Source organism: Tamandua tetradactyla, chromosome 24 (assembly GCF_023851605.1).
Source record: "Tamandua tetradactyla isolate mTamTet1 chromosome 24, mTamTet1.pri, whole genome shotgun sequence".
Lineage (NCBI taxonomy): Eukaryota > Metazoa > Chordata > Mammalia > Pilosa > Myrmecophagidae > Tamandua > Tamandua tetradactyla.
In genome coordinates, this window is record NC_135350.1 from 22,016,427 (window position 1) to 22,593,142 (window position 576,716).

The window sequence follows — 576,716 nt, forward strand, 5'->3', positions numbered from 1 at the left end:
GGGAAATACCTGAAACTGTTGAAGTGCAATCCAATAGCCTTGATTTTTGAAGATGACCGAGTAAGTATAGAGCTTTTAAAGTGTGAGCATGTGATTGTGATTGACACACCCTTTAGTGTATGGACATAAGAGTAAGAAAGGACAAAAAAAGTAATAAATAATGAGGGAGGGGTATGGTGTGTTTTGGGTGCTCTTTTTTTTATTTTTTTCTTATTTTTTTTGGAATAGTGAAAATATTCAAATATCGATTGTGAGGACAAATACACAGCTAGCTATATGCTGATTCTGTGAACCACTGTACACTTTGGGTGATTATTTGGCATGTAAATATATAATATATCTCAATAAAATTGCATTTAAAATAAGAAAATAAATCGAAGGGAACAGAAGGCCATGTCACTGTGTTCCAATAAACAAGGCACTGCATTAATAGTAGAGTATCAGGAATGCTTAAATCTGCTCAGACTCACAGTCAAGGATAGAAAAGAAAAATTAGAGCAAATGATATTGCGACTCAAACTTGGGCCATCCATTGCTATACAGCTCTTCACATTTTTTCCTTTTCACATCCACTGTATTATAAGACTGAGAAAATTATAGCTCAGCCATACATCTGATAAATATTTTACTTTATTCCACGTTTCCTAATGTTTCTTTTTTTCTGTAATCTGAATTTTCCAAGTATGTTTAAAGTTAGATTATAAGGTTATAAATAACGAGAATCTGAACACAAAGAACTAATCATATTCAACAATCTAAAATTTTTGTATCAAGAATAGAACTAACGAAAAAGAACTAATCAATGAATAATTTAATGCTAATGCTTAATTATAGACGTAAGTGAAATTTTTCTAAATTTGTAATTTTAGATTTTGATGAAAAGTGAATTTCATGGCCATTTTCTTTTAATTTAGAGAAATATCCTTCAGAAATTATTTAAAGAGCATCCAGTTTTCACATCTAGGTAGTCTATGAATAAAGTTTTGACTGTGTCTATGGTAATACTAACCTTTAAATTTCCTAAAGTTATGCTATAAACTACTGCATGCTGAAATTATATAAAGTTCAAAAGGGTTTTGAATTATTATAAACATCTGGTATTTGTATGACTATTATATTAGATTGATTTGAAAGTTAGACTTGTGCCAAGTGGAATAAGTTATTATTTATGAACAGAGAAGATGACATGGTATCTACATTTACTCATTTAATAAACATCAAGTGAGCGCCTACTTCAATGAGAGTGCCTGAGTGAGAACTGAGCAGTAGGGTACATTTTAGTTTGCAAAAATATTTTCAGATAAAATTCTTATTAGTGGAACTTGATGTGATTTAGTGCACCAGTAAAAGTTCTGCTTAGGAAACAGAAATTACTCTAGGTATTTCATTCAAAAAGAGAGTTTAATATAGTGAATTAAATACCTACAAAAGCATTCGAAGAGCTAAAGGAGTTGGTTCAGATTGCCACTACTGTAAGCTACAAGATTCAAATATCAGAAAGCAGCAGCTGTGACTACTACCAATTACCAATTACAATTGCCTCAAACTCTTGAAATTCCGGACTAGACCCTCAAATATGGATCCCATTTGCCATAAACATAAACATAGTTCTGACCTTTCTTTCTAGCCATCACAGTTGGAGGAAAGTTCTGTTCATATCACTTATATCTTCTATATCTCTCAGAAGACTGTCTTATGCCACATCTAACTCCCTAGCTGCTGGGAAGCCTGATAAATGTGTGATTTATTTTTCTAGCCCTTTTGATGGAGAGGTGTCATAGAAGGATGTGTGAAAAGATGCTACGTGCACATCCAGCACACTTTGTCTATTTTGAAGACCCCTGATAGCTTCCTGTTTGTTTTTAGTAAAATAGATATAAAATACCATAAAATCATTCTCAAACTGTTCTACATTCACAGGTAGCCTCATAAAGGGCAAAAACTTTATCACAAAGTGGTGCAGGTTCCCATGCATTAAAGAACTTTAGACCTATAGTCCAAAATTATTTTTTAAATGTGTTTAACTTTTATACTTAGAACAAAGAGAAATATTACCACTTCTATTGTAATGTTCCTGCTAATGTTGAATCTAACCATAATAGTTTATTGCATTTTGAGATGAAAGCTAACTACTATTACTACTACTTATGGTGATAATAAACACTTAATGTTTATTGAACAGTTACCATGTTTCAGGTCCTTTATAAACATGACTTCACAACTACCTAATAAAGTAGCCTTTATTAGTTTCATTTATTCATGAGAAACTGAGAATTAAATGAATTGAGTGTGTAAAGTCGTACAACCCATAAAATCTCATCCTCCCATCTTTTCTTGGTAAATGATACCAGCCTTCACCAAGTTGCTCACATCAAAAATTCAGTTATTATGCCTATTTATTGCTCTTAGCCCTGCCATCAAGCCTATCAGCACATCCTGTTGACTATATTACCAAAATACTCCTCTCTCCATCACTTCTATTATCACTGTTTCCATGCCACCATTATCTGATAACAGATCACCTTGCCTACAATTTTGACTCTGTATGATCCATTATCCATTCGGTTAGGCAAAGTTAATTTTTCTATAAAACCTTTCAATGCCTGCCCACCGCACCTAGGATAAAATCCAAAACCTCTTACAGGAATTTGCACCTGCTTGCCGCTCCAAAGTCATTTCATATTATACCCATATCCACTCCAGGCACACCGACCTTGTTTCTGTTCTCAGAAATTACCCATTCCTTCTCATCTTGGTACATTTAGACTAGGCATATGCTCTGCCTTGAGGGGCATTCTCCCTGCTCTCCTTAGGGATGGCTCCATTTCATTTTTAAATAAAACGTCTATAGCTTAAATGTCTTTCCTTTTAGATCTTCCTGATTACCTAAACTAAGGTAGCAACTGAATCATTTTCTGTTTCAACACTATTTCCCTTTTTTTGCATGGGACTTATCACGTCCTGTTATATTCTCATTTATTATTTCATGGTTAGTTGGCTTATTATCTATAAAGGAAGAGACCTTTGTGGTAGTTAGATTCAGTTGTCAACTTGGCCAGGTGAGCATACCTAGTTTTGTTGCTACGGACGTGAGCCAATGGTACGTGAACCTCATCTGTTGCTGATTTACATCTGAATCGGCTAGGAGGCGTGCCTGCTGCCATGAAGGACGTTGCACTTAATTGGCTGATGTTTAAATGAGAGACCACAATGTAGCACAGCCTAAGCAGCTTGGCATTTCCCATCTCAGCACTTGCAGCTCAGCCCAGGCCTTTGGAGATGCAGAAAGAAGTCACCCCAGGGAAAGTTGTTGGAACCCAGGGGCCTGGAGAGAAGGCCAGCAGAGACCATCCTGTGCCTTCCCACGTAAGAAAGAACCTCAGTGGAAGGTTAGTTGCCTTTCCTCTGAAGAACTAGCAAAATAAATCCCCTTTTATTAAAAGCCAATCCATCTCTGGTGTGTTGCATCCCAGCAGCTAGCAAACTAGAACAACCTTGATTGTATTGTTCATTTTCATACCCTAGCACTTAATAGGATGCCTATTCTGGCACATGAGAGGGAAGAGAGAGAGAGAGAGAGAGAGAGAGAGACAGGGAGGGAGGGAGGGAGAGAGAGAGAGAGAGAGAGAGAGAAAAGGAGGTGGAGGAGGAGGAGGAGGAAGAGGAGAGGAGAGAGAGAAGGAGGAGAAAGGAGAAAGAAGGGAGGAGGAAGAGAAGAAGGAGGAGGAGAAGGAATGTTTTAGTTTGCTAATGCTTTCAGAATGCAATACACCAGAAATTGACTGGCCTTTATAAAGAGGATTTACTTAGCTACAAATTTACAGTTCATCAGAGGAAAGGCAGCTGCTTTTCCTTGGCTTTCTCTGTCATGTGGGAAGGCATACAGTGGCGTCTGCTGGACTTCCATCTGGGCTTCTGGGTTCAAACAGCCTTCCCCAGGGTAATTACTTTTGGTATCTCCAAATGGCTGGGTCTGAGCTGCTGAGCTCTCTTCTGACCTCTCTCTTTTAAGCCTCAAGCTAATTAAATTAAATGTCATTCATTGCAGGAGGCATTCCCCTTAGTCGACTGCAGAGGTAATCAGCCATAGATGAATTTCATATGCTAATGATTTAAGCCCATAGCAACAGAACAACAGGGCACCATCATCTGCACAAGTTGACATCTGAACTTAACTACCACAGAGTCCACCCATTGTCAACTATAAACCTGACCATAAACCATATTTAATCTCTATATAGAAAGCAATGACATATTTGTCATCTAACAATGCTCATCTCTCCTGTGTACAAAGCACTAAATCCTTCAACATGAAAAAAATACATTCATTTCATCACAATATTATAAAAAGCCTTAAATAATTTTATCACAATATTATAAAAGACTTAACTATGATACCAATTCAAAATAGCACAAAATATCAAATTCAGTTAAAGCACAGTCTGATCTGTGAACCTAGAGCAAGTTATTTGCTTCCAAATATACAAAGAAGGAACAGTCATAGGATAAATGATCCCATTGCTATAGGGGGAATTGAAAGTAAAGCAGGGGTCATTAGACATAGTTAAGTACAAAAACCTGCAGGTTAAACAAATAGACAAGTCAAAAAACCTCCAGGTTAAACTTCATTAGATTTCAAAGTCTGAGAATCATTCATCCTTGGGGCTTTAGAAAGTGACAATTTCATTCTTTCCAAAGACCTATATAGCAGCCCTGTTCTCTCCAAACACTGGGATGAGGGCTGCAACATTAGACAACACTGGGGTGACTACCTTTCTTGGCCTCACCATCCCCAAGCATCTGGGTGGCATCCAGATTCTCTGCCATCTCTGGGGCACATAATTAACCCCTTCAGAACAATGGGGTGGCAGCCAGACTCCCCCCCCGTCAATCCCCAGGGAATGTTCTCCACCCATTCCAAGGCCTGGGACATCAGAACTCTTCCTTAACATTGAGGTGGAAGGCCAACCCTTTGTATCCAGGGCAAACTCATCCCCTCCACACACACACAGGTGGATCTGCGCTCCTGGCCAGAGATTTTTTTGGCTTCAGACCTTAGCTTCCATGGTTTCCCCTCTGGGGTTATTCTTCCTTCTATCTTACCATCTTAGGCCCCTTCCAGTCCATACCAGCAGTGGTTCTATGTATACAGGTCTCACAAAAATTTTTTTGGCTTGCATGTAGCATGCAGGGATCAAAGTCATCAGACAATAAGACCTTCCAAAGATTATTTCTGGATAACTCCATCTCCAATCCTGGCTTGTTCCATTTTTGGTTAAATCCTCACATGGGGCACTATTCTCTGGGGTCTCACTTTCTAGAAGCCTGGAATTTTCCAGACCATCAATTTCAACTTTTCCGGACCAAAAGTTCAGTCCTCAGCATTTCCCCATCTTGTGGCATTTTACTATAATGCCACCTTTACTATAATGCCTGGCTGCATCCTCCACATTTAGTTTGGAAATTTCCCCAGCCAAGTATCCCAGATCATCACATTCAAATTCTCCCTTCCATACAACACCAGGAATCAATCTTGCTAAACTTTTTGCCATTTCAAGACAGGGGTTGCCCTCCTTTCAAGCTGCAGTAACGCATTCCTCTAAGCCTTCAACAGAAGCATCTTTGGAGTTTATATTTCTACCAACAGTCTTTTCAGAGTAACCTAGGCTTTCTCTATCAAGCTTCTCACAATTCTACCAGAATCCTTCCCTTATCCATTTAAAAAGTGTTTCCAATATGTTTGGTATGTACAATAACAGCAGCTTCTGGTACCAAAATCTGTTTTAGTTTGCTAAGGCTGCCAGAATGCAATACACTAGAAATCGACTGGCCTTTATAAAGTGAATTTACTTAGTTACATATGTATAGTTTTGCAGAGGGAAGGCAGCTGACTTTTCTCTGGCTTTCTCTGTCACATGGGAAGGCACAAGGTGACATCGCTTGGCCTTCCCACCTGGCTTCTGGATTCAAATGACTTTCTGCAGGGTGATTACTTTCTGTATCTTCAAATGTCTGGGTCTGAGATGCTGAGCTCTCTTCTGACCTCTCTTCTTTAGGCCTCCAGCTTATCACATTAAATATCACTCATTGCAAAAGGCACTTCCCTTAGCTGACCACAGACGGTAATCAACCATAGATGATTTTCACATGTTGCTGATTTAAATACACAGCAGGGCACCATCATCTGGGCAAGCTGACACTTGAAATGAACTACTGTAGAGAGGAAGAGAGAGTCAAATCTCGGTCTGAATCACTTTTTGATTTTCACCACTGGATTGCCTTTAGAGAAAATGTGCTCCAAGTATTTAAAAAAACTTTAAAGTACCACTTTGATTACCAGGAGAATTATGATGATTTAAAGTTATAAGCTGAAATTTTGATTTTATGAAATAAAATTTGTCATTCTTTTTTGGCCATCATTGCTAATAGTGCTGGATTTCATGATGAGTCTGCATTATTCTGAGGAGAGCTCAGAATTGGCAGATATAATGAAAATTGCTAAGTTCAAGAAAGTCATAGAGTCATTATCCACTCATCTTGGCCCCCATTTCTTTCTTTTCAATGCCAAATGTGCATCTCTGCTGAGAGAATTGGGATATTGGAGAAAAATACTTAGCTAAATGAAAATGTAAAGACAGATGCACATGGAAATAGAACCAAAAGCTATCAGAAGACATTTTCCAATTTGCTGGAAAATAACAAAAGATTACAAGGTATTCACATTTCTTGATAGCCCACTGTAAGAAAACGAATAAATTGTTTGGTATTAAGGAGAAGGCATCATGGGATTCTCAAAGAAAGAAAAGAGGTCTTCTTTCACTAATGTTCTTCTTAGCATGTAAAACTAAGATCTTTGTAGGCAGGTCCTACTGGTAACTGGAACTTGTTTTCAATATAAAGTCTAAGTATTTGATGGTGTGTGGGGCAGAATTCTAAGATTGCACCTATGATTCCTTATATTCCTTGTGTGAACCTCTCTCCCCTTGAGCATTGACAGGACCTGTGATTTGCTTCTAGAAGACAGATACAGAAAAGTAAAGGGATTTTGTAGATGTGATTAAAATCCTAAATCAGTTGATTTTGGGTTGCTTAATCAGGAGAAAGCACTTTAAAGAGGAACTTGGCCTTCCTTGAGGTGAGAGTTCTCCTTGTGTCCTTGTTAAAAGAAGCAGCCATGTAAAAGAAGCCCATGGTGCTGAGAGGAGCCTACAGGCAGCGAAACATCCTGGAACCTGTCATATAGCCTGGAGGAAATGAATTCTGCTAACAAACCTGAATGAGCTCAGAAGCAGATTCCTCCACAGTCGAGACTCCAGATGAAAATTCAGCCCAGCCTATACCTTGATTGCAGCATATTTAGACCTTGAGTTATACCTAGTCTCCTGACCCATGGAAACTTTGAGATAATAAATGTGTTTTAAGATGCTAAATTAGCATTTTAAATGCTAACTTTAAGATGCTAAATTTGTGGCAAGTAGTTATATGGAATGAAAAACTAATACAGGTAGTTTCAAAATTAAGAGCCAATATGGAGTCTCGTATTTAGACAATTTTTCTATATATACTTCAGTTTGTTTCTCTAGTTCAGCTGAAGTGTTCACTTTAAAAATGAAAATGTGACATCTTCCTTGCTTACAACTCATTTTTGGTTTCCAAAAACTTCTGGAAAAACTAGAATCTTTAATATGGCCCCACAGGGGCCATCCTTTTCACATAGTATGTTACTGTGCTGGTTTGAAAGGATGTATGTACCCTAGAAAAGCCATATTTTAATCCTAATCCCATTTTGTAAAGGCAGCCATTTCTCCTAATCTCTATTCAGTGCTGTATGCTTGAAACTGTAATTAGGTCATCTCCCTGGAGATGTGACTCAATCAAGAGTGGTTGTTAAACTGGATTAGGTGGAGACTTGTCTCCACCCATTTGGGGGGGTCTTGATTAGTTTACTGGAATCCTATAAAAGAGAAAACATTTTGAAGAAAGAGAGAGATTCAGAGAGAGCAGACAAAAATGACATAGCCATGAAAAGCAGAGAGTCCACCAGCCAGAGACCTTTGGAGATGAAGAAGGAAAATGCCTCCCAGGGAGCTTATTGAAATAAGAAGTCAGGAGAGAAAGCGAGTAGATGATGCTGTGCTCGCCATGTGCCTTTCCAGATGAGAGAGAAACCCTGACTGTGTTCACCATCTGCCTTCTAACTTGAGAGGGAAACCCTGAACTTCATTGGCCTTCTTGAATCAAGGTATCTTTCCCCAGATGCCTTAGATTGGACATTTCTACAGACTTGCTTTAATTGGGACATTTTCTCAACCTTAGAACTATAAACTTGCAACTTATTAAATTTCCCTTTTTAAAAGCCATTCTATTTCTGGTATATTGCATTCCGGCAGTTAGCAAACTAGAACAGTTACTCTTCACTAACTGTGCCTTAGTCACTATCCTCATTTAGGTTTCTAAGATGCTTTTTGCTTCTTTTTGTCGTGAGGCCTTTTTAATTGTTGCTCTTCCTGTAATTTTTTCCTGGCATTTCTATGATTAAATTCATCACCACTCCTTCCACCACCCTTTCTTCAAATTTCATCTCCATTGTCACTTCCTCAAGAGACCATTACTCTGATTTTCGGAAATAGGTCAATCCCTATTTTCATAATTCTCACAGAACTATGTGCTCACCTTCATAGCATTTAATACAACTTTAACTTTATATTTATTGCTGTACTTATTATTTTTAATGTTTGTGACCTTATGAGTGCTTGGTAATGTTTTTGTATTGAGTTACCACTTATTGCACTGAAAATGCAATTTCAGTGCATTGCCCTGCATTATAATTTGTATTAATACAAATTCAAATAATTATAGTAATAAATAATATTCATTGAGCACCATACCCAGCTAATTCAATCATACAACAATCTTATAATGAAGGCAATACTAATAAATCATTTGCAGATGAGAAAGTGAAGCAGAAAGAGGATAAACTCATTTTCTAAGTTTTTACAATTAGTAAGTTTTGGCGTTGGAATTTGAACTCAGGCACCTGAAGCTTGTGTCATTATTTAAGTATCCCAATTAAGTGGTTACCAGTCCTATATGCTTCCTCCCAGGGCAAATGCTGTATAAATAGATGAATGAATGGTGTGAATCTAGTGGGAATTTAACATCTGTTCACTTGCATGGAGGCCTGAGGAGCGCCCACAGCTGTTTATGACATGTGGAAGAACTTCCTTCCCCATTGACTGGGGAAGACATATCTATATGTCTAACATATCTACACACACACACACACACACACACACGGACCAACGGTGCCACGTCTATCATTTTTTGTGTGATCTTAAATATTTTTTTTCAAATAATTTTTCTGCCATATTCCAAAGAATATTGCTATTTCTCTTATTCCCATCTCAGAAGCTGAAACATGTGATCCTTCCATGACATTTGCTGAAGAACTGGCTTATATCAGGAAAGTATAATGCTTAGTTTTTCTCTCTTTCAAGAACGTGAGGAAAGAGATGAACTTTATCGTCATCGACAGATTGTCATGACATTTTATGGCATTGTTCTTTAAAGTTAAACCCTGAAAGACCATCCCTGATTGGAATCTAAATGGGATGGCATAAACATCTCACCCAAGATACCAGAGTTTCTTAAGGTCCAGGTAAGGAGAGCAGATAGAGCACATGAAGGTCCTTATGCCCTTCTGTGTCACCAGTAATGACAGGCCATCTGCAGGGGTTTCCCAAGTCTACTGATGCAGATCTAGAAATATGGATAATGATGTGGCAGGTGTGACTTGCAGTATACCTCATTTTACAACATTATGAAAAATGCTAATATCTTGCTAGAAAGCTTTGAGCTCCTTTTCATGACTGCAGATGCTTTTAATTGATTGTCAGGCATGAGTGCCATAACATCTCTCACACTTCCCTGAATCCCTTGTCTTTCTTTTGTTGGACCAAAGAAAAGGACAATATTTAGGGGACATAACTGAAGGTTAATTTCCTTCTTTGAGGGTCACCTATTGCTATAGACAAGAAGAAAACAATCTGAGCAAAATTACGTTACAGGGTTCCATGGACTCAGAAATTACCTAGGTATTTGATACATTTCAATATGCAGCATCTCTGAATGGTATTATACCAATTCTCAGTGGAAAAAAAGCTTGAAGTTGATTTGAAGATATAATCATGTAGCAGATATAGTCATGTAGCAGATATAGTCATGTAGCAGAAATTACAGTGTTTTACCTAAAGACGTTTTCTAATTCATTTGTTCAAATGAATTAACTTTATTCACAATTAACTCTAACTTTTATAAAGTATTTGTGAAATTCATAGCTAAATCTTTAGTTTTATGCTAACCAGGTGCAAACACTGAATATCGAATAAGTATCACCAATGCACTACCCTGTTGTCCTCCATTTTCCATAGCAGACATCATCAATTGATCATGCCACTGCTTCCTATTGAACTCAGATTTCAGACTCCATCTCAACACGTTACTCCACTTTTTCTTTTCCCATTCGGAGAACCGTGAGACCAGTTTACATCTGCATAAAATGTATGCCAGAGTTTCTCAAACTATATAAATTTGTTTCCTGCAGTATTACATAGAGTCATCAATACTTTGATGCATATGCTACTATAAAGGAAATGAAATACGTATCATTTTAAAGACTGATTTGATCACAGGGCTCCTTTTTAATGTAATACTTTTGAGTGCTTTGGAAGAAAATTTGGGAAAATGCTCAAGTACCTTAGCATTGATGGACTTTCCACTTGAGGCTTCTGATGTTTTTGGGTGATCCAGGAGGTTATTCAATAGTAGGTAACAATTTGTCTTTTTATAGTGGAACGAATTTAAATCATATGCTGTAAAGCTGTAACAATCCAGCTGAATGCATCAACACAGCATTCACATTTGAAAGAGGATTTCTTTTTTTTTTAATATTACTATTTTTTAATAGTAGTTACATTTGTTACAACTGATGAAAGATTATTAAAGTAGTAATATAACTATTCTCCATAGTTTATGCAGGAATATTCTTTCCCCATATTCCTGACCTATTATTTTTTTTTCATGCATGTCTTTATTACTCACCTACCCGTACACTGGATAAAGGAGGATTAGTCACAAAGATTTTAAATCACAATGTCACATGATAAAAGCTATATGGTTTTACAGTCATTATCAAAGATCAAGCCTACTGAATTACAGTTCAACAACATCAGGTATTTCTTTCTGGCTATTAACTAAAAAGAAATATTGATACCATGAGTCAATTGTCATAATCATTTGTTAAATCCTAATTTCACTTCTTCCCTCTCATTTTATATTCTCTCAATCTTCAGGGGTATCTGGGCAATGACCATTTTAGCTTCTTCATGCTGGAAAGGGGTGTTGACTTTATGGGGTAGAGAAATGAAACTGGTTGATGTTCTTGGAGAGACTGGAAACTCAGGGTTTCAGGGCTTATCCAGCATCAAACAATCTGAAGGCCTTAAGTTTCTGAAAAATAAACTTATTACGTAAAACACTTAGAGTCTTAGATAGAACCCAGAGTATTCTTCAGGGTTTTCAGGAATACTGTTAGTTGGGGCTTGGCATGCTGTGACAATTTGCAATATCTGGCTGAAGCTTGCCTAACAGTAACCTCCAGAATGACCTCTCAATCTATTTGAAATTTCTTAGCTACTGAAACTATTTTGTTTCATTTCTTTTCCCTGTTTTGGTCAAGAAGGCTTTCTTAATTCCATAATGCCAGGGCCAGGCTCATCCCTGGGAGTCATGTTCCGTGTTGTTAGGGAGACTCACACCCCTTGGTGTCATGTCCCATATATTGGAGAGGATAGTGAATTTATTTGTAGAGTTGACTTAGAGAGAAAGGCCACATCTGAGCAACAAAATAGATTCTCCCCCTCCACATCTTCTCCCACACTTGTATTGGTTTATTTTTTAAACAGTTTTATTCAAACAGTCCATCCTAAGTGTACAATGAGTGGCTCATGGTATAATCACATAGTTATGCATTCATTACCACAATCTATATGTGAAAATTTCCATTTCTTATGCAAAGAAAGAAGAAGAGAAAGAAAAAAAGGAGAAATAACAGCAACAAGGAAAATCCCGTATCCCTCTCGTTGACATTTAGGCTTGGTATAATGCCTTTGTTAAACTTAATGAAAGGATATTGCAATGTTACAGCTAATTATAGATCATAGTTTGGATTAATTGTATTTTTGCCATATAGCATCTCATTTTCAACACCTTACAAAGGTGACATTCATTTGTTTTCCCTTATGTAAAAACTTTCTTATATCTGTGCATTTAATCACCATGATTGTCTGCTCTAGGTCTAGCTAAGTTATACAATTCCACTTTTCATCCTCTGTCTCTCCTTCTGGTATCATACATGCACCCAGACTTCCTCTTTCAATCATTCTTACACTCAGTTTTGTTCCTTATGCATACAATATTGTGTTACCATCGTACAGTATTGTACTATTGATTTCTGAATGTTTACAATCAATCTTGTTAAATATTCTATAACTTTTCAGCATCAAGATCCAGTCTGTACCCTCTTTCTATTTCCTGATAACCTGTGTTCTCAACTTTAACTCCCAGAGTTTGCTCATTATAGTTAGTTCGTATTAGTGAGACCATAAGGTATTTGACCTTTTGTTTCTGGCTTATTTTGTTCAACATAATTTCCTAAATGTTCAACCACATTGTGCATGTATCTTACAGCTGCATGTTATTCAATCATATGTATATACCACAGTTTGTCTATCCACATGTCAGTTAATGAACATTTGGCCATTTCTAACTGTTTTAGTTTGTAAGCTACCAGAATGCAATATACTAGAAATGGAATAGCTTTTGGAAATGAGAATTTATTGAGCTGAACATTTACAGTTCTAAGGCTGTGAAAATGTCCAAATGAAGGCATCCAGGGAAATGCCCTGATTCAAGAAAGGCTGATGGATCCAGAACACCTTTGTCAGCTGGAAAGGCACATGGTGGTGTCTGCTAGGTTTGCTTCCTGGATTCTTATTTCATAAGGATTCCCTGGGGGTGTTCTCCTTCTGCATCTCCAAAGATCTCTGGCTGTGTAGTTCTCTCAGCTCTGAGCTTATTCCAAAATGCTTCACTCTTAGAGGGGTCCAGTAAGCAATGCCACCTTGAATGGGTAGAGACACATCTCCATGGAAGCCATCTAATCAAAGTTACTACCCATGATTGGGTGGGTCACATCTCTGTGGAAAGAGTCAAAAAGATCCTATCCAGCAAAATTGAATGAGAATTAAAGAACTTGATCTTTCTGAGGTACACAACAAATTTAAACTGGAACAACATCTATTAACAATTGTGAATAATACTGCTATAAACATTGGTGTGCAAATATCTGCCTGTGTCCTTGCTTTTAGTTCCTCTGAATATATACCTAGTAATGGAATTGATGAATCATATGGCAATTCTATACTTAGCTTCCTGAGGAACCACTAAACTGCCTTCCAGAGTGCTGCACCATTCTACATTCCCTCCAACAGTGAATAAGGGTACCTCTTTCTCCACATCTTCTCCAGCATTTGTAGTTTTCTGTTTTTTTTGGATAGTGGCCATTCTAGTAGGTGTTAAATGACACCTCATTGTGTTTTTGATTTGCATTTCCCTAATATCTAGTGAAGATGAGCATCTGTTCATATGATTTTGAGTCATCTGTATTTCCTCTTTGGAAAAGTGTCTATCTATGTCCTTTGCCCATATTTCAATTGGGTTGTTTGCCTTTTTTGTTGTTGAGTTGCAATATCTATTTATATATTCTGGATGTTGGGTACTTAGAGTTTTTATTTTTTGCAAGCGCTCTTCACTGAACATTTTTTCCCATGCCCAATGTTCTAAGCACTTAATTTTCATTTAAATAGTGTGACCTTATATTTCAGTTAATGCCTGAAGCAGTCTCCTCTTATGCCATAATTATAAAAACAATCCCTTTCATGATCAAAAGGATCCTGTTTTGTTGATAAATTAGATAAATGATCTCCCTCTATATAATACTCAAAACAATCTACTCTTACATTGGAATTATTACCCCCACTTTTCCAGTGATGAAATATGGTACAGAGAGACAGAAAGACTAGCTTAGCTCAAGCAGGGAGGATGTAGATGAGCCAAGATTTAAACTAGGTTGTTCTTCCTTCAAGATCATCTTCTTGAATGCAGTACTGTATCCCTGATTTAGCTATATATATATATATATATATATATATATATATATATATATATAAAAATATACTTATATATAAATATATATGATTTAACTATATATATATATATATATATACTTATATATAACTATATAAGTTAATATCCATAAAATTATTAGGAAGCATTATGTATTGCAAAATACAGTGGGAATCATAAATACACTGTCATTTATAAATTTGATGTTTATTATACTGATACCTGGCCTTTTTCTCTCTTTAATGTGGCAGTCCCCACCATTAAAGTTCTGCCTTACAAAAGTAAGGCAGGCCAACAAGTTTGACTCACTGGTATAGCATTGGAAAGAACTGAAAATAGGGCCTCCTCCAAGCTCTGTGCTATTTAACTTGGACCCATTAGGTCAAGCTCATGATACACGTCTATCTTCTAAATGTTCATCTTTTTTTTAAAAAAGCCATGTGAAGCCAAAATTCATGTAAGATGAAGTTATTAAAATCAGATCCTGAGTATTATTGGAAATACAAAGAGATTTAGATGAGGAAATACTCAGTGCACGAATAGGATCCAATCCTGACCCAAGTAACAAAGTCAGTCTTATTTAAAAAAAATACTGAGAATAGTTTCATTTTCTAAAATTTGAAGGCTCCATTGTGGAGAATATGCTAATGTTTGATTTCTGAAAATGTATTAAATTCATATTCTTTTGAGTTTCTAATAATCCATTTAAGCTTAAGCCAAATGTGCTTAAAAGTAAAGACATTTACTGATTCTGTCATAGGAGTTTCCATTTTCAGAAAACTCTTCATAAAGTTAGCTATCTTCATTTTAGCAGCCTTTTTTTTTAAGTGCTAATCTCATTTTCCTTTGTAGTCCAGATCATGAATTCTCAACGATGGTGCTATTGAGTGGACTAGATCATGAATTCTCAACCATGGCGCTATTGAGTGGACTAGATCCTGAATTCTCAACCATGGCAGTATTGACATTTTGGATTAGATAATTCTTTGCCCAGTGTATCATAGGAACTTGGTCAGCATCCCTGGTCTCTAAATAGATGCCAGGAGTACCTCCTCCCAAGTCATAACAATCAAATATCACTAAACGTCCCGGGACAGGGGAGCAAAATTACCAGTTGAGAACTATTGGTAGTCCAGATGTTTCTTCTTTATTTGTACTAGAAAATTAATATGGAAAATAAAACACTTGTGATAACATTCAGCACCAGTTAAAATTTCCCTCAAAACCAAAGTTCCAGTAAATATAAGAACCTGAGATAAGGGACTGGTTTTTGGCTAAAGCTAGGAGTAATTGCTTGAGAACAAATCCAATTTTGATTAAGGGATCATAGGAAAGATAATGTATATTAGTTCCTGGCTGCTCAAGAGACTGTTCTGGCAATGGCTAGGGCTCTTTGAAAAATGTCCCATATCTCTCAAGGAAGCTCAAGTCTCTCTATTCTACTTCCCTGCCCTTTGCCCCCACCTCATGTTCTTTATTACCACTAAAGGAAAGCATCCATTATGTGGTTCAAGTCTATGGAAAGTGTTTTATATGCCAGGGATGAAGCACAGTGTTTCAGTTTCATAGACTGTTGAAAGCAAATACTATGAATTGGGTTGGCTTAACAATGGAAATTTGCACGCTTACTTTTGAGGCTGAGAAAAATGTCTGAATGAAGGTATCATCAAGATGATGTTTTCTTCTTGAAGATTTGCTGCCACAATGCAAGGCAAATGGAGTCATCTGCTGGTCTCTCCCTTCTCTTCTGGGTTTGTTGTTTTCAGTTTCTTGGTTCAGTCTCTCTCTCTCTCTCTCTCTCTCCCTATCCAACTGATTTATAAAGGACTCCAGTAAGATGGTTAAGACCCATCCTGGGCCATACCTTAACTGAAGTAACATCATCAAAAGGTCCTATTTACAAGTTTACACCCACAGGAATGGATTAGTTTTAAGAGTACGATTTTCTGGGGTTCATACAGTTCCAAACCACCATACACAAAGATAAGAAAGATTGCTTCCTTATAAACATTTTTATTTGGAATTGCTCCTGAGTTTGGATTATCCTTCGTCCCCTTTTGCATTTCTTTGTTTCTTCCCTTTCTTTCACAGAACAGGTATGGTTAGAAGGATTCCTCCAGACCCTCCAAGTTCAATCTTATCTAACTTCCTTCCTTGCTCTGGCAAAGCCTAATCAGTTAAAGGTGGGAGTTATGGTAAAGGAAGCACAAGGAGAACCTAGAGTTCTTTCTCTATGCTTCTTTGTGATGACAAAGTTTTAGACTCTAGAACCAGACTATCTAGGTAAAGAGGCTATAAAGGGGCTTTTTTTTTTTCATTTTTGAACAGTTTTATTCACATATCATACAATTCAACCTAAGTATATAGACCTGACTTTGCCACTATAATCTATATAAAGACATTTTGTTTTATTACACAAATAATTCATACCCCATGCCCCCACTTGTTGACATTGAGTTTTGACATAAAGCCTTTGTGATTCAGAGGAGGCAAATTACAATGTAACTGCTGACTATAAACCTCAGCTTGCATTGATTGCACTTTTTATGTATACCATTTTCAAAACCTTGCAATGTTGACATTCATTTGTTCTCCTTCATGCAAAAATGTTTTTTGTTTGTACATTTACTCACCATCACTGTACCCTATAGGCATCCCTAAGTTATACTATCTCAGTCTTTATCCTCCATCTTTCTTTCAGGTTTTATACGTGCCGCCAGCCATTCTCCCTCAATCATACTCACACAGCTTCATTCAGTGTACTCATATTATTGTGCTACAATCAGGTACCATTGTGCTATCCATTTCTGAATTTTTACAATCAGTCCTGTTGCACAATCTGTATTCCTTCAGCACCAAATGCCCAATCTCTACCCTATTTCTTTCTCCTGATAACCTGTGTTCTTAACTTCAACTCTCAAAGTTCATTCATTAATGTTAGTTCATATTAGTGAGCCCATAGAGTATTCATCCTTTTTGTTTCTTACTAATTGCAGTATAATGTCCTCAAGGTTCACCCACATTATTACATGCTTCATGACTTATTCTGCTTACAGCTGTGTAAAATTCCATCAGATGTATGTATCACAGCTGTAAATTTGCACACTGATGTTATATGTTATAAACATCAGTGTGCAAATGTCCATTTATGTCCTTGCTTTCAGTTCCTCTGAATATATACCTAGTAATGGGATTGCTGGATAATATGGCAATTCTATGCTTAGCTTCCTGAGAAACCATGAAACTGCCTTCCACAGTGGTTGTACCATTTTACATTCCCATCAACAGTGGATAAATGTGTCTCTTTCTCAACATCCTCTCCAGCACTTGTTGTTTTCTGTTTTTTTTGTTTTTATGATGGCCATTCTAGTAGGTGTCAGATGATACTGCATTGTGGTTTTGATATGTATTTCACTAATAGCCATGGAAGTAGTGCATCTTTTCATGTACCTTTAGCCATTTGTATTTCCTCTCTGAGGAGTGCCCACATCTTTTGTCCATTTTTAAAAATGGGTTGTTTGTCTTTTTGTTGTTGAGTTGGAGAATCTCTTTATATATTCTTGATACTAAACCCTTATCTGACATATGGTTTCCAAATACTGTCCTCCATCGTGTTGGATGCCTTTTCACATTCTGATAAAGTTCTTTGATGCCCGTAAGTGTTAAATTTTGAGGAGTTCCCATTTATCTATTTTTTTTCAAAGCTTATGCTTTGGGTGTATGGTCTAGGAAACCACCTACTACTATAAAATTTATAAGATATTCCCCTACATTTTCTTCTAAAATTTTTGTGGTCTTAGGCTTAATGTTTAGGTCTTTGATGCATTTTGAGTTAATGTTTGTATAGGGTATGAGATATGGATCCTCTTTCATTCTTTTATATATGGATATCCACTTCTCCAAGCACAATTCATTAAAGAGGCTGCTCTGTCCCAGGTGAGTTGGATTGACCGCCTTTTCAAAGTTCAGTTGTCCACGGATGAGAGGGTCTATTTCTGAACACACAATTCAACTCCATTGTTCAGCATATATATCTTTATGCCAGCACCATGTTATTTTAATCACTGTAGCTTTGTAATATGCTTTAAAGTCAGGTAATGTGAGACCTCCCATTTCATTTTTCTTTTTCAAGGTATTTTTTTGCTATTTGGGGCAACATGTCCTTCCAAATAATTTTGGCAATTGGTTTTTATATTTCTGCAAAGTAAGTTTTTGGAATATTAATTGGTATTGCATTGAATCTATAAATCAGTTCGGTTAGAACTGACATCTTAACTATACTTAGTCTTCCAATCCATGAATATGGTATGCCCTTCCATTTATTTAGGTCTTCAATGATTTCTTTTAGCAATTTCTTGTATGGGTATTTTATACAATATAGATACATTGTATATATAGGTAAATTTATTCCTAAATATTTGATTCTTTTGGCTGCTATGTTTTTTCTTGATTTCCTCCTCAGATTGCTCATCACTAGTGTATAGAAACATTTAATTTTTGAGTGTTGATCTTGTATCCTGCCACTTTGTTGTACTCATTTATTAGCTCTAGGAGCTTTGCTGTAGATTTTTTTGGATTTTCAACATATAGCATCATATCATCTGCAAACAGTGAGAGTTTTACTTCTTCCTTTCCAATTTGGATGCCTTTTATTTCTTTTTCTTGTCTAATTGCTCTGGCTAGAACTTCCAGCACAATGCTGAATAACAATGGGGACAGTGGGCATCCTTGTCTTGTTTCTGATCTTAGAGGGAACGCTTTCAGTCTTTTCCCATTGACTATAGTGTTAGCTGTGGGGTTCTCCTATATTCCCTTCATCATGTTGAGGAAGTTCCCTTCTTTTCCTATCCTTTGAAGAGTTTTCATCAAGAAAGAAAGTTGAATTTTGTCAAATGCCTTTTCTGCATCAATCAAGATGATCATGTGGTTTTTCTGCTTTGATTTGTTGATATGGTGCATTACTTTAATTGATTTTCTTATGCAAGTATTTTGTTGAGGACTTTTGCATCTATATTCATTAAAGAGACTGGTCTATAATTTTCTTGTCTTGTAGTGTATTTGTCTGGCTTTGATTTATGGTGATGTTAACTTCATAAAATGAGTTTGGTAGCTTTCCCTTCTCTTCATTTTTTTTGGAGAGTTTGAGCAGGATTGGTATTAATTATTTCTTGAATGCTTGGTAGAAAAGTCTCTTTACCTGTAATCGGTTTGTTGAGATCATCTGTTTCTTCTTACAAACCCCAAGATCGAAGGCTCGGCCTATTAATTTGGTTGTCCCTATTACTTGCTAAAATATCTGAAATTCTCCAAATCGGGAAGTTGAATATTTCCTCCTTTCTCCCCAGTCCTCCATGGGGACTTTGCAAATACTTCTTTATTCACTGTCCAAACCTCTCTGGGATTTATTGGGGCATCACACTAATTGGACATACCAACAAAATCTCACACTGTATTCAAGAGTCCACTTACTTATGGTGTTAACTAAACTGACCATACAAGTGAAATTAAGTAACGCGCTAGCCAAAATATAAAATTTGCACCAAATAGCATCTCTTGCTTTAGTCTCACAGAGAAGTTGAAGTTTTAAAACATGGACAATATTATCCTTTACCCAGTCTTCTGATACATCTTAGTCCTACCTGGATCAGCTTCATTCATATTTCTACTCAATGTCTAATCACTTTTTCAACTTTTTAAACAGTTCCTGTATGGGGTAGTGCTGACTTTCATTGCTTCAAATATAATGGCTTTAATTGCTTCAGTTTTCCAGTTCCTGGGAACTGAATTCCTTGAAGGAGGACTTCCACTTGAGCTGAATCCTGCCCCCTTTTTTGTTGAAAAAGATACACCCTTTAGGAAATTAACTCCTTTCACCAGAGAAGCTTAATTCTGCCCTTGCCTGAGGCAGTGCTGCTTCCAGTTTTGTTTAATGAGCTGTTAAGGAGCAAAAAAAAAAGCCTTTTCAGAGCAGGCCTCCTGCTCCTCGGGTTTGTCAATCAAGAGCTTAAGTTGGGACATGGCTCTGTGTATCTTCAGGCTTTATGTATCCCCTTTTCTTAGCATCCAGACTTTGCCAGTATTATGTGCTGTCTGACTCAAAAAACCTCATTTTTTCCCCATCAGCCCTGCCCCCCTCTTTGCCAGGGTAAAAAGTCCAAGTTTCTTTAGTTCTTATTCCAGGTTTATCTGTGCTGGGGGCCTGTTTTCAGTAGTCAAAATTTGTTAACTCACTCCGCAGTTGGAACTTTGTCAAGCTTACCCTTGCTGCTAGTAAAATCTGCTTCATTTCTCCTTGGGGAACAGCCTGACATGTCCATGGGAGAGGGGCACTGGCCTCTGTGGCTTGGGGGACTTACAGTTCTGTGTAGGGTCTCAACTGTTCCACTTGGTCCAGACTGGTATTCCGTGTGCCTGGTCACTGATGTTCCCCCAGCAGTTGTTCTGTATCATTCCTGAGTATTTACTAGCTGCTCTGGAGGACAAACTAATTTCCACACCTTACTATAACACAATCTTGCCCCACCACCCTATAAAGGGTCTTTTTAAACTTTGCTTTTATTTTAAGGTTAGCCCAATTCATCAGAGAAGTACTCAAAGATCTTTGTTTTAGATTTACCTCTGTGTTACAGACCTGAATAACACCTGACTTTATCTCTTACTTTTACTCTTAATAGATTCTCAGGTAAGAAATGAACCACTTGCTTTCCAGTAACAAAAGTTTACATTTTACCTTTCATTGAATATTTACACTCTTAATAAGAACCAAGCCGATACTAGAATTACAGCATTAGTCACAAGCAAATATGGAAGTGCTTACCTTAGAGATGAGAACATACATTTGAATTTTATAGATCTAGAATATTATAGAAAAGCAATTAGTTTTCCTATCGTTTTTCTTAATACTTTGCATAGGACAGCCCAGAAAAAATGGTGACTCAATGAGTGAAATGGCCTGCCATCTCTTCAAAGCTTGGTGTAAAACTATGGACTGCATTTCCAAATGTCATAATCAAAACACCTTCTATTGGAGATTAATTTTAAAAACCTCAGCTTATTTAAAAATATTAATAATTATAAGAAGCCTGTAAGAAGTGTTTTGAAAATAACTAAATAGATCTTGCTTAACTCTTTTTTTTTTTTATATATATCTTTTTTTTTTTTTAGGTTCACTACCTTATTTGTTTCTCACAATGGAATCCACATATGTTTGCATATTTTTTAACATGACAGAAAAGTATGCTGAAGCAGCCCATGTTAGCTCCTTTGATTCCAGTTTCCTTCTTAGATGAAGACTGTTTCCATTCTGAGCATCATGTTTTGGATGATTGGCTTTGCAAACTCCCACCTCAGTATGTAACTTTTGACTTGATGCTTCTCTGATTTCCAAAATTGGAATTTTGGAATTTGCATTTAATATGTCTAAGTCCAAATTCATAATCTTATTCTTCATACTAGGTCTTCTTCCAGGATCCTTCATTTGAGTTTCAGTACCTCCAACCAGCTTCTGGACAAGCCAGGAACCTAGAAATCATTCTTGTTAGCAATTCTCCCTCGCCCACCAAATGCATTCCATCTCCAAGATTTTTGCTCCTGAACATCTCCTGAATGCATTCCACTTCTCACTATCTTTAATGCCTCAGTCACTCTCTGAGCCACCTTAGTTTCTGAGCTAGCATATTACAATAGCCTCCTGACTAGTCTCTCTGCATTTCTTTTTGACCCCCTGATGCTCCATTCTTCCTGACCATTATTGATTAAGGGAGCATTTTCTATTTCCCAGATTGGCTCGCTATGGTTTCTAAACTTTGTTGCACATCAAATCATCAGTCATGCTTGCTAAAATGCAGGGTCCCTCTATAGGATGGTCAGGGAAGGCTTCATTGGGACAGAGGAAACTGAATAAATACTTAAAGAAGATGACGGCAAGCCACACAGATTACTAGAGGAAGTCATCTCAGGAGCTCAAGGGTTCATGACAAAGGTCTACAGAGCAGAGGGAGGGAGGCTGAGAATCCTCTTAGGGGATTTGGAGAGGGTAGCTGGACTTAGAACTGGATTGAGTGGGGATCTGATCTCAAGTTTCCTGAGGGACATAAATCTCCTGAGTTGGCCACAAATGGACCAGGAGGGACTCAGCCTTCTGGTGCTGTCTGGGTTAAGGTCTCTCAAGGGTACCCACAGTTCAGGGCTAGATGGTTGCATAGTTCTGGGGTCACCATTCATGCTGTGCCACAAGAGGCAGCTTTTACCCACTGGGATGGCAGGTCTGAAAGGGTGTGTATTTGGTCCCTGTGTCCACAGGACTCTTTATTATCCATACCACAGTGCCCCCTTTTCCATAGCAGCTATCAGTCCTCAGCCCCACCCTCATCCTACACTACCCAATTGCTTTTACTTTTTCAGAAAGCCCTCCTTCCCTTGAGCTTTTCCACACTTGCAGAACAAACTTTTACTCCAAGGAAGGGAGACTGGGGCACCTTTGGGTTAAGGAAGAAAAGGCACAAAAGAGGTACGTGGGAAAGAGGTGAGGCAGGGCTACTGATTCCAGAAGTCTTAGAGAAACTTGACACCAAGGCCAGGTCCAGAGTAAGAATAGGGAAGAATTAAACCATCTTCCTGGAGGAGGAAGTGACAAGATTCTGAGAGCCGACTGGGGAAGTGCTATTTTCTTTGGTCTCCACCAGCCCCTGGAGGTAACGCAAAGAGAGAGGAGCCCTAGGAAAGAGGATGCAGCTATTGAAAGATCTGTTCCTTGTGTCCTCTCCTTCCCAGGAGATGGAGGCTGGAGGAGGGTAGAAGAACTAAGGGTTACCCAGGCTGAGAGTCTCACCTTATGCTCTTTGTGAGACATGGAAGGGAGGTAGGGGCACAGAGTTTCAGAATCAGAGACCAGTCCAGTGAGAATATGAGGTATGGTGGGACATGGGGTGGGGGCGTGTGGCTGGAGGTAGAAGGAGGGAGAATTATGCATATGAATGATGGAATAAGATCAAAAGGAGAATCTGAAACATCCTGGGAATCCACAGTGAGTTCTCTGCATTCTTTTCTATCTTCGACCTTTGTAGGGTTCCTCCAATAGGTTTTACTCTCTGTTTAAGGGAAGCTGACCTTGTGCCCTCTGTGTGGTGTCTGAGCTCCACTAGAACAGAGTATAGAGGTCAGTCTCGGCTTAGGCAGGCCCAAGGGTAACCTTCTCAGAAAATTTGACCTTTCTGAAACTCAACTTGTCTCTTCTCTCCTGGTCCTTACAGAGAGGGTATGACCATTTTTATTGCTAGCAGAACTGCTTCTTTAAAGATAACTTCCTTTCTACCCCTAAGTCTTCCATCAACTGCCATCCCCAATGTTGCCCTAATGCCAGATTCATTCTCAGTATCCTTCCCTCACTGATCTCGACCCAAGCATCCTCAAAATCTCTGAATTTAAACCCACACCTTTGTCCTCATCAAATCCTAAACCTTGTTGTGGCCCCAACTCTAGATTCTCATCCTGTTCTACATAAGTCATGAACCTGACCCACACATAGAAATGTGTATTTCTTTTTTTTTTTTTTTTTTTTTTTTTTTTTTTTAAAGGAAAGACAGAGAGAAGGAAGGAAGGATAGAAGGAAGAAAGGGAAACATTTTTAAACATTTTCTTGCTTTATTGTATTCTGTTTCTCCGTTTTTGGTACATGGGCTGGGGCCGGGAATCGAACCGAGGTCCTCCGGCATAGCAGGCAAGCACTTTGCCCGCTGAGCCACCGCGGCCCGCCCAGAAATGTGTATTTCTGATGTGTTAGGTACAACTTTTTCCATTTACTGCCATATTTAATTAATACCAAACTGATAAGGTAAGCCTGACTGTTCTCACCATTTTACAGATGAGAAAAATGGGAACTCAGAAAGATTACTCAGGTAAGGGCTTCTGGTCTGGGATGTGACTAGAATAATGATGGCTCCCAGCAGCATCTCACAGGTGAGTCTGGGGCCTTAGCTAAGATGTTTCCCATCCTAGCTGGGAACTTTATGGGTATTCTGGAAGTCAAACCAAGCTCCATCAGAAGATGTCCAGAGAGGGGTCTCCATTCAGGTATTGGGTGAGAGTTGGCCCTGAGACCTTAGTTGGAACCACACTGTGATGTGTTCAGATGCTAGAAAAAAAACTCCTTTGTAGTTTTTCTACTTTATGGACCCTACAGGTTGAATTAACTTGGTTTATTTATCTTAAGAATCTTTTTTAATAGATCGCCCTCTTTAAACTGGTAAGTGGAAGAATTTAGTGGTTAAGTTTTGCGAATTTACTTTGGAAAGCCAGACACTGCTTTAAACATTCAATTTATTTGTAGCAATTGTTCATGGCGAACATAGAATGATAAAACTGCATCCTATTCTAAGCTAGTAAATTGTTTCTAAGAAATCAGTTCATTAAATTGTGACTCTTTTAATGAAGAATATAGGTTTTGGAACTGCATATTAATTTGTGATATCAAAAATGTTATAATGTTCGCAGGGTTATATGCAAATAGGCACTAAATTAAGGAAGGTCTCTGCGAACATGATGTGACAATAATCATTACAATTTTGGATGTGAAAATTCTAGAAAATGGACCAGCCACTTAAAAGGTAAATATATACTTAAAATTATTGTGGCCCCAATAAGGACTCTCATCCTGATGTACGTAAATCACAAAACTGACCCACACATAATTTATATTTTCGTGACTATTCTTAGGATGGAAGAAGTGAACTATTAACTTTGCAATGTGGTAATTAACTTCTCTGTTTGTTTTCCCTTAAATTTGAAAATGGAAAATAATTGCTTCAGTGATAAAGTATATTACAAAATGCAAGAATTTTCAAAGAATGCAATTGCTCTATGGCATTCAATTTTACTAATGATATACCTATATGGAGCAGGTAAAATACCAATTAAATTATGGCAATGACAAATTCCAAAATCCCGAAATCCAGAGGACCTCTTCTGCTTTCATAGTACAGATGTGCCCTGGAAAGAGCAAGCAATCCAAATGCAAGCTTGCTTCACCCAGAAAGTACAATATCTGCAGATTCTTGAGTTTCATTATGATAACCTGGAAATAAGATCACAGGAAATGTAATAGTGAATAAATGGATCATCAATAGAAATTGATTAGCTAGTATAAAATGACCCCATATACATACATCTTTCTAAGGAACAACTCACCATTGTTAGCTTGAAAAATACACGTTTATCCTTTCAGGAGAAGACAATAAAATATTTAAAGTATTCTGTTCCCTAGACAAATGATTCTTTCAAGTCCTTAACTAGCCTCCTTTTAGGTTTTCTAAAAAAATAGAACTAATATTTTACCTTCTTTAATGATCTTTCCTGCAACAAAAACCAAATTCCTTTTCCCCTTGGAATCGAGCAGGAAGCTAAAAAAAAAAAAAGATACAGTGTTAGCATTTCTCCATTTCAATGCTGAACAAAGAAACATGACAAAAATTTAGTTGCCTTTCATAGCCATGGAAGAAATAGCTTTGTGGAGGTAACTGGCAAGGGACCCCTCCATCTTAAATGGGAAAAGAATCACTGTAAAGTTCAATTACATCAAAGTCCTTGAATTCAAATTTTATTTCCATTTTGAGGGACAGCAGAGTGAGCTTTGGAAATCCATTCTTTTCCTGTTACCCAAACTCTTACTCTCAAAAGATATAACATGGCTGGGTAGTCTTTCATATCTTGTAGAAGAACCTTTGTTTGGCAAAGATATTTTCATAAACTCCTGGTAATATCCTGAAATTCTGCTACAGTTCAGTGAGTCTAATGAGTTTGTTTATGGCTCCTTGGTGGGCCACTGATTGCTCCAGAAATGCAAACCCTTCAATCATTTCTTAAGGGTGAAATAAAACTAAAACTTAAAACTTAGTATTAGTTTACGAAAATGTAAACCTTTAAGTTCATATCAAAGTATGAAAACCCTCCCCCCTTAATCAATGTTGGTAACCAAATCTCAAAAGAGACTCTGCTGGAACCCCACTGGAACCAAATCTTGTGAGACTGCAGAACTTACAAGCCACTCCCTTCATCTTGTTTGTGCAGATCACTGACTTCCATTTCCCCACTGGCTGCCACTGGGAAGACGCTTCTCTTCTTAATAAATCCCTAATTAAAACTCATGAGTGACTCTCTGCCTCGCATTTTCTTTGGTCTTGGGGCTGTCCTGGGTTGGAATATTTGGTGAGCCAGCCAGGAAACGAAGTAGCTGCAGGCTGCAGAGAACATGAATGTTGGGAAGTGTGACTACACGGGGGAAATTCCAAATAGGCCTCTGACATCCATGTGGTGAGAGGTGGCAGCCCTCCTAGACAAATGGGGACCACCGAGGGACTATAAGGATTTCCAGAACTCCCTGGCCAACTGTTAGAACTTCTGTAACAGGCTGCAGGACAATTAGGATTTCATAAGAGAAAGGAAAGCTGTCTGGCTACTGCAGCCAACACATGGCCCCTGTTAGGAGATGTGCATTCAGCCATGGAAAAGGTCGTGGCTGCTAAGCTGTGGTTTGCTGCCTAGAAGAAGAACTTAGGTTAGAAAAGCACATGGGTATAGCCCAAGCAGATTTGAAGGATGCAGTGAATGAGAGGTTTCACAACGTAGGTAAGCGTTTAGAAATAGCGGTATGCTAGTATGTGGGACTATAATGTCAAAGGGGCAAGTGAGGAATATCCTGACTTCCCCTGACTGGGACTCTAAAACATGGGAGCCTACTGATTTCTCTTCAGAGGATGATGAGTCCGTCTGACTGCGGTATTGAAAATGAAAAAAAGGAAGCTTGTTTATTCTCTTGCCCAACAAAAAGTTGTCAAAACATATTCAGCACCTTCCCCAGTGAGGGCGCTGCAGCTGCTGTGGCTGCTCTGTGGGACTATACCGCCACTGTATTACAAGAAACTGGAAATCAATATAGACAAAAGCCTACAGAAGTCCTGCCAAATTGGTTACTTTATCTTTGGGACACTGGTACAGAGGGAGAGTTACTTTCAGGAAGGGAAATGAGCAAATTAACCTCAATTACTATGTACCCCTCCTTCTGTCAAAATATATATATACCGTGGCTGCCAGGTCAGAATCCAGTTCATTGCTAAGTTGACTTATAACTCAATGTAGAGAAACTTGGCTCAATGTGGGAGATGCAGCACATTGTGATTCCCATTGGAATACACTAGGTGAATTGCGAGATGTGCTGAAGAGGCTAGGAATGAAGCATGCCATTTATGCTGTTAATTTTGTTGCACCAGATAATGAAACCTTCACAACAGGCATAAAGGATACTATCTTGCATAGTGACCCCAATCAGAGGTATGGAACTCTTGTGCCTACTCTTAGCCCAATAGTAGGGCATTTATTCAAGAGCTGCCCAAACTGTGGCTGATTGAAGAGAGTCAGAATGGCTAAGATGCAGAGAGGCCAAAGTAAGTGTTATAAGTCGTGCTTCCAGGGGACATGATGGTCCAAATCCTGTATCACACAAGCAGACACGGACTGTTGTGTTGGATCTTGCTAATGTTTGTTTTTAAATTATATTTCTGTAGATCCCTCCAGCCAGCTTGTGTTCACCTTCACATGGGAAAAACAACAGGGAACGCTTACCATTCTACCACAATAGTATCATCATAGTCCTACAATCTGCCATGGTTTGATAGCCTAAGATTTAAAAATATGGAAACCTTCAGTAGAGGTCACTCCTTTTCATTGTATTGACGTTATGTTAACCAGTAACTCTATTCAGAATTGGAAATTGCCATTAAAACCATAGTAGCTCACTAAAAGGGCCAAGGATGGGAAATAAGTCAGGACAAATTACAAGAACCTAACCGCTCAAATTCTTGGGTGTTGTTTGTTTGGGTAGGACCACAACTATTCCCTCTGCTTTTTTGGTAAAGTACAATATTCCTCCACCCACATACTCCTGAACAGTTCATGGCTTTCCTTGGTTTATCGGGTTACTGGAGACTGTTTATACCCCATTTAGTACAGATTCTAAAATCTTTGTATTCCCTAGTTAGAAAAGGAAGAACATGGAAATGGGATTTTCTACAGCAAACTGTTTTTGAAAAAGCTGAACAAGCTATCTCACAGGCTCAGGTTTTATGGGAGTGGACCCAGATGCACCTTGTGAATTAGACATGGCCAGTAGCAATCTTGGCTTTGCATGGGGTTGTGGCAAAGGCATTTCCCATTTGCTTTTGGTCTGAACTATGATATAATCCTTTAGAAAATCAACTGTGTGCTCCCTTTAATGCCTTACTGAAAGTTGAAAGATTAACTCAGAAATGCTCTATAAAATTATCAGCCATCCCCATACAGAGGTGGATACATGACACTGCCACTAAGTTTCACTTTAGCAGTGCACAATTAAGCACATTAATGAAATGGAAAGTTTATCTGCTGCAGTGTAGCATTTTCAACCATAGCCCCTTAAGTGCAGAAATGAATAGTATACTGAGACCAGTTTCCTATGTGGAAGAACAGTGTTTACCCCTCCTTGCTGATCCTCCAGAGGTTGTTGTCTCTGTGCCCACCATTGATGGATATGGCAGTATACCTGAATCTGCCTGGTATACTGATGGATCAGCACATGAGCAGCCTGCCACCTGGATGGCAATAGCTCTGCAAACTAGTATAGACACTATATGGTGGGAACCTGGGAGTATGCAAAGCAGCCAATGGACTGAACTAAGGGCTGTATATATGGTCATTATTCATGAACCAGGAGATGTCTTAATTATTTGTTCTGATAACTGGGAAGTGTACTGGGGCCTGACAGTATGGATGGCCTTGTGGAAGCAAGAGTAATGGACTACTGTCAATTGCCCCTTATGGGAAAAAGAAATGTGGGAGGATATCTGGACTACCTGTCATAAGCAAAAGGTAACCATGTTTTATATCTCAGCCCATAACACTGATTCTTTACCTGGCAATAGCAAAGCAGATGCTTTAGCCAAAATTCATAACTTAAAGTCAATGTAAGGCTACTAAAGGGGTGTATAGAAAGGCAGAAAACCAAAAGTACCAGACTTTGTGGAGACAGGCACAGAAATTCCAGCTGCCCATCGCCAGACAAATTAAAAGAAGTTGAACACGCCTGCCCCTCCTGTTTGCTACAACACCCAAGGATACATCATCAATTTGATCACATAAACCATGAGCATATTGTGGTCATCAGGTGGCAGGTAGATTATATTAGGCCCCTTCTCTTATCCAAAGGTACAAACTATGCCTTTACAGCTGTAGATATGGCCACTGGACCATTGCTGGTCTTCCCAGTAGGCAAATAAAAGAGCTACTATATGTAGCTTAGAAAAACTAAACTTTGGGTTCCCCACAACGTGTACAGTGATAGAGGGACACCCTTTACTGTACAACTATTCCAAGCCTAGGTTATTGAACATGACATCTTATGGACATTTCATTTGCTTTACAACCCCACAGTAGTGGGGTTAATTAAAAGAATGAATGGGCTTTTAAAAGACCAAGTAAAAGATAACAAGCAATCTCTGCAGCAGTGGATGCCACAGTTGTATCTGGCCCTCACTGGTCTCAATTCACAGTGTTGAGCAGCTACTCCCACTCCTGTTGAACAGGTAATGGCAGGGTTCAGGCAGGCACTGCAAATTCTAGTAAAAAGACCAGCAACACTATAGCCATAACAAGCTAATGAAAATAATTTGCTCTTGTCTGAGCTATAGGTATTAGAAATTGGGGAAAATAAGGTCGATTGACTATGGCCCCGGCCAATGCAGCTATGCTGTTTGGAAATCCTAAGTCAATGGGGTATTGGGGTTGCTAAAATTTAAGTCCAAAAGTTGCATATGTAACCAATCCAGACCCTTTCCCCTATACCTCAAGGCACAATTACTCTGTGGATGCTTATCATGCCCAAGCTAACCATGGATTTGATTCCAGAAGGCTCCCTGCAATTGCAGGGGAAAAAGTTATGGTATCTAAAACTCCCTCGTAGCAATCCTCAACAGGAACACTTCTGTCCATTAATGGAAATTTAGCTTGTATTCTATTAGAGCAAGAAGATTTGTTTCTCATAGTTTCCCATAAATATCTTTCTTTTTGCTCTTAGTATTAAATGTCTTTCTGCAATAGGCTTCTGTGGTAACCTACATGCACAATAAATCTCAATGATGAATGTGCACTGAACTGCCATTGTTGGATGCCACCAGCCTGCCTTGGACTGTGACACGTGACTTGGGTTGTGTGGAATACCAGACTGGCCTAGCAGAATTCAGCACAACAAAAGAATCTAGAAAAAAACTTCTCATTTAAGACTTAAATATCAAGTATCAGTAGAATGGTTTAATTCCCTTTCTTGGGCCCACATCATTTTGTGGGGGTGTTAACTCTGTGTGAAGGACTCCAAATGTTCTGTTGCCTCTTATGCTGTTGTTGTGCAACATGGATGCAGTGTCTGCACTGTGGTCAACACAACTGTTGCATGGGGGTAGATTGTGGCAACCCAGGGGTTGGGACCCTCTTCCTTAGGGGAAAAAATGAAGGCGTAAGCATGTAGCAGCCTGCATGACCAGACCAGACATTAACGTTCACAACATAGCATTAAAACTCCCCTTCCCTAATCACTGTTGGTAACCAACTCTCGTGAGACTCCATTATAACCAAATCTCACAAGACTTTGCTGAACTTTATAAGCCACTCCCTTCCTCTTGTTTGTGTGGATCACTGACTTCCATTTCCTGATTGACTGCCATTGGGAAGAATCTCCTGTTGGTAAGTCCATAATTAAAACTCATGGGTAACTCTCTGCCTAGCATGGTCTTTGGTCTTGGGCTTAGCTGGTGACTTCCTTCTTTGCTTTCTTCTGAATAATTAATTTCCTTAAATTATTGCTCAAGAGTTTACACACAGATGTTTATTCTTTTCTTTTTTTTTTGATATGGACAGGCTCCAGGAATCAAACCCAGGTTTCCAACATGGAGGGCAAGAATTCTGCCACTGAGCCACCATTGCATCACCCCCACACAGATGTTTATGTAACTTCTTTTGTCCATATTTGTTAAGATGTTTTAGTCACAGAAAGGATAAAGGCTCTCCATGTTCTTTCTCCATGGAGAAGTTCCATCTTTGCATTTTATGTAAAAAAAAAAAAATGAGATAAATATAACTTACCTTATTCCGGACGGGTATGCTATACAAAATATTCTCATTGTTAGCAGTTTCATTACCTAAAAAAAAATAACTGTTACCTCTTCAGTCATTCACACATTTAATGATTCATTTATTTAACACTTTTATAATGTATGCAAAGAATCAGATGTGAATAAACAGAAAACTTACTGAAGATAAAAAAGGCACCTTGAAAAGTCACCCTTGGCAGGTGGGCTGTTAATTTCTCTTACTGGGATAAATTGATTTGGATAGGATACCTCAGAGTCACTTCAGCTTAATATCAATCCTTCCAACACCCTTGAACAACTTCCACTTGATTATTCTTGTTGTCCTTCCCTTGCCTTCTCATCCCTCCTTCTGCTTCTTTTCCCTTCTCCCATTTACCAGGACTGATCCACTAGAATACATGCTATTCTATTAAAATTTGTTTCTTCTACTCTTGTCTTTACCACAACCTCCCTACTTTCCATCCTAGCAATATGGCTCCCTGTTGTGTCTCCATTTCAACAGCCATTACTTTGGTCTAAGGTATGAACAGTTGCTTCTACATTATTCAACAGCCTCCTAGCTGGCCTCAAGCTACTTTTTAGCCTCCCCACATCCTGCACTCTTTCTTCCCCCATCATCTTTCACATTGGAGTGAACTGTTCTCTCAAGTGTTGTTCAAATGCCATTTCATTTTCTCTATCAATAACTCCCACTTACCAGACATCAGCCCCATTTGACATATATCATCAGTTTTTGCAATTCCCCATATTAGGAACTCTTACCCATGTTCTACATATAAGGAAACTGAGAATGTAAGTGACTTGCCAGAAATAGCAAGTTGTGAAGAGCCAGGCCAGTCAGAGTTATAGCAGTTGTTACTGTATAATGATGTTTCTTGCACTGCTATTCTAGAATTAACTCATGCTTATTTCCATTGTCACTAGGTTTTGTATATAATTATAAAATCTTTGTGAGTTTTTACACTGATCTCCTTACTCATATTAAGCTTAGGCTAATATTGGAACTGGTTTACTATGAGCTTTGTTTTAGTACTAAATCCTTCACTAGATACTAGGCACTTACCACTTGGATGATGCACAATGGTGAGTTTATCTAGAAGACAAAAAGAAAAAAAACACACATCCACATTATATTGAACTTTGATGTTTATCCTAAGCTCTCTTTTTATTATTTAGCTAATTCTTGTCTTTTTCTGACTACAAAACCTCACAGTCTAATTTTAAAAAGCTAACTCCAACTTTGTGTATCCCCAGAGACTAAGTGTTGAAATCATGTTCTTTATTACTTTTGCCTTTTTCCATCCTGACCTCTGTCTCAAAACTCTTAATATTCCCCAATACACCACATCACTACCACTACCCAGATACACACACTTAACTGGTTTCCATCTCTACTTCTGCCTTTATTAGGACATAGAAGTCTTCTTTCTCATCCTGATTCATTATTATCAAAGTATTCTTTGATTCTCCCCATTGGCAAGAAGCATCTAACACCCTTTTAATAAACTTCAGTGCTCTTATTCTTTCTTTTTCCAACAGAATGCTGCTGACTTGAACAGCATCTTCAGAGAATGCATGCTCTATTTTGTAATGTAGCCTGTGGCAGTAGGTCTCAGAACAGAAATGCTCAACCAGAATCCCTCTCTATGAAGGACCCTCCTTACCTTTACAAAAATGTGGGAAGTGGGAGGCAGGAGAGGGTTTCAGAAACCTTTATGTGAAGTGGTTTATGGAATGGAAAATAGATCCCTATAAACCTACACAGACATCCCAATATACACTTGTTTATCCAGGTTGAATTTCTGACCCTTCTGAAGTTCACCATTCACGAGAAGGTATTTGATTATTCATTGACTGGTTATAAACATGTATTTATTTTCCAAGAAATAGAAAATAGAAAAAGATATGTCCCTGGTGTTAGCTGAATCCCTATCTATGCAAAAAACAAAACAGAACAAAAACAACGAAACTTTTAGTATTATTGTTTTAGATGTATTTTACTCATTAAAAGCTGGTTACTCTGCTTTGATATTCTCTAGCTTGAACTACTCGATTTTTTTTTAAATTAACATTTCCAGGAATAATTCCATATAGTACAATTCTTGCAGGTTTAAGTGTATCGGTTGGTGGCTCTAATAAATTTATACAGTTATGTGAAAAAAGAACAGTTCATCTCTGCAGAAATCCTGTGTGCCCTTTTTATTCTTTTTTTTTTTTTTTTCTGTGTGCCCTTTTAAGTCATTCCTCATCTTCAAACTGTCCCTGGCAACCAGTGATCTGATTTCTATATCTATAGATTAATGTTAATTAGATTAATTATATCTAAAATTCCAGATGCATGTAAGCCCACAGCACGTACAGCATGAACTCCTTTGTGTCTGGTGCCTTTCACTCAGCATTATGTCTGGAAGATTCATTCACACTGTTCTGTGTAATAGTTATTCTTTTTTATTGCTGAGTCATATTCCATTGCATACATTTACCACAGCATAAATGTCTACTCTCCTGTTGGACATTTGGATTCTTTCTAATTTAGCTACTGTGGATGAAACTGCTATGAAGTTTTGTAAATAAGCCTCTGAGCGGATATACGCTTTTGTTTCTCTTGGAAAATGCCTAGGAATGTAGTGGCGAGGCTTTATAGTAAGGGCATATTTAACTTTACAGTAAACTGCCACACTGTTTTCCAAAGTCATTGTGCTATTTTATATTCTCATCAGCAATGTATGTGAGTTCAGTTGTTCCACATCCTAGCCAGCAATTTGTTTTGACAGTCTTTTAAATTTTAACCACTGTAGTTGTGTGGTAATATCTCATTGTGGTTTAATTTGCATTTTTCTGATGATTAATGATGTTGAGCAACTTTGCACATGTTTTGGCCATTTGTTTTAGTAAACCAAAGTCTTTATTCTAGACTAGGTTGCTGATTGGTATTGGTTGTCATTGCTACTAGGTCATCTCAGTAGACAGAGTTAAGGAAAAATACGTGTGTTTATACATATTTATATTTGCTTATATATAACAAAGAATAAAAGAATAAAAATTCTCTAACTCATTCTAGCCTTTCTTTTTTCCTTCTTTTTAACTTCTTTCTCTGATGATAGGAAACCTGGCTCTCATTATCCATAGAACATTACTCTTTTGCTCAATCCCAGAATATATATAAAGTTGTTTTGGGTAAACTATACCTGGGTGGGAAAATATACCCTAGTAATTGGAGTACAGAATACAATTTTAATATACCTTTCTTTTTTATCTTCTGTCTAGAATATGCTGTTTTCTACAACTATTTATGCCAGCTTTTGCTATCTCTCTTCATCTGTTTTATTTATTTGCAATACTTTTAGGTTCATTTGCTTCTGCTTGCATTCAGTTTTGTCCCCATCACCCTTGCTTTTTTTTTTTTTTTCTTTTCAGGAGACATTACCTAAACTTTATTAGAAGAAAATAAGAGGTTTAAATATGAAAACTGGGCTAGCCCAGTTTGTATTTTCAAGTCCACATTCTTTATCTGATTTACTGCATTGGGACCCCCCTGAGGCTCCATGTTTTCAAGTTCACAGTACATGGAAGCAATTTTCCTCTTTAATTTTCTCCTCACTCAGAGAAGCCACACACAGTGGCCCTTGAAGCTGGAACATTAGGTGGGGCCTTTTCCCGTCAGACATGGCCAGAGCTGCCCAAGATTAGTCCTCAATGAGATTTAATGCTGTCATGTTGCATGGATGAAAAAAAAAAGGAAAATAAAGTCAGGAGATCCATTTGGATTCGCGACATTCCAAACCTGCTGCTGAATGCTGTTTGTTCACCTTGTATGTGTTGAACAGTTTGTGGACTAGGAGTTAGTTTCAATATGAAGAACTGTTACTGGATGCCCTGGAGGTCACTGCAATAACAGCTCTAAGAGGGCTACTTATGGAGACCACCTTTTGGATGTGAGGCAGCAAGCAGAGGTCACAGGACAACTGTTCAACATCGATGCCATCCTCTTTTGGTGGGCTCAGCCATCGATGCCATCCTCTTTTGGTGGGTTCAGCATCGCTGAATAAATTCCTTATTTCATGTGCTACTGCTATTGGCTTTGAAGGAAACTACTTCGGTAGCCTCAAGAATTGTATTCTCTTGTAGAATACGTTGCTAGGACCGGTTTTGGCCAAAAGGCTTCCATCCATAAAGACACTGGTAGAAGATCACACCCCCTGACTAGATGTCAACTTTGAGATCTTTGGTGGTTCTTTCCCAACCACAAGACACTCTGGTGATAAATACCAAGAAGGACCAGCACCTTATGATGTTAACGCCATAACATCCACTCAATTGTAGCTATCATCACCCATGATTTTGGAAAGACCAAAACCTGTGAATTTTATCTTCCACATGCTGTACCGTTAACTAAAAGAACATTACCTGGTTTGAGGCATTAGTGTATGATGGGAGGTTTGATTTTACTTAGGTACTTTAAAGCATTCACAATCTGCATGAGAGTGGACGAGGTCTCTTTTCCCGACACTAATTTGTGCTGTTTCAAGTAGAAATCCTGTTCACTTACCTCACAATATTCTAATATTGTACAAAATGAATCAGTGTCCAGTGAAAGTAATCATACAGCTTTCTATTCTGAGATGATCCAGTTCTCTATGAATCTAATATTCTGTACATACATGCTTGTGGTAATTCTTTTGTTCATCTCTCCAGTTTTTATTTAACTAGTGTATTTCTACAGCTATATATCTCTGCTCTGTTAGATCAAAGGCCATGTAAACTCCACTGAAACCTCCTTTACCCAAAAGCTGCAACAAATTTTGTCATTTTTTGTTGGGCAATCTTTAAATTTAATCTTCATTGTGTATACTTTTTCGTTCCCTGATATATTAGATTGCTAACTCTTTACAGCCTTTCCAGCTCTGCCTGTATCTCTGCTTCCTCCTTTTAAGATGACATAATCTTTGTGTGAAGATTTCTCCTTGTTCATGGTATTTCTGTTAATGTTAAGGTTTCATTTTCAGCTCCATCGGTCTTGCTTTTCTGCTGTTCCTGATCCTTGGTTGCTGGAGGGGCCTGTACCATGGCAGGAGGTTTCTGTTTTGCTAACATTCTCCGTTGTCTTGCAATCTCTTCCCTCTGTGAATTAATCCTTTCTTGTTGCCTGATAAGTTCTGGAAAGCATAGTCGTCTGTCCATTGCTCAATAAAAGAGGCCTCAAGTCAGACAGTGGTAAACAGGCTCAATGTCGGATGGTTTTGCATGCTCATCACTACATGCCGTCTTCTCTTGTTTCATTTTCCTGAAAAGAATTTCTTGCTCATTGTCACATATCTCATTTAATGGTTCCTTTGTATTTCCCTAGCATCCGTTGCTGTTCTTCCATCTCAAATCACAGTTGGCTCTTAATAATCTATTCTCATTAGAGAAATATGATTCTCTAAATCATAATTTTTACTGTTTTCTAGTGAAGGTATTTTTTTCTATTATCAGGTCAGACTGAATCTGTCTGTGCTGCATGGGGATATGTTTTTGGGAGCTGCAGGAATGCTCGGTGTTGACAGCTCTGATAGTAGAGGGACAGTTTGCTGAGCTGAAGCAAAAGTGAAGTGAGGCCAGCTCCCTTTGTGCCAGCTGCTCTGTGCCAGTGATTTGCTAGAATCAGTGACATCAAGGTTGGCAGGGTACATTGCTCCTCTGATGCTTCATTTGCAGCACTGCCATCTAAATTATTAAGGAGCTGCTCTGTTCACCTAGGCAAGGGGTTGGTTAAGGCATGTTGAGATGAGGATCCTGCAACTGGCGGAACACTTCTGCCAGGGCTGGGTCCTGGCCTGCTTTCCCCAAGATACTCAAAGTAATCACTAATTTTACATCCTCAAGGTCTGCTTTCCCCTTCATTGGTTTCATACGTTTCTGCATTTCTTTTCTGTTTTTTCTGGTCATTCTGCTTTTCCTCAGGAGTCTCTATTTCTATCATTCAAGGAGCCATGCTGTGCAAGCTCTGGTTGGAAGACTCACTATTGAGGGAGCCCTCACCAACACCAACTCCTGTAAACCTGGCCTCTAATAATTCCTGCCATCGTGGATCCAAGCTGTACAATTCTTTGATCATTTCTGCTGCTGCTCCATGCTCCTTCTAGGAGGGGGTCCAACTCAACCCAAGTGCAAGCAGCTCTGCTCTCCCCCTGAACAGGCCCTGGATGGAGCTGGGGCCTCTGGGGAGCATCACAACCCCTGGCTGGGCAGCTGTCCACAGTGCTGGGCTCCAGGAGAGGGCGCAGGTGGGAGGGGAATGCGGGGATGGGGGGTGCAGGGGAGAGTGGGTGCTGGGGAGGGGATGGGGAGAGGGCACCGGGGAGGGGCTGTCACGCAGGGGAGTGGGGAGGCGGAGGTTGCATAAACCCATGCTCGTAATGTTGATTGAATATATACAACATTAGCATGGGTTCTAAAAGTCAAATCTATACAAAAAAAGTGTACTCAGATTAGTAGAGTTTTTAAATTTCTTTTTTGAACCAATTTTGATAAGTTTTGCTTTTCAAATAATTTGTTCTTTTTACATAGTTGTTAAAGTTGGCAAAAAGTTAATTACATTTCCTTAGTATCCTTTTACTGTCTGAAGGTTGTGTTGTGATATCCCCATTTTAATTCCTGATAAAGACCGTTCTTGTCTTTGCTCTTTTTTCTCCTTTGAGCTTTCTTGTCAGGGGCTTATCAATTTTATATGTATTTTCAAATAACTAATTCTTGGCTTTGTTAATTTTTCTACTCATCTGTTTTCTTTTATTGATTTATGATCTTATTTTCATTATTTTTTCCTTTCCTTTCCTTTTCTTTCTTTTTTTTTAATTTCATTTGCTTTTTTTCTCTAGTTTCTTAAGGTGGAAACTTAGGTAATTGATTTATTTAAGTATTTCCTCTTTTCTACTATGACATTCATATCTATAAATTTCCTTTACATATTGCTTTAACTGCATCACAAATATTTTGATGTGCTGTGTTTTCATTATTACTCATGTAGTAATATTTTCTTATGTCTTCTTTTTGACTTATGGGTTATTTGGAAATGTTCTGTTTAATTCTTAAATATTTGAGAGACTTTCTAGATATCTAATCCTTAATTCATTTCTAATTTATTGCTGTTGTAGCCAGAAAACAAAAATTTCAAAGATCAGAATCTTTCAGAGAACATACTCTATTAAAGTTCAAACTTTTAAAATTTATTGAAACTTTTTTATGCTGTAGTATGTATTTGTTCTCATATGCACTTAAAAAATGTATATTATGAATTTTTTGGATATATTGTTCTGTAATTGTCAATTAAGTCAAAATAGTTGATAGTGTTTAGAGCTCTACCTTACTAATTTTTATCTATTTCTTCTATCAGTTACTAAGAATGAGGTGTTAAAAATCTCTGAGTTCTGTTGCATTTTGTTTCAAGAGTTTTGATCTTATAATATACTCAAATAATTAGTATTATTGTACTTTCCTGTGAATTTCCCTTTTTATAATAATCTCTTTTTATTTTTTGTAATGCATTTTTCTTTAAGTTTATTTTGTCTAATATTGATATAGTCACACCAATTTTCTTATGCTTACTACTCATATGGTAGCTCCTCTATCAACTTTTACTTTCAACCTCTACCATCTTTTACAATTCAGTTGTGTTTTACAATTAAAATGCATGCTTTTGTTAATATTCTTTAGAGCAGTTGTAGGTTTACAGAAATATCATGTGTAAAGTATATAAAATGAGTTCTCATACACTACCCTACCACTAACACCCTGTAAAATGGATGTCTTTTCAATAGTATAAAGTTGACTACTGCCTTTTTTGATCTATTCTGAAAATCTGTGCTTTTTAAACAAATTATTTAATCCATTTACATTTAATATAATTAGTGATATGGCTCAGTTAAATTCTACTATGTTGCTTTTGGTTTTAAATTTTCCACTTTGTTTTTGCTTCTCTTTTGCTTCTTTCCTTGCCTTATTTTTGGTGAATTAAATAGTTTTTAATGCTCTATTTTATTTCTTCTATTGATTTCCTAAGTACACCTCTTTTTATTTATTTAATGCTTGTAGTGGCTGTTTTGTAACTAAAATATGAATACTTATCTTATCAGAGCCTATTAGGTGACAGTAGTGTTTCTCTTCTTGCTTCAAAACTTACATTTGACACTTCTTACTTTCAAACTTACTTTTCTTACTTTATACCTGATTCTTTACCTCCACCTTTTACACTTTACAATATAAAACACTTAAAACCAATTAATTCTACTACTTATCTGTGTGTTCTCCTTTGTGTTATCATTTTTATAACTTTTCTTTTGTCATATGTCATCAATTCTACCTGAAGTAGTAGTATTTTTGTTTTAAGCAGTTTTCTTTGAAATAATTTACGAAAAGAAAGGAAATAATTTATATCCACCCACACTGAGTCATTTTTCAATGCTTTTTATTCATTAGTGTGGATCTCAGCTTCTATTTGCTAACATTCCCTTCACCCTAAATTCCATTCTTTAGCATTTCTTATACTGCACTTTCACTGTCTGTGAATTCTCTGATTTTATAAATCTGAAACTTTATTTCACCAAAAATTTTAAGGGTTCTCTGGATATAGAATTCTAGACAGTCATTTTTTTTCCCTTTTAACACTCTAAAGATCTCATTCCATTGTCTCTGGTGTTCTATTGTTTCTGATGAAAAATCTACTTTTTTATCCTTCTTCCTCTATGTAAAGTTTCATTTTTCTCTGGCGCTTTCAATAATTTCTTGTTACCTTGGCTTGAAGTAGCTCGACTACAAGTTGCCTAGATGAAATTCTCTTAGTAATTATGCTATTAAGATTATTTAAAATTATTAGAACTGAATGTGGATGGTTTGCATCAAAGTTGGCAGGTTTTGATCATATTTCCTTAAATGTGTTTTATGCCAATCTCATTCTTTTCTACTTCTAGGATTAATTACAAGTATGCTAGACTATTTTATATTACTGTTTGTCTTTGAAGCTCTGTTCATTTTAAAAATGGCCTTTTTCCTCTGTTCATTGGAAGGGATAATTTCCATTGCTTTGTCCTCTAGTTGACTGACTTTTCTGCTATATCCAATCTCCTGATAAAATCATCTGATAAGTTTTTCATTGTAATTTAAATTTCTACAAATTCCATTTGGCTTTTAAATATAGTTTTCATTTTTTTTCTGCTGAGATTCCCTATTTATTCACTCATAAAACCATATTTTTCTTTGCTTCATCACCTATATATGAGCTGCTGTAATGTCTTAGTCTGCTAAGGTCAACAACTGGGCCGTCTCAGGTTCAGATTTTATTGACAACTTTTTTCCTTGACCAGGAATTATAGTTTACTTTTTCTTTGCATTTCTATACATTTTTAACTGAGTGCTAGACATTGTTGATAATCTGCTGTTAATCTGGGTTTTTCTGATGAGTGTTGATTCTTGTTTTAGCAGGTAGTTCAATTACTGGTTGGAAATTGTGTAGGCTTGGTATTATGCTTTTTTAGTACTGATATATAGAAAGCTGAAGGTGTTTTCTCAGCCCCTCTAACTTGGCAGGTGTCAACCTCTAAAAACTGCATTCCCTGTGGGTGTTTGGAGGCTTGGCTTTAGGCTGTGTTAGGGCAAGTCTAGAGTGGATCTTACCCTAGGTCATGGATCCTACTCTTGATATCTCTATGTGTCACAACAGTATGACAGGAGTTTTAATGAGGTGCTAAGGAGATCTCTCCTCTCTGGTAGGGCAAGAAACTCCTTAGAGTTCAGCATCCCTACAACTATTCTTGTCCTGGCTGCTCAAGTTGTAGTATCTCTACTCTGCTTTAATTTTTTTATAACTGCTATCTTGTCTGCTGTTAGTGGCCCTGCCGTACACATGAAGAGCTCATGTCTCCATCACAGATTTGTGGAGTCCTTCACATGGACTTCTGAGGCTACCAATCTGGTTTGCTCCTTTTTCTTCAGTTACTCACTGTACAGATTCTACTAGCTTTAGCTTCCCTGAGCTATGATCTCTGCCTCTTTGGTTTAATATGAATTCCCTGCTTTGCTTAGACTCTAATCAGGAAATACTCCCTTGGCAGAGACTGGGCAATCATGAGGCCCGCCTCATGAGCTTCACTTGACTCCAGGAGTATAGTCGTGGGTGCCTGAAAGAAGTTGCTTCATATCTTTGCTTAGTATTAGAGTAACGTACAGTGGGAAGATTAGTCTACTGTGGCTGGAAGGGGAATTCATTGATTCATAATTAAGAACACCAGTGATTAAAAGCATTGACTTTGGATTCAAATAGAAATGGCTTTCTGATCTGTGTGTTCTTGGCTTCTTAGTCTCTCAAAATCTCTGTTTTCTGAATTATAAATAGTAAATAATACCTATCTCATAGAATTTTTTGAGAATAATATAATACTAAGTACGTAGTAGGTATTTGATAACTATTAACTAGTACTACTACTTAATGTTCCTTAGTCAAAGTGCTTATGTATGTTGTAATTCTATAAGCAGTTAAAATCTTATTACGTATTAGAATGGTTGTAGAACTCAGTCATCTGTAAAGTAGCCCCCTGTTCACGTTTATGACCTTAATTATTTTAGAAAGTATATTTCTGCTTTAGAAAACATTTCTAAGAGAACTTATAGAATTCTCTATGAAAAGTAAACAGCAGTGCAATAATATGAAAAGAAAATAAATTTCACAATAGTGAATTTCCACATGAAGTACCAGTTAAAACCTATGAGATATTAGTGAAAATGGAAAAAAATAAAATCTTTTCAGCTTTTCTAGTGGTTGTCAGTTTTTTCTGTGCAAGGGTAGGAGCTTGGGGAAAGAGTGGTCACACAGTGAAGATATAATTCATTTTCAATTTTGGAATATCTTGTTTATCTTTAGAAAAGATTGACCACCTTAATAACGGTTGGTTTGTGTTAACGTTAAGTGGAATATTTTTTTTTCTTGAAAACACTGTTAATTATCAGCAAGGGGAATCTGCATTGCCAAGGTGCACACTTGCTGTAGGGGAAGCCAAACCGAGATTTAAAAATGTAAAAATAATTCACATGTGGACAATTGTGAGTATTGACTATATTGAGAATATTCTACCTTATTAAAAAAGCATGATTCTTTAATAATTTAATTCCCTTTTTAATGGTTCACATAAAGAAAAAAAACTGGAGCCAAATAATCTTATTTTCAATTTACATAGAAATCAAAGAAATAAAAGTAACTATCCTTTACTGAGGATCCCTTATGGACCACAGAACATGATGAGTATTTTGTATGTTAATTCATACAACTCCCAGAAATATGCATAATTAATCCTATTTGGTAAATAAAGAAACTGAATACTGGAAATTCAAACAGTCTAAGTCAGTCTGCTGGGAAGTGATGGAACATGAATTTGAACTCAGTTACCTTTGATTTCACAGCCCCTGAGTTTTCATTACCATTCATTTCTAAATGGCAGGCAAATTTTACTTACCATAGGCAATATCTTCTTCTGGCCTTTTCCCAATAATGCCATCTCGTAGTTGGCGCAGCTTTTCCTTAATGAGGGAAAGACCAGGAAATAGATGTCAAGGTTTATCATGGACCAAGATGGAAACATCAACTATTACTGCAGTACTGCCACTTCTGTTTAGTATTTACTAAGCATTTCTTGATGTGTCAACTGCCATGCTCGCTACTTTCCATATATTAGCTCACTTATTCTCACAACTTCATTTAGTGCATGTATTCATCCCGATTTGGCAAACATGGAAATTGAGACACAGAGAGATGAACTAACTTGCTCAAACCATGCAGTTATAGGTGGTGGAGTCAGGGTTGGAAGTCAAGGCCCAATTCTTTTGGGAGCTGTTTTTCCAACATAATTGTGGGGTGCTCACTAGCTTTTTGGCATTCCTGCTATAAAATGAGTGTTTGTTAGAGCCTGAGCTCCATCTCCAGCATTTGCAGGGCACATTACTTCCTGACATTCTAATTCTATTATCGAGGGGTTTAGGAGAAAATGGTACATGGCTAGATCTCCTTTCTTAGCTCATTTGTGATTTTGCCTTAAATGTTTCCCATTGAATATCTATTGTCTTTTTAACCAAAAAAGTAAGACAAACTAATATTCAATAAATCCCCTTTCCAAAAGGAACATAGAAATAGCACCTTTTCCTCAGGGTTTCTCCTGAAACCTAGAGACCACTATTCCTACAAAAATAGTTGTTTTCATTGCGTTGAAGAACCTCTCCTCTGAGTGGAACACCCATCCTTCTTTAGGCACTTAGTGATTATGAGGGAGGAGAAAGACAAGATTTTCACCTTTCAATCAACTTATCTTCAACTCTGAGGAGTCTGCATGGGTCTTTGTTATTCCAGCAACCCTTCTACAATTAGCTATATGTTTGTGTCATTCTTCCTCTTAGTTTCCTTTAGGATAATACTTGAACCAATTTTCATATAACTTCACAGTAACCTATGATAGATTCATCATCAGACACAAATGACTATTTCTGTACATTGCAGACGTAATATTGGAAAGTGTACTGGAATGAGTGTGTGTATGCTTGTGTGTATCTTGGGAATTGGGAAATAGGAGAACATTCATTTTTTTTCCGCTCAGTTTTATGTCTGACATAGGCCCCAATGTTAAGAACTGACTGATTCCCTAAGTACTCAGTCAGAGTTTCTAATTTTTTTGAGCCTTATGAAAATCATTTTAAGCCTGTCTACTTATTACACTCTTAGAGTGTTAAGCACATGTTAGTGTAAGGATACTTCATCTTAATTTCATCCAAGAGATTCCTAAAACATTTACTGAACTAAGGAAAGCCTGATTATATTTTAGCTTTGATACACTGGATGCCAAGATTCAGTTCACAAATGGTTTGTAAACATGAACTTTGAATATTTTTAAACTTTTAATTGTTAGTTTTAAAAAATCTTCTTTGTGAAATAACTGGAATAAGTAAATTCAGAGTCAGAATCTAGAATATAGTCTAACTGGGGACATAGGGAATGAGAAGTTAATGCTTAAATTGTTCAGAGCTTCTATTTGGGTTCATTGTAAAGTTTTGGTAATAGATGGTGGTTATGAGAGCACAACGTTGTGAATTCAATTAACAGCACTGAATTATATACTTGAAAACGGTTAAAAGGGGGGACACTTTAGGTTGTACATGTTACCAGAATAATACTTAAAAAAAACATAGGGCTGTACAACATGGTGAACCCTATTGCAAATGATGGACTATAGTTAATAGTACAATTACAAAATGTTCTTTAATGAATTGTAACAAATGCCCCATGCTACTGTAAGGGGTGAATAAAAGGGTGATATGTGGAAACTCTGTATTTTATGCATGACTTTTCTTGTCTAAAAAACAGTCAACTGTGTTTCTTGTGAAGACCAAACATTTACAAGGCGACTAGGAGCTCTGCAAGTGCGCAAAGTTTTCAGAAGGGATTCGAGTCAGTATTACCTGCTGAATTATTTCCAGGTCATTTTTTCCCATCTGCCAGTGTTTAAATTTCTCCAGTGCTTCATCCACAGAGAGTTTCCCATTTTTTACTTTCTCCTGCAGGAGAATGAGTTCTTCCTGCCCAGCTGCCAGGCAGTCTTTTGGAATGGAAAAGGCTTGACTCTCCCTTTGAGCTCTGTCTACAATATAAGGGGAAAGTGTTTTCACAAGAAGTCAACATATGGACAATGGGAAAAAAGTCTAAAATATTAAGCAGTTTGAGTTTCTGGTTCCTAATTATCCATGAGCAATTACAAAGTAAATCAGCACACATTTTTTAGTTTCTTCCTAGGGACAGTTGGCAACCAAGTAATACGGGTAAAATGAATGCTTCTTCTCACTGATGGCAAAAATTCTCCTGGACTGTACAAGTCATGGGCATAAAAACAGGTTATGTGCATAAAATATGTAGCATGGTGCTGCCCCATAAAGCTAGATAAATAATAATATTATTATTGAATATTTGTAAAATGAACATAACATTTCTAGCTTTGAGAAAAGATATCTCAACTAACATCCAAATATCACAGAAGGTTTAGAGTCACTTTAAAGTTTGTTCCTGAAAGATTTAAAAGAAAAAAATTGCTGGTCATTTGGCAGCGAAATGCTACCTTTTCAAAAGAGTATGTTTTGGAAAAAATGTCATTTATTGTTGTTGAGCACAATAAGAACATTAGATGATCTGATTTCCTATGCATGTAGTTCAGGCCACACCGGAGACTGGCCTGAGGGGCAATGGAAACAAATTGGCAGACCATGGGCTGGATTCAGTGTTTTGTTTGTGTGACAGGGTGTTTAAAGACATAAATTAACCTATGTGTCTTTAGGGATGGTATGCACTGTCCAGGTTACTATAATCCCACCCTTCCTTAAAGTTACCAGATGACTTAACACACGTGTGCTATCTGCTAGACCACAGAACTCATCTGAGTTTGTACCTTCTCATTTAGCTATTACTCTTAAGCCCAAATATTGCACTCTCTCAGGATTGAAGAGGGTAACTCACACAGTACATGTCCTAATGTACTGTCAAATATAAATATGCCCCTAGAGTTTAGGTGGTCCTGCTCAACTGTATGCTGGAGAAACCTGCTTATTACTGGAAGTCATTCTTCTGAAAGAAATAGTTAAACCAGACTCTCTCTAGAGCAAAGTGGAAAGGATCGGGGAATGTAGAAGGCATTCAGATTCTGTAGTAGAAAGGATTTGTTGATAGAATTAGGCTAGTCTAACTAATTAGATTAGGTTGATAGAATTGGTTAGTCTGGAAAAGAGATGTTTTCAAGTATTTATGCTAGTTTTTAAGTATATGAAGGGGATATAAGCTTCACATAGGGTTGCCCTGGAATGATCTAATGTCCCTCTCAGTTTTGAGAAGGACTCTACCAGTGAATCTTGGAAAAGGGTCATGAAGAGGATTTCCTCCTGAATGATTAATATGCAAGTAAAACTGCTCAATGGTCCATCCTTCTCATTCCCATGGGGACTTTCTTGCTTTGTCTTTTCTTCTCAGAAGTTTTATTCCCATGAACTAACAAGATGTCAACAGATTCTACCCCGTAAATCTTTTTCTTCAGGGATGGCAGAGCATGAAATCCCAGGGGGATTGGAGAAGCACAAGTCAGCCAGAGGGCTAACTGGTTCAGCAGCAAAGAGCAAAGATAAATGAGATCTTGTTTCTTACACTATTTACTTTGTATAGACCTCCACACTCAAATTCAACTCATGAAATGCAGTACGCAGTGGAAGTCTCTGTGTCATTACTGCCAAAGTTTGTAGGGGTAGCATCATTTACAGTCTTGCCATCTACCTATCACCTCACTTCCATCATCACTTTGCCCAAGTGTGAATTCACTTTTATATTAAGTAACCCATGCAGCAGGAATTTCTGCTTTAGGAAAGTATTTCCAGAAAACTGGACCAGTTTCAATTTTGCTATATGTACAGGTTTAGTTGGATTCAGAAAATAATGAATCATTTCAATAATATTCATTTCAACTGCTCCTTTACCTCTTGAATACAAGCTATTAAAATAAAAGTAATAATAATTAAAAAAAGGGCGGCAATGGTGGCTCAGTGGCAAAGTTCTCTCCTGCCATGCTGGAGAACCTGGGTTTGATTCCCGGTGCCGGCCAATGTAAAAACAAAACAAAACATATATATATATATATATAAAAGTAAGGAAAAAGCATATAAGTAAGGTGACTTTTTTTTTTTTTTACATGGGCAGGCACCGGGAATCGAACCCAGGTCCTCGGGCATGGCAGGCAAGCACTGTTACCTGCTGAGCCACCGTGGCCCGCCCGGTGACTTTTTTTATCCAGTATTAAGTGAATGTGCAGAGAGATATTCAAACAAAAAAGAACAAAAGTTAGGGGCAGTAGTAGAAGTCCTAGATATCAAGTAATTTACAAATGGAATAATTTTACATGTATCTGATTTTACTTCTTTTTATTTCACACTAGCATAATTAAAGCATTTTGTCTTGAGAAACTACTGTTAGGCATGACAAGCCTTAAAGAAAAATGATCAAGGCATTTTAGTACCTTTCCTCCAAAGGACAGACTAGTCAAACCAAAACATGTAACCTGTAAACATTTGGTAGGGTTTGCAAGACTCATTTGTTGCATTTAGATTTATATTTGATAGAGGATGGAAGGATATTTTTCCTTTCTCCAGAATTCTATATGTTGTGTTAGTTAACTTTCAGAAGATTTAGAATGAATTTAACACAATATCCATCAAAAAGTATTTGATGGCAGGTTGCCAGCTGTACATATTGCAGACTCTTGGCCTCTCCTTATAAAAGCCTAGACAAACTATAGTTTCTAGAGGTTTAGTTCTTTTGGGATCAATTTCTTTTTACAAAATTCTCCATTTGATCAAGAATTGGTAATAAAAATATCCAGCAACCTGTAGCTGTGAGTATATTAACCTAGAGATTGGGTCCTCAAGTGAATCGTGCTTTTAAGTAAAACTCTTGTCATTTCTATATGACTGGCTAGAAGAATATTTGGGAAAAAAAATTGTAAGAAATCAAATTGACTGCCCCAAAACAGGAGGTTTAAACTGAAATATTTGATGAATAAACATTATATAGTCATAAAAATAATATTAAAGTGCATATTTAAAAATGACAACTGCAAAAGCAGAATACAAATTGTTAATACACTAAACTTTTAACTACACATAAAATAAACCATGGAAAACAATTCTGTAAAATCATAGCTGTTCCATCATGATGACATCAGAGGTACTTATTTTCTTCTAATCTCTAACTTTGTGTATTAGTAATAATAGTACATTGTATTGACAATAAGAAAAATTCTTCCACTTTGCTAATAGACTTACCTATGGAATGGGTACCATTCTAACTCATGTCGCATAAACCAGACCTACTATACCATAATACTATATTGTAATTACTGTGCTATGCCTACCATAGCATATTGTACCATACCATTATATCAAATTATTTTATGGGCATTTGAAAAGAACTTAGTAATAGAACATAACAATTTAAATCTGAGGTTTTATTTTGTTACTTAGCTAGGAGACTGATAGGTAAATAAGCTTGGGCCATCATGGGCAAGTTAGGAGAGGCTTGTTCTGCAGTTATTTACAACTTCCAAACAAAGGCTTTACATTACCTTAACTTTAAGGCTGCATATATTCTTTGCTGTTTACTTATTACAGTGATTTTAGAATATGCTTTTTCCTGCCACTTAGAAAATACAGAGGAGTATTAAAAAATGAAATGACTATCACTCACTATTACACTTTTCATTAATGAGTTAACATCTTGACATTTCTCCTTTTTAAAAATGTGTAGAAGTGTACAATTTCATTTTTTTTTCTGAATTGGGGTTATACTGATAAGTTTTCTGCTCTTTTCTTTTTCATTCATCCTGTCAAATCACCTAAAATAGTTCTTAACTGTTTTGCTTTCATCTCAGCCTGACCCTCACCCCTAACTTTCTGTTGTGTTTTGTTCTCTGTTTTCAAGTTATGAATTCACAGTTCTCTGAAAAAAAAATTTTTTGCACCTGCATAATGGTGCCAGATGTCTAATACTGAATTTGAAGATTGGACACTGGCTCAAACTAAATAAATAAAAATTCAAAAGGACCCATTCTTCCTTATAGTTATTGTTTATTGCCTTAGAACATGTTCTAAAAATTAAAGTATTAAAAAATTTCAGAGCTAATTACAATTACAAGCACAATTTAGTTGAAAGTATTTCTTGTGTGTATATGAATGTGTGTGTGTATGTATTTGCATTTCCCATTATCTCCATGTCAATAGCTGATGCAATGGGGACGATTTCTGGCAACATTTTTCATTAAATAAATCATTTACAGAAGTGTAATTATCTTGAACCTTCTCAATGAAATTCTCCTTCCTTTCTTCTGGAGTATCTTTTGAAATTCCCATATTATTTCTTGATTTTGCTCCCTAATAATTCTTGAAAGAGAGCTTTTAAGTAAAATAAATGGCTGCCTACATTAGTGTTGCCAGGAGTGACCCCTTTTCTCAGATATGACAGGGAACTTATAAAGAATTCAAAATAAAAATGGGCTTTCTGAAAGAAATAAGGAACATACTCTGCAAAAATTGCAGTTTAAGCAACAATTGGAAATAAGCTAGCATTGATCCAATAGAAATAGCTCATTAGAAATAGACAAATATAAAAAAACTATGATAATTCTCACTTTATAAAACCATCCTTTTATAAAGAATTCAAAATTAGGTTATACAAGGAACCTAAACGTCAATGAACTGTTATAACTCCCCCCTTGGAAGTCCCCTAATTGCCTTTATAAGTCAATGTACTTGCTAACAATTTTGTGACTCTTAAGTTTGAGCTCTCCCTGCTTGGGCAGTTTCTCTTTCCATAAACCCATTACACTGATTATTATTGGTGATTCAGTTTTTGACAATTTCTGGTGTCAGAAGTGGGATCCAGAGAAGATTCCTGCAGCTGGTAAGTGATCAGATGTCAATATCCATGGGACCCTTTGCATTGGCTGCTCTCTTCCTTCCCATGGAATTCAAGGGGTGATTTTCTTGCAGATCTGAACTTCACTTTGCATTGAGTTCTTTGGGTTTGTTGTTCCACTTGGTTTTGGTCTGATCCAAACCACCTTGGTGGTTATTTTGCTCTGCCTGCCTGTGGAGGGTATACACAGATTCTGGCACACATTAAGACAGCCATTTTTCTGTTTGCAGGACCCCTATATCATTTTTATTTTCAGAATATTTGAACATAGGCCCTTCTCAATTTAAACTTAGATCTCTCTATTCTTCTTCAGCAAAGATGTCTGCTACTTACACGTTTTCTCACTATGAGCCTAGTTCATGTTTACTTTTGAATAAATGTGTAAATCTCACCAGGGATGACTTGAGTTTGCAGTGGCCACTTTGGGGAACATTTGAGTGAGCTATTATGGTACACTTGAAAGGTGTACTTGAATAGAGGGTGCCAGACTCCAAAAAGGAGTGGGGCATTTTTGATTGTTGTTGAGAAGCTTTTAAAAGAGAAAATGCTTCTACAATAGCCCTTTAAAAGAATTCTTAGAGTTCTTAGAGAAAAGTTGAAAAGTCTTGATACTAGTCCTAATGCCCTCTCCCCTATATTCCCACAAATCCCTCTTATCATTACCTTTTCCACATGATACCCCAAAGCTCACAGGTCAGTTGCCCATAAAAATTAGACCATCTGCTGAGCCCAATGTATCAGACAAAGGTTGAATTTTGTTCCATCATAAAGGATTTCCCAGGCTCCAAGAAAAATCATTCTAATTGTAGAAGAAATTATATCAGCTAGTTCAGTTGTCATTTTGACCATTATCCAAACCTTATATAACAATAAGAGGGTCACCACATGATGAATATCCCTTTATTCTGTGAAATGTCTTCAAAGGAAGAGATCTTCTCACAAAACAAAATCACATTCCAGGGAGCGCAAGGGTAGTTCAGCAGTAGAATTCTCACTTGACAGGCAGGAGACGTGGGCTCAATTTCTGGCCCATGCACTTTTCAAACAAACAAAAATTAATCAAATGGTGCTGCAATAACGGGATATGCACATGAGAAAAGAATGAAATATGACCCCCACCATACAGCATACAAAAAAAATTACAGGGCGGGCCGCAGTGGCTCAGCAGGCAAGAATGCTTGCCTGCCAGGCCAGAGGACCCGGGTTCGATTCCTGGTGCCTGCCCATGTTTAAAAAAAAAAATTACATTCCAGATCGTCCAGTTCCTATATGCATGGCCAAGCCCAATCAGACTCCCTTTCTAGGAACACATCAAAACACCTCATACAAATCTGAATCAACCCTTCCATGCTATTACTTAAATGATCCCCAATTGAAGGGTTTTTGGAACATGCTGGCTACTGTCACCAATGCTCCTCTCAATTGGCTATTCCCCTTTATAAGTTAACTAAACCCTGAACTTCTGAACCATTACGATGAGAGGAAAAACATAAATTGGCCTTCTACCTAGTCAAAAAGAATCCTAAAACAGTCCCCAGTTTTAAACATACTTAACTATAGTTTACCCTTGGGAATTCTGACTCAAAAACACAGAGAACCACCATTTGCCAAGGCAAAGACAAAAAGCCAGAACTTTATATAATCTAGTGAGTTTTATTTTTCTGTGTTTTTAGAGTCAATTTGTTTGACTCATGTCTAGAAATTTTAAATTATAAATCTTTATTGGATTTGTCTGAATGTTTATGCATATTTGTTATGTGTATTGTATTTTTTCCTCCAGATGATATTGCCAGAATAACCTTTAAAATTCCTTAAAGAATTTTGTTCAAGTTGGCTTAAGGATAGATAAGCATTTATATAAGGTAAATATTTGCAAAACCTGGGAATTAAAGAAATCAAACTTTTAATGCTTCAAATGTTTTTAAAAGCTAACCCAAATGTTTAAAAACTCAAGTTTTGATGACCTAGGTAGATCTTTAGCAAATGAAACTACATAGATGGCTAAATAGAAGCAGTCATGTCTTTTGAGTTGTAAGCAATAGATACAATATGAGCATGTTTTTACTTTACTTAAGTATGTTTTTCTTAAAATTATACAAGGTTAGTGATTTAAAAACTAAAATTATGCTTACAAGATGTTTAAGATGACAAAAATTATAATTGACAATAGGTATAGTTTACATTGACCAAACTGAGTCACTATTTTGATAAAATTTACTTTGACAATATTTTGCTTTTTTAAAGACAGTTTTTAAGGATGTTTTTGATAACCAAAGTATAACAGATATATAGAATGTGTCTTTGTTTCTTTAAGAAAAACAAGTAGTTTTTCCCTAAAGTAAGACAACTGGTTGTTGCAAAACAAAACTGAAGAAAATGTAGGAAAAAAACTTGAATGTATACAGAAAATTGTAGAAGGTTTTCAGAAAAGGAATTTCATTTCATGTGGTCAAAGCTGGTCAGAGTTGCTGGGTTTATGTATAAGATTTTTAAGAGTTTTCATATCAAATAATTTAATGAACTGGATTTTCTTTTGTTACAGAGATAAAATGTCCTTGGATTATTGGTCTGCTTTCAGTCAGCAAGATGTTACAAAAACAGTGTAAAAATAATTTCTTATATTTAAAATAATCATGTTACCTCCCATAATAACTACTCTCATTTTTATTAATACTTTGGTTAATAGAAAACCAAGTGTTGTCTCACAATGACCCATGATCTTGCTTAACTAAGTGAGATTAACACATTTATTCAAATGTGACTACTCTAACCATTTTGTTTCCTCCAAATTCAACTCCTAGATGATATCTTGATTTCTCTTTATGACTTCACATTTAGGGGATGTATTTTAAACCTCCCTAAAAATGACCTGCCTAGACTTAGAAAAATATTCTATTGCTATAAAATAACAAAAAGTTAACCCTTGGATTCATATCTTTCAGTTTAAGCAGGCCTCTCCCAGGGACTAAAATTAAACAGTCATCCCAGTAAATGACTATAAATTGAAACTGATTAAGGATCAGAACCAGGTAGTTTCAGAAGTGGACAACTTCAGAGGTGGACAGTTTTACCCATGATCATGTAACATGAAATCACAGGTTTGAACTATCCCCATATTGACCTATTTGCCAATCTTTCTTAGTACCAAGTGAAATCTTTAGTTATAATAATATTATTTTATTTATCTCAAGTATATTAAATTAAAACTACCCTTTCTTTAGCTCTAGCAATACAAAAAATCTCTTATATAGCCCACTTAACCAATTGCTATATGAAGAAAGGCCATAATTTGTATAAAGCCCACTACTACAATTTCATTTAGCACCAAAAGGGACAGGACAACAGCTGTTTCCAATACATTCACAGATTATACTCTCTCTGATGCTAATAACAATTTCTTGTGTCACTAGAAAGGTTCCTATTTGTATGGAATATCTCAACGGAAAACAATACTTTGGAGAAATTCCCTGACTCATATGATTTAACCTTACTGTTTCATCATAAATATCTTAAATGGCTCCCTGCTTAAAATGACACTGGCTTTAAAATAAGTAGTACCACACTAGCTATAATCAACCCATAGAGTTTCACACACAGAGTTTCAAAATTTTCAAAATATACTTATTAATCTAGCTGCTGGAATTTATTATTTCTTTATATAATACAATAAGTTTGATGTGCTCTGGGGTGACCATTATTCCAGATGAATTCATAGAGGAAATTCTCCCCTAAAAATGGCTGGATTTGCCTCTAGTCTTTTGTGTCTCCTTAACAGAATACTGGTTGTTATTATAATTTAACTAAATCCCCACTTTATTGGTCACCCAAAGATTCGATTACTTGAGGCAGTTCTATTTTACCCATAAAGTTACCCAAAGCAATATTTATTTCTTATTGAAAAAGATTATATTAAACATTTTCCCATGATTGGTTGGGAAGATATGCAATAGGATACCTTGCTCTGACTGTGATGAAACTGCCTACCCTAAATGCTGGCCAAATAGTTCATTTAAGCTCCTTTGTACATCTAGTCCAAACCTGACCAAAAAAATAAATAATTCCAACCCTTTAATATACTGTAATATGGAGTTTCATTCTTTCACGCACACCACCATACCTTCCTTGGAGACATATGATCTGGAGTGAACAATTATAAATATATCAAAGGTAATGGAAAAAAGCTGCAACACTATTCTAAAAAATTCTCTGACCCTCCAAGATGAAGTAAATAGCATAGCATCTGTGGTTTTACAGAATAGACAGGCCCTAAAAAATCTGACTGCCCAGAAGAGGGGCATTTGCACTCGGATGCATGAACAATGTTGTTTTATGTTACTAAATCTGGCAGTGTAGCAAATAATTTAAAAATTTAAAAGATAAAATCAGAATATTCCAGGACATAGGTCACACAAACATTTCAATGGACAGATTTATTTTCGGACCATGGTTCCTGATTCAATGGAAATTTGGGAACAAATAACACACTTTGGAGTCATGTCTCTAAATAGTAATTATTGGAATACACATTTTTAATTCTTGTTGTGCCGACTGTGTTTCAAAAATTTGTTCAAATTCTTTGTCACTCATAAGACAAATGATTGCTCTTAAAATATCCAGTCAAAAAGAAAATGAATTGGAAATGGGACAGTCTCTGTTGGAGAGAGACTGAAATTAAACATAAAATAAACAATAGTCTCACTGCATTGAAAAAGGGGTCATTACCATAATCCTTTCGAACAAGTTAAAAACTCCACTCCAAGAGACTTAAATGTAGTTTAACAGCCACCCAACACACCCCATTACAATAAAAAATGAAAAACCAGCATGGGATTTAAAAGGGAGACTGAGTCTGCTGTGACTTCCTGAAACTGAGACTACTGTGATCTCAGACTAGTGGAGAGATTAATGGTGGTGAGCAGAGAATTTTGGCCAAGTTCACAATGAAATCATCGGAAAAATGACCAAAATGGGGGACTGTTAAATAAAATAAATTGGCTACCCACATTGGTGTATGACTGGGAGCAATCCCTTTATTGAGAAGTAGAAGGGACTTTCTAAAGAGTTAAAACAAAAGTGGGGCTTTCTGGGGAAAAAAAGGAATGCACCCTACAGAGGTGCCAGATTAAGCAATAATTGCAAATAAACTGGTTTCAGTCCAATAGAAATAGTCTCTCAGAAATAGACAAATATACTGTAATAACCAATCTATGATCATTCTCCACTTGATCATTTTGCACTTTATAATAAGGAACCTAAATGTCAACCAATTATTGAAACTTCCCTTTTGGAAATCACCTAATTGTCTTTATAAGTCAATGCAACTTGCTAACTATTTTGAGACTCTTACTTAGGTTTGAGTTCTCCCTGCTCTGGCGGTTTCTCATCCAATAAAACCATTATATTGATTATTGTTGGTATTGAGTTTCTTTTGACAGGACACATATATAGGATCATTATTCACCAAGAGATTTGGAGTTTATTTGTTCTTTTTTTTTTTTTTTCTATTTTCTGTGTTCTGTTAAATTTTGTTCTCAGTCCTAGGACTGCTGAGGAGTTTGATCAGAGCAGTCAAAATCCAAGATCCCAGGGTTTAGCAAGCTTCTGTCCATCTAGTGCAGCCTTGCCACACAGAGGGGAGCCATGGTGCTCTGCACTATGGATGGGAGATATCCAAACAGCTAAATTACTAAGAATACTTCTGGGCCATCCCATCCCTCTGTCACAAAGCTGTATTTGAGAATCACAGGATGCAATGTGTAACATTAAATCATTCCTCTTTTTCTTAAAACTTTTTTAAATTGTAAAATATAACATATATACAAAGCAATAATTTTCAAAGCACAATTTAACAGGTAGTTACAGAACAGATCCCAGAGTTTGTCACAGGCTACTTATTATTCCATCATCTCAGATTTTTCCTTCTAGCTGCTCCAAAACACTGGAGGCCAGAAGGAATATAAATATAATGATTCAGTAGCCATACTTGTTTGCTATATCCCATTTTCTCTGTTATGCCTCCTCCTTCTCCTTTAATCCTTTTTCCAATCTATAGGGATCTTTGGGCAATGCCTTTCTGACTTTTTCATGTTGAGAAGGGGTGTCCCCACTAACAGATAGGGGGTTGTAATTAACTGATAATCATGGAGAGGCTGGCCCCTCTAAGTTTCAGGATTTATCTGACCTAAGAACCCTCTGGGAATTACATGTTCCAGGAAGGCAAACCTAGTGCATGAAACCTTTATAAATTCTCAGTTCTAGCCCCAGATGTTCTTTTTTTTAAAAAAATTTTATTGATAAAACTTAATATACAAATACTCATAGCATACAAATATTCCATGCATGGTGTACAATCAGCTGCTCAATCACATAGATGTATATTCATCACCTTGATCATTTTTTAGAACATTTGCATCATTCCAGAAAAAAAAGAACAAAGAAAAAACTCATATACACCATACCCCTACCCCTCCCTCTCATTGACCACTAGTATTTCCATCTACCCAATTTATTTTAGCCTTTGTCCCCCCATTCTTTGTTTATTTTCTACTCATCTGTTCATACACTAGATAAAAGGAGCATCAGACACAAGGTTTTCACAATCACACAGTCACACTGTAAAAGTTATATCATTATATAATCATCTTCAAGAAACATGGCCACCGGAACACAGCTCTACAGTTTTAGGCACTTCCCTCTAGCTACTCCAATACACAATAAACTAAAAAGGGATATCTATACAATGCATAAGAATAACTTTCAGGATAACCTCTTGACTCTGAAATCTCTCAGCCACCGACACTTTATTTTTTCTCATTTCTCCCTTCCTACTTTTGGTCAGGAAGGCTTTCTCAATCTTTTGATGCTGGGTTCTGGCTCATCCCGGGATTTCAGTCCCACGTTGCCAGGGAGTCACGTCCCATGTAGTGGGGGAGGGCAGTGAGTTCACTTGCCATGTCGGCTTACAGAGAGACCAACCACATCTGTGTAACAGAAGAGGTTCTCTGGGGGTGACTCCTAGACTTAATTTTAAGTAGGTTTAGCTTATCTTTTACAGGAATAAATTTCACAGGGACAAATCTCAAGATTGAGGACTCGACCTAATGATTTGGTTGTCCCCACTGCTTGAGAGAGTATCTTGTGTGTAAATGCATTTTAGATCTGAACTAGTTATTATACAACTTTTTTCCAGGTATGACTTTAACAACAACAACAAAAAAACCTTTGTGAGCAATACGACAAATGGAAATGTAAGTTTTACTGGAAAAGGGAACTGAGGCCACTATTCTTTTATGGAGTACAAATGACCACATTTTGAAAATTTTCTCTCTTTTCTTTTTAATATATCCAGCCTGGTAAAACAGCCTGGTGAAAATACCTCAGACACCAGCAATCCCTTTTTCCCATAAGGAATAAGGGTAATATCATCCACGTTTCCCCAAGTCTCCTGCTCATAGAAAATTTTATTATCTAACATTTATCAAACTGCTGCAGAACTGGGCAGTTAGAGAACACATAAACAATATGTTCCCTTAGTATATTTTCCCTATGAGCATACATCCACCCAAAAAGACCAGCCAGTAACGATTTTACAGTCTGAGTGATGAATTGTTGGGCAGGTACTTAACCAGGGGTTGCAAACTCATAAGCCTAAAGGGGCTAGATAGATAAAATTACTGAGCAAAAAAGTTACAATGGCCTTCATTATCACAAATAAGTATGTTATCTTTCCCCTTTTTCCCTTAATAACATGGCTCTCTCAGTATTTGTTTTCTTTTTCCACTTTTGAGAGAACTATGAGTTTGGAAAAATGTGTCTCAAAGAGAGAAAACACAGTAAGTAATAATCAAAAAAGTCATTTTTAGCAAATGATACAATTATATAATAGGAGTGGCTATAAATTTGAATGTTTACATGAAACATGGTTTTAAGTGTTGGCAAAAATTTAAAAGTATATTTTGCAGGTGATTTTTGAAACACCACATAGTGACAGACCATATTAAGTCACAATGTGGTCTCTGAAACATACTGTTTCTTTTGGTGGGATTATTTTGGGGGGTATGTTGGTTTTGAGATTATTTACTGCCAATTATTCTCATTTGTTGTAATTTTAATCCAAGAATAAAGTAGGGCTTAGGCAAACAAATTTAGAAGATCTTCAAATAATTCTTATGCTCATCGGGAGTTAGAGGTCACTGGTATAGGGCATGCATAGGTATTTCTCATATTCTACCTCACTCCACTCCTGAAGAAAATGATTTTCCCTCTAAAGGGACAGTCATAGTACATTCCTCATGAGATTTCTTATTTAGCCATGTAGCTAAGGAGGTTATGGATAAACAAGCTGAGTCAAGTTAGCTGACAATTGACCACAGGGAATCAGTTTGCTAAGACTTAGTGAACTTCATCATTTGCTGTGTATCCTACCTGAGATAAGACTATATTAGTAGTAAAATGGGGATGATCTCAATGAGTATAGAAAAAAATCCCTCCTCACAGTCCAAGAAAACAGGATAACAGATATGGGAGATGTGTACAATCTTGACCCTAGACCATTATACCATTTAGTGATGCAGAGAAAGTTAATCAGGTATTTCCATGTCCTTGAAGAAAGAGTCCTTAAATTCCTCCTTTGACTTGATCCATGTTGATCTAGTAATCTTTTAGTAACAATATATTTTACAGAAAAGTTATTATGTTTCCAGGGTCCTAATGAACGCAAGCATTCTAGTCACTGAGAGGGACTAGTCCCCTATTATGGGTTTACTAGGTTGGCACTGAGGGTTAATGATCAATCTTCCACGAGCTTGCTTAATATGACTCAGACTTCAAAAACCTGAAAAATTCCAATCACCATGACAACATTTAATTCTGACAATTAAAAAATGGAAACAAAACAATAAGCCAATCCCCTGACTACCCTTTGAGCCTCAATTTTGGGCAGTGGGATGGAAGTGTGGGTGGCAGCATATTCAGACAATGTTCTCTAGAGCTTTCTAATTTCTAAAACAACTTGCAAAATTGATTTGACAATTGTATTTTGATGGAAAGTTTTATCTGTTATCCAGTGTCCTTCTCATTTTCCTTATATATTTTTAAAGTTGTGAAAATCGAGTTGAATCAATCCATTGAGTTTCAAGGAAAGAGCACCGGTTGTTTTTTGTTCTTGTTTTTGTCCTCAGGAAAATTCCTTGATTTAGCAATAATTTAACTTCCTGGCAATCCCTTGGCAGCCTTGTACCTTGGGCATTTGAAATACACTTTCAGTGGGAAAATAGCTGGCTTTTATAATCCCTTTTCCTTTCAGCATATAGTGGGAGATTAAATAATTTCATTTACTCTCCTTAGAAAACTTAGCAGTCTCCTTAGAAAATATCAGTTCTGACAAACATCTCATAAAAGGCCCTTTTTTTTCCCCTCTACTAAATAAAGAGATTACCATTGGAGAAGCCTATAATTCTTTTCCTATTATACCATGAAGTCACCGGGTGTTTGAAAAACATTCATTTAATAAGAAGCACTTCTGATTGCCTACTATGGTCCATTGACTAAATAGTCATAAATAACTTTAAAAGTTCAGAGAAAAAGGACTGGATGGAGGAAAGCTTTTTAAGCACTTAATTATTGTATTTCAAAATCTTCCCAGTCATTCTTATCTTTTTTCTCATGCCAGATGTTCATTTCCCTGTAGATTGTAGTTATTAGGGATTTTTAAAAACCTTTTCATAAGGTTAATGGTCCCTTAGTCCTTTTAAATGGAACAAATTCTGCTTTATTCTGTTGGGTCACCAATTTCCAGGATTAAGGGACCCACAAAACTGCTCTAAGATGACTAACCAAAAACTTCATCAATAAATTGGATTTAAATGTCTACACTCAAATCCATATAAAATTTGATTAAAGTTTTCAGCATCACAGGCCCTGAAGAGTTTTAAAAATCTAGGGATAGTTGACTTTGATGGAGCAAATTAGGTAACAAAATACAGACAGATATTGATCCAGGAAAATATTTTATGATCAGGTCTTTGGTCCCTTTCACCTAATTCTCTCCTCCCCTTATTTCTGAGTATAGATGGGTATCATTTTTCTACACAAGTGGTAGAATAATAATTTAGCTCTTCTAGGCTTAACGGATGCTAGCAAACTTTCTTTATACTGCTCTCTATGGGACAGCCCGAAGGATAAATTGGTACATTTAAGAATTCCAAGGATGTCTTCGTTACAGTGACTGCTTGTGACCTTCCACCATCTACTGGGGCCCTCTTGATATTTTTTACTTAATTCTTAACAGAATTTAATTAAAAATATGATGGTTGAATAATTTGCAAGAAAAATATTTCAGGGGAATTTGCTTCCAAAGAGCTGAAAGCATTTTCCATCTCCTCCTTTTACTCATTCCAAAGCTCTGTGAGGTATGTGGAGGAGCCCAGATAGGAATAATCTATTTTTGTTTAAATCTTTAGTAACTAGGTTAGAACCTAATTAAACAATGGTCTCACACGGAATTTTGCATTTATTTCTTGAGAGAGTGGAAGGTACAGAGGCAGGAAAATAGTAGACTTAAAAGAGATATCTCATCTCTTTCTTCAATAAACATGAAATCACTAAAAATGGAAAATCTGACAAACGGAGTTAGTTTTTTGCATTAAATTTACAAACAGTATATTCAAGTGATTCATGGGAGTCTAAAAGTCCAGCTTCGTGATGACTTACATTCATACAGTGTGATAGATGGAATCAGGTCCCCATGAAGACATGCTCAAGTCCCCACCTCTGGTCCTGTGAATGTGATCTCATTTGCAAATGAAATCTTCAGTCCTACACCCTGGTTCTGTCGGTGTGAACCTTTTAAGATTCTACTATGATGAAGCCAAACTGAATCTGGGTGGGCCATGCTCTGGCAAGACAGGAGACCTTATAAACATAGGATATTAGAACACAGTAATCTCAGCCATGGGAGGAGACAGAAGGAAACATGTCACCATATGACGGAGGCAGAAATTGATTGTCAGGAAGTCACTACCAGTACTGTAGTGAAGGCGTGGAATGCCGATACCTTGATTTTGGACTTCTCGCTTCCAAACCGAGTCATAAATGCCCAAGTTTAAGTCAATTAGTTTATGGTATTTTGTTTTGGCATCCCTGGAAAATTAAGGCAAACACTGGTACATTGGAAGAATCTTCTAAATACAACCCTGCTGCCATAGAAATGCACTTGCAGTGGAGAGTGAAGACTACATCTTTGAAGGACACACCTTTGTTTGGAGGATAATTCAGGTGTCCTGGGAGTAGGTCCATTGAGGTTCTGAATTCAATGGTTACTGGGTGTTAGAAGGTGGCTCAATTTGCACTTAACTGCACATGAGGGGGCAGACTGTGAGACTGAGAGTGTTTTGGTGACCACTCTGAAATAATTTCCCAGTTTTATTTTAGTATCTGTCTCAACAATTTGCATATAACAACTTGAAGATAATATTATTTTTGAGTGACGCTATTTCCAAGGTGGGTTGAGGTTAAAAAGGTCTATATATATTCACTGATCACAAGAGCCAGTCCCCCATGTCTGCCACCTTTAAAATTTTTCATTTTCGAAACTTAACCAAGGTTTCACTGTCAGAAAAATAATAATATATGATCTGCTAGAGTCTCTCTTTTCAATAGAAGACCAGTGTTTCAAGGAAATCTGGAAGCAGCGGCCCCCTTAGAGAACAAGAGGAAAATATCCTTCTTTTGTGAAATGTCTTAATAGCTATAATTTTAAGCTTTTCTCTACATAACAAATCATGGCTTATAAAAATGTTGGATCAAGTGCTGAAGGCAAGAAAACTGTGGGAAAAGGTACAATCTTCTCTTGGAGCTCAATGTGGAGCACAGAAACCCAGTGTTGGCCTTCTCCTCTGGGGAACCAGGCTGCGTAGTCAACCATCTGTCCCTTCCACCAAATTAACTTCCAGAGGGCTTGCCTCTCATGGCCTACAGGAGAATGGTCTCTAACATGAGTTAGGAAATTTATCTTACTTGATTTTCCTAGAGCCCTGATTACAGTATCAACATCACCACCAGAAATATTCTAAGGCCATTTCCTGTCTTTGTTAATTAAAGTAATTGTTTTGCATTGATCTTATGGAAAAAAATTTTATTGGGTAAGATGAAAACTTAAGACTAAAATTAATCACATATACAATTATTGACTTCTCTCCCAGGAGGCTTTATTCAGTATTCATAAGATTCCCTTGAAGAGTACATTAAATAAACTGAAGCCTGTGTCAGTACCTTGTTTTTTAGGAAGACAATGGAACTTGTCACCATCAGATTGTCTTCTGGCTGTCTTTTGTTGGAACACTGTAAAAAACATAGACTGCATTATTTATTGAACATAAACATTAAAGAGGAAACATACTGTGTAAGTCTCTAGGATGCTGGAATGCAATAAATCATTTTCCTTAGTAGCAATTCCTGAGTTGTATTATTTTTGAGTAGGAGGATTATTAAATTTACAATTTTTTCATTTGTGCAACTTATCAGTCATTTCAAAAGCATTTTCTTTGGGCAAAGTAGTATAATGCCGATGGAATGCTTCATTAAACTATTTAAATCAAGATATGATTTCATTTTGATACCAGGTTAAGATAAAAGCTGCATTTTGTTAAAAGTGATAAATGTTAAAATCACATAAAAAATTCTACTTGCACAGAAATTACTCATGCTGACTTTCTGGTGATAAGCAAGGATAATGACTGTTCTCAAACAGATGAAAAGACTTTTGTATTTCACAGATGCAATAATAATAACAACAACAACAAAAAAACACTTGCATCATCTAGCTAGACCTCAGACCTATTAAAGCAGCTTGTTAGAATTACTTCATGATCTGAAAAGTGCTTTATTCTCATTTATAATTTCTCACACAAAATTTTGTGAGACCAGTCAGCATTACTCACCCCATTTTGCAGATGAATGATAACATTGATATTTGATATTTATTTAGCACCCCCCAAAGTTCCATAGCTTCTGGCATTTGCTAATGAAAATGTCTATACCCTTTACAACTTTACTTGAGTAAATGAACATCCAGAGTTACATGTGTTTTTTATGAGTAGTCTGAACTATGGGATGAGGAAAAGAAGAGGCCTTGGAGATTTATTCCAACCCCATGTTTACAGATGAGGGAGGTAGAAAGCCTAAGTAATTTTGCAATGATCCCAGAGTTACTGTTAGTAGAGATGTGATTTAGGCCAGAAAGCTTTGAATTCTTTAGAGTAACACAGCCTATTTCCTCCCATAACTATTCCCTCTTTAAAGATAAAGGAGGAGACTAAAGGAGGTGATTAAATGGAGTACCTCCAGCATTGCTGGGCCTGTTGTTCCTCTCAGCAGCTCACCCAAAATTGCCTGGGCTAGCAAAACTGGGCACAGGGAAGAAAGAGTGCTCTAGTTGGATGGTGTCTGATGGCTTTGATTGGAAGGAGCATCCCAAGAGTTTTCTTGGATCTCTTAATTATTAAGATTAAATATTCTTTAAACCAATCCAATATCAAAGTCATATCTGTGATGAGTCCAGAGGGCAATTTTTGTATTTAAAAAGTGGCTCAAATTGTATCAAATCAATAAGTATTTATTCAACATCTATCGCTTGTGAGCTGCAGTCACCTTCCTTCAAACAGGATAGGCAAGTATGTTTTCAAAATATGATGTTTTTAAAAAAATCAAGCATATGAAATAACATTTCTTGTTGAAAATCAGTTTTCTGCTTCAAGAAAATATTTGGAAAACATAATAAATATATCTTACTGGGTTCATGGTTTACTTTTCCCCTAAAATAAAATATATTTAGGGATATAGACTGTATGAAAGCATTTGAGAATATTAGAAGAATTTTTATAAATGACATTTGATTTTTTTCATTAGCCAGATCTAAAAATCTTTCAAACATGAAATGCCTTTGAAGTTTTAATAACATCAGACTTTCCAAACTTGTTTTGCCAAGATTGTTAAGATAACAGCTAAGCATGGCTAAGACTGAAAAACTCTGATCTGGAATTATTCATATGGGAGATAATCTGAATACAATAAAAATCCAGGCAATAAATTCTCCAAATAAAATAAGGTACATTGGGCAAGCCATGGTGGCTCAACAGGCAGAGTTCTTGTCTGCCATGCCAGAGACCTGGGTTTGATTAAGTTTTAAAAGTTCTGCTGAGTATTGCAGCTATAAAGGACTTAGAAATGGGATGTTTTTTTCCAGCTCATTGGAGTTAATGTGTTAAAAAATCACCTTATGTTTTATTGAAATATTTTCTGCTGAAAAGAAATGCAAGCATGCGCAAAATACAGTAAATGGTAAATAAATAAACACTCCCTTTCAGTTTCTAGATTAAGCCGCGTATGTATTTTTTGAGATTGAGATTTCCCCAGGGTTTATATTTAGAACAGCCTGAGATGGGGGTAGGAGATTAGGATGGGAAAGTAGGATGACTTGAGTGGGATAATTATGAAAGTAGTGCTAATAACACTTCTTGAAATCAGAATGACCAATAAGTCACGCTCATGGTACAAATGTGCTCTCTATCTGTATGACCCCCCAACAACACACATTACCACTATGCTCCTTCTCCTGGTTCCAGACACACCTCACGTTGTTACAAAGACTGAATTAGCAATGAACACATTGCCAAACACACCATCTATTCATCACTATGAAAGTTAGAAGGTATTTTTGCATATGTGATAACCTTGGGAAAAGACTTATTTCAACTTATTTCCTGAAGAAAGAGCTAGCTCATCAAAATTATCATGTAGGCAAACATGCGCATCAAAGGAAAGAAACCCCATGATTAACCTTAGGTAAAGGACAGATAGACATAAAATTCTAGGGTTTTTTGCCCATCTTTTTTTTATAGTTAATATTACCTGAAACATTTAATATTTCATTCACCAACCAAATCTTTGTTCTAAAAAGATTTATATACTTTACTGTATTCACCCACACAACCTTCACAAGAAGTTGAATATAAAACCCATTCACAAGAGGTAAGTATAAAACTCATGCCATAGTGACAATTGAGCCCTGGTTTATGGGTAGCTCACATTTATATAAAAAATTACATGTTCTTGTACTACAAGATTTGTCATGAGTCGTATGAGAGTCTGCTTTAATTAAACACATTGTAATTGAAAAAATCAATATACCAGAATTTGCTAAGCACCTTGGCATAGAGGAAGGAGTAGAGTTTTGTCTTTATAGTAACAGCATGCATGAACTAGGAGAATGATCTCCTACTAGGCCTTTATTTCTTGCTTTTAAAGTTAGTGCTTAGGTGTGATAATCTCTAAGGTCTCAGCTCTAACATTGTTAGATGCTACCAATTTTACTTACCAAATCATTCCAGGGCCAATCATGCCTGGATGAATTCTTCAGTTTAAATAGAATGCTATGTTTTGAAGAAGAGATTATTTGCAATCAAGTGTCTTAGACTAATAGAATGATGAGAAAGTTAAATCATGGACCAAAGTTATTTTTTATAATATATTGAGATACTCCTGTTCATGTCTTTGAATTCTTGGATGATGTTATATTTGACTACATTTTAGTGCATTAATACTCAAAAGAAAGCTATCAAAAGCAATTATGACATACGTCGACTTTGATGACTCTCTGCCCCAGTGAAATCTTATTTTTCTCCTCCTACCTAAAATTTGAATTTGAGAAGAAAGAAAAATGAATGCATTATTAGTAGTTGTCACAACTTTTAAACACAAAAAGCCCATAAAGAAAGAAAAACTATTTTTGAGGTTCAGAGTATTCTCAAACAATGCAAATGTCTCAAATACCACCGCCCATTTATTTTAAGTATTAGTGGAATGACTTCTCTAAACTTTTCTCTAGAATAGAAATGACATTGAATGGGAAAAATTAGCATGGTATTAAATATTCAAAATGTTAGGCAAAGCAGCAATAGCAGAGGAGCAGAGGAGGAGGAGAAGGTGAAATTTAATGAATTCACTTGCACTATTTGTCTTTCCAGGCTGCTTCTGCAAGAACATTCTTCATGTCAGCCTCACTTGAGACATATTTAAGCAAAGGGAATCTTCTAGAATTGGCCTTCTTAGAATATCTGGAGAAAGTTAATTTTAAATTAATTTTTAAGTGGCTAAATTGACAAAAACTCTATCTAATAACCTAAAACATCCATAAAGATATGAATTATAGCCACAAATGCTTTGAAGTCTCATGCTCATTAGAAGTGTCTAATGAAATGTTGTTTAGAGCCATACACCTATCACTGATGAATCATTCTTGAAACTGAAGAATTGATATGAAATAAAATGCATGGTTCTGGATTGTGTTCTGGGCTCTCAGGGAATGAAACTATTCAGAGCAGCAGCAGTCTCCATTTTGTGTATTCATTTCAGCAAAGATCAGTTACGTTATTAGTGTCCTACTGACGACCAAGGTTAGAGATGAGAAACAATCTGGAGGGACCAGGGCCATAATTCAATTCCTACAGCCTGACTTTCCCTATCCTCTTTTACCACCCTACCACCTTTCCCCATTTGCAGCTTTTGAGAGCTAATCACAAAATAGCCCAATGACATGCAAGAAAGCAGTGGAAAGAGTTCCTTTGTCTAGCCAGCGAAGACAGGGAACAGAATGTTCTTACGTATGAATATTCATAAGTAATCAAATATAAAGTAATTGTGGGTATCTGTTTGACACACCTATGATTTCATCTTTAAATGACTTTTCCCTAAACTATTTGAATGTTTACTCTGGCTAAAAATAGGAAATAATTGGGATCAGAGCTTCTCAAAGGGACATTAGTGACATTTTGAACCCTAAAATTGCTTGTTGTGGAGGCTATTCTGTGTACTGTAGGACATTCAGGAATATCTCCTGCCTTTACCCATTAGAAGCCAGTAGCACCTTTTTAGTTACGATGCTCAAAAGTGTCTCTAAACATTTTAGGGACAAAATCACCCATTACTGAGAACCATTTCTTTATGTCAATCTGATGTCTCACTAAACATGCATCTCACAGAGTATAAGCACATTAGAAGTTGGGCGTGGGTGAAGGATTAGAAATTACTCTGCTGTTAAACGAACATCTAAGTGCTTAAAGATATTGGCATTCATTTCCTTTAATGTCAATTCACGCAACATTTGATTACTGACTCCTTCCACTTCACATATAAAGGAATCGAATCCCTGGAAGGGGAGGCTGAGAAAATTTACACTATTATGCCAAAACTTAGCAGTTGGAATTGGCAGGGCTTCTGGTTAGACAGGATGGTGCTGTAAAACACTCCAGGAGTCTGTGTCCCCATAGAATCTTTGAACAATGAGCAAAAACTGGCAAAGCCAACTTCCTCATAACTCTGGAAAATGGTTAAATGGTTGTAGGAACTGGAAGAATGCTAAATAAAAACAAAGACCAAATTAAAAAACATAGCTTTAAAAACTGATAGGAAAATCTTGTAGCATCCTTGTTGCTCCTCACCACCCCTTCCAGGCATGTTGTGGGGCCCTTGTGTTTGCCTGCCGGGCCCCTGACCCTGTTCCTGAGGGAACAGAATAACCCTAATGCACAGTGCTTGTGTGTTTGTGCCAATCTATTAGGTGACCGCCTGGAATACTGGAGAATAGGAAACTTGTCTCTGGCTCACCCTCCCGGACTTTATCCTGCAGACAGAAGCAGCATGCGGGCTATGAAAGTGTAAGAAAGAATTAGATCTGCTTAATGAGTAAAAAATAGTCTCTCCAACCAATGGTGCTGGGAAAACTGGATATCTTAGGCAAACAAATGAAAGTGAACTCCTACCTTATACCATCTATAAAAATTAACCCAAAATGGATCTAAAACCTAAATACAAGAACCAAAACTATAAAAAAAAAAGTAAGGCAGCATCTTTAGGACCTTGAAATAGGCAATGGTTTCTTAGACTTTACACTCAAAGCATTAGCAACTAAAGTAAAAACACACAAGTGGTTTTTCAATAAAATTAAAAACTTTTGTTCATTAAAGGACTTCATCATGAAAGTAAAAAAAACAATCTTCAGAGTGGGAGAAAATATTTGGAAATCACATCCCCAGTAAGGGTTCAATATCCAGAATATAAAAAGAAATGTCATACAACTCAATAACAGAAAGACAAACAACTGAATTAAAACAAAAATGGGCAAAAAATCTGACCAGACATTACTCTGAAGATGATAAACAAATGGTCAATAAACAAATGAAAAGATTCTCAACATCTTCAGCCATTAAAGGAAATTAAAAAATCAATACCACAAAGAGATATCATTTCACACCCACCAGAATGGCTACTATAAAAACAGGAAACTACAAGAGTTGGAGAGAACGTGGAGAAATATGAACACTCGTTCATTGTTGGCAGGAATGTAAAATGGTGCAGCCTCTGTGGAAGACCATTTGATGGCTCCCCAGAAGTTAAATATAGACCTACCATATGACCTGGGAATCCCTCTTTTAGGTATATATTCAAAAAAATTGAAAACAGGGACTTGAACAGATGTTTGTACATCGATGTGCATAGCAGCATTATTCACAATTGCCCAAAGATTGAAGCAAACCAAATATCCATCATCAGATGTATGGCTAAACAAAATGTGGGAGATACATACAATTGAATATAATTCAGTTTAGAAAAGGAAATGAGGTTCTAGTGTTTGGAACAACATGGATGAACCTTGAAGGCATCATGTTGAGTGAAACAAGCCAGGCATAAAAGGGCAGACATTGCATGACCTCACTGAAATGAAATAATAAGAATAAGCAGATTCATAGAGTGAGAAACTAGTTACAGGTTTCAGGGGGCACCGTGGGGTAAGGAATGGGACTTAAGGCTTAATTGGGACATTTCTGTTTGGGATGCTGGAAAGGTTTTGGTAATGGATGGTGGTGATGTTAGCACAGCATTGTGAATGCAATTAATGCCACTATTTCAATGTAATTAAAAAGGGAAATTTAGATTGCTTATATGTTACCAGAATAAAAAAAAAAATAAAAAGCCACATAGGACTGTACAACACAAACGGTTGAACTCTGCTGTAAACTGTGGATTATAGTTGAATAGTATAATTATAATAATGTTTCATCAGTTGTAACAAAGATAATACACTAATGCAAAATGTTTAACGATAGGGAAAATTGTGGGTGTGAAGGGAGTAATATGGGGACTGCATTTTCTGCATTGTTTTTCTGTAAAACTACAACTTCTCTAATGAAAAATTAAAAACAAATAAAACAAAAACTATTGCAAATGGACCACAAAGTCTTTCCAGGTTTCATTTAATATCTCTGTGAGCAAACCAGAGGATGACAATGTTCTACTGTGAGAACATAAAGAGCAAATCAATCAAAACATCTGTTTTGCACAAGAAGGCTTGATCCTCTGAAAGACAGTGTGATCACAGGTTAGCATGACTTTCCCCTTGGAGAGATGTATCAGTACCATATCTTAGAAAGGAGAGAGACAGGGTATTAGAGAGCAAGGTAGGGACATTTGGCTAACAAACAGATGGATAAATATGTCCTTCTGAGCTAGGATGGCACCTGAGATATTACATGCTAAGTCATGAAGCAAAATGGTATGTACAAGGTCACCCAGCTGGAGAGCTGGGCCCCAAGGCTCTTGATTTAAGACCCAGTTTTATCCACTTGACCATATTTCTTCACTAGTGAGGATAGAGACCATCCCATTCTGTCACATTTACAGTGATATAGATTAATTTTCCTAAGGGCTCTTACAACGTCTTTTTTTCATTTTGCATTTCAATTGCCTTCTATGTGATCAATTTCAAGTACAAGCAAATTCCAAGTGGAGAATTTCTCAGAGCAAGTGAGTTGTACTTGACATTTGAGGGTCCCCGTTGCTGAGGAGCTCTCAAAAAGGTCATATACAACTTTGTGGCACTGCAAAATGCCAGGGACAACTCAGTAGCAATTGAAAATTGAAAGGGAAATGACCCCAAATCAGCCACATGGACTCTGAAGGATCTTTCTCCTATTAGTTGTATGAGGAGAAAAATGGGAAATTGTCCATTGACGTTGAAAAATTTCCCCAGTAGGCATTCATCTCTTTGTATGATTTATGGATAATTGTACTACCAATACATCTACACAGGTGAAATGCTCATTTGTCTTAAATCAAGAATATTGTCACTACAGAGTGTTGTAAATCCATGTTAATTTCTCTATTTTATTGAAGGTTAATGAACTTGATCCTTCCAAATATTCCAGGGAGAAAAACAGGGAGAGAATAAAATATCTGAAAGCAAGTAGACTAAGAGCAGAATGAGTTATTCCTTTTATGGTGGTTGCCATCAGATAAGGTTTAGAAAAAAAAATACTGAGATAAAAATCAGAAGCATATGTCTTGATAAAAATAAACTAACATAGGTTCAGTTTTGCATTAATAAGTTACCTTTTGGGGGTGTGATGATAAATAGAATTTCTCTCAAGGTAGTTAAATGCCTAACTGTAACTGTATATCCTAGTTCACTGTCCCATGCTGTATAGGTATAGTAGTGCTTTGAACATAGGATAGTTAAAAACAGGAGCAGGTTAGAAATTAGTAGATTGACATCATCTTCTGACCATCCTCCATGGCCTTAATGAACGCTCCTATTCTAGCATGCTGACATGGCCATGTCACTTCTATCATTTGTCCACCCTTTTATTCATTCAGTTAACATTCATCAAATATTCATTCAGTTTCTGCCATGAATTCATCACTGAGATGGGCACCAGAGATACAATGAGATTGTTCTCTTCCTTAAGGAATCTTAAGGTTGAGTAGGAGGGAATCAATATTAATAAAATAATCCGGATATAAATTTATGAACGAAGGACTTGGTGGTGCTCTGTGGATGGACACAAGCACTGGAACTGGATTGATCTGGGTCCAATCCTTGCATCTTCCTCTAGCTTTATCACCTTGGGCCAGACACTGAAACTCACTGAGCATCGGTTGCCTTACTTCTAAAACGAGGCTGTCAATGCCGATCATGCAGCATTGTGGCATGAATTAGAAATGATCATGAAAAATGTCTAATAATTATCATGAGTGGACCAAGTAAACCTGACACTAGGAGGGCAGATTTTTCCCTTATCTTCCCATTCCAATTCTATTACCTTACTTTTTTTTGACTCCACCAGAATACAGAAAGTGCACAGAGGCTCTTTCTATAAATGAACGTTAGTTTATCAAAGTAATTCCCTGCCAAAAAGTTGATTAAAAACAAAGGAAGATGTCTTTTAACTATAATTTATTGAGCATATACTACATACCAAATATTGTGTTGGATATTTGCTAATTTTATCTCATTTAAATATTATAACAATCCTTGAAGTAAGTATTATTTCTACCCAATTTGTAATGAGAACATTGACTCTCAGATGTATTAAATCATTTGTTTAGACAATCTAGGCTGAATTTGAATCTGGATCTTTCTGCAAAACCAGCACATTTTTATTCTTATACCTCCCTGACCATTGTTTGCCTTGTCTCTTTGCCATTTTTTTGAGTTTCTACAATAGTAAGTTGGGACTCTCGTTTTCTACATTCTTTTTTCATCCCTCACACCATATCCTTCTCTCTTGGCTATGTTAATACACCCTGGATATGCCAACATTCTACTACCATCTCTGTGTTCTGGCCAAACATGGAGCAAATTAATACTCTTCTAGTTGCATGGGTGGTTTTCCGGGAAACTGAGTCCGTCTATTTAACAGATCCGCCTAAGCCAGGAAGAGCAAAGAGGAAAGACGCGATGAAAGATTTCACCTTGAGATACAAAGAACATCAAGAAAGAACTCACTGGTGAGGCAATCTTTATCCTAATATAGGAACAGAATGATAAACAATCAATGGGATAAAATGAAGAAAGAAGCAATGGAAGTGTACTCTGGTGACTTCATTTATAGTTCAGCTTTTGCTACTGGTTTGGGACTTGGGGCTAAGAACCATACTTGTTTTATATATTTTTGTGGAAAAAACTCCCTACTACATTATAATAACACTGGTTCCTCTCTCCATATGATAAAAATACCATGAGAAAATTATTAATGGTGTAATTAAATTAGATACATGTCTAATGAATGTTGAGGGGTACCAGGTTTGCCATGGGTAGGTGAGACAAATAACCTTTTAAAATTTCTTAGAAATTCAAGAAACTAAGATTTTTTAAAGTGCTTATATGTATATACATATAGGATAAATTGTACCATTTTGGTCACGTAGGGAATTTATGCAATCTATACATAGAAAGACTTTATCTATTGTTTGACACTTGATAAATCTTTATGCAATTAATAAGTAAATGAATGAGAATCAAAGCAATCTTAGTCAATTCATTCAACATGGAAGTTAGTTGAAAGTCAAAAGCTCCAAATTCCTTCAGTCCTATGCAATGAGGTAACCATCATGAGACATTTATTCTTTGTAGAGTTTTAATAAGCGTAGTTCTGGACATGGGAATTGAGGCACAGTTGATGGAAGGAATTATGTACTGGACTGAAAACAAGGAGAATATGTTAAACTGTGCATGATGAATGTTGAAGTTTCCCAGTCTCCTTCCCTCACTCTGATCTCTGAGTGTTGGCAACCCGATATATAAATACAGATTGGAGTTAATTGGATTTTACTTTAGAAAAATTGAAAGACATCAGGGAATAGATCTACATAAGCTAACATTTTGGGATCATTCAATGATAAAGCTGGTTGCCTCCCCATTACCTAACAGAGTCCACAAGTTAACAAGCAGTGTTTCCGTTCAGGTTTTTGATGTTTAATTCTTAAATATGAAAGTACTGCTTAGAATAATCAGATATTCAATGGAATTATCAAGCATTACAGACAGAGTCCAAAACAAACAAACAGCAAAGATAATAGAAGCAATATGACAGAGGAAGCAAAATTAAAATCAAAACAATATGAAACAATAATTACAATGTATATATGCAAAGAGGGAAGAGCAGTTATTGAATTAATTGCATCACTCCTTTTCCTAAGGCAAAGAGAAAGGAATGTGAGAAAAAAAGAAGCACAAATAGAGAATAAGGAAGAGTGCTTAGAAAATATGAACATGATAGACAAGAGAAGGTCGGGAAGAAAAAGCCCACAAACTGGAACAATACGGCATGGGAACTGACATTTGTGGTCTTGAGAAACTCCGTAAGGATTGCAGTCAGCCCATGATGCACGTCTTCAAAACTTTCTAGAATATAACTAAATTCTTGTTTTGAGCTATATGTATTTTCTCTCCTTATAATATTTATTAGTTACATTGTATAAAAATATGTATGAGGATTTAGTAACCTTGTCAAAGAAATGGTAATATCTTAGATATTACTATAATGGGCAGTATGAGAATTTCTAATTAAAGCTTAATCCCTGCCTTCATAACTGAGATAATTGTTCCAATTCACAATTTAATTTACCTGAAACACTTTAAAATTTATTATAGTTTCCTAATTTGTTACAGTTCCTTGAACACTATTGGCAGTGGGTCATTTTTAAGTACACCTATTGTGCACTGGTCAATAACTTTATGTATACTTGCTGAATTTTCTTATACAAATTTCCCAATACATACTGGTTAAGAAATGGAATGGTTTCTTTTGAACATATCAAGCATAGATAAATACCTGCATTGCTCTTAGGTGGATTTGGGGGCATATATTTGAATGTTCTGTTTGGGCGTTTGCTTTGGATTATTTGAATTTCTAATCTATTCCCTCTCAGTCTTAGTTATCAACCAATTCTCTTGTTCAAAAATCTCTGATTAGTGTCATGTTGTACTCTGTGTATTTGTTTGCATATCTGTCTCTTCTAGTTGTCTAGGAACTCCGAAAGGATGGGAATTTGTTTTATTCTATATTCAAAGTCCCTACTCAGTTTCTAGCCCATAAAAGGCTCTGTCATGCATGGGCATGCAATGTCTTGATGAACAAGGACCATCTTTTAGAAATCGTGGGCTTGTGGAGTGCATCAGACTAAACGGGGTATACACGAGCATGTGGCAAAAAGAGTGAGTCAACCCATTCTTCTGGGGCTATAGATATTAAAAACTCCATTATTAAATCCTGCTTTTTTCTTTATATCCAACTAGTAGAGAATGAGAAAGAAATGAGGTCGAAAATGAAGTTGAACTTCTAAGACTAAGGAAATGAATCATAACCATTGGGATGAATGAAATTATCAGATAAATGGGTTTGAATGTCTGAGATTCTAGTATTCAAATCGCTTAGGTTTTAAATGTTATCTTAAACAGAATTAGCTGCAAAAAGTAAACTTAGAGTACCCTCATGGTTCACTCTCTACCTTTCCTTGTGTTGCCAGTTATTCATAGGAGTTGAACTTCCTTCCTCTAGAATTATGGAGGAAGCCAAGTAGGATTTTTCCTTATTTCCTATGGTTTCATGTTCCTTGGATGGTTTGTGAAAACTCTCCTTCTTAATGAAAAATTGGAAACCCAAACCTAATCCATCATTCTTATTATCTTCTTTCACTGGGTGTCCAAATTTTAAAAATGGGCCTATACAACTCACCTGTGATTCGAAATAGATAATTTTCATCTTTGCTTTCCAGATCCAAGCCCCCTAATGAGATAACCTTATACTCCCCATCACACACACACACACACACACACACACACACACACACACAAACACGGTACCAAAAAGACAAATAAACAGGAGCATTACCTTGAGCTATATAAGATACAGTTTCCTCTTTAGGAGGCATATTTGTGGGCCGTGGTGTGGGAGCAGGAGGTCTGTTTATAATGAAAGACCGACTTCCGATTTTTTTCTTTGTACTCCTATTGGCCAGTATCGTGTCGTATTCACTGTCATCATTCTCAGGAAAACTGTATGGATCTTCCTCTTCCTCCTTTTCATCTTCTTGCTGTTCTTCATTTCCTTTGATTTCACCTCCTGTTTCTTGTCTTACACCAGGATCACACCAGTTTTGGCTTCTTTCCATTTGGCCTTCTGGCAATTTCCCTGCATATGAAATATTTATATTGTGTTTATTCATTTTCTATGTGCAATATTATTGATGTCCATCTGTCACTTGCTTGAGCTTCTCAAAGTGGTTAAGTCAAATGCCATGGGAAACAATTTAAGAGAAGAGTTCTTATCTCCTGAAAAGTTTACACACAACTCGATAAATTCCAAAAAGAAAAAAAAGTGAGTGTGTATTTTGCTAAAAATATCCTCCTGCAATGTGTAATTTTTAACTTTGTTAAGAAAAGTTTGCTTGTGTGAGACATAGATTTCTCTGTAAATATAAAAATATTTTTATATTATTTTATTGAATCATTAGATGAATGATTAATGTCAGAAAATTAACTGAGTTATGAAGCCAAGCCTCAAATTTCAAATACTTTGAAAACTTGTGTTTCTCAAGCATAATATACTTATAAAATTTTTTCTTTTGAGGTTCTTTCACTTTTCTTCATAGGATTTGCACTGGGTATTTGCCTAAAATTCAGTTTCTCTAGTAATGACAGGGCAGTAGCCCAAGACACCATTACTTGAGGCGATGGTTAAGTTCATATGTCAGCTTGGCCAGGTGATGGTGTCCAGTTATTTGGTCAAGCAAGCACTGGCCTGATTGTTACTATAAGGATATTTCATGGACTTAAATCATCAATAAGTTGATTGATAATGGATTGTAATGGAATATCTCTACAATCAACTGAGGAGATTGTCTTCAACAATGAGAGATGTTTCATCTAATCTGTTGAAGCCTTTAAAAGAGAAGTGATGATTTCAGCAGTCAGAAAGAGAGAATTTCCATCTCTACTTCATTCAGCCACCTTCTCCTGGGGAATTAACTGAGGACCTTCATGAGAGTTCTAGCTTGCTGCCCACCCTGTGGAATTTGGATTTGCCCATCCCTAGAGTTACATGAAACAATTGTTACAAAAATCTCATTATATGTCCTGTCTGTTCTGTCTGTCCTGTTTCTCTAGAGAAATATGACTAATACATTTGGTTTACTAATAGTCAGTCTCACTCTGGCTATAAGAAACTGACCTTCAAAAATGCAACTGTTTATTTCTACAACACAAACCTCATTCTTAGCCAAAGGACACAAAGCAGTGTTGGCAATATTTCTGACGTAAAGGGTGGTAGGGACAATCAATGACTTGAGGATTAATTCATGTAGAAATAGCAAAATTGCAGGTTTTATAGTCTTTGATAATTTCCATAGTAAAATATTTGTTCTAGAAAAATGTGCTTAATATTTCTGTAGAAATACTCTGGTTACTGAAGAGGATGAAACAAATTTTGAGGACTTTCTACCAGGCCAATGAGAATATATATATTTCTAATTTGGCCTTTGACAAATGTTATACTTAAGGAATTAATGACAAAAATAGAACAGAAAACATTTAAATTATTGACTGAGAAGGCATTTTGAGAGATTCATGTGTGTGTGCTAAGGGAGAACTCCTCTCCTTTCTCTTTGTTTAGTGAATGAGAATCTGATAAAAAATTTTTAGTTTACTTTTAGGTATTTTAGTGGAAAGTCTCAGAAACTAAAGGGAAAGACAAGTTTCAGAGCAGAATAAAGGGATGTTATTATAAGAAGATTAAGCAATTGTTTTTGTGGGTTTATGAGGAGAGACTAAAAACCTAACTGATTATTTCAGTTGGCTTAACCTAAGAAGTATTAATTGCCTATGTGCCTAGCACTGACTTTAAAATCACCTATGACTTATCATTTTCCTTATAAATATATGGTTTTGAAATTTTGACATCATGACTTGTTTCACTTCATATTTCACTGACAGCAACATAGGTGAAACCAGATTAAATGTGTGGGAAAGAGTTTTACAGTGTTTCATTTTTAGCAGAATGTGTCAACTATCTCACTTTTATGAACCCATTTCCTGAGTTGTTAACTCTCTTTGTTTTCCCACCCACCTCCCTTGCCAACTATTTCCAAAGTTGGGCTTGTATTAGGAATAATACATTTTACTTTTCATTTTCCAGTGTCTCAGATTATACTTTTCAGAGTGCCACCTGAGCTTTCTCAAATCAGGCTGTATCGTAGCAAGAAAAGATGAAAATAAATCATTCCTATAATTCTAACTTTTCAAATAATTGGGCTGAGACTTTGTAACAAAGAGAAGAATTCTCAAAGCCAAAGAAACCTGTTAAAATGTATTTTATATATTCCAGTGACAGACTCCATGGTTTGAGTCTGAAACAAAAAGGGTTGTTATGAAGATAAGAGGAAACAATGTATTCTTCATAAATTGAAATGTGCCATATAGTGTTATGTATTATTATTTTCTCTAATGAATATGTCTACTAAAGTGAATATGAGAATTTGATATTTAGGTCTTGATGAGGTGGCCTCTCTTCTCATGTACTTGAGAACAGATGGACATTACTTTTAACAGACAATTCCTGAAGATACCTGTGGCTAAAGTCTAAGAACTCCTATGAAGTTCTGGCAATAAAATAAGTGGTAGTTCATGGCCTTACTTTTGAAGACTTTATCAAATAATTTTAAGGACGAATACTGGTATTTTATTGCACATTTACTTCCACTATCAGCCCTAGGAATAGAGGAGATTAAATATAACACCACATGTAGAATTTAAAAGTAAAATACCACGTTTTAAACAGAAGGAATGCATTTGGGTTTTATTTTGCTTTTCATATTTTTTTATTCTTCAGAATATATATTAACCAGCATTATACTTCTGGTCTTAGATTTTTGGTGAATACTTTCTGTAGAGCAGTTTTAACATACCACATCTAGAAATCTACAATAGGAAAAATGCAATTTAATATTAGCTCTTTTAAGAGAATTAATCTGACATAAGACCATCTTTTCTTAACAAATGATTTTTATAAGTATATAAAACTATTCACATCAGCAAAAATGAGAAAAACTATACCATAATTTTGTTGTGAGTGTACTACTAACCTATACCCCCTTCCAAATATTAATATACCTACTTCACTGATATAGCTCAAGGATCTACAAAAGCTGGGTGCATAGAAGGTACTCATAAATTTATTGAATAAGAGAATGAATCTAGTGTACATTCCATTATAGGTACTTTTTTTTATGCAATACTTTCCATCTCTAAATATAGTGCATAACTTTATTAAAGGTTTATAGTGAGAGATATGAGCCTTCATAGGAGGAGAACCTTTAAGGACATAAATGTTAAGTTTCATGATTTCAAAATTCACTTTTTGAACCAGTATTTATTTGCTTTTTTTATAGCCTTCTAGGACCTGACAATTAAAGGATAGTATACATGGAGTTTTGGTTAAAAAAAAATGTGTATTTTAAATTTCAGCTGTAGGAACATTTTTGAATTTGGAAAGTAAATACAGGATTGTGATCAATAAAGTGGGGATAAGCAGTGACTATAAGAATGGACCTGGAGCTGGAAGTTTTCACATGATGAAAAACAAGCCTGGGAGATTAGACCAATGTGAAGGATTTCCTTCATACTCTGTGCATTTTCCCACATTATATGCTTAATTCTTGCATTTGGGAAAAATGCCATCGTAGCCTTGCTTATCTTTCTTCCAATTTAACAGTAGATAGAATATTCTTAGATTTTCAAGAGCTAGTTACAAATGCATTGTGTAATAAACCCTTTAGACTTGATTCCCCTGCAGCTATCAACTAAGTAAAGCACCCAAGGTCTTTTCAAATGCCTATAAAACATCCCCCTTTCCCTCTTGCCAGAAGGTTAAGCTATTTTTTAAATGCAAAACTGTTTACTTTTCCACGGAATGCATGGGGTCCACTGATGTGAAGAACTACAGACTTCTTCCAGGTTTTATTTCTTTACTGAAACTTTGTAATGAGATCGTGTTCTGAAAGCATAAAAAGAAAGTAGAAGGGAGGTAGTGGCAGTCACTACATTGCTTCATTTCCTACACCCTAAGAAATGGGTTAAAGAACAGGAGGAAAGTCGTTCTTGGTTTCCAAAGCTGATCTCTGCATAGATTTGCCACAGCATATGTGCAATGTAAGCCCATGAAAGGTTTTCTTTTTCGTTTTTACTTTAAACTTACCTTGTAATGTGAAGAGTGGTTTTTCCAGTTGGGGGGCAGCAGCTACCTGTCGTGGAGGGGGAAGTGGGGGTCTGGTGCACAGGAGAGGCTCTGCTGAGTTATTTTCTGGATTGCTTGCAGGAATGAACACATACAAATCATCGTACTGGTCCTCAGGACTCCCACAGTCAACCTCTGGTGGGCTCTGTTCAGCTTCCACATCTGCTTCTTTCTCTTGTTCTTCTGCTGTTTCATTCACCTCAGCCCCTTCTGCACTCAGCCTGTAGGTCTCTTCGCTTTCATAATGAAATGCTGTCTTCTGTGCTGCTGTTTATGATAAGGACTGTATTATTTCATTTAAACACACCACCTGGAGGCATTTCATGTTTTGTAATTTCATACAGAATTAAGTAGTGCTGCTAATAAAACTTTTATGAACTGATGTAGTGGAAAGCTGTCAAATGCATAACTTTGGTGAACAGTCATTTCTGGGCTTTTAAAATATTTACCAAATGAATAGTCAAAGCTTCCACTATATCTTGGTACCTCAGTATAAGGCATGATCATGCATATAATAATATTCTGATCCTCTGGAGTTACTGTTGAGCAGATGCATATATTTTAACTGCATTATTGCATTTTCATTAGAAAGCTTTATAACGGACCTAATAAAAATCAAAGACAAGGAGAAGGAAATAAACCTTGACTTGCATGTACATAATACAATAAAAATGAATCTGTGACTCTCATATGATTTTAATATATATATATAATGTATATATATATAATATATATACACATTGCTGGTGCTGTGTAAATTTTTTAAAAATATTACTTGTAAAAACATGTTAATATTTTTTTAGGCAGAAGCCAGTTAAAACCACCATTACTGGGTAGATCTGTCTGAGACTCAGTTCTTTCATCCATAAAATGGCTTCAATCATGAAACTTAACAAAATGAGCCTATCAAATTCCCTCCACTCTATTAACCAATGTTTCATCAATCATTTTTACACTGTACATAATAAATGCTCTTAACCACTCTGGAAGAAAATAGGGGGAAAAAGATATTATAAACAATAACTTTATTTCTTAAAAACAAACTTTGATTAAATTTTCCTTATAAAAATCTGCTCCAAATAAAGGATTCAAAAAAATTTTAAAACAGACTTTGGAACCTCTAGATTGGAGAGCATGTGTGAATGTTGTCATTGTCAGTGTAATAGAAAAGCAAATAATTGTTTTAAAATTAAGCTAAGTTAAAGCATAGCTGAAGAAACCAATAGCCAAGTGCAGAGGAGGAAAATTTCATTTTTTTTTTTAATGAAAAGAAAACTGTACAGACTTTTTCAGCATCAGGAGAAAAATTGGTCATGTGGAAAAATCAAGGCCATGATGATACCCCTTATTTCTTCATGGATTTTTCTTTTTTACTTTCATTTCTTTCATGTGAGAAGGGAGAAAGACACAACTTCCAATATTAGAATTGTAAACCCAAGGTTCTTTCATTAATAGCCTAGCCAAGCAAACAGGCATTCATTCTTGTTGTTTGTTGCTGCATAGATATCTCTGCACAGATATCTATTCAACTTTCTACCCCTAATGCTAACGGTGGAGCCTAAAATAAAGTAGTCTCTAGGAATATTGATGGAGTAGATGATGGAATGACTAAAAGGAAATCATTGCTTAGGCTAGCAAAGGGACTTCACTATTTCTGTCTGGGTAAATCAATCATTAAGTTGGAATTACCTGCACAGTAAAGAAAATTATAGTAACCTGCCTTCTCCTTATGTAAGTCAGTGTATCTTAACACTAAGCAACAATGTCTGTGGTGCTTCTTGAATGCACCGAGGCCTGGAGAGTCGAATTTAGTGAGCCAGTGGGTTGTTAGCAAATTTCGTAGTAATTACAATACCAAGACATGATTGAAAACTACTAACTTAGGGTGTCCTTAAGTCCCCCCTTCTCCCATGAAGGAGGCTGAGGCCTGAGTCACATAGAGTTTCATTTTCAGGAAAATCCCCAGTTCCAAACCTTTTGCACAAATGAGATTGTTCTGTTTAAAGAACTGAAAAATGATTTTCTTTTTATTGCAGCCAGTCTGTCTGAGGATTAAATGTCATAATGGATGCATGGTCATTAGCAGTGATGGCTTTTATTATCAATTTTACTATCATTAAAAATGATAAAATACATAATTATAAAATGAGGCACATGAATTCATTCACTTGACATTTAGCATTTTTCTGAGTTTACTGATTTTGCCAAAGTGTGCAAGTTAAGGTATTGCATTTAAATATATCGCCTACTTGATTTGCTGGTCAGTCTATCATTTGAAAAATTAGTGGCAGTATTATTTAACTGGGCACTTACCATGTGCAGTTATAGGTGCTGGGGCTACAAACAGGGAGTGACCTGGGTGTTCTAGGCTATTCAGTAGCATTCTTGTTCTCTCTACTCAATAAATGCACCCCCTTCTCCCTGGGTAGTGATAATCAACAGTGTCTCCCTTCATTGCCAAATATCCCCTGGGCTGGGGTTGAGGTTGGGAGCAAAATAGTCCCCAGATAAGAAACACTGTGCTATTGCCATGATCCAGGGGAAAGCTGATGATGGCTGGGCTAGGAAAAGGGGCAATGAAAGAGGTGAGAAATGGTTGAAAATAGGCTATATTAAGAAGACAGAGAACATTATTGGGCTGACATTGAATATAGTGTTATGAGAGAGAGCAAAAGAAAGGGTGGCTCTAAGGTTTTGGACTGAGCTGAGCAAAGGAAGAAATGAGCTTTCACTTACTGAGATGGGGAAGTCAGCAGGTGGGGCATGTTTGCAAGTGGTGGGAATCCATTTTCAGATTTGTGAATGTTAGGTATGAGATGCCTATCAGATCTGCTGGTGAAGATGTCAACCAAGCAGTTATATATCAGTGGAATCTGGCATAATGGGTAGCGTTTATGTACAAGTAGGAAAACTCTGAATTAGTCTTCAGACCTTAGAATATAGAATTACAACCTATTAGAGCCAGTGAAGTCCTTAGAGTGTTCTAGACCAACCTTCTCATTTCACAACTGAGAAGACTAAAACCTCAAGAGAATGTCTTTGTTTAAAAATACAGTTGTCACGCAGTCAGGATATTTACATTAGCCTGACTTGGGTATTCTCTGTGGTAGGAAAACTGTTGTTTGTTTGATCATTAAACCCGGAACTTTTTAGAATTTAAATTAGTAAGTTAATGTAGTATCTCTACCATATTATAAATTATAATTTAGTCAGTTAATTAAATAACTTCCCACATTCCCTTCAATTTTACTTTTCAAGTTATATATAACATAAAGTAAAACTTACTGGGAGGACATGTGAAAAATGAGATAATATCATCTTCATAGTCATTTTCTTGCTCATTATTTCTGCAAATTTCTTGGATCTGAAAAAAATTGAATGTAATTTTCAATTACATACATTAATCTTAATACATCCGGACTTTTACTTTTTTTTTACAGAAAACTTACTCTTGTGGCAATAAGAAATAGTTTTAAAGTTTTCATTTAAATACCTTAACTTGATTATAGTACATATCTTAGTTATTATACTTGTGTCATATATAATTGTTTAATGACACAATATTGACAATATAACTGTGGAAATAGAGCATTTGTAATAAATAACAAATTGATTTAAAAATGAAACATTGCAAGTATGCTAAGACTTAAAGCATTTTAAGTTTCAGAAAAATTTCATAACTAATGAAATTTAAGTGCAATAAAGAACTTCTGAATAAGATTGAAAACAATTATTTTCCTTAAAAACCATGAGATTTGCTTCCTCTTAACTTTCTGTATCTTTTATTAGTTCAAAAGAGATTTTTAATTATACCAAATGTTATAGTAGTGTGAAGGATAAATTAATTTATAAAGTGGTATATTTTCATCCTTTAAAAGAAGAATGAAATCTAATAAGGGAATTTTTTTCTTTTTCCCTGAAATCAGTCTCAATACTGGGAGAATCACTGAGAAAAGGGGACGTGGGATCTACAGTTGTAGAACATATTGGTGCCCTTGGAGAAAGTTAAGTCATGACCGAGCCAGTTCTCTTTGTACAAAGCATCTAGGGAAAGGGATGGAGCTTGGCAGCATTTTTAACATATGTCACATTTTGCTACAATAAACTCTGAGGGATTATGCAAATGATTTGTGCTTTTGTTCTTAAACAAAGTTGATTGAAATGATTAGGTCATTTGTTCTGCATTTGGAATGCACCTTTAAAAATTAAAAGCATCCGGGTGCACAGGAAGTTCAGTGGTTAGAATGCCCACCTTTCATGCAGGAGACCTGAGTTTGATTCCCAGACCATGCACCCCACCCCCCCAAAAAAAAAAACAAAATTAGAAGCATCCATATTAAAACATTATTAAATTAATGGCAGTTGTTATGCAAAAGAATTTGATCTGCGTATTAACTCTACAATTTGACTTGTCACCACTTTGGACAATGAGCAATGTATTCTTTTAAAAAATGATGCTATCCATGTCTTCTTCACTGAAGGAAAAAGAGTGGTTGATTTCAGTGGTATATTGAAGAGAAAATTTTTTGTAGTGTTTTTCAGTGAGCTTGATGTAGCAATTTATTTTCTATTTAAATCATTTTTTCCTCTTGGTGGACTCAACCAAATGCTAGTATGAAAAATCATATAGTTTTGCTAGGTGGATTGACATGATAGATATTTATGTGTTTGGGCCTTAAAAGTATTATTTTAATATAGCAATTCTGTGTTTCTAATTAGCCCAATTCTTTGCTCCAATTAACACGATCTATATTTTTTATAAGGTAGGTCAAGAATATTTTTTAAAGTTCCATAATCTCACCAAACTCTATCAAAAAATTTTTCACTAGTTGCATAACAGGAATGATTTTCAAAGATTCCAGAAATTATGTGAAAAGTGCTATATACTGTTCACAAGCCTGGGCTTCATGAGCTGAAAGTCACTGGGAAATAATAAAGACATTGGGCAAGCATGAAGGTGTATATGCATGTGTGTGTGTGTGTGTGTGTGTGTGTGTGTGTGTGTGTGTGTGTGTTGAGGGTAAAACCTGATGGAATCATATTTTATGTCATAAGATAAGCCATGTGACATTGGTGCAAACATACACTCCGCAACTCAAAAACGGCTCAAAGGAAACACTCTCAAATTTTAAGAATGGCCCATTTGACTGATTTCAGCATTTTCATAAATTTTATGTACAAGTGATATTTTGTATAATGATAGTATCAAAGAGTGGTTGCTTTCTCAAGTAAAGGAACTTCAGAAAAATTTACACTAAAAAACAAGGGCTTCTTACTTGGTTTCCTTATTCTTACAATCACATTTATTTTACAGACCATGTTAGATCTAGTGATACAATAATAGCACTCCAATAAAATCAGTAATGGTCTAAAGAAAAGTATGCTGACATCTAGCCACCTAATACCCGGCTGTGAAATGTAGTGGACAGAATGTGGACTTTGGAGTCAGATAATCTAAGAACAAATCACAACTCTGTCATTTATTATCTGTGTGACGTTAGGCAAGATACCTAACCCTGGTTGGGTGGGCCACGGTGGCTCAGCAGGTAAGAATGCTTGCCTGCCATGCCCGAGGACCCGGGTTCGATTCCTGGTGCCTGCCCACGTAAAAAAAAAAAAAAAAGAAAAAAGATACCTAACCCTGAACCTCAATTTTCTATCTTGAAAAATGTGGATAGCAATATCTATGTTATTAGATTCCTGGGAGAGTTAAATTAGAATAATGTAAAAAAGAAAACATATCACATCTATGTGGTAATTGCTCCATAAATATAACCTATACATATTAGATTTTCCTTTATCCTACAAAATATAGATCTACTTTTAAGTAAGTATGATGATCTCATCAGTTTGATGAGGAAATAATCAATAATGAAACAATAATAATTGAATGTATTTATTCTTAATTATGTGCCTTCAGATATTCTGCTGCAACAGAAAAGAGCTAGGATAAGACTTTCTATCTCTCATTATTTAATAATCTAATACATTTCTTTTTCTGAGGCTAGAATCTGGCTTTACTCATTCATTTGCCAAATATTTATGCAAGCCCACCATATGTTAAATGCTCTGTTTAAGGAAAATAAGTAAAACATTTTTAAAAAGAAACTAAATTCCCAGTTCCAAAAATCATATTTTAATGAGAGAGTGAGAAACAATAATAAAATTATTAGAATGTCATATAATAAGAGGTGGAAGCAGAGGAGTTACTAGGCTTATTTTACTTCACTACAGCAAAAGCAAGCTTTAAATTTGAAATGGAGAATTAAGAAATAGACAGATAATCAAGGTAAAAGTTTTATTTGTTTTTTGAGGGGCAGAGAGGTTGGATGAAAAAAATTGTCCCTATAATTGTCTTGATTTCCATTATCTAAATGAAAGATCCAGCTTAAACTACAAAATCTATTATTTGAATATGCTGAATGTAATATTCCAGACTATAGGTACTCTCTACAGTACACAATATTTAATGAAATTAAAATCATTCATGATCTAAGATAAATTAAAAAGAGAAATTCTTGGTGACTGAGATATCTAAAAGTACCACATGGCTTTGGCATCTGGTCATGTACAAATTCATCACAAAAATTTAATTTTGAGGGAGTGAATAAAAACAACCTTCTCATGGTAGTTGGTTTCCTGCTTCTTTATAAGATTCTGAAGATATTTTAATTGACCCAACTTTTGACAATGGTTGATTGTAAAATATTTTAATCAGCTTTTAAAACACATGGCATTCTGTGTAATGAGCATAGGGAGATGAATACGTTTCAAGAGTAATAAGCACTGCAATATTTTATATATTACCCCAAATGAATGCACAAGACTGTATAATCCGAGATAATATTCCAACAGAGATTAATAAATTTTATTCTTACTGAATGTTAAGAGTAATGAACAATGTTATACTATAGCCACGAGTCATAGCAAACATGGGGTCTCAAAATATATTTTCCCCCAAAGGCACATGTTAAGAATCTAATCATCAGGCTTTACCGGCATCTTTCATGAGAGTTTGTTTTTCCTTAGGCCATCTAGGAATGTGGTCTGGAGTCAGATTCATAAAATTTCCCATGAAAATTTCTCTTTATCTTACAGGAATTTGAGTCCTGGAACTCCATCCATGGTTGGGAGACAAACGAAGAAGAATAAAATATATACGCAGTTGTTAAACCCAGATAAGAGGGGAAAAGTGAACATTTTTCTTGGTAAGGATCAAAATTTAATTGAATAATATAAGGATATATGTTCTATTTAAAAATAACAACAGAATCTTCCCATAGAAAATCAAAGTGGTGAAAAGGTACTTTCACCAGCTAGACAAAGGCTGAAAATCTCTTTCCGTACAGTGAAAAATTCAGTTTTCTAATTGTGATGAAAAAAGGACAATTTGTTTAGGTGGAAGGCACAGGTACCATGGGAAAAAGTCTTGGTTATATCTGTTAGTTTGCATTAAGAGAAAAAAAACAGTAGGCATATTGAGACCTATTCCCTTAAATTTATGAAAATATATTGGAAAAAATTAGCTTCCAAAAAGCTTATTGAGTTTTTTGGTTTTTGTGGCTGGTACATGACTTCAGCTGGTTGATTGTGCTTTGCTCCATCCTGCCGACCTCATGCTCATTCTAAGGCCACCCTCCAGCTGACCTCCTGAGATCTGGACCCTCAGGGACTCTGGTCTGGTCTTCGTCTTAACCTCTGCATGAGGCAGCAGCTCCCACTTCAGTTGTGGACTACAGGCTTTGATATCTGCCTCTCTTTAAATACATTCTAGTCCTATTTTGATAGTGCTTATTTTGAACCAATCACAGTTGTGGCTACTTCTTTGACATACCAGCACTTTTATGGGGCCATACTCCTGGTTTGACTTCAGCCATTTCTGCCACTCAAATAGGAATCATAAAATAGAAATTCATTCCTTGGTTAGGATTAAGATTGTAAATGTGAAAACTAGCTATCTTTGTTCATAATGATGGAAGCCCAAACCTGAAAGGAATCTGTGGAGAGTAATAGTTCACTCTCATTTTCACACACTGATAAATACTAAAACAATGTGTTGCATTAAAAACATAAACATTCTTAATTAAGCTTCATTGATCCCCACATGATTTTAAGAACTCATCTAAAGCATATTGAAGAAGGATAAATTGCTTCTGACGATTTTACCATAGCATGTAAAAACTGAGTCATGCAAAACCTTCAGTATGCATTCCAGACATGCCGTCCAATGTGTTCAAGCATGACAATTACAATCAACATTGATCAACCAGTCAATAACCATTAGGTGTTTTTTATGTTCATAATACTAGGCAAGTTCCTAGGGGTATGCAAAAGATATACAATAAAATATACTCTCCAGAAGCTGAATATTTACTTGGGAAAATAAAAGTGAAATGCATAAAGCAGTTACAGACTGCTTTGACCAGAGGTGAGGAAGAATGAAATCACTCTAGGTTGGAAGTTGGGGCTGGGTTTTAAAGGATGGGTAGACTTTGGGAGAAAAACCCTGAATCTAGTTCTAGCCAATCAGTGCATGTTTATTGAGCTAATGGAAGAATAAACAAATGAATGGACTGGTGGAAAGGAAAGAATGTAGGTGGTGCTCTTGATATGAAAAGTGGTAAAAGCAAAAGCAAGGTTGAGCATGCCGTATGGGGAGGCAAAGAGAAAGCCACCCAATGAGAGAAGCAGATGAAGTCTTTGGTCATCATGTGGATCTCGAAGAAAGAATGGAATCAAAGTTTGCTTATTACACCCTCATTGTGGAGTGTCAGAAATCTCTCTCTCTCAATGATGATGATGATTTTTGCTATTTCCCATTCCATCCATAAAGATATGTAGGTTATAGGTTTAAGAGTTTGAGTTCAGGAATACAGTCAGATGGATATGGATTTAATTCTTACTCTCCCATTAAACTCCATGAGTTTAAGTAAGTTCTTCTCTCTGAGCCTCACTGGATGCCAAACTGGACATAACTGTAGCTTGACTCATGGAGTTATTGTGAAAATTCAATGAGAAAATAGATATGAAGTACTTAACACAGAGCTTGACTATAGATAGCACTCAAGAACTGTTAGCTCTATTATATTTAAGACTATTATTTTATTAGAGAGAATTTTTATGTTGCCCTATTTTTGTCAAATTTCTCTCTAAATTATGTTTCTAAATTCATTAAAATTATGTCAAAATTTATACTCAGTGATAACATCTAGTAAATATCAGTGTATTAAAATTGGAATATAAAGAATAAAAAATAGGTGGGCCACGGTGGCTCTGCAGGTTAGAGTGCTTGCCTACCATGCCCAAGGACCCAGGTTCGATTCCCGGTGCCTGCCCATGTAAAAAAAAAAAAAAAAAAAAAGATAAAGACTTCTCTAAGTAGTGGTTTTTCTAGCATACTAATGATTTTTTTTTTTTTACATGATTCATATTTTTAAGTGTGAGGAAATTACAAGACAGATGCAATGATGGGTCAATATTAGGTCATTTATGTGAGTGGAAATTAAGTAGAGCTTTTGGGCATCCCAAATTCCCCAGTGATACTATCCCCCATCCCCACAGACCATGATATGTAAGGCACCCCAAGAGCTGGGTTTCAGCAGGGTTGTATTGGGGGGTGCTCAAATAATTTCACATAGTGTTTAATTCCCAAATGACTTATATTTGATTTTAAAATGTTGAAATAACAATAAAGACTTGTTTAGGATAATATTAAAATTAAGCATAAAATGATGTGAGGGTGAAAAAGAAATGACGTGAGGGTGGGAATGTGCTGACTCAAAAGGGTGACTCATTCCAGGAAAAGTGAGGAGTGGGGCAGGAGAAATTGGCCATGGATGAGATATAAAAGTGTACATGTGAATAATCAAGAATGGAATTTAGCTCAAGATATGAACCTATGATTACATTCAGAACTTCAATTCCTGTTTTCTTTTTCTATACCAAGTTCAAAAGCACGTATGTATCAGACAGTAGCATGTAGTTTTGCTATTAAGCATATAAGTTAAGGAAACAAGAAGCTAAGGAAAGGTCTGTAGAGGAAATACAAAGTATCACAATATCAAAAGTATAAATCTCTGTTGTTTTAAATATGTAAATCAAATAAAAAAGCTTAATTTGGTGGCAAACTAAGTAGAAATTAATAATGGATGGATTTACATCTTTTAAAGTTGCCAGACTGGAGTTAGTATGGAGGCAGTCAGAATTTATGCTTATGTTGACTAAAAGCCAATTTTTTCCCTTTTTCTGAGTTTTCAATAATTGGTTCAAAATGAACCAAAAGGAAAAAAAAACAAGCAAAGTAATAAAATGCTAGAATTGTCATCATCACAGTTGTTGGACATTTCTTTCAGCTCAAAACAGAGGCACAAGTGGTTTGTGAAACCTCATCTAAGCCAGAAGCAAACATAAAATACAATTTAGAGACCCAGTAATTCCACACAAAGATTATATTCTTCAGTCGTTAGATAATAAATGTTATTCGACAAATGAAACAAAAGACACTTTACTTTATATTATTATTAATCTATCTGAAAACAAGTGTTATTTGACAAATTAAGCAACAATTCTTCAAGTTTATATTCTTGAAAATCTATTCCCAGTAAGTGTTTACAAGGGTGAAATAATCTCTAAATCTCTAACCTCAAATACAGAATTAGAATGGTCAATTCTTATTGATTGGAGAAGCATTTAAAACAAGAAAAATCAATTGGCTGAAATGGTGAACTATAAATTCAATGAAGACATAAAGGGATATTAAATAAAAGTTCTGGCCTCAAATGCTCAATTGAGGCTGTTCCCTTGAGAGAAAGTCATTATAGACAAAAGTATATGAGAGGCACTGTTTTATATATGTGGATTTGATATTTTTGATGCAATCCAACACACATATTACCCTAAGTATTTCTTCCTGTCTTGACAATTTTACATTTAAATTCTGTAATTTAACTAGCAATGATAACTGTACCACTGTGTAGCAAATCAATATCTCATAACCAGCGAAACTTCAGATACCTACACACAGATCCTCAATTAAAAATTCTTCCGATTAAAAGCCACGGTTTTCACCCAATTCCAGTTCACCAAATTCCATTCAAATCACATACTAATCAGAAGCCTTTTCACATTCCACTGAAATTTGATGAGTACTTCAGTAGGATGCACACTATTAAATCTTACATAAATACTGATCTATTCAAGGAATACCATTTCTAGACAAGAAATCTATTTTCATGCACCAAAATAATCAAAACCTGTAACAAAATAAATTGATAAGTTGATAACAGAATGAATTTGTTAGAAAAAAATCTGCAGTGCATTTAAGGTTAAATGAAATGGAAAATTTTTCTGGTAGAAGAAACATCATTTTTAAGAAATATACTCCCTCCACATACACATGAAAAATCAAAATAGAAGAGAATCAATAAATCTAAGAATCTCACTTTGGAAGAAAAGCATAATTTTTATTCAGTCCAGAAATCTGAAAGCTTTTAGCTTCTAACAATGAAATAAATTGTATTCTGTGGGGACCCCAACTAAGGCATCTAGGTACTACTGTTTATAATTTAGACTTACAATACAATGAACCTCATCCTACTTCATTATGCCATTAAGAATTGCAAGCATGCTTGTTTTTAAAACTTTGAGTGATTTATTAAACAGATTTCAGTCAATTTTGAAAATAATCTTTAATTTCATACCCATGACCTAAAAGAAATCAGGGTCAGTCTAAAGGAAATCAGACTATGCCTAAAATCCATTTTAATCTGGAAGTAACTAAGATGAGTTTGTAGCTTTGCATGAAGTTTAAATAAATTTTCCTAATGTGTTTTACCTTTAGCTTTACTTTTATATATCTTTTGGAGAAAGATCTTTCTGGCTCTAAATACATAGTCATTCATTTCTAAGAGTTAGGCCATACCATTTGAATGAATGATGGTTTCATAGTAGGATATGTATATATTTAAAACAGTATCTTCATATTAAAAAGAAGTTAATATGCAATAGGTAGATTTAATGCTATTCATTTTGTCTGAAGGTACCTCTGAAACTGCTCAAGGTAAAATTCTGTAGAAACCAACAATAAACATAGACACATACAAACATAATTATTGACTTAGCACATATAAACCTAATTATTTACTCAGTGGGTCATTGAGTTTTCTCGCATTACATTTTAAATGTTCTGCCTTGATATCTGAACCATTGTACATTGTTAGGGAGCATGTAATTAAAACACCAGTATGAGAATGGAGATACTTTATCTGGGATTTGCACTTATTAACCCAGCTTAGCTAAGTGCATGAATATACAATTAAATGTTCTGCCTTGTGGCTGAATGTATTTTGAAGTTTTGTAAAGACATATCCCTTACAAAAAAGGTGGGCTGCTTAGAAACTCACCAAAATAAAGCATTGTCAACTCAGGTAAAGTTCAATCTTTAGAGAATTACAGCAATGGCAGAGGAACTTAATTTTTTATTTACTTATTTAAAAAATTATTGAGAACCTACTAAATATCAGAAACTAGGTTAGGCGGTGGGGCCTTGAGGAATACAAATTTTTCTTGGGTAACTCAAACATCCACATGCCTATTTATGATTCATATCTTGGGTGTAAGAACAATAATAATATCAACAATGATACTGTTATTAATAATAATAACGTGCAGTGTTTATTATGTACCAGACACAGCTCTAATTTTGTACATATAATTACTTATTTCATCATCACAACAAGCTTATCGGAGCTTTTACTATTGTAATCTTAATTTAATGAAGGAAGAAAGGCACAGAGGGGTTAAATTGTTCGCCCAAGTTTATACAGCTAGTCTCTTACTACAGATCCAAGACAACAGGGAAAATAAGTAAATAAGTGTGTACGAGGAAGAATGTATTGTTCACCTATGAATACTATAACTCAAGAGTCATAGAGATTCATAGGGAAGAGAGTTGACAGATTTTGCAACAAACACAAAAGCCTTAGGATGGTGGCATTTGAGAGATCTCTGAAAACTGATCATTTCAAAAGCAGGGATAGAGGGCAGGGCAGGGCATCATGGGCAGTCAGAGAAGCATCATCAATGTATGGCCATGAGAAAGCATTGGTTATGTTAGGGAATCCATGAATTGTCCAGCTTGGCTTGAGGACAGGACAATGGACATCTGTTTATGGAGCAGAGGAAACCATAGCAGTAGAGTTATCGCCTCACCCAGTATTCAGGTCAGGCAGTCTGTCAGTGCTGCTTTCTGAACACACATTGAGATAAATATACTATCTATGGCCTGAATTACAGAGAAAATGACGACCCACTCTCAGGTCCCAAAGAAGAGATGGGAAAAACAGCAATAATGGCATTTGAAAGCATAAGCAAGGAATCCTAAGTCCATACCATGCTGATGCAGGAGTGCTCGGGGAGGTACTGGGAGGGAAACAGATGAGATTGGGTAAAGATGGCTCAAGGTTTTCCTATTCATTTTTCTCTGCTGCTCTGCTTGTAAAGGAGTTAGGTATTTTTTGAGAAGCAAGAGACAACTACATTTTTATATTTGGCTTGAATACAAATACAGTGAAAGTATCTTATGTTTCTTGTGTTCTGAGAAATGAAAAATGGGATGAATGGATATATGTTATAATCAAAGAATGTTGCTTTAGGCCCAGTCTGTTAAAAAAGAAAGTGTTGTAAGATGGAAATGTTACAAGTAAGAACATATGGGTTTTACAGTAATATAGTTTGATAACTTAATGGGCTGCGTCTCCTTGGTAGCAAAGAATGAAAGTGTGTCTGGCTATTTCTTCTAAATCTACCTCAAGCAATATATACAATTATCCATTGCTGTATTCATATCACAAATGGGAAAACAGATGCTGAGAAATTTTTAATGATATGTTCATGGCCACTAGATGAGATGAGTTTGTTCTAATCCAAAGCTTTATCTTTAGCACCTTTTTCACATATACGTGAGATATGTCTAGAAGGTCTTTCCTCTGCCTTGATGTGAAATAATGAGAGAGGCAGGTTCTCTGATTTAAGATTTTAATTATAGTTCTTCACATTTTAAAGCAATTAATGGTTTTCAAAGCAGTTTCATACATATCATGGTCCTCATATCAATCCTGCAGGGCAGGGAGGGGGAGTTCTACAGACGAGGATTCTAAGATAAAGATGGTTCACAGAAATGATGCAATCAGATTCAAATCCAGGAGAACCCAGGGCTTGGGTTCAGATCTTAAGGATACACGTTCAGTGCTGTTTATACTACACTATATGGAACTTCCTCCCCTGTGGACATCATATGTAAGTATACTGATGAAACAGCCATATTTTATTATTATTAAATAGGCATAGTAAAAAATGTCCAATTTTGGAAGTGAAACTTTTTGTTCCATGAATAAATCATGTTTGACTACAGTTTAAAGTTCTTTTATTCTATAAAGGACAACAAACTTTTTAAAATTTATGTTGACAGTAAAAATAAAATTTGAAATTTATATCCTCTATGTTTGATTAATATTGTGATAGTCTAATGAATAAGGGAGAAAATTATGGCGTTAACTCAACAACATCTAGTAATCAATGGAAATCATGAGATGCAGTTCAGAATGAAGGGTAAGCATCATGATTTTAAAGACCCAGAAATCATACAACTAGGTACATAACCCAAAGAATTGAAATGGGGACTTGAACAGACTTTCACACATGGATATTCATAGCATCATTATTCACAATTGTGAAAAGATGGAAGCAACCCAAATATCTAACAATTGATGAATAAATAAATAAAATGTGATCTATACATACAATGGAATGTTGTATAGCTGTAAAAAGGAATGAAGCCCTCATCCATGTGACAACACAGATGCACCATCATGTTGAGTGAAAAAGCCAGACACAAAAAGACAAATATTGTGTGATCTCACTGATTTGAAATAATTAGAATAAGCAAATTCCTAGAGTCAGAATGTAGAATATGGGTTACCAGGGCACTTGGCAGGGACAGAGTTCTTTTTTGGAATGATGGAAATGTTTTGGTAATGGATGGTGGTGATGGTAGCCCAACATGGTGAATATAATTAACAGCACTGAAATATATAACTCAACATGATCAAAAGGCGGAAATGTTAGCATTGTATATATGACAACAAATAAACATTTTTTTTTAAATTCATGGACCAACACTACCTAAACTGTGAACCCTAAGTTAAATCATGGACTATAATTGATAGTACAACTAAATAAATATCATCAATTGTAACAAATTTCTACACAAATTCAAGGTGTTAATAGTAGGGTTTTATATAGGAATCCACTATTATATGCATGATTGTTTTGTAGAACCACAATTTCCATAACAAAGAAAAAAATGGTATCTCTGCATATTCATGACGGTATTAGAAAAATCTGTAATTTATTGCCAATTTACCAGTGATTGAATTTCCAGAAAGTTTAATCCTTTTCTGGATTACAATGGGTAGACTCAACCTATGTTTTGATGGATGTAACAAAAAGTGAAATAAAAATGAAAGTCCATTTGTCTAGTTACATTTGTCTAAGTTTTGTGGCAAGATTAAAAGTAAATTAAAATTGTGGTTTCATATTACCTTGTTTCCATGCCCCTTGTCACCACAGCAATGTTTTTTTATCTATCCTTTCTTTCTTATTTCCTAATTTAGTTAACATTTCAAAGATAACCAAAACACTTAGCCTTTTATCACTGATTTGCGTTCGAATACAAAACTTACTGCTTTGACAGCCTCTGTAATCATGATCAATTCTAGTATAAAACCAACTGATGGGTCATTTGCTAGAACAGAGGTGTCTGATCTGTGCTTGTTTCTTCTATTATTTTTATCTGGTGAAAGAATAGTTGCCCAGACATGCATAAATAGTTGCCCACTTTATCAAGTACCTAACACATGGTGCTCCAGAAGCTTCAAGTTTTAGAGATATTTTTCACACTTATGATCATTTATTGATTTTTTTTCAGACTTGACCATTAGTTCAATGTTCTCTTTCTCCTCTCACTTTTTTTTAAAAAACAAACACAAACTGCAGAAAGATGAGCAATTATATAATGAATTAAATTTTTATTCTACTCTACAACCGGCTTCATGAGACATTTTCTTTAGCTAAATATAATAGGCATGATTCAGGTGACCCTATGTTGCCCTTTCGTGAATCAGAGCTGCACTAGCTAAAAAAGCGTAGGCCAGGTATATTAAAGATTAAAATACAGAAAAATGGAAAATTAAATATATCATATGTAATGGACAGGCTTTCTGAGAGGATGACGGGGGAAAAATGAATTTAAAATGATGATATCCTACCCAGAGCCACCTAGTAATTTGTGACATCTAATGTCCATGTCTTGTATGTTAAATTTGTGAAATAAAGCACTGGAGGGTTCCAATTAAATTTTTGTTTATATCTTATTCCATCCTGGAGAGAATAATAGGTTTCCATCCTGGAGAGAATAATAGGTTTATTGTGTATTAGGAGGTTGGCACCAAAAAATAACTTACAGATGAGTATCAATATCAGCTAGTGTAGTGATTCTTTGCTCTGCAGGCATGTTAGACCACCTGGGGAACTTTTATAAATGACCAATTTCTGGATATCACCCAAGACCAATTAAATTAGGATCTCTAGAGGTGGGCTCCAGCCATTGGTCTTTATTAATGGGTCTGATGGAGATTCTAATGTGTATCCAGCATGGAGAATCACTAGGATAGTGATTACAAGCAGAGATATGGAATCAGATGACCTAAATTCAAAGTGGCTCTCAACTACTAATGATAAATAAAAAGTTGATCTTTCTCATCAATAACTATCATCTGAAAATCAAATACCTACTTCTTTGGGTTGTCTCAAGGATTAGACCAGCTAACTCTTAGCATATATTAAGTACCACTACTATTATGCAATGAAGGAAAAGGTACCTCATGTGTAGGTGAAATGTGACTGTATATGCCAAGCCCTGACATGATGTTTTCATCCTAGTGCCCCTAAATCTGATGGCATTCCAGATTTCCACTATTATATCACTTCGCGGACTAGAACTTTAAACTTTTTACAGGCAATTTGGTGTCCTCTTGACATAACAGAATAGCAGGGTTAAAAGGCAGGAATCTGGAGCCAATATTCAAGCTCAAATCTGCCATCTCTATGATATTTGCCAAACACTTAACTTTTCTGTCCCTCAGTTTGCTCATCTGTAAATTTGGCTACTGACTCCTACCGCAGAAGAATGCTGCGATGCATCAGTTAATGTATATAAAGTATTTATGATGTTTCCTGCCATTGCAAGTACTCAATAAATGTTATCCATCATGATGGAAATAATGCAAATAGTGATAACAGTGGTGGTAAACTCCTGTAACAAAAGGAGACATTCACAGTTCTCTATTTTCCATGAGTGGAAAAATCTAACACCATGCCAAACAGATCTTTCCATTCTTCTGGGCTGTGAAGAATAAATTTTCAAGGACAAAGTTTACATCTATCTTATTTCTCTGCTAGTTTATGTCATTAGTGGAAGTAGTGATCCATAACCACTTCTTGAAAATAGTCTGAAAGCTCATGTTCTATTGATAGCTGATAAGTAGTATCTTCTTTGTATATGCATTTGTTTTATAAATATTTCTTGATCATTTACTGTATGGTTATATGTGGTCATAGATTGTTGTTGATATTAGAGGAAAAATTATTTAGAATTTTCAGTTCTTATAATGAAAGCTTTTTTTGTGGATTTTAATCAAAATGTTCTTGATTAGAACCCATGAATAAAGAGCTTTTGAATTTCCCCAACAGTGTTGAATATCATATTTGAACATTTAATATTGTTCTCTTGCCACCTCTAATCAATGTATTGGTTTGTTAAAGCTGCCAAAATGCAATATACCAGAGGTGGAATAGCTTTTATAGAGGGGATTTATTAATTTGCAAGTTTATAGTTCTAAGACCATGAAAATGTCCAACTTAAGCACCAACACGAGGTTACTTTCACTCAAGAAAGGCTGATGCCATCTGGAGCACCTCTGTCAGCTAGGAAAGCATGTGGCTGGCATCTGCTGATCCCTTGCTCCTGGGCTCTGTTGCTTTCAGCCTCTGTTTCCCATGGGGGGTTTCTCACTTGGCTTGTCCAGGGCTGGGTTTCATTTTTTGGCTTCTTTTGGCTCTCTACAGGTTCTGATTTGCTTAGCATCTCATAGGAAGGCACATGGCAGTATCTACTGGTCTTTGCCCATGTTTAGGCATCTGCTCTCTCTATTGGCACTCCAAGCATCTCCATACTTAAATGTCTGTCAGCTCTGAAGCAACTGTTCCCCAAGAGTCTGCATCTGAGGTTTCTCCAAAATGTTTCCCCTTTTAAAGGACTCTAGTAAACTAACCAAGACCTACCTTGAATGGGTGGGGCCCATTTAATCAAAAGGTCCACCTACAATTGGGTGCGTCACATCCCCATGGAAAGAATCTAATCAAAGTTTCTCACCCTAAACAATAGGTCTGGCCTCACAAGATTGGATCAGGATTAAAACATGTCTTTTCTGGGGGCATATAATAGCTTAAAACTGACACAATCAACATTTGCTATTTAAGAAATTTTGCATCACAGAAATATTGTGTAATTTACAAATGTATTAATTTTGGTCACCACTATAGTTACTATATTTCAGCATAACTAAGACATCTGTCATATCATAGTGTCAAGAGTCCAAATGGGCGGGCCGTGGTGGCTCAGCGGGCAAGAGTGCTTGCCTGCTATGCCGGAGGACCCCGGTTCGATTCCCGGCCCCAGCCCATGTAAAAAACAAACAAACAAACAAAATATAATAAAATAAGAAAATGTTTAAAAAAAAAAAAAAAAAAAAAGAGTCCAAATGGATATCACATTTAGCAATTGATATAAGGTGCTTACCACTAAAACTGTGGAGGTGTTTGTCATAAGGGATTTATTATAATGTATCTCATATCTGACAAAAGTGACATAATCTTTTGCTGCTTTTTTTGCTTTGAGGGCTTTAATTTTTCTACAGACAAATAGGGTCTTTTCTTGTGATTTTTGCTTGACCCTTAATATGCCAAAAGGTATTTATGTGAGTACCAACTCCTGTACTTTCTGAAACAAATACTATTATGAGCTACTGAAAATACCTCAAGGCAAAGTAGAAACTTATTAGCTATGACTCTATGAGATTTCACAAGTTGTATTTTTGAAGAAAATAAAATCTTCACAGCTGACCCTGCTGTTTTCTTAATATTTCACAGCCGCTATCCAAAAATTCCCTCTTATGATTCTCGTAGCAATGGCTGGGTGATGAAAAAGAAATAAAATACAGAGGTAAAGGGTGGTGGTGGTGGTTACATTTTTCATGGAATTGAAAATTCACATCTTCAAAACTTCAATAACATTCTTTTTCTGTTGTGTGCCTATTTTGTTATATGGAAAAGAACACTATTGACTTTTTTCTTTAACTGCTGTCTCAGAGTCCAGCCTGACAGTGCATCTATGCTGGCGAATTTATGGTCCTATATATAGGAAGTATTATCCATTCATCCATTCATTCATTTATTCCACAAATAAATTGGGCACCTACCATGTGTTAGGCAATATTCACAGTAGGGCAGAAGTGCTTTTATGTGACTTCTGAGGCTAGGTCATAAAAGTGGTACAGCTTTTACCTGTCTCTCTCTTGGGATGTTCACTCTTGGAACACAGCCACCATGCTGAGAGAAAATCCAAAATACATGGAGAGTCTCACCAATATGGAGAGGAATAGAGGCCTCCAGCTCATAGCCCCAGTTGAGTTTCCATCTCAAAGTTCTAAATTTGCAGACATATGAGTGTTTCATGTTTCAGTATGTGTCCTCAAACTCTCCTTGGAACTGCCTCAGCTGATATTATTTGGAGCAAAGATGAGCCCCACCCCCTCCACTGATTCAAATTGCAGATTTATGAGCAAAATAAATCATTGCCATGGTTTTAACCCACGAGTTTGGGGATAGGTGGTTACACAGCATTTTTTTTTCAAGAATATTTATATCTTTTTAATTAGATTAGCTTTATAAGCAACTTGAGCGTTCTTGTATAACACAACACTGCTTTTCAAATTACATGGTTTCATAGGCTGTCTATGAAACTTGAAATTCTTCACCTGCTATTGATAAAGGTCTGTGCTCTGCAGTTGATTAATGTGTTGAATAAGACAGTACTATGAAGCTTTATTTTTAACCAGGATTAAACACATATAGGTCACAAAGAGTTTTAAATTGTGTTTTAAATACAGCCAGGAAAGTGGACACACATATGCATAACCACTTCGGTTAAATCCTGGTTGAGTGTGCTCCTTTCAACTTTAAGTACTAGATGTCAAATGAAACAACTTGAAACTAAATTGGGTGACTTGGGAAGAGAACCACTGTGTGCATGTCTTAGCTACCGAGAGCACCAACATGGCCCATTTTAGTAGAGTTTATAGCCTCAAATTATTCTGTTAGATTGAATCCTGAGAGAAGCTCTAGGAATTTTCCCTGGAATTGCTTTAGGTGTTGTGTCTAGGTTTGCCAGTGAGGCACCAAACTTGGGTTCAAAAACTGTGGATTAAAGCCATACGGATGAGAGATATAAAACCTTGAACAAGTCATTTAACCACTAAGAGTTACTTTATATTGATATATATATGTGTGTTCTGTGTATGTAAATATATTTGTGCTAACATTATTTTCTACCAGGTGGGTTGTGAGGTTTAACGATAATAATTATAATGACTGGTGATATTTTTGAGTGTATATTATAGAGTATAGATATTGTGCCATGTGCTTTTCACACAATATCACATTTTATTCTTCAAAACTACTCAATTTTTTAGGTATTATTATAATTTCCATTTTTCACAGATGAAGAAACTGAGTTACAGAGAGATTAAGTAATTTGTCTCTGTATTGGAGTGGGTTTATAAAACCAAGTCTTCCCAATAGCAGACTCAGGTTTCTTAATCTCCAAGTTGCATATCAAACGAGATCATACAAATGAAAGATGTAAAGTGTCAAAGATGTTTAAGTGAACAAAGACGCTGGATGGGATTGACCACATGGAAGGAGAAGAAGGCTACAGGAAGTGAAATGAGAGAGAATTTTGGAAAAGCTGTGTGCACCTGGCACTACCCTCGTCACTTTTGTATACGGTAAAACCAAAAAGTAGAGGAGTTGGGAGAGAGGCAACCCAAAAGCAATTTTCCTGCTTGAACTGTTGGAATTCACTGAGATGCACTGGAGAACAAACATAAAGGCAGGAAGCAAGGGGTTCCCCTTGTTTTTGGAGCTCTGCATTGATTCCCCAGAAATCAATGTTTCTATGGCTTTGTGCTAGCGTGACTCAGACAGCAGCACTGTGTCACCTAGTTTGAGTTCATGAATGATGATGCCCAATTTTCTTCCCTACATGCTGGCCACGATCTTCTGTGTATCACGCTTAACTCTTTATAGTCTGTCCCACCTCACTGGAGATTCAAAATCAACTTGTTTTTGACTGCCATCCTCATCTGATCTTTAATTCTTTCTTTTTGCTATGGTTTCTTAAGCCTGTTCTCTCACTTGGCACCTTTCTATTACCAGTAGTTGTTAAGTGAGGAAGAGGTGTCAAGAAAAACATTAGGGTTCTTAGGGATCTCAGTCCACATTGCCCAAGATCTCATTCAGACCATCTAAACTCTCCTTTGTGCTTGGGAATGTATGTGCTGCTTTGATTCACACAGAATTCAGTGTTGCCCATTTGATTTTCTAGAAACCAACCCGGGACCACACACACTGCCTTTGCTCCTGCCGCATGCCTTAGCTTTGGCACTTTTCACGGGTCTTGTCATCCACCACTGGCTTTTGTTTTTATCTTTTCTGTCTCAGCATTGACCTCAGCCATTTACTATGACCACCTAAAAGATCACTAAAAGCTTGGTCTGAAATGTTAGAGCCCCAGAACAACTACCCTGCCACACAAAACACACATACACAAAACACAATGCAGAACACTTTTAAGCAATCTATTCAGTTGTTGGTCTTTTTGTAGGATTGAATAATCCTAGTCTAATCAATTGCTCAAGGCAGACACCAGGACAATATGCTCCAGGCTTCCAACTCTCTCCTTCACTACTTCACTATTAAATCCTTTAAACTATCAGCAAATGCTGTCAATTTTACTTCTTAAATACCAACAGAATTCATTAACGTTTTACCACCCTGATTATTACGTTCCTGGGTCAGGGAGAGCCTCATTGCTTACTTGAATTATTCCAACAGCATATATCTATTTTCTTTTCTCCAGCTTTGCATGCCACTAGTTTCTTAATCCAAACTGCAGCAAAAGAAATCTTTCTAAAATGAAAATTAAACTGTCACCTGCCTACGCTCTAACTTAAGACCCTTCAATAGTTCTTCAATAGATTTAAAATAATGAAGAGAATATGGCTTAAATATCCTGACTTGCCTGGGACAGTTCCAATTTATTGCAATTATCAATTCATTTATTTTAGATATAATTGTTAAAGATATCTCATTTCAAAAGTTCTAGGTCTGTCTTTTGTTGCTCAGATGTGGCCTCTCTCTCAAAGCCAACTTGGCAGGTGAACTCACTACTCTCCCCACTGTGTGGGACATGACTCCTGGGGGTGTAAATCTTCCTGGTAATGTGGGACATGACACCGGGGGATGAGCCGAGACTCAGTATTGTGGGATTGAGAAAACCTTCTTTACCAAAAAGGGGGAAGATAGTAATGAATCAAAATAAAGTTTCAGTGACTGATTCTGAAAGTTAGCCATAAGCATTATATAGATATCCCTTTTTAGTTTTTAGTGTATTAGAATAACTAGAAGAAAATACTTGAAACTGTTTAACTGTATGCCAGTAGCCTTGATTCCTGAAGATGATTGCATAACTATATAACTTTTACAGTGTGACTGTGTGATGGTGAAAACCTTGTGACTGGAATTCCCTCTATCCAGAGTATGGACAGATGAGTGAAAAAATAAGTACAAATACATAAACAAATAATAGGGGGCTAGGGCATGAAAAAAATTGGGTAGATTGCAATGTTAGTGGTCAGTGAGAAGGAGAGGTAAGAGGTATGGTATGTATGGGATTTTTCTTTTCTTTTAATTTCTTTTTTTTGGAGTAATGCAAATGTTCTAAAAATGATCATGGTGATGAATATACAACTATGTGTGGCTATTGTGAGCCACTGATTTTATGCTTTGGATGAACTGTATGGTCTGTGAAAATGTCTAAATAAAAATATTTTTTAAAAAAGGTCCAGGTTTGGACAATATATTCTATGTTCATCTAGTTTATTAAGGCCCTTCATTTTTCTGTCTCTCCAGCCTTCTAATTCTACTTGTTTAAGCATCAGATTATATGAGTGATTTCCCTGAGAATACTATTCTTTTTTTCACTTCTGGTTCTTTGCACATATTTCTTAGGTAAATGATTGATGAATAAATGACAAATCTAAACTCTAGTAAAAAATAGGTATTTTGGAAGAGTAGCGGTATATCTAGGAAGTGTGATAATTGTTTGCTGAAGCATTATACTTTATTGACATCCATCTTCTCAAAAAGAGGGAGAGTTTATTTGAATTGGTTAAGATTTTTGGAATATGATGGATTCACACTCTTTTGCATTGGTTTCATTAGCTTGGGAAACTGCAGCCTTGGCAGATCCCAGGAAACTCCAAGATCCTTTCATGATGTAGTTCTTTTTAGTTGGTAAATGAAGTAAGACTATTATTAGAGGTAGTTACTATATGCCTATGATAGAAATAGTTACCAATCCATTTTGAGCTTCACTTTGGTTCGGGAGAACATGCAGTGAGTCATGAATTTTTGGAAGACTGTGATTTAAAACAAAATTATATAAACTTCAAAAGATAAATGTTTAAGGAAGATTTCAAAGCCTATGCATATTAAAGAAAGAGCTTTTTAACATCAGACAACTTTACTTATTGAAAATAAACATTTATTTCTATTTCTCAAATGAATCTATTCCTACAAAGAAGTACTTTTTGCTTAAACAAACAAGGAATAGATGGGAGGTGATCATCAACTGATTAAAAAAAGATATCAACATCAACAAAAACCCTATAAAAAACATCACACATGTTGCAATGCAGTGGCACTAAGGAAGGTTTTTTGCTATCACTGCTTCTATTCAAGATAGTTCTGGTGGTCTTAGCAAAATAAGGCAAGAAAAATAAACAAATCATCAGGATTGATAAGAATGTTTAGGAATGTTACTAGGTACAAAGTTAATATAAAAATCAACTGCATTTCTATATACCACTGATAAAAAATAGAAGCAGAAAAAAGTAAATGTACCATTTAAATAGCATAAAATTGTGGAATTTTTAGGAACAAATGTAACCAAACATGTACAGGATGCAAGAACTTTATGGTGAAAAGTATAAACCTTTGTTGAAAAAGATCATAAAAGGTCTAAATAAATATGGACATGGTCCGCATTTGTCATTGATTAATTGCACTAATGGCACCAGTTTTTCTCCCCAAGTTGTAACCATGCCTTTTGCCATTTTACTTCACAGTTCCACTCACTATTGAGATGAAATATATTTCACCACCAGTTGATATTGAGTCCAAGGATGTGATTTGTTACAGCTAATGTGTGTACAGTGGGCTGATGAATGGCACTCCAAAGATCTCCACATATTACTCCCCAGACCTGGTGAATCTGTTACCTTATATGGCAAAGGGGATCTGTAGATGTGATTAAGTTAAGGATCCTCAGATGGGGAGGTTATTATAGATCACCCTGGGTGGGGGTAGGGGGGTCTAATAACAAAGGTACTTATAAGGGAAAAGTTAATAGGAGGACAAAAGCTGAGAGCGATTTAAAGATGTTACCCCTGCTGGCTTTGATGATACAGAAAGGGGCCAGGAGCTAATGAATGCAAGGACGGTAGGCAGTGTAGGCTGTGGAAAAAGCAAGGATTCTCCCCTAGAGCCTTCAGGAGGAGCTGCCCTGCAGTTATCTTGACCAGAGCCCAGTGACACTGATTTTGAAATTCTGACCTCCAGTACTGCAAGAGAATAGATCCATGTTGTTTTAAACCAGCAAGTGGTGTTTGTAAAAGAAGACATAAGAAACTAATACAGGATGTAAGCAGATTCACACTTTAAAAGGTTTGAAAAAATTCTTGCATGTTTCTACTTTTGCTCTTGCTCCTTTGCCACCACTATGAAATCAAGCTCTGGTTAACCAGCTCACAGCCAAGTGAAAAGAGCTCAGAAGAAACAAGATTATGAGAAGAACCAAAGAAAGCTTCAACAAAAGCATTCTAATTCATATACAAATAGTTAAGAAAGAATATGGTGTGTATGAAATTAGAACACAAACTTTAAAATGGAATCATTAAGTAAAGAAGAGTCTTGAAAATTAAAACAATGATGACAATAAGGAAAAAATTCAGTTAGCTATTGAAAGATATTTTTTTAAAGTCTCCAAAAAACAAAATAAAGAGATGAGAAAATTAGAGGATTAGTTTAGAAAAGCCATTACCCAAATAATAAAAAGTTCTGGCATGAGAGAAGAGAGAAAATAAAGGGAAAGAAATTATCAATAATTTATTGAAATAACCCCAAACTAAAGGACATGAATTTCATATTGAGTATTCAGCAATAAGTAATGAAAAAAGATCCCAATCATGGCATAACCAGATAAAGTTTGGAACAACACTGAAGCTAGAAGACAATGGCGTGGTCTTAAAATTTCTGGGAGAAAGTGATTTCCAAACTAGATTTTTTAGATGTATCCAAATGTTTAAGTAAGGTTGGGCTCAGAAAACAAACATTTTCAGCCCTAAAATCCTCAAAATATTTGATGTTCCATGCATCCTTAGCTCAGGATGACTTTTGTAGAACACGCTCCTCTAAAATGAGGGAGTAAAACAGGAAATGGGAAGATATGGGATCAGGAATCTGGAAATTCAAATGTGAGAGAGACAATTAGTGACCTAAGCATAATTCAGCAGGGAGATGTTAGCAGCTATTGGTGTATATTAGACTAAGACGGCTCTTGGAAATGATGAAGTTGATAGGTCATCTGATGAGTTTGAATGTATTGAGTTGAGTTTTAAACTTGTCTTAGAGGGTTTGGGTGTGAATTACTGATAGAGATATAAGGTAGAAGGAAGCAAGCAATCAAAAATAAAACTGAATCATAGCAAATACAGGGAAAATGAAAAATTTGAACGAATGAGCAAAGGTAATAATTTTTCTCTGTCTACCTTAGCTTTGAATATTATTTACATAGTTTGAAAATTTAAACACTGAATACTGATGAAACTCAAATGAATGCTCAGTTTGGAAGATGGGATGGGGTAAAGTGGGGAGAGTATACGTTTGAATGGAACTATGCAGGAAAAAGAGTTAACAATATAGAATATTTATTTAGAAATGTGAATGCAAATATCTAAAACAAAAGCTCAAAGAAATGAATGTGGGTGCTTCTGGAGCATCACTAATGCAGGAGAAGGGGTAGATGACTACTATTTTAAAAATTATAAACCTTGTAGAATTACTTGGCTTTTGAATTGTGTCCATATGAAACCTGCATATAATAAAATAACTTTTAGAACTTTCTTCTAGCTTCAGTCTCATTATGAAATTAAAAGAATTTAAAAATAGAAGAAATTTGAGAATGATATAATTTTCTGGTTGATATAATGAAAAAAAAAAAAAAGCACAGGAATCAGGCAATACAGATTCTCTGGTTGCCAATAATGAGCTCAGTATTTTTCCTCATCTATAAAATGAAGGAACTGGACTAATTGATCTCTAAAGCCCCTATCAGCTCTAACATTTTGTTTCTCTCATTCTGTTGCCATGAAAGATATAAAACAGTATGCAGCTTGCATCCTTTTGATTTTTATTGCCATGAATCACTTTTTCTAAAAAATAAAACATCATCAATTCTATCAATTAATTAGGAAAACAAATCAGTGCTAACAGACATATGGCTAAACTCACAAAGTACAGTATGCAGGATAATCTATAGTTTCTTCCCAAAGTAAAAGGGTCTTTTAGAAGGGAATCCCAATTTTTATAGAAATTCTCCAGCTGTTTCCTTTGTGTCAGGAATAGCACATGAACTACAATGAGCATTGTGACAATCACAATTGTCCCTACACTATTCATATTCTGGATGGAAAAGAGCTAAATAAAATACCTCATTTTTTGATCAGAATTTAACAGAACCTCCTCTTCTTTGAAAAAACTGTGAAAGAAATTTTCTTTCTTACTAATATAGAGCTTTTTAAACTTCAACTTTTAATCCGGACATGCACTATAAACTATTAAAGCTCTAGGATACCTTAGGCCAATCTCGTCATCTCACAGATAAAGGAAGTGAAGATCTAGTGTGATAAACGCTGTGCCCAAACTTTCACACACACTGGCCCTGCCAGGGTAAGAAACCATGTTGGTTAAGACAAAACTACCTAATATAGCCAATTTGAACTCATTACTGAAAGCAAAATGAAAACAAATTGGGAAAAACCAAGCAGACATAAAAATGCTAGGGAAAACTCAATCTGCAAGTTCTTGGTAGATCTTATAGAAACGAGACTCCAGAAGGCATTTAACCAAAAGCTTTACATCATCCACCATGTTGTGCCAGCTTTGTAATTTGGCAGAAACAAAAACTATTCCCTGTAATCAAACACCCTGGCTAGAAGTCTGGGTCATAATAAATTAATGAAGTAAATTTCTCCGCTCTATAAGATTATCAGTGGCTACCATTTTCCAAGACAGAGATAATAAAACACCATAGCAGAAAATGCTCCATCAGCAAGCGTGTCTTTTATGCCAAGGAATTTTTAATGCTGGAAAGGAAATATGCTGGATCAACTTTGGCAATAATACTTGAAAACCTCAGGCTCTGAAAGTCTTTGTATCCTCATGCCCCAAGTTACAATACCTACTCCCTCAGCTGTACTTCTCTCTTCCTATTGCCTTCTGGAAGAGGGAATTCGAAAATCAAAACGGGAAAGTTCTTTAAACATGTATTACATAGTTTGAAAGGGTTTCTAAGGGATTTGCTAGACTAGTAATTTAAGAGACAATTAAGTAAATTGCTTGAAAGAAACCTGTTATTGTTACTGAAAAACTAACCACAAAGCATTAGAAGACCCTATAAAGCTGTTCCACTTGTTTTAGGGCTACTGTCTGTCCTGTCTCAGAGTTGCTGCACATTCTTTCAAACTCAGAGCATGAAGACATGCAGAGTTACAATAAATTATTTGGGAAAATCCTTTGCAGAGTCCATGATGAGATTCACAGTTAACAGATTCCACAACAATAATGATTTAGAAAGATGGAAAATAACCTACAGACTTCATGATAACTTGACTGTGCCTTTGAGAGTGGCCCAGATTAAAGAGTTTGGTGGACAAACAACATTTCCTGAGGGGATTGTGGACCTACACTTCCATTTAGATTTGGGCTCTCTGTAGGGTGATCAACTATCTCGGTTTGCTTAAGGCTGTCACTGTTTTAGAAAGTATTGAATGCCTAGAAATCCCTCAGTGCTTGTCACCCATTATACACAGTGTTGTTTTTACTCAGATGCCATCTTTAGATCTCTGAGTATTGGGGGGAAATAACATAATTATATTTTCTTATAAAATAAAAGCACATACTTGAATCTTAAGTAAGGGGCATTTATTTCCATAGTCTTTTGATATCTAGCAGGTCATTTTGCATATTTTAGGAGCTTGGGGGAATGTGCCATCATGTTCTTTATTTTTTTTTGCATTTCAAATGTTTCACCAGAAGCCAGGTGGGGAGGAGTGATGTGCAGAATGAGCCATCCTTAAACAAGATATGCAAAAAGACAAACAAATCTTGCACAACGCTGCCATGCTCTATGCTAAGATAGTTTCCATGAAATTGTGTCCATGATCCTTATGTCCTTAAATACAAGCTCTACTACAAAGACTGATAAGAAGATTTAGAATTTAAAATCATGGAATCTAAGGAATTCTTCCTTGAATGAAAAGAAAGGCTGGTCCCCATGTTTTCTAGGCTAGGGTTTGGCGTGATTTTGTTGGTGGGGGGGACTTATCAACAAAGACCTACATTATTTTGTAGTCCTTCTTATTCAGCTATTGTTGATTTGATTTGATATAGCCCATCCCATGCTGTCATCAATACATGATTTCAAAACCTGTCCTGTTGCTATGCAGCTATTTTAGTCATTGCTGTTTGTTTTTACAATGAACTAAAATGGCAATATGGTTCAGTAAGGAAAATACATGCTTGGAGTCATAAGCTCAATTCCTAGCTGGACCACCTATTAGCCATATAATTTCTAACAAGTCTTTTAACATCTCTAGGTTTAATGGTTTTGTCTGTAAATTGAAGGGTTTCAACTCTATGGATTGAAAGCATTGATTACATGCTACACAACTACACGAGCCAAGAAACAATAAAAAAGAGCCTTGCTCATTTACTTAGATTTCAGAAAAAATTCTGCACATTTCTAAATTATGGCGAATATTTTATGGCCACCTACTCTCTGTACACTCTTTAAAGATTAGGTCTGCTGAAGTGAAAGAGATGTGCATAACTACACACACACACAAATACATAGTTGTCATGGTTAGGGACACGTGTCAACTTGGCCAAGTTGTGGTACCTGTTTATCTGATTGGGCAAGTGCTGGCCTGTCTGTTGCAATGAGGACATTTCACAGGATTAGGTCATGATCACGTCAGCTGCATCCACAGCTGGTTCCATTTGTAATCAGCCAAAGGGGAGTGTCTTCTGCAATTAGTGATGCTAAATCTAATCATGGGAAGCCTTTTAAGGAGGACTCAGAGGAGACAGGTTCCATTCCTGCTTTGGCTGGTGAGCCTCTCCTGTGGAATTCATCCAGGCCATCCATCGGAGTTGTCACCTTCACAGCCTGCCCTGTGGATTTTGGACTCTGCGTTCCTGCAGTCATGTGAGACACTTTTATATTTATAAGTGTTCCCTGTTGATTCTGCTTCTCTAGAGAACCCTAACTAATACAATAGTCTTCCATACTTGAAAGTGCTGCATTGCCAATTTTTTCTTTTCAGATATACATGAAATTGGTCTGTGTAAGGTACACGTGGAATGCTTAGAAAGGCTTCCAGGACCTTATAGTGGGTTGAAGTTTGTATGAATCCAAGTTCCACATTCTGATTGTCTATGGATCAACATAGCCATTTCCTGTCTTCATTTTTAAAGATAAAATGTTGACAACATGATATTCCTGTGGAATATAGCAGAAGAAATTTTCAGCTTCTCTCTCTCTCAACTCTTTACACAATTAGATCAACAAATGTACAAAGGAAAAGAACAATTTACCCAACTAAGAAAATAAAGAGCTCATTTGGGACACTGCATGGGTAAGCCTGCTAGCAGTGTCTTTCAAGTCATTCATATTTTAAATTGGATGCCAACATAATTGCAAAACCCATTCTAATTAACTCAAACTAAATTTGTTCTTTCTCAAGAGGTATATGGGACAGTGTCTCCAGGTATACAGTTAAGGATAACAAGATAGCAAAACAGTTAGGAGTATGAGCTTCGGAGTCACATGGAACCAGATTCAAATCCCAGGTTAGTTCCTCATGAGTCGTGTAGGCTTTGACAAGTTTTATAACCTTCTTATGCCTTGGCTTTAACATATACAAAATGGGGTAATATTGTTTACTTACTGGTTGTAGTAATATATGAAAGTGTCTAGAATAGTAACTTGCACTGAAGAGATGTTCAATATATGGAAACTATACTACCAAAATCATTTTTACTTAATTTTCTTCAATACTTACTACATGTCAAGCAGTGTTCAAATCACTTTACATGAATTAACCCATTATTCTCACAAGCACCTCATGAATTAAATACCATTACATCCCAAATTAATAAACATGAAAATGGACCCAAAGATAAATTAATTGCCTACATTTTCTTGCATAAAGAATTTGTATTTGTTGTTCTTAAATGTTTCAAAATACATTGTGTTCTGTGGACAAATTTGTGAAAGTTTACAGAGGTGCAAAAATTGTAAGTAGTCAGGCCCAGATTCGTATCTGGGATGTTTGTGTCTAAATGTTCTTTACTTAATTGCAAAGATACTATTTTTGAAGATTCTGTGATTCTCCTAAGAATAAAACGATTGGTATGGAAATGCATACTTTTATTTTTACATGTCAAAACAGTTTGCAAATCACAATTCTTGGTCTGTAGAGTTTGCAAGTGACAATGTTTAGTCCCGTAAGGAGTACAAGAGCAATCAGTTTCAATATAAACAGTGGTGAAAGTGAAGGGAGGTGTGTGGGAACTAATAGAAGAAAGGCTGCATATGCATTAGACATTTGAAGATGATTGAAGGTGCAATGCATTTTGTAGCATTGAAAGACATCAAAATAGAAATTCTTAACATGAAAAAAAGAATAAAAAAATTCATATGTTTTCACAGCAAGAGCCCAGGAGTACTGCTTTTGCTTGTTATATTGTTTGATTTTTGTTCTTTTGATGAGCTGAACAAGTAAAACAATAAATTTTTCTTGCAAATCTAAGAATGCTTAAGATTATCTCTGATTATATGTCAAGTTCCCCTAGAATCACAAATACTTCATTTTTTTTAATAATGTGGTTATCAATTTTTGCAATCTGGGACTGAGGAATATATGGATCTGCTCTAGCAAGCAAGCTTTCTCAAGGAATGTGCAAACAGAAAATCATGTAGATATAACTCTAGTAAAATGATGGGTAGAGGTGTCATACTTTTGGCAGTTATGTTGATTTTGCCATTTAAAGCCATCACTTTGTGAATGAGGATAGTTTGGAGGTGCCAGAGTAGGGAATAATAAAAAATCACATTATCCTAAAAATCTGATCCTAACTTGCTGGCCATATTGCTTCTGCCCATCTCTCCTATCTTCTCCATCCCTGTTCTCTACCCTAAACTCTGAATCCCATTTTTTTTAACAAATACCCTTCCATCCTCTCTTAACGTTTTTTTTTTCTTGCCTGTACTTTTATCTGATTTAGACATCTAATCCTTCACTTTATTTGTTCTTCACCCATTTTGTCAGTTTTATGATGGTTTAAGTTGCAATCATTAAACAATTCAGATCCCAGTGGCCAATCACTTCTGCTTTGTCTTTCTCAGCACTCTCAATATCAAATCCTTTTCTTACTCTATACCAGCTCCACTGTTCAGCAATATAATAGCAATCTGATCATTTGCGTTTGCCAGCTTTGGGGAGCATATTTTTACTGTAGGTGGAGGTGAGCCCCAAATGCAGGCCTAGAGATGAAGCTTTCTAGCAACCTGTAGTTGAGCTATCAATATGAAACCCAGATTTTCTGAATTCCCAATGCTTGTAAAGATTAGATTTGGCAGCTACTTCTGAATTAACCTAGTTTTCTACCAACCACACACACACTTAACCTTATTTTTACTTTCCAAGTTACATTTTTGCATCTTACTCATGAACTCTGAGAAACGAACCTTAGCTCACTCCAATTTTTAGTTTCTCTCTCGTGTGAACTCACAGTTTGGAGTCACCTTGCCCCTAGTGAAATTAAAATAGGACAGTCTTGTACAAATTCATCAGAATTCAAAGGAAAATTATATAATTGTGAGAATTGGGTGCTAAATATGCTGGACTCCAGGCACATCTGAAGCCTGAGTTTGTCAATGCATACTGTGTTAGGAAATTGAACTTTGACTCAACTGTCTCAGAATAAAAACTTAGAAATGTGCTAGGGTTGTTTTGTTTCAATTACTCTCACCTTTTGGATAGACAAGGTTGCAGCCAGTCTTCCCAAATGTCAATTGCAGTTAGGGGAAGGATTGAACAAGAGGTAATTAGAAACCCATGATAAAGATGAAAAATGAGCTTCTTGTTAAGTGGTGGAATTCTGAGTCTCTATAAACAGTACTATCAGCAATTTTTGTCCTTAGAGGATGTGGGGCATTGGGTACCATCTTATTGTTTCCTAGTTTGTGTAAAATTTTGTGTTTAATTGTCATACCCTTTTTAATAAAACAAAGTAAGTACCTTTTGCTTGTGTCTCCCGTTACCTTTCTGATAATCATTTTACTATGCTATTTTGTGCCAAACATACACCATAAAATGGGTTTTCAAACTCAAAAACTCAGAGCTACAGAACACTTTCATTCATCTCTTGTTGGCCCCTTCTAGTACTACCACTACCATCAGCTTACTAGTGTCTCCTAACTCAGTAACAGTTTAGATAACTATAGTTTTCATTTATTGCCATATTTTATTGGTATTACATTCTTATATGTCTATCCTACTATAAACAACCTTACCTTGCTCAGTGCCTAGAGTATAATTAAATGTGTAATAAATTGGTGATTGTTCTATTAGATAGTCCTATTTTAATACCATTATTTAATTGTTTGGGAAAGACATGCATCTTTATATCTATATTGATCTGTCATTTGAAGGACTTACACAGTGTCATATGTATTGTATTACGAAAGCAAATTAAAATCATATTTAAATAGTAGAGTCACATACTAATTCAGAAGAATTTTTTTTATACCTAATAGTTAACATGCATGGGCAATGCTACAGAGGGGCAGTGTGCAAACAGTGCTGAACTTAGAATAAAAGGATTGACATCCAGTCCCAGTTCATGTCTGTGGAACCTCAGAACCGAATCATTTAAATTGGGTGCCTCAGCTTCCTTCTGTGCAAAATGAGAGAGTCAGACTGGTGCTCAGTTGGTTCTAGTCCTGTTAATATTCTAACTGGCTAATACTCAAAGAAATGCTCTTTTTGCTGTGTCTCTTTCTGCTCTCTAATTTTCTTTCTCAGTCAAAATACCAAATCCTGGTCATCATCCCATTTGTTTTCCATTATTGTGCCTTATTCTGAACAACTGTTGAAAGCCATTATTAAGGGATGACAGGTTATATATATTTGAACTATTCTTAATATTTCAAAATATTTCAAATGTTTTGCCAATGATGGCTTTATTAAAAATGCTTATGCTATATAATGTAATAGAGTTTGGCTTTTGAATTGTATAGATAATTCAACTTCTAGAAAATGAAGTTAGCTAAATTTTGGTATCCAAAGACTGATTCTTCATATGCATAATATTGTTAATTTTCTCTTCTTTTCATGGATAGGAAAGATTGAACCTAATTTAAGCTTTTGAAATAACCCAAAATATACAATGCCATACTAATCTACTGGGTATTTTCAGCCTCCACCGAGTTAAAAAAAAAAAAAGGCCTTCTCCAATAAAATGTATGATCAAAATGCATGATAATTTTGCTGGCACCATTCTCTTTAGTTATGAAATCATATACAAGCCACTTACATTCTCTTTAATACTCAGTTTTGTCATCTTTAAAATGGGAGAAAATTTAACTCACATGTGTGCTAGGAGGATTAAGCAAGATACCACGTATCAAAGTACAGTATATAATATAAAGCATGAAATGAATGTAATTTATTTTTTTTAATATTTAAGTAGAAACTCTAAAGTTTTAATACTTTTTTATACCCAAATAATATAATAAGGCATAGCCTACTTATATGGAATTATTTATAGGACGTAGGCAAGCAACTGTTATTCATCGTGCTCAAAACAACTGCATGATTTTTCTTCATTTTAATTAGGCAAAATGAGCTCTAAACTCAGCATTGCATAAGATGACTGTCTGAGATAGTTTGTAATTCCTATATCCACCCCCCACTCCTTGCGCAGATGCTGACTACAACTGAGTGGCCTGGTCCATTTTGGTCCCTGTAGGTACCCTTCAACACCATGCTTCTTAGCTGCAAAGACCTGGCTTTTCCTCTTGTCAGGTTGCATTCTGGTTGCAGTCAGTGTAAGTGCCTTTAATTGCCCATTTTCAGAGAGGTGTTAGATCACTGCTCCAGCCTCTGTGAACCTTGGATTGAGTTCAGTCATATTCAAGTTATCCAAGTATAAAATCTGAATCCTTCATCTTGCACTGCCAAAGGTATATTGGATTCTAAGCGATTCAGCTTTCAAGGTACTTTCTTTAAATTATTCAAGAATTGTGAAATGGGTTGAGACAAAGCAAATGCTGTGCCAATAGGAAAAGAAAATCAGGAAAAAAGTATCCAAGTAGGGACAAAGAATTAATAGTACACATATGCTGCACAGCATGCAAGTTTCTTTATTAAATTATTTTTTGTTAATGAAATTCTTAGACATATTATTCCAGATTTATTCTGAAAGATTTAAGCCCTAGAGTGGAGCAGAATGCAATTACTTTTTCCTTTTCCTTTTACCATATGGCTGCTTTTGGGGGTGAGGGTGGGGTATATTTAGGACCAACATTTTAAGAAGTTTCTTACATGTTCTCTGGGGAAATTACCCAGGACAACCTATAGAAGACCATATTTGTATGAATTTTTCATATAAAAGTGAGCCTTTTATTAAAAATAAATCACTATTCTGAATAACATAGAATAAGTAGAGAAAATAATACTGGGAATTCATCAGTTAAATTAGTGGCTCTCAAACTTTCCTCTATCAACACTTCATTCTTATTAGCGGAGAGGAGAAGAATGAAAGGAGGGGGAGAGAGCATGTTTAATCATTCAAAAATATTCTTTGTTGGATAAACAGCAGCTTAACAGTGAAGAAACCTCACGTCTCTTGATGTGATACACTGAGAAGGTATGAAATATTTTCTCTGTAATTCTTACCCAAAATATGTAACATGAATTCAATCATGAGGAAAAATCAGACAGAGCCAAACTGAGAGATTTTTATACAAAACAGCTACTTTTCAAAAGTATGGATAGGAAAAACACTCCCAGACTAAGAGAGACTCAGGAGACATGACAACTAAATGCAGTGTGTGTTTCTGGGTTGGATGCTGACCCAGAAAAAGTCTATTAGTTGGAATTGACAAAATTTGAATAAATTCTTTAGGGTAATTAACAGACTTGTATCAGCATTACTTTCCTGATTTTGATCCTTTTAATTTCATTATGTAAGATGCTAACATTTGGGGAAGCTTGATGAAGAATATAAATCAAGCTTGATGAGGGATTTCTTTGGGCTATTTTTGCAACATTTTGTAAATCTGAAATGATCTAAAAATGAAATTTTTAGAAGAAAAAATACAAATTTAAAGCAACAGGTAATGTGATATGCCCTGGATCCCACAGCAGTAAGTGGTGTCCCTTGGAGCGTTCTACTTCTGGCCTTTTCATTCCAAAGTCATGCTGCTAAGAACACAGAAATAAGCAACTACATTCTGTCTTAAACTTATGTTTTCATATTCTATTGCTACATGTGAACAGCAGGTTATTTTATAGAAAAGATAAATCATTATTCGGCAAGATATGGTTGATAACTGATTATTTGCTAAATCCCCAGTCATTTTATGTGTGGGAACATAGCTCGAATAATCCATTCTGAATTTCCAAAAAAAATTAATGAAATCATCATGTTACAAACTTAAAAATGATTATTTATTACATTGTTTACTTCTAAACGTAAAGCATTTCTTTGCGATGCATGCTAAGTTAGGAGGAAAATCACTCCCCAATGTGGTACAGTTCTCTTGAGTTTTCTGTAATTTCATGAAGCTTGCAACTCCCAACTTTGATGATGCCCAAAGTGATTTATATAAGAAGGTAAGGTGACTTACCTGTCTGAGTTTCATATTTTTGACCGAACAAATAAGGAACATTTTTGATTGATATAAAAGTTCTACTAAATAGATTTTGTATGATTCATTTTGAATGACTCATACATTTCTATTTTGATCTAGAATATGTCACACGTTGATTTGTTGTTATAGACAGCTAACTATTAATTAACTCTATTGAAGACAGAAAACCATTTCTTTTCCATGAATCTGATAACATGAAAAATGGTCTTGTTGAAGGCCAGATATACTGTGAAGGAAGAACCAAACATTGCAACAAAACCCACAATTTTCTAAAAAGGATAAACTGTACCAAATCAAAACCACGATGTTCATTACAAACTCTTGAAGCTCAAACTCTTTTCACATCAGTTCATCTTAAAGTTTATGTCCTAAAATAAGACTATAGACAAACAGTAATTCCTCATAGGCTCATGTGTCTAAAGATAAGATGGCAAACCATTACAACTCCCTAAACCAAGCCTTGCTAAGAGTTTCCCCAAGTTCTTGGTTTAGTTTCCCAGGCTGCTATGACAAATACCACACAATGGGTTGGCTTAAACAACAGGAAGTTATCATGCTTTTGAGGCTAGGAAAAAAAACAAAATCAAGATGTCGGTAAAGTAATACCTTTCCCCCCAAATCTGTAACATTCTGGTGCTGGTTTGCTGACATCCTTGGGGTTTCTTGGTTTGCATCTCTGCCTCACTTCACATGGTGATGTCCTCTCCTTTCACTTACAGCTTCCATTGGTTTGTGATTTCTGGTCCCTTCCCATGCTTTCTTTTTTTTTAAAGCCAGCAATAATCTGGATTAAGAACCACACTCATTCAGTTGGGTCACATTTAACTAAAAATAACATCTTCAGGAAGTCTTATTTATAATGGATTGACATTCACAAGGTGTGCTGGTTTGAAAGGAAGTATGCCCCCTAAGAAAAGCCATGTTTTAATATAAGTCCCATTTCATAAAGGTAGAATCATCCCTATTCAATACTGTATATTTGAAACTGTAATGAGATCATCTCCCTGGTTGATGTGGTTTAAAGTCAAGAGTGGTTGTTAAACTGGATTAAGGGACAACATGTCTCCACCCATTTGGGTGGGTATTGATTGGTTTACTGGAGTCCTATAAAAGAGGAAACATTTTGGAGAAATAGATTCAGAGAGATTCAGAGATAGCAGCACTACAAAGCAGAGAGTCCACCAGCCAGCGACCTTTGGAGATGAAGAAGGAAGACACCTCCCGGGGAGCTTCATGAGATAGGAAGCCAGGAGAGAAAGCTAGCAGATGATGCCATGTTCGCCATGTGCCCTTCCAGCTGAGAGAGAAACCCTGACTGTGTTCGCCATGTGCCTTCTCACTTGAGAGAGAAACCCTGAACTTCATCGGCCTTCTTGAACCAAGGTATCTTTTCTTAGATGCCTTTGATTGGACATTTCTTTAGACTTGTTTTAATTGGGACATTTTCTCGGCCTTAGAACTGTAAACTAGCAACTCATTAAATTCCCCTTTTTAAAAGCCATTCTGTTTCTGGTATATTGCATTCCAGCAGCTAGTAAACTAGAACACAAGGACATAAACTAAGATTAATAATGTGTCTAACCAGTGATATGTAATTCAACCTACAACAATATCATTTTCTTAACTTCTCCCTTTGAGATGCTTTCTCCACTGCTATCCAAGGCATGCAGTCTCCCTTGTTGCTGCAAGTGATAAATCTAATGTTGTCTACAGATGTGTTTCTGGAGATTTTTTAGCTAATGGGCATTGGCAATGTTACTTTAGAGAGCATTCATAATTAAAAGAATTTTTTACTTCATAGTTTTAGAAACTCTAAGAGGTATATATTTTCAGAACTGCTTTGGTGCCTTCAGGAACGAGTTAAGCACAAAAAATGAGAGAAAAATAAGCACCTATGTTACTCAAGAAATAGAATAAAAATCCCCCCAGATTGGGGGCTGTAAGGATCACAGAAAATATCCCAAACACTTTATAAGCGTGGGGGTGAAGTGCAAATTTGACCTAAACTATGGCTTTCAACCTTGACTACACATGAGAATTATCTAAGTAGTTTCTAAAAAGACTGATCGCTCAGGGACTGTTTTAGATAAACTAAATTAGAATACCAGGATATGGGACCCTTGCATGATTCAAATGCAACTAGGGTTGAGAATTATTGTTTTAGAGTGCACACATAGTGTTCTACTATAATATTTATTAAATGCTGAATCCATTCATCCATCCGCTTAAAAATCTTTTGTGTGACTTTGATATAAAGCAAACATTTAAGAAGTTATCTGATTCACAATAAACTTTTTTCTTTTTTAAAAAGTTTCCAAAATCTGCAAACACTCTATGCCCATGAAACAATTACTTCCCCTTCTCCCCTCCCTTCCCTTTGTATTATCTAATCTACTTTCTGTCTCTGTGAATTTCTATTTTGAGCTATTTCATATAAATGAGATTTGTCTTATGTGATTTTCTTGTTTCACTTGGCATAATTTTTTCAAGGCTCATCCATGTTTCATTATGTCTCAAAACTTCAGTCCTTCTTAGGGCTGAATAATATTCCATTGTGTGTATGTATGTACCACATTGTGTTTAATCATCATTGTCGATAGACGCACAGGTTGATTTCACCTTTTGGCAATTGTGAACAGTGCTGATATGGATACTGGTGTACAAGTATCTGAGTTACTGTTTTCAATTTCTTTAGGCATACATTTGTAGTGGAATTGCTGGATCATATGGTAATTCTTTTTGAGTAAATGCCATACTGCATAGTGCCTGCACCATTTTACATTTCCATCAACAATTCATGAGGGTTCCAATTACTTTGCATTGTCTCCAACATTTGTGCTTGTTTTTGTTTTTAAAATAATAGCTATCCTTGGGGATGTGAAGTGGTATCTCATTGTGATTTTTCCTAATGGCTGATGATGTTCAGCATCTTTGCATATGCATATAGGTAATTTGTATATCCTCCTTTGAAAAATGTCTGATCGAGTCCTTTACCCACTTTTTAAATTTATTGTTTGTCTTTTTGTTGCTGAGTTATAATAGTTTTTAAACGAGTATTTTCTGAATGTAACTATCAATAACCTCTTCATAGCAAAATCTGTACTTAGAATGGCTTCTTCCTGGCACATAGGATGTTTCTGAGAACGGGAAAGGCTGGCCTTTTGAGAAGATGCAACTTCTACATAGAAGCATGTGGAATAAAGAAAGAGTCAGGTTCCCACTAACTAGACATATCACTTCTGGAGATAAAATGAGGTGACAAATTTCAGAGCATATGATCTTTCTCTCCTCCAGGACACTGTTGGGTCCCACCTCCATAATATTTGGTATATGCCTAGGGAAGGCAAGGAGTTTATAAAAGTGGGGAGGTAAAGATGCTGCTTTATTAAAATGCTATATAGTAATCACCAGAGCCAAATATCAATGCCTTTTGGATCAGTTATGGTTTTTAATTTATGTGTAGTAATGCCTCCTTCCATGATTTTAAATAATTGAGGTCTTGACCATTATAAAAGGAAGTTCAAGAACAATCCATGATAGAACAAGTCAAAGACTGAAGCACTCCTTAGATGAGTTCTCTAAGGATTTGTCAAGATACAATACTTGGAGGCTGTGATAAACACACACATATAATATCAGCCACATCTATAGTCAACAACTAATATAGCAGGAAGTTGAAATGTTGTAGTTGAAAAATTGGCCAAATATTGCATTAAAACCCTTTCAAAAATTTTTTGTTGGCATACTCTATGCCCAGTAGTCTGCAAATACAAGAGAAGAGTGAACAAAACATTCATAGGAACTTCAAAAGATCAAATGGCATTATTTGTATAATTATGAATAATATCAGGGATCATCCCTGGAAGTGAAAGCATAGAGTATTTCAGTGCTAATTAGGACTTTAAACATGGCTTAACACCTTGGAAATGTTTTCATACTTTATATTTGTAGAAAATATATGTTATGAAAACTTACAAAGCATAAAATTTCAGTCAAAAGGTGTTAACTATTCTAAAATTTAACAAGTCTTTCTAATGATAAACTTTGAAAGAGTCAGGATAAGCTAGGTTTGCGGTATAACCACAAACATCCAAGGGGCTTAACTCAAGAAATGTTTATTTCTTGTTTATGTGTCCATAGTTATTCTGCAAATCAGGATTTATCTCAATCCCAGCTTCCATGTTCACCACTGCAGGGGGAAGGGAAGGCAACACATACTACTGCTACTCAAAGTTCACTGACCAAACTAACCCAAGTATCCATATCTGAATTCAAGGGGCTAGTAGCACAATATTATATATGTCAAGGAGAACTGGAAATTTTGGGAAACAAGGATTAATGACTACCACAAACTTGTATCAGATTCAAATTAAATTAAGAACAGGGGTAAAACATGATTTCTTGTTTGACGTCAACAGAAGGGCTTCTCTGCACTTAGAAAGGTCTGAGAATTACTTGGAAAAGTGGTGTGAATTGACCATACACAGACCCCAAGATTGGTGAGTGAAAACAACTTCCAACAAAATAATTATCGGTAGGAAATATTTTAGTATTTGTGTACGTTAAATGAGTAGGTAAGATGATGTGAAACATGAGAGGCAATATGCTGAGTGGTTAGGCCATGGAAGCTGGGTCTGAGTCCTGGTTTCCCCACTCAGCAGTATATTGGCCCTGAACCTATGACTCTGTTTCCTCATTGTAAATGGGGGGATAATATGAAGGTCCATCTGATCTATTCTTATGAAGATTGAGTCCATACACAAACACGCACACATGTCACTTAGGTTAGTGCCTGACATATGGTAAATGCTATAAGTGTACCATAATTAATTGGACTGATTTTCCATTTGTCTAATTCCTTACAAGGGATGAATAAATGAAGGCTTGAAATAAGTTTTGTCGTGAAAACAACCATGCTCCCTCAGAGATAATGTAGCTTTAGATTGAGCATTAGTAGACTTAATATTTATTGGCATCTCTTTTCTTTCCTATCTTTCTTTTGTTCTTTCTGGGCTAGGAGAGCTTAATTCAACTTAAAATATACCTATTAATGACCCTACAATGTATTCAATGTAAAAAGCTTATTCTGTAGCAGAAGAGTAGTCACTTTAGAAGAATGAGTAAATGCGAAGTAAATTTGATAGACGTATAGTGCTTCGGAGTTGAAGAGAGTTCTATCAGATAGTGTTGATGACAGGGAATTCCAGTATGGCGGGGAGAGAGTGAAATATCTTACTAATAAAAGGAACTACCATTTATGGAATGCTTACAATATGCCAAGCACTTTTACCATTATTCTTTCCTGTCATCAAAACACTTGGAGAGTGAATCTAACATCCAAATTTTAAATATAAGGAAACCAAGGTTTAACCAGCACCATGTAACTTGAATCCCAGTTTGTTTGAGCCAGGTTAGTCACTGCTTTTTCCTATTTATGTTATATCATGAAGAGGGGGGAGTAAGGAGTAAGATCAGGAAGGAGTGAGCAGCCTGGTGCGCCTGGACCATTTGGCATGTGCAGGAAATTAGCAGAATGCAATTAGAAAAGCCTATTCTATTTCTTAAAACGTTATATTTCTGTTTTCTAAAGCATAAGTCCCACTATAAGAATATGTGCATCTTGGGTGTCTGAAATATGTGCTTTAGGGATAAGATAGCATTTTATATGCACATATGTTGGAATCTTTCTCCCATACTTTAGCTTTTATATATACGTTTATCGTAGCATTTTAAATTATTTGTTAAATGATAAATTATTTTGTTTGTAAAAAGAAAGTTTCTTGAAGGGAAGGACCATATCTTCTTCATCTTCATACCTCTATTAGTATTAGCTGAGTGAGTGTGTGAAGAAAGGCATAAGCCTTTGGACGTATGTTTTTATGCTTAACTCTTTCCTTGACTCTTAGCAAGCTGAATCAAGTTCTTGAAATTCGATAAGACATAAATATTCAATATAGCATAAAATATGCAATGGAAACATGATTTAAAGGGCCAATATTCTTATATGTAGTAATCTTCAAAAATTTATCTGAGGTATGAAGCAAAGTCAACTAATACTGCAGTAATGGAAATAATAATATTAGCAAGTAGAGTTCATTTTCAGATCCAAGTTAAAAGTGAACACTTTTTCCATAATGGAACCCTACTATGGAAATTTAATAAACATGAAGTCATAATAATTTTTGAAAACTAAAGAAAATATTAAATTGTGTATATGGTTAAATGTTGAGTTCCATTCTTCACAGGATCAATAACTGATATAGGATTTTTAGTTTTCCTTACTTTAGGTAACATTCATGATCATATGACCTCAGAACTGTAAAGATACTCAAAGGATCTTATTCCATCCCACTTTTCTTATGCAGATAAATGCTTAAAATAATCTTGAAAAACAGTTTTCTTTCTGTACTTAAAGGTCTCTGGGAACGAAGGTGGCATTTATCCCTCCCCCAGAATCTCATTTTCATGTTTATCATAATGATAATCAGCAACTTTGTTCTTATATCTAATTGGAATTCTGCCATTAATTAAGTTGGTTTCTTAAGAATTATTGTTATTCTATAAAACTATCAATGAAAGGGATAAAACATCTCAATTTGATAGTACTTATACTTCAAATGCACCTAACAATTATAATTTTATAGTACTTATACTTCAAATGCACCTTAACAATCATAACTGCATGTTATTCACACAAAAATTCTGAGAGTTCAGTGGTAATAAAATATTATCCCCATTTCCTGAACCAGAAAACCAACGAGGTGAAGACCCTTCCTTGAGATCACCAAGCTAGCAGTCATGAAGCTGGGATTAGTGGCCTTTTACACACAGAGAACAATTGCTTAGTATCAACTTCATTCAAATCCCTCAAGATTCTTAACTGGAAGATGATACTGATCTTGGCTTCTAATTTCTTGGGAAACAACCATATATTCCTCAACTTTCTTCCTAGGACTTCTCTTGTTTAAACATTTATTATTTTCCTTTCATTTTCAAGATTGCTTAGATTTTCTAATGTCCTTTTTTGTAAATGTGACAAGTTAAGCTAGCCACAGTATTTCAGTAAAATTATGGCTCTTAAATATTTAGGCTTCTTGTAATATAAATGAAATTCTCTGCTCGCCCAGACTGGATTGATATCTGGGTATCTTAAAGTATTTATACATTTCTCTCTGTTATCTACTGTAAAGTTTATTGTGATTTAATACACCAGAAACACTATTATTTGCTCAACAATTTTATTTCTCCAGCACTTCAAGTCTTTATACTATTCTCTGTGTACTATTCTTCTCTATTATGGCTTTGCCAAAAGGTAGATGCTGTCCGGTAGGATATTTGGATTACCTTTCAGCAAATTAATTAAAATAATATTGAAGATGAATAAGCTAATTTGGGGGAGGCTTTGAAGCACTGACAAATCTAAGTGCTAATGCTTCTAGCTAAATAATTTGCTTCTGTGTTAAATATCTGTAGGCTTTTTTCCTTCTTTCTTCCAAAAATTCCTTTGTGGTAAAAAGTCTTTAATCAGGTTCACTTATTTCCTTTAGTCTCATGGTGGCTTTTAAGTATCTGTGAAAACCAGGCTATGCTTCAAAGAGATCAGTTATTCATAATTTGGTACAATAGGAAGTTTCTAATCATCTAAAGAGGGTGAAAGGAAATTGTCATAGCAAACTCTGGGCTAGGCCTTGTAAGTGCCTTATATATGTATATTAACTGATTTCTATTTTCACAACAATTTGTTTTGAAAAAATTGGGGAAGGTAGTAGTTTATTATGGATGAGAAAATTAAGATGTAGGGATTTCATTTCATAATTTGCCTAAAATCACACAACTACTAAATAGTAGAGACAAGATTCAGATCCAGACAGTTCTCTGGAACTTGATCTTTTAAACACACACCTACACACACACAGATACAAACAAACAAAAAAAACCCTTGCCAATTACTTCTAAAAGATTCCCCATAAATGTTGTCTAGTTTTTCTCTAGCACATAACAGGACTGAATGTCAATAAAATATTTGAGAATGAGTGGTATTTTAAAATCAAAAGTCATTTTTTTTATCTCAGATTATCTTTATTTTGGCTTTGAACTTGACGTGCAGAAATTTTTAAAGATAGATCAGTGATTTTTTCCATCACCAGTTAGGAATAAGAAGAAAAATACATCCTAAAACTTGGAGCCTAACCAAATCACAGCTTGTGACAGAATTTTTATGTTGTGCTTAGAAAAAAAATTAATAAAATTAATTTTTTTGAAATTGCTATTAGAAAATTATTCAAAGACAGATTTCATTATGAAAGGTGATTAAATTGGGGGGAAAATTGACACATAATTTGTTGCAATGGTTGGGCAGAGTTTTGTAATCATACCTCATGATTATATTTGATATATTTGTCAATTGGATGAGATGCAATACAATTGCTCCTCACTATACATAGTAATGATGTGTTCTTGAAACATTAGAAGTAAATCTGGTATAATAAACTACATGATCATTCAAATACCCTATAGGAGCTCAATATTTTATGAATATCATAGTAAGTACTTTTGTCGAATGAAGAATTGCTTTACAAGTTATTGATCACTCACAATTTGGGTTTCAGACACTGTGGTATTTGAATAAATCAGATTTGTTTATCATAAAGTAAAAGCATACCTATTTGGCCGAAATATTTTTTAGGTGTGATAAACACCACAATAAATGGAAAAACAATTCTCTACTAGACTTCAAAATGGTAGGAACTTTAGGTAACTAATGATTTTATTTCTAAAAAAAGACTGGGCAATGTAAGAGTCATAGACTATCAATGCCAATTTGCTTCTTATTAAATCTCTACCTTAGAAAATTTTTTTAGGTCTCTGGTTCATGCCTGCGTAACTTATCATTTTCCCAGTTTCTTCCTGGAGGTCATCCAAAAACAAGAAGAAGAAGGAATAACAAGTGCTAATCTCTATTGTTAGGAGAACTAAGAGAAAATACACCAAAAAAAAAAAAAAAAAAAAACAGTATTCAAGTGCTACAAAATTCCTGTAGGAGACATCAGAGGGAGGATGAGGGCAGTAGAGATCAGGGCCCCGTGGAGACAGCCCAGCTATGGCAGATCTTAGTGGGAAATGGCAGTTGTACACTTCTTCAAGGTAAGGAGCCCACCTGGAAGGGCAAGAGCTTCCCCTTAGCGCAGCTGCCCAAACAGAGGAAGCAGGGTAGTAGCAGAACCACATTCAGCCCCCCTACCCTGCCCATCGTACACAGTTCAACCCAGACAAGCAGAGAGGGCAGGGTTACCCAAAGAAGGGAACACGTCAGCCATGTTTTCAGAAGCAGTCTTATTTTGTGACAGCTGAAATTTGGCTAACCTGAGAAACCTCTGTGGCTTCTTCCCAACTAGAGGACTATCTTATCGGAAAATCCAATTCATTGAATGCTGAATACTAAAACAGAGCTAGCATGGTAACTAAGAAATATACTATAAGAAAAGATTATAGAGAAAGCAGAACATTTTAATAGATGAAGTAGTTTACACCAGAAACCCTCTGCCATAGATCAGGATAATATTTAAACACACAATTCCAGAATTATTAAAATATGCCAAAGAATTTGAAAACAGGAAATACTTCCAAATTCTATTTTAAGCTATGAAAACCAAAACTAATAATGATTTCACAAAAACACAGTATTTAACTTTTGCATTTCCATGTAAAAAAATATAATTTATCCGTCAGAGTCCATTGGCACATTATAAGAAAAAAGAATCATACCCAAGGGTGATTATTTTTTTCAGGAATGCAAACGTAGTTCACTGTTAATAAATCTGTTCATTAAAAAAAAATTCTTATCTCCACTGATGTTGAAAAGGTATTTGATGGAATTCAGCAGTTATTCTTGATAAAAAAAACAACAACAAATAAACAATGAATAATTATGTAATCTGGTAAATTTATCTGTTTCAGTTCCAAAGACAGTGTCAGGATCAATAGAAAATGATGGAAGCATTTTCACTAAAGTTGGAAACAAGGCAAGGATACCTAATATTAGGGACACTGAAATTAGAAAGAAGGGGGAAAAGTTTCACCATTTGCAGAAAATATATTATATGTTGGAAAAACATGTAAAAATTAAATAAAATATAATACAAACCAAAATAATTTAGTAACGTACCAATATCTAATCACATACATCAATAGCCTCCATTATATGAAATAATAACCTCTTAGAAGATGCAGTGGAAGAGGACCTCATTCATAATAATTCATAGCAACAAACAATCAAATGCTGAGTAATAAACTTAATAAGAATGAGCAAAACAAAGCAGAATGTAAAACTGTCCTTAAGAACATGAAAGAATACCTGAAGAGAAATGGAGTTGGCATACTGTGCTCTGGGATAGGAAAACTCAAGATTATGAGTATGTCAACTGTCCCTTAAGTTGATTTATAAATAAAAGGAATTTCAATAATGTTTTATTTTTCAGAATGACAGAAGGTTTTACTAAAGTTTGGTAGGAAAAAAAACAAAGAAAGCCAGGAAAAATCTGAGAAAGAATAAAGGAAGGAGAGGGGCCAAACTTGCCAGATGAAAACATACATACTCTAATGACCCAATTATGAATAGAAATTGAGAGAGCAATAGAACAGTATAATAGAAAACACAGAACTTGACTTAAATACATGTGGGATTTTATTATGTGAAAATGGTGGCATAGCAATGACTAGGGAAAAACGAACTAGACAATTGTTGGGACCCATTCAGAAAGAAAAGATTAAAACTTCACTCATAAGACAGGATAAATTCAATATGGATAAATGATTTAAACGCAAAAAAAAGGCATAATTCTTTTATAATCCCTTCAATAATCTTTCTAACATTGACACAAAATCCATAAACCATAAAAAGAAATGACTGATGAACTTGGTAACTACAAAAACAGAATAATGTAAGGAAAGAGAAACAAGTAACTGGGAAAAAAAAAACAACTTTTGCAACGTACATTATAGCAAAGTGCTCATCTCTGCAACCTCTAGGGGACTTACTTCTCGAAATTGAAAAGGAAAAGATTAAAAATCCAAAAACAACAACAAAAAATGAGCAAAGAATATTAACCAAGCAATCACAGAAAATGTCATACAAATGGTTTGAAATCATATGAAAAGAGCTTTAAACTTATTCACAATAAGAAAAGTATCAGTTTATCACTGTGAAATGCAAAATTCTAAAAGTTTGATAATTCATAGCAAAGAAATCACACATTCTTCTACATTGATTGCCAAGGTATAAATTGGTTTGCCAAGTATGGAGGGCAATTTGGAAATCTCTGTTAAAAATATATATATTTATCTATACATTTATATAAATACATTTGTTGCATATATTTACTATACATTCTATATTTATTTTCTATTTTATATACTTGTTATATATAATAAATGTGCAATATATAAGTTAGCAACCCCTAGGAATGTGACAATCAAAATTAAATTGATACAGATTGGTGCGAAGGTGGCTCAATGGCAGAAATCTGGGTTTGATTCCCGGTGCCTGCCCATGCAAAATAAATAAATAAATAAATTGATATGCACATACACATGTGTAGAGATTTTGCTTTTATGACCCAAGTGAAATAGCAAATTTCTTATGGTTCAGTAAGCTTTCCTTTATGATTTTTCTCAACCTATACATCTTTCTGAAAACACAGAATTCCTTTAAAATGCTGATAACTGATGTTAAGAAAAGGAGACATTTAATAGCGGTATGAGTCATATGAAGCATTTCAATAAAAGCCAGGTAATTTTCCTACTCAGAACAATAAAAGGAGGTTTATAGTTCTTTCTCTTTCTGGATGATATCCATATCTTTATTGGATTCCTTTGAAATCATTTATACAGATTACTTTTATATGGGCAAAAACAAAAACTATACAATTTTAAATGCTATCATAGGCAGTTAGCCTTTTCTTCAAAAAGCCTTTGTCGCATTGAAATGTAACAATGCCATTCTTTCCCAAGAATAGGATTTTATATAGACTTTTATCTTGTAAACTTTAACTTAAATGTATTTCTCCTTGTCTTATATTTCACAGGTATACTGGATCTCAATTTTATAAATCAATTTTGCCTAATATTTACATTACTGCTCCTTTTACATTTCCTATACTCTTTGATATTTCATAAAAAATAATATGATACAAAAAGATGTGTGTTATTACAAATGTAATTATCGCCAGTTTTGCTAAACAACATCTACCAAATTTACATTTAGGTAGGAAAGTTGATGCTTGAAGGAACAATGGTTCATGACATTAATAAAAACAAATATTGTAGTGCCTTGATTTCTGAAATTTGGTGATGCTAGTTAAATGGATATTAATTTAGTGTTTCCCAGAAATATATCATGTCAAAGTTTGAATTTCAATGGAAAGATATTTTAAGCAGAATTCTATGTCATTAATTTGTAGCCAAGTCATTATACTTTTTTTTTAATTTGGAAGAAGAACTAGAATAAACTATGATAAACTATGGTCCCTAATATATAGGTTCTCCCAGCAGATTACAAAAATATAAATAAGAAATTTACAATGAAAACAACTGCCTTGAAAAGCTCTATAGATTTGGAATTATTTGGGGGATAAATGATTGTATTTCAGGGAAATTTGGGAATTAAAATGTTGGGAGAAAAGTTGGAATATTATTTGTTAAATATTTACTATATTGCAGGCATACATATATATTATCATAGTTAAATAATCAATTGCATAATTCATAGAATTTAATATCATGAGGGCGGGGATTGGGTCTGTTCAGTTCACCAGTATATTTCTCAGGTCTAACATAGTGCCTGACGTGAAACAAATGCTCCATGCTTGTTAAACTTTTGTTGTATGTTTGAAAATAACAGTAACAACAGCAACAACAAAAAATAAAAATCCCAAGAAGGAGGAGCTACTACTTTCATTTTTTTTTTTTTTTTTTTTTTTGCATGGGTAGGCACCAGGAATCGAATCCAGGTCTCCAGCATGCCAGGTGAGAATTATGCCACTGAGCTACCATGGTTCACCTTACTATCATTTTTAGAGATGAAAAAAATGAAGCTCAGAGATACTAAACCACTTCTTCACTTGTGCATGGGTGAGCCAGTACATCGTTGAGCTTCTGACTCTGAACTACTGCACTTTACAGCCTTTCAATGATTCTAAGAATCTCTTCTAATTTCTAATTATAAAGCTCATAGATTGTCAGACATGACATTTTGAAAGGGACACTGAGTAGTTTAGATCAGCTGGATTGTAGAAAAGTGAGATGAGAAGTAATGATGTTAGAAGGTTGGGACTAGATGCTTGAGGGACTTGAATGCAAGAAAGAGGATTTTATTCTTTAGATATCAGGAAGTGAAGATTTTTGAGAAGAGGATTAGAGGATTCATCTATTTTCAAACTCAACATTTTAACAAGTATATCAGTGAATGAGATGAATCACATATGAAACATGGCTGACATTCTCCTTCTACGTTTTCCTTCTGTTCAGTGTAGATAATTGTGATAGACAATCACAGGTCTGTAGCCGCATGCCTGATTTACACTGGAGAAATCCCAGAACTGGATTCATTATTGGGGTTCAGATAGTGAATATCAGTATATTTCTCAGGTCTCACATAGTGCCTGACTAAACAGTCTTAGTCTTGATTGAAGTACCTGATTTGATGCACAGGTGAGTCCTACAGAAGTCAAAATGCAGGGAGAGATTCAAAGAATTCAAAGAAAAAAATGACTGTACATGAATAGGTATTTAACACTGAAATATTTGTTGAACACGAGTTCAAAAATGTGTTACAAAGAAACTCCCACACTGTCAGATAGCCGTCTACTACCAAAACACCACCCACTACTCAAAGAACTGATAAAAAGACACAAATTTATTTCCTACCACACTCACTGCTGGGAAAGGGAAGCCCCAAAATTGAGGAAATAAAATGTTGAGAAAGCCCAGACAACTGCAATGGAAAAAGTACACATTGAAGCAACCCCATCCCACCCAAGCAGAGGTCAAGAGTCGGTGGTTAAATGTCTGAGTGAGTGGTGCTGTCCTATCCCTGCACTTCCTACCCACCCCCCACCCCCACCAGAGGAAGGCAAAGAAAGCAGCAGCTTGAACAAAAGGACAGCAGGTTCCTGACTGGGGCTCCAGTTTTGTGACCAGCTTCTCCTTAAAACATGAGATTAAAGAAAATCTGGATGGCTGAAATCCTGCCCTTTGCAAGTAGGAAATACTGATCATGTGAATCTGGGAACAAGCTTTCAAAACACTCTACCAACTTATGATCCCAAACTGATAACACATAGAGTACATTTAGGTTCAATGCATTTATATTTCCTCTAATAACTTATAAAGATTTTGAGAATGAAGACAAATAACATCAATGAATGGATTTCATTATTCTGAATCATTAACATGAGGTTTAAGAGGCTGTCTAGTTCCTGCTCAACCATAATTAAGACAAGTGAGATTGGTCATCACAGTACATTTTCAAGTCTCACTTACTTTTTTGTAAAAGAGTTGGGTTGAATTGTATGATCTTTGAGGTACTCTCCTTTAAAATGTTGTGACTCTAAAAATGAAGCCCATTATTTGATACAGAACTGGGTAAAATGGGATTGCTAGAGTTTCAGAGTTTTCTTTTGTTCAAAAGTAGTCACCTAATTTTTTTGGAATATAATTTTCAAAAATATTTAGAAATGATTTTTTAAATGTTTTTTGTTTTTTAACCTGGGCAGGCACTGGGAAGTGAACATGGGTCTCCAGCATAGCAGGCGAGAACTCCGCCTGCTGAGCCACTGTGGCCCACCCTTAAAATAGTATTTTAATGCATTGTATTTTTCACTGGGGTTTGTTGAAATTCAAAAGGAAATATTTGACTGTTTGGTGAGTATATATCTGTCTTTATGCACATTAAATAGTCATCTGTTTTTAAAGTTACTAGTTTTATAATAGCTCAATCATTTTTTCTTTAAAAACAATGGAGAAAGAATAGAAGTGATGCATTTTGAGACAAGGATGAGATTCTTAGCTGGAGTGGCCAAGGGTCTAACTCAGTATGGTAATTCATGTGATTTTGCTGATATAAGTTCAGAAAATGCATGAAGAAAGAAATAGAGGAACTCAGCTAGTTCATTAGCCTGAACATCATCAAATTCTTTAAAATTGCATCCTGCTCCTCGAATTAATTGATTAACCAATAAGGTAGAAGAATGGATCATATCACAGAAATACCATAATTCTGTAACAGCTGAATATGAAAGTGTAAGATAAAATGATGTAAATAGTAGCAATTGATGACCACAATGACAAGGACAATTTTAGGGATAATTTGTGTCATTAAGGCTGTTCAAAATATTCTGATGCTCCTTCCATTTGCATGCATCCTAAGATAGAGCAGCAATTCTCTGCCCTCTTTGAAATAGGCTTGGCCAAGTAGCTTAATCGTCAGGAAACTTAAGATCCAGTATGTAATTAATCATATTTGCTTCCTCCTAGTGCAAGAAATGCCAAAATAAGAGTCGTGATGGAATCTCCATCAACATGGGTCCCTTAGTGACTAAGATGAGCAAAAACCTCTCCTCCCTCCTGAACTGAATTCAACATGCAGTATGAACAAATGTGATTTTTAGTTTGGTGTTTTTTCTTGCTGCAGTCAGCCTAGGCCATCTCAACTAAAGAGTCTGTCGGAACTCAGAGACTCTTTCTATCCTCAATTACATGCACCAGTCTTGACTAAATCTACAAAATCTTGTGATTTTACTTTCTGATTCATAATATTTTCTTGTTGATAATATGACTAGTTTTATTGTTATAGTAGAAATCCCTTAAAACAACCCTACCCCAAATATTCCAATGTGCAAGATTCAGGCTGCATACATGTGCTATTACTAAATCTTGAAAATAATTGTCAGCCATGAAAAAGGTCTGTTTGGCTAAGCTTGCAGATAGTTTATTTTATTAAGATTGATACTCTAAGGATTAAGCTGTTCAAAAGCATTAGTTATAAAATTGAATAAAACTCAGAGATAAAAATTTTTATGGTATTCATATGAAGGATAAGACATTAAGATTAAATGAAAGTTATAACTAACAATTGAAACATGATATTCATTTGGCATGTGAAAGGCGCAAACCTGGAGTCTTTATCACCCAATTTTACAATTTAGCTATCATTTTAACACTTAAAACAAAAAATTAATAAATCAACCCTTACTCTTGCTAGACAATTAAAGAAAATGTTAGAAGACCAAATCTGCATGAATGCTCTCAATTAAACACTCCATTAAAATAACGAAAATAAAATATCTTAAATCTTCTTGTATACTAATTTCATATATTCTTTACCAGCATTAATGCAAATCCTGGATAGTCATTTTTTTTCCCAGCTCATAGGAAAGTCTTAGATTTAGAAGATCGGTTTAGAAAATGGTCAGATCTAACTCCCTTTCTCGCATCTTCTGTTATTACTATTGATTTTCCCTGAGGCATTGAAGTATAGATCCAGAGACAGCCAAGCTGTATTTAGAATACCGAAAAGAGGCAGAAAGAGCAATACTTCAAATTCACTGTTTATGACCATGGACCCCTTTGATCTTTGGATAAATGAAGAACCTGAGATGGTTCTTTAAAGGCCCTTCAGGGCTGGTTTATATACACACCAGGTGCTCAAAATTTTTTTACTGAATGAATCAATGTCTAACCCGATTTTTCTTCTTTGTTAGGGAGGGTATATTGTTTAAAAAACCTTTGAGAGATGATCTTAATGAAGAAGGTCTAAAAGAAAGAATAGCATATATACATAAGGAAATTGGCAAAGAAAAGGGATAGAACTTATCAAATACCGTTAGTGGTTATCATCAGTCACAGATTCCATCCTCATTATAACAAGGCCTGCACATTCATTTATTCATGCAGGTATTCAATTAGTAAATAGCAACTGATCATTTGCTATGCCCTGGAGCTGTACTCAACACAGGGCAGAAACAAATGGAGTTTCATGAGCTTGTAGCCTGTCAGAGAAACCAAGTAACAAAGCAAACAATAACAATTACAACTAACATTTGACTATCATGCCAGCCACTAGCAAAAGCAATTTTCATGCATTAACCCATCAGATCCTTGTAATCATCTTATGAAGTAGGTTATGTGGTCCCATGCTCAAACCACTATGTTCTGCTGCCTCTTAATAAACTGTAATGATTACCCCACAGAGGACATATAGAGGGCTTTAAACCTTTATGATGGGCATGGCATATCATGTAGAGGTGAGGTAAACTTTCATAAAGAACTCATGTTTAAACTTAGATCTGGTGGAGTCGCTTACTCCCCGGTTGATTATAAGGGGAATATAGTTAGGTAAACACGTTTAATGACAACCTAAATCTCTAAAACTGTGTATATAATATAGTGAAAGCAGCGTTAGATGGATATTCTTATTGCAGAAATGACTGTTTGTGAAGTTAGCACTTTCAAAAGAAGTATTGTAAAGATTTTTTTCATTGACCTACTTGAAAATATGTTTAGAATAAAACAGAAAGTCCCCCCTCTCTCCACCATGTCTTCCTCTTATGTTAAAACACCAGGGAGTCATGTGCATTCTCTCAGCCTTTGCTACCAACAAGGATGCTGCACCTGAAGGTTTCGGTTTTTAGATGGCTACATTATCAAGATGAGGCCATCTAGCAGGACCACCATGGGTGAACTAGAATCTAGATAACACATAACACAAGACCTAGAGTGTAAAGTATACCAGATTTAAGTCCACGTTACAGACAAAATCCATTACTGTACTTTACAAGACCTCAGAATTATCTGCCATAGGGGAAGTTTGCCATGATCAGTCCCACTGCTGGCAATCCCACTTTAAACACCCCAGAAGTAGGTGAGGAAATGAGAAAAATTTTCTCTTGTGCTGATTGGACAGGATGTTTAGAAACATATTTGGACTTTTACAAGGGGAATGATTAAAATAAAGAGGAGAGAAATGTGCTAATAGCTAATTCTACCCCATCAAAGAACAACAGAACAGTAAACCAGTAGCTTGACTCAGTAAAATATCCCCATTCGGTCAGGTCTTTTGACATACACCAGGATTATTACATGGAAATGAAGCAGAGAGAGCTTTTAAATGGGAATATTTACTATTTAAATTCATTTAATTATACATTCTGTGGTAGTTTGGAACTGTATGTACCCCAGAAAAATTTGTTCTTAAAGTTAATCCATTCCTGTGGATGTGAACCCATTGTCAATAGGACCTTTTGATGAGGGTACATCCGTTAAGCTGTGAGTATTAATAGTGGAGTCCTTTATAAATGGAATAAAATTCAGAGAGTGAGATTGAAAACTGTATTTGCTTGTTGAACTGTTAGAAAGCAATATATCAGAAATAGAACGCTATTTAAAACGGAATTTAATAAGTTGCAAGTTAACAGTCCTAAGGCTATGAAAATGTCCAAAATAAGGCACCAATAAGTTGACCTTTACTAAAAGAAAGGCTGACAGTCATCCGGAACACCTCTGTCAACTGGGAAGGCATATGGCAACATCTGCTAGCTTTCTCCCCCAGCTTCTTGTTTCATAAGGCTTCTTCGGGGGTGTTTTCCTTCTGCATCTCCAAAGGTCTCTCTGGCTGTGTGGACTCTGTCAGCATTGAAGTAACTGTTCTCTGAGCATCTACATTGACCCTCAGCTTTCTCCAAAATCCTTCCTCTTTTAAGGGACTCCAGTAAACTAATCAAGAGCCACCATGAATGGGCAGAGTCACCTCTCCATCAAGCCAAAAGGCCAGACCCACAGGTGGATACACCACATCTTTGTGGTATAATCTCATCAAAAGGTCACACCTACAATTGTAACTATTACATCTCCATAAAGGACGTGGCTTTTCTGGGGTACATAATAGTTTCAGACCAGGGACAAAAGCCATGGAAGCAAGAAGCTGAAATCAATGGAACCTGGAAGAGAAGGGAGAGACTAGCAGATGCTGACATGTGCCTTGTCATGTGACAAAGGAGCAAAGTTTCACCAGCAGCTGATCTTGGGAAGAAAGCATTGCCTTGAGGATGACTTGATTTGGATGTTTTTTGGATTGTAACTGTGAACAAATAAATTCCTGTTGTTTAAGTATCATAGTCAGGCTCATGTGGCAACTTGGCCAGGTGGTGGTATCTGTTTGTATGGTTGGGCAAGTGCTGTCCTGTCTTTTGCTATGAGGATATTTCATAGAATTAAATTACAGTCATGTTGGCTCCATCCACAGCTGATTCCATTTGTAATCAGCCAAAGGGAGTGTCTTGGGCAATAAGTGATGCTTAATCTAATCACTGGAGGCCTTTTAAGAAGGATTTAGAAGAGACAGGCTCTCTTCTCTCCCTGCTTCAGCTGGTAAGCGTCTCCTGTGGAGTTCATCCAGACCCTCCATCGGAGTTGTCAGCTTCACAGCCTGCCCTACAGATTTTGGACTCTACGTTCCCACGGTTACGTGAGACACTTTTATAAATTCTATATTTACAGATATTTCCTGTTGATTCTGTTTCTCTAGAGAACCTTCTTAATACATTGAGCTAAACCATTTCATGGTATTTGCTTTGAGCAGGCTATGAAACTAAAACACATTCTTTCTTTCATGAGGACCATAAACATGTATGAGGACCTCCTTAGCTAGGCAGTAGGTTCAATCAACAAAGCAATGTTCTTGACTTTCAATGGGAAAACTAAAGAGCTATGTTGTTAAATGCTTCATTGTTAAATAATTTACAATAATGATGATATGCCTCTTAAAGAGAACAATGAGTTTAAACTGAATAGCTAGATGGAATCAGGGAAGTTAATTAGCTTCTCTGTCACTCTGTTTTGCCATCTTTAAATTGGATCTGATATAATAACATCGTCTCTTCCAACTCACAGACTATGTGAAAGAGTTTTAGATGCATAAGGTAATATTACTTTTGTTTCCATTTGTAAAAGTCAATAGCATTGTGTAACATCAACCACTAGAAAATGAGGTAACTCATATGTGTCCCAGGGGATTTTTCACGTAATATAAAAAAGATCAAGTGATTGCAAGAATTTATAAAAGTAAGGCATAATGACTATTTTCCATCATTAGAGGAAAAATTTGGCACTTCCTGGAATTTTGGCATCATGAAATAGTCTCTTTACTGATCATTCATCCCAATGAAAAATGTCACAGGCAGCAGAGTTAGTGAATAAGGCATTAGACTATAGTGCTTAAGTGGCAAGCTCTGGACTCAGACAGTCATGTTAAATTACAATTACTTAACCTAAGATGAAGTTTCCTTATCTGTATAATGGAGATTATAATGAAACCTAGTCAGTAAATTTTTTAAATATTTCTGTAAATAATTAAAATTAAAATCCAGGAAGATTTAAATGAAAAGATACTTGGTAAGGCAGTCTTACTGTTTTTTTAATAAACAGGCTTATTTCTTATGGATTTCTAAGTTTCACCATATGTTAATGTTGGTGCATTCAAATGTCTATAAAATAAATCAGTAATTGTCATTTGTTTCCGCTTTTGATGTATTTTGGTTAATAGAATATTTAGAGGCACACCTGAGGATGAAAAGATATAAAATATCTATTTCAGTGTCCCTACGGGAGTCTATGGGGTTTTCATCCTGTTTTACTTGATTTCAGCATTGTTTATTGCCCAGACAGTGTTCTCCTGTATATTGAGAAGGCTCAAGCTTTCTTGAATAACTTTCTTGAATAATAATTTCTTGGCACTTACTTTCCATAATTTACAGCACAGGCTGCAGCAGATGGCCTGCTGGCTCACATCAACATTGCATCTGGTCACTCAACATCTGGCAGCACATCTGTGAAGGTCCATCCTCCTGCGTGCTGTGGCCACTCATGACAAACTTGATATACTTAGGGCTCTGTCTTAGTTTACTGGGTCTGCCACAGCAAAGCTACCAAGTGGATGGCTTAATACAACAGCTATTTATGGTCTCATAGTTTGGATCTCCAAGGTCTGCCAGGGTTCTGGTGCTGGCTTGCTGGCAATCTGTGGCAAATCTCAATCTCTTTGTCACATGCCTGCCATCTCTCTGTCTCCTACTGTGTCCAAATTTCCTCTCCTTATAAGGACACCAAAGAAATTGGATTAGGACCCACCCTAATCTAGTGTGGCTTCAATTTAACCACTAAGATCTTCAAGATCCTTTTTCCAAATAGGATCACATTCATGGGACCATGGGTTAGTATTTGAACATATCTTTTTGGGGGACACAATTCAATCCATAATAGGCTACATATTTTTTTTTTAATGATCATACCAAAGGCTTAAGAAAATCATATTTTTTCTCATATCTCATTTTGGGTTGAATCTAATGAATGGGAAATCATATTTCACTGATTTTCCATACCAGTGATTTGATTTTCTCTAAACAAACATTACCTATCTGGGGAATATTGTATGGTCATGAGATATTTCCCAAGTGGGGATTGTGGAGACTTGCTGGAAGGTTATATGAACATTTAGGTGGAAATTAAATACAAGGAGTGAATTGACATCCACTCCAGCCTTTCCCACTTTCTAATTAATTAAATTATTATTGCTAAGCTTTAGAGGGTAAGATGACTTTTTCAGAGTGACTGTATCATCTAAAATGAGGCAATCAATGTTTTATTTCCATGTTTGTGGTTTGTTTACCTCCCTCAAGGTAATGGTGGTAATATGACAGGGATATAATAAAATAATGAGGATTGTAGATTGCTTATTTCTGAAACCGTCCCACAGCTCATTGATTTTAACTTTTTCATTCCTGATAGAAATTTTCTGACGACTGTAACAATATTTGACTGCACAATTGCCAAGCTCTTTCCTCAACTATTCTCAAATCTTAAAACTGTCTCCATGGCCCTAAAATTATATAACCCTAAAACTCCAGTCTTGATTAGTTCAGTCTAAGAACACCATGACAACAGCAGGGATTTGTTGAATTCCTAATGTGTGACAGTTTATCTGATCTTCACAAAGTCCTCTCAGATAACAGAGCCTGATATGCAACAGGAATTAAATCAAGGATGCAAAATCTATTCAGGTGGAATGATGGGAATTCAGAGGAGAATGTGGAGTATAGGGAGATTGATTTACCCAACATCACACAGCTAGTAAAATCCTTCAAAACTCAAGGTTGTCTGATGCAAAAGCTGGGCACTCTACTTTTCCTCTCTAACCTGACAATATATTTGTGTACAAACTTATTTAAAATTATTTTTATGTATTCCTCTCCCAGACCTAAGAGTAGTACAAAAGCAAGGAAGGGATCTTACATTTAAAGCTATTTTAGCATTTAAATCATTCTATGTACATAGTTGACCCTTCATACATGCTCTTTACAGAAGGGTTTAGGTGGAGGAGAAATTAGGACAAATCTTGCGGATCTCTGATTTTAGGGACTTTATCTGAAAACTAGCATGATGGAAGGAAGTGTGGAAGGGCGCCACCAACACTGTTTTCTACTCCTTACTCACTCTACCTGCAAGAGAAGATTTGTTGCTAGTCCATCTCCAGTTAATGAGGAGGTGTCTAATTTCATATGTATTTCAGATAACTCAACTTTCTAATTTGATTTTTTTTTTTTTTTAGCTCTTTCCATCTCCACTTCTTCAAGGTCACATGTAGATAAGTTCAAGATCCTGGCTGACCCTGTTCTTTGTATTTTGATCTAATTTACAGAAGAGACAGAACAGCCAGCCTTTCTTTATCAAATACAAGATCCAAGTTATACATAAGTATACTGAAAGCTGTCTGTGTGGTAGAGACAGCGCTCTTTCTGATGAGCTCACATCTCAGACATTATCTCACAACAACTTTCTTCATCTGCTTTCAGAAACCTTCAATACTCATCAGTGTCTGGAAAAGGAGGATGGTTTCTCATCTACTCTGTATTGCCATTATCACCTTTGAATGTTCCAGTTCTCAATAAAATTTTATCATCCGAAGCATTTCCAAATAGTCTTTCATTACTTCTGCAGTTAACTTTTCTCTTGTTTTCTCATGAGAAAGATTTTTCTTTTTTTTTTAAATCTATTTGGATTTCCTGCTTCCCACCTCCTATATAAGAAATATTCTAGTATTTGCATGGCAGGTGTAAGAATTCTTACTAATTTTTATCTTGTTTCTTGATAATCCCCTCCAGTTTTAAAACTTGCCATTTCACAAGCAAATTGTTCTCATTTTCTCCTTGACCAGTGTACTTTGTACTTTTGTTCTCTGGGAGCCCAGATCCCCCCACTAGCCTTGCTACATCTCTGGTTCCCTCACTGCAGCATGTGGGGCATCCTGGGAAAGTGCACTTTTTACATTCTCTTCTCTGCACTAATCCCAACCCAGCTGGCTCAGAGCCTGAAAGCTCATTTCTGTCTCCTGGCAGAATCTGCAGTCTACCTTTGAGACCACATTTTGGCCAGTAAAAAAACAACAACAACAACTCTTCCATACGATTCCATTTCCCACCTGAAGTTGTGTACACCCAAATCCATCCAAACCTCTTTTGGAACATCTGTAACATTAGAGTGCCATTTCAGCAGTTACATCTCAATGCTCTTTATATTTTGTGCTTAAATTGAATATGCCGTTTTCATCCTGTGGCTCTTCAATGGTTTCTCTGCAAATGCCTTCCAGTAAATTTGTGGTTTCCCTATAAACTCATTTTAACATTTCTCATGTATCATTCCATCCTAAATGATTTCTTGCCTATGATTTGAATTGCAGTAAATATACCTTTTGGCATAATTCCCAATGGATTATTGATAACTCCTCCCAACTCCCACAGCCTCTTGTGTGGGCATTTCTCCCTATCAGCTGTGTATATTACTCTGACAAGAAATCTTTTCAAATGTTTGTGTGAACTCCCCTTCCCTTGTCCCCCTTCAGAGATCCATATGCGTGACAGAGGTTCTTTTCTCTTCTATGCCAGGCTATAGCCAGGTTTTTCCCATCTCTGAGTTTCTCCAATTTGATGCTCTGCAACCAGTTGCCTGAAAACAGTTAAGTTTTATGCTTTTGGATCTCATCCTGAAAGTCCTTTGTTTCCACACTTTTGCTTAATTTTAACTTCACTTCTAACACCCCTCCTCTTTTTATTTCACTGGTTACCTTTCATATCTACTCCTTCAGCTTAGCTTGATCCTTTCTTCATGACCAACAATTGAGCTAAGGTTTAAACTTAAAGAAGTATGATATACACATGGAATTCAGACAGTTCTGGAATATGAAACCTGTTTCTGCTGTATTTGAGCTGGATGTCTTCAGGCAAGCATTAAAACATTCAGAGCAACAATGTTTTTCAGTAAAACAATAATAAAATTAGGATACTATAGAGACCTCTGGGTTTTCTGAATTTGATACCATTTTCTCTGAATTTCCTACCCATTTATTTTCTACTATATACCTACTATACACACTCTTCCAAATTTGATTAAGTCTCTCATTCCCTTATCTATTCTGCTCTGTGACTCTCAAGTTTTCTCTCACCAGACTGACCCCATTGCATTGTAATTATTTCTCTAGAGACAGCATAGTAACGTAATTGTGCTTGTGACTTCTGGATTCAGAAACCTGGCTCTAAATTGCCTTGAATTCTCAGTGCTCAGTTTTGTCTTTACAAAATGAGAATCATAATAGTACCTACATAATATGATTGTTGAGAAGAATAAATGGAGAACAAATAACTTAAAATAGTGCCTGGAATAATTGCTCACTAAACATGAGCAATTTTTCATATAAATCAATGACTTCCATTCAAATGTGATCTCCATGACGGTGACAGTTGCGTCCCACTCATTTATTTCTCCTTAACAGTGAGCATATTACCTAGAATACAATATGTGCTCAGATAATGTTTACTGAACTGGACTAAATTGAGCAAAGCATCTAGAACACACTCTCTGGCTCCTGCAGGGCACTTGAAAAAATGTTTGCTTCCCTTGGAACAAGTTTTACCGCTGTCTTGATTTGGAGAAAGTTTGTCACAGACAAGCTGTGTGAGTTCAGTGGTCCATTAACTGGAACTCAAGTGAATTGCTTCAGAATCTGACTGTAGGTATGGAGCTCATAGCTCCCTTGTTTGGCTTTCTGGTCAATGATTAACACATCATATCCTTGAAGGCATTTTTATATGATGTGTTCTGGCTTTGTGAGTCAAAATATGAGGGGGGCACAGATGGCAGTTTGATGCATGTCTGAGACCAGCAATAATCAAAGATTACTTGGGGTCCCAATCTATTTCTTAATAAAAAATTGATATCTTTGAGTAAAAAGAAACAAGCCCTTGCTACATAGAATGACAAACTATTTGCTTTTCCTCCTCTCCACCCTTTCAGAAGCTTGGAAATATTCAAAGAATTGCATGACATTACTCTCCATGGTGTCTCTCATAGCCAGATTTAACAATTTGTTATTATTATTTAAATTTCAGACTTGTGGTCCATTACCCTCTGAAGTCTTGCCTTGCTTCCTGGCAATAAAAGGGAGACTAACAAAATTTTGCTAAAGACATAATAAGCTATTCATTTAAAAAAGCTTCCTTAAATCTTGACCTAAGTTTTTATTTTTTATTTTATTTATTTATTTATTTATTTAATAAATAAATTCCCAGTCAGGCACTGGGAATCGAACCCAGGTCTCTGGCATGGCAGGTGAGAACTCTGCCTGCTGAGCCACCATGGCCCACCCACTGACCTAAGTTTTTAAAGGAGAAGAGGAAGAAAAAGGAGAAAGGGGAAGGATAAGAAAGAGAAAAAGATTGTTAGAGAAAGGGAAAATAGAGTAAACCATTCAGTGAAAATATTTCCAGTGAATGAAAATAAAATAGCTTCCAGATTGGTATCTTATTTGACTATATACTTGTATGAATTTTAAACTTGTTGCCTTTCTAACAGAAGAAGAGAAGAATAAATGCACAAGAAAAAATGTACTTATGTTAGGGAAAACAAATCTTCTCATATGGTATTTTGTTTTGATAACTTCATTTGGGTTTTATTAAGCAGCAAGCCAGAAGGCAAATGGACATTGACCTTTTGGGCAGGATAGTTACCAAACCTTCCAACATATCATTAAGGCTATAAGTGAGTTCAAAGTACATTACCCAGCACCTTTCACACTATTATAAAATGAAAATTTCTGAAGTCATATCAGTACATCATCTGGGAATTTATGAAACTTATATGACAACAGATAATCAGGAAACTCAGTGGGTGGCCAACCATTTTGGTCTATCTCAGTGGGGGCCTAACCAATATAAGTAACACCAGGGCGCTGAGCTCTTTGCAGAGAAGTTCCACAGTACTATGGTATTAAAGTGCTCGCTTGCTGAGACTTGAGATTCATACGCCATAAAGGCTGTTGCTTTATAGTTGCCATATGCGGCTTCATAGAGGACCACGCATAATTTTTTCAGTGTCTTAGCCAGGAGGCATTTTAATTGAAGAATAGGTTGATATAAATAAAATCATCCTGCAATTCCTTTAGAGCTTAAGTACACTTTTTTCCTAGTGATATCTATACCATTTAATTATTCCACTCTTAGTTGCATTTGCTTGAATCCACACCTAATTGTTTGTATACTTTGTGGCACTACTTTTTGTTTCGGTGGTTATGCAATGTACAAACATTGCAACAGAGAGTGACAAAAGCTACTTGGTTTCTTTTGGATTTCAAAGTGCCTGTCATTTTAGACTGAAAACACTTTCTGTTTTTGAGTAACAGCAGATTAAAAGGGAGATAGCTTCCAAACAGAAGTAGAAAAAGCTCAGTATTTTGCTATTCCTTTTTTTTAGAATGCTTCTTTTTCATTTATTTTACCTTAATCTCATCTCTAATGAAAAAAAAAAATAGTTGGGTTTATCCATTCCTGAGGGAGAGGAAAAAGTTGCTCCAGTAAAGAAGTCATTTAGCGCAGAACCTTTCTGAAAAATGATACTGTGTTATAGCTTTTAATATAAATGGATTTTTTAAGTTTCATAATTGAACTCCATAGTACATACTAGCTAAAATTACAATATAAAATAACACTATGTACCTATAAAATATAAAATTAAATTATAAGAATATATAAGCATATTTCTCAGAGTAGGACATTCTAACAGCCAGAAAAGAAAGCAATTACAATTCCAGCGCTCTAGATCTGTAAAGATTTTTCAGAGTTTTGCTGTTTCTATGGGGCTGTGTGATGGCACATTTTTTAAGGTAAAGTGGAAATACTATTCATCAGAAAGAAATCAAATGGCATGTTTTTATAAGCACATAAGTAGCCACTTCTCCATGTTCTGCTGACCTCATCATCTAATTACCCTATCAGTGATGGATAGCCAACCAAACTTTAGCCCATCTGTGATTAATGTTGCAGCAATGGGGTGAATAGAAAACGGAACCCTGCAGCTAAGATTCTAGGCTCCAGATACTTGATGTTTTCAACTGAAAGAAAAACATATATATTAGGTTCTAACAGCATACAACATGCTAGATGCTGCAAAAGATACAAAGATGACAAAATGATAGCTCTTGTCCTCAACCTATTTATGGAATAAAAGCCTGATGTCAAGTGACCTGTACTAAAAATAAGTGCTATGGGAGCTTTAAATGTAGGATGAGTTTTAGAGATGAAGAAACTAAAATATGCTAAAAGTATCAGGGAAACCTACCCGTATCAAAATGGCAGAGTGAGAAACTACAGGGCTCCCAAGCCCCACAGAAGCTTTGAACAACCAGTAAAAACTGTCAGAAATAGCCTTCTCAAAACTCCAGAAACAGTTTAAGGATTGCATTAAGGAGGTGAGTCCTGAATCAGATAAACTTTTAAACTTTTAAAAGCTGGAGGATCTCTTAGTGTCCTGGCTACCTCTCCCCCATCCTTAACTAACTTGGGCAGGTAGCTGGTCCTTGCTTTCAGTGCAGGTCCCTGGTCTCAGTTCTGGAAGGAGCAAAGTAACCCTTGTGCATTTTACTGGGAGAATGCATCTGGCCCAGTTCATCTGGTGGCAGCCTAAGCTGCCAGACACTCATCATAGGCTCACTATCCCAGAAATTGCTCTGTGGGTAGAAGGCAGCTCAAAGAGCTCTCCTAGAGAATTCTGTGGGAGGGTAATCAAATCGTGGCTTCCTGGGCAAGGGATTGCTAATGGTAGGCTTTACAGTGCAGTGCCCAGAACCATGAGGAAACACTTTCCTAGTGAAGTGGGAGCATCATATTATGTAAATGGAACAATTCCTAGAGCTACATGTGCAAGGCCAAGACAAGACACACATGTAGAAAGGACCAGGGAAAGCACTAGGATTGGGCCTGGAGCTATTCAAGGAAAGCTCTTCATAACCCTTGTTGGACAAAAGGTTAAAGAACAGATGCCCCAGAATCTAAACTCTAGTAAAGACATACTAAAATATCAAAATGTCCTGTTTTCAACAAAAGATTACAAAATATACAAAGAAACAAAGTTAAGGCCCAGGTAAAGGAGAATTTTAAAGTATTAGAACCATCAATGAGGAGGACCAGAACTAGGACATACCAAAGACTTGAATGCTTTAAGAACTACAGGCAAACATGGAAAAAGAATTAAAGAAAATCAGAAAAATGATAGATGAAAACAAAGAGAATATCAATAGAAACCTGAAAATTTTGAAAAGTAATCCCAAAAGTTGAAGACCATAGTAACAAAAATTAAAAAATTCCCTAGAGGGGTTTGACAGCAGATCAGAGCTGTAGGAGAAAGAATTAGTGAACTTGAAGATAAGAAAATTGAAATAATCCAGTTTGAGGAGAAGAAAGAAGAAATAATGAGGAAAAGTGAACAGAGTCTGAGGAACCTGTGGGACACTGTATTAGCTAGCATTTCTAGAGAAACAGAATTAGCAGGAAATATCCATAGATACAAAATTTATAAAAGTGTCTCATGTAACCATGGGAACAGTGTCCAAAAGCCATAGGGCAGGGTGTGAAACTGACGACTCTGATGAAGGGTTTGGACAAACTCCCAGGAGAGGCTTGCCAGCCAAAGCAGGAAGAGAGACTGCCTCTTTTGAACCCTCCTTAAGAGCCTTCTAGTGATGAGATTAAACATCACTCTTGCAGAGACATTCCCCTTGACAGATTACAAATGCAATCAGTTGTGGATGCAGCCGACATGATCATGATTTAATTCTATGAAGTGTCATCATAGCAACAGACAGGCCAGCACTTGCCCAACCAGACAAACGGGCACCACCACCTGGCCAAGTTGACACATGAACCTGACCAGGACATACCCCATCAAGAAAACCAATATATGTATTGTGAGGGTTCCACAAGGAGAAGAAAATGAGAAAGAGACAGAGAGAATACTCAAATAAATAATGGTGAAAGCTTCCCAAATTTTATAAAGACATGAATATACTCACTCAAGATACTTAATGGACTTCAAACAAGGTAAACCCAAATAGGCTTACTCCATTGCATATTATAATCAATCTGTCCAATGCCAAAGATAAAGAGAGATTTCTGAAATGTGTCAAGGGAGAAGCAACATGTCACATACAAGGGAACCTCAGTAGAGTAAGTGCTGATTTCATTAGACAATTTGGAGGCAAGAAGGCAACGGGTTGAAATCCTTAAAGTGCTGAAAGAAAACAACTGACAACCAAGAATTTTATATTTTGTGAGATTTCTGTCAAAAATGAGGGAGAAATTACGACATTGCTAGATAAACAAAAGCTGAGGGAGCAAAATAACCTTTCTCTTTGCCACTAGACTGGTCCTACTAGAAGTGCTGATAAGAGCTCTGTAGGCTGAAAGGAAAGGACAATGGACACTAGATCTGAGCCCAGTGACATATGACATAAGTCATAAAGACATAAAAGCCAGTACTGGATCTTTGGGTTGTAACTCCACTTTTTTTTTACTTACTAAGGGATCCAAAAGGCAAATGTATACATGTATAAAATATAATGTTAAATTAGTGCTTTGGGATTCATAATTTGTGGCAAGAACTACATATATGTGGAGTCAGGGAAGTCTGAGAATATGGTTTGTATATACTGTTGAAGTTAAGTTTATCAAAGTGAATGAGATTGTTATAGATTTAGCATGTTAAATTTAAGCCCCATGGTAATAGCAAAGAAAATAGAGAATGTTCACAAAAAGATCCATTTATGCATTAGCACACAAAGTAGCATCTGAGATCTCTAGAAAATATACAGGTAACAAATGCACTGTTGGAAGGCAGGTAAATTTGTATATTTTGAGGGTTAATTTGACAGTATGCTCATAACTGAAACGCTCATCCTTTATATGCTGCAATTCCACATAAACATATAAATGATTTAATGGGCATTGTTTACAATAGGAAAAAATGGGGAACAATCCAAACATACACCAACAGGAGTTTAAAGAAATTACAATGTACCCACACTCTGAAATACTATATATCCATTTAAAAGAAAACACTGGCATGGAAAATATGTGGAACAGACTTAAATAGAAATAGCAAATTGTAGAATATTGTTTACAACATGATTCCAATTGGTTCAGGCTGGAGTAAAGAGAAGCAGCATCAAAGATAGTTCAAAAGTATCCATTTGGAATCAAATGACTGGGAAAATGGTGGAATCATTAAGACTGAAAGAGGTGCAAGGAGTTGGTTTGCAAATTGATGAATGAGTTAAGCAGACAATTGGAAGAGAATGGTTGATAGTCATTGGAGAATTTTGAAGTGACAAATATTTGGAGTCATCTACAAAAAGACGAGAGTTGGATCTTAACAAATGAACTCTTTGTGGTGGATAGCACAGAAAAGAAACATAATTCAGAGGCAAAACCTTGGATAAAAGTTTTAGTAAGAAGATGGGAAGAAAGAACATGGAGAAAGAGAACCAGAGACAAGGGAAGACAACTTGGTACAATCAATGTCATGGGCACTGAGATAAGATGGCCTAAAGAAGAGTGAACTATGTTACATGCTATAGAAAGAAGTCTACCGAAAGGAAATCCGAGTCAAGTTCATTGGCACTGGAGTTATGGATAAATTTTAAGAGCACAAGCATGAGGGATGAGAGAAAACAGAGAAGACAGATTTTAAGGGTGCGGGTGGTAGCACCCCAATTTATATATTTGAATTATCTCTCCACTTGTTTTGCAATCTTTCTAATTATTTAATCAGTTAGGTGCCAGGAAATGAATTGGAAATAAAAGAAACAGCAATGACAGTAAAATTATTCCTTGTGACTAAATTCACATAAACAGGCACTTGTAGGCCTACCTACAAAACTTTCAAATTTGTTCACTAGACACTTCAATATACCACTTAGCAAGGTAATTGTTTCCTATTCTTAAGGGACCCAGTTGGATAGAGATGAGAGGTGGAGGGTAAGCAAGGATGACAATATTTTAAATAGCACTGCAGGGACTATTTATTTTCTCTCTCTGGTACAGAACAGAAATGAAATAAGACATTTCTCTAATCCATCTGAAACCACTGGTTTTCTTCTTCACCTAAAGCAAGCAAACTTTTTAAAGAACCATTTATTTGCTTTAGATTTTCCTTATACTGAACTCTTTCAAAATAAGAGGTTGACAGTGAAACCAATGCATTCACTAGAAAAGCAGGAAAGGTGTGACAATGGAGAGTAAGGAGTGTCCAAGCAGAGAAGAAATTTTCTTACTTAAATGATAGGAGAGTGATAAGAACCAACATAGTTTCATTCACCAGGGAAATGCATCAGTCATCCTTGTTGAGTTGGTAGATTAATGCCAATGCCTGTTCCCCTGGGTAGCTGCACACTCTCATCATATTTGGGTGAATCGGGAATATGAGAGACTAGACAACATATGTCTCCACCTATTTAAAACTTGATAAATATTATGTCCAGTTTGTAGCACTTTTAATATGCTGCTGTTAATGATGACAGATTTTAGCCTCACCTCCAGATATCATCCACTCTATACTTTTATTCATGTTTCTACATTTACTGACAATCTGTTTTCATATAATCATAAGTGAGTGGTCAACAGGTGTGGTCAAGGATTTAGAAGGAGCACCATTATTTCCCCTCTACATATTTTAAACATCTGACCTCTCTACTTTCTTTTCTCTTCCTTCTCAAGTCAGAAAGATAGGGATAAGATGGTTAGAAAGGGTTTAGTGATCATCTAGTTCAGTCCTTTTGTCTTATTGATGAAGAAACTGAGGCCCTGGGAGGTGACTTGCCAGGGGGTTACCTGAATTTTTAGCGGAAGAGGCAGAGCTAAAAAATCCTGCTACTTGACTCTCAGTCCTTGCTCCTTACGTAGTCAATAAATTGGACAGTTACTTAGCTTATTGGGGGGCTTAATGATACATGTTTATGTTTTAAAAATTACTTATTAATTATTCATGAAGTTTTGGTATGTTTGAGCAAAGCTGGATAGAGCAATAAAGAGGAAGCTTAGAATCAGAGAGGGAAGTTAGACTCTACTAACCAACTCCATTTCCTCTCACCACAGGTAGAAATAAATTCCCTTTTTCTCTGCTTGATCCCTATTAATTTCTCCATTGCATGCTGCCTCAGCCTGCTGCCTCCTCAGACCTCTGCTGGGTTCTCCACTGTCCACTACATAACTGCCCCCACAAATTGTCACATACCATACTTGTGGGTTGGAAGCATGCATAGAAGTGGAATTCTATGTGAGTGCCAGCATTATTAATCAAATGAGAAAAAGCTCTTGGTGACCGACAATTCTCACTGGTTTTGGTCTTCTTTTTACTATATCTATTTGTGCTCCCTTGCTTGAGGCTTTGTAAATTATTTATATGTATCATAGAGACTTGCTAAGGGGAAGCCCACGATGACCCAACTTTTTCATCTACTTTTCTTGCAAGTCTGTAGTCCTGGGGACCCAGAGACCCCTTAATAAATTTCACTTGCATTTTTAGACTGCATGGATTTGGGAACTTCCACTAAAAATGTCTTCTTATTTTCAATAATGAAGGAGAGTTGAGGTTTTATTGCTAGCTCTGCCTGTACTTGTTTATCTGGACTTCAGCCTTTTCATATAAGGTGAGAAGGATGGGCTTGCCCATTTCTAATATCTTTTCTTATCCTAAAATATATAATGGGTCAATGTTGGAATTCTGATATATGAGCATGAGTCCATTACCAGGGAAGGTAATGACTACATTTTCTAAAAATGATATTGCTAACTGCCATGACAGATAACACTGGACTTTAAAATCTCTGACTACTTAAAGTATGACGTAAGTGTTTTTTTTTCAATTGTGCAGAATTTTAGCCACATGAGATTTTGCTCTTCAACACAGTTCATCAGATGGATTTCTAAACCCCCAGCCTTGATTTAAGAAGCTGTGAGGAGCAAGCATTACTTTCATTCTGGTGGACCGCCTGACCACATTTGCTCAACTAGCTAACAAGACTCCCGTCCTGTTAATGCAAAGGGTGCTTGCAGATCACACTGGCGAATATATTAGAGAAATGCCTTATGATACTTTTATCTTTTGATAGCATTGTCATTAAACTTGCAGCCTTGTGTAGTGGAATGAATTAGGTACCTGAGTTTGGACATGTTCTTGATTTTGATCTGCATTCTGGTATGTGTGGTCCCCTTATAAATAAGTTCTCTTTAAGATGTTACTTCAGTTAAGGTGCAGCCCACTGGAATCAGGTCGGGTATTAATCTGGATTATGGAGCTATTTGTAAACGGACTGAAAAATCAAACAGAGGGAAGCCACAGAGAGCACCCAGAAACTTGAAATCAATAGAACCTGGAAAAGAAAGAAGATGCCACCATGTGTATAGCCATGTGTCAGAAAAGCCAAGGAGTAAGGACACTGGCAGCCAGTCCCAGAAGACCACAGTCTTGCTAACACCCATAATTTGGACTTCTCCTAGTCTCAGAAAAGTGAGCCAGTAAATTATCATTGTTTAAATCAACCCATTGTACGGTATTCATTTCAAACTAAAACACCTTGCCTTAAGATTTTGGGCATTTTCATCCATAGCCAAATTTTCAAATTCCAAAGAACAATCCTATCTCAATTTCCCATATCTATATAAATCAAAACATCAGAAAAATGTTTTTATTTTGTCTAGGAAGTAGAATCATAATAACATTTAGTATTAAAAGTAAACCTCTTGGGCAGTGCAATAGTGGCTCAGTGGCAGAGTTCTTGCCTGCCATGCCAGAGACCCAGGTTTGATTCCTGCTGCCTGCCCATGCAAAAAAAAGAAAAAGTAAACATCTCTGGCTGGACATAAGGTTTCCCAGCTCTATAGTTTCCACCTTCAACTTTTTTTGTCCTAATCATAAATCCATGGGACAAAGCTTATGTTATGAGGTAATCCATGATGACTTTTTAGACACCAAAGTAAGTGAATTACCAACATACACAATGCTTCCACATAGTCTCCTCAAGGACTTTTAATTATATATATTCTCAGCTAGTTGAGGTGCAAGATTTTCTCAAAATACCTGCACTGCCACCCAGTCTACCACTAGAGCTCTGGAAGAGAGCCGCGGTGCTAGCAGCGAAGCAGCACTTGCTGCACCAGAACTCTGCCAAGCTGAGCACGTGTACAGGATGGATGTCAGTATCCATTATCCACACAATTGCTTGTAGTCCTGCTGACATGCTCGTGTACACATGCTCCAGCTCATCAGAATTCAGCTGGAGTAAGGTGACCATGGCAGAGTGGCTGTTGCAAGGTGAGCAACAAGCAATGTCTTAGGTAATGCTAAAGCATATCTTTGAAGCAAACGAAAGTACTGTGAAATTTTGGAAAAACAGCACCAGATGGCCCAAGCTGGCATACAACTATCAGAAACAGCAAGAATATTTTAAGCAAAAAGGCATTGGGGCAATCTGCAAGGCAAAGAGGAAAAGATAGTGAGTGTGGTTAGAATGACTTAGCAAAAAGGGCATGGATTTTAAACTCAAGTTTGTTTTTACATCTCTGCTTTTAACTTCATGGTCTATTTTGGGAAACTACTGAAAAGCAACTGTGAGTCTCAGTTTTTTAAGTCTATACAATGGGGATGGTAGTATTTTTCTTGCAGAGTTTTTGTGAGGAATTAATGAGTCAAACATCTAGTGTTGCCCAGAACATGCCAGATAAATAAATATAAAAATTAATAAACATCAACTCAGATAAGAAACCTAATGGTAGTTTTCATATACACAAAGTGAAGAAAGATGTTTTAGCCTCAACATTTGTGTTTCCAGTTATGCTTACAGCACCAGGATCTTCAAATACCAAGTTAATAAATTAAATAAAATGCAAAAAAATGATCCCCACTTGAAATTATTTTTTCTTTTTCTCTTCAAAGCAATATGAAATGTTTCACGAGTTTGCGGGTCAACCTTGCGCAGGGGCCATGCTAATCTTCTCTGTATCATTTGAGCCCCACTTTAATTGGGAAATTGAAACACTATCAAAGTTTCCCCACAATCTTGAAGTATTTAGAAAGTGGAGGAGCAAAATCCCAATAGTCTTAGCATCTAAGTTTCCAGGGTTAGGGCATCAGTCTCTTCTTCATGATACATGAATAGTCCCTAAGCCAGTGAGGGAGTCAAGGTTGAGTCACAGACCACAACTCAATTTAGAAGGGGATGTGTTTGTCCAAACAGTGGTTTCCTGTGAGAGAAGACACCCATTCAGTGTCTGCTGTGTCCTGAATGGTCACGGAAGTGAAACATACTTTTATTAGAAGAACTAAATCACTTCAATGGTAACGAGACCCAGGGGCTGCAGGAGTATAGCTAAGTTCAACGCAGTAATCCTCCCTGTCATGGACCTCCAAAGGAGTGACTATGAGATGGAAGGAAAGAGAAGATGGACAGAATAGACCAAGGTAGTTATACAACTTAAAGAAAGGCAAAACTCAGAGATTCAGCTTGAACAGATTAAATCATCAATGGCATTTTCTTTTTTTTTCTCAGTTTGAGCAACAGAATACAAGGGAAAGAAGGTACTCCAATCATCTTCTTGTTAGTAAATATGGTTTCTGGTAAAGTTAAACTTATAAGTATCATACCATCAAGGGAAAGAAAAATAACCATGAGGCCTTCAAGAGGAGATGATGGGCAATGTCCTTTCCGTAAGCAACAATGGGGTCTGAGAAAGAGAACCAGGTTCACATACGGAACGGGCCACTCAATTACCTGATCTTGAGTAATTCAGTTGCATCCCCCATAACTGTCATTTTCTACCTGAGGTTTCTTCTTTGTATATAATTTTGCATCCAAGATGGGGTATAAAAGGTAGAATAGTTTGTCTGTAAATTTCAAGTGGGGAGATTTCTTTATTCTCTTAATTATACATTGCAGTAAGGCAGAGGAAGGAAGGGGGTTACTGACCACGGTCATGCTTTTTGGTTCACTCTCCAGATAAGCAGAGAGTTTAAGCTTCCAAGTCAGCCTGGCACTTGGCCAGCTCTGGGCATTGTCTGCAAGTACCACATTCTAGGTCTGTTACCTCCTGGATGGGGCTCTTAGCGGTTGGGTTATTACCAAGGGGATTGCCCAAGCTCCCTGAATTAGCTGATGACTGGGGTTTTCAGGTGAGTGGGTACCATTTGTCTTGGCCCTCTGGTCTGGGTTTTCAAACTGTAATTAAAAAGAATAAAAACAAAACAGAAAATGGCATAGCATTATAATTACCGGAATATTTTCAAAAATCTGAGGGCAAAAATGATAAGATATTCACGGTTTCCACGACAAGGTTTAAGTCATGAAGGTGAAGTGGAGATCATTTAGTCCCACCTTCCACCAACTCATGGATCCCATGTGTGGCCTTTTCTGATGCTTAAACCTTTCAGCGACAAGTACACATTTCTGGTAAAGAAACCCATTTCTGGTTTTAATGGTTTAATTGTTAGAACAGCCCTTCCTTGTTTTGAGCCCAAAAGAATATTTTGTTGTATACCCGAAGTATTGTATGGAAACCATTTAAAAATATTTTATCTTATTTTCAATGAAATGAGTGGTAATATTTTAAAAATCCCTCAATAATTTTTTTGAAAATATTTATTTGGAAATAGTTAATTTTTCTTTTTGATTCAACAGTTATTGAGCACGAATTATATGACAGACATTGTGCTAAACATTTTTTTAATTATCTCATTTAATCCCCATACCAAGATATGAAATAGGCACTAGTATCTATTTTACAGATTAAGATACTGAAGTGCTTTGTCTCAGGGAACACCTACGGTTAACTGATGGTTACAACTCATGCTTATAACGATAAAGCTATTATAAAATAGTTATCTCCCTTATTTTTATTTAACTACTAATTCTTGTTAATCACCTTTAAGGGGAGGATAATTTACACCCCCAAAATATACAATGAGCTTATATAAGGAAAGGTCCAGTAAAGAAGCAATTTTTTCCTCAACAGAAATTGAGCATCAAATTCCTATTACATAACCATGCTGCATTACTTTCAAGAGATCAATGTTAGAATAATATACAGGGCAACCTTTGTCTTGTTTGATATGATTGAATAACAACTTAGGTGGTAAATGCATGATATAAAAAGGAAAGAAGCAATGACTCTAGCTATTTGGCACAATTATAGACAGGAAGAGACATCTAAACTGCACTAGGCAATAAAAATCAAGTTTATGTCAACACCACCAAGAAACAGGAAGAGATGTAGTCCTAAACCTAATAAATTTAATTCGATCTGATCTAAATCTCTAATGCATATTTTGAGCAATCAATTTGAATGTGCGTTTACCCAGAAAATACAATGCCTGTGCTAGAAAGACGTATATTCCTACATTAACTATATCGTCCCTCTTACAATGATTTTGTGGTTCTTTCTAGTTGCTTGGTTGGTCATATATGCTCTCCCTGGCTGCATCATTGCCCGGATGTGCAGTAGGTAATCTGCCATCTCCATTCCTATAGCACCTGTCAATGTAGCATTTATGAGCAGTAAATGAGTACTACATAGCTTATATCCAAAGAGCTAACATTTTAATACAATCCCTTATTTTAAAAGTCTTTTTTTCTTTTCATTCATTAATTCAACTCATGCCTACCCATCACCAAGTTTTACATTCCCAATGGCTTGCTCTACAAATTATATAAGGCTCTCTCCATGAAAAACAAACAAAAGTTTTAAAAATTTTCCTTCTGGTGCTCAAAACTGCTTTCTCATCAAACAATAAAGCAGTAGGAGATTCTTTTTTGGTGAAGCACAGAATCCTTCCCTTTGTGCTTTTAATGCATGTGTGGCATTAAATGAAATACTTCTGTTATATTTCAAGTAATTGCCTGTGATTTAAAAAAATTTTGCTTAGAAAACGGATTTCATGTTTGGTCAACTGTGGTGACAATGGTTCAAAGGAGGAATCTTAATCAATTCGGAAAAAATCAGCAAACTCTGTGGATTTAAGTTCATGGGTATAAACTTGCTTGGTCTCTTCCCAAGATGACTATCAATTCCTTCACTTCACTAGTTACCTGCTTGATCAAAAAGAGTGCTTGTACCAAAGGGTTTTGGTCTGCCACCTTTTCCAGACACAATTGGTATTCAAAAAAGGATTCTTTTGGACTTGATGTTTTTACTGTGTGGAAGTCAGGAGAAGAGCAAGATCTCAAAATGAGCACTGAGCTTGCCAGAATGTAAAAATCTTCTTGATTATTTCCCCAAAGTGAAGTTTCATAGGGAAGGCAAGATGTGGAAGGCAGCAGAGAAGCATTAGGCTCAATATATGTACCACCTCACCATTCACAAAACATATCTAATGACAAAAAATAGTCTCATTAGGTAATGGGCTTTTGTTTAAAATCACTAAGACCTTGAGTTTGGCAGCAGGCAACCTGTGCACTTTAAAAAAGCATGCCTCTCATATCCATATGAAAATTTAACAATGAAATAGTAGATATCATCAACAGCAGGGGAGAATATAACTATTGTAGGAGAAGGGCAACTTAATTGGTTGACTCTAGTTTAGGACACGTGGATTTTTTGCTAACTGAATCCAGAAAAGAAGCAACAATGTGAGAAAGTGGTTTGCCACAAAACTTTAAAGTGCTTTGGCCATTGTTCTGCAAATTCCTTCTAATCAGTTTATTCTCTCCAAATAATGTTGCCATATCAAGATCTTGATATTTACTGAGCAAGAACAGAGATGCCTCAATTGTGGGCGGGTTGTTCATTTTTTACTGTTTCAAAATTAATTGTTCTGTGCAGAGCATTTTCTGCAAATACAACAAGAGATGAAAAAAAAAAACAGATGGGAACATTTCAATTGCTGCCTACCTATAATTTAAGATACCTTTGTTCTCAGCTTAATAACATCAACTTTGTGGATGAAAAACCACTATTTTATTAATCTACAGGGTTCTCACACATAGCAAAACTTACATGCAAAAATCTTTTGGCATGAATGGTACATGGCACTGGAGGAATGTGGAGAGTGCATATTTAGGAATCAAATTCTGCATCTGAAAATTTGCTTTGCCTTTTTCAGATGAGAAACAGCTTATTAACAGCTGTCAACCTACTTTTGGTATCTGTCCAACGTATAGTATCTGCCTGACAAACATGCTGTATTCAATACCTGGCATTCAGTAATTTGACCAGTATTTACTGAGCACCTATTATCTGCCAGTGTTTTAGGGGCTATAGGCCCACCAGTACAGAAAAATTATAATTTTCATGGAGCCTATAATCTAATGGTGTTTTACCAAATTAAAACTAAATACTTAATACTCAGTAAATTATAGTTATTTCTATTCTTATGGCTATTTTTATTATAACTACCATACATTTACTAAACATGTGTTTCTTTGTAAAAAGTTTTATCTTCTATTGAGAGAAGTTTCTGAGAATGTATTGTGTTCATGAGAGGATTCTGATCGTCAGCAACGTCACTTTGAAGATAAGGACAGATCCTCATGGTAATTAGAATATTACTCTATATGTGCAAGCAAAGGCACAGTGTACCAAAGTACTTTGGGGATTTATTCATTTCTGTAATAGATGAAAGCCACACATATTTGGACTTGCAATCGACAGCTATTAAAAAATCCTAGGTACCACTTTGTTCTTGAGGGAAATATATTAAGACAGCACATGAGCTATTCACTTGCTATAGCTGAGATCTGAAATGATAATAGAAATTTTACATTTTTAAATTTGTGAGTATGTAAGTGTGATTTTAAAAAATAAATATGAATGTACTCTAACTATAACAACTAAAAAATTAAAAAAAAATATTTGCATTGGTGGTTATTTAGTTTTGGCTAGATTGTTGAAAGGAAATCCCAGAAAATATTTATAGGTTTGCTTATATTCCTTAATATACAATTTAATAATTACCTTCAGTTTCCACCTCAAAAGTAAGAGTAACAATTATAGGTGTCTTCTTGTACTTGAGTGTATCGAGTGAAACAACGTTTTATAAAAAGGCCAAAACTACTATTTTGATTCTTCCTTAAAGTCCACAAATCTCTGCATTATAAAATGAGTACATGTTGATGGACTGTGGACTTTGGACACTACACATAATGCCTGATGAAAGCAGGTGGCTGAAGGATGCACCGACTGAGAAGTAGATTGGCAACCGATGGTGTATACATATGATCGAATGCTATGCTGCTGCAAAAAGGAACGAAGTCGTGAGGCATGCAATAATGTGAATGAACGTGTGGGACATTTGGTGAGGCAAAATAAGCCAGAAACAAAAGAACAATTACAGTATGGTCTCCTTCTGAAAATGCTTATAAGAAAACCGGGGCCTAGATTGTAAGCTCTTATAGCAGATACATTTAGTTTGCAGTGCTAATAATGATTTCTGGATTTTGAGAGGCTATTTTATATGTATATATCCTGGTAATTAGATATAAAAACACAGGAATAAGGAAAACATTGTCGATATTTTAGAACCATATACACTTTGAGACCAAAGAAAGGAAGGTTTATTTGGTCTGGAACCTACATTTTCTGTAGCACATAATCTGACTCAACCTATCTGTATCGCTCATCTGAACAGGTGACACAAAGGAAGTCTGGAATAAGAAAGAGGTCCTTTAGTCCTGTGGAGCTACTATCTTAGAGCAGCTAAAAGCAAAAACCTAAAATTGTGGAATTGTAACCCCTGCTAAACTTTGAAATATGTTCTACAACTGATTGTGATACTGTGCTTTGAAATTTAGTGCTTTTTTGTGTATATTATTTTTCACAAAAAAAAGAAAAAAAAGTCAGTTGTGATGATGAAAAAATATTTATTCCTTCTAGTCTCCTATATTCTGAGCAGCTAGAAAGAAAAATCTGAGACAATGGCGTCATAGTCCATGACAAACTCTGGTATCTGCCCTGTAACTACCTGTTGAAGAGTGCTTTGCAAATTATCGCTTTTTTCTTGCTTTGCTTTGTGTATATGTTATATTATACAATAAAAACGTTAAAAAAAAGTGAGTACATTTAAGTACCAGTTTTTCTTACAAAGGGATATCTAAGCTATTAGAGAATCTTTTGAATTTCAAATGGTAAAAATAAAAATGCTTTAGCTTTTGTTCAAGGAACTGTAAAATAATAAAGCAGTTGTAAAGTACTTCGATTTAAGATGTTAACTGTTAAAACAACTTCAACATTTCCCTCTAAATTGGTGTTTGGGCTAAAATTTATAAAAGTAATTCTTGATGAATAGAAAAATAACATGATTATCAAATAAAAATTATTCACCTTTTTTTATAAAAACTTGTCAATTATTTTTTATAAGCTCTGTTTTTTTAACCAAATTTTAAGTTATAAGCAGTTGTTTTAAATGAGATTTTTATTTTAGAAGGGTTTTAGATTTACCAAAAGTTGTGAACGGTTGCAAGGGACATTCCATGGTAGAATTCTCACAGGCCATGTTGGAGACCCAAGTTCAATTCTCGGCCTGCACACTTCTCCCCATTCCCCACCCAAAAGTTGTGAAGATAGTTCAGAGAGTACCTATATACCCAGCCTGAGTTTCACCTACCACTAACATCTTACTGTGATACATTTGTCATTCTATTACATTGTAATATATATAATATACGCTATATTAGTGTGATACATTTCTTGCAATTGATGAGCCAATATTGATACATTTCCACTGAATAAAATCCATACTTTATTCAAATTTCTTAGTTTGTTTGTTTGTTCGTGTTTTTTTTTGCATGGGCAAGCTCTAGGAATCGAACCCGGGTCTCCAGCTTGGCAGGCAAGAATCCTGCCACTGTGCCACGGATGCCCGCCCAGATTTTATTAGTTTTTACCTAAATCTTTTCCTGTTCTCAGATCCCATGCAAGATGTCACCCTCTGTGACAGTTTCTCAGACTTTTGTTGTTTGTAATGTTTTTAACATTTTACAGTTTTGAGAAGTACTGCCCAGGTGTTTTGTAGAACATCCCTTAGTTGGGGTTTTCGTCTGATGTTTTTCTCATGGTTAGACAGAGTCTATGGCACTTGGAGGAGGAGGAAGCTCATGGAAGTAAGGAGCCCGCATTATCATCCCACATCAAAGTGTACACACTAGCAACATGACCTACCCACTGATCGTCTAGCCTTGATCACCTGGAAGAGGTAGCGTACGCCAGGTTTCTCTACTGCAAAGTCATTCTTTACTTCCCCTGTCAACACTATACTCTTGAAGGAAGTCACTATGTGCAGCCCACACTTAACGGGTGGAAATCTACCAGTTTTGCTTTTTTTTTTATACTTTAAATTTGACAAGATTTTTTCCAGTATGAAGCTGTCAGTAAGTACATTTGGAAATATTTATTTTTCTAAGAAAGAACATTAGAAAATTTATGCCTAGGACAATGGTCTCCTTCCTTTTTATAGCACTCAGCTGGGGGTGATATTCCAGATGGTGATATGTCGCTTATTGGACAATTTTCATCTTCAAGAATTCTATAGGTTTCGTCTCAGTTTCTCTTCAAATCTGCAGAATTGTAGGAGTTCCCACGGAGTTTTTATGTGCGTATACGACTCTACTGTTCTCTTCAAACATTTACACACAGCGAACATTATAAACATCACCTACATTAAGTTTAAGTGTAGTTGCCTCTCCTGTGTGACTTATATATTTAGAGCTAATATTGCAAGAAACCAGGAGCAGCACAATGATTGAAAATTTCCCCCAGCAGGCTCAACCAGTCACATCCTTCATCACTGTCCTTCATCAGTCTCAGCTCATCCAGAGGCAAGGAGTCCAGCAATCCCAGCAAAACCTGAAATAATATTTCTTAGGGTTCCACCCACATAGGCTGGACTATTGCAATTTGACAAATCCTTTGAAGCATCTACTGGGAGCCAAGCATCAGGTAGCACATCCATAGACTCATGGAACTAATTTATTTATATCATTATCTTGACTTTGACCATTTCTGCATGTTTTTTTATAAATATGAGCTCATCAGAGAACTTAATATAAAACTTCATCTATTTCTTTATAAAACTGTCTCTTTTTCCTTACTATTCTTGGAAAGTTAAAAGTTCAGTGGCTTGTATTTATTATTGGATTACATGTATTGCTTATTTGTGATTATTGTTACTATTTAATAATCCCAAATTAAGTTTGCTGATTATTCTGAGAGATGATTTTTTCTGCAAGGTAAGATATGAATGCATCCTATGTTGCTTTTAAAGGAATGAGGCCTTCCAACTATATCTAGTTAAGTGAAGTCACTTATAAATCTTGCATTTTTGCCAGTTTTGTAATATTCTCTTAGAGGACACATTTCACATCGTATATATGACCTGATGTCATGAATTCTATATCTGTTCCTACTTATCCCCCATTAGGCTTCATTTTTGTTCTTTCATTCCAATAATATATGGAAGATATAGAAAAAACTGGGCGAAGCCACCGCTCAGTTGACTGGATTGCTGCATTGTTGCCCAGAATACTCCTGTGTTGAAACATTCAAAATTGCTGGCCTTGAAAGTCTTCAAACTCTCAGTTTCACAGTTTTCTCTTCCTATTTTCTCCTTCCCACATAAATAGCAGTTTAAAGTCATTTTGATCTTATTGGTGTGTGTGCTGTTAAATGCCTTTTTCTTAGTCTTCCTGAGATCTTGTTCCTCCCCAGGAATTGAGCATTACACTATCATGTTGTGAGCCAAGAAAACTAAAGTCTGTTCTTTGAAGGCTTTTGTGTATTTCTTTCTTCGCTTCTCATATGTCTTATTCTTTCTCCAAGTCACAAACCTCAAGTAGGGGAGGAGACAAAAATAACACATGGACTCCCAAATGCTTCTGTTTCCTAGTTAGGATAAAGATTACCATGCAGATAATAAAATGCTGTTCTGTCTACCTCCTAAATACATTGTGAGAAAGTCTGTAAAAATATGAGGGTCTATAAAAGTATAATCATTCTTGCATATCTTCTGGTTGAGATTCCTCACAAAACTGTTATGATGCTAGGGCAAACGAAGCATTAAAATTGACACAAAGTCTTTTTTTAAAAAATATTTTTATTGAGAAATATCCACACACATGTAGTCCAACCATATGACACAATCAAAGGCTCACAATATCATCACCTAGTTGTGTACTCATGATCATTTTTAGAACATTTGCATCACTCCAGAAAAAGAAACAAAGAGAAAAAAGAAAGGTGCTATGGGAAATACAATAGGATGTAATCTAGTCTAGGATCAGAGAAAGTGACACAAGCTGAGATGTGGATGGAGTAAATTTGGCCAAGTGAAAAGGGTAAAGTCTTAGGAAACAGGTAAGAAGGCCCTAAGGCAAGGGAGATCACGTAGTCTTTTGAGTTGAGTAAGGATATTTAGCTCACATTATTCACTCTGGTACTACCTTCATAGTTTTCTCCAGTTGATTCAGTTATGGTCAATTTGACAATTCTGGGCTTGAAAGAATAAACCTTTCCCATTTGAATACCATATAATTTCAGTAGATATGAGTTTTATATGTAAAATTGAGATACTATCTCATCGGGTTGTTTAGAACAATAAATAAAATGGCATATGTATAGTGTGTGGCACAGCACCTGAGACAGCTGGCATGTGATAAATGTTTGCTCGCCCTGTCCTCAAAAATAAAGTTTGTTATAATAATTTGAACAATGATAGACAAATACAATGAAGACAATCAATGGCAGACATGACTATCCCAGTGTCATTTCGAATTAAATTCATTTGGCCATAACAAAAAAGCATTTTTAACCATGAATGAAGCAAGCCTAATCAGGATATATCATAGTATTATATTACACTCAGACTTTCCATAAGGAGCAACGTTTGATTTAATCCAAGTGAGAAAAGATCTTCGTGCATATATCAACAGCACAGTACCCCAATCCAAAAGTTAGAAGAGAAGTATAATATAGCAGCTTTCTGAACACTAGTATAAGTTTGTTTGCTTCTATAAGTTTGCCACACCCTTTTGAAAACTGAAGCCACTTTTTAAAAAATACCTGGAACCTGAGGGGAAAAGCAGTATTTGCCATCTTTTTGAAATGCTTGGGCTTTCTACCCCATACTTGGTTCTGATTGCTAATACACAAAGAAACCACTAGCATCAGGGTTCCTGCATGCAAATACCCATCCATTTTATGAGACCATAACTATTCTTGAGGTACTTTGTAATCTAACTTCTTCATAGGGTCACACAATGGTATCTCAGCCCTTCAGCCCATTGCCCAGCATTAGAAAGGCTGCTCACCATCAGAATTCTAGCCCAACCAAACTTGTTTGCTTTAGTGATCACTCTTCCCATCTCTGGAAAACCTCCTGACTTGACCTATTATCTATCGTTCACCTATCTCATCTTTACTGCTCAAGCCTTTGTGCTTGAAGGGCTTTCCTGAAGCTCCCACCTCACACAGGTTTCTTCTCTTTCTCTAGAGAGGGGATAGTGTAGAGAGAAACTGAAACCATTCTGAAACTTATAGACTACCAGAAAAGATGATTCTTCAGTAGTTATGAATAGAGGGCAGGGTGCCATGGAAAACATCATAGGATGTGATTTAGTCTAAGATCAGAGAAAGTAACACAAGCTGAGATATGGACAGAGTAACTTGGGTCAAGAGAGATCATTGTTTTGGAGGAGCCAAGGGAAGGCTGATATGTCTAAAGCTGAGGTAAGGAGGGAAGAATGTCTTATTATCCACTATTTGTGGCTAATTCCCTTTTTTGCAACACCTATACGTACTGAGTTTCCTGGCAAGTAAAACATATTTTGCTCCTCACAATTTTGAGCAAAATGCTGTACACTAAAAATTACTGATTGGCACACTGACTACAAGGAAAACTGGTTTATTGAGATGCCTCAATTTGGTGTGGGCGCACACACGCACACACACACACTTACACATACATTTATTGGTTGTCTACAGATACCTGATGCTATTTAAAGCAAATTAGTGTATTAACTCATTTTATCCTTGAAATTATTATCTTTATCTTACAGAGGAAAGTAAAACCCAAAGAAATTGAGTAGCTTTTTCAAGAAAAAAAGCTAGTACATAGTATTCAAAATCAAAAAACCAGGGAAAATGGCCTCAGAGCATTTAATCACTAAGCTATGAAACATTTTTACTTTTTCCATTAATTGCTTTCCATCATTCTCTACTAAAGCCACTTTTCTCCTTCCTCTACTACAATTATGGCAGGTTTCATAATGGTTAGAGCACTCTTGGCAATTGGAAATCCCTTCTTTTAAGTGGTCACGGAGGTCCATAGTGACGCTGTGACTCCTGGAGCACAGAGTGGAAGAAGGGAAGGAACAGCAGGGCTGTTCAGTTAAGTAGGGCATGTCCCACCTTGACAAGTGGCTACAAAATAAAAGAAAATAAAGAGAGAACTGGGGATGCCCCAAAGAAATTTCTACCACTTTGTTATTTTGCAATCTGAAAATAACAAAAAGGTCAAAGGAAATACATGACATAAGAAAGAATGAGCAGGTTTCCCCATGTGTCCTGATATGAGTGCATTCATTCATTCCACAGAACAGAATGAAAAGTTATGTGTAAGCAATACTTTGGCATTTAATGAAGTAGACTAGGATGATGCCAAGTTTTATTCAGCAATTAAGGGATCTAATATGACGGTGAATCAAGTCTTGATTCAGCTACAATGGAGCCGGACCCACTTTTACTGAAAGTTTAAAAAAATATAGAAATCTCATTGCAGGAACGCCCACAAGGCACAGAACACTCTCTCCAATCCTAGACAAGACAAAAAGTTTCCTTGCTTTCACATTCTTTTCTGGATACCATTCTATCTCTGTTCTCTCCATCTCAGTGAAACTGTATTTCTCAACTCACTGTCATCTGGACTCTGACCCTACTTGTCTAAATAGCTCTTATCAGGGCTACCAAATTTGCATCACTCCTCAGTCCTTTTCTTACTTTATCTTTCTGCATCATTTGCCACTGTTGGCCTTTCTTGAAATTCTCTTTTCTCTTGGTGTTGGGGTTTTCCTTTGTTTTTCTTGACTGCTTTTGCCTCTTTTACCATCTATCACTTAAGTGTTGGTGAACTTCAGGGAACTTTCTCAGACTATCTTTTCTGTTCATGTTACACCAAATCCCTGAGTGATTTCATTCACTACTATGATCTCCTGGCACTAAACACATGGATAATCCCCAAACTATCTCTAGCTCAAATCATTTGCCTGAAATCTAGATCTAGGTATGGAACTGCTTACTACTCATGTCAGTAGATGTAAAACAAGCACTTCCATTCACATGTCCCAAACTGAGCTCATATTTCCCCATCAGATCTCTTCCTTCTTCTTCATTCAGTATACCCAATAACAGCCTCACCATTTACCCAGACACTCCAACCAGAGACCTTCTGCTCCCTCAATCCCCAAATCAATTCACCCACCATGTTTTGTCAACATGTTGCCTGTCACCTTAATGCCACACTACTGGACTATTCTCCATCCTCTCTATCGCAATTCAGCTCCCTGTCATCAATCATCTAATTGGTCCCTTTGGTTCTGAGTTCCATCTGTAACCAGGTTGTTCTTTCAAGAAGTCAAGTCTTAATTGCTACCACGTCACCCTCCTATACAAACTCTTTCAATATTTTCCATTTTCCTGAGGACTAATTATTTATTTGTTAATATGGCTTCAAATTTACCTCTCTAGCCTTATTTCTTACCAATTCTCCTGTCATATGCCACATTTATTTGTGTGCTATTGAAAGTACTTGCAGCTTTTCAAATAAACCATGTTCTCTCTCACTTAGAGCCTCTGCTCATTCTACTCCTTATGTTTAGAATGCTGCTTCTTTATTCATTCTCACAACTAACTCCTATTGGTTCAATAGAACTCAACATAGAGGCTTGAAGGTGCTTCTGGTGTTCTGATGATATCCTTATTAAGAAAACTTATACTTAATGTAATCACACCAGATTGCCATGTTCTTTAAGGCAGAGCCCGTTACATTAAAATGTATATTCTCAGGGAGTGCTACAGCATCTGACACCTTAATTTTTACTCAATAAGTATTTGTTGAATGAAAGGACTTGTTTTATTTTAAATAGGCAACTTCTCAAATGCTTAATAATTATACCTATTTGTTCATCTTTTCCCTCTTTTACCTCCTAGTGTTTGTTTCCCATATCTGTGCATGGAATTGGCTATGAAGTCTGATTTTAGATTAGCACTTATCCAAAATTATGGAAATATAAAAATAAGAATTGTAAATACTTTAGGAGTCTTGTTTTAAAGAAAGAACTCCATATATCTCTGTACAGTGACAACTTTAAAATATAAAACAATTTCTGAATTCCTTCCAGCTTGCACATTTATTTTCCATAAGAGAGCAATGCTGAGATATGTGCATGGCTGTTTCACTTATTTATGTTATTTTCTCAATTCCAGCTTCCTAGCTCACCCCTCACCCTGTAACAGTTTAAAGAGAAATGTGGGCCTCTCAAATACTCTCTTGGAAAGAACAGGCTCAAAATGCCCACCATAGGCTATGTCTTCTTCAGTGATTTATTGGAGGTGTTTCTCACTTTGGTGATGGAAGAAATCTTCCCGATGCTCAGAATATTCAGTAGACATTAAAAGGAGGCTTTTAGGCTGTGGAGTGAGAACAGTTTTATGGAATGACTTTGAGTGATGCAGCTGCAGAATCAATTAAGGCTGAATAGAATCTTTGGTTGCCAATTTTAGTAATAGCAGAAAAATGAAAATGCTGAGGCTGGTAGTCACCCAGATGTTCCAGCCCTGCTGACTGGTACATCAGTGTTCATTCTTTCTAATCCCGTTGATTCTTGGGCTTACCTACTGATATAAATAACTATTGTTCTTATTCTGTTTCATGAAGTCCAATCACTAGAGTTCAAAATATTACACTAAAAAAAAATTCTATTTTATTCATTTTCATGGCTGAGGAGTCAGCCGCTCCACACATGTAAATCATCATTAGGTTTAGTAGAAATAACAAAAACTGAAGAATAAAAGCCATGTCAAAGAAACACTGGGGAAATAATAGCAGTGCTATTTCAATTGTCAAAATTTTAAGAATTGGAGTAAAATTCAAACATTTCAACTTTTATTAGAAAGCAAACTTCTATCACTTTTATCACGTATGTGCTTTACTGTTCTATATCACTACTCTTTTCATGCTTAGTAAAATGCTAACTTTGATGCCCCCATACCTCTGATGAAATATACAACCTCAAGATAATGTTCCCTCACTTATCGTTCAGTACTTGAGTTTCTTCTTTATTCTCTGACAAGTTTTCACAACTATCAAAGCAACTCAGATGAGATGGAAAAGTCCTTTATGCTAGAAAGAGAATGCTGGGAATCACAGGAAACATGCAGATTACTTCAATGAAAACTGAATGGAAAACATATATCTTTTCTTATTTTATCAGCTGAGAGGGCCTTGAACAATGAGCACATCTAGTGCCCAGGTCTTGGTTTTTAATACAATTCTTTGATATAAAGAACTAGAGCTCTTTGAGAAATGGCTGATCATGAGATTGGGGCAGAAAATAAACAAGGTGACTTTGCAACCTCTTATATTACCAGAAGTAAAGAAGTGCTCAAAAATACTTTAAAATGATGGCCCATGTCAAAGGGACACAGGAACCAACTGAACAGCTCCAATGGGCAGGAAAATCTGAGTAATGAAATAAAGTAGTATTGGTCATAACCAAAAGTATAAAATGTACATCCATGTGTCCATACTCATATAAATAAATGATTGGATAAAATAAATGTAGGGGAATAGGAAATTAAGACTCCAGTATACATTATGTAGACACTTGGCCCTCAAGGAGGTGGAGCATAATTTCCCGCAACTCCTTAAGTGTGTGTTGTGCATAGTGATTTCCTTCCAAAGAATATAGTATGGAAAAGGGAGGGAAAGAGCAACTTTACATGGGGAAGCCTGAAAAACACTACCTTAGCCAAGTGACCAAGGTTAACATTCATAGTTATGACTCATGTTGATAGTAGATACCCTTGATATGATGTGATGAGAATAGAATTCTACCTCTGTGGTCTTCCTTCCAAGGACCTTACCACAATCTAGTCATGGAAAAAAACTTTAGACAAGTCCCCACTGAGGGGCAGTCTACAAAATACCTGACCAGTACTCCTCAAAACTGTCAAAGTCATCAAAAACAAGGAAAGTTTGAGAACCTCTTAAGCCAGTAGGAGCTTAAGGAGACATGACTGTATACTGGATAGAGTCTTGGAATAGAAAATGGACATCAGGTTAAAAAGTAAGTAAGTCTGAATGAAGTATGAACTTTAGTTAATATGCTTATTTTAGTTAATAGAAGTATGTCAATACTGGTTCATGAATTGTGACAAATGTTTCATACTAATAAAATAAAATGTTAATAGAGAAACTTGGTGTCAGATATATGGGAACCCTGTACTATCTTGGACATTTTTCTGTACATCTAAAACTATTTTAAAATAAGAAGTTTATTTGACAAAAAACACTAGAGAAATCACCTTTTACTTTTCTTGCTTGGAAAGGTGAAAGGAAAAATCTCTGCCATTACAATATTTAATATACAAAGCATTACTCATTATAATTACATTCATTTATAGAGAAATAAGTAAATATTATGTAATTATGTCCAGGGGAATGAAACATGAAAGAACATACCTCTTAGGGGCAATAATCAAATAGATAATTAGAGTGAGTTAAGAATAGATAAGAAAGCTCTATATAGTTTGGTCTATGGTTGCATCAAACAGTCAACAGGGAAACTAGAAATTTAATTGCTCTTGTTCAAGGTACTGGTATCATTCAGAAGATATCTGAGTGGCACCTGAGAAGCTAACTTGTCATAGGAGATCCTGTTTCAATTAATTTAGTGCTATTTTTGAAAATTACTTTTCTATAGATGTATTCTGTTTTATGATCTTTGCTTAAGCCTTTGGAATGTCTGGGCATATTTAAGATATATTTTTATTAGTATTATGTCAGGTTTGAAGAGTGGCATATTATGCTAATGCCTAGAGCAGTAAATATGTGGCAGACAGTTAGTTCTCATAAATATTCCAAGTACTCTCATATTTCTCAGAAACACTTGGAGCTAGGTTAGGGCCATGGGACTCATTTAGGCCAAAGGTTTTCCATTAACTTAGGATGGCAAGATCTGGGAAGGGGGATCTGCCTATATAATAATTCAGAATCCCAGACTGATGGATGCTCCAGCATCACCTGGAAACGTGGCTTTTGAGGTTGTAGTAGCAGGGGAAGAGAGAGATGGATGTCCTACTTGAGCTTAAAATTGCTTCTACCATCCTACGTTAAAGATGTAATGTGCATTATATACTATATTATTCCATAAAACACTGAAATTCATCTGTTGCTCTATTTAGTATTAATTACTTTCCTTCAACCAGGAAGGAAAATTGTGACTATTTTTGGAAATTGATATTACATTGCAGGCTTTGTTGTACTAAGTAGTCATAAGTAGCTTTTGAGAACACCTAAAGCTTTCTCTCTGACGATCCCAAATCATAGTGTCTTGTATCACAAAAAGTTTTGGTATACATATCTAATTCAAAGGAAGGCAGGTGTAGAAGTTCTCAGTGGGGACAAAGGCCCTTGGAGAATGCATTTGGGAAGGAAATGCATTTTCTTGGCCAGCCAGAAAAAGATGACATAAATTTTAAATACTGGAAGAATGGAGATTTCAGCAAAAGGATTAAATTTCATTAGAGAGCATTTGGGAATGGGTATATATCACATAGGTAACAACTACTGCTTGGTCTGTGAGTTTCAGGAAACTGAGATGAAGAAACCACAGCTTTAAAAATAGATACCAGTTTATTACTGTTGGTTCTGGGGAGAGAGATTTTGACTACGTGTAGCTTGAAGTATTTTTGGGGAGGTGACTATGAGACGCTATGTATATTATCATTTTTCTGTACCACAGGGGGGTGAACACAGAACGCATTCACCCTCTCCATGCAAAGGTCTTACCTATCAGCTTTGAAAAACAGTGTAATTAGCCATTTCTCTATGAAGTGAATGAGACCCAAGCTTTCTACCACTTACTTAATTATGACTGATAAATGTATAATCAGTTTTAATCTGGTAATTAAACTTCTTAAATATGATTGTAGTGAGAGGGCTTATTCCATATTTCATGCATTCCCTAGGGTCCTCCCTAAACTAATTACTTGAGGGCAATATGGCAGTCTATCAATTACAACCTTACACATATGGGAGACTTTTCATGGCATTCTATGATAAATTGAATTATTAATATACTGAATTCAAGGAAGAACCCTGTCCACCTTTTTATCTTGATAAGTTAAAATTAAAACAGACACCTTCTCAAAAAGTAGATTATGAACTTTGGGCTAAGGCACCAAAAGCACATTTCCTGCAACCAGCTAACAGGTAGTCCCAGTGCCCCACTAATGAGCCAAACACATTGTTCAGAAAAATTAACAGCCTTCAGAAAGATTTACATTTCAATTTACATCCACCAAGCAGTTGCCTAACACAGATGTTTTCCTGATTGACTTATAAAGAACTTTTCTAATAAATTTTTCATTGCTTTGCTTTTATAATTGCAGTGAGGGTGCTCCATTTTACCATGTTAATTTAGAAAATCTGCTTCCTTCAACTTTAGAAAAAAGTTTTAATTAAAAAAAAAACAACAAAAATCCCTTCCCTCAGTGTACTTATATTCTAACAGGGGTGGGGAAAGACAGATAATGCATACATGTATTTCAGAAGTGATAAGTGCTATGGCAAAAAAGAAGGGGAGTAGGATAAAGGGGAATTGGGATGCCAAGGATGGGGTGGGATTGAGGGTGGCAATTTTAAATCAAGTATTCAAAGACAGCTTCATTGAAAAGATGACAGTTCCTGAAGAAGGTGAAGGAGTTACCCATGGTCCTGATTATGAGGAGGGTGGGAAAACACCACCCACAAAATATACAGTGAATGACAAACTATTGCATTGGGGAACACATATGAATTTGGATGAGGATTGCCTACCAAAGTTGTTTTAAAGAGGCATTGTAACATTCTCAGTGTAGTCACAATAGTGCCCATTACGGTACTTTAGGGGGAATATTGATCTTATTCATGAAGAACCTTGTTCTAATGGCTTGGTGGTGAATTAGTGGTTTTTGTTTTCTTTATTTTAACATTTTTAAATTTTAATCTATGGTCACAGGCCACTGGCTATGGCAATCCAGGATGGTTTATTAATCTTTGACTGTCTTGTTGCTAAAAAATCTTTCAATAATCTAAGACAAAAGAGTAGCTAGATGAATACTAGAATCCATTTGCAATGCCTGTGATGGAGGCTCTTACTCCTCATAATTTTCTTTCCATTTCCACCAAAGGAAACCGGACTTTTTCCTTCAAAGATTACAGTCATCAAATCACTTCTCCTTTACTCCTCCCAATTGTCTGTTCCGTGTTGTAGCATCTTAGCACATCATATGCACAACTCAGGCTAACCATCTAGTTTATTACTAGATGGACAGATAGTGTGGTACCCACTTTAAATGAGTAAGTTGAAGGACCCCCATTTTATTTGTTGTATACAAAGCTGCTTCTAAAGTCTCCATACATTCTGATAGCCACTAATGGTTTAAAGCCACATTCTAGTTAATGTTAATACTCAACTGGTCTTACTTGTAAAAAAAGAGACTCTATTCCCTGAAACCTAAATCAGGGTGGTGTGCTGGTAGCCTCAAGGCCCAAAGATGTAGTTTACACTATTTCTGTGGCTGCAATGAGACTTATTTTTGGACACCAACTTTGGTGGCAGCAAACTGGGAAGGATGAGAAAAGCTCAAATGAATGAACAAGCTGAATGACAGTTTCTCACTGAGTTTATACAAGTGTCCACAGCAGCCTTTCAGTGCTGTCATGAGGTCTGAGTAGGACTGTTTACCACCCTGACCTCCCGCTACTAGACTCAAAAGGCAGCATTCTCATTCTTTCAGTATATATTGGGCCTTCTATTGCTATGAGCTTGATGTTATTTCCTTAACTCTTATTTTTGCATAAGTTGTTCCAGTCTTTATATTACTTTGTACTACCTGTGCTGAACGTTCTCTTTGACAGCCACCACTATAACAGTACATACGCTAAATTATTTTTAAAATATTGTAATTGGATGAAATGCATGTGAAGGTACGCAGCACAACACCTGAGGACAGTTGCTCTGGGAAAGACTCACCTTTCTTATTAGGTTACAATATCACAACACTTTAGTACTAGGCAGAAGACAACCAGGGAACAGTCAGGTAAAGCCATGTACCTCTTTAAGAGATTTCTCTTCTGTTAACTTTTTTTTCCCTGAAAAAGAAATTTTGCCTAGTAGGAACTGACGTGTTTAGCTCTTTTTATCTTACCTAAATATCCTCAGGTCATTGAATATGTTACCAATTATTGCAACATAAATAAAACTCTAAATCCTGTTTCCAAATGTCTCTCCAAATAATTTCCATTTCTATAACCCTAACCCCATCATAAGCCTCATTTATGTTAAATTTCACAGTAGCCACTTACCAATTATTCATAACATCAGTATACCTAATATTCTTGCTCACATTTGAAAGAGTGTAGAATTTGCAGTGTAATCAATTCACGCCATGAATTTTGCAGGCAAGAATAGGTTCCAATCTACACTCTCCAGATGACATTATGAAGCCAAAGAACAGGCCACTTGAAAAGTACAGGAAAAAGTCAGCAATATCAGACAGCCCCTGCATCTTTTCCAGGTCTATTTTAATGACTATTGTCATCAAAATGGTCTAAATTATCTGTAATATAAAGATATTGCAGATCTATAATTTTTGACCACCCATAAAATCTACTGTGTTGCTTTTTACCAACCTTTGAGAGGTAGAATTAACTCTCTTGACAAAGAAACACTTCTGCTTCCTTTATGTTCTGTTTCCTCTGATATGTGTCTATCTTTTCCCAGAAGAATGAGTGTTCTCCCCACATTTATTTCAGAAATACAAAAATGCTATTCACATGGAGGAGAGACATCTCATTAACATAGGAAGTGCCATTTATGGGTTACATATAATATGACATCAGCTGCAATTTCATCTTCAATTTTACTTTTAGAAGCTTTCAAGCTGCGCCCTCTGGTAACAATGGTGAGAGTTGTGTCTGGCAAAATGGCAGCCCTCCACTTTCTGATATAGTATAAATTATTAAAGTATTTTTATTTATAAATATTTAAGGAAATGGAATTGCAACAGGACAACTAATCATAAAAAGTCCCTTTAGAAAATTCCTAATTCTAATCTCATGGTAGAACTTAGAGAAATTTTATGAACACACACCAACACATACAAGACATACAAAACATACATGATGTGGCTATTGAAATCTATTTTATTTAATATACCTACTTGTTTAAAGGTTAAAGAAGTCAGAGATAATTTGGGAAAACTTTGAATTCTAGACTTACTGAGTGCGATTAGCTGAAAATGATGTGCTAGTATTTTTTAAGGGAGGCGCCACTGGCATTTTGGACAGTCCAGCTCTTCATTGGGGGAAACTCTCCCCATGCTACAAAACATTTAACACCCGCCTACTGATAGTCAGTAGAATTCTCCAACTATTAAAATAGTTTCCTACATTTTCTCAAAGCCTTCCTAAGAGATATCTGAAAACCACTGCACATGAACTTAAATCGCATTTTATTGTAAAGGAACATTTAAACTGTTTCTCATGTCATTTTCCAAGAACAATTATAGTTACTTACTCGTGAATTGTTACAGAGCTTTATTGCCTCTCCTGTGGCCCATCTGTCTGTTTCTCTCTCTGCCTTCTGGGGCTCTGCATATCTCTGGCTAGATCTCTAGCTCGCCAGTCCTCTCTCACCGCCTAACCAATTTAACAAGCTGGAACATGATATGATTTATCTAGCATTAAAATTATTTCCTCATATCGATTTGTACCACAGAAAGATTCAGAAAGAAAGGGGTAGCAAGAACTTTAAAATCAAATTAATACTCTTGAGAGTTAGTAAAATTATGACAGTAAATGAAATTCAAGAACAAAGGACTATGTTAGAAAATTAAGCATATAACTACTATTACCCAATCTTAATCTGACCTATGAAAACCAGAATGTACATTTTTTTCTCCATTGTCCTAGTCCCTTTAATCTATCTGCACTGAACATAGTGAGACTGAATTTGGACGCTTCCAGTGCGACCTGAATCTTGCACTCTGATCAGCAATCATTCTATGCCGAAAGACCTCTGTCAGACCTAGAGTGGGATAAACTATGAGAAAACATGCTGGAAAAGAGAGTGCGTCTTTCCTAAGTATTAAGACACAGTTGAGTATAATGCAAAAGCATGCAAGCTAGAGCAGTGCTGCCTGGGTTCGAATCCTAGCTCTATCTCTCACTAGCTGTGTGACCACAGGTAGTCGCTGACCACCCTATGTCTCAGTTCCTTCATATGTAAAATGGGAATAATAAGGGGGAGCTGCTGTTATTATAAAGCAGTAAGACTAGCTACTGGTACATACAAAGTACCATATAACTTTTTCCTAATTATTTCAGACTCTTAATAACCTGTTTTTATTTCCTAACGTATTAGACTGCCAGCTGGTCTTTCACTGGACATTGGATATGGGAGGTAGAATATAGAAGGATAGACAATAGATTTGTTTATTGTCTCTTCCTATATGAATTGTTAGCTCCACCAGGTCAATGATTTGTCTGTCTTGTACTGTTACTATAACTATGACAACATCCAACAGATGGTGCATGTCCAATATTTGTAGAAAGACTTCATTCTTTCATTCTTTTCTGATGCACATACACACACACACACTACCTGAGGCAGACACTGTGATGGGTGTGTCAGATATAAAGTGAGCAAACATGTTCTCTCCAGGAATTTAAAATCCTGTGGGAGAGACAGATAGTAAACAAACATCCATATACATTAACATGTAACTATATGCTCTGATATTCTTTCACAAAATTTGCCGTCTGGTAAGAGAAAGGGATTCTAGGTTTAAAATGATTAATACATTAATTATATGAACACATGATTCTACTGCTGTTTATAAGTGTTAGGAAGTATACCCTAAGAGAAGGGAATTCTGGTTTTAAGTGGGGGTTTATATTTAGAAGATGTAATATTGAGCATAGTGTGTCAAATGTCTCATTTTTTCTTATCACTAGGTTTAAACTACAAATTTGCTTTTTAAAATTAAAATTAATATCCACAGCATTTATCATATTACCTTGTTTGTTTGTTTATTTACTATTTCTCTATAACCAGCTAGAACTATAAGCACCAGGAAAGGCTACCAACATTAGCTAAATGTTGCTAAATCTCAATCTCTGGCCGCTTGGATGAAAGTCACTCAAAATCTTCTGACTTGGTAAAAGACTAAAATAAAACATAAGAAACATATTTAGTCCCTGTCTGGGGAGATATTACAGTATAATCTGCTTACAGAGAAACTTTGATGAGTCTTAATCCCTGTATTCAGTTCAGGAACCATACCTTAAAAAGGAAAGAAAATGTCCATAATATGTAATATACATGTGTCTTTATGAAAGAGCTGGTGTTAAAATAATTCACTCACGAAGTGATTACAATATTAATATACATTTACAGTGAGTTGTTTAAAAAGGATGATAATAGTGATGTAAACAGCATCACTAAAGCTTTATTATTCCAAAGGCTTTCCGTACATGTGATTTTATTTGAAGCTCACAACATTCTGATATTTAATGAGGAAGATTTCATAGAGGAATTAAAGCACTGGGTTTTCTCTTTTCTCCTTTTCTCTAACAATTCTTCTCATATCAAATACAGAATGGGTGATCAATAAATATCTGGGAATATCATGATAATAGAATGGTGAACATGGCATTTTATTTAGAGGTGTGTTATGGACATAAGACTGTGAATGTCAAGGAAAGATTAGAGGTGAGGACTCAGCACACTTCTTGAATATTTATTAATACATTTATGTCAGTCTGGCTCTTTTGGTCCTGATCCTAAATCTATTCCTTTGCTCTTTCATTCTTAGAGTCCGTGTTAGATTGGAAAGAATCATTCTAACATTTACAGAATTCATGGGGCAAGACTCTAAAATTAGTAGATTCTTAGGAAATTTTTTTTCTGGCTAATCAACTTTTGGAGGCCATTTAACTGGTTTCGCAGTTTTGAGCCTCAGTTCCCCCAAATTTAAAATAAGTAGACTTTCCCCAGAGGGTAGTAGAGAACATGAAATGATGGCTGTGCATAGAGCTTCTAGTTCAACCCAGCATGTCAAAGTCCTCAGCAAGTAGTCAACTCCAAGTTTTTCTCACTCTCATAGCTCTAATGTAAACAGCTGGCCTCATGCTGGAGGCTTATTCAGCAACGCAGTCCAATACTGCGATAATGAACCAGATTGTTCGGGTAATTGGCATTCTCCCTACCAAATGCAAGATTGATAGATTCAATATAAGTCTATGCAGTTACCCCTTCTTGTAATAGAGAGTTCTCATTAAGGAAATGGATTAATTGGCTTACTGATGTTTTACTGAGAGCCAAATTTGAATAAGTGGACTCGGCAGTACTGAGAAAAGCAAATTAAAGACTAATAAAGAGAGATATGTTCTTGTTTAGGCTGAAGTCTCAGCCACAGGCTCAAATCAAGGCTCTGAATTTAAGATTTGTCAGTGTGAGTGGACATTAATGTCTGACAGATGAAATGCTTTGCTTTTTTTTCTCCCTGACAGTTTATTTCCTGTCGGAGACTACCCATACCAGTTGGAGGCTGGATGAGTTTCTCTTCCCCTAGAAGATTTTCATCAGGGATTCCTAATCATATATGAAGAAATGTGCATCAGAAATAGAACCATGCTTCACTCTTGGTTCCACAAACAACTAATAAGACATATTTAGAACAAATTAAATTAGAGTCAAATATTCATCAGAATTGTCCCTGAAGTATCACGAAGCTCATGGCTCATCAGAGAATTTTCTCTTAATCTCTCTCTCCTTCCCCAAATCACCATTCTTTCCTTCTGATATTCTAAAAGGCTTTTTATTTTTGCAATTAATTTAAAAGAAAAATATGCAGATACATGTACACATGCACACACCTATATACATATAATGTAAAAGAAGTTAGCACTTTGTGCTCCTCCTTTACAGAACCATCATTTTTTCCCTATCTACTGGTTATTCTCATTAATTTACATACACATAATTTCTCAGTCACACTTGTGTTGACTGCATATTTCCCCACTATCTCCAGTATCTTTTCTGTGTGAACTTTTACAATAACACGTTCCAAAAGAACTGCTCTATACTCACTGTTCCCTCATTTCACTCCTCTGTGTCTCTTTGACCCTCTCCAATCAAGTCCAGGCTTTGCCACTTCTCTCCCTGTCACCTTCCCACTTTACACAAACTACTCGTGACCTCCACACTGCTAAATCCGAAGGTCAATTATTGGTTCTTGTTTACTCGCCCTCTCTGTCCTCCTCTTCTTACCTTAAAAGCTACTCTTTCTTGGTCTTTTCTGCTGTTATCTCCTATCACCTCAACTTGTGGACTTTGGAATATCTAACAGCGTTTCAAATTTAAAATGTCCAAAACCAAAATATTGATCTTCCTCAACAGGTTGCATCATCCTCCTCTCAATAAATGGGAATTACTTCCTTCCACTGCTTCTACCCAAATCCTTGGAAACGTCAGTAAATGTTCAGCTTCTTTTATTCCCCACAGCCAAAGAATCAGTAAATCTTGTTGATGCTAACTGTAAAATGCAGGCATATTTTTGAATCTGACTACTTCTCACTGTCCCCTTGCTGTTATTCTAGTCTAAGTTACCGTCACTTTGTCATCTATCATTTGGATTATTAATAGTTTCCAATTAGGTCTAGACCCTTCTTCTCTTACCCTGTATAGTCTGTTGTCCACACAGAAGCTCAGAGAGATGTTGTTAAATTTAAATCAGAATGTCATGTCTCTCCTCTAAATTCTCTACTGACTTTCTTTCTCTCAAATCCAAACCTCACAATTTCTTTAAAGCTCTAAGATTATAGCCTTCTTTGCTTTTCTGGCCACTTCTATTACTGTTCTCTCTCATTTACTTGGCTATATCGGCCAACTTGTTCTTCTTGGACATGCTACGCCAAACCCACCTCTGGGCCTTTGTATTTGCTGTGCTGTTTTCTCTTACTGGAATGCCTTCTCCAAGATATCCGGAGGACTTGCTTCCTCATAGCCTTCAGATTGTTACAGAAAGGACTCCTTCTCGCTGAGGACTTCATTGATTACTCTTTTCATAATCTTCTTTACCCCTCACTAATCCATATATAGCTTATTTCTTCTTGGCCTTGAATATTAATCCCCAGATGTCACACTATATGTCTCTAGTATTTATTGTTTATGGTCTGTCTTTTTCCAATTAGAATCTGAACTTTATGAGGGCAGGGGATTTTGTCTGTTTTGATTTTCAGTATTCAGAACAATGCTTGACACTTAATAGCTACTCAATAAATATTTGTTGAATTAATAAGTACATTGATTTGCTAAATGAAAATCAGAAAGATGTTTGTTTTCTGGCTCAAGTCTGAGTTGGTTCATTTATTTAAAACAAACCCAATACTTAGTCTACAATGGATATCATCTATTTTCCTTCTATAGCATATTCTCTAGAGGCAAAATAATTCAGACCTAATGTATAATTTCTCACAGCCATATACAGCACAAGGAAGATATGCTTTATACAGAGAAATGAAGAAAAAATCAAATTATTCAGGCTCAGAGCTATGATATCTGGTAAATTTTTATGTTTTTTTTTTTTAACATTCAGTTCTTTTTTCTAATATGTAATCAAATTCTAGGGAGACTTTTCTTTAAATTTAAAATAGAAACCAAACCATGATACCAGTTGGAAAGTGCATACCCTTCCTACCACATTGGATTATATCAATTATCCTTTTCTATCCTCAAGCCTGCAGAATTCCTGATTCAAAGCCAATTAATAGAGGAGAATTTGCAAGATCCATATTTTCCCCCATGAAATTAAATTCATTTGCCTTTGAATACTTTCCTTCTGAAAGCATAATGCTGCTGTGTTTATTTTTTGAGATCCACTGAAACTATAATGTCAACACTGATTACTCTAACATTTGTGATTAAGTTTGCACTCACTGAAATTGCATTTTCTTTTAACCAGCAGGCATGCAAGTGGCAGCTCTAGACTACTCTTTTCTACACAAACTAATTGACTTGCAAGAAGCTAGAGAACAAATAAAGAACTCAAGTTTAGAAGGTTTTTGAGCAGTTATAAGTCTATGGATTACTAAAATTAGGGCTCCAAGGAACTTTAAAGACCATTTAACTCCACGTATAGGGATATGATGCTTGACAGGATAATGGAGACCTCCAATGTCTAAAGCAAATATACCAAAGATAATGAATTATCTGTATAGAATGAGATATTGTTTTAATCCTAAAAAACAATCTTTAATGATATATTAATGATCTGTCATGGAGAAGAACTGTAAGCTCATATACTTAGCTCCCGTCTCTTACTTTTATGATTGCCTTGTTACCTGTGGTTATTCAATTAATGTTAACCTAATGAGCATAAAAATCAATATCTACTGAGCAAATAAGGAATCACAATCACAATGTTGCTTGTCCTCATATACCATGGCTACTTTCCAAGTGCCTATGGTATTTGGAACAGTGATGATCAGAGCAGAGAGAATAGAAATTCTTCCGGAAGTGTACATTTGCTATGGCTTCATCTGCTACACCGGCTGTAGTCCACAACCCTGAGGTTAGGATAATGGAAACCAAGCTTAAACTGAGCCTGAGGGGTTTACCATGGGTATAAATAATATTTTCCTCAAATTGTGGATAAATAGATGTTGCAAATAAGAATTACAAGATAAATCTACAGGAATGAAATCAGGACATCTCCTCAAAAGACCAGCACTTTCCTCTGTCTGAGATGCTGAAATTTCTAATGGTAAAAACCTGAATCAGGGAGATAACCATTATGCCTAAACAACCAAGTGGAAATATACAAATCCACTGTATTTGTAATGCAAAACCTTTACTTTGTTGGAATTTAACAGAGTGAGTTTCACTTGGGGCAATATAAATTGATAATGTGATAATCTGTTTAATTTAAAAGTGTGTGAGTTGGTAAAAACATTCAAGAGCAATTCAGATAGTTTACTCATCTTGTTTTTCTAAGTGATGTCTGCCCACTTTTTTCCCAAAACAGATTATATGATTGTGGAGACAATCTGTGTATTGTCCTACCTATTGCTACTTTTGTTTCTACTGTATGGAGGCAGAATAATGGATAAGAATCCAGGGTCCTGGATTTAAGGTCCTATCTTGTGCATATGTGTATATACAGCAAGAAAATGCAAATACCACTAGCTATCCTAGGAATTTTATGAAAATATGAATCATTTATTATGTAGCAACACACTGAGAAAACAGCAGCTGTGACATCTGTGAATAGTTCTTACTGAGAATAACAAATGGAGTTTTTGTTTGACTCTGTTAAACCCAACTAATACCATTTCAGGAAGAAAGAGATTATTTTAAGCAGTGTTGTAGACTGGGCTAAGTGGTCTTGAGAAATCTCTTTTCCTAATGGTCATTCTATTGACATACAGCCTAAAGACAGTTTTCCTCATAATTAGTATCCTACACTTGATTTGGAAAATCATCATTACATTTTCTCCAGTTTGAATTAGATTGCCTCATGTATGTTGCACTAAGCATATAGTCTGAAAAAAAATGTGTGAAGAAATACTTACTTAATAAACAAGTATTGTCTAAGGGTAACAGAATGGGGAGAAAATACCACAGGCACCTGCCTTATACATTTCTGCTGTTCTATAAATGTCATTTACTTTCTTTCACTTTGTCCCTCCATTGCTCCTTTCTCTTTATTCCCACTTGCTTTTCTTTTGATTTTAGAGTTGAATGGGTATGCTGTAGATACATTCTAAAATCAAAACAATGAAACGCTTTTTGGTGTAATTTCAAACCCTAAAACTCAAACTGACATTTATATGAAATTTTAATTGAGTAAATAATAAACCATTTGTTTGGTATTGTGGGTAAGAAGCATCTCATCAATTAACTGGATTTTCCATATTTTAATAAATTATTCTGTTTTATTTATTTATTTATTTATTATTATTATTATTATTATTTTTGCATGGGCAGGCATCGGGAAATGAACCTGGGTCTCTGGCATGGCAGGAGAGAACTCTGCCTGCTGAGCCACTGTGGCCCGCCCAATCAATTATTTTGAAATTATATGCAGTAAGCATTAGATTAAATCTCTCTTCTCTTTGTGATAATGCATGTCTAGGCCCAAATATCATCATAACAGCATGTAATGTGATTAAGTAAGCATTGTTGCTAAGTGCCCATAAATGCTATGGTTTCTGCTTTCTTTCCTCTAGGTCTGCCTCTTACCTATAACATAGTTATGCCTTAGAAGTAAATATAAGTCTGATATTCAAACTGGGTTAGCAAATTTTAATCAAAGAAAATTTCTAGTCTTAAAATCAGAGAATTCTAAGTCCAAGGCAGAGCTGCTGTATTTGGCTGTAATAAAAATGTTATTCTCCCAGAGGGAAATTCAGTCTCTGCTTCTGTAGGTTTGGCACTTGGGGTTGTCCGTGGTGCTGTGATGCTGATTCACCAACATCTGTTATCTTGTATGTGATAAGCATCTTTGGAGGTTTCTAATTTAATTCCTTTTCGATTTTTCAGTTAAGGCCTTTTATGCTTTTTTGGCCCAGGTGGTGGAATGTTTAGTGATTTCTCTCTGGTAGCCATTTTGATGAAGTGAAGGTAAACAAATCCAATAAGCAACCTTTTGGATATATCTCTGAATGGATTCATCTGTTCATATTATATCTCTACAAAAATTATAATTTTAAATTAAAAGAGCAAGACATGATATGCATGTACAGTACAGCACATTTATAAAATATAAGTAATATATATCTTTACACCCGACACAAGGATTCTTTTAAAGGATAAAGAGGATTTTCCTTGGAGCTCCTTGATAAAATGTTTGAAGGTGGAAATAGATTTTAAGGACATAAATTGACAGAAAAGACATGAAATGGCCAAACTCTCTTTGACGGTTTGCAAGAACATAGAATTAAGGCCTGTTTAAGGGGATGATTTGTGCAGACAGTGGGAAAGTTAGCCAGGGTCATTGCTAATCATATCACACAGAGGTGTGAATGGAGTTTGTGTGTGAATCTGGGGGAAAAGTCAACATTGCACAGAAGTGGGAGACTATCCAGAAACTAAAAGAATAAAAAAGAAGCCACAGCAAGAAGCATGGATAATTGGGAACCACAAAAGAAATTCATTGCTATAAAATTATGAGAAATAATTAAATATGTGACTCTCAGAGATAAAAGATGGGGTAGAATTATTTGAATTCATCTAAATTTCCAAAGGACATCATGCTCAGATTGATATCTGAGTTATACATGCATAGGAAATAAAGGAAGGAAACACAACAAAATGACACAGTTGTATTTTCTAGATGGTAGGATTATATATAACTTTTATTGTTCTGTATATCATGCATTAATGTTAAATTAAAAGGAAAATTCAAGTGCATGCATTTTCTCATTGGAATACACCAAATAAGTGATTTCTAAAAATTTCTGTACCATTGTTAATTTGATACATATCATTGCTCCGTAGAAGAGAAGGCAAGTATTTAGTTTAACATGCTTATCCTAGACTCTTGTCTTCTGAATTCTTTTTTTTCAGTTTGAATGTTCAAACTTAGATCTGTAAAAAGTTGGTCAAGATCTCTGTAAAATCAGAAGTCTGTAATGGCAAAACTTAAGTTTAGCATAGCCAAGTGATTTCAATAGGTATTTTCTAGTCTAGTGAGCTCTTTAAAATGTAGATGCTGTTAATTTATAAGTTATATTCATATCCTAATCTTTTTAAGAAAGGAAAAAATGAAATCTATGTCATTTCTCAGAAATTGAATGGAGTTATGATTATACATGCTTGTTCTCAAAATATCAACTTTGTTTGATATATTCTACTGAAGAAAGAATAAAAGCCACATTAAATTATTAGAAAAGTACATATGTAAATAATATGGCAAGAAAAGCAAAGTATATATTTTACCGATTCCAGTTACCTTAATTATTTCTGGATACAAATTATTAAAAATCAACAAATCTATTTTTTCACATAATACCTTTTATTTCTACCAAAATAAATGGGATGATAATAATAAAGATTCATTTAAATGGCAGCTCATTATGTGCACCCCATGAGTCTTCCTTTCTATACACACACATTTCACTTTACGGAATTTTGCATCAAATCAAAGATTTTAATAACAACCTTCTGTTTTTTTCTTCTATTATTCTGTTTTATTCTTTGTCTTCCTTAAAATGATGAGTAATGACAAACATTTAGAAAAGAGAATAGCTCCACACAAAAAAAGAGTGGACTAAAGGAATGAAATTGTCCTGATTTATTTCATTGTACTATTTTTTCATACTTCAGGTAAAAAAAAAAAATCCTACTGCCTGTGTTTAAAAATATCTACCACTAGGTGTGAAATTTAATTAATACTCTAAAGCAGCTAGTAAATAGCTGGAAACTATCTGGAATAACTGTCTGGGGGACATCCACGACCAGACACACATCATGCCCCAGGCTGGAACAGGTAGAAGGGCCAGAATCAAAACACAGAACTGTGAATAAAACCCCCGAAATGCAGAGACTGGTGGCCCTCCCCCACTGGCATGACAGGCTGCTGGAGACTCTCCCTGGTGGGAAATAAGAAACAGACTCTACTAGAAGCAATGGAAGTAGTTCAACCAAGCATCAATTACAGTTTTAATTAACAACTTAGGTCTGCTGAATATAAACTCTGAGCACAGATAAGCCCAGAGAAAGCAGGAAAGTATCTCTGAGGTCTTTCTCTTTCTCTTGGCAGAGCAGAAAAGGGGCTGAAGAAAATAAAAACAAAAACAAAAACAAATGCAGGCTTCTGAGTCAGCTGAACTCAGAATACTAGAAAAAGGGTTGTGCCCCTTTTATAGAGCTGGGTGCCAATTCCAACTCTTGACTGGTGAACCTTGAGGGTTGGGGATAGACTCTGAAAAGGGATTTTATTTTATTTTATTTTCTCTCTTTATTTTTTCTGTTTATTTCTTTTTTCAAAGTATTCTAAATAGCTCATTAGAGAAAGACTCAAGCATTTTCCGTTGTCAGCACTGACCCAGCAAGGGCAGAGTTAAAATAACAAATGAACTGAAGGAAATAATTCCCTAAAGGGCATCTCTTCACCCAGAAAAGGGAGGCATAGCCCAGCTTAAGTGGCAGTCCTCTTCGGTGAATCCAGACCTTAGGAGCTGGGAATCAGAAATAGCTTAAGCTTGCCTTCTACCTTAGCCTCTGTCTCAATCATGCTCCTGGCAGACAGAGAATTACATAAACTGTACCACTTTATGCTAGTGGGGAACTACAAGATGACAAGTGCCACCTTCTGGGCAGGAAAGGGAAAGCACAGATTCTAGCGGCTTCACAGGGAAGTCAGACAGCCTGAGGATGACAAACTAGATACTGATTACACCCTCCTCCAGAGACCTGGGCCTGCCTTTGTCTGGGAAAATCAAGTTGGGGCCAGTGATATCTGGGAAGACTCTTTTCAAAAAAACATTCCATAAAAGCAGGGAAAGAACTAGAAAAACAAGAGCTGAAAAATTCCGAACAGTTAAATGGAAGTTATACTAGAGGTCTAGAATACATTGAACTGAATGCCGAAAAACAGATAGAGTACAAAGCCAACCAAGAAGAAGACCCTACGTAAAACAGTGAAAATGACCTATAGAATAAACTTATCAAGGAAATCAGATGCCAAGATACCAACAAAAATTTACAAGTCATACTCATAAAAATGAAGATATTGTCCAGCCAAAGGAATAAACTAATACTTCAAATGAAATACAGGATGGAAACAACTAATTAATGTTCAAACCAATGTGATAAATGAAGTAAAAAATCAAATCAATGAATTGAGGGAAGATATGGCAAAAGAGATGAATGATAAAAAGAAGACATGGGATGAACATAAAGAACTAAAAAGCTTGAAAAATTCAAATTGCAGAACTTATGGACATGAAAGACATATTAGAAAGAGATGAAAACAATGGGACTTATAACAGCAGATTTGAAGAGGCAGAAGAAAGGATTAGTGAACTAGAGGACAGGACATCTGAAATCTTATACACAAAAGAACAAATAAAGAAAAGAATGGAAAAATAGGAGCAGGGTCTTAGGGAATTAAATGACAATATGAAGCACATGACTGTATGTGTTATGGTTGTCCCAGAAGGAGAAGAGAAGGAAAATGGGGCAGAAAGGGTAATGGAGGAAATTATCACTGAAAATTTCACATCTAATGAAAGACATAAAATTACAGATCTAAGAAGGGAAACATATCCCAAATAGACTAAATCTGCATAGATCTACTACAAGACACTTACTAATCAGATCTTAAATGTCAAAGATAAAGAGAGAATTCTGAAAGCAAGAGAAAAGTGATCAATTACATACAAGAGAAACTCAATAACACAATGTGCAGATTTCTCAGCAGAAACCAGGGAGGCAAGAAATCAGTGGTATGACATATTTAAGATATTGAAAGAGAAAATCTGGCAACCAGTAATTCTATATTTGGGAAAACTGTTCTTCAAAACTGAGGGAGAATTTTAAATATTTTCAGTTAAAACAGTGACTGAGAGAGTTTGTGAATAAGAGACCTGCTCAACAAGAAAGTGAATAAGAGACCTGCTTAACAAGAAATACTAAAGGAAGTGATACAGGCAGATAGGGAAAAACAGGAGAGAGAAGTCTGGAGAAGAGTATAGAAATGAAGACTATCAGTGAGGGTAAAAAGAGAAAAAATAAGATAGGATATACAAAATCAAGACAAAATGGTAAAAGAAAGTACTCCCTTTGAAGTAATAACATTAAATATTAATGGATTAAAATCCCCAATCAAAAGACAGACTGTCTTTTGAATAAAAAACAGGACCCATTTATATTCTGTCTACAAGATACTCATTTTAGAACCAACAACAAAAACAGGTTGAGAGTGAAAGGATGGAAAAAAAGATATTTTACACAAACAACAGTCAAAGAAGTGTGCAGTTAACTATGCAATATCCAACAAATTAGGCATCAAATGCAAAACAATTAGACAAAGAAGGATACTATGTTTTAATAAAAGGGGAAGTTCATCAGAATACATAACAATCACAAATATTTATGCACCAAGCTAGAGTGACCCAAAATACATGAGCACACACTGACACTGAAGAGAGAAGTAGACACCTCTACAATAATACTTAGAGACTTCAATACACTGCTTTCATCAAAGGATAGAGCATCTAGACAGAGGATCAATAAGGAAACAAATTTTGAGTAATATGGTAAAGGAATTAGACTTGACAGATAATTACAAACAATATAACATACAACAGCAAGATACATATTCTTCTCAAGTGTTCATGGATCATTCTGCAGGATAGACCACATGTTGGGTAACAAAGCAAGTCTCAATAAATTTAAAAAGATTGAAATTATAGAAAACACTTTCTCAGATCATAATGAAATGCAGTTGGAAATCAATAACGGCTGAAACCTGGAAAATTTTCAGATATATGGAGGTAAATAACCAGTGGGTCAAGGAAGAAATTGCAAGAGAAATCAGTAAATATCTCAAGGCAAATGAAAATGAAAACACAACATATAAAACTTATGGGATGCAGCAAAGGTGGTAGTTAGAGGGAAATTTATTGCTCTAAATGCCTATCCTGAAAAAAAAGAAAGAAAAAAATTGAGGAATTAACTGTACACCTGGAAGAACTAGAAAACAGCAAACTAAGCCCAAAGTAAACAGAAAGAAAGAAGCAAAGAAGATTAGAGCAGAAATAAATGAAACTGAGAACATGAAAACAATAGAGAGAATCACAAAACCAGATGTTGGTTCTTTGAGAAAATCAAAATTGTTGGACCCTTAGATAGGCTAACCAAAAAGAAAGACAGAGAGGATGCAAACAAATAAAATCAGAAATGGTGGAGGGGACATAACTACTGACCCCACAGAAATAAAAGAGGTAATGAAAGGACACTATGAGCTACTATATGCTAATAAACTAGGTAATGTAGATGAAATGGACAGCTTACTAGAAAAGCATGAACAAAAATATTGACTAGAGAAGAAAAGATGACCTCAACAAACCATTCACAAGAAAAGAGATTGAATCAGTTACCAAGAAGCTCCAAAATTGAAAATCCAAGATATACTGGCTTCACATGTGAATTCTATGAAGCATTAGGACCAATTCTGCTCAAACTCTTCAAAGACATTGAAGAGGAGAGAAAGCTACCTAACTCATTCTATGAAGCCAGAATCACCCTAATACAAAATCAAGGCAAAGACACTATAAGAAAAGAAAATCACAAATCTATCACTTAATGAATGTAGATGCAAAAGTCCTCAACAAAGTCCTCACAAATTGAATCCAGCAGCACATTAAAAGAATTATACACCACAACCAAGTGGGATTTATTCCAGGTATGCAAGGCTGGTTCAAAACAAGAAAATCAATTAATGTAATACATCACATGAATAAATCAAAGTGGAAAAATACATGATCATCTCAATTGATGCAGAAAAGGCATTTGACAAAATTTAATATCCTTTCTTTTCTTTTCTTTTTTTTTTTTTTTACATGGGCAGGCACTGGGAATCGAACCCGGGTCCTCAGGCTTGGCAGGCAAGCATTCTTACCTGCTGAGCCACTGTGGCCCACCCTAATATCCTTTCTTGATGAAAACACTTCAAAGTATAAGAATAGGAGGAAACTTGCTCAACATGATAAAGGGAATATATGAAAAACCTATAGCAAAAATCATACTCAATGGGGAAAGCCTGAAAGCTTTCCCTCTGAGATCAGGAACAAAACAAGGATGTCCGTTGTTATCATTGCTAATTAACATTGTGTTGGAAGTTCTAGCTAGAACAATTAGACAAAAAAAAAAAAAAGAAACAAAAAGCATCCAAATTGGAAAGAAAGAAGTAAAAGGCTCACTGTTTGCAGATGACATGATAACAATATGTTAAAAATCCCAAAAAATCTACAGCAAACTGACAAGAGCTAATTAATGAGTACAACAAAGTGGCAGGGTACAAGATCAACAATGAAAAATTAGTGTATCTATATACTAGCAATGAGCATTCTGAAGAGTAAATCAAGAACAAATTCCATTTACAATAGCAATCAAAAGAAACAAATATTTGCAAATAAGTTTTACCAAGGCCACAAAAGAGCTTTACACAGAAAACTATAAGAAATTGCTACAAAAGAAATCAAAGAAGATCTAAATAAATGAAAGGACATCTACCATGTATATGGACAGAAAACTATATTAGTCAAGATATCGATTCTACCCAAATTGATTTATAGATTCAATGCAATATCAATTAAAGTCCCAACAACTTACTTTGCAGAAATAGAAAAACCAATAGTCAAATTTATCTGGAAGGACAATAAATTTAGCTATTTGCCCCAATAGCTAAAAATATCTTGAGATTGAGAGATGAAGTGGGAGGTTTCATACTACTTGACTTTAAAGCATATTACAAAGCTACAGTGGTCAAAATGGCATGGTACTGGCATAAAGATAGATATTCTGACCAATGGAATCTAATTGAATGTGCAGAAATTGACCCTCTCATCTACAGAAAATTGATCTTTGATAAAGCAGTCAAGCCAACTCAACTGGGCCAGAGCAAGTTCTTCAGTAAATGGTGCTTGGAGAACTAAGTATTCATAATGAAAAGAATGAAACACTTTATAAAAAAATTAATGTAAAATGGATCAAAGGCCTAAATGTTAGAGCTAAGATGATAAAACTTCTAGAAGAAAATGTAAGGGAATATCTTAAGGATCTTGTGATAAGAGGTGGTTTCCTAGACCTTACACCCAAAGCACGAACAATGAAAAAAGAAATAGATAAATGAGATCTCCTCAAAATTAAACACTTTTGTGCAGCAAAAGACTTTGTCAGGAAAGTAAAGAGGCAGACTACACAATGAGAGATAATATTTGGAATCCACTTATCAGATAAGGGTTTAATTACTCAGAATGCAGAAAGATATTCTATAACTCAGCAACTGAAAGACAAATAACCCAATTTAAAACTGGGCAAAAGACATAGACAGATACTTTTCAGAAGAGGAAATACAAATGGTCAAAATTTATGAAACAATGCTCAACCTCACTGGCTATTTCAGAAATGCAAATCAAAACTATAATGATATCATCTCATACCTACTGGAATGGCCATTATAAAAAAAAAGAAAATTTCAAGTGCTGGAGAAGATATGGAGAAAGAGGCACACTTATTCATGTTGGTGGGTATGTAGATTGTTGCAACTTCTTTGGAAGGCAGTTTGGTGGTTCCTCAGTATGCTAAGTGTAGAATTGCCATATGAAGCAGCAATCCCATTACCAGGTATATATTTGAAGAAACTGAAGGCAAGGATACAAACAGACTTTTCACACCAATGTTTATAGTGGCATTATTCACGATTGCCAAGAGGTGGAAATAGCCCACATATCCATTGATGGAAAAGAGGTTAAACAAGCTGTGGTATATACATATGAAGGAATATAATGCAGCTGTAAGACAGAATAAAGTCATGGTACAAGTAACAATGTGCATGAATCTTGAAGACATTATGCTGAGTGAAATTAGCCAGAAACAAAAGGACCAATACTGCATGTTCTCACTGAACTAATGTTAATGAGTGAACTTTGAGAGTTAAAGTTGAGAACACAGGTTATCAAGAGATAGAGAGAGGGTAGGGACTGGGCATTTGAAGCTGAAGGAGTAAAGAATGTTCAATAGTACTGATTGTAAAGATAGAGAAATGAATAGCATAATAGTATTTGATGGTAGAACAATATTTTAAGTTCACTGAATGATGCTGAGTGTGAGTATGTTTGAAGAAGGAGGGCTGGGGCTATGTATGACCCTAGAAGGAAAGACAGAGGGTGAAGACTGGGACAGTATAACTTAGCGAGGCCTGAAGTGAACAATGATAATGATTAAATGTACAAATACAAGAATGGTTCTGCGTGAGGGAGAACAAATGCATGTCAACATTGCAAGGTGTTGAAAACGGGATGGTGTATGGAGTGGGGGGAAATACAATCAATGCAAACTAGAGTTTTTAGTTAACAGTAACATTGTAATATCCTTCCATTGAATGTAACAAAGGATATGCCAAAGCTAAATGTCAATAAGTAGGGGATATGAGGGATGGGTATGGGATTCTAAAGAAATGGAAAATGTCCTCATATAGATTGTGGAGATGAAGGCATGGCTAGGAGATTATATGGGGAACCACTGAATTTTTTACATAGGTTGGATTATATGATTTGAGAACAAAATTGTTCAAAAATGAACAGAGAGATACAAATGCTGGAGAAAATGTGGAGAGAAAGGTGGACTTATTCACTATTGGTAAGGGAGTAGAGAGATGCATTTCCTCTGGAAGGCAGTGTGATGGCTCCACAGGAGGCTCAGGGTGGGGTTGCCATATGATCCTGCAACCCTGTATTTAGGTATATATTTGGAGGAACTGACAGCAGGGACAGGAATGGACATTTGCACACCAGTGTTTATGGTGGCAATGTCAGATTTTCAATGGATGGAAGGGACCTAAGGGTACATCAACTGAAGACTGGAAGGGGAACTGTGTGTATACATACAATGACCATTGAGCAGCTGCATGAAGGAATGAAGTCATGAGGCATACAACTAGGTGAATAAACATTGAGGACAGTATGTTGATGAGATAATCCAGAAGTGAAAAGACTGATTATATAATACCTCACTAATATGGACTAACTATAATGTGCAAACTCAAATTTGAGAGCAGAAGTTATCAGGTGAAGGCTTATTTTAAAACTTCCTAGATTTTAAGCTCTTACAGCAGTCACATCTATTCTAGAGTCGTAACTGTCCTTTCTAAATTCTGAAATGCTGAGCTGTTTCTGAATAACCTAGTCATTCCCTGGAACTTCAGATTTTTGTTTGACACCTAAAACTCAGATCTAGAATGCTACAGCTATAAAAGTCAGCATTATCCCATACAGCTACTGTTAAAAACACAGAAAATGTGATCAGACTTCAATTAGAGATATTAATTAAGTTGATCTGGGTAAGAATAAGGTTAATTAGACTAAAGGGTAAAGGTTGATATTGACCATATTTTAAAACTTTTAACGTCTGTGGAAGACCCGAGGTAGAGACATTTATTTCGTGGATAATTTATATATTTTTTTGTAGCACACTATTTGATTTAACTTGTATGATCAGTTTATTCCAACACCATAATTACATAGAACCTGGGAAAGGGAATGAGATATGAGATGTTGTTGTTTGTACATTTTGGTGGGATGCCCTGATAAATCCCAGAGTAATCAGGGCAGAAGATTAAAAAGCATTTGCAAAGTCCCCCTGAGGGACTGGGGGAAAAGGTGGAATATTAAACTTCCCCACCTGGGGAATTCCTGATATTCTCTCAATCATTGGGGCTGTCAATTTGATGGGCTAGGCTCTCAATCTTGGGGCTTGCCCTTATGAAACTTATTTCTGTAGAGGAGAAGCTAAGCCTACTTATAATTATGCCTAAGAGGAACTCCCAGAGAACCTCTATTTGCTGCTTAGATATAGCCTTTCTCTCTCAGTCTACTCTGCAGGTAAACTTACTGCCCTTCCCCACCATCTGTGACATGACTCCCAGGGGGCTTTAAATATCCCTGGCCACATAGGACATGACTCCTGGGAAGGAGCCTCACCTTGGCATCATGGGTGTGAGAAAGCCTTCTTGACCAAAAGGGGGAAGAGAGAAATTAGACAAAATAAAGTTTCTGTGACTGGGAGATTTCAAATAGAGTCAAGAGGTCATTCTGGAAGTTATTTTTATGCAATTTAAGGATATCCCTTTTTAGTTTTTGGTATATTGGAGTAGCTAGAGGGAAATACCTGAAACTGTTGAGCTGGAACCCAATAACTTTGATTCTTGAAGACAACTGAATAACTATAGAGCTTTTAAGGTATGTCCATGTGATTGTGTAAACTTTGTGACTGATACTCCCTTTATACAGTGTATGAGCAGATGAGTAAGAAAAATAAATAAACAATAAGGGGATGGGTGTATGGGATATTTGGGGTATTCTTTACTTTTATTTTTATAAAAATAAAAATAAAAATTTTCATTTTTTATTCTTTTTTTTGAGTAATGAAAATGTTCAAAAATCCATTATAATGATGAATGCACAGCTATAAGATGATATTATGAACCACTGATTGTACACTTTGGATGATTATATGGTATGTGAATATATAATATATCTCAATAAAATAATAATTAAAAATACCTACCACTGATATATACATGGGCTCTGGAGCTCTAAAAACAAATTTCGATACATATTTCATTAAAATCCATATAAAATGCTAAAGCCAAATAAAATAGATATAGGGTTCTTCTTGGGTCATTATTGTTTATAATATAATAAAGTCAAAGGATCATATGTGTGTCATGAAGAAAATCCCATAGCATGACTGGTTCCAAGAAGTCAGAGTTTACATCGGACTTCTGTTCAGATTTCATTCCCTTCACTCAGATGCAAGGCACATCCTCCATTTTTCTCCATTCAACTCTTCCCTTTACAATCCTAATCATGGTTTACCTTCTTAGAACAAATTACATGTGATTTCAATTGCTTCACTCATGACATTACCTTCCATATCTGGGATTTTTCATAGTAATGTAGGTGTTTTGGACATGTTATGTTCATCCGTTTCATCACCTAGTGGGACACTAGCTATCACTTTGTCATTCAGCACCAATAACACCATTCCTTTTGCCTGAGGTTTTTGCTCAGAAAAGTACACTGCCACCAAGGGGCTTCAGCCTTAAGCATTCATGTTTTATGGAGAGACCTTATTACACATTTTCTTTTTTTATACAGAAATACCTTCTTCCATTAACTGCAAATGCAATTGTAGCCAGGAATTGAATCTATGTGCTTTCCCACAAAACATCATAACAGCTTTTTTCCAGACAAATCTAACTCCCACCAGAAATGACTATTTGCTGCTTCATTAAACTTTGTTTCATTTGAATATAATATACTATAATCCAGGATAAAATATTTGCCCATAATTGCTTTGAGAATAAACTCATATATTTGCTACTACAAGACTTTTTTAAAATAAAAAGAGTGAAACAAAAATTTAAGACATCAAAATGTAAATATATTTCCCAATTTAATTTAAGTTCTTTTCATTCATGCAGGGACAGCTTTTTCTCCTCTTTGGGTCCTTTGTTTTAATGCTCACAATCATAATTTTTTCATATATTATAAGAGTCAGTAAATAGAATTATTGATGTATTCTGTGTGTTACTAGAATATAAATAATAAAGATGACTAATGACAGCTAATGATATTCAATTGCAAGGAAAACAGATATGGAGTTGTTTAAAAACACATTAAATGGAAGATAGTTGGGCTTGGTTGAGAATCCGCCCCACCAGATTACCTCAAGTAAATGACATTCTGTTTGAAGTTTAATTTTCTCATCTTTAAAATGGAGTTATAATTGATTGAGTGTGAAATCATCCAGCATAATGTGTGACACAGAAATGCTCAATAAAGACTAGTTTATCTCCTCTTCTTTCCCTTCCTTTCTGTATGTCAGATCTATATGGTACAAAAGAATGACATTGGACTAGATGAACTTTATGATGCCTTTCAGGTGATGTTATAGGAACAAAGCCACTAATTTCAAGGATCTTGAATCTGTAGATTTAATGTAAACGGCCAATTCATAATTGAATAGTGAATGTTTATAAGCAAGGAAAGTCAAAACTACTATATGTCTCTGTTTTCCTTAACTTCCATTCTGATCTTGGATTTTTTTTTCACAAATAATATATTTTTAATAAAATACACCATTCTATTAACATGAGTTAAGTAATCAAAACCAATTAGACATTAGGTAAGCAGTTAGGGGGTAATGTTTGATTTAGCAAAATGTGTTAATGAAAAACAGATTTTAATCTAAACTCTCATAGTGAATAATCATGAGTCTGAATTCACCATACTTCATAAGACTATCATTTAAACAAAATCAACAGAGGAAACAAAAGCCCTCCAAACTCAGGAAAAAAATAAATTTTAAAATTTGTAAAAATTTTGCAATTTAGGAAAAACACTTGGTTCCATATAAATTAGTCCATTTAACTAAATTTTTAATTTGTTTCTTAATTTTCTTTCATATAAAATTGTTATATAATGAGACAAAACTTGAAAAAGTATGCATAAGGAGTGTTTATAGTAAAAATTATTATTTTATATGAGTTCTTAATTATTTTCTTTTTACCTTACACCATATTAAAATATTATACTCAATGTTAATTCTTCTCTTTCATATGTCTTTGTTATATACCTTGCATTTCTCTTTTATATATTAATTAAAGAAGTAATACATGCTTATGGTAAAAAATTTTTATAATCTATAAGCAAAACGGACAAGCAGTCTGCTTATACCCCTAACTACACTCTCCTCCAAAAGGTAGTCACTTTAAGCATGTTATTATGTGTTTTTCTCTAAAAAGTTATATGCATTTTTGAACAAAGATCTGTGATGTGATTGGTAAATGAAATTTTAGACATATATTTTCATGCCTGAGCACGATCTTTCAATTGTTCATAAACATGTTGATGTGCTGGACTTTTCTGCAAATAGATACAACTTTTCAAATATGTAGTCAACTTTTATGACATTCTTCAAAAGTATCAACCTTCTCAAGACAATGAATACTGCATTTTGTGTCAAACAGCCTTTTAATTTCAGTGTCTGGAATATAAAATGGGGGGCCTCCATGGTTAGCTGAACCATAAGATACAACAGACGTGAGGCACTGGGATCCTCTTCTTGTTGGGGACAACATTATATCATCACAGTGTTCTCAACTGCTTGGATTAACAGCAACTAAGGCTCCTCTCTCCCAAATCCAGTCAAATTTGCCAATATTTACACTGGAAATATAAAAATGCTGCAACATTTCTTCCCTGAAGAACTCTTAATTACTTTGGCTACAGAAATCTCAGAAGTTGGTTCTACTATAAGAAAGATTCTGCTCTGTAAAAAATTCTCCAAACCCAAGTTCACTGATCCCCACACCAACCATGCTGTGTCCCAAGTCTGCAAACCATCTCATCTCAACTGCTCTTCCACAAAGAAGATAAAATATCCTGAGTCTACTCTTGTCATTAAGAAAAGTATTCAAATGCTTCTTTGATAGTTGATGTCTTTGTTCTTGATGAAATGAAATGATGCAGCTCACTCAATTTTCTTGCCATTCTTCTAGAGTTAGTACTCATTTTTTTCTGCTCCTCATTATCAAGGTACTCATTAATTTCCAGTATAGTTCTTATATCATGCATAGTTTTGTAGACATCTTTGCCTCACAAGCAGGTATCTTCAAGTATCTTCAATCACCTGCCCTGATCCTGGATATTTTTTCAGCTGTGTATTTCCACATGCATGTCCTTGAAGACTTGCCCCAAATTTATTTGTAATTCCACTATTCAAAACCATTTATTTAACTAATTCTCAATAGTTGTGGTATTAGTTAGCAAATGCAATAAATACTATCCTGGTGTTCAGTAATCAAAGTTACTGGCTGTAAAATCTATTAAACAATACCAAATGTGAAATGAAATTGTTTAATTATCTGATAATCACGAGAGAGGTACATGATCTCTTTTTCTTTCCCTGTCATTTGCCATAAAATAGCAAACACATATAATTTCAAGTGTTCCGTGTGATGTAAATGTCCAGTGTTATTAGAGAAATATTTTTACAAATTAGAAACCTGGAAAATTTAGATATATTGTCTCTAGTAAAATACATTTTAGTTAGAGAAATATAAAGTCACAAAATAGCTCTAGATACTTCACGAAATGATGGGTAATATGGTAGAAAATGTTTTAATATATCGTGTTGGCCCGAATCTAGTTCTTAAAGGATAAGAGGAAAGTTGTTTGTGGAGGATTTGGAGAAAGTTTCAAGAAGATTAAGTGTGGGTATTGACACTAAAACACTAGAATATTTGCTAAGTTCAAAACCACTTATACTATAATAATGAACAGCTTTAAATGCCTTTTTCACTAACGGTAAGTTCCTGGAAGATACCAGATTTGTTTTTTTTTATTGTTTGTCTGTTTTGTTTAATAATTCTTCTATCAGAATTTTATTTTCCCATAGTCACTTCACTGAAAGAACTATAGGAAAATAACATTTATTTTTTATCTTGAATAAAGTTATCCAAAAAACAGCTTGATAAATTTTTCTTAGAGAAGTAGCTTCAATATTATTCAGTAAACGTTTATAATATAAAAGTTGGGAGACATTATGTTAGCTGCAATGGGAAATAGAGAATAAACAGAGCATGGTAGTTGTCTCTCAGAACCAAAAGGTTGACAAAATCAATGATTCATTCATTCATTCATTCAACAAATACTTAGTGAACCTCTATTTGCCAAAAACTGTTAGGTACTGAAGATATATGATAAACAATATCAAACTGTTCTTGACCTCGCAGAATTCATAATCTATTGGACAGAAAGACATGGGGGAAAACAAAAACCTTTCACCAGTGTTTACTTTAAATTGTAATTAGCCCCACAGAAGAACTGAAAAGGACCATCCATGGCAAAACTACAGGAGAACAATACATAATTATCTAAATTTCATTGAGTGCTTTTTATTTGCTAGTTATCATTCTATATGTTTTATATGTATTTACATTTAATTTTCATGACAGTGCTATGAAGAAAGGCATTATTTTAATCTCTACTTATAGAGGAGGAAACTCAGACACAGAGAGATAGTGATATATCAAAGTGTGCATGGCTACAAATGAGCAGAGTCAATATTTAGATTGAGGCAGGTAGGTCTATAGCACCTGCCCTCAGGCTCTATCACACAGTATTCCTAGCACGTGCTAAACTTTATAATGGAGATTAATGATGTATAATGGAGATTAGAGTTCATGTGCAGCCTCCTTCTGTGAAAACTTCTTGGAGTAGTTGAATTTGAACTGAGATTTGGCCATGATTTAGAAATCAGGATATTTTACTTAGGAGAAAGGGAGTTCTAAGTAGAAGTAACAGTTTGAAATAATGACTTGAAGGAAGGACAAGTAGAACTTGGCTGCTGAGATATGAAATAAAAGACAAGGTGAACACTGATTCTAGAAGAAATAGAAGACCTCAGTAAATCACTAACAAGTAAAGAGATTGATACAGTCATCAAAAACATCCCAATAAAGAAAAGTTCAGGAACAGACGTCTTCATAGGTGAGCTCTACCAATGATTTCCAGAAGAACTAATAGTAATCCTGCTCAAATTCACCAAAAAAAAAATAGAGGAGGAAAGAACACTATCTAATTCATTCTGTGAAGCCAACATCACCCTAATGGCAAAGGCAGATAAAGAAACTACAAGAAAAGAAAATTACATATAACTTTTCTAATAAATATAGACAGAAAAATCCTCAACAAAACACTTGTGAATTGAATCCAACAGCACATTAAAAGAATTATACACCACAATCAAGTTGGTTTTATTCCATGAATGAAATGATGGTTCAACAGAAGAAAATCAGTTCATGTAATACAAATGTGGGGGAAAACCACACAATCATCTCATTTGATATAGAAAAGACATTTGACAAAATCCACCATCCTTTCCTGATAAAAACACTTTAAAAGATAGGATAAAAGGAAGCTTCCACATCACATTAAAGGACATATATGAAAAATACAAATACAAAAACAAAAACCACAGCTAACATCATACTCAGTTGTGAAAGATTAAACACTTTCCCTTTAAAACCTAGAACAACACAATAATGCCCATTGTCACCACTTTTATCTTTTATTCAACATTGTGCTGGAAGTTATAACTAAAGGAATTCAGCAAGAAAAAGAAATAAAGGGATCTAAATTGGAGAAGAAAAACTTTCACTGTTTGCAGATGACATGGTCCTATATGTAAAAGAATCAAATAATTAGAAATAAATTTAACCAACGATATAAAAGACCCAAATACAGAAAACCACAAAACGTTGCCAAATGAAATCAAAGAAGACTAAAGTAAATGGAAGTACATTTTGTGTTCACGCACTGGAAAACTAAATATTGTTAAGATGACAATTCTACCAAATTGATTTACAGATTCAGCACAACCCCAATCAAAATTTCAAGAGCCTACTTGAAGAAATGGAAAAGTCAATCATCAAATTTATTTAGAAGGGTAAGGGGCCCAAAATAGCAAAAAAACATCTTGAGAAATTATAGTGAAGTGAGGGTTCTCATACTTATTGACTTTAAAACTTATTTCAAACCTATAGTGTTAAAAACAGATATAGATAGATATATTGATCAATATAGATAAAGATACATATATTGATCAATGAAATCCAGTTGAAAGAGCACAGAAATAGACCCTCACATATATGCTCAATTGATTTTTTTTTTTTTTTGCAGGGGGTGCACAGTCTGGGAATCAAACCCAGGTGTCCCGCATGGAAGGCAGGCATTCTAAAGTCAATTGATTTTTGACAATGCTGTCAAAGCCATTCAACTGGGACAGGGAAGTCTCTTCAACATGGTGTTGAGAGAATTGGATATCCACATACAAAAGAATGAAGAAGGACCCCTATCTCATATCCTATTAAAATATTAACTCAAAATGGATAAAAAATCTACATATAAGAGCCAAGACTACAAAACTTCTAGAAGAAAATGTAACCAAGCCTCTTCAAAATCTTGTGGTAGGCAGTAGTTTCTTAGACTTTACACCTAAAGCACAACCAATGAAAGAAAAAAATAGATAAATGGGACCTCCTCAAAATTAAATACTTCTGTGTTTCAAAGGGCTTTGTCAACAGGGTGAAATGGTAGCCTACTCAGGGGATGCAAGGATAGTCAGTGGTAGAATTCTCAACTGCCATGAGAGAGACCCAGGTTTGATTCCTGGCCCACGCACTTCCCAAGCAAACAAACAAACAAGCAAACAAACAAAAATCAACCAAACAAAAATTCAACAAATGGTGCTTCAATAACAGGATACTCACATGGAAAAAGAATGAAATGTGACCCCCACCATACAGCATACAAAGAGAAATAAAAGGCAAACTACTCAATCGGAGAAAATATTTGGAAACCACATATCCAATAAGGATTTAATATATCCAGAATATATAAAGAGATCTTACAACTCAACAATAAAAAGACAAACAATCAAATTTAATAATGGGCAAAGAACTTGAATAGATATTTCTCCAAATAGGAAATAAAAATGGCTAAAAAGTACATGAAAAGATGTTCAACATCACTAGCTATTAAGGAAATGCAAATCAAAACTACAATGAGATATCATTTCACACCTACTAGAATGCTACCATTAAAAAAAAACAACAACAACAACAGAAAGCTAAATGTGTTGAAAGGATGTGGAGAAATAGGAGCATTCATGGGAGTGTAGAATAGTGCAGCCACTGTGGAAAACAGTTTAGCAATTCCTGAGGAAGCTAAGTATAGAATTGCCATATGATCCAGCAATCCCACTGCTAAGTATGTACTTAGAAAAACTGAAGGCAGGAACCCAAACAGTCATCTGCACACCAATATTCAAAGCAGTATTATTCATAATTGTCAAAAGATGGAAGCAATCCAAGTGTCCATTAGCTGATGTGTGGATAAAAAAAATGTGGTATATGCTCACAATGGAATATTATTCAACTGTAAAAAGTAATGAAATCCTGATGAATACAACAACATGGACGAATGAATAAACATCATGCCATTGAGGACATGATGTTGAGTGAAATAAGCCGCACACAAAAGGACAGATATTGTACATCTCACTAAAATGAACGAATTATAATGAGCAAAGTTATGGAGTTAAAATCTAGAGTGTAGGCTACCAGGAGATAGAATGAGGATAGAGAATGGAGAGCTGATGCTTAATTTGTTCAGAAGTTCTCATCATTCAGTTTTTTTTTTTTTTTTTTTTGGATGGGCAGGCACTGGGAATCGAACCCAGGTCTCAAGCATGGCAAGCGAGAATTCTGACACTAAGCCACCATCACATGGCCCCAGAATTTTTATTAGGTTGATTGCAAATGTTTGGAAATGGACAGCAGTGATGGTAGCACATTATGGTGAGTGTAATTAGATGCACTGAATTATGGATGCAATTGGGTTGAAAGGGGATGTTTAGGGTCATGTATGTTACTAGAAGGAAAGTGAGAGGACAAAACATGGGATGTATAATATAGTGAAACTTGTTGTAGATGATGTCTGTGGTTAACAGACAAATATAAAAATTATCTTCCATGAACTAGAAAAAATGTTCATTACTATTACAAAGTGTTAGTAATAGAGCAGTATATGATTAAAAAAATAAACTTAAGTAAAACAATGGACTTTAGTTAATAGTAATATTGTAATATATTTTCATCAAGTCTAACAAAAATACCAAACTAATACTAAGTGTTATTAATAGAGGAAATAAGGGATATGGGCTTTTCTTCTTGGAGTAATGAAAATGTTCTCAAAATGATTGTGGTGATGAATGCACAACCCTGAGATTACACCAAGTGCCACTGATTATACATTTTGGATGGATTGTATGGTGTGTGAATAAAACTGTTTAAAAAAAACAGATGAGGTGAAAATGGTGCGTTGGGCTATACTATAGAGTGTCCTCAGGAGGCAGCTGGGTATGGGATGAATTGATGCCACAACAAACTGGAAAGAAAGAACAAGTAGGAGAGTTCTTCAAGATACCAGACCAAAACAGAGATGATGAAGGCACTATCCAAAGGAGCCGCAGAGAAAATGAGGGAACAAGAATTCTATACTGTCAAGTTATGGTGAACAAACTGATGGTCTGGATGGAGATTGTGTAAAAGAGAGGGAGGCATAGAGAGCACACATAGAGAGGCTATGAGAATGGTCTCTGAGTTTATTCAACCCTGATATTATTAGCTGGGTAACCTTGGACGAGTTATATCATCTCTAGGAATCTATTTCCTCATCTGAACAAAAGAGCAAGCAATGTAGTCATATGCTTGTTTGGGTGCTTACATGAGATAATGGAATAAGAATGTTTCACACAGGGTTGGTTACACGGTGAGTTTACATACATGGTAACTATTGCTATCATTTTTGAGGAATCGAAAATTACTTTCAGGTTTAAGACCAACTCAAAAAGGAGATAATTATACCACTAACTGGAATTGGGGAAAAGGATCATTTGGGTATGTTGAGAACTAGATCCCTGTAATACACCCATGTGGAAACATCTACCTTGCAAATTGAAACTAGAATCTTAAGACATGAAAAAGAACCAGGTAAGAGACAGTGATATAGTTATCAATCGCATAGAAAAGAGCATGCAAAAAGAACCTGATCTGATGGGGTAAGGGAAGGAAACTGCAAGGGGGTCGGTAGACTCAGGAAATCAGGGAAATCAGGGCAGAAGTTTGAGCCAAAGGAAGTCAAAGGTGGAATCTACTGGACCTAATCTATGATAGGTTATTTATGCCCTTTGACAGAGCAGTATCAGTAATAAGCTGAATGCAAAGTTTTGGTCATTAGAAGGAAAGAAATGAGTGAAATAAAGAGGTAGCTGATATAGACCACTCTTTCAGTTAATTTTGGTATTGAAAAAGAAAGCTTGAAAAGAAAGCAGGGCTGTTGGGGAGTCTAAATATCAGATTTAAACATATTCAGGGAAGAGTCAGTATAATGGGAGAGATTAATGGTGGAAGAGGAAGAGAGAGTATGATTGATGTCAAGGTCTAGAGTTCATATGACTAACAATAAATCAAAAGAAATTAAGATGAATGCAGTATCATTTGTTGTAGCTCTACTATATATTGAATGCTCTCACATTTATTTCAACAAATCCTAAAAACAACCCTGTAAGGCATTACTTTTTATCCATTTTGTAGATAAAGAAACTGACACTGAGAGGAAATAAAGTGGTTGCCCAAGGATACACACTCGGTATTTGAAGTAATTAGAATTCAAATGCAGACCTGGCTGACTCCCAAGCCCTGTGAGAAGGAAAAGATGGAAAATGTGACAAAGAAGAAAGGAGAGTTGAGGGAGCTTTTATAGGATGTTTAGAGCTTCAGAGTTAGGGCATCAGAGCTGGGTTTGAGGACTTGGAAAGGGAAAAACTCTGTAATAGCTGCTATGGTGCGTTTAATGGGATTTTAAAAAGAGATTGCTAAGGAGCTCCAAAAACACAACTGAAACATAAATTTGTAATGTAGGCAGTCAAGTGCAGTTATGTGACTTGCTCCAGTTTCCTCAGTCCTAACAGAATATCAATATTGAATAAAGAACAGAATTCTAAAATTCACTGTAGACTGGCCTATTAAAAATACATGCTGAAGACAGAAGTTGGGCTATTTATCCATGAAGTCTCTGAAACTAAACTAAAAAGAAATTCTGAATATGAACAGAATATGACCAATTATTTTATTTAAAATATGAAACTTTGTTGAGATATTTTATAGAGTAAGTGAGCTCACGCATATCCTTAAATGTGGTGCATTCCTTCTTCACCATCAATGAATAAATTCATGCTGAGCACCTTCCAAGCACCCAACAAGGAAGTGAGAGTTATGGAGGGGAATCCATTAGAAATTTCTGGACTTAGATGAAAAAAACCCACCTAGACAAAGCAGGGTATATTGCTGTTTATAAGTATACTTGTATACTACTATATTAAATGAAGACAATCTACTTGAAAAATATATATATATATATGCCATATGAACAATGCTGGGAATAGGACAAATAAAGGATCAAGAAGAGTCAGTGTTCACTGGTCTGGAAACAAAGCCCATCATCTGAGCAATAAATTCTGTGTTAGTCTATATGAAACTGTTATGTACCTCAGAAAAGCCTTGTTCTTCTAATCGTGATTCAATATTGTAGGGTGGAACCTTTTGATTAGGTTGTTTCCATGTGACATCCCCAACCATAGGCATGGCCTTTTGATTAGATTATTTCCATGGAGATGTGACACACCCAACTGTGGATGTAGCCTTTGGATTAGATGGAGATGTGACTCCACCTATCCTAGGTGGGTCTTGATTAGTTTACTGAAGTCCTTAAAAGAGCCGACACAGGGAAACATTTTAAAGAAAACTTAGACACAGATGTTTAGAAATGCAGAAGTTCCAGGAGATATCAGGAGCTGTGAGAGTCAACAGAAGGTAAACAGGAACCAGAGCCCAGCAGATGTCACCGTGTGCCTTTCCATGAGATGCTAAGCTAAGAAGCAAAACCCAGAGTTTTGCCCTGGAGCAGCTAAGTCAGGACTCACAGATGCTTAGACAGCAAGTCCTTGGAATCACACACTGCAAGCAATCACAAACCAGAAACAGGAACCAGCAGATGCCAGCCACATGTCTTCCCATGTGACAGACATTGGCCTTTCTTCAGAGCCAAGTTATCATTCTCTGGATGCCTTAGTTTGGACATTTTAAATGCCTTGGAACTGTAAACTTGTGGCTTCACAAATCTCATTTATAAAAGTCGACCAATCCTGGTATTTTGCATTCTGGCAGCTTTAACAAACTAAAACAGGCAGTCAAGCATTGTTCTATATTTGGAATGCTCTAAGGACTTCAATACCTATTCTCTTTACTTTTACTCCAAACTCTTGGCCATTTGAAAAATATCCGAGGTCATTTTCTGTCATCCAGTTACTAGAGGGTCACAGACTCCCACCCTCCCACCCACACACACCAGTCCACTATCCACATGGACCAAGAGCAGTATCAGGCAGGTCAGTGACAGCAAGATGTCAAGGAATTCCATCCCAGGCAGTGAATGATGGAAAGATCCCCAGCCAAAAATCCTCCTGAAAAGCCAGCTCATAAAGATGCAAGGAAAGCAGATTTGCCTATTTCTTACATTTTCGTGATGAAGATTTATGATTAAGATCTACATGAATGGACAGTGTGGTAAAATAAAAAAGATGCTATCTGGATATTATGACCAAGTAAACATCTTTGGTTTTCAACTTCACAGCCAGTCAACAGAGGAAGAGTTATTGTTTCTCTCTATTTATACATTGACGCAATTATTTCATTTAGTGTTTTAAACTGTTGAGGATGGAGGGGGGAAATCCGGGAGCCAATGCAAGGAAATGTTACTTATACTATTTTGCTTAAACATGTCCTAATGTTTGCTGTATATTTTATCTAGATTCATGAAAAAACACTTAATCAAGTTCCAGTATCTTTTCTTTTTTTTCATGTATTTTTTACTTAAAAGATAATTTTTGAAAGTCTGAAGTAACCATTAATATTATCTGTAACCTGAAATAGTCTGAGCTTTCCTCAAGAATTCTATTAAATGATTTATGATTCATACTCAGTTGGAGATTTAAATACTAATCTCTTTGTTTTTTGTCCAGCCATCATTCATGTTAATTCTCAGAGAATATACTGACCAAGAATGAAATATGAGTAGTTATATGAAAGATTTTATGCATTATAGGAATATTTATGGTTATATCCAATAACTATACTGAAAATATTATAGAAATGTAGGTGTCAATTAGATAACTTTATCAAAACCTGATAATGAAGAGACTCTATTCATAATCTTTGTATGAATTATTAAACTCTCAAAGGAAAACATGTCATGAAGAAATGTATGGAATGTGATTTGAGACACTACTTCTGTCTTTTACCTTTTTTTTTTTTGCCTAACACTAAGATATGGATAGCACTAGCTGGTTTCTGAATGATTGCTAATATTTATATTTGCTTCTGAATTTTAAAAATCTGGAATTCGTTTCTTGTTTCTACCCACTTTATTCAATGATGCCCAAACTCACTGTATTGTAACCCCCCAAAAGATTCTAAAATGAACAATGTTTCACAGGTGGAAGATTAAGGAGAATTGAATAGAGTAGTTAATCACTTGGGAGTAAAATATGCTTGAATAGAAAATTATACATTTCTTCAGTACAGAAGTGTGTTTCATTGGTGGATTATAAACTTCAAACTTGAAAGAATATCTATTCCTTTTAACTATTCTCAAACAATAGTTCATGGAAAATTTAAACACATATGGGGTAATGGATTTATCATAATGTGATTATAAAACTAAAGCTACATAAATACTGTTAAAGTAACAAAAAAGGATTTAGCAGCATGGTAAGATTACACAGTTTTTCCTCTATCAGATTCAGATACACATTTGAAAAGACATGGTTACAGCAATTTAGAATATATAATGTCACCATGTGGTTACCTGGCATACTTTCACTGAAGAAGACTTGATTTCTGGATTTGTTTCAAATAAAATTGACAATTAGCAAAACGATTTATGTGGGAGAAAAACCAACGAGGGAACACAATTTTCCATGTGGGTCTATCTAAATGCATGTTTCCAATTCCTTAACAATATATTTGCTAAAATGCTTTTAGTAGCTTGCAAAATTATTGTACCCGAAACCATCCACATCCATAAAATTCACTTAAAGACTTTCAACAGCTATGGTCACTCCCTGGTTGACAGCAGAATTTATGAAACAATTTACCTATTCTACCTATAATGGCAATGTCTACTATAGACATTCTGTCAAATTTAACAGTTTACAAAGAGACAAAATACATAAAATCATTCATCAGATATCATAGAACAGTTAACAAATACAATTCTGTAAAATTAGAATGCAGCCACTATAAAGAAGTGAATAATCAGTAAAGTAAATGAAAGCAAAGGACTTTTCTCGGTGCTATTAGTGCATTAGCAAAGGTATAAATACCCAGAGGATATGAAAGAAAAAAAATGATGTCCCACGTGACTTTATACCTACTGTCATCATTATTTAGCATTACGTTATTTATGGAGCACAGGTAATTTGCATGGAGCTGTACCTGTCAAAAGCTGAACCCCACTGAAGAGTCAGAAGCAGAACAATCGTTCTTTGAAAATCAGCGTTTATCTTAGAATGAATGTTGACACTTCTAGGGAAATTTTTAACAAGTCTACCAGTGGCTAGAAATTCAATAGGGTTGTAGGCAGTTGGAGGCAGGCAGCTAGATACCATTGTATAATAGTACCATGGGAAAATATCCAAGGCTGAATTGACCCATTTACTTACACGAGATAGATACCATGTTGCACTTGTCAAGAACCTTATACAATGGATACTTGCTAAAATGAATGTATTCACTGGAAGGACTAGTTACTAGGACTAGTTAAGTATCAACATATGTGTGAATCACTATCTAAAATCCTTCCAGAAATAAAAATAATGCTTATTTCTGATTTGAAGGGTATAGCCGCTCTATTAATTTTATTACAAATCTGCATGTTCTGTACTTATTTTGAAACAAACAAAAAAGATCTGCAGTTAACTGTAATTACAGATAATGTATTTTCATGCTTTTCTGATAACTATTTTGCTACTTCTTAAAAATGGGAAAAAGTTACATTGGTTGCCATTTTACTCTCTGGAAAGCACAAATATCAATTATTCTTTAGAAGTCTGATATTAATTAATTGACTTAATCTAATAGAATAAATGCTAAAATAACCAGAAGCTACTTATAGTATCCAATATCCCATATTAAATGTTGATTGCCAATACAATTATTTCTGTTCTTAGAACCCAAAGGCAAATTTTGACCACTCACTTGCATAATAATTGTTCTATTACATTTTTCTAAAAGCCATAATGGGTACAATTCATTTTCTAGATAAAATGTGCATACCTTTGTTATAAACAGAAAACAACTCTTCTAACTTGATTACAGAAACACAAAGTGTGTTTTATGTACTGAGATATTACCTGTTCCTTGTAAAGTCTTGCTGTGATTGCATTTGTACAAGATTTACATTCTCTAAGGGCCTTCTAAAATTTGGGACTTCAATCTACATAAGAAACTGGTTCTTAACAGGGATAGAAAAGGAATCATATAAGAGAAACAAATTTAAACAACATGAATTTAATTATGGAAAAGACTCTGAATGATTCATGGTATTGGCTTTCTAATTAGTTGTAAAAATTACCAGGAATTTGTTAGATTAAACACCCAGAAATACATTCTCTCACAATTATGGGGGCCAGAAATCTGAAATAAGTATCATTAACCTGAAATCAAGATGTGGGCAGAGCTATGCTATTTCCAGAAGCTAGAGAGAAGAACCCATTCCTTGTCTCTTCTAGCTTCTGATGGCAGCTGGCATTCCCTGACCTGTGGCTGTGTCACTCTAAACTCCGTCTCTGTGGTTGCATTGCCTTCTTCTCTGATGTTTGCTCCTGATTGCCAAATCTCCTTCTGCCTGTCTCTTGCAAGGACGTTTTTGATGGGATATAGGGCTCACCTAGATAATCCAGAACAATCTCCCAATCTCCAGAGTTTTCATCTAATCATATATGCATCATCCTCTACTTCTTCTTTTATGTCTTATAAGGTAACATAAAGAGGTTCCAGAAATAGGGTATGAACATCTCTTGGGGGGTCACTATGCAACTTACCACAACTAGCAAAATGTATTCCTTTAACGTGATAATTAATAATTTGTCTTCCTGTAACTTACATTGTCTTATTTGGACTTTGAACAAAATGGTAAAAGTAATTGGCTATTATTCTCCTCTCACCATCTTTTTTCCCTAACAAAAAGCTATAGAGAAGCCAGAAAGACCAGGTAGATTCCAGAAAGGGGTGCTTAGGAATGGGAGTATGGAGTCATACTCCATTGTTAATGATGATAAAAACACAAGTTGAATAATCTACAAAATGCTTTTCAAGACAATGGGTGACTCTGGACTGACAGACGTACAAACCAGATGTGCAAGGCATATTTTCAAATCAGCAATGTATACTTGCTCACACACACACACAAATAATTTATAAAATCAGTTTTAGAGTAAAATCAAAGAAGCTTACTGAAAATTCTTCAAAGATTTCCTTGAGTTCTTTGTGCCCATGCCTTTCAGCAATATGTGCTGGGTTGGACCCCTCTATATTTTTCATCTGAGATGCCCACGTAGCTCCTGAACATCGAAGCAAATGAGTAGCCAAGTTCTTTAAGCCAAATTTTGCTGCACAATGGAGAAGAGTTGGAAGTTCTTTGAAATGAGTATCTGTAAGTACAAGAAGTAATAAGGGTCAATGTGTTTTCTGGTATCTGCAATCCCATAAGGAAAGAACAAACACATTCTACTTCTAAAAGTAATTCCCACAAAGCACTGCAAACTTTTAGTGTGATTTTCATATAAGAAACCACCACTGGTTTTAGCAATGTAGAATCTTTCTCCTTTCTTCTTCTTAAAACAAATAGAAATTAATATTTTCAGTAGCATTAGTGCTCCACTCTTAAATGTAAGATAAGTTGAATTTAAAAATAAACATCAACACCTAAATGTAAAACACGCAAAAGAAAATATCAACTCTTAAATGTAAATCACAGAAAAGAAAAAAACTCTTAAATGCAAAACCATCATATCGCAATTATTCCTTCTAAACGTACTTAGATATCATCCAAGCACCAAACGATGAAAGTCTATAAGGTCATCTATAATACTTTTTTTTTTTTCCAGTGGCCATGCCTGGTTTGTGTCTTTCTGCAGTTGAAATGAATATTAAATTCACAGTGATATCAAATTTCTATACGAAACTGTTATTTTAAAAAGTAACTACAACAGAAAATTTAGTTAGTGCTCCTAAATAACTCAGAAATTTCAATATGAAAATTTCCATTGGGATTTTACAACCTTATGTTGCAGAATTTGAATTTCATAACTACTTATTAAGTATGAATTTAAATGTGTTAATTTTGCATAACTAAAAAATTATTAACATAAACTGCTCTCTCAATGACCAAAAAAAGAAAACCTGATGAGTGATGCTTATTATTCTACACGTTCACCCCCAGCTGAAGAAAATGTCTCACAGAAATTACACAACAGCTTACCCCACTATCAGGGCAAGCAAAGTGAAGATTACAGTAACAAAAACAAAGGAATCATACAAAAAAGGCAATTCTATTCCTCCAGAAAAATTCTAAAGTAATGGAAAACAACCATCTGATAACAACTTTTAAAATTGTGACTCTGCATGGACTCCTTAACTCCTTGTTGTTTACAGTTTCAAACACTTTTAAAAAAATAGGGAGAAAAGAGAGGGAATTAAACTTGAGTTCTTAATTCACATGAATGCTGTACCTCACAGTTAAATGTCTTTTTTAGCTTGTATGTTTTAACATAAAACAAAACAAACAAATAAAAGCCTTCAGGTCACCATAAATACTTAATGTAAGAATAACCTTCATCCTTCAAAATGTGGTAGAACTAAACAGCTGTAGATAGATCTATGGTCCTATTTCAACAATAAATATACTTGCCCTTTTTTATAGGTGGTAAAGTGGGTCAAAAGTTAACAAATGTTTTATAAAGATGGATGAAGATGGACGTTATGCAAACTGGAACTTTACAACCTAAATCTGAACTCTGTCTAAGGTAAGACCAATTTAGAAAATAAAAATACGTGTTTGCGTAAAAATACATTAATTGAGATATAATTTTCTATTTATTTGCACTGGAATGCATTATAAAAATACAAGATTATTTTACAACTAAACCAGGCCAAAGATAATAAAGAAAAATACCAAACTGATAATGTCAGATTTTTACATGCCCTCAATCATCTATCTCTTCCTTTGCTACATGCGACAAAATATGGAAAACATCATTAACTGCAAATCACTGCCTTATGTCCACTGTTATTATGGTGAATTTTTAGGTTACCATCAATGTAGCTTAAGATATTGTTTTCAGTAAATGAATTTTTAATCGTGATAGGAATGCACTCACTTTTTAACCTCAGCTGCCTCACTGTCAGTAAATTCCTCAAGTTTAATGAAGTTTATTTTTTTGTTTTGCATGGGCAGGCTCTGAAAATCCAACCTGGGTCTCCAGCATGGCAGGCAAGAATTCGGCCACTGAGCCACCATTGCACTGCCCTAATGTAGTTTAATATTTAAAAAAAAAACCCAAAACACTACAACAAAGTTGATTAAGAAGCTCTCTCCTTTTGAACACCTAAAAGAGTAATAAGAACTGCACCAAATGAGTATGGTTATTCAGGGCACATTTCTTAACAGTCTTGCTAACCTGCAACCACATTTTCTGACACACAAAAGGAAGAAATTCTGCCTATTTAAGATGGCACTGCTGATACCAAAGGGAATTGCAAGTTTTAATGCTATATTCTTTATTTTCCATTTATTTATTTTGATATTAGTGGCAAGTTAAAATCCTCTAATCCACTTTTTTTTTAGTTATAGATTGAGAAAGAGCTTTGGAAGACATTTTTCCAATTTGTACCCACTAAATAGAATTGCTTTCATAGTGCCCATAAGAGATGATCTTCTAGTTACTGCTTGCATACCTCCACTGACAGTGTTCCCAACTTCTCAACACGGCCTGTTTTTTGATTAGATGACACTGAATATTGGAAAATCGTTATTTCTGTTAAGGTGAAATGTGTTTCCTTGAAATGTCCATCACTTCATACCTCTTTGGCAATATAGAATTTGTTACAAAAGCACAGGCTTAGAGTCAGTTGGCCCTGCCATATGTACACTATAGGAACTTCAGCAAGCTTTAATTTCTCCCAGCCTCAGTTTACTCATCAATTTTGCAGGGATATTGGGATAACTAAATGACTCCACATACATAAAGTGTCTACTAAGGTGACTGAAACAGAACAAGCATTCAATATATTAACTTCCTTCAGCTTCTCTTTTTTGCATCAAATAAAAAATGTCAGCCTACTTCATCTCTATCCCAGCTTTATGAGCCTTAGTTCTGTTCATTATTCCAGAGTCCTTATCATCCTAAGAGCATGATTCTAGAATAGTTGGCTCTTTATAAAATGTTGAATCAGTTTCAAATCTGCCAAAATGTAATTTATGTCAACTTTTTTTATTGTCTTGCAATAGTTATTTTTCCTGCTTCCTTTTGTTGAGTTTTAGTCTGCTAATGTACATGGTCTATAACTAAACAATTTCTCATTTAATTTTTTTAAATTAAACAAAACATGACAGAACTAACCTTTCAAAGAATTTGGCATGATGCACAGGAGCTATAATAGCTGTTTTAATACCAATGAAATCATGATCTGTAGCTTTATACACAATATTAATTTAAACATTCAGTGTATGCAAATGTCATTACATTAACACAAATGATATTTGTATATGAATAAAGGTATTCATGTAAATACAGCATTATCAAGATTTAGAACACTGAACTAGTTTGGGTTTTTGAATGGTCACTTGCAAATAGAACCATGCTTTTAATATTTTTGACTTGATTTCATAATTGTAAGAACTTGCTTTCCTGAGCTGGGGATGGGTCCTTCAGTGTGTAAAGGAGACCTGCTTGTGCCAGCACAAGATGAGGACATCCTTTACCTTAAAAAAGCCTCCTAGCCTGGGGACAGGCTCTCCTATGCCTGGGACATTCACCCCGTGTTAGAGAGTGAGAGCTGATCAAATAATATGCCTGTGACTCAGGGGAGAATTATATGCTTTACCTTGTTCTTCTTCAGTGCTTAATTTTACTCTAGACCATAGGACCATTGATGTCTTTCCTTAAAGATATTTATGTCTTTATTGGCTGTTCTTAAAATTTTATAGAAGTACAATTTGCACAGAACAAATGCACAGATCATGTTTGATGAGTTTTTTAAGAAGTATTCTTATTGACACATCTTCACACACATATTCTATATATGGAGTACAATCAATGGCTCACAATATCATCATATAGTTGTGCATTCATTGCCATGATCATTTTAGAACCCAATTTATTTTATCCTTTTTACCCACTATTATTTATTTGTTTTTTACGTGTTTGATGAGTTTTAACAATTTTGTACGCCCAGGTAATCACCACCCAAAATAAGTTAAGGAAAACTTCTAACAGCACAGAGAGTTCCTCTTGCTCTTTTCTAGTCAATTCCCCATTTCAGAAACAACTACTTTCTAATGTTTATTAGCATAATTAGTTTTGTTCCTTCTTGCTTCATGTAAATGGAATCATATAGTATGTACTCTTCTGTGTTTCACTGTCATCAGGAATCTTTATTTCTATTGAAATGAGAGGTCAGATGTCATTTTTAGCATAGATTTCCTGAATGCAATATAAGGTGTCTTTCCCCACCCCAAACTCTACTGGGCTGCTTTTAAGATTTTCTCTTTATCTTTGGTTTTTCCTTTTTTATTATACTTTCCATTTCTAAGATGAAATCTCCATCTTTTTGCACATGTTATTGAACTTCTACAATAAATTCTGTAGCATATTTATCATAGTTATTCTAAAGTTCCTGTCTGGTAAATTCAACATCTGGAGTATTTCTGTGTCGGTTTCTCTTGACTATTTCTTTTATTGACCATGCTTTTTTTTCTAGTCTTGCTTCTTCAAGCTTTCTGTAATTTTTAATCATATTAACTGAAGTAAAAACTATTTACCTCAAGAATAGGCACATCCTTTAGTCATTCATACAACTATGGTAGAGGGCTGGGTCAAATTAATCTGCAGATCAGCTGAGCTTGGGTTGCTTGTGGTTTTACTTAGATTTAGTTCACCGCAGGCCTCAAATATTTTTAAGGCAGGAGCAAACTTTTTTTTTTTTCCCCAGCAAAGCTTGGTTTAAACCTTGGTGAGATACCAGAGATCTCTGTCTGTTTTACAGATTGGTTACCAACTTTTTTGGGCGACTGCATGCTTCTTTTTTTGCTCTCCCATCCTGCCTCTAGATTTCCTCATTTCAAAATTTCTCCTTCAGATGTTGGGATCGGGGAGCCCTACCGTGGTCTCAGGTAAGGCAATCTGCTTATGATCCTGTGAGCTTAGAGATATTTCTCTCATCTTTACTCCCCTTCAGCATTTAGAAGTTGGCTGATGTTGCTTTGCCTCTGGGGAAGCCCAGAGTGCTTTAAACGGATTTGTCTCCACAGCCCTGTCTCACTCGCTGTCATCAGTTGTCAGTGGATGGCTTCTAAGGAAGGCTTAGAGAATTTTTAAGGATCTTTCTTAGTCTTTTACCTTCCTCCCTCCATTGGAATACCAGCTCTCTGCACTCATGACAGTCTGTGAAAGAGAGCTGGTAGGTGGTATGGACTTACATTGTAGCTTGGGCTCCCAGAGATTCTCTTTCTTCACATTAGCCTAAATACAGCAATCAAAAGTTTGCTTAATGTTCAGTAGGTTTCATCAATGTGATTTCTCCTTATTCTGTTGCTTTGTCAGGGATGAAAGCAGTCTCTTGTGAAAGTCCTGTCTCTTTCTGGAATTTAATTCATTTAAGTTTCTTTGGTGATCAACTTACTTCTGGATTAAAAAAAACTACTATGATTTCAAAGATCATCTTATTCTTGTTATAGTGGGAACAATAACCTCTTTGTGACTTTGTATATTTTAATCAGGAACAGAGATTCTATTAGTCTTTGCTCACACACCATTTGAGATATTTTTCTTAAATTCACATAATTTATTATACAGTTTACAGTCTTGTTAGATTATAATGATAGATTTCTTAAGAAGATATAAAAGCCTTTTAGAGTGTGCTGAATCTGCAGTGTACATATGCTTCATTTCACAGCAATTTTCATTTAATTAATCAAGATTTATTGCATCTGTTTGTATTACGAAGGTGTAAATAGAAAAGCCATAATTCATACTAAGGTTTGGCCAATTTGTTTTTCTTTTTTTTCCTGCATGATACAAATTTTCAGTTTTCAGTTATTGCAGCCAATGTCTGTCAAACGGTAATTTCAGGAGAGCAGAATAAAATGCCCAAGGGGAATTTTTCCAAGAATGTCCAATTTCACTACTTTTACAAATAAAGACAAAGAGATGGGTTGTCACATAGTAAAGAAATTGTGTCATATATTTGTCTGTGCAGAACCACTTCTAAACTGTTCAAAATAATCCCCAGGAAAGACTACCAAAACAATTAGATTAAAATAATCAAACCAAAGTTTTCAAAAGATTAACTCACATCACCAAAATGATAAAATGGGAATATAGCCAAGCTTAGAATATAAGCACTAGGTAACAAATTTAAAAGTAAGATGAGTAAGGAAATTGGAAGTGCATGTCCGCATAATATATTTGTTCTCATAAAATACTATCAGGAAGAGTAAATATTTATTCGCTCAGAGTAGGATAAATAGGTGGTCACTTTGGGATGAAACAATGAAGCACACAACAAAGAAAAGATTGAAGGTTAGAATTTTTGGATTTCGGATCTGGTTCCACCTCTAAACCTGTGAGCACTGAGATAATTCCTTCATCTCACTGGACCTCAGACTCCTCAATTACAAAATGAGAGGCTTGGGTTAGAATTATTGGGTTTTTAATGTTCTTTTAAATGAAATGTTTCTATTATTTACCATGGCACAGAAATTTAATCAAAGCATTTTTGGATTTTCTCTGATTGCTAATTAGATACCAATTAAAGGAGTAAGAAATGTATGAAGGTTGAAGAAAGGTAATGACTTTCATTCTTTTCCCTATCAAGATTGAAATCTAATGGAATATTGGTATATCTACGACTCTGTAAACATATAGCACTACTAGAGATATGAATCTGATTGCTCTGTGGCATAAGCAGCATATATGTAGCATCTGATTGTCATTTTTCTCATCTTCTCCTTAGACATATAATCTACTTCAAATTTCAAGCAATAAAAATGTTTTTATGGTTATCATATTCTGAAAACCTTGATAATGTAAGCAAAATGCATAAGGAAACTAATGGCCCATCAAAGTCCCATGCTGCTGCAGTTTTCCTGTTAGTATATCTCTAGTACTATATAATATATATATATTATATATAATATATTATATATAAAATATAAGAGGTATGAAGTACATAAAAATGCATGCTCTTGACTGTAGACCTCAACTTTGTATCAACCACATTATTTATTGTTATTGCATTCTTCTCACTAAAATAGCCTCTTAAAAGTTGTATCCACTTTCTCCCTTGTTAACTGTCTCAAGAAATTCCATGCATAATCTTTCAAATGTTTTAGTTAAAAAAGTTAAATTCCTAACTTGCATTATATTCAAATGAATTCTGATTTCTTTGAAATAAAATTCAAAATGATGCTTTAATTATTTTAAACCCTAAAATTCTAAACCTTAGTAATTATTTATGATGAGAGGCAGTATACTATTCTGCTTAAACAGTCTGGACCACAAAGCATGGGTTAAGCCTAACTTTAGTACTAACTAACAGTGTTACTTTGGACAAGCTATTTGAGAGTTTTGCGTCTCGATTTCTCAAACATTAAATGAGGATAATAACGTGTGTGCAATTAAATATCAAAGCCATGTCTAACTTATTGTTCCATACAGATACGTAATAGAGACCACTTTCCCTTTTGGAGAGAAAGTGCAGAACTGTTCTCTCATGGTTGCGTGGCTAGGCATTTTAAAAAGTATGGCTTTTTTTTTTCCTTCCTCCACCCAGTCAAGGAGGATTGAGCACAGCCCCTGTGCACTGCTCCTCAGCGTCAGGCCAGCAAAGGCCTGGGACTGAGAAGGAAGGATCTGTGAGCATCCAAATCCGTGATTTCCAAGGAGGTCACCCTGGCTGCCTCTGTGTTTAGGTCCTGCTAAGATAAAACCCAAACTGTTAGAGTCCCAGTCATCCTACATGTAGGAAAAATCGCCCAGGACCTCTATCTCTGTCATTTATTCTCCCATTTGTCAAGTTTAGGCAAAACTCAGGAGGAAAGTGAATCTGACTCTGCTGTTCCCAGTTAATATATATTTTTTTAGGAATTATGCATCTTTCCAATTTGGTGAAAATTCTATATTTTGCTATAAATGTACATTTAGTATTTGGGAGTTTGTAGAACTATAAAGTTAGGGCTTTGAAAGATTGATGTTCTGGCATCTGAATGATAAGTTGACAAGAAGAATGAGAAGTGAATAGAGCATGTAATCTCAAATCCAGAAAGGGCTCATTCCTCACTGAATACACTACTGGACAGAATCCACCATAACACCAGCAACGGTAGTGATAAGAGGAGAAAGAAGGAAAGATGGAGAGGGAAGAGAAAGAGAAGTTTGATGGTTAGTGAATGGAGGTTCTAGGGTAGGGATTAGGCGATGAGAACTGGAAAAACAAAGAACAGAGAAGCAAAACCTGTCAGTGCCAGTTTAGTAGAAGATGGTCTGAACCCAAAGAAGCATCTTTGGGGTCCTGTGTGCAGCACCTTCTTGTTGGGCACCGTGGGCCAAGGATAGCCGGAGAGAGCACAGACCACATATGCAGAATAAGACTGAAGCTAGGCCTGAGCCAACATGAACAGCCTGGAAGCTTGGAGGTGATCTGAAGTTAAGGCTAAGAAGCAAGAGGAGATATGAAGATCTTATTAGCAGTTCTTAGACCTGGTATCAATTAAAGCATCACAGCATTTGAATACTTTTCTCCATAATCCATTTATACCATCAAATCCAGACAATGATGAGGCAATAGAAAGAGCTGGGGCTGCTCCATGTTTAACCAAATCTACAAATCTGTGGGTAAACTCCGATTAAAATAAGAACACTCTGTAAATTTATTTCTATCTATACTCACTTGCAGTCTGTTCCTCAATGTTCATGATAAAAGTTTCTTTTCGAAAATTATTCTTGACAGAAAAGGTCTCAGGAACCTATGAACAGCTAGGAGAACCGGAATAACAAAATTGTGAAAGTGGATGGGAATGGAAGCAAATGGTTGGCCATTCAACCCTAAGGCCATGATTTAAGAGGTAGAAAGTTACCTGTTGGCCTTTTTACAGTTCTTATATGGAGATTCAAGGACTGTGTGCCATCAAACAGTAAATCAAAACATTGAGCAGGGGTGCTTAATTTTATTAAGAAGCATTCAGGATTTCTTAGGACTCTCTATAATCTCAAGCACAGATCTATTCTTAAAAAATATATAAAATGATTTTCATAATAAAAGTCAACAGGGACACAGGGTGCAAGGGTAGTTCAGTGGTAGAATTCTTGCCTTCCATGCAGGAGACCCAGGTTTAATTCCTGATCCACGCATTTCCCAAAAAAACAAAGAAAAAAGCAAAACAAACACAAAAAACAAACAAAAATTCAACAAATGGTGCTGCAATAACAGGATACTCACACGGAAAAATAATGAAATGTGACCCCCCCCATACAGAATCCAAAAAAACAAAAAACAGTGAACAAGGACAAGGAGAGAAAGCTCGGCGGTGCTTAAACCAACAAAATGGTATCTTATTATATTGCTGGGGAGCAACAGCTTATGTAATGTAGGGAAAAAATGAAAATGAAACATGAGAATGATTAAGGAAGTACCTAGTGTAGAATAGATTAGAACAAATTAGAACAAAAATTAGAAACCTGTTAGGACAGCCTACTAGGAGACCTTCTCAGGAAGAAATAGTGATAATTGATGTTATGAATTAAAGTGCTGGTTGTGATAATGGACAAGAAAAGGCAGAGATGTCAAGCATTTCAAAAGAACCATCAATAGGATTTCATGATTTGACTGTGTATAGGCACTGAAGAGTTAGAGTTAAGATAACTTTCAGATTCAGGAGTACAAAGTTTCAAAGTAGAAAGAGAGAGATAATATTCACTGGAGAGGTGAAAAAGATTATTTCCATGGAGAAGTACAGGTATGGGGATTGATGGAATAGCTGCTGGCATCATAATTATATGGAAGTAACTCAAATTAGACATATGTGCCTTTGAATATAGGTGATTGGTTTAAAACTTAACTTCTGTGTCATTCAACTTTGGTAATCACCACAGAATACTTGTTTTATGAAAGAGAAAGTCTTCTGAAATTGGGTCCCAGATTGCTACTACCAACTGATCTAAGTTATCTCAGTAGATAAAACCTATTTGTTACCCCTGGAGTTGATAAGACTGGCTGTGTATGTACTGCACGTATTACTTTCTATTGCTGCTATAACAAAATCACCACAAACTCAGTGATTTAAAACCACAAAGATTATTATCTTGTAGATCTGGAGGTAAGACTACAAAATGAGTTGGCAGAGATGCGTTTCTTATGGAAGCTTCAGAGGAGAATTCATTTTTTGCCTTTCCCAGATTCCTAGACACTGCACACTTCCTTGGCTTGTGGCCCCACATCACTCTGATGTCTGCTTCCATCATCACTTCCCTTTCTGACCCTCTTGAACCCCTCTGATAAAGAGCCTTGAAAGAACATGGGGCTCACCCAGGGAATCCAGAATAACTTCTTCATCTCAAAATCCTTAACCTAGTCACATCTGCAAAGCGCCTTTTGCCACATATTATGTTACATATTCAGTTACATCATCTGAACATCTTTTGGGAGCCATTATTTAGCCTATGACATTGAGTAAGAGATAAAAAGCCAAAGGGCATTTTCATGAAATCTGAACATGGTAATGGCTCTACAACTCTGGCATGTCTTAACATATCTATTTTTCCCTGACTCCGAGTTTATATTATATATATGACCCGAAGTATATCTGTTATCACACAAACAATGCATCCTCAACTCTGTAAACTAGGATAAGAATTTTTGGAGATCTTCCTACCCATTAGGTTACAGCAGATTTATAAATCTATAAAATAGTATTTTAGTTTGCTAAAGCTGCCAGAATGCAATATACCAGAAATGGGTTAGCTTTTATAAAGGGGATTTATTAAGTTACAAGTTTGCAGTTCTAAGGCCATAACAATGTCCAAACTAAGGAAGGCATCCTGAGAAAGATGCCTTCATTCAAGAAAGGCCGATGACATCCAGAATACTTCTATAAGCTGAGAAGGCTGGCATCTGCTGGTCCTTTGGCTTCTGGTTTCAAACAGTTTCCCCAGGGACATTTTCTTTCTGCATCTCCAAACTGTCTGTGTCAGCTTTGAGCTTTTTCCAAAATGGTTTTCTTTTAAAGGACTCCAGTTAGCAGATAAAGACCCACCCTGAATGGGCTAAGTTATATCTCCATGGAAACACTTAATCAAAATGTCCCACATGGAGACAACTTAATCAAAATGATACTATCCACAATTGGGCAGGTCAGATCTCCATGGAAACCACCTAAACAAAAGGTCCCATACTAAACAATAGGTCTGCTCCCACAAGTGTGGATTAGGATTGAGAGAACATGGCTTTTCTGGGGTACATGATAGTCTCAAACTCATACAACTAGTATTGTCAGGGACCCTAAGGGATATGTGATTATTAGGGACCATGCAGGGTATGCAGGTAAGTTACAGTTGTTTAGAGCTACAGACCTCTGAAAAAACAGGATGATGGAGAGGTAGTGACTCACTGGCTTAGGGCAACAGGAGCCTATTAGGATCAAGATGTAAAATACCTTCTTCTACATCTTAGAATCTCCACCCTTCTCAGAATAATGTGACATGAGTCTTTAGACCTGCACGGACATTATGAAGCTCTTCTATAAATATTTGACAATGGTAGAGTTCAGAGAGAAAATGAGTCCTTTTAGGAAGTACAGACAGATGTTTTGGAATGTGTTAGTGTTGGGGTTGTAGACAGGAGTTTCTGAACTGGTCAAGTGATTCAGAGAATTGAAACTCTAATTTGAGTACCATTCCTGCAAAAAGCTGAAAAAGAGACAGTACCTTAAGTAAGTCATTCAAGACATTTCCATCATGTGTGCATGTGTGTGCATGTGTGAAATTGAAGCCAACCCATGTATGCATTTTCCATTCTTGTTATCAGTTACATTTATAAATAGACATTATTTCTATTTCTTTTCCTAACCCTATGATATAATTATAGATGCTTACACTGTTGATCCTAAAAAAACCTACATTTTTTATGTTGGCCCAGAAAGAATAAACATATGTGTCTTAGTAATTTGAGCACAGAGAGTTCAGTGCAGCATATTCAGAAGGCTGATGTGCCAATTTTTCATTCTGCGAACAGCAGATGCCATGGATCAGAGGTAGAAAATAAAATGAAAAACAAAAGAAAGATAACCTAAAGCTGCCTCAGTTATTACCAGTCTGTATCTGTTGCCGACGAGGATTTTATTAATTTTAGTTTATAGTTGTGGTGGTTTGAAACTATACGTACCCCAGAAAAACATGTTCTTAAATTTAATCCATTCCGGTGGATGTGAACCCACTGTAAGTAGGAATTTTTTATGAGGTTACTTTAGTTAAGAAGGTGCCCCCCCACCTCAATCAGGGCGGGTCCTAATTCTATTCCTGGAGTCCTTTATAAATGGAGTAGAATTCAGACAAGCAGAGAGAAAGCCATAGGAAGTAAGAAGCTGAAATCAATGAAATCTGGAAGGGAAAGGAAAGGCCAGGAGGAGTTGAGTGTCCATTGCCACGTGACAAGGTAAGGAGGCAGCACCCCCCTGAATGCCACAGTCTTCTAGGAGAAAGCATCACCCTAATGAAGTCTAGATTTGGACTTTTGCTTAGCCTCAAAAATATAAGTAAAAAAAATTCCCATTGTTTAACCCGACCGATGTCATATTAGCTTCAGCAGCCTAAGAAACTAAAACAACGGTTGACTTTGTTATTCACCAACTAATTAATTAATGTAATAAACATTTATTGAGTGCTAGAACTCCATTTAGGCATTGTGAATACACCTGTGAACAAAACAGATAGGGCTGCTTCCTCAAGGACAGGCGTAGAGACAAAGTAGGTGATTTGAAGGACTCATGCACTGGGAAACAAAAACCACTCTTTTTCCAGGATTACAGAAAAAAAAAAAACATAAAGACCGTCTAAGATCATTTCAATCTTTCCTTTATAAAGTACTCATTAAAATAGTAATTTTAAATAACTTAGCAGAAATAATTCATAACCTTTCCTCTAAATTTAAGATCATCATCTCCTATGACACCCCAGAGGAGCTCTTCATTACAGTGTACAGGGGAACAGAATAATCCAGAGATAATAATGTGGCCTCTGTCCTAGCTATGCCACCTAGCATTTGGTCAAGTTATATAAACTGGAGATTAAAAGAGTACCTACTCAGTATTGTTGTGAGGAATTAAGTACGTAAAGTGCATAGAATAGTGTCTGAACATAGCAAGCAAAATACAAGCATTAGCTCCTATGCTCCTATTGATGACAGCACACACTATTTAATGAAATACTGTGTGTGCATGTGCTTTTGCTTTCTCTGCCCATAGGTCGGGTGCTCTCTGCAGATACGGGCTGTGTTCTATTTATCCCATGTTCCTCTACCTTCCCTTTGCCCGTACGACAGTGGAAGGTACAAACCAGAGTACATAACACATCAAAAAAATTCATGAGTTTTAAAATTTTACTAGTGATACAGAAAAAAACCCCACATTTTGAGGAAAGCAGTCACTGTAAAGCAATTTCATTCTGCATCCATGATTTTAATCTTGGGACAATGAGTGGTGATTAAAAACAACAATGAGAAAACAGGAATCTACTAGCTTGACTTCAACGTCAGCCATGCAAAATCGATTCATATACCGAACATAACAATCAAAACATTCATTACTGTTGTATCGACTCACAGGTTCTCGGTGTGTGTTTCCAAGACCAGCAGCATCTGGGAATTTGAGAAATTCAAATTCTTAGGTCCCAACCTAGGTCAACTCTATCAGAAATCTGGGGTGGGGGGTGGGGTTCAGAAATTTGAGTTTTCACAAGCCTTCCAGGTGACTCTGATGCACAATAAAGTTTGAGGATCACAATAGTAAGTAAACAGTAAGAATGAGACTTCGTTCTAATAACTAAACTAGAGCCAAGAAAATCACCTTCACAGAGATCTAAAGAAAATCACAAAGTATCCAAAATATGTCAGGGTTAGAGGGTGGGGGTAGGCTTTCTCTCCATTCTATTCCCAGAATCCCCTGCTGTTTTCTTATCTCAGGGCTTACATATTTTAAAATATTATGTCATGGTTATTTAATGAAAAAGTCTATAATACAAGTGAAAATGGCATGTGAAAGGATACTTATCTTAATTTCTTAAAAGAGGTACACAGTGTTACAGTACTTTAATAAAGTGTTGTTACAAAAATATTTAAACCAAACGTTGTGCATTATATTCTTAAAGAAGTGAGCTCCATTGAGAATGTGCTCAGTAATCACGGAGAATATAATTTTGTATAGCCAGATGTTATGCCTATTTCCCAGATTTCCACTAAATGTGAAAAATATCTTCCATAAGGATGCAACTCTCACCTTTCTAGCTAGTTCCAAACGTTCTCTCCTGTGAGCCTCCATCATCCCCAAGTCTGAAACTGATGCTCAGCTGGACAGGAGTGATATGAAAGCAGCTGGAGACACTGAGGGAAACTGCTTCAGCTTTCAAGACTCAGTATTTCTGCCTCATGTGTGAACCCTGTCCTCCCTGTACACTCTAGATTCCCAGTCAGTCTAACTATTACACTTTTTTGATCTATCTGTTGTCCTGTCCCTCATATCTCATACTGCCCTGTTCATAACTTGTCCTGTGGGCTTCCATTCATGCCTTATCTCAATATTTGTGTATTTCAACACAGTCTGATTTATCTAATATCAACTTTGGGTTTGGGGGAAGAGTATATACCAAATGAAATTGAGGTTCATCACATTGTAATAGGCCCAAGGGTTGGTTAATTGAAACTTATCTTCCCAGTGTTTGCTCTGTAGACACTATTTATGGATACTGAATTTCAGGAGAAACCAATAAACCAACTGGATACTATTGGTACAAAGATTTGGGGAATACCCGCATCCACTGGGGGACATTTTGGCATTAATGACTAATACTGCAAATTATATTTTGTGGCATTTTCCCACTTTTCCCTTCTGCAGTAGAATTTGGCATGACTGATTGTTTCCTTCTCCCAGACACATTCTTTTTCACTTGGCTTCCAAGACACCACACTCCTATTTCAGTGGCTGCTCCTTTTCCTTTTTTGAAAACTTTCTTCCAGACATGTAAATATTGCACTGCCCAGGACTCAGACCTTTGCTCTGATCTACAGTCTCTGCAGAATGATCTCATCGAGCCATGGTTGCCAACGCCATGACCTCCTTCCTGGGCTTGCGACTTCTATCTAACATCATCATCAAATATCCTTTCATTTGACAAATGGCACAATATTTATTTAGCAAGTCCTACCATCTTTACCTTCAAACATCCACCCAAGCCAGAGCAAGCCTTATCACCTCCATGCTGCCACCCAGGCTGCCACCATGTCTCCCCAAAGACTACCAGAATGACTTCCTATCTGGGGTCCTGATTCTGTCTCACCACCTGCGATCTGTCTTCCTCAAAACAGTGAGAGTAATCTTTTAAAAGATGAAAATTTGATTGTATCAACCCATATTTGAAAGCTGTAAATAGATCCTCATCACGTTTAAAAATCCAAACTCCTTACCAGCCATGTACAGTGTTGTTATTCAAGATGTGTTCTTCAGAGCAGCAGCATCGACATCAGAAACTTGTTAGAATTTTATGTCCCGTTCCAGACCTCTTAAATTAGAATCTACATTTTAACAAGATCCCCAGGTGTTTGCATCTCATTAAAGATTGAAACACACTGGTCTATAGGATTCTACCTTTTCAGGTTCCTCTCTACTTCTGACATCATCTCCTACCTCTCTTTCCCTGATTTCACTTTATTCCAGACACATTGACTTAATTTTTCAGCAATGCCAAACTCATTTTTTTTCTACCCAGGGATTTTGGATTATCTGCAGGCTTTTCCTTAACTACTCTCCCCTAGATTTTTGCTGGTCTCATTAATTCACATAATACAACTTATTAATATAAATCAGCTCTTCAGGTGGGCTTCCTGGACAATTCTATTCAAAGCAGCACATGCCTTCCTCTAATTCTTTCCTGTCACCTTGCTTTATTTTTCTCATAATTTGCATCACTACTTTAAAAAAATTGTTTACTCTTCCACCCTTAATAAAATAAAAGTTCCAAGAGACAGACTTTTCTATATTGGTCATCTGTCTCTGGAGCAACTAGAAGAATATCTGACACTTAATTCGTACTTGTTACATGAATGAATGAATAAATTGTGTGATAGAATCTTTTCGATCAAAGATTTTCTAATTGTGAGAAAGTATTACATTTGCAGGCTCACCTTTTTCATCTATAGTGTTACAGAATATGTTGTCATGATAATGGCAATGGGCTGAAAGAAAAGGAATTAGGAATGATGATGAAAGGTGAAGAATAACCATTCATAAATGCTTGTTCCTAAAGCTGGACTTAGGAAAACATCATCATCTGTTTTCCAGTGCTAGGATTCAAGGGCCAAGAAAACTTCTTTGCATCTACGTAACAGATTGTTCTGTCTTCCCTACATTCTTTGTGGACTCAGGGTCAGAGGTGATTCCTTGTCTGGGGAATGATTCCAGTGTGAGAAAGACCAAATTCTGGCCCATGTCAACCTTGATGTTTTTTTCTTTCTTTTGCCAGTTTTATATTTATATCCTGCAGCCACTTTGACCTCTGCAACAATTATGATGGTTATAAACATTAATTTTCAAACTCCACATCTGGAGAAATACAGAATTTTTTATGAAATATGGTAAAGGTGAATAATTATAGTACACTAGTGAAAAATATCTCATTTGTGTGTTATTCAAAGGGAAAACTCTTATGAAGGATTTAAAGTTACTTTTATTTTGTTATTATTTGACTCCAATTGAACCATCAATTCATGAAATTAGTTTAAATATGCTAAAAATATCCTTGGTAATAGATATGAAAATTTGTACATATAGGCTGTCTCAGCAAAAAAAAAAAAGTGGAAAAAATCTATAATTTTGCAGTCAATTTACATGACAAATATCCAATTTTCTCAATCACTACAAGTTTTGATGATGTGTTATGTGTAAATTTGTCCCTAATTAAGTGTATTTACTTAACACTTGATGTCTTTGTCACTAATTTGAAGTGAATTTACATGACTATATTTTCTATTACTGTCTATTACTTCTCATATCCCAGAAGAGGAATCAGCTTGCTCATGTTTTCTTTTACAGTGATTTCTTCATGCCTTCTGATTTTCTTTTCAAGGGGTTGAAGAGTCTGACTCTTGGTCAACAACCAACATCGATCTTTCTGGCTCTACCACAGGCAATTATGAAGGCTTTACCTGGCAGGTTACAAAGGGAAAAACTGCCCTGGAAGTGCCCTGCAGTCTCTGAAGGGGCTGCCATCAGGACACAGGACCCCCTGGCCAGTCAGTGCTTTTATGTGTACCTTCATTGTAAGGCAGGTCTTCCCCAGACCCCTGCTCTCTCCTAACTGGGGGAAAGTGGGGAAGGCTTGAAGACACTTTGCTCTGCTCTGATTCAGTACTCAGTACTTTCCCACCTCTATACCTCTCCCACCTCTGCCACCCCCACCTACCCTGGGTCCCTATAAATGCATGAGCTTTCTGTTTAGTGTTTCCTCACCTCCTGTCATGGATAGTGTTTCAGTTTGCCAAAGCAGATGAAATGCAATATATCAGAAATGGGCTGGCTTTTACAATGGGGATTTATTAACTTAAAAGTTTACAATTCTTAGGCTGTGAAAATGCATTTTCTCTGCATTATCCAGGCTTTGTGAGGGCTCTGATGAGAAGTTAGAGAAACTGATGGCGCTGATATGGAAAGACTTATGAAACATCAGGAAAAGGCTAGAAACTCAAAATTGGAAAGAGTCACAGAAGGGCTAACTCTAATGTTTGGGTGTTTCACCACTGCACTATGCCAGCAGCATTCAAACTGTTTTGATGGCAATCCTATACCAAAATGAGACTGTGAGAGAGTAAGGGAACTGTGAGAGATGCATTCTATTTTCTATTCTCGACTCTTATATGTCAGTAAAAAATTGCCTGTCACAATCTCTTATATTGATTTTACAGTACCTAATAATTCACAATATTAGAAAGATGTTCATAAATTATTTCTATGACTGTTGTGTTCAAAAAGTCCTACATTACACTAATACATCAAGTTCATTTAGAAACTTTAGATTATTCTACTCACAGGGAGAACTTTTTTCCAAGGGAAAATTCTTATCATGGAGAAAGTTATTTTCAAATCAACAATGAAGCATTGCTAGATCCATATGAGAAGAACATTAAGGCAGAGCTGTCTCCTTGTCTGCTTTCTATTTTATCTCACACACCTGTAACTCTGCCTACCCAGAAAAAAAAGAAGAAAAATAATTATATCTGGGAAATGGGGAATTTTTTTGGCTAGACAAGAAGGAAAATGACTAAGACATAATTGCATTGAATGGCATTTTATTTATTATAAATAAAGTGGCAGGAAACCAAATTCCAAATTTATTAAAATTTCTTTAAAAAGCAAAGAAGATAGAGAAATAATAAAATAGTTTTGATGGAAATACCATATCGCTCCATACTTTTAAATAACCAGGTGTCTGTGGATAATTCCATGACTTATTCTCAGGGCTGGTCAACACGCAAGGTAAATTCTCAGTCACTTCCTTGTAGCTACCTTCCTTTCACAATATTCTCATCTCCAACATGTTTCAGTTAAAATATAGAAAAATAAAAGTAATTTAATAACTAAAACATTCTCACCAAATAACTGGAGAACTCACCAAATAACTCTGACATAGACAAGTGGAATCACACCTGAATTTACCTGTTAGGGATAATTCTCCTAGTGGTGTTTCCTATAGACATTCCTCAACAACCTCTCATTTCTTCCCCAAATCCTCTCCCTCAATGAATTCTACTTCCTGTATAAAAGCATCCAGAACTTCATCATCAGTTTAAACATTATGAACACCAGACGCGAGTTCTTAAAGACGAGATATTCTGGAGTGAACAGTTGATTGAAAACCTTAGGGTCAAGGAGTCAAGCAAAATATAAGGTCAGTCGTATGCACATCTATCTTATATTCTTTGTGTATGTATCTTGTATTATGTATTTTCATACTTCAACTAGGGATTAGAGCCGAGATTCATGAGGGTTGTTCGATGCTCTTATAGATTTAGTAGCATCTGTTATCGAGCAGTACTCAGAAATCAGGTTTCTGAATAAATGATCTAGATTCTATTGAACTTTCCTCTTTTAGCTTCTTTTAAAAAATGTAACTCTGTTTTATGAAGATCCTTGTCAAATACAGAATGATTATTAAATTCTAGTAATGGTTCAAAACACCCAATTGCTACTAACTTTCTAACCTTTGAAAAGAGAAGTGATATTTTCTAGATGTCAAAGATCATTATGGGGATGAATTATTGTGCTGGTCCGTAAGGCACTGAAGCAATTAGGGGCTGTTAAAATGTGCTGATAAACGCGGCTGTACATTGGAATCTTTAAAAAGTACTGAGGCTGGGTTCCACCCCCAGATTCTGAATTAATTGGTGTGGGGATTGGCACAGATACTGGGATTTTTTTCAAGCTCCCAAGCTGAGTGTGATGTGAAGTAAAGCTTGAGAAAAACTGCTCTAATCCTTGATACTCAGAAAGAGGTCTGGAGACTTACAAAATCAGGGTCACTTTGGAAAGTGTAGAAATGTAGAATCTTAGAATATATCCTAGGACTACTGGATCAGATCTACATTTTCAGAAGTTCTCATTTAACCCACCCAGAATCTTTATCTGTAAACTAAATAACCAAAACTATTCCATCTTTACCAACTCCAAAATTCTTATTCCACAACATATACCTGAGAAGCACTTTTTAAACTTATCTACTGCTCTTATAAAAATGAGACCAAAAACTACTATGCCCATTAGTTCCACAATTGTGATTCTTCAAATCTAAACAAACACAATTCTGAGGTAACTTTTTTAAATTAAGAGACATAATTCCATCTTAATACTTTTGCTGGTTTGAAACTCATGTACCCTAGAAAAGCCATACTCCTTAATCATCATTCAGTATTGCTGGGTGGGATCTTTCTGATTGTTTCCATGGAAATGTGACCCACCTAATTGTGGGTGGTAACTTTTGATTAGATGGTTTCCATCAAGATGTGTCTCTACCCATTCAAGGTGGGTTCCTTACTGGAGCCCTTTCAGAGGGAACCATTTTGGAAAAAGCTCAGACGCAAGAGAACCAACAGAGCCTACACAGTCAGAGATCTCTGGAGATGCATAAAGAAAATGCCCCCAGGAAGCTACTGTAGAAGTCTGGAGAAAAAGCCGGAAGATGTTGCCATGTGCCTTTTCAGCTGAGGGAGAAACCCCAAATGTCAGTCACCTTCTTGAACCAAGGTATCTTTTCCTGGATGCCTTAGTTTGGATGTTTTTATAGCCTTGCCTTAATTTGGACATTTTCACGGCCTTGGAACTGTACACTTGAAACTTAATACATTCCCTTTTTAAAAAAACTGTTCTGTCTCTGGTATACTGTATTCCAGCAACTTTTACAAACTGAAACAATAACTTTTCATGTACTTTCATTTGCCTAAAATTCCATTTTCCTCTATCCCTCCTCAATGGGGTTCTGTTTATCATTTACGGCCTAGTTAAAAAATCCTGGCGGGCCGCGGTGGCTCAGCGGGCAAGAGTGCTTGCCTGCCGTGCCGGAGGACCCCGGTTCGATTCCCGGCCCCAGCCCATGTAAAAAACAAACAAACAAAATATAATAAAACAAGAAAATGTTTAAAGATGTTTCCCTTTCTTCCTCCCTTCATTCCATCCTTCCTTCCTTCTCTGTCTTTCCTTCCCTTCCTCCCTCTCTCTAAAAAAAAAAAAAAAAAAAAAAAATCCTGCCTCTTTTTTGAAGTACATACTGAAAAAATAATGTATTTCTCTATAAAGTCCTGTTGTTAATATAATCAATTCTATAAAATTTAGTACAATGTTTCTCTCTATTATGACATATATATTATCTTGGTTCCCCAATTAAATTATAAGCATCTTAAGGAAGAAATCATGCCATGTTCTTTTTGTATCATACTCAAATGTTTAACTTTTATAGTTGGATTATATGTCATTAAATGTATATGGCAAACAAAAATTAATTTTCACTTATCTTACTAGCTAAATTAAATTACTCAAAACTAGCATATCTTCACTTTTCTCAATAATTAACCTCATCATTATACAACTTCTCTCACATTTAGGTTAATCCCAATCAGTTCTGCTCTAGAACCTCTTACTGTTTCTTACTGACCTCCCTGGGGCTTGCTAACCTGATGAAAATAACTGCCTCGAATAGCCAGAAGCCCAAAAGACAAAATGTTGTTCATCAGCCCTTAATATGCTAACACTAAGACTTCTCCTATTCTTTAGCTTCATTCCTGAATTTACATTATACAGCATATAATGGGCATATGAGCAAAATTTTATAAAGAATATGTCAACAAGCTATTCAGGGAAAAAAATCACAAAAATATACTATCGAGTACATGACAACCTTAAGAAGAAAAATTTTTCATGTAAAATCTCCCATATATATATAATTTTCTTGATATGATATTTTCTTTCATACAAATAATATGTAGTCATTGTACAAATCACAGAATAAATAAAATAAAAAGAAAAAAGATGTAATCCCTAAATTTACACAATCAAAATAACTACTGCTAACATGAAGTACACATCTGTCCAGACCATCAATTTATATATATATATACAAACATATATGCTATTAAACCTAGTTCTCCTGTGTTTATAGTATGATCCTATGTTAAATAAACCTAAGTCATATCATATATAACACTACAAGACCTGCTTTTTTTCAAATAACTGTATATCAAAACATCATTCCAGCCAGCAAATAAATTTATAACAAAACTTACTTCTGAAAGTTGAATTTATGGTTGTACCAAAATCTATTTAATCAATTACCTATCTTTGAAAGGCTAAGTGATTTTTGGTAATTATAAACAATGCTTTGATGGACAACCTCCATCATAAATGTAAATATCCACACATTTCCTTAGGAAAAAAAGTAAGAAGCAGGTTTGCTGATTTCAAAACTTATCACGTGCGTGGATAGTTCTGTGGTTAGAATGCCCGCTTTCCATGCAGGAGACCTGGGTTTGATTCCTGGACCAAAAAAATAAAAAAAAACCCACACATAATAACTTATGTACACTTTTAGGCCTGTGATAAAAAAATTACCAGATGGACCTTCATTTGTACCAGTGTATTCGCTTACTACAGCATGAGAGTATGTGAAGTATTTAATTAGCAATGCAGCTAGCTATATCCTCGGCTCTCATATTTATCAGAAAGTTAATATAGTGGGGTATGACATAAGGAGAAATTGATGGACTTGGAAAATACTCACCTTTTTGAGGACAGATTTCAGTTTGTAGAAATCTGAACTCATAATATGGTATCTCGTGTTTGAATACGGATGTGAGAACTTCATCAAGTTCTTTAATGTCATTCTGTTTTCAAATGAAAAGAAAATTTTTCATTAGATCAATTATTTAAATAGAAATTCATCTTAGCATATCATAATTTATTAACTACAGTAAATACTGTATAATATTTATTAAAATTAACAGTTATGCTTTGAAAGAATTCTATAAAGCAGAGTTTGCTTAAATCAGTTATTAAAATAATAAAAAATATGTGATAACCTTTGCTTTTGGATGAGTAACTTTAATTTTACTTATATTTATTAATATTAAAATAGAATTACAACCATGTCAATTGTAGTAACACTGAAATGTGTTTCCATAATAAATTTGATAAATATATGTGGTATGCTAATAAATTAAATAATAGAATGATAAGGTCTGGTTCTTCAACTAAAGGTCAGAAAGAGATGGTATTGTATAGATTATTTTGTTTCTGTGTCTACATGAGGGAGAATATTCATCTTTGCCTATTTTTTTCCCTGCAAATTTAGAGTAACTGTAAGTTTATTCTGTTCCTCTAATCTGAATATTTTGGGTGGGAACTCTGCAAGCCCAAGTGTTCTACTATCAGAGATGTGACATTTTATGGAGAACAGCATTCTTTAAAAATTGTATTGCATCAAGTTATTACTGGGAGCATATCAGCTTCGACACAGGTAAGTGTAGCTGAGGAGGGGTCCATCACCAATGCCAGGCAGGGTAGGGGGTGATTGTGGAGGTAAGGTGGCCACTTAGCCTTGGCCTCACATTCACAAATTTCCTAACTAAGACTTTTGAAATGATTTCCAGATAAAATGAAACATGTACAATCACAGAAAATAAATGAATCTATTGAAAAAAGAAGGTATTTTATAAATCTGCATTTTTCAGTAATCTGGGTGCTTCAGTAATAGATTCAAGCCTCTCTGAATCTTCTGAAAGTCCTGCTCAGAAATGGAGAAGGGATGAAAAGTCCTTTTCTCCACCAATAGCTACGTAATGCAGCTAAATTTTGTTAGAGCAAAATCTAACATTCATACGTGTCTGCTAAGTGCTACGGATGGTGTTAAACCCTTAGCTGTGGAACAAAAAAAAATACAAAAAACAAAAACAGGAAATAAAAGAAAGGAGGGGAGATGGGACAACAAGTTCTGCCCGCAAGAAATTCATAGCCATGTATTTACACACGGGCAAGAAAGAGACTTTTGTAATAAGAACGTTTCTATAGATCAGGTACAGTGAGAGCAAACAGAGGTGCATAAATTCCACAAGGCAAGAACTGGTCAGGGAAGGGGTTTTGGAGTAGGTGACCTGAGCAGAAAAGGAGCATTCTAGATGAAAGGAATGTATTGCATAAAGACATGGGGGAATCAGGAATCACGACCTGTTTAGAGAATTCAGATACTTTCAGAAGACTGCACGTAAATGAAAACTGAGAAGTAAGTATTGCAAAATGAGCCTCATTTGATAAAAAGTTTGCAGTTCACCCTGCAAGTTAGGAGGATTTATTTAAGGTCTATTGTACTTAGTGTGAAAACATTTATAATGTGGATTAAATGGGTTTTATTTAGGTTCCAGTCAGATCATGATGGTTTATGTGGTTGAGGATTGACACTGAATGGAACCTATACTATAAGTTAAAATGTGGCAATTTTATAGGAGTCATCATTATTCTTTTAATATTTTTAGGAAGAGCAGTCCCCAGAAAGCCCTTGATAGGAGTAGTGGGGCAAAACTTCTCACATAATTGGCAATATGTTTGCAAGTCTTAGATGACACATTAGAAAAAAAGTGTGTTTTAGCTATAGGAGCTGATGAAACATGAAAACAAACATCAGAAATCAAGAAAATTATAACATTAGATTGCAAACTCTTAAATATATTTTTTCTAATGGCCATGAGAGTTCCAATTTGCCAATTATCTGATCATTGATATTTTCATATGAAGACATAAATTAACTTTTTCTTTCCAAAAGTTTACAAGATTTTCTAGGTACAAAGTGGTATGACTTAGAGTTACTGCATGCATGAATAAGCTAAGCATAAGATAATTTTTGGGATGCCTTCCAACCAAGAGATTCTGAGACTCAGATGAGCATTCAAAAGAAAAAGAGATCCCACTAGGAATCTGAAAAACACCATTTCTCACACAGAAGCACCTTACAATTTGATACGAGAAAACTCTGCAGCTCATGTCATTGCACCCCTCTCTCTCTGATAAATAAAAGGATTTTAGAATCAGAAAATAAAATAACTCGCCACATGGACAAAGACTTAAGAATACAAATATCATTTATAGAAATAACAGGCAATATTGTAGTTTGCTAGCTGCTGGAATGCAACACACCAGAGATGGATTGGCTTTCAATAAAAGCGGATTTATTTAGTTGACATAGAGTTCTTCAGAGAAAAGGCAGCTAACCTTCAATTGAGGTTCTTTCTTACGTGGGAAGGCACAGGGCAATCTCTGCTGGCCTTCTCTCCAGGCCTCTGGGTTCCAACAACTTTCTCCAGGGTGATTCCTTTCTGCATCTTCAGAGGCCTGGGCTGAGCTGCGAGTGCTGAGATGAGGTATGCTGAGCTGCTTAGGCCATGCTACATTGAGCTCACTCATTTAAGCACCAGCCAATTAACTCAAACATTATTCATTGCAGTAGGCACGCCTCCTAACTGACTGCAGATGTAATCAGGAAAAGATGAGGTTCACAGGTCATTGGCTTATGTCCACAGCAATATAACTAGGCATCTTCACCTGGCCAAGTTGACAACTGAACCTAACTACTACAGGCAATATTCTAGCTTGCTATAACTAGTTAAAACACTTCTTTCAATTTAATAACTATATTCTTATTACTGTATTTGCATATTAAAAAATGGCATAGAACATAAGAAGAACATGTGACAATTTGGATAAATGGCTACTGAAAATAACCCTGAAAAGATTTCTCCTAGAAGACAGCCTAACTAGAAATATCTGAATTTATTAGGCATACTTCTTTTCTTTTTGCACGTTTTTATTATTGTGAAGAATAGCATATGTGCAAGAGAGCAATAAATCTCAAAGCACACCTCAAAAATCAGCTACAGAACAGATTTTGGTGTTTGGAATTGGTTACAGTTCCACAATTTTAGTTTTTTCCTTCTATCTGCTCCATGACACTAGAGACTGAAAGAAATACCAAATAATGATTCAGCAGCCAAACTCATTTGTTCAATCCTGTCTTCTCTGTTATAACTCCACCTTGTCGTTTGATGTTTCTCCCAATCTTTAAAGGTATTTGAGCTATGCCCTTTTGTGCTGGTCTGAATCTGTGGTGGACCCCAGAAAAACCATGCCCTTTGATCCTCATTTAATATTGCTGGGTGGGAGCATTTTGATTATTTCCATGAAGATGTGACCCACTCAATTGTGGGTGGTAACTTTTGATTAGATTATTTCCATGGAGGTGTGTCTCCACCCACTGAAGGTGGAGTTGATTGCTGGAGTCCTTTAAAAGAGGAAACATTTTGGAGAGAGTCCCTTTTGGTAGAGCTACGGGAAATCTAGCAGATGCTGCCATGTTCACCATGTGCCCTTTCAGTTGAGAGAGAAACGTTGAACATCATTGGCCTTCTTGAACCAAGGTATCCTTCTCCAGATGCCTTTGATTGGACATTTCTACAGACTTGTTGTAATTGGGACATTTTCTCAGCCTTGGAACTGTAAACTAGCATCTGATTAAATTCCCCTTTTTAAAAGCCATTCTGTTTCTGGTATGTTGCATTCCGGCAGCTAGCAAACTAGAACACCATTCTAACTTTTTCATGTTGGAAAGGGGTTGTTGATAACATGGCATAGGTGGATGGATCTAGTTGATGTTCTGGAGAGGCCTAAGAACCCATCTGGAGAGTTGTAGATTTCTGGAAAGCAATCATAATGCATGGAACATAGCGTATGGAACTTTCGTAGAATCTCTGATAAAGCCCTAGATGTTCATTAGGGTTGGCAGGAATGGTTTTGGTTAGGGTTCGGCAAACCATGATAAATAGCAATATCTAGCTGAAGCTGTGTAAGAGTGACCTCCAAAGTAGCCTCTCAACTCTGTTTGAACTCTCTCAACCACTGATACCTTATTTGTTATAATTCTTTTCCTCCTTCTAGTCAGGAAGGCATTGTCCATCGCACAGTGCCAGGGCCAGGCTCATCCCTGGGAGTCATCTCCCATGTTGCCAGGGAAACTTTCACCCCTAGATGCCATGTTCCACACAGAGGGAAGGGTAATGATTTTCCTTGCAGAGTTGGGCTTAAAGAAAGGCCACATTCGAACAACAAAAGAGGTTCTCTGGAAGCAACTCTTAAGCATAACTATAGGTAGGCTTAGCTCTCTGCTACATAAATAAGCTCCACAAGAGCAAGCCTCAAGACAAGGGCTTGGTCTATTCACTTGGGAGTCCCTAATGTTTGATGGAGTATTAGGGGTGTCTCTGGTGGTAAAGTTTAATAGTTCCATATTTTCTTCTCCCATCCCTCGAGGGACTTTGCCAATACTTTTTAACTAGCTGTTCAACATACTCTAGGACATATCAAGGCATTACATTAAGCTATACAAAATTACAAACCGTCATTCCTATTCTGGGCTCCTTGTGTTTGGGTTGTTTACATTATCTATCCAGGCAATTGAATTAGATTATGTGCTACTGAAATGTGAGGTTCTGGACAAAATAAACCTTTCTTCCTTTAGTCTCATAGAGTAGGTGAAGTTCTAAAATATAATGTCCTCCTTAACCCTGTATTCTGATTTACCTTAGCCCTGACCCAATCTGCTTTGTTCTTATATCTAATTAAAACCTGATTATCTTTTCAATTTTTTTTAAAAGTTGTTGGATGCGGCAATGATGGCCTTCAGAACTACAGAACTCCTACTCTGGATCTTAGTTGTCACACCCGTAGTTCCAGGGAAATACCAGGTTTTACATATATATATAGCATAGCCTCCCAAAATCTAAAAATAACAATTACAGCTCCAAACTAAATGTGACAGCTATACGAGCCTACAATCTCGGCCCCAATTCTCTTATAAGTATTTTCTAAATGAGACCATAAAATTTCTGCTCTTTTGTCTCTGGCTTATTTTGCATCACATAATGTCCCACAGGTTCATTTACACTGTTGCAGGGCATGCTTCCTTTTAAATTATGCTGCAAGTTCACAAATAAGCATTCTTTCAAAACATTGACATTGAAATTTTAACATGCCCATAAGTTAGACTTTTCCTCTCCTTAAAATAAATCATAAAACCCAAAGAACACCTGATAAGTTTGATAAAATTGTTACTCAAATAGAAAGATTAAAATAGAGTGGTAATACAACACTATCACAAGGAGCTAATAATAGGGAAAATGTATCTATTGCAAACTATGGACCACAGTTAATAGCAATATTTTAATATTTTTTCATCAACAGTAACAAATATACCACATCAATACTATGGGTCAATAATAAGGATGGGATAAGGCCTATGGGAAGATACGGGTTTTCTGTTTTCTTTTTATTTTTTTTCTGGAGTAGTGAAGTGTACTAAAATTGGTCCTTGGGGATGTATGCACAACTATGTGATGATACTCTGAGGCATTGATTGTATACTTCAGATGGCTTGATTAGTGTGTAAATATATCTCAATAAAATTGCATTAAAAAATTCTAGGAAATACAGATGGTAGTGGCAGAAAGCAGACCAGTGTCTTCCTGGGGATGAGCTGCAGGAATGGAGGGGTTACTGGTGGCATGAGGAAACTCTTAGGGCTGTTGGACATGGTCAGACTCTTGATTGTGGCATTGGTTTCACCGAAGCTATATAATGTCAAATACATTAAACTGCACACTTCAAATATGTACAGGTTACTGTATGTCAATAGTACCCTAAGCATATCTATATTCAAAAATATGAAAGAAGACCCCTATATCACAGCCTATGGAATAATTAACTTAAAATGAATCAAAGACCTAAATATAAGAGCCTGAACCATAAAACTCATAGGAAAAAAAAAGTAGGGAAGCATCTTCAAGACCTAGTGACAGGTGGTAAAAAAAAAAATGAGTAGTGTATTCTTGGTAAAAAATAGTGACAACCATCTTAAGATTTTAGTTATTGAGTAACTTTACATGCAATTAAGACAACAAAATGATGAAATTATATTGGTATTATTGTCTATAGGAAAATTTATATATATATCTAATATGTATGTGTATGTATATATATATATATATATATATATATATATATATACATACTATTTTTTACCAAGAATACACTACTCATTTTTTTTTTTACCACTTGTCACTAGGTCTTGAAGATGCTTCCCTACTTTTTTTTTTCCTATGAGTTTTATGGTTCAGGCTCTTATATTTAGGTCTTTGATCCATTTTAAGTTAATTATTCCATAGGCTGTGATATAGGGGTCTTCTTTCATATTTTTGAATATATATATATACACAAGTATGCATATATATGCCTATATATTTATATTCTATCCATGTAGATAAATAGAACATTGGAAAAAAGAAAGGAGAAAAAAGTTCTAAATATAAATAAACAGAAATTTCTTTATAAAATAGCAATATTTTATATATTTAGAGTAAGTATATGACTTTTTCCAGGAGATTTGTTTCAGGGTCATAGGAAGGAATGTGGGATTGATAAATCTAACTAAAATAGTCATTCACATGCATAGTTATAAATATAAACTATATTTAAATCTGAAGGCATTATATAAATGTATACTTATTCCTGGTAAACAACTTTATTATAATGGGTATTTCTTCTGAAAAGAGAAAATTACTTAAAATATCTGTTTAAAAAGGATATTTAGGATTATGGGCCTTTGCTTCTAGGTAATTAGAGCTAAACCAAGTAAAAACCTTATGTTTTATATCATATATATATATAAACATAAGAAGACTATGAAAGATGAAGAGAAGAAAGCAGACCAGCTGTTTTACATATAAATATAAAATTATACACCATGACCAAGTGGACTTATTCCAGGGATGTAAGGCTGGTTCAACAGTCAAGAGTCAATAATGTAATGTACCATTTTAAGAGGCTATACAAAAAAAATCCTATGCCATATCAATTGATGCAGAAAAAGCATTTGACAAATTCAACACTCACTTATGACAAAAAATAACTTTTCAGTTATACGAGAGTAAAGGATAATAACTTAAACTTGATAAAGAGCTTCTACAAAAACCTGAAGTTACCATTTAACTAATGATAAAAGACTGAATGCTTTCCTTTAGGATCAGGAGCAAGACAAGGATGTCCATTCTCACCCGTCTTATTCAATGTTGTAGAAGTCCTAGCCAGTACAATAAGGCAAGAGAAGGAACTTAAAGGTATACATATTGAAAAGGAGTTAATAACATATCCCTATTTGTATATGACATTATTATCTATGTACAAAATCCCAAAGTTTCTACAAAAAAATAAAAATTTCTGGAACAAGTGAGTTCAGTAAAGTTGCAGGACACTGGTTAAACATATTAAAATAAGTTGTACTTCTATATTCTAGCAATAACACATGAACAGAGACATTTAAAATATAGTACAATTTATAATTGCTAAATTAATAAAGTACTTAGTCATAAATCTAACAAAATGTACAGGATTTGTATGCTGTAAGTAAAATAAAGTAGCTACCTATATTGGGCATTGTCAGAAGAGACCCCTTTCCAAGAAAAGATTTTCCAGATGATAAAAGCAATTGACCTATAGGGGCTTTCCAAGTAAATGGAACAATGAAATCCACCCTACAGAATTGCAGGGAGGCAACACCTGGTGATAAACCAGGTCCTGTCCAGTAAAGATGGTTTATCAGAATGGACAAGTGTACCATAATAATCAATGCATATCTGCACCCGACACAGTAAGGGCCCCTCCCGCATCTATGGAAACTCAACATCAGCCAATCAGAATATTTCTTCACTTGCTTCTGTGCTTGCCCTATATAAACTCCCCCTATTTGGCTCTCTCAGTGGAGCTCCTTACCAAAGTGGTGTTTGACTGCTGCCTGATTTAAGAACTGTAAACTGCTCAAACTCCCCCGATTAATATCTTGTCTAATATTTTTTAATGGCTGAAAATTTCACAAGGCTGATGAAAGATACCAAAGCAGATCTAAGTAAATGGAGAGATACAGTTGGGTGGCTAGAAGCTATGTATCCCAGAAACACATGTTCTTAACCTTAATCCATTCTTGTGGGTGTGAATCCACTGTAAACCGGACCTTTGGAAGAGGTTACTTCAGTCAAGAAGTGGCCCAAATCAATCAGGATGGACTTAATCTTAGTACTGAAGTTCATTATAAACAAAGTGAAATTCAGACATAGAGAGAGAGAGAAAGCCACAGAAAGCAAGAAGCTTTAAGGTCAACAGAACCTGGAAGAAAAGAGAGAGGTCAGTAGAAGCTGCCATGTGCATTGTCATGTAACAGAGGAGCCCAGGACCAAGTACCACTGGCAGCCCACTTCCGAAGGTCAGTCTTGGGAAAGTAAGCATCGCCTTGATGACACTTTGATTTAGACTTTTTCCTAGCCTCAAAGCTGTGAGCTAATGAATACAATAAGTACAACTACTATAAGAACCTACTTTTCATCCTCATCTGTGTTTAGCAACCAGGTGGATTGAATATATCTATTCACTACACCTCAAATAGGTGTTTAAGTTCAACACAACTTCTATCCAAATCATAGCAAAACTTTTTGTAAATATAGGCAAGATAATTCTAAAATTTACAATAAAAGAAAAAGGAACTAGCTAAAACACTTTTGAAAAGTAAGAATGAAGTTGGGAAATGTTTGGAGTGCTGTGCAAGTATGTACGATGTAGGTATAAGATAAGCCTCTACAATGAAACAGACTCAGAGAGTTTAAGTTGTAATGATAATAACCACATATTGAGTATGTGTGATATGCTAGGCTTTATCTAATTTTTACAGCATCCTGCCTGGTATAATTTTTTTGGGGGGTGGTGGTGGTGCATGGTCTGGGAATCGAACCTGGGTCTCCCGCATGAAAGGCCAGCATTCTTCCAGTGAACCACCCATGCACCCCAGGTAGATTTTTAATTCCCATTTTTATAGATATGATAATCATGGTACAAAAATACTCAGTTATACCCCAAATCACACAGCTAACAAGCGGTAGAATTGGTATTCTAACTTACAACTTCAGCATTCTAAATAAACTGCATTTCATATCATACCCTATCCTTGGAGAGAAGAATAAAATCTGAACTAGTATTTGAGAAAAGGGAAGAAGAAATTTTGGACCTATGTTTTCAAGATGGCCATTGTACTTCCAAATATCATATTCATGTTATCCAGAAAGAAGGAGGAAAGGGACATGTGTGTATGTAGGAGGGGGAAAGCAAGATGATGCTAATCAGATCTATTATATTTCTTTTTTATCAGAAAAATAAAAGCTCCAAAGATGCTCCTTTCTGGCTCTTTAGCCAATACTAACTCGCATGGCTTCCTCTAGGTACATGGTGATTAAAAACGTAAAAATCTGGCTTTGTTAGCCTCAACAGTACAGGTTGGTAAGGGAAAACGCTGTAACATTGATGTTGCATGAACAAACCTATAAGGTCTGTCATAGAATACTAAGGTAATAAGAAAACAAACAAACAAAACAACAAAGATAGTAAGATTGAAAAGCCTTGATTAATAAGAAAAATGATTTCAATCAAATACTGTACGTGAAATGTTCACATTAGGAGATAAAATCCATTAAATATTTGTGCTATTTTACTCACTATCTTTAGATATCTAAAAGAAAAGTCAAATATTGAGCTGAAAACAGCCTGGTTCTTCTTCTTATAACAAATCGTTATGCTTGTTTAAGTTTCACCAGTAAAAGGAAAAATGTCATTTGTTTCATTGTTCATAATGCACGCTGTGAAAGAGAGCCAAAATAGCCATTTAAAGGGGAATTTGATAAATAGTTTACTTAACATATCTTAAATAAATCTTCCTACTGCAGCTTATAAAAAAATGACAGGTACATGAGCAAAGCAAGCACTTTCTAGTGTTGTGCAAAATCTTTTTTTTAATTGTACGAGTTCTAAACACCAAGAGACTAATTAAAAAAAAATACAATATGTAAATAGAGTTAAGATAAAAGAGATTTTTCTTCTCTTGTTAGACTAATTTTTTCAAGTTCTGAATGAGATATTTCTTAGAACTGCAGATTATCTATAATTACATATGCAAAATGAATGTAATAATATAAAACTCAATATGATTTAATTCTTCTTTAAAATGATCTAAATATATTATGTATTAAGTATTCATATAGTTATAGAATTGCTTTAAGTAAATTGAAATTGTATTATAAAATGAAGAAAATGAGTTTTGAGTCTGGGAAACCTGTGTTTAAATGCCTGCTCCTGGGCTCATTAGCTACTTGACCTTAATATTACTAACCTGACAGAATTAGTCAGAGATTTAAATGAGTAAATATTTATAAAATCACCAATAAATAATAATTCCCTCTTCTGTAAACACTTTGGTACAGATAGGTAACAACTCATGAGATGTAATCCATCATGATTTAGAGAGAAGTGCACAAATCTATCAGTAAGCGCTGACTCCCAGAGCTGGGTTTTCCATTGACTGAGCAAATGCATTAGTTGGGTTTTTTTCTTTCTAAATTCTTAAATTAAGGCTAATAACACATATCTTCTAAATTATGTGTTATAAATTAGTTAGAGTATAGGCTTGTTTAATATAACAAAGGCTGAAAGTGACACTGGCTTAAACAAGTCTGGAAATAGGAGGTTCAGGACTGATGTGGGGGCTCTCTGGATTTGGGAATCCAGGATCCTTTCATCTTATCTTCCTGTCAAGTTGTCTTTATGGTTCAAGATGATTCATTCACCATTCCCATGTCAGCATTCCAGCCAATCAAAAGAAGAAAGTAGGTGGGTAGGTGGGGAAAAGAGCATGACTCCACCATCTCTTAAAAACGTGATCTAAAATGTTCACGTGCCAGGGTTCACAGGTGGTTCAATGGTAGAAAGTTCACCTGACATGCAGGAGACCCAAGTTCAATTTCCAGCCCATGCATCCTCCCCTCAAAAATGTTCACTTATCACTTCTGCTGACATACCATTGTCCATAACTTAGATGACCAGACTTAACCATAAGGGAGTCAGTATATGCATCCTTTAGATACTATGGAAGAGAGAAGAAATAAAATACAGGGGATAACTAGATGTTTCTGCCATCTCCCTTGAAAATCATAATTTACATAAAAACATTCTGATAAAAGTAAAAAAATAAACAAAAAATACCCCCAGACCATTAATTGAAGCTTGCTTGAGCCGAATTCTTAACTTGACCCACTTTTCACAGTTACTTCATAATGTCAAGAAGACTCAAGTCTTTAATTTGACCAAACTTGCATAGACACACTAATGTAGGCTGTTAATATTAATATCAACATTAATGCCAACAAACAAATCCAAGTCTTTCTATTGAAGGCATTGAATAAAGCTGTCTTAAGAACCATACTTTTCCTCACCTTCACCTACCTTTAGCAAACATTTTGTAACAGCTTATTGTTAAATATGTAACAAGACAGATGTTTTTAACACATATAGCACTATTATATTAAAAGAAATGTCTTTCCAAAAAGACTTCTGTAAATCAAGGCATGATTTTTTGAAACATTTTTATAATTTTTCTTTGGGTTGTTTCAGGAGCTGATTGATAAGCTATACAACAGACTTGGTCTCATAGTTCGGGTATAGAAATGCTGAGTGTTTTGATAGGTGTTGCACAAAATGTTGGGAAATTGAAAGTATAAAATTCCTTTACCCTCTCATTCACTTGCTCAACAAACTTTTATTGATCACCTCTGTGGCAGGCATTGTACCTGGTTTTGGAGATAAAATGGAGACCAAAACAGATAGTATTTCTGCCCTTCTTAACCTTATAGTCTAATGAGAAGCAGATGTGAATTTTAAAAAAATCTCACAAATAAATGTCAAACTGGAATGTGATTAGTGTTACAAAAGAGATACACATGGAGATGTTTGAGGTTAGAGAAGGCTCAATGAGGAAGATATGACAGAGCTAAAATTTTGAAGATGAATAAGAATTAACTAGGTAAATCCCACAGAACATCTTTTGTTACTCAGATGTGGCCTATCTCTATCTCAGCCAACACAGCAAGCAAACTCACTGCCCTCCCCCTCTCTATTGGGACATGACTCCCAGGGATATAAATCTTCTTGGCAACATGGGACAGAAATCCTAGAATGAGCTGGGACTCAGCATCAAAGGATTGAGAAAACTTTCTTGACCGAAAGGGGGAAGAGAGAAATGAGACAAATTAGTGTCAATGACTGAGAGATTTCAAAGAGTTGAGAGGTTATCCTGAAGGTTATTCTTACGCACTATATAGATATCCCCTTTTTAGTTTAAGGTGTATGAGAAAGGCTAGAGGGAAGTACCTGAAACTGTACAATTGTGTTCCAGTAGCCATGTTTCTTGAAGATGACTGTATAATGATATAGCTTTTGCAATGTGACTGTGTGATTGTGAAAAACCTTGTGTCTGAAGCTTCTTTTATCTATGGTATGGACAGATGAGTAAAAAATATGGATTAAAAATAAATAAATAATAGGGGGAACAAATGTTAAAATAAATAAATTGAGTAGATAGAAATACTAGTGATCAACGAAAGGGAGTGTTAAGGGGTATAGAAAAAAGGGGGGAATAAAGGTTAAAATTTTTGGGTAAATGGATATACTAGTGGTCAATGAAAGGGGGGGTAAGAGGTATGGTATGTATGGGTTTTTCTTTTTTTCTTTTATTTCTTTTTCTGGAGTGATGCAAATGTTCTAAGAAATAATCATAGTGATGAATACATGACTATATGATGATATTGTGAGCCATTGATTGTACATCAAGTATGGAATGTTCATATGCTAAGAATGTTTGTGCTTGTACGTTGTTTTGTTCTGTCAATAAAAATATTTAAAAAAAAAAAATTAGCTGGGTGAGGGTGGTAAGGGGGAAGGTAAGACTGCAAAAGTGTCTTAGGTATAGAGAAGAGCTATGGAAAGGCCCTGTGGTAGGAGATTACACGACACTATCTAGGAACCACAACAGGCCAAAACTGTACACTTGGAATGGAGAGGAAGAGGAAGAAGACTGAGGTAAAGCTGGAGAGAAGGACGGGGAAGAGTCCCTGCAAGGCCATATTGTTCATGTTGCGAAGATTTCGTATTTATCTATACAGCAAAAGGAATCCACTGATATAACTGAGCAAGAAGGTTATATGCTGAGATATACCTTTTTAAAAGAACCTCTCAGACAATGAACTTAAGATAAGTAGCAGGAGGATAAAAGAACATGTTTTGGATCCAGTTAAAAGGCTATGGTAGTAATTCAGGCAAGAAGAGAAGTGGGGCTGGCCATGGTAGCTCAATGGCAGACTTCTTGTCTGCCGTGCCAGAGACCCGGGTTCGATTCCCGGTGCCTGCCCATGCAAAAAAAAGAAGAAGAAAAGTGGTGGACTGAAGTGTTGGAACTGGAGAGATACAGAGGGGTGAGCAACATTTAGTGAATAAAAATTGAAATGGCTGGTGGCAGACTGAACTTACAGAGTGAGGGAGCAGAAAGTATCAAGCAGATTTTTAAGTTTCTGGCTTTTAAATGGTATTTATGATGCATTTACTGAGTTAGAAAACAGTGAAAGACCAGTGTTTAAAAGGAAACATCATTTGGGTATATCTTGTAAGTTAACTCAAGAAATAAGGAAGGTATAAGAACCCAAACTTGATAAATTCAAAATTTATTTGTTAAGTCATACGAGGAAGAGATTGCAAAGGATATTGAGAAGGAAAGGCTAAAGAAGTGAGTGGGAAAGGAGGAAGATATGGTTTCATGGAAGCTAGGGAAAAAACTAGTTTCACTATCAAGAAAGTGAGAGTTGTCAACAAATTAAATTCTGCTGGAAAATCAGGTGAAATTGAACAAGAATAATGTCCATTGGATTGATTAGGAAAGACTTGAGTATAGCTGGTGTGTATTTGTTTGTGTGTTTCTGCCTGAGGTAACAAGGTTAATGAAAGTAAATGGCTGACAACTGGGCAAAAAAAAATTAATTCTCAGAAGTTGAATCTTCTTTGCCCAAGATTTCATTTATTTTATTTACTATGTTTTGAAGCAGTTTACTATGCAAGCATAATTTATGAATTATAAACACATTTAGAGTTTTTACATTATATATCCATTTTATTTCATCATTTCATTTACTGATAAGAGAGCTGTTATTAGTAAAGAGACCAATAATAGTGCATCTTGACTTCAGAAAATGCAAATAATTTTTTTCCCCACAGGGCTTTTACTGCCTTCTAATTTCCAAAGGGTTAGTCATGATTTGTGGTGTTTCTTATTAAAGGGAGATTCTCTAATTTTCTCTAATTTCCTTGTTATGAATAATAGCTAAGAAGGAATACAGTTAGCTGTATTGCCGTGTGCTTTGCTTTTTTGGATTGTTTTAAAGTATTCTTTAAGATTAAGGATATGAACTCTCAAAAATTAATTAATAAAAGCTGAAGCCTTCACTGGAATGAGTGAGCTATAGGACCCACCCATACCAGCACACAAACATCCTTAGCAAAGAGTAGTCAAAGCCAACTTCAGAAAATGAGACCAAAGTGGGCATGCAAGAATCAGAGAGATGTGTTAAATTGGGGTAAATAAAAAATGGGGGTGGTGGTGGTTTTTATCTCCATTGAGTCAGCAGAAAATATACATTAAGAAGTCTTTCTAATAATATATATTCTAAACAGTAGCTAAACATAAGCTAAATCACATCTAGCCAATAACTATGAAAATGGACTGAGGTGGTTTATATGGGAAAGAATTGGAGAGAACCAACTCTGTTTGTTTTAATGGCTGAGTAACTGTACTCAGAAATATTTTCCCCCTGTAACAGTTGTTATATCTTTAAATTTTGTTTGTATTTCTGTAAATAAATGGATGAGGGTACTTATGTTCCTGTTTGATTGAGTAATTTATCACAGAATTAAGTTTAAACATTAAGTCTGAACCACCCTAATCAGGCACCATTAACCATCTCTTGGTCATTGCCAGAGGTAGAGACATAGCACAAAGGAAATGTTACCCGTTTTATTAGTAAAATACAAGCTGCAATAGATATGCCTTATCCTTGTTCATCCATTCTAATAAAGAACACAATCTGAGTAAGTGAATCCAGAAATAAATTTCCAAATTGCAGTTGTGTTTTTTCTCTACTCAACTTTTCTTTCATCAGAATTATGGAAACATGTAATAGAATTGATGGAAGAGACATAAACCTCAAGTTGCTCCCTTCTTTCCTGGAAGGAGAGTTAGGAAGAGGTGGTAATAAACAGTTAAAAGGTACATGGAGAGCCTCCATATTTGCGAGCCAATCCTCTTTTATGGAGAATGGTTGCCGTTCTCAATCTAAGGAATATTTTTTCTTAATAAAATTATGGACAATTTGAATTGTAAATGGCCTCGAATGTTTTATAGACCAGCTTCTTTATTGTACAGATGAGGAAATTCCTTGAGCACTAAGGAAACAGCTCCCATAGAATCTTAACTCCTGCCTCCACCTCAACCAGAACTAATATTCCCATGCCACGCTACTGCTTCCTAGTAAAGGAAAAGGAAAAGACAATATGCTGTTTTTGAAAGATATGAGATCTGATAGGAATTCTGAATGGTAAACATTTCCTTAATATTTGAAAAGAAATATTTCAAAAGAAAAGAAAGGCTGGGAATATATGAATGTTAAAAATCAATTATGAGGTATACTGACATTCAGTTCATTACTGATTTATAACATTAAGAAAAGTTTAGAGCACAGGTTTTTTCATGTTTTCTAGGATCATGTACTTCTAAGAGTTCCTCACTTTCATAAGCATCAGGTTCATTTACTCAATTTTACAAATAAATAGCCAGGTATTTTAAGAGGACAGTTTCCATTCCTATTTTCATCTTATCTATACATGTGGTATAGCCTTTCACATATTTATTCATACAGCGTTAGGAAAAAGGCAACCACATGTGTTTTTCCCACGTTTCCTCAAGCAGTCAACACCAGCTGTGTCTCATGTGCCAGGCCCTATCTGTGTGAAAGATGCAAAGAGAAAACACAGAGTGGCCATGCCCTAAAAAGGGAGCAGGAATTGAAACAACACAAAGTATTCTAAGAGAGTAAGCAATCCCAAGTGGCTAGAACATGGCATCATAAAGATAATCAAGAAGATATGGTGTAATGCTGTGGGAGGAGGTGATTCTGGGAAATATTAGGGACCATACTGCCTTGTGTGCCATTCAAAGGAGTCTAAACTTATCCTTGGGCCACTGAAAGTCTTTAGTAAGGGAGTGTCTTAGGTGACACTGGTGTTGTGGTGAAGCATGGTGTAGAGGCAGGTGCATTTGTACCTCTTGTCAACAGTAGCTGATGAAAAGAGGCAAGAAAATTTTATCAACCTCTTCAAGGAGAAACAGGCCTAGAGAAGAAACTTATTCAAAGGCCTAGAACCTTTGGTTTGGGGGAGATCTGGTATTTACAAATGGGAAGGATCTCCTGAAGAATTCTTTAAGGGAAACACCTGCTCATATCTAAGCTTTAATTAAATGAAGAAACTAACTTCATAGGAATTATTACACGGAGAAGCACACTAGGAAATTCCTTATGAAATAAGAGTTCTCTGGGTTGGTACTTTCTCTCACCCAAGCTCCATCTAGTTTAATACTCTGTACCAACAAACAACTAACTCTGTACTAACTTTGTTTTCCAGAAAGCAAACCAAAAATTGAATTGTATATGCAACTTTTAAACCTGGAGATAAAGTATACCTAAAATTAAGACAAAAATAAGATTTCAATCTGCATCATTTAAAAATGCAAAGGGATGCAACAAAAATACATCTTTTTAAAATAAATATAACTAAGTAGAATTTTTGGGTATCGTAAGCATTTAAAAAACTGTTTTAATGGATAGTCTCCCAATACTTTGATTGATAGTTGCTATGCTCTCTTAGAATTTTGCCCTAATTCTGTTTTTATATTGTATCTAGTTGTTCCTATACAAAGTTAACTTTGCTTTTGCCCAAGATACTTTCGTAAACAGGAGGAAAGTCTCAAAGGTTTTAATTATATTAGTTAAATAGCAGTGGCTAATATTTCTACTACTAGTGTGTGAATTGTAAGTATCTTCACAAACTGGGCCTTGGATTGTTTTCATTTGAATTTTTCATAAATTTACTATTTTAGGTGATGTTTTATGATGTTATGTGTTGGTATTTAGTATCTACCCAAAAAGTATTGAATGAGTTAGGGAGCAATCTGGCAATTAAACTAGTTCAGGTAAAGTGTTTTAAGACCTAACAGACATCATTTAAAAATAAAAATTAAACCAGCTTTCTTATTAACATTTATTTTCTCAAATTCACAGAATGTCATTTTGCTATATTCTCCAGTAAATTCCAGGATTACTGAGGAAAAAGTCACACATGTCGATTTCTCATTATGATTTATTTTCTCAAATTCACATGCTCATGTTGTTGTATGTCCAAAAATATTTAAATGGTTATAAGGAGGATCCTATTATTCATTTTTAGAATTACTGAAATCACATCTAGCACTAAAATTTACAGGAAAATTCAGGGGAGTCCTTACAATATACCATTTTAGTTAGGAAGCTAAGATATTGAAAAATATTCAAATCTGCCAAGATACGTTTTTATAAATACACAATAATTGTGGTGAATAAATTATGTTACATTGTGCTTGGAATAAAGATGATGTTCAGTAGACTATTTGCAAAATATTCCAAGTTTCCCAATTAAAGGACAGAGTAGCACAGTAAAGAAATACTTAATGTTCTCTACTGGTAAATGAAGAGAACTGTTTTTTGTTGTGTTTTTTTTTTTACATAATTCTTTAAATAAAATCTATGTGGGAGCAAAACCAAACGTCAAAAGGAAAAACCAGGGTGCATGTAAGAGCAGCATACTGTAGGCTGGTGTACAGCTTTTGAGGCCAACCCACGCTAAAACACACCAAACTGATGCCCCTGTGGCTCCTTCCTCATCACGGCAGACTCTGCTTTCATATTTCAGTGAATCCACAGTAGAGATAACCCAAGCGGGCCAGATTCCAGAGGATCTAGGTCAACTTCATGTCATACCTAATCTAAGAGTCTATGGAGACGGACTGCATTGCAGCCTTTTCCTTCTTTCAGGTCTGTGATAGTTAAGCGTAGTCTGTCTGACACCCCAGTTTCTGAATATAAAACCTTTTGGGTCCTCTGATGACAGTAACAAAACCTCTGGATCCAGTTTAAATTATGTAAAATGAAGCCTGATCTCCTAATGTCTATTTGTTACTCTGCAGTCACAGAGTGGTCACAGAGTTAATAATTCTTTCCCCTCAGTACTCAGACCTCAGGGTTAAAATGGCTTTTTCCTGACAGTAAAAGCCTGAATCAAGCTTTGACTGTCCAGTATTCCCTCTCCAAATCACCAGGAAGGGAGCAATCCTAAGAAGCAATGATGATAACCCTTCCTAGCTTTCATATCTCACCTCCCTCACTTTTATTGAGGGTAAAAATAAGAACAGAATTTTCCAGTTATCTAAAAACAATTCAAAAAAGGATGCTTTTTTTGTTTACTCAAAACTGTAGAAGAGTGTGGGCCACAGTGGCTCAGCAGGTAAAAGTGCTTGCCTGCCATGCCTGAGGACCCGGGTTCGATTCCTGGTGCCTGCCCATGTTAAAAAAAAAAACAAAAAACTGTAGAAGAAATCGTGATTGCATGTTTATAGCATTCTGAACACATCTGTCCAGGAGTCATAAATTACATTTAATTTTTGTATTATTCAAAATTGGTTTTTTTTCTACCCAACAGCCAAACTAATGCAAAAATGAATTTTGGGGACTGCTTTACCTCTATGTGGACTGAATAGTGATAATGCAATACACTGATTATATTAATCTTTGTGTTATGAATAGTATTTTTAAGTAGAAGGTAATGTAGACTTATCAAAAGGGAACGGGAATTTTGGATTTCAAGCACGTTATTACTTTCATCCTCGCTCTGTAATTGCAGTATAGACATTTTTCAAATGCCCTCAGACTCCTTCATTGGATAAATGTTATTTTACTTCCTGTCTTTTTCTAAGACATTTTACTTTTTCCATTGTTCTAAAATATATCACTCATAAAGGAGAGCTCTAATAGAGAAAGGTGTCACATAAAGCAAATTAAAAAACAAAGCTTCCAATTCCAAACTTCTGTAAACAACTAAGACTTCACGACAATCTGCCACCTTTACTATCACTGATGGCTTTGTTACCAATTTACATTACAGGGTGTTTTTTTGGCAAAGCTGAAGATAACCATGTTTAATTCACCTACCACCTTCTTTGCCTCTACTCTACCTCCTTCCCCCTCACCACCTCTGTCACCCCCGAATAACAAGGTAATTACACAAAGTTATAATTCTGATTATCAGGTAGTTATAAAAAGAAAAGATTTAGCTCATTCTGAAAACTTGAAGGAATAAACACATAAAGAATAAAAAATTCCATATTAACCAAACATCCTCTCTCTTGAGATAGAGAAAATAAAATAAATGTAGACATGAAACTAATGGCTTAAGCCTAATTGAAATGCTCTTTTGCATTCTAAAATTCATGAGGCCAGAGAATTCATAGTGCATCTGTCCGCTGGAAAAAGTTCCAAACAAGGGCCCTTCTAGAAGACTAGAAATCCCACATCAACTCATCATCGCTCAAAAATCATTTGAGACACTTAGGAGAAACAACCTTGGGTTTGAAAATGTCTCTTGCATACCTCCCTGAAAATTTTCATTTTTCTGAAAATGAAAACTTTTTTCCTAATAAATATTGCTAATGTAAAGCAACAGTTTTCCCTTTTAGGTAATTATGACAAATGATACGAAGTAAAACATGCACTGAACTTGAAACTTGAAAACTAACAATTCCTATGTCAACAGGACTCATTTTCTTTTCGATAGTAATACTTGGCTAGTCTGACTTCTTAACCCCAAAGCATTTGATAAATAATCTGATATTCATTTATTTTGTCCTATCCAAATGTGGACAAAGGAAATTCATTTAAGTATTCTCTTTAATCGTTCTATCTTAATCTGCCTTGTAACAGCTTTAAAATGGGCCCATTACAATAGCTATTTGTGATGGACAGGCTGTCTTCAACTGACATTTCTGGAATGACTTGAGTTAAGCAAACTACTTTCTCAGCGTCTGTGCATCACAGAAATTGGCTTCTTCTCTTCCTATTGATTAGTAACTCATTCTTATTCAATCAACATTTAGACTTTATAACAAAGCAAACATTCTCTTATTCCATATTAGCTCTTCAGCTTATATTATTACTAACCTCACAGAAAGATCAACTTACCTGACGCATACCATCTCTGGGATTTGTCATTCTGAAAAGGCATTCCATGTCCTTCACTGTTGTATAGTATTTAATCTCTGTTGTGGCTTTAAGGATCCCATCACAGTAGATATTTACATTGACAGAGCCAGCAGGAAAATCTTATAAAACACAAACAAATGTTGTGGCTGAATATAGAATGCCTAAATCATATTAGTATATCTCTTGATAATATGAAGGAAAGCTTTAAGAATTCATATTAATTTTGCTAAACTCTAGCACTTAAAGTTTTTTTTTTAATCCTAATAGTTAGAAACCACAAAATGGATTGCATAATATAGGCTTAGCTGTTAAAAAATCCTTAAAAGATAAGAACGCACATTAAAATTGTAATAAAAGCAAACCTCTAATTTTTTCTTCCTACTTACTAACCCCCTTCTTTTGCAGTGATTTATAATTATCTCTATATAACATCAGAATGTAAAAAACTGAAGTCAATCATTAAAAGTGAGAGGTTTGTTATTAATTTGAAGAAAATTCCCATTAATTATATAGACAGGTTTCTCAAAATTTTGTTTGGAAAGAGTAGAGCCAAATGAAATTATAGAACTTTTATTAAATTGACTACAATGAAAAACCCTTGGGAAGGCAAGTTTCAATGCTCTGCTACTCAAGTACTCTTTGCACCAAATATTCATCCAAAGCTTTTTTTATGAACAAATTGTTCAAAGTGACTAATATACTACAGTGTGAATTCTGCTGTAACATAAAAACAGAGTTAAAGTTACCTATTTTAGTCTCTCCTTGAAAGTAAAACAGTGAACAATCATTTCAATAGAAAAGTTACTGTGTTTTATTATCACAAAAGTAAATAAAATTAGCTCTTTAAATTCATTTGTATGGCAAACTTAAAAACTTGCTCTTTTGTTACAGAGCTATTTCCCAAATTCTCCTGGGAAATTATCAAGCAAACATCCACAGTTTAGAATAAGCCATTAAATGTAAGATCCAAAGCCAGTTCTGGCCTTAGCCACCTGATAAAATTTTGACTATTTAAAGACTCTTAAGGTTCAAGTATTAGTTTTAGTTTATCTGAAGATGTGATTGTGGTGGTTTAAAACCGTATGTACCCCAAAAAACATGTTCTTAATGTTAATCCATTTCTGTGCATATGAACCCATTATAAGTAGGAACTTTTCATAAGGCTACTTCAATTAAGGTGTGACCTATCTCATCCAGAATTGGTCTTAATCCCATTACTAGAATCCTTCATAAACAGAATGAATGCAGGTAGGGGGAGAGAGAAGGAGACAGAGAGAGAGAGTGCACCAAAGAGAGAAAGCCATTAAGCAAGAAGCTTAAATCAATTAAACCCAGAAGAGAAGGGAGAGGCCAGGATGTGTTACCATGTAACAGAGGAGCCAAGGATCACTGGTAGCCAGTCTTCGGGAAGAAAGCAGTGCCTTGATGATGCCTTGATTTGGACATTTTCTCTGCCTCAAAATCATGAGCAAATATATTCCCATTGTTTAACCTGACTCTTTTCATGGTATTTGCTTTGAGCAGCCTAAAACAGTGGTTCAAGTTCCTCTTATAATATTGCTCAGGGAAATTTAAAGACAACAAAGCCAATCTTAATTTGGTCAAGGAGTTAATATTTCTTACTCCAATATTGATTGATTAGGCCCCTAAATTGTATCACAAAGAAAAAAGTAGAAAATAGAAGCTCACTGTTTCCAAAGATGTATCCATCTAAGACAGAATGTAAGGGCTATCAAAACAAAACACTGAAAGTTGCAAGTACGTCTCACTAGCTACAGTAATGAGCATATGCTAAAGAATGTTCTGGAGTTACTAGAATCAAATGAAATCAGTTTCAGTAGATTTAGTAAAGACACTTTTGAAATAAAATATTTTTTTCATTTTTCAGAAAAGAGGTTGAAAGTTTTAACACAGGGAGTTAGCTTATGAAAGAAAGTAAGGCAATAAATCATATTATATATGATGAGAAAATTTGCTTGGTAGTTCTAGGATAAAGGATGCTTAAAACATTCTTACCTTTGATGAATCTATCATGAAAACCAAGTGACTTATTTTTGATACATTGAGCCATTAGTTGATTCAAACTTTACCATTAGATCTATGATAATGGTATTGATTTTAGAGTAATGTTTCAAAGAAATTTGGAAATACATGAAGTGTGGTCCTGATTAAGGACATTTTCATACCATTGAATGGCAGTTATTAAATCAAGACCTAATTATTGTTTTCACTTATATATCAGGGAGGACTTCTTGTGGATTTCATTGGGATGCCCTCCTTAATAATATTTTATTGACTTGGCCTCAACTTGAGCAGTGTGCCTTGAACTACTTTAACCACAGTTGATTATAATGACTACATTTTCTATCTTTTCAATAAGAATAAATCCAATTCATTTAAGGACTCGAGTAGAAGGGAGGGAATGTGAATTACACTACTGACTGACAAAAGTAGACCAATAACTTACTGGAAGTATGCACAAATATAAGTCAAGATCACTGGAACATGCAAGGGTATCATTGGGAGTCAATTGTGAAGAGGAAAATTGAGTACAAAGTTACAGAAAAATGGAACTCCTTCCCCTATCAGACATAGATAATTAATAAAGTACACCCACAAAAGGACAATGATGCAAAGGGATGATTCTATTCCCAGATCTCAGATCTCAAATTCCAGGTTATTCAAGAGTCTTTCTTGGCATTCCTGTCTCCATGATGTAAGTGGTCTATCCTTCCAGATGAGAGACAAGCAGAGGTCATTTATGGAGACTATACTCCAGAAATATTTCTGAATGGCCAGGAATATATTCACTAATTCCATAAAAAATGTATTTCACATATCCATTCATTTAAGAGCTCTTTTGATTTACCTAAGAAGCTGTATTCCTTTATGAGCCAATTTTAGCCCTCTACTATACGGTAAACATTAATGAACTCACCTAGTGTTTCCATGGGAACTGAAACCAACATGACTCTGTTTTGATTAGAACTTTATTAAATAAAGATAGATGACTTCAAAACATTGGTCATGCTTCCAAATTAATACCAATTTAGTATATGTTAAAATTATTTTCCTGAATTATGACTTCTAGAAGTTAATATCAATTGCTGTTTTTTTTCTAAGTAGGTTCAGCTTAATCTTCAGTACAACCTAAAGTATTTTTCATGGTCTTTAAAGTAATATGAAGATACCAATTTATATTTTCCAGAGCACAGTTTCATAATTAATGAAGAGATTCTATGTCTTTGTGGCTATATTATGCATTCCTTTCAACTTTTCATTGGTTGTGCCCCTGCTGTGTTTTTTTTTGTTTTTTCGGCTGAACTGTAGGCACCAGAGGAATGTTCTCTTCATTCTGTATAAAAATTAGTTATTAGTTTACATTTGTAGTTTAAAGTCTTCACATGTGTTTTTATAAGTTTTGGCACAAGCTGGGGCTTCAGCAACTCCAAATTCCTTGAATTCAAAGTAGCGCCTTTCACTATTATGTATGGGTGGTTTCTAGAAAATGAGGTACTCATAAGTATATCAAAATTATTGAGTTGACAAGAAAGGAGAAATGGTGAAACTAGAGGATATTTTCTAAATTAAAGAGTCAGGTAAGATGTAGAAGGTTTGTCAGAAGGTAAGATGTTTGTTAGAATGGCAAGATGTTACTTAAAAAAGAGCATCTCAGGATTTCGTCACTGGTCAGCATAATTGTACTTTAACATAGTTTTCGTCTTTTCTGTGCATTGTGACCAAGTTAGAAAGGACCAAACATAAAAAAAAAAAAGTTGATATGGCAAAATGTTGGGCTGGTTGGGGAGAAAAGTGGGAGTTCTATCTGGGAACTATAAAAAAATCTCAGAATATTTGTTATGCCTCACTGTGGAGCTACTGAGGTCTGGGAACCAGACCCATCCATTCAGAATCAGATGATGAAAACGAGGCTAGAGATAGAGCCTAAAATAGTCTCCAGAGAGCTGAAAGGTGAGAGTCCAGATGTGTCATTTATGTTAGGGCCGCTGAGCAATGTAATAATACGTGGTATCAGAACTGGCAAGTAGAAGATGATAATAATGAACATGAGAGAAAAATGATGGAGAGATAAAGGATGGTAGTCAGTTAACATATGAGAAGTCAGCACAGAGGGAGACCTCTCCTCATGAATAAGAAGCAAGAACCTGATTACTTAGGATACTGGAGAAAGTATTTAACAGTCTTAGTGCTATCAAAACTTGAGAAATAGGCAGGATTTTAAGATAGACCTAGGATTACTATCATTTGGATAGTGGAATAGCTGGACCTATATTTGCCACAGAAACCAGGCAGGAGCCTAAATATTATAATTGAGCACATGGTCAGAACAGGACTTGCCTTAAAGTTGTGAATTGATAGTGAGTTACTTGGATTATTGAATAATTACTTTGTGCATGAGAAAAAGAATGTTTGGTCCCAAGTCCTGAGATGATTAAGTGTTAATGGAGAACTTGATGGACCGATCATTATAAATATGATACAAATGAGTGAGTTACCTAATTGTATGTACATTGCTATTTACAATTCTTTATGCACATCAATTCTTTATGTATGCTCTAAATTGTATGCTATCATTTTAATAATTCACATCCTTTTTGCTTAACCATTTAAAAATATTGTTAATAAAGCCATTATTTTCTTTCCTTCTACTTTACCACATATACTTGATCAGTTGCAGACTTACTGGCTAGACTTTGACAATATCTCTGCAATAAGCTCCCTATTTTTCCTTCCCAATTCTACTTCCCTACCTTAAAACTTTGCTATTTCTTGCTTAGATTATTAGAGTAGTTGCAAAGATCTTCTTGCTTGAATGCCATTCTTTTCACATTCATTCCTTCTCACAGTTCCAGTTACAGCACTCTTGTTCAAACCCATTTATTTGCAGATTCCCCAAGACCTACAAATATTATGTATAAATTCCACATTCTGTATTTCAAGGTTCTCTATAATTTGCTCTGCAGTTTGCCATTCTGGGCTCATCACCTATATTTCTTTATCTCAGGAAATATTTTTCATTCTTCAAACAAAACATCCCACTATAACACACTCACATTTTGCATACACTGTCTGTTGCTCTTTCTTTGCTCATGTTTTGTTTCTTCACTGAGAAGATTTCTTCTCCCAGCTATGCCTGTCAGATATCCACCCATTCTTTACAGTTCATTCCAAAAGCCACTTTCTTTAGAAGCTTTTCCTGATTGTTTCATACTGAGGTGCTTTCTTTGAAATTCTATTGTATTTATTCTTTGAAATGCTATGGCTTTATTTCTTTTGGCATTTATTTTTCTCTCTGCTGTCTGCCCAACCATCCTCACTCTCAACAGACTGACAGCCGCTTGAAGAAGAAACTGGTTTGATTCTTTCTAGGTAGCTCCTAAAAACCTTGTTAAAATTATTTGCATGCAGCAAATGCTTAGTCAATATTAGCTGAAAGTATAATTAAATTAAAGCAGTTACTTTAATTAAAATATAAGGTATTATTTTGATAGTGTGAAAACTAAAATTGAAAATATTTTCTATATTATTTGACATAGTTAACACAATATGGAAAACCTGGTTGTTAAGTCTCATGGACACATTATAAACAACACCAAACCCCTACAGGTAAGTGCTGACATGAATTCACCAAACACTGACATGGTAACTAGTACACATTTTTGAGCAAATGTTAAACCTAGAAAGTAATAGGAAATATCATTCTTTCTGAGATGAAAACTGCTTTTTCCAATATCACACCTAAATGGAAATGTTGCTATTATAATTCCTATATGTTACTTTTCCATTTATCCTTTCTATCATTACCACAGGTCAGTCCCTCCACTCCACACTCAAACACTCAAACTATACATAATACACACATATGCATGTATACACATATTTATTTACAATTTGTTTACAAAGAAAGAAAAGCCATATAATTGGTCTTTTAGGTACCTTTCTCTGACAGAGAATGTTGGTTGCCTACCCCAATTTCTGCTTTCTTCTTCCTTTGAGAAACAGAATCCTGATTTCTTGCTAGCAACATTGTTAACAAGATATGGCTTGTTTACTCTGTTGCCAATTCCAAGTTGACAGCTGAATCTAACTACCACAGTATCCAACCAGAAGAGAGGATTTACTTATATCTCCTTGTAGTATCTTTGCATGTGCTTTACAGCCATTTTTATTTTGTCTTTAGAAAAATGTCTATATATGTCTTTTGCCCATGTTTTAATTGGGTTGTTTGTCTTTTTATTTTTTTATTATTGAGTTGAGTTTATATATTCTAGATATCAAACCCTTATCAGATATGTGGTTTCCAAATATTTTTTCCATTGAGTTGGCTGTCTTTTCACTCTTTTGACAAAGTCTTTTGAAGCACAGAAGTATTTAATTGTGAGGAGGTTCCATTCATCATTTTTTTTTATTTCATTGCTTGCACTTTGGGTGTAAGGTATAATAAAATACTGACTATTCCTGGATCCTAGAGATGCTTCCTTACATTTTATTCTAGGAGTTTTATGGTACTGGTAATTATATATAGTTCTTTGATCCATTTTGAGTTCATTTTTGGAGTAGTGATCCTCTTTCATTCTTTCGGATATGGATATCCAGTTATCCAACATCATCTATTGAACAGACTGTTTTGTTCTGTTCCAGTTGCGTGGATTTGGGAGACTTGTCAAAAATCGAATGACCAAGATCTGGGGGTCTATTTCTGAACTTCCAATTTGATTCCATTCATCAAAATGTCTATCTTTATGCCAGTATCATGCTATTTTGGCTACTAAGGTTTTAATATGCTTTAAAGTCAGGAAGCATGAGTCCTCCAACTTCATTTTTCTCTTCAAGATGTTTTTTGCTATTTGAGGCTACTTACTATTCCAAATAAATTTGATAATTAACATTTCTGCAAAGTAGACTTTTTGCATTTTGAATGGTGCTGCACTGAATTTGTAGATCAATTTGAATAGAATTCTCCTTTCTTGTTGAAGTGGAATCTCTCTAGATATAGAATTCTAGTTTGATGTACTTTTCTTTTAATATTTTATTCCACTTCCTCTTTGCTTGCATGGTTTGTGATGAGAAGTCCACTGTAATTCCCATCCTGTTCCTCTATAGGTCAGAGGTTTGTTTTCTCTAGCTCTTGAAAAAAGATTTTCTTTCTCTTTTTTTCAGTTTGAAAAGGACATGCCTAGGTGTAGATTTTTTGGTATTTGCCTTGCTTGATGTTTTGTGAGCTTTCTGGATCTGTGGTTTGGTATCTATCATTACTTTTGAAAAGTTCTCAGTCATTTTTATTTGAAACATTTCTTTTGCTCCATTCTCTTTCTTCTTTTATTTGGTAATTCAATTACACATATGTTCCCCCTTCTAAAATTGCCCCACATTTCTTGGAAGCTCTGTTCTTTTTTTTATTTTTTTAATTCTTTTAATTCTGCCTTTCAGTTTGGGGATGTTTCATCGACCTCTGCTGAAGTTGAGGGATTCTTTCCTTAATAGTGACAAATCTGCTGACAGCCCATTAATGGAATTCTTTATATATGATCCAGTTTTGTTTTGTTATTTCATTTCTAGCATTTCTTTTTGCTACTTTCATAGAATTCTGTCTCTCAGTTTGTATTACCCATCTTTTCTTGTATGTTGTCTCGTTTTTCCGTTAAAATTATTAACTCTACTTATGCTAAATTATCTGATAATTCTACACCTGTGTCACGTCTGAGTTTGGTCTGATACTTGTTTTGTCTCTTCTGGCTGTGTTTTTTTCCTCCCTTTTGGCATGCCTTGCATTTTTTTTTTTTTTAAGAAAACCAGACATACTGTGTCGGGTAATAAGAACTGAAGCCAAATAGGTCTGTGGAAAGATGATTTCTATTAATCTGGCTAAAAGCTGGAATGTATTTAATATTTGTTGTAACTGTAGGTACAAGAGACTTAATTGCTGTATTGTGCTTGTTTTTATTCCCCTCTTCACTGTCACTTTGTTTTCCCCTATATATTCCTTTTCAGAGAGAATCTGCAGATGCATCTATTTCAACTGCAATACACTGAGGTTACTTGAGTTCTTGGGATGTGAGTGGTCAGGCGAGGGGAATGGGAAGCATTTTATAACTTAACAGTCTTTTAGTAGGCCTGTGTATTTGGCCTGTGACCCTCACAAGTGTTTATGCAGTGATAGAGCTTTTTCCCTCCCCTCTTATTTGAGACAGGATAGTCAGAAGGGGTCTACATAAAGGAACGTCCTTCCTCAGATGGAATAAGACTCAAAGTCTTTTCCCCTCAGAGTAAGCCTTTGTTACAGAACATGCTCTGGGAGAACCCTCCCCCATGCCTCCCACTGTCAGAGACAGGAGAAGACTTTGCTTAGATCTTCACTGTGAGCCTTGGTGAGGTTCCTGGAGTAAAACCTATAAAAGTGAGGTATTTCCAAGACTGAAGTCCCTAGCAGTTTCTCACTCTCAAGCTAGTTCATGCTCAGTCTCTAGCAATTAGTCAAGATGTCCACTTAAGTGTTCCTACCAGTGTGTGACTGAAGTGCTTCAGCTCCAGGTAAGCAGATTTCAGGGATCATTCTCCAGATTCATCTCTCTGTGGATTTTGGTATCATTTCCATGCAACTACATCCTCTGATGGGTCTAAGAAAAATCTTTGACTTTCCGTTTGTTCACTTTTTTCTTGCTTTAAGAGCGAGAATGACAACAAAGCTCCTTACAGGTTTGGACTGAAAACAACAGCCTAAGTATTGGTTTTAAAATCTGTCTTAACTATGAATTTGTTTGTGTGAACTGAGTCATGTAAATCGTAGTTCTTAATATGGATCAAAGCAGTTCAAGAAACACTGCCATAAAGCAGGGGATTTAGCCTGCTTTATGCCTCTGGGATTCTACCTATTGAGGCATTTCCCATCCATTCTCCCACACATTTTCATGGAATTATCCTGTGTTTGCTACACAACAGCCACCATTTTGGAAGAAAATGTCTGATTAATTTACAGACACACAGATTGAAAGAAAGACTTAGAGATGCTTAATTAGAATAATTTGTAAAACAAGTTTGTTTTTTTTTTAACTACCAATCTGCTTTAACACAGACAATATTATGCATAGTCTTTTCAATCTACAGGTACAGTTAAGGTTTCTCATGTCACAGTGCAACTTCATTCTAATATATCATAGAAAATATGAATATTTGTTTTCTGCTTTTCTTATAAACAGTTTGAAATTTAATATGTTTTATTCCTTCCAACTGTTAAATGTATGTGTGTGTGTGTGTGTGTGTGTACGTGTGTGTGTGTGTGTGTGTATCACTCCAATCTTCAGCAAGGAATAATGAGAATAATAAAATTATAACTATAGTTATTAAAAGTTTAGTATATTAGATATCCTTTTAAGCACTTACATAGATTATTTCATTTAATATTAAAAATAACCCAATAAGGTAAATCCTATTATGATTCGTATTGTGTTCATAGATGGGTAAAGAGAAATTAAGTAACTTTCTCATAGTTCCACAACTGGTATGTGAAGGAGTCAAAATTTGAACCCAAATCACTACTCTTTGCCACTAGGTAAACAGCATAAAGTTTTAAGTAATGTGAATCATTTAATTTGGGAAGTTGGTCTGCTATTTGTAACATTACCTAAATGCATCTTAATTTTCAATATTGTTTATTGTGCAGTGATGTTTGTCTAACCATACAAAGTCTGAAACTAATTAGTTAGAATAATTATTTCATTAAATTATACCATGCCATCAGTTAATAGGTGGCCTTAGAAGAGAAAGAAAAAAGTCAGAGAGAGGTCTCTCTCATCTCACTCTTGGATGTCCTTGTCCACGACAAGAAGCAGTGTCTGAAATGATTATATACGCTTGGTGTAGAGGTTTTCCTTCCTATAATCCAACTCTGACCTAAACTGTGCAAGAAAATCCATAGAGAGGACACATACTCTGCATAACAGCAAAGTTTTTAACTGCTTTATAAATGGACTACATAATAGCTACTTTCTTAAAGGGAAAAAAATTTTAAATACTTTTATTAAATTTCAAACTTCATAATAAGATTGGGTATCTTTTTACTTTAAAATATTTTATGTGGTGCACATTCATTAAGTTTTAGAAGGTATTTTTATTTTCTGATTGTAAAAGCACATCATATGTCTAAAATAAGTAGCCCTCATTTATATGAAAATATTCAGAAATGATAGTTAAGATTTTAATTTCAGTCCAATTTTTGTGACCAGTGTGGAATTTTAAATCTGATATAATTCCACCTGCTACAAGCAAAGTTGGGCAATAAAATGGTTATTTTCATAAATGAAATAAGGAACAGAGAGGAAGATTGTATATAAAAATGGCACCATGATGATAAAATAGTGAAAAGGAATTATACTTTCCAGAATAACCAAAAATATACTCGGAGGCATGGCACAGAAAAAGAAAAAGGAAAAATTTTAAAAAAGGAACAGAAAATTCCTTAGTATGCATCCAAATATCAACTAAACCTAGTGGTATAATAAAACAAATAATTTTAGGTCCATATTTACTAGCTGATGTATATTACTGTGCTCTCTGCTGATGTATTTAAAGCATGATTAAGTTACTGACTATCATTTCACCACATGGTATACAACCTAATTTCTCATAATTCACACATTCTTACTTTCATGAATCTAGACTAATAATAACAATCTTCTCTGTGTGAAAATAAAACACAGGAAACACCTGCAGGACAAGATTAGATTCTAGAGGGAAGTGAAACCATGTACCATAAATTTATTGAAGAGAATTGAGGATGATGTTTTATATTAATTAAGATATAAAAAATACTTACCAAAAGCTTTCATGCACCAGACAGTCTTATTCCAAAGTACTGGATGTGTTCTAATGCATTTATTGTTTGATGTAAATTCAATCTCCACAGTATTGCCAATGACTTCATCTCTCAAAATAATGAATATTTCACCAGGATTCTATAAGTTTAAAAATTAAATGCAATTAAACATTATAGAAAATTTCCATTAACCAAAATAGTTTATTAATAAAGATTTTATTAATAATTAAATTTATTAATTTGTTTATTTATTTAATTAATTTATTAATAAGGATTACACACATTGAATAAATATTCTATCATGTTAATATTTTCAATCAAATTAAAATATGAAATGTACAAATAGGATTATCACTACATTTTAAATTTTTCTCTTTAGAATCTATGAATATTCAAATTTTCCCCAATACCACATTTTGCAATTGCCCCCCATTTCCATGCTATAAGACTGGTTTATAAGTTAAGAGTATAATGGTAGTCTCATTTTATAATACTAAGTTTCATATTATTTTGTTAGGAATAAATATAATAGAATCTGGGAAAAATCATCAGCAGACAGGAAAATAATATTTTTCAGTGTCCTAAAGAAACTAAAGAAGCACAGTATAGTTTTTGAGGGCAATGTAAATAACATTCCTCTCAGTAGTTGAAAGACAGTACTTTTAGATGTTTCTGGGGGCTTTCTGATGAAAATACTAACTCTAGACTACTGAAACATAACTACAAAATCCTGACAAGGCACCTTAATGAGAAGGTACTGAGGTTCTGCAGGATTCGATTGCCCACGCAGGCAGCACAGCACACTGCAGTTCCCAGAAGTGAAAGCTGTCTCCTGGATCAACTTTCCCACTAAAGTCTAGAAGGGACTACGGATCAGATATCTTCCAAACTGGATTAACCACAGCGATCAAAAGAGGATGAATGGTTCAGGTCTTTTATTAAATCATGTATGAGTCAATTTTTGTATGGCTCAGATAAAATTCAGATACTATGTCATTGAAAGACTTAAACAAAACTGTTAAAAAATAAATGTACATTGATTTTCATATTCTTCACCCTGTTCTAGAAACAGATTGATTTGGGGGTTCATTCTGAATAAGCAGTATATATTAGTTTCAGTTGACTCATCCCTAACCTCCTACATTCAGAATTTTATAAAGTTTAGAATTAAAAAATTTTTAATCGTATTTCAAAAATATGAAGTTTTAAACTTGCAAGATAAAGTTAAAGCTGTAAATAATTTTATAATTAGAAATGCAGGGACAAATCTTTCAATCCAAGTATTGGATGCTAAATGGTTCCTCATGTTGTAAAATCAGAGAACCCTAAAGGATTATAACTGCTATCCTCAATAAGCCTGAAGAAGGAAGAAAAGATGCTTGCATTCCATGCTTACCATTAAAAATATTGATATACTATTCTTTTATATGCAATTGTTTTATCACTTTCATTTTCAGCACAACATGGTATTAGGCAATAGTTAATTTTAAAAACCAAGTTCTACATAACACAATTTAACTCTGTCTTAACAGAATTTTTTTAAATATTGTTGCCTCTTTTTAGTAAAGATAATAATGCAGTCATCTCTTCATTTTATCCCTTTTGCTTGTCCTCCTACCTGTCCTCTACTTTATTTAGGAAACAGAGAATTGTTCTTATAATGCATGGAATTAGTATCAAATGCAAGACAGGTAATATTTTTGTGAATTTAATTTTTTTTTTATTTTTATTTACCAAAAACCCACCAGAGCAGCAAATATCCCTGGTATTTGTGGGAAAAGTGTTTTTAGAGTTGAGATATCTAATCTGTTTTGCTCATTAAATGAAACCATTCTTGGAACCCATATGGTAAAAGCAATATTATTTGTTCAGTACATGCATTGAAATTTTGCGTATTCTTAAAATGTGCTGTAAAGTGTATTAAAAAACAGCAGTTGGTGAAGTTACTTTGACTTGTATGTACTGCTACAAATTAGATGACCATTCCATTTGCATGTGGAAGCACCTTTTTATTAGTCCCACAGCAAATGAACTGAGCAAACTTTCAAAAAAAGGAAGCTATCATTCTCATTTTGCCATAAAAAGTCATCAGTAAACAGAAGGGCTTGGATCTACTTCTATACGAGGCAGGCTTAGTGTAGTCACAAAGCAGGAATGACCACGGGTAAGTATGATATCAGAATTCTTGAGCACCAGATGTGGCCTTTCTCTAAGCTGATGCGAAAAGTGAACTCACTGCCCTCCTGCCGACATGGGATATGACTCCCAGGGTTGTAAATATCCCTGGACAGAAATTCAGTGATGAGCCAGGGCCTGGCAGCAAGGGATTGAGAAAGGCTTCTCGATCAAAAGTGGAAAGAGAGAAATGAAACAAAATAAATTTTCAGTGGCTAAGAGATTTCAAACAGAGTTGAGAGGTTATTCTGGAGGTTATTCCTGTGCATTATATAGATATACCTTTTTAGTTTATGGTGTATTGGAGGGGCTGGAGGGAAGTACCTGAAACTGTAGAGCTGTGTTCCAGTAGTCACGTTTCTTGAAGATGATTGTATAACAATATAGCTTTTACAATGTAACTATGTGATTGTGAAAACCTTTTGTCTGATGCGCCTTTTATCTATGGTATGGACAGTTGAGTAAAAAATATGGAGAAAAATAAACAAATAGCAGGGGGGACAAAGGGTAAAATAAATTGGGTAGATGGAAATACTAGAGGCCAATGAGAGGGAGGGGTAAGGGACATGGTATGTATGAGTTTTTTTCTTTTTTTTTTTTTTATTTCTTTTTCTGGAGTGATATAAATGTTCTAAAAAATGATCATGGTAATGAATACACAACTATGTGATCATATTGTGAGCCATTGATTGCACATGGTGTATGGAATATTTGTATAGGATTTATAAAAAAAATTTTAAAAAAAAAGAATCCTTGAGCACACATGCTATCATAACTCCAAGAAAATACTGGCGAAGTTCTCCAAAGGGTTTGCATAGGTTTAGTCTATTTCTGATATGATCTTAAATCCTTACATTTAGATTCTTGTTCTAAATGGAAAAAAGTACTGATTATGTGATAACAATACTAAAGTTTCATTTTGGAACAGTTATTTTCTAGCAATAAAATCTAAGATAAGCTACTTTACATGCAATCTTCAGTTTCCTCCTGTGTTACATTCAGGTTAACACCCAGTTACAGAAGGTTTTTCTGAGATAATGTTATGAAAGCATTATGAAAATTGTAAAGCAAGAGACAATTGGTGTTATTTATGCTTGTTGTGAAATATTTATATGAGTAATTGTTCATATTTATCATTCTGTATCGGGCAGCCCAGTGTCTTTTAGATGAATCAAAGGAATGCTGAACTGCTGAAATACATATAAGATGGACTATAAATGGATATTTATGAATTCCAAGTAATTCTTATGTATGTAGAAAGATTTGCCCCACAAATAGTGTGATTCAGTAAGGAGAGCACTAGTATAGAGTCCAGAGCACTGGCTAATTGTTCCTTTTCTTCCACTACTTATGTGGAAGCCACATAAAAGTATAAGAAAAGTTTCTTCCTTTTCCTCTTATCTCACCCTCATATGTGTGGCTTCCTATCTCAGGATAATTATCATTGCTTCACAGACCTCCTATGGGCTATTATTCAATTGATAACCAAATCCTTTTCCCTTTCTTTTTCTTCCTTTCCCTTCCCTTCTTTCCCCTTTCCTTTCCTTTCATCTATGAAATGAGAGAATTGAATGAGTTTAACTTTAAGTTCTCTTACAATTCAAATATGATTAATTTTTTTAATGTCCAATGCTTAAAAAAAAATCATATATAATAGAGGCTCTCTGGTTATTCCACTACGAAGAACAACTACATATGTGTGTCTGTGAAGGTTTTTGAGGCGACTACAGGTTATGAATCCAAAATTTTCAAAATTTAATTAAGGGGGAAAAACTAAGTCTGTGTACTTAAGGTAAAAGGGTTATTGGAAAACTCTTCTTGGAAAAAAACCAGGAAGAAATGGGAACGAGAAGATTGGAATTTATACAGACCAAAGGAAAGAATAAACATTTCTTGAGTATTTATTTTATACTAGGAATTATGCTGAACATTTTTTATATAAAGATATTTCCTTTAATCATACTCACACATACAGAACACAGCCACATACATAACAAAACCAAAATGGAAAAACTTATTATTTTTCTCTCTTATGGGCAAGGAAATGAATACATTTTTAGAGTTACACTCTGAGGATTAATCAAAATCTGCACTCTTCTTTACATCACGCTGTTTAACTCTTCAAAATGAAAATAAAATATCCTTTTTATGTTTATTTCGGGTATCACCTCTCAAAGGCTTTCTTCAAAGTCAAACTAAATTTCAGTCCTACACTAAATAAATAGGAACTTCATTTATATTCTCTTATAAAGTTTTATTTATCCCAAAGTTGTTCATTTCTAATTTCTCTTATTGAAATATGATCCCTTTAAGCATAAATCGCCCACCAAAAAAAAAAAAAAGTCTTTAATGTGCTGTACCAAAGAGTTTCTACAAAGGTCATGTTGATGTTACAAAACATTTCAGCCATCACACAAGCCCACTTCAGAAATTTTCCACAAGATTCTAATGCTTCCAAATATTCGTCCATGGGATATCATGAATTGAATTTTAACTCATCAGTTAAATTTCACCCAGAGAAGCTATCCTATTTCCAGGGAGCGACCACTATTCTACGCACTGTTCTTGCTTCCAGCATCCAACATGTCAGAAATGTTTTCCTGTTTCCTCCCCTGTGTCTCCTGAATGCACTGCTTTCAGTGGACCTTCACAGTGGACCTTCTTTCTCACTCCCGAAGGTCCGGAATGGGAGTCCGTTTCTCCTTGACCTCTGCAACTTCCTCTCACAGGACCTCACTGCCAGCACTGAGCGGTCACCTTCTTTCGCATCTTTAAGAGGAAATGATGATTCCCATCTTACTTTGGCTCAGATTCCCAAGATTATCTGCTTCAAAGTTCTTTAGTTCTTTTCTCTGCCTACATCACTCCTTGTTTAACTTTGGTCTACCCCTTCCAAACCTGGTATGGTGTTGAAGCTGTATATACCCCAGAAAAAAAACACATTCAAAATCTTATCTATTCCCATGAGTGTAAAACCAATAGAATAGATTGTAAGTAGGATCTCTTTTTCTTTAAATATTTTTATGGACAAAACAAAACAACATACAAACACGAACATTCTTATATGAACATTCCATACCTGGTGTACAATCAATGGCTCACAATATCATCACATAGTTGAATATCCATCATATGATAATTTCTTAGAACATTTGTATCACTCCAGAAAAAAAAATAAAAAGAAAAAAAAACTCAAACATACCATACCCCTTATCCCTCCCTCTCACTGACCACTAGTATTTCCATCTAACCAATATATTTTAACCCTTGCTCCCCTATTTTTTCTATACCCCTTACCACTCCCTTCCATTGATCACTATTATTTCAATCTACTCAACTTATTTTAACATTTGTTATCCTTATTTTTTATTTATTTTTATCCATATTTTTTACTCATCTGTCCCTACTGTAGATAAATGGAGCATCAGACACAAGGCTTTCACAACCACACAGTTACATTGTGGAAGCTATAACATTATACACACATTTTCAAGAAACATGGCTACTGGAGCACAGCTCTATAGTTTCATGCACTTCCCTCTCACCACTCTAATACACCTTAAATTAAAAAGGGAATATCCACATAATGTGTTTGAATCAACTCCAGGATAACTTCTCGACTCTGTTTGAAATCTCTCAGACACTGACAGTTTATCTTGTCTCATTTCTCTCTTCCCCCTCTCAATCAAGAAGTTCTTCTCAATACCTTGATGTTCAGTCCCAGCTCATTCTAGGATTTCTCTCCCACATCACCAGGGAGGTTTACACCCCTAGGAGTCATGTCCCATGTAGAGGGGGGAAGGTAATGAGTTTGCTAGCCATGTTGGCCAAGAGAGAGAGAGAGGCAACATCTGAGCAACAAAAGAGGTTCTCTGGGGGTGACTCTTAGGCCTAATTTTAAGTAGGCTTAGCCTATCCTTTACAGGGATAAGTTTCATATGAATAGGCCCCAAGATTGAGGGCTTGGCCTATTGATTTGGTTGTCCCCACTGCTTACGAGAATATCAGGAAGTTGAATTTTCCTCTTCTCACCATTTGCTCATGGGGACTTTGTGAATACTTCTTTATTCACTGTTCGAATAACTCTGGGATTTATTGGGACATCACGCTGGACAAACCTACAAAATCTCATGTCTTATTCAAAGTTCCATGTACTTATGGTGCTCAATTAAACTGCCCATATAAGTTCAATTAGGAAATGCACCAGTCAAAATATAAATTTTATACCAAAAAACACATTTTATGCTTTAGTCTCACACAGAAGTTGAAGTTTTAAAATATGAATGACCATCTATTTTCAACACCCTGCAATATTGGCATTCCTTTGTTCTTCTCATGCAAAAACAGTTTTTAATTTGTACATTTGGTCACTATCATTGTACACTCTAGGCATTCCTAGATTATACCATCTCAGTCTTTGTTGTCTATCTTTCCTTCTGGTTTCATATGTGCCCCCAGCCCTCCTCCCTCTCTCGTTCTCACATCCAGCTTCATTCAGTGTACTTACATCACTGTGCTACAATCAGGTAGTATTGTGCTATCCCTTTCTGAATTTTTACAATCAGTCCTCTTGCACAATCTGTATTCCTTCTCAGCTCCAATTACCCAATTTCTTCCCTATTCCTATCTCCTGATGACTTCTGTTGTAAGTAGGATCTCTTGATGATGCTACTTCAGTTAGGGCGAGACCCAGCTCATCCAGGATGGGTCTTAATTCTATTACTGGAGTCCTTTATAATGGAATGAACACACTCATAGAGAAAGCCAGGGAAGCAAGATGCTGAAAGCAAGGAAACCTGGAAGAGAAGGGAGAGACCAAGAGATGCTGCCACGTGCCTTCTATGTGGCAGAGGACCCAAGGATCTCTGGCAGCTGGTCTTCAGGAAGAAAGCATTACCTTGATGATGCTTTGATTTGGACATTTTCTTAGCCTCAAAACTGTAAGCTAAAAAATTCCCATTGTTTAAGCCAATCCATTAAGAGTAAACGTTACTCTTAAACATTAAGGTTACTCTTAATGTTTTATTCATCCAGCCAACTCACTCATTCTCATTCATGAGTGTTCATTCAGGCCGCTTCTTATGTATTCAATTCCTTCCTTAACAGAGGACAGGACCTCACCTTTCAATCATTTCCAGAGAAAAGTTCCAAATAAAAGACAATTACTGACCACCCCAAATGAGGCATTTATTTCTTCATTTGTACACTGGACCAGATCATGGGTGTATGACCCATGCAGTCGTACAGGCCCTGTGCTTAGAAGGGATCTATGCTTTGTTTAAAGCTCTATTGTACTGCCCTTGAAATTGTCAGCAAATTTTGAACAAAGAACCCTGCATTATCATTTTTCTTGGGCCTCTGCAAATTTTGTAGCCAGACCTGTTTGTGCATAATGTTGCACATTATGCCGCTTAGTTTCTTTTCTCTCTCCATCTCCCCATTCTTATCCTCTCCATCAAAATCCAACTCTGATTTCACCAGCTTCCCTGCAGCTGCAGCCCACAAGGATTTTTACCACATCCAAAGAAATCCTAAAGCATCTCCCATCTGTGCTACTCATTAACCTTGCTAAATCATGCCCTTTACTCTTAATTAGCTTTTCATGCTTATGTCCTGGCTTCCCAGCTAGATTTTAAATATCCTGAAGGTGTTTTTATTTTCTTATATCATTATAGCATCTTGTAAGACCTAAGCACCTAAGAGGCATTCTGTACATATTTTTAAATTAAGATGGAATAAGTCTTTCAAAAAATGACCTTTATTTAATTAAGTATGCTCAGTGAGATCATTATCTTCCTTAGGACTCACAGCTTCATCTTCTCCTTGCATCTTTGTGCAATAAGTAACCTGCTCCAAAAGGGAGAGCCCACGGGTACCTAGTCATATCCTTAATTATGGAGGTGAATTTAATTCGATGGAGAAAATAGTAGAACACTCAAATGGCCATATGTTTAGTTCTATCCGTGATAGAAGCTGTAATTTTGCTGTCAACCTTTCTGACTCTTCTGTTTGTCTCTTATTCAGTTCTGAGCATTCAGGAAGCAAGAGAGATCTGAAAATTTTCATTTCCAAACTCTACTGTTTTGCTGCATATTGGTCACAAAACTTAAGACCTGAACAAAAGGCCTGGAATTTGGTCTACAATATAGCACGTGAATATTGAAGTTTCTGGTATTGTCAGGGTGGGTGTCTTTAGGATTTGATTATTTATTATGCACAGATGACAGAGGATTTTGATTTTAGTAGATTATATCAGCTTACTATGACTTTGGTACACATATTGATGGCTCTTTTTTTCATATATTTATGACTCCTTTAATCAGCACTTTTTACAAACGTGGTTGCATAGACATTAGTAAATCACTACGGTGGCAGCTTCCAGCTCTGCCCCATGACAGTGGATCAAAGATGAGGCTATCGCAATGGTATTCAACCTTGAATTCTGATCTTCAGAATCCCCTGGGAAAGTTGCAAATCTTCCAGTATAATGAGACCAATGAAATCTGAATCTTTGGGGATGAGATCTGGGTATACCATTTTTAAAACTCCCCAGTAATCTCTATATGCAGCTGAAAATGCAGCTAAATTTGAGAACCAGTTGGTTAAAGAAAAGGGACATCTTTTGTTCATTATATAACCTCTTCTCAAATGAGGCAATACCTAAAATACAGACATTTTAGGCAATGAGACACACCATAATCTTTTACTGTTTTTACTGTATTTTTTCAATTAAACCATAGGTTCAGACTTTAAGTTAAGGTTAGTTACCAGGACTAGTGTGTGATTTAGTGTCAGAGATTTTAGCTGGCAGTGGTATATCAGCTACTGTATATTGTTTTGAAAAATTTTTAGGGTTTAGGAATGAACTGATAAGGAGGAAATGTCTGAGATTCTTGTGGCTTAGCGAAGGGTTTCTAAGAGTATTCCATCATATAATCTCAAGGTATCTGTACATTTGTAAATTGCGTGACCTGTGTTAAATACGATAGATTTGGAGACTCATATTATGGTTTCAACCACTGAGGTATGTCATTGAATGGATAAAGTGAAATGGATACTTTTATTAGGAAGGAAGTATGCTCTAAGATTCAGATAGAAAACCAACTCAAATCAATTAAAATATACCCAAATTTTAAAAAAGAAAACTTTTACAAGACCTTTTCCTGTTGCACTGTAACTTTAGAAGTTAAATTTGCTTAAGAATAAGACTGGCTTTAAAAATTTTGTTTCAGTCTTATCAGTACTGGAGCAGTGGGGGAATAAAATAAAAATAAAAGGATATGGGTTGATTATATTAAAGGAAGTATAATGCAATTTTCTTAGGAGAAAAGCTGAGATTGTAGTGGGCAGATTCTACCAAAAGGAAGGGGAGAAATGATACATTGAAGACCTGCCTATACATATTAACAAGATAGAGGAAATAGGTTCATTTTAACTGCTCTTCAGAACATTCTCCTGAAGAAGAAATATGAAAGCCAATACGGAATCTGTGACTTGAAATAATGGGAGATGTGACACAGAGAGCAAAATGCAGTACATCTAAGAGAGAGCCTGAAGGAGGGAAATATTTAGAGGCTCCCTCTTAAGGCTCCAGATAAGAGTCTATAAAAACAGTGACTGGGGGTGGGCCACACCATGGCTCAGCAGGCTTAGTTCTTGCCTATTATGGCGGAGATCTGGGTTCGATTTATTTATCTTTAAGAGGCATGTACACATTCCCTATACACTGAAGCAGGATTTAACATTAGCATTACTGACATTTTGGATGAGATACATCTTTGTTGGGGAATAGCCCAATGCATTGTAGGATGTTTAGCAGCTCTCTGGCTTCTAGCCGTCAGAAACTGGTATTTCCCCACCTTTCCAGCTATGACAAGCAAAAACATCTGCAGACATTGACCACATGTCCCCTGAGGGCCAAAATCTCCCATTCCCCTGACAGCCAAGCTCTGAGGGAACTTGCCTGAGAAGGGAACAGGAGACATCAAATACTAGAGTAGGCATAATTATAGTTCAGTTGTTATTCCAATGGGGGAAGACCTCCCAGGTAGATTGCCAGGGACACAATATTGAACAATGGATGCCTTTGACAGCCCTACAACTCACAGACTTCACATTCCTGATGACAGTCAGCCCATTAGAAAAAAATATGGAGACATGCCCTGGCCAAAAAAAAAAAAAATGTCTTGGCTCATAAACAGGAAATATTTTTTAATTACCAAAATAGAGCAAAGAGTGCTAATCCTACCAAAGTTAAAAGAATAAGCCAAACTAAAAAGGCAAGTTTAAACTGTTAGAACTAATCTAGGTGTTTCTCAGAAAGACAGGAGATAACTTTCAGAAAGAGAATACTGGGGGATAGTCACATTAGTGTATTAAAAAGGGGGGGGGTATATTTTCTGCTCTTTTTGAAGTGGTATAAGGTTTTCAAGGCCTTCAAAAAGGATATGGGTTGATTATATTAAAGGAAGTATAATGCAATTATACTTCCTTTAATATAATCAGAAAACCTACAGTGTGTGGAAAGGTACAGTACTAGGAAAGATGATGGGGCAGTGGGATTGGTCCTCCCAAACCCAAAACGTCACAGACAGCAGCACTGCTGCTGCCTCAGCTAAGCAATCTACCAGAGTTCATCTCCAGTGAACAGGTGAGGGAACATGAAGCATTTCTCCAGGAGGCAGGGACATACGACCAGGCAAATGCACAAGAAGCAGCAGCAACAGGGATTTAAACCACCTTCCTCTATATCAGAGAGAAAGAAGATTATGCTACTATTTGGAACTTGTGGGCAATTCAGCACTGGCAAACTGGAACACAGAACTACAAAAGGAAATGGAAATTACGAGGTTTGAAGATGCTGGGTGTGAAAGAGACACATTTCAGATAAGTCCTGGTAACTGGCAGAAATGATATCATACACATCTCAATGTTGTTAGATGACAGGGAAATATTCAGAGAGAGGAGGCAAAATTCTTAAGTGGTCTCTCCTCACTCCCAATAATTTAACTACTGATTGGAAGATTTCTCAGAAATGAGTTTAGATTCAAAGGTCGGACTTTCAGAAAATTGGCATAGACATTTCCTGGCAAATCTGATACACGATTTTCTCTCACTGCCTGATCTTCCCATGGGTAAAAATGGTGTCCCCTTTAGTGTCTAGCAATAGTAACATGTATTCAAACTGTACTAAGTTCTAGGTTCTAAGAACACAAGAACTTTGTTCAAAATAACTAGTTTAGGTCATGAGAATTAGCTTATTTTTAAGGTGCGCAGCTGGTGCTAAAATAACCATTAGGACATTTCAACCCTTAGGATATATACATTTTTTAATATGGGCTCCCGAGAGAGATTTGATATTGAAATCATTTTAACCTCAGAGGTTCTGAAAGGATTATATCCAAGTCAGTAAAATCAGCCCATGACTCTGCCACTGAAGGAGCCCCTGCTATAACTAAGTTGAGTCAGATATCTCTGCCTGGAAGATGGTGGGGTTTGATTTCTAGACTTTGATTTCTCTGCAGATTTAATAGTGGGAGGATTTTAGATTGTTCAATTTTAGTGTTGCAGATTTTTTTTTAAAGCAGCTATTTAAGAATCATTGCATAACTTCTGGTGAGCTATTTTTAGTTCCAGAGTGTTTTTTTTTTCCTTTTCTTTGATTTTTATCTACTTGAAAGCGGTTCCCATTTTTCCTTTATTACAATTCTTTTTTATCTATTTCATTATTCCTGACTCACAGGAGCCACCAAGTTAGATTGTTTTCCCTAATCTCCTTCTGTCAAGTTCCTGGGTCCATTAAATGGGTTGTAATATTTCCTTGCCTGATCATGTTTATCAGTTCCCTCAACCCTCTACCATTTAGGCCCCTGGATCTCTAAGATAGTGTCAAAGCAGTTTTTTCCCTCCGGAACTGATAGAAAAACAGCTTAAAACTGCAGTTTTTCTGCTCAGAGATAGGGTGTGGAGGTGAGGAAGTTAAACTTTACTATTGCACAGAATGTTTAGTTTCCACCCCAGGTTTCTGGTACAAGCAAGGTCAGGGAACTCCCCAAGGACACCGCGCAACAAAAGGGTAAGAGTACTCTGTAGTAAAGAGAAGTAAATCCACTGACTTCTACTAGAAGGACCCTTTTATGTAACTCTTATCAGAATGCCTTTATCTTTGGTTCTCCCCACCCAAGGACACCAAAAATATTGAGGCCCATCATCTTTCCAATGTCTAGAGATTACACAATCATATATTCTTGTCAAAAGCCACCAGTAGTCTTACTTTAGTTGTTCATTCCAACGAAGACTTAGGAGGAAGATGTGTCAGGAACACACAGCTATCTTTGCAGAAATCCTTCCCCACCTCATGATGCTTTCATAGTGGTCCTGAAGGGCCAGTTCTTCTAGCTCTTATAATATTTCCATTTAATAATGAAAGCCCTTAGTATATGTTTCATAACTGAAAAATTGGTGACCCTAAAAATAAGTATTTCCAAATTCTAGTCAATGTGCATTTCCCTTTTATGAAAATAAAATCCTTGCTTTATTTACTACAAATCCAACTTTCCATTAAGTAGCTTGGTAAGTGTCAGTCACATATCTGTTTGCAAAGTATCAAGCAACCTTTGCTAAAATTAACCTCTCAGTTATTCTCCAGTATTTAATTATTCAATAAATATATATCAAATGTCTATTAATGCCCAGACTTTATTCTAGATTTTAGAGACACAGCAGTAAGCAAAGCACAAAACATGTCAGCTATCTGCCAGTTAATAATCTAGTGAAAGGCGGTATCCATGAAGACAATGGAGCCACTTAGGTAACAAGGCCTCTTGACTGACCTCACAGGGGATTTCAGTGGGAAGCACCATTGCTAGTGGTATGCTTCTTCTTGAAGCTTCCGGTATTTCTTCAATTTCCCTTCTCTCACTTATTTCTGCAGAACGTTCTCCTCCTTGGTCTTTTGGAACGTTGACCTCAAAGTAGTCCTCAGAACCTAGAGAAAAATTTCATGAGTGTAGATTAAAACATAGCTAAAGCCATTAATTTCCCCTCTGTTAAAAAAAAAACTAATTACCTGAAATCAGTGTATCCTGGACACTAAACTGACCTTGTTAAGACCGCTGAAATCATTGAACTAATGTTAATAATTGAAATAATGCCTCACAATTTACCTAAGATTATCACAATTATGAATAAATGAAATCAACATATAATACTATGTTCATCTACTAGTTAAATGCTTTAAGAAAAAACAATCATCACTACTTACATTTTCTCTAAATATTAAAACATCCAATCTGAAAACCTGTAACAACCTCTTTTCAATGACTGCAATTAAGAAAAAGAACTTTATTTTAAAGCAGACTATTTAAAGCAGAATAATTATTTTCCTTTTACACATATTTCTAATTTTTAAAAGCAAATAACATAACCACAGATAATCACTAAATTTTATTCTATGAAATAGTAGTATTCTCAAAAGGCAAATGAGTTCTGGGGTAAAAAAGTGTTGTATGTCAAATAGGTTGTATTTCTATATAGCAGTATTACTAAGAACATTTAAGTAGCTCATATGAATTTTGAATTCAAAGAAAGGGATAGAGTATCTGCTTTTTTTTTTCAGTATTTAGCAATTTAACATGCTTCTGTATTGAGAGAAAGAAAAAGTTGTGTTGAGAGAGATTAGTAATTTCTTATTACTGAATATCTCAAAGCCCAAAGTGTTTCATTAGGCCCAGAACCAATGTGACTAAAACCAAAGCTCTCACAACAAGATCAAATTTATACATTATTAGGCTTTATTCATTCCGTCCTCTCAAATCACCAATGAAGGGAATTGGGAAAACAAGGAAAGAGACAGAAGCAGAAGCAGCCAAATGAGCTGGCCTTAAGCTTGCTTGGAGCTGGCCAGGCACCCCAGCTAGACCTGGTGTTTTCTTGTCGAGTGTGAGCAATTTCACAGACTATCAAAATCAGACAGAGCCATTCTGAAAAGACAAAAACACGTCCACTCTGTGATCATTTCTGAATCCCTCTTTTTATTTCTCTGGCATTCTAAATAGGTGACCCCCTCATCCCAGTACCTGGGATTTTCTTGGTTTGGGCACTGAAAGTCCCATAACCCAGTCACCACTTTATCCCTAAGCAAACAAGGATAGTTTGTCACTCTAATTCTAGATAAGAGTCAATATAAAAAATCATAAAATTACCCCCACTTCTTGACAGCAAGCAAGCCGTAGCAAAGCTCTGCTTCCTGCAAACCTTCTCTCAAATAAGTCCTTTCTAATATCCTCTTACTGAGATGTCTTATGGTTCTCCATAGTTTGCCTTCTTTTCACTGCAACAAGCAATAACTCCAACTAGTTCAACCACAGGTATATTGCTGGTGACCTTTGGCTGAAGGGCACTGGTAGAATAAAGAGTCAAAGGTAATACAGTGGGAAGTAGCATGAATTTTGGTTTCATTGTATTCAAGAGAGTAGGGCCACCAGCTTCATGGGAAAATCTATCTGAAAAGCAGAGTAGCAAAAGATGCTCCTTAAAGAAAAGCTATCTCCATATGGCATCTAAGAAGGAGAATATTTTTCTGTCTTATGAAATTCACATAATTCAGCTGCAAAAACACCTGTGGTTTACAGATTTCTTTCCTTGCAATAGCACCAATCTTGCCTGAAATGCAAAGATAGCTTTATTTCATAATCAGTCTCTACTCCTTACCTTTTCTCTTTCTCTCTCTCTTTCATAACACACACCCACTTACCCACCCACTTACACACACATACACAACAAAGCAGTGAAAGGTTTTACAGAACGGGCTCAATCATTTTGTGAATTGTTGAAAGAACAAGTAAACTGATTATATTTAATACACATTGCAAGAAAGAGGTGTTATTTGTTCCACAGCAATATCTGGGATTTTTTGATAATTTCTTTGTGATATTAGGATATTAACAGCCATTTTATCTATCCTCAGCACACAACAATGGATGTACAAAAGATTTATCTCCCTGAATGAATGTTCACAAAATCATTGTTTATAATACAGAAAATTGGAAGCAATGCAAGCAATAAGGAACCAGGTGAAAATATACTATGTAAGAAAAGATTTTGTCACTAATAAAAATTCCATCAAAAAACATTTAACAACAAAGAACAGGTTTATGACATAACTGAAAATAATCAGGTAAAAAAATTGTTAATTTAGTACATTCTTATTTTGGTAAAATACAAAGTATATATACATAAAATTATGTGGTAGGATTTCAAGAAGTGGTTTTTATTTATTTATTTTTTACATGGGCAGGCACCGGGAAACGAACCCGGGTCCTCTGGCATGGCAGGCGAGCATTCTTGCCTGCTGAGCCACTGTGGCCCACCCCTCAAGAAGTGTTCTTGAATGAATAAGAATAGACTAGAAATATACACAGCAAAAATATCAAGAGCAATTATCTCTGGTTTGCTGGGTTATTGGTAATATATATATATAATGCATATACATATGCATTGTTCACTTCTTATACTGTATCTATTATATTAATGACATGTAATAATATAATATATATGTCCTGATTTTTCTAAGTGAAAATATACTTATTTTAAGGATTACATATATGCATATACTCAAAATAGAAGAAAGTATTGGATTAAGATTGCAGATGAGCATACGTATATATTCTCCCCCTCTGCAGCATGTAAAGGAAATAACAGAAAAATAGTATTTTAAAAATAATAAATGTAGTAGAGCACCAGAAATTGATAAATGGTATAATTACATAAGAACAAATTTGAGGAGTTCCTGGAAATTACAAGTTATTTTGAGATAGATGAACAGAAAACCCAGAGCACAGCACACAGCCCAAAACACGTTTGGAAAGGCAATATTAAATACAAGATCAGTTTTTTTAAAAAAAGTCCAAAGAAGCCACAAATTCAAAAATTCAAAAAGTAGTAGGAGGCCTTGGGACAAAGCTAATGTTAATAAATTAAATCTTCATTTGGGGAGGCCACACCCTGGTTAAGATGGCAAAGTGAGATGCTTCAGGGTTCCATCCCTCAAAAGGAGCAAGTTCTTGAACAGCCAGTAAGAACTGGCAGAAACATCTTTCTCAAGGCTCAAAAAAAAAACAGTTGAAGTGGTAGGATCTCATGGTGTCCTGGCTGGCCTTTCCCCCACGGATCACTGGCTTGTTGCCAAAACAGACTGTGTTCCCTTGTCCTGGTTCCAAAGAGGTAGTAGAGTGATCTTTGGGCACACACCCGAAACATGTATATCTGGCCCAGTCTAACTGGTGGTGGTCTGAGTAACTTGCTATCCTAGAAGTAGCCCTGCCTGTAGAAAGCAGCTCACAGAGCTCTTTTTCAGAAATCTGTAGGAGGGAGCGGTCAAGTGGCTGCCTGGGGCAAGGAACCTCACTTTAGAAAACACAGTGCTGTACCCAAGACCATGAAGAAACTGTTTCCTAGGGAAAAGTGACATTCATAACTGTGTAAATGGGGAAATGTCTAAGGCTGTACACACATGCCCAACACAAGACACATTAGCAGAAAGGGCCAAGGTGCCCCTATGCTTTGGCTTGGAGCTATATCCTAAACTATCGTATTGATAACCTTGAAGGAAAGAATTTACACAGGTCAATCTGCAAAGACTGAGATTGAAAGACTGAAAATTAAAATTTTCTTTTTAATTTTCTCCCTTTAAGAGATTGTTTTTGGTTAGCTCCTGACCAAGGAAAGCTCTGTCATAACACTAGTTGGAAAAAAGGAAAATAAAAGCCTCAGAATTTAAATTTCAGCTATAACATACCAAAATAGCAAAATGTCCAGGTTTAAACAAAAGGTTACAAAACATAGAAAGAAAGGAAGCTAAGGCCCATGAAAAGGAGAAGATTAAACTGTCAGAAACCATCAATCAGGTGGACCAGATCTAGGACACAACAGACTAAGACTTTTAAAAATGGTCCTAAATATGCTCAAAGGCTAAAGGAAAAGATGGACAGAGAACTAAAGGAAATCAGAAAACGATAGATGAAGAAAAGAGAATATCAACGGGGATATGGAAATTATGAAAAGGAACCAAACAGAGCTGAAGATGACAGTAATAGAAATTAAAAATTCTCTCAAGGGGTTCAACAGCAGATTGGAGCTGCAGAAGAAAGAATCAGAGGACTTGAAGACAATAGAAATCATTCAGTCTGAAGATGAGAAATGAGAAAGAAGGAAGAAAAGTGATCAGAGGCTGAGAAACCTGTGGACAGCAACAAGCTTACCGATACACAAATTCTGGAAATGCTGGAAGGAGAAGAAAGATAGGAAGAGGTGGGGAGAATGTTCAAATAAATATGGCTGACAACTTCCCAAATTTAACAAAAGACATAAATATACACATCCAAGACACTCAACAAATTCCAAACAGGATACAACCTAAAAATAGCTGCAGCATATTATAAACAAGCTATTGAATGCCAAAGAAATAGAATTCTGAAAGCCACAACAGAGAAACAATATGTCACATACAAGGAAGCCACAATAAGTTAAGTGTAGATTTCTCATTGGAGACTATGGAAGCAAGCAGAAATTGGGATGACATATTTAAAGTGCAGAAAGCAAATATTGCTAACCAATAGTTCTCCATTTAACAAAACTGTCTTTCAATAATAAGGGGTAGATTAAGACATTCCTAGAACTCCCTCAAAATTTGAGGACGTTCATCACTACTTGACCAGCCCTTCAAGAGACTGTATGGGGAGTTCTGAAAAACTGAAAGCATAGGACACTGGATAATATATTGAAGCTACATGAAAAAAATATCTCTGATGAGGTTAACGGCGTGGGTAAATAAACATGCCAGTACTATTGTATTTTTCATTTGTAATGCCACATTTTACTGACTACAGAATCTAAAAGGCAAATGCATAAAACATAATGCTGTCAGGGGTTTGGGCCTCAATGTATAAACACATAATTTGTGAAAAGAACTATATAAGGATGGGAGAAAAGAGGGGTATAGTTTGAGCACACTATTGAAGTTGTTGGTATAAAAGGCAAACAACATTGTCGTACATTTTGGAGGTTAAATTAAAGCTCCATGGTAACTACAAAGGAAATATCAGAGAATATGCAAGCTCATGGAAATAAAAGCAGAGTACAGTTTGCCAGGGGCCGGGGCATGGGGAATGGAGAATTAATGCATAATGTGTCCACGTTTCTCTTTACGGAGATGGGGACGTTTAGAAATGGAAGATGGTGAGGGTACCATAATATTGTGAATGTGATCAATGCCAGTTGAACAGTATGTTTGGAAGTGGTTGATATGGGAAAGCTTATGTAGTATATATGTCTCCACAAAGTTTAAGAAGAAGAAAAAAAGAGAGCAACTAAAGAGACGATGCCAGTTAAATGTAAAATATAATCCTGGATGGGATCTAGCAAAGGAGAAAACACTCAAAGGGGTATTATAAGGACATATTTAAAAATCGGAATATTGACTGCAAGCTTGGTAACTGCACTTCAGGTAGTTACGTACTCAAGTGTTGAGAAAATGGATTGATAAATAGATATAGATAGATGGATAGATAGATAGGTCGGTAGGCTGGTAGACAGATAGACAGACAGACAAAAATGGATAGATGAATGGGTGGATAGAATGATACAGAAAATGGGCAAAATGTTAAAATTGGTAGATATCAGTGTCTGGAGGCAGGATAAGACTATGCTGGAGTATTTATATCATTTTTGTATCATTTTTGTAGCTGTCCTATAAGTCTGAAAGTATTTCAAAATTAAAAAGTTACCAAAAAACTACAGCAATCTCAACGGGACTGGATATAAAAACTCAGAAATGGACAGCACAATACTACCCAATTGTAATGCAATTATGTTAAAACACTGAATGAAGCTGCATGTGAGGTATAGGTTTTTTGTTTTTGTTTTTGTTTTTTTTTCTTTCTATTGTTTTAATTCTTATTCTGTTGTCTTTTTATTTCTTTTTCTAAATCGATGCAAATGTACTAAGAAATGATGAATATGCAACTATGTGATGTTATTAAGAATTACTGATTGTACATGTAAAAAAAAAAAAAAAAAAAAACTACAGCAATTTCATTCGGAACAACTGAGATAATTTTCCCAGCTGCTCCTTTTATTGATGAAAAGGCAGTGGAGGTATTTCCCCTAAGAATAAATCTCTACATTTTTTCTAAACAAAATGTCTAAACTGGGACTGGACTGAATAAAGCAGTAGAATGGTGCCTGATGTATACCTTAACTTTTCCAAAGGCAGAACATAAAAGAAAAAAATGATAAGAAAATAGCTGAATTTAACATTTCCCTATGGGTTAAATTTATGATCATGGCTTTCTAGTGCTTAGATGTTTTGACCAGGAAACTTAACAGAAGGAGCAGCAACTAACCACTGACAGTAATTCCCAAATAAAAATCCAAATGGTCAGGTAGAATTATTCTACTCTTGAAAAGTAATACAATACAATGGAATCAAACTGAGATCTCAGAAATCAACCCTCACGTTTATGGCCAACTGATACTTGACAAGGACGCAAAGATCATTCAATTGCAAAGAATAGACTCTTCAACAAGTGGTGCTGGAAAACTTGATCTCCATTTGCAAAAAAAAAGGAGGACTTCTACTTCACACCTGATACAAAAATCAGCTCAAAATGAATCAAACACCTAAAGTTAGGAACTATAATTATCAAACTCCTAGAAGAAATCTTCAGGACTTTGTAGTAGGCAATGGTTTCTTAGACTTCATACCCAAAGCACAAGCAAAAAAAGAAAAAGTAGATAAATGGGACCTCATCAAAATAAAAATTTTTGTGCCTCAAAGGACTTTATCATGAAAATAAAACAATACCCTACACAATGGGAGAAAATATTGGAAACCATATATTCAATAAAGTTTTAATATCTGGAATATATAAAAATAAATATATTTAAAAAAAACTCCTTCAACTTAACAACAAAAAGAGAAACAGCCCAATCAAAAAATGGGCAAAAGACTTTAATTGACATTTCTCCATATATGATATACAACTTGCCAGAAAGCACATAAAAAGATGCTCAACGTCATTAGCCATCAGGGAAATGCAAATGAAAACCACAATGAGATGCTGTTCATATTCATTAGAATGATCGCTATTTAAAAATAAATGAAAATAAGTGTTGGAAAAGATTGGTGACATAGGAACACTCATTCATTACTGGTGGCAATGTAAAATGGTGCAGCCACTATGGGAGACAATTTGGTGGTTCTACAGAAGGCTAAATATAGAACTACCATATGATTTAGCAATCTCAATACCCAGTATATAACCAAAAGAATTGAAAGCAGGGATTAGAACAGATATTAGCATACCAGTGTTCATAGGGGCATCAACCACAATTGCCAAAAGATGGAAGCAACTCAAGTATCCATCAACCAATAAATGAATAAATAACATTTTTTATATATATACACACACATATATATACATGTACATCACAATATACACCTACATTTACATATGCATATGCATAGACATACATACATAAACTGGAATATTATTCAGCTGTAAAAATGTATGTTGTTCTGATACATGTGACAACATGGATAAATCTTGAAGACATTATGTTAAATGAAATAAGCCAGACACAAAAGGACAAATACTGTATGATATCAGTGATTTGAAACAAGTAGAATAAGCAAACTCAAAGAGTCAGAATCTAGAATATAGGTTACCACAGGATGGAGTGAGGATAGGCAATAGAAAGTTAAGGCTTCAAACATACAGGGCCCCATTTAGAAATGATGCAAATATTCTGGTAATGGAGGTGATAAAGGTGGCACAACATTGTGAACATAATAAACAGTACTGAAATGTATATATGAATGTGATTAAAAGTGGAATTGTTAGATTGATGTTGGTGGCAGAATAAGATTTTTTAAAAACTACGAAACTATACTACACAAACAGAAGAACCCTAAATTAAACCATGGATGATGATTAATAGGACAATCATAAAAATATTTTATCATCAATTGCAACAAATGTTCCACATCAATGTAATGTGTCAATAATAAGGTGGCATATAGGAATCCTGTATATTATGCATGATTGTTTTGTAAATGCACAACCTCTCTAATAACAAAAAACACATAAAAATAATAACCTATCATGTGAGAGATTTAACAAAGAGAGAAACACAACATCTGAAAAATTCTATTAAATATAGTCAACCTTCTCAGAAAAAACTTTGTAAGCTTTCACATTCCTACAAAAAAACAAGTTGCTATGACAAAGTAGAAGAAAAATAAAAGAGGAGAAAATAGGGAAAAGAGGAAAGACTGAAACTGACACAATCTAAATATATGCTCATTAGTATGCAGCGAGTGGTTAAAGATTTAGAAGGTGATGGTCCCCTGAGTTCTGGGCCAGCAGACTCTTCCATTTTCTTCCAGTCTGCATTAGAAATATTGCCATTTTCATTGTGTTTCATGACATAAAAATGTTAGGAAATACCACTCTACAGATATCATGTGGAATAAATCCACTTACCACAAATTTTCCCTCTAGTAAGGTTATCTAAACAATTAAAAAAGATAATATCTGGAAAGAAGATGACTCACTTTTCTGAAAATGAATATAATATTAGAGGAAAATGAAAATTGATGGCCCAAAGCAAGAGATTTTTTTCATAATTTTCCTAGCAATCAATTAAGTTACATTGTATAAGGAGGACAGACTGTTCAATAAGACTTATCTTAAGGGTTTCTAGATTGTAAGCTCTTGTAGCAGTTACATCTATTCCTGAGTTTTCACTGTTATTTCTAAATTCTGAGATGCTGAGCTCTTTGTGTGTAACCTGGTAGTTCTCTGAAACTTAGGGTATCTGTGTGACACCTGAGACTCAGAGTTAGAGTTCTATAGCTAAGAAAATCAATATTATTCCATACAGCAACTGTTAAAGAAGCTGAAAAAGAAATCAGGCTTCCATCAAAGATGTGAATGAAATGGACTTGGTTGCAACTAAGTAAATCAGAATACAGGGTAACGGATGGTACTGGTTGTATTTGATGTATGAAAATAAGTTATTCTTCAAGACCTAATGACTTTAACTTGCCAACAGTTAACAAGCAAATCAAAGGTTTAGTTGTCATCATAAAAGCCTTGGGGGGGGGAATTAATGAGTAAAAAATAAAACAAATAAAATCTGTTATTACAAAGATGCCTGTTAGATATTTTTCATGTGAGCTTGTAGAAGTAATGGGCATTATGGGTTCAATCTCCTCAATTATTGAATGGGATAAATAATGACTTCCATGTTAGATTGTTTTGATTGCATAAAATAATATGTATACTGTGCCAGGCATTAGTAGGTGCTCAGTATTAGTTTCTCTTTTTTGTGTGCCATATCTGATTTCTAAATGAACAAAAATGATAGTCTTTATTTTCAAAAGACTCTAAATTATTTTTCTCAATCTGTATATCAAAATGATGCTTCAGTAAGGACTGCAGAATCAGCATGGACTAAAACATTGAGCGTCATTGTTTTTGCCACGTCTATAATGCTAGTCAATGAATTTGTAATAATAATTTTACTGATTTTTATCAAGTATTTCTAAGACAGTACAGATTCCAGAATGCTCTTCTACACTTCTAATGTCATTCCAAAGAGTACAACATTTTCCATTACTCAGGTAAGTAAACAGATAGGTCTCTAAGAGATAAAGGAAACAAATGTACTGCACAAAAAGATGTAATTTTTGTAGACCTATTGGTCTAGTCACCAGCATTCTTAAACAATATGTGTTTCAGTGGTGCATTGAAAGGGACACAAAGTAAGAAATATCTCACTCTAGGCCACTTTTAAAGCAGTAATAATAGTGATATTAAAACTTCTTACCTACGAAATGTACTCAATATAACCAAACCAACATTGGCTTCCAATCAGGAGATAAAGCTCCTTCATTTTAAAAGTCCATTTTTACCTCATGTTCCAACTGCACAAACTCTATCAGCTAATGATCTCTTAAACATTAGCATGAATCTATATTTATGCTTGACTCTCAGTGCTTTTATCTTCTAATTTTAGTTCATGTCATACAAGGATAGTTTCAAGGCAACTTGGTGTCTTTGGAATATGATGCTGTCTTTGGTGGTCTGTGTTTTTCATTTTTTGTGTGTTTTCAGCCCATTCTGTTGATTATACGTTCTCTTTTCTCCCACCTTTCCCTTCTCCTTTTCCTGCTCTCTCATTCAACACCAATTCACTATTCCTTTAAGGTGCATTTTCCAACCTGCCCTGAGTCCCATTTGCTTCACAGAAGGCTACAATACCTTATACAGCAGAGTGATGCTTGGGTTGGATAGAAACATAGTTTCCTAGAATCAATTTCGGACCTGCCCCAGTGGTTTGAATACACATTGAATTTTGAGAAACAGTATGTGGCAACAAAAATTTGTACATTGGTGTACTATATTTCCATAACTTATTCTAGCGTAAGCCATTAACTGAAATTATATCATGTATCATTCCTTTCCTTTTTCTGGCCCATCCCAACCTAAATCCAAGTTCTTAAATCTAAGTTCTAAAGGTACGGCAATTGTTCTTTATCTTCATCTTTATATGGCCATTGTACAGAATAGTGCCTGGTACATGTAGATGCTTAATAAATTTTTTTTGAGTGATTCAAGGATTAAATGAATCCGTGCCTATTTTGCTTTTCTTTTGGATGGCTTGAATGTCAAGGTCAGTAATTTATTCTATCTACCATAGTTTTGGCCTGATTGTCTTAAGGAAGAACACACACTTGCACTTCAATTAGTATAACCCCGAACAGGAATTGGACAAAGCTAGAGAAAAAAAAAATCACTACTGCTACAATGTCCTGTTTGCCTCTTGTTCTCCTCCACATTTTCACTGCCTAATTTTTCTAAGAGTTGCTAATACAGCATTTATTATTTTTCAGGCTCTCAGAAGCTATTTCCTGTGACTGGATATATGAAGTACTGAGCTAAAGGAACTAAAATATTCATTAATGAATCAAATTCTAATGTGCTGGTTTGAAATAATGTATGTACCCTAGAAAAGCCATGTTTTAATCCTAATCCCATTTTGTAAAGGCAGCCATTTCTTCTAATCCCTATTCAGCACTGTATGTTTGAAACTGTAATTAGATCATCTCTCTGGAAATGTGATTTAATCAAGAGTGGTTGTTAAACTGGATTAGGTGACGACATGTCGCCACCCATTTGGATGGGTCTTGATAAGTTTCTGGAGTCCTATAAGAGAGGAAACATTTTAGAGAATGAGAGCTATTCAGAGAGCCAGAGAAGAATGACATAGCCACAAGAGCCCACAAGTCAGCGACCTTTGGAGATGAAGAAGGAAAATGCCTCCTGGGGAGCTTCATGAAACAGGAAGCCAGAAGAGAAAGCTAGCAGATGATGTCTTGCTTACCATGTGCCCTTCCAGCTGAGAGAGAAACTATAACTGTGTTCACCATGTGCCTTCTAAGATGAGAGAGAGACCCTGAACTTCATCGGCCTTCTTGAACCAAGGTATCATTCCCTGGATACCATTGATTGGATATTTCTATAGACTTGTTATAATTGGGACATTATCTTGGCCTTAGAACTGTAAACTAGTAACTTATTAAATTCTCCTTTTTAAAAGCCATTCCATTTCTGGTATATTGCATTCTGGCAGCTAGCAAACTAGAACACTCTAGTTTTATGTCCTCCGAAGAAGTTTAACACATATCAATGATAATCATTTTCAGTAACTTGTCCAGAATGAAAAAAAACAACAACAAAACAAGATCTATGGAATAAGATTGCAAAGAAAAAGTGGCTATCAAACTTTCAAATACTCCCTTTAATGAAAGACAATGTAAAGTCTGTGGATCCATTTTGGTGGCTACCCTTTGATAAAACATGATGAGCTAGAGTTCTGTAGAGAAACAGAACCAACAGGAGATATCTGTGAATATGAGATTTATAAAAGTGTCTCATGCAACCATGGGGACATAAGAGACCAAGATCTGTAGGGCAGGCTGCAAGCTGGCAGCTCCAAGAAGGTCCTCAACAAACTCTGAGGAGAAGCTGGCTGGCTGAAGCAGAAAGAGGGATTACTTCTTCTGAATTGTCCTTAAAGCCTCTGGTGATTAGATTAAGCATCACTCATGGCAGAAGACACTCCCTTTAGCTGACTGCAGACGTAATCAGCTATGGACACCAGCATGCTCATGATTTAAGCCCATGAAATGTCCTCCCAGCAACAGATAGACGAGTGCTTGCCTGACCAGACAACTGGATACCACCACCTGGCCAAGCTGACACATGAACATGACCATCACACAGAATAAAAGAAAAGCTTGTATACGCACTGACTATTCCAACTTTGAGTGTTAAATTATACATGGGTCATACAATTCGTGAGTAGAAGAATGATTTTTCTATTTGCCATCTTACAGAATATTTCACTGAAGAATACTTAGGGCCTAATAATACATACTCAACCCAGGCATATTCATCAATTTACCAGTTTCTGTTATTCTTTTCTGCAACTAAGAAATGAAAAGCATAGATTTATCTGAATAGAAATTCACAAAATATACAGTTTAAGAAGTCTTCCATATGAAGCTACATTAGCACCAGACAATTTTTGTTATAGTGTAGCCTAATAAAAAGTATAGACACGAATGTGTATATCATATATGTGTACATACATATGTATATGTAAATTTTATGTATACATGTATATATGTATATACACTGGGTGTGTGTGATATGACAAGGAAAAAAAAATGCCATTGTGTTAACAGTGATCACTTCTGGGAGATAGAAATAAAAGTCATTTTAAAAATCTTTATTCTTTTTAATATGCCCCAGATTTTGATTATTCATAAATATTACTTTTCCAGTCAGATAAAAATGAGCATCATCAAAAATTACTCATTTTTATTGCATAAGAGGACAGCAGGACCATTTTTCATAATCACATTTACGTTATTTCTTACATAAGTAATAAATATTCATTACATATACTTTAGAGCACATGGATAAAGAAACAAAAGAAAATAAAATCACCTATAATTCTATCACCTAGAGATAAGTGCAGCTAACTGTTAGCCTATAACCCTCTAGTCTAAAAGGGAGCGATCATATATGTATTTATACTATTAGGTGAAATAATAAGTCCTTATATTTGAATGGTACTTCACAGTTTATCAAGATTTGTAAATCCACTTTATCTTATTTTGAACACATACTAGAAACTATAATCCTTTTTTCAATGCTGGTTTACCAATTCCTGTCAACCATTTAAAACTACATTTAGGGATGGGCCACAGTGGCTCAGTGGCTCACTTTTTACCTGCCATGCTGGAGACCCGGGTTCGATTCCTGGTACCTGTCCCTAGTTAAAAAAAAAAACAAAAAAAAACTACATTTAGATAGTTTTTAAATTCTCTATGCCAGAAACTGTCCCTCTCACAAAAATTGTTCAGCTATATAGAATCTTTTTTACCACTGCTAGCATTTTCATGAAAAGAAAATAAAGTACTTGGTGTCAAACAGAATTAAAAACTAAAACTGATATAATTAACCTAAGAATAGGGTAACAGAAATATAAATAGTAAATTCTATAAGTAAATCTTAAATTTAACTGTAAATGATGAAGGTCTATTGGTTGAGGGGCAGAAAATAAAATTTCACCAATATTTAGAAATTGGTTTGCATTTATTTTCCTCCTTATAAGCCTAAACTTTATGTAGTTCACAGGGCAATTAGTGAGAAATTAATTTGTATATATATTTATAAATTATATGTATTACATAATAATAAAGAAGTATAAATATATAGTATAAACCATTTATTCAAATTCTATAGTTTATACAAATTATATAAACATAATATAAATATATTATATAAATTATTCATTTATTTTTACATATATATATATGTATCCTAACTATGAATACCAATATCACACGTTATTTGTTAAGATAGAAACTCTCATGAAGGTGAGGCATTCAGGCTGACATTCTTAGAAGTAGGCCTTAAACTTAAGACAGTGAAGAGCAGAGAGAACTCCATTCATTGGACCCATGCTCCTTTCTCTGATTTCCATGAGATTGGAGAATTGACTGTCTTGTTCACAGTTGAACACCTGACAGTTACTCAATAATTATTTGCAAATGAATGGATGAATATATTTCAAATGGAAAGACTTGAGGAAGATGAGGCTGAAGAAGAGTCAACCCTCTCTTTGGGAGGCGCTTGTTAGCAATTGTCTTCCCTTTGAGATTCAGAGAACTACCCATATTCATGACAACCTTTTTGTTTCCATTTCTGGGATTGTCTTCAGTACAGTATTTACACATCGCTACAGATCCTCACATAATAGGCTTTGGGAGAGCTCAGGGGAGTTACAAGGACGTAAGAGAAATGCATGTATGTCCACGTCCAATCTGGTCTATGCAACGGGTCAGCAGAGAAGGGCAGCAGTCTATCATGAGCTAGAACTTGAGGAGTGACTCGGAGCTGAATGGAAGGGGTAGGAAGATGTTAGAAGGACATGAACAGGATCCTAGAAAGGCAGACTATTGGAGAAAGGCAGATCTTCTATAGTAAGTACCTAAATGTTGGAGAGGCTCTGCCCTTGGAAAGAGTAGAAAAAAGTGGCACGTTTGAATTAACTAAGTTTAAATGACAACACAACTTCTTTAAAAAAAAACACTCCTATGAATGAATGATCAAATTAAATGATAGAAACATGAAATAAATTATTAAAAGAATATTACTCTGCACTATAAACTCCATGCCCTTGCCACTGGACTTCAATTTCTCTTATATCTTCAGAGGATATCTTAGCAAGTGGATCTAGCTCCTGACCTCTACTTTTCCAATGTAGCACAGTTAGTCATAAGTTACTGTCAGGGAGCTGGAATGTTTTTAGTGATGATGTCTTATAACTTAGCAAGTGAAAGAGAGCTATAATCATTTCATTGCCAGAAAGGAAGGGGATTTTAGGTATTTTATCTAAAATGAATACCCATAATTTTATAAACCAACTTCCTCAGGAATGTGAATAAGAGTTAACAATTATTCTGCATTTACTATATGCCAAGTCCTATTCTGAGTGTTTTGAATATAATACCCTACCAACTCCATAAGGTAAGGGATTTATCCTTACTGTGTAGATTAATTCATTCATTCCTTGACTATTTATCAAGCACTAAACAGATATGATACAGGATGCTGAGGACAGAGAGGTGAGTTTTTCTTCCCAGAGTTTACAATCTAATGAGGGAGCAGCAAATAATACATGAATAAAATATAGAAGTGTGTCAGCTGCTGGTTAAGTGCTGCAAAGAAAAATAAAGCCGGAATGACAGATAGGGAGTGTGAGGGAAGGGTGTATGTGTGTGTGTGTGTGTGGGGGGGGGGTTAATGAGAAAAATAAAGTTCTGAACAGTAAATTAACTCTTCCAAAGCCACACAGCTAATAATTGCTGAAGTCAAAGGAAGAACTGGCTAGCCAGACTGTAGAGAACCAGAATAACTGCACTACATCATTTCTTACTCAAGTTAATGCTTGTGTATGGCAGTCTAGTTATGATCTGATAGACTCAGAGGCAAAATTTTCAGAGCTGTTAAAAACAACATACGGCCCAAAGTTCCAGTTAAAATGTCTACGACATTAATTTCTACTATAACACAAGATTATATGCCCCATTTGACATTAAATTGATCTGGCTAGACTGTAATTTGCATAGAAATGGCAGTTTATGTGTAATATGTATGTTTTCAGTGCTTGTTGTTCTCTGAATTACTTCACAAGAATGTTGATTTTACAAAGAATGCCCAGGGATATTTTATATGTTATGGGATGGACTCTCACAGCCAGAAAAAACGGCACTTTTTACAGTGCCAAACTTGAAGAATAGTTATCAGTAGGAAATGACAATTTTTCTGTCTCTAAATTGAATTTTTAAAGAAGATATATTTCTGATTTTCTCCTTCAAGTATCTTAATTTTTTTAGAATTACATGAAAAGCAGAACTTTCACTTTGACCTGTAACATCAGGCTTTCTTTGATATTTTTTAAAAGGCTCACCTGTATTTTATTTATTTTAAATATTAATCAACATCTTTACTTGATATAGCTAGGAATATTTCTGGAAAATATTGGGTATTCTGCACTTGAAGATTTTATATGACTTTAACTTCCAAATCATGTCACAAATTTCAGGGATTTGTATATGCAAATAATTTGAGGATGTGTTAGAGTTTTTCTATTTTAATGTGGCTAGACCAAATAACTTAGAAATTGCCTGTTTCCATATAAAAAGTAGGCTTCTAAATGATACTATCTTTTCCTTTCAGAAATTTTTTTCCTTTCTGTATAAGCATGACCTTTTCTCAACCTGAATAAAATTATAGAAATTGATTGCTAAACATTTTTGGACAGAATGCATTTTTGTTTTCTCTTATTTATTCAGTGGGATATATTAAAGAATACATTTTTAGTATTGTTAATTATAACTAAAATATGTTTGAAGTTAGGCCTAGAAAAATTTTCCTTGAAACTCACCCTGTTGCTAAACAAGCCCCTAAAAAAGGTGAAAAATATTGGTAGTGGGGTAAAAATAAGAGGTAATATGTACTGAGTTCTTAAATCTCAAATACTCTATGTAGAGATTGATATACATAATTTCATTTAATCCTGACAATTATCCTATGAGATACATACTGTTGTCTCTGGCTTTTGAAGAAGAATTATTGAATTTTTCAAATTAAATAAGTTGTCATGGGTCACTGTTGGGCTCCAAATTCTAAATTTGTTGATAGACTTATACTTCCCACTGAAGGCTGGTCCACATATATTTTACTGGTTCCCAGCCTCAGATAGAAGATGCTTTAGCTTCTTTGGCAGGCTTGCTGATCTGCTTTGCCTGCTTAACCTATGCAGAGTGCTCCACTCTCATTCTAGCTATTCCAAACTACTTAGCATTCCCTGAACTACCAGAATCTCTCATTCTTTCATGTATGCTTTGCCTATTCCCATTTTCCCTCTAGTTACCTTAAACAGATCACTGATTAGTCATATGGGAGATTTTTCCTAACTCCCAAGGCCAGGTTAGCTGCCCCCTTTTCTGTGCGCCCACAACTCTTTGGATGCACTGCATTTCACTAGAACCACTATCACATGGAGTCATAATATTTATTATGTTTTATTTACTTTCCTGTCTCTCTCATTGGGTAATGAGCTCTTGAAGGCAGTAACTGATATTTGTGTTCACCCCAACTCCAACTGACTACCAAAGGCTGCTACATAGTAAAAACTTGATAAATGTCAGTTGATTTGACTAAAACCATTATTCAGTGGAAAATCAACCAAGCCAAAGGAAAAACACATCTTACAAAGCAAGGTAATTGTTCCCTATAGCCAGCACACATGTATGAAAGAAAATTATGCAAGGTTGAGTAATGAGGAAAGGTAAATTATACAGATGTGGTCCTGACTAACAAGGGAAGTAGGAGAACAGGTTAGACAGAAAATATTAATTTTCTGAATTATGAAAAATATGTTCCTAAATATCTAAATGTAACAATAAAGAGAACAATGATAAAATGCTAGGTGCTAATGTTTCAATTAGCAATACGAAAATATATCACAGATCCCAGAGATAAAAGGCTAAGTTGAAGAAAATGTCTAAATGCAAGAAGATCAAAGTAATTTGATATGATCAATATGTTGATGGGGAAAGTACTATAGGGTATCATTTCATGCACTGAATCAGGGTTAATAGGATGGGAGATTTATTAAAAATACAAAATAGGGAAGTCATATTGACAATGAAATGTGAAAATCAATCTTAGTATAATGAAGTGAGACTCAAAAGGTAGGTACACTAAGAAGGAAAATCAGAAAAAGAAGATAACTTTCATTTGCAATTTTGAAATATCGTGCCTAATATGAAAAATAATGTCTTTTGGATGAAAATATTTCCAATGGAAAATCCAGAAAATCATTTCCTTTAAAAGCTTAAAAAATTTTAAGCAGTACTATACTATTCCAGACAGAAAAGCTTTCTAAAGATCATTTAACATAAGAGAGGTAACTGAAATTGAAGTGCTGTATAATATTGTATTCAAATGAAATATATTTCAAGTATGTAAACTGTACATAAAGACACAAAATCAAAGACATAAAATGGTCTAAATTGCTACAATCCTGGAAAATCTAGAATGTGGAGGTGCCATGTGAAGGTTTAGAATCTCTCCACAGCTGAAAATATAGGGGATGGGAAAGGGAGAATTCACTGCCTCTGCCAGCATGAGCCTCAGCAGAGCTGCTTCCAATTTATTGCTACCTCAGCTTTTCTTCCAAGAATATGTATATGTTTAAGAAAAAAATTGTCACATACTCTCAAAGTACCCTACAATATATTTTTTCAAAATCAAAATAAAATTCACTCATCAGTGTAATTACTTGAGATATGGGTGCTGAAGTGTCTACTCCACATCCCAGCTCTGTTTTCCAGTTGTCTGCCCTCCTATATTTTTACTTAAAAATCAGAATGACAATAATATGTACACCTTAGTGTTCTTGTTAGGATGGAATTAAAGGATTCAGTCTTTTCACTGAGGACTGAATTTAAAATGTGTATAAAGTTCTCATAACAGCAGATAGCTCACAGAAATTGATCAATGAATGTGAGGAAATTTAAAAAAATATATGGAATAAAGGAATGGATCAACAATGAACAAATAATGGAAGAGAAGTAATATGCTATCTTGTGTAAGCACAGATGCCATTTCAGAACTGGATTTTGAAGGTGAGGATCCAGTGCTCTGATTAAACATGCTTTTTCCCCGATCTCTCCCCACTTCTGATATTATGTATCCTGCACAAATAACAATGTCTCAGGTTCTCAATTCCATCACCTGGCAAATAAAGATGTTGGAGAAGATATTATTCGATTACATTTAATCCTTGAAATCCTCTATGATTTATTTATAAGAAGCATTTTTTAAAAACTAATTTTTCATATGAAGTATGAGAAAAGCTCCACATAAATGTATAACTTTCATGGTAGTTCATCTGTTTACAGCTTATCTCTGAAATGCTTATCAGATTATGTTGCCCTTCCTTACATAAGGGAACACAGGATACTGTGCAAGATTATCATTGCCATTTAAACCTAAGCTTCCATATATTAGCATTTTGTTTCATTATTTTGAACTTTTATTTCAAATAGAATCTTTTATGAATGCAATATTGATTTTAGTAAGATTTTCACTTTCTACTGGAACAGTTGTAATATATCATTCCTGAGCCTAAGGCAAAATTTGACATCTTGGCCTATCATATTGAACTTTTTAAAACTTTAGAAAGAAGAAAAAAATTCTCAAACTAAATACCCTATACTTGTCATTTATATTTTGCCTTTTCATCTAACATAAATTATAATATTTGTCTCAGAATGATTTTATGTACATTTTTGACAAGTACTCTATTACACTTTATTGTATCTTTGGAATGAAATATGCCAAATGTTAACAGCAATTGCCTCTGAGTATTGTCATTCTGAATGAGGTTCTTTTTCCTTCTTGTATATTTTCTGTGTGATCCAGATTTTTTTTTTTACAATATGCATGCATTACTCTTTTTCCCTTCCTTTTTTTTTTTTTTTTTTTGCATGGGCAGGCACTGGGAATCAAACCCAGGTCTCCGCATGGCAGACGAGAACTCTGCCTGCTGAGCCACCATGGCCTGCCCCGCATGTACTGCTTTTTTACAATTAAGACAAATAAATCAAAAGCTTTTACGTATTTTTCTTTGGATTTTTTTAATCTTTTACATAATTCAAAGTCAGTGTCATGTATTAATTGAGTTTTTTTTACAAACTATAAAATTAAGTATTTAAAAATATAGTCTCTTTCTTAAGAAGGAAAATGGAAAAAAGCAATTGTATAGCTCTTTTTGGCACTTAAGTTCTAAACTGCTTTGAAACATTAAAAACAATTACAAATTAGAAATAAACCACCCTCCTCTCAAGTTTCAAAAGGATGCAATGAGTTGTATAGGAATTGATCAGTTGAATAAAAAAAAATTATGTATGGTACTAGTCATTGCGAATGATGGAACAATGATTGAGACAAGTCTCCCTTACTTAAGGAGTTTTTACACTAGAGAATGGGATGTCAGAGAATTGGTTAGAGGATTGGGTGGCATTCAAGTTGGGCTGGAAAATACATGATCTCCAATACCACAATGTTTATCAAACTGGAATTCCTATTGAGGTACTTGAATAAAAAGAAATGGTAAGAAGAGCTAAACTTTCTCATTTGGGAAGCTATTAAAGAGATTGATGAACATTACTTATATCCCTACAAATATATTCTAAAGCATTATGAAGCTATTAACAATCAAAAAATATATACTGATATGGGATGAGCCTAAGTGGGAGACTTGTGTTGATTTCCATGTGCTCCAACATTCCTATAGCAATTCAAAAGGAAATCATAATTGGCTAGTAAGGAGTGCAACTATAGAAAATTAAGGGATCCATATAGTTCCTGGAAACACATATAATTCCAACTCTGCTATTGTGCAGTCTGTAAATAGGCAATTTAAAAAATCAGTTCTACCAATATACAGGAATATGAAGATACTAGTAAAAGTAATTGGGAACATATTATGGAAACTTAATGTTGAAAACACATATCTTCAATATGAATGTAAGTTAATTCTCATTTGGTGGCATCATAAAAATTGTGAATTTTTAAATCTTCATTTATTTCCTAACATAATTGAAACTATCTAGTTCAATTGTGTGCATCTCAGTGAATAATAAAGTTAATTTTACTGTCCTCTCACTCTATTTCCTATATGAAATACAAAAATTATGACCAATGTTAGATAGCACAATGTTTTAGTAAACTGTTAACTCATCTCACATGATCCTATGTCCTAAGTGCGGATGAGAACATGTTATTGATATTAAAAAAAATAAAGTTTAAGAAATTTGTCTAGGAAAATAATTGCTGAGACAAGCAAAAGATTGGTGGAAAAGAATGGAAAAGTATTTTAAAGAATTTTGAGACAGAGATAACGACTGAATGTAGGGGAGAGAGAGACGTTTATGATAGCTCCGAAATTTATACCTGGGGTAGGTACCAGCTAGAGCAAGGCATTTCAAATACTGCTTATATGTAAACTCTATGTCCAGTGACTAAATCATCACTTTTAGGGTGGAGTTCTAGGGACTTCAGATTACAGTTCTGTAGGCTCCAAACTATGGATTATTTTCACATCCATTTCAGAGGTAGATATTTTATTTAACAAGAGACACACATAAAAACATCCTTGGTGCACAGGTGGTTCAGTGGTAGAATGCTCGCCTTCCCTGTTGGAGACCCGGGTTCAATTCCTGGACCATGTACCACCAAGGAAAAAAAAATCCTGACCTAAGGCCTTTATCTTATTATCTAGAAGTAATAGGTTTCTACTAACAACTCTGTAGGTTAAATTTCATTCTTCATATATATATATATAAAATAATGATCAAATAATATTTAGAAAAAATAAAAGAAGGGAAGATAAAATTCAAAAGTATAAAGTGATTAAAAGGATAAATTAAATATGGATCATAAACTGAGGAAAAGCCTTTTTTACCCTTAGTCTCAGAAATAATTTCAGATACTTTATTAAAACATACAAGCCAGAGAAGCTCTTTGGGGCAAAACAAACTTGCATAAAGTATCAGATATCTGCACTCACATTTATTATTCAGACTTTTTGAGTAATATACTTTTCAAACAATCCATCATTTTAATTGCAGTTATAATGAACTGTTTTTTCTTGGAGAAAAAGAAAAAGCAGCTATTCAATCCCTGAATCTAAAAGTTGGCAGCTAATCATTTTTCAAGCCATAATAAATTCTAAAAGTGCAAAACAGTTCTACTGGCCTTTGTCCTAAAATATACTGTTATCATTACAAGTGTATTGTTAGAATTGATTAATTATTGTCTAAATTAGTGAACAATCAATGTAGGTAATTTAAATCATGCCACTGATTTTTAAAAAACACTTTACATAATATTTGTTTATAATGTCCTGTCTGTCATTCTAATGCCTTTTGACTTTATTCTGTAGGCAAGGCAGAGCACCATAAACTGGGTGTGGGATTTAAAAGGAACAGAGAGGAAAAAACAGGCCACTGACTAGGAGACTAGCAGTAGACTATAAGAGGAAAGATGAAGATTCTGGCCAGGAGAATGGGAAAAAGAATGGAAAAGTATTTTAAAGAATTTTGAGACAAGATACCAATTGAAGGTAGGAGAGATAGAGACCTCTATGGCAGCTCAGAAATTTAAATCTGGGGTATGGGAAGCAGTAGTGATGTCTTTAACTAAGATAGGAAACATACAAACACAGCTAAATTTCAATGTTCTCCTCTCTGAGCTGGCAGGACCGCAAACTACACCCACCCTGAGCGAGCTCTGGACATTGTTCCCTTTGCTTTTAGGATGTTTCTTTCATTGGTCTTGAGTAATTTTCCTTACATGCATGCTCTGATTAGCATATCAGCTGAAGATTCAAGGGGAATCCTCTGCAGATCTCCACAGCTCTATGCAACTCCCTCTGCCTTGAGAACTCTAGCTGCCTTGGCCTTCTTGTACAACCAACTCTATTTGCTGAATTTTAGGAAACTACTCACTTCACTTGGGTTCCCTGTCTATGTGCTGTGGCCCAGAAACTCTCTCCAAGTAGTAACCTGGGGCAACTATTGGACTCACCTTGCTGTTTGCCCTCTCTCTGGGATCACACTCTTTAACTGTCTGGCGTCTTTTATGTGAAAACTGCTGTTTCATATTGTGGTAGTTTGAAGCTGTTTGTACCCCAGAACAACATGTCCTTAAATCTAATCCATTCCTGTGGGTGTGAACCCATTGTAAGTAGGCCCTTAGATGGGATAACTTCAGTTAAGAAGCATGGCCCACCTGAATCAGAATGGGTCTTAATCTTATTAACTGGGGTCCTTCAAGAGTGAAATTCAGATAGAAAGAGAGAAAAAGCCATAGGAAGCAAAAGGTTGGCTATTGATGGAATCCAGAACAGAAAGGAGAGACCAGGAGATGTTGCCATATGACAGAGGAGCCAAGGATTGCTGGCAGCAAGTTCCAGAATACCACAGTCTTCAAGGAGAAGGCATTGCTTTGATGATACCTTGATTTGAACTTTGTTTTAGTCTCAAAATCGTAAGCAAATAAATTCCCATTGTTTAAACCAACCCATTTTCATGGTATTTGCTTGAGCAGTTTAAGAAATTAAAACCCATATACTGTATCCAGTTTTTGGTTCGCTGTTTTGGGTTTTAATTACTACATTTTGGAAAAAAGAGAAACTCCAGTTCATATCTTTTTAGTATTCCATGTGGCAAAATGCATAACAAACTTCTGCTACATATTTATGATCAACAGTTGTCTCAAGAAAAAAATACCTATGCAATTTTTTGAACTGGAGCTGAACAAGTCCTTGTTTTCTGTCTTCTTGTTTTGTTTGGTTTTTGTTTTTCCATGGAACATTTTTATTTGAAAGAATAATAGGCAAATCATGGTTATTCAGATTTGGCTACTTGGCAGGCAGATTCTTAAAAGTGAATGAATTGAATGTGTCACTACAAGGAAAACTGGCAATCATTGTTGCCAATGGGAAAATCTGAACTTTGAAGCCAAAATTAGAACTTTAGAAAGCTTGTATCCACAAGCATGAGCTTCAGAACTTCATAATACTCTATACGTTTCTGATAATCAGTGGTGACAACAGAGGTGTTTTATAAGGAGATGTGTCAATATTCAGAAAATTTGCATAACTCAGTTAACCAATATTTTCTAAATGACCAATTTACAGTGTTATAAAATCATGCATGGTAAAAGAACTTTTCAAAGTCAGGAAATACTGATGAATTTTAATATACTCCTACCTGAAATTTTCACAGATATGGCTTTTAGATTCTACATTGTAAGAAAACTTTTAGAAACTACCACTAGTCACTTTTCAGTGTCATATTACAAAGAATACTTCTCTCTCTTCTAACTACATATCAGGGTGAGGCAGGAGTTTATTCATATTCTTCAACTGAAGCAACATGTTATAATAAACAACATGAGAATCTAGCTGACTTTAAGCCGACTTAGAGATTTGCAAAAATATAACCCAATGCCATTCTTCTCACTATTTGTAATTTTTAAGAAAATATCATTATTTTATATAGAAATGTTATTCAAATTAAGATGTAAAGGATTTATTATTACGTTTAATTGCACTCATAAGCACTTTTTAAAATTCTCAGTTTTAATCTCTAACATAAAAATCAATAGATTTAACCCATGCACACACAAAAAAAGCTCTTTGGGGTTTTAAAAATTTCGATAATGTAAAAGTGAATTGAAAGCAAAATGTTTGAGAACTAGCCTAGAATTATAGATTTGGAAGTATTTGGCTTAGAAAAAATGCTGAAGACACATTTAGGGGGAGGTAGTTGGAAAAAACAGGCAAAGGACAAAACTCTGAGACATCCTACCCTTCCCCATTGCTAAGCCTCTGCATAAATCCAATTTGTCCTTACAGCCTATTTAATTTTTTCTTTAGGCATCTTTCTAATTTGTCCATTGTACCCCATCCCCTTCCTAATTCCTTAAACTGGGCCCTCTTCATTTCTCTCCTGTATCATTGCAAATCTTCCTTACCTAACCATAGTATTATCTATATGTATATACTACACTATCAGAGTAATCTTTCCAAAACCCTTATCTGGTTATAGCTTATCCACTCTGGAAAAGGTCTTCAAGCCAATGCCTTGGAGTCAAAATCCAAACTCCTTAGCAGTATGAAAAGCCTTTTAGAATACATCCAACTGTGGCTACCTCTCCAGCCTCTTTATACAGGGACATGGCCACATGAATCCTACACTGCTGTCATTCAAATTACATGTAGTTTTCTCAGTGAGATAGAGTCTTACCGAATGCTGTCCAAACTGGAATATTTTAAATAAATAAAAATGGTAACTGAGCCTTCCTATAGTAATTTTTATCACCACATACTTATGAGTTACAGACATCACTATAAATAGGTTACTAAGGGAAAGTTACGCAAATGTTTACTTTCTAATCTGATAAACAATTGTGCAGCAATAAAGCTGACAAAAAGTGATCTGATCAGTTCTTTATAATGACTGAAAGAAACATCCTCTATAAATTACACGCACTTTCTCTCATCGCAATTGACTGAAGCTTTACAGGAAGTGGTAATAAGCAATGGTATGCATATTTGCTTCTTTCTTCAATGCTTCTGTTTGTGTAATCTATGCATAATCTAAGAGTTTATGAACTCACTTACAACATTCTTTTTTTAACTATACTTCCATTCCCTAATCTTGCCTCTCCTGCCCCAACACTACTCATCAAGTTAGAGGAGATAGTGTTAGAACAAAGAACACTCACTAAAGTCAAAAGTAGATTTTTAAGAATAGATTTTATGCAATATTCTCCCCCAAACACACACCAACCGTAGGCCAGCACACCAGGAAAGCAGTTACCTGATACCCTTCCCAAGGGGGTTTATTACTGGGAATGCAGACCATCACAAGTTTACATATAATATGCTCCCAGAGGGTATCCCCAGGACTTTACTTTGAAGAAAAGTCATAGTCCAAAAAGTGCAGTTTAATTAATGTGCCATACCACGTCTCCATCACCAGTTATTACAAACATAAATCAGTAAGTTTTCTTACCTTGTAAGGTCCATCTTGGAAAAATTAGTCTCTATTGATATGACTCTGAATTCAACTACCTAATGCAGTGTCATGTATGCCAAAAGAATATGAAAACTAATTAAATTATATCTTTCCTACAATAAAATGAAGCTACCTGTCAGCTGATGGGAAAATGGCCCTTGGTCCTTACATATTAAAAGACTTTTATTTTTTTCTTTCCAACTAAAGAACCTGGAATGATTCATTTTGTAAAGATGATTTAATCTCAAATGTTTCTAGGGAATCTTTTACTCATGAGTATTTATGTGTAACTTTCTGTTTATCGGAATTTTAAAAAAGAATTTTTATTTGCAGCACTTGAGATTCACTGAAAATATTTTTTCTTCTTAAATTGAAAGGTCTACCAATTTTGCACTATCAATCCATTGAAGTATTATGGATGTTTTATTTCAGGGGGGGATTGTGACAATGAAAATGAAACATATGAAGGTAAAACAAGGAGAAAAGACAGTTTTAGTTATTCATTTCAAAGGCTTATGGAAGCCATGTCTCAAAATGCAGGTTAGAGGTCTAAATCAGTTGCGATTCCTAATTATTCACAGTCCATGCTACATTCTTAAGTGATTTTCTTTCTGTTTTAAAAATTGCTTCTAATATTATAATTACAGAAACAAAAAAAAACTAGTGTTCCAGAAGTATTAGTCCCTTTTATATCAAAATTAATATGCTGTAAATAATAATAATATTGCATGCATGGTGAGTTGAAGTAAGAAAATTTCCAAGAGGCCAAACAGTAAGTACAGACACATGCATAGTGTTAAGGGAGCATATGAGAACCCATATTTGCTCTGAGCTAATCTGCCATTCACTGGTGGGGCTGGATTTTAGGATGAGAGACAAAATTAGGACTTGAATAAAATGAGAGATCAGGTCAATGATCTTCTTATAAATCTGGAGCACCCAAATTTGCAAAAATACAGATTCTTTCTCAGCCTAGGTGGAACAGAAAAACAGAAAGATGCTTTTGAGAATTCCTAACTAAGAGCTTGCATTCACAGGGGTTCAGTGTCTGGATAGATACTATTTGGCCCAAACTTGCATGTCCAAAATTTAATTTAAAGTTGTCCCAGGATAAAATTCAAGTGGGAGGAAACAGAACAAAATATTCTCTTTAGGAAACACTTTAAAATCAGGCCTCAAAAGATTTTCATAGTCAAAGTTCCATGTAATATCAATTAAAATAAAAAGTTACTTAAAAAAATAAAAATCTTAAAAGACCAGCTCTGTAATCATATATTACAATTTTCAAAAAGGATATAAATGTGTTAATATAATGAAATAAATAATAAAAGGAAATGGAGACTGTGAAAGAATAAAAGACTATTAAAATGTGCCAGGCTTTAATAAAATATCCAGATGAAACTCTTAGAAATAACAAGTATAATAGCATGTAATAAATGAATTAGAAATTCAATGAAGAGTTAAAAATGGCAGATGAGAAATAGCTGAAGAATTAGTGATCCAAAACAAAAAACTGAAGAAATTAAACAGAATGTAACAAAACAGACAAAGGAAGACAGATGTGAGAGGGTGGCTAAGAGATAGGCAGAGAGAGTGAGAAAGTTCTAAATGTGCCCATTCAGAGTTCCAGGAGATAAATGGGAGAATGGAAAAGAGGCAAGATATTAGAAGGTACAATGGTTTTGCATTTTTCAGATTATGGAAAGATGAGGAATCACAGATCTAAGAACCCCAACTGATTACATAAAGGATATGTAAAAAGATTAGATAGTAGACACTTCATTTTAAATGTGAATAAACTGAAAGTCAAAAAGAAGATCTTAAAAGTAGCTAATGAGAAAAAGTTTGCCTACAAAACAGAGATTGCCAGATTAACAAACTTCACAAACACAACAACAGTGGCAAGAACAGAGTAAGAAGATACTTTCAAAGTATTGACAGCAAACAACTGTCCTCTTACAGCTAGTGAGGCTGTCTTTTAATAATGAAGTAAATAACATTTTTGCTCTGAGATAGTTTACTTCCAACAGAATTCACCAAAGGGAGTCTTTGAAGATACATTTCATGAAGAAAGGATGTGACTCCAGGAGGAAGGTTTGAGGAACATGAAAGGGAACTATCAATATATGTTTAAGCTAAACAAATATTGGAAATATAAATATCAAAAACATGGGGAAAAAAGTAAGATGGAAAATTATCCTATCAAGTTGGAAGAAGAGATGACTGGAGTTACTGCATTATAATGCCTTTTTAAAATTTTTTTGAAGTAAATAAAGTAATTTAGTAATTTTAGGCTACTAAGTTAAAAATACATCTTAAAATTTTCTAGGATACCACTGAAACAATACAAATAGAATGCAAATGGAATTGGGGAGGGGAGACAAGCTCTTTGCCAAAAGGAGGCAGAAAATTAAAGAATAAAGAAACATGAAAAGGGTGACAGATTGAACAAGAGAGTAGAATTGAATCCATATGTAATAGGAATAACAATCAATATAATTTGATTAAATTATATATTTAAAAGGTTAAGATTGTCAACATATTAGACACACTAAATGAAATAGACAAATTTATAAAAATACACAAATTACTTAAATTCAATCAAGAATTGGGTCTGAAGAGAAAAATAAGAAATAGAGATTTAATAAGTAATCAAAAACCTCCCAACAAAGAAAGCCCAGGACCAGATGGCTTAATTACTGAATTTCACTAAACATTCAAGAAAAAATAAAACCAATCCTGGTCAAATCTTTCAAAAAATAAAGAAGAGGGAAGACTTCTTAATTATTCTCCAAAGCCATCATCACTCCAATATCAATGCCAAATAAAGCTATCACAAGAAAAATAAAACTACAGACCAATATCCCTTACGAATATAGATGCAAAGGTCCCCAATAAAATACTAGCAGGTCAAATTCAATTGCATGTTAAAAAGATTAAATATTATGATCAAGTGGAACTTTTCTCAGGGATGTAAGGTTAGTTCAAACTAAAAAAAATAAATACATGTAATAAACCATGTTAATGGAATGAAAAGAAAAAAAAAACACATGATCATCTCAATAGATACAGAAAAGGCATTTGACAAAATCCAGCACCCTGTCTTGATAACAAATAACTCTCAAAAAAATAGGAATAAAAGGGAACATCATCAAAATTATAAAGATCATATATCAAAAACACAAAGCCAATATCATACTCAATGGTGAAGACTAAAAGCTTTCCCTTTAAGATCAGGCACAAGACAAGGATGCCCACAGTTACCATCACTACTCAACATTGTACTGGAAGTTCTAGCCAGAGCTACTAGGAAGAAAAGAAATAAATGTCATCCAACTTGGAAAGGAAGAAGTAAAACAATCCCTATTCACAGATGACTTAATCTTATATATATAGAAAATCCTGAATAATCTACAAAACCTATTAGAGTTAATAAATAAATTCAGCAAAGAGGTGGGGTACAAGATCAATACACAAAAATCAGTGGTATTTCTAGACACCAGCAATGAACAATCCAAAAACTCAATCTAGAAAACAATTTCATTTACAATACCAGCTAAAAGAATAAAATATCTAGGAATCAATTTATCTAAGGATGTAAAGGATTTGCATGCAGAAAACTGCAAATAATTACTGAAAGAAATTAAAGAAGGCCTAAATAAATGGAAAGATATTCCATGCTCATGGGCTGAAAGATACTATCACTAAGATACAAATACTACCCAAAGTGATTTCAGAATTATTCTGTTCCAACCAAAATTTCAATAGCCTTCTGAGCAGAAATGGTCAAGCTAATAATCAAATTCATATGGAAGGGCAAAGGGCATTGAGTAACCAAAGCCATCTTGAGAAAGAGGAACAAAATTGGAGAACTCACACTTTCTGATTTCAAAACTTATTACAAAGCTACAATAATCAACATGGTGTAGTACTGACAAAGTCAGACACAGAGCTATGGGATAGAATTGAGAAGACAGAAACAAATCCTCTGATTTATGGCCAATAGATTTTTTAAAAACTTTTTAAATTATATAATATAACATATATATAAAGCAAAGAAAGAAAAACAATAATTTTCAAAACATACTTCAACAAGTAGTTTCAAAACAGATTTCAGAGTTCGTCCTGGGCTATGATTTCAACATCTCACATTTTGCCTTCTAGCTGTTCCAAAACACTAGAGGCTGGAAGAAATATTAATATAGTGATTCAGCAGCCATACTCATTTGTTAAATCCCATTTTCTCTGTTATTCCTTCTCCTTCGCCTTTAATCCTTCTCTCTTTAGGGATCTTTGGGGAATGCACTGTCTGACTTTTTCATGTTGAGAAGGGGTGACCACACTGAAGGACAGGGGGACATAATTAACTGATAAACCTGTAGATGCTGGTCCCTCTGGGTTTCAGGATTTATCTGACCTAGAAACCGTCTGAGAATTGTATGTTCCAAGAAGGCAAACCTAATGCATGAAACTTTTAAAGACTCTTAGTTCAAGCCGTAGGTGTTCTTAAGAGACAACAGGAGTGATGTTGATTGAGGTTTAGCAAACCATGACAATTACCACTTTCTAATCCAAGCTTGCATAAGAGCTGCCTCCAGAACAGCCTCTTGACTCCATCTGATCTCTATTGGCCACTGATGCCTTATTTAATTGCCCTACTTTTCCCTCTCTTGGTCAGAAAAACATTGTGAATCCCACAATGCCAGGGTCAGCTTTAACCCTGGGAGTCATGCCCCACATTGTCAGAGAGATTTTCACCCATGAATGGCTTGTACCATGTAGGAGGGAGGGCAACAATTTTCCTTGCAGAGTTGGGCTGAGAGAGGAAGGCCATGTTTGAGTAACGAAGAGGCTTCCTGGAAGCAACTCTTACCCCTCATTATGAATAATCTTAGCTTCTTCCCTACAGAAATGTTTCATAAGAGCAAACCTCAAAATCCAGAACTTGGCCTATTTTCTTGGGAGCCTCCAATGGTTGGGAGGGTACCCGTGGTTTCCCAGAAGGAACAGTTATATATATATCTATATCTCCTTCGGATCCTCAAGGGACACTACCAATGCTTTGTAATTATCAGCCCACCATAATCTAAGATGTAGCCTGGCACTATGCCAAGCCATAGAGAATTGCAAGGTTTTGTTCCATTCTGGACTCCAGCAGTCTGGGCTGTCTAAATGAGCTATATAGACGCTGATTCAGAGTATGTTCACCAAAGTGAACTTCAAGACAAAAAAATTTTCAGAGATAAATTAGTTCATTCTAAATTGGCAAAAGTAAATTCATTAAAACATAGAACTATGCCAAAGCTGTGAGTACTTGCAACCTGTATCAGAATTATATAAAGCAAATCTTTATATGTAGTGTGGAACAATTGATAAATCCATGACCAACATGGCATTTTAACACAGTTACATTAGTAATTGGGGACATACGAAAATGAGTTAGCATATAGATATTATTAATCATACAAGTAACAAGGTTGATCTAATGGCCACAAAGAACAGAACATACCAAATGTGGAAAATAAGTATTCTTTTCAAGCACTCCTGGAACATTTTAAAAAACTGACCACATACTAGATCATAAATAAAAGTCAACACATTTCAAACTATCTGAAGCATCTAGACTACATTTTCTGACCACGTTAAAAACTTTAGCAATCAATGCCTAAAAGATAAATTAAAACCCATACTTCACTATAAGAGAAAAACTTCAAAAGAATAAATCAAAACAAAATTAGAAAATATGTGGAACCGAGTAATAATAAAAGGAGCTAGAAGAATAGTAGCATATAAAGAAGTACTTAGAGAGAAATTACAGCCTTAAATGCTTTATTATGAAAAGGAAAAAGAAACAAGCTTTATATATAAGGACCTAAGCACCTTAAAAACTCAAAGAAAGTAGAATTAAAGAAATATTAAATATAATAACAAAAATAATTAAAACAGAAAAATGTAATAGAAAGTATTTTTACAAATTCTAAAAGATTGTTCTTTGAAATGACTAACACAATTGTCAAACTTCCGAGAAGACTGAGTACAAAAAAGAGAGTGACAAATAAATGATCATAGAAATTTAAAAAGGGGACATCATTTTGTACAGTACAGATATAAAAACTCAAAGCTGGTTATAAACAACTTTATGCCAGTAAGTTTGAAAATAAGTGAAATTGGCAAACTCATAGAAAAATATAACAAAATGACTCAAAAAATAATCTGAATAGTTCCCCAATTTTATAAGATATTGAATGGAAACACTCAAGGAACAGGTAAATTCATAATGGAAACAATAATCTGAGTCCAACCTCACATTACATCAGAATTAATTCCAGATGTATTTCATATTTTAATGAGAAAGTCAAAAATTTCAAACATTCAGAGGATATCTATATGACCTAGGGAAGGCAAGGATATCTAAACAGGATATAATAAATAGTAACCTAAAAGAAAAACATTGATATCTTTGACTATATTAAGTGTGTCTGTTCATCAAAACTATTAAAAATAAAATTAAAATTTCTAGCCCCAAATGCAAAATCTGTATTTTTGAAATATAACTATACACCTCAAAACATTCTGTACACCATTAAAAAGAAAACAAACCAACCAAATGAAAATGGGTAAATGACATGAAGACATTTCAGAGAAGAACAAAATTGGAGACTAAACCTATGAAATATGTGAATATATGAGAAATGCTTATTAGTAATTCTATTGGTTTGCTAAAGCTGCCAGAATGCAATATACCAGAAATAGAATGGCTTTTAAAAAGGGAATTTATTGCATAACAAATTTACAGTTCTAATGCCATAAAAAAATTTTCCAAACTAAGGCATCCACTTTGACCCATAAGCCAATGGGTCTAGAGCATATCTGTCACCTGAGAAGGAACATGGCTGGCATCTGCTGATCCTTTGGCTTCTGGTTTCAAACAGCTTCTCCAGAGGCATTTTCTTTCTGCATCTCCAAATATCTGGGTCTCTTATCGGCTCTGTTGCTTCTGAGGTTCCTCTAAAATGTCTTCCCTTTTAAAGGACTCCAGGAAACTAATCAAGACCCACCTTGAATGGTGGAGTCACATCTCCATGTAACCAAAAGGTCACACAACTGAGAGTGTCACACCTCTGTGGAGACAATCTAATCAAAAAGGGTTTTCACCTTACAATACTGAATCAAGATTAAAGGACATGGCTTCTCTGAGGTACAAAACTCTTTCAAACTAGCACAGTTTGAAACTGTAAATAAAGAAATAAAAATTAAATCTACAGTTAAATATATTTTCACATCCAGTAAATTGCAAAAACTAAAAATTCTGTGGATACCAAATACTGGAAATGATATGACACACTGTAGATTCTCTTATATACTTCTCAAGTAAATCGGTGCAATTACATTTGGAAAACAATTTTTATTAATAATTATATCCACAAATCCTTGACCCAGCAATTTTCCTCCCAGGCATAAGCCCCCTAAATGCTAACACCTGTGCACCAAGAGATTGTACAAAGAATGCTCATTGAAACAGAGTTTGTAAATCCAACAAGTAAAATTAAGCAAAGGCTCTGTAAAAAACCCAACTTATGTGGATAATAAAATGAATAGATAAAGTGTTATTTTCCAACTATGTGACAATGAAAATAAATGAACTATAACTATACACATCAACTTTGATAAATCTCACAAACATAATGTTGAGTGAAAGCATATCAGAAAAGAACAAATACAGCATGGTTCCATTAATATAAATTAAAAATCAGACAATATCCAGACACATCTTTTTAAAATGCAAATGCAGTAAAACAGTAAACAAATGCAAAAAATGAATAAAAGAAATTTCTAAATGATGGTTATTTAGGAGAAGGAAGGGAGGGGGGATACAATGACGGAGAACCCGAAAGACTTCAGGAAAATTAGTGATGTCTATATCTTAAGGCAGAAGTGAATCCACAGGTTGATTATTTAATCATTCTATTATATGTACATACACATAAACTCCACTATATAAGGCTATTGTAGTTCACAATTAAAGTAAAACAGATTAACCTTTCAAGATTGGTAAAAGTGATCTATAAATATATTTCTGGGTAATGATCATTTTCTAAAACAATGAGCTGAATTATAATTGCATACACATTTACGAATTCAACACAAACTTCCTTTTCTTAGAAAATTGAGTTTTTTAAACAAAGGGAAGAAACAAAATGCACGAATACTATTTCTAAATCTTTTGAGCAGTTCTTCAATATTCATTAATAAAAATTCTATTCACAGGACAATTGATCTGGACCAGGGGTTCTTACATTTTACTGTATGTGAACCTCAAGTTGGGGAACTCAAATGTTTATTCCCAAAGACCTCTGCTACCTACTCTTTCACAACACACACCCAGAGATTTTGGTTCAGTGGGGTGGGGTAGAGTCAGGGATCTGAAGTTTTGGCAAGTCGTCCCCACATCACCCCCCTGAATAGTCTGTTGCAGGTGGAGAGATTGTAACAGTGACCTGATGATTTGTGGTTATTCTTCATGCTGTGTTGCAAAGTTGGAACAGTGCAGGCAGACTTCTTTACTTACAAAAAAAAAAAAAACCAGTAAATTGTGTTCACTATTTGTAATTTACTTCTATTCACAGGAAAAAAAATCTTTAAACTTTAAAAAAAAACTACAAACCTTTAATCAACTAGAAAGAGTGGTTCTAATTCATATACCTTATTAGATCATGCTTTAAAATGTCAAAGTATGAAAAATGTGAGATTGAGCAACTAGAACCACTAGAAAGTGAAATTCCCATTTGCCCATATTTATCATATCAAACTAGTGAGAAATAAAAAGTTTTTTCTCTCTATAAATGAACAGATATATCATTTTTCTCCAAATTCTTCCTCTCCACTTCCAGCAGGTATTCTCAGTGATTTGGGTCCTCTTTAGGACCTCCCCTGCCGTTTGGTCTGGGACTGCCAAAGGAAAAATGGAATGTCCTGAGATGTGGAATGAAGCTGTTCTTTGTCATGAGGCATTGGTGATTTATATCCGTTCTCCGTTTCTTCTTTCATCCTACTTCCTCAATTCCTATCTGTTTCCTGTTTCCTCGACTCTGATCTCTGGATTTTTAAAACCTCTGCCTGTATCACGTCTTTCCTTGATATTTGATACTTTTTTCCAATCTTGTGTGTCTCAGTTTTCCAGGGCTGCGTTCACAAATACCATAAACTGGTTGGCTTAAACAACAGGAATTTATTGTCTCGTGGTTTTTGGAGGCTGCGTGTCCAACATCACGGTATTGGCAGGACTAGCTTTCTTCCAGAGTCTGCCACAGTCCAGTGGTATTCTGCCAACAATCCTCGGAGCCTCTTGGCTTGCATCTCTGCCTCTGTCACGTGGCACTCTGCCTCATTCGCTGGCTAGTTCTGACTTCTCGCTTCTGCTGACAGAAGGAATTCATATTTCCTTTGTTTATAAGAACTATATGGATGATGAAGGCTTCCAACCTAATTCAGTTTGGCCTTATCTAGATCGGATCTTAGAAGGTTCTATTCACTAATAGGTTCACATCCATACCTGACTCACTGTGACATATTCAAAGAAACTCTTTACAAAGGGTTCACACCCACAGGAATGAAGATTAAAACTTGAACATGCTGACAAGATTCAATTCTCAATTTAGGTGTTTATTTTCGGCTCTGATCTTGGCTTCTTGCCCAATCAGTAACATTCTGATTGGAACATTAGTTCCAATCCTAGAGCCTCTCTCTCTCTCTCGTTCTTTCTCTTTCCTTTCTGCCTTCCTGTTTGCCTCCCATCTTCCCTCTTTCCTTCTCTCCTTTCTTTCTTCCTGCCTTCCTGGCTCCCTGCTTCCTTTCTTCATCCCTTCTTTCCTTCCTTCTTTCTACTTGTTTTCTTTATAAGTATAGAAAGAAAAGTAATACTACCAGCTTATATTTATTGAACATTTATTCTTTGCCAAGAACACTTCTAAGCATTTTATATATAATATATGTAAGCATGGCAACAATAAACTCAGATGGGAACTATTAATTCCACCAGCTCTCTGGTATACCTACTGCCCTAGGATTAAAATAGTAAATGTAAATCTGGGGTACAATAATTACCATTTGCTTAATGGGGAAAAAATAAACATCTCCTACAAACATTCAGCATATAAAGGAAATTTTAGGGAGCTACTCACTTTAAGTGATGATTCCTAATTTTTAATGGATTTTATTTTTAGAGCAGTTTTAGGTGTAAAGAAAACTGCAGAAAAATAAAGAGTTCCCATATAAACCCCCTCCCCATCTCCACGTTTCTTCTATTAACATCTGGAATTGTTACAACTGATGAGGACCCATTGACACATTATAATTAACATCTGTGGTTTACATTAATGTTCACTCTGTGTACAGTTCTATGGGTTTTGACAGATGCATAATGGCATGTATCTATCACTTCAGTGTCATACAGAATAATTTCACTGCTCTAAAAATTCTTGTCCTCTGCCTATTCATCCTTCCCTCTCCTCCCATACCAAACTCCTGCCAACCAATGATCTTTTTACTATCCCTATAATTTTGTCTTTTCAAGAAGGTAATATAATTGGAATCATACAGTGTGTAGCTTTTCCAAACTGGCTTCTTTGACTTAGTAATATCCAACAAAATTTCTTCTGTGTCTTTTCATATCTTGACAGCTCATATCTTTTTATGTCTGAATAATATTCCATTGTATGGATATACCACAGTTTGGTTATCCATTCTATCAAAGGACATCTTGGTTATTTCCAAGTTTTGGCAATAATGAATAAAGCTGCTAGAAACATTTGTGTGCAGGCTTTTGTGTGGACATATGTTTTCAACTCATTTGGGTTACTGTCCAGAAGTATGATTGCTGGATTATACAGTAAGCCCATGATTAGCTTTGTAAAAAACTATCAAACTGTTTTTCTGAAATGACAGTACCATTCTGCATTCCTATAATTTTTTTTTTTTTTTTTTTTTTTTTTTTAAAGACAGAGAGAAGGAAGGAAGGATAGAAGGAAGGAAGGAAGGAAGAAAGGGAAACATTTTTAAACATTTTCTTGTTTTATTGTATTTTGTTTCTTTGTTTTTGTTACATGGGCTGGGGCCGGGAATCGAACCGAGGTCCTCCGGCATAGCAGGCAAGCACTTTGCCCGCTGAGCCACCGCGGCCCGCCTCCTATAATTTTTATTTGCATTATCTATAACCATGAAATATCTCTCCATTTATTTGGATCTTCTTTGACTTATTGCATCAGAGTTTTGTAGCATCCCTCATATAGATCTTGTACATATTTTGCTAGATTTGTTCTTATGTATTTCTTTCTCTCCTTTTACTGCTAACGAAAATGGTGTTGTGTTTCTAATTGCAAATACTAGTTGTTCACTGCTAGAATATAGGAGAGAAGTTGACTTCTGCAAATTAACTTTGTATGCTGTAACCTTGTTATAACAATGTATTAGTTCCAGGAATTTTGTTTGTTGATTATTGCAGACTGTTCACATAGACAATCATACAATCTAAGAACGAAGACAGTTTTATTTCTTCTTTCCCAAATTTTATACCTTTTATTTCCTTTTCTTTTTTACTGGACACATTAACTAGAACCTCTAGTATGATATTAAATAGGAGTGGTACTTTTCTGAAGAACAAATACAGATGGCTAAAAAGCACATGAAGGGCTGGTCATCTTCGTTGGCTATAAGGGAAATGCAAATTAAGATGGCAATGAGATATCACCTCACACCAATAAGAATGGCTGCTATTAAACAAACAGGAAACTGTAAATGTTGGAGAGGATGCTGAGAAATTGGAACACTTATTCATTGTTGGTGGGAATGTAAAATGTTTCAGCCACGGTGGAAGTCAGTTTGGCGATTCCTCAGGAAACTAAATATTGAAGTTGCCGTATGATCCGACAATACCAATACTTACTCGGTATATACCCAGAAGAGTTGAGGGCAGTGACGCGAACAGACATTTGCACACTGATGTTCATAGCAGCACTATTCCCAATTGCCAAGAGATGGAAACAATACAGGTGCCCATCAATAGATGAGTGGATAAACAAAATGTGGTATATACATACAATGGAATATTATGCAGCATTTAGACAAAATGACATCCTGGAGTATATGACAATGTGGATGAACCTTGAGGACATAATACTGAGTGAAATAAGTCAGACACAAAAGGAAAGATACTGTATGATTCCATTATTATGACTCTGATAAAGCCACCAGTGTTTTGGAATAGCTAGAAGGAAAAATCTGAGATGTGGGCATGGTAGCCCAGGACAAACTCTGGGAACTGTTCTGTAGCTGCTTGTTGAAGTGTGATTTGAAGGTTGTTGCTTTTTTTCTTTCTTTTCTTTGTATATACATTATATTTTACAACAAAAATAATATAAGCAATTATTGTAATATTAGATAAATTCCTGAAATAAAAAATTTGAAATAAATAGGAGTGAAAAGTGGGCCATTCTTTCCTTGCTCCCAATCTTTGGGGAAAAACATCCAGTTTCTCACTAATACAAATGATGTTAGTTGTATATCTTTTATATACGTTGTTTATTAAGTTGAGGAAAAAATTCCCCTCTATTCCCAATTCACTGAGAAGTTTTTACTTATTTTTAATAATGAATGGTTGGCTCCTAATATTTTTGAAGCACTAAAATTGTATAAGAAAGGAACATGATATACAACAAACCAGAGTATAAGTAAGCAAAATAAAATAGTTCCAGCTGGATTTTTACTCAATAATATATTGCTGTGAACAAAAGCTGATATTCATACTTAAGAAAATCATTTATCTGTGAAAGTATATTTACATTTGCTCTTCACTCATTCATACTTTCATTCCACAAGTGTATTATCAAATAAATTCTATTTTCAAAGGACTGTGCTAAGCACAATGGAAATGTTGAGAAGATAAATAAGACATGCTACTTGACACAAATAGCTAAAATATCTTAAAGACTTGAATAGAAAGTGAAAATGACCTGTCAGGCTAGATGACCAACCCTTTCCCCCTTCTCTATTGCTAAACTGTTACATATAAAATAGATAACTGGAAGCTGCATGGATGTCCACCACAGTGTAATTAGGTCTAACTTCACAATGCCTGCACTGAAGTATGTCCTTCTTCAAAATGAATCACCTCTCAAAGCTGCACAGCCTCAGCACATAATAGCAGTGTGTGCATACTTTGAGTGTTTTGCATGTATCTAATCTTAGACATTATAAATATAGAGAGTAGATAACCCAAAATATTTAGCCAATAATTTTACATGCACTTATGCATATATACATATGTTCAGCAAATATGTATCTGTTTGTATGTATGAATATATAGACCTATATATAAAACTATTTGAAAGTATGTTGGAAAGAATTTGCTCCCCTAAATAACTTAATGTGTATTTCCTAAAAATAAGGACATTTTCTTATCACCATAGTACAATTTCAAAATCTGAGACTCTGACATTGATATAACACTATTATCTAATACATTGTCCATATTCAAATTTTATCAGTTATTATCCTAATTTCCCGTATAGCCATACGCTCCCGGTCCAATACCTGATATAGGATAATTCACTCATTGTATGTAGTTTTCATGTAACTTTAGACCTCTTCAATCTGGAGAAATAACTCAGGCTTTCTTTTAGTTTCTTGACCTTGATATTTTTAAAAAGTAGTAATTATTTTATGGAAGTCCCCTCAATTTTGGTCTGTCTCATATTTCCTGATGATTAGCAGCAGGTTTTGCATTCTTGGCAAGAATACTAGAGCAAACCTTCTCATCATTAATTAAGTAAAGAGCCCAGCCACATCACTAAACATTTATAAACCTACCCTTAAAAACACAATTTGTACTTTCTGTTATTTTTTTGGATGTTTAGACTGGCGACATGTTTTTAAAAGAAAGTAAACAGCATTACGCTTTTTTTTAAAACCCAAGGTAATGAGGAGAAGAAAATAAACTGACAAAAATAGTTAAACAAAGTAAATGGAATTCAATGAGAGTTGTAAATTTTTAAAAAATCAAAACATAATAGAATTACAGAGATAAGGAAAATATTTTTCAAACATAGAGGACGTGAAATGAATTAATTCTTTGACAAATAGCTTTTCAAAAGATCTTAAGGCTGAAGATTAGTTGAAAAGCTGATGGCTGAAAACATGGGAAAGGGCACATACAATGGGAATAAATAAATGTGCAGACATGGGAAGTCTCTGTTTATTCAATGGGAAGTGATACAATTCCCCTAACATATCATGCTCATCCTAATGGAAATGGCCTGGATTTGTATGTTGGCATCATACTGCAGAGGAGTTACAGGGTCATGCTATTGAGGATGCCATTCATTTGAATGGCTAGGAAGACTCATCGACCAGTGGTGAACAGGCCACTGAAACAGAGCTGAGCTCCTACAGCAATACACAACTAAGACGGAGGGAAAGAAATTCTATATATTTAATTTTTGTTGTTTTGTTGGTGGTGATGTCTTTGTTTTCTTTTGTTTTTGTTTTTCCAAAACTCTATTGTTAACATTGCTACTCTGAATTTAAAGTTTCCTCTTTTAGATTTAATAAAGATAAAGATTTGAAATCCTTGCTTTGATAGTTGAAAACAAAATTAAAATATTGTAAAATCTTCAAGAATTAATTAGCAACTTTTCCACCACCATTATCTCCCACGTGACCATGAGAAAATAAGCCAAGGAGGGAGCTGTTGGTGAATGGTGATCTAACTATTGAAAAGAAGCCAGGATGTCTGCCTATACCACAGGCAAAGGTGGAAAGAGCAAAGAACTAAGATTGGGAGAAAGAGAACAGTAGCTATACCATAATTACAGAAACCGGTAAAATTTTTTTTTTTTTTACAAAGGAGAGGAATAAAGTACAGAAGTGTTGGGTGATTTTATATAAATTTGAGATCAGACAATTTATAGTATGTATAAATAATACAGTATGGAATCTATACACGGCAGAAAATATAGAACAGGAAAATCAGGAAAAGGATCAAAAATAAAGAAAAAGAAGACAGGGAAAGGAAGAAATATGGCTTAAGTGATTATACAACGTACAGAAAGGTGAAAACACACGGATTCATATTATTCTTAGTTTCAGAAATAAGGGAGTTGGAAAATCACATTTTTAATATCTTAAAAGGAAATAAAACCCTCAGATTAAACATTTACTGCTTTACATTTCTCATCTATTTTTTAATATTAAAAACTTTTCTCAGGAGCCTTGATTAATTATAAAACATATTTCTCTTTCATTAAGTTTTATAAAATTTCTTATGATTTTCCTTTGTCTTATGAATATAATAGAACATTTAATTATTTCTATTACTTTTCTAGCATTATCATTTTTCTCTTTATCATATATTTCTCAACAAGTTTCCTTTATTCTTGGTATAATTTGTCTGGGAAATGGGAGAAAGCAGAAAAGGGATAGTAAAAATTGAATAGCACATCTTTCCTACCATTTCACCCATTTTTACACAGTTTTCAGTTTTTTTTTTTTTTTTAAAGGAAAGACAGAGAGAAGGAAGGAAGGAAGGAAGAAAGGGAAACATCTTTAAACATTTTCTTGTTTTATTGTATTTTGTTTTTTTGTTTTTGTTACATGGGCTGGGGCCGGGAATCGAACCGAGGTCCTCCGGCATAGCAGGCAAGCACTTTGCCCGCTGAGCCACCGCGGCCCGCCCCAGTTTTCAGTTTTGAGTAATAAACTTCATGTGTTCAATGTGAATGGCAACATTCAACATTACGTGGTTTAGTAGATCACTTAATCTGTTTATTAAAACAAATGCATCAATGTAGATTTCTGCTGGACCACAGAAACTAGTATCAATTTTATTAAGGGACCCAATCCACAAATAAAATTTATGTATGATTTGGAAATTGCTTATAAATCTCCAATCTGGTTGCATTCTGATAACTGGACATATTTATCAGCTTTGAACACCTTTTCTATGCAATAATGTTATATTTCCCATTTTATTACATTTTAGCTACTCTAAAAAATCAGAGTCCATCATCTGAATGTGGGAAGATTCACACATTCAAATCACACCACTTTTCCTGTAAAGTATAAACTTTTCTCCTTTTAAATATAGACAGGAATATAATTTGAAGATAAAAAAGAATCCCACTGCCACAATCACCTAAAGGTAATTTTCATAAAAAAAAAAGCAAAAACAAAAACAAAAGATATCCCTCAAATTTTTGTAACATAATAGTGACATCATAATTTAAATGGCTAAAACTACTTGAGTTCTTCAGATGAAATAGCAATGATAGTATGGGGAGAACCACTTAAAATTTTGCTATCAATGTTGAGTGGCCCTGCATTTTGTGGAAAAAAATAAACATAGAATTACTTGTGATTTTCCCCAGAATTTTTCAACTCTTTCCTCTTTTAACTCGAATACTTCATGTACTTAAGGACTATTAAAGAAGAAAGAACTTATCAGAAACTTTAAGATTTCTATGATTTCTAGTTTGACGATTGTTATGCAGAGTCAAAATTTCTCCTTTTTATTCCTAGAATTCACCCCAAACCCAGAATATGAAAAAGCCCTATTTAGTAAAAATAGGGCTTTTAATAGTAAAATATTAAAATCCCTAAAATAGTAAAAATAGGAAACAATAAAATCCCAGACGCTCAGATCAATGGAATGGTTCCAAAAGCAGCACCGATTGAGTAGAAGGGTGTGCAGCAGAAAGCAGAGAAAATAAACTTTCCCAGAACTAATCAAGAAGTAGCAAATTTCAAAAAGAACTAACAACTGTACATTTCTCTAAGGCTAGGGGAATGAATACCCCTTGTTTTAATTGCAGACACAACGCAACAGTTTGAGAGAGGAGCATCTGTGGAAGAAATTTGGTTCTGAAAAGCAGAGAAAGTGAGGCTAACTGAGGAAATATACAGAAAAGACATATTTATAGGAAGCAGTACATATATGTGAAAGCAAAGAAGAAAGTCTCATTGGGGTAGAGAAAAACAGAACCAAACAAATAAAAGAATTCACAATTGCCTCTTTCCATTGGTTGAACTTAGAGACACTCACTTTGTTTTGTTCTTGATACAAAAGAAGAGTGAACTAGCACAGAATCTATATAAAAATACAAGAAGAGAGAGAGAAAGAAAGACAGAGACAGGGAGAGATGGAGAGAAAGAGAGAGATATCAATGACACATGGCATAACCCTACTAAAATCTTGCTTTCATAAAAGGAGTTGAAAATTGTACCAAACATGTCACTATGAATTTAGAAAATGTAATGAACTGCAAGTACCTCTTGAGGCAACTGTATATTGCAAAAATGCAAGGTGTCAGGGAGAATTAGCAAGCCAACAAGAAATGAATTCTAAGCTTCAAGGGCTCAAACAAAAGACATATAGTGAAAAAATTAAAGGCACTATAAAAATGGAAAAATTGTAAGGAAACACAGTAAGGTAGCAAGGATTGAAGGGATTCATGCTAGCAAAGTAAGCTGGAAATTAATAAAGAATAAAAAAAAGATTAGAGAGAAATTAGAGTGTACAACACAGACAAAAGAAGTCCAACATACATGTAAGGGAACCACAGGGTAGGGGGTACAATAATCAGGCAGGGCAAATGTTCAAAGATATAATTTTTTCAAAAAAGTTCCTGAAATAATAGAAGCACTTGAATCTACATTTTGGGGGAAATATATGACTCTGGGCAAAACAATACAGGATAGTCACCTCTAGGATAATATGTTAGTAAAGTCACGAGATGTGAAATATAAATGAAGACTCTTTTAGTCAGGCAGCAAATAGATAAGTCACTTAGTAGATGAAAGTCAGACTGGCTTCAAAACAATTCTCCAAAGTGCCCTCAGTGGCCCTCAGTGCTGGTAAGAAGAGCAAGAACAGTGTCATCGGCCAAAGCAAGAGTCAAACACTTCTGAAGATGCAAGAATTCAGAAGCATTTTTCCCAAGAGGCAGACCTTCCTCCGGAATCTATCAGAGGTAATCTTTGGCCACAACCAATCAACGATTTAAAAACCAACGACTATGGAACTGGCCCAGAATGTGAGTGCACCGCGTAGGAAGCTGATCTTTCCCCAGTGGAGCCTTCACGTGAGTGTAGCCCAGGACAGCTTGAGTCCAACCTCACGAGAGACCCAACACCCAGGTAAACCTCTCCTGGATTCCTGAACCACAGAAACTGCAATATACTAATTGTTTTTGTTGTTTTAAGTTGCTACATCTTGTAATAACTTGTTTTGCAACAATAGTAACTAAAACAAGTCTAATGCAAGGGCTGAACTTTGAACAGGCTGGAATACTAGAATAAAGGGAAAGACTTTTTCATAGAAAAGTGCTGATGTCTTGTGAGTCTCACACTTCCTCCACCTCCTCCGTGGGGGAAAAATAAGAATCATTAGCCTTTCTTCAAGCAGAGTTTGAGACTGGTTTCCTGCAAACCACGTGGTGTTGATATGTTTCCTGGATTTACAAAACATCAAGGTTCGTGCTAGACCCAAATTCGGAAATGGCTAAAGACAAGAAGTGTGGCTGCACTGCTGCTTTGAGGGCAGGATGATGATGGCTCTCCTGTAAATGTCTTTCATACCCAAAGTTTGTCAGGGCAAAAGATGAAAATTCTTACAGACAAATGTGGGCCAGGTGGGAGAAAGTCCAGCTGAGACATGTCTTGGTGTGATTTTGCCCAAGAGAGATCCATGATTGGGCCATAGAATTCAACACTAAGCATCATTATCTGGCTGGTCACCAAAAAATAGGAACTAAAAGAAGAAGCATTTACTTCTTTAAGGAACTGCAGATGAGGGACTCTCCAAAGAACCCATAAATATACTAAAAAAAAAAAAAAAAACAGAGAAAGGACCTACCTCTTAATAACTGATATGACCAAATTAAACCAGGCCCACCCTGTTCCTGTAGGGGACGAATTCAAAGCAGGAAAACTCAGGGATTGAAGGTGAAATGCAGGTTGAGAAAATTAGGGAAGCAGCTGACCTCTGCCCCATTCCTTGGTAAGGCCGAAGCAATATAGAACTGGATGAGGGAGAATCTGTAGCATTAATAAACTTCTGTTTTGTCTTTTACATGGAACTGGGCATTCTAATTGCCAAAATCGTGTTCTGCTGTTTAATATGATTATACATGCTCAAAACTAAATTCAAACTATGTAAAAATTACTGCATTTCAGATCACAGTAACAGATGAATCATTATCAGTAAGACAGAAATACTATAATAATCCAAACCTTCAAACTTGAGTCAGCTACTAACTGACAACAATACTAGGGCATAGAATATTAACTCAAACCTCATTAGTTAAGTAAGAAACAAGTTTCCCAGGACCCAAGTTGGCATATGGCGGCATAGTATGCATACTTGTTCCACTATGGTATCATACAGACTGTTCTAATGAATAATTTTATAAAACATTTTTAGAACAGCTGATAAGCTTTGATTGGAATATACCCCAAAATTAAGAATCTTGATGAATTTGGTGAAAAGTATAAAATAATGTGAATAAATTTAGCTTCCATTTGCCTTCTTTTTTATTCTAACATCAGAGTATTATTCATTGGTTGAATAACAAAAAACTTTCTGATTTTTTAAAAAAATTATAGCGAAGAAACAAAAAGGCAAAACAAACAAATAAAGATGACTTGGTAACAATACCTCTGAATATGACACTCTTGATTACAGAGATGTAATCCTCTGGCTCCTGCTCAGTTGAGATCTCCAATTTGCCTCCAGAAATATTTAATAATTTATAGAGCTGATCTGAACTCTTCACCCCACAAAGCAGAGTAACCACACTTTCTGGTGAATATAGTATGTTTTCCAGAAACTGACACTTCTTTGCAGTGAGGTCTTCAAGCAGGCTACTTGATAATATTAAAAGTTTACATTTGTAGGAGTTTAAACTCAGCAACTCCAAATCTTGAAGAGAGGAATTCTCCAAATGATACAACAGGATTGCTTCCCTCTTCACAACATGCAAGAAAATTTCCTTCAAGTACAGAGCCCATTCCTCAGCATCTTCTTCATATATCACTAGAATGTCTTTTGCATTTTCTGTAAAAGAAGAAAATAATATATTAACTTTCTTATATTTGAAATGCTTTGGTTGTATTATTGTTTCTTAAAAATTTGTAATAAACTGTTTAGGAGATATACTGATTTGCTTCTCCCAGAGACCAATAATCCAATTAATATTACCTCATTATAATAAAACAGGATTTAAAATAATCCATACTTTGTAACATGGTTCATACTCTCTTATACAAACGTGAATTGGGGATGCTCAAAAGGAATAAATGAAAGGTCTCTAGAAGAATGGAAAGAATGCTCTAATGGAATCAAGGCTTCAGGCTCCCAGGCATGGATCTGCAACCAACTATATACAACTATATACTAGATTACAGTATTAATTTATTTAAGCCCTGTGGAGGCTTAGAAAAAAATGGAGATTAGAAAAAAAAAATTAAGCCCTGTCTAATAAATGTGATTATTTTGAGAAGAAATAAGAATATTCATAAAAGGACTTTGAAAGCTTACTTCCAGGAAAGGATGGAGATATAAGGTCATATCACAGAATTTCCATCCCCAGTACCCAACAAAACAAACAAAATGAATGTTTTCTTTTTAAAAGAAAGAAAAAATTCAATAGCCGAAACCAAAACAAACGGGTACAATTTTATGCCTTTGACTAAAAATTTGAAGTCAGAGAAACAAATAGAAAAGTTGTGGGTGCAGTATTCATCCTAAACCTATCTCTTGCCCCAGGACCAGCACTGGTGAAGAAACGTGAATCTTCAAAACCCTCAGGGTACTCGTGGGTCTCTTTCTTTCCAATAAAGTGATCACAGGGTGACTGCAAAAGTCTCTTAGAACCCTTCACTTGGCAAGGCTCAAAACTGCGTTAGGAAAACCAGCCAAAGTCCACAGAACTCAAACACACACATTCCAGAGGAGATGGTCCTTGCAGAGGACGTTAAACAGGATTTCATTAGCTAGTACTCAGGACCTCCAACCAGATCTTCACACAGGCAAACTTTCCTTCTTCTCCCCTTTTCTCTGAGGCCACGGAAAACTGATACAGATTTTGCTCTCTCAAACTATAGTTTGGAGGGGGAAATTTAAAACCCCAGATAAGATAAGGAAGGGAATTTAAAGGATAATTTGCTCACAACATGTTAAGCAAGTAAAAGCCTTAACTTTTATGAAAAAGTTAAAAAAGGAAAAAAACGATAAGTAATTGGTAATTATTATGGGGGGAAAACAATGGCAAATAGTGTTAACAAAACAATAATAATAATAACAGAGAAAGCATGTAAAAATGTAGTGGGAATCATTAGAAAAAAATAAAAACTCTCCATTTAAGTCCTTTATAGTATTAAAAAAACATAGATTAAAAAAAAACAGAGTCCAAGGTGTTTTCATTTTTAAAATAAATAATGTGAAAGAGAATAATGCAAGGAGATGAACTGAGAGCCCCAAAACACCATTGCTAAGGTGATAAATTAGAAAAGTCAACAACTGAATTAGATACAGATGATATTTTAATTTCTAGTCTAAAAGAAAAGCTTGATATTTTCATAGTAAATAAAATAGAGATTAAAGCAATTGGTGAGAATATAATATACAGAGAAAAGAGATTTAAAAAAGAAAAGATTCAATATAAGCATAACCCAAAAACCTGAAGTAGAAGAAAACAAGTCTTATTGAAGTACTTTAAAACATAATTTCAAGTATCCCTGAAGTAAAGAAAGTAAAAGGAACCAGGTCTAAGCATCAATGAAGTACAATCATGTTCCAGGAAGTTTTGAGAGAAAGCATATCTTGATTAAATTTCTCTTGGTTTAGTAGTAATTATAAAAGTTCTTAATATACCTGGAAAGGAAAAGCAAGTCATCTACAAAGAGAAATTATCATGTTAGTCTTAGATTTCTTCAGAGAAATTTCAAGACAGATTATAGTAACAATTATAAGAGTGTTCTTACAAAAAAAATTCATAGAATATTGAACAGCATGAAAAAATTATAACTGCAACATGTAATAAAAAAGATAATGGAAAAAATCAGACACAGAAGAGTGTGTACTGCATGAATGCATTTACATAAAGTTCAGAAAAAGAAAATCTGATCCAAGGTGATATAAATCAGAAGAGCGGTTATATGTAAGGGTTGAATTATTGAATGAAAGTCAGCATAAGTGAGCCTACTGGGGTCCTGGAAATATTCTATATCTTGGTCTGGGTGATAAATGTATACACATATAAACATTTATTGATCTGTGTACCTTAGATTGTGTAAATTATACTTCAATAAAAATAAATTAATAGTATCAAAATAAAGTTCTAGAATAACAGCTGTTCAAAGGGCCTAGAGTTACAGCATTATCTGAAGATCAGTACATCCTTCAGTATTATTTTTATCTGAAAGTAGCATACAGGACATAATCTAATTTTTAATTAAATGACAATCCTTAAAATAATCCCATCATTGTTAACACCATTTGGTTTATGGCAGATAGTACTTGGAGAGATTTGTAGCCTTTTTTCATGCTTTCATATTGCTTACATTTTTACATTAAGCATGCATTATTTTAAAAATCAATAAAGAATCCATATGTGCCGATTTGTCTAGGTAATCATCTCCAGTTGTTGGGTCCAATACTGGCATAATTATTACTGTAGAGGTGTTTCATAGATGGGATTAGCATTTTACAATCAGTTGACCTCAAGAAAAGATTACCCACCATACTGTGAGTAACATTGATTTCAATAAATTGGGGATCTATGCCAGTTTGAATCTGTCGTGTGCCCCAGAAAGCCAAGTTTTTTAATCCTCATTCAGTATTGCTGGGTGGGAGCTTTTTTATTTCTTCCATGGAGATGTGACCCACCCAATTGTGGGGTGGTGACTTTTGATTGGATGGTTTCTATGGAGATGTATCTCCACTCATTCAAGTGGGGTTGTTTACTGGAGCCCTTTAATAGGGAACCATTTTGGAAAAAGCTTTAGAACCACCAGAACCGACAGAACAACCAGAACCAACAGAGTCCACACAATGAGAGACCTGCGGACATGAAGAAGGAAAACTCCCCCAGGGGAGCTTCATGAAACAAGAAGCCAGGAGAGAAAGCTAGCAGATGTCGCCATGTGCCCTCCCAGCTGAGAGAGAAACCTCAAATATCATTGGCCTCCTTGAACCAAGGTGTCTTTCTCTGGGTGCCTTAATTTGGACATTTCCCTAGCTTGCCTTAATTTGGACATTTTCATGGCCTTAAAACTGTAAACTTGCAACTTAATAAATTTCCCTTTTTAAAAGCTGTTCCATTTCTGGTACATCACGTTCCAGAAACTCTCAAATTAGAACAAGATCTTAACAATAAGAACTGAGGCTTCCAGGGATTAAAAGTGATTCTGTTTCAAAACTGATACCCCTCCCTTCTTCTTGAGTTAACAGCTTAGAATATTCTGATTCAAGAATTCATCATTGACACTGGAATTTCTAATCTTCAGCCTACGTTACAAATTCACACATGTCAGACCTTCTCCCCCCACCACAACTGTATGAGCCAATTTATTATAAATTTATATATATACACACAGAGAGATATATTTATAACATGCTGATTCTGTTTCTCCGGAGAAGCCTCACTGACACACTATCCTTTAAAACAATTTGTAAGACATTATCATGAGCACAAAGAACACAACACCAAAACTCTTTTAATACATAGTCATCTTTTTTCTCTGGATATTGAGCATGTGTTTTCTATACCACTGATGTGACAACTAACACATAATGATTATGAGAACTTCTGTCCTTTCTCATGATATAAATTATATCTACAAGGACAGATGTTTTATCATTCAAATCTTTGATTCCTTTATAATGCCTAGCACAATTTCTTGAAGAGATACTCAATAAATATTGTTATATTATACATACAGAACGAGAGAAAACATCTGGCAGAAAACATATGGCAATCATACACAAGTTATGTATGAATCATCAGTATGGTTCTGCTATTCACTGTATAGCATATCACCCAGTCTGGATGTTAAATAAATACTGTTGAAAAAACACAAATATGGTACCATAATTCAGTATTTATGCTTTAATGTTTAAGGAACAGTAGATGGAGGGTTTGCTCATAGTTAGCCAAAGTAAGTTGTTGCATAGTTAAAAAACAATTGGAGTAAATTAAGTTAATAATAATTTAAATGATCATGTGCTTAAAAAAATTAGGTCGCTAAGAGTTTTACATATGTGATGTCATTTACTTCTCAAAATTACCTTATTAAGTAAGTACTAATGTTATATCCATTTTACAGATGGGAACACTTAAGCAGTAGTACAGTCAGGATTCCAAAGCAGTTTGTCTTTAGAGCCTACAATTTTAAACCCTAACAGCAGAGAACACAATAACATTTTTAAGGGATGAAAACAGATTTTTCTGTAGTGTCAGGGGCTAAATATTTCAATACTAACAGCCTTTAAGGTCATCTCAAGTATGGAAGTATGTGAAATCTTATTGAAAGACTGGACTCCTCTCAAAGAAAATGAAAAATACAGAACAGAAGATGCATTCCAAGACTATGGTTATCTAGGAAGAATTTAAAGAACTTACTTCTTTTTTATAATTTTTTTATTAGAGAAGCTGTGGATTTACATAACAATCGTACATACTACAGGAGTCCCATACACCTCTCACCACCAACACTTGCATCATTGAGGAAAATTTGTCACAATTGAGGATAGCACATTTTTTGTAATTCTACTATTTTTAACAGTAATTACATTTGTTACAATTGTTGAAAGGTTATTAGTACTATTAACTACTGTCCACCTTTTATGTAGGGGTATTTTTCTCATATTCCCTATCTATTTTTTATGCATATCTTTATTTTATTTAGCCATACATTGGATAAAGAGAGTGTTAGTCACAACGTTTTTACAATCACAGGGTCACAAGATGGAAGCTATATAGTTAAACAATCATTATCAAAGATCAAGGCTATTAGATTACAGTTCAGCAATTTCAGATATTTCTTTCTGGCCATTCTAATACACAAGAAACTAAAAAGAAATAACTATATAATGAGTTAGGAGTCATCTTCATTTCTTAAATCTTAACTTCTCGGTTGCAACTCCTCCCTCTTATTTGATTGTTCTCTCAATCTTCAGTAGTACCTAGTCAATGACTATTCTAACTTCTTCATGCCAAAAAGACGTGTTGACATTATGAGGCAGAGGAATGTAACTAGTTGATGCTCTTGGAGAAACTGTTACCTCTGGGTTTCAGGGCTTATCTGGCATAGGAGCTATTTGGAGGCTTTAAGTTTCCGTAAAAATAAACTTAATAGGTAAAACTTTTATAGAGTCTTGGATAGAGCCCAAGGTATTTAGGTTTTCAGGAATACTATTGGTTGCAAAGGCTTGGCATACAGTAGAGGTTTGGCTGAAGCTTGCATAAGAGTATCCTCCAGAAAAGCCTCTTGACCCTATTTGAAATCTCTCAGCCACTGAAACTTTATTTTGCTTCATTTCTCTTCCCCTTTTTGGTCAAGAAGTCATTCCAAATTCCACAAAGCCAGAGCCAGTTTCGCCCCTAGAAGTCATGCCCCACCATGTCAGGGACACTTACACCCTGGAAGTCATGTCATGGAGGAATGGTAGTGAGTTTATTTGTAGGGTTTGGCTTAAAGAGAGGGTCCACATCAGAACAACAAAAGAGATGACTTATAGGCATACTCAGAAGTAGGTTTAGCTTCATCATTACAGAAATAAGTTTCTTGAGGGCTAACCTCATGATTCAGGGCTTGGCTTATTAAATTGGGAGCCCCTAGGGCTTAAGAGAATATCAAGAATCTCCCAGGTGGGGAAGTTTAACAGTTCCACATTTTTCTTCCAGTTCTCAGGGTTACATTTTATTTCCTGTCTAAAAGACCCTGGAATGTATCAGGGTATTACAAAAAGCTGTACAGAATAATAAGATTTACCTCCCTATTCTAGGTTCCATGTAATTAGGTTGTTTAAATAAACTGACCAGACAGGTCAAATTAGATAGTGTGCTACAGAAAATTTAAATATTTGGCAAAATAAGCATCTCTTCCTTTGGGCTCACACAGAAGAACTTACTTTTTTACTATAAAATTAAAGTCAACAAAACTTTAGAATAAGCTATGAGGATATACTCAGGACAGACTTAACACTTCCCTGTTATATTTGGCTGGGTATCAAACTAGACAGACAATGATATGATGTGTAGAGACAATCACAGCCTGTCTTCCAAAACTTTCCAAGAAAACTATACAATCAGTCTTTCTCAGTACTCTGTGGCCATTTTGTCAAAAAGTGGAAAATTGAGCCTTCTTTTTTTCTTTTAAATGCAATTTTGTTGAGATACATCACGTATGTGTTATTGTAACCTTTTCAAAATGGCAATGTGAAAATTATGCGTGAGTATGTATCATTTCATTGTAATTTTACATAACAAAATGTACAAATTAGGTTAGGTCAAATTATCATGAACCTATGTACTCATTACTGATTGTGTGTACACACTGACATTCTCAGGTGCTGCTTGGGGAAGTTGCTCTTCGCCTTTCCCTAAGAGGAATGTGCTAACACATAGAAAAAGCTTGAAAAATGTGCATGCTCTAGGACACAGCAGTTCCTTTTCTAAAAGGTTATCCCTCAAAACCAGTCCAGATGTGTGCCATTTATCTTAGTAAAAGTCACTTGGCCATCTAATTAGTCTATAAGGGGGGGGGGGCAAATGAATAAATGGTTACTTATATTCAATGATCAATGAAATATTATACATATATTTAAAATAGTGTAGAAATATATTTATTGATATTGAAATTTGCTAAGATACCTGTGATTTAAAATGCCAATCATAATATAGTATGTTAGCATGATCATACTTCTATTACACAAACATATGTAATTCTGTCTATATATATATCTAAAAAGCAATATTAAAAATGTTAAAATAACTATCTCTGGAAGATAGCTTTACAGGTGAGTTTCTCTTTGTTTTGATTTCCAATAGTCTATTTTTGTTCTTACAAAGAGCATACTTTCTGTATGTATTAAGTAAAAAGTAATAAATGTTATCATATTCAAAGTAAATTATTACTCTAGAGGTGTGGTATCCTTTCTGGACATTGAGTTTTGGGGCTAATATTAAAGATTCACAGCATAGAAGTCTATTTTGGCATTCTTATTCTTGTAATATATGCTTTTGTCTATTCGTGATTGTTGTGAATTTCCTGTTCAATTCTATTTCCTGGCATCTTAGGAAGTTTTGAACCCTAGGGTGCCTTCTGACTGTGTCTTAACATTTAATAAATACATTAAATGAAAAAAAGATTGTTTAATATTCTCGATTATTATCTGCCAAGGTTTGCCATGTGCCAGGCATGTTCCTAAGAATTTAACATGAATTACCTTATTTAATTTTCATGCAATTCTCATAAAACTCTACTTTTTTAATACTGATGACCACTCTGAGTTTCAGAGAAGATAAATAACTTACAAGGACCACAAAGACAGTAATTGATCTTTCTGCTGTCATCCAATCTCTCCCTATGAAACCATGTTGAGTATAAACGAAACAATTAATAAAAGCTTTTTAAATAGAGGGCTATTGTTATTAAGATGGGTCAACTTTTATAGGCTGGGAAAAGAAGCAATAAATGATGAATCTGAAACACAGAAATACAAAATTGTTATTCCTGGAAAACTTCATCTTAATAAAGAGAAATTACTCATGAAGATGCAATTAAACCTGTGAAAAAATTAATTAAAATGTAAATCTCCAGTCTAGCAACATAAAGTAAATGACAGCATTATACAATGGTTTTGTAGGAACAAAATAGAGCCACGTTAATTTTTATAAATTTACTGTAAAGTATTTCAGACTCAATAAAAATGCATTAATTATTTATTTATCTCACAAAATAGTATAATGAATGCTTAAACTCAAAGAAGAGTCTATAAATAATTTATATCAATAATTGATTTCACACAGAAGACAGATTATACCACATATTACCAAAACAATGAGACAATCATAGATCAAAATCTTTCTTATTACATACGCACAACATCAAATGGCATATTTTCTTATTTTTTGAATAAGATCTAATCTCTTACCCATATTTTGATTGTGTATAATAGCGAAAGATTGCATGATATATCTTTCCAATATTGCATTTCTCTTACTAATAACCAAAGTGCAGAATAAAAGAAAGCAGAAAATTACAAAGAAATGAGTTATAGCCATAATGGATTCAGTAATGATAACATGAACATCAATTTTGATACAATCACATACACATGCAAATATATCATTACTGAAATGATACAGTAAGTATAACTGAATTGGCTTTAGACTGTTATTTCTAGTATAAAGGGAAACAGAACTGGCAATTTCCCAAAGATGTTAGGGTAGTGAAATTGCACTTGAAGTCACATTTCTCCTCTAGGAAAGATGGGTAATTTCATTTATTCATAGTGGCAAAAAGCACCAATGTTTCCTGTACACTTCATATATAGAGTCATATAGCAGATGCTGCTGATAAACATCTTGCATCTCTGTGGCCCACCAGCTACAGCTGGATGGTCACTTACTAAGCACACTGACCACTTCTGCTTCTGCTTTGCTCTCTGAGGACTTTCTCAGGTGCTGTGCTCAGCCTGTGCACCAGGCGACTCTGGGCTGCTGGGGATTTTGTGCACAGAGGGTTGGGATGCAACACTCAGCCAGCGATGAATGGAAGTAAATGTGCAAATAACTCAATTTTCTCATTCTACTGGGCAGCAACTCTGAATTATATTCTACATGGTAATCAGAGGGTCCCTAGTGATCTTAAATTAAAATTGCCCAAAGCTTTATTCGGCTCACTAATACACACTCTATTGGCTTTTCTCCTTTCAGGTCTCACATTCCCCATTCTATCAGTAGTGCTTCCTGGGCTCATTCTCTAAGTAAATTACCTGCCCTCAAGGCCATTTGCCAGAATCTTCTTTATGGGAAATCTCTGTAAATAAGTGTGCTTGTTTGAATCTGTTGTGTATCCCAGAAAAGCCATTTCCTTTAATCAGCATTCATTATTGCTGGGTGGAATATTTCTGGTTGTTTCTATGGAGATATGTCTCCACCCATTCATGGTGGGGTTGCTTACCAGAGCCCTTTAAGAGGGAAGTACTTTGGAAAAAGCTTTAAAGCCCACACAGCCAGAGACCTTTGGAGATGTGCAGAAGGAAAACACCCCAGGGAGAGCTTCATGAAACAAGAAGCTGGGAGAAAAAGCTATCAGACTTTGCCATGTGCCCCTCCAGCTGAGAGAGAAATCCCACATTCACTGGCCTTTTTTAATTGAAGGAAACCTCTTGATGGTAGCTTAATATGGGCATTTTCAAAGCCTTGCCTTAATTTGGACATTTTCATAGCCTTAGAAATGTAAAATTGCAACTTAATATATTCCCCTTTTTAAAAGCCGTTTTGTTTCTGGTATACCGCATTCCAGCAGCTTGCAAACTAAAACAATATGTTATTTAACTTTATTCTATCTTTCAAGTGCAAGAGGGTATCAATGCACTTTAGGATTATGTTTTTCAGCTATAGTGAAGGACAAACAAAAATCATTTTTATACAAAATAAGTGTCAGAAATCAGTGAAATATGGTATTATTACCATCCGCATAGTCTCTTTCTAAAAATCATTCTTTCTTTTTCTTTTTCTTTTTTTTTTTTTTCGCGTGGCAGGCACTGGGACTTGAACCTGGGTCTCCAGCATGGCAGGTGAGAATTCTGCCAGCTGAGCCACCCTGGCCTGCCCTAAATTTTTATTTTCTTTTTTTCTCCACTCATTTTTAATTCTGATAAATATACATATATCATAAAAAAAATAAACATTTTAAGTGAACAATTCTAATTCTTTGGCATTAAGTACTTTGACAATACTGTGTAACTTTCTCCACTATTTCCATACCATTATTTGTCATCCCATAACAAAACTCATAAAGCGATAACTCCCCATTCCCCTCAATCCCAACCCTAGAAACTACTTTTCTGCTTTCTGACTATGAATTTTCTTAATCTAAATATTTCGTATATTAGACTTTATAATATTTATTCTTTAGTGTGCGACTCATTTCACTCAACATGATGTCTTCAAGATTCATCCGTGGTGTAGCATTCATTATAACTCCATTCTTTTTACAGCCAAATACTATTCCATTGTATGATGGTATACCACATTTTGTTTATTCATTCACCTATTGATGGACAAATTCCACTTTCTTGCAGATACAAGCCATGTTTGTCCCTATCAGTTTTATCAATAATAAAGGCAATATTTGATTTCCCTTTGCCTTGTTTTTTGTCTTATCACTAAATGCCGAACAACTCAAGCATGGAATAGGGATAATTATTAGTCCCCTGCATCCCCATTCCCAATAAAACCTGAGTTTTCTTTTACTGAAAATGAGCCCAATCCTTGAGTGTAAATATATCACAATTCTAAGTAACAATACTGAAATTCCATCCAATAGTAATAATATACAAAGTGAATTCAAATGAATACATGGTGTGTTCTATACAATTCATAGAGTTATAGTCTTACAAAAAAAATATTCTAAGTCAACTCAAAAACAAAATTTGAAACTTGAAGAAACATAAGCTGGAAAGTTTGAAAGACTTTCCCAAGTTCACACCACTGGTAAGCCACAGATCTGGGCTTTTAAATTCACATCATCTAATGTCAACTCTGGTTTGAGCATCAAAACATACCACAGGCAATATTATTGAGAAAATGAAATAAAACTGCAGTACCTTCCTCAGAGTTCCCAATGGAGAAGAGCATATGATCAGCTGATCAGATTAAAAAGAGAATAACATCAATTCCTCTGACAAATCTAATTTTGCTGTCCACATTCTGAGCAAGAGTTAACTATGTAGGTATTTCCCTTTTTATTTGTTTTACCCTACTGCCCATTTCTACCTTTTCTTTCCAAAGCATAAGATGGAGGTGGTAAAAACAAAAAGTCAAGAGAGTACGGTTACTCATGGCTTGAGAGCAATGATTGAATTAGTTCACGTTTTTCCTCTGAAATTCCTTCCATGGTCTTTAGGCAGGACTAACCACACAAACAAATGTTTTTCAGCCTCTATTACTGAAGTTCATAAAGTAAGGACATGATAAATACACTCCATGTCATGGAACTTTAGTGGGACCTTGAAATTTAATTACATTGGCAAACATTCAATAACACTAAAGATAGTAATGTCTTTCACTAGTTTTGTTGTGTGAAGAATGGCATATACTACATTATGAGAGCATAACTGAGTAAGAACACACCTTTAGCAAAATTTTCTGCAGAAATCTTATCTCCAAATTTACATCTTACCAGTGGGATCATAAAATATATTAGAAATGACCATGTATTAGAAAATATGTACATACTGAATCAATGAATAAGTTACATCCGTACTCACTTGTTGCAGGCAATACCAGCAAGCAAGTGACCTCCCCTTGCCTGAAGGCTGCATCTTCTGCAATCATTCTTGGCCAGAAGGGAAATAGCACTTAACAAAGTGTGTCTCCTGTCATTGCCAGAAGCTACTGGAAGTCTCCTGGGGCCTCTGCATATAGTAAACATGACTTCTGGGTAGAGATTACAAGATGGTGAGTAATAAAAACATCGGGTGCCACTAAAAAGTCCTCAATTCTATTACAGCATTTGACACTACATTGCTCCATTTTGACTCCATCCTCTTTTCATAATGTGGTCAAGTGCTACTTGTGTCAGAACCGTCTGTGGGTGTTCGGACTGAGGCCCAGGAAAGAATCACATGTAACTAAGCACAGAGATGTCCACTCAAGTTTGAGAATCGCTGTAGAATTGTCTTTTTTAATACTGTTAGTATTTCTGGTACCATGTTTGGTGATTAAAGCCACAATTCTTATCTCTCAATTCTTAAAGTATTAGAGAAAAAACTACTTTAGTCCTCCCTAAAAAAAAAAAAAAAAAAAAACAGATGGCTTTATTATGCTATTCATTAAGGAACTGAACACATTTGATTGATTCAATGCACTAAAATTATTAAATTACTCAAGATCCACCTTACCTTACAAAAGTGATTTTGTTTGTCAAATGGGCCAAATCACCTCTTTACTGGCAAAGGACACATATTTGAAATTATGTATCTAAAATTTGACTGCAATTCAGAAGTGAGTATTATGTCTATGGTATTTATCAGAAACTTTAAAAAGTAATATAGGCTGTGATTTGGGGGGAAATACAGTATGTAGTTAAGTGAAAGTAATTAAAATTGCTTAAAAGATTATTACAGCTCATATTAGCTTTTATAAATATGACTTTTTTATTAGTATTAATTCTCCTGTTCCAAGTGTCATATTAGGAAAATTAACAGCTCAGAATTCAGACACTAACCTGGTTACAATGGACAAGTTAAAAAAATTAACATTCAATTACTTTACCCTTGGTTCATATTTTGTATAGAATTGAATGCTAAAGGCTTTTCTGAACTGGAATAATGAAGCATTAGAAATTTCTCATGGGGTTGTTTTCATTAATATTTGACATTTATTCACAATTTTTATAAAAATATGAATTCTCAAAGATACATGATTTTAGAACATGAAGAAACAGGAAAAATATTATAATTGTGTATGTATTCTTCTCTCCTATTAAAATGTACCAGGATACTATCTATTAAAACTTGAAGTGCTACACTATATATATTTTAAAGATGGAACTATATAAAGATTCTTTGAAAATAATTTAAAAATTTATTCTTAAATAATTTTAGTAGTCCATTTTATTTATTGAATCTGATTGCTTAATTATTTACATTTAAACAGTGTAGCAAAATAGCCATCCACATATTGACTTTCTCCCCAGATACTAATGTTTCCTCCAAGTTAGTTAATACTAGTATTTAAAATTTTACTATTTAATTCTGAGGATAATCCTGTATCTTAATGTAGTTTACAATTGTAATCAGAATTGGAAATCAGCAGTACTTATATTTATAGATGAGATAGATGGTAGATAGATAGAAGATAGAGTTAATTCATTAGAAATTCTTAATGTTCCCAGTCATATTTAACAGGATAATCTTCCTTACCTTTTTATGACTTTGATCCTCAATTAGCTTAACATTTTAGAGTCCTCACTCATCACTTGGATTTAAGACCAGATTTTTAGAAAGTCAACAGGAGAATTTTACATGCTCATCCATAAGTATTATAATGTTCATTATAATACTTCAATGTCACTATTTAATAATATTTTAATGATTATTGTTAATAAATTGTTCAGACTTTAAGATACCTGAAGATTTTAAAACAAAAATTCCTGCCCTTAAAGGAACTTAAACATTACTAAAAGAAGATGGATTTGTACAATTATTTACTGCAAGACAGTTTATTTTAATTAACTAATTTTTTTGTATGCTGTGTGGCAGGATCACACTTCATTATTTTTCCATGTGAGTATCCTGTTATTGTAGCACCATTTGTTGTATTTTTGTTTGTTTTTTGCGAAGTGCATGGACCAGTAATCAAACCCATGTGTCCTGCATGGCAGGCGAGTATCCTACCACTGAACTACCCTTGTACCCCAAGACAGCTTATTTTAAATGTTTCATTTAGATCAGTGGTTGAAGAACTTTCTGACTTTATTTGTCCTAGAATTAATGTGAAAAAATTATGTTGTTAATAAAGTGTCAATAAATCCTTAACTAACTCAAAAATGAGTTAATGTGTAATTCACACTGAGAATTATAAACCATACATAGGACTCTTTTATGTATGTGCACACAAACTCATACAATTCAAGACAAATAATATCAATATTTATTTCTCAGTGGAGGACTGTGATAAATTATATTTTTAGCCTTAAACTCTCCATCTTCAAATGTTCTACAATGTGCAGATATCACTTGCACCATCAGAAAATATTTTTTAAAATTATTACATATGGTTCCACATATGGCAAGCCAAACTGACTCTAACTGTATTTTTATTATTAGGAGAAAATGGTTTCAAAATATTCCATTAACAAAATAAAATAAATAGAATAGTACTTGTATTCTAAATCTGCCATCTCTCTCAGAATATGCTTTCATCCTTTGAGGCATGCAGATGCAGTAGGGCTTTTAATAATGGAAGTAGACAGAGAGCGGTTAGCACTAAAGCCTGGTACAAGTTTAGTCAGATATACCAGGGAATAATCCTGACTCCATCATTCAAAAGCTCTTCAACCTTGGTTAAGGGACTTCCTCTAGGCTGCACTGCAAGTTTTTTCTCCCCTGGACAAAGGCAGATACAGATCCTTAATTCCTAGAGATAAAATTTGCAGTCTGTATGTCTGGTTTAGGGACTGTTATCCAGAAGCCATCAATTTAGTTTACCCTCATAACACTCCTGTGAAAAAGTGCTCTTTTTCTCCTATTTTGCAATTGTGGTAAATGAAGCATGGAGAAAGTAAACACCTTGCCGATGTTCACATATATACTAGTAAGAGCTGTAATAGCAGCAGTAGCCAGGAGTATTAAAAATAAGGAATATTAAACTGGTAAATCACTAAATGAGAACAAACAATAAAGGGACCTTCATTTTCATTTGGCTATTAAAACAACTGTGAAAGCCAGAAAAATGTTCTAGTGACGAATAAGTACATATCTTGCCAAAGATGACTATATAAGGATGCATCGATGCGTTCTTCATAATTGATGAAAGCCTATGTCTTTATGGTTACATCAAGTAATGTAACTAGACTGAAGGCACAAGAGCACCTGCTAGCTCGAGTCCCTCCTGTGGACTTCATGCAACTCTTTATCCAGGTGTGTTTAGAAATTTATTTTAGTTTCCTACTGCTGCTGCAACAAATTACCATACACTCAGTGGCTTAAAACAACACAAAGTTAATTATCGTACAGTTCTGGAGACCGGAAGTCTGGGCTCAGGGTGTCGGCAGGGCAAGCTTCCTCTGGAGGTTCTCGAGGAGAATCCATCTCCCTGTCTTCAACGGCAGTCCATAGTTCTTGGATCATGTTCCCGTTTGTTTCTCCATCTCAAGCCCCCAACCTCAGATCGAGTCTTTTCAAACTTAATCACTCTGATTCTTCCTGTTTTGTCTCCCTTCCCCATTTATAAGGACCCTCGAGATTGCATTGGACCCACGGGATAATTCTGGATAATCTCTCCATCTCAAGGCCAGTTGATTAGCAATCTTCATTTCTATCTGCAATCTTACCTCCCCTTTGCCGCGTAAGCTAATATGTTGACAGGTTCCCAGCTGTAGGTCATAGGCATCATCTTTGAGGGAAGTGGGGCATCCTGCTTAACCACAACATCTGACACTTTATATGGATGTGGTTCCCTCTGTTCCTTTTCTAAAGCCTTCTGACGTCAGATGAAATACATGGCAAGTTTCCTTCCAGCTTCTACTTCTCCTTGCTCAATGATTGCAGGTTAACCCTGATTAAATAGCTCAAATGATCATTGTTTAGATTTCTCAAGTCAAGGCAAATGATACATTAGAAGAATTTTCTAAGAGTCAATTATTAGGGGGTTGAAAATTCCTTTAAGGATGCAAAACATTAGCAGATGCAAGGTATTAGCCCTGCATTCTGAAAGTACTCTTTGTATCTAGCATTTTACAATATATTCTAGTCATATTTATATTACAACCTCTGTAATTTTAAATGCCCTAATGGTTCCCGTTATTAAAGATGCTATTTAATTAGCATTGGAGATATTTCACTTCCTGATATTTCAGTTCCAAGGACCTGGAAAATAGCAAAACTTTCTAAATTTTAACTATTCTGATTCAGAAACTCTGCTCCACTATTTGATTTCTCATAAACAATGCTTTTAAATTGATCTGTAAACAGATATAAAAATTACCTTGTATGTTGCATGTTTTTCTATTAAAATTACTGCTCTTTTATTTACTAAAATACTGGAAATGTCCATATGGGAGGAATACCTTTCTGATATGTGTATATATATGTATGTGTTTAACAATGAAATGAGTTTATTTCAGAGTGGCATATAGTAGTAAAAAAGACAAGCTCTGGTGTCAAGCTGTCCTGGATTCAAATTCCAGTTCTATCATTACATGAAACAAAATAGTTGACCTCTCTGAGCCTGGATTTCCCACTTGTAACATGGATAGCACCACTTATGAAATCAGTCATTTTAAGGATTAAGTGAGATAAACGACAGAGAACACTTAACATAGTGCCTGACACGGAGAAAGTATAAATAAAACTTTCTCTCAACTTTCTGGAAAGTGAATCTGTTTTCGTAACACAAAATCTGTCAGTGGGTGGGATGCCGGCTCCTGGAAGCACACAGAGAGGGCCATATGTAATAGGGGGTCGTGGCATGAGAATGGTATTCCCTTTAGAAGACTTCTCTAATCCTGATGATTTCCAGGACAATGTCTCAGTTTGGGGTTCTTGTGACTTGGTGAACTCCGACCCTATCAGAAAGAAAGTGTGCTATATGCCCAGATTCTGCCCCTCATTATAATTATTTCAATACCATGTTGTTTTCAATCTGTTTATTCATATGGTCACCTTCTACATATGGCAAGCGATAATGGTTTTCCATTTATGGTAGTGATATGATAAAGTATCCTTAAAATATATTATATTTTAGTTGAAAAAGAAGTCAGTCTAAAGAAAAACGTTTCCTCAACAAGAGGACGAGTAGTGTAACTAAAAATTAGTGAAGGCCTTATGAGAATGATTGACATTTGCAAAGCATGACCCCAGGGGACTATACCCTTGACCGCATTCTGCAAAAAGTGATGACTTTCTGGAACAGCAGATATGCACCAGGAGTCACCCCCAGTATTTAGAGAAAATACTTTGAGCTGTTGTTTGCTGAGGCTTACTGGTTCTCATGATCGAATTACTCAGACCTCCGCAGGCCTAGGAGCTGGTGCCATCAGATGTTGGGTTTGGGGAAAGTTAAAAAGAAATAAAACCATTCAGCATGTCCCATCCATATTTCACTCAAATTCAGACTCAGTGAACTTAAGCCACCTTTTTTTACACCCCTCGACTCTGCACAGGAGATCAAGAATAAATATTCGAGGAATGAATAAAGGAAAGATGATTACCCCTGCATAGTCCACTCTTCCTTTATAAATGTCCTCAATTCCAAATTTTTAGTGAAAGCTATTTTCATTTATTCAGTAATTTTCTTTTAACATAAGAGATACTAATTTAATTATTATTTTGAGTCAAAGAGTCTCTGAAAAATTAATGTTGTTGTCTCCCTCTCTCTCTCTCTCTCTCTCTCTCTCTCTCTCTTTCTATATATATATATATATATATATATATATATATATATATATAATGCCCTCTGGGCATCAAGGATCTTGCATGGCTTGTAAAAGGTTGAAGTCAGTTATTGACAGAGCCAGGACTTGATCTAAAGCTTTGAAAAACTATTCCCCATGATGCTGAAAACTTTTCACAGTCTTTCTTAAGGTTAATGACAGTCTTTAAGGAGGATAATCTATTCTTTTCTCATGTTTTGTTTATAAACATTGTATAATAGTTTTATACAGAGAGATAGTAAAATTGAAATATTTACAAATGACGCTTCAGTAAAAATCCATACAAACCTAACTTTAAAATGCATATGCAAATATTAAATCTTAAATATTTTAAAGCTACAAAGCTGAACAAAGGAAACCATCAGAAGTAAACAGGAAATTAGAATCTAGAAGTGCCTATGCCATGAGTCTTTATTACATATATTCAGTTATGTGCATTATTATCTTAGAAGAAAGGAAAAATAAAATAAAATGTATTAATCTTTTAGACATATACAGAGGATATTAAATTCCTTTTGATTTTAGACCATAAGCTTAGTTTTTCTATTTGCTCTAAAAGATATTTTAACCAGCTAAATTGTCTAAGTTATATTAAAAGTTTATAGAAATCTTAGTAAAAATGACTATATTTATTAATTATCAGATTGCAAGTTAATTTAGTATTGGGAAATGCTTCAAAATTCTCTGTGCTAAAGTCTACATGCTTTCTTTCTCTGATTTGTTTTTTTTGTAATCATAGAAAACTTCTTTTCAAATCAAGCAATTTGAAAAAGATTGTTGAAGCCAATGTGGCAATCCTAAGGTAGCTATAAGGACTCCAAGCATATTCTGAAATGAGGCATTCAGAATGCTCCAGAAATAAGGCATTCAGAAATAGCTACTTTCTTTATCCTTTTTCATTAGCTACTCACTCTGTCATTCTTTCTACTAGCTAATCAGGAAGCATCTATTAATGTACATATCTCTGCCGAATGGATGCCAGCATTTACCCCTTCCCTTAGAGAGCATTCAATGTATTTGAGTAGTAAAAGTTATAACTAGATTAATGTTGTTTTCTACATGGCCTATTAAGTTAGTCAATTTCAAGACATAAAATGCATTTTCTGTCTAAATTACTTACATTGACATCAGTTAGTGTTATTTTAGGTAGACAAATATTTCAGCAATAATTTACTTGGGTGACTCTTAACAGTCCATATGTTTCTTCAAATATATGCTTAATTGACAGACATTTCTAAAATGTAAATATTCTGTTTTAGCCATTGTAGTCAAATTGCTCTTAATTTTTTAATGTTTTGATGAATGATTATCCCAGAATTTAAGCAATTGGATGCTATTTACAGAATTTACACAATTATCAAAAAGTAGCATGTTTACATAGTCTAACAAGAAAATACCTGCAAAATCATTTGACCAGTTCAGATGCACACATTATTTAAATATCAACTACTTACACATACCCACTTGAAATATTAGTATGCATAGAATTCTCATATGCACATATGTATACTGAAAAATTTCAAGGTGTACTATGCTTTTAATAAGTTATATTCAGTATAATCCTTTAATGTGGTCATATTGAAATGCTGTCCCCCCAGAAATAATACTAGAAATGTACAACTCTCTTTCCTACTTTCATTTTATTCACACACTTCACTTTTACTAATAGACACTCTCTGGTTTTCTCCCTGTTTTCTCTAACATGCCCAGTTCCCATAATCAGAACTTCCCACTGAAAAGGAGGGTTTAATCAAGGAAATTAAAGAAACAGGAAAATTGCGTGTGTCCTCCTCAGCCTACCAATGAAAATTTCCCTACTTCTATATTCCCTTCAGTTTCTATTCCTATCATAAACCTTCTCCTTCTCACTCAATCAAAATATGGCCACCAGGAAAGGATGAGAACTTTACACTATGGTATGCATAACTCCAAGGAAAACATTGCTTAAAGCAGAGCTACCACATGCTGGCTGAAAGAATTATCTCCATTTAACTGGGATGATAACTTTGTGCCAAAGAACTTATTTTCTACCTCTGTTAAAAGATGACAATGCATCCCATGGTTAAATACATTTGTGAAACAATGGATTAGAGGAAACTGAAGATTCATTGTTATTTGCAGAATTCTGCAGACCATGAGAATGTTCTAACATGCATACTCAAAACTTATTTCATCACAGAAAACTTTTTTCCCAAGGCACACACTTGCTACAGAACACAACTGGAGCAACAAGCCTTAGAAGAGTGAGTTCAGATGTTTCAGGCTTTAGTCACCAGATGAAAACAGTCTATATCATAAATCTTAATGTCCCACTGGCCAGTCACCTACTCATCCAGCAACAGCCATTAGAATTATCAATTACATTGTACCTACCATGCTCCAAGGATGATTAAATGTTCTTTCATCTTTTGCTGATGAAAAAATACAATGTACATAGAGGCCTCATAACAGAGTTGCCTAAGATCATAGAACTCCCAAGTGATACAGTCAGGCCTCAAACTCAGAATGAGAAACCAAAACTCAGGTTTGGTGTATGTATCAGTTCAGAAATTGACTCTACAGAGTCAAAGTGACAAAATATTACCTATGGATGTTACACATATTTTAATGAATCTTCTATATTTTCCCAAGAAACAAAAATGCACTGTGTATTAATGGCTAATTTCTCAGCAAAATGACCTTTATCAGAGAAATAAAAACACTGTCTCTATTTTCTTTTTCATAATTACAAATACGTCCTAATTGTCCACACATTTATCAAAGCTAGAAATTTTCTTGGGAGGGGGCTGGGTAGGCAGGTATATTTCTATTATTCTCCTGACCAAAGATTTGGATGAAGCACTAAATAAATTTATGCCCTATAGGTAGTAAATTGCTTCAGACAAAATTTAACCAGTCTGAATATATCGCCAAGTATTACCTATACAAGAACATCAAATATTATTATTACCTATACTATGATATTAGAAATGCATTCATCACAAAAGCCATGAAGAAATGAGTCAACTCAATATGATCCAGTTTTGTTGGATTTTGGGTAATATATAATATAGTTATGGACCAAGTCTCTTCCAGGAATAAAGAAATGAAAAAAAGTAACCACATTTTTATTTTGAAAAATGTTGTCTAAACAGCATTAAAATATGAAAATAGGAAAAACATTCTTTAACCATTAACTATTTTCCCTGAAGACAACAACTAAAATCATATATTATCATATAATTTGTTTTCATAGCAGAACATATGTCTCATCAACTTGCAGTGTATACCCAAAGATATGTATATTTGAGAAATTATAGCATTCAATATAGTGAAGAGAAAAATTAATCAAGAGAATAGGAAAGAACATTTATATGAGGTTCTTAGTCTTGTCATTCAAATGTTTGTAGCATGAGCCAGTTACATTCCTTCAAATAAAAGTAAGGGTTGAACACTCTCATGCTGAAAGTAATATTTGCCATTTGCTGAGCACTTGTCATATTCCAGGTATTTTACATGCAGAATTAAATTTAATCATCATGATGCTTCTATAAAATAGATATATTACCCCATTTCAGGTATAAAAAAATTGCATCTTGAAGTAGCTAAGTAACTTGCTCAAAGTCGCAAGACCAATAATTGACAGAGCCCAATTTTGAGTCAATATAGATAGATAAATATAGATATCAGTGTGTGTATATATATATATAATACATATATATCTATATGAACAACCAGTCCAGTGACTTTCTAATTCCCCAGCATCCTGATGGTGACAGTAATAGCAGATTCCCCTAATGGGACAGTTATGAAAACTGTTCCTGGTGGCCCAGTTTACATGAATTTTGCAAAAACCTAATTCCCTATATTAAATTTCTTTCTGCTTAAATTAATTTCTGCTTAAATAAACAGAAAGAGCTAAGAGAGGATATAGACAGAAAATAGAGAGAGATGGAAATGAAGATAAAGATGGAGATGGACATAGATAAATAGCCACAAATGTGAATACAATTTGGGGCTGTAATTATACTTTAAAATAACACAATGTTAAATTAGAGAACTGTGTAGGAAAACAGGTGAATGATTAGAATATTAGTTCAACTGCGCTATAACAAAAATTAAAATCTTGATATATTTCAAACTGCAAAACTATATGCATATTTGAAGATTTTAAAGATACATTTTAAATCACTTGGAAAAATTGTTGCATGTTTTCTTTCATTTTAGCATTGTCTAATGTTTAATGCTAATTAACTTTTTTTTAAATTAGATATTTTACTTCACATAATTTCAGTGCAGAGGCTACATTTTTAAATTAATTATTGAGGATGAATTCTGTGATAAAATATAGCATGGTAATACTTTTTAAACATAGAAAGAAATATCATGACATATTTGTTCACAGAACTACATCAGGAAAGTTTACCCTTTATGTGATTGTAACATGAGTGAGCAGAAAGTTTCTAACTTGTTATTTGACTTAAATAAATCAACTTACTATATACTTCTGAGACCTAGGGCCTTTAATACCCAGAAACATCTATTTATATTAATTCACTAGCAGACTTAATAGCGCACCAAAGTTAATTTCCCCAAATTAATATATAATGCAATTTCAGTGGAATTAAGGACATCTATTTTTGCTGATGCAGAACCAGCAAGTATGAGATGACTCAGGAGCCCACAATTCCTGAAGTCTTCACTCCAGATTGATCTCAGGTAGTGTGTTGCAGATGCCAACAGCTAGTTCAGTGACTTTCTAATTCCCCAGCATCCTGATGGTGACAGGAATAGCAGATCCCCCTAGTTGGACAGTTATGAAAATTGTTCCTGATGGCCAGTTTACATGAATTTTGCAAAAACCGAATTCCCTATATTAAACTTCTTTCTGCTTAAATTTTGTTGGAGTGCTTTCTATTATATATATCTAAGTCATGGGTTATAGAACATCCCAATTCTTTTATGGGAGGAAGGAGTAGAATTAGATAAAATAATCTTTAAATGTGAGTAGAAGAATGGAAGAATAAACATCTAATCATAGCCAAGAGAATTATAGAAAAAAATTTCTTGGGGAATTTTCCACAGCTGATATTGGCTTTACAATAAACAAATACATTAGTGGAAAAGAATAGAGAATAGAGAATTCAAAATAGAGGTTCCAGTGTATATGAAAATGTGCCACATGGCAAAGGTAGTACTTCAATTTATTAGGAAGAGCATGGTTCATTCAATAAATGTTGTGTTCTCAATTGACAGCCTTCATCTAAAATTGAAATTGTATTCCTGCCTCATGCCACACACAGAAATAAATTCCAGATGCATTCTATATACCACTACAAAAATTAAAATCTCAGAAAAATGTCAAAAATTACATGTGTAACATAGAAGTTCGTGAGCCTTCTTCAGCCACTACAATAAATGGAAGCTATGTGGGAAAAGTAGGCATATCTGATTCAATGAACATTAAAAAATGTTCAATGGCAACATATATCATAATCAAAGCAATCTGAAAATTATACATCAGAAAAATGTTTGTGATGCATAAGATAAGGTCCACTTTTTCAATATCTAACTTGCTCTTACAAATTAAGACAAGAGACACAATAGTGATATGAATAAATAATACACAAGCAAATTCAAATGCCAAATAAATATATTACAAATGCTCAACTTCAAGAGTAGTCAGAAAAATGAAAATAAAGAAAATAGTGAAGTACCACTAGGAAAACACCTTCATACTGATGGGGATGAATGAACAGAGGTTCTCTCTAAACAGCTAGGGGAATTGTGAATTTTGTTAGCATTTTTATGAAAGTAATCTGAAAATATCTATTCAACAAGATATCATGAGAAGGAAATCAAATCTCTAATCGATTTCATTGGAAGGTTTTTCCGAATTTTGCCTATCAGCAGATAGACGCATGTAAGATAATTCTAATCTGACATCTCCCCCCAAAAAACATATGCATTTTACATTCTTTCTCAGGGACTACAATTTGAGCTTACTATCATTTATCAAAATCTTGTATAAAACAACTCATATGAAGCAAAAACTGCCTAAATGTACACTGCTTTCAATCTGCTTGAATGTGTTTTTTGTTCAGCAACATTCGGTTTCTTAGATTCAGACAGGAACACTGCAGGTGGATGGACTTATTCAGGTGGGTGCGACAGAAAAAGAGACGAATCAGGAGTCGAAGCATATGCAAAGACAGGATTGTAATAATGATCCACAGAGTCCAATTTGGATAAAAAGGGAAAAGATAATAGAAAGTAAATCTGAGGTGTAATTTTTCCAAATTTTTCACAAAAAGAAACATCAGTTATTTTCCATTGGGATCCATACCAAAAAAAAAAAAAAAAAGAAGAAGAAGGAGGAGGAGGAGGAAGAGGACAGAGGAAAGAGATGAGGAAGAGTTCCAAAAACACAACAGAAGTAAAGAAGGAAAAAAGAAAGGAAAAAGAATGAGGCAGAAATACTTAAACATATGAGAAAATCTGTATAGTAGAATGGCTTCCTAATCGAATTTACGAAACTCTTCTCTGAAAGTTTCCACAGGGCATTATCCCTTTTGATGTGATGCTGTCAGCATTTTATTCTTTTTTTGGGGGGGTGGGGGTAGGCACTGGAAATCGAACCCAGGTCTTTGGTCTGGCAGGCAGGAATTCTGCCTACTGAGCCACTGTGGCCTGCCCGCCATCAGCATTTTAGTACAATTAATTGCTATAGATCTTAAGCAAAAAAAAAAAAAACAAAAAACAAAGGTCAGTTTCCTGATGCCATATCCCCTCTAGCTACTGCTATCTATCCACACTCTAGCAGCCATGTTCACAAAAGTGTTGTCTACATTTCACCCATGTTCTCATCCTCATTCACCCTTAAATCTGTTACAGCCTGAATCTCATCTGCTCTACTGAAGCTACGTAACTTCTCTTCCTAGAGTCATCTGATGAGTTCCATGATGCCAAATCCATTGGCTAATTTAGTCTTAGTTTTACCTGGCCTATCAGAAGACCTGTTCACAATTTTTACCGTCCAGCAACACTCTATTTTTGGATTCTTGCCATTGCACTTTTTTTTTCTTCTTTTCTTTTAGCTACTCCTCAATCAAACCGGCCAACTCCTTTACAAACACTTATGTTTGCTTTCCACAGGCCTCTAACCTGGATCATCTTCTTTTTCTACTCGAAACGTTTTCTCCTATGTTATTTTATTTACTGTCACAGTTTAAAATACCATCTTTTTGACAATGATGCTTAATTTTATATCTCTAGCCAAAATTGCCTTTCTGAGCTCCAGAGGCTAATATCTGACTGCTTACTTGATAACTCAAACCTGAATGTTTCTCAGGCACCTTAAACATCGTACGCCCAAAACTGAAATCTTAATGCTCTCTCTCATGTCCTCCAAATCTCCTGCCACTCAATTCTTTCCAGCAGAATGCATCACAACTTCCTGATCTTCCCAGTTGTCTAAGCCACAAACCTAGGAGTCGTTCTCCATCACCTCTTTCTCCCTCTCACTCCATATCTACCATATCACAGCAGCAGGTAACTAGTAGTTCTTAATAAATCTGTCCGCTTCTCCCTATCTTTTCTTGGTTAGTCAACTCCTGGTTATTCACAGCTTCCATTTATCACCCTTCTTCAATTCAGTACCAACTGTGGGTCATGTGCTGTTCTAAAAACAAAACCTGATCATGCCATGCCTCTGTTTTAAAAGGCTTCAGTAGATACCTATTATACAGAGGGGACTTTTCCACACAAGTTCATGCAATTTGGTTTTTGTTTACTTTTCTGCTTCTTTTGGCTCTCTTTCCCTTGAAAATGTTTCATCATCCTGATTCTCATTCCTTCACCTGAACCATTACACCTAATGCTTACAACTGAATTTCATGTATCTGTGACGATCTCTTTAGTAAGGGCACACTAAATTCTGATCATTTTTTTCCAAGTTGATCATTAGTAACATCCTTAACATATGCTCTGTAATTTAATGAGAATACTATATTTTCTATCCTAATACTAATAAATAGGTTGGTAAAAGACCAGTCTCTGAAGTACATTACATATTCTGATGCTCCAGATTTACACTGAATCGCTGCTATTGTATAGAAAGTTTTCATAATGGCCTGTCATTGATACCATTTTTTTTCATTTGCCAGGGAGACAGAGATAGTAGCTATTAAATAATGCTACTTCTATACTTCCTTTTCCGCTTTTTACCAAGATAAATGTCATAAGTATTCTCTCAATATATATGCCTCACTTTAAACATATTTTTAAAATCTTCCAGAAACAGTATGCTTTAAATTTTTCAGATAAATAAGAGCATTCTATTAGCAAAATATAAAAAATCACTGCTGTTATAATTTTATAACTACATAACTCAAAATTTCAAACTTCGTAAGTGTTTAATTCTTATAATATTAACCCTTGATTGAAATATTGAGTCACCAGTTCTGGACACTTAAAAATAACTGCATGGGCTCCCTTCAAATTTCAGTAATAAAGCTGCAAAACTCCAAAATATCCTTATCTGGAGACCACTAGATTTACTGACAAGGCACCCTATTCCCTGTGCCTAAAAAGGAATAGGCCTTATTCTCAGTTTGTTTCAGTTTCAGTAGAAGATGTATGACAGGTATAGTTTTAAGAACAGCAACAACAGTACAAAAGAGAAAAAGTTATGGAAACAAACGGCAGTTTTTCAGAAGTAAAATACTCTAACCCAAACTTTCTTTTTCCTCCAAGAAAGAGAAATTCATTCAAACTAGCTCATGTAAAGAGAAAATAATCGTAAGGTTACCACAGGCAACTTCATGGACAGACATCAGAAAAATCAGCTATGTCTGCCTGGAAGCGAACATGGAAAGTCAGAAACCAATTAAATAAACTAAATAAAACATTTGATAACTGTAGAAAATTGTTGTACACCTTATGGGTTCTTCGAACAATACCAAGAAATACTCTACAAATCATCATACCAGTGATATTGTAGAATCATAACATTTTGGTCCCTCCCTCAAAAAAAATGAAAACTTAGAAATTCCAACAGTTTATGAAAGTTTTCATAGGAGAACACAATGAATCATTAAATATTTTCTTATAATTAATATTCAGAACAGAACAACTTCTAATTCAGAGTACATGCTACTCTTCTGATGCACTAACTTATCAAGATATTATGATATCCATTTCCTATGAATTCAAAGTAAGAACACAACAAATTGCGGTCATTAAAAGAAAGTCAAAGCTTGTGATTGTGACATTGTATTATTCCACTGAAAGTCAGGCATGTTCCTATTAATAAATTCGGAATGATAAAATAATGTCAACATTGATCCTAACCAAAGAATGGGGTTTTGCCCTCAGCTTTGATCAGGATCTGAAAATGAGACTTCTAATAAATAGAATTCCAAGAAAGGAACTGTTGTATCTTTCAGTGTTCCTACTTCATAATGTGGAAAGCATGTAAAAATGTAGCAATGGAAATTGCTAATATGGAAAAGTGACAGGAGTTTAGAAGAAAGGAAAATATGATACATAGAATTATAAAACAAGTTATTTTAATGAACTGGATACAAAAGAAAATCTTATAAAAGACCACAAGGCATTGATGAATGACTCCTCATGATTTCAAAGGAAGGTGGTCTTTCTGGATTATTTCAATATGAAGCACTTGAAAACAACAAAGAAATTTTTGTCCAGAGGTAAATGTCTAAAAGAGTCATTAATTTTCTCTGAGTGAAAAATAAATACAGGTAGGGTATAATTCCGTACAATATCTGATATTTTCACCACCTGGACTATCTCAATGTCTGCAGCAAAACTTAGATACCATTCCTTATATTAAAAAAAGAAAAGAATCACAAGGTACTATAACTTTTTTTTAACAATTTCCAAATAATTTTCTCTTCTTATTCTTATTTCATCGCTGTTTCTAAAATTGTGGTAAGCATTCTGTTTTTTAACCCAGCAATAAATATTATGGTAAAAAAAAGTCCTTATCGTCTTATAATTTGAAGACATGTCCCATAATTTTCTGCTCAAAGTTTACTTTTCATATATATACATACATATATATGGTCACAACTGGTACACTGTACTATGAGAAAATGACGCATGCTCACATTTTGCCCTACCAATTCTTGTTTCATTTATTCCCATAACTGAACTATTCTAATGCCTGTTTAATAAACTCACCCTTAGATGTTTTCACTGCAGATTCATTTTTCCTCCTTTCAAAAGTATTAACTATAATATTTCCCCAAGAGTACAGCAGTATCTTTCTGTAGGAAGCCACTCTGCCTGTTAGGGATTGAATTGTGCTCGCCCACCCCTCTGCTCAAAAAGATACGTTTCTACTCCCTGGGCCCATGAATGTGGCCTCATTTGGAAATAGGAACTTTGGAGATGTTATTAGTTAAGATGAGGCCAAAATGGATTAGAGTGGGACCTAAGTCAATTATTGCTGGCCTCCTTATAAGAAAAGGAACTTGGACACAGCAGGCACAGAGACAGAAGATGACCAGGCGACAGGGGCAGACAATGCATGGATTGCTGGTTCCAGTGGAAGCATGGCCCTCCTAATATCTTGAGTTTGGACTTCTAGCTTTTAGAACTTTGAGACAACAAATTTCTGTTGTTTTAAGTTATCCAGTTTGTGGTATTTTATTACAGCAGCAATGGGAAAGTAAGACACTTCCTAATTCTTTTGTGTGGGAGCTTAATTGCTTCATTCCTTAAGTTTTCCCCAAAATCAGCAGGAAGCAGTTTCTCAACAAGAACTCTATTCTTTACATGTATTATGACATTGTTGACCAATGAATGAAAGAATTAAAATAATAACCAACATATACTCATTAATTATTGTATGCTATGTCACCCTGAAAATCACTTCCCATCCATTTTCTCTTTTAACCCTTGGGATGGTTTAAAGCTGAATATACCCTAGAAAAAAACATGTTATTAAATCTAATCCATTCCTGTGGGTATAAACCCATTGTGAACAGGATCTCTCGATGAAGCTACTTCGGTTAAGGTCTTGCCCACCCCTTTCAGAATGGGAATTAATACTATCACTGGAGCCTTTTAAAAATGGAATGAATACAGAGAGAGGAAAAAAAACCATGGAAGCAAAAAGCTGAAATCAACAAAAGCCAGGAGAGAAGGAAGAGATCAGCTGAAACTACCATGTGCTTTGCCATGTGGCAGGAGACCCAAGGACTATTGGCAGCAGGTCTTTAGGAGGAAAACATCACCTTGATCATGCCTTGATTTGAACATTCGGGCGCCCTCAAACTGTAAGGTAATAAATTCCCATTGTTTAAAGCCAACCCATTTCATGGTATCTGCTTTGAGCAGTCTAGGAACTAAAACAAACCTCAAAACAACTCTCCAAAGTAAATGCTATTGTTCTCCCCAGTTTTAATGAACAAACAGCAATAAGGACAAATTCAGCTATGTATATAAGATCACAGAGTTGATAAGCAATGAGACCGGGACTTGATTCAAGGCAGACTTAAGTCAAGCATGGTCACATATGATCTATATTTGGACAAACGCTGGCAGAAAAGGGTCCTTTATTATCCCAAGAATAACACCAAATCCCTGCTGTTTAGGCCTGGAATATTTAGCAATTAGATTTTATAGCACTATTCATGTTAAAGTAAAAATTCCTTAGGAGAGCTATTCCTCTTTAAAATCTTAGCAAAAATAACTGTATTAGAACCTTTGGACATTGGTCTCAAGAAAGCAAGTTTTACCAGATACCAGGGTAGAACCAAAGTATTTAGTTGGTAAGACTTATTTTGGTCATCGGCTATGTTGGAAGACTGTAGTAAGTGCAAAAAGCTTCAAATCTTCAAGCTTTAAGCCAGAGAAAAGAGACCTGGGCAATTCATGTTTGTTACATGGTATTTACAAGTATCAGGCACACAGTGGAACATGAAGATGTTAGTTCCACCTTTCTATGCTTTCTGTTTTTAAATTAATAAATGTACCTAATTCTTTCCATCAGAGGCATAAAATACTGTCAATAAAATAATACAAAAACTATGGGGTTGGTGATAATCTGTGCTTCCATAAACTGCTTGTTTCCACAAACAAGCAGTCCTTAATGAAGGAGGCAGTCTAAATTAAACAAGACATTAACTTCTTCAAGTTAATGTCTTGTTAACAAGCAGATAAAATCACTTTTTTGGATATTGATAGACAGTATCTAGTTATTTAGCATATACCAGAAAATACATTCTACATGGAGTAATGCTCCATTGTACATCATTTTTACATTGTTTTAGTACTAGATATCATATATCATTTCTGCTCCCATTAAAGGACAAGTTGGACACTCAGCAGTTATTAAATTTCCCTAAGAATGGCCTACTCAGATGTTGTCATTACAAATCAGCCACCTACTGCTAGAAATACAGTATCTTCCTAGGCATGATAATGTGTTTACCATTTCAGATTGCACTTATAATTTCAGGTTCATATTACTGTGCCACTCGTAAAGGGAGATAAAAGGTTATTGACAAGTTTATGAATGAACTATTTTCACCTAGTTACTAATTATGGTTTCACCAGCAAATCACTCCCTTGAGTTTCAGTTTTCTTCTCTAAAATGAGGTAGTTGGACTAAATGATCCCTAACAAGCCACATTAAGTTAAAGCCTAAAGCAGAGCGGAAGAACTCACAGAAAAGAACTCTGTAAAAAATATGGAGTTACTACTTATCTCAAGAAAATGGTCATGGGTTAATATCAAAAGACATTAAAGTTTCATTACCTTAGCTAAAGAGTAAATAACTAAAGCAAGTGATATTGACAGAGACCAAAGGAGGGTGGGGTGGGCCTGGAAATGCATTAGAGGAATAAGAATAATCAGAATAAGATAAAGTGGGTTCATCACTTGAGCATTATTCACGAAAGCAATTGCCTCAAAGTAGTTCTTGAGTATCAAGTGAAGTAAAATTCATTTTCTGCCTAAACTGCTCAATCTACAAGGTTGAAACAGATTGAACCCATTTCAATTTAACTAGATTCTTAAGCTAAAGCAAAATAGCTAACCTGCTCAAGGTTGAAAAGACATAGTTGGTTTATTTATAGAGGCTATCAAAAGCTGCAACACCACAGACGGTTGTCAAGGATTTCAATGTTCAATGCTTGAAATGTTAATATATTAGGATATCATGGGCTCTAATTCCTTTTTTGTCATTTCCCATTGTCACAAATATACTTTCTATTTTAACTGAAAATTTGCCTTTTAAATTTATTTATTAAAAATATACTAGGGGGGCGGGCCGCGGTGGCTCAGCGGGCAAAGTGCTTGCCTGCTATGCCGGAGGACCTCGGTTCGATTCCCGGCCCCAGCCCATGTAACAAAAACGGAGAAACAGAATACAATAAAACAAGAAAATGTTTCCCTTTCTTCCTTCCTTCCTTCCTTCTATCCTTCCTTCCTTCTCTCTGTCTTTCCTTTAAAAAAAAAAAAAAAAAAAAAAAATATACTAGGGGTGTGAGGCTAGTCCAGTGGTAGAATTCTCGCCTGCCAGGTGAGAGACCTGGGTTCGATTCCCCGCCCACACACTCCCCCCCAAAACACAAGCAAACAAACAAAAAAACAAGCAAACAAAAATTCAACAAATGGTGCTGCAATAACAGGATACTCACTTGGAAAAAGAATGAAATGTGACTCCGCCATACAGCGTAATATATATATATACACACACACTAGTCAGGATAAGCTGCTGAAGTCAAAATTACATTATCTAAAAAATGCTAGTAAAACATGAAAACTTTCATTCTGTTCAACAAACAAATAGAATTTCATTCCTATTATATTTGATTATTGCATTTCTCATCCTGAACGTCTCCTATAACCTTGCTACCCAAATGAAGTCCTAACTAAATTTTAAAAATTGAACATTTTTAAAGATATTATACAATTCTCAAATGTATTTGAAATACTTTGAAAAGAATTGAATACAACTGCTTTGAGATCCATTTGAACTGAAAATATGTGTATTCAAGCAAACTTATTTTTTCCTTTAACAAGTTAGCAATGCCTGTGGAGTGGGGAGGTGGTGGCAGAACTTTTAGATAAAGTAACTTGCACAACATGTCACAGCTCATTGTTAGCAATCTGCTCAGTTGGATTTTATAAGGCCGGGCAGGTAAATGAACAGTTCTACAACCGGACAGTTTTGCTATATTTTTACAGATATTTTTAGGATTATTTAATGTGAAAACACGCGCAGGACATTAAAAGACGTGCCAGGATGATTTCAGACACTAAAGTACCGGCCCGTGTGTTCTTGAAAGTTTTTCAGCTAATCAAAAGTTGACGGCTGTTGGTGAGTGCATGCTGGTCAGGACACAAGGAGCGCTGCCACCTCGTTCCAGAATCCCCATCAAAGAGGCCAGTGGAACAGCACAATCCTCCCGGGAGCACCACGGGCCACCAAAGACAGCAGCTGGAAGAGAAAGCCCTGTACCCCAAGACACATCGGCCTTAGTATACTTATCACCTAAACAGGTGACCGTCAGTGTCGGCAAAGCTCTCGACCATCCTGTCAGGTCTCCCCCGCTCCTCTGAACGCGCGACCACCCACCTGGGGGCGCCAGGCCACAAGGGGGCCTGTCCGGGCTCGGGGCTCCCTTTCCCGGAGGTCCACGCAGCATTGCGGCGGCTGACGCCAAGGGGCCTGCGGACTGGTGCCCGCGGAGCCCTGGATCCTCAGCGAGCTCTTCTCTAGATCCCGCCGCTCCCCGGCTTGCTCCCCACCCGGGGCGCCTGGGGCTTAGGTGTCCGGAAACGCCGCTCCGGGCCTCAGGCCGCAATGCCGGGGCTTGGCTTTGCTGGGCGCCCGGAGGAAGTGAAACCGTTCAGGCACTTGCTCTTGCATCCTTCTCAGCTGCTTTGGTTTCTCAGCCTTCACACTCTCTGGTCCTGTTTCTCTCCTCATCTTTTCACCCAGTTTGTCTTTAGGGCTTTTCTCCTGTTACTGTGTCTCTTCTTGCCCAAACCTACATCCAGGGTGCCAAAAGTAGACCATGGTTGGGAAGGGAGAATAATACAGAGAGATATAGATGTAGATATGAATATAGATGTAAATATAGTTAATTTTTTAAAATATTTCATTTTGTCCAGATTTTCAAGCCTCGGTTCATAAACTGTAAATGTGATTTTAAATTCCATATAAAATTTATTTCCCACTCCTGCACCCACTCAGAATTGGGCCCAGTGAAAACTTGGCTTGCATATAAATAGTGCCTCGAAACAAGAGGATTTAGTTTGTTTTAATGACTGGCAAATACCAGCGTTGTCCCAAGGCCTTGAAATAAATTGAAATAAATGTTTCTCTTTTCTCAAAGCTCTCTAAATTTGTAATTTATCTTTTGAAGTTGAAAATATTTCTGAAGATCAATTTGAAGAATTGGTAACAATTCATGATTTAAATACTCCCTTCCCTCCTCTTTTAAACAACCTAAAAGAAACTCTTGCTTAAAAACTATTTCACATGTAGTCTTTTTTAGAAATGCCATAAATATCAAGTATCAAAGATAATCTAAAGTTTATCAAATAACTACACTTGTTTTCCATACTTCACAACATAATGAAGAAAACATGGAGAAATATGTGAAATGTCAACAAATTTAGAAACTATTATAAATATATTATCTGCTTTCCAATAGTTTCTTTAACCTCATTGTTTAAGTAGATTTTCTGAACTTGAAACAAAGGAGCAAAAAATTGTTATCTAAGTTATGACATGTTGACAACTATATTGATGTCAGTAAATGCCTATTTATTAGGAGACCTCAGTATTTTAAGTCCAAGATAAAGGATGTGGATTTCGAGCACATGTAAACTCTCCATCAATATTTTCAAAAATTCAGTTCTTCGGAAATCATGTCTTTTTAATCTGATGCATTGTGAAAACAGTGTCCTAAGTGATGCATTTGCTAGTATAGAGTTCTAACAATAGCTATTTTGATCAAAATTTTGAGACAGAAGGAAAGAATAAAAACCTTCCAGCTTATGCTCCCCAGGTAAGCAGGCTGTACAAGTATTCACATATTCAAAGGATGTTTTGTTCCGTTTGTTCTGTGAAAATACACGCTGCTCACCAATTCCACGCACACGTTTTTAAATGAGGATAATCTTCAGATAGCAATAGCTTTCAAACTTATGCAGCAGCCTCCCAGTGTGAAGGCTGTCAGCAAGCTATGCGGCCATCTGCCATTCTGACTCTTTTCCTTACCTTGCAGATCACGAGGCACATCTTAGTATTCCCCAAGCCTTGCCTAGCTCATCTAAATGAGAAAGTGCAACAATGATATTCAAGTCTTTGCCAGGTGTAAGATTTCATGACGCTGTCTCCTATGATACACATAACAAATAGGATTTACAGTACATAAGAAAATTGAGGACTTTTTCAGAGGCTCATTTCCACTATTTATGTCAAAATGGTCCTGGGAAATGGCAGAAGGAAACCAAAAATGTGTTTAAAATTATGGGCTGGCTTTTTTTAGAAAAAATGATTTCTTAAAATAAGTTTTGTATTAGAAAATATTTTAAAATCCTTCACCAGAGTTTAAAAAATTATTCTAGTTTTATTTTGATTTCAGATACCAAAAAAATTGCAATCTATGTTCAAAAGATAAAATGTACTTTACGACCTATTTTTTTTTCTCATTTTGTTATTGGTTATTATTAACTGATACTGTTTATGTGAAAGCGTATTCTATGTGTTAAGCATTATATAAATGTTTTGCACTTTTGATGTAATTTGGTTCTCATAACAATGTGGCTTTAACTATATTTTACAAATGAGGGATCTGAGTTTTGAAAATTTTGAATGAAAGAGCTGGAATCCAATCCCAAATCTAACTCCAAAACCTGCCTTCTTAATTATAATCCTCCCCTTCCTCTTAAGGTCTTATGACATCATTGTCAAAGATTACATAGACACCATAGGAAGGAAAGAAAACACACACATACTATATATATATATATAGTATATATAGTATACACATTTAGTATATATATATTTAAAAACTGCATTTGTTTTCCAACCCACTTCCCACAAAGCTATAATCCCACAGAACCGAACATCTATATATGTACAAATAGTGGACGCATAGGTTAAGGAGAAGTAGACATTATTCTCATAAAGAAAGGAAAATGTGTGGAGGTTATAAATACACACACACAGGTGTGATGTCTAAGTCTTACATGTATTCTAACTTTGCCCCTGCATTTATGAAAAGATATTTTAGAAGTGTTTTCACTAATTTTGGTCTTGTTTCTCAGTTTCAATCTCTTTAGTCACCATTGATTTTCTTTTTCTCCCTTCTCCCTTAGGTAGATGATACTGTCTGAAATGCTGGGTTATCTCTTGGTTCACATTTGTTCTCAGGGAAGAGGCACTTAGTACTTCTCACACTGAGAGGCTTTTCCAGTCAGAATGCCACCAACAGTGTGTAATCACAGGTTTCTGATTTTACCTCTGTTACAGAAAGACAAAAAATGCCAGCCGCAGTTGGTTTCTTGTTCCTCAATATATCAGACTCTTGGATCCATTGACCTCTCTCCTTGTATTCTTTTTCTCCAGCAGCATATTGATGGCCTCAGAACTATGACCCCACTCTTGGAGATTAGAAGAGCTTCATGCTGACTCTCTGTTCCAATAAATGGACAGCTAAAGCCATTCACCGTAGCTGTGTGGCAGTTGTCACAGCTGATTCCTTGGTGCCCTTTGCAGACTGGGAGCTTTTGTTACTGCTCTTGTCTTCATTTCTGCTTCTAGATTCTAGGTCCCTTTAAAGAGTCAAACCATCTTTTTCTTAAAACCATAACCTATTGTAAATGTGAAATTGTATTTCACCTTTTCACAGATATTCATTGGTTGGAGAACTTTCCTCTTGAAGGGCATCTTATGATCTTTAGATATTAGGTTATATTATTGTACTTCTTATATGCTAGCTCAAAACTAGATTAAATACTAGCAAAAGTATTGAATGGATGGCCTATCAGTAATACTTTTCTTTTCTTTTTTAAAGCTTCTTTATTTTCTGTTTTTCAAATGAGAGAAGTAGGATAAGCATTTTTAAACATGTGAACTGATGTAATACAAAGATGCAACTGTATGTACTGTTCATACACATGTATATATAAATAAACACATCTGTTAAAACAGATAAGTGCATATACATAATGCATGGTTTTATTATGCCTTAATTTACAAAATAGGATCATGTTACTCATACTTTTCTCTTCATGTTGCTTTTTAAAACAATAAACTTTTTTTTTTGCCCCTTTTCCCCTAATTCACTGTCAGGCATTAGTTATAATCTTAGTATAAGATATTGGAGGAAGCTCTGGATAATGTTCTGCAAAATACACTATCCCTTTTCCTCATGTTGAATTGAATGCTTCAACACCAATATAACTGTGATTAAACCCAATGACGGTCCTCCCACAATGTCCACATCCTAATCCCCAGCACTTGTGAGCATTACCTTACCCAGTGCTGGCGATTAAGTTAAGGATCTTGAGATGGGAAGATTATCCTACATTATCCAGGTGGGGTCAATGTGATCCAAGGGTTCTTATGAGAGAGAGGCAGGAACATCTGAGTTAGAAAGAAGCTGTGATGACGGAAGCTAGCCATGGAGAAACGCACTTGGAAGACTGAGGAAGGGACCAAAGTCAATGATGCAAACAGCCCCTAGAAGCTGGAAAAGGCAATGATCCAGACTCCCTCTCACCCCCCAGAACTCTAAAAGGAACCAGCCCAGTTGCACCTTGTCATTTTATCTCAAGGAGACTGAATTTGGACTCCTGACTTCCAGATCTGTAAGAAAATGAGTTTAAGTTGTTTTAAGTTACTAAATTTGGGGTAAGTTTTTCAGAAACAAAAAGAAAGTAATACACCAGCTTTAGACAGATTGAGAGGGGATATTCATTAATAAGAAAAAACTGTTTTGCATTGTTCTAAATAAGCATATTTTAAAGGATGTTCAATTGCCTTTACCATTAACTTGCTAATTCCCCATGGAGCAATATTTCATTGTTAATTGGTGGTTGTGGTAGCGCTTTAATATTCATTCCTGCAAGGCTGTTTACATTATGTACTTGCTTCTGTTCTTTAGTGATTAAGCAGATGTGCTGAATATTCTCTTTTCAATTAGATTGAGTAACCAGGTTTTCTGCTTATTATACTGTAGCCGATACCACCACCGCCACCCATCACCACCCACATTCCTGCCTGTGTGAACACACAGGAAGCTAGAGTGCTGGAAGGGAGCTTTTCAGTCTATCTGAGTTTTAGGAACCTACCTCTAAAACATCTGAACGTCAAGGAATCTCAAATTCCTCATTTCCCTTTTTGGTTGTTTTGCTTTCTTTATGATCTGTAGTAATTTCCTTCTGTTCCTACACTATAATTATTGATCTGTTTAGTATTTCTCCCCTGCCCCCTACCCAACCTATGATCATTAGATGCTAAGGAGCATCTAATTCACCATAGGTTTCTAAACAGCTGAACCAGTTAGGTTCCCTTCTCTATAGGACTGGCAAAAAGAAGCATGGCTCTTCAGGTTTTCATTTTTCATTTATTAATTTATTAAAAAAGTGATAAGTGCTTACCATATGCAAGTCATAGAGCTGGACAATACGGTGATGAGAAGAAATGGCCCTTTCTCCCAAAAATCTTCCTTCCAGACAGTCTACTTCAGTTTTAGTGGAGAATTTTATAGAAGTAAAATAGTACTGAATTGTGCTTTGGAGATGAAAAATATCTTTGGGCTACTGGGGGGGATCAAGATTGTTCTCGAGAGTAATATGACTGTTGGAGCAGATTCCACAGTAAATATTTCATAGTAAGAAGACATTGCAATTGGGAGTGTTTGGAACCAGACGAGAACAACAGGAAGTGGTTGGAGAAAACTTTCAACAGGAAGAGAAGCAAAGATAATGTGTTTCAGCCAGTGGTGTAACTACCATAATTGTGCATGGGGGAGGTTCCAAGAATTGTGCCTTTTGACAGAACCCAAGAACTGGAAGAGAATACAGAAGATTTGTTTTTACATATGTGTGCTGCTTGGAAGTTGTCATGTACCCAAGAAAGGGCCATGTTCTTTTAACCCATTCTTGTAGGTGCAGATGTATTGTGGGTTGTTCCAACTGAATTGTGACCCACCCAATTCAAGGTGGGTCTTAATCCTTTACTGGAGTCCTTTATGACAGGATAAAAGAGAAAAAAAGCCCAGAAAGCTCAGAGAGAAACACCCAGAGAGCTTGGAGAGAAAGGCCCCAGAGGTGCTACGAGAGGACCCATGGAAGCCCAGAGAGGTGGTCACTGGAACCAGGAGCTGAAAGCAATGAGACCCGGGAGTGATGGACCAGCTGACACCCGCCATGTGCCTTGCCATCTGACAGGAACAGCGATGCCAGCACCCTTTCTTCAGAGAGGTATCAGTCCTGCTGATGCCTTAATTGGAATATTTTCATGGCTTTAGAACTACAAATTTGTAAGCTAATAAGTTGTCTTGGTAAAAACCAACCCGTTTCTGGCATATTGCATTCCAGCAACTTTAGAAAACCAAGACAATATACCATACAGTTTCACAGGGTAAGGAGTATTCTGTAGATGTTTAGAAATGAAGAAAATGCAGACATTTATTTGAGGCAACTGAAGTTAGAAGGCCAAATCTATGACATGAAGAGCAAGTCATTAAGTTGATGTTAAAAGCACCAGTTCAGAGAAGAAAAAATAGTTAACATAATGGACTTCTCCAAGGTTCTAAAAAAGAAGTGCAGAAAGTGTGCATTTCATGGTGAGACTTTTCACTAAAAAATTAAGAGCTTTCATTTTCCAAAAGCGAATAATAGAGATGTTTGAAACATGAAATTAGTGCCAAAAGAAAAAACTGTCTCCTGTAGATTTTCTGACAGTTCCCTTTGCAACTTTGCTGTGGCTAGTTTAGAGTGCACATCCCACCCCCTGAGGGATGAGCTGTGTAGTAATAATTAGTCTTTTCAAGAAGATACTTGCAAAGGAGTCCTGCTACTCCAGTGAGCTGCCTGCGAGATCTCAGGACAAAGTGCTCTCAGCGACACAGACTCTACATTATGTTGCAAGAACTTGTAGGGTTCCTGGATCCTGTACCTTTGAAGAATGCAGAGGGATATCTCAGGCCACTCTTTGGAAATAATGAAAAGTATTTTTTTTTCCCATGAAGATCTTCCAGAATCAAAAATATCATGTATGCTTTTGGAGGAAAGAGAAGACATTATCCAGGGGAGATTTCTATATGACTCTACATCAAATATAGCTAGGAAAATGATGTTTTAAGCTATTATTTTTTACCCTGGAAATATTTGTTGAGCATGTTTTATGTGTATGATATTCTAATAGTGCCATATAAGAGATGGAAAATTTCAGGTGCTAAAATATATAATTCTTTATTGACATTAAAAGTATAATAACTGACAATAAAAATTCAACTTAAATATAAATGAAATCTTTTAAAGATACTTGCATGTAGTTGCATTAAGGAATTGGGGAGAAAACTGAATATCCAAAATAATTATATAGGATTGTTATCTAGCTTTTCAGCAATTATATGTATATATGTCTGTCTAAACATATATACATATAATTTTCTTTGATTCTATTAAAATGGAGAAGGCTCCCAGTTATATAGGATGTTTGACAGATTAGGGGAAGACATAGGGAGGTTAGCCTAGTCTTAGAGTAAGCCCAGACTCTACCTGATGATAATCTTGAACAATTTCAACTAACTAAAATATACTCTCAGAAGTAGTTCAAATCAGGAAAAGCCAAGCACCCACTGATACATTGAAATAATTTACAAAAGTGAATTCAAGCATACACTAAATATACATAATATACATATATTTGTAATACCCTTAGGAAGTGGTAATATTTTTTCAGCCCTCTTGTCTGATTCAAGTATAATGGATAGATACTGACTATATTGAGAGTTTCCTCTTTTATACCTTTCACATTTAGTTAAAAGGTATCTGCTTTCAGTGACTGAGAGATAGCAATTTCCATTTTGGTAGCCAATTTTATCAGATGCAGCACCTTAAAGAAGAGGGAAGCTATGCATGAGATAAGTGGCATTTTTTTCACCCTTTGCGGTAGTACGTATTACTCAAGAGTCTGGGTAGTTCCCTGCCACACAAGCATAACTAGTGAGATTGGTCTCCAAGGACTGTGCCAGGATCCTTTCTATTCCCAGGAGAAGGCCAAGTTAATTCCCATTCAGATACGATGGGGAGAAAAGATCCAACACTTTGACACTGAAATGTATCAACATTTAGTAGAAATAACAATATGGTTTGAAACTTTTGGACCCATTGTGTGCATCTGAAATTAACAAATGTATGAACTCACACATTGAGTAGATTAACCCTGTTCATCAGAAATTAAATGGGATTCCTTCTTTAGGCATAGGAGTGGACTCTTCTTTAAATCTAAGATTGTATTGCTTGAGTAGACTTGACCACATTTTCTTGTAACCTTTCTGTTCTCTGTACCTCATTCTTGTTTTTACTATAGCACCACTAGTATGCTTTATTCTCACTTGTTTAAATATAGTCTTCCCCTAATGGAATATAAATCCTTCAAGCTATCCAATTCATTTTTCTATTCCCAGATTCTGGGAAAGTCAGGGACACACCTAGCAACTTTCTTCCAGTCCTCCCCTACTCCCCACCCCCTTTTCTATTATGTGTAAATGTTTCAGCGTGTTTCTGTTCTGCAACCTGCAGAGATTTTAGGTCTATTAGGCCGGACCAGACATTAAAACTGAAAGCTGAAACTGGGAACAAGCAGTTCCAGCTGGTTATCAGGGCAGGAACTCTCAATGTCAGGGCCCCTTCCCCCTGGATTCTATAAATACCCCTCCCTCCAGGAGCATAGTTTGTACAGATTTGTCAACCCTTTCCAAGGTGCAGTGGGGCAGGCAAAGTGTGCAGAGTTGCCATCCACCGACCCTCACCTGGGCAGTTGGCCTCCTGGGGAGACTGGTCCCAATGGGATCTCTTCCCCTGCTCTTTTTGACCCTTTGTGCTGCATAAGTATTGGAACTGTCATTAGCTGAAAGTTTCTGTTGTGCCTGAGTCTGTGTTCCCACAACAAACCATGTAGCAACTCACTCCACACCAGGCCTATCATAGTTCCTAGTGTAGAATCAGTGACTAATCTATAACTGTGTTTGTTGAATTAATTACTGTAAGAACTATTGGAAATACAAAATTGAACAAGAAAAATCCCAGGACTCAGAGCTTTCAGTCTAATGAATAAGGCAGATATCTAAACTAAAGATAATTTAATTCACACTAAAGTAAACCCGAAAGGATGGGATGATTAAATATCATTAGGGAGCCTTCTGAGCACAGTAGATTTTGGAGTTTGATGCTTTAAGGTTGGAGATTATTTCCACAAGCAAGTTATTTCCACAAGGAGATGAGGGAAGTAGAATGACTGAGCAGTTCTGAGTTATTTCTAATCTTTGGGCCTTTGTTATTTAAATAGCTTCACTGGTTGTAGCATTGTTTAAGGTTTTATCAGAAGTCATGTATTAACCTGAACTCTTGTATGCACTTGAGAAAAACCCAGCTCAAAGAAGCTTATAAAAAAGGAGTATATTAACGGGTCATATAATTAAACTATGGGAAGGGCAGGGATGCACCTGGGCCTTGTAAAAAAATGTAGAGAACTTTTTCTTCCTCCACTTCTGGGAAAGTTGAAGATGGGTCCTTCTGATGCACATTATTGTTCCACCTGGTATTAGGTTTTAAAAAACCATGATGCATCCCTTTTAATATGCATATCACATATCTGCCTCTGTGTGTGTGTATGTATTGATACGGAAATCGTGTAAGTAGGGAGACATAAAAAAATCATGATCCATGAATATTCTTAGTAGCCTTATTCATTATAGACAAAAAGTGGAAACAACCTGATAAAAATTATGTAGAAAAGACCTTGAGGACCTCTCAGAGCCAAAAAAAAAAAGAAAGTCATGCCCTATAGAGTTTCCCCTTTATCTTTTGAAATTTGCAATCTCCACCAAGGCAACTAACCCCGATAGCCATTCAAGCCCCTAGTTCATTAACTTTAACCCAATACAAAATAAACCCCCCCTACCCTAAACCCACCCCTATAAAATGGACAAACCCTGGCCCAATCAATAGGCATGAAGCTAATTTCATTTCTATATGTTTAAAAATTCTTTGCTGTTCCTAGAACCAAAGCTACTTCTGTTCTGGCTTCCTTTGCTACAGCAAAACTTTGGTATCCCAAGTAAAATGCTGTAGTCTGCCCTCTCCAGCTCCATTTTGTGTTTCACAAACCCAGATGTCTGTCAACTGATGAATGGGTAAAGACAATGAGCCATGTCCACACAATGGAATATTTTTGGTGATGAACAATGAAGTACTGATACATACTGCAACATGGAACAATATGCTGAAAGAAGCCAGTCACAAAAGACCACAGATTGTATGATTCCATTTATAGGAAATGTCCAAAATAGGTAAATCCATAGAGCTAGAAATAGTAATTGTCCAAAGAGGGATGGGATTGGTGGGGTGGAGGTGGTGGTGTCATGGGAATTGATGCTAATGAGTAAGGGGTTTCCTTTGGGTGTGACAAAAATGTTCTAAAATTAGATAGTGATGATGATTATACAACTATGAATTTACTAATAACCTCTTGAATTGTACACTTTAAAGGGAAAAGTTTATGATATGTGAATTATAACCCAATAAAGCTGTTATTTTAAAAAGTCATGAGAAAAGCCTTTAATTGATCTAGATTGATTCAAAGGCTAATCTTTGGGATTAACTGGGAAAGGTGGTTATCAGACTGAGATCAGGTTCCTATTTTTGGCCAATCAATGATGACAGGAGGAGGTGTTTGAGTATGTATGAAACTGCCCACACAAATTTGGACCACATAGTTGGATTGGGAGAAAAACATTTTCTAGAAGAAGGTTATTGTTATTACTAGAAAGGGGAATAAAGAGTTGTGGGCAGATTAAACAATGGTTGCTTACTATGCCAGTTTGAAAGGATTATGTGCCCTAGAAAAGCCATGTTTTAATCCTGATCCACCTTGCAAAGGCAGCTGTTTCTTTTAATCCCTATTCAGTACATAGGTTGGGAACTTGATTAGATCAGCGCTGCAGAGATGTGACTCACCCAATTGTGGGTATTAACCTTTGATTAGAGGGAGATGCGATTCCACCCATTCCAGGTGGGTCTTATTTATAGTTTACTGGAATTCTTTAAAATAGTAAACATTTTGGTGAGAGCAACAGAGCCACAAGAAACATGAGAGCCCACACAGCCAGAGACCTTGGGAGATGAAGAAGGAAAACATCCCCAGGGGAGCTTCATGAAACAAGAAGCCTGGAGAGAAAGCTAGCAGATGTTGCCATGCTTGCCATGTGCCCTTCCACTTGAGAGAGAAACCCTGAATGTCATCAGCCTTCTTGAACCAAGGTATCTTTCTCTGGATACCTTAGGTTGGACATTTCTATAGTCTTGCTTTAATTTGGATATTTTTATAGACTTAGAACTGTAAACTTGCAACTTAAAAAATTCCCCTTTTTAAAAGCCATTCTATTTCTGGTATATCACATTCCAGCAGCTAGCAAACTAGAACACCTACTATAAGAGATTTTTTTTGCAAAGCCCAGATATGACTACAGCAATTGGCTCAAATAGAGGCACCTCTTCGGTCTGTGGCACTTACCCCACAGCTGCTGAGTGGATGGGCTGCAAACAGCTCACAAGGGAGTACTCTCCAATAATTGCCCTTGCAATAAGCTGTTTTTCTCAATGCTACTCATCCTGTGAGACTTTCTGTGAAAAAGTCTGCATCCAGTGAGTTGTTCATGTGGGAGTTGAACTGCTGGGCCCTTGACCAATATAGGACAACTCTGAAGGACTATCCAGCCAAGGACATCATTACTGGCACAGACAGCTCCTGGCCCGTGATTTCTGTGTAATTGCTAAAACTTCCACCAGTGGTAAACTGGGATGGGCTCCCTTGAGGTGCTTGCCCTCTATTAGGAGATGACTCTATCTAAGTAAGGATAAAATATGTTACTATTGCTACAGTTAAAATAAGAATAACAACAGTGTACAGGAGGGTTACAAGAACATTGTGGTCAGTTCCACTCCACTCAAATCATAGAATCTTAGAATCAAAGGAGGAATCTAACTTCCTAACTCCAAGAAGGGGATTTATTTAGCCTCTGATGAAACATATGTATTATTGCCAAATAATATTCCATTTTATGGATATACCTCATTTTGTTTGTTCATTCATCAGCCGATGATATTTGGATGGTTTCCACGCTTGGGCTATTATGAAAAATGCTGCTATGAGCATTTGTGCCTCATGATTTTTTAAACTTGATACCAGAGAGAGCAATGGCTTGTATCAGGAAAGAAACAAATTTGCAGATGCAACATCTCAGGCATATGTGAGGTTTCGGGGAAATGTTAATTATAAGGACTATGGACGGATGGCTATTATAAAGCCCACCAGTGAATTAGAAAAAGAAAATGAATTCTGAGGATAATTAATTGCTCAAATGAAACAAATTGTGGAATACAAAAGATCTCCTTGGGCATAACAAAGAACTAAGAAATTCTCATCTGCAGGTGGAAAAAGTAATGACATATTTGGTGAAGTAAAACTGATTTGGCAAATGGTAAAGATTTGATTAAAAGCTTAGATAAGCTTTCAAGAAAGAATATGTTATGTACAACAGAACACTCACCAAATGACCATACTCTGTGGAAAGACCCAAAGGCGCTCCATTGACCCAGTGACAGCTCATTTATTTTTTTTACCTTTTTTTTTTTTTTCGCATGGGCAGGCACCGGGAATCAAACCTGGGTCTCCAGCATGGCAGGCGAGAACTCTGCCTGCTGAGCCATTGTGGCCTACCTGACAGTCCATTTCTCATAGTGATAAAGCTGTCCTAGTGAGAGGAGAATCAGAATTGTTAAGAAGCTCAATGGCAGCTATCATCTGTAAATCAGCACTTTTAAAACTAGGGCCCAAGATAGAAAAATAATCAATCCAATGCTCTAACCATCAGAAACAAAATGGACACAATTACTGTAATTAGTAGCCTGGTCTGAGTGATAACCAGGGGAGGTTAATCTGCAGAGACCTATGGAGATGACTTATAGAACATGGAGTTCCCAGGGACAAGCTGGCTAGGCAGCAAGATATTGAATTGATATATATATATATATTTTAAAAATTAATTTCAGACCTGAACCAGTTATCTGATTTGGAATCCATTAACTACAAGAGACCCCTAGGAGAAAGGACTCTGTATCATCATATGAAGTTTTTATGGTAGTGATCCCTTTAGTCCTTTCCCACATTGTCCTATAACCATTTACTATAGGCACACATATAGTACAGATTAATCCTGATTTAAACATTACATGTGTTCATCAGAAGTTAAATGGAATTCCCTTCTTAGGCATGAGAGTGAATTATGATTTAAATCTCAGAGCAGGGGGAACTGATAACTTGTGCCCAGATGAATTTGAGAGTTGCTGCAAACCAGTGACTGCTATGTGTTAAGCATCCTCCCTGCTTTGAAATTATCCTGCTCCTATCATCATTTTATGTTGCAGGAAGGTAACTTGATTTTTAGTTCATAATGCTCTGTACTAAAGAAAATGCACTTAAGAAGCTCACCCACGGAGCCTCAGTCACACTTGGACTTGATTTAAATTATTTTATTCTGTACTTCAAGCCTAAGACTGAAGTTATAATGAAATGATATTTAAAGTTTTAGGATGGGGCTGAGTATATTTTGCATGTTAAGTTAACATGAATCTTTAGAAGCCAGAGGGAAGGCTGTGGTGGATGTTATTTTGGTGGTCTCCAATAAGCTAATCCTGGTATTCATGCCCTTATAACAGATATAGGGAAGATTGACATTGACTCAGGGCTTGGCCATGTGACTGGATTTGACCAACAAGCACAATGCAGGCAACACTTGGTAAACACTTGGACATTGGATGTTCTTTCATGGAACCTTAAGATTATACTTAAAGAAATCTAGCTACCCTGATAGATGGACGATGTGGAGAGAAAGAAATGCCCAGCAACTTTCTAGTTATTTAGCTATCACAGCTGAGGAGTGGGACATGTGAATGAAGAAACCATTTTGGATGTTTAAGCATTAGCAGATACTGCATAGAACAGAAGAACCATCTAGCTGAGCCCAGCTCATGTTGTACAACTGAAATAACAAATTTTCTGTCACTGAGATTTGGGATAGTTTGGTGTGCTGGTTTGAATCTGTTATGTAGCGCAGAAAAGACTAAGTTCATTTAATCCATTCTTTTGGGTACAAACCTAATGTGGGTGGGACATTTGATTAGGTTGTTTCCATGGATATGTGACCCACTCAATTTAAGGTGTGTCTTAACCCTTTAACTGGAGTCCTTTAGAAGAGAATAAAGATAAAAAACAAAGAGAGACAGATACAAAAATCAGAGAGTTGAAACCAAGTAAAGGATGCAGAGAGGAATGTCCCAGAGACAGTAAGAGAAGACCCACAGGACACAGAGAGCTCAGAAAGGTGTCCCCAGGTAAGTAAGTAAAGACACATGAAACCTAAAGGAATGGAACCCAGGGGCAAAGGACCAGCAGACACTGACCATATCTTTCCCATGTGATAGAGAAACCCCAATGTCATCGGCCTTTCTTCAATGAAGGTATCCTTTTGTTGATTCCTTAATTTAGACATTTCCATGGCCTTAGAATTGCAATTTTTAACTTAATAAATCTCCATTGTTAAAAGTCAACCCAACCCATTCCTGGCCCATGCACCTGCCTCTGCCTTGCTCCCCCACCCCCCCAAAAAAGGGGCAGGTGATGACTGAAAGGGGTTGTATAGATTCATGTGTCCCACCAATTAACACTACAAATATAAATAAGTTTTTGCATGAAGGGTCTGAATCTTGTACAAAGAGTGTGTAATTTGGGGGTATAGGGGGGAAATGGTATTGCATGCTGTAGACTATGTTTAACCGGAAAATATCAACAGTGCCACAGAAATATCAGGGATGCATAATGGGGAGACGGAGAAGAGTTGGGGGGAGCTTGGATTTTCTACTTGGTGAGGGTGTGTTTATTGGCTTTCTCTTGGGAACAATGAAATTATCTAAAATTGAAGTAGATTGGCAAATGATGATGTAAACATATGATCGAACATGGTGCTGCTACAAAAAGGAATGGAGTTGTGAGACATGCAACAATGTGAATGAACCTGTGGGGTATTTGGTGGGGTAAAATAAGCCAGAAACAAAAAAGCAAATACTGTATGAGCTCATTTAGAAAATACTTATTTAAGCTCTTATAGCAGTCACATTTAGTCCAGAGTGGTAATTGTTACTTCTGGATTTTGAGGGGCTGTTTTTATATATTTATAACCTACTATTTAGAGATAAGAATGAAGCTGACAGGTCGGGATTACAGTAATTCAGAATACAGGGGTAAGGAAGACATAGCACGTACTTTAGAACTTTACCTACTCTTTGAGACCAAAGGAAGAAAGTTTTATTATGTCCAAAATCTAGGCTTTCTGTACACAGAATCAAACGCATCCTGTCTGGATAGACCATTTAAACAATTCAAACACAGAGAGCCCAGAAAAAGAATGAGAGCATTTAATCCCATATAGTTTTATGTAATGCCTGGACACATCCTGGGGTATATTAAACAGATAATCAAAAAATATTGGCAAAGTTCCTTGAGGGATGGGAAAAAATATGGAACTGTTTAAACTTTACCACCAGACAAACCCCAGATAATGTGCCAAGCATTAGGGACACCAAAATCAAGAGGCCAACCCCTTGATCTTGAGGTTTGCTTTTGTGAAGCTTAGGTTTGAAGGCAAAAAAGCTTAGCCTACTTATAGATGTACTTGAGTCACCTCTGGAGAGCTTTTTGGTTGCTCAGATGTGGCTTCACTCTCTCTACACCAACTCTGTGAATGAAATCATTGCGCTCCCCCCTACATGGTACACGACACCCAGGGGAAATGTTTCCCTGGCTGCATGGAAGATGACACCCAGGTATGAATCTGGCCCTGGCAAACATGGGATCAACAATGCCATCCTGACCAAAAGGAGGAAAAGAAGTATAACAAATAAGGTAAAGTGGCTGAGAGAATTCAAATAGAGTCGAGAGGCTACACTGAAGGTCATTTTTGTGCATGCTTCAGTTAGACATTGCTGCCAATTATAACTTGCCAAACCCCAACCAAAACCATTCCTGCCAATACTAAATAATGCCTAGGGCATTATATAAAATTCTACAAAGTTTTCATGAACTAGGGTAACTCTCCAAAAGCTACGACCTCCAGAGGGGTCCCTGGACCAGATGAGTGCTGAAATGCAGAAGGGCCAGTCCTTCCAGAACATCGGCTAGTTCCATCCCCTAATCCATATTATCGACAGCGTCTTCCAACATGAAAAAGTTAGACTGGGCATAGCCCAAATGCCCCTAAAAAGTGGGAGAAAGATCAAAGGTGATGGTGGAGTTATACAGAGAAGGTCAGGTTTAACAAAATAAGTATGAGTCCTCAATTATTATACTGATATTTCTTTTAGCTTCCAGTACCTTAAAGTAGCTAGAAATAAAAACTTGAAATTATGGAATTTTAAGTTTTAAGTTGTAGAACTCTGAAATCAATTCTACAACTAATTGTTGCAACGTACTTTTTATGTGTATATGCATTTAAAGAGAAGGAGAAGTATAACAGAGAAGATAGGATTTAACAAATGAGTATGACTGCTGAATCATTATATTGATATTTCTGTTGGTCTTCAGTGTCTTGGAGCAGTTAGAAGAGAAAACAAAAAATTGTGGAACTGTAACCCATACCAAACCTTAAACCTGTTGAAATATTTGGTTATGCAGCAATGTGTAAGTCAAACACTTTTATAAAAATCAACAGGTAATGCACACTAGGAAAAAATATAATTGATTATTGACAGACTGGATTAATTTAACCATAGTATCTAAGTGAGAATTTAAAATAGGAGGTAGTATTCCAGGGGATCAAGTTATAAAATGGGAAATATTCCATTTATAGGAAGTAAGTTTGGGTCAGAAAGAACAGCAATAACCAACAAAGGAATGATCTCCTCTTCCAGTCAAGAGGGAAACATTTTTTCTTATATTATCTCTTTATTTTGTGAACTGCGCATTTGGCATTTAAACACTTCTACCCTGTGATAGAGTCTATGTTACTTTTCTTACACTTTACACTGTTCTTTAGTTGCAATACAGATTTACTTATATGAAAGTGTTTTGAGTTTTTATTTCCCCAATATTTTAAAATCAATTAAGGTAACCTAACTTTTTCTTTAATGCCATCCTCTTATGTTTAAAAGAGAATGCCACATGTGTCCCTGAAAAAAACGTTATTTTTCATCAAGATTTTCCTATCTCAGATAATTTCACTCTCAAAAACATTATTGCTTAAACTTTGAAAACCCCAAAGCCATTTTAATCCTTTCTCTCACATTATGTATCTAAAACCAAGTCCTGTTGCCTCTGTCAATTTATGTTGATTAAATCAGATTCACCTTATGTTAGAGAACACATAGATTGACAATCGCATGAGCACTAATGAAAGAAAAATATTTAATCCATAAAAATAAATCCAACAAAGTTGCCTGTAAGGGAAGAAGCATTACAAGAATAAAGAGGGATATTTCATAATATCTGATCAATAAAACAGGAAGATATACCATTCCAAATTTGTGTGACTCTGAGATTCTTACTTCAAAATGTGGAAAGCAAAACGGGCAGAATTCAAATAAGATACAGTCATAGCCACAAAAATAATGAGAATTTAGCACACTCTATAGTTACTGCTAGGATAAGCAAAAAAGAAATCACTAAAAGTATAGAATTTTTGAAAAACATAATTAACAGAAAAACTATTTGACATAATTTACTTAAATGCAATATGAACTAAAATGCTGCAGAACACACAGACTTTTCAAATATCTACAAATCATTTACAAAAATGTAGTATATTGGTCATAAAATGGGTCTCGGAATTATCAATGGATTTAGATAATTTAGGGCATGTTCTCTGACAACAGTGGAGTTAAGCTAAAAATCAATAAAAGGCAGTAAATAGAGTGTTTCAGTTTGTTAAAGCTGCCAAAATGCAAGCAATGGACTAGCTTTTGACAATGAGAATTTATTAGCTTACAATTTACAATTGTAAGGCCATGAAAATGTCCAAATTAAGGCATCAACAGGATAACTTCTCTGAAGAAAGACTACTGGCATCTAAGGCATCTCTACCATATGCAAAGGCATATGGCTGGCATCTGCTGGTCCCTCTCTCCTGTGTTTCTTTGCTTTCAGCTTCTGGTTCCAGTGGCTTCCCTCTCTTAGCTTCTGTGGATACTCGCTTGCTTCTCCAGGGTTTTTCTCTCTGAGCACTTTGCTTTTACTTTTATCCTCTCATAAAGGACTCCACTAAAAGGATTAAGACCGACTTTGAATGGGGTGGGTCACATTTCAGTTGAAATAACCTAATTAAAAGGTCCCATCTACAATAGGTCTGTGCCCGCAGGAATTGATTAAAAGATCATGGCCTTTTCTGGGGTACAAACAGCTTCTAACTACCACATAGAGCAAACTCTCCGGTTTTGAAATTTAGAAAAACACCTGTATATAACATATGAGTAAAATTAAAAATCTCAATAGTAATTACAAAATATTTCAAACAATGAGATCAAAATTTGTCACGTCAAAACTTGCGGGATCTCTCTCTAAGCACAACTCTGCAAATAAAATCATTGCCCTCCCCCCTACGTGGGACATGACATCCAGGGGTGAAAGTCTCCCTGGTGACGTGGGAGATGACTCCCAGGGATGAATCCAGGCCTGACACCCTGGGATCAACAATTCCATCCTGACCAAAACTGGGGAAAGAAGTGTAACTAATAAAATATCTGTGCCAGAGAAAGTTCAAATAGAGTCGAGAGGCTACTCTGGAGGTTCCCTTATGCATGCTTCAGGTAGACCTTGCTACCTATCATAACCTGCCACCCCCAACCAGGTCCATTCCAGCCAATCCTAAAGAACACCTAGGGTAATATAAGATTCTACAAGGGTTCCATGAACTAGAATAACTTTCCAGAAATACAACCTCCAGATGGGTCCCTGGACCAGTTAAGTCCTGAAACTTAGCCCAGCCTTTCCAGAACATCAGAAAGTTCCATGTCCCTACCCCATATTAGTGACAGACCTTCCAATATAAAAAATTTATAATTGCCACCCCAAACATCCCTAAAGAGAGGGATGGAAAGATCAAAGGTGATGGTGGAGTTATACAGAGAAAATAGGATTTAACAAATGAATATGAATGTTGAATCATTAATTGATTTCTCTTTTAGTCTCCAGAATTTAGAGCAGCTAAAAGTAAAACCCAAAATTGTGGACTTGTAACCCATTTCAAACTCTGAAATATGTTCTACAACTAATTGTGGTGCTGTGCTTTGAAATTTATAGCTTTGTTGTATATTTGTTATTTTTCACAAAAAAGAAAAAAAGTCGCTTGTGATGATAAAAAAAATATTTAAACCTTCTAGCCGCCTATATTCTGTATTAGCTAGAAGGAAATATATGAGAGGATCATATGGTAGCCCATGACAAACTCTGAGATCTATCCTGTGACTAATTGTTGAAAAGTGCTTTGAAAACTGTTGTGTTTTTTTTTATTTATTTGCTTTGTATATATGTTATACTATGCAATAGAAAGGTTAAAAATTTTTTTAAAAATTAAGATGATAATCGTAATCTCCAGGGTAACAAGTAAGAAATTAACTTTTTTCCACCCATAAAATAATTTTATTTAAAGTATTAATTAGCCAAAGAAATATGAACATAAAATCCAATGAGTTTGACCATCAACAAAAAAGACTTGTGGAATGCAGCTAAAACTTTGCCTTGAGGAAAACTGATACCCTTCAATGCATGTTTTAGAAGTTAAAAAAAAGGTTAGACATCAGTGCTTCAAACCTCCGTCTCAAGAAGCAAGAATTACAAATTAAATCCAAAAATATATGACAGGAAAAAAATGTTAAGTATAGAAATCAACTAAAGCAAAAAACAAAACTACAGAAGAAAATTCTCATAATACCAAAAATCAGTTCTTTCAAAAACTAGCAAACTTGATAAATTCTTAGCATAAGAGATGAAAAAATTAGGGAAAATAACTTACTCATTTCAGGAATAAAAACTGGGACATCATTAGAGATTCTACTGATGTTAAAATGGCAATGAAAATATATTATGAAAAAAATTATAGCAAGATGTAGTAGATAAATGGACAGATATTTTGATAAATGTTGGGACGTGGCCTCAGATATGGTAATAGGGTGATGAGATTCAGAACACAAAAGTGGATCATCTTCAGAAGGCTAAGAGAAAGCTCTTCTGAAACAGGAGGAAAGTAAGTAAGAAAAGGCAAATACATAAATAACTTTGCAGATAAAGGAGTGAGGTTGAATGAGTTGATTCATAAGGTTTCCTGTTTCCTCTAAGAGAAGGCAGGCAGGATAATGTCGAGTGAAGTAAGCAGGAAAAACTTAAAATTGTCATGAAGGTTTAGAAAAGCAATAGAAGAACATAAACCTAAAGAGAGGGGGGAAAGCACTGGCTGGCTTTCTGGAGAATAATATGGCGAAATACACATGCATTTTTTTATGCATACTTGCACAGATATACATAAAAGAAATCTTTAAACAGTGCATATTCTCTGTCTACAACTCGAATTTTACACCATTTTTCCTTAGAAAATAGACATGTACACAGATATTTTTATAGTTTTCAAAGCATTATTTTCCTTATGGAATAATCTAAATTCTACAAATAAATGAACACTTATTATTGAGGATTAATCATTTCTCCCCAAGACATGTTCAAGTCTTAACCCTGATCCTGTGAGTGTGAACCCATCTGTAAATTGTATCTTTGAAGATCCTATCAAGAGGAGGTCGAATTGAATCAGGCTGGACCTTAATCACATATGACTGGAGTCCTTAGGAAAAAATGAAGTTTTGACACAGAGCCAGAAGTCACTGGAGACAGAAAGTGTCAGACTGTCATATGATAGAGGCAGAGATTGATTGACAGCCAGCCACCACCAGAATGCTGCAGACTTCAGAGAAGATGCAGCCTGAAGATACCTTGATGTTTACTTTTGTTCTGCAGACTGTGAGCCAACAAATTTCTGTTGTTTAAATCAGCAAGTTTATGGTATCTGATAGCAACCCTGGCAAACTAAGACACTTACTGACATAGGAAAATATTTGGGATGGCTCAATTTAAAAAAAAAAAAAGCAAACAAGCTAGAAACAGTTTGAAATTATATATAAAATCTGAAAAAAAGACCATCACAGAGTTTTCTCTTCCTTATGCTTTTCAGTACTTTCTAAATTTTCTGATTTGAGAATGTATTACTTCAGCGATTAAGGAAACATTACTTTGATTGAATTATGTAAATACAAGTTATTAAAGATCTACTTGAAGAGATTAATGGTGAAAATTTTAAATATAGTGTACTTCCCAAAAAAGACACTTTTCCCCTGTGAAACATCAGCTAATTTATTCTCTGATCCATATGGAAAAATACATAAGGAAAAGCGATTTGTGAAAAACGCCTTTGTTTTTATGCCACCATCTGGGACTTCTTCAACATCCCAAACAGTAATTTACAAATTTCTCTGTTATGATATAAAATAATTAATAATGAATTAAATCTCTAAGAAATATCTGAATAACTGACTGAATGCTCCCATTTTGAATTTAATCTTGAGTTAGCAGTCATGAAGAGCTTGCTTATTACAAGTTTGTCAATCAAAATAATTTTGTAGGGGAAATGCAAGAAGTTTATTATAAAACTTTCTAAAAAGCCAATGATCAATAGCTTTTTTAAAGAAACTACAATAATGGTAAGACACTCAACATTTTCCCACTCCCCATATTAGAATTAAGGATTTCTAGAATTTCTTTGTTGCTGTTCTTCTTGTTATTTTATTTAAGAATTCAAACCATATTGGAGATAGAATGGAAGTGCAAGACAGCAAGACTATTTTTTTGTTCAAAGTTATATCCTGAGTGCCTAGGACAGAAACTCACCCATAGTGGGACTCAATGAATGAGGTATTTTCAGACTTAAAAGATAAATACTGGGATGCAAGGGTAGTTCAGTGGCAGAATTCTTTTGCCTGCCATGTGGGAGACCCGGGTTCAATTCCCAGCCCATGCACTTCCCAAACAAACAAGCAAACATACAAACAAAAATTCAACAAATGGTGCTGCAATAAGGGGATACTCACATGGAAAAAGAATGTAATGTTACCCCCACTATACAGCATACAAAAAAAAAAAAGATGAGTGCTAGTTCAAATGCTCTTCCTTCTCTTTCAGAATACTTTCACCAGTATTTCTCCCCAGTTTTCAGTTTTATGCTTGCTCCAAATTTAATTTACCTTCTCTCATAATACTGAGAAATTTTGATAAGTTAATAACAGTGCTACATGGTTGTTGTTTTAAAGAATGTTATAATAAGTTATGGAAGAGTCTAGCAGATGTTTTATGGATTGGCAAAACTGGGTGAAGTAGTTTACATGAGAAATGCTAATGAACACAATTTGAATTGAATGTTTATAGAATGTCTTGTTAAAACATTTTTTCCAAGTATACAGTGCTTGGAGAATCATATTAGCTTTCACTGTAAAAGTACACAAACAGGGAAATAAATTTTTAAAATTCTGTCTTCATTCTTCCTTAATTTAATTCTTGTTCCAAGCTTTAAATTGATACACGGAACAGCCTCTGATCTTTAAATAAAATCTTTCATAATAAAAAGCCTTTATAAAAGTTTGGTCTGGACCATTTAACTGCTGTTAATTATCAGTATGCATCACATGCACATAACTGTGTGAACTGTGAATTTCAACATACCTGTGCTCCTTTGCAGGGTATATGACAACATATTAATATATTTTCTATTGAAAACTAACTTCAAATTTTTGTCAAAATATATAATGCAAGAATGATTCTTTGAAAGAGAAATATAAATAATATGTCAGTTCTCAGATACTGCTTGCTGCCATGTATTATTAATTAAAAAATAAAGAGCAGATCAACATTAAAACAACACATCATGGTATCTAGGTTATAATGTGTCTTAACGGTGGAAATTAAATTTTATGGACAATGAAGTGATCTTTTATCACTGTTCTAGTTTGCTAGCTACCGGAATGCAATATATCAGAAATGTAATGGCTTTTAAAAAGGGAATTTAATAAGTTACTAGTTTAGGCCGAGAAAATGTTCCAATTAAAACAGGTCTATAGAAATATCCAATTGAAGGCATCCAGGAAAAGATACCTTGGTTCAAGAAGGCTGTTGAAGTTCAGGGTTTCTCTCTCAAGTGGAAGGGCACATGGTGAAGACAGTCAGATTTTCTGTTTCATCTGGAAAGACACATGGCAAACACGGTCAGAGTTCCTCTCTCTTCTAGAAGGGCACATGGTGAACACAGCATCATCTGCTAGCTTTCTCTCCTGGCCTCCTGTTTCATGAAGCTCCCTGGGAAGCATTTTCCTTCTTCATCTCCAAAGGTCACTGGCTGGTGGACTCTGTTTCTCCTGTTTATGTCATTCTGCTCTGCTCTCTCTGAATCTCTCATTCTCCAAAATGTTTCCTCTTTTATAGGACTTCAGAAACTAATCAAGACCCACCTGAATGGGTGGAGACATGTCCTCACCTAATCCATTTTAACAGCCACTCTCGATTCTATCACATCTCCAGGGAGATGATATGATTACAGTTTCAAACATACAATGCTGAATAGGGATTAGAAGAAATGGCTGCCTTTACAAAATGGGATTAGGATTAAAACATGGCTTTCCTAGGGTACATACATCATTTCAAACCAGCACAATCACATTCATATTGGCTTTTGAATATTCCATTCCTCTTCAGTAATACCCATAGCTCTTTAAAGGTTGGTCTCAAAACTCAGTTTTTTCTGGTAACATTGCTAGAATATATCTCACCCAAATTTGCCCATCGTGTGCTCACTAATACTATAACCTATTTCCATTATAGTTCTGAACTTTGATAGTATTCTATGCTGAGATCAAATCAAGGTCCCCTAGTCAAACAAAAGGGGTTCCCAAAGGAAAACAAACTCAACCAATAGAAGTAAGGCTTACAAAGTACTGATTGTCACACTAACAAGATTAATTTGCTGTATAAGGTCAATGTGAGACACTTGATCCCCAACTTCTTGGTAGAACTCTGCAAGACCAAGCCTACCTTGTTCTCTATTGTATCCTCGGTGATTTCTTTTTCATGTCTCATGAGACTAGGCTTTGTTTAAATTCTCGAGTTAGACTTACCATTTATTGCTGCACATAATAATTCATTGCAATTTCTTGTTTATTATGATGAGGAACCTACTCTGGAAAGGAAAAAATCTGATTAATAGAGTCGTGTCTTATTTGTCTACCTCATTAAAGAAAAATAATAGCAACTAGTTTGGGCACAGTTTAAGATTAATGTTCGAGCTCATACAAATAACTGAATTGTCAGATAAAACTCGAGTGATTCAGAAATTTTACTAAGTATCAAGGTTTCACTAATAGTTTCAAGGATACAAGCAAACAAGATACAGGCAAGTCAGGGAGAGATCTAAGGCCTCAAGACTCTCCAGGCCCTTTCTTGCTGAATCAGGCAAATGTACTCACCAACCAGGTTCAAAGATGAGTTCTCAAAGTAAGATACATAGACACCTCACACAACAGGGAATATTTTAGGGTCAGAAACATCTCAATGTTATAGTCAGGTACACATAGTTCAGATGACATTTTCCAAGGAGCCATACACCATAAATATATAGGATTTTACCCTAAGCAATCCTAAACTTTCATTCTTTTCAAGTAGGAACCTCCAGTAATAGGAGAGAAATGGATTGCTGGCCAGCAACTTACATCTTTCCGTCCTTTACAGCAATCTAATGAATTTTGTGAAATTTCCATCACATTTATAATTACTTTTATGTTGAATATTTCTCTTTTTTCTTTATCAATATTATGTCTTTTCAAAGAACTAAATTTTGCTTTATCTTTTATATTGATTTTTGAACAATGTTCAGCTTTTCGAGCTTAACATTTATCTTGTTCATTTTCAGTGTTTCATTTTTTGATAAATATTTTTTAAATTATGCATCTTTTTCTAAGTATTTTAGCTGTATCCAACAATTCAGGAATTTAGTGTTTTCACTGTCATTTAATTCTATGTTGTTTTTATGATTTCCTCCTTAACCAAGGGTTATTTATTCCAGTGCATCACAAACTTTAATGAAAGTACAAACCACTGGGGATTTTGTTAAAGTAAAAACTCTGAGTTGGAAGGTCAAGATTAGAGCTTGAGATTCTGTATTTCAAATAAGTTTCCATGTGATACCAGTGCTGCTGGTCCTCGGATAACCTGCTTCACCTCTGCTATCCACAGCTTCACTCTGACAACAACATGATTTTACTCTGAGAAGCGTGGCATAGCCTGCCTCTGATGCTTTCCTGTTTCACAGAAGTTGCATGGCAGACAATAATTCACCACGGAAATGTGAGAGAGAAAAGAGAATAATCCAAAACTTTCCCCCAACTTGTGCATTTCCTTATGTCCCAGTTACCATTTGTTCTGGGATAAGGTCCCCCATGCCTGTGATTGGTCTCTTTGCAATCCCCCATGCCTGTGATTGGTCTCTTTGCAATCTGCCTTCCCAGTGTTGTTGTTTTGCACAGTTTTTATGTTAACTATTCAAATCCACGCTTTCCTTTCTTTTCTGTGGTTTCTCCATGGCTGAGTTGAGGGACAAGGGATCAACTGCTCATGATAATTTATTTTCTTTTCAGGTACCACAGTCACTGGCTTTTAAAGAAAAGCCAAATTTGTATTTCTTTTAGGAACTCCCTGATATTTAAATGTTGGTAACAATTAAACAAATTACATCTTTTACATGTGACACAGGAACAATAGTTTGTCAAGATTGCCTTTTTTCCCTAGATTCTCTTCATACAGTTTGTGGAAAACCCCTTTATTTCAGCCTTCAATTATTAGCAATTAGTAAAATCTTCCAAATCTATTTCTCCATTCCACAATTCTTAGCATTTGGCTCATAAAGATTCAATTTCATACCACCCTATTCTATCAAATTTAAAATAAAATGTAATATACCTTTTTATTTTTTGTGCCACAAAGAAAGAAAACAAAATTCTATCAAATTATATGGCATAAGCTATTGATTTTAAGATTTAATTCAATTTCAAAAATGCTTAAATGTGGAAAGACTACATATTAAAATCAATGAAATATGATAGGAAATCTCATTTAGATGTCTCACAGGTATCTTAAACTCACCAAGTTGCATACTTTTCTACTCAAACAATCAGGCAAGACAATCAGTACAATTTTTGCTCTTTCTCTATTGCATTTCTCAAATTCAGCTAATCTCTGATTTATCTGAATTCTATTAAATATTTCTGGAATTTATCCACTTCCCTAATTTTCTCCCACCACATTCTTGTCCAAAGCAACATCAATCTCACCTGTCTCACTGTAATAAACTCTTTCCTGATGTCCTTGATTCTATTCTTTACCAAGGAAAGCAAGAATTTTTATGGACCATAGAAGCAAAGGAACTCAATGACATTCATAATTAGTGGTCACAGGCCACTTTGCCATTAGAAATTAGGCCCTGGCTGCAAGAAAGAAAAAAAATGTGCTATCCTTTGATGCTTGTGAACTCCAGGATCAATTAGAAGTTCAATCTGTGTCCATGAACATGGCTAAAAGACCCTTCAAACTGGTTTCTTCTGTCAGAAGTTTCAGGAGCTATCACCTGGCACAAATTCATGCTTCACCTTTTAAAGCCACATGCTCTGCTTCTCTCACCTCAGTTGAAAACTCTGGACTCCATTTATTTCTGTTCTTGAATAGTTGTCCATTTTCCTTGGAGAAGGATTTGCTCCCATTCCCCTTTATTGTACACCCTGTAGATATAGATTAATCCCATTATAGATATATCCAATATAATATATTCCATCACAGATATGCCTACTTCTCAGAACTCTGCCACACAAAACAGGATAACTGCCCCCCATCCCACATAGAGTCTATTATTTGAAGTGACCAGAGTATACCATTTTCCCTGAAATCATATCCCTTGTCTTTCTCATATGTCCTTTATCATGCAACAATGTACAAAATGCAATAGGGAAATAAGTGATTCTATAATTTTTTAGATTTACAGTAAGTCCATTATATTATATAGTATTTGATTTCAGAGTATAATGATGGATGTGAGACAGGACACTAAATTTAGGATTGGATTGTAGGAATACTGAGCTGCTACAGAAAATTTAAACTTTATCCTACAGTTAATATGAAGTCATGGGTGGTTTCAATTCATGGATGAAACATACAATTTGTGGTTTAGAACAGTAATACAAGACTATAAAAGGACCAAACTAATTAATTGCAACAGTCCAGATGACAGATAGTGAGCCGTACCTACCTACTTTCCCAGGACAGAAATCTGAGTCATCTTCAACTTCTTTTTCTCTCTCATTAGAAAAAAAATCACCAAGTTCTGTCAATTTAACCTCCTAAGCAAAAATTGAATCGATCCTCTCTTTCTCACTCCTGCTATCATGTCACTGGAATCTGACACCGGAGTCAGCACCCACCTGAGTGAGAATCCTGAGCATGTTGGAAAACTGTGACCATAACTCATTTTGAATCCCATTTGCCCCCTGGCTGGAGCCTGGTGTTCTCTCATGGCTATGGGCTACATCCAGAGTTCTTAAAACTCTAGTGTGTGCTTTAGTCACAGTTGAAAAGAGTAGCAAAAGGGCGAGAGATGGTGATGAGGAAGGCAGTATTTCTAGAGACTTGGTGGAGATGATGTGTGATTATTTAAGTGGTCACCGAGGCTGTGAGTTATGGGACATGTGAAAGCAGCTAGAAAACTCAGGGAACGCTGGAAAACGAAAGATAGTAACAAAAGTCTACCCCTACCTATCACCATTTACAAAAATTAAAAACTCAAAATAGATCAAAGACCTGACTATGAGACTCTTAGAAAGACATAAAACTCTTAGAAGAAAACATAGACATTGGAAACTCCAAAACATGGCATTGGAGTTTTAGATATGACTCAAAAAATATGAGCAATAAAAGAAAAAAAATAGATTTCATCAAAATTAAAACTTGTGCATCAAAGGGCACGGTCAAGAAAGTGAAAAGACAATCTATAGAATAGAAGAAAATATATGGATATCATATATCTGATAAGGGGTTAATATCCAGAATATGTAAAGAACGTCTACAACTCAACAACAAAAAGACAATCCAATATGAAAAGCAAGCAAAGGACTTGAGTAGACATTTGACCAAAGAAAATATACAAATGGCCAATGAGCACATGAATAAATGTTCAACATTATTAGAGGAATGTAAATCAAAACCACAATGAGACACTACTTCACATTCACTAGAGCAGCTATTATTAACCAAAAAAAAAAAAAAAAAGAAAGAAAGCTAGCATTGGAGAGGATGCAAATAAAGTAAAATGATGCAGCCATTGTAGAAAACAGTTTGGTGGTTTCTCAAAAAGATAAACATAGAATTATCATATGACCTGGCAATTCTGCATCTAAATGTATACATAAAAGAACTGAAAACAGAAAAAAAAAAAATAGGTAGGACCAAAATTTGAAAATAATAGGATACAAACAAAGTGCCACTGTCAGGAATAATGCACAAGTGGAGTAAGGTCAGAATCTAATTCATAAAGGTGGGGTATTATTTGAGGATATGATCAGAGAATTAAGGGGGAAAGCCTGTTATTTTAACTGGAGAATAAAGCATAATAAGAAACAGTTAAGTTATCTTAATACTGAATCCCAGCGTTATTGGTAAGAGCACTTTAAGTGCTCACTGGTGAAGATTAGAGCTGGTATAAGCACTGATATTTTGGACAGAGGAAAAGTTATAGGAAAACAAATGGAATCATCCTAATATCTAAGAAAACAATGTAATAATAGAGCTTTATGAAGAGCATACATAAGCTTCAGTACCATAAATCCTATTGTTTTCTAGAAAGCAAGAGATGAAAAATGGAAAATAATTTTGCAGTTCTTCTTAAGTCAACTAGTGGGTATAAAATGTCAACAGCATTATATTGTTTTAGAGTGCTATCTTTCACTTGAATATAAATAATACTTCATTATTCTAAAAGGTTTCATTTATTATGCACAATCCCTTACTGTTATTTTCCTTCTCAAATTCGTATATTTCTCAATGTTGGGTTTTCTTATCATACAGTAGATTTTTCCAGGAGGGGAAGAAATAATTATGATTTCAACCAGCATCAATGTCTTCCAAAATCCCAACCGATTTATTTGATCAAACCTGACAGTTCATAACTCGTGTTTTCAACTCGTCTATTTCACATTCTCTAAAAAAAAAAATGTAATTTTTAAGAGAAAAGAGACGGGGAATGAGGCCAGTGAGTAAATTCAGGAAAGGAACCTGTCAGGAAAGAGCCAGGTCCATGACTGGAGGTTCAATGATCAAAATAGAAGCAAAGATCTGGAATTGGCAAATTTAGATAGTGTGGAGCAGAGTAATAGAGAAGGTTAGAACCACCCATGTTGTCGATATCTTTAAGGATGGAACAATAAAGAGAAAAACAAGGAGGAAAGTCAGAGCTGAGACAGAAAGTCAGGAACAGGAGTCATAAGGAAGGATAAGTCCAGCTTGGAGCCACCAGATGACAGAACTAAAGGATTGAGTCTGGGTGGAAAACAGAAGCAAAAATTGTGGTGATCAGACTTCAGTTAAGATGATACTGTATTTTCTTTAGAGCTATGAAACCAGAGTAGACAGATGATAAAAGGTAAATGATATCAAGTGGCTGAAAGAGGCAATCAAATGGCAAGATAAAGAAAACCCTGAAAAAAATTGATGGATTTAGGTTTTGCCTCATTTATTTGCCCCTGGACAGAGGTTAATAGGGAGAAGAGAGGAAGGTGAGATTAGGCTTTTTGAGAATTCAGAAATTTAATGATCCCCTAATGATTAAGATTATATTGATATCATCTTCCTAATTTTTGACACCTTGATTAGCAGAAATTTTCACTCATTTTATTTGCTATCCAAGTTATCTGAGAAAGTTATCTGACTGTGAACCTCAAGAGAAGATTCTTACTGAAATCACAAGCAATACAAGGTTTCATTTAAAATATGATGATTAAAAGCAGTGAATGTTAAGGAAAAAGTCATTTTAAAAAGAAAAAGGCATCATTGAAAAATGAAAGCATTTTTACAATGAAATGCTTCATTAGGCCCAAACAGAAAGATTCATTGAAATTGTGACATATTTTTTCTAATTCAAAAAACAGTAAAATATTCTTAACAGATTCAATATTGTGCAATATTGAGTGAGTTGATTAAGTTCACTTGATTAGTGAGTTGATTAAGGTTCATACTTATCTATTAAAACTTAATTACTGTAATACTGTAACATTTTAAAATTCTTTCAGCTTGGATAGGAAGTTGCCTAGTCCCTTGTTTATTGGGAGCTTATTCTCAGTTCAGTCATCATCCCACTCTTCAGTATCAGTTTGGAGAAAATTACATAAAAACATTAGTGGCAAAATAAATTGTTGTCTACTGTGGGACTCTTTGGCCTATGCCTCACATAATATGTCATAAAATTATCAATAATAACAAGTGTTGGAGAAGATATGGAGGAATAGGAACACTCACTTGTTGCTGGGGAGAATGTGAAATGCTGGAGACTCTGTGGAAGAAATTTGGCAGTTGCTCAGAAAGCTAAGTATAGAGCTACAATATGACCCAGCAATCTCACTTTTAGGTCTAAACCCGAAAGAACTGAAAGCAGGGACTCGAATAGAATTTGCACATCAGTGCTCACAGTGGCATTATTTACAATTGCCAAAAGATGGAAGCAACCCAAGTTTCCATCAACCGATGTCTAGATATATAAAATGTAGTATATACATACAATGGGATATTATACAGCTGTAAAAAGAAATGAAGTCCTGATACATGTGAAAACACGAATGAACCCTTGAAGACATCATGTTGAGTGAAATAAGACAGAAACAAAAGGCATGTATTGTATGATCTCACTGATTTTGAAGGAACTAGCATAAGGAAGCTCATTAAGTTAAAATCTAGAATTTAGGTTACCAGGGGATGGGTTAGGGATAAGGAATGATAAGTTAAGGTTTATAATGCACAGGGTTCCAATTTGGAATGATGGGAAATATTTTAGTAATGGGTGGTCATGGTGGTAGCAAAATATTGTGATTATTATTAACAGTACTGAAATATATAACTGAATGATATTGAAAGGGAAATATATGGTAACAGAATAAAAAGTACAAAAAAATTCAATGGAGCTATACTACACAAAGTGGACCTGAAATTAAGCCATGGATTATAAACAATAGTAAAATTGCAACCCAAGTGTACATCAATGAATAAATAAAATGCAGTATATGCATACAATGGAATATTATTCACCTGTAAAAAGGGATGAAGTCCTGATACATGCGACAACGTGGATGAACCTGCAGGACATGTTGAGTGCAACAAGCCAGACACAAAAGGACAAATATTGTGTATGATCTCACATATGATCTCTCATATCAGAACTAATTATAATAAGAAAACTCATAGATTTAGTGTATAGACTATGGGTTAGCCAGGGATAGAATGGGGGTAGAGAGAAGGAGTTGATGCTTAATCTATGCAGAATTTCTATTTAGGTGGAGTGTAAACGTGTGTAAATGGATAGTGGTGCTAGTAGCACAACATTGTGAGTGTAATTAACAGTGCTGAATTATGTTGGTCTGGCTCTAGAATCTTCTCACTATCCTTTATTTGTTTGTTTGTTTATTTATTTATTAAGCAGTTTTATTGAGATATAGTCACATACCATACAATCCATCCACTGTGTACAATCAATAGTTTTTAGTAAAACCACAGAAGTTGTGAATTCATCACCATAATTAATTTTGGAACATTTTCATTACTCCAAAAAGAAAAACTCATACCCTTTAGCAGTCACCTCTCAATCCCTTTATCATTTCCCAGCCCTACATAACCACTAATCTAATTCTGTCTCTAAAAATGTACTTATATTTACATTTCAATCAATGTAATCATACTATATGTAGTACTTTGCGTGTGGTTGAAAATGTGGTTGAAAGGGGAAGTTTTAGGTGGTGGATGCTCCTAAAAGGAAAATTAGAAGATAAAACATTGGACTGTATAACACAGTGAAACCTGTTGTGAATGATGATTGTGGTTAATAATACAAACATAAGAATTTTCTCTCTTGAATTATAACAAATATATGACATTATTACAAGGTGTTAATAATAAGGTGGCATATGGAAAAATACACCTAAACTATGGACTACAGCTAACAGTAATATTTTAATAGTCTTTCATCAATTGTAATAAAGGTATCACACTGTGTAAAGAGTCAATAACGGGGGGTAAATGGGAATGTTGAATTTTGTACACGGCTTTTCTGTAAACCTACAACAACTTAAAAAAAGTAACAAAATAAATTTTTTAAAAAAACATTATGCTAAGTGAGAGAAACCAGATGCAAAGCACTACATATTGTATGATTATATTTATATGAAATGTAAATATAAGTACATTTTTAGAGACAGAATTAGATTAGTGGTTATGTAGGGCTGGAAAATGATAGAGGGATTGAGAGGTGACTGCTAAGAGGTATGGGTTTTTCTTTTTGAAGTAATGAAAATGTTCTAAAATGAATTATGGTGATGAATACACAACTCTGTGGTTTTATTAAAAACCATTGATTGTACATACTGGATGGATTGTATGGTGACTATATCTCAATAAAACTGCTTAATAATAAATAAACAGACAAATAAAAGATAGTGAGAATATTCTAGAGCCAGAGCAATCAACAAGAGTTGAAATAGACCTTTAATATAATGGCCGAATTTGCATATATGTCAAATTGGAAATTCTATACTAAATTTTAATAATCTAAGTTAATTACTCATACACCTGAAGAGACAGGACTTCATCTGAAGTATCAGTTAACAATTTTAACCAATTTCAATCTAGAAGAAAGCTGAGTGAAAAATATAAAGAAGGCAAACTCGAAGCAAGTCTACCTAGAACAATTACCCCAAACACTTAATGTGGGTGTATTGTATGTTAGTTCCCATTTTAAATTGTGGAGATATAAAATATGGCTGCGTCCACTAGAAGTTCAAAATTTACAGCAACTATTTTTCTTAATACCAAGAATAATTATCTCACCATTTTCATCATTTCACCCCTTGTCTCAAGCGAGCATGCCTGAGCATTTAGAGATAGTGATTGCAGTGAGCCATCATCCTGGGGGCAGTGGCTTTGGGTGCAGTCGGCCTGTCCCTGAATGACATTCTACCTATTTTATAAATGTGTTTGTTTCCTTACACACATTATAGAACCTGGCTGAGCTTCCATTTTCCTATTTAGAAAATAGGCATGATAATATAGTGGGTTATTGTAGAGTCATGATGACAAAATGAGATGGCAGTGGATTTAAATTACTTAGCATAATGCCATAGCAAGAAACTCCTCTGTCCATGTTAGCTATTATTAGTTATGAAAATCAGAACTCAGCTGAATCAATAAGATGATAGAATAATGGGCAAAATGTTTTCCTTGCGTATACATCTCTATCTATGGAAATAATCTTTTTTCTAATAGCTGGAGTACCCTTGCTTTCCAGACTCCAATATCAAGGCCTTATGTACCGATTTTTGTGTTTTTATTCAGCCAGTGCTTAGCTAGGTCTAAGACTACTCCTTGAATTTTTTAATGTCTCTGTTGGATTAAAAACTCTTTTAGAAAAAGAGTAATATCTCTTTTAGAGCTAGCACTATGAATTCCATCCTTGCATATCCAAAGCTCAGCCATAGTGTATCATAAATTTTCAATATCTAATTTTAGAATAAAATGGAGGCAAAGCAAATTTGATGGATATTGCTAAATAGTCCTCTGTAGAATATATACCAATAAGATTATGTCTTAAGAACAGGCAATGTAACACTGTGCAATCTTGTTGAAAGCCATCTGTCCAGCATTTACATAGCATTGATTGAATAGCATTTAAACATTTTATGCTATTATTTGGAAAACTTTATGCCTGTGGGAATTTAAAAGTCATGTGCCATATGTATTTTTTTAGGAATTTAAACTCAACACATAGTTTCTGTCTTTAAATTGTTCTGTGTGAGATGAGGGTATTTGATCTCATGGGCCACAGGTAAAATATGTATCAATTTTACTTGCCTCCAAGACGGTCAGACCGATCGTGTGCTCAGTTGGTGTAATGACATTTTCATAAATGAAGAGGTAAAGGTATGCTGCTGATTATCCAAAGATAAGCGAAAAAGGAAGTTACAATTACGATAACAAGCTATTAATAATTTCACAAAGTTATTATCATGGGCATAAAATGGGCGGGGGGTGGTTCTTAAATATGGGTGACTTTTAAGATAATTTATCTAAGGAGCTTAGGGAAGTACCAATGTCTTTGGAGCACTTTCTAAGAGTTAAATACTTTGTCTTTTTTCTCATTTTGTTCTCACAATTGCCTAGGATACAGAGCAAGGAAAGAAGTTCTTCACAGGTAAAGAAGTTCAAGTTCACAGAGTCTACCTCAGCTAGGATTATTCACACAGAAAGTAGTAAAGCTGGACCTTAAACCCAAGTAGATCTGACTCCAAAGCCAGTGTGCTTTCCATTACCTCAGTGCTTCTCATTAAAGAAATATAAACCATATAATAATATGATGTACCTAAATAATGTATTTGAGGAAAGGGTTTTGGGAGACAATATCAATTTTTTCTGACATGTGCTTGGATAGCAAACGCATATTTATCTCATTTTGTGTTATTTCTTTATCTTTTCATTTGTTACCTTCACAGGGTTGGGAAGTCTTCGAATGCAGAGATCGTTTTTATCTCTGTAACGACAGATACAGCACCTTCATTCATCCCTTCACAGATGTTTATAGACACCTACTATGTTGTCGGGAATTGTATCAGGCACCTGTTCTCTTATTTTCTCTAGGAGACAACATGAAGGGGGCAGGAAAGAGGCTACTAGAGTATGTAGAATAAATGTATTTCAAGAAGAATGTATTCTTAAAATGCAATGATTTTGCAAATATTTATTGGAGTTCTAGTTGCCTCTTCTCAAGAAAGACATGATGATGGTGAACTAAAATAAAGGGACTTCAGGAGTTGTAGTATACCAGCCATGATTCTGCCATTTGTACCTTGGACATGTTCATTAACACTTTTGAACCCCGCTTTCTTTTTTTCTATAAAGGAGAGATGCCATTAAAAATATATATAAAAAAACAGAAATTTTCATACCCTTAATATCTAAGGAACCCTTATTAACCAATCAGGAAAAAATGAATTAATGTAAGGAAAAAAGCTGAAGAAATTTGGGAAGTCATAAAGAAATTAATATAAAATAAATATAGACTGCATATAAATGAGAAATTATGTTCATAATTAATAAAAATATAGAGGAAACTAAATAATATTATCTTTCACAGTTAACAAATACTGAAATGATTAATAATTTCTATTATTGAGTAAAGTAGGAGGAAATGTAGCTTCTCAAACACTGTTTGAGTGCCTATTTGATTAGTCTTTCCAGAGAGCAGTTTGTTGATCTATATCACAGTTTTAAACATACCATCTGACCCAACAATTTTGAGATAGTCTGAAGAGAAAATGGATGAGTACATAAATACGTAAATATGAAAAAGTTTATTTATAATAATATTTCTTTAAATGAAAGATAGGTTGGAAAAAATCAAACATCTTTTATTAGGAGATCGGCTAAATAAATTCAGGCTAATCTCCACCTCTGAAGATTTATTCAGAAAGTTGAATTAAAAAAACCTGAATTTGAACATAAAAATAGAATGTTAATTAAAGATACATATTTTATAATTAATTACATGTATTTTGGCTTCTTTTTGTTAAAAATACCGTAAAAAAAGTATGTGTACCTAATTGCAAAAGTGATATCTCTGGTTGGTGATATGTCTTCACTTAGACATCTGAGTTGTTGGAATATACTTTTAAACTGAACATATATTCCTCTTATAATCAAGAAAAAAAATAACAAAATATATTTCCCTAAAATATTAGTGATATTTCATATTTATCTCTAGGGATTATGGTAGAGAGCAAATAAAATAGAATTTACAAACCATAAAAGCAATATATAAATGTAAGCATTGATGTTTAAAGCCAGAACATAAACGCCCCAAATCCTTGAAATTTGGGTACAATGAACACAAAATAAGCTTGGGTAACAAGCTTGTATTCATTAGAGAAAGCTAAGCAGCTTTGATCAATAGAACTCATAACTCTCATAACAATAGAACTCATAACTCTAGGCAAAAAACAAATATTTCTTCCTCATGTCACAGTTCCAGTCAGTGGCAGACGTTCCCAATCAGTAGTAGCTCAGCTTCATGAGGTAGGTGCTGCTTCATTTTTTTTTAACATAACACACAAACACAAACATTCTTACCATATGATCATTCCATTCTCAGTATATCATCAATAACGCACAATATCATCACATAGTTGTATATTCATCACCATGGTCATTTCTTAGAACATTTGCATCAATTCAGAAAAAGAAATAAAAAGAACAAAGAAAAAAACTCGTGCATATCATACCCCTTACCTCTCCCTCTCATTGATTGCTAATATTTCCATCTATCCAACAAATTTTAGCCCTTGTTTCTCCTATTTTTTTCTATACCCCTTACCACTCCCTTTCATTGATCACCAGCATTTCAATCTACTAAATTTATTTTAACATTTGTTCCCCTATTTATTTATTTATTTATTTATTTATTTATTTATTTATTTTTTGCATGGGCGGGCACCAGGAATCAAACCCCAGTCTCCAGCATGGCAGGCAAGAACTCTGCCTGCTGGGCCACCATGGCCCGCCCTGTTTATTTATTTTTAATCCATATGTTTTACTCATCTGTTCATACCATAGATAAAAGGAGCATAAGACACAAGGTTTTCATAATCACACAGTCTCATTGCAAAAGCTATATCATTATACATTCATCTTCAGGAAACATGACTACTGGAACACAGCTCTACATTTTCAAGCACTTCCACCCAACCTCTCCATTATACCTTAACTAAAAAGGTAATAATTATATGATGCATAAGAATAACCTCTAGGATAACCTCTTGACTCTGTTTGAAATCTATCATCCATTGACACCTTATTTTGTCTCATTTCTCTCTTCCCCCTTTTGGTCGAGAAAGTTTTCTCAATCTCATGATGCTGAGTCCCAGCTCATTCTGGGATTTCTGTCCCACATTTCCAGCGAGGTTTACACCCCTGGGAGTCATGTCCCATGTAGAGCAGGGGAGGGCAGTGAGTTTGCTTGTCATGTTGGCTGAGAGAGAGATGCCACATCTGAGCAACAAAAGAGGTTCTCAGTGGGTGACTCTTTGGCCTAATTTTAGGTAGGTTTAGCCTATCCTTTGTGGGGATAAGTTTCATATGAACAAATCCCAAGATTGAGGGCTTGGCCTATTGCTTTGGTTGTCCCCACTGTTTGCGAGAATATCAGAAATTCTCCACATGGAGAAGCTGAATTTTCCCCCTTTCTCACCATTCCCCCAAGGGACTTTGCAAATACTTTTTTATTCACTGTCAAATCACTCTGGGATTTATCGGGGCATCACTCTGGACAAACCTAATATAACTTATGTGGACAGTTTAATTGAACACCTTAAGTACACGGAACTTGAGTAGGGCATGAGATTTTGTAGGCTCTGCCTTTTTTAACAGATGGTTTTCAAACTCACGTTGGGGTTGTTCTATCCACATGAATCAGAAGCGGGAAGGAGGGTTGGCAAGGCCATGTGGGGTATTATTCTAGGCCAGACCAGCAGGTGGCGTACATTAGTTCTGTCCACACCCATAGTGGGGAAGTTAGTCACGTAACCACATGGTGAGCGATGCCTAGGAGTCGTCATCTATTGAACGCTCGAGAAGAGGGGGAACAAGATTTTAGTGGACAACTTACTGGTCTTTGCCATAACAGTAGACAGCAACAATCCATGCCACCCTTCTTCCCTCACTTAGAACACAGTCTCCCTGTCCTTAATGGGGACAACTTAAAGTCCAGCCAAGCCAAATATTCGGGATCTCTGTGGAAACTTTATTGGTCTCCATCAGGTTCAGATGTGGATTTTATGTCTAATAATGGTGGCATATGGAGAGAATAACACAATAAAACTTTCAACTCAGAAGAGGGAAAACAGACCACATGCATCAGTCACACTCCCATAGCAAGGAGGGATTCCTGCTGAGTAAGTGTTATAAGGACTTCTGGCTTTATCATTCAGGAGGAAAGTTGATATGGAGGCTCTGCCATCTTCATTTGTTGGCTTTTAAGGTTGACCGGTTACTGCCATGTTTGTCAGCCAAAAGGAAGAAAGAGTATAGAGGGATGAAGACATATGGAAGAGGGTAATTCGGCCAGGCCTAGGAGTAAAATATATTGCTTCCACTCATATTAGAAAGACCAGAATTCATCACATGAATTTTGTAGAATTGACATAAAAGGATAGTTTTCATTTCTTTTGTTCTGTTTTGAGCCCAGAGTTATTTGTTCTTTATCTGTGAAACTGGAGATGCTTTTTTTTTCCAAGAAGATTTGAGTTTGTTCTTATTGCTAGCCAGAGGTCACTGCTGATCCAGAACCACTTTACTTTTCTTGTAGTTCTAGGTTCAGTGGGATTCTCAGATCAAGTTCCTCATGCTGTTTGTTGTTGGAGTACTTAGCCAGGTTCTCGCATTTGCCCTAAGGTCAGCCCTGCTTCTGTCTCTGCACTGGCTAAGGACTACTGCTCCGATTTCAGCTCAGAAATATGTGGGGATAGAATTTAGGGAGTAGCCTAAACTCTGAGCAACTTGAACAATGCACCAAGAAGTATACTTTATTCAAGATGTAGTTTTTTTTTCTCAACTTGATATGAGATTAATACACAAAAAATTATTGCCTCAATCTTTGGCCTCCATATTTTTTTATTAGAAAGGTTTTATAGTTATAGAACCATCATGCAGAAAATACAGAATTCCCATATACCCCTTCTCAAACACATAGTTTTCCCTATTATTGACACTTTCCACTGTTGTGAAACTGGTTATTATGAATAAAATTATATTACTATTTATGTTAGGCTTCACTGTGTTATATAAGTCTATTTAAAAAATTCTCTTTTGGTAACATATAAAAACCTAAAATTTCCCATTTGAACCACTTTCTAATACACAATTCAGCGGTATTGAACCATTATCTAAACTTTCCCATGGCCCCAAACAGAAACCCTACCAATTAAGCATAATCCCCACTCCCTACTCCCACCCCAGCCCCTGATAATTTGTATTCTAGTTTCTGGCTATGAATTTGCATATTCTATTTTTTTTATATAAGTGAGATCATACAAATTCATTCCTTTTTGTCTGCTTATTTCACTCAACATATCTTCAAAGTTCCTCAATGTTATAGCATGTATCAGGACTTCATTCCTTTTTATGGCCAAATAATATTTCATTGTATGTATACACCACATTTTTTTGATCATTTGAGGTTCCCTTGGGTTGCATAGGATTTAGTGGTTTTATAGTAGGAAAGACTCATGCTTAAACTAGCCCACTATACCACTGAAAGTGTAGCTCCAAAGGAAAAACTTTGTTTTAACCATCATGTTTAAAAATTGTTTGAGACTTACTTCCTCCTTAACTTATCAATTGATTTCTAAATATTTTTTCCTCAGGTGGTGAAAAACAAGCATATCTTCAATTTTTGAGGATAAAGGAAACCTATCATTTCTATATTTTATGCTCTTAATTTTTTTATAAATCCTAACACTTGATAAGGAAATTTTATACAAATGATGAACTCAAATTTGGAACTGTGTCAACAAAATATTCAATTTACTAGTCACCTCTGTGTTTGATACAACTTCCAGAATTTCCTGAACAGTTAATAATACACGGTGTTTTCATTTGCAAACTGCTGGAATGTGATATACCAGAACTGGAATGGTTTTTACAAAAGGGGAATTTATTAAGTTGCAAGTTACAGTTCTAAGGCTGGGGAAATGTCTACATTAAGGCAAGACTATAAAAATGTCTGAATTAAGGCATCTAGGAAAAGATAGCTTGGTTCAAGAATTCCAATAATCTTTGGTGTTTCTCTATCAACTGGAAAGGCACATGGTGATGTCTGCTGGCTCTCTCTCCAGGCTTCTTCAAAGGCTTCTCCTGGGGCATTTTCTTTATGTATTTCCAAAGGTCTCTGGCTGCATGGGCTCTGTTGGTTCTGATGGCTTTAAAGTTTTTTCTGAAATGGTCTCTCTTAAAGGCCTCCAGTTAGCAACCTCCAGTTAGCAATTCATTCAACCACCTTGAATAAATGGAGATACGTCTCCAAGGAAACCATCTAATCGAAAGTTAACACCCACAACTGGGTAGGGTAGGTCATATCTCCATGAATAATCATAAAGTTCCCATCCAGAATACTGAATGAGGATTAAAGGACATGGCTTTTCTTCTAGGGTATATAATAGCTTCAAAGAGGCACGCATGCTGATGTTTAACTCAAAGCCCTTTTTAAGTTGACTGCTTAGATTCCTGCAGATTATGCCATTTCGTTTTTTTTTTTTTTACTTACAAGTGTTCTGAAATTTTTCCACCCTATTCACAGATAGAAGAGTATTGTAAAAGGAATTGACAGTAATAGGATTAGTCCAGGATTTTTCTACTTCTCACCAAAACTTTATGTTTTTCAAGCTGTGTCCTGTCAAACAGTATAGCAGCAAGACTGTTAACAGGTATTCCATGGCAACTAGTTCTATAATCAAATAAGTCTGGAAAAATCTTTCTAATATGACCCTCTTTCAGAGATTGATAATGTTTATTAGCATATTGAAGACTCAATATAAATCCATATACTCTCAGTGAAAATATAAAATTAGTCTCTTTATGGGGAGCAATTTGACATAATCTCTTGATTCACTAAGCAAACTTTTCTACATTTTGATGAAAAATTGCAACATGGACTTTTTGTCTTAATTTTAAAATGCTGTGTTTAATAAAAGATAACCACAATTGAGCACAGCTGAGATATCAAAAACTGAAGCAGAGAAATCTGTGTACCAGGCAAGGTTGTAAAGCTGGACAGGTGAAAACATGAACTAATACCAATTTGCATTCTGGAAGGCAAACACCATCATCAATTAAATGAATAAAAGAGTATCCTAGGTTGAATTTTATCTAAGTGCTCATGATAATTCTCTGTCTTGTTTTCTATCCTCATTTTAAAACTGTGATTTTTCTCTGAGAAAAAAATAGAACAGTAGTTTAAATCACACAGTATGTGTAGCTGATTTCGATATTTAGAGCTGATTTTAATAGTTTTTTTATTAGAGTAGGAAGTAACTTTGGGAGATAACACGCCATTGTTTTATCATATCAAATGAAATCAATTATTGACCAGCTTGGGAGCTGACCATTTTGTAGCATGAAAAAATACAAGTCAGAAAGGCAAGTTGGAGTGCACATCCAAACCCTGTGTGATGATAGGGTACCCTGGCCCAAGAACTCAGCAAGTATGCCCTAATAGGAGATGAATCCCCACTGTGGAAGGAGATGCAGTTGTGATTGCTTTACACCAGGGTTTCTCAACCTCAGCACTCTCGATGTCTTGGGCTGAATAATTTTTTGTTGTGGGAGGATCTCCTGTGCATTGTAGGATAATTAACAGCATCCCTGGCTTATACAGTAGAAACAAGTAGCAACACCATCCCCCTTCCCAGGGCGTGACCACCTAAAATGCCTTCAGACATTTCCAAAATATCCCTGAGGTGCAAGATATCCCTGGTTGAGAACCACTGCTTTATACCAACCACTTCAGAGTTGAATCAGGTAACTGAACACTTCCGCTTTCGTGCTTGCCAAGCTGAAGAACAATTGAAAAGCTCTTAAAAGTAGACTACCTGGATTCACAACCCAACTGTGCCATTTATTAGTTATACTAACAAGTTTCTTAACTTCTCTGTGCTTCCACTTTCTTATTTATAAAATGGGGAGAATGATATCTACTTTATAGAACTGTTGAAAAGGTCAAATGATAACATTCATAAAGCATGTCAAGCAGTGCTTGATGCACAATGTTTCATAAATAGTCATTTTAAATTAGTTGATAATAAATATTATAATTAATTTCACTTAGATCATAGTCTCTGGCTAACAGCTAATTCTATCCAGTCTACTTGACAGTTAAGTTTCTCCTTATTAATTAGTACCTTGACATACAGCTCTTCTTGAGCCTTCCGTGATCTTGGTAGATGTTAAGTTAGAAGCTCTGAATTTAGTCAACTGTTTGACATGTAGTACTGAGATTCTGCAAAGCTAAGAAGAAGACTCTGCTTATCACAAATTAATTAAAGACAATACACCAGCTCTTGGTAGCTATTCCATCAACCTACCCTGGTGACAGTTCTATCTCATTGCCTGCCTTCTTTCAATGTAAACAAGTTATCATTCAGTTACATACATGTTACGGTATTAACTATAATAGCAATAACTCATTACCACTCTTTTCCCATGTAATTATATGGCCTGTGCAAATCACTTCACCTTATCTGTAAAATGAATGCATGGACCCAAGAGCCTCTATGCTCCCTTAAAGCACTAATGTAACCATAGCACACATTCATTAATAATTTGCTTAACAAATTAACTAGACATTATTTAGAAGATAAGGAGTCTCTGAGAATTGGAAAATGGTGCAGGTCAGTTTCAATCGGGTAGGAAAAAGGCCTGAGTGGGGCTTTGCAAAGGAGAACACTGGAATACACAGCATCAGAAACCATGAGGAAACTTGTCTGTCCTAAAGATGAACTTCTAACTCAAAACTTTGCCAAGGCTACTTCTGGTCACAGACATCTCTCCACAGCTGTCTCATAATCATCTAGAGTATAGAAAGAACTAAGCCCACATTAAGGGCCACACACTTTATTGACAGAATTTGAAGAAAATCCTCCCCCTGAATGTCAGGTGAAAGTTACGCTTTCATCTTCTAAGAATTGGTAGTGTTTTAGTCAACTTCTGAACTGACAGCTTAGTGTTACTGACAACATGGCATGGATGCTCCTACCTCCAACCTGTGAACAATACTTCAACTTTGACAGTCCTATTTTCATTCTCTGAAGAGCATCAGAAAAAGGGGAGAGGGATCAGTGTACCCCATTCCTTTCTGACTGTCATTCTGCCACTGCTCAGCCCCACCCACCCTGTATCCTTTCACATCTGTAATCAAGATTATATGGCTTCATCCATGGCCCCTGATACTTGAGTGTACAGCCCCCTTAAAGGACCAAACTGCCATAAAACTTCCCGTAGAACAAGGTAGTGAATAAGTCAATATACCTGTAAAAAGAAATGTTTTCTATGGAAGCAGGAATGCTTTCCTTCATTACAGTTTACACATGGGGTGACTCAAGCCTCAGTGGGCAAAGGGCATTTAAAATTGGGAATAAGAAATATTAGAGTTGTTGGAAACACTGATTCCACCGGGGCCTTGTAAATGTGGCTTCACAAAGGATATTTATCTTCTACATCTACCATCTGCTTTCAACAACGTGTAGAAGGAATCATGAGTCTGCTGTGAGATGTGTAATGAAATTGATTTTAGTCCCTGGATCAGCAGGACTTGTTTGATCTGGGATTAAAGTGGCACTCAAAGGATTGATCTTTTCAATTTTCAACTGTAGGTACCTCTTGAATTTGTTTCCACAAGCTACTTTAAAATAAAAACTCAGTCAACATTAAACGTTTGCTGAGAATAATTAGATATATATTTGCTTTTATATCTAAATGGAAATAAGAGTTTTAAAGTTTCAAGGATTCCTACCATTTTTTGTATAAAAATAATAATTATTACCATTAGTCTGCTATGTGGAAAACTTTGTGTATGCATGTATGTCAAGATTCTGAAGAAATAAGAACAGCAGTAAAAGACAAGATACATTCTAAAATGTTTTTAACCTTTAGTTCTACTCCCCTAGATTTTAAGGATGCTTAATCAAGATAGAAGTAAAGTGATGAAGTCTAACCTATTCTTGGATAGAAGACAGATTATTTTATAAATCTTTAGCACATGCCTCGCACAGACTAGTGTTCAGTGAATGTGTGATGAATAATTGATTGAACATCTGGGGTTTACTTTTTATTACATTTTTCTTTATTATTATTTTTTTCATTATTATTATTTTTTACATGGGCAGGCATTGGGAGTCAAACCCGTGTCTCTGGCATGGCAGGTGAGAACTCTGCCACTGAGCAATGGTGGCCCACCACATTTTTCTATATTTTAATTAGGAAGAAAAGCAATATTTCCTTTGATAGCATAAGTTCAGAATTCAATAGTAACAATTTATTGGGAAAATATTAATAATCAACTATTCTTAAATAAAAGTGATTTATTACTATGAAAGAGTTTCCTTTGGCTGCCTAATAACGGAAATTCTTTCAGCACTGATTTTGTCTGTCAGTGCCCCTAAACTCTTGTAGTTTTGCATAGGGAAAATAAGTTGCAACCTGAATTTTCTGAAACTACAGTTTAATTAATGGCTTACCTTTCATTTAGAACTTCAACGTGTTGAAGGGATGATAGTACAACAGGTGCAGGAGCATTTTGGGGTAGGGGACTCTGAAGTGTAGTGAGATTAAGAAGCATGACAGTGTAGTGACAGGTTGGAGGAAAGGTATAAATTAGATGGTGGATAGATGGTTGGAGGCCAATTTTAGCAAACTTTCAAGGAGAAGTTTAATACTGATTTTGTATGCAGTAGAGTGCTATTGGTCATATTTGAGGATAAAATGATGTATGTACTCAAGTCCCTCTGTTCTCTATATGCCAGTGGGCAGTCCACCATTATTCCAGGGTCTACATAATTAGCAGGGGTTTTTACAGTGGTTAATGGAGGGGTTACATGTCACCATGTGTTTTACTCAAATAAAACTGAGAAAAGTATTTAAGCAAAATCCCCCCTACTGATTTTGCCTACATGTAGCATGCAACTCTAAACATCTGATGCAGAGCTTAACCACAGGACTTTAAGAAAAACCCATAGACACTCGTCTCAACCCTGAAAAAGCCCATCTCCATTGAAATGCCCTTATAGAAAAGCACAAGTTTCAACGTTAAACACGTCTTGGCAGGACCCAAATGCTTCAAGTTTGGGAATTTTTTTTTTTAAGTACTATATATTTTGCTGTCATGAAGGTTTAAAAGAAGTCATCCAGTAAGTACTGGAATCTCATTTTCCCTTTTTTTTTTTTTTCAAAATTGCCTTTATTTCAAATGCTTCAATTGAATATTTATTAAAATGCTTTCCTGACTCATGCATGTGAGTATAACTATCTCACATTTTAAATGTTCATAAGTAAATAGTTTATCTAATTTTCAAAACCTGTCACATATTTAACTTTTTCAGGCTTTGCATTTCATGTTTCCTTCCAAATAGTATAAGACACAGAGTTACTTTGTGATTTTTATGTTATTTAGAAAGCATTTGGCTTCTAAAGGCAAATGACTCAAGGAAATACTTAAACATGGAGAACATGCTACTCCACATAAGAAGTAAAGAGATAAGACAATTACAGGTTTATCACTGTAATGACTCCATCATACCATCATTTGATCTTTCTGCTCTGCCATCTTGAACTTACAAGCTGAAACCTTTGTGGTTACAAAAAGGCTGCAACAGTTTAAGGCATCAAGTCCTCACAATAACCTCAAAGCTATAATAAGAAAAGACCTTTCTTTAGCCCCATTTTATGAGTAAATCAAACCTTCCAGAAACCCCTCAACATACTACCCTTTATATTTCAGTTAGCAGAATTCACTTTTCTACTCCTTTCTCATTTACCTTCCTACTCCTAAACCTCATTGGAAAAGAAAAAAGGATCATTATGGAGCTGCTGTGATTGGTTACACTGATGGAGAACCATGTCTTAAAGACTGATCCATGTTCTAGCCTCCCTTGAAGTGTTCTTCCAACACATAAAATAAATTACAATTCTGTGTGCAAGGAAGATGTGGTCCAAGATAATACGGGATGACATTCCTTATATTGTAGAGCTGATAAAGGAAAAAAAGAGAGTTGAATAAACAACCAGGGAAAAATATTTACCTCCAGGGCTGTTTTAGGATCATCTTAAATATTGTAATCTACTGAATATTGATTTATGTTAAACTTTAATTAATTTTTAGGAATGGATCTACCTGACTGGACCCAAAGTATAATTGATTATAAACAAACTTTAGTTATTATCATATGGAATTCAATAAGTAATATTTCCTCTGTAGTCATATTCATAAAAAAAGATCTTTCACAGCCATAAAGATTTCTCACAAGATAAAATAGGATTGTGTTCTCTCATTTTTTTAAAGTTGTTCTTTAGTGATCACTGTAGGAGAATCTATATATATATCCATATACCATAAAAAATAGATTAGATGACATTCTTTTGTAAGTAGGTGATGATATTCAAATACTATTAAATTAGGGTGGCCTAAATATTTATACTAGTTCATTACACTTAGAATGAACGGCTAACAACCAATTATTCCAAAAGTAAAATTATTTTTGTAGTTTTTTCTCTGTTTTTAACTAATCTAAAACTTACATCTGTGCTCTGCGCAGATTGTGCGATTTCCATATGTTGGCTCATTTTATTTTCACAATATTCATCTATGGTGGTATGGTTGTTCTGTTTTTCAAATAAGGAACTGATACATAGAAGGTAATTAAATTGCCTAAGGTCAAAATGTTAGTAAGTGATAGACTCAGGAAAATTCCATAACCGAGTTTCTTTCATTTAATTATCTTGGTATCTGTTTCACAAATAGTTTCTTAGTACACACTCCAGGACACAGCATTGTGCAAATCTAGTTATAAGAATGCTTTATAGAATTTTTATTTTTTTTTAGGTAAATACTTTATAACAATGAATTACCATTTTATCAAGGTCACAGTGTTTGACAACTTTTGTTTTTGAACTAGTCTGAGAACTATAAAATTATCCCAATATAAAAATAAATATTTTGAAAATATATTATTGAATAGGCAAAGAATAAGTGGATATATTCAGAGGCCGCAATCAACGTAAGAATTTCTGCTTCTGGTAATGACAGAGAAGTTATATTTGATCATATTATAAACTCTGGATATGTATTTTCATGTTTAAAATAGTTTTTTTCCTTCCCAATGCCTGCCCATGAGGGATAAAAAAAAAACTACTCTTTTTCTTGAGGGCACATCAGTCTGGTGGGTGGGGTGGCTAGAAAGTAGGAGCAGAGATCCACACCTTATTATCTCAAAGAGTCAGAGAAAAAAGTTCAGCATTGCATAAACTAATGAAAAATGAGGAGAAAAAATTTGAAACGAATAAGCCACAGAAGAGGAAGATGCAAATTTTGTGTATATGCTTTTCCAAAATCCTTGGCTAATATTTGAAATGAACTTTGGGGGAGATAGTAAGAATTCGAGGACCATGGGGAAAACATCAGCTAGAAGACAAAGAAATGAGTAGAAATTTCTGCTGCTTTCCTCTATAAGAGAAATAGAGCTTGAAATTTGAGTCCCGATAATTATCTACTAAAAATAAATACTTGTCAGAGGAAGACAGCGAAGTCCAGCATCTCCATAGCATCACCCCCAATAGCTAGAATATAATAAAAAAAACTTTTCAGAGATATATGAATAAGATGGGAAAATAAAAATAAATTCTCCAAACTTGGTAAAAAGAAATGTAATGTTAAATAGTCAAGAAGCAAAGTAAAGAACAAGCAGGATGAAAAGGGAGAAAAATCACACACTGCCACATCACAAACTGTGGAAAACCCTACAAAAAAGATAAACCTGATAAGAGCCAAAGAATAACGGCACATTACATAGAAAGAAACAGTGCTAAGAATGGAAAATATTAAGGTGCTTAGAGAAAAAAAATTGTTGATGTGGAATTATACATTGAGCAAAAAAATTCTTCAAAAATGATAGCAAAATAAAGATATTTTGAGATAAACAAACTGAGAGAATTTATTGTCAACAGAACTTCTCTCTAAAAGAATATACCAAAGAAAATGCTTCAAACTGAAAGGAAATGACAATATGGAAACCTGCACTTACAGGAAGGGATGAAGAGCAGTGGAAATGGTACCTGAAAAAACACAGAGGACTATACTATTTTTTGTTCTTGTCATTCATTAGAAGACATATGACTATGTACGACAGAAATTATGGCATTCAATTATGGGTTTGAAACATGAAGATGTAAAATAAAAGACAATGGTAAAAGGTGGAGGTAAAAGGAATTCTGTTGCAAGATTCTTACATGTAATGTGAAGTGACACTATTGACTCTAGGTAAACTGTAACTTAGCATAAATTTAGCATATTCTAAACTTCATGGCACTGCATAATAACCAAAAAATAAATCAATGAAATAGAAGAGAGAGACCAAATTGTAGACCCTCACTTGTATGGTCAATTTATTTTTGACAGATACCAAGGAATTAAAAGGAAAGTCTTTTCGGTAAATGTTACTGGTACAACTGGATATTCAGATGGAAAAAAAAATGAATCTCAATCTCTGCTTCACACCATTCAGAATAGCTTCATAATCTGAGAGTAGCTTTAAAAGGACACAGAAAGCAGTTAATCATAAAAGAAGAAAATGTTAAATTATTTTTTAACTGACAAATCTTCACACACATAGTCCATACATGGTATGCAATCAATGGCTCACAATAACATCACATAGTTGTTTATTCATCACCATGATCATTTTTAGAACATTTGCATCACTCCAGAAAAACAAATAAAAAGAAAAAAAAAAAAAAACCTCATATATCCCGTACCTCTTACTCCTCCCTCTCATTGACCACTAGTATTTCAATCTACCTAATTTATTTTACCCTTCATCCCCCCATTATTTATTTATTTATTTATTTTTAACCTTATTTTTTTTACTCATCTGTACATGAGTACAGATAAAAGGAGCATCAGACCCAAGGTTTTCACAATCACATAATCCATTGTAAAAGCTACATTGTTGTACAATCATCTTCAAGAATCAAGGCTACTGAAACACAACTCCACAGTTTCAGGTACTTCCCTCCCGGCACTCCAATACCTCATGAACTAAAAAGGGATATCTATATAATGCATAAGAATAACCTCCAGGATAACCTCTTGACTCGGAAATCTTTCAACCACTGAAAACTTTGTTTTGTCTCATTTCTTTCTTTCCCTTTTTGGTCAAGAAGTCTTTCTCAATCCCATGATGCAAGGCACCTGGCTCATCCTGCGAGTTCTGTCCCACATTTCCAGAGAGATTAAAACCCCTGGGAGTCATGTCCCATGTAGGGGAGAGGGCAGTGAGTTCACCTGCCAAGTTGGCTTAGAGAAGGAGGCCACATCTGAGCAACAAAAGAGGTTCTCTGAGGTTGACTCTTAGGTATAATTACAAGTAGGCTTAACTTACCCCTTGCAGAAATAAGTTTCATAGGGGCAACCCCCAAGATCAAGGGCTCAGCCCATTGATTCGGTTGTCCCCACTGCCTGAGAGAATATCAGGAATTCTCCAAATGGGGAAGTTGAAATTTCCTCCCTCTCCCCAGTCCCCCAAGGGAATTTTGCAAACAGTTTTTTATTCGCCATCCAAATTACTCTGGGATATATCAGGGCATCATACTAATCTGGACAAATCAACAAGATCTCATGCCCTATTCAAGATCCCATGTACTTGTAGTGTGTTCAACTAAACTGGCCATACAAGTTAAATTAGGTAATGTGCTACCAAAAATTAAAATTTTAAACTTCTGTTAATCAAAAGACATCATTATGCAAAACTCCTAAAGTGCAATAATTTTTTAAAAAGCAATCAACACAATAAAAAAAGAGAAGGCACTGGAACAGACATTTACAAAGAAGTTACTTAAAAGGTCAATAAAGACATGAAAAATACTTAAAATCATAAGTTATCAGCAAAATGCAATTAAAAACATAATGAAACACTCATGCGTATTTACTAGTATGGTTGAAATTAAAATGATTGTCAACTCCAAATATTGGTAAGGATATGCAACAATTGGAACTAACATACATTGCTGAGAGTATAAAATGGTATAAATTCTTGGGGAAAAGTTTTGGCAATTTGTTTTTTTGTTTTGCTTTGTTTTAACTTTTTATTATATTTTATAACATATATACAAAGCAAAGAAATTTAAAAAAAAAATAATTTTCAAAGCACTCTTCAACAAGTAGTTATAGGACAGATCCCAGAGTTTGTCAAAGGCTACCATAGATCCTCTCAGAGTTTTCCTTCTAGCTGCTCCAGCATATAGGAGGCTAGAAGGTTTAAATATTTTTTAACACCACAATCAACTTTTTTCTTTCTTTTTTTGTTAAAAATAACATACATACATACAAAAAAAAAAAGCAATAAATTTCAAAGCACGGCACCACAATTAGTTGTAGGACATATTTCAGTTTGGCATGGGTTACAATCCCACAAATTTTTATTTTTACTTCTAGCTTTCCAGCTGCTCTAAGGTACTAGAGACTAAAAGAGATACCAATTTAATGATTCAGCAATCATATTCATTTGTTAAATCTTATCTTCTCTGTATAGCTCCACCATCACCTTTGATCTTTCTGTTCTTCTCTTGAGGGGTATTTGGGCTATGGCCGTTCTAACTTTTTCATGTTGGAAGGGTCTGTCATTAATATGGGGTAGGGAGATGGAACTAGCTGAGATTCTGAAAAGGTTGGATCCTGTAGGATTCAGGACTTCTCTGGTCCAGGGACCCAACTGGAGGTTGTAGGTTTCTGGAAAGTTATATTAGTGCATGGAACCTTTGTGGAATCTTATATATTGCTCTAGTTGTTCTTTAGGATTGGTTGGAATGTCCGGGTTGGGGGTTGGCAGGTTATGATAGGTAGCAAAGTCTAACTGAAGCTTGTGTAAGAGCAACCTCCAGAGTAGCCTCTCATTCTATTTGAACTCTCTCTGCCACTGACACTTTATTAGGTACACTTTTTCCCCCTTTTGGTCAGGATGGAATTGTTGATCCCACAGTGCCAGGTTTAGATTCATCCCTGGGAGTCATCTCCCACATCACCAGAGAGACTTTCACCCTGGATGTCATGTCCCACATAGAGGGGAGGGCAATGATTTCACTTGCAGAGTTGGACTTAGAGAAAGTGAGGCCACCTTGAGCAACAAAAGAGGTCCTCTAGAAGTAACTCTTAAATATACATATAGTTAGGCTAAGCTTCTCCACTACCTACATAAGCTTCACAAGAGTAAGCCTCAAGATCAAGGGCATGACCTATTGATTTGGATGTCCCTAAAGTTTGACACAGTATCAGGGGATTTCCTGATGGTAAAGTTTAATAGTTACATATTTTTCCCCATCTCTCAAGATACTTTGCCAATACTTTTTGATTATCTGCTTGATATATTCTAGGATATATCCAGGCATTACAATATTCTATACAGGACTAAAGGACCTCTTTCTTATTCTGGGCTCTCTGTGTTCCAGTTGTTCAAATGAGCTATGCAGATAGGTTGAGTTAGATTATGTGCTACAGGAAATTTCAGTTCCAGACCAAATAAACTTTTGGATTAGATTAGAATTTTATGTAATCCTATGTAAGAATATGTATCTCCCTTAGCAACTTCTATTCCCTAAAAAGTCAAATCAGTTTAGTCCTTTACTGCTTGGCAAAATAAGTGGAAAGGCTCAGAGTTAAATTTAAACATTTTTCAGTTATGACTATAATAAAGCTTAATTTATTCAAATGACTTTTATCCAATATCTCCAATTATTTCTGTGAAACACATCAAGTGAGAAAATACAGAATCTCTTTAAGCAGCCAATATTGATTTAATTGTATCCATGCACTAAATCTATGTCATCACCATAGAAAAGTCTGGTCCAAGCTCTCTCAGATGCTCTCAACACTTTTGGTATGTATGCTGGAAACTGACGTAAGATAATCATGAAAAGTGGGACAGCAGACTTACAATAGCCTTATGAGAAACAAAGTACTCAAAGTACCTAAAAATTTTTGAGACAAAGTATTAAAAAATTTAGCATTCTGTGACCACAATGGCAAGGGCAAAATGCCTGACCCACTCAGAAACGTGAGCAGATATTGTTGAATCACATAATTATAGGCTTTCACAATGTTTTCTGTTGTCTATGTGTCCCTATTCCATTTTAGCAACTTTTACATCTAAGGGGATTAATTTATTTTAATTGCCACTTAAAAGGATAAGCCTCACTTAACTAGAAAATCACTTCTTAGAATAGCTCATGCTTAAATTATCTTAAATAAAGGAAATAGATCATAATGGGGGAAGGGCATTTTTATAATACCATATAGGAAAGATAAAATAATTATCTTTATTCTTCCCACCAGGTCTAATGGACGTCAATTCATATACATATCTTGCAACACTATCCAAATATCTTGAACAGGATGACAATGCTGCCTTCACATTGATTGTCTCATAACATTAAGAGACTGAACTACAATTGCTTTTCTACTTACATCAAATTCCATGCTGATAGGCACCACCTCCTGGTATGTGTGGTGTGGTGGTGGGTGAGGTGGTGGTATGTGAGTGTGTGTGTGTCTGCGTGGTCTTCAAAAGTATAACCCCAAGCATTTTAGTTTCTTGGCTGATAAAGTAGATACCACGCATTGGGTTGGCATGGTATCTGCTTTATCCCATTGGGTTGACAATGGGAATTTATTGGCTCACAGTTTTGAAGCTAGAAGAAGTCCAAACTCAAGGCAACCTCAAGGCAATCCTCTCTCCCAGAAGACTGGTGATCTGGGGCTGGCTGAGGAGGATGCTTGGTCCTTGACTTTTCGGTTATATTGTGGCCTCTTCTGGCTCCTCTCTTATCCTGATTCCATTGACTTTCAGCTTCAGTCTGTTCCCTCTGGCTTTCTCTGGCTTTCTGTGGCCAAGTTTACCCTGCCTATAATGGACTCTAGTAATAAAATTAAGACTCATCCACATTTAGTCGTGCCATACCTTAATAACCTCATCAAAAATCGTACTTAGATGGGTTCACACCTGCAGGAGTGGATTAAAATTTTATTAAAAAATGTTTTTCTGGGTTACATAACTCTAAACACCATACCAGAACAGTACCTGGTTTAGACTTGATGCTTATACATTTGTCAAATGGGTAGAATAAGTATCACAGAAAAAAAAATCCTTGCTTTTTGCCCAAGGATTACAACTTAAACCCATTGCCCTTCTTAATCTGTTTAAAATGTATTTGTGAAAGAAACAATATTCAGCAAGCATTACATGAAGGGTACAATGCATTCACTCCTTTAGATATCATAAAATATATCCCTACATTAATCCAGTTACCTAGACTGCAATTGTTTCACTTGCCCCTTTATTTCTCAGTATTCTTTAGCAAACAAACAAGAATTAACCATATTGTCCTTGCCTTTCCATCCACAGCTTGTTTACTGAGTTAGTCCTTGGAATAATGCAAGAAACCTTTTAAGGAACAGTTCTATAAAGTTGTTGTCACTGCATCTATTTTAAGGATACTATTGAGTATACTGTTTATTACTTCCAACAATGTCCTGTTTATGAAGAACCTCAAGAGGACTTTTGTCTGCTGTTAGTATCAAGAACAGATGTTCAGAATAGTCTCTGAGCAAATACTGGGTTGTGTAATGAATAAGGTCTCACTCTGCATGCAGGTTCCAGAATTTAGAGCTAAATTTGAGGCCTACGTTTAGGTTGTTTGGAGGACCTTATAATTTTCATTTCCTGCTTCTTGCCTTCTCTTTTCCTCCATCTTCTTTTGTTTTGCTTCTTTAATCTCTTTCACTTCAGTTCCAATTTATACCTGCTTGTCATTTTTTATGTATCACTGCAAAGTACAATTCTTTTCGGAATGAAGTTGGTAATAAGTAGATACACCCTGTTTTGATTTGCTAAAGCTCCTGGAATGCAATATACCAGAAACTGGAACAGCTTTCATAAAGCAAATTTATTGAAGTTGCAACTTTATATTTTAAGGCTATAAAAATGTCCAAACTAAGGGAAAGGTAACTTGACTAAGAAAAAGCCAATGACTTTCAGAGTTCGTCAGTGGGAAGACACATGGCTACATCTGTTAGCTTTCAATCCCAGGTTCTCATTTCAAAATGGCTTCTGTGGGGCATTTTCTTCTGCATCTTCAGAGGTCTCTGGCTGTGTGGGCTCTGAACTTTTTCCAAAATGGACCCCTCTTTAAGGACTCTGATAAGTGACCCACCTTGAATGGGTGGAGACACATATCCATCGAAACTACCTAATCAAAATTTCCCACCCACAATTAAGTAGGTGGCATCTCCATGGAAACGACTTAATCAAAATGATCCCACTCAATAATATTGAATCAGGATTGAAGAGCATGGCTTTTCTAGGGTACACAAAAGCCTCAAACCAGCACATTCTCTTATTTTGATAATGTTGCATTTAAGCAAATATGTGATGAACATTAAGTTTGATATACAGTATCCATTTCATCCACTAAAATAATGCTCTCAGTATCACATATACTTTATATTGAAGAAATTGAATGTCAAATAGATAGCGTGCCGGTTTGAATCTTGTGTACCCCAGAAAAACCACGTCCTTTAATCTTCATTCAGTATTGCTGAATGGAAACTTTTTGATTGTTTCCATGGACATGTGACCCACCCAACTGTGGGTGATAACTTTTGATTAGTTGATTTCCATGGAGCTGTGTCTCCATCTATTCAAGGTGGGGTTGCTTACTGGGGCCCTTTAAGAGGGAACCATTTTGGAAAGAGCCACGAGAGCTCACCCAGTGTGCTGGTTTGAAAGGAAGTATGCCCCCTAAGAAAAGCCATGTTTTGATATAAATCCCATTTCTTAAAGGTAGAATACTCCCTATTCAATACTGTATATTTGAAACTGTAATGAGATCGTCTCCCTAGGTGATGTGATTTAGTCAAGAATGGTTGTTTAACTGGATTAGGGGATGACATGTCTCCACCCATTTGAGTGGGTCTTGATTGGTTTATTGGAGTCCTGTAAAAGAGGAAATATTTTGGAGATTCAGAGAGATTCAGAGAGAGCAACACTACAAAGCAGAGAGTCCACCAGCCAGTGACCTTTGGAGATGAAGAAGGAAGACGCCTCCCGGAGAGCTTCATGAAATAGGAAGCTAGGAGAGAAAGCTAGCAGATGACGCCTTGCTTGCCATGTGCCCTTCCAGCTGAGAGAGAAACTGTGACTGTGTTTGCCATGTGCCTTCTGACTTGACAGAGAAACCCTGAACTTCATCAGCCTTCTTGAACCAAGGTACCTTTCCCTGGATGCCTTTGATTGGATATTTCTATAGACTTGTTATAATTGGGACATTTTCTCGGCCTTAGAACTGTAAACCAGCAACTCATTAAATTCTCCCTTTTAAAAGCCATTCTGTTTCTGGTATATTGCATTCCGGCAGCTAGCAAACTAGAACACCCAGCCAGAGAACTTTGGAGATGAAGAAAGAAAATGCCCCCGGGGGAGCTTCATCAAACAAGAAGCCTGGAGAGAAAGCTAGCAGATGTTGCAATGTGCCCTTCCAGTTTAGAGAAAAACCTGAACTTCAACAGCCTTCTTAAACAAAGGTATCTTTCCCTGTATGCCTTAACTTGGACATGTTTATAGCCTTGCTTTAATTTGGACATTCTCATGGCCTTAGAACTATAAACTAGCAACCTAAATTCCCCTTTTTAAAGGTCATTCCATTTCTGGTATATAGCATTCTGGCAGCTTGCAAACTAGAACAGAGAGTAACTTGCCTATGAAACAGGGCTATATCAGTGGTGGGAAGAATTTCAGTCTAATGTTCTTGTCATTAAATTCAGGACTGTCTTTGGGATTACCTTCAGATTCATTGTATATCTGCATAATAAAATCAGGCTTATTACAGGAACACCTTACATGCATATATTTTTTTAATTTTATTTTATTTCTTGCATGGACAAACACCAGGAATCGAACCCAGGTCTCTGGCACAGCAGGCAAGAATTCTGCCATTGAGCCACTGTCATACTGCCCCAACCTTACTTATATTTTGAAGATGTTTTTAGATTAGGGGTTGATACCCTTTTTTCTGGCATCTAACTAACAATGATTACCCACTGGCTAAGTAACGCAGCTAAAATAATTTCTAATCTACTTTTTAGCTTTCAATATTTTTTTATTAGAGAAATTGTGAGTTTACAGAACAATCATGATAAAATACAGTGTTCACATTTATCTCTTTATTATTAACACCTGTTATTGGGGTAGTACAATTATTACAATTGAGGAAAACATTTTTATAATTGTACTGTTAACTACAGTCCATGGCCTAACTTGTGGTACACTGTTTGTGTAATGCAGTTCCAAGGATTTTTTAAAATTTTGTATTCTATTACCATTCATATTTTTATACCCGTTCTTCCACGTTTTATTTACAAGAACTCCTTGAATAAAGTCAAGCAGGTGTAATCTCACCAGGAAGCCGTTATGGCATAGGGGTGGTAACTATAAAATATCCATGTTTAATATATACCAACTGTCCCCATATCACTAAGCTGCAGGGAAATAACTCATAATGAACTCACTTATGTAGTGAATTTGGAACTCTGCCGCTCTTTTAATTACCAAACCTGTCATGTCTTTATTCATTTATGCCTATTCTGCAGATCTATAGAAAATAGGGACTATTTTCATCATTTCATAAATGATGGCAACTGTTGAACATGATTCAAATTTAACACAAACAGCAGGTGACCACAGTCTGTTATTATTGCAAATCATATTGTTTCATTTTGCATACTGGCTGATTTGCCCTTGTTATGTGTATTTTGTGTAGAACGTTAAATCTTTGAAAATAATCTTAAATGTAAAAAATGAATTTAATCTTTAAACAATGTCTTCCAAATACGACATATTTTAAATTGGATATTTATTGCTTTTTGTTCATAATGTAAGACCATCAAATCTGACAGGGGAGTTTCAGTCAAACGAAGCTGAGAAATTGTCAGAGAATTACGTATTTCAAGGACTTCAATCAAATGTTAAAATAGGTTTAAACAATTATATGTTTAGCTAAAGCTACTGCAACGAGGACTGCTGCAGGTTAGTTTCTTCAGGTGCATACTCTGAATTGCTAAGGTTTGTGTTCACGAAGTTTATTGCAGAGTGCTATGAAGAAGCAGTAGAAGTAGGATTAGAACGAAGGAGAAGTTGGACAGAGATGCACTTAAGACAGCCATCTCAGTAAATGCCACACAGAACTCTGAAGCAGAAATGACCCTTCAGAGATGTCCTAAATTTGAAGTCTCCAAATATTAATGCTAAGGTCTTTGTCTTATTTAAGAGGAGAAAGAAGTATTTACGAACTTTAGATTTGGGTAGGAAAGTATGCATTTAAATATATATGTTAAAAAAGTTAGGGACAATGACTAAACAAATAAAAATATTATATATAATTTCTCACCCAGAAAAAGGAAAATGAAGGGAATAAAGAAAAGAAGGATACAAGAGAATGCATAACAAATAGAAAGTACAAATAAAATTGCTGAGAAAATCCCCAATACATCTGTGATCACAATGAATACATATGAGCTAAATTCCCCAATTAAAAGATAGCAAATCTAAGGCTGAATTTAAAAAAAAAAAAAACCAGCTGTGGTTACTTATACAAACATAAAACAATGATTGGTCAACATGGGATAGGAAAAAATATACAGATATATAATATCTATCTATCTTTTTATAGGTAGATATATAGAGAGATATATAACTAATTTTTTTGGTATTTGTTCTTTATATGGTGTGTGTGTGTATGTGTAGTGTGTGTAAAATATCAAATAACTTAAGTTGAATATCCTTAAAAAGAGGAAAGTAGGATATCCATACCAATAAAAGAGAGAATCCATCAAGAATGTAAAATAAGCATGAATCACATGACTGCAATAACATAGCGTAGGGATATAGAAAAGAAAAATAAATGGAAGGCATGAGAAATGAGCAAATCTAAAATCATAGCATAGTAAATTAACACTTTATCTCTAAAAAAGATAATTTTGGATAGAGAGAAAACAAAATAATAGCAATAGAGGATGGAGTTTGATTTAATTGATATATATTGAATAGCAACGAGATAATTCAAGTATGTTTTCAAAGACACATGAAATGTTGCAAAATTTGGCCAAGTATTAGGCCACAAGAGATGTTTCTATAAATTCCAAAGAATTGAAATGATGCATAGTATGTTCTCTGACCTTTATACCATAAACTAGAAATACACCACTACATATATGTATATTTTTAATCCACACATCTGGAAACTTAAAAGAACAAAGCACGCACACACACACACACACACACAAAACAAACAAAACAAACAAAGAAAAAACAGCTTCCAACTAAACCATGGGTTAAGGAGGAAATGGGCGTACTTCTAAGATTGGATTTGGTAGCTCATTGGCTATGCCTTAATAGCTTAAATAGATAACACTGATGTAGCTTTCCAAAGTCATTATACTTTTACTGTCCCATTGTAATACATGAGAGTTGCCTTTGCTCTCCATTCTCACTAGCATTTGGTTTTCTTTTTTACATTTTAGTCAACCTACTGATGGGCATGCAGTAGTGAAACACTGCAGTTTTAAATTGCATTTTTCTGATAACTAATGAAGGTGAGCATATTTCATATTTGTATTATCCATATGACTATCCAAGTCCTGTGTTTAACTCCTAATATTTTCTGTTGATGCCTTTTTCTCCCTTCTTTGACCGGTCTCACCAGAATTTTATCTATATTATTAATCTTTTCAACCAGTGCACTTTGGTTTTATTTATCTCTATCATATTTATAATATCCTTTTATTTTATTTAGTTATATTTGATTTTCCTTTTTCTAGTTTTTTAATAATAATTTTATTGAGATGTAATTCACATACCATGCAGTTCACCCATTTAAAGTGTACAGTTCAATGGTTTTTAGTATAGTCACAGAGTTGTGCAAACATCACCAATATCAATTTTACAACATTTTCATCCCCCCAAAAGGATGATCCATTGATGATCACTCTTCATTTACCCTCAGTACCCACACCAGCCACAGGCAATCACCAATCTTCATTTTATCTTTACGGATACATCTCTTCTGGGTATTTCTTGTAACTAGAATTATACAGTATGTGGGCCTTTGAAACCGACATCTTTCATTTAGCATAAGGTTTTCAAGGCTAATTCATATTGCAGCATGTATCAGTTCTTCATGTCATTCATTACCGTATAATATTCCACCGTATGGCTATACCACTCCCTCCCCGACACACTCATCAATTGATGGACATATGGTTGCTTCCACTTTGGGGCTATTATAAATAATGCTGCTGTGAACATTCACGTACAAGTTTTAGTGAGGGCATATGTTTTCATTTCTTTTGGGTTTGTAGCTCTTGAAACTTAATGCTTAATTCTTTTACTTCAGTCTTAAGGTTGCCTGATACATTCATCTTATAAATGCTCCTTAGTTGCATTTATGATATATTGTGCTTTCATTGTTGTTCACTCTCAAGTATTTGACATTTAAATTCTCATTTCCAGTTCTCCAAGACACATGGAATTACATTTTCCACACTCTTGAAATTAAGGGTGGACATGACTTGCTTTAGCCAATGAAACGTGATGAGAAGTGATACATGTTACTTCCACGTGGAAGCTTTGAGAGGAAGTACATGACACAGCATGCTTCACTTTTCTGCTGTCTCAGATAGTGTCTCCTCTTCAGCATGGACCCCAGTGAGAGCAAGGCAGAGCAGACCCTTGGCTAACACACAGGGGGCAGGTAGTTTCAATGAGAAATATATTTTTACTTTTTTAAAGTCACTGACATTTTGGGTTACTGATAGCACGTAATAGCCTAGTTTATATTGTTGATCCCAAGGAATAAATGTATTGCAAAGGAGAAAGCACAATCATCAAAAGAATTACATAATTGGGATATCTAGAAGACTCAAAGTAACAAAATACTTGTACTCAAAAGAGTTTGGTGACGCAACTGGATATAAAATAAATTTATAGATTTATCTTTTATCCTTTCAATAACTAGTTTAAAATGAAAAGAAAGATTCCCTTTCACAAAGTCACAAAAAATTAAATGTTAAAATCTCTTCAGATGTATTTATCAAGAAATACATAAGATAAGAAAACTATGCAAATTATTGAAGACATAAATCATGAACTTAGTAAATCCATTTTCTAGGTAGATAGACTTACTATCATAAATATATCAAAAATTCAAAAAATTAATATATAAATGTAATACTGGTTTTAAAAATTCCATATTCTGGGGTGGGTTTTGCCTTTATACATATGGAATGTCAAATTAATGAAGAGAATTGGACTATTTCATTTATATTGTTGGATCCTCTGGGCAACCAATTGGAAGAAAATAAAGTCAAATCACTACCTTATGCTGTTGTAAAAAACTAAATCTTTATAGCATGCAAAAAAATAAATTCCAGAGAAAGTAAAGTTCTAAATTTAAAAAAATTGAACCATAAAATATTTGTGTAAAATACAGGGGGAAATAGTTATATACTCTCTGAAGAGGGATCACCTCCCTAAATAAGACATAAAGAGAAAAAATACAGAGATTTGGCTATGTAAGTCACAAGAATGTATCATGAAGGACAACAGAAAGAATATTAATGGGCAATGGTAATTTAATTTTGCCAAAGATAGCAAAGGGTAAATATCAGTCTTTAAAAAAGCAATCCTACAAATTTAATAAGAAAAATAAATGAAAAGGGAAGTCCTTAAAGTAGAAACCAGAAATGCAAGAAGGAGTAGGAGAATCAAGAGGAGAAGAATAAATGAAAATATAATCTGTCAAAGAAATTATCAGGAAAAATGCAAATATAAACAAGGATGAGATACCTTTTTCCACTTATCAGACTGGCAAGAAACAAAATGTTTCAAAACATCAAGTGCTGGCAAAGTGATTAACACTCTAATACTGTTGGTGGAAATGCAAACTGATACAATTTCTTTCTGAAATTCAATTTTTAATTGGCATTTAATTAACATTTAAAATTGACATAACTTTTGACTAAGCAGTTCTGCCTTTATAAATCTATTCTCATTAAAGGGAGATACACATGTTTAAGCATGTTTACACAGAACATCGTGTCCATTTTGGGAGAACAGTAAAATACATTATGCTGCAACCAATAGTATTGGACTGGTGCTCAGTTATTAAAAAGAATTGAATAGATCCATTGGTGCTAAGCTGGAAAGATGAGAATGATCTAATAGCAAATCAAAAAAGTAGTTAGAAAAGCAACACACTTTCATTTTCATAAACATATGTATCTATTGCAGTATATATGATGCATGCATATATATTTACGCAAATATGGAGAAAATGGAAAGCTGCACACCAAACTCTTTATTGTAAGTATTGTGGATAGGTAGTGCTGAGTAGCAGGAAATTAGGAAGATTTGGCCTCTTATTTCTTACTTTGTTAAAATGTAGGATTATGGGTGGTTTTCCTTTTATGTTTGTGGAGAGGTGTTATTGATTTCAAATATAAGTATTTTCTGAAAAAAGTGTAAAAATTTCTTGAGAGGAATATTTTGATAGAATCTTTTTGTTTTTTTTTTTTGCATGGTCAGGCACTTGGGAAATGAAATAATATATTGGCTTTTTTTTTTTTTTTTTTTTGCATGGGCAGGTACCAGGAATTGAACCCGGGTCTCCGGCAGATAGATTTTTGATATACAGTAGAAAAGGTGAAGAGCAGTAGAAGCTTGAGGCAGCAATAATAATAGTAGATGATGTGCAGGTCCAAAATCCTCCAGGCCAGATGCCTTTTAGAATCAGATTTTTTCAGATTTTATCAAACAAGTAATAGGATGTGTTTACTTCAATGGTGCCAAATGAGAGCTGGGGTAGTACCCTATAATCAAAGGCATTTGATTTTCTACAGCAAAATACATGCCTACTTGGACTAAGTGAGATAAGGATGAATAATAGACTCATATCAGTTTAATTTTGCTCCAAAAGCATTTTCTGGAAACTTATTTTGGTTTTCAGAGCCTACTCAGTTTTGGAATTGTGAATAAGAGAGTAGAAATACTTTTAAATAAAAGATTATGTTATTATATTACTTGAAAGAATGAAAGAAAGAAGATAAGAAGTAAGTGAAAAGCCAGGAGAGAAAAGGAAAACAAGGAGAGGAAGAGAGGGGAGGGAAGGGGAAGAGAAGAAAGAGAAAGAGATAATAGGGAGAAAAGAATAGAAGAGAAAAAGAAAGGAACGAATGGGGAGGAGGGGAAGGGGAGCTTGGTACAGACATGCACCCTCCTGTATGATGCCACTGGTGTTATCTGAGAGAAAATTATGGCCCTGAATTGTGACTCAGCTCTCATAAATGTAGAATTACCTGGCAGAACCTTGCAATATGAGCTAGAGCAATCAGATTCTGAAGCTAGGCACAACCACAAGGATGTCTGTAGCGATGCACATGTGAAATTATGGCAAACTAAACTAAGGTTGTAGCACTGGAAACAGAAAATTGTGAATTTGCAGAATCTCATCGTATGCTCTGAGATATAATATTAGAGTGCTATTACTATACTCCATAACAATTCTGATTTATGATGAAGCTAATAATATTTCTCATCTTGGAATGACTCTATTTCAATATCGTATGGCAGTTTCTCTTCTTTATTTAGCCTTTGAGCTGAGGACAGCTCTGCAGAAACTTGCCCAGGAGGCTCATATGCAACCCACTCACACCTACACATCCCAGCGGATGCCACTTACAGATGGCCAATTTCCCCCACAAATGTGATTATGTCAATCATCAGTGAATTAAGCCAAAAGATTTTTCTTATGAAACCTTTGTCCCAAAGTGACTTGTTCAGGAACACATAGTAAGTGCAAGATCTGTTATCTGAAACTCCACCACACAAAGACAATCCTTTTCTCCTAAATGAGAACATGAACAAGGAGAAAAATCTCACTAACATAATTCACTGAGTTCTAAAATGGTTGCATTTTTTAAAAATATTTCACTTTGTCTTGGCATGTAATCTCACCTTTTTTTTCTTAGGAGGTCTCCACTGAGTCAAATATAAAGGCAAATCAGTACCATGCAACTATCATTCACTAAGAAGCCACCGACTAGAGGTCCACGTGGAGGTAGTACTTACTGCACATTAGGGAAATTGAACATGAGATATGAGGTAACCATATAAATCCTGTTCAAACCAAGGAGAAACCAAGAAAGGAACCAGAATTGACATTTCACTACAAAAGTCAAAATCATTCTTTAGGCTCAGTGTTGCTTTAAGAAGTGATTTGGAATCTAAGCAATTGGGAATAAGGTTAGAGGCTGTTTAAACAATTCAAATGGAGGAAAATGACAATGCAGACAACACTTCAACCAGTACCCACTCTTGTATAGTCTAAGTAATTCCAGATTCCTAGAATATTATGATTTTTTTCCTGCATTGCAGAAAACCTGAAGAACATTTATAAAAGCATGATTACAAATAAAGCTTTCATAGATCCATAATAATATCATTTTGTTAGTTGAAGAGAAATCTTTTAAAACTCTGTGTTCAGTATTTTTCTTTGTTTCAATTTTTGAATAAACAAACATATTAGCATGAATAAGAGATGAGTAGATAGAAGCCATTATGTTTTAAACATGCTGTGAGGCAATTCTTACCATTTGGGCTTCTGCCTATTTGCTTCCATGGAACGGGGGTGGGGGTGGAGTGGGCAGTATCAACCTATTCTTACCTGACATGCTCTCTTTCCAAACCTTAGAAAGATTGAAGTATCAAAACAATAGCCACTTTGCTGGAACACTTTAAATTTTGCTGTTTTTTGGACTGAAAGCTCAAGGTCTTCTTACTTTCTCTTTAAGTTTTCTCTCTTTGTTAGAGAATGATATCACAATGTGTCAAATTCATAGTCAGGGTAACAAAGGTATATTTAAGGTCCTCATAAGGAAATAATTAGTAAGAACTCAGTTTTCAAGTTACAAAACTGTTGCACTTTCCCTAGTTAAAAAGAAAATGGAAATTTATAACAAAATAGAAAGGTCTCATGAAAACCTATTGCAGAAATGGCTGGAAATGTGAACAGGAAATCCATCAGAATCAGACTGTCTCTATTTTTTAACTCTGTATTTCTCTAAGCATCTTCATTCTTTCCTCTTTGCTGATGTCTTTTCCAGCTGCTCATTCTGTTTGACAGAGGATGATGAATTCACAGTTCCCAAGGTTATAGCACCTTTCAAAGCATTACTCAACTAGACTCTGTTGGGCCAAATTCAAGAACCAGGTTGTAGAACTTCATTGGCCTGGCTTGAGTCAAATATCTATTCTTCATTCAATCAGCTATGATCAGAGAGGCATTATTATCAGAAGCCCACCACTATGGTTTGAAAATAAGGAAAGAAGGCTGACTTAAGAAGGTCATTTTACAGGGAATATATACTTTGGAAAGTGGCAACAAAAGTAAACTCTTTAGATTTTTTTTGTTGTTTGCTCCATGGCAAACACCCTCTCCTTCCCACACATACAATTCCAAAGATGTCTTTACATAACGTTGTAGGTAGACTTCTACATGGTCCCCAGTGGTGTCTTTAATCAATAGAATATGGCACAGGTGATAGGATGTTGCTTTCATGATTCAGGTACAAAAGACTGCAACATCCATTTTGCTATGGGATCCTCTCTATTGTCTTCTTGATTTGCACACTTTGATGAAACAAGTTGCCATATTGAAGAGGCATGCATTCAAGGAACCAAGGTCCTCTGACCAATAGCCAACGAGCAACTAAGGCCCTCAGTCTAATAGCCTGTGAGAAACTGAACCCTGCTAACAATCACGCCAGCTGCAGTCAACCCTTGAGATGACTACAGCCTAGCTGTCACCTTGATTATAGTTGTGAGAGAACCTGATACAGAGGACCCAGGTAAGTTGTTCTAGATTCCTAACTCATAGAAACTATGAGACAATAACTGAGTGTTATTTTAAGCTCTTAGTTTTCATGCAATTTGTTACACATTGTGCTAGTTTGAAACTGCTGTGTACCCCAGAAAAGCTATGTGCTTTTCCTAATCCGATCTTGTGGGGCCAGACCTATTGTTTAGGGTGGGAAACTTTGATTAGGATTTTTCCATGGAGATGTGACACACCCAGTTGTGGGTTAGACTTCTTGATTAGTTGGAGATGTAACTCCGCCCATACAAGGTGGGTCTTAGTTTATTGGAGTCTTTAAGGGAGCTCATGGAAAGGGAAAGAGCTCAGAAACAACATAGACACAAACATTTGGAGATGCTTAGAGTGCTGACAGAGAGAACAGATGCCTAGACATGGACATTTAGAGATGCAGAGCCCAACAGATGTCATCATTGTGCCTTCCCATGAGATGCTAAGCCATCCAGGAGTCAAAGGGATCCACAGCGGCCGAGAAAGCCATTTTAAACAAGAAGCTGGGAGAGGATGCAGATGCCAGTCATGTGCCCTCCCACGTGACAGATGCCGGCCTTTCTTTGGAGTCAAGGTATCTTTTTCTGGATAACTTAGTTTGGACATTTTTATGACCTTAGAACTGTAAACTTGTAACTTAATAAATCCACTGTGTTAAAGCCATCCCATTTCTGGTACTTTTGCATTCCAGCAGTTTTAGTAAAATAAAAGACACAGAAATTGATAACTAATACATATAACATGATCCAAAGATTCTATATACAACTTCAGTTATGCTCAGCTCCAACATAATAAGGTGATCATCAAAAGTCATGACTTTATTTATCATCCAGAAATGATATCTTTGAGCCCTTACACTCCCAGATTAGGATCTCTGAGTCACATCTTCTGATTTGATCTTTAATTGGTCCCAGGTGACTTCTCTCTAAATGATGAACTTAACATTCATTGAACAAACACTTACAGAATCTTATCCCTGCCAAACATTGTTCTAACCTCTTAGGTATGTTCATGAACAAAACATACAAAGATCCTTGCCATTATAGACTTATACACTGACATAAGGAGACAGGGAATAAAAACTAAACCTATTAAATGTGTATTTCATTGAGCATAAAATGAAAGTTTTTCAAAATTTAACATCTATAAAATTTAGGTATATAAAACAATTGGTGATACATCAGCTTTTGGAAGCTTTACTTCTTTCCTTGGTTTGCATAAAATAATGGTGCATCTTAAAATTGTTGACTCTTAGATGTGAAGAAATACTGAAGGAAATAATATAGTGAATTAGAAGATACAAATAGCATGAAAAAAGTTTGGTAATGTAAAGAGGACTGGGGCTTAGGATAGGTGAGAAGGGGCAGATACAGAATTGAATAAGGTGGTCTGGGTAGACCTAACCCTAACCATCTTAAAAGTGACTTTTGAGCAAAGCATTGATGATTAAGGAGTAGTTAAGCATTTATCTTGCGAAAAGCATTCAACCAGAACAAATAGCTCCAGGAAAGGCCCTAAAAACAGAAACATGCCTGGCTTTTTTGAGCATAGCAAACTGGTCAGTGTAGGTGAAATAGAGTGGCTGAGAAGCAAAAGAGAGGAAGGCAGAGCAGTAAAAGGAGGTCAGTTTGGACCTTATAGATACTTGTAAGTTTCTATAATATCTATGCTTTGTATCTATACTATACTGTACTGTACTATGCTATGCTATGCTATACTATACTATATTGTATTATACTATACTACAGATACAAGTATCTATACTTTGGCTTTTACTCTGGATATAGCCAGAAAGGCCCTCTACAGATTTTGAGAAGAGGGGTGAGACCTCCGTGTAGAGAATGAACTAGACTCAAGCAAGTGTTCTGCTATTTTTTAATTTGCATTAACAACTAAAAATATTGTAAGATGAGTTCCTCTTTCTTTTGGTTCATCTCACTTCCTTGTTGATGGAAAACAAGTCATATTTCCTGTTCATGGTTGATGTAACTAGACATAAAGTTTTACTTTGGTTATATATTTTGTTGAAAAGGAATTAGAGATATTAAGATTTTATGTGCTTTTGCTTTTGCTGAAGTTTTTTGGAGATAAGAATAAAAATTCCATGTCTTCCTTTCTTAGCATATTTTATTGTGAATAAAATAATTATGTAACATTTAAGTATCATGAATTACAAACTGTAATTGCATACTGTAGCAAACTTCTCTCTTGTTTCATACCTTCTATGTACATTGGCACAGTTCTTTATGAAGGAAGAAAATTAATGAATTCATTCTTGTTAGAGTCTGATCTTCATTCTTTTAGATTTTTCATGAATTTTTTGCAATTGAATGCATGGTTTCAATCTTTTAATTTAAATAACAATTTATGTTAAAATGATCAGCTACTTGAGAAAATGTCAAGGACTATCTAACACAAGTCTGTTAATTTATATGAATATTATTGAACATTCTGTGTTTCCTATCCTCAAAGATTTTCTCTGGAATTGCATTGATCACCAGAGGGAATAGTGGTCCCTCATGGTAGTTGTGATAAATAAATTTAGAAAACATGGTATACCATATGGAAGACCAGAAAAAGGTAGTAGCCGACCTCAGACTCCTGAATCACCCTCTCCAGGTTAAAATTTACAGCTCTATCACTTACCAACCCAGTGACCCTAGACAAGTTAATCAATCTGTTTCTGCATATGTAAAAGGGGTTCATAATGCTATGTGATTGATAGAGTTGTTGTAAATGTTAAATGAAATAATAAGCATGAAACCCTTAGACCAGTGCCTTCTGCAGAAAAACAGCCAATAAATGTTAAATATTTTTGCTCATTTGGGAGAATCACAGAGGATGTTAACACATCAAAAGACTGATTTCCTGCTGTCAGAAAATATATTTATTCAAATTTGTTCACCTAAGTGTTTCCAGAATTAGTTTCACTGTCTTTTCCATAATACCTTTTAACATGTCAAATAATTGGTGTTCCATGGATTAAAATTTAGAAGTTGCCATGTAAAAAGAAGATGGTAGGGGGGCCAGAAAAACTGGATATCAAATCTCAGCATGGCTACTTATACCTCTTGGCAAATTGAAATTTTATTTTCTGTTGCTTCTTATTGAATATACTAATGACTCACAGAAATTATGTAAGCTTTAAATGATAAGGCATATACAATATCTCTATGTACTATTACATAGTGCAGGCTACAGAGTCCTTCCAACTTTCCTGTCATCATTCACTCTTCAAGTATTCAAGAAGTGTTGACCAACTCATAAGAATGGAGTAAAAGAGATTCAATCATTTACTAAGTTATACCTTTTAGGGACCCCCTTAATTCTGACATACTGTAGACCTATGATTCTAATTACAAAATTCAACAGGTGGAATGGAGTAGCCCACAGACCCTCACACCAAATACTGAGCCAGTACTATAGTTTTTGTGCATACCTAGCATAGGATACAAAGAAAAGTTGATGGTGAGACATCACACAGAGGAGAATTGATAACCATTCATTCCTCTCCTGCTGACCACATCTTCTACTACAAGAGCCTTTATAGGAAAGATCAGGGACCTTTTCTGCTTTCTATGACTTCCACACATTCCTGACCTGAGGATGAGTCAGAGTTAGGGTACAAAGGCATTTTGTTGAGCAAAGATACAATAGATAAAAATAAGCCTGTATGAGGACATGTTTCTTTCTGTCTTTTGGAATGCTCTTTCTTCCAGAAGGGTAAGAATCTGGTGCCCTACAAAAAGTGCCACTTGATACAAATCTTTACATCTGTTTCCCAGGTCCTTTGCACTTTTTTTGGCTGCTTCTCTTTTGCTACTAGTTTTCTTTTCCTAGGCTGGCTTTTATTCACAGATGTTATGTCAAAAGCCATGTACAATGGTGAGCTCAGAAGAGAAAGAGACAAAGGAATGCATTTGAGTAGGAAAAGACATCTCCATCAAAGCAAAAAGAGGTTTTCATTTGGTCCACCTTAGCTTTTAAGGAAATTGAATTGGGGTCTGGGGCAATGTTGCATCTCACAATGAGCATTAAGTGCTACTCTGGTCTTCCTTTGTTTACTGTACATAAATTCAAATTTGGGACTACACAACATGATATGTAGCTGTTCGAGGATAGAGACCTGGTATTCAGGTTTCCTGTCTCTCAGGATCTGTCTTTCCTAGACATCTCTCTTTCTACATTACCAATGTACTTTACTGAGCAAATGGAGAACTGGGAATGTTGGACATTGTACACTAATGACAAAATGTTGCTGTATTGAGAAGTGTATTGTCCTTCTTAAATTTAGGAACTTGAAAGCATAAATGCAAAAATGGAAATATTATCATTGATTTTCATAATTCTTTGGTTTAATTCTAGTGTTAGATTTGCATCTTCCTAAACCTGTTTGGATGTTAACTCTGCTGCGAGATATATGTCTAACATAGGGCTTTAGGGAACAGATGCAAAAGAGATTAGACTTTGCCTTAAAACAGCTTGCCATTTGAATTTGGGATTGAAAAAGGGAAGGATTAATTTCTGATATTGACTCATATAATACCCATTTGGTTTCTCCTGAGACTTCCAATTACTCCCACTTCCTTTGTTCAGTGCTAACCTTACTATTTCAATAAGTGGGTAATCGCATGTTCTAGAAAGGTAAATTATGTTTGAAGCACTTTGTAGTCCATCTGCCCAAAATAATGCTTACGTAATGCAAATACTGGCCTTTCATCATCACAAAATCCTCTAATAGACTTACAAATTTCAGAATTGCATTTTATAGATCCTAGCCTTTCTTACTTGTGCAGATTCACTTTGATAATGGATGGATTATCCTGGTTCACATTTCCACAACAATCTTAGTGGAGTTACTTCAGCCACCCAAACGCAAATGTACCATACTGAAATACAAACAACCAAAGTAGTCTCCATAGGTGATCATTATTTTATAATCATAATACTGAAAACTTTTTAACTGAAGAATAGAAGTAATTGGGGGTGAACAATAACTGTACTCCATGAGCACCACTGCTTGAAAACAAGCGTAAATGAAAAGTTTACATGTATAATAAATTTATACTCTATCTAACTTAACCGAGCACCTTTTTAAAATACTCAAGTATCCTTGCTCTGCTTTTAACTAGCAGGCCAACCATGAAATTATCACTTAATAATATTGAGCATCAATTCCTCAACTATAAAATGAGGGATAAGATTAGATGGTCCATGAGGTACCTTTAGGACTTATTAGAATTATCTTCGATGTGTATACTCTGTTATTAAATATAAAATATAAATATAAATAGTCACAAGAATAGCTATAACTAGCATTACTTTTGTACAGCTATTCTAAATTAAAGTTTGCTCTTTATTATTTACTTTTTCAGCATTTACAATAATGGTCAAAAATCAATAATTAATCATCTTTGAGACTGACAACTGGCATTTTCTCATGTTAAAAAGTAAAGCCTGCCATGCAAAAATAAAATAAAATAAAACCTGACCACAGTGAAATACTTCCAGCTTTACACTCATTGTTCCCTCCTCTTGGATCACTCCTTCTCAAGATCCTCTTCAGTCTCCTGACCACCTACCTACTCACTGCCACTTTTCCTCACTAGCTTTAATTCATGCTCCATGATCCAAATCACATCTGCTCCCATAGCATTTGCAATTTCTCCTTGTCATCGTACAACACATTGTAAGTGCTATTTATGTCTGTGTCTATCCTCTTATAATACAGTAGATTTCGGGGGCGTGACCAAGTTGTCCATTTCATCCTTATACTTGCTAGTGGCTAGCACAGTGCCTGAAGCAAAACTCTCAGTAAGAAAGTGTGGCTAGATGTCTGGTGCAGAAAGATGAGAAGGAAGGGAGTGGGGGGAAGATAAAGAGATGGCCGAAAGGTAAGGGCAGCCAGTTGCAACCACCTACTCAAAGCCCAGATGCTAGAATATATACCTGTGTATGTAATAGCTCCTAACGAATGGGCCATAAACAATCACATGTGGAGTTTAACTTCCCCTGAAGGTAATTAGTATAGGGATCAGGAGTGGGGAGGGGCTTGGAAAACTTTACTCATCCCTCTGCTGCTTTAAAGCAACCAGAGCAAAATCCATTAGAGGCTGAAATGTCTCGCAGGCTACTCAAGCATTTAGATCCTAAACTTTCAGAGGAGAGGGAGGTAAGAAGGGAGGAAAGGAAAGAATGAAAGAAGAAGGGAGAGAGGAGAGGAAGGAGGAAAAAAAGATGTATTTGAATATGTACAGTTTGCTAGCGTCTGTGAAAAAGATCTTCCAAATGCTATCTTTTTAAAATGCAATAAAATTATTTTTTCAGAATGTCACTGATATGTTAATGGATGTGAAAGAATTTGGTACAGAGTCAATTGAAAGACAGCTAGGGAAATGGAATTTTTTGAGAATTGAGAATTAAGAGTTTAAAAAGCAAATATCCTGGAGTAACTGTATTGTGTGGTGTGAATGTATGACTATCAAAGTGCAAATGTCACTGTTTTATTATGGCAAATAGGCTGGCAGCAGGTGATCTAAAGGAGGTGGATAGGCATGCTGCAGATGGGTGAAAGCAGGGATAAAACAGGCAAATATCAACTCTTCTGCGGTTTTAACAAGGGCCTGCTGATTTATCTAAATACTCGTTGGTGCAAAAAAAAATCGATGCTGTGGGCAAAAATATCACCCCCTGCCTGGCTGTGCATGCAAACCTTTCAACAGGAATAATAGAGGTGGGAAGCGTGATGAAGATGCCAGAATGGAACAAGTAGCCACCTGCCCATGGTGAATAGCTACTCATATTTAGTGATAACGGAAGAAGGCTGATTTCATTTGTTTTTTATCTCATCTGTCTCTGGCTATTTCAGGCAATTATATTAAAAATCTGGGCTGCTACAGGCTGAAAATAGTGATTTGTTTCATAAGAAGGCACTGCAGTAAACAAATATCTATTCTTTTCAGTTTGATGCATCTTCTTAGATTTCTCAAGTAACCTCTCAAGGAATTTAACAGAAAAAGCATTATCATACGCTCTGTGAATTGAATTAGTTGAAAACCAAGCATTATAAATTTTAAATGATAGTGTGTAGTAATATATATGTATAGATATACAGTTGTGTATCACTTATATAACTATATAGCACTTCCTAAAATATGGTAAAAACAAACATGGGCTTATGGGGGAAAATATTCTGCTATTATTCCCAAGAATGAGTTATCCACATGGAGAATAATTCAATGAAATAAGTTTTGATTAAAAAACAGAACTTAAATAACATTGCAAAGACTTAAATCTTCACAAGCTCACTCAGTAACTCGGTGATAGATACTATTCCAAACATCATACCAGTGATGTTTCATAAATGCCGTGTATGCTCAGTACAGTTTTGTTTTCCTTAGTTTTTTACTGGACTGACAGGGAAAAAAAAGGAATAGAAGAACATAGAGAGAGATGTAGAGAAATCTGACAGTGATTCTTCAAAAATCTAGCTAATAACGTACTGGCATGTGCTAAATAAAACTAAGATAACGGTGGAAGTGGTTTCCTTGGAAACAATAACTACAAAAGTAATTTTCAAACCTGCAAAACCCCTGGCACATTTTTTTACTGTAGATATTCAAGTGGCACAAGTAACAAAATCAAGTTTTCAAGTAAACTGATGAAGGAAATGAGGGGATATTCAAAACCCTAAATGTGGACACTTGGTTAAGACAGAGCAAACCAGGGGTGGAGTAACAGGTTAGGTGTTATAAAAAGCTGACACTAGAGAAGAAATGAATTTTTTAGCTTGGGTCAAGGGAATAAAGCCAGATATGAATTCTGAATGGAAAATTTAGTCTGTCAGGAGAAAATATCCCAAAGAGAAAAAAATGAGTTAGTAGTTGGGTTACTGCAGTCTAGAATAGATTCTAAAAAGAACCCAGGCAAAACTCTATCCTCCAGGACAATGGAAAAGTGAGTCATTACAAAACATTAAAGGCAGTATTAGAGCAGTATTAGAGCAAATAATACTATTTATTCCAAAAGAGGTGCTAAGGTTTAAAACCTTTGGAACTTTTTCCAGCTATAACTATTATGACTATTTGGTTTACATGATCTGTAATAAATTTTCATTTTTACAGGAAAGACAAAATAATGCAACTGCAATCCAATCTGCAGAATTTCTCTAAAGAGAAAGCAAACAAAAAGAGTTGTTTTCATTCTCAAAAGTAAAATGAACTTGTGAAAACTCTCAAAAGGACGTTTTCCAAGTTTATGGAAGTAATGAAGAGCCTGCTCCCTGCAATGGGAGTGTCCCCCGTTAGAGCCTAACAGAGCATTAGCATCCTATTTGCAAACATGGCTGGGCAGACACAGCTTAAGAATGACAATTGCTGGCCAAGCATTTTAACAAATCCTTACGCACATGTGAGAATGTGTCAGATGTCATAGGTCCACTTTCTCCAATTGAGACGGTGTCCATTTAAACAAATACTTGGATTAAACTGTACGTCCAGAAAGTCTCAAAGCAGGCTCTGTCTGCTCTCAAAGTAGGAAGAAAAACTGTTCACAGCCACCTTTACTTCAATTGCCTCTTACTTCCACTAAATGCAGAAATAAGATTTCTGATGCAGAGTAATCATCACCTGTAGTTTAAATTACAATAATAGCTTGCATGTTTTAGGGGCCTGCAGTGCATTATCTTCTCAAAGTGCTATTTGCCTAGTCTTACCAATCAGGAAACTGACTGTAGCTTTGGAAAGTTGCTCTCCTTTTTGTTTGTTTGTTGACTCGAACCTTAAACAGTAAATGAATAAAGCAGGGTTCAAGTTAGCTATGTGTATCTCCAAAGCTCTATTTTATTTTACTAGACTTCCAGACCTCATCCTTTGCATTCAAGGATTTTCACAATCAGATCCCAAAGCACATTTTAATCTTTTTTCTTATTACTATTTATTATATAATGCACATGTAATAGAAAACGGACCCCTTACTGTTTTTACTTGTATGTACTGTACTTTTCCATATTGATCTCTTTGTGTATACTAATCTCACACACATATTTCCCTTAATCAAACCCTGCTTGCTCTTTAAGGCCAAGCTCAAATCTTTCTCCTCCATATCATTGTTCCCAATCATCTACAAAGCAACTTCTTTTCCTTTGCTGTTCTTTCAGAGCCTAATATTTTTCCTCATTTAAATAACACATCACTCTTAATCTAGTTTAAACTATTTGGGAACACTCTTGTCTCTGAGACTAGCCTGTAGTAATATCCACATCTGACTTAACTTAGTTTCCTATAAGGATCAGTGATGAAAATATTTTTGTTTGCATGGCTTAATTAATGAATAAACCCCAAATGATTAATGTGTGGATCAGACCTGAGGTCCTTGCCTTGTCAGCATCACTACAGAGGTATTATGTACACTATAAACTCATTGAGCAAGACATAAAAAATCCTTTATAGATGGTTATATATGGCTTACAGAACTGTGAAAATATTGGCCTTCACCAAAATTCTACACATTTCCTTCCTTCCCAGTAACACAGCATCTTCTGATGGTCAAGCTGTTGGAAACTGCCAGAAACAGTGACATCTGGTGGTCCACTGAGGGGGTTGTTCTGCGAAGGCAGGTGGAAGAGTTCACAGATGGTAAAAGGCCCCTTATTTTTTAAATCCCCTTAATTGAAAGCTAAAAAAAAAGATTAAAATAATAATAATGATAATAATAAATAATAATGATCATATTTACTGATTTCTTACTCTGTCCACTGTTACAATCACTGCATTAATCTTTAGTTACTAGAGTGATTCCAATTTACAGATGAGAAAGTGGAGATTTGGCCAAAGTCCCATAGCAAGTAATTGCAGGAAATGTGTTTTGTATCCAGGCAGTCTGGCTCCAGAGTTGCTGCTCTATTCTACATTTGCTGTACTTTCAAAGGAAGACACAAAATTTGTAATATTGGCTTAGCATTAAACCTCTAATAGTATAAACACAGGATGTAAAAGAAAATATTGCCCGGATAATTCTAGAATGACCTGAACTCCATCTCAAAAATGATACTTGTTGATCCTTGAATTGCAGCTACTCTAGAATTTTTTGTATGTAATTATTCTCTTATATTCAGTATAAAAGAAAATAGTGTTTGTTGACACAGCCAAGAGGAAATCATATTTCTGGATTCCTATTTAATCAGTTTCTTTGATAGTAGTATTTGGAGTTCCTCATTATGGAATCTTCAGAAAATAATTCAATGTTAATACTGAGAGGTTAATTAGGATTGTGTTCTCTTTACTGGAGTGCATTATTAGAAAACACAGTTAAAATGTGTTCTCATTGCCCATTCTATTTATTTTAACAAATGTTCATCAAGCACATACTAAGTATTGGCATTGGTCTCTCCAGATAAGATCAACAAAATACAAATTTTGCACTAAAGTGTGTTTTCTGTCTATTTGGAGAGAAAGACAAGTATTTTGGCAATTATAATGCAATGACTTACATGCTGCAATGGGTGCTTTAGGTGCATCTAAAAGGAATATCTCATTCAGAGTTTGAGAAAAACAAGAAAGGTTTTCCAAAGGAAGTAGCATTGAATTAAGACCTGAAGGAATGAGAAGAAATCAACCAGACAAAACATACAGGTTTAAAAAAAAAGTGTGGCTTTCCAGGCAGAGAGAAGATAATGTACAAAATCCCCAGCGAAATTGAGATGGGTCATTCTGGGGGAATTTATAGTAATTTAATTTGGCTGGACTGTAGTGTTCAAATAAAAAATGTTAGGAGATGAATCCAGGGTCAAATTGTGATAATGTGGTTATGATCGAGGGAATGGATCAAATAGGTCTTTATTGGAGAAAGGAAGACCAATTAGGAGATTACTGCAATCCTGAAATGTCAGTGAGTCACTGAAGCCAAGTAGACAGGTTCCAGAAATATTTAGAAGATAGAATTGACAAGCCATATTATTAATTGACAGTAGGCGAGAGCCATTCCTGATACCCAGTTTTTGGCATGGGCAATTGACAGGTGTTGCCATTCACTTAAGTGGGGAAAATAGGAGGAGAAGTAGTAGTTTCTGGCCTGGAGGTAAGAATTTGAGAATAATAGCAAGTAGATACTTGACACTGTGGGAGGGGAAGACATTACTTATGGCCAATGGCTCAGGAAGAGACTCAATAAACACTAACTTTTCAATGACTGGCAAAGGAAGAGAAAGTTTGAAAGAAGCAGAAAATATGTTCAGAAGAAGAAAGAATATCCAGGGAAAAAAGCTTGTTCCAGAAACCCAGAAAAATAGCATTTCAAGAAGGGAAAAAAATCAACAACAACAAGATAAGAAGAGGCATCAATTTAATACTAATTGCAGGCTATTTATTTGAAGTGTACATGAACCCCATGAGGCAGGTTCTATTATTATCTCCATGATACAAATGGGAATAATAATGGTACCTAAATCATAGAATCCTTGTTGTGAATTTATATTGCGAATGCTACTACATCTGTGAGAATGGTTTCCATAGAGTGAGTAAGGGCAGAAGCCAGCTTGCAGTAGATTGAGAAGAGTAAGGGAGGAGAGCAATCAGTTAAGGCAGGAGGTGAAAGAAACATTTAGTGAAGAGTTGGAGGATGCAGGAGCATTGGTTTACCTTGAAAGGGGAATTTTTGAAGGATTAGTGGGTAGGTTTGGAGGATAGAGGAAAGCAGATTGGGGTTGAATTAGGAAGGTGGAATTACAGAACAGAAAGTGACTGAGAGAGAGACAGCAGTAATAACAAATAAGGATGCCCCAAAATGTGAGATGTGAGATCACTGTCAAGTTAACAGAAACATTAGCTCCTCGTTGGGATGGGTTTGGAGGACCACTCTGGTTCATCTGTGCTTCTGAGAGAGTCCTTGAACTGGTGAGCCGCCCAGCAAAGGATCAGCTCACTTCAACTGCAGGAGTCTCAGCACTTAAATGAAATGGTGCATGAAGGGATTCTGGTTTCCTCATTGTGTTATTAAAGCCAACATGTGGCTTTATGATGTAAGTCATTTCGTTTAGATACTTAGGTCTCCCTTTTCTAACCTTCAGAGAGAAGAGGTAGGATTTAGCAACCTGTAAAGGCTCAGAGCAGAAATAAATTTACTATTGTAGCTTAAATGTTATTTAAGTATTTCTTGGTGCCCTAAAGTGTGGTTAAATTTCACTTGCCTTCCGAATGGACTTCATTCCATAGGAAAGGCTAAAGGCCAGCCAGCGATTTCTGTGAGTTATCAGTAACTTCGAGACTTTCTTGTCCATACCTTTTCTTGAGACATGATGCCTCAGGTCAGTCCACAGTAGGCTCAGTGTGTGTGAAGCCCAGGTTCTCTATCTTATTTTCATCTGCCTAAAATTCACTTCTTGTAAATTTTTAATTTAGTAACTTTATTCAAGGTGATGGAATGAACAAAGACATCATATCACCATTGTCCTTTCATGATAACATTAGCTCCATTCCCACTTAGTTTAGATTTTCTCTTCTTTCTTGCTGTGTAACAAGTAAATGATTCCCCTTGGTTTAAGCTAAAGAGTTCAGTTCATATTAAAACCCTGGAGAGTCAGCAGGTTTAGCAAAGCATCCTCTCAAAACTACGGTGGTCTCAACAATACTCTCTCATGCTAGCTACAGATACATATTTTTTCCTACATCTTTACAGCAAGAAAGTTCAATGCTAAATATTAAGATAATAAATTATCTTCAAATGCAATTTTACCTTTATAAATTCCAGCTCTCTTCACATCCCTCGTAAACCTCAATTATCTTTACCAATACTAGCCACATCCGCCCTCACCTAGGGCTTAGCCTTCTGCACCTAAGGCTATTTCTCTTATTTCCCCACAGGCTGAGCCTGTCTCAACACCTTGACACACATATTCAACAGACTATTTGACTGAACCAGTTCTAAATTCACAAATACAAATGTACTCTCCTGGTTGAACTAAGTAGGAAAGGAAAGATGGTTTTTCAGTTCATATGTCAGTAGAGAAACCTGAGAGTCCAAAGTGCAATTAAAAGTAGAGTAGGCAAGGTAAAAAGAGACAAATTAAAAGCATCAGTCATAAACTTAATCAACCTTACAGAAATGCTTGAAGCTGATCCTATTCCAGTAAATACAATGTACAGATTCTTTTAAAAAACAAATAAAAGTGGAAAAAACAGAGAAAATGCAAAATTGATAATAAATCTTTCATTGAACTTGCTTTTTAAGTCTGATCAGATGATATCCCAATCAGTCAAAAGTCCTAATTAGGTCTTCTGCTTCATCTTATCCTAGCAACCTGATTTTAATAATAGGAATTCATAATTTTATAATAGGAATCTAGCAATTTCTGTTATAAAATTATGATATACATCATTTTGTGTAAAACAATTCATTGCTTTGTGCTAACTATACAGAGAAGAAAACTGAAGTTCAGAGAAAGTAGGGATGTATTTATGGTTGCAGAGCTAGTAAGGAAAGGAGCAGGGGCTAAAACACAGGCCTTCTGACCACAGTCTTCTTATCCATTTGTTATCAATTGTGAAAGAATAACTCATTAAAATAAGGTCTTCTTTCTCAAGGAGAATGTGACTTTTCACTGCCATATGTATTTGCCAACCAGAGTCAAGTTTAAATATAAGGATAAAGTGGCATAAAGTGTAGAACCTGTCTTTGAATATTTGGCATTTGAATCCTTATAAATGAAGGATTCATGCAAAACAGTGCAAAAATAAAGTAGAAAGGAAAAAAATAATACCACCAAAAGCTAACTAACTTACCCTTAATCCAAAGAAATTGACTGAGACATTTTTAAACAACAAGCCTTTCATACTTATGAAACTGAGGGTCTTCACAATCAGAGTATAAAAAAAGTCTGTAAATTAATGTTATGGTTAATTTATCAAGTTGTTGACAAAATGCAAATCAAAACCACAAAAAAGCTATCATCTCACACCCACTAAAGTGGTCATTATCAAACAAAACAAAACGAAAACAGAAAATGACAAGTACTGAAGAGAATGTGGAGAAAGAGGCACACATGCATTGTTGGTGGGAATGTAAAATGCTCAGGAAGGCAGTCTGGTGGTTCCTCAGGAAGCTAAGTATAGAATTGCCATATGATCTAGCAATCACATTACTAGTTATATAGTCAGAAGAACTGAAGGCAAGGACACAAATGGACATTTGCACACTAATGTTTATTGCAGCATTATTTACAATTGCCAACACATAGAAACAGCACAAATGTCCATCAATGGATGAGTGTGGAAACAAGCTATGGTGTATATATACGATGGAATATTATGCAGCTGTAAAACAGAATAAAGATATGAAGCATGTAACAACATAGATGAAGCTTGAGGACATTACGCTGTATTAAGTTAGTCAGAAACAAAAGGACAAATACTGCATGTTCTCACTAATATGAACTAGCATTAATGAATGATTCTGAGAGCTGAAGTTAAGAACACAGGTTATTAGGAGATAGAAATAGGGTAGAGATTGTGCATTTGGTGCTGAAAGAATACAGATTTTGCAACAGGACTAAGAAAAATAAAATGTATGGCCATATTGGTGAATCATATATGCAAATTAATAAATATATATTAATAACTAAGATAAAGAAGGTAATAAATTAATTGCATACAGTGGTGGTTTGAAGCTGCATGAACCCAAGAAAAATATGCTCATAAATATACTCCTCCATTTCTGTGGGCAAAGTAAGGTCTTTTGATGAGGCTTCTTTAGTTATACTGAGACCATCCTCACTCAGGATGGGACTTAATCCTATTACTTGAGTCTTTTTTACACGGAATGAATACAGAAAGAGAGAGAGAGCACCACAGAAACAAGGAGCAGAAAGCTATGAAACCTGAAACCCAGAAGAAAAGGGAGGGACCAGCAGAAACCACCAAGTGCTTTGCCATGTGGAAGAGGAACCAAGGATCCCTGGCAGCCAGTCTCTGGGAAGAGAGCATCACCTTGATGATGGCTTGATTTGGACATTTTTCAGCTACAACCAAGAGTGAGTAAATTCCCATTTTTTTAACCTGACCCATTTCTTGGTATTTGCTTTAAGCAGCCTAGAAAACTAAAACACATGCCTACTTTGTATTAGAACCCATGTTTTAAATTAGTATCTCATTTAATCCTTTTGACCAATCATAGGTAAGGATTCTTAGCTCTCTTCTACTACTGAGACACTTGTGGATCCTAGCATGTATCCTCAGCAAAGATCATTTTGTGAGTAAGATTCTAAAAGAGGTCTTCTCACTACTCATTCTACCAATACTACGCTAACTCCAAAAATATGAAATGAAATTTAAAATTCAACATGCATTATGGAGAACATTAGTAACCTTCAGAGTAACAGGAAAAGTATGTGAAAAGATTAAGATATTTTGCTACCAACATTGAAACCCCAGCTGTCTCCTCTTCATGGGGAAATCACAGTGTCCATATTCTGAATCAATTACAAGTTTCATGACTTGTAGCATAGGCATTTATTATGTTTAATAAGCTGACAGTATGATGTAAAATGCATGACCAAAAAAATCACACTGTAAATGTGCAACATTCAATTTACAAATAAAATTTAAAATAAAAAGCTACTATTAAAATGTGGACCACAGATTTTGGTATACAACTGAAGTAACAAACTGTATAGATTCATGAAAGGAGTTAAACTGAAAATTAATCCCAGAATTTCCAACAGAAGAGCAGGAGATAGAGACCAAAAACAACCACGATTCTGGGGCATAGCCTGCATTCTGAGTTTCTTTGCCTGCCTCAGAGCAGGCGGAGTGCTCAAGGGCAGAATCTGTGCCTGCTTAATCACTATGTAACCCTGGGGAGATGCAACAGGACTCCCCAGCCCTCTCACTAGGCAGAGGACCTGCAAGTTTGGAATGTTGCTAGCTAAATTTCACAGCTGCAAGTATTTTCCTCTACTGTTCTTGACAAGGTGAGAAGACCAGAGAAAAGGAAAGGGAAAAGACACTGCAGGGAGAAGACACAGCGACTTTCCTGAGACTGACTGGGGAGAGCATTTGGTTTTATTCTGTGCTATGACTGAATGCAAGCTCTACATGGAGCATGTGAGCTCACCCCCCTCCCACTGAGCATGTACCTAGAGTATATCTTATCTCAGGAGTTACTGGATGTGGTGCATGTTGTGGTGTTCCATGCAATCCCAGGTATCTCACCTCCTGGTCTTTCTGCATGTTGTTACATTTACTTGGAACATATATGCATCTCACCTCTGCCCACCTCTAATTTCACCTGGCTGATTCTCCACTTGGATTCATCATCATTGATCCCTGAAGGCTAGGAGGGGCCCTGGACCCCGGGCTGCCACACACACTGAACTGTATAGGTAAATGTGGTTAAATGGGTAATTTTAGGATTACCCTAAAATGGGTAAATTTAGGATATTACTAGAATAAAAAATTGAAGGATAAAACGTAGTTAATATACTTATTCAACACTGTGAACTCTGTTATAGATGAAGGACTATAGTTAATAGTATAAAAATGTTCTTTTATGAATTATAGCAAGCACATAAGACTAATTCAAAGTATTAATAATAGGAAGTATATGGGAAAAATATGAACCTAATGTAAACTATGGATGCTAATCATTATAAAATATTATTAAATATTAATTATTAAATTAATAGATTAGTAAAATAATACTATTTTAATAATCTTTCATCAGTTGTAACAAGTGTAACTACTGTCAAAAAATAGTGCAATTATAAAAAGTGCTATCAACAATCAAGACAAACAATCCACACTGGTGCAAGGTGTTGGTAGTAGGGTGGGGTATAGGAATCCTCTATTTTATGTAGGATTGTCCTGTAAATGCACAGTTTTCTCTAATAAAATTTTTTAAAATATGTAGTACACTCTAGTGCTTCAATTTATTTAAAAAATTTGATTGCCTTCTATATGAAAGGCAGTGTTCTAAGTGTGCAGGTTATCAAAAGAGGGATCCCTGACCTCAAGGAATATATTATTTAATTTAATAAATGCTCAACCCTTATGTGTGCCAAGTGCTAGTGAGTAGAAATGCAAAGATAAGTAAGAAAATTTTATCTCAAAGAGCATACAGATTAGCCATCACAATAGGACCAAGACAGTAATTGTTGCTTTTTCATCTGCCAAAGGAAACTTTGGCTAAAAGATGCTACTTCTTTGTTAAGGCACGCACTTCCTGGTTCTTTCATCCATTCAGTGTTCATTAAACAACTATGTATTAAAGGCACACTTAATATCATTTTATTGGGGTAATGTACTGAATAAAATAGATATGTGAGAAGGTATGGATTCTTTTGGAACCTTAAAGGTACTCAATGTTCTTTCCCATCTCAGGTTCTGTTCATACGCTGCTCTTTTTACTTGGAATATCTCTGCACACTACTGCTCTTCCTCTGTCTGGGTTTGTCAGGCTCTCAACTCTATTCTTGTATCTAGTAAACCCTTTTCAACCATCTAATTCAGCTCCAAGGGAAATCATTCCTAACGGTTCATGATGTTCGCAAGGCCCCATAAGCTTCACTCACAGCACTTTACACATCTTTCAGTTGTATATATGGATTATTGTCTGTTCCTCTCCATGTTCCCCTTTTGCTCATCAAGTCCTTTCCACCATATAACACCATGCTCCTTTGACGAAGGTGCCCGAGTAATGTTTGCTCAATGAATGAAGGAAATGGGCAATCAAAATATAGGTAATACTTGTTATAATTTGGGTAGTTACTGTAAACTCACATAAGAGTGAGCCTATAGATCTCCTGGGGCGTGTGCTCTGAGGAGCTCTCTGAAAAACACTGTTGAGGCCTGCTGGCAGTTCCTCCTCCAGAACAGCTACTAAAGAAACAGAAACAGTACAGAACAGCTCCTGGAGCCATGACAGAGACTAAAAAGACAGCGTACCCCATTCTGGAACAGCTGAATCGGCTGGGAGAATCCGCTGCGGTGAGATCCCCGAGGGGCGTGCACTTCCCCGGGCTGTGGCGGCTGGCGGCCGGAGCCCCTCCCTCCCTCCTTCCCGGGCCAGCTGGGAGATTTGGACAAGCAGTCCCCTCAAGCCGTGGCGGCCAGTGCCCCCCGCCACATGCGGATTCCTGGGCCAGCTGGGAGATTTGGACAGGCGGTCCCCTCAAGCTGCGGTGGCCGGTGCCCCCCCACATGTGGATTCCTGTGCCAGCTGGGAGATTTGGAGCGGCACTCCCCCAAGTCGCTTCGGCTGGCGACCCTCCCCGACAGCGAGAGTCTTCCAAAGTTAAAGGAGCCACAGCATCTTTTACTGGTGGGACCCGCAGACAGACGAGCACCACATACTGGGCAGGATAAGAAAAACAGAGCCCAGAGGTTTCACAGGAAAATCTTTCAACCTGCTGGGTCCCACACCCAGGGAAATCTGATTAAATGCCCAGATGCCAGCAAAAAATAACGGATCACACCAGGAAAATAGAAGATATAGCTCAGTCAAAGGAACAAACCAATAGTTCAAATGAGATACAGGAGCTGAGACAACTAATTCTGAATATACTAACAGAAATGGAAAACCTCTTCAAAAACCAAATCAATAAATTGAGGGAGGACATGAAGAAGACATGGGCTAAACAAAAGGAAGAAATAGAAAAACTGAAAAAACAAATCACAGAACTTATGGGATTGAAGGACAAAGTAGAAAGTATGGTAAAAACAATGGATACCTACAAGGGTAGATTTAAAGAGACAGAGGCTAGAATTAGTGAACTGGAGGATGGAACATCTGAATTCCAAAAAGAAACAGAAACTATAGGGAAAAGAATGGAAAAATTTGAGCAGGGGATCAGGGAACTGAATGATAATATGAAGCGCACAAATATACGTGTTGTGAGTGTCCCAGAAGGAGAAGAGAAGGGAAAAGGAGGAGAAAAACTAATGGAAGAAATTATCACTGAAAATTTCCCAACTCTTATGAAAGACCGAAAATTACAGATTCAAGAAGTACAGCGCATCCCAAAGAGAATAGACCCAAATAGGCGTTCTCCAAGACACTTACTAGTTAGAATGTCAGAGGTCAAAGAGAAAGAGAGGATCTTGAAAGCAGCAAGAGAAAAACAATTCATCACATACAAGGGAAACCCAATAAGACTATGTGTAGATTTCTCAGCAGAAACCATGGAAGCTAGAAGACAGTGGGATGATATATTTAAATTACTAAAAGAGAAAAACTGCCAACCAAGACTTCTATATCCAGCAAAATTGTCCATCAAAAATGAGGGAGAAATGAAAACATTTTCAGACAAAAAGTCACTTAGAGAATTGTGACCAAGAGACCAGCTCTGCAAGAAATACTAAAGGGAGCACTAGAGTCAGATACAAAAAGACAGAAGAGAGAGGTATGGAGAAGAGTGTAGAAAGAAGGAAAATCAGATATGATATATATAATACAAAAGGCAAAATGGTAGAGGAAAGTATTACCCAAAGAGTAATAACATTAAATGTCAATGGACTGAATTTCCCAATCAAAAGACATAGACTGGCAGAATGGATTAAAAAACAGGATCCTTCTATATGCTGTCTACAGGAAACACATCTTAGACCCAAAGATAAACATAGATTGAAAGTGAAAGGTTGGGAAAAGATATTTCATGCAAATAACAACCAGAAAAGAGCAGGAGTAGCTATACTAATATCCAACAAATTAGACTTCAAATGTAAAACAGTTAAAAGAGACAAAGAAGGACACTATCTACTAATAAAAGGAACAATTAAACAAGAAGACATAACAATCATAAATATTTATGCACCGAACCAGAATGCCCCAAAATACGTGAGGAATACACTGCAATCACTGAAAAGGGAAATAGACACATATACCATAATAATTGGAGACTTCAATTCACCACTCTCATCAATGGACAGAACATCTAGACAGAGGATCAATAAAGAAATAGAGAATTTGAATATTACAATAAATGAGCTAGACTTAACAGACATTTATAGGACATTACATCCCACAACAGCAGGATACACCTTTTTCTCAAGTGCTCATGAATCATTCTCAAAGATAGACCATATGCTGGGTCACAAAGCAAGTCTTAACAAATTCAAAAAGATTGAAATCATACACAACACTTTCTCAGATCATAAAGGAATGAAGTTGGAAATCAATAATAGGCAGAGTGCCAGAAAATTCACAAATACGTGGAGGCTCAACAACACACTCTTAAACAATGAGTGGGTCAAGGAAGAAATTGCAAGAGAAATTAGTAAATAACTCGAGGCGAATGAAAACGAAAACACAACATATCAAAACCTATGGGATGCAGCAAAGGCAGTGCTAAGAGGGAAATTTATTGCCCTAAATGCCTATATCAGAATAGAAGAAGAGGCAAAAATTCAGGAATTAACTGTCCACTTGGAAGAACTGGAGAAAGAACAGCAAACTAACCCCAAAGCAAGCAAAAGGAAAGAAATAACAAAGATTAGAGCACAAATAAATGAAATTGAAAACATGAAAACAATAGAGAAAATCAATAAGACCAGAAGTTGTTTCTATGAGAAAATCAACAAGATGGATGGGCCCTTAGCAAGATTGACAAAAAGAAGAAGAGAGAGGACGCAAATAAATAAGATCAGAAATGGAAGAGGAGACATAACCACTGACCTCACAGAAATAAAGGAGATAATAACAGGATACTATGAACAACTTTATGCTAATAAATACAACAATTTAGATGAAATGGACGGGTTCCTGGAAAGGCATGAACAACCAACTTTGACTCAAGAAGAAATAGATGACCTCAACAAACCAATCACAAGTAAAGAAATTGAATCAGTCATTCACAAGCTTCCCAAAAAGAAAAGTCCAGGACCAGACGGCTTCACATGTGAATTCTACCAAACATTCCAGAAAGAATTAGTACCAACTCTCCTCAAACTCTTCAAAAAAATCGAAGTGGAGTGAAAGCTACTTAATTCATTCTATGAAGCCAACATCACCCTCATACCAAAATCAGGCAAAGATATTACAAAAAAGAAAACTACAGACCAATCTCTCTAATGAATATAGATGCAAAAATCCTCAATAAAATTCTAGCAAATCGAATCCAACAGCGCATTAAAAGAATTATACATCATGACCAAGTAGGATTCATCCCAGGTATGCAAGGATGGTTCAACATAAGAAAATCAATTAATGTAATACACCATATCAACAAATCAAAGCAGAAAAATCACATGATCATCTCAATTGATGCAGAGAAGGCATTTGACAAGATTCAACATCCTTTCCTGTTAAAAACACTTCAAAAGATAGGAATACAAGGGAACTTCCTTAAAATGATAGAGGGAATATATGAAAAACCCACAGCTAATATCATCCTCAATGGGGAAAAATTGAAAACTTTCCCCCTAAGATCAGGAACCAGACAAGGATGTCCACTATTACCACTATTATTCAACATCATGTTGGAGGTTCTAGCCAGAGCAATTAGACAAGAAAAAGAAATACAAGGCATCAAAATTGGAAAGGAAGAAGTAAAACTATCACTGTTTGCAGATGATATGATACTATACGTTGAAAACGCGGAAAAATCCACAACAAAACTACTAGAGCTAATAAATGAGTACAGCAAAGTGGCAGGTTACAAGATCAACATTCAAAAATCTGTAGCATTTCTATACACTAGCAATGAACAAACTGAGTGGGAAATCAAGAAACGAATTCCATTTACAATTGCAACTAAAAGAATAAAATACCTAGGAATAAATTTAACTAAAGAGACAAAAAACCTATACAAAGAAAACTACAAAAAACTGTTAAAAGAAATCACAGAAGACCTAAATAGATGGAAGGGCATACCGTGTTCATGGATTGGAAGACTAAATATAGTTAAGATGTCAATCCTACCTAAATTGATTTACAGATTCAATGCAATACCAATCAAAATCCAAACAACTTATTTTTCAGAAATAGAAAAACCAATAAGCAAATTTATCTGGAAGGGCAGGGTGCCCCAAATTGCTAAAAGTATCTTGAGGAAAAAAAACGAAGCTGAAGGTCTCACGCTGCCAGACTTTAAGGCATATTATGAAGCCACAGTGGTCAAAACAGCATGGTATTGGCATAAAGATAGATATATTGACCAATGGAATTGAATAGAGTGCTCCGATATAGACTCTCTCATCTATGGACATTTGATCTTTGATAAGGCAGTCAAGCCAAGTCACCTGGGACAGAACAGTCTCTTCAATAAATGGTGCCTAGAGAACTGGACATCCATATGCAAAAGAATGAAAGAGGACCCGTATCTCACACCCTATACAAAAGTTAACTCAAAATGGATCAAAGATCTAAACATTAGGTCTAAGACCATAAAACAGTTAGAGGAAAATGTAGGGAGATATCTTATGAAACTTACAACTGGAGGTGGTTTTATGGACCTTGAACCTAAAGCAAGAGCACTGAGGAAAGAAATAAATAAATGGGAGCTCCTCAAAATTAAACACTTTTGTGCATCAAAGAACTTCATCAAGAAAGTAGAAAGACAGCCTACACAATGGGAGATAATATTTGGAAATGACATATCAGATAAATGTCTAGTATCCAGAATTTATAAAGAGATTGTTCAACTCAACAACAAAAAGACAGCCAACCCAATTACAAAATGGGAAAAAGACTTAAACAGACACCTCTCAGAAGAGGAAATACAAATGGCCAAAAGGCACATGAAGAGATGCTCAATGTCCCTGGCCATTAGAGAAATGCAAATCAAAACCACAATGAGATATCATCTCACACCCACCAGAATGACCATTATCAATAAAACAGAAAATGACAAGTGCTGGAGAGGATGCGGAGAAAGAGGCACACTTATCCACTGTTGGTGGGAATGTCAAATGGTGCAACTACTGTGGAAGGCAGTTTGGCGGTTCCTCAAAAAACTGAATATAGAATTGCCATATGACCCAGCAATACCATTGCTAGGTATCTACTCAAAGGACTTAAGGGCAAAGACACAGACGGACATTTGCACACCAATGTTTATAGCAGCATTATTTACAATTGCAAAGAGATGGAAACAACCAAAATGTCCATCAACAGACGAGTGGCTAAACAAACTGTGGTATATACATACGATGGAATATTATGCAGCTTTAAGACAGGATAAACTTATGAAGCATGTAATAACATGGATGGACCTAGAGAACATTATGCTGAGTGAGTCTAGCCAAAAACTAAAAGACAAATACTGTATGGTCCCACTGATGTGAACCGACATTCAAGAATAAACTTGGAATATGTCATTGGTAACAGAGACCATCAGGAGTTAGAAACAGGGTAAGATAATGGGTAATTGGAGCTGAAGGGATACAGACTGTGCAACAAAACTAGATACAAAAACTCAAAAATGGACAGCACAATACTACCAAATTGTAATGTAATTATATTAAAACACTGAATGAAGCTGCATCTGAGCTATAATTTTTTGTTTGTTTGTTTGTTTGTTTGTGTTTTTTGTTTTTTCTTTTTCCTTTTTTCTTTTTTACATATTTTTATATTTTTTATTTTTATTATTTTTATTTTTTCTCTATATTATCATTCTATATCTTTTTCTGTTGTTTTGCTAGTTCTTTTCCTAAATCGATGCAAATGTACTAAGAAATGATGATCATACATCTATGTGATGATATTAAGAATTACTGATTGCATATGTAGAATGGAATGATTTCTAAATGTTGTGTTAGTTAATTTTTTTTAATTAATAAAAAAAAAAAAAAGAGTGAGCCTGTAATAAGCCTGCGTTAGCCAAGGGCAAAGATCAAAAAGTAAGCCATCTCCCCGTAAGGGAAGGAATGTCATCACGGATGTAAAACAGCATTGATTGTATCTGAGTCTTAAACACTCGTCTTAGTAAAACACTAGATCTTTCCCTTTAATGATTATACCAGAGGGCTGAGGTCTTCACAACATATGGAATGTCTTTGTTCTAAAATCATATATTGCCTCTTGTGTCCCCTGTCCCTTGCTGGTCACTATCCCTCAGACCAGCCACTGGGGAATCTCTTCTGTTCGTAAGTCCCAATAAATGTATATCTATGTCTGTGCCTGGTGTGTTTTTCAGTCTTGCAGCAGCATTAGTTCATGCTCTGCACGAACTCTATTTGGGCCCAAACAGTGCAATTAACTACACTTACAAGAATGTGCTACCATCACCTATATAGAAAATATATACAAGTTAAGCATCATGTCTACATTCCTTAATACCACTCTACCTCCTGGCAACCTATATTCTAGACTTTAATTTCATGAGTTTGCTAAAATTTCATAACAATGAAATAATATAATATTTGCCCTTATGTCACTCTAATTTATGTCACTGGCATATTTCACTAATATAATATCCTCAAGGTTCATCCACATTGTCTCATGCATCAGAAATTCATTCCTTTTTACAGTTGAATAATATCACATCATGTGAACATACCACATTTTCTTTATCCTTTCATCGGTTGATGGACACTTTGGTTGCTTCAATCTTCTGGCAATGGTGAATAATGCCACTATGAATATTGGTGTGCAAATGTCCATTTGAAGCCCCACTGTCAGTTTTTCTGGGTATATACCTAATAGTGGAATTGTAGGATCATATGCTAATTCCAAACTTAGCTTCCTCGGGAACTGCAAAACTGTATTCCACAGTGACTGCACCATTGTACATTCCCATCAGCAATGAATGAATGTTCCTATTTCTCCACATCTTCTCCAACACTTGTAGGTTTCTGTTTTTTTAAATAGTGATTGTTCTAATAGGTATGAAAATGATATCTCATTGTGGCTTTGATTTGCATTTTCCTAATAGCTAGTGATGTTGAGCATATTTTCATGTAGTTTTTAGCCATTTGTATTTCCTCTTTGGGGAAATGTCTATTCAAGACTTTTGCCAATTTTTAATTAATTTGTATTTTTGTTGTTGAACTGTAAAATTTTTAATATATTCTGGATATTAAACCCTTGTCAGATATGTGGTTTCTAAGTATTTTCTCCCATTGAGTAAATGGACTTTTCACATTCTTTACAAAGTTCTCTGACACACAAAAAGCTTTTATTTGAGGAAGTCCCATTTATCTATTTTTCTTTCATTGCCTGAGCTTTGAGTTTAAAGTCCAAGAAACCATTGCCTAAGATCCTGAAGATACTTCCCTGCATTTTTTCTAGGAGTTTTTATAGTTTTATAGTCCTGGTGTTTATATTTAGGTCTTTGATCTATTTTGCATTAATGTTGTATATGGCACAACATAGGGATCCTCCTTTATCTTTTGCTTATGGATATCCAGTTCTCCCAGAACCATTTTTTAAAGAGACTGTTCTTTCTCAATTTACTGAACTAGGTAGCCTTGCCAAATACCAATTGGCCATAGATATAAAGGTCTGTTTCTGAACTCTCAATTTGATTTCAGTGGTCTATGTATCTATCCTTAAGCCAGTGCATGCTGTTTTAACCACTGTAGCTTTGTAGTTCTATTTGTAGTTTGCTGTTCTTTCTCTAGTTCTTCATGGTGTGTAGTTAGGACTTTGATTTTAGTTCTTTCTTCTTTCTTAATGTAGGTGTTTAGGGCTATAAACCTCCCTACTAGAACTGCCTTGACTGCATTCCATATCTTTGGATATATTCTTCTCTCATTTTCATTCATCTTGAGATATTTACTGGTTTCCCTTTTAATTTCTTGTTTGACCTACCAATTAAGACTATGTTAGCATCCATATATGTGTGAATTTTCAGTCTTCTGTTTATTATTGACTTCCAGTTTCATTCCATTATGATCTGAGAAAGTGTTTTATATAATTTCAATCTTTTAAAATTTTTTGAGACTTGTTTTGTGACCCAACGTGTGTCTATCCTGGAGAATGATCCACACGAGAAGAATGTGTATCTTCCTGTTTTGGGGTGTAATGTTCCATAAATGTCATTAGGTCTATTTCATTTATCATGTTATTCAAGATCTCTATTTCCTTAATGACCCTCTGTTTAGATGTTCTATCCATTGATGACAGTGGTGTATTGAAGTCTTCACCTATTTTTATCGTAAAAGTGTCTTTTTCTTCCTTCAGTGTTGCCAATGTTTGCCTCATGCATTTTGGGGCACTCTGGTTGGGTGCATAAATATTAATGATTGCTATTAATTCTTGGTGGATTGCCCATTTTATTAATATATAACGTTCTTCTTTGTCTCTTTGAACAGTTTTGCATTTAAACTCTTTTTTTGTCCAATATTAGTATAGTTACCCCAGCTCCTTTTGGTTACTGTGTGTGAAGAATATATTTTTCCAAACTTTTTCTTACAACCTATATGTGTCTTCAGGTCTTATAACCAGCATATAGTTGAATCATATTTTTTTAATCCATTCTGCCACTGTGTTTTTGATTGGGGAATTTAATCTGTTAACATTCAATGCTATTACTGTAAAGATAGTACTTACTTCAGTCATTTTACCCTTTGGGTTTTTTAGGTCATATCTTTTATTTGTTCATTTGTTTTTCATTTTGTCTCTCTTTTTGCCCTTTTTGTTACCCTTACTGATAATCTTCATTTCTACACTCTACTCTACTCCAAGCTTTTCTCTCTCCTGTCATTTCCTTTAAGCCTGCAGAGCACTTTTTAGTATTTCTTGTAGGGCATATGTCTCATTGATGAATTCTCTCCATTTCTGTTTATTTGTGAATATTTTAAACTCTCCCTTGTTTTTGAAGGACAATTTTACCAGATAAAGAATTCTTGCCTGGTAATTTTCTCTTTCAGCACCTTAAATATATCATACTACTGCCTTCTCATCTCCATGGTTTCTGATGAGAAATTGGTACTTAATCTTATTGCAGTTCCCTTGTATGTGAAAATCAGTTTTCTATTGCTGGTTTCATGATTTTCTTCTTATGTTTGATATTCTGATTAGTATGTGTGTCGTAGGTTGTCCATTAGAATTTATTCTGTTTACATTTCTTAAACAAGTATATTTGAGGCTTTCAAGAGTTGGGAAATTTGCAGTCATTATTTCCTCAAGTATTCTTTCTACCATTTGTCTCTTCTCTTCCCTTTCTGATGTGTACTTTTGTATGCTTTGTGCTGTCATTCAAATGTGTGAGACCCTGCTTAATATTTTCCCCTTTCTTTTCTCTCTCTTTGCCAAGATTTCAATTGTCCTGTATTCTGACTCACTGATTCTTTTTCTGCCTGGTCAAAGCTGTTGTACACTTCTAGTGTTTTTCTTTACTTCTAGTGTATTTTTAATCTCCTCTATTTTGCCTTTCATTCTTATCATTTCTTTTCTGTCTTTTTTTTATACTTTCAAATTCTTCTTTGTGATCACATCATGTCTTCTTAATAACCTTTATCTCTTTAACCATATTTTCCTTCATATTCTTGAATTGATTTAGATTTATTTGAACATCTTTGATTAGTTGTTCCAAATTCTGTGTCTCCTATGAAGTTTTGACTTTTTCCTTTGACTGGGCCATATCTTCTTGTTTCTTAGTATGGCTTGTAATTTTTTTGCTGATCTAGGCATCTGATTATATCTATGAATTTACTCTGGAGGTCAGAATCTCTCTCTTGCTTAGGGTTTTGTTGTTGATTGGCTCTTGTTAAGGCTCTTCTTTGACACTTGATTCACTTATTCTAGACCTTTGGAATAGCCCATGTTTAATTGATCAGTTTTTTCCAGCTCTTCTTCATTCAATTCTACAGTACATTTTTTTAGATTACATTATTTGTGCAGTTGTTTCACCCCCATGAGAAAGCTTCCTTTCCTTTGTTCCTTCTCCAGGAATGTTGATCTGTTCTGTTTGCTTTTGTTTTGTCTTGATGGTTATTTAACCCTACTTTTTTTTTTTCTAGCTGGTTTTGTTTGGAGGGCAAATTATGGAAGAAGAGTCACTCTGAAAAGGACTTTCCCAAGTCAACATTTCCCAGCAAAACAGGACCAGGAACACATGAAGAAGGTGTTGACCAGTTCCAAAGTGCCCTGAGGAGGAGACCAGGAAGGACACTGTCCTAGTTTGCTAGCTGCCAGAATTCAATATACCAGAAACAGAATGGCTTTTAAAAAGGGGGAATTTAATAAGTTGCTAGTTACAGTTCTAAGGCTGATTAAAATGTCCCAATTAGAACAAGTCTATAGAAATGTCCAATCTAAGGCATCCAGGGAAAGATACCTTGGTTCAAGAAGGCCTCAATTTCAGGGTTTCTTTCTCAATTGAGAAGGCACATGGTGAACACAGTCAGAGTTTCTCTCTCATCTGGAAGGGCCCATTTCAAACATGGTGTAATCTGCTAACTTCTTCTCCTGGCTTCCTGTTTCATGAAGCTCCCCAGGAGGCATTTTCCTTCTTCATCTCCAAAGGCTGCTGACTTGTGGACTCTACTTCTTGTGGCTATGTCGTTCTGCTCTGCTCTCTCTGAATCACTTTCGTTCTCCAAAATGTTTCCTCTTTTATGGGACTCTAGAAACTTATAAAGACCCACCCAAATGGGTGGAGACATGTCATCACCTAATCAGTCTTAACAACCACTCTTGATTAAATCACATCTCCAGGGAGATGATCGGTTCCAGTTTCAAACATACAGTATTGAATAGGGATTATTCTGCCTTGATGAAATGGGATTTAGATTAAAACATGGCTTTTCTAGGGGACATATATCCTTTCAAATCAGCACAGACACCAAATGTCCACTACACATGTAGTGGAGAAGGGTCCAGCATGGACTGGGAGTTCAAATGCAAAGCAGCAAACGAAGCAAAAATAAGCCTGCTTATGAAATCATGTGGTTTCCCATCACACCCCCTCCAACATTTCAACTGAGGTTTCTTTCAGTGCTAACCACAGACAGGGAAGAATATAACACAGGGTAACTGGCCAGAATAACTAAATTCAATAAGTAATTATTGTGCTTTGCAAAGAATATTAGCATACAAAAACTATTCAGTACATATTCATAGACCTCATCTCAAGATGAAACACTACAATATACAAAGAGTAAGTTTAAACCCATGAGTTAAGAAAATGGAGAGAGCTAGCATTTCAACTTGCTTTAATAAGTACTATACAAATGAATTAATTTTACCTAAAATCTTGGTGTTTTTTAAACCAGGATAACGCTTCTTCATATAAATTAACCTCTGGTGTTCACTTTTGTGCTTGCGTTTGTCTAATTGCTGTCTTTATATTTACCTAAAGCATTTCATATTTTACCCACTGTTTTATTTAGGTTAGGTTATGCTGCAATTATGAACAATTCAAATCTTAATGCCATAATGCACCAAAAGTTTTAAATTTTCACACACAATCTGCAGATCTCGACAACTCCCAGGAAAGTTGTTTTGTATTGGTTCAGAGTTTGGGGTTGCATCATTATGATGGAAGTGGCAGTTCATCCTATGCTTCTAAAAGCATCATGGCAGGAAGAGAAAGCCAGAGACTGGAGCTCTAGCAATTAAGTGCTTATGATTGGAAGTGATACATTCCCTCCAAAATGTTGCTGTCTTGTGCTATTGTTTCTATAACAAATATCCGTAGGTCTCTTCCCCACACATTAAATTCTCATAAAGACCAAACTAAGACAAAAACAAAAATGGCAAACAAAATACTATATATCTATATTTTAAGCTATCTATTTAATCTTAAAATAGATTGCTGAGGGCATAACAATACTCAAACCAATTGTTTTTGCTCTGTTCAGCATTAAATGTTTTTAGTGCAACACATTTTTACTGTGTCCTTAGTATGTGATTTTTTTCAATAAGTATCTAATTTCTCCCTAGAGATCTTAGAATGTGAAATCTATACTACTGTGTTATAAAGACATAAGTTGAAAATTTGACTATGTAGTTCCAGTAGTTTCTTAACTCCAAAGAAAAAATGTGTGTGTGTGTGTACATTGAAGGAATGAAGCAATTTCTTAAAGGCATGGGTAATTAAGGAAAAATAAATAAATAATAACCCCAAAATATTTGGTACAAAGGTGGTAACAATTTAAATATATGCTTTATAAAATCGTTTATCTTCTTAATATGAATAAAACAAAGAGAAATGCACAAGATCAAAATTAAATTGTGAAGAAACTTTTCTTTAATGTTAAATACATAGTTATATATCTGAAAAACAAGTTCACTACAGAGTATCTAATATTGCTATACAATTTTTTAATTGATCTTACTATAAATATATCTGAATTAGAAAGAAAATAGGGGAAATTTTCTAAGACCAAAAATGGAATTGCACTATGAATCCAGAGAGAAAAGCAGGTTCTAAAGCCAGTAGCTGCCCCAGGGCATCTGCCAATCTCCAGGAACATAGAGTTGTAATTCCAAAAGCCAACTGGAAGACGAGACATGACGCTTGGAGTCTGCTCTATTGAAGACCCACCCATAAAGCAGGGAGCTTTATGTGCTACAACTCCTGTAAAATAATGAACTAAGAAAAAGCAGCCTCCTAAGGAACTCAGCAAGGAAGCTTGTCTATAGTAATTTTGCCTCTGAGTATATGTGAGGTTGAAGATAAAGTGGTTGAAAAATTTCCTGAGAATTTATAAGTAGAAGCCAGCTGTTAGGTAGTAATTGCCAACCTGAAATTACAGTACTTTTATGATTAAAAAAAAAGTCAGAAAGAAATTAAGATAGTCCAAATAAGGAAGGGATTCCCTGTGGCTGGCAGATGTAAGAGCAAATCATCTCTATAGAAAGATTAACTCAATATAAGCCATAAAAATCTTCACAAAGTTCTAACAAACAGGTTTACAATCAGAAAAAAATTTAAACTAATAAAATGACAAGAATATATGAGCAAGGATATGTAGAATAAATAAATACAATTAGGTTGATAAATGTTTCAGATTTTCAGAACAATTAAATAGAGAAATCAAAATTATTTGCTAATAATGCCTAACAAAACAATGGTGGCAATAAAAATGAAGCAAAAATTGAATGGACAAATCTGGAAAAACACCAAACAGAAATGCTATAAATAAGGAAAATGTAATAAATGAACTCTAAAATTCACTAGATGGGGTAAGTTATTGAAATGAATATGCAATGTTTGTACGCTTCCCTAAATTTCTGTTGTACTTAAATAACAATTTTAAATATCAGATTAAATATACCTGAAAAATAAGTAAACAGGAGATAGACATGAAGAAATTACCCAGAATTTATAACAGAGAGACAAAACAATAGTAAAAATGAAAAAGAGAGTGGGTGACATGGAGAAAGTACATAAAATAGTCTAACAGCGTTCTGCCTGGAGTTATGAAAAGGATTAATGCAGAAAATTGGGAAATGGTTACATTTGAGGAGAGAATTCTGATAATTTTCATAATTGATTAAAGGATAAGTTTTTTGATTTAGAAAGCATACCAAATCCTAAGCAATATAATTTTTTAAAAAAAACACACTAAAAACCTAGACATATTGCAGCATCTCTGCTGAACACACAAAACAAAAAGAAGACTTCATAAGAAGCCAGAGAAAAAAGATATATTATCAGAGAGAAAATTCAAAAGACAGCTGATTTCTTAATTGCAAGAAAGCCGAAAAAAAAAAAAAAAAAGAAGTGTAAAAATGGATTTAAAGTACTGGGAGAAAATAATTGTCATCTTAGAATTATATACTCAACAAAACTGTCATTCAAAAATACTTGTGGCCTCTCACCTTTCTCACCTCCATCTTTCCAAGAGTGCTAACATGTCCTCTCACATGTATTCTCAATAAATTTTCTGTCTGCTTATTCTATGCAGTACTGTGCTCTTGAATTCTTTCTCAAAGCTTGGCCAAGAACCTGGAAGCTAAAATCTGGCAATATATGTTGGCTAGCCAGCTAGGAGACATTTCTGTCCAACCCTCTGGACTGGTCAATCATGGCTATTGTTTGGAAAGCTTGGCCACTTGTGTTTTAGTTTGTTAAATGCTACCAGAATGCAATATACTAGTAATGGAATGGCTTTTTAAAATGGAATTTATTAAGTTACAGGTTTATAGTTCTAAGACCATAAAAATATCCAAACTAAAGAATCCAGAGAAAGATACCTTAACTCAAGGAAAGCTGATGTCTGTCACCTGGGAAGGCACGTGGCTGGCATTCACTGGTCTTTGTACTTGGCTCCACTGCTTCCAGTTCTGATGCCAGTGGTTTTCTCTCTAAGCATCTATGAGCCTTCATTTAGTTCCTCCAAGACATAACTCTGGGTTCTGTTTTGCTTAGCATCTCATGGGAAGGCACATGGTGATGTCTGCTAGGCCCTGTCTGCATCTCCAAACATTTGTTTCTAAGCATTTGCTCTTTTTTGTTGGTACTCCAAGGATCTCCAAATACCTGTGGCTCTTTTGGCTCTGAAGCAACTGTTCTCCAAGCATATATGTTAACTCTGAGCTCTTTCCCTTTCTGTGAGCTCTCAGACTCCAGTAAACTAATCAAAACACACCTTGAATGGGTGGAGTCAGCTCTCCATCTAATCAAATGGCCTTACCCACAAGTGGCTGTGTCACATCTCCAGGGAAACAATCCAAGGAAAAAAAATTTAATACAATATTCAATAAGGATTAAAGAACATGGCTTTTCTGCGGGTTCACAATAGTTTCAAACTGGCACAATGTGGTTTCTCCTTTTTCTTCTTGCTTGACTCTCTTCCCCATGCTTCTCTTCTCTTCTTATCTCTTCTCTTCCCTTTACTCCCTCTCCCTCTCCTTCTCCTCTCTCTCTCTCTCTCTCTCTCTCTGTCTCTCTTTCTCTCTCTCTCTTCTCAGCTCTCTGAGACTCCCCCCACCACTATCTATTTTCCTCGCCTCTGAGGATCAGACCCTCCTCCTGCTGAATCTGTTCCTCTTTTCACCTCTGACAGGGGTCCTCTCCCCTCCCTCTGTGAGAATCTCCCTGTTTCTCATCTGTCTGGCTTTCAATGTCTTTTGAGGCATCCCATCTTTTGTAATACACAATTCTGGGCCAATAATTATTGTACCAAACAAAGTCTTTGATATTCTAGGGAGTCATCTCTGGTTTAGGTCCATGGGAATTCTGTAGTTTCCAATAGTAGTGTCTCCACTCCTGTTGGAGGGGATTGTTTATTGGAGGCCTTGATTGTTTAGTATCTATTTAGAGTCAGTGCAGCCTAATATAAAACTTCTCTTTTAGAGCATGCTTGCTTTTTAGTCCTCAGGTGACAGGAAACTTACAGGACCAACGTATTCCCAGGAGCATTGTTCTAGACTTCTCTCAGGTGGGGCACGTGCCCTCACCTCCAGAAGATAGGTCTAGACATCCCCCGGGGAGGAACGTCCTGGGGACACCCAGTGACTTGTCCTAGTGATGCCTGGCAAATGTATTCCCCAGATTCCCAAGTGACTGGGCCAGTGAATAGGAATCCTCAAGAGTGTTGCCCTGGAATTCCTTCAGGCAAGGCCCAGGAAATCCCCTGGAAGCATCTCTCAGGAAGGGCACTGCATGGGGTTTGAGTCCCTAACTCCTCAAGAATATTGTCCTGGAATTCTCCCAGGCAAAGCCCTGGAAATCCCCAGATGCATGAGTCCAGATATTTCTCAGGGAAGTTGTCCCAGGGATGCTTGGCAACTGTACTGTGTTCCCAAATGACTGGGCTGGTGGAGAGGGAAATGCCCAGCTCTGGCATGTGTTAGGACATGGTGCTAGTGAGGCTCCACTTTTAACTTTTCCAGAGAGAATGGAAAATGCTAACAATCAAAATATGGTGAAGCATAGGCCTCCAAAGGACTCTCAACTACAATCCTTAAAAGACAGGGAAAGTATTCAGAAATTCCTTGTGCCCGGATGTTTATGGCTTTCTATCAAGACAAGGAGCTGAGTATGACTTGTTGCTTGTATTATACCCATTTCTCAATTTCCACTAAAGGAAAAAAATCTTCTTAATAATCCCCTTTTAAAACTTGCTTGCTAAAAGGCATGAGAAAATGCACCAACAAGCCAGTTAACTGCGATAAGCCAAGGGAGACCACTCAGGATGAAGAGAAAAACTCAGCTCTATTCCAAGGGAGGTTAGTGAAAGCCTAAAAGAAATATAATAATGTTAGCCAAGATTCCCGAGAAAGTCAGATTTTGTTAGGCACCGATTTTATCAGTCAATCTGCCCCTGACATTCAGAAAAAGCTGCAAAAGTTCTCCATACACCTGCAAACTTCTACTAATGACCTGCTGAAACTGCCATTTTCTGTCTTTAACAATCAAGACAAGGCTGAGGGGGAGGAAAAGGCAAAGATCGGTAAGTAGAAAACCAAAGAATAGACTCAGCTTATTGCAGTCACTGTTAAAAGCATCCTGACTTGTCAAGGTCACACAAATCATGGCTCCTAGCCTCAAGGGCCTTGCTTAAACAGTGGGACAGATAGCCACTGACAGAGAGGGTGCCAGAAACCTGGAGACAACCCTCAAACCCAGACTTTGCCTTAGGTATCACCAACATAAGCAATAGGCTCAGGGACTGCACCATTTCCTGAAGGTAGGCAGGACAGCCCCTGAAGCCCTGCTCCCAGCAAGTGAAAAAGACTGAGGTTACCTAAGGCTGCTTATACCTCTGCTGACTTCACATCTAACCATCAATCTAGAGGAGCCTTGGGTGATACTCAACATGGCAGTTAAGATTATTAATTAAATAATAAAGCCACTTACTCTGTTCTGAACTGCCACTCTGGGCTTACCTCTACTTGGACTTGCCCAGATAGGGGAGTTGATGATAAAGCCAAAACTAGAACCATCGCTAACCCTTTCTTTTGTAGGCTTGAGGACACTCCCATTAATTTATTTTCCCTGATGCCCCAACCCCCTTCTATGAAGGGCTCTTCTTCATTCCATGGGGGCCATCTTAAGACTAGTAAATGCAGCTAGTGTTTACCTCCTTGTTTTCCCTGAGGCCTCTACACAGTCAAGCCCCCTTGGCATCCCAAAGGAGAGCTTTAAGCAAATAAACCAGTCTATGAAAGATGAAGACATCCTGGGATGAGCCCGTTGAACTCTCTGCATTCAGATTTTCAGTCCTAGATCTTTAAAAAATGCATTTTTTTGTATCTTGTTCAACCTGACTCTCAATACCTATTTCTTCTGAATGACAAGGACTTAAAAATAAGATTCCCAACCTACTCAATGCTACCTCCAACAGCTTCAAAATAATACTCAAATCTTTAAAAGTGCCTTAGCAGCAGACTGTCCTGGCCTCCAGTTGCCTCATATTACAGTCTTGTAAAATGTTAATTTTGTGGACTCACACAATCCTACTATAAAAGTGAATTTTGCATGTTGTTCTCATTGCTAACTGAATGGCTATGAAAGTTGCAGAAAGTTTAAGAAAGTGAATTTTGCAGTCATTATTGACTACATGCTATTGACAGATATAGCAAGTTGTACAAGGTTTTAAAAAGTGAATTTTGTAGTCCATTGCTGACTGCAAGCCCTAGATGGATGTGGAAAATTGTGGCGGAGTTTGAGAAAGTAAGTTCTGCTTGTAATCACTGCTGACTAAAAGAAGTTATAGAGATTTCATAAAAATTATTTCTGTCTGTCATAGTCAATGCTGCTCTCTGTTAAACTTCTTTTAATGAAAAGTTATTAAAAGGTTTTTCTTAACCATCTAAGTATTCTGTCTAAAAATTAAAAATTTCCTATCACATCAAATAATATCCCTGTTAATGTTTATGTTAACCTTATCATCATTTATTTCAGAAGACAAGTCTCCCACCATCAAAGGAAACCTTACAAAAATTTGTTCTTTCACCTTGTAAAAGTGAAGTGCTAAAATAGTGTAACATATGACATAAAAAGTTTTTTAAAACTATTATAATAATTTTAAAAGTTTTTTTATCCTTCTGTTAACTAATTTGCATGGGCAAAATTTTATTCACATATTTAAAAATTGTGTAAAATTCCTGAAAAGTTAACAATACCTTCACTGTCCATTTAATATCCTAATGCTAATATGCATACTAACCAAATTTACTTCTCAAGTACACTAATTTGCTGTAAAGCTTTTCTAAAAATACATATGGTCAGCTATAAGTCAGAATTTCCTCTTCAACAAAAAGCACTTGAAAAAAGCAACAAAGCAAGTATATAAATTACATTCTACCTATTAATTAACATAATCTTAGTAAGTCTATGTCACGATCAAGTTCATGTGTCAACTTGGCCAAGTGGTGGTACTTGTTTGTCTGGTCGAGCAAGTGCTGGCCTGTCTGTTGCAATGAGGACAATTCATAGAAATAAATCATGATCATGTCAGCCTCATCCACAGCTGATTCCATTTGTAATCAGCCAAAGGGGAGTGTCTTCTGCAAACACTGGTGCTTATCCAATCACTGGAAGCCTTTTAAGGAGGATTCAGAAGAGACAGGCTCTCTTCCTGCTTTGGCTGGTGACAAAGCAGGAAGACTCCTCTCTTGTGGAGTTTGTCCAGACCCTCCATCAGAATCATCGGCTTCGCAGACTGCCCTGCAAACTGCCCTGCAGATTTTGGACTCTGTATTCCTGCGGTCATGTGAGACACTTTTATAAATTTTATATTTGAGACTGTTCCCTGTTGATTCTGTTTCTCTAGAGAACTCTAACTAATACATCTTGGTACCGGGAGTGGGTCTTAAGAAAGAGAATTTTAAAAATGGGTTTTTATGAATGGTTTTCTACTCTGACTGGACTCAAAGACACTGAGGACTCTGATTCCCATAATCGAAATGATACTCCAAATCCATGGAGTGAGTTGGCAAAAGAGATAGTCAAAATATCACCGTTCAATTCTCCTAATGCTTTGTTTGTACGAAGCCAGACTCTGGGGGATATTGTTTTTGACACCTTTACAGAGTTTTGTAGAAATAAGAGATATAGACATGTTGGTTGGTTGTTGTTAGATACCCTGGTTACATTAAGGAGTGAAAGGGATGGGCTTAAGGCTTCAAACAAAAAGCTTAAGTGCCGTCCAACAGATGTAGACATTTCTATGAGTATCCTGAAGGAAAATCTTATTTCCTGTAGCTGTAGACTTGAGATTTCTGAAAATCAGACTCAGAATCTTATTGTTAAAGTAGCAACTTTACAACATAAACTGAAATCTCAATCTTGCGTGGTGTCTGCCCTTAAAGTGAGGACATTGATTGGAAAGGAGTGGGACCCTGAAAAACGGGATGGTGACATATGGATTGACAATGTGTCGGGGATGAGGTTGAAACCCTAGGTCATGCTGAGTCTTCTCTAGATAACCCTGTAATAGTTTGCCCTGAGTACATAACCATCCCACCTCCAGCCTGCCTTGAGGAGTTGGCCACCCAACCTCCTCCTGAAGAGATTAGGCCTAGAGTGATTAATCCTGTTTCATCAGATGAAACTGCAAATGAGGGCCCTGAAGCAAATGGCTTGGAAAATATTTATAATTGTTTTCATGACCCAACCCCATCACCCCTTATTTCTTCCAGACCTATAACTAGACTAAAATCCCAACAGACCCCTAAAGGTGAGGTACAAAGTATCACACATGATGAGGTATGTTACATTCCAAAAGAATTGTGTGAGTTTTTCAATTTATACAGAAAGAAATCAGGGGAATATGTGTGGCAATGGATTTTAAGTGTGTGGGATAATGGTGGGAGGAATATAAGACTGGATCAGGCTGAATTTATTGATATGGGCCCACTAAGCAGAGATTCTGCATTCAATGTTATAGCTCGAGTGGTTAGAAAAGGTATTAACAGCTTGTTTGGATGGTTGGTTGAAACATGGATCAAAAGGTGGCTGACATTACCCGAGGTTGAAATGACAGAACTGCCCTGATATAATGTACATGAGGGGATCCAAGGGCATACAGAGATTGGAGTGTTAGAGAGGATTTATCATGCAAAATCTGCTCTTACATCCCAGGAATGTCTGGAGGATGCACCTTTTACCAGAAGAGTGAGAAATAAATTTGTGAGACTAGCACCATCATCCCTGAAGAGCTCTGTGGTTGCACTTCTCTGTAGGTCAGATATTACTGTAGGAACTGCTGTCAATGGAATCCTTAAACACGATGGGAATGATGGGATCCTGAGTTGACAGAAGCCAGGTGGTGGCACTTAATTGCCAAAGACAGGGTAGACGTGGCTATTATGATAGACAGCAAACTCAAAGCAGGCATCAAAATTATATGACTCGCAGAGATTTGTGGCATGGCTAGTAAATCATGGGGTACCTAGAAATTTAACAGAAGGGCAGTCTACTAAATTCTTGTTCGAGCTGGATAAACAAAAGAGTTCTAGGTCAAGTGAACAGAAGTCTAACCTGAATTACAAAAACAGAGTCATGGCCTCTTAATCAATTTCCAATTTGAAACAGTTTACAGAACCAGAGTCCCTTGAATGAAGGGGAGGCCAGGTCCCTTTGGGAAGAACCCTGTTACACTGCCACAGATTTATATTGTTAATCTTCCTCCAAGCCTTCCCCAAGTAGATCAACGGCCTTTTATCAAGGTAACTGTGCATAGGGAAAAGGAAATGATCAGACATTTTGGGGATTATTAGACACTGGTTCAGAAGTGACATTAATTCCAGGGGATCCAAAACATCATTCTGGTCCACCAGTCAGATTATTTCCCCTGTTCCAGAATGTATAATTGGTATTAACATACTGAGCAACTGGCAAAATCCCCACATTGGCTCTCTAACTCATGTAGTGAGGGCTATTATGGTGGGAAAGGCCAAGTGGAAGCCACTAGAACTGCCCCTACCTAGAAAAATAGTAAATCAGAAACAATACTGGATTCCTGGAGGGACTGCAGAGATTACTGCCACTCTTAAGGACTTGAAAGATGCAGGGGTGGTGATTCCCACCACATCCCCATTCAACTCTCCTATTTGGCCTGTGCAGAAAACAGATGGGTCTTGGAGGATGACAGTGGATTATCGTAAGCTCAACCAGTTGGTAACTCCAATTGCAGCTGCTGTTCCAGATGTGGTATCATTGCTTGAGCAAATCAATACATCCCCTGGGACCTGGTATGCAGCTATTGATCTGGCAAATGCTTTTTTCTCAATAGCTATTAGTAAGGACCACCAGAAACAGTTTGCTTCAGCTGGCAAGGTCAACAATATACTTTCACTGTCCTACCTCAGGGGTATACCAACTCTCCAGCCCTATGTCATAATCTTGTCCGCAGGGACCTTTATCATTTCTCCCTCCCACGAGACATTACACTTGTCCATTATATTGATGATATCATGTTGATTGGACCTAGTGAGCAAGAAGTAGCAACTACTCTAGATTTAATGGTAAGGTATTTGCGTGTCAGAGGATGGGAGATAAATCCAACAAAAATACAGGAGCCTTCCACTTCAGTGAAATTTCTAGGTGTCCAGTGGTGTGGGGCATGTCAAGATATCCCTTCTAAGGTGAAAGATAAGTTGCTGCATCTGGCCCCTCTTATGACCAAAAAAGAGGCACAACGCCTAGTTGGTCTTTTTAGATTTTGACAACAACATATTCTTCATTTGGGTGTGCTACTCCAGCCCATTTATCAAGTGACCAGAAAAGCTGCTAATTTTGAGTGGGGACCTGAACAATAGGAGGCTCTGCAACAGGTCCAGGCTGCTGAACAAGCTGCTTTGCCACTTGGGCGATATGATTCAGTAGATCCAGTGGTGCTGGAAGTATCAGTGGCAAATGGAGATGCTGTCTGGAGCCTTTGGCAAGCCCCTATAGGAGAACCACAATGCAGACCCTTAGGATTTTGTAGCAAAGCCTTACCATCTGCTGCAGATAACTACTCTCCTTTTGAGAAATAGCTTTTGGCCTACTACTGGGCCTTAGTAGAGACTGAATGCTTAACCATGGGACACCAAGTTACCATGAGACCTGAATTGCCTTTCATGAGCTGAGTGTTGTCTGACCCACCAAGCCATAAAGTTGGGCATGCACAGCAGCACTCTATTATGAAATGGAAATGGTATATACAAGATAGGGCCAGAGCAGGTACTGAAGGCATAAGTTACATGAGAAAGTGGCCCAAATGGCCATGGTCTCCAATCCTGCCACATTACCTTCTCTTTCCCAGACCAGAGTTATGGCCTCTTGGTGAGTTCCTTACAGTGGGTTGACTGAGGAAGAGAAAATTTGGGCCTGGTTTACAGATGGTTCAGCACGATATGCAGGTACCACCTGAAAGTGGACAGCTGCAGCATTACAACTCCTTTCTGGGGTGTCCTTGAAGGACAGTGGTGAGAGGAAATCCTCCAAGAGGACAGAACTTTGAGTAGTGCACCTGGTTGTTCATTTTGCTTGGAAGGAAAACTGGCCAGAGGTGCGTTTGTATACTGACTCATGGTCTATTGCTAATGGTTTGGCTGGATGGTCAGGGATTTGGAAAGACCACAATTGGAAAATTGGTGACAAAGAGGTCTGAGGAAGAAGTATGTGGATAGACCTTTCTGAGTGGGCTAAAAACATGAAGATATTTGTGTCCCATGTGAATGCACACCAGAGGATGACTTCAGCAGAGGAAGGTTTTAATAATCAAGTGGATAAGATGACCCATTCTGTGGATACCAGTCAGCCTCTTTCCCCAGCAACTCCTGTCATTTCCCAATGGGCTCATGAACAAAGTGGTCACAGTGGTAAGGATGGAGGTTATGCATGGGCTCAGCAACATGGACTTCCACTCACCAAGGTTGACTTGGTTATAGCCACTGCTGAGTGCCCAGTATGCCAGCAGCAGAGACCTACACTTAGCCCCCGATACGGCACCATTCCCTGAGGTGATCAGCCAGCTACATGGTGGCAGGCTGATTACATTGGACCACTCCCTTCATGGAAGGGGCAATGATTTGTTCTAACTGGAATAGACACACACTCTGGATTTGGGTTTGCTTTTCCTGCACGCAATGCTTCTACCCAAACTATCATCCGTGGGCTTACAGAATGCTTTATCCATTGTCATGGTATTCCACATAGCATTGCTTCTGATCAAGGAACATACTTTACAGCAAATGAAGTGTGGGAATGGGCACATGCTGATCGAATTTTCTGATCTTACCATGTTCCCCATCATCCAGAAGCTTCTGGATTTATAGGCTGGTGGGATGGCCTTTCGAAAACTCTATTACAGTGTCAACTAGGCGGCAATACCTTGAAAGTCTGGGGTAATGTTCTCCAGGGAGCTGTATATGCTCTGAATCAGCGTCCACTGTATGGTGCTGCTTCTCCCATAGCCAGAATCCATGGGTCCAGGAACCAAGGGGTGGAAATGGAAGTGGTAGCACTGACTATTACCCCTAGTGATCCAATGGGAAATTTTTTGCTTCCTGTCCCTGTGACCCTGAGCTCTGCTGGTCTACAGGTTTTAGTTCCAAAATGGGGAGTGCTTTCACCAGGAGAAACAACAATGATTCCATTGAACTGGAATCTAAGGCTGCCACTTGGTCACTTTGGGCTACTTATGCCACTGGATCAACAAACCAAGAAGGGGATTATATTATTGTCTGGGGTGATTGACCCTGACTATCATGGGGAAGTAGGACAGCAACTACATAATGGAGGTAAAGAAGAGTTTTCTTGGAATATAGGAGATCCCCTAAGGCATCTTTTAGTACTACCATGACCTGTGATTAAAATCAATGGAAAACTGCAACAACTCAATCCAGGCAGGACTACCAATGGCTCTGAAACTTCAGGAATGAAGGTTTGGGTCACCCCACCAGGCAAAGAACCACGGCCAGCTGAAGTGCTTGCTGAGGGGAAAGGGAACATGGAATGGGTAGTGGAAGAAGGTAGAGATAAATATGAACTTCGACCACGTGATCAGTTACAGAAACGAGGACTGTAATACTGTTTTGTTCCTGCTATATTATTTAAGTTGTAAGATGTCAAGTTTAAGAATGAATATTACCCAAGGATTTGCACCCTATTCTGGAGAGATTTAATGTGTTTCCAATTATATGCAGGACAGTTGAGTATTATTAAGTGAAAAAAAAATGTGTGTTTTATTGTTTTTTATTTTGAAATTAGGCATGGATTAAGGTGATATGCATAATTGCCAAGTTGACAAGGGGTGAACTGTCATGATCGGGTTCATGTGTCAACTTGGCCAAGTGGTGGTACGTGTTTGTCTGGTTGGGCAAGTGCTGGCCTAACTGTTGCGATGAGGATATTTCATATAATTAAATCATGATCATGTCAGCTGCCTGAGCAGCTGATTCCATTTGTAATCAGCCAAGGGGAATGTTTTCTGCAATGAATGATGCTTAATCTAATCACTGGAAACCTTTTAAGGAGGATTCAGAAGAGACAGGCTCTCTTCCTGCTTCGGCTGGTGAGCCTCTCCTGTGGAGTTCGTCAAGTCCCTCCATCGAAATCATCGGCTTCACAGCCTACTCTGTTGATATTGGACTCTGTGCTATCTGTGGCCATTGAGACCCTATTATAAATTTTATATTTGCGACTGTTCCCTGTTGATTCTGTTTCTCTAGAGAACCCTAATACAGTGTATAAAAGTAAAACAGGAAAATACTTCTGCTGTGGTTTGTCAAATATTTTTTATTTCTAAAAGTAGCTTCATTAACCAAAAAACAAGAAAGCAAATTATGTGACAGTCAGCCAAACTAGAGTGAAGCCAAAACCTTGCCCCCAGGGTCTTTAGCTCAATAAGCAAAACCAATTGTCCTCACCTGAGCTCTAGAACTAGGCTAAGGGCAAAGCTCAGGCTTTCCTAGTCCTGTATGCTCATGCAGCAGTGTAGAAAGAGTGAGGCTTTCTCCCAATTAAACACCACAAGAAGTACTCCATTTATTAAATACCATGCTCTTGCCAACAGAAATAGCTGTAATTCATTGCCCTAGGCATCAAAAAATAATGTTAACATCTCTTTCGAAAATAACCAGGCTGACACAGCAGCCAAAGTCATAGCCTAATCAATCAAACCCCTTCTAAGCCTCATTCCTGCAGCCCTTGACTTGCAACGTGCACCTTCTTACTCCGTAGTTAAGCAGGAGTGAGCTGCCCAGCTAGAATTCACTGTTGGACCAGAAAGATGGTCATCTCCTTCCCTCTTCCCCACTCTCACTTAATTAATGCCTCTCTCCTCTCTTGGACTCCCCTTCCCCCTTCACTTCTATCCTCCTCTTGTTATTGATCAGCCCTTCCATTTTTAAACTTCTCACCAAGTTTGTTTCTTCCAGATTAGAAACCATTCACAACAAATTTCTCCTCACCAGAGGCTATACTGTTGCTCTCCAAACTCAAGCAGCCACCATCAAAAGCATAGCCAGAGACTTCTATACTCCCACAAGTATGGCCTATGACCTATTAATAGCTTGAAGCAATTACAGAAGAGAGACCATGAACCCAAATTCCTTTAAGATTCAGGGGAGTTAGAAGTACATGAGGGAGGAAATGATGCAAGATTAGAATTAGGGTGGTGGCTGGCTAAGCAAAGGGAAAACTCCAAAAAGGGTCAGCACTCAAGAAGAAAGATGCCTCTGAGAAGAGCAGCAATAAAACAGCACCTGGGGGCCAAATAACCCCACCTAAGTGAGTCATCTACAGAGAAGGGTGGCACCAACTGATCTGCCCAAATGCACTATCTGCTACGGGCACCACCCTGGAAAGAAGGGAGGGTAAAGAAGAAAGCTCCAAACAAGGACAAGAGAGGGGAAGTAAGTAAATCTAAGCAGTAAAAGCAAATGACCACACACTGCCTCTGGCCTCTTGTCTTTCTCACCTCTATCTCTGTGAAAGTATCCCCATGTCCTTTCACATGTTTTTGATACATTTTCTGCCTGTTTAGTCTATAAAAACTTTTGGCAAGAAGGCTTTCTCAGTCCCTTGATGCTGGGTCCCAGCTCATCCCAGGAATGCTGTCCCGTGTTTCCAGGGAGATTTACACCCCCTGGGAGTCATGTCCCATATACAGGGGAGGGCAGGGAACTCACCTACTGAGGTGGCTTAGAGAGAGACCACATCTGAGCAACAGAAGAGGTTCTCTGGGAGTGACTCTTAGTCCTAATTTTAAGTAGGCTTAGCTTATGCTTTGCAGGAGTGTTTCATAGGGGCAAACCCCAAGATCAAGGGCTCAGCACATTGATTTGGTTTTTCCCACTGCTTGCAAGAATATCAGAAATTCTCCAAATGGGGAAGGTGAATGTTTCTTCCTTTCTCTCCAGTCCCCCAAGGGGACCTTGCAAATACTTCTTTATTCACTACCCAGATTACACTGGAATATATTGGGGCATCATGCAAACCCGGACAAAGAAATTGTCATTTTTAAAAAGATGCATTATAAAATAGTGACATAAAGTGCCCAAGAATAACTCTACAGTTAAGGAAGTTATAAAACTTTTTTAGGGTTATTTAATTATAAAATTTTACTAAGCTGTCTTAAATAGAATCTAAATTGTAAGAGAGAAAGATGATTCTGGATAATTAAACAATATTGTAACATTTTAAAATGCTTCTAAATGTATCTATAGATCCTATATGAATCTGATTATCAAAGTATTTGGCAAGCTAATTATAAAATGCATATGAAACACAAAGGATCAAATATAGTTAAAACTCTCCTGAAATAATGAGGACCTACCCTAACAGACAGCAGACTTCTTAAAAAGCTACAGATATTAAGATGGTGTAATCTTGACACAGGTTTAGACAATACCATTCAGAAACTGCCGCATTAGTTTCCTAATGCTGCCACAAAGCAATATATCATAAATGGAACAGTTTCTAAAAACGGAATTTAATAAGTTGCAAGTTTACAGTTCTAACACCCTAAAAATGACCAAACTAAGGTATCCAGGGAGCGGTACCTTAATTCAAGAAAAAATGATGTGTCTGGAACACCTTGATCAACTAGGAAGGCACATGGCTGGCATCTGCTTCTCGTTTCAAACAGCTCCCCAGGGACATTTTCTTTCATCTCCAAAGGCCTCCAGCTGTGTGAGCTCTGTCACTTCTGCTCTCTAAGCACCTGTATCTATTCTGATCTTTCTCCAAAATGTTTCTTCTTCTTTTTTTTTTTATGACATGGGCAGGCACCAGGAATCAAACCCAGGTTTCCAGCATGGCAGGTGAGAACTCTGCCTGCTGAGCCACCATGGCCTGCCCTATTTCCTTTTTTAAAGGATTCCAGTAAATCAGTCAAGACCCACCTTGAATGGGTGTAGTCACATCTCCATCTAACCAAAAGGCCACATCCATAATTGGGCATGCCCCATCTCTATGGAGATAATCTCATCAAAGGTCACACCTGCAGCTAGGTGCACCACATCTCTGTAGAGATAATCTAATCAAAAGGGTTTCTACCCTACAATATTGAATCAGGATTGAAAGGCATGGCTTTCCTGGGGTGCATAACCTTCAAACTGGCACACTTGCTATACTCAAAGATAGCACTGTACATTAGTGGGGAGTGGATGAACAAATTTTGCTAAAACAATTGTGGTATTTATTTGGCAAAAAATAAATAAAATTGAGCAGGAGAAACTATGTGCATGTGCAGTGGTGTTGGGGATATGGGTAGTCACTTTACTTCCTATGGAATATTTCTGTAAGCCTAAAACTCTAAAAATAAAGTTGATTTTAAAAATGAATAAATAGTAAAATTGTGCTCTACAGGTATACCTCAGAGATATTTCAGGTTTGGTTCCAGACCACTGAAATAAAGTGAGTATTACAATAAAACAAGCCACTCAGAATTGTTCATTTCCCAGTGCATATAAAAGTTATGCTTACACGGGATTGTAATCTATTAGGTGTGCAATGGCATTATGTCTACAAAAACAATGCATATGCCTTAATTTTAAAATACTTTAACTGCTAGAAATGCTAGCCATCATCTGAGCTTTTGGCAAGTCATAATCTTTTTGCTGGTGGAGGGTCTTGCCTCGATGTTGATGGCGCTGACTGAATATGGTGGTGGCTGCTCGTGGTTGGAATGGCTGTGGCAATTTCTTAAAATAAGACAACAAGGAAGTTTGCCAAATCGATTGACTCTTCCTTTCATGAAAAATCTCTCTGTGGAATGTGATGCTGTTTGATAGCATTTTACCCACCGTGGCACCTCTTTCAAAATTAGAATCAATGCTCTCAAACACTGCTGCTGCTTTATCAACCAAGTTTATGTAACAGTCTAAATCCTTTGTCATTTCATCAGTGTTCACAGCACCTGCACCAGAAATAAATTCTGTCTCAAGAAACCATTTTCTTTGTTCATCCATAAGAAGCAACTGCTTGTCTCCATTCAAGTTATCATGAAATTGCAGCAGTGCAGTCACATCCTCGGCTGCACCTCTGGTTCTAGTTCTCTTGCTCTTTCCACCATATCTGCAGTTTCTTCCTTCACTGAAGCCTTGAATCCTCAAAGTCATCCATGAGGACTAGAGTAAACTTTTTCCAAATTCCTTTTTATAGTGATATTTTGACCTCCTCTCAGGAATCACAGGTTTTCTTAATAATATCTAGAATGGTGAGTCTTTTCCAGATTTTCCGTTCACTTTGCCCAGACCCATTTGATGAATTACTATCTATGACAGCTATAGCCTTACGATTAATAAGACTTGAAATTCATAACTGATGCCTGGGCTGCAGGATGGATATTGAGATAGCAGGTATGAAAACAGCATCCATCTCATTGTACATCTCCGTCAGAGTTCTTGGGTGACCAGATGCATTGTCAGTGAGAAGTAATATTTTGAAATGAGTCTAGTTTCTGAGCCATAGGTCTTGACAGTAAGCTTAAAATATTTAGTAAACCAAGTGATAAACAGTTATATTATCATCTAGGCTTTGCAATACCATTTACTTAGCACAGGCACAGTAGATTTAGCATAATTCTTAAGGGTCTTAGGATTTTTTGAATGGTAAATGGAGCACTGGCTTCAACTTAAAGTCACTGCTGCATTAGCCTCAGACAAGAGAGTGAGCCTGTTCTTTTAAGCTTTGAAACAAAGCACTGACTTCTCCTTCTCTAGCTATGAAAGTCCTTGATGGCATCTTCTTCCAATAAAAGGCTATTTGTCAACATTAAAAACCTGTTGCTTAATGTAGCTACCTTCACCAATTATCTTAGTTAGTCTTCTAGATAACTTACTGCAGCTTCTATATCAGTACTTGCTGCCCCACCTTGTACTTTTATGTTTCAGAGATGGTGTCTTTCTTTAAAGCTCACAAACCAACCTCTACTAGCTTCAAGCTTTTGTTCTGCAGCTTCACCATCTCTCCCAGGCTTCATAGAATTGAAGATAGTCAGGACCTTCCTCTGGATTAGGCTTTAGCTTAAGGGAATATTGTGAATGATGTTCTATCCAGACCACTGAAACTTTCTGCATATCAGCAGTCAAGTTTACTTACCAATTCACTGGAGTAGCACTTTTCAATTTACACTCAGAACGTGGCTAAAAGTTTAGGGCAAGGGGTCCAACTTTTGGCCTTTCTTGGGTTTTGGCATGCCTTCCTCACTAAGTTTAACCACTGCTAGCTTTTGATTTAAGGTGAGTGCTGTGTGATTCTTCCTTTCCCTTGAACACTTAGAGGCCATTATAGGGTTATTAAGTGGCCTAATTTCAGTATTGCTGTCTCAGGAGACAGAGAGGCTTGAGAAAGGAAAGAGAGATGGGGGAACATCCCTTTGGTGGAGCAGTCAGAACACAAACACAGTTAAATTTGCTGTCTTGTATGGGCATGATTCATAGTGGCCCAAAACAATGGCAATAGTAATAACAAAAACTGCTGACCGTAGATCACCATGACAGATATAATAGTAATGAATATGTTTGAAGCATTGAGAATTAGCAAAATATGACAGAGACACAAAGCAAGCATATGCTGTTGGAAAAATGGTACAGAAAGATTTGTTCAACGCGGTTGCCACACTACTTCAGTTTGTAAAAAATGCAGTCTTCAAAGCACAAAAAAATGAAGTACAATTCAAAAAGATATACCTGTTATTTCATGGATACACAAAATCAATCCCTTGTTGTTGAAAGAGTTAAGAGCAGACATAATAGCATATCTTGAAAATCCTGAAAACACAAAAGTTAGTGAACAATATACAAAGAACATGTTTAGACTTTGGAAGGATTTTTGAAACTAGGTTTAAACAAATCGTAAAATGTGAAAAACATAAAGGGGAAAAATTATAAATTCAGCTGTAGTACATCTGTTCATCAGTTTTGATTTAGTCAGCTATTGTAATAATACCGGGTAACAACTGTCAAAATTGAATGACTTACAACTGCAAGCATTATTTTTCTTGTTCATAGGTCTGCAGGTCAATTTCACTTCAGGCTCTAAATCAGCTAAGTTTGACTCCAGACTTCGCATTGGGATGAGATTTGCTCCATCTGTTCTTCTTGGACTGGCGACTAACCAGGGTAAGCTTTCCTTATTAAAAATGGCAGGAACACAAGATGTCAAGCTGAACCCTGCAAATACATTTAATGTCTCTGTTTGCATCACAATCTGCTCATATCTCTTTGGTCAAAGCAAGATATGTGGCCAAGTCCAACATTAATATGGCAGGAAGGCATACTCCCATGCTGCAGTGGGTAGAGCACTGCAGATACATGCAAAGGGTGTAAATGCATTACCTACTACAGGGGACTGAACACTAAGCACCAATATTCCTATCCGTCCACAGACATCTTATACCATATGAAATGTAAGCCAAAATTCAGAAGATATTTACCACATATATAACTGGCAATGGGTTAATCTCCAGAATATAAAAAGAAATACTACAAATTAACAAGAAAATAAGCAGTGTAATTTACAAATGGGCAAAATGTTCCAAAGGCTTTTACACAAAAGAAAGCACGAAAGGGCAAATTTTTAAAAAGGTGATCAAAATTATTACAGTCAGAGAAACCAAAATAAGACAGCATACTAACCTTTATATTTGAAAAAACTAAGTCTCACAATATTAAATGTTGGTAAGAATATAGAGCAATGGGGATTTTTATACAGTACTGACATTTACTTTGGAAAACAATTTGACATTCTCTTGTAACCGTGAAACTACATTATTTGACCCAGAAATTCTACCCTGAAAATTCTTGCCCTAATGATCCAAAGGACATATACGCTGCATTATTTGTGGAAACAAACAACTAGAAAAAAACCCAGTGTCCATCAAAAGGTTGAATAGATAAGTACAAGATGATCGTATGACTTCATAGTATGATATTGTATTTAGTATCATAAAATAAAATATCTACAGAGGTGATAATGAGTGAATTATATATCTCTATCTATTAGCATGGATGGATATCAGAAACATGGTATTGATTTTTAATAAAAAGCAAATCTCAGAAAAATATAAAGAGGGAACACCATTATATGCAGTTCAGAAATAAGTACAACTAAACAATTATGTTACTTCAGGTTTATGGACATATGGTAGAATGTTTAAAGAAAAGCTACAGCTTGTTAAAGCCAAAATTTAATGACAGTCATGCAGGGTTCTTCAACAGCAACAGTTCTGTTTCAGTTTTTAAGCCATATTGTGAATATATGGGTGCTTGTTTTATTATTCTTTATATCTTAGAAATGCACATTTTGTATGTTGTAGGTATGAACTATTTTAAGGTTGAAAAAAGTGAAAAATTGATTTATCAAAGGTTAGTAGATTTTTTTGTTTGTTTCTTGAATTTGCGTTATCTCTTCAGAAACTGGTATTTAGTAATCTGAGTTCTGAACTTTAATCATGGTTCATTCTATAATTTTTCTGTTTCCTAATTAAACATTTTCACTCTTACAGTATAACTCTCAACTATGTTTTATTAGGAGTAGAAGCACTAAGCACACTCTGTGATTAGTGGGGAATGCTGATACCTTTAGATGTGGCCAGTTTAGATAAATACCAAGAGCAACCGGTATATTAGTTTCCTAGGGCTGCAGTAAAAAGTCCCACTAACTGCATGGCTCACAACAACAGAAATTGACTCACAGTTCTAATACTGGAAGTCTGAAATCAAAATGCTGGCAGGGTTGTGATCGCTCTGAAACCCACAAGGGGAGATCCTTCCTTGCCTCTTCTGGCTTCCAGTGTTTCCACGGCAATCCATGGCATCCCTTGGTTTATAGATGCAATGCTCCAATCTCTGCCTCTCTCTTTACATGTCCTTCTTCCCTCTGTGTCTGTGACCAGATTTCCCTCTTCTTATAAGGAGCCCAGTCATATTACATTAATTCAGTTTGGCATCGTCTTAACTTAAATACATCTATGAAGACTCTTATTTCCAAATCAGGTCATGTTTAAAGGTACCAGAGGTTATAGCTTCAACTTATCTTTTTGGAGGATGCAGTTCAAACCATAATGGCTGGATATAAAGTGATCATATACTTTTTTAAAAAGAGATAATACTTTTTTAAAAGCAGCAACTAACAGTTATTAAAAATCTTCTCCAGGCCAGCCTGTGTTATAAACAATTTCCCCTGAAATAACTCTGGTAAGGGCCATAAGAGTCCTGTGGGTCGGGTTGTATTAGCAGCCTCCTTTTACACGTGAACAACTTGAGCTCAGAGATGTTACGTATATTGCCCAATGTCACACAGCTATTAAGTGGTGGAGTTGGGATTCCAACCAGGTGATACTCCTTCACACTCTCACTCTTATCCACTGTGCTAGTCGGTATTGAATACTGAAACAAAATCACAGAACAATCAATTTAACTGTCGTTGCACAAACCCACAAAGCACAAAGTAGTGGGTTATCACTTGTGAAATAAAAACAAAAACATTTTTAAAACCTGTGAATTTGCATTGAATAAATTAGTGCAGGGTTGTACCACTGGATATTTGTTGCTTATCTGTCCAGATTTCCTCTTATTTCTTCCAAGTATTCATTTTTGTACCTCACCTCCTTTTCACCTTTTTTTTCATTCCATGGATACCTTTGCTACTTTCCCCACCCCCACCCCAAATGGCTTCCTCTCAGATTTTTCCGTTTCATATAGTTTAATTCATTTCCAAGCACAAAGGAAACTGAATTTATGACTTGCCACTTAGGTCTGCCTATGCAATAGTCATTTCCCCCTCTGCCAAAATAACCCTCATTTTCTTCAGTATCAGACAAGCTTCAGTAGATTCTCAATCCTTTAATTTGTCTGTGTCAATTACTCCCATTCGTTTCTCTTGCCAGTGATTAGGTTAGAACTAGGGGGAAAGTGCAGTTCTGTCAAATGAGATATGAGAGTTTAAATGCTGAGAGGTATCTGGGAGAACCTTGCTTACTCTTAAAACAGGAATATGCTGAAAATAACACAGTAAAAACATGGAAAGAACCTAGGTCCTTGATATTGTTACTATACTGCTGCATTAACCAACACCAGAAATGCCATACCCTAACTTTTTGTGTCATAATAGGTCTTCCTTATTATTGCATGGATTTCTGGTTACCTGTAGCTGATAGCTTCTTAATACATGCCCTACAGTCCACTTTATTAAAGAAAGAAAATTGGAATGACTAATATTTGCTTTCTTGGGATTGCAGAATTCAAATGAAATATCTGATTGAGAGTCATCCACAGGCTGAAGCCTAACTAACATTCCAAGAGACACCACAAGCAGACCCCAACATATCCCAGTAAAAAAGCCTGGGATGCTGGGGATTGTTGTGTTCATAATATTGGAACACGTAAGTGGAACACTTTAGCAAATGATCAAACTTCACAGAAATAGCTCCCAAACTTTTATCCTTTTCACCATTCTCCTACCTCGGTCATCACATTAATGAACTTCACTCCTTTTTTTTCTCCTTTTTTATCACATTTATAAGCTTCATTTTTCTTAGGACAGTTGTGGGTTTATAGAACAATCATGCATATAATATAGGATTTCCAACTATCATCCTGTTATTAATGCCTTGCTTTGGGGTGAAATGAGAGCACATTTTTATAATTGTACTATTAACCGTAGTCCATGGCTTAACTTAGGGTCCACTGTGTTGTGAAGGTCCATGAATTTTTTTTTTAAGAGCTAGAAGTAGATGCAGTTAGATAAGTGTAAAGAGCCCAGTTATAATATGAACTCCGAGTTTTAACTCCCAGCTTGGAGTTAAAAGTCCAGATCTTCCACATAATAAATTTGTGACTTTGACCGTGTTGCATTCTTTCTGGTTTTCTCCTCTAATACAATGAAAATTTTATTGATGACTCTAGTTTTCCTTCAGGACTTAAATGGTGTGAATGTTTATTAGAGGAGGCAGCCAGTCCCTTACAGAAAAGGTCTTACGGGAATGCCCAGTCATGAAAAGTTTTGACACAGGGCAGGAAAAGTCATCATACTGACTTGCCCCATATAGTTTTGCTATCCATTCCCACCATCTCCGTTTACCACAGGACAGAATCTTTTTGCTATGGTCAAAACCAAGTCAGACCCTCCCCCAACCCTTTCCCCTTTTCCTCGCAGCTCGGCTCTCACAGAATGTGAACTATAAACAAAATTTCTATTAAATTAAGGTCTGTGTCTCTTAAAAAAGAAATAAAGCCAAGTCAGAAAGTCCATGACTAAAACTCTAGTCCTGGGGAAATGGAAGCTGAAGAATCTATGCCAATGCCATAAACTGCCCTGGTAAGCCTGACCTCATCTCCTAGCTATCCCTTCTCCTATGTAGTATCACAAGACACTTGCCATTAATGGGTTCCTGAATGGTCAGGTGACATAACATCATCTGATCCTGGCACAACTGGATGCACTGTCCTTTCTTCCCAAAGGTAGAAACTGGATACGCAGAGCCTTTAAAACATTTACAGAACTTCTGAATGCAAATGTTTCCAGCAAATTCAGCTTTATATTCCAACTTGTAAAACAATCTTGTGGTAAGAAAATAAAAATAAATGGCTCAAGAGCTAACCGGATATGTTTATTTTTGCATAAAGAAAAGGATGTGACCATGTTTGGCAGGTGGAAGGAACATATTTCATATTTGGTCATTTTTTTTTAAGTAAAAACAGCTCTATATTTAAAAGTAATTTCAAAGTAACAGATAATCCTTGTCTGAGTAATAGCAGGAAAATTCTTCAACAGGGAAATGAAATTTATTTTTATGCTTCCAAGGGGTTAAACTTAATTATAGATGACAGCAAAAAGCAGAGAAAAGGTCTTTGATTTTTTAAATATATTTTTATTGTAAACAACAAACAAACATACAAACATTCTTATCTTTTAAATTTATTATATTTTATTTTTTAAATACCAAAAAACACCAAACAAATGCAAACATTCCTATTTTGCTCTTTCCATTCTACATATATAATCAATAATTCACAATATCATCACATAGTTGCATATTCATCATCATGATCATTTCTTAGAACATTTACATCTATTCAGAAAAAGAAATAAAACGAAAACAGAAAAAAAATTATACATACCATACCTCTTACCCTTCCTTTTCATTGATCACTAGCATTTCAAACTAAATTTATTTTAACATTTGTTCCCCCTATTATTTATTTTTATTCCATGTGTTCTACTCATCTGTTGATAAGGTAGATAAAAGGAGCTCAGACACAAGGTTTTCACAATCACACAGTCACATTGTGAAAGCCGTATCATTATACAATCATCTTCAAGAAACATGGCTACTGGAACACAGCTCTACATTTTCAGGCAGTTCCCTCCAGCCTCTCCATTACATCTTGAATAACAAGATGATATCTACATAATGCGTAAGAATAACCTCCAGGATAATCTCTCGACCCTGTTTGGAATCTCTCAGCCATTGACAGTTTGCTCATTTCACTCTTCCCCATTTTGGTCAAGAAGGTTTTCTCAATCCCTTGATACTGAGTCCCAGCTCATTCTAGGATTTTTGTCCCACATTGCCAGGAAGGTTCACACCCCTGGGAGTCATGTCCCGCATAGACAGGGGGAGGGTGGTGAGTTTGGTTGTTGTGTTTGCTGGAGAGAGAGGCCACATCTGAGCAACAAAAGAGGTTCTCTTGGGGGCTGACTCTTAGGCCTAATTTTAAATAGGCTTGACCTATCCTTTTTGGGGTTAAGTTTCATACGAACAAACCCCAAGACTGGGGGCTCAGCCTATAGCTTAGGTTGTCCACACTGCTTGTGAGATATCAATAATTCAACTTGGGGAAGTTGGATTTTCCCCTATTCTCACCATTCCCTGAAGGGGACTTTGCAAGTACTTTTTTATTCGCTGTTCAAATCACTCTGGGATTTATTGAGGCATCACTCTGGACAAACCAACAAAATCTCATGTCCTACTCAAGGTTCCATATACTTATGGTGTCCATGAAATTTTTTTAAATATTTATTCTGTTACCATATATCCAATCTATCATTTCCCCTTTTAGTCATATTCAAATATACATTTCATTGCTGTTAATAACATTCACCATGTTGGGCTACCATCACTACCATCCATTACCAAAATATTTCCATCATTCCAAATAGAAACCCTGTACATTTTAAGCCTTAACTTCCCATTCCTTACTTCCATCCCATCCCCTGGTAATCCATATTCTAGATTTTGACTCTATGACTTTGCTTATTCTAATTATTTCAAATCAGGGAGGTCATACAATATTTGTCCTTTTGTGTTTGACTTATTTCACTCAACATGATGTCTTCAAGGTTCATCCATGTCATCATATGCATTGGGACTTCATTTCTTTTTATGGCTGAATAATAGTCTATTATTTATCCACTTATCAGTTGAAGAATACTTGGGTTGCTTCACTCTTGGCGTACACAAACTCACGCTTGAGAATAATGGAAAAACTATGCTGCAAACTTCTAATTGGATAAACCAAGTAATCACTGATCATCTTTTTTCTAGGGCCATTCAGCAAACTCATAATGACACAGTCATAATGTCTTCAAAACCTCTGGGACATTCTTACCCCAGGGCCAATATCAAATCAGACAGAGGCTTCACTCTATTTTGAACGAGCAGAAATTCTGTCATTTGCAAAATCTGCAGTGTTGAACTCGTAGTTAAATCAATTTCATTTGGATCTATTAAGCAAATGTCTTTAAAAAGTGTGAACTGGCAGTGCTATTAAAATCAACTAGAATTATTTTCTAGAAAAACATTTATTCCTTTTTGTTTCAGGACAAAAATTTGTTTAAAGGAAAAATTTAAGGAAGCCAGATTCCTAAACTCCCAGAAAAAAAGTTTGGTTACCATTTCCATTTTTGCAAATATAATTCTCTACTGTCCTAGATACAATTTTACTTCACTTTTAACCTATGAATTATAGAAAAGATTCTGGTATTGTTATTTGAATGACCCAATAAATGCCAGTATTTCCATTTTTCAGCTCTTCTGAGAAGATCATAAATAATGTTATCATTGAGTCTGGCAGTCTGAAACTATCTCCTTAACCCCAGTTTACTGATATTCCCCAGATCTGATTAATGGGTGGAAGAAAAAAGTTTTTGAGCTGTCTAACTCTCTGATGTATTAATTTTTGAAGATCTTAAAGTGGATGAATCCTCTCGTTTCTAAGGGTGGATTAACTATGAAAATTTCACATTAAATCCAACCCTACTTTAAAGAGACATCATTAACCAAACAAACATTTTCACTCTGCTGAACAATGAAATCTGCCATATTACAACTGACATTCTCAAACATCCTGGAAGATGCTGCTCAGTAGAATTTAATTCAATGAACTCTTCGCACGCATCTCCTAAACCTAGACTTGAAAACCAGAATATAAACCCCTGTAGCGCTAATGGGTCTATTATAGCAGTCATTTCAAGGAAAGGGCAGAGCAGCACTAAATTTCTTGAAATGATTTTCAGCTACACATTCCTAGGGAAATGTAGGAATGAAAAAGAAGCTATTTCTATTGCAAACTCAAATTTTACAAGTATCTGTGCTAGTTATTTGCCAATGTACCACATTTCATGTAGGTAGAACAGTGTGGTAATTGACATTCCTATTTTTACCATGTGGAATTCATAATTTCAGGGCATCACAAATTTATGCAAGCACATTGATAGAATACAACCATGAAGAATAAGTAAATTTTATCCCTGATAGGCACTAAGAGAGAAAGTTTTTCTGAATATTAGGGCATTGTTTATCATGGAGGTTTTGGTGGTTCCTTAAAATCAAGAGAGATGGGAAGAAGCCTTTCCAATTGTTCATGTTTGTTTCCACAGAGACAGACAGACACAGAGGGAGGAAGGTCATATGAAGATGAAAGAGGCAGAGTGAAGCTAGGAAACACCAAGAATTGTTGGCAACCTCAGAAGCTTGAAGAGGCAAGGAAGGGTTCTCCACTACAGGTTTCAGATGGAGTGTGGTCCCGTTGAAACCTTGATTTCAGACTTCTAGACTCCAGAACTGTGAGGCAATAAATATCTGTTGTTTTAAGCGATCCTTCAACTTGTGGTACTTTGTTACGGCAGTCCTAGAAAATTAAGACAGCATGTGTTTGGAGCAGGCTCACGTTTGAGAGTTCAGAGCGTCCCAAGCCAGACAGTCTCTGGAGAATCAAAAGCGGAAGGAAAAAAAGTGTATAGGCTGCAGGGTAACAGAATAGAGGGGTGTGCTCTCTGTTTTTGAGGAATGGAAAGGAAGCCAATGTGGCTGGAATAAGAGAGGCAGAGGGAGAGCTATTGGAGGGACTTATAGGCTATGATAAAACAAATTTTTCCCTGAGTGAAATGAGGAGTCATCAGAAGATTTTGAGCAGAAGAGTGAGGTGATATGACTTAAAACCTTAGAAGTAGGTCACATGTTGAAAACAATCATCAATTAATAACCTGAGTAAAAAGATTATAAGCTTCCATCTCACTGAAGCACTTATACAATAAAAATTTAAATTGAAAAAAATTAAATTTTGATAGTTGGAGAATTACGCAAATTCAAATAAAGAGACTTCCAGTAGCACAAAACACAAAACATATTCTGTAGACACACAATTGTGAGATGACCTGAGGGATCACCTGGTTTGAGGGTTTCCCATTTGACTGAGTTCTTGATGCATGGGATGCTTCCCACGATGTTTTTGGAAGACTTAAAATACAACTCAATTTGGCTTTTGCTTTCTGGTGTTTAGCTTTACATATATCTCGACATGAGAATCTGAAAAATGTTACTATGTAAACTAATAAAAGGAAGGCAAAGAAATGTTAGGTATGAACAATATTATGAAACAGATCCAAGTAAGAACCACAGAATGAAACCAGCATCTCTAGCTCTGAGAAAAACTTTAATCTCATCCCTAAACTTCTCTTTTATTTTAAAAGAAAATTGCATAAGATGTAATAAAATTAGAATACAGCAGAAAGTCTCGCTTATTTGTTTGTACTAATTTTCTCTTCGTATGATCTTAGGCAGTTTATCTCTGTCTCATACTCCCATCTGGAGAAGAGAAGAATATTTAATTGTTTCACTGAGGTGCCTGTGGAAATGAATTCGTTCATAGAGATGTAGTATTTTGAAGATGAAATGTACTGAACAAACGCTATACATTAGCAGGTGAAGTCTTGTAGCAAATAATAAAAAGTTGTGACATTTCACTACAAATTACCTCCTTTGGTATGACTTAACACTGATTTTAAAATACTAATGCATGGCTATTGAAGATAAGAATAAGTTGTTAGATATTTGCAATTACTTGAGTTGTCAACTGGTAAAGGCTTATTGTCGTCTGACAAACCAAGTATAATGTTTAAAATGTTATATTCCTAATGAACTTCAGTAGTTTAAATGCATTATTTAATACAATAAAATAATATGTAAGTGCCAGTGTGCAGAAATAACAGCATATTAATCATACGTTCATCTTACATTTTCGCTCATAATTTCATTAGAGATGAAAAAAAATTGCCCTATAATAAGAATGCCTCAGAGTGGATTTCAGCACACCTGGGACTGTTCATTTGAGAAGAAGAAGTAATGGCATTTCATTTAGGAAGATACCTGGGTGGCTGCTTTGGGTAAGAAAAAAGACCTCCACACATGGTCTTGATGGAGAACACCTAACAAAAGAAGAACGAGCATGGGGCGAGAAGTGGAGGAGGGATGGGATGACGGTCCGAACAGAGCATAATGACAAAAACAACTAATAAGGCAGAAGTGAGGGTGATACACGGATCAGAGAGAAAGAAAATAGACCCAACAACCTGATAGGAGGCCATGGGTTAGAGGAAAGACACGGGGATCTCTTTAGCAGCAGGAATCCCTGAAGAATCTTATAGAAAAAATATTGTAATTTGTCTTGTTTTCTCTGCTATGTGATGGCATGCAACCTCTTCAGCAGCACCTGTTTCCCCCCAAATACCCTCCAATAAAGGGCCTGCTGGGTGCAGCATCTCCTGTGAGCTAGGCTTTGGGAGAACCACAGAAAAGGGCTGTGTGTTCCTTATCTGTGCTGATCCTGGATGGGGAAGATATCACTGTCGCCGGACATGCTAGTCACACTGAAACTTCAGTGGGATTTGGGAATTGGATGCACCAATCCCTGAAGATTCCCAGAAATCATAGACCTTCCCATGGGGGATGGAATATGACCATGAATCATATTTTCACAAATGTGAAGGAAAATTTTAACCCCACAATTTGTACTTCCCTGGTAGTTCTCACCTGGGGACAGAAATCTGGGTTACATATATGTGGGAGAAATTATTGCAAAGCCATTATTTCTTATGGAAAGTGTATAAAAAAATAAAATATATCAATGCAGGTGGGTACTAAACTTAAAAAATTCACTAGAAATAACTTTTTGATCACTTACATATTTACTTCTAGTGTAAGCTATTTGTAGTCCTTTTTCTCAATACAACTTTGAAATTCAAGAATTATTTGAAACTTCCTGGATCTCAATGTCTTATTTTTTTAATTTTCACTTCTGTGTTCAAAAATGTCAGCCTGAAGTATAACTAGCAAGTCTAATTGCTCCCTGCAACCCCCCACCATCGACCTTCCAGGGTACATCATTGTGTCTTCTAAATTCTGTAGAGACCAATCATCTGCCACAAAGGCCATTAGTTAAGAGAGAGGGCAGACATCCCAAGTAACTAGAGAATTAAAATGTTTATCTTGTCCAGTCCATTTGCTAGTTATGAGGTGACCAGAAAGGTTAAGTGACTTACTCAAAATCACACAGCAGCTTAGAGTTTGGACTCTTGGCCTAGTGCCCTTTCCCAGTATACTTTGCTTTCTGGGCACATGAGGAATACCCACACTTTCTCCAGCTCCATGTCCCATGTCCAACCTCAGGAGGCATGGCAGAGCTCTTTGCTATATCAGACCATAGGTTTTACTTCATAGCTGGCATTTCTGACTGCAGCACTGTGCCTTTCTTCAGAAAATTGGTATTTCAGTGAAGCATATATCTCCTGGTGTCATTAAATAATGCCAAATAGGCCAGATATGACTGTTTTTAAAGAATCCATTTCATCATGCTGAATGCAGAAATGTAGCATATGCAGTTGCCAAATTCACCTTTCTAACTGATCTCTTTATATCATAGTATGATTTTTTTTTTAAATTACCTAGCTGCCTATGGTGGTCAGACACTCTGAAGTTCCACAGTGGTCTTCATCTCCTGGCAGTCACACTCCCACGTGGTATCAGGGTTGTGTGACCAACAGAATAAAGCAGAAGCGGTAGTATGTCCATTCCTAAGTTAGGCTACAAAACAAACAGCAACTTCTATCTTGATTGCTTTCTCTTATGCTTTTCCTCTCACTCTTGGATCACTGGCTCTGGGGTAAGTCATGCTGTGAGCAGCCCTATGGAGAAGCCCACAGGGCAAGGAACTGAAACCTCCTGCCAACAGCCACTTGAATGAGCTTGGAGAAAGATCCTCCAATCCTGGCCGGGCTCCAGAGGCTGCAGCCCCCGCCAAGGGCTGGACCGCTACCTCATGGAAGATGGGACCCACAGCCAGCCAGGTGAATCAGTCCCGTTTTCCCGACCCTCAGAAACTCATGAGAAAATTGTTTGTTGTTTTAAGTTGCTGAGTGATGGAGTAATTTGTTAACTAGCAATAAATGACAGGTATGTTTTCTTATCTCCTTCCTTTGGCAAGTAGATCTAGGACAAAATGAAGATTTGGCTGGTGCACAGACCAGGTGTGGGGATATGACACGGCTCGTGTGTGATGCCTGGAAGTTATTTCAAGAAACAGTATCTTGAGGACATTACAGATCAGATCAGAACAAAGTAGGCAATTTGAAATTAAGATGCTATTACGAAGTGGCCTAGGGAAAGAGAGAGGCCAGAGGAGAAAATTCCAAAGGAATGAGGGGAATGGGGTCTGGTTCACTTCTTTTGAAAATGTGGGATTTCCTTATCTGGTTTCTGTGCCCTGGAAATGGCATCTTAGAAGCATGAAGAGAAGTTGTTCCTGAACAGATCCTATTCTGATATTCAGGCGCTTCCATAATCTGGATCAATCATACTGTTTCTCTTCTCACCACTAAATCCCCCTCTCAGCTTCAAACATATATACTGCTTTCTTGTCTCTATGCTTCTATGAAAGCAATTACCTACACCAGGAATTCCCCGTCTCCTATTCACGTTTCCCCTTGGATTGGATCTGATTTTTAGCTCTCGCCTGCCTCCTTTTTCCTTTGAAATGTTCCCTGAACATCACAACTCTCAGGGATTTCTCCCTCCTCTGCTAACAAAATCACTATCTGTACCACTTACATGATGCATTTTTTTATGCCTATCTCTACAATATTTAAGCTATTTTAGAGGGCAGGAGCCCTACTTAATGTATCATTGTACCTTCTACAGAGATCCCAACACAATACCATTTATTTGGCAGCCATGTGAGAAATACTGGTTGATTGACTTCTGTTAAGTTTTCTTACGGCAAAATTGTTTATCATGGACAGTTTTTGAAAACAAGTCAAAGAGAGAGTAAGAGATGTGAATTTACCATCTAGTAACAGCTATTCAATATTTTGGTGGTATAGTCTTTTTGGCAGATATTTTAATATATGTGTATGTAGGTGGGTGTGTGTATGTGCAAAATGGAATAAAACTCTATATATTTATCATGTACTTGCTTGTCTGACTTTGAAAACATGTTCATGAATGCTCCATTTTTGGACCTGAAATCGTTTTGGGGATGCAGTTTCTTAGTTGTAGCTCTACATTAATACTGTGTTTTCTTATGCATGTGTAAGCAATATGTCACTTATTTCAGACCCATTATGGAATATTTCTATTTAAAGTAGCATTATGATTATAAGCACCATTCTAACTTGGCATGGATTTTAATGTCAGGTCATAAGCACCAGTATCTTCTGCAAAGGAAATAAACAATTACTGAACGATTTTGGTGGGTTTTAAATTAAAATGTAAATAAGTCAACTTATAGCTAAGAAGCCAGATATCATTCACCTAGTTTTCCAGAACTGCCCAGGGCAAAGTTTCTTGTTCCCAGAAAAGCTGTCTGCTTTTATTCTGTCAAATTTAAAAGCAGTTCCAAAATGAGGAGAAAAAATGAGAGTTGTTTCTCCCTTTCTTTTCAAATTTTCTTTGTTTTGACTTTCTTTTCTCTATAATCAAAAATATATACTTATGTGATTTAACTATTCCATTTCAAAATATACAAAATGAGAATGACAATGGTACTTGCTTTATGTTGACATTTCAAAAGTTTAATGGCTGGTGCATAAAAGAAGTCCTGGCACATGTTAAGCACTTAAAGATGTTACTACACATTGTATCTGCCTTGTTTCTCATCGTAAAATCCACACTTAAGCATGCATGCAGGAGCTTGCTCACATGCACACACACACTCACTTTCTTTAAACCAAGGGACGCAACTATCACAGGCACCTTAATTTGTGGATTCAGCCCATGTTTTATTCTTTGATGACCTCTAACAAGGGCCAATTCCATGATTACTTGCGTGAGGGAAAAGAACTGCTTCTAAGTAAGGCCAATATAGTTCTTGTGTCTATAGTTCTATAGTAATATGACCATTCATTTAAAAGAAGGTGCAGATTAAAGATCACTGGTAGGAAACAACAGGATTGTCTGGGGACTGGGTATTTATGCACAGTCAAAACTTTATGAGTATTATTGACAATATTTCTTTTGTTATTGAGAAGGAAACGTTGGAATCTGGAGATGCATAATGCAAAGCAGAATATTGTCTGAAGAGTCAAGAAATTTAATCTTATTATTCTCCTCGTATTTTCTTAATAACTGCTAATTGTACCATTTGCATTATGACTACTAAATCTCATCTGAAAATGTGAAGTCCTGTGGCCTAAATAGACTCCACTGCCTTGGGAATCCTTTTGAAAGAGGTAGCTTGAACCTGACTGTAGTCACACCCAAATCACAGCCATAGCTCCAACCCTTAAATTCCCAGGTTGTTTACTCAACAACAAATTGTGGCAGTAATTTTAATGGTTCCAGCTACAACGCAGTCATGAAAACTCTGGCTAGCAGGGTAAGCTGTGGGAAGACCTGTGTCTTCTCATCTCTCATTTTCTCCCTTCAATATGCCCTCTACCAACCCTTCCCTCCTCCAAAACCTTCATGCTCTTTTTCCTCACCCTTATCAAAACCTAATTTCTACAACATATATGACAAGTTTATTTACATTGAAGTATATATATGACCAAGAATTTTTAAAGTATTATTTCTCTGTTAGTATTTACTTTCTAATTGGGCCAAGCCTTAAACAATGGAACACAACTATAAAAGTAAAAATGTAAGCATCAATATTAAATTGCTGGTATTTGGGGACCAAGATTCTTTGAAATCACATCACATAGCACCTTAATGAGGCCATTCTATTAGCCAATATTAAAATCCTAGAGTATAATGACCATAGTTATAGTATTCTACCTTGCATCATTTGAACAACTGTCCCATTTATAGTGCTTGGATCTACTTTTTCTATCATTAGAGACTGGCTATAAGGAGGTTAGAAAGAGTTCAGGTGGGGAAAAATAATGTACCATCACATTATTAAGAAGATAGATGGTTTTAATAACATTTTCATCTAAATGATTGATTTTCAAGAACCTAACTTACTTGACAAATATAACATTTGAAAGAAGATGAGATAATTATCAACAGTTCCCCACCCTAATAAACCATTGTTTATGTTTTCATGTGTATTAAGAGTCTACCCATAAAATGCTCATTGAGGCTCTTCCATGTGTCAGGCAACTTACCATGCTTCCGTTTTATCCTTGTCATCCTTGCACTGAAGTATTCTAAATAGCTGTAATTATAGCATAGATAGAATTTTATTATTTTTCCTTCACTTACTGTTCATAAGGATTTGTTATGCACTGCTATTTAGAGATCTAACTTAAATTAGATAATCTTCAGGAAAAATCTTTTTTCTTTTTTTTTGAATTTAGACAAGTTAGATAGGTGAGAAATGTGTCTTTCCTGGAATTAATTAGAAGCATTATTGATGGCATGAAAGCTTTCCCACAATTCCACACTATTTTATCTGTATAATTTCCAAGGACCATCATTATTTGTGCCCAGTGCAAGAATGAGACAGCTTTTATTCGGGTGGGGAAAACCTAATAGCCCTCTGAGAACTTATTAGGTATAATTTATTTTCATACTAGATATGAGTACATGTTCGCAAGACGTTTTCAGCCTTCTTTTTAAAAATCCAAAGCTATAGTGAGAAACTGTATTTTGCTTCCATTGAAGCTTCTAGGGACTTGCATCTTCCCTGTCAAGCCTCCAGGGAGGTTTAGAAACCAATTGATAGATTTGCCAGGCCAAAGGCCTCCTCTGTGTACAACCGTGTGTTACTAAAGGCTGAGCCATGTCTCTCTTTTGACTTCCGATGAAAGCAAGCTGCATATAGACAGGACTTGGCAGGTCTGTGAAGTGAGTAAGAGAGGGACAAATGAAAAGAAGCAGCAATGTACAACTTTTTCTTTTTTGGGGGGGTGTGGGGTACATGGTCTGGGAATCCAGCCCGGGTCTCCAGTATGGAAGGTGGGCATTCTAACCACTGAACTAACTGCACCCAATGTACAATTATTATTATTTTTTAACCCTATGTACAACTTTTAAGTTTAAGAATCAAGCTTCTAGGTTGTCTTCCTATCTGTCTAAAATACATAATATAGTTCAAGGAAAAAGGCTATAAAATGTCATTAAAACTCTCTTCCTGTATCATTAAAAATGTGAGTGAAGATAAGCCAAATTTGTCTACATCACACCCTGGAAACAAGACAAAAGGGATGTGCTGGGACAAGGTGAGCCCGGAAAGCAGTCCAACCTACAGGCAAGAGTTCCCTGTATATATGCTGCTACAACATGAAAATCTTAGCTGTTAAATAAACTTGGCAAGAAGCTGAAGAATTGGAAGATAAGAAAAGCTTTACTGCTAAATAAACATGGCAAGAAACTGAAGAATTGGAAAACTAGAGGTGTGTGGATTTTATGTTTATGAAGGGGTGAAGATATGAATAGAAAAGTGTACAAGGGTGAAAATAGTTTTTTGTTTCTTTTTTCTTTTGCTTTACTTTTTCCTTCCTTTCTTCTTTTTTTTACCAAATGTTTTTTGTTTGTTTGTTTTGTGGTAGAAGTCTATTGATGATGAAATCTGCTTTTCTCATTATTTTGCAGAGTACTATTCTGGGCATGCATACATCTCTTATAGTACGGAGGGACAGCCCACTGATGTCTTGAGCAGTCAGAGAGTAGAAACCAAGCCACTACTTGTAGAACCTCCACTTCCTATTTCTCCTCTTGGCCTCCACTCCTAGCAGGTAAGAACTGACTTTAGAACAGAGGGCTTCACAAAGTGTTAAAACTTATTAACAATAGTTATTTGCCAAGAGTCTGTTATGTGCTAGCCTCAGGTCTATCCAACTCCAAAAGCCTGCTGTTTCCATTGAGTCACAGATAATCTTCTTGGTCAATTTTTTCTTACAGGTTGTAAGTTTAAAAAAAAAATTAAGATGGATCAATAGAAAGTTAAAGAGGATTCTTCACTCAAAGAAGGACTCCTCAGAAATATTAAAATGACCAATAGTTTCCTTATATGGCAAAAACAGTTTAAATAACTGCCATTAGAATAAAGCAAAAGTTTAAGAAAGAGGCAAATGTTTACCTTGATAAATTAAAAATTCGTGTTATCTAACTTTAACTCGGCTTTCATTTCTGCTTGGCAAATCTTTTTTGCTTGTTTGATTACATAACACATTTCCCAGAGCTGTCCTTCCAAACTGCCTTGTTTTCCTTCGGTACCAAACATTCTTCTCCTAGACCACCTCTTTCCACCCCATTCCAGCGCTCAGAAAACGAACTGACTCCTACTCCACCCAAAAGGGGTGGGCAACTGGCATAAACTCCCTCATTCATTCTCCTCACTCCAGCAAACTCTCTCTGATTCCTTCTCAACTGGCTTCTCCCTCCTTTAGTACATTCTGGACCCTCATTCCTTACCCATGCACTTCTTCCTTTCTTTCCTGCCTTTAATAGAGTCATACTTCCCTACCTACATCCCCCTACCCTCTTTTCTTGCTCCTGGGGGAAAAGTTTCCAAAGCCTAAGTTATAATCTAAGAAATATGTGCCTGAAGTCTCCACCCAATTGCATCAGGGGATTTTTCTGTTTTGTTTTGTTTATTGCTGATAGTGGGTGGTTTGGGCTTTTATGTAGTGGAGGTGCACATTTGGAAAAAAGAAATTCCCTATCTCCATATTTATTCACCCTGAGGATTAAAATGAAGAAGGTCTCTACAAATAAATTACGAATATGTCACAATTCAAAAATAGAAATGGACTAGAAAGTCAAGGTCTGTTTCAGGCCCTTTTACCTCAGAATGGAGGTAAAATCTAGGTCAGTTCAGCAAGTTCCACTGACATTCATTGTGTGCGATGCTTCACAGAGGCATGACTGCCTCTGTGTTCTGGAGAGTGAATGAAATCGGACTGTGAGTTCCCATGTTCTGGGATATCCACCACCTTATGAGGGCCTTGGTGATTGTCTCAGCAGCTCACAGATGCATTCCTCTGCAGCTCGTCCAAAAGGCTCCTTCAGGACTCATCAGGGTGCGTGCTCGCTCCCTTTCCTTCCAGCTGTTTGAAATTCAGTCTGCTCCTGCCATGCTGTGAGGCAGGACACTCTGTGACTCTCTCACACACATCTGCCTTGAAACACCACTCAGGTCTTTCCTCTCAGAGGCCCTATGACCTACAGGGCACCACCTGGAAAAGAAACATATATACCATCTGCGTTGCATCCTCCACAATTTCTGTAGGACTTTAGTCTTCACTGCTGAATCTCAATTCTTGTGGGGCAAAAACAGACCTCTCTATTTTGCAGACACCCACAGTGGTTATCCCCTTTGCTTCAGCTTTGCCTTCTCTAATCACCCATCAAACCTGAGGCTTTGAGGAGTCCGGACTCATCAAATATTCTCTCTGCCCTGAGTTCTCTCAGGGTATAGGGATTTGAAATTCCATTGAGCTTCCATTGTAACATTCTTTCCCTAAGGCAGTTGACGATGCAAATTCTAAATGCCCAGATTACTTGTTCATATTACAAAATATTATCCTGCCACAGTGTCTATTCTCATTTGCAATAAAACCATCCAAATTGATACTTGAAAACCAATGTTACTCTGGTCCTCACCTCTGGTACTGGGTGCATGAGTGTGAGGCAGAACACCACAGCCACACTGCTGACCTCGCTTTCCTAGAGCCATCACCCACCACCAACCTGTCTCATTGTGGCTGTACCATGTTTCTTCTTATTGCAGCTATCATCACTCCGCTTCCTACATCAACTGCGACAGAGCTGTTTAGCACAGAAGGCACTGCTCCAACCAGTAGAGCTGCTGAGGATCTAGTTTTAATCCTCTGTGATCGCTGCAAGCCACAGTTCTCTTGCTGAAGTGGAACAGGTTTTCAGCTGACACTGAATGGCTTGGCATGTTAGGTCTTGACCTTCAAAGATAGCATGGCTCTTACAGCTGGGTAATTTCCTCTATAGAAGAAAGCATATCTTCCTTAGAGAGCTCCCTGATTTTGTCTTTACCTCATTGTGCCTCCACTAAAGACTATTCTCATACAGTAATGAGTGTAAGTACTTAAGAAATACTAAGTCAAAGCATGACACTCATCTTCCCAAAGCCTCCAGTGGCTCTACTCATGATTAAGCATAAAAGCCAAGTCCTTATAAGGGCGCACATGATCTGGTTTCCTGGTGTCTTTCCCAGTACCACCCCCTTTGCTTCTTCTGCGGTAGTCCCTTTTCTGTCTTTTTCCTGAAAGACACTAGCACACTCCACCTCAGCATCTTTGTGTGGTCTGTGTCCTTTCCCTAGAACACTCTTTTCTCAAATTATCCCTCCTTTCCTGCAAATGTTTGCTCAAGGGTGACATTTTCACTGAAGCCTACCTGGCCACTCTACTTCAAGTGCCACTCCCCAGCACTCATTTCTCCTTAGTACTTATCACTTTTCAGCATACCTCTTACATAATTTATTTACCATATTTATTGTCTTTCTCCCTCTACTACAATGTAAGTTCCATGAAGACAGGGGTTTTTACCAATTGTCTTTTCACAGCTCTACTTTCAACATCCAGACAAATGACTGGTACTTAGTACGCCTACAATGAATATTTGTACAATGAATGAATGATGAACGATTCCTCAGATACTAGACCAAGAAGCAGAGCATGGCATTCTTCCATTTGGTGTTAGCAGAACTTCTTCACTGAATCTTCCAAAGGGAGGCCTCTTTGAATCTCCTCTATCTCAGGAGAGGTTTCACTACTCAGTAAGGCAATCTCCAAAGGAATACAGGAAAAGTTCATCTGTCTTCCTTCTTTTGAAGGATTTGGGCTGGGACTGGGTCCTGTCTACCTCACAGATCCTTTATAATCTGACTCAGTCAACCCGATGACTTCCAAGCAAAGCAGAGCCATGAAGCTGTACTCTAAAATCCCAGTTTTCCTGTTTGACATGGTCATCCTAGAAACATTAGAATAATAATAGGAATACCTGTCTTTCACTGAGTGTCCTCTCTGCTAATTACTACATTGAGTGCTTTATATATATTACATTTAGTCCTCAAGACTCCCGTGTGGTCAAGGTGTTACCTCCATTTTTCCCCCAGAGGGGGAAATAATATTCCATACTTTACAAAGCTCAAAAATGTTTCAGAGATTTTCTAAGTCCCTGCAACACCTAGGAAGATATCTATTCTGAAGATACGAACAGCTTTTGAACAATCTTATGGCCTCACTTGATTCTATCTTCTAGTAAGCCTCAAATGAATCAGGGGGACCTAGGTTCTGTTTTCAGCACCTGGCAAATACCTGCCATGTATTTACTGCTACATAAATATATACTAAATTAAATGAAGAATTGAACTCCATACTCTTCAGGAACATTATACTTTTACTAGGACTAATCCCCCAAAGGTAATGGTTTAGATGCTTTAATAGATGCTCACAATGGCATGTGCTTATGGGAAATTTAGAAGCATAATGTTTCTGAACAGGCATACAAGAAAGGAAGATTCTGATAAACTACTGTAATTTGTGATGTACTACTGTGTTATCACTGATTTTCAGCAAAAGCAAGAGCTACAAAAATCCATAGATTTTCATTAGTCCTGGAAGAACAGTTGACACCAATAAATTAGGAAGTAATATCTCCATGGTAATGGTCAATATTTCAATCCTTTGTTACTGCAGTTGCCAATACTCTCTGAAATAATAAGTCTACCCAGGTAGCATGTATGAAGGATATATTACATTGCCATAGAATCCACTTGAATTATGGGTGACCAAGTGCTACTGTGATTAATGTCTTTTATACCTATGACATTTGATAATGTCTGTTATGCAAAATGGTTTTTGTTATAGTATAGCTACATTATGTCTGTATGCTATATCTCTGCACCATATCCAGACATATTAAAAGTCCTAAAACATTCTGTATTTCAGAGTACAATGCAATCCTATTAAATATCCAGTTGTAAATTTTTGTTTTACCTCTACAGTGAGTTAAGTGATGTCCATGCTGGCCATCTGGAACTATGACTAGGCTTAAAATAGCTTTAAAAAAAAAACAATATAGTAGTTGAAATAACATTTCTATGATCCATTTCCCATTTGCTCAGAAAACAAATGCAATCAACCTAAATGGAAAGAGATTATTTGAGCTACCATTTAATCCCTAACAATTTCTATGTAATATTTACCCTTTTTTATGTCCAACTGGAGATAGTGCCTCTTTCTGGGGAATGATATCTGCTGGTTGTGGGACTGGGGTCCCAGATTCTAAGGCTGTTCATGGCCCTAGTATTACTAGAGAAATAGAGTGTTTGTTCTGGTGTCCCATTTTGCATTCCAAGTCTATTTAGTTCTTTTGCGGAAATTGCATCCTATACTCAGAGATAATCCCTTCTATTAAAGGTACCTTCATATAGATGGAATTTTCAGATATCTAAATAATGATGACTTGATTCCCTATCAGAAAGATTTATAGAGGCAGATAATAATGTATGTTATTAGAGAAACATGGAAATAAAATCCCATGCTCTGCTAAACCTTCAAAGCAGTGAGGCAAAGCACTTCACCCATCAATTCCAGAGAACCTAAACATGTAGTTTTTTATTCCTTTTCAGATAATCATAAGAAACAAAAGAACTGAACAAAACATCCAGGCAAACAATTCTAAAGTTAATTACAGTTAAATGTGATATCTCCTGAGATCAAATTATTTCATTTTCCAAGATGTTTTTTTTTTTTTTAATTAGCTACTTTTAGAATTAATTTCCAAGGTCTGGATGTGCAGACCAAGATTAACTGGGAAAATCAGTATATACAGTGTTGGTGCGAAACTTCTTGGGATGTTCTAAGCATAAAAGATGAGTATTTTCAACAGAGTGAATCTGAAACATAGTAAATTCTTCCTAAGATACAAAAGCATTAATGCTATATCTCCTTATTTACACTTGTCTCTTTTTAATTAGCCCGAGTCAATATGGGCAAATGCAGCATCAAGTCTGTTTTGCCCAACAGTGACAGTGATGCAGCATGTTCAGCTCTCACTCCAGCGAGATCTTCCAGGAGGAACACAGTCCCTCCTTTAGAAAATCATAGTCTCTCCGAGTTTAGAATATGAATGTAGTCCTTTCAGCTACTAGGTTTTTGGAACTAGAGCATGTCGCAAAATGTATTGGCATGTCATCCAAGAAGCCAGTTTTCAAACAGCCTTTCTTTCTTATAGGTGTTGAAAGGTGCTATTCCCCAAGGAATAAACAAGCAGTGATTCATTATAATGATGGCTTAGCAAAACAGATGACTTTGAACTGTGTGAATGGATTATTCTATTGCTTGGAGTTGTGGTAATGAATCATCATTTCCACCCAATACTCCTCCCTTTTTCTCCCTTTGGGTAGCTTCCCTTCTTGAAGGAAGACATTATGAGGAAGAGACCTCATAAACCAGAATTGGGAAATGATGCCCTTCAGCTTTAACTCAGAAACTTGACTTAGGAAACTGAACTATCATACCTATATTTCAAAGTCAAGTTCAACATTTTTATTAACGTTAAGTACTCTGGACTATTTTTTAAATTCATGCTTTACAGAGACTATAAAAGTCTAAATTAAAAAATAAAAGGTTAGGATGCCCAGAAGTCCCTCTCATAAGATAGTTTTCCTTTTAAATACATATTTTCATCCAAAGCCCCAAGACATATTTGCATATCAAACTTTCCTTGCTTCTGGGAAGGGATTTTTCTTAATTGATTGGACTAGGCTGGAAAAATTTTTCCTGATCAATTATTTAAAAGGTTCTTTTAGCCAGGAAAGGTAAGAAAAAGAATCTAGGTTCTTATTGATTTATCAGGGATAAAGAAGAGCCCAACATATCCAGTAATTCCTTCAAAGTCATAGCTAGAACTATTTGCATCCTGAAAATTCCCAATTTATAAGTTTTGGGGAAAGGCAACTGTTAGCTCTACCTATAAGACCTATATCTCAAAGCATGTTCTCATCTAGTATATTAGCTAGGGTTCTCTAGATAAACAGAATCAGCAGGAGATATCTGTAAATATAAGTTATAATAGTGTCTCATGTAACTATGGGGATGTAGAGTCCAACGTCTGCAAGGCAGGCTGTAAGCTGGCAGCTCCAATGAAGGTCCTCAATGAACTCTCAGGAGAGGCTGGCTGACTGAAGCAGGAAGAGTGATTGTCTCTTCTAAGTCCTCCTTAAAACCTTCCAGTGATTAGATGAAGCACTGCTCACTGCAGAAGACACTCCTCAGCTGATGGCGAATGCAAATACAATCATCATAACAGACTACAAATGCAATCACCTGTGGATACCACTAATGTGGTCATGATTTAAGTCCAGGAAATGTCCTCATAGCAACAGACAGGCCAGCACTTGCCTGATCAGACAACTGGGCCCTACCACCTGGGCAAGTTGGCACATGAACCTGACCATGACATCTAGTAAGTAATGGTATGAAAAGAGAAGGGAGAAGTGGGGAAAAAAGTTTCAAAAAAATTAAAAACCCATGTGAAGTTCCATTTCACAGTTGATTCTTCAAAAAAAAAAAAATAACTTTCTGTGAATAGGACAAAGTTTCTGTTTTTGTTTTGTCCTGTTTCATTTTTATAGAAATGAGTATGTATCTAAGTCAAACTTGTATGTAGAATGACAGTTCAGTTGGGAATTAGTGGGAATTAGCTGGAATATCACCGGACTGGGTCAAGAGGGCTTGGGTTGTACCTCAGCTCTGCCACAAACTGGCTGTGTGACCTTGGGAGAGTCTTAATCTTTAATTTCTGCTCCCTAAATTGAGGGGATTTGTACAAATGAGCCAGTTCCACTGAGTTTCCCCCTTGTATGCAAATTTCTAGCTAAAGGAGACAAAGCTAAAGTGAGAACACAATATGACCTTTCGTTTATCTGCCAACAAAGTAAAGGAGCCAAAAAATCTGTGAACTCACCCCAGGGAAAAGAGTCATGGGGTTGGCCCCTTTAGTAACATCAATAAATTCCACCATGAGCCTTTTTGTGCACTTGGGAAATGCAAGAGGAAAGCTGTGAAATTAATTCAAATGAAAATATTTTCTCTATGAGACAGAGACACTCAGATTTAGAAACAATGTGGTTAGTAAAAATAGGTTCTAATCGAGGATTATAAATAAAAATGGCAATTCTGATAAACTGATAAAAGTTAATTATTACTATTCTGCTTTTCCAGTTTTCTTTTAAAGTTGGATAAATCATAACATAGTTTTAAATTAAAGTTAAACATTCTAGCCAATAAATGCTGTCATAATATTCAACTTGCTTCAAGTTATTATCAAAGCAGAGATTTTAAATGTGCCATTTAGTTTATTCTTTGTAATAACTCTTTAATAGCTATGCAAAGCAATGTTATTAGCTGAAGAAATGAAGACATTTGAGCATTCTATGTTTCTATCATTTGATCTTTATTAAAAATAGAAATAGAACTACAATGAATTATGTAGATACTAGATTAAAGTCAACGAATGTCCTAATATGAAAACCGATTCAATACCTTACACAAGATAATGAAGTGGAGCAGGACTTGGATTCACTATATGTTCATTCTAAAACAAAAGTGTGGTAGGTTAGAAAGAACATCAGCTTTGAAACACAGGTCAGAGTTTAAAATCATAATTTGAAAATCTACTAGTCTATTGTCATGAAGTTATTTAACTTTTCCAAGCCTTAGTATCCATGCCTATAAAATGAGATTAGTGCTATCTAATTTGCAAAATTATTATAAAGATTAGAGACATTATATATAAAATATAGCTATATAAATTACATCAATTTCCTTATCTCTATTTTGTCTATTCTCAAAAAGCATAGTTAGTATCAGCATAATCTGTTATCAATCACCTTTATAAATTTGAAAGTGCAGCAAATAATAAAGGCACAAGCTTGCCCTCAAAATCACGTGCCCCTTCTGACCAATCTTTGCCATATTTGGCATCTGTGTAGCATCCCCTTGTGACCTCAGTTTCTTCCAGCTTATTTCTTATATTTTTTTGTAAGGAAAAGGACCTGGTATCATTGCTAAAACTAGGAGAAGCCAACAGTTTTGTCCAAGGCACTTTCAGGGCAACTGCTAGTTTTAGAGGGCTTTCTTGTGTGCAAGAGGAAATACACCTGTCTTTCATTTTATGGTCAGCAACAAGTACAGCTTATCAACGTAGGACTAAGCCCCAATAGGTCTTTATAACCTGGATTTTTGCTTATTCATTTGCATGACTCCTCTTTGGGACAGAAGGTTGTTATAGTTGTTAGATTCAGGTGTCGTTTTGGCCAGGTAATGTGCCCAGTTTTTTGTTGCTGTGGACTTAAGTCATCAGCATATTATTCATATCTATGACTGATTACATCTGTGGTAGGCTAAGGGAAGTGTCTTCCGCAATGAGTGAGGCTTTAAAGGAGAAATCACAAGAGAAAGAAACAGCTCAGCACAGCTGCAGAGAGCTCAGCACAGTCCACCATAATGCAGCTCAGACTCAGGGCTCAGAGCCTGCTCAGACCCAGACATGTGGAGATGCACAAAGGAGCTGACTTTGGGGAAAATTGTCTGAACCCAGAAATCGGGAGGGAATCCCAGTAAACATTGCTGTGCGCCTTCCCATGTGACAGAGGAACTCAGATGAAAGCTACCTGCCTTTCTTCTGAAAAACTGTAAATTTGTAACTAAATACATCCCCTTTAAAAAAGCCAGTCCATTTTTGTGTATTGCATTCTTTCAGCCTTAGAAAACTGAAACAGTTGCCAATAGAACTGCTGAGGTCTAGTGAAGCCACTTAAGTGAATTTGAGCCAACCAACTCTCAGTTCGGCTCCAGCCTATTGTTCCTCTCCTTCTCTCTCCCATTTCAGCAGCCTTGTTACTGTCTTTATCCCTAAGCCTTTGTTAAAAAGATCCTGATCTATTCAAAACACTTTTAATAACTGTTTACTTCACCACAAAGTGATTCCTATCTTGACCTTTTCCTCCCCAAAGACCTCTGTGCTCACAGTACAAATTTTTGAAGCCTTTACCAAGACCCCAGTTCCCCATAGTAATGGGTAGGAAGAAAGGGCATCAGGTCACCTCTCCATACTGATTTATTAACAATGTGCAGACAAACTCTCGTTACCTAAAAGCTCTCTTCTCTTTCCCACCTCCTTTTACCCTTTTTCTTTTTTTACATGGGCAGGCACCGGGAATTGAACCCAGGTCCTCTGGCATCACAGGCAAGCATTCCTACCTGCTGAGCCACTGTGGCCTACCCTCCTTTTACCTTTTAACCATTGCATTGCTCAAAAATAAGTGACATCCTGTCTTATTCAAATGGCATCTATATAAGTTTTTCTGATTTATACTAATTTTCTCATCAATATATGAAATTTACTTTTATCTCCTTATCTTTGCATCCAGTTTGAAAAAGATTGTCCTTTTTTATAAAATTAATTCCACTATCTAGATTCTGTTCCTTTCCAAATATTGAAGGAACTCACTCCTTTCTCTAACTTAATGCACTCCTTCAACTATCTTTTTCTTTCCCAGCTGCTGTGCCAAATATCACATAATAGGTTGACTTAAACAATGGGAAGTTATTGGTTCATCATTTCAGAGGCCAGAAGTCCAGATCAAGGTATTAGTCAGACCATGCTCTCTCCCAAGGGCAGTCACATTCTGGCTGGCTAGCAATCATTGGCTTTCTTGGCTTTCCCATCACATGGAAGTGTTCTCTCTTTTCTCTTCCAGATTCTGGCTGACTTCTACCCACCAGTGTGGCTTTCTCTATTTGTGATTTTCATTCTGCTTATAAAGAACTCCAGTGTTCCATCTTCCCTTGTGGCTTTGACTTTTGCCATCTGCTCTTATTTTTCTGTACTACTTCCATGAGAAATACAACCCATCTTCATAAATTGAACTATGCCTAAGGTACAAATCTATGGCTTAAGCTGTGGTGTAAACTTTGAGGGCTTTTTTTTTTATTTCCAGCATCTACATAACAATTTGAATGGCCCATCCATGAACTCAGCATGTCTAAATTGAATTCACAATTCTACCCACATTTCACTTCCACATCTTAAACTCCTAATATTGGAGACTAGCATTGAAATTTTTAGTTATCTTTCATTCTTACCTTCTTTTTATTTGTTATATCCAATCAGTCATCAAATCCTGTAAGCACATCCATTAAAAGGTCAATATGTGTCCTTTCATTTTAATCTGAACTCTTATAGCTTTATATCTGAGATACTGCAATGGCTTTTCAACTAGTCAATCTAATTTTGGTTTCTTTCTTTTTTCCATATCCTGAACACTGTGTTCAGTTTGGTTTTCTAATATAGAACAGCACTGCTTTCAACACTTATGAAATCAAATCAGATTTTTTATTTTTGTCATTTAGTATGAAAAAGTGGTTTCACTTATTTCTTCAATCTTCTTTTGCTTAAAAACAAATGTTTTCTTCAGTATGTTTTCTTACCACCCCCCCCAATTTTTGGCTCATATCCTCCCCTATCATTGTCATGCATATACATTCCAAGCCCTATCTTGTCTCTACATTTTTTAAAATTCTGTTCTTCTGTCTAAAGCTATACATCCAAAACCTTTCCTTCTGAAAATCATTTTGACCTCTATTGTTTCACTCTTTTCCTAATTTGTATAGCATTTGTTAGCCATAACATTAAAAAATAAAACTATGAATATTATTGGGCTTCAAATCCTATCCCCACAAAATGCATGCTAAGGTCCTAACCCCTGGTTCCATGAGTGTGAACTTGTAAAGGGGACTATTATTAGATAAGGTATGCCCAAACTAAATGAGAATGGGCCTTCATTCAATACGGCTGAAACCCTTATGAGCAATGGAAACTGGACACAGGAGAAAAAGTCACAGAGAGAAGAAAAAAAGTCACACAAAGGAGCCAAAAGCTGAAAGTCAGCAAGAATGCACAAGAGAGAGAAGACATGGCCATGTGATGGGGAAGCCAAAGAACCCAAGGATTGCCAGGCAGCCAGAATATTACCAATACTAGGAGAAAGCAAGTCTTCCAGCCAATACCTTGATTTGCACTTCTGGGCTCTGAAACAGTGAGCCAATAAAGCCCTATTGTTTAAGTCAACCTGTTATATGGTATTTGTCATAGCAGCCTGGAAACTAAAGACAGTATTTATTATCAACTCTAAATATTTAGTTCACTATATGCTTAATTTATAAAAGCTTCCATAATTAAATCTGCATAAAAATATAATTTAAATTTAAATGATCAATATTTTAAAAATTATCTAAAATGTATAATAAGGCAAATGGAAGGGATCATGCCCTTTTAATGTTACACTGGAACATTTTTTTGAAAGGTCCTATCAAAATTATTTAATTATCTAGGTTAATGTGCTTGCTGTTTACATGTGAATAGAGAATCAGTCATTGTGAAATACATGATCACTGTTGAGTAGAAAAGATAACCACAAGGTTATGGTTTTATTGTTCTGTAAGACATTAAATATTTTTGTCTAACCTAACTTTATGCTCTAATAAAATATGCTTGCTCCTAAAAGATGAAACTGCTAACCAATGAAAAGATCAATCTTAGTAAGACTAATAGCTTGTTTATCAAGACTTTTTTCAAGACCCTTGCTTTGCTGTGCCCACTAGTCCAAGGCTAATATTTATAGATTCTGCCTAGTCAGTGACCCACCTTGCAAACTTCATCTTAAAATCACCCACCCTTAAATCGTTAAAAATACTCTTCCTCAATTTTCCCTTTTAAGACAACACTTTTGAATTCTCCAAAGTATCTCCAAATCATTAGTTAATAAACCTAAATTTACTAGAACTTATTTCAGTAAGGCAAATTACAAGTTAGCATTGTCTTAGAAGAAGGAAGTTAGGGGAAGCTATTTATAGAGTTTTGGGTTTGGGGATTAAGCGGTTTAAAATGGGTCTTTCAAGGATTTCTAAGGAGAGGAGCTTATTAAGAATGGGAAAATTTGTAGCAATATAGTCTGGGATTAGTGAAAGCGATGAGACAAGAGTCTTGGAGTGAGTCTTTATAAGTAAATTGTTGTGTGTGAGAAAACTGTTTGTCCAGATAAGCAAAGTGTGTGTTGCAGAAAAAATTGATTTACAGGAATTTCCTCAAGCACACAGAAAAGGTACTTATTGGGTTGCAGTCTTATCTTTCCTGAGCAAAGATTTCCCAGTGCAAAATCATGTGGATACAGATCATCTTATTTCTTAGTTCCAACAAGAAGATCTTGTTGTAGTCTTATTTCTCACTAAGACTCTATCATGTTGGTATTCTCTCTAAATGCACTAAGTTCAATAAACCAAGCTTTGCAATACCCATGGGTCTTGAGTAAAAAAAAATATATTATTAAATTATAGAAAAATATATTTTGGTACCTAAGTCAATCCTAAATTCAAATAGGTGATCAACAAACAATTTCTGAAAAAAGACATCTTATGACATAAAGTATAGTTTAAACATTCTATTAAAAAGTGAGGGAAAAAAAGTGAGGGAGCTATATATTATTTTATTTGGTCACTGTGATGGTTCGGTTCGTATGTCAGCTTGACCAGGTGATGGTACCCAGTTGTCTGGTCAATCAAGCACTAGCCAAATTGCTACTGCAAGGAAATTTCATGGTTGGTTAATAAACTAGAATGCTGGTTTATTAAATCATCATTTTTGATTGCATCTGTGACTGATTACATCTACAATCAACTAATTATATCTTCCACAAGAATCCAATCAGTTAGATTTAATCCAATCCATTTAGGACTTTTAAGGGAGAAGAGAGAATTTCCTTCTTTTTCAGCCAGCCACTCTCTCCTGGAGTGTTCATGGAAGACCTTCATCAAGGTGCCAGCTATCAGCTGGCCCTACAGAATTTGGACTCATGCATCTCCACAGTTGCATGAGACACTTTTATAAATCTCACATTTACAGGTATTTCCTGTTGGTTCTGTTGCCCTAGAGAACTCTGAATAATACAGCTTGGTACTGGGAGTGGTTCTTGAGAAACAGAATTTAAAAATGGGTTTTGACAATTGCTTTTCTACTCTGATTAGAGTCAAAAGCACAAACAACTCTATATCCAATAACCAAGATGGCACAGACATTTCATGGCATGAATTGGCCATAGAGGTATGCAAAATATCGCCATTTGATTCTCTTAATTATACCTTTATATGAGGCAAGCCTTTGAATGACAGTGTTTTTGACACCTTAAGAGGTGGAGTTAAGAGCTATAATGATGTTGGCTAGTTATTCGTGGATATGCTGGATACAGTTATGACATAAATGAATGAGTTGAAGGATTAAAATTTGCAACTTAAACACCACATGTAAAAGTAAAATATTCCTGTGCCCTGAAAGAAAATCTTATTTCCTGTGGTCAGACTTGAGATCTCTGAAAACCAGACCCAAATTCTCTTTGTGGAAGTAGCAGATTTACAACGTAAACTAAATTCTCAATCTTGCAGTGTGCTTGCTGTTAAAGTAAGGGCTTTGATTGGCAAAGAGTAAGATCGTGAAACTTGGGATAGGGAAATCTGGGTTGATAATAATGGCAGTGGGGACATGGAAACCCTAGATTCTGCTGTATCTTTGCTAGGTAGACCTGTGATAATCTGTCCTGAGGAATCAACTTCCCAGCCACCAGTTCCCCTGAGGAGTCTGCCATCCAAACTCCACCTAAAGAGATTAACTCTTCAGTGCCTGCTAAACCTATAACTACCTCTCCTGGGGAAACAGCCCTCACTCTTCTATCTGAAGAGCTTAATCCTGTGCCACCAGATGAAACTGCAAAGGAATTCCCTGAGGTAATTGGTTTGAAAGACACTTCTAATTCTTTTCATGAACTACCCCCACTACCCTTCTTTTCTTCAAGACCTATAACTAGACTAAAGTCTCAACAAGCCCTGAAAGGTGAGGTACAAAGGGTGATCCATGAGGAGGTATGCTATACTCCAAAATAACTGCATGAGTTTTCTAATTTATATAGACAGAAATCAGGGGAATATGTATGGGAATGAATATTAAGAGTGTGGAATAATGATGGAAGGAATATAAAGTGGAATCAGGCTGAATTTATTGATATGGGCCCCCTAAGCAGAGATTCTGCATTCAATGTTGTAGTTCAAAGGTTTAGAAAGGGCATTAACATTTTGTTTGGGTGGCTGGCTGAAACATAGATCAAAAGGTTGTCAACATTACCTGAGATTGAAATGCCAGAACTGCCCTGGTATAATGTAGATGAGGGAATCCAAAGGCGTAGAGAGATTGGAATTTTAGAGTGGATTTATCATGAAAGACCTGCTCATACACCCCAGGAATGTCTAGAGAACACACCTTTTATAGAACTTTGAGGAATAAAATGAGACTAGCTCCATCATCCCTGAAGAGCTCTGTAGTTGTACTTCTCTATAGGTCAGATATTACTCTGGGAACTGCTGTCATGGAGCTGGGATTCTTTAACATAGTGGAGATGATTGAATCACAAGTTGGCAGAAGCCACATGGCAACAGTTAATCACCATAGACAAGAGGGATGTGGTTATCATAATAGACACCAGACTCAAAGCAGCAATCAGAATAATCTGGCTCACAGAGACATAAGGTATTGGCTGGTAGAATTTAGGGTACCTACAAGTAGAATAGATTGGCAGTCTACTAAATACTTTTTTGAGCTGTATAAGCAGAAGTGTTCTAGGTCAAGTGAACAAAATTCTAATTTGAATTACAAAAACAGAGAGTCATGGCCCATTAATCAATTCCCAGTCTTGAGACAGTTTACAGACCCAGAGCTCCTTGAATGAAGGAGAGGCCAAGTACCCTTGGGGAAGGACTCTGACAAAATTTACACTGTTGACCTTCCTCCCAGCCTTCCCCAAGGAAACCTACAGTCTTTTACTAAGGTAGCTGTGCCTTGAGGAATAGTAAATGATAAGATATTTTGTGGATTACTAGAAACTGGCTCAGAAATGATGCTAGTTCCAGGAAACCAAAAATGTCACTCTGGTCCACCAGTCAGAGTAGGGGTTTATGGAGGTCAGGTGATTGATAGAGTTTTATCTCGGGTCTGTCTAACAGTGGGTCCAGTGGGTCCCCAGACCCATTCTGTGGTTATTTCCCTATTTCCTAAATGTATAAATGGAATCAACATATTCAGCAACTGACAGAATTCCCACGTTGGTCCCCTGACTCATGGAGTGAGGGCTATTATGTTAGGAAACACCAAACGGAAGTCAGTTGAACTGGCCCTACACAGCAAAATAGTAAATCAGAAACAATCTGTCAAAGTCTTTAATGAATTGCAGAGATTAATGCAACCCTTAAGGACTTGAAGGATGCAGGGATGGTGATTCCCACCACATCACCATTCAACTCTCCTATTTGTCCTGTGAAAAAAAACAGATGGGCCTGGAGGATGACAGTGGATTAGCATAAACTTAACCAGGTGGTAACTGCAATTGCAGCTGCTGTTCCAGATGTGGTATCATTGCTTGAGCAAATCAACACATCCTCTGGCACCTAGTATGCAGCTATTGTTCCAAAACAAATGCCTTTTTCTCAATAGTTGTTAGTAAGGACCACCAGAAACAGTTTGCTTTCAGATGGCAGGGCCAGCAGTATACCTTCACTGTCCTACCTCAGGATTATATCAATTCTCTAGCTCCGTGTCATATTCTTGTCCACAAGGAACTTATTCATTTTTCCCCACCTCACCCCCCACAAAGCATCACACTGGTCCATTATATTGATAATATCATGTTGATTGGGCCTAATAAACAAGAAGTAACAACTGCTGTAGACTTATTGGTAAGGCATTTGCCTGTCAGAGGATGGAAGTTAAATCCAACAAAATAGAGGGGAATTCCATCTTATGGAAATTTCTAGGTGTCCAGTGGCATGGGGCATGTTGAGATATCCCTTCTAAGGTGAAGGATAAGCTGTTGCATCTGGCTCTTCCTATGATAAAAAATAAACATAATGCCTAGTTGGCCTCCGGATTTCAGAGACAACATATTCCTCATTTGGGTGTGCTACTCCAGCCTTACCAAATGACCAGAAAATCTATTAGCTTTGAGTGGGAACCAGAACAAGAGGGGGGCTCTGAGATAGGTCCAGGCTGCTGTGCAAGCTGCTCTGCAACTTGGGCCATATGATCCAGCAGATCCAATGGTACTGGAAGTGTCAGTGGTAAATAGAGAGACTGTACAGAGCACTTGGCAGCCCCTCTAAGAGAATCACAACACAGGCACTTAAGATTTTTGAGTAAAGCCATACCATCCTCTGAAGATAACTATTCTCTTTTGAGAAACCATTTTTGGCCTGCTACTGGGCCTTAATAAAGACTGAACACTTAACCATGGGCCAGCAAGTTACCATGAGACCTGAGTTGCCTGTCAGGAGCTGCATGTTGTCTGACCCACTAAACCATAAAGTTGGACATGCAGAGCAACACTTCAACGTAAAATGGAATGGAATGTATGGTCCTGAAGGCACAAGGAAGCTACATAAGGAAGTGACTCAAATGTTCATGGCCCCTACTCCTGCCACATTAACTTTTCTTTCAGAGACCAGAGCTATAGCCTCTTGGGGAGCTCCTTACAATCAGTTGATTGAGGAAGAGAAAATTTGGGCCTGGTTCACAAACTGTTTCACAATATACAGGTATCACACGAAAGTGGACAACTGCAGCCCCTTCTGGGAAGTCCTTAAAAGAGGATGGTGAGGGGGAATCCTCCCACTGGGTGGAATTTTGAGCAGTGTATCTGGTTGTTCATTTTGCTTGGCAGGAGAACTAGCCTAAGGTACATTTGTATACTGACTCATGAGCTGTTGCTAATGGTTTGGCTTATAGTCAGAGACTTGAAAGGAGGCTGATTGGAAAATTGGCAACAGAGAGATCTGGGGAAGAAGTATGTGCATAGACCTTTCTAAGAGGGTAAAAAAACAGGAAGATATTTGTGTCACATTTGAATGCTTACCAGAGGTGACTTCAGCAGAGGAAAGTTTTAATAATGAAATGGATAAAATGATCTATTCTGTGAATACAAGTCATGTTCTTTCCCCAGACACTCTTTTCATTGCCCAATGGGCTCATGAACAAAGTAGCCATGGTAATAGGAATGAAGGTTATGCATGGACTCAACAACATGGACTTCCACTTATCAAGACTTACCTGGCTACAGCCATGACTGAGTGCCCAATGTGCCAGGAGCAGCGACCCACACTCTGTCCCCAATATTGTACCATTCCCCGAGGTGACCAGCCTGCTACCTGGTGGCAGGTTGATGATATTGGGCTACTTCCATCACGGAAGGGGCAATGATTTGTTCTAACTGGAATAGAGACATACTCTGGATAGGGCTTTTCCCTCCCTACATGCAATGCTTCCACCAAAAGTACTATCCATGGATTTTCCTTATCCACCATCATGGTATTCCACACTGCATTGCTTTTGATCAAGGAACCAACTTCACAGCAAATGAAGTGCAGAAATGGGCACATACTTATGAAATTTTCTGGTCTTAGCATGTTCCCCATCATCCCCAGGCAGCTGGCTTGAAAGAATGAGGTAATGCCTTTTGAAGACCCAATTATAGTGCCAACTATGGTAACACCTTGCAGGGCTGGGGTAATGTTCTCCAGAAGGTTGTGCATGCTCTGAATCAGCTTTCACTCTGTTTTCTCCCATGGATCCAGGAATCAAGGCATGGAAACAAGAGTGGCACCACTCACCATTACCCCTAGTGATCCACTAGAATAACTTTTGCTTTCTGTCTCTGCAACCTTAAGCTCTGCTGGCCTACAGGTCTTAGTTCAAAAGGAGTGCTCCTACCAGGAGACACAACAATATTCCATTAAATTGGAAGTTGAGACTGCCACCTGGCCACTTTGGGTTTCTCATGCCTCTAAATCAACAAGCAAGGAAGGGGATAACTATACCAGGTGGGGTGATTGATCCTAACTATCAAGAGAAAACAGAACTGCAACTACACAATATAGGCAAAGAAGAGTTATCATGGAATAAAGGAGATAGTCTAGGGCATCTCTTATACTATTATGTGTTGTGATTAAAGTCAATGGAGACTTCAACAACCCAATCCAGGCAGGACTACCAATGGCCCAGAAATTTCAGGAATGAAGGTTTGGGTCACCCACCAGGCACAGAACCATGGCATGCTTACTGAGGGTAAAGAGAACATGAAATGGGTAGTGGAAGAAGGAGTGATAAATATGAACTACGACCATCTAACCAGTTACAGAAATGAGGAGACTGTGATGGCATGAATATTTCCTCCTTGTTTTGTTATGAGTATGTTTGTATTTGTACATAAAGCAAATACCTTGTTTTCTTCTTATCATACGACATAAGCTGGATTGTTCATGTTGTAATTAGGTTATAGGATATCAAGTTTAAGAATGACTGTCATCCAAGAACTTGTACCCTATTCTGGAGAAATTTAGTGTGTTTCCAATTGTATTCAGGACAGTTGAGTATTGAGGTGAAATATATGTTTGTTATTGTGCTCTTTTTAGAAAATAAGTATGGTTTAAATTGATGTATATAGCTGACAAGGGGTGGGCTGTGATAGTTAGGCTCATGTGTCAACTTGACCAGGTGATGGTACCCAGTTGTCCAGTCAGGCAAGTACAGGCTTAATAGTTACTGCAAGGACATTTCATGTCTGGTTAATAAACCAGAAGGCTGGTTTATTAAATCATCACTCAGTTGATTATATCTGTGGCTGATTACATCGATACAACTAAGGAAATGTCTTCAGCAATGAGAGAATCCAATCAGTTAGATTTAATCCAATCCGTGAAGACTTTTGAGGAAGAAGAGAGAACTTTTGCTTCTTCTTCAACCAGCCAGCCTCTCTTGGAGTGTTCACGATGACTGTCATTGAACGTGCCAGCTAGCAGTCTACCCTATGGAATTTGGACTCATGCATCCCTACAGTTCCATAGAACACATTAATAAATTTCATATTTACAGTTATCATCTATTGGTTCTGTTAGTCTAGGGAGCTCTGATCAGTACAGTTACCTGAAAGTGTTATAATTGAAATATTTGTACCATTTTAATAGCAAATTTTAACTCTACCATATATTTCTTTTTATATGTCAACAACTTTCAAAGACCATCATTAAACCCCATGGGATATGTCATGACAACAGAGTTCCAATTTGATAAATGACCATTCCCTTTTAGACACGCATTAACACGTTAATATTAATTGAACTGTGAAGCTTTAAAAAAACAGATTCTATTTTACAATTTCTCAATTTTACACAGCATTTACAAAACTTTTTGGACCACAGATTCTTTTTTTTTTTAAATAAACTTTAACAGAATATTGGCTTCAATATAACAACATTTGGGGGGAAATAAATGATGATCCTGAACATGTTTTTATTTATGTTATAATATGAGCTCAAAGGCACAGTACAAAGTTTCTATTTAAGGCACAAATGAAAGACACGTCACAATAATTATGATTGTTTTAATAAGTTTTAATTGACTCAGAACTAAAAATATTCTCTAAAATATGCAGCAACACAACACATTCAAGTACTTTATTTTTCATGGTTTCATCATTGTTGATTTGCAAAAATTCTACATACATCTTATGTTTACAAGACTTGAGAGGGAACATTTTAGGGCTGATAATTTTTTTAGACTAAATAATTTATCTGAAATAGCTATTAAATAGTTCAAAAGAACTACTTCTTATTGTTTATTCAAATTGAATTATATCCTGCTGAAACTCTAGAACTAAAAACCATCAAATGCATTGAAAAAGAAAACTCATGACATTTTATTACAAAAGTTGCAAGAAAAATAATCAAGATGGATTAAAGTGTTGTGGTCATTGATATGCCACAACTACTCCTGATGATTCCTAGCAATTTAAAAATAAAATTGGAATTATAGCTATTATTTGTTATGTCATAGGATGCAAAGACAGGTAGAAGTACTTCAACCTTTCTTTGAAATTAGCTCAAATGGATGCATTGATATTTTTGTTTCATAATATGCCCCCTAAACATGGTTTAATAAAATACCATAGCCTAGGTAGTTTGAATTATCTACAGGAAAACCCAATGATTTTTGGTTATTGAAATAACTACATCAGAACAAATAATCTTTCCTGGCATCTTGAATTTGAGAAGTAATTTTTATAAGATTAGGTCCCTTTCTATCTTTTGTTTAGAGAGGGTTAATATTTCAATGTTCTACAAGTACCATGAATTGTACTTGAATAGAACAGGGTGAAATAACCAACAGAAAAAGGTAAGATGCAGGTCTAGAAGAAGTTTCTTAAGCCTCAACAGTCAGCACTGTCTTCAGCAAAGAAGTAAGAATTTCAGCTAAAATTAGCAATGAACTTTCAGCAGCCACCTTATAGGTGGCTAACCATTTCTCTAAAGGACTAGTGGTTTATCTTCTCAAGGAAATGGTCATGCAGAACAACAAACAGCAAAGGAAGGTCCTTTAGTTTCAGAGCCCTGCTGGAAACTACACGTTAAAAGGGAGAAAATACTACACACAGAGGACACTCCAGTATTTAATCTGCCTTATTAACTATGAATACAAATTGACAGTTAAAGGAAAATGTATAAATTTTGAGCTTGTTCTTCTAATTTTTTTTCTTTTGTATCATGTACATGTATAGCAGGGTATGGATCTATTTCTAGCTTTTATTACAGCCTCAAGACACTCCCCGATCTTTTATTTCTGGTTGTTTACTTTGATTTTGGTTTTGTCTGGATGGTGACTAATAGAGGAAGAAATTTCAATTTCACTGGAATTTGGCTAAGATATTTCAAATAGGCACATAGCTCGAGTTTATAAAAGCTAAAACAGTGGCCATTTCCCTCTGGCATAACAGTAACTTATAATTAGTCAACTGTTCATCAGGAAGGAGACCTCATTCTCTTAATCCCATAAGTGAGCTTTATGCTTTAGGCTCTGTTTTCTTGCCTGTAAAGAACTACGGAAGGCAGATCCCACAAAGGCAGCAAAGGATTTAGCATTTTCTCATTTGGACATGAATCACTTTAATCTGACCTTAAAAATAATGAGTTTAACACATTATAAGAACACTGCATCAAGTTATAATAAAGACAATAAAACACAAAATTAAGCAGAAAAATTGCAGGAAGTGACAGAAATGGGAAGTACTTAAAAGCAAGATGGTTCACAAGAATAACTGGATATCTGTAAATAAAAGTATAGTGCAAATTTTCAGTGTCTCACTTGCCTTGACTAGCAACCCTGTTTGAAATGAACTTTTAGAAGAGAAAATGGTCAGTGTCAACAACTACTCAAAGAATCCCCAAATCCATGAGCACCTCCAAATCCAGCATCTTCAAATCCCAGACCTCAAAATCAAAGACTTTTCTTAAAATATACTCCTAGAGAGGATCTATAATACTTTCATCCCATGTGAAAAGATCTGCATTAGCAAGACCAAGTCTGGACTTACGGAGTTTGGAAAATTTTTTTATTTTGGAAGAATAAGATAGAATACAAAACAACCATTTTTTGAGTTGTTTTCTTAATGATTGCATAAGTATTGCATAGTAGAAATCTACTTGCAAACAGTCAAAGATAACATTTTCTGAATAAATGAATTTCACAATTAGTTTTTGAATCAAGCTTTTAATTTTTGTTCACAATTTTCTTTGGAAATATTTCTGGGATAATGACACATTTCCTGCTTTCCTAAACAAATATACCTCACAACTTTTTCTGAGTGGCTCAAGCTCATTATTAAAAGCAGCAATTATAATACAGTGCTAGACAAACAATACTAACCTCAGTACTACTAAAGTATGCAAGATAATTACCCCTGAACTAAATAACTCAAGATTATTTATTTATATTTATTTATTATGACTATTTTAATAATGTTCTTTTTTCTTGTCAGCCTATTAGCTCTCACTTACAATTCTAAGAGTCCCTCTTCCTTTTCTTCTCCCAGAGTTTGTCCCTTATAATCTGCAGCCAATAAAACTGTCATCATGTTGTCTGTACTAAAAAAACATATTATGAATGATGAACTAGGGAGTAATGAGACCCATGAGCTTAAATTCAAGTACATATATTTTATCCCATATAAGATTTTTTTTGTAATTCAATCTGGTTTTTCACGTGAGTTCACTAGGTAAATGATACTCTAGATTAGTGACTTTCAGATACATGAATTATTATTTCTGTAAAAAAAAAGAAACAATCTGGCAGATTCATTGCATTTTGTATGCTATACAAATTTAGTGGCTATGTGTGTGTGTGTGTGTGTGTGTATATATTTATATAATCTCTTATTTTTTCTTAACATCTTATCTCTCATCAGAGAAAGCTGGTTGACTTGTCATATACTAGATGTCCATTGACATTTATTGAATGAATGCATGATTTATACATATTTAAATATACTCATATGCACATGTATATAATTGTCATGAGAAGTTTTAACTAGAAAATAATTATAGAAATTCCTTACTATGGTATTCATATTAAGTATAATGTATAACCAGGATTTTCTTTGCTCAATTCCTTCTTGTCAAATATTTTAGCTATCATTTCTTCTTCTTTTAGTATTTCTGAATTCTCATATTTTCTTTGGCCAAAGATCCTCTTCATCCTAGCCTTTCTATGTCTAGAATCCCTTCATCAAATATTCTTTGCAGTAAGGAAAGCAAGAACCTTAAAATGGGATCACTGTTTAAATGTAGGCAACAGAGATTCCACATGGTAATTCAGGGAATGTGTGTGCAACAATTCCTCACTTGTGCCCAAGTGCCCTGATCTACAATATCCAGGAGGCTCACTGTAATAACACTTCAATGTAGATGGCAGTGTTTATTAAGACATCACATGGAAAACAGATGGTTAGGAACTGATCTCAAACAAATGCTCAGCATGACCTTGTCATCACCAACTTCATGGTTTCATTAATCTTACTTTGTGACCCAACTGCATAATATCCTATTTCTGGGACATTCACTTCTACACTAAGTTTCTTAGAGTTTTTCAGAAGAAAATCATAATCACATTCATTCATTAATGGATACTTGAGGAAAAAAGAGGCTAACGAGATTCCTGTGCTATATCAGATTCAAGAATTGACAAAAATTACCCTATCTTTATTATTTAATTGGGCAGACACCAACTGGGGCATTTAAGTCCAGAGATGTTGCTCAGAATTAGGGAGAAGAAAAAATATGTGCACTCATTTTTAGAGATATATTAATCACCTATTTTTTCTTGGTCTCTCATCAGGGAAAACTGGTTTGCCTGCCATATAGTAAGACCCTGTAAATATTTACTGAATGAATGAATGATATGCTAACACTGGTCAAAATTTTAAGAAGCCAGTTTTCCCTTGGACATTGCCAAAGAATTTCTAACAAGTAGAAATTGAGACTTCAATGCCATGGTGTTCTGGTTTGCTAGCTGCTGGAATGCAACACACCAGAGACGGATTGGCTTTTAATAAAAGAGGATTTATTTTGTTGGTTCTTCAGAGATAAGGCAGCTAACTTTCCACTGAGGTTCTTTCTTACATGGAAGGCACAAGATGGTCTCTGCTGGTCTTCTCTCCAGGCCCCTGGGTTCCAACAACTTTCCCTGGGGTGACTTCTTTCTGCATCTCCAAAGACCTGGGCTGAGCTGCTAGTGCTGAGATGAGGAATCTTGAGCTGCTAGGCTGTGCTACATTGCGTTCTCTCATTTAAGCACCAGCCAATTAAGTCAAACGTCACTCATTGCAGCAGGCACGCCTCTTAGCCGACTGCAGATGTAATTATCAACAGATGAGGTTCACGTACCATTGGCTTGTGTCCGCAGCTACAGAACTAGGTATGGTCACTTGGCCAAGTTGACAACTGAATCTAACTAACACACATGGTCTAAAAGGTAAGGCCCTGATGAGCTGGAATTGCCATGACAAGGCTTTGGTTCCAATATTAGATAAACAATTAGCAACACCGTCAACAGAGCAAGCCCACTTCACCTTAGATGACTTTTCTGTGTCAACTCTTTAAGTCTCCATTTAAATAGTTTTGAATTTATTCTTTCTAAATTCCAGTGGGGTTAGGATACTGTGATAAGAATGTTCTGTCTCTCTCAAGGAAGTAAGACTTCCATGCTTGGTTACTTTGATTCAGCTGCTGCTCCCAGCAGTGAGATTGAAAGGGAGCACAGGGGAGGGCTGAGTTCAGAGTCTCTTCCTCCAAAATGTATGTAAATCATTTAACATGGTACAAATTAAAACAAAGTTAATTGATTCCATTTCTGTCATTATTTATTAATCCTTACACATTTTTCTAATTCTTCATCAATCATTCAATTGTCTAGATTATCTGAAGCAAATCTGTTTCTCCTAACACATACTGCTTCCATCCTTTAAAATGGCTAGGACTGACTCCTTTTTTGTTGTTGTTGTTCTGTACATTATACTTAAGAAAGAGGAAGTATCTTAAAGAAACTGAATCTATATCCTTTTCTTCTAACCTAGGGATTATTTTCCTGCATATAATCCTGATTCAAAATGTCTCTTGAGTCTTAAGCTCTGAAACATACTGTGGGACACGTAGAAAGGATGTGTGCCATCCTGAACACAGAGTGGAACTGGCTCCCTGGAATCTCTTTCTGCCATTCCACTGTTGTTTTGGTCACCAGCTCAGAAGCACCAAGAACGAGCCTCAGGATGGACTGGGGTCACAACAGAGAAGCAGTCCTTCCACATCAGCCACTCTGCTGACGCCAACAGCAGAGGCAAGGATGACACTCCCTGGTCAAATGTCCCTGCATTCTTAAAGACAGATGGAGTTGTCCAGCGTCCCACAGCAAAATATTCCCTACTGCAGTTTCATGTGGTGCACAGAATCACAATATTATTAAAAGGAATAATCTGAAAGTTCATCTAGTCCAACTCATTTATTTTTCTAAAAAGATTTTTATTATTCAAGTAATACATTTATACTATATAAAGAGTACAAAAGGCAGCAACAAAAAGAATAAGATTAAGGTCATGTGAAATTCCATCCCTTAAAGATATTTCCTTTTGACATTTTGGAGAAAATTCTTCCAAACATTTGTGTGTGTGTGTGTGTGTGTGTGTCCATATACATCTACACACACAGATAAATGTGTTACTTTTACAAAAAAAGATTGTATTCTATTTTTAACCTACTTAACCTCAGCTCTGCCACTTACTAGCTGTGTCATATTACCTTATAAATGTCTTAATTTCTTCACTTGTAATATGGGCATTTAAAATAATCCTTATTTTACAGAGTTGTGTGGATTAAATGAGTTGATTCGTGGAATATGCTTAAAACAGTGCTCAATAAATGTCAGTAAATATGGTACAATTTGTTAAACACCTCCTTATTATTGGTCATACACACTATAGCCAATTAATTGCTTCATGTTGCAGATGAGAAACCTCACATTCTGAGGGGTTAACTGCCTTACCAACATCATCTTTCCAATAGTGTCCTCTTTCCACCACCCAAAGAACAGCTAATAGCAAGAGCTGACATGCACCGAGAGCTTACCAGGTGTCAAGTCCTGTGGTGAGCACTTTACATGCATTGATTCATTCTATTATGATAACCCTAAAAAGACAATTACTTTTGCTATTCTAATCTTATCCATGAAGAAACTGGGACACATACAAGTTAAAAATTACCAAGTTTGCCCAAGATGTCACATTTAGCAAGTGGTAGAGCCCCAAATGAATTCAGGTCTTTCTGACTCCAAAGTCCAACACAATCCTTTGCTGTGTCACATGAGAGTGACAATTTCTTCATACTAATAGTGACGTGCCAATAAATCTTTTAAGGTCATTAAAATTGGCAAGATTATTAAAATAGCATATTTCTCTCCTGCTTGAACTCATTGTAAAAAGGCTTAAGTATCACAAAGAATTCTGTGGCTTGATATTCAAAGATGTAACTCAATTCGCCAAGGGTACTTGTATTCCCACTATCTGCCTCAAAGATTCTCAGACATTCCTGCAGAATGAAAATCTCCCTCTGTGCCCATTTCTCACTCACCATACCCTCTAGTTTTCTCATTAAAAACAAACAAACAAAACCAGCAGTTGCTTTCAATTGCTTTTGGAAAAATTGCTTTGGTAACAAGAGTAGAGCAAGAGTAGAGATCCTAGGTTCTTCTCAAACCTAGGTCTGAGAGGGATTAGGGTATTTGTCAGGCCTAAATTCTTTGTGCTCCCCCATGGCTTCTGGATACATTTTCAGCACTGTAGGAAAGAGCACACATGCTGACAAATGTTGCAAAGATTTGTTTATGAGCCAGGACAGAAGGTCGTATTTCCCCTTTTGAGAAGGAAAAAAATCCTAGGCAATCTTTTGTGTTGAAATATGAAATTATTCCATCCTTTGCTGCTTTCATATATTTCTTACTTGTATTTCATTGTGAATCATGCCTGTAGCAATCTAAGGCTTTCCTGGCTTCATTTTAACTACCTGCTTTCTCATCAGCTCACTTGATGAAAACTTCAAGTCAAACAACAATATATGTTTTACTGACTTTTGTGTCCAGACAAAGGCCTTCAAATGAATGTCAGAAAACTACAGCCACATATTTCACCCCCCATAAACGCATGCATGCAAAAACCCAACTGTCTACTTAAATTCAGAATTCTACATGCTCATTTCTGAGACTTGTTACAAAAAATCTACCTTTATTTATAGACAGAGGCTTTCCGTATTTAGTTGAATATACATTTTTGCCCAAATGAGTTCCTGATAGAAGATTCCAGTAGTCTATAGAACACTTTGGATAAATAATGCGAAATCTAGGGAAACAAACAGAACAATGTTGCTGCCCCAAGTAGAATCATTTACCCAGTGTTCATAAAAGTCAACAGTGTGACACCAGATTTAGAGAAGAGAAAGGGTTTATTGTGTAGTTGACCAGCGAGAAGACCTGAAGCAAACCTCAGAGCAATCTTCCCAAGCAAAATGGGACAGGGTTTTTTAATACTGCCTGGGGAAGGCAGGCTTCTGTGAGTCTTAATAATGGAGTGAGATGACGTGGGTTACTGAGTGGATTAAAGTGGAGCATCATGCTCAGTTTCAAATCAGGCGACTTCAGACGTCACATGTTCAAAAATGGTGGCTTAGCATGCTCGGTGGGAGTAATTTTTACTATTATAATTAGGCAATGGTAACTTTAGGTCAGGGCTCCTCCTGACAAGCATGCTCCGGGCTCTGACTGGTTAGAACTGGCCTTAGCAATTGCTGCAATGGTCAAGGGAACAGTAACTGTTCTTGCAAGGAAGCAAGCTTCTTCTGAATGAACTTGGAGGGGATTGCCAGGGAACTCAAACAAAAGAAATGAAACTTTTCAAACTTGCATGAGAGGGGCTACTTCATGGAAAAAGGGGGTTGGTAAACAGCGGTTTCAGTCCCTCCTTTTGTTGTGAAGGGCAATGACCACTCGAGCTATTTTGCTGACTCAGGGTGTAGGTTGGGATTAATGGAATGGAAAATCTTGGCATGCAGTTAGAGTTATTCTCAAGTCCTAGGTTGAGGAGGCTGATCAGCGGTATCCATTTTATCAACTTTGGCTGGTAATTCAGGCACAGGCTGGGACCCGTACTCTCTGAGGATGGCGGTAGAGAAGGAAAGTCCAGAGGACCACAGTTTCTGGGTACAAATATGACAACAAGGTATAGAATTAGATTTTGTACTGTGGTTTGTATGGCATACCCAGCAATTGTGCAACTACCTGCCTCAAGCTAATGTTTTGCGATGATTTTATAACAAAGTTTTCCTTTCAATTTCTTTTTTCTGAGTGGCAAGGAAGGTTACAGGTGACCTAGTCACATGAGTTAAAGTAATGAAAGCCAATTATTTGAAATTATGTCACTTCGATCCTAACTAGCACACCTAGAAAGGTAGTATATTCTTCCTTTAATGTAATTTTTACTGGCTTCAAAGAAAATTTTCTAATCACTAGGTAAGAGGCAAGTAGATATTATCCCATAAAAAATAATAAAGAGAATCTAACCAATAAGGAAAAGGAGAATGCATGGCCAAGCAGTACAGTCTACATTAATCATCATTTATCTCTGGCTCTTTTAAAAATAACTTCAGATCTTTGGTAGGTTCACAGGTATAACTGGAGATGAGGGGTTCCTGTCAAGACAGTGGTCTTGCTTTGATACAGATGACTTCTCCAGACTTCAGACTTCTAAAGAGACAGTAGAAGGTCGCCTTCTTGGGTGGGGGTAACTTTGACTTTTGAGTCATGAATTCAAGGCCGTATCACCTGACGCTTGACAAACAAGCGAGTAACAAGCAAAACCTGATAGGGCCCATCCCTTTAGACCCTCATTTGGCTCTCTGGGTGCTATACCTTCCAGTTTTTAAGAAGCGCCCAGTCCTGTCCTTTGGATCTACACAATGTAGGGGGATATCAATGGGGAATAAGTACTAGTTATAGGCATATTGGTGTATTTCAGAGTAGCTTTTAAGGGTTGAACATATTTTATCGCCTCTAGTTCACCAACTACATGCTCATGAATTAAGCTATTGTAATTTGTTTTGAGGAAGGGTGTTCCAAGCTCTATTTCATAGGGGCTCAAAGCAAGCCTGCCTCTGGGGGCTACTCTTATCCGGAGCAGGGCATCTGGCAGAACTATTTGCCGGGTCAAAGTCGTTTCTTGACAAATTTTAGCTGTCGTTTTATTTAGAGTATGGTGAATCTTTTCAATTTTTCCTGTAGATTGTGGCCTCCAAGATGCATGTAGCTTCCAGTGAATGTCTAGGGCATCTGACACTTCTTGAGTTACTCTGGTAATAAAAGGCACTGCCATTATCACTTTGGATGGAGAGTGAAACTCCAGACTAAGGAATAATTTCACTTAGTAATGCCTTAGTCACTTTAAATGCTTTCTCAGTTATGCAGGGGAATGCCTTAACCCATCCTGAGAAAGTGTCTACAAAGACAAGGAGGTATTTGTAATTTCCTTGGGATTTGACAAATCTAGTCTCCTCCAATCCTACTCCTTATACCTGGACTCCCTTTCTAGATGTTGGAGAGCCTGACTTGGGATTGTTCTTGGCACAAGCAATGCATTCTTATGTTACTTTTTAAATAGTTTTTCATATGTTAGAGCCAACAGTAAATTTTCATAGCCATTAGTACATGGCATCCCTCCCTTAATGAGTACCCTGATGCAAATGAGTGATAATTGTTTTCATTAAATTTTCTGGAATTAATACTACTCCATCCATATTAGAACTCCAGCCTTCAGAAGTGGCTTCAATTAGCCTATGGTCATACTGTGGATAGGAGGGGTGTTGTAATTTGGGAGGAACTCCCATTCCTCAGTTCTCAGTATATCATTTGAGGGATATTCTAGTATGAAGGTATTAAGTAAATGGTTGTATGAGTGCTGCTTGGTTGTTGGCTGCTGACGCTTAATTGCCCTTTTAGCTGCATGTCCTCTAGCTATTGGGTCCTCACTCTTCGATGTCCAGGGCAATGGATAATTGTGACCTCCTGTGGTAACATGATGGCATCTAGTAGGGCTGTGAAGTCAGCATGTTGCAGTTCCTCTTTTTCCATAAGTTGGTATCCCCTCTCTCCATCCAGATAGCTCCCATGTGCATAGACTACTGAAAAGGTACATTTGGGGTCTGTGTATATATTTACCTTCTTATTGTTTCCTAGATGTAAGGCCCTGGCCAGGCTATGAGCTCTGCTAATAGCACAGACATACCTGAAGGAAGGGCCTCAAAAGCCTCAAGTGTCTCTTGTAGGGTCACTACTGCATACCCAGCTCTCTTGTGTCCCTGTTCCATAAAACTGCTTCCATCAATGAACATCTACAGGTCTGGGGTTGATCTGTGAGATCAGGTTGGCTGAAACAGATTTCGTCATTTCCTTAAATGCAGTCATGAACAGGTTCCCCTTGAGTGGTAGGGAGTAATGTAGCAGGATTTAGAGAAGAGACCACCTTTAGCTTTACATTTGGATTGTCTAGCAAGATGCTTGGTAGTTACCTAAAAGTAAGCCAATAGCCCCTGTTTTGTTCCAAAGGGGTCAATACACAGTGAGGAGTGTATATAACTGGAGGTTATCCTAAGGTGAGTTCCTCTATTTTTGTGGTAAGTCAGAAGTAGCTACTGCCACCTGGAGAATAGTGCATCTGGTTGTTTTATGAAATAGGCAGCAGACCTTTGGATGTTACTGAGGTTCTTTCTGGGTTAGCACCTCTAAACCAACTCCTTGGCATTTATGCACAAACAGATCAAAGGGCTTTATAATGTTTTGGCGAGCAAGAGCTGGAGCTATTAAAAGTTTTTCTTTTATTTTGAAGTATGTTTAAGTATTCTGAAGTCCAGTTCAATAATTCTTTATCTCCACCTTTCAAAGTTTCATACAATAGTTAAGTTAAAATTCTGTAACCCGGTGGCCAAATATGACAGAATCCTGCCATTCCCAGAAACCCTCACAGCTGTCTGCAGGTGGTTGGTTTGCTATCTGGCCAAGGCTTCTTTCCTGTTCAATAGCAAGTTTCTCTGTCCCTTCAATAGCTTAAACTCTGAACATCTCACAGTGGACTTTCTTCTTAGGCATCTTATATCCCTGATCTGCTAGAAAATTTGGAGATAAAATAGTGTACTGGTTGGATGCCTCTTCTGATCTGCTGGCAATTAGGATGTCATCTTCATACTGTAAAATACTCCATCTGGGAGTTGCAGTTGTCTTTAATCTCTTGCTAAGGTCTCTCCAAATAAAGTAAGGTCATTTTTCAAGCCTTGGGGAAGTGTCATCCAACAATATTGCTGTTTAACACTAGTCTGAGGATCTTCCCATTTAAAAGCAAATAGTTCCTGGGATTCAGAGCTCAATGGCACAAATTAAAAAGTTTCTTTTAGATCCATTACAATTGAACCAGCAGAGCTCTCCAGACAAAGTGGTTATCAAGGTGGTTTGGCACTTCTGGATTAATATTCTTTACCACTTGATTGATTGCCCTCAGATCTTGCAAAAACCAAAATCCGTTTTAGATCCAGGCTTTAGGATAGGTAGGATGGGGGTATTATGGGGAGATCGGCAAGGTCAAATTAACTGGTATTTGAGATGTGAGTCTATTAATTGCTCTTTGCCTTCTTTAGTTTTTTTGTTTATTTGTTTGTTTTAAGGAATAATATTTAAGGTTAGGAGTTTTCCTGTCAGGCCAGGCCTTTACCTGAATTGGTTCAGCAGTTCTGGCTTTTCCTGACATCCCATTAGCCCATGTCTCTGGCCTTACCTTCAAAAGGTTGTCTTCAAGAATCTTAGATGGAACTCCTTCTCCTAATTGTAGCAGAGGTGACTGAAGGGTGCAAATATACTTGGGGGGAACTTGAATGTCCAGTTTTTCTGCCAAAAAGATTGCTTGCACATTTAATTTGTTTAGTAAATCTTTGTCCAAGTAGTGGCATAAGACATTCAGAGCTATAGAAATAACTGTTTCAAATTGGTATTTCCTATTTGGCACTCAAAGGGCTGCAAGAAAGGCATATTGTTTGAGGCTCCAGACACCCTAACAACTGATATAGTTCTTGGTGGATGACTTCTCTGCTTTGGTTCAAAGTGGAGTAGGTATCTCCAGTGTCAATGAAAAGGTCTATAATTGTTCATCCACTAATATAGACAACCGAACTCCTGGTGGGAAATGGTAACGTAGTTACTAAAGTTGGAAGGTGCCCTTGGGCCCCATCATTCTTGGTCACTCTTATCCCCTACAAGCTGAGGCATTTGGTAGGTGGATTTGTGAGGTGTCTGGACCTCCTCTCTCTGGAGGTGTCAGGCATCTCGTTTCCAGTGGCCCTCTTCCCTGCGATAGGCACATTGTTGTGGCCCCAGGGGACAGGTATACTTGGCTTAGTTTGTTGGGGCCCTGGGGGTGTTATCCTTTGTTGTTCTCTTTTGGCTGGTGCAATATGTCTTGATCCAGCTAAACTTTGGTCATTAGCTTCTCCCAGAAAGGTGGCTTGGTATTTCATCTGCTTTTCTTGAAGTTGGTCTCAGTTGTTAAATACCTTTAAACTATATCAACTAATTTCTGCAGTTTTTTCCTAATGTCTGGTTAAATACCTTAAAACTCTATCAACTAATTTCTGCAGTTTTTTCCTAATGTCTGGAGCACTTTGGCTAATGATGGTCATATTAATTAATCTCATGTCTGAATGCTCAGGATCCAGATTGGAGCCTTGTCTATATGCCTCAAAATACTTTAAAGTAAAACCAAAGGACGTTTTTTTGGTCCCTGTCAGACTTCCTGAACTCTCTTCAGGCTTTTAGTTTTGGAACACCTTTCTGTATTCCTGTTATGATACATCTTTTATAATGGTCTAATTTAGTGCAGTCCTCCTGCTTATTTGAGTTCAAGCATGGCTCAGTTGTAGGAATGGTCAGAGCTCCAAGAACATCCACTGGGCCATGAGGTTGGTGGTCATATAACCTATCAGCCTCCTACCGGGCTTTTTTGAGAACCATTCTACTCTCTTCCAGGGTGAGGAGGATGTTTAAAAGGGCTTGGATATCTACCCATATAGGATTATGAGTGGCAATAATAGAAATAGAGATTCTCCATTTTCTTAGGGTTATCCCAGTAAGAAGGCAGATTGGTTTTCCAGTTATATAGATCAGAGGTAGAGAAAGGAGAATGTACATAGATAAACCTCTGGGGTTTCCTTGGTGATCTTATGCAGTTGGATCTTGTCTGAGTGGGAATTGTCCTGCCCTCTATTGGGCAGTCCCCTGGCCAAATTGAGTGCCCTGATGGATATGAGGTGGCCCCAACTCCCCATATCAGAAAGGGCCAAGAAAAGCCTTCCCTCTCTGGGGATGATGCAGGCATTCTCACTTCTAATGGCCCTCTTCCCTGCAATAGGCACATTGTGTGGCCCCAGGGGATGGGAATACATCTTGTTAGTGGGTGGGTGTTCTGGAGGGGGAGTCTTACCCTTCCTTTATCTTATCTGGCTGGTCCAATGCATCTCAACCCCATTAAACCTTGGCAAATGGCTATTCCCAGTAAGGTGGCTTGGCATTTCATCTGTTTCTCCTACTTATTCTTGTTTCCCTGCAAGAAAAGTTAGTTTCTTTTCCCTTTGCAGTATTGTGAAGGCCAGTTCTAACTAATTCAAGCTCCTGGAGCATGCATGGTCAGGAAAAGCCCTGACCTAAAGTTACCTTTGCCTGATTGTAATAGTAAAACTCACTCCAACCGAGCATGCTAAGCTGCCATTTTTGAACATGTGATATATGAAGTAGCATGATTCAGAACTGAGTATGCTCTATTTTAGCTCACCCCCTAACCCACATTGTCTTGCCCCATCCTTAGTCAGTCCCTTAAGCCCGCCTTCCCAGGTAGTATAAAACCCCAGCTCCCGTTTGACTTGGGGAGGCTGATCTGAGGCTGACCTCCAGTCTCCTTGCTGGTTGCGTATGTAATATGCCTTTTCTCTTCTCTATATCCTGGTGTCACAGTATTGACTTCTGTGTACATTGGACAAATGAGCCCACTTGGGCAGTAACAGTTTGGCAACTACAAAGTGAAGGTCTTAGAGACCGCTTCCTGAGACTCCATGGCTCCTGGGGGATGGAATTTTCCAGTCAACCCTGAGTGGCTTCCTAGACCAGGTAGTTTAGAGGTTGAGGATCAAGACTTTCTCCGGTTCCTGTCAGCATTAGCAGCCCTTCTGCAGTTTAATTTCAAAAAAAGAAGTGGTTCTGGTGAAAGACATCTTATGAGTAACTTTGTTAGTGTGTCTACTCTTGGATGAAACCTATCTGTTGTTCTGCTTTTCTAGTTAATGGGTGAAGGTTGTGGGTGACAGTCTCAATGTAGTCCTAAGATTGTGGGTTAGAGGCCCATTTTAGTCTAGTCACATTATACTGGGTGTAGGCCCCAGACATAAGAGAATCAGACACTATAAGTATTTACATTCTGGTTATGGGTTTGAGTCCAACATTGGTTTTGGTTTCTTTGGGTTTCTTTGATTTTACTGGTTTCTCAGTTGTCTACTGAGTCTGAGTCTAACTGTGTTTAGTTTTGTGAATACATTGTCTTAGCTTACTGAAAGTTATTAAAATGGGAAATGTTAACAGCATAAATTTCTGCAGCCTTTTAAAATATATTTTAGATAATTGGTCTACATTTAGCTATGAAGGAATGAAAAGGAAAAGGATGGTAACTTTCTGTAACATGGCATGGCCTCAATGTAATTTAGTCTGGAGAAAACTGACAGGAAAATAAGACTCTTAATTATGAGTCTTTTATAATGGAAATTATTTTGCAAAAGGGAGGAGAAATGGGATGAAATTCTGTATGTTCAATCTTTTATGCCCCTATGCCAAAATAAACATTTGTCGAAAAGGTATAATATTATGATGCAAAAGGAGAAAAACTTAACGGGTCCCAGTCTGAGGAAAAGTGAAATTGGGAAACCAGAGAAATGCCAGTCCTAAGCAAAACAGGTTCTGCCAGATTCTAGCCAGGCAAAGGTGACTTTAGGTCAGGGCTCCCCCTGACTGTGCATGCTCCAGGCTTGAACTGGCTAGACCTGGCCTTAGCAGGTGCTAAAAAGGGAAAAGGATCAGTAACTTTTCTTGCAGGGAAGCAAACTTCTTTTGAATAAACATGAGAGCAGGAGCTCACACAAAAGAAGTGAAAACTTTTTCAAATCAGTAAGGGAGGGGCTACTTCAGTGGAAAAATAGGGGTTCTTAAGTGGTAGTTTCAATAATAAGGAATAAATACAACTATTTATTGTCTGCTCACTGATCCATCCAGTTAACTTCAGAATCAACCAAAGTTGAGAGGTTGAGAAGTTAAGAACATGCTGGAGCACATAAGGAAGCATATCAGACAGATCAGAGCCAGGACATATTATTTCTTCAAATTGGGGAGACTAAAGGTAATAATGTATTTCAATGCACTGTTCAGTACTGAACATAGAAAATGCCAGATAATAGTTAACTTTTTTCTTACCTTTTCCTTTCGGGGGGGTTGCACACAGCTTTGTAAGTCCAGTGAAAGATGTGGATATTCTCTGCAGAATGTACCCAGAAGCATTTGTATCCCAACATTTTATCACTGATGGGTAGAGGACAAAGAGCTCTCATCTAAGCAGCAGGGACAAGAACTTTCTCAGTCCACAGATAAGAAAAGACAAACTACTTCCTTCAGGAAACCTTCCCCAACTATCTGCTATTTTTCCCATAATGTTATTTGAGACTTAGCTTTCTCATTCCACAATGCAAGCTCCCCCTATAGTCTGCCAAGCACCTAGAAACATTGGAATGTGCTAACCAAGTTGCCACAGTAGGTTTCAGAACATCTTCCAGGGTTCGGTTCAATTCAACCAACATCTATTTTGCAAATTGCCGATACAGTTGTAAAAAGGGTTTTCTCAAAACTCCCTTAACAGTATGAGTCCAAGATTCTAAAAATATTTTGTTTATATTTGTCTTTGTTTTCATATATATGTACATATGTGTCTTTTTGGTCTCAGATTTTTATATCATTCTATCATTTATATCACTTGTTTATGCATTAGATGTTTAAAGATCAGATCTATTTTATAGCTTTCTTTTATTATTAGCTCTAATAATTCACAAGTTTAGAAATAATTAAATTCAAGAAACATATGGAGCAGCACTGCAATTTTCACTAGAGTCTATATATTTACATCTGCTTACAGAAATTTAACTGGGGCTCTTAAACTCTCAAAAGACTTAATTTGGCAATGAAACAAAAAAATCTCAACAGGCTTTAAGATTTGCCATAATGAATAGCATCAATATAGGTTTGGGGCCCAAATATGCTGACAGCTTTGGTTGGGATCCTAAGATCAAGTAAGTCCGCCCAACTGTATGGGTACTTTCCAAATATGAATGATTAAAAATTATCTTTTCCACCAAGCAGCTAATGGTCAAGGGACTTGATTCTAGCCCAGGTTTTGCCATTAATTTGTGATGTTGAGTAAATCGTCTTACCTCTCTGGCCATTCATTCTCTCATCTACAATGGGAAAACATTTTAAAAGAGGTCCCTTTCCCTTTCACCTCTAAATTTGTTTACTCTATTTTATATTAAATCTATTTATTCTAAATTTGTTTATTTATAAATATATAACTGTGTTTGAGCTGTGTAGTTAGCTCAGTGATCAACAGCTGGAAGAAATAAGTGGAAGGGTGGTTGCCACAGTGTAGCATTTCCCCCCCTTTGCCAGTTTCAAGCCACCTACATGATGCCACCAAACGTCAAATTGGTAAGAGATGTAAACCTTCAGCTTCCAGGGAACTGGTCTGAACCCACTCCAACACACCCTAACAATAGTAGGCTCCTGGCTTAAGGCTTAGTTCTAAACTATAGATAAACCTTATTTACCAATTTAAAATGATGTCTCAATAACAAACCAAGCCAAAGTTTTACTGAAGAACATTTTCTTATTTGTATGAAAAGATACATAGTACCATTTGTTTTGGCCTTGGGGAAATAAAAGTGCAAACTAATATCCTTAAATGAAATGCACAAAACAGATCTTAGTTCCCCTTCATGCTAAAGTAGGTTGCAAGTTTGCACATCCTTATTAAATACAGGAGCTCAAGTGAGCCCTTTCACTCAGATAGGCTAGAATTATTTCTCTTAACATCACAGTACATTTACATACCAAGACAAATTGAGGAATAATTTAACGTTGGAGAAGTTTCAAATTAATAATTCATTTGAACTCATTCAGAAATCAACAGGAGACAGATAGTCCTACCTTGAAGGCATCAACAAAAATAAAAAAAAATAAATAAAAACCTTCTGCATGGAAAGAAGGAAAACCAAAATAGGCTTATGTTATCAAGAAGGTCAGTGTTGTCATCAAATACGCCCCCATACCCTCAATATATAGAATGTGCCTCAGAATTTTCTGCCCCACTGTTCAAATTGGGAAGCATTTATTAACCACTTCTCCCATATTGGTAAAGGTCTGTCCTATGGAATAATTGTTTTTAATCTTACAAGTTTATTGAGAGATAATTTCACACAATATCCTATGCAGACTTAAAGTATGCAATTTATTGTAGATAGCCACTTGTGTATATACCATAAAATCATCACCACAATCATCATTTCAAATATTTCATACATTTCCATTGCCCAAAAAGTTTCCTCCTGCCACCCATCTCTCCCATCATTCTGATCTGCTTTCAAGCAATAAGGTAATTTTTCATTTTCTTCAATTTTATATCAATGAAATCATGGAGTATGCACTATTTTATCCCACTTCTTTCACTCATTATAATCATTTCAGTGACACCATTTTTGCTGCCTCCATTAAAAGTTTCTCCGTTTTAATTATTTAGATGTTCTACGTTTTGTTTATTGTTCAGGCCCAGACCAAGTTCATGAAGAGCATAAGCTGGTGCTGCCATGAGACTGAAAATCACACCAGGCACAGAAGCAGACATAGATTTACTAGGACTTACTAACAGGAGAGAGTCTCCAGGGTGGTGACCCAGAAAGGTAGTGCTGTGCAGAGGGGCAGGAGTACAAGGGGCATTATGTATATGATTTTAGGACAAACACATTCCATATAGTATGAGGACATCAGGTCCCTAGTATAAGCATTAAAGGGGCTTAAGACCTGATGTTTTATTAAGATTTAATGGTTAAGAGTAAGATACTATCAGTGTCATTTTACATCTGTGATTATATTCTCCCTCTGAGGAGATTGTTTTCTCTCTCGACCTTTGTCTTACTTAAGCAGGCTGTCATGTCTGTGGAGCTCTGTTCCCATTTAGGAGGGGGCTAGGGCCCTGGGTCACCACATTTATCCATTCACTTGTTGAGAGATATTTGATTTGTTCTCATTTGTGACTACTGCAAATATACTTGCTATGAGTATTCAAAGAGTATTTAAAGAGACATATATTTTCATTTCTTTTGGTTTGTATAGTAGACATGAGTTTAACTTTTTAAAAAAAATCTCAACTGTTTTATAAAGTGGTTGTAGCATTTAATATTCCCACCTGCAGAGTGCAGGACTTCCAATTATTTCACATCCTTGTTAATATTTGGAATTGTCAGCCTTTTATAATGGGTTTACCATTGTAATAGTCATTCACTTTGGTTTAAAATTGCACTTCCCAAATGACTAATGATGTTAAACAGCTTTTTATGTGCTTATTGACCATTTATATATCTACTTTGATGACATGCCTATTCAAGTCTTTTGCAAGTATTTTTATTAGGTTGTTCTGTCCTCATAATTAAGTGTAGGACTTCTTCATATATTCTGGATACAGTCTTCATCTGCTTTAAGAGCACAAAGAAGCAGAGAGTCTAGAGTTCAGGATTCAAAGATTTTGAACTTTGGGGGAATTACCTTGGGATAGACAAAGCTTTCTTAAAATACAAAATGCAAAAAAAAAAAAAAATTAAAGTCCATTAAAAATAAAAAGTTTGCTCTTCTAATGAACTTTAAGAAAACAAAGTTTCTCCCACAAAGTGGGGGAAATTACAGAGTTTTCTTTTTCCATGTAAGAATCCTGTTATTGCAGCACCATTTGTTGAATTTTTTTTGTTTGTTTTGGGAAGTGCATAGGCTGGGAATTGAACCCAGGTCTCCCGCATGGCAGGCGAGAATTCTACCATGGAATTACCCTTGCACTCCCACTTTTATATTTTTGGTTTTGGTCATCATTTCTGAGACATTTGACTGTAACTTTCCTTGATGTACAGAGGTGTCTTCATTTTCTAGATCTGCCATAACAAAATACAAGCTGGGTGGCTTAAAACAACAGAAATTTATTGTCTCACCATTCTAGAGCCTTGAAGTTTGGAATCAAGGTGTTGGTAGAGTCATGCTTTCCCTGAACTCTAAGATTCTGGTTTTGGCTTGAGCAATTGGTGGCATTTTTCGGCTCACATCATAAGCCCATCTCAGCCTCTGACATGGCAGTGCTCTCTGCCTGTACTACCCATTTCTCCTCTTCTTTTTAAGGACACCAGTCATATGGGATGAGGGATCACACTAATTCAGTCCTGTTTCATCTTAATGAATAACATCTTCACAAATCCTGTTTCCAAATACATGGGACCTGGGATTAGGACTTGAATGCGCCTTTTTGGGAGCTCACAATTCAATCCATAACAAGAAGAAAACTCATAGTGGCAAGATATTCAGTTTAGAGTAGTCAATATGATGGGTACATATACGCATAGGTGTGGTAAATTAGTTATAACTATTTATGGTGCCTTTATTATTGGCCTCAGAAATTATTCTTAGCTATAAGAACAACGAAGATACAGAAAGAACTAAATGAATTAAATGCACACTACACTTATTTAATTTACAAAGTTTTATTGATAAAGATTATAAACATTGATTCACCCTCAACTGAAAATTTAAGCCTGAGAACAGCTTTTACTAGAACTCATCTTAAAAATGTGCAAATATTTATCCTATGTCAGGTTCTTTGCTAAAATCTCAGAAGAAATATTCCTTTAGGATGGTTGTCTCTGAACAGTATTTTAAAAATATTTTAAAATGAGCTTTTTCAAGTGAACACACTTATTTTGATTTTGAACCATTTAATGAAATTGCCCCAGAGTACAAGCAAAATAAAAACTAAAATAAGAAATTTTAACAGCAGTATGTAAAGCTGTTCTTAAAATATCAGTTTTTAAAGACACTTGGTTAAATTATGTGTTTTTTGATCTTGTAGGCCAAGAAACTTTGTAATGTGAAAAGAGATGGATTAATAATGTATAAATATTTCAACTTTAAGGTGATGAGGCAGTTCAATGGGATAAAGAAAATCTTCTCAACAAATGGTGCTTGAAAACCTGGATATTGATATGGATAAAAATGAAGATAAAACCTTGCTTCACACCATACACAAAAATTAACCTGAGGTAGAGCAGAGATCGAAATGTTAAAACTTTAATTTTTTTTTTGCATTTTGTATTTTAAGAAAGCTTTGTCTATCCCAAGGTTACACTTATTTTGATTTTGAACCATTTAATGAAATTGCCCCAGAGTACAAGCAAAATAAAAACTAAAATAAGAAATTTTAACAGCAGTATGTAAAGCTGTTCTTAAAATATCAGTTTATAGATAATACAGCCCACACTATATACTATATGCTAATCTATAATCATAGAGAAACTTAGTTACTTGGAACAAGGGAGGTTTGAACATAGTAGCTGCAAAAATAACATGTTTTTATGACTGTTTTGCCCCCAAATGCTAGGCACATCATATACATACAAAATCATATACATTTTCTAATGCCAACAATCCACGGATGCAAATACAGCAGTAGTTCTCTTCTGGCTGCGATTTTGCTCTCAAGAAGACATTTTTGACCTTATAATCTGGGGAGTGTACAGGCATCTGATGGATAGAGGCCAAGGATACTGTTAAATATCCTACAATGCACAGGACAATACCCCATGGCAAGAAATTATACAGTTCCCGTTCATTCCAGTGATGCTAATTAAGAATAAGGAGAAAAATAGTCAGGCACTGAAAATATAGACATCATAATCAGAAACTAAACACAGTGGAAAATTAAAGTGAGCCTATCTATTTGAATAATAGTTATCAAGTCATAGGAGAAAATATTTTTAAAATACTGTTCAGAGACAACCATCCTAAAGGAATATTTCTTCTGAGATTTTAGCAAAGAACCTGACATAGGATAAATATTTGCACATTTTTAAGATGAGTTCTAGTAAAAGCTGTTCTCAGGCTTAAATTTTCAGTTGAGGGTGAATCAATGTTTATAATCTTTATCAATAAAACTTTGTAAATTAAATAAGTGAAGTGTGCATTTAATTCATTTAGTTCTTTCTGTATCTTCGTTGTTCTTATAGCTAAGAATAATTTCTGAGGCCAATAATAAAGGCACCATAAATAGTTATAACTAATTTACCACACCTATGCGTATATGTACCCATCATATTGACTACTCTAAACTGAATATCTTGCCACTATGAGTTTTCTTCTTGTTATGGATTGAATTGTGAGCTCCCAAAAAGGCGCGTTCAAGTCCTAATCCCAGGTCCCATGTATTTGGAAACAGGATTTGTGAAGATGTTATTCATTAAGATGAAACAGGACTGAATTAGTGTGATCCCTCATCCCATATGACTGGTGTTCTTAAAAAGAAGAGGAGAAATGGGTAGTACAGGCAGAGAGCACTGCCATGTCAGAGGCTGAGATGGGCTTATGATGTGAGCCGAAAAATGCCACCAATTGCTCAAGCCAAAACCAGAATCTTAGAGTTCAGGGAAAGCATGGCTCTACCAACACCTTGATTCCAAACTTCAAGGCTCTAGAATGGTGAGACAATAAATTTCTGTTGTTTTAAGCCACCCAGCTTGTATTTTGTTATGGCAGATCTAGAAAATGAAGACACCTCTGTACATCAAGGAAAGTTACAGTCAAATGTCTCAGAAATGATGACCAAAACCAAAAATATAAAAGTGGGAGTGCAAGGGTAATTCCGTGGTAGAATTCTCGCCTGCCATGCGGGAGACCTGGGTTCAATTCCCAGCCCATGCACTTCCCAAAACAAACAAAAAAAATTCAACAAATGGTGCTGCAATAACAGGATTCTTACATGGAAAAAGAATGAAATGTGACCCCAACCATACAGCATACAAAAAAAAAAAGAGGGTGTATTTGGGGCTGGGAGGAAAAGAAAAGTAAAGAAAGAAAATATAATTTGCTAATTTAAACTGTGTCATTTCAGCTTTATCTTCTAGTTAATGATCTAAGGATTTGTATCAAAGATTAAGTATACATTGGAAAGCACTTTAAAAAGTTATTTCTTTTCAAATATATCTATGATTTATATCTTCTAAAAAGAATTATGACTTTTTTATCATAAAAAATACCTTGCAAGTATACTCAACCAATATCTATAGCATTAGATTATATTTTGTGCAGCTTAATTTCTTGGTGGATTGTCTTGGAACATTTTCCAAAAGGGTAAACAGCAAGTAGAAATTAAAGCCAATTTAGTTCACAAGTTTTATATCCATTCTTCTCATTACTAATAAATAATCCAGAATACTAACTATAAAAAGCACTGTAAAAATGTTTTATGAATAAATGAAAAATATAAACCTGTTATGTATGTCATTAGAGTGGAGTGAAAAATGCAGCTTTGAGGTGCACGGGTGGTTCAGTGGTAGAATGCTAGCCTTCCATGCGGGAGACCCAGGTTCAATTCCAGGACCATGTACCAATAAAAAAAAAGAAAAAAAAAATTAGCTTTGAAAGTAGATCTGAGTCTGAATCCTAGATTGATCAGTTCCCACCTATGTGAACTTGGCCATGTTCTTAATTTCCATGAGCCTCTATTTTCACATATATAAAATAAGATACTAATATCTTTCTTACAGGTTTGCTGTGTAGTTCAATGAGGATACTAGGGCCTGTACAAGAGGGAAATTATTGGAAGCTGTTATTATTGTTAATTATTATTCTTGATGCTGTTGCTTTTCTTTTTATTCATGATAGACTAAAATCCTTATCACTGAAGGAGGAGAGTTAATGTATTAGATCAAAAAATATTTTTAAATTAAAATTTCCAGGAGACTATTTATCATCCTTTTTTTTTTTTTGCATGGGCAGGCACTGGGAATTGAATCCAGGTCTCTGGCATGGCAGGTGAGAATTCTGCCACTGGGCCACCATCACACCACCCTTATCATATTTAATATATGAAAAATAAATGGGAGAATTCAAAATTTGGTGGTAGATGGTCCATCACCCAAAGACAGCTGAGGCAGTTCCTCCTACACAATTTCTTCCCTTATCTTTGCTCAATGTTCTTGATACTTGCTGACAACCATCCATATGCCATCCTTCATCATAAACTTCCTACTCACTGCTGGGATTGCATCCTTTTCTTTATTCATAAACTTCCAAAATTCATGAAAACCCAAAACTCACTGTGAAGAGTTACAGAAAAATATTTTTTCTTTTTCTTTTCAGAACAGACTGATTTTCTTACAATAATTAATTTTAAGAACTTATAGTTTTAACATGTGTGAGCAAGAAGAAAATAAGTTTAATTTACTCTGTCAGTATCCTCCTAGGTAGATAAATATTAAAATTTCATTAAAATAATGAACACAAGATTGTAATTATTTTACCAAGGTAAAAAATTGCTTTTCAGTTTTTCAGTGACTCCCCAGCACAGGGCTGCCCTAGCTGTGTTGGAAGCAAGCAAATTGCAACTCTGTGCGTGTTTTATTGAGGTGATCTCAAGTGTTTTTTGTTTTTACTTGATTATTAATTTATTTAGTTACAAACACTCTATATGCACTGTGCCAGTTTGAAGGTATTATGTCCCCAAGAAAAGCCATGCTTTAATCCTGATTCAGTATTGTGGGGACAGCCATGTCTTTAAATCTTGATTCAATACTGTAGGTTGGAATATTTTGATTGGATTATCTACACAGAGATGTGACACACCCAATTGTGGATGTGGCCTTTGGTTAGATGGAGATGTGACTCCATCCATTCCAAGTGGGTCTTGATTTGTTTACTGGAATTCTTTAAAAGAGGAAACATTTCAGAGAGTGCTCAGAGCCTACAGAGAGAGAGCCAATAGAAACTTCAGAGCGAGCTAACACAGATGCCAATATTTGCAGAACAAAGAAACAGATGTTTGGAGATGCTTGGAGCCCAGTAAATGTCGCCATGAGATGTTAAGCAAACCAGAACCTGAAGTGAGCCCAGGGAAGCCAAGAAATGAAAGCCAGCCCTGAAGAAGTAAAGCAAGGAATCTCCACAAGAAGAGAGCTGAACGCAATGGAGCCCAGGAGCAAGGGAACAACAGATGCCAGCCACATTTCTATCAAGCTGACAGAGGTGTTCCTGACCCATAGGCCTTCCTTAAATTAAGGTATCTTTTCCTGAATGCTTTAGTTTGAACAATTTTTTATAGGCTTAGAACAGTAAACTTGTAACTTATTAAAACCCCCCTTTTTAAAATCCATTCCAGTCTGACATATCGCATTCTGGCAGCTTGCAAACTGACACACTCACCAAGCAAAAACTCTCCCTTCACCATTCCCCTATCTCCTAGTAATCTAATCAACTTTCTGACTATGAATTTCCTGTTTCTAGATGGCTCATATCTAAAGCACCATTTAATATTTGTCCTTACATGTCTTGCTTATTTCACTCAGCATGTTTCCAAGGTTCATCTAAGTTGCAGCATTAATATTATCAGGGATCTTGTATGTGATGCATCACTTTTCTGTAGCTATTATCAAGATTTTCTCTTTTCCTTTGGATTTTGACAATTTAACTATAATGAGTCTTAGGGTGGATTTATTTTAATTTACCCTGCTTGGAGCCCCTTGAAATTCTTGGATTTGTATATAAGAATCTTTCATGAAATTTGGGAAGTTCCGTGCCATTTTTTCTTCAATTACTTTCTTCTGCCCCTTTCGTACTCTCACTTTTCCTTCTAGAACTTCTGTAATGTGTCCATTGTTGCACTTGATGTTGCTCCACTCATTCCTTTGCTTCTGTTCATTTTTTTTTTTTCATTCCTTTGTCTTTCTGATCCTCAGCCTGGACAATTTCAATGGTCTCATATTCATGGTTGTTTATCCTTTCTTCTCCCTGCTCTAACCTACCATTGAACCCCTCTGTTGAACTTTTCATTTCAATTATTGTACTTTTCAGAACAAGAATTTCCATTTGGTTCCTCTTTATAATGTCTATATCATTATTGAAATTCTCATTGTTCTAGTTTGCTAGCTGCCAGAATGCAATATACCAGAAATGGAATGGTTTTTAAAATGGGGAATTTAATAAGTTGCTATTTCACAGTTCTAAGGCCAAGAAAATGTCCCAATTAAAACAAGTCTATAGAAATGTCCAATCTAAGGCATCCAGGACTAGATACCTTGGTTCAAGAAGGCCGATGAAGTTCAGGGTTTCTCTCTCAAGTGAGAAGGCACATGGTGAACATAGTCAGGGTTTCTCTCTCAGCTGGAAGAGCACATGGTGAGCACAATGTCATCTGTTAGCTTTCTCTCCTGGCTTCCTGTACCATGAAGCTCCCCAGGAGGCATTTTCCTTCTTGATTTCCAAAGGCCATAGGCTAATGGACTCTTTGCTTCTCGTGGCTATGTCATTCTGCTCTCTCGAATCTCCCTCATTCTCTGAAATGTTTCCTCTTTTATAGGATTCCAGTAAACTAATCAAGACTCACCCAAAAGACACGTCTCCAACTAATCCAGCTTAACAACCAATCTTGATTGAATTTCATCTCCAGGGAGATGATATAATCACAGATTCAAACATACAGTATTGAATAAGGATGATTCTGCTTTTACAGAATGGGATTTTGATTAAAACTTGGCTTTTCTAGAGTACACACACCCTTTCAAATCAGCACACTCATTTTGTTCATATTTTGTTCCTTTGGTTCCTTTTAGTTTTTTGTCCATTGCTTCCCTTAATTCATTGAGCCTATTTAAGAAAGTTGATCTAAGACCTTTGATTAGTAATTCCAGAAACTGGACTTCCTGCAGTATGGTTTCTGTTTAATTTTTTTTTTTTCTTGTATGTTTTGCAAATTGTTGTTGAGAGCTGGTCATTCTGAGAATTGTTATATTCACTGTGGAAATCTAGTTCTCCCAAGCCTCAGCCTACCAGACAGAAAAGGAAGGCAGGGAGGGAGGGAGGAAGGAAGGAAGGAAAATAAAAATTATGAAACAGACAAACACCTAAACAAAAAAAATCCATTGCCTCTCAAAGTCTCTAGTATATGCACATGGGAAACCAGAAGCTGCTATTGAAGAACTAACTGAAGGCAGTATCTCTCCAGTTCTGAAGGAATCTGCTAGACCAAAATCACAATAAAGAGAAAGACAGGAATACCAAAAACAAGCCTCCCCCCCCCCAAAAAAAAAGTGTGCTGAATTTTTCCATTCTGGAAGATGCTGTTGTGAGACCAGAAGTCACTGCTGCACAGAGGGCCAAGACTGAGGCTAGTGTCCACACTGGGCTCCCACGGATCCATGCATAACAAGAAACTCTCATGCACAAAAGAAATTAAACCAACCAAAGAAAGTGCATTCACTCTTTACATCATAGTGGATCCTAGCAGAAGACCAGAAGTTCCTGTGCCCAGAGGGCAAAAACTGAAGGTAGAATCTCTGTTGGTCCCTCAGAGATCCCCCAGCCTGATATCAACCTCCATCCCCAACTTTTGAACAAGGTTTCTCTGTCCACCCTGGCTCCAGCTAGCCACTTCCAGAATCTGGAATCCATTTCCACAACTACCATTTGCACAGCTGGGGCTGCAGGGCTGAGGAATGGGTGTTGTTGCAGGTTCCCTTCACTTATAAAAAGTGAACTCTTAACAGCATCTCTCTCCACTTCCTTCAACTTTCATGGTTGTTATAAATGTCCAATCTTGTTCCAGGATTGCCATGTAGTCATTTCCAGTATCTTTATTTTTTAGCTCATTCATTTTTTTGGCAAAGAGAAATTTGTGCAAAACGTCCTACTCTGCCATTTTGCATCTGAGCTCTAGACTCAGTTTTAAGGTAGCATAAGGGAATTTTAAAGGAGAAAAACTAATTTCACTAATGTCAAAATGCAATATCTTCTTATTTCTCTAGATATTTCTTCTTGGGTTTTTCTCTGTAACTCTAGTATCCTCTTCTGTATCCTCACTGCTTCAATATGATCACTCATATTATGCATTTTCTCTAAAAACAACAAAAATAGTAAAAAAAAAAATAATAATAACATTTCTTGAAGATACGAGCCAGGAAATTATCTATGTGCATGGCGCAAGTTTACTCCATTATAGATGAAGAGCCTGAAGTAACGAAATGTAAGTCATTTGCTCAAGCTTACCAGGTAGTAAGGAACAAAGAAGTGCTGAAGACAATATCCAGGCAGTTCTTAAGCATTGTTCAGCTTAGTGTAGTAAAATTTATCTGTATGTGAGAGGTTTAGAAAAAATGTTCTTTGGTAATCATTCCCTATATTACACAGTTTGAAAATGTAAAAATGACTTTTCATAAAGAAGATGTTTATATTAAATGAAACTTTTCATCACTCCTACAGCCACATTCTGAACCACAGCTGAATTCAAAACATCTCAACAGAGGCAAAAGATTTCATTTCAAATGCAATCCTTTTCCTTAACTGAAATATATGTGGAGTAAGTAGACCAAAACCTTACCAAGGCTTACTGCTGTGTTGACTAAAAGAAACTTCACTAACATAAATATTTTAAGTGTTTGATCTCTCAGATGGTTTTTCAACTTGGAGCAATTAATATACCATAGCAAGTATTCAGGTGAATGAAAGGTATCCCTTTCTTTATAAAGTGGGAGAAGGATGATATGTGTAAGGAAGTATGAGAAAGAACAACTGACATTGACCAAAGGAGCATTTTAGAGAAATTATTTTGGGAAGGAGTTTAGCAGAAAGCTGGGATTCTGTAAGTGGATCATTTTAAATCTAGGATGACCATACTATTTATTGGCCAAACTGGGAAGCTTTGAGAGTAAGAGGGAACAATATAATAATCAGCCTGTAATAACAGGTATAAACCAGGACTATACTGGGCAAATGAAAATGTCTGATCTTCACTTGAAACTCTCTTTCCATACAGACTTCAGAATAGTCTTCATGTACCCCAAGAGATACATATGCCCCAATTTGATGACCACTGCCCTTGGTTGCATATGGGAGCACCTGCTAATGTTTATTCAGTGAATACCATGACCCAAGGATGGTGTTATGTACTTTACATGCTTTATATTAGTTACTCCTTACAACATGGCTGCACTTAGGTACTTTTATCATTATTTTACAGGTAAGAAAAATAAAGCATAGTGAAAAAAAGTAATGTGCCCAAGTCCACATATCTAGTAAATGCTTGGAACTTAAATCAGTCAGTCAGCAGAGTTCAAAGACTGCTCTCTTTTAAATGATACTGTGAGATTCTTAAATGATGTCAGTCATGAAGTAGGGGAGCCTAGCACCTTATCAGTCTTCGTTACAAAAGGCTTATTTTGCTGATTCATTCTTTCTTTCAAATTTTCATATTTATTCTATTTAATTTATATACTAAGATCCTATTATGTCCTGGGTGCTATGCTAGTACTTTTAAAAAGTACTGCATTTCATGTACTGGACAATAAGTTAGACCCTTAAGGAACAAACTCAGAAAAAGGTGATATTATCAGAGTCACACAGCTAGAATGTGCGATGGTTTAGTTTTAACCTAGTTCTTTTGATTACAAGTCCCCAGAAACATGAAAATAAATGCTGTAGTAAAGACAAAACAAAAAAAACTTGCTATAACAGTTTATATCTTTTTCAACAGACCTTATATCACACATAATTTTAAATTTCTCCCCAAATTTACTGATTACAATATGATCTCTTATATCATTAAAATGACTCTACCTAACATACCCTGACCATGAATATTGATAAATGAGTCTTTTTTTAGAAAAGATGTAGGTTTACAGAAAAATCTTGCATAGAATACAGAGTTCCCATATACTATCCTATTGGTAACATCTTGCATTAGTGTGGTGCATCTCTTACAGTGATGAAAAATCATTTTTATAATTGCACTAACTATAGTACATAGTGTACATTAGGTTTAACTGATTGTTCTATGTAGTCCTATGTGGGTTTTATTGTTTTAAATTTTTTTCAGTAACATATTTACATAAAGCTTTCCCTTTTATATGTGCCAATATATAAGACAGTGCTATTGATTATATTCGCTTGTTGTGCTACCATTACCACCATCCATTACCAAAAATTTTCTATTGCCCCAAACAGAAATTCTATATAATTTAAGCATTAACTCTCCATTCCCTACCCCCATCTGGCCATGGTAATCTACATTCTACTTTCTGACTCTATGAGCTTGCTGATTCTCATTGTTTTCCAGTTAGTGAATCATGCAATATTTTTCCTTTTGTGTCTGTATTATTTCACTCAACATAACGTCCTCAAGGTGCATCCATGTTGTCACATGCATCAAGACTTCATTCACTTTTGTGGCTAATTAATATCCTACTGTATATGTATTACCACATTTTATTTATGCATCCATCAATCAGTGTACACTTGGGTTGCTTCCATCATTTGGCAAATGTAATAATGTTGCTATGAATATCAGGGTGTAAATATCTGTTCAAGTCTTTGCTTTCAATGCTTATGAGTATGCGCCTAGGAATGTGATTTCCAGGTTATAAGGTAATTCTATACTTCACGTTCTGAGGAACCAGCAAATTGTCTTCCAAAATGGCTGTACCATTTTATATTCTCACCAACAATGAATGAGTTGTCCTGGTCCTATACTTCACATCTTCTCCAACACTTGAAATTTTCTGTTTATTTTTTTTTAATAATAGAAATTCTAGAAGGTGTGAAATGGTATCTCCAGGTGCTTTTGATTTGCATTTCCCTAATAGCTAGTGATGTTGATTATTGTTCTAGTTTGCTGGCTGCTGGAATGCAATATACCAGAAATAGAATGGCTTTTTAAAAGGGGAATTTAATAAGTTGCTAGTTTACAGTTCTAAGGCCAAGAGAATGTCCCAATTAATTCAAGGCTATAAAAATGTCTAAATTAAGTCACCAAGAAGAGGTTATCGTCACTTAAGAAAGGCCAATGGGTTCAGCGTTTCTCTCTCAACTGGGAAGGCACATGGCGAACATGGTGACAATCTGTTAGCTTTCTCTCCCAGCTTCTTGTTTCATGAAGCTCTCTCCCCGAGGGCATTCTCTTTCTTCATCTCCAAAGGTTGCTGGCTGGTGGACTATGTTCTCTCAGCCTCATGGCTCAGCTCAGCTCTGCTGTGGCTTTCTCGTGACTCTAAAAAGGTACTCTTTCTAAAATGTTTCCTCTTTTAAAGGATTAATAGGTAGAGTCACAACTCCATGGAAGCTATCTGATCAAAAGTTACCACCCACAACTGGGTGGGTCACATCTCCATGGGGACAATCATAATGCACCCAGCCAGCAATATTGTATGAGGATTAAAGGAAATGGCTTTTCTGGGGTCCACCACAGATTCAAACCAACACAAGTACCCTTTCGTGTGCTCTTGGACATTTGTATATTTTCTTTTGAGAAATGCCTATTCAAGACTTTGCCCATCTTTAAATTGGATTGTTTGTCTTTTTGTTGTTGAAGTATAGGATTTATATCTTTTGTATATTAAAATCTTATTGAATGTGTGGTTTCTAAATATTTCTTCTATTGTTAAGCCATGTTTTTACTTTCATGATAAAGTCCTTTAAGGCAAAAATGTTTTCCATTTTGATGATGTACGATTTATCTACATTTTTTTTTTTTTTTGCTTGTGCTTTGGGTGTAAACTCTAAGAAACATTTATCTAACACAAGTGTCATGAAGATGTTTCCTTATGTATTCTTCTGGGAGTTTTAGAATTCTGAGATATTTAGATTTAGATTTTTGGCACATTTTGAGTTCATTTTTGTATATAGTGTAAGGTAGACATCACTTGATTCTTCTGTGTATGGACATCTAGTATTCCCCCCAAGACCATTTGTTCAAGAGACCATTCCTTCCCATTTGAGTGGACTTGGCAACCTTGTCAAAGATCGGAAGCTCATTGTTTCAGCCCAGCTCACGACCCTGAGACCAAAGAAAGTGCCAGACAGAAGATTAACCATGAATTTTAATTAGGGGCTTATGGATAGGAGAATAATTCTTCCTAATGGTGGCTGGTTGGGAAATAGAACTCTGCATTCCATGTAAAATCAAAAAAAAAAAGAGGGAGGAGTCCCAGATGGGGTGGCTTTATGGGTTCAGAGTCCCATAAGATTTAATTAGGAGCAGAGAATTTTACATTATTTGACCTTTAATTTCTGTCCCCTTCATGTAGGCAGCTATACAACTTGCTTTCAAAATGAAGGAGGGTTGGAGCCTGGACCTCGGGTTCTTATAGCTATAAACATGAAGGCTGATTTCTGAATTCTTAATTTGTTTCCATTGGTCTACATGTCTGTCCTTGTATCAGGATCATGCTGTTTTCTCTCCTGTGGCTTTGTGATTGACTTTAAGTTTAGGATGTTTAAATCCTCCAACTTCATTCTTCTTTTTCAAGATGATTTTGCTTTTTGGAGCCCCTATCCTAGCCTATATCTTTTATGATAGGTTTTTCCACTTTTGCAAAGAAAGCTCTTAGAATTTTGATTAGGATAGCCTTCAATACGTAAGGCTACCTTTGGGTAGAATTGATATCTAAACAATATTTAGTCTCCCAGTCTCTGAACACAGAATCCCTTTCCATTTATTTAGGTCTTCTTTGAGTTTCAGCAATGTTTTATAGTTTTCTGCATATGACTTTTACATCTTTGGTTAAATTTTTTTCTAGATAACTTGATTCATTTAATTGTTATTGTAAGTGGGATTTTTTCCTTGGTTTCATCTTCAGATTGTCCATTATTACTGTATAGAAGAACTACAGATTTATGCATGTTGATCTTGTACCCTGCCACTTTGCTGAATTTATTTGTTAGTTTTAGTTGTGGTTTTTTTCAGGATATTCTGCATATAAGATCATGTCACCTGTAAATAGGGAAATTTTCACTTCTTCCTTCCAATTTGGATGCCTTTTATTACTTTTTCTTGCCTCTTTGGCCTGGATAGAACTCCCAACACAATGTTGAATAACAGTAGTGATAGTGAGAATTGCCTTTTCCTGAACTTACAGGGAAAGCTTTCAGTCTTTCACCCTTGAGTATCATATTAGCATATTAGCTGTGGGGTTTTTTTGTAAATGCTTTTAATCACAATGAAGAAATGTCCTATCATTCCCAGCTTTCTAAGTGTTTTATCAAAAAGGTGATTTCATCAAATGCATTAATTGAGAAGATCATTTCCTTTGTTTCATTTTCCTTTGTTATGTTAATACAAATATTTCATTAACTGATTTTTAATGGTGAACCACTATTGCATAACCAGGATAAAACCCTCTTGGTCGTGCTGTGTAATTTTTCAATGTGTTATTGGATTTGATTGCTAGTATTTTATTGAGTATTTTTGCATCTATGTCCATAAAAGATATTGGCCTGTAATTTTCATTAGATATCTTTATCTGGTTTTCATATATAGGAAATGGCCTCATAGAATGAACTAGGAAGTGTTTCCTCCTCTTCCATTTTTTTGGAAGAATTTGAGTAGGATTGGTAGCAATTCTTCTTTGAATATTTGGTAAAATTCCTTTGTGAAGCTATCTTGTCCTGGGGTTCTCTTTGTTTGGACGTATTTGATTACTGATTCAATCTCTTTATGAGTTATTAGTTTTTTGAGATCTTTCACTAGTCAATATAGATTTGTATTAACTTGACAATTCATCTAGTTTATTTGTTTGCATACATTTCTTCACAGTACCCTCTTATCATCTTTTCATTTTGGTGAGAGCAGTAGTAGTGTCCCCCTGTTCATTTTAGATTCTAGTTATTTGGATCCTCTCTTTTTTTTCTTTGTCAGTGTAGTGAAAGTTTTGTAGATTTTATTGGTCTTTCCAAAGAACCAAATTTAGGTTTTGTTGATTCTCTTTATTGCTTTTTCATTCTCTATTTCTTTTATCACCATTCTGATCTTTTTATTTATTTATTTTTCCTTGATTTGGGTTTAGCTTGCTTTTCTTCTTCTAGATCCTCCAGTTCTGAGGTTATATCTCTGATTTGATAGCTCCTTTTTAACATAAACGTTGAGAGTGATAAATTTCCCTCTCAGCACTGCATTTCCGGCATCCCATAAATTTTGGTGTGTTTTGTGTTAATTTTCATTCACCTCAAGAGATTTCCTTATTTCCCTTGTGACTTTTTATTTGATGCATTTGTTGTCAAGAGTACACCATTTAATTTCCACATATTTGTGAGTTTTCCATTTCTCCCTCTATTATTGATTTTTAGCTTCATTTCATTGTGGTTGGAAAAGAAATGCTGTATGATTTCAATATTTTTTAATACTGAGATTTATTTTGTGATCCAGGCTATGGTCTATCCTGGAGAATGATCCATATGCACTAGAGAAGAATATGTATTCTTCTACTGTTGGGTGAAGTGATCTATATATGTCTGCTAGATCCCATTTTAAAATAGAATTCAAGTCTTCTATTTCCTCATTAATCTTCTGTCTAGATGGCCTACCCATTGTGAAAATGGTGTATTGAAATCTCCCACTATTCATATAAACCCATCCTTCAAACCTGTCAATATTTGTTTCATATATTTTGGCACCTTGTTTTTAGATACATATGTACATATAATTGTAATGTCTTCTTGTTGAATTGACTCTTTTGTCAATACATAATGACCTTCTTTACCCCTCAAAGCATTTTTTTACTTAAAAATCTATTTTATCTGATACTATTATAATTATTCCAGTTTTCTTTTGTTTCCTACTTACATGGAATAATTTTTTCCCAACTTTCACTTACAGCCTACTCATATCTTTAAATTTAAGCTTTTGTAAAGAGCATATAGCTGGGTCATTTGTTTTTAATCCAGTCTGCCTATCTCTATCTTTTTACTAGAGAATTTATTCCATTTACATTTAAAATAGCTACTGATAATGCAGGGCTTTCTTCTGCCATTTTGTCTTTGTAAATTTTATACCTTTTTTAATCCTCAATTCTTCCATAAATGCCTACTTCCACATTTCTTTGTTTTTCTGTATGGTATCATATTGAGTGCCTTCTCAGTTCTTTTTAAATATATTTTTCATGTATTTTCTTTCTGCTTACCATTGAGTTAAATTTTAACATCTTAAATCTATAACAATCATATCTGATTTGATACCAACTTATCTTCTGTAGCATACATGTACGTCATTCATATACCCCTCCACACACCTCCACTTTTTTGTATTTGTTGCAAATTGTTTGAACATTATATATCCTAAATAATGCATTTTATGCATTTGCAATGCAATGTTACTGGCATTTATAGTTATTCATAGTGCCTTTACCAGCATTTTCTATTTCTTAGTGACACTTGATCCACTGTCTAATATCCTTTTCTATCTGGGTAAAGAACTCTCCCTTTAGCTTCCCTTATAGGGCCTATCTTGTGGATATGGACTCCCTCAGCTTCTATTTTCTGAGAGTGTCTTAATCTCTCCCTCATTTTTGAAAATAGTCTTGCTTGATATAAAATTCTTGGCTGGCAGTTATTTTCTTTCAGCACTTTAGATATGTTGTACCTCTGCCTTCTTGCCTTTCATGGTTTCTAATGAGAATAATCACTTAATATTATTGACAATACCTTATACATAACACATTGCTTTTCTCTTGCAAATTTCACAACTCTCTCCTTACCCTTGGTATTGGACAATTTGATTACTTTGAATATTGTTTCTGCCCTTTTCTTCTCCTTCTGGGACCCCCATAATGTGTTTATGGCATTTTTGATGGTGTCTTACAGGTCTCTTAGACTCTACTCATTTCTTTTTTTTTATAATTTTTCCTTTCTGTTCCTCAGCCTGAATAATTTCAATTGTCTTGTCTTCTGTATCACTGTTTTTTTCTTCCTTCACCTCCAATCTGCTATTGAAACCATTTAAGGAATTTTTCATTTCTGTTATTTGTTCTTTGACCTTGCTATTTCTGCTTTGTTCCTATTAAGAATCTCAAAGACTTTTGCAAATTTTTATTCATTGCTTGCCTCATAACCTTTATTTCTTCCTCATTTCTTTCCTTTATCTCCTTGAGCATATTAAGGAACATTTTTATAAAGTCTCTGCCCAGTAAGTCCAAAGTCCGATTCTTGTCATTGATGGTTTCTGGATTTTTACCTCGTTCCTGTAGAAGAGCCATCATTTTCTGCTTTTTTGTTTGTGTCTATAATTTTTTGTTGCACACTGTACATTTTAACATTTTAAAGTGTTAATGTTGGGATTTAATGCCTGAGTTCTCTGTTCCTTAAGTTTGTATCCAGCTAGTTATATGACAGATAATTTTTGAATGCCAGGAGCTAATCAAAGCAAACAACTGAAAGCAAGAAGAACCTTTCACTGACTTTGCAAATGGACTCTAGTTGGTGGTAGCTCTCCCATCAATCATATCAGCCCAAATACAAAGTATAGGGTCCTTTCAGTTTTATCTGAGTGTGGAACCACTGGGCTGTGCTTACAAGAGGCCTTAGGAATTCCACATTTACAGCTTACAGTTAACCCCTCAACTCTCTTTGAAATAAGCCTTCACACCCTCCTGGGTGATCTCTTGAGTGGCTTAATGCAGGAGTTCTTTACCCAAGGCAACTTCAATTTACTTGTTTCTCACACTGATTCAACTTTCTGCAATCCACTTCTCTGCCTTGAAGACAAATTTCAGGAAGGGAAACCTGAGACAAGTTTCCTGGCTTAGTCTCTTAGGCTACTATGCAACTGATTGGCAGTGACATACATGAACCCCAGTATTCACACAGAAACCCCTGGACTACTTGTGAACAGGACCAGGGGACCCACAGTGGAAGCACAAGCTGGCTTCACCCTGCTTTCTGGAAGGGATTGGGAAGGGACCAGCAAGGGCAATAGGAGCTTCTTCTACAGCTTTATGGCTTTTAAACATGTGCTTTCTTGATTCAGTACTTTCCCAGTTAATGTTGTCCTTGTAACTATTTTCCATAGTTTTGAGGAAGGTTATTGTCTTCACATTTTCTCTGCTACCCTTACCTGAGAAGAGTTGAAACAATGGGCACCCTCAGAGCAGGACCCCTAGTGATCTGAAGTAGTTGACCAGAAGTAGTAATCTGGGATCATGATATCAAACAAAAGTGGTGGATTCTCTGCCTGATGCACCCAGCAGCTATTCTATGACACTGGGGTTTCAAAGAAAGAAAGAGTTTAATGCTATGTGCAAAGCAGGATATCAAATTACCTATTTGCCCAAAAAAACTTAGACTCCCAGAGTCTAAGGAGATCAGAGTTTAATGGATTCAAACAAGGTGGAGTGTGATTGAGTCATTACCATTACAATAGTGAATATACACAGGGCTAAAATGAGGTCAGAATAACCACCACAATGGCACCTATAAAAAGGGCTGAAACCAGGTCACAACAACCAATACCGTAGTAAGTATAAACAAAGGTGAGACTAGTTAAGTTTCAGTAATTTCAGGTATTAACTTCTGCCTACTCTACAATATGGAAAGAAAAACGTCTACTTAGTGATTCAGTAATCACAACCATTTGTTAATTCTTAATTTCTTGGTTACAATCAGACCACACATCCCAAGATTTTTATGTCCCAGTCAGGATCCAGCAAGCTGTTCCAGGAGCCAGAGCTGCTGTCCCCTGTTGCTTCCCACAAGGCTGAGGGTAGATAGATGTTCGCTGCTGCAGAAAGGATGAAGCTCACCAGTATTTATCACAATTTAACAGCTTGCTCCAACCTGGATGCTGCACAGTGTTCCACTAGACTTTGGAGTTTCAAAATAGTTCATTCAAACAGGTCCTGCCAGTACAATAGTTGTTTTGGTTGAAGGATTGATTCATGGGGCTTCCTACTCCACCATCTTCCCATGATCCTTTCTGATAAATGAGCCTTAAAGGCTCTTCTGAGTGATAGCTGCATGTCTTGAGTTTATTGAATGCTGTTGTTTGCAGTGCTTAGTGTTATGATTACCTGGAGCCTGAAAACTCAGAGCAGCAATTTAATATCTGAAAGCCAACTATAGTAGATTAAAGAATTAATGTTCCTTTTTATAACAGAATATCCAGAAAACATTTATAAAGAAAGTTATCTGGGTTGAGTTTCTGGTGTGCTTATGAATATAGTTGTTGATCTCCACCTGTGATAAGAGAATAACTTTCTAAATCTAATTCTGAATTTAATGCAATTAGGTTTGTTATGCCATTTAACAAGCTCCGCTTTCTACTTTGCCACTGAAATGCACCTTAAGAATATAAACAAAGATCCCAAAATTCAGTTACATATATCTTTTTAAAACATATATAAAATGATATCTTCTGTAAATTATATTAGTCTTCTTGAACCTGAAATTCTTTCCCTCTTTGAGTCATTAACTATCTCTTGCTGAATTTTTAGAGGATATATAATGGTGCAATTTTCCCCAATAGAAATGAGATCTCTGTCTCTTTCTCTTTCTCTCTTTTTCTCTTGCACACACACACACACACACACACACACACACACACACATTCATAATTAGTATCTGAAAAGCCTATTTTGTACATTGCATATACTATACTCCCTAATATTCTGAAAGAGTTAATACACTTTAACCCTCTCCTAATGATATAACATGAGATGGTCGTCTTCAAGTCATTGCCAAAAAATTATATTATAATATGGTGCAAAATGAGAAGAGATTGATGGTGAAAGTAAAAGATTGGTCTATCTTTGTCTTCTTTGAAGTTTCTCTCCCTGTGTTTGATCCAAAGCAGTCATCAGAAAGTTGTTTAGGATTAATTAAATTGAGACAATAACACCTATTCTATTTAATTTTACTGAAATCTTATGAGTGCTAAAGCAAATGTCACTGGGAATCAGATTAGTCTTCTTAAAACACTGCTATATTGTATTCATTTCTTACTTAAGAACTTATTTTCCTTCTTCTTACTGTACATGTAATATATCCAAACTCCTTTTAAAAATCTGATTATAATGGCATGCCACATTTTTCACCAGTTGACCGTATTCAGATCCACATACCTTCTCCTTCTCCTTTCCCAACCGTCTCCATGCACTCAATTAGGAAAAGCAAGAAAAGTATTTGTAGTAGAAAATAACAAAATAATAGCCAGTATTATGAGCCACTGAATTTCCTACCAATCACCTGCTTTGGCCACACACACCATTTCTATATGCTTCTTTGTAGCCTGTAGGAACATAGATGCATTCTACCACTACTGGGGTTTTGGCCCTACCCCTAGGCCCTTTGTGAACTTGCCTGGATCACACATGGGTTGTGAAGATTCTTCTGAGAGATAGAACAGAGAATGGAGAGAAGGAGGCTGTTTATCTCCATACAAACCACATGGAGTAAATTGCGGGGTACCAAAGATAAATCATTGAACAGAAGGCAAAAAAGGCTTGCCACATAGATGCTATACTTAATGATTCCAAGAATTACATCAAAAGATCTACCCCCTACTATGATAGTTTAGTATTCTCTTTTTTCTTCAAGAGAGTAATAACATGGCTTTGCACAACCTCAGGAAGGAAACATATATGGGCAAAATTTTCTATTTTTCCCCTTCAAGGTAAGTTTAAAATGCTACCATATTAAGTTAAATTTTCCTTGATGACGTCAGTCAACCTTTATTTCTTTATTCATTCAGTGAACAGTCATTGTACACCTACTATGTGTTATCCTTATTCTAGGTATTCAGGAATCAGAAGTGAGCAAAAAAACTGTCTTTTTGGAGTTTACATTCTGCAAATGATCTTACTTTGATTTCCCCCTTCTCTAAATCTTTTTGTACTAATCATTTTGCGCAATCAGATAATACAAATCTTTTTTTTGAATCATGGGCATCTCACAATTCACGACTCTATTGTGTCCATACAAAATGTTAAAATATTCATTTAAAAAATATTTATTGATCACCTACTATGTGCTGGGTACTGTAATAGGCAGTGAAGATTCAATAATGAATTCCTGCCTCTACTGAGTTGATATTCGGTTAGGTAAAGGGACACAAATACAATCATAATAAATAAAACAATTTTCCTTTGTTAGTAAGTGAGGGAAAAAGCAAAATAGAAGGAATGAAAGTGCTAAGAAGAGAAGTTTACACTTGTAAATAGGGTAGTTAGCTTTAGCCTTGAAGTGAAAGAGACATTTGAACAAAAACAGGAAGGAGGTGAAGGTAAAAGCCAAGTGTATATCTAATGGCTGAGCTTCTTAGGTGGAGGGAACAGCCAACACAAAGGGCCCAAGGAAGAGCATTCGAGTAGTTCTGAATAAAGGAAGAGGAAAAATAATGAGATTAAAAACTAGAGATAACTAGTGGGGAGAAGGGGTCTGGGAATAGATTGTAAACATTCTTACAAGGCCTTTGATTTTTTACAAAGCTGGGGAGCCCCTCTGCAAGATGCTAAGCAAGGAGTGACATGATATGACTCAAATTTTATTATTAACTCTCTATCTTCTATGTAGAGAAAAGAGTAGGAGCAGGGGAAGGGGCAAGAGTGGAGAAAAAGAGACAGTTAAGGATATTTTTGCAGAAATCCAGGTGAAAAATGATGGACAACCATAGTAGCAGTGAAGGTGGTGAGAAATGATCAGCTTCCATACATGTGTTCCAGTCAATACTTGCTTAATTATTAAAATATCAAGCCAAATCTAGGGAGAGTTATTTTAAAATCAAAGACAGAAAACTCCAAGGAAGTAGAATAGTTCACAGTCTTAAAACATATCATATATCTATTCTTGAACCATTTGATAATAATGATGTCTTTGCTAACTTATGTTTAGGTTCTAAGATGCTTCTGGAATAGAATCCTTGCTTTTCATTTTATAGTAGTAGAATCCATTCACAAACATTATTTAACATATGAAAGTAAACCTTATGTTAAAAATTAAAACAGTTAAACTAGGGTAGTGAGAGCTTGTCTTCTCAGGAGTATTTTGAAAGTCCTTTAATAGCTGAAAGAGTACATCCATCTGTCTCTCAGTAGATTTCTGAGCAGGTAAAGGATAAGTGCTTTGGGCTTTTGGAGGAAGTCACTGTGGTGAATCAAATAACTTTAAATTAACAAACCTAATGATTGGTTTCTCATCAGAGATATGAAAATGAGGCCTGGAATTATGAGCATTTCTCAAGCACATCATGGCTTCTCCAAGAGCAGGCAAGGCCACAGATTCTGTGTCTGATATAATTTAGTCTAAAGATTTTTCTTAGCAGTAACCCAAAATTCATGATAAAAGCTTTCCTCCACTGAAGCCAAAGCGTTAATTCAAAAGAAAAGCTTTTCTCCTATGAAGCCTCATTAAAATCTGATAGAGTACAGAAAAGAGTCACCTATTCCTTTATTACTTCTTTTCACGTTAACTCCTGATCTTCCCCATAGCCCCTTTATCTGGATACCCGTCCTTCTCAGAGAAACTGTCTCTTTCTCAGTTATTTGTTTCTTACATACCATGCATTTTTTTAGTGCAATGTTCCTATCTTTTCCTAGGGACACTTAATTTTAGCCAGTATAGATTGTGAATTCTTATGGAAAGACATTGAATACTCACTCAGCAAACATTTACTGTTAGTTTACAATAAGCGATGCACTGAGCCAGGGGCTACAGAAATAAAAATGAATATGAAACAGTGTCTGCCTTTGAGGAGTCTACAATCTTGTGACTATTATGTATTCATTTCTGGGTGCTGACACCCTTTGTGGGGCAGAAGGGGGGTGAGCAGGAGACAGCAGCAACTAATGCAATGTCTGCCTTGTGGTAGGCACCTAATATGTCAAATTTAGATTTTACTACCTTCTCTAGAAATATTATTATCCTCATTTCACCAATGACAGCCATGAGAGTCAGGAAAGTGGCCTCATAGCCAGTGAAAGGAAAAACTGAGACTCAGATTAAGTCTGTCTGACTCCAAAGTCAATAGTCTTTCCACTATTTAGGCTTGACAATACTCAATAACCAAGTTTGTGGAAAGAAAAAAGGGAAAGAATAAACAAATAAAAGGACATGGGAAAGTCTTCCATTATTATCTGAGAACTGAAATCTATTCTCAATCATCCTCTTCATTTATGCTGACCTTTAATGTGTCACTTTTTACTCAGTGTGATCTCATCCACCCCTATATATGTCCAACCATTGGGTTGAAAAGAAATGCAATCTATCACAAATCTACGTGAAAGTTAGCCTGAGCTTACTCCTCCTCTTAAGAAGATTGAATAGAAGTAAAATGAAATAGTTAACTAAACATCAGTGCCTGAGAATGTTCTACTCCTCAAAAGGCATTACTGTATAGCAAGCTCTGTAACACAAGGACAAAAACATTCATTAACAGCTGAAAAATCTTTAAAGGCAGGTCAAACTCTTTTTCCTGCAGTAAAATAATTCATCCTGTGGCATTTAGGTTCGGCCCACAAAGAATGGAAGTACCAGAGGTGATGACCAGGTAATGTGTCCATGGGAGAGTTGAATGACCAGCATTAGGGCAAGGAGAGAAAACACGCAAATATGCTGCAAAAGGCCCATTGGCTGTTGGCTGGACTGGAAGACGTCAATCCTGCATTACCTGCGTCTTATCCACCCAATGAAGGGAGATATATTATCTTCATTTTATAGAGGGTGGGTTTCAGTATAGAGTGAAGCAGAAGTTTCAGTTACAAAGCTGAGCCCAAGACCCATCTTGTTGACTTTTAGCATAAAGCTGGTTTCTACTAGCTCCCATAGCCTCCTTGAACACTTTTATTAAACTAATTATTATTCTAGCCCTTCATGCTTGCTGGCTTCAGATTTTAAATATAGATAAACTTCAAATAATAAGGGTGAATGGTTTTAATTACCAAAAGCTAACCCTTGGGGGTATTGTGTTGGTAAAAAAATTCTTCGCAACATCTTAATCTTGTAAGGGAAAATGAAAAGCTTCTTCAGCCTTCCTCTACTCTTTAAGACCCTACGCATCATTTCCCAGCAATTCTAAGTTGACCACCAATCATTTTTATTGATTTTATCGGGTGAAGTCCATTGATAGCCCTATGTTCACAAAACCACCATGTGAACCACACAGCTGTATTGCTCTGTCAAAATGCATATGCAGGGGTGGTGCGATGGTGGCTCAGTGGCAGAATTCTTGCGGAGACCTGCAATTCTTTGATTCCTGATGCCTGTCCTTGCAAAAAAAAAAAAAAAAATGCATATGCGCTTACTGGTAGCCATTGAAATTCATGTATATATGCAATGAGGTGTTATTCAAATTCATTTCCTATTATAGGATCCAATATGCAAAAATTCTTTACTGTTGTGATAGGGGGTTTTATAAGTGTTACAATAAGAATATTTCTTAAAGGAATATAAAAGTGAGTTCTATGCTTGTGAAGCTTTTTTGTGTTAGAGCTTATTCGTGAGAATTTGTATTTTCAATGGGGAAAGTATTTACCTGTCTTAATGTTAGAAGAAATTCTGTAGCCATCGTAGACTCTTTTCAACAGCATTACTGAAATATTTCTTTCCCTAAAAATAGAAAATTGAATTACTTAGAATAAAAGAAGGATTTCTTCTCTAAACTCAAAACCCTTAGTTGGGTGGAGATTTTTAAATATAATTAAAGCTGCTAAACATTATTGAATGGAATGAAATGGATCGTGGAAGAAGATACATTACTAAAATAAGAATCTTTAGCAGTATAGGTAAAGTAGTAGGAAATTTACTTACTGAATCTAAATTTAATGCTGCAAGAACAACTCATCCGTATAAGGAAAAGTATCAAATGTAGCTATTACTTTGAAACAAGTCCTAAATGAGGTATTTGGCATTTGTTTTGTGTAATATGTAAATATGAAGGGAACCTAGAAACCAGTGGTGTACTTATTTGATAAAATTTCTGTTCTAATTTCCTTTCCTCCTTTTACTCCTATTAAACACTTCCAGAAGATTTTGCTTGCTTATTTCATTGTGAACTATTTTGTCTTAAGTATTACAGAGTTTAAACGAGTAAACTCTAGCTAGACTCAGAGCAAAGGTTCAAACTCAGTTTCTTCATCTTTATTTTGTTTGGGATAAAATGTATAGGCTTAGTGAAGATTAAATGAGCTAAGACATGTCAAGCACTCAATAAATTTTATTGCTACCTATGAAGATGGTCATATTCTGTACCTCACTGTTCAGTTTAGTAGAAACTAGCCTGTGCCAGTATTTTATTTTAGTTTAATTTGTTTGAATTTAAATGTGAGTGGCCCCCTATGGCAGTGGACACATAGCTTTAGAATGAACACATAAATAATAAATAAGTGTTATCAATTACTATTAATTAAACTAAACGATCCTATGACCAGTCTCTATTCCCAATTCACAGAGCCTACCTTCCACATCTCAAATTTTTAGGGATTAAAATATTAAGGGGTTAAAAGGTGTGAGACCTTAAAAGTGAGCTGGTACAAATCACCTTTCATATTTTCTTTGGAGAGTGAATCATTATTTGAACATTTTTGTGGATAGCTGTCTGTCACTCAAGAAGCAGGAATTTCCTGGAAGCCTTTGCTTTCCGATAAATCCCTATGGGCTTGGATCCATCAGAGAGCACCAAATCAAACTGTAGGGTAGAGCGCCTCTGCTCTAAAACCAGAGTTTAATCTGGTGGTTTGAGACATTGTAACAATTCCTTGAAATCTAGACTGAACCTGTCTTTGCCTTCATAGAATATCTCTTTCCCCTGGAAATCAAGATTCCAAGGAACCTTATTATCCTGAGGCTTTTGGCTCCTCTTTTTCTAAACTTTTCTCTCAGAATAGGATCTGGATCTTTGCATAAATGAAAGATCCACTAAAGTATTTTTCCTCAAATAAATGTGTAGCTTTCCTGAAAGTTAAATTTTGCTAACACTTCTGATGTAACAAGCACAGCCTGCAGACAACTTTCAAATCATGTATTTTTGACCCTAAAAAAAAAGTATTCATATGCTGTGATAGGAGTCCATAAGAAGTAGAGGAGAAACTGAAAGGAGTTAATTCTCACCTCGGTTCTTGAACTATGAAGCAGTCATGATCAGATGCCACAACTCAGTATAAAGTTTTTGGAGAACCCCAAGCTATTTGGTAAGTAAAGCAGACTGCACTACAAGGGGTTAGGAGTGGCAGGTAAGGGTCATATGACAATAGAGGGCGTTACATGCCATAAGGACTTCAGACTTTCTCCAGGAAGCATGTGTTTCCAAACCTAGCTGCACATCAAACCATTTGAGAAACTTTTTTTTTTAATGCAATTTTCCAAGTCCCACTCCAGTCCTTCAGAATCAGAATATACACAGATGGGACTGTCCTACATTTTTTAAAAACTCAGGCCTAAGCTTTTGGTACCTCCTGAATCTCGGTGGCACCAAAGTTATGAAAATAAAATTGCAAAATCTTTACTAATTTTAGAAGCCCTGTAATGCAATGTCATACTGAACAAAGCTCCAAGCAAGTGGTCAGAAATTACATGCTTAATTGGGGTCCTTTCAGCATTTAGATCTTAGAATACAATGACCATATTTATTTGCACTCCTTTGATGATTTTCAGATCTTCTTAGGTCTTTTATCATGAGTTCATGTCATATACATACATACATGTATGTGCGTTTATAAACACCAGAAGACCTGTTGTTCTTTTGGCTAAGGAGACTGATATAAAATAGATATGGAGAAAAGAAACTGATATAAAATAGAGAATGCAGTAAGTATTATATTCCTGCACTAGTCTCTAATGGTCTATGACATTGAGGGGTAAAACTGGATAATCCCTATAACCTGCTGAAGCATCAATAGGAGAAAGATTGTCCACTTCAAAGAAAGTTCTAGAATGTACTTCATATTAAAAAGTGGGATTGATCTCAGATGACTGAACCACTTGGGATAGAAATTTCTAGCCTATTCAAAGCTCAGAAATAAGCCAAAGTGCAGAAAGCCTGCTATCTCTTCTCTAAACTCTGTATGTTCAGTAAGTCATGAGGTCCTACTGATTTGGTATCATAAGTGTCTTTCTCAGGCTCCCGTATATTCCACACTTATTGCAGCTAACCTAGCTCAGTCCTCATTTTCTCTTGATTTAGGTGTGCCAGTTTGAATCTGTGGTGGACCCCAGAAAAGCATGTCTTTTCATCCTCTTTCAATATTGCTGGGTAGGAGTTTTTTTATTGTTTCCATGGAGATGTGGCCCACCCAATTGTGGGTGGTAATTTTTGATTAGATGGTTTCCATGGAGATGTGTCTCCACCCATTCAACGTGGGGTTTGTTTACTGGAGCCCTTTAACAGGGAGCCGTTTTGGAAAATGCTTCAGAGCCCAGGCAGCCAGAGACCTTTGGAGCTGAAGAAGAAAGATGCCCCTGGGGGAACTACAGGAAGCAAGAAGCTGGGAGAGAAAGCTAGCAGATGTCGCCATGTGCCCTTCCAGCTGAGAAAGAAACCCCAAATTCCATCAGCCTTTCTTGAGTGAAGCATTTCTTATTGATGCTTCACCATATTATAGGATCATGCCAGTTTTACCCCTCAATGTCATAAACTATTAGTGACTAGTGCCAAGAATATAATACTTATTGGTGCCTTAATTTGGACATTTTTATAACCTTGTTATGAAAGGTTATGAAACTGGGACATTTTTGTGGCTTTAGAATTGTAAATTTGCAACTTACTAAATTCGCCTTTATAAAAGCCCTTCTGTTTCTGGTATATCACATTCCAGCAGCTTTCAAACTAGAAAATCAGGCAGCAAACAGTCTTTTCTCTGTGTTTGTGGGCTAAAGCCTTATCCTGCTATAATTTTCCTCTCATTATAACAGTATCTTTAAATATGCCGATGGTAGGATGATTTCTAAAATGTAAGCAGATTATTTTTATTCTGAAAACTTTCCAATCACTACAAATAATTTTTTTAGATCGAATCCAAATTTTTTCATCTGTCTTATAAGGCTGTGTTAGGATCTGACCATTTATTTATTTTTTAACCCTGTTGACTCAGGAAAAAAAAAGATAAGCTTAAAGAATGTAATCAGGCTTCAGCAGGACTCCCATTACATGTGAGAAGGCAAATCCATGAGTGCTGGCATGGTTTATTTCCCAGTTCCCTGTTGCAAAAACTAACAGTCTCCACAATTTCTCCACTATTCTCATTTTTTTTTAACTTTTTTTATTAATTAAAAAAAATTAACAAACAAAACATTAAGATATTATTCCATTCTACATATACAATCAGTAATTCTTAATATCATCACATAGTTGCATATTCATCATTTCTTAGTACATTTGCATCGATTTAGAAAAAGAAATAAAAAGACAACAGAAAAAGAAATAAAATGATAATAGAGAAAAAAAACTATACATACCATACCCCTTACCCCTTGTTTTCATTTACCACTAGCCTTTCAAACTGACTATTCTCAATTTTTTACTCTATAATTCACACAGACCATACATTTTGGCTGTGCCTGGGACCTGAGGCCAGTTACTCATTGGTTTCCTCATCTTATGTGTTCTTTGCATGAGTTCCTTGCTGATTTGGTAGTAAGCTGAAGAGAAAGGAAATTTGAACATGATCTGAGTTGTGACTCTCATCAATTATCAAACCCAGACCAGCCCTTTCTGGTCTGGGCAAAGATCTTTAATGACCCAGACTCTGCCTGCATTTAGAGCTTCATTTCTTTCCAGGACCAGCTCATCCCACTTAAGTCCAGGCACTAAACACTGCCCATTGCTCCCTCAGAACACGATGCTCCTGCAAACCTTCTTGCTCTCTTCATCTAACTATGAAACTCATGTGTTAGGACTCACTTCAGGCATCCGTCATCCAAGAAGAGTTCCCGGAAGCTCCCCTTCCCCCAGACTGGGACAGGCTAACTTGCAGTCTGTTCCTCAGCCCCCTGTGATGGCTCTACTTCACCCTGGTCACATTCTGTGGGATATTTTACATGCTGGGACCTCTCACCCCCCCCCCACTATACTCTAAGATCCTTGGGAGCGGAACAGATTTTATTTACCTTCACATGCTCCGTGCTGTTGCGTGAAAGGCAATGCCATCTTTGTGGCCACTTAATTTATAGGTTCAGATTCACAGACAACACAGTCTTCAGTGAGATAAAGACAGATTTTATTAGGGAAATAATCAAAAGAAAGTAATTAAAAGAGCTTTCAAAAATAAGGCATAGTTACATCACAAGATAAGATGGCACCTACACTTGAAGTGCTGGGGAGTCTCAGAAGCAGTATTCCAAGTCTCATTAGTAAAAATCCACAGAAACCTTGGAGACAGCATTCAGAGTCTCCTTAGTAAAAATTCACAGCAGAGCATTCTTTTTCTGGATAAGATTCTGATGGGATGCTCTCTCTTTTTCATAAGATTCTCCTCTTTCTTTCTTCTTCCTCATAAGTTTCTTCTCTCTCCTTCTAACTGCTCGCATGCAGTTTTTATGGTACCTTCGCACAGTAGTGGCCAAATTCCAATTAGTTTATATGACTGGGCCCTATTTGGTTCTCAGGACCGAGAGGAGCTTCCTGGGAACCAGATGTTTTTATCAAAGGGCATCTCCTTCAGGGATAGCCAGTCCTCCCAGCTGGAGTGCACATTTCAACTGTTTCTTACCAAGGTCACATAATGGCAGCATCAGTTGAACAGAACAGACTCTACAAATTTATCTTTTTCTTACACATGCCTAATACTATGATGCTTGACACATTCTCAAGCTTTCTAATTGTGCTGAGCTATTTATGAAGTTTCCTTCTTTTTTTTTGAGTGAATACAATTGCAATGTTAGGCACTGGAGCTCCCTATAAAGATTTTCCCCCAGAAGAAATACTGCTACAAAAAGAAGGAAAATTCTATTTGTATCCCCACTCAACTCTAGCTATAAGTAAAATTCCAGGAAGTTTCACAATATAATGATGCCGATGCTGATGATAAGAAAAACCAATATTTACTGAGGACTAATTATGGATCCATATCCTTTTTAAAATCTCACAATAGTACAGGCAAATGGTATTATTAATCCCATCTTTTGTGTGTGAAACACGGAGAGTTTAAGTAATTTGTCCAACCACACAGCTCCCACATCCACATTAAGTGTTATAGACCTTCACTTTCTAAAGCAGTGAGCCTGGTGGAGGTTACAAAGTTGCACACAAAGCTGCTTTTTCAGTCACAAGGAACTAAATGGAGATGTGTTATAGTCCATGTTGAGTCTAACTATCCAAAATCCTTTCATGGCTTCTACTTGTGGCCAGACTGTGTACTCCTTGAAGGCAGGACCTGTGCCTGAACCATTGCATTCCCCACTGGGGTTGATCACAATCTTGAGCACACAGAAGATTCTGGAAATATACTTGTTGGTTAATTACTTCGTGGGGGTAATATTTAGTGGAAGCCTGAAATAAGTCATTTATTTCTCTCCTTATGCAGACAATATGGATTGCCTTTAGTCACTGAAGAATGCAGTATGAATATATTTTTCTCTTTAAATTTTCCACTCTCTTCAGTTTTCCATACACTTCTCATGGCATGCAGAATAGGCAGCATTATTGAATGTTCCATCTACCTCTTGCATTCTGTCTTGAGCAGTATCATTTTCCTCAGAGAAGATTGGACTTTTCTGATTAAGATCTAGACAGATTAGCAATATGTTTAGACAAGCCACTAAAAACTGTGTTATACTTAGCTGCTTTCAGCTGCTTTGGTCCTGGATGAATTAAGAAAAAAAAAAAAACACTTCAAAATCCTACTTCTTCTTCCTAATTTTCTAAACAAGCAGTTTCCATCTTGTAGAACTTACACTTAAAATTTGCAAAGCTTTGAAACAGTGTTAAAAGTATATTTAGATCTCAAAAATACCTATGTTTGTAGACATTGAAAAATCATAAAAGTAATTTTTTCAACTTCTTTCCTTAATGAAACACATTCTAACTTTAGTCCAGGCTATACAACATCTGAAACACCCTCCTTCCTGAGTCTCATTCAGTGATCAACATCATACTAACTGCAGAAGGTAAAGAAGACCCAAATCCCTTTGGATGCTGCTATGGTCCCAAGTAAATCATGTCAATTTAATTTATATTACAGAAGAATCCTATGTATCCTTTTCTTGTTTTGTGCCCACAGGAAAATGCCTTTTGCGTGTTGGATTTGTAATAGTTGATGCTTACCTCCATTTGAGAACAAATATAACAAGGTTACAATCTGATTAACTTTCATAAATAATAAAGCCAAATTGTGTTTGTTCTAGGACACAAAATGAAGCTAAGTAGAAGACTTCGTTAAGCAGAACACTGATGGTTGCATGCATCCATCAGGATTCATTTAAGCTATGTACACTGAAAATTTAGCCTGTATTTACTTGGTGGTTTTGGAAAAATAAAGTTTAATCTTTTGGCCCATTCTTGTATCCATTAGATACCTCACTGCTGCTTAATCAGGACAAATTGTGAATCTTATTAAAATGGTTTGTATGTTATAATGTTTAGTCACAATGACTAAATACATTTATTATGTGGCATTAGACAAATCAACTAACCTCTCTGTACTCTGGTTATATCACCTATAAAATTAGAGTTTGAATTAATATACAAAACTAATCTTCTAGTGATTTCAATTAGAACATAAAAGCAAATGAATATTTGGGATATAAAAAGGAAGATTTCAAAGAGTTAAGTGCTTTTTTTTTGAAAGACAGTGTGGTATAATGAAAAGAGTGTAGATTTTGTAGCCTGACAGATACGAATTTGATACCCAAATATGAAATTTACTAGCTATATGATCTTGGCCTCACCTGTAAAATTATGAAATATGCTACTTATCTTACATTTGTGTTATAAAGTTTTAAAAACAGGGTATATAAAGTGCTGAAACCTATAGATAACAAATAAATACAGCTATCAGAGCATGATGGGATGCTTTATACCTGTAACCACTTCATTTCTTTACATCATCACCCATGGTAAAAAGCCTTTTTTTCACATTATAGTTCATAGATTCAGGGGGATGGGAAGAGATGTATTTCTGGGGTAGGACTGCTCTAGATATCATTCCTGAAAATTCTGAAAGGCCCAGAAAACACACCCTAAGCATAGGGAAACACAGCAAAAGGGAATAATGATTGAGTCAGGAAAATTTTCTTACAGCTGTGACTCCCCAGGGTTAGTTTTGGCCCACCAGCTTTGAACATTTTAGATGAGATTCAAAAAAAAAAAAAAAAACAGAGGAGTAAAATGGAAAGAAAGGGGAAGACTACAAAGGTCTGGAAGAGCAACAGAGGCCCTGGGACCATTTCTATTGGATAACTATATGAGTTAATAGTAATTTTATTTTTTTAAGTTTAAATCATGCTCATGAATTCCAGTATCTATGGGATTTGCTACTAATACGATTGCGTTTCTTTTCTGATGGAAGAACCAACAGACCTTCTCAGATGGGTGCAGTGACCTATCATTAAGAGGAGGAAGGAAAAGAAAGGTCTTAATTGTGACCATATTTTGTGCATTGAAACCATCCATCTGAGGAAGAGTCAGTCACTTTTCATACAGAGAAAAATCATCAATGTCCTATAATTTTTTATAAGTTTGGTCTAGATGTTGTTTTCATTTGAATTTTATTTATTCATGAGCTGTTACACCCTTCTTTCTGAACAGACAATTTGGCAACATCAGTAAGAGGTTTGTTCGGCTATCAGACTCACCAAGGCCAAAACAGAGTTATTGGTTTTCCCTTTCCACCAAATGTGTTCCGTAACTATTCTCTGCACCTCACTGCTCAAGGAAAACAATCCATAATTATCTCACTGATCTTCCCGCATACACTTCATCCAACCCAATGGCAAGCCCTGTCTATCCAATTTCTAAAACTTACCCTGAATCTTGCATGTCCCTCCATCTATTCTATTTTTACCCTAATTCAAGCCAAACATCATTTCACTCTGAGACTACAGAGCTTCATACACCACATGCGATGTGATCGTAAAACAGATCATACTCCTTTTCATTTAAAACATTTCAATAGCTTCCAACAAATTTAAATTAAAAATCAGACTTCTTACCCTGGCCTACAAAGCTCCACAGCATCTGACCCCTCCTGACTTCATCTCCTCTGTTCTCCTTCCCATCTACTAGGTTTCAATGGCCTCTTTCTCATTCTCAAAAGTGTCAATCTTTTTTCTGCCCTAAGATCTTTCCACTAGCTCTTGACCTGCCCTCAGGGGAGCTGCACAAGGCCCTGAGCAAAAACGGATCCCGTGCTTGGTTTAATGGTTTGATGGAAAGTGAAGTCAAATGGGACAATGGCTCAAATACATGCAATACACGTGTTAGTCATTTCTTGCTACCCAATTTGCATATGAGCACAGGATTCTGGTGACTAAGATGCCTGGGAATTCATCATAATCCAAAATGAGTACAAGTTATGCATGACATGATACATCTAGAACTAAGTATACAGGGATACTGACAGCCCCCAGAGACCACACCTTCATTCAAACTAAAACTTGTTTCAAACTCAAAAGTAGGCAATAGCATCCTAAGAAAGATAAGCAGCCAAATACCCTACCACAACCTTTCTTACTCATATTACTTCCCAGTATTAGTCAATCACTTTTTCACTGAAAATGATGACATACAAAGAAAGGAAAAGATAAATCAACCCACATTCCTTTTCCTTCTGTCTTTCCCTTACTCAGTAAGAAGCTGAAGGTAGAAATTGTTAATAGAATGTGTGTATATCAAGAAATGAAGTAAAAAAGTTGACTCAACTTTTTGTAGCATTTCCACTGTTCTGGTAAAAAAAAAAAATGGAACACATATGAATGTTCAAACCACAAAATTAGAAATTGTGGTTTTTCCATGATGACACACATGAGTACAATGCTCAAATTTTCACTTAAAACTGGCATGGAACAACATAAAGATGAACAATATAAAAATTCATGCTGCTAATTTTAAATTTTAAGTTTTGTTGTTTTGAACAATGTTAAATGCCAAGAAAAACTGCCATGACAAAAGAGAGATTATGAGAGAAATGGAAAAATTTCATACTTGAGAACCTTTAATGGCATTTTTTTCTACTTTCTGAACAAGGGAACTTACATTATCATATTGCACTGTGTACTGCAAATTATGCATGGAGTACTTTTCCTTTGCCCCCAACTTCCAAAGATGACTCTTTCAAGTAATTCATGTCTCTGACCAATATCAGCTTCCTTGAGAGACTGTCCTTTACCCACTAATCTAAATTATTCTTCAAGTACTCTCTAGAAAACTACACTATCTCAATACTCTGTGTACATTTATGTACAAATGCCCATTCATTCCTACCTGTTTATCTATATTCTCCGACTATAGGAGCAGAAATTTGGCTTTCTTGTTCACCACTTACCCTCAGAGCTGAGAACTGTGATGTTTATTAGGGTTTCAATAATGAGTGAATGAAGGACTGCAAATATATGCCTTAAATGCAATAGCTCATTTAAAATAAACTTTTTCAATATTACAGCAAAATGAAATACAGTGCTTTTGCTATTTAAAAAATTTAGAAGGTGGACAAAATCAATAGATTTTTGAATCATTGAGAACCACAGATTAATTTGGAAATACGCAATGCTCAATTGTCAGCGTATTTTTATACAGTTTGGCTATAAAAATAATCTTTGTTGCAATAAAATTTTCCTACTGTTAGTCTATTGCATGTTTTTTTTAAACTATCATTTCCAAGTTATCTTTTGTTTAAATGTTCCCTAGGACTAATAGAAACTAATAGGTCTTCATTTTAATTTTTTCTTTAATAATTTCCTTACAAAAATTTAGGATGGGGAAGGTTGGTGGGCTTCATCTTGCCTGTAATGTAGCTGGATAAGAAATAGTTACTTAAACATTTGCATTGAAAAGGCTATCAGTATTCTGGCTTAAAGTAAGATACCTAAATGGGAATGGTATAAAACCAAAATAATTTCAACTTTTCATAAAAGCAAACATTTCAACTTTTCATAAAAGAAAACAGTTTTTGTGCTACCAAGGCAACAAATTTGCCTTCAGCAACACTAAAAATAACTATAAATGATAATAAAAAATCAAACTTCTGCAGAACATGAAACCATGTCACCCTGTGATTTATTATGAAATAGAATTTCTGTAGAGCCAAAAATATGAAGTTACACCTAATCATTGTTAATACCAAATATATTTTCATCTTTAATCAAATAGAAAGAGTGATATCAAGTTGATATATTTGGGATATTTTGAATACAAATATAAAAACTAAATTAATATGAATTATATATTATAAAAAAGACTGGTTGTCTTTTTTATACCTGTATAAGGTATTAGGTTATAGTCAGTAAAAGTATTGCAAAATGCTCTAGTTAGGACTTGTAACAAATCCTTTGCCATATCTGATATACTGTCTTTAAGTATGATATAGATCATAACTGTCTTTCATTTACTTAGTCATCACCAAGTGTCCCGTGACAGTTGTTTTGGAAGGAACATGTACATCATGCACATTGTAGATGGTGAGAATTATGATAAAATAATACAATATAAGTAATAAAATATCACAAGTAACTCCATAAAATGAGTATGTAAAGTTATACTACAAACAGCTGTACTCACATAAATTCAAAACTATGGATTAAATGGACCAATTCCTTGAAAAGCACAAGTTACATAACTCACCCAGTATGAAATACTTAAAGTCTTATAAGTATTAAAGGAATTGAATCTGCAATCAAAAAGCTTCCAAAAAATAAATATCTAGGTTCAGATGATTTTTTTGGGGAATTTTATAAACACTTAAAGAATTAGCACCAATTCAACACAGTCTTACAGAAATTAAGACTTCCATGAGGCCAGTATTGCCCTAATACAAAACCAAAGATATTGCAAAAACAGAAAACTACGGGCCAATATCTCTCAGGAAAAAAGTGCTTGAGGAAATAGCACAAGAGTTAGACACTGCAACTGAGTGGGATTTATTCCAAAAATGCAAAACTGGCTCAATATTCAAAAATCAGTCAGCATATTCGACCATATTAACAATTAAAGAAGAAAAAAATCATATGACCACAATAATCAATGCAGAAAAAACATTTCATAAAATTCAGCACCCATTTATGATAAAAACTCTGAAAACTCGGAACAGAGGGAACTTCCTCGACATGATGAAAAACATCCACTGAAAACTTCCATCTCTGTTTGGGTTTTGTATATTTTAAAGATATAAAATAAATGTAAAAACAAACAAACAAAAATAACCTTATTGTCTATATCACCCTTAATGGTGGAAGACTGAACGCTTTCCTGATAAGATTAGGAACAAGATAAGAACATCTATGCTTGACTCCCAGGGAAGATGACAGAGTAGGGAGCGCCAGCACTCGGTACCCTTCCACCAAAAGGCTATTAAACAGGCATGAACAGTCTGAAATAACTATTTTTGAAACTCCAGAGACCAGAAGAATACTGTACAGTATTCAGGGAAGAGCAAGAGAAGATGCTGAAAAATTAGTAAATTGTTTTCTCTGTAAGGCAGTTACTGGCACTCATCCCCCATGCTCATCACAGGCCACACCAGGTTCTGTCCCTGGTTAGCTGCTGGTAAAAGCAAGAGACCTAAAAATTCCCTTCCCTAAGACAGGATGTGTATAGCCAATCACTGATCAATCTTTTGATTAAAAAATTTGGTTCTGTTTTCTCTCTTTTTTTTTGAATGAATAGGCACCAGGAATTGAACCCATCGGTCTCTGGCATGGCAGGTAGGAACACTGCCACTGAGCCACCGTGACCCACCCACTGTTTCTATTTTGGTTAAGAAATACCAAATTGGAAAAGTCCTTCTGGGGTGACCCACCTCCTAGAATTTGTCCTCATGGCAAAAGCAGCATGAGACAATGAAAGGAGTATAAAAAAAATACAGAGGCAGACAATCTGGGCAAAGGCTTGCTGGCTTCAAATACCTGGGAGATGGAGGTTTGTCCCATGAGAAATAGAAAGGCCAGCAAAACTCCTGGGAAGAGGAGAACTCCAAAACAACTAACAAGCAAAAGTCCAGGACAAAACAGAGGCCCAGAAAGAGGGAAAACCCTGCACAGAGCATTCATCTTGAGCAGACTCCCGGTAGGAGGGCTGAAGCTCAAGAAAATCTCTTTTCCTGAAAGTATCATTTTTGATAAAAAAAAACACTTACAACATTAGGAATAGAAGGAAACTTCTTCAACATGATAAAGTGCATATATGAAAAGCCAATAGCTAATGGTAAAAAAACTGAAAACTTTCCCTGACAAATCAGAAACAAGTCAAGGTTGCCCCCACTTGCACTGTTATTGAAAAATGCATTAGAAGTTCTTGCCAGAAAAATTAGGCAAGAAAAAAAAAAGAAAAGGCATCCAAATTGGAAAGGAAGAAATAAAACTTTCCTTTTTTCCAGATGATATGACCCTATAGACAGAATATTTGGAAAAATCCACAACAAAGCTCCAAGAGCTAATAAATGAATTCAGCAAAGTGGCATGGTACAAGACTCCCAAATCAGTAGTGTTTCTATGCACAAGTAATGAATAATTAGAACAAGAAATCAAAAATAAAATTCCATATACAGTAACCCTAGTTAGGATACAGTAGCCTTGTATATCTATATCTAGATATAATCTAACCAAGAATTAAAGGACTTGTACAAAGATGTCTAAAAAAATGCTAAAAGAAATTAAAGAAAACCTAAATAAATGGAAAGGCATTCCATGCTCATGGATTAGAGGTCGGAATATCATTAAGATGTCAGTGCTACCCAAAGCAATTTATAGATTCAACACAATTTCAATAAAAATTCCAATGACCTTCTGTGCTGGTTTGAAAGGAAGTATGCCCCCTAAGAAAAGCCATGTTTTAATATAAATCTCATTTCTTAAAGGTAGAATAATCCCTATTCAATACTGCATATTTGAAACTGTAATGAGATCATCTCCCTGGTTAATGTGATTTAGTTAAGAATGGTTGTTAAACTGGATTAGGGGATGACATGTCTCCACGCATTTGAGTGGGTCTTGATTAGTTTCTGAAGTCCTATAAAAGAGGAAACATTTTGGAGATTCAGAGAGATTCAGAGAGAGCAGAGAATGCTGCAGCACCACGAAGTGGAGAGTCCATTGAAGATGAAGAAGGAAAACGCCTCCCGGGGAGCTTCATGAAACCAGAAGCCAGGAGAGTAAGCTAGCAGATGATGCCATATTTGCCATGTGCCCTTCCAGCTGAGAGAGAAGCCCTGACTGTGTTCGCCATGTGCCTTTCCAGATGAGAGAGAAACCCTGAACTTCATTGGCCTTCTTGAACCAAGGTATCTTTCCCTGGATGCCTTTGATTGGACTTTTCTATAGACTTGTTTTAATTCTCAGCCTTAGAACTGTAAACTAGCAACTCATTAAATTCCCCTTGTTAAAAGCCATTCCGTTTCTGGTATATTGCATTCCAGCAGCTAGCAAACTAGAACACCTTCTTTACAGAAATGGAAAACCCAATCATCAAATTTATATGGAACCAAAAGAAGAAAGGTTTATTTTGTCTGGAACTTACATTTTCTGTAGCACATAATCTAACTCAACCTTTCTGGATAGCTCATTTGAAAAATTGAAACAGAATAAGAATGAAGACCTTTAACCCTGTATAGCTTAATGTAATGTCTGGATAAATTCTAGAATATATTAAGCAGATAATCAAAAAGTATTGGCAAAGTCCCTTGAGGGATGGGAGAAAAATGTATATATATGCCAAACTACAACCAAAACCGTTCCATCCAATCCTAAAAACACCTAAGGCAATACATAAGATTCTACAAGATTTCATACACTAGAATAACTTTCCAGAAACCTACAGATGCGTCCCTGGACCAGGTAAATCCTGAAAGCTAGGGGGTCTAACCTCTCCAGAACATCAGTTAGTTCCCTCTCCCTACCCCATATTATTGACAGCCCCTTCCAATGAAAAAATTAGAATGGCCATAGCCTAAATACACCTAAAGAGTGGGATAGAAAGATCAAAAGTGATGGTGGAGTTATATAGAGAAGGTAGGGTTTAACAAACAAATGTGATTACTGACTCATTAAATTGATATCTCTTTTAGTCTACAGTTTCTTAGAACAACTAGAAGTGAAAACCTAAAACTGTGGAATTGTAACCCATACCAAACTCTGAAGTCTGTTCTACAACTAATTGTTGTGCTGTGCTCTCAAATTTATTGGGTTTTTTTGGTTTATATGTTATTTTTCACATAAAAAAAAAGTCAATTGTGATGATAAAAAAACATTTAAGCCTTCTCACCTTCTATATTCTGGAGCAGCTAGAAGGAAAATTCTAAGAGTATGGTATGGTAACCCATGACAAAATCTGGGATCTGTTCTATAACTGCTCATTGAACAGTGCTTTGAAAAGTATTGCATTTTTCTTTCTTTGCTTTGTATATATGTTATATTGTACAGAAAAAAAAAAGTTTAAAAAAATTTATATGAAAAGCTAAGGAATCCCAAATAGCTAAAACTACCTTTAAAAAGAAAAATGATGTTGGAGGACTCACACTTCCTGATCCTAAAAGTTAGTATGAAGCTACAGTAACCAAAATACCATGTTACTGGCATAAGGTCAGACATATGGACCAGTGGAATATAGTTGAGAGCACAGAAATCTACCCTAATATTTACAGTCAACTGATTTTTGGCAATATGGCAAAGACCACTCAATTTGGAATGAATAGTCTCTCCAACAATTGGTGTTGGGAAAACTGGATCTCCATTTCCAAAAAACAAAGGAAGACCTCTACCTAGCACCATATTCAAAAATCAACTCAACCTAATTCAAAGACCTAAATATAAGAGCTAGAACTATCAAATCCTAGAAGAAAACTTAGTGAAACATCTTCAGGACCTTGTGTTAGGCAATGATTTCTTAGATTTTATATCCAAAACACAAGTAAAATAAAAAAAGAATAAATTGGATCTCATCTAAATAAAAACCTTGTGTGCCATAGACAGCTTTATCATGAAAGTCAAAAGGCAACCTACTCAAAGGAAGAAAATAGTTGGAAGCCACATGTTCTAGTTTGTTAGCTACTGGAATGTGATATACAAGAAACACAACAGCTTTTAAAAAGGGGAATTTATTAAGTTGCAAGTTTACAGTTCTAAGTTTGTGAAAATATCCAAATTAAAGCAAGGCTATAGAAATGTCCAATCTAAGGCATCCAGGGAAAGATACCTTGGTTCGAGAAGGCCAATGATGTTCAGGGTTTCTGTCTCAACTGGAAAGGCACATGGTAAACATGGCAACTTGTTTCATGAAGCTCCCCCCAGGGATGTTTTCCTTCTTCATCTCCAAAGGTCTTTGACTGCGTGGGCTTTCCTGTTTCTTATGGCTCTGTTGCTCTCACCAAAATGTTTCCTCTTTTAAAAGACTCCAGTAAACTAATCAAGCCCCAAAGGAATGGTTGTAGTCACATCTCCCTTTAATCAAAGATTAATACCCACAATTGGGTGTGTCACATCTCTGTGGAGATAATCTAATTAGACTGAATAGGAATTAAAAGAAACAGCTGCCTCCACAAGATGGATCAGGATTAAAACATGGCTTTTCTAGGGTACCAAATCCTTTCAAACCGGCATATCACATATCCAATAAAGGGTTAATAACCAGTATATATAAAGAAATATTTCAACTTAACAATGAAAAGACAAACAAATCCAATTAGAAAAAATGGGCAAAAGACTTGAATAGACATATCTCCAAAGAAAATACAGAAATATCCAGAAAGCACATGAAAAGATGCTCAACATTATTAGCCATCAGGAAAATGCAAATCAAAACCACAACTAGATACCATTTCATCCCCATTAGAATCATAGTATTAAAAAATGGAAAATTACAAGTGTTTAAGAGGATATGGAGAAATAGGAACACTCGTTCATTGCTGGAGGCAATGTAAAATGGTGCAGGCACAATGAAAGACAGTTTTGTGGTTCCTGAGAAAGCTAGATATAGAACTACCATATGACCTGGCAATCTCACAACTAAGTAAATACCCAAAATAGTCGAAGGCAGGTGCTCAAACAAATATTTTCATACAGATGTTCAAAGAAGCATTATTCACAATTAACAAAAGATGGAAGAAACCCATGTCCCTCAACTGATGAATACATAAATAATATGTGGTATGTACATACAATAGAATATTATTCAGCCATAAAAAGGAATGAAGTCCTGATGTCCATGTGACAACATGGATAATCCTTGAAGACATCATATTGAGTGAAATAAGTCAGACACAAAGTACAGATACTGTGTAAGTCAGGGTTCTCTAGAACCAACAGGAGCTATCTGAAAACAAGAGATTTGTAAAGGTACCTCACACAATGTTGGAAAGGAAGAGTCCAAACTCTGCAAGGCAGGCTGTGAGGCTGGTGATTCTGATGAAGGGTCTGGAAAATCAACACAGGAGAAGCTTGCTGGCTGAATAAGCAGTGGAAAAGTCTCTCTTCTTCCTTAAAAGTCTTCAACTGATTGGATTGTCTCATTGTGGGTGACACCTCTTAGTTGATCTCAGACGTAATCAGCCACAAGTGCAATCAACACGGATGATTTAATTAACCAGCTGAGAAATATCTTTGCAGCAATGGTCAGGCCAGTGTTTGCCTCACCACACAACTAGGCATGATCATCTGGCCAAGTTGACACCAGAACCTAACCTCACAAATATTGTATGATCTCACAGAGTTGAAATAACTAGCATAAGCAAACTTATAGAGTAAGAATTTAGAATATAGGTTCCCAGGGAGGTGGGGTGGGGATGGGGAACGGGTGGTGAAAGCTTAAAATGTATAGGATTCCTATATGGAATGATGGAAATGCTTTGGTAATGGATGGTTCTGTCTGTGTAGTGCAGTTCCATGTATTTTTTTAATTTTAATTTTTTAAAAATCCATGGAACTACACCACACAGACAACGAACCCTAAGTTAAACCTTGGACTTTAATTAACAGTACAATTTTAAAAATGTGCCGTCATCAAATGTTCCACCCCAAGGTGTTCATGGTGGGCTGTTAGATGAGGATACCCTGCATTTTATGCGTAATTGTTCTGTAAACCCACAAGTTCCTTAATAAAGGAAAAAACCCAACATGATGCCTTCTATCACACACACACACACAAAGAGTGTGCACTCTCTCCATTCTTATTCAAGATACAACTGGAAAGTCTATTCTATTCTATACTGAAGTTTAAAATTCAGCCAGCACAATAAGAAAAGAAAAGGAAATAAAAGGCACACAGATCAGAAGAGAAGAAATAAAAACTATCACTAATTGTAAATGACATGCTATTCTACAAAGAAAATCCCAAGCTATCAACCAAAACATCTTCCTGAACTTATAAGTGAATTCAACAGGATTTCAGAATACAAGACACATGCAAAAAGTTAATGTTATTTCTATATACTACTAACATACACATGAAATCTACATTAAAAATATAATACCTGTCATGGTCAGGTTCATGTGTCAACTTGGCCAAGTGGTGGTACCTGTTTGTCTGATTGGGCAAGTGCTGGCCTGTCTGTTGCAAAGAAGCCATTTCATAGAATTAAATCACAATCACGTCATCTGCATCTACAGCTGATTCCATTTGTAATCAACCAAGGAGAGTGTCTTCTGCAGTGAGTGATGCTTAATTCTAATCACTGGAAGCCTTTTAAGGAGAGGCCTTTTAAGCCTCTTCTTGCTTCGGCTGGTGAGCCTCTCCTGTGGAGTGGCTCCAGACCCTTCATAGGAATCATCAGCTTCACAGCCTGCCCTGTGGATTTTGGACTCTGCATTCACATGGTTACGTGAGACACTTTTATAAATTTTATATTTGTGAGTGTTTCCCGTTTATTCTGTTTCTCTAGAGAACCATAACTAATACAACTTGGTGCCAGGAGTGGTTCTTAAGAAACAGAATCTTAAAAATGGGTTTTTATGAATGGTTTTCTACTCTGACTGGACTCAAAGGTATGAAGGACTCTGACTCCCATAATCAGAATGAAACTCCCAATCCGTGGAGTGAGTTGGCAAAAGAGATAGTTAAAATATCACGATTTGATTCTCATAATGCTTCACTTGTACAAAGCCAGGCTCTGGGGGATAATGTTCTTGACACCTTTATGAAGTTTTGTGGAAATAAGAGGTACAGAGATGTTGACTGGTTGTTGTTAGATACACTGGATACATTAAGGAGTGAAAGGGATGGGCTTAAGATTTCAAACGAGAAGCTTAAACACTGTCTGACAGATATAGAAGTTTCTATGAGTATTCTGAAGGAAAATCTTATTTTCTGTAGCTGTAAACTTGAGATCTCTGAAAATCAGACTCAGGACCTTATTGTTAGGGTAACAACTTTACAACATAAACTGAAATCTCAGTCTTGCATGGTGTCTGCCGTTAAGTGAGGTCATTGATTGGAAAAGAGTGGGATCCTGAAAAATGGGATGGTGACATATGGATTGATAATGATTTCAGGGATGAGGTTGAAACCCTAGTCATGCTGAGTCTTCTCTAGATAACCCTGTAATAGTTTACCCTAAGGACATAGCTGCCCCACCTCCAGCCTGCCTTGAGGAGTTGCCCACCAACCTCCTCATGAAGGGATTAGCCATAGAGTGATTAATCCTGTTTCACCAGAAGAAACTGCAAATGAATGCCCTGAAGCAAATGGCTTGTAATATATTTCTAATTCTTTTCATGACCCACACCCACCACCCTCATTTCTTCCAGACTTATAACTAGACTAAAGTCCCAACAGGTCCCTAAAGGTGAGGTACAAAGTATCACACATGAGAAGGTGCATTATACTCCAAAAGGACTGTGTGAGTTTTCCAATTTATATAGACAGAAATCAGGGGAATGTGTGTGACAATGGATTTTAAGAGGATGGGATAATGGTGGGAGGAATATAAAGCCCACTAAGCAGAGATTCTGCATTCAATGTTATAGCTCAAGGAGTTAGAAAAGGCAGTAACAGTTTGTTTGGATGGTTCATTGAAACCTGAATCAAAAGGTGGCTGACATTACCTGAGGTTGAGATGCCAGAACTGCCCTGGTATAATGTAGTTGAGGGTATCCAGAAGCTTAGAGAGATTGGAATGTTAGAGTGGATTTATCATGCAAAGCCTACTCTTACACCCTAGGAATGTCTGGAGGATATACCTTTTACCAGAACAGTGAAAAATAAATTTGTGAGACTAGCACCATCATCCCTGAAGAGCTCTGTAGTCACACTTCTCTGTAGGTCAGATATTACTGTAGGAGCTGCTGTCACTGAGCTGGAATCCTTAAACACAATGGGGATGACAGGTTCCCGAGTTGGCAGAAGACAGGTGACTGCACTTAATCGCCAAAGACAGGGTGGATGTGGCTATTATAATAGACAGCAAACTCAAAGCAGGAGTCAAAATTATGAGTCACAGAGATTTGTGGCATTGACTTGTAAATCATGGGGTACCTAGAAATACAATAGAAGGGTGGTCTACTAAATTCTTGTTTGAGCTGTGTAAACAAAAGAGTTCTAGTCAAGTGAACAGAATTCTAACCTGGATTACAAAAACACAGAGTCACGACCCCTTAATCAATTTCCAGACTTGAGACAATTTACAGACCCAGAGCCCCTTGAATAAAGGGGAAGCCATGTCCCTTTGGAGGAGAACCATGCTACACTGCCACAAATTTATACTGTTAATCTTCCTCCAAACCTTCCCCAAGGAGACTGACAGCCTTTTACCAGGGTAACTGTGCACTGGGGTAAAGGAAATGATCAGATATTTCAGGGATTATCAGACACTCGTTCAGAAGTGATACTAATTTCAGGTGACCCAAAACATCACTTTGTCCACCCATCAGAGTGGGGGCTTATGGAGGCCAGGTGATCAATGGAGTTTTAGCTCAGGTCCATCTCACAGTGAACCAGTGGGGCTCCAGATGCATTCTGTAGTTATTTCCCCAGTTCCAGAATGTATAATTGGAATAGACATACTAAGCAACTGGTAGAATCCCCACATTGGGTCTCTAATTCATGCAGTGAGGGCTACTATGGTGGGAAAGGCCAAGAGGAAGCCAGTAGAACTGCCCCTACCTAGAAAAATAGTAAATCAAAAGCAATACCGGATTCCGGGAGGGATTGCAGAGATCACTGCTACTCTTAAGGATTTGAAGGATGCAGGGATGGTGATTCCCAACACATCCTCATTCAACTCTCCTATTTGATCTGTGCAGAAAACAGATGGATCTTGGAGGATGACACTGGATTATTGTAAGCTCACCCAGGTGGTAACTCTAATTGCAGCTGCTGTTCCAGATGTGGTATCATTGCTTGAGCAAATCAATACATCCCCTGGTACCTGGTATGCAGCTATTGATCTGGCAAATGCTTTTTTCTCAATAGCTATTAGAAAGGACCACCAGAAACAGTTTGCTTTCAGCTGACAAGGTCAGCAACACACTTTCTCTGTCCTACCTCAGGGGTATATCAACTCTCCAGCCCTATATCATAATCTTGTCCACAGGGACACTGATCATTTTTCCCTCCCAACAAGACATCACACTGGTCCATTATATTGATGATATCATGTTGATTTGACCTAGTGAGCAAGAAGTAGCAACTACTCTAGACGCATTGGTAAGGCATTTGCATGTCAGAGGATGGGATAAATCCAACAAAAATAAAGGGGCCTTCCACCTCAGTGAAATTTATAGGTGTCCTGTGGTATGGGACATGTCAAGATATCCCTTCTAAGGCAAAGGATAAGTTGCTGCATCTGGCCCCTCCTATGACCAAAGAAGAGGCACTACACCTAGTTGGTCTCTTTGGATTTTGGCGACAACATATTCTTCATTTGGGTGTGCTACTCCAGCCCATTTATCGAGTGACCAGAAAAGCTGCTAATTTTGAGTGGGAACATGAACAAGAGGAGGCTCTGCAACAGATCCAGGCTTCTGGACAATCTGCTCTGACACCTGGGCTGTATGATCCAGCAGATCCAATGGTGCTGGAAGTGGCAATTTCAAATAGAGATGCTGTTTGGAACCTTTGGCAGGCTCCTATAGGAGAATCACAATGCAGGCCCTTAGGATTTTGGAGCCAAGCCTTACCATCTACTGCAGATAACTACTCTCCTTTTGAGAAACAGCTTTTGGCCTGCTACTGGGCCTAGTAGAAACTAAATGCTTAACTATGGGCCACCAAGTTAACATGAGACCTGAGTTGCCTTTCATGAGCTGGGTGTTGTCTGACCCACCAAGCCATGAAGTGCATACACAGCAGCACTCCATCATAAAATGGAAATATTATATACGAGATAGGGCTAGAGCATGTCCTGAAGGCATAAGTAAGTTACATGAAGAAGTGGCCCAAATGCACATGGTCTCCACTCCTGCCACATTACCTTCTCTTTCCCAGACTAGAGCTATGGCCTCTTGGGGAGTTCCTTACAGAGAATTGACTGAAGAAAAAAAACTTGGGCCTTGTTTACAGATGGTTCAGCATGATATGCAGACACCACCCAAAAGTGGACACCTGTGGCACTACAATCCTTTTCTGCGGTGTCCTTGAAGGACAGTGGTGAGGGGAAATCCTCCCAGTGGGAAGAACTTCGAGCAGTACACCTGGTTGTTCATTTTCTTTGGAAGGAGAACTGGCCAGAGGTGCGTTTGTATACTGACTCATGGGATGTTGCTAATGGTTTGGCTGGATCGTCAGGGACTTGGAAACACAATAATTGGAAAATTGGTTACAAAGAGTTCTGGGGAAGAAGTATGTGGATAGACCTTTCTGAGTGTGCTAAAAACATGAAGATATTTCGTGTCCCATGTGATTGTGCACCAGAGGATGACTTCAGCAGAGGAAGTTTTTAATAATCAAGTGGATAAGATGACACGTTCTGTGGATACCAGTCAACCTCTTTTCCAAGCACCTCTTGTCATTGCCCAGTGGGCTCATGAACAAAGTGGTCATGGTGGTAGGGATGAAGATTATGCATGGACTCAAAAACATGGACTTCCACTCACCAAGGTTGACTTGGCTACAACCATTGATGAATGCCCAATCTGCCAGCAGCAAAGACCCACATTCAGCCCCCAATATTGCACCATTCCCCAAGGTGACCAGCCAGCTACATGGTGGCAGGTTGATTACATTGGACCACTCTCTTCTTGGAAGTGTCAGTGACTTGTTTTAACTGGAATAGACATATACTCTGGATTTGGGTTTGCTTTCCCTGCATGCAGTGCTTCTGCCAAAACTACCATTTGTGGGATTACAGAATGCCTTATCCATCATCATGGTATTCTACATAGCATTGCTACTGATCAAGGAACATACTTCACAGCAAATGAAGTGTGGAAATGGGCACATCCTCATGGAATTCTCTGGTCTTACCATGTTCCCCATCATACAGAAGAAGCTGGATTCATAGACACGTGCTCAGTTGAAAATATCTTTTCTATGTGTTTTATATTGAAATGAAAATTTACACATTGTAGTTAATTGTCTGCAATATATATTTTAAGTTTTTATCTGAAAATAATTTTACATTTATAGGAAGTTGCAAAATAGTATAAAAAGATCCTATGCACACTTCCAGTTTTCTCCATTAATTACATCTTGCAAATTGTCATTCAATATCAAAACAAAGAAATTAACATTGGTGTAGGAAATATGTGTGTAATTCTATGCCATTTTATCACGTGTAGACTACTGAAATCAAGTTACAGAATCATTCAATCATTGTAAATTACCTTTGCTATGTATGATATGAGCAAGGCGTCTCTCATTTATTAGAGCATTAATTTCTTACATCATCAGCATTTCATAATTTTCAGTATACAAGTCCTGTATATGTTTTAGTAGATTTGCCCCCTAACTATTTCATTATTTTGAGGCATTCATAAGAATGGTATTGTATTAGTTAGGGTTCTCTAGAGAAACAGAATAAACAAGAAACACTTGCAAATGTAAAATTTATAAAAGTGTCTCACATAACCATGGGAAAGCAGAGTCCAAAATCCACAAGGCAGGCTGTGAAGCTGATGATTCCAATGGAGAGCCTGGACAAACTCCACAAGAGAAGCTCGCTGGCTGAAGCAGGAAGAGAGCCTGTCTCTTCTGAATCCTCCTTAAAAGGCTTCCAATGATTAAATTAAGCATCGTTCATTGCAGAAGAGATTCCCCTTGGCTGATTACAAATGGAATCGGCTGTGGATGCAGCTGATGTGATCATGATTTAATTCTATGAAATGTCCTCATCACAACAGACAGGCCAGTAGTTGCCCAACCAAACAGGTACCACGACTTGACCAAGTTGACACATGAACCTGACTATGACAGTCCACCCCTTGTCAACTTGGCAGCTATATATATCACCTTAAACCATACCTAATTTGTAAATAAAAAGCAATAAAACACACATATTTTTCTTTCACTTAACAATACTCCACTGCCGTGCATATAACTGGAAACACATTAAATCTTTTCAAAATAGGGTGCACGTTCTTGGGTAATATTCATTCTTAAACTTGATATCTTACAACTTAAATAGTATAACATGAGCAAAGCAGCATTACAGTCCTCGTTTATGTAACTGATAACGTGGCCATAGTTCATATTTATCACTACCTTCTCCCAATACCCATTCCATGTTCCCTCTACTCTCAGCAAACACTTCAGCTGGCCATGGTTCTTCTTTGCCTGGTGGGGTGACCCAAACCTTCATTCCTGAAGTTTCAGAGCCTGTCTGGATTTTGTTGTTGCAGTTTTCCATTGATTTTAATTACAGAGCATGGTAGTACTAAAAGACACCCTAGAGGATCTCCTATATTCCAAAAAAAACCTCTTCTTTACCTCCATTGTGTAGTTGCAGTCTTATTTCCCCTTATAGTCAGGGTCAATCACCCCAGCCAATAATGTAATCCCTTCTTGGCTTGTTGATCCAGGGCCATGATTAGCCCAAAGTGACCAGGTGGCAGTCTTAGATTCCAGTTCAATGGAATCATTGTTGTTTCTCCTGGTGGAAGCACTCCCCCTTTTGGAACTAAAACCTGTAGACCAGCAGAGCTCAGGGCCACAGGGACAAGAATCAAAAATTTTCTTAGTGGATCACTAGGGGTAATAGTGAGTGGTATTACTCCTATTTCCACCCCTTGGTTCCTAGACCCATGGATCCTGGCTATGGGAGGAACAGCACCATACAGCAGACACTGACTTAGCACATATACAGCTTCCTGGAGAACATTACCCCAGCCTTTCAAGGTATTGCCACCTGGTTGGCATTGTAATTGAATTTTCAAAAAGCCATTCCACTGTTTTTATGTCTTTGATAAATTAGATACTTCCTATTTGCTTCCCATTTCCCAGTTCCTGAAATTCAGCATCAACTTCCTTCCACCTCGGAATAGTAGTTGATGGATCCCTATAAGAAATCATCTACTTTCAGATCTTTTAATTACTCACATAACATTTAGTAAATTCTACACCAGAATTTAGAAATCAACCAACTTTCCAATATTTTCTTTCCTATATACTAGGTCTTTCAAGAAAGCAGAAGGAATGAAGCCAAGCCAAGGATTCACTGCCTGGACTTTACCTCAATATTTATAATTTTCTTATTATCAAGACCGATAAGGCAAGTAGTAGAGGAGCCCATGTGTTTGTTTAACTTGAGCAACAATTCCCAATCTTGAATGTTTACTTTGCATATCCTATGTTGCTTTCTATTATTTTAGGAAATCATCAGATGTCACATTCTCAAAACAAAAGTAATTTTATCTACTTCAGTATTTATAAATGACTGTGCCATGTTTAGTATTTAGTATGAGGGAATGGCCACAAGCATCAAAATTTTAAATATATTGGTAGTCCCTGAGATATATATATATACATACGTTACATATCATATCTCTAAGGAGAAATAGCATGTGAAATGCATAAAATTATTATTTTAATAATATTATATTAATAATATAATTATTAATATTAATAATTTTAATAATAACATAAAATTATTATTTTACTAATTTTTATTATTAAATAAATTATAAAGTCCACCACTAACATTTTTGTTTAAAAAATATATATATACGTGTATACATTTCTAAACTATTCTTTAAAAAAAATAAAAAAGATAAAGTTTCTCTCAGAAAGTGTTAAATTTAAAGCAAACATACAGATACTGAGCTTATGAATGAACAGCACTGAACATTATAATCTTTACTTACTTCTAGACACTTCTACAAGACACTTTCTGATCCTCATTTGAATATATTTGAGAAAAAGATCATCATCATGAATTTAATAAACTACTGTTACTGGACAAAGGTGGTGGATTCTTTTGCCCATGTGCTCAATGACCAATTCCTGAGACACCAGGGTTTCAAAGAGAGAAAAATTTATTACTAAGCATGTAGTAGGAAAACAGCTGGCCCATCAACCCCAAAATCTGTTTCCCCAAACTGCAGTAATTCTGATAGTTTTATGAGAGAAAAAGATGTCTTGGGGAATCTCGGTTCCAACAAGTAGCCACTCCAGATGGCTGCAGTGCAGCTGATCTAAACGGATGACATTTTTATCATCTCTGAGTTTCCAAATCTAGATGATCATTAGGATTACCCAGGACATTTTAAAAACATGCAAATCTCTTTGCTCCATAGCAGCAAGATTTAAATTCTGTTAACCTGGTTGAGGGCAGAGGCTGTGTTTGACTGTTATCTCTGTTTTCACAAGTTCCCCAAGTTATTTTGACATGTCAACAAGCATGGGAAACTGCCAAACAAAGCTAATAATACCACTGAGTTCTATTATATCCTCTATGTTTTCTTTAAGATAATTTTCTTAAAGAGTGTTTATCAAGTAACCACTATATGTCAGATGTGGAGCTAGTGAGATACACAGATGAAAGATATAGTGCAGCTCTGGAGGCACTCAGAGTGAAGATACTGTGCTTGTCCTCAAATAAACAATTACAATAGAGAATAATATTTGAATAAAGACATTCTTAAGCTGTCAATTATAGTGACCCTCTGATTTATCATGAAATATGACCAATAGAACAGAAACTACAAAGCACTCCCCCTTTGACAAGGGAAAGAAAGAGGAAACAATCATTGACCATCTGCTATGTTATGACTTATGCTAGGTACCTTACATAACTCATCCCACTTAATCCTGGCAACATTCCTTGAAATGGATATTATCATCCCTCTTTGACCAAAGATTTCACTGAAGCTTGGATAAATTGAGTGATTTGAGAAATACTATTCAGCTAGAAAAGTATATTCTAGCTGGGATCTTAATCTGAATCTGTCTGACTCCAAAGCCCATGTATTTTCCTCTCCACCTGGCTAATGTTTGTGGGGAAGAGGGGAATGAGAATCTAGTGTTTGCTATATTCGAATGGTTGTTTGTTCCTGCTCTCTTTCCCCTGATTTGATGAGAGTGCACGCACACTGGTTGCCCCTAACTCTAAGAGAAACTATGGAAATATTTAGAAAATATGTTATTTTAAATCATTCCAGATAAAGATTTTGGGATATAGAATGCTGAAACTGTTGCTTACAGTGAGATTTGGGGAATATATGTGAATTTCCTTAAGCCATGTTATTTCTAGACCCTGCACTGGTTCCTGTCTCCATGCTTTGTAACCTCTCTCTTTTCCCCTATGAGAATACCTCCTAGATATAATATCTATATACTTCCACTGCAATAGAAGATGTGATTCTCCATGAGGAAAAAATTAAAATGTGTAGCTGAAACAAATATATGTATTTGAGGGACTTATTTCATTCTCTCACCTAATCAGCAGTTCTAGACATAGGCTATATGACAGTTACCAAGACCCATTTCTCAAATGGCTCGGAGTCTAGAAGTAATAAGTAAAATGAAGATATCTAAATATGCAGACACAAAGGAACAAAGCAAGAGGAAAGGAGAGATTTGATAGTGCTTACAGGAAACTTCGTCCTCTCCAATTTTTACAAAAGTAATGTTAATTTTGGGTGCTGTACCTATGTTTGATCAATTCTGGTTATAAAGTAAGTAGAATGATCAAAACTAGTTGTAAGGTAAATACAACGTATTTCTTGTCATCTCAAATTTAGTCAGAAAACTAAGTAAATAGTCTCAAAATATCTAAATAAAATATTGATTTGGTTAAGAGCAACAAAAATTCAATTTCATTCAGCATAACAAATGTTCTCAGTCACATGGAAAAAATTATATCTCCTGGGGCTCTTTCAAGAAAGAAAAATATAATCCATTAATGCAGAGTTAATTGCAAATTTAATTCTCTTAGTGCCAGAGAAAGCAATTCTTGTCACTCTCAGCAAGGCTATAACTTGGCTACTTTTCTGTTATTTTTATTATGATAATGCATTAAGTTTAATTATATTAGTTTAATACTTTAAAGGAAGAGCCTGGAGCAGAAATTGCAGAACATGGAAGAATTTCCATCAGCCACAGAAAGGATGTCTTTCAGCAGGCCTTTTTCTTAGTACTCTTTCTTCTCTAAAACTTTAGTACAAGGCAGAAGTGTGTGTGTGAGAGATAGAAAGCACATAAAATTCAGAGAGGGAGAGGGGAATATGTATATATATATATATATAATTTTTTTTCTTGGTCACCTGTAGCTGATGCTGACCATTTGGAGTGAGATGGAGCCAGCTTCCTCAGAAGTGTCATATGAAGCTGAATCACCAGACTTCTTCAATGTCTGCTTCTCTCCACCTACAATAACCCATCCCATCTTCAGACTGAAAAGTAATAAGTATCTCTTTTATGACCTTTTCTTCATTATCTATAACCATACGAAAGATTTCTTTAGTTTCTTCTTTTAAATTCAAAACTGAGAAGCAAATTGGACATGGTTAGAGGGAAATTTTTAAAGGTAGAACCTCAGGAAAACTGAGCAGGAAAACTAAGCAGGCTGTAGTTTGTGCACCTCATCCTTGGGGTCTTGAAGGAATTTTTTATAATCCCAAATGACTTCTTATTTGCACAATGTCTGTTCTAGTTTGCTAGCTGCTGGAATGCAATATACCAGAAATGGAATGGCTTTTAAAAAAGGGAATTTAATAAGTTGCTAGTTTACAGTTCTAAGGTTGAGAAAATGTCCCAATTAAAGCAAGTCTATAGAAATGTCCAATCAAAGGCATCCGTTCAGGGAAAGTTCAAGAAGGCTGATGAAGTTCAGGGTTTCTCTCTCAAGTGAGAAGGCACATGGTGAACATAGTCAGGGCTTTTCTCTCAGCCGGAAAGGCACATGACGAACATGGCATCATCTGCTAGCTTTCTCTCCTGGCTTCTTGTTTCATGAAGCTCCCTGGGAGGCATTTTCCTTCTTCACCTCCAGAGGTCGCTGGTTCATGGACTCTCTGCTTCGTGGTGCTGCAGCATTCTCTGCTCTCTCCAAATTTCCTATTCTCCAAAATGTTTCCTCTTTTATAGGACTCCAATAAACCAATCAAGACTCACCCAAATGGGTGGAGACATGTAGTCACCTAATTCAGTTTAACAACCATTCTTGATTAAATCACATCTCCAAGGAGATGATCTAACTACAGATTCAAACATACAGTATTGAATAGGAATTATTCTGCCATTATGAAATGGGATTTTGATTAAAACATGGCTTTTCTAAGGTCCATACATCATTTCACACCATAACAATGTCCAAAGACTAAAATTGTTAAATCTGTATTATGAGGTAGAATGCTTAAATTATGGAAAAATAAAACTCTAAGTGACTTTATGTCTATCTAAAGCTCAGAGACTGGTCTTCACATATAACTGAGGGCTGTGATGGGAGCTCCCTGGAGGACAGGCTCAGCTGACAAGAAGACATAAGCTGGAGGCATAGACCATCAATAGAATAATAAGAGAAGTATCCTATGTCCCTAGGTAACTGCTTGCTGAAAGGTCAGACTGTAACCAGTAACGTCAGAAGAGGGAGGCACCCACATACATAGGAGGATATGAGGGTTGATCAGGTGCATTCTGCAAAAAAACATGAAATTTTCAAGTGCAAAATTAATTGCATTTGTCAACTGTCACCATCTTTTTAAAATAATGTGTTGGTTTGGAAGATGCTGGAATGTGATACACCTGAACTGGAATGGCTTTTAAAAGGGGGGATTTAGTAAGTTACAAGGTATTTGCATACTGCAGCAGCACCCTACTTTTGGTACCAAAATCTGTTCTAGTTTGCTGAAGCTGATGAAATTGCAATATCCCAGAACTGGAATGGTTTTTAAAAAGAGGAATTTAATGAGTTAGAAGTCACTAATACCAGGATAATTATACTGCAAGTTAGTGTTAGATTTGGGAAGACTGACGTGAAGTCTAAAATATACTCCAATATTTTATGTTGATATGAAATAATTATTCATCATTTATCTTTATTCTAGTGTTATTTATCTTATTTGAACCTGGCAATAGTTCTCATAAATAGCCAGAGTAGAAATAATTCTTAAAATTTAAGCCTCAGGATTCTGGCTTAGAGAGATTAAATGATTTGCCCAAGAGCTGTAACCAGCAATGAAAAAGCCAAGCCTAAAACTCAGAACTTTTTATTCTGGTCAGTGATCTTCCCACAACAAGTGTTCTCGAAATTCCTGTTCTCCAGTTCAGGGATCACAGGTCCCTGGAAAACTGTGGAACTCTTTAAACGCAGATGAGTATCAAGCGTTTTATGTCAGGTAAGTACAAGTATTTGAAGAGTATAAATATGATTTCTTAAGTATTTAAGTGATTCTGGTTGCTATGAATTTAAAGTTCAAATTTACTTGAAAGAACTACTAAATTTTTGAACAGACTTTCTACATTTTGTATTTTCTTAACAAATGAAATATTCCATGGAAATCTTTGAAATTTGGCGATGTTAAAAGTGGATATTCTTGAAGAATAGAGGTCAGATAATTTTCTTTATGTCTAACCAGCATAAAGTTGCAGACCCATATAATGTTAAATATGGAATTATGTCACAGATGTGTTGCTACCCAAACTGTTTCTGTGGCTGAATATAAACCATCACAGTGGGAAATGTGAATTCAAAGTGACCCCAGAAAAAATTTTTATCTAACCATGGAAAAAGAGCTGAATGGACAATACCTTATTTTAACTTTCTTTTTTAGTTCATGCCATTATTTTCTTGAGAATGTGCTAGGTCTACAAAAACAAAATATCATGGAAGCAACAGGCAGAGAGAATAAAACCTCATATATATTTTATTCTCTCTGCCTGTTGCTTCCATGATATTTTGCTTTCGTTATATATATATAAATCATTTATTGATATTTCCCAATGTTTGCTTTTAGATTCCTCCTTTTCCAAAAGACAACTTTTTCCTCTTCTTGAATTGAACTATGTAGTTCTAGAACAAATAGTTTCCCAAACTGTGGGATAATAAATTCCTGTTGTTTAAATCAACCAGTCTATGGTATTTGATGTAGCAGCCCTGGAAAACTAAGACACCATAGTTGGGCTTTTGCTTTTTCCTCTATTCCATTTCTCTACAGAATCTAAAGCTTCTGAAAGAGATTCAAAGCAAAACTAAACCTAGCTGAATCCTAAAATAACAGGGGATAAATACAGCAGAGTATGAGATTCTCCTGCACAACTCACCCTGCCATCAGTTTTCATGATATCAATAACTACAAAGAAGTCATCAAACCTTGTAGCTTCTCACATCCACCCATCTTTTTTCCTCCTGCCCCTCGTTTGCTACATACTTTCACTGTCATCACAAAAACTATAACACCTCTTAAATCTCAGTGGCAATCAAATACTGATTACCATGAGCTATTTTCCAGCTTTTAATAGAATCCAGTCTACAATAACACTTTTATTATGCTGATCCCTCTTATTCACTGACTCCATCAATTTTTACCCTGTCCATCTCATCCAGTTCCATGGTCTATATGTATATTAGTTAGGGTTCTCTAGAAAAACAGATCCAACAGGAGATATCTGCAAATATGAGATTTAAAAAAAATTTTCATGCAACTGTGGGGACTCAAGAATCTGAAATCCATAGACCTGGCTGTGAAGCTGTCAACTCCAATGAAGAATCTCGATGAACTCCTCAGGAGAGACTTGCTGACTAAAAAAGCAATCAAGTTTCTCTTTTCTCCATTAAAAGCCTTCAAATGTTTGGGCAAAATCCAAATGATTGGATTACCTCATCTGCAGAGACAGTCCCTTAGTTCATTGTAGATTTAATCAGCCAAAGATGTAACCAGCTGACTGATGATTTAATAAACCAGCTTACTGGCTCTGGGCTTGTGAAACTCAGAGCAAGTTATCTGCTGTCAACATACAAAGCTGGGCCAGTCATAGGATGCATGTTTTTGTTGCCCTGGGGAGAAACCGAAAGGTAAACAAGATTCACCCATCCAAAACAGTTCATAAAACCTGCAAGGCAAACTCCATTGGATTGCAAAGTCTGAGACTCACTTATCAAATATGTTTCATCCTCTGGGTTTCAGACAGCAGTGATCTCATCCTGCCTAAGGGCTTACACAGTGGCCCTGCTCTCTCCAAAGGCCAGGGTGATGGTTGCAGCATTAGACCACCTTTCTCTCGGCTCCACCCTCTCTAAGATTGGGAGCAGCAGCCAGGCTCTCTGCCATCTCCGGGATGGATGCTCCACAGCTCCAGAACAATGGGATGAACACCAGGCTCCCCTGAATCCCCAGTTTATGCATTCCACCCTCTAGGAGGCCTGGGGCAACAAAATTCTTCCTGGGGAGTGAAGCAGGAGGCCTGCACTCTGCTTCTGGGGCAAACTCACTCTCTCCATATGTATGCATGAGTCTGCTCTCCTAGCCTGAGATTTCCTGGCTCCAGACCTTTGCTTCTGTGGTTCTACCTCTGAAGTAATTTTCCCTTCAATTGATCCCTTTTCTGTCCCTTTTATTCCACACTGGCAGTGGTTCCATTTACACAGATTCCACTCTTGTCAGTTTTCTATGTAGTAGGCAGGGATCATAACCATCAGACAGTAGGACTTTCCACAAATCCTTTCTGGATAAATCCATCTCCAATTCTGACTTTTTAAAAAAAAAAATGTTGACTGGTTCCATGTACAGTTAAATTCTCATGTGGGGCACTATTTTCTGGGGTCTCCCTGATTTTTCTAGACCATAAATTTCTGTTTTCTTTGAACCCAACGTTCAGTTCCCAATTCATCTCTTTTCTCTCACATTTCACTATAAGCTGCAAGGAGCAACCAGGCTACACTTAGTTTGGAAATTTCCTCAGTTAAGTATCCTAGGTTGTCCCCTTTAAATTCTAACTTCCATCCAACAGAATTACACACTTCTGCCAAATTCTCTGCCACTTTAAAACATTGATCGCCTTCCTGCCAGTTTGCAATATCACATGAATCATTTCTGTCTAAGGTCTTATCAAAGGTCTCTTTAGAATCCACATTTCTACCAACAGTCTCTTCAAAGCATTCTAGGCCTTCTCTATCAAGCGCCTCACAACTCTTCCAGAATCTCCCCTTATCTATTTAAAAAACCATTCCAACATGTTTGGTATTTGCGAACTGCAGAGCCACACTTCTCTGGTACCAAAATCTGTTCTAGTTTGCTAAAGCTGACAGAATGCAATATATCAGAAATGGAGTGGCTTTTATAAAGAGTCTGATTTTGTTTTTCTTTGCGTGGGCAGGCACCAGGAATCAAACCCAGGTCTCCAGCATGACAGGTGAGAATTCTGCCACTGAGCCACCATCGCACTGCCCTATAAAGGGAATTTATTAAGTTACAAGTTACAAGTTATAATTCTAAGGCCATGTAAATAAATGCCCATATTAAGACATCAACAAGAGGTTAC

The 576,716-nt window shown here is 36.0% G+C and overlaps 1 protein-coding gene and 2 pseudogenes across 4 annotated transcripts; all 3 read right to left on the minus strand.

The window, feature by feature from the left end:
- Positions 1-24,041: 24,041 nt before the first annotated feature.
- On the minus strand, positions 24,042-351,477 carry BANK1 (B cell scaffold protein with ankyrin repeats 1). 4 transcript variants are annotated; one of them, XM_077142682.1, is made up of 18 exons: positions 351,210-351,477; positions 318,882-319,280; positions 286,741-286,782; positions 273,207-273,361; positions 260,200-260,338; positions 249,345-249,484; positions 228,794-228,896; positions 206,445-206,641; positions 82,329-82,407; positions 79,005-79,307; positions 74,646-74,945; positions 62,191-62,259; positions 44,883-45,061; positions 42,893-42,956; positions 32,476-32,505; positions 31,405-31,460; positions 25,576-25,640; positions 24,042-25,315 (listed from the first exon to the last, which is right to left on the minus strand). In XM_077142682.1, exons 1-17 carry the CDS (start codon positions 351,277-351,279, stop codon positions 25,581-25,583), a joined length of 2,385 nt encoding a protein of 794 aa, XP_076998797.1. In that variant the 5' UTR covers positions 351,280-351,477; the 3' UTR covers positions 24,042-25,315; positions 25,576-25,580. The 4 variants fall into 4 exon arrangements, with proteins under 4 accessions (XP_076998797.1, XP_076998795.1, XP_076998796.1 ...); XM_077142680.1 differs by having other exon boundaries at positions 79,005-79,310; XM_077142681.1 differs by lacking the exon at positions 351,210-351,477 and adding an exon at positions 330,729-331,855 and having other exon boundaries at positions 79,005-79,310.
- On the minus strand, positions 32,540-37,509 carry LOC143668463 (serine/threonine-protein kinase tousled-like 2 pseudogene; annotated as a pseudogene).
- Positions 151,142-151,241, minus strand: LOC143668602 (U6 spliceosomal RNA; annotated as a pseudogene).
- Positions 351,478-576,716: the final 225,239 nt, after the last annotated feature.

What these genes read in the sequence shown, in the direction of transcription:
- BANK1 (XM_077142680.1), bottom strand. Translation starts at nt 351,279, where the DNA reads ATGCTGCGTGGACCTCCGGGAAAGGGAGCCCCGAGCCCGGACAGGCCC. An exon ending in CAAGAGTGTCATATTCAGAG is followed by an intron (nt 286,783 to 318,881) that starts GTATTGTTACCA and finishes TTTTTTAACTAG; the next exon opens with GGACAGGTACCAGGAATCGA. An exon ending in TTGTCTTCCTAAAAAACAAG is followed by an intron (nt 45,062 to 62,190) that starts GTACTGACACAG and finishes CTTATATTGTAG; the next exon opens with ACAGAGCTCAAAGGGAGAGT.